Genomic DNA, 575,223 nt, shown 5'->3' on the forward strand with positions numbered 1-575,223 from the left:
TGCCCCATCCATGGAGACTTTCAAGGCGAGGCTGGATCAGGCCCTGGGCAACCTGATTTAGTTGTGCATGTCCCTGTTCTAGTCCCCTCACTGTGTGGGAGCTGGACTAGACAACCTTTAAAAGTCCCTTCCAACTATTAAGGATTCTGTGATTCTGTGATTCTACCTGGCTATGAGTACTTTTATGAGTAGAAATCTTCTGTAGTCTTACTAGTTCTGTATATGAATTTGTGCCCATTTCATCTTTTCCTCTACATTTATGCTCTGCAGCTGGAAGCTCATATATCCATCTGTTTCTGTAAACACAGAATTAAGTTTATGGGCAGAAAATGCCAAGCACTGCACATTTAGTGCAAAGGCACACTAATGCTTCCACTGTCCACGGTGGATATTTAACTACAACTGACAAAACTCATCTGTCTTTTGTTGTGTTGTCTCCCACATACTTAAAATGTTCATGCTGTTCCTATTTCCAGCACTGAAGCTACCTTTAGCTACTATGGGTATGTCAGGCATGATATCGTACCTTACTTGACTCTTCATGTTATTTTGTTTCACCACTTTAGAACCAGTCATTTCTTAGTATTTGGGCAAATTGTAATATTTAGATTTCAGCAGCTTCTACCATGCTCTTCTTCATGGTATATTCATCCGAATAGTATTTCAGAATAAATTGCTGTATGGTCCAAGTGGAGTACAATGAAGAGCCTTCCAGCCTTTGTGTGTGAGATTCCCTGCAAGGAGATAAGAGCCCATGGTGGGCTGAGATATACCCATATCCCTTCCTGACAGAAAGGTAGGCTATGGCTGCACTGTACACTAGGGACCAGAAGGGCCATGCTGCAGAAGGCATCAGAGTGGAGGCAAAACCTTCTTAAACTATCAGAGATTGTAGTACCTCATAGTAGCTACGGCTCCTGTGGGCCCCAGTGCAGCTTTTACAAAGCAACTATCTACAATGTTGCTGTGTTTTTTCTTCTTCAGTACTCTCACCACATATTCAGTTCCGCAAATGTACATCTAAGTGAGCTGTGGGGATACCTGAGTTGCTTTGATCATGTTTTCAGCTTCAGTTCTGTGAGGATTTGAACAGCTGAATTGTTTGCTTTGTTATGAGCTTATGTTTTTCCAGTTACAGACAATTTTGCATAAATGAGATTTTGTGGAAAGCTGCAGATGTATATCTTGTTCTGGACAGTCCATAGAAAATGAAAAACATATCATATAACTCAGCCAACCTGTCAGGCAATGGAAACTGTGAGCTCTCTGTAGTGATTACTCTACAGAACACTTGTTGTGAACAACATAGGCAGATCACCAACTGAATTATGTTCTTTAAGACAAGTCTTCCTTAAAAAGAACAGCTGAAAAAAAAAAAAAAAACAAAATCCAATCAGTAAAGCAAAAAACATCTGGCTATTTGCAGTTTTTAAAATGAAAAAGAAGAAAAAACAAAAATAGCATCTAATTTTTCTGCTTCAATCATAAAGCAGACTGATCCACCCTGGCTTGTACATTCTGACAGTCAGAACCTGTACAAAATGCAGCTAAGGGACTTAATTCCCCATGTCTTGATTTGCCAGCCTGCAACTAAACAGAAAGTACTTATGCAATACATGCAGATAAACAAGCATTATGATTATTACTGTAGTCATCATCATTATTATTATCATCATCGTTATTATTCCTATTAGTGGTAATATCATTATGATTAAACAAGCAACTATTTATCTGTATCACCATAGCTTGTAGAAACTGCCATCACAGGTTAGGACCCCCATATATTAGCTTTATCTCATCAAGCAAACCCATAGTGATTATCTCCTTAGCTTGTGCCTGTGCCCAGCCCTGCAGTAGTGGGATGTAAGTAGATGTCTGCCCTCCACATTTGTTTCTCTGGAGAAACAATAATTTTGTATTTGACCTAAGAGTTAGGGGACACTAAATGGATGGATCCAGAATGATTTCTACATGAAAATTTCACCCTAAATCCTTCACAGTGATGAACAGACTGGTATTTTAAAATATCTGCACTCACTGCAACTCTTAATAAATTACAAAACATCTGAATGCCCAGAGCTGCCACTATGAACCTGCACACTAGCAGTAGAAAGTGTTTTATTGCAAGATAAATGCTCCTGTGGTTGTATTTATGTGAGGAGATCATGGCACCCTGTGAGAAGTAAATCACCCCTGTCTATCCCACTCGATTCTCCTTTTAATTTAAGACAAGAAAAGAAATGTCAGGGCATAAATCGTTATGTCAGCCTCTGTCAAACTAAGTGCTTGGTGTTGCCCAGCACCAAAATTAAACAAAGTTGTACTAGATAAGAAAACTATGAAGATGAAGCCTCTTCCCAGAGGTCCTTCATTTCATGCCATCAATTGTATTCCAGGCCCAAGCATAAGCCTTTTTCAGAGATCTAAGTCTCCACTGTGAAACAAGGGAGACAGTTCCCAGTAGTCTTCTTAAGGCTGCACTTCACTTTCTTCTTGATGAATAACACTGATGATTATCCACCAAAGACTGGCTCTATAGCAGACAAACCTAGGAATGCATCAATGGAATTGCATGCATTCAGTTTCCCTGTGATGACTGTGCAGTTTCCTATTGCAAATATCAGATCCTTAGAATCAACAAATTAATATGTGAGTCCTCTTGTCCTTGCATTCTGCTCAGTTTCAAAACAAAGGACATGAGAAAATTAGCAAATTAAGCAGTTGCCACGTTATCTGGTGTGGCATAAACTTTCAGTTAGCAATAAAGTAAAGAGTAAGCAACTTGTAATTACCTCACATTTACTTCAAGCTCAGCCATCCTTGTAGATAGCTACTGGAGAAAAGCTTGCAAATTTTTGTAAATTGTGAAACATGGTTGTAATGAGTAATGTACTCATAGCACAGTTCTGGCCTTAAACACCGTGATAAAAATCTTGAACGGAACAGGACTCAGGATCAAACCTTGCAGTGCATTTATTTCCAGGGTCCTTCCAGGGAGTATGACCTTCCAAACCTGATCTTTAGCCAGTGTTTCACCTCTCCAGTTGTCTGCCAGTTCAGACTATAATGTTCCAGCTTAGATACAAGCATATTTGAGAGACTGCATGAAAGCTTTGCAAACACTGAGGTAAATGATGTTTATAACTCTCTCTTCATCCATAAATCCAGTTATTTGATCATAAAAGATAATCAGGTTGTTATGGCATGATTTATTGGGCAATTAGTGCTGACTGTTTCTAGGCACCTTCATCTCCTTCATGTGCCCAGAAATGCATTCCAAGAGACATTCCTTTTACTTTCCAGCAATTTGTCTATGACTATATAACCAAGACTCCTACGTATTTTTCCTAAGAACAACTTTGGTATTCCTTAGTTTGGTCAATTTGGAACAAGGATAAACTACATGTGTAATTAATCTCATGAGAAGTCATTCTGAATGCATGGATAAAGCAGAGAAGGCAGCATAATTATTAACATGCTATTAAATATTTTACATTTAAATTCTTATCCCATATGGACAAAACTTCAGACGTTACTGTAAAATAAACTTAAGAAGTAGTCAAGAAGTTTCCCCATGTTACGTATTTCAGTGCAATTCTGTTATTTCTACAGGGATATATATTGGTATGGCAAAGATCCATAGTCAAAGAAACTGAGAGTATCAGTCAAAAGAGGTCTAACATTATTCTTCTCACACTGAATCCTGTTGCAGGTTAGTGCAGTAATTACAATGGACACAGTCAGGAACCCGCTCAGAAATGTAGCACTACAGATAGTCAGCAAAGACTAATTTAATTATGAAATAAAAACATAGCCACAACACCAAGACAAACCTGAAAGAAAGCAGAGGTGAAAACAGAGTCATCTGCCTTGGCAGCCTGGCATGTCTTCATTTGCAAGTCATATACTTAGCAGACATGTATTGGTTTCTACTCTGTAGGATATGCTCTAGCAACAAAGTTATTTTCTTTATTAAATGACTGTGAATTTATTTTTCTCTGCAAAATGATTCAGTAACACAAACCATTATACCAGAAAATGTGTGACCAGGATATCTAACACCTTCCCCTTCCAGCTTTATAATATTTCTAAAGATCTCTCTCCCACTGCTCTTAATAAAATACGAAAAGTGCCTTATAGCTTACCCTTATTTCTTAAGGATTTCTCAGTAGACATTTATGAAGTTTAGGAATAGACAACCATGAGGCAGCTAACATATTTGTAATATGCTACACACATATGGGGGACATTTCTACCAAAAGAGAGGAATAGGTAGGGTATGAGGAACAAAAATCTTTATTTCTCTTTGTCCACGTTTAGAGCACTAGGCAAGTAGTCAGGCATCAGCCTGATATGTATTACAAAAAAACACGTAGGCAGCAGTGAATATTTAGAACAGTGATAAAGTGCAGAAGTGAAATCACCTACTTTACTCAACTAAGTTTGCCTCTGAGAAAACATTTAATTTATTTATTTTAAGTGGTCCTGCTGGATATTTTGAAATATCAGTGCTTTAGTTTTTATTATGTCTTTCATCCCAGAAGTGTTCAGAGGCATATCCATTTGCACAAGCTCCTTCAGTTTTGCTTGAAATTATGTTTTACAACCATTAAATATGTGACTGCTTAAGGCAGAAAGTAGTAGACTGCAACAATTAAGTTTAGCTTTTCTTCAGGAGTTGAGACATTCTTTTCATGTAGTCTTCAAAAGGAAGCTTTGACTGTTGCCTTGCGAGCAATGAACTCTTAAACTCCTTCCTTCCTGATTCTAACAGGTTTGGAATAGTTCCTAGATGGATTAAACACGGATGTAAGTCTTTTTACTAACACAGATTTCTCTAACCCTGTGGAACAACTGATCAGACAAAAAGGTATTATGTTAAGAATTTATGAAACCATGTAGCATTTTCTTGTAGGAGAACTCAGTTTTTTGCTGGGTCTGAGTTCAGGGACCTCAGTGACCGGTGGATCAGCCAGTTCAGAATGCCCAAATGATAGCTAACGGATGTTTCCACCACCTCTGAGATGAGTCATCTGGGCATCATACCATATTATTTATCCAGTTGACACATATGTGATCAAGCTCTACTTTACTGTAGTGTATTTTCTAGTAATCAAGCGTTTTACCTATATTCTGTCTTCTGACTGTATTAAATTATACACTGTGTCTGCATACATAGTATCATGTTGAGACGATTGTGATGTTTCTAAAGCTCCCAGCTAACCCACCTTTACATGTTTAGTCATCTAAAACATTTAAACATTTAAGTGCTAACACAATGAGATACCAAAACTAGTAGGAAGAACTGTACAATATCCCTAAGATGTATTCCACACTTCATTTTTTAGACTTAATTTCTGACTATCAAAACATGTGCTGTTATTATGTAAATACTAGCATGAATATTAATTATCATGCAAATTAGAACATGCTTAATTTGTGTTCCAGTTCTACATTTCTGCACTCCTAACACAGGTATGCATCATTTTGCTGATTGTGCAAACTGCAACTGTTATTTACATTTTATTCACAGTAATTTTGCAGGAGTAAAACAGTCTGTGAAGAAGCTAGCACACAGGTCATCAATAATATCACAGTACAAAAAAAGGTAGAGTCCTTCTGGTTAGTAACATGCAGGCAAGCATGAGACTATCAAATCTAAGATTTAGTTTTAAAGCAGAACATTTTTTGCATTTGTTGGATGAGCAGATTTAATTTGGAAATACAGAAAGGCAATAAATACACAACTCCAAGGTGACATTTTGTGACATTTTATATGAATGTATGCTGGAAGAAAATATTTTTGAAGCACCTGAATGTATCATAATATTCCTGCTTTTACTGAGTTACAGACAAATGGCAAATATTTTACATTTATAAAAGTAGTAATCCTAAACATCCCCAGCCATGATTTTTTCATTCAATTTAAACAGAGTTCCTGTGCTCAGAATATTACTCAAAGGTTCTAAAATTCAATTCCCAAACAACAATCAAAGCAAAATGAGAAATACCAAATGTTACAGTCAGAACTCATATGTCATGAATTTTCACCCAAGGCACCCAAAAGTCTAACTTTTCTGTTGAGATCACAAAATTAGTGAGTATGGGGAAAATGAAACAGTCTGTAAAAGAAGCCAGAAGTCTTCAAAATAAGATCTACAAAATGTGGGTGATTGCGTTAAGAGTATAATCAACCTTTTAAAGGTTATCAAGTAATTACATCTCTAACTTTTTCTGAATGTAGATTAGTTTACTGTGCTGAGATTCATGAGAAAAGGGAAATCCCTGGAGTTCTGTAAGAATTGTTGAAAGAATTTTAATTGCAAGAGAACATATGGAGATACTTCTTTCAACAGAATAAATAAAATAATGAAAAGTTATTAGGAATTTTCATGCTTATTGTGAAGGACATCAAAAGAGCTACTCCAAGAGAGTCACTTTGTTCAGTATAAATGAGTATAAATGCAAAATAATACTTTTTTTTTTTTCCTAAGCACATTTTGTTGGGTCCATGGAAAGCAAAAAGATCAATGTCAAATATCTTAATAATAAGGTGGAGATACTGGAATGAAAGGAAGAGTCTGTTTTCATAAGCTGTACAACTCAAAAGTGCATGATGGATAAATTAAACAATTCATCCAGATAAGGCAGTCTCACCTTGAGGTTGATTTTATTATCCACAATTTCCAGCTGTCTCAATGAATTAGAACAAATATTTCATCACAGATATGTCTGTGAAGTCCGTAACAGTGAAAAAACTATAAAAACTAAAAAAGCCATACATATACATATACTTTTTTTAGTTTGATAGTTCTTCTTAAAGCTTTTTCCAGAGCTAGCAAATACTGCAAGTCAACCCACTTGATATTTTTTCATTGAAATTCTCTTGGCTTTCTCACTTGGGTGAGTCTGAGGAATCTCCTGGTGGAAAAATCAGACACTTCTGCTTTACATTTTTAACATCTGAGCTATTTTAACAGCTCAGTCATTTGCAGACCAGTGTATCACAAATAATCAGATTTCATGAGTGGGGTACAGGTTGAGCACCAAAAGAACTTCCAAACCTCTGTAAAATCATTATGTATTTTGACTTGATGGGAGAATTTTGGAGAATTTCTATATATGAGTTTGTTTAGTTAGTTGCTTTTTCCTCATGTTAAAGAACTAAACATTAGATACTTCTAAAATTATCCTATATGGCCTCCCAGGACAATGATCACGCAAAAGGGATATGACAGGTATTTTCTGTTATATAATAAGTAAATGATTTCCTTCTGCGGTGACAAGTATCTTCCTTCTGCCTTTAGAAAAAGAACTAGCCAGGATTTTGCATCCAAGAAAGTGTATAAAAAAGGAGTCGCCATTTCTCAAATATTTCAAGTAGTTCTTCAAGTAACAAAAAAGAAGCTCAGTTTGTTAATAATTTCATTCTAATTAGATACTCGATTTGCAACAGTGGAATTGTATAAAACATGTGTAAATGAAACATCAATTAACCTTTAGTTCTGAGATTTTTTTCCTTCCAACTAACATGGGTCAGTTACCATAGAGATTATATCTACATGATCTGCAGATGTGACTCAAAAATGGCTGGAGTTTCCATCTCAGCTGCAGCTCAGTGTGGCACTAGGATAATTAAAAATCTGCTAAGAGGGGAGTATAAGTTCATCTGAACACTAAGAAAAAAAGCCAATTAAAGGAAAATGATTGCGGGGGGCAAGCACTTTGAAACTCCAGGGGAAAAAAGTCTCCTCTCATCAAGACAAAATGTCCTGGCTAAACCCTGAGAGTCTCCTCTGGAAGTCACCATGCTGAGAATATTTGGTTCCTTCACGTTGTTCAGAGACCAGCTCAGCACATGACCTGTACCATTCACCTGCTGAACTCAAAGTGTTCAGTACTCATTGCCAAACCACATACTAATACCATACACTTCTATCACAGAGCAATTGATTCCAGCTACCTCTGTCTGTAGCTCTCTGTGACTGTTTAGAAGCACACTGAGAAGCTAGAGTAATTGTTCTAGGCAGTGTCTTATAATGAACATAGTTGACAGGAGAGTTCATCCTTTCCTGATGAAACTTCAAGAGCTTGACATCAGCTTCCTGAAGAGTCTAAAAAAGAGCTAGAACACTGCAGGAGTGTGCTGTAAGGAATCAAAGAAAAACAATTTTTCATAGTTTTGATTAACCTTCTTCTTAGATAGGGTTACATTTTTGTTACCCTTCCAGAATTATCTATACAAGTATTCACATGATACACTTGCCAGACTTCAGCTATGAGCTTGTACACTATCTTCTAAACAGAATAACTGTTTGCACAACTTCTTTTAGGCATCGTGTGAGAGATTTAGTTAAAAGTTCATTTTCCAATATGTTCAAAAGGAACTTTGACTACACGTCGTTCACTTTTATAGCTTGTATATCATTGCAATAAGTAACCTGGGCTTCAAGGAGTGTGAATAGTGCACAGAGTGCTTGAAAACAGATGGCCATTTCTTTTGAAAAATGAAGGCACCTAAATACATGAAAAGAAAAGCACCGTCTGTGTCCCACAGGTTGATCCACACAGTGCATTGCCACAACTTTATTGAAATCATTATAATGTAATCATGGAATCATAGAACACTTTTAGCTTAGTGCCACATCACTCTGTTGGTGCATCACAAAGAGCTTTACACACTGAAAAATCATAGACCCACAGAATTATAGAATGGTTTGGATAGGAAGAGGCCTTTAAGATCATCTACTTCCAACCCCTCTGCTATAGGCAGGGACACCTCCCTCTAGACCAGGTTGTTCAGAGCCCCATCCAGCCTGGCCTTGAATGCCTACATGGAGGGGGGAATCCACACCCCTGCTGGGCTGCCTGATCCAGCATCTCACCACCCTCACAGTAAAGATTTTCTTCCTAATATCTAGTCTAAAACTATCCTCTTCCATTTTAAAGCCATTTCCCCTGTCTTGTAACTACCTGCCCTTGTAAAAAGTCCCTCTCCAGCTTTCATATAGACACCCCTCAGGTAGTACTGGAAGGCCACTGTAAGGTTCCCCCAGAGCCTTCTTTTCTCCAGGCTGCAGAGCCTCAGTTCCTTCAGCCTGTGCTCATAGAGGAGGTGCTGCTCTGATCCTCTTCGTGGCCCTACTCTGGACCAGCTACAACAACTCAATGTCCTAAAAACATCTGAAGAATTAAACAAATTATGCTAACAGTAACAGAAACAATTTAAGTGAATATTTGTGGAGATCTATAAAAGAGATGTAAAATTGGATCACACTAGTCTGTATGTAGTGCCTTTTAACTGACAATTTCCTCTTTTTATTGATTGGAAAACCTAAAGCAAGGATGTTTTGTTCCTTTCACTCTGAAGTAATTCAGTCAACACTACAGCCCACATTGCCTGTGCTAATAAACAAAGCCTTGAAAGTGAAGTGTATGAGGGTAGGAAAAACAGAGCTGAAGAGATAAAATCATAGAGAAATTAGAGGACTTTCAACTTAAATATGAAGAAAGATATTGAATAAACAAGGCAGAGAGACATAATGCAGAATCCTGGAGAAAAAAAAAGCCTTTTGTATTTGGCTTTCTTGGGGAGATGAGATAACCATGTACCAGAATTCTAGAACTCCAAAAATGTTATTTGATGCCTTGAGGAGCAGGAATCAGTAGGGCATCTTTTAGACAACCATTAACTACTTAGGTTATGTGCTCTGTACCACTAGTTACAGCCATCCAGAAAGGAAAATGGAAAGGATTGATTACATGGAGCCTAGTATATCCTTTCTGAATTCTATGGCTGAGATTATGATGGTAGAAATTCTTATGGCTTATTAATACTTCAGAATGTAAATCACTGTTTCTTTGCAAGTCCAATGCATTATTAATGGTATCATCCCTAAGAAACTAAACATCTTTATTCTCCAGGCAAAATATGTAGATATTAATAAGGAAAAATAAAGTAGTGTTTCTACAACAGAAGAAAACAGCTCTTCTCTTTGAAGTGAGGCCAGGAGGTAATCCCAGATGGAGCTGTAATACTTGACATGGGAGGCTGAATATTGTGTATGCCACCATGCTGTATCTGCACGTTAGACACTGGAAGTGCCATTGACTCCACTTGTGCATGAAATCCTATTCAGAGTGTTTCAGTGATATGGATAGGAAGAGTAAACCTGTCACTTGGGATTGCTTAATGAACACTGTAATTAGCAGCACCAATTTACTAATTGTTAACCTGCCAGAATATAGTACGGAAGCAGCCAGCCTGCCTGTCCGTGTCATCCCAAATGATGTTTTAAACTGAGGGAGTCTTATGGCATACTAGGACTCCTTTACCTCATGGTTTGAAACTGATGGCTTGGCATTTTTCCTAATACGTTTATCTTTAATGGAGAAACCTCTTTACAGGATCCCCCAGTACCCGTATAAGAACCGCCCTGAAAAACTTCCAAGATAGTAATCAGAAATTATAGAAAGGCTGATACAGGTGAAGTTTCAGAGAAATCCTGTATCCTGAAAGTAATGGTAGTTTTTAGGAACAGGGTGAAAGACAGATTCAGCTGGTATGAAATTACAATCCTGCTCTAGGTGCACAGTGCATTAAATCCATGCAAGAGCCTGCGGTCTTGGCCTTTCCTGATAACAGTGATACTGCAGGATGGCACTGCGCACCCATGGCTGACATTGAACCCAATCTGTCTCAAGGAATGTGCTGCAGCTCCAGGGGAGTCTCCCACACCCTCTGTTTTCTGTTGCTTCAAGTCCAAACTTTATAAATGCATTGTAAATATAAATGCTTGCCCGTGATCTTGTAAAAGATAGGTTTACTTTAACTACAGCTGAGCACCAGCAAATTTCACAGTAGTGATTGCTATAATATGTAGCAATCTGGACCTTTGCCATGAAGGAATTAAAGGAAATGGAACTTTAAGAGAAAGTCGCTAGGGCTTTCACCTTATTTCCTTCAGATTTTAAGCAAAATGCACATTAGTTTCTGAATGAATCAAATATAAAATGCTCATTGAAATAAGGAGATAAAATAACACTAGCTGAATTTAGATACTCTCTCATTTTCCTGCAGTCCCTAAGCATTTCACTCCTAAGTTTTAGTCAGGCAGGCACAAGTCAGTCAATGAGTGGAACTGTGCCCATGCACAACTTGGCTTTTTAGTTATGAGCCACTCTTGCTGCTCTACTAATATGTTTTCAACAGCCTCAGGCCCCACATTCTTCTCAGAGAGTTGTCAGTTTTAGCAGTCTGGATGGCTCTGTCTGAAAATGTTATATTTGTTTAAATGCCAAAAGCATTTCCATGAGGGATTTCAGTGGTTTTGGACTCCCTGTATCCACATCACACAAAAAAAAATGCAACTTCTTTCCAAAAACACTTGCACATAGGAAGATATATAACACTAAGAAGCAAAGAAAATTTAAAATGCAGTCTAAAATGTTAATTACATTCTCTCAGCCAGTCTATTTAGATTATTTCTAATGTATTAACTTTATGCAATGGAATGGGCTAACATTAAGTCTGAATCTGGCAGCCATTCAGTCGTACAGCATACTAAAATCAACATGCCAGAATGTTCTATACATTCTGATAGGCTGCCTCTGGTTCTGATGATATGGCAGGGACATTTGTAGTCTGCAAAACCTGACCTGGCTTTGGAACAAACTAACATAGATACCACAAATAGCCTAGTTATGGTAGCATAGATCTCCATCTAGGCTCAGTTACAGTTCACCCAAGCAATCTTTGCTGCAGTAGAATGTCTCTTTCCGATGCAGTAAACTTACGGGGGGAAAAAAAAGACTGCAATTTGCAGTCTCATGAATGTGGACATAGAGCCACAGAGAGATGAATGTTGGTGAGCCCTCAGTAAGCAGAATTTTATCACTAAATTGTCAGTGGCACAGGCTACTGGTGAGGAGTTACCACTGCCTCAACAAGAGAAACCACCTACAGCACAGCACCAGCGGCAGCAGCCTGCCTGCTTTACAAAAGCTATTTCCTAAGCCCAGCAACATGCAGCCTGGGCTACTGCTGTCTTCTGGTTCCTTATGCACCCCCTGCACCTCTGTAAAATTGTTTCATGTTCTTTGTGCAATCCTGTGGCCTCATAGTGTCACAGACTGACCTGAGCTCTGACTTGTTGAGCCTCTAGCCCATTCAGGAGCAGACATTCCTCTTACTGCCAACAAGCCTCACTGAACACATATGATATTTGCAGGAAACATTAAAAGAAGGAGACACTAATCTATTCTCTTGGTGGCAGTTACACTGTGGCTTCTACTTGAGTGGGCCATGCATCACAAACAGCTTCTCTCTTTCAACAGAGGCTCTTCTAGGCACCTGATAGTCTGCTGTGCCAGTGTCCGGATAAACTGTGACTGTGAGCCTCCACGGATATCAAAAAAAGCTAACACCTCAATTAGCATCAAATTTTGTCCAAGTATTATATATTAGAAATCTTTTGTTTGACTCCTTTATAGGGGTAAGATGACATCAATGAATTTTACAGAGTTTAGAATGCTGTTATCTACCCTTCAACATCACTGTGTGTCCTAAGTTAGCAATCTCTATTAGGGAATAAACATCATGATGCTATCTTATTTTTAGCCCATAATAATAATAAAACAAAAACCCAGACCACCTAGCTGTGTGCCAAGAGCACATCATTACTTATCTTTTCTCTTTTTATTTAGTGTAAGACAGATTCCTTCATTGCCTGAAGGTTTTTTTGTGGGGTTTTTTTTTTTTTTTTCAGCTTATCTAACTTCAAATGTGCTTTGTAATACAAACCTATGGTTTCACAATAATGACTCTTTCACATCTTCTTATCGCTTTTAGGAAATTAAATCTGAAAAGCATTGATATATTTGAATGACAGCTTTGGGTCTTGTTCAGAGAGGCATTCTTAGCTGGGGCATCAGTATGTTTGAATGGCACAGGAAGGACAGAGAAGCTGCTCCATGCTGTAAGATGCCCTTAGAGAACAAGAAAGTGGGAAATGGCATAACACATTTATCTAAGGGTAAATCATTTGATAATAAACTGTATGAAGGAGAAGAAATAAAGTTTGATACAAAATGTTGTGAAGGGATGGGAATTTTTTTACGTTGCTGTCCTTTGTATTCTGAGCATCATATAGTATTCCAGACAATTGAGACTATTAGTCCTCATTTCTAAACAGGAAAAGCAAGCAGATACATTTTATCTGTTCAAGTTTGCATAACTAATGACGAAGGCAGAGGAAGAGCCCGATAAAGAAGAATTTGTAGGAAAGACCAAACGTGAGAGTGCTGGGTATAGAATTTCCTGACTCAATATGATGTTGTATTCAAAACGTTTCTCTCCACTTGTTCCAAAATCTCTTCTGCTTCTTGAAAGCATTAACTTCTTCTTGGTAAGAAGCAACAAGTAAACTTGAGAGAACCGAGATATGTTTCAGAGGAGCATCTCATGGGAAGTGTGGGATTCTTTTGAAAAGCATTTCAGATATTCTAACTTCACTTTGCCAGAACTCAGATAATAGATGAGTGTTGTTTAAATAAACTGGATATGTTAGTACTGGGCAACTTCAGGTATTCAGTATTTTATCTTCCATTCAGGGCTTGAATGCAAAAAAGACTTGCATTTTTTAAGTGGAAAAATGAATGACATCTTTCATAAATAACTTCCTCATTAAGTTTTCCTCATTCTTCTTTTGTGCTTCCAGTACACTAGATTACTCTAAGATAAGCTTCCAGTGCAGCACAGTTGAACAGTCTGTATTTTTATCTTCTTCCCTGGGAACTGTCAAGGTCAATCTACTAAGCAGTTCATTTTTCTCAAAGATCCACAAGGGTTGATTACCCCAAGGGCATCACTAATTAATATTCAGGATTGAAATAGAAGACAGTTAAGCTTGATACTAATTAAAGCTGGAGAGTGCCATACCCAGAAACCCCCAGTGAAGTTAGCTTTAGTGTTAAAAGTCTATTGCATTAGCAGTTTGTTTTTGCTCTTACCCTTTCAGAAATTTCTTCTGGGATAATTTGTGACAGACTATTCCTCTGCCCAGTTTAATAGTCTGAGACACATTTGGTTAGTTTTAAAAATCTCAACTATTATTTTATATATTATCAGACACTTTACACTGTCTTTAGTTCATGGAATTTGGAGGGATATTTATGAACATCCAACAAACCCCACAACTTAAAACCCATGACATACACATGCTGCTTCCTCTTGAGGCTTCTTCCTTCACATAATATTTTTGTGTGTACGAATGAGTTTGGAAGACTTGAGAAATGTTGTTTGGTCTCATCCAAACGAAGCTGGTTATGATACCCATAGTACAGAGCTCAGTGAAGACCTCTTCTAAATTGTAAAATCAGTGGGAACACTGCCGTCTATTTAAATGGACTCCAGATCCCACCTTACAAAGGCACACAAAATTGAAGTCCCTGATATATATTCATATTTTCAGATATCTTTACCTTAAGGAGTTCCTGTCATTCCTCATTTACCCCTAGATACATAGAATAATTATTCTCGATACACTTCAAGAGCTATCAATAGCCTATCAACTTGTCATTTCCAGGTCTATACACAGGGTGCTGCATCACCCTCTGTGTCACTGACGTTTGATGTCCTGCTATTTGCTTTTCTTGATGGGGTCAGGGTTTCTATGGGACAAAGGATTGGAGGCAATGTGCTGCACCCATTAAAATTAATTGCATGCAAACATTAGAAACCAGCCACCCGTTTCAGTCATGAAATATGGATAAGGATTTGCTGAAAGCCATTTATATTAAATCACTTTTATGATAATATTTAACTTTTTGATATTAAATATTTAGTGTCCTTTTACTACCCCAATATGATGAACCTTCAAGATCCTGTATTTTTGGAAGAACTGCAGAAAGTGTCCCACTAGCACCTTCAATTCTTGTCTTTGTGCCTATATGCTTACTCATAAAATTGGGAACAGGCAAATAAGCTAAAAACATGAGTGCTTGCATGAGGCAGCACTGGACTAAGTGCCAACCAGTTCAGAGTAGCATAGTGCACACATTCGTTCTATCCTTCCTCAGAAGATCTCAAAGAACATCAATAACTTGTATTGATATCCACCACATCTTGCATAAAAGGTAACAAATATCTCCAATTTCTTTGACGTTAGGCCTTTGTCACTAAATTATCTTTTTCCTGACAGTGAGTCAGCAATGAGTAGATGCAAAACCAAGTTCTGCCCCCCTGTCCCTCTTGACCAGGGGATGCAGTCTATGACTGTACTTGTGTGCCCATAGCACTACACTCACAGTTGGTCTCTGCTCAGGGGTCTTGGAAGAACTCACTGAGACTATATGTGCCATCCTTTGGGTCATCAGAGAAACGTGAGGCCAAGTGCAAGATATCAACATCAAAGACTAACTCCAAATAACTTCTGTGTTGTTACCAAGAAAAGTCAAAAGAACTTTATTAAAGCAACAGAACCATTCCACCCAGCTTTAAGCTCTTACTATAGTAAAAGCTGAGCTTCTGCTTATATAATAAACTTTTCTCTATTGCTTCTTTTTTGTTGTTGTTCTGCAGTAATTCAAAGGAAAAAAATCTATCAAAAGCAATTCTACATCTCATCCTCAGTACTCTTCCCAATTTACACAAACTTGATGTTGACTTCATCTTCCTGGTTAGTTAACATGGGAGCTTTCTATGTGCCAGCTACCATTGCTACTATGATGATCAAAATCGATAGCTCGAATTATATTTCACTAGTAGCAAAAGTTGCTGCTCAGCTGCTCGTAAGGGAAGGACCAGAGTGGGATCTGCATTTATGGTGTTGAAATATTGGCCTCTGAACAGCCTGGAGCGATAATATGATGCACAGAAAAGTACCCAGCTGCTGGTTGTGAACAGAATCTCAAGTGAAAGATCATGCAAATAAAACCTGTTTTATCACTAGCAGTATCAAAGATTACAGAAGGAACATTCACTGTGCTACACAAAGCTGCTCAGTCCTGTGGATGCAGAGGAATTAACCACAGGAACATAAACTGTCAGGGGAAAGCTTTCCCTCTTGCTAAAGAAGTGTATTTGTCTAGGTGGCTGAAAAACTGTCCAGAGGAGTGTAATCATGTCTGTGGAAAATATTCTATATCATCCATAGATATCTATGCTTCAGTTCGTATTTAATTTCACTTAAATTAGAAATTACAGCACAGTGTTGAAATACTAGATTAATATTTATAAATGTTTACTTAGCATTAACAGCAAGTAACTGTGTTAAGTATATCTCTTGTGAATATAATAAAGGCTTGCAAAATCAGAGGTGAAATTGGACTCATTCTGTGTGAAGACAGCTCAGAGTGGGTTCCACCTATTTTGTGCTTTTCAGTCCTCAGGTAATGACAGAATACCTTCAATCACATTGCACGCCTCTTCAGTCTCCAAGAGAAGCCTCCCCCATCTCTTCAATCAGCATAATTAGTTCCTTCTCTCTCCACTCTCCTCCATTATCAATTTCCTTAGTCTTTTCCCTGAAGGTATGAAAAAGTGCCTAAATAAGTACTGCGGTATCTTTTTGAAAATGTCTACACATGTTTCTTCATTTGCTCAGATTCTTCAAGGAGAGTTTAGAGAACACAAAACAATCAGTCACTGTCAGCAATAATCAGAGGAACAGCTCTGTTTCTCTTTCCAGTGTCCAATCAAAGCTCATGGATGAAAAAAGGTGATTGAAGTTGAATGCAGACAAGACAGACCAAGTGGCTGACAGCACTGCTCGTGGATTATGCCGTTATGGTGCAGGCCTCTTAGGCTACTGATATAAAAGCACCTTTGGTGAAAGGTCTGCATAGACAATTTTCTATGTCCTCAGTCACGTATGCTGAATTCTCACAACACTTCTTACAGTAATCCAACTAGTAAAGAAAGCTACAGTACATTACCTCAGCCTCAGGGGTTATGGGAAATCCACCTACCAGTCTTCAGCTGCGTACACGAGCTTCCCAGAGGACATGGAATTAAGTTCTTAGTATCGGTCTCTATCCTCAACTTGTTCAATGATTTGAGGCCAAAATAAACTAGAAGCTAGGCACCCAGAAAATGAGAAACACACATGCTGTGTTTAAAAGAAAACAAAAACCTGGTTTGAATTACTTGTCAATTTCAAAATAGAAATTTTCTATTAATATTTTTACACAATAGATGAAGAAGCAGAGGAGCAAGCACAGAATCTCCTTCTGTGCTAGCAATTCATAAACATTTCCATTTCTTCATGACACTTGTCTTATTGACTGGACTTAGGTTAGCATTTCAACATATGACAAAAGCACTGTACATGAAATGATTTCATGCACTGTGTAAGCCTGACTCAGTCTACAAGCAGGGCCCCTGCTGTGCAGTGAATGAGATTTCATGAGAAAAGGTATGCCATAGCATCACCAAAGAGCACATCCTAAAACATAACAGAATTACAGGCAAGATTTCAAGGGCAAGTTTGGTTATGTCTACTTTTCTTGCTGGGGCTAAACCCTGTATTTTGACAGCTTAATGACATACAGTCAAAAAGTGAGCAAATACTACACAATACAGAAATCAACTTGTTTGGTCTTGAGTGTCACTGAGGCCTCAATTTATTACAAAAAAAAAAAAAGCCAAAATTTTTCAGTATTTCCTAGGTTTTTGTTAGCTGAATTCACAGGTTTACTGTTTTTCCTGTCTTGTGTAGTCTCAAACTTTCTTCAAAAAATTGTTACCAAAGAGCAGCAGCTGAAAAGCAAGTTCTTCTATGGAGGCAAAGGCAGGTGCTAAAAGAGAATGATGATCCAACAAGGCTGCCAAACTGCTCCTAAGAACCTTGTCCCAGTCCATAAAATTATTACTTTTTTCTCCTGTATCTTAAAGGTATCTTCAGATACCTTTAGATCTTCAGGTACTTCCAGATACCTCTTCAGCTCTGTCAGATACCTCACCACTTTACAGAGGACAGACACCTTACTAAAACCTGTTTGAACTCTTTCAATTCATCTAAATCTTTTTAAAATTTATAATTTGAAACTCTACATGCTGCTAGAATACAGAATCAAAGGTTTCTGTTTCTCCTGTCCTCCATTCTCTCTGTTTTCCTTCATATCTTCTCTGGGATATGTCAGTGCACTGATAGAGCAGAAAGCAGAAAATGTCCAAGGTACTCAAGTGTCTCCAAATTCTTATCACAGAAATAGGAGGTAATAATCATGCCTCCGCGCTCACTGAAACAACTGAGTCTAGAGGGATTTACCAATCAAAGAAAAAGGCAGTAAGTGATTTCCCTAGCCATCTAAAGGAGTTTGTGTCTTGGTGACAGCATGTTAGAAATATTTCGGATAAGCTGCTTGTATAAAATCACAGTATATCAGGAGCATCTTCTTTCCATCCAGTGGTGTGGGTCTAGTTGTTGAGCTGCCTTTCTGCCTTCTTCTAGTAATATACAGCAATCTTCCAGCACTGAGCCTCCCTCAAAACCTTCCACACTATGGTCAGCTTTTCTGACCACCATCTGCCAGATCCCAGTGCTTTCCTCACTCTGCTCCTGCATATTGCTTCCTCACTGGATGAGTGCAAGGGTGCTGTGATTCCTCAGCCCAAGGCTAATAACATCCAGTGTAAGGCTGAGAACAAATGTTGCAGCGTATGCCCAGCACTCACGAATGCATAACATTTGCTTCAAATACAGCAGATAACTTTGGCTGTATGTAGCATGTCTTGGCAGAGTAAACACCAGTCATTGAGGCTAGTGACATTTTGTCTGCCACTTCATACAGATGCTCACTTGTTACAAGAAAGTGTTATGTTTGTCTCTTGCATTGTATTATTTGTCTCTTTGCTTGGATTTCAGTGAAGTGGTCTGAAAAGAGACAATGGTTCATGGCAAGAGAGCGACAGCTTAAGAAATGGGTTTGATGTCAGCCCAAAGAGCCATTAGGAGCAAAAGAAATGCCAATTCAGAGCTGGCAGGGTGTTATGAGTGCTTTGAGTGTGCACAACTGCGTGATGGACATGACAATCAGATGATGCCCCAGTCATCCTTTCTTATTGGAAAAAGCTTAAATGCACCATCATTCTCCAGGAGACAAAACTATTCTAGGGCAAAAAGGTTTTGTTTGATGGTTTGAGAGGATACTGAACAAGCTTAAACTTATTTTTAAAAAATTATTCATAACCGTTGTTTTTATTAGCAATTTGCAGGGAAGATGAAATATAGCAGGAAGGCGCTAAAAGCGTACACATGAGTTTAAACCTCTACTGAGATAAGAAAACAAGCTTATGTAGCTTTCCTGATATACCTGATACAATTTCATGTTTTCATGAAGTCCAGTCCCTAAATCATTTTGGTTATCCCAGCCTCCAGAAATGCATACAAGAAAAATAATATTTTATTATCAATAAAATGATGTTTTCTGATCAGCCTGTGAAAATTTCAGATCATAATGTTCTGAATGCTACTATGATGATGATTTTTTTCTAGAACAACTCATAATTTGACCTCATTACCTAGAAAGACTACTGAACTCTGAGACAATCTCATGAAACTAGGGCCTTTTAAAACTATTTTAGCTGACTCTGGCAAGGAATTCCTGGAACTGCTGCCATCTCCACTGAGCTCTTCCAGCCGTCCCTGTGGAGCCCTCTCTGGTATATGGCAAAGGAACAGATTCCACACATATTCTTCATCCTTCTGAGGGAAGAGCTATGCTGCTATAGGCACAGCTGTGGATGGAGTATACAGCAGGGATGGGCATATTCTGATTTGATTGAATGCTGAATTTTGCTGAGCAGAAAAATATGTGTAAAAATATCTTTGGCAGAACATCATCCTACAGCGTTAATCCTCCCTTCCATCTCTCCATATCTCTGCATCTGAGGTTTTCTCCAATGTTATTCTAATGCCAGAAATCTTGCTCGTGTCACAGAGCTTTTAGAGAAACAAACATAAGTGCATGTATGCATATGTATCAAAACTTGGAATATCTCCATCATTGTCCATGGAAAGGCACGAAGAAGGGGAGGATGCAGAACATCTGCAAAAACTGGTGAATCAGTCACCTTTACAGAATAAAGTATTTGCCAGAAATTCTCTTCAACACTCCACAGCCGTCTCCTTCCCAACCCATGTCAGCAAAATGTGCTTAATGGATCATACTGAACCCTTGCATAATAGCAGCTGCTCATTTTACAGATTTAATAAATTAAAGGCCAGATTCAATGTGCTAGCACCAGACGTTAATTGTTCCAAAAGCACATACTAGGACTCTTCTGTGACCTTCTTTTTGCCAGACTACTGGCCAAGAACTTGAGCTAAACGGATAGACATAGCAATAATGAATTGAGAGTTTGTCAAAATCAATAAAGAAGGTCCAACACTTGGAAGCCAAGCTCAGTCATATTCATTTTATAGTACCAAGATATATCCCAGTTTAGAAAAAAGAAGTCTGCATTTGTTTAACAAAGGACTTGCACTATTTTCAGTGGATTTTGAAAAAACATTTTTTTCTGAGAATTGCCTGAGTCTCTCTGGTTATCCACTCTTGAGCTGGGTTCTTAGCCATAGAAGTCAGTGTGAGCTAATAATGGTTTTGGTCCACGGAAGCATGCAGTCACATCCTAACTGTGATACTATGACTAGTCCCATTAGAATCAAATGCACAGCTCGAATGCTCAAAGGTAGACACACATAAAAGTATTTTCTTGCCTAAATCCTCCAAATGAAGAGCTAACATTTATAAACAGTAGGCAAGCTGAATAAAAGCACAAAGAGATCCAAAAATGGAGACTGGCAAATGCAGTTGCAAAGTGTTTCCAAACAAGAAAAAAAAGTAGAAAGAGACTGAAGGGATGCAAGACAGATCTCTAAATGTAGAGTACATGTAGTAAATGAACTGCTGTATTGAATAACAATACAGCTGAAGGACAACTTTCCCCAAATGCTTGGCCACAGTACTGCCAATGAGGATGTAAATAGAATTAGATTAATAGGAATATGAAAGTCCCCTTTGAAAATATAACTGCTCACGTACACACTTGCAATTATTTTGTGTTTAGCAGACAAGAGAGATTTGTGTGTGAAATTAGCAACGAGGAGAACTATTGCAAAATAAATAGGATGGGAAAGTACAAACTGCACAGTCAATGCAGCAAAGATCCTGTGTTCAGCCTGTGACTCAAGGAATGAAATAGAAAAGTTAAGGGCTCACACCATGAGCTCCCAGCAGCATGACTGTTTATGTGCAACAAAAGGACTAAGTAAATACAAGGAAATGGGGAGAAAAAAGTTTCATTAGCAGTTTTTAACCATATGTTTTCTAATGGAACAACCTGTCATGGAACTTTAGCTCCACTTACTGGCTGTAAATTAAATTCTTCATACATACACCCTCAAAGGACAGCTCTCAATTTTTACTGCTTTCAGTCTGATCTCCTTCACTGTCCAGTTGAGCCACCCAGACTTGCCTTGATGCAGCACTGCTCAGAGGCACAGCAGTCAGCAGAAGTCAGTGAGGTCCACATGTGACTGGACATAACAGAATTCATCATATTTGTGGTGCTCTGAGCCCTCCTATGCTATCTAGTGCTATTAAGTGGGTCCACACCTGGCAAGACAAAAGAGCATGCCTGGGTATGCAGTGTTGCAAAGGCAAGGCAGGGTGGATGCAACCATGGTTCATGAAGCAGAGAGATCATATAAAAGCCCTCATGCAGTTGTAAGACATCAGTGTTTATCAGCATGATGCAGTGGCCCCACCTACTCAGCAGAAAGAATCATAAAATCATGGATTGGCCTGGGTTGAAAAGGACCTCAGAGATCATCTAGTTTCAACCCCCCTGCTACAGGCAGGGTCACCAACCACTAGATGAGGCTGTCCAGAGCCACAAAGAAGACAAATCCCTTGTGATCTAGGGAGAGTTGGGAGAAAAATACAAGCTATCAGTGGTCAGTGTAAGGGCATTGCATTATCCTAATTAAGATTGAACATCAAAGGTCAAAAGTGTTTTTACAGAGCCACCTTTACAAGCGACATAAGGTGGACTCAGAAAAGACTGAGACAAACTTCTGCCACCAAAGCACACCCTTGCAATACCTGTAACATCACATCATCCTTGAGAACAGAAGCAACTTGCTTAGTCAACCTCCTGTTCTTCATTACTGTATGTTCTGGACATGTGTGTAGCTTCACAGTTACCGGTATTCATAAACTTTTTTCTGACCTTCAGAAGGGAATAAAGGGGAGGAATTTCCCTGCAGACTCCTAGCTGTGCCCTGTGGGAGGAATCTAGAGTGAATTAACCACCTGCTCTTTTAACTCACACTCACATTCACCTCACAAGTGCCTGATGCCTGTTGCAATTTGGGAAGCTGTGGTAGTGTGTACAGGCAGCAGATAAAGCAGGAGCATAGGTGCTAGTAAGCACTGCTGTTATGAACACTGAGTCTGTAGGGAGTCAAGACTACCTCTTGACCTGCTCAATTGAGGTAAAAAACATTGCAGCACAACTACATTAGCAAAGTGGTTGTCTTTATGTCAGAGTTAACTGCACCCAACATAACCTTATTTCTGCTCATTTTTCTAGCCTAGAAAAGCCCAAAGGAATGATGCAAAGTAGCATGCACTAAGAGGGACTACCTTGCAAAGGTTACCTCTTCATTTAATCATGCATTTCAGTTATTGCTCAATTAACATACCTCATGCATTTTCATTCCTTTATTACAGCTTCAGTATCTTTAGACTTGAAGTTGCATGGCTCTGTGCCAGGCATTTACTGTTATCTGCTCAGATAGGTACATCATTTTCTTTTGTGTAGACTGTCAGTATGTATCCTTTTGAAATGGAGGATAATGTCTTGGTCTTTTATGAGGAACTATGTCCGGTGTGCAGCACAGTGAGAGAACGCCTGCTTCTTCTCAGCTCCGTCTGCACTAGGGTGGGGAGTATGCCCAACTGTATGCAGGTTGGGATCCATAACAGAATAAAATCCTCATTTCTAAGGTCTTCTGCACATGAGGAGCTTTTGTCTCTGCACAACATGTGGAATCTAACCTTTCTGCCATTTCAATGAATAAGACTCTTCAGAAGTTCAGAAAGAGTGATCAGGAATTTCATAAGCAGAACATCTCTATAATACATCAAATTACCTCAGATCACAGAGTGAAAGATTTTACTTGCTTATACAATAGTTTGCCATCATGACTATATTGCATCACACACTAGAGCACACAAGTGAGAAGAGATCCCTAGGCAGAATAGTTTGGCAGAGCTCTGGAGAGAATTAGCTATAGCTCATACTGAGCTTCTTGCTAAGGTGGTCAAGCTGATGTCAGGGCAAAAGCCAGTATCTCCAGACAGGGCTGCACAGCATTACAGCCTGCTCACTGGTTATGCAGAGACCTCAGCCCACACTCCAAGGCATTGTAGATGAGACGTCTATTGTTTATGTTCTCAGTGAAAAGCATTTGTAACCAGGGCAAGTGAGTCACAGTTTTTGTCTAAAGTGAACTCCGGCAGTATAAACTGTATTTAGGGCATCTCTTTTTTCCTCTCCCAGTGAGGCTCATCAGTCACTTCAAATTCAAACTGTCCTGTATCATGCATGCTACAGCTACTGTCCTAGCTGCTTGTCACTGTAATAGGCTGAATCTTAAATGTGATGCTATAGAAAATATAAACTGGGTTCAAAACAGGAATTCTACAGTATACTGTATCCATACTTTGGGATATCATCTTCCATAGGGAAGATCCATAGGAAAAAACTGCACATTAAATAATAGATGCACAGTGATGCAAAGCTACTTTGCACAAACAACTACTGTGTTCAGACCCACAGGGCTGTTTGACTCAATTGCTAAACTTGAGATGATGCTGTTATGGGGAATGGCTTCTATGACTATGACAGATGTGCGCAAGAACTTCTTTACGGGAGGGTGATGGAGCACTGGAACAGGCTGCCCAGGGAGGTTGTGGAGTCTCCTCTGGAGATATTCAAGACCCGCCTGGATGCCTACTTGTGCAACCTGGTGTAGGGAACCTGCTTTGGCAGGGGGGTTGGACTCAATGATCTCTGGAGGTCCCTTCCAACCCCTACGATTCTGTTATTCTGTGATTCTGTGACTCCATATGCAGAACTGAAGGTTTGAATCTTACATCATTTTCCTGGATAGAGCACAGAGTTTTTATGCCAGCAGTCTCCACAGGGAAGAATTATCCTCAACAAAAGCCAGGACAAAAAACACAATTACAAAAGTCCCTCTAATAGAAATGCATTGGCATAAGGGAGAAGCAGAAAAAAACTTTGAAACTGAAGATGGCTTTGCTTGCCCAGAAATACTTAGCCATTTAATATGAACCCTCAGGAAGGAAATGCAATAATCTACAATATTATCACTGAACTGCTGTATTATCTAAAGTATACATTAAAAAGTCACCCTGCTGCGAGACAAAAAATCATTAACTTCCTGATCTTTAGAGCAGCCAAGTCCTTCAAGGGATACTTAATATCAAAGCATAACATATCTCTTTCAGCCAAAACAATGCTGTACAAAGCATGCGAGAAAAACAGGCCTTACTTCCATTAAGTATGAAAGCTGAAGACTACAAGAGAAACTTTTGATCTCCCCATAGCTCTGAAATAAAATAACTAAAGAGAAAGAGAACAAATTCATGAAGAAATGGTCCATCTTTTTTTTTTTTTTTCAGATTTACTTTCTTAGCATTTGAAATATCAGTTTACAGTTGGGATATAATTTTCCTTTTCACTTTCTTTTTTCTTTTTTTTTTTTTCTTTTTTTTTTTTTTTTTTTTTGTTCTTTCCCTGTGCATTCCTTCTGGTGTTTCAGATAAAGTTAAGAGTGATGAAAATGTGCTCACTAGATGGAAAAGCTCCAGGAATGAGTTGAGGAAAGAATGGTATTCCCTAGGAGAAGATGAGTGAAATAAATAGATTGTAGAGCACATACTTCACTACTTATGAATAATTAGTTAGATTGTGATTCAGCTGGCTCAGAAATAGAGCTTAATGTCTTTGGATTGCTTAAGTCTTACAATGAGTATTAAAATCATATAGTAGTTTTGAACTGGTCAAGTGCGCAGCCATTCATTCTGAACCCACTTCCCACCACTCTGGTCTTCCATTGCAGCATCACAGGTAGCACCCTGCCTTTATTCACCAGACACACTTCTGCCAAGTAAGATGATAAACAGAAATGAAAGGGAGAAAATAGAATTTTGTATGAATAAGAGGCACTGTTCCATGAAGATTGCTCAGAAATGTCACAATTTATGAAAAGATTGTGGATCTGTCTTGATTATTATTAATAATGTGGAAAAGACTAAAGGGAGTAATACATAGAGCAAAAGAAAGACTCAGTTTAGAAGCCAGAATAAAGAATGTATGAACCATCTTTGTATGCCACCTGCCAAAGCAATTTGCAGAAGTTATGTCACAGCCCCACCACAGCATCAGGAACAGTGCTAGCTGACACTAGTTAGCTAAGTATGAAGGCTTTTCTCTTCCTGAATTCTTGGTCATGCTTATGGCTGCTGTATAGCTCTCACTCCTACAGAGATCTGACAGCCAAAAAAGGGCTGTGGATGAATTTCACTTTTTTATAATACAAAGTATCAGCTAATTCTTCAGCTGTCACATGGGACTTGAGAAGTACATAGACCTTTCAGTGGCTCTCTGCAAAGAACAAATATCACTTTTTGGTACTGTATAGTTTACTGTGGCTGATTCTGCCATTCATCTGAGAAGTCAGTAACAGAACTATTAATAATGGAACTATTCATATTGGTATAAAATAAATATGAATGGAAATAGGAAAGCATCAGAAAAAAATGTCAAGAAAAAGGTCAAGGGAGTTATGTATGTTAATTGCTATGGTACACTGCAGCTGTGATTTTGTGCAAGTGGCCAAAAAAGGAAGAGAAGACTTGCTTCAGCATAAGGTGGAGATGGGAACAGTGATGGAGCCATAAAATATTCAGATAAGTAAAAGGCAAAATTCATGAGTTTTATGTAAAGCACGTACAGGGCCAAGAAAAAACATGAGTCAACTGTTGTGAGCATTATGCACTCCACATAAAGACACACGTGTTTCTTACATTCCTACAATAACCTAACACTGCCCAAATGTTTCAGAAATAGTCCATATATATTTACTTCCTTACTCATAAGTAAGTCATTTTCTCCTTCCCTTTATTATCTGGTCTCATTCCAGCCTATCAGCATCCTCACTTTTTTGGATGTCAAAAAGAGGAAGAAGTATTTCCAGAGTTCCTTCTGTACACATTCTCTTCAAAAAACATACTCTGTCATCTCCTTGGATAGTTGCTAGCTTTGTTGCATAAGTGGGATCCTGTAACAGCAAACAAGTCATTCCCATCTCAGTCCGGTCTAAACAGACCAGCAGCCAGCTGCCAGGGAGGTGGAGGCACGAGAAGCACTCCATTTTCCAGCCTCGTGAACTCTGGGAGAAGAAACCATTGAAGTATGCAAGACAAATGTGTATGTGCTTCCAGGTGCAATATGCAGACCATTGCTTTGCTGTCCCTGTCTAGCACTGGAGCAGTTAAAGAATTGGGACCCCTCAAAGCAATCAAGTAACAGAAGACATTGTTAAGTTTCTTTTAAAGATATAATTGAAGACAGAGTGGGTTTGGATGCCAGGTAAAACACAATTCATGCAGGAAAGAAACTATTTATCCCACTAAATGTCATGTTATTCTGGCCCATGAAGGAAACCACTTACTGACTTAACAAAAGAATATCAGGAAAGCAGTGGGTTAGGAGCAAGACTGAGAATGATGGGAAGTACAGAAGAGATCGATCTCTCTGAAGTTCACTGCCACTTAACATAAGGTACTCAAACTGATGGATATAGCACACTGTCACCATGGCTAATGCTAATGGCCATTCTCCTATCTGTAGCTACTGCAGTAATTCAACTTTTGACACCGTGGCTTTCTTTCCTTCTTGTTCTACTCCAGCCAAAGCCCAGGCAGAGACACAATGTTCCTGCAAATCCACAGGGTGCAAAGAAGCAGATGGGGACAGGCCTGTTCCTCCTCAGTCCTGATGTTCTCAGTTACCACATCCTCTCCTGTGCTTTGCTTTGTGCTGTTAGAATTCCCGCAAGAAAGAGACAGTTGCTTGAAACACCAGCACAGCATGTGAGCTCTGATTTTTGTCTTTATTTCCAATCCAGACACCTGAGTCATAGAATATGTGTTAATTCTCAAAGTAATTCAACCGCTTCAAAAGTAACTTTTGGAAATTAAATCTTCCATTTCTTCCATCAGTTCAGCTCTTCAGAATCTCTTTTAGATTTTTTAAATATTCTTATTACAGTTCAAATCAAGACAATCTTGTCATGACAAGATGGAAGACTAACAGAGACACTCAAAAAAGGCTGTTCCTCCATGCTTGGACTGGATTGATTGCATCTTTCCTAAGAGCTGGATTTCTTTGCTTTTTCAGTGCAAGATTATATAAAGTAATAAGCACTACCCAGTTGGATCAGTTTTCATGAGGAAATACTGAGTACCATGGCATGCTTTCTGCCACAATTACCCAGCTGGTGCTGTTTCCACATCTCTGTAGACTCTCGGTGACACTAACAGCATGGTAAATCCAACAGAATTACCTTAGTTTCTGATGTATTAGAAAGATGGCAGTTTTGCAGCCTAAGCTCACTCTTTTTGTACATTTTAAGTCAGCTTCTTCTATTTTATTCTGGGATATAGAACAGAAGGGAGAATACCAGATGATTTGCCAAATGGAGAGGAATTAAACTGTGCCAAGTGCTATCTGGAGTTTACTCACAGACACATACGCCCATTTCACAAACTGTCTTGTGGCAATATTTTTCCACTAAATCTAAAAGTGGTGCAAGAGGTGTTACTGTGCATTTCTTCATGGATTACATGCTTCATATGCACTCAGATGCCATTGTATTGGTAATACGTGCCCTGCTGATTTGAAACATGCACTGATGTGTCAGAATGTGGAGACACATATTAGTGATGAAAGTTAATGTTAATGTTAATGTCTCAGATACAATAAAGCTTCAGGAAAATTAGCACCTTCACCAACTCAAGTTTATTCCTTGGAAGGCAGATAACACTTTTCTGATCATTTTGACGAAATTCCTCTGAGTTCCATTGCAGTTCTGCTGATTTTTTATACACCACACCTCAGCACCAGCTGATCACATGCAGTGGTCACCCATCTGTCCTGCAAATGAAGAGCATTTGCAGGTCCATAAGTATATTAGAGATGGCTGGGCTTTCTAAGCTGGACTTGTTCAAATGCATAGTTCATCTTGTAATTGACTGTCAGTTTGATTTACAATGGCAGTTTTGATGGGTTTAGAGACTTCAACCAAAATGCACTCTGAAATAAATGAAGGGAAAAGTCAACCCAGTGAGGCAACTCGATTTGTTAATATCATCAAAGAACAGGAAACAATTTAGGCAACACATCAGCCCCAAACAAAAAGCACTCAGGACAGAAGCAGCGCAGAGAGAGGCAGTTTAGAAAACAAATCACAACGGCTGTAAAAATTATAGAAGCAGATGGAGGAAGGAAGGATAGAAAGGGGAAATAAAAAATCTGTCTGTTCAAAAGTGAGGCAAGAAATGGGCAACAATGTTTAAGTTCTGAAAATTTTGACTTTTCAAATGCCTTATGTCATTTGTGGAAAAAGCTCCATTTAAAGAAAAAAAAGTATATATGTATACATTATGGGCTTGAATTGGTGCAATGCAAATCTTCCAGTCAACCACATTTTGCCTCAGAAAAAGTGTGCCTTACAAATTAATTTTTGTAAAATGCCTGGAGCCCTGATTATATATTAGGAACAGAGGTAAAGGAGAAGGACAGAAAATACTAATGAGGAGTTCCAAGTTCTTTCACTGTTCTCTGGAACAACACCCCCTTGACAATTTCTCCATTTCAGACCCTACAGTAATACTTTGCCTGATACTTCTGTATGGAAGCAACCTTTCTTTATGAATGCAGCTAAGGAGCATTTTCACATTGGTCTGTGAAAAGATAAGAAGCCTGAAATGAAGTGATTTTTGGAAGAGGAGCTGGGTTATTTCCAAATGCTTTTCTGTAAGTCTACAAGAACTCAGTAAGTCAAACAATTAACCACATCAGCAAGCAGCTGGCTGGAAATAATACTTAATGCATGCCTGTTTTGAACTTGACATTGCAAACTGCAAGTGCTGTGGTTTGTGTTTAGGTGTCTGTCAGGCAGGTTCACCTCTTTGGTAACTAAAGCACACACAAACAAACATTTGCTTTCAAACCGTGAGTTTCTCCAAAGTGAGCTACTGAATAACAGAGTCACCTTTGTTCTCCTGCCACCAAAGAAGGAGGACTTTTGAATGCTTGATTCCAGTCAGAAAGGGAACTGTATACACATGCCCTGCATACAGGGCAAAGTGCCATTCCTAATGCTCCAGTTTCTGACTTTCCTGCATACCAATTCTCACTCCTTGGGAAGGATTAATTATTTCTGGCTTTAAAACCCTTCATCTTCTTTCTATTTACTCGATTGAGTTGTAAAATTATGTCCATATTGTTTACAGCGACAATATTTACATGTACGTTCTTCTTTCAGCTAAAAGGAGTATATATATTTTTTAAAGAAAAAACATTCTGTTCCAATTTCTGTTGAAAAATATTTTACCTTACAAAATCAGAAGTAAACATAAAACAAAAAATCTGTGAAAATGTGTTTCAAGTAAACCGAATTATGAAAAACAGATGGTGCTTTTCATCAGTCTTAATTCCTTCTTTACTTCAATTTCATCCCTGTTTTTCTCATTTCCAGACAGCCTAGTACAAGCTCATTCAACTGCATGACCATTCCCTTTCCATGACTGCTTATCTTCTTGGCTTCATTAAAACTTCTTTTACCTTTCCACTCCTTTCCACCTCCTATTCTTGTTTTGATGTCTCTGTGTCCCTCTACAGCCAGTGCCTTTCAGTTCAGATAAAAAACAATGTTTCTAGCTTTAAGGTTCTATTACAGTTTCTCCGATTTATATGAGCTATGGCAGTGTTCCCTGCAATACAAAACCAGATCCATTAACTAGACATTTTCTTATGATGCCCTTGACCTAACTCATTGAATTTAGCCTTTAGATATTATCACTTACCTGGCAAAAACCTACAGGATTTCACTAAAACTCCTTTCTTTTGCCCTTCTTCCCAGAAGAGAATGTAGGACAACCGTATTAATTAAAATATAGATGGATCCCAGATTCCCAGTAACATACCTCATGAGGAATGTGCTCATAAAATTCCATCCATTCACATTCCTCAGGAACTGGGTTATTTTTTCAGCTGCCTGTAGCCCTCTTGGGATTGTTAGCTGGGGACTGTCTCTGAGGAATGCAGGAACTGCTGCAGCTGCATAATGCTACTGAGACAAATCTGTTAGCACATTTCCATACATGAATTACTTTATTAAAGTCATTTAAGCAGAGCTGGAGAGGCCGAGGTTCAAAACCTCCTGAGTGGTTCAAAAAAGCACTAAAATGAATACGGGATTTGACAACAGTGATCTTCAGGGCACTATTACAGAAAGGAACAATGAAAAGATTCAAGAATGGTACTTTGGGATGGTAGAGAAACAAAGAAAAAAGTATAAAGGAAAAGAATAGGAGAGAAGATGTGGCTAAAATGGAAGTGTCTAAAAATACTAGAAATCTTTGGAGACAATCTGAGTGAGCATACATCAAACATGGCATCATCTGTGTGTAGGGATCAGGGGGCTGACTTAAATTAGATTTAAATATGAGGAAGTAGATGCTCCCTCCATAGCAGTTGTCCTCTGGAATCCAAAGAAAATGAAGAGAAGGGGGAAAAAAATGGGAAAGGATAAAGAATAAAATACCTAGAGTTCCCTGAAAAGATGAGATGTGATGAGACAAAGCCACTCTGGGAAAGCTTTCTTTACAAGTTTCTGAAGAGTCACTGCTTTTTAACAGAGAACTCTGCTCCCCAGGAAACTCCACTACTCAGGTCTGTCAAACCTGCAGCCTGGCTAGCAAAGTGCAGCTGCCTAGAAAGTAAGTTTCACTCTGATGCTGAAAGAAGGGACAGTGTTCCTACTTTAACTGTGCTATGTTCAAAAATGCAAAGAAGTGTCCTAGACTGAGGAAAGCTCCTGTGAAAGAGTGAAGGATTTCAAAGGGATGCACAGGAAGACAGGAAGCGTAAGAAGGTATGGATGGCCAAAGCCTGCTCTCCACAGAGTACTGGAAGCCTTTGAAAAAACTTGGAAAGAACACTCATCATGTTCGGTAACATTTTTACATGGAGATCTGTGCAGGAAAAATTAACCTTTAAGTTCCTTACCTCCTTTGGATCTATCTCTGCTTGATTACTGGATCTAAGTTGTTACTTCTGCTGAAAAGATGAAAAGAGAGATGCAAATGGAAGTATATGCTCTATAGAAGGTTATTTTGAGTGTAAAGGAGGGAGAACTGAGGGCTATGAATTAGTTCAATGCTCAGGAACAAAGCCAAAGTTATGCCATTGGCATCTAAATGAACATTCCTTATTCTACTGCCATAACTGAGAGCAGAATCCAGCTTCAGCTAGTGATGGCCAAAATATCATCTGCTGTAAATGTGTGTGCCAGTTCTGGGCATGTCCACCATCACTGGACAGAGTCTGCGCTGTGATTCCTGTTTGTTGGGCAGAAAATAAAAATAATCTGAGGTTTCTGAAGCATCAGTTTTCATACGCTGTCTCTACAGGAGTCACTGCTCTCCAGCTGAGGTCAGATACTCTCTTTTATAATAAATGGAAAGGAATGTGAACCAGCAACCTGCTTTTCCACCTTCCGCTCATCCTTCCTTCTACTCATCTATATGAAGTACAGTAGGAAATCCAAAAGGAGAGGGCAATTATAGAAATAGAGTACCAAAGTGAAGTCCTCCTGAAGAGGTTTGAAAGTACACACAAGGAAAACAGGCAAGTGATAATTGCCCTAAGGTCCTACCTCCAGCAAGGGAGGGAACATGGCCAGGATGCACTGGATGCTGTAAAGCTGAGCCTTTATTGCCAGAGGGAATTTGCAGTTGTGGCTAGAGGTCTCCCCACCCAGATGTCCCCAAGCACAGCTCTCACCCTCTCAGCATGTGTGTGCTGTTCCACTGCCTTGTTTCCTCCACAGGAGGATTTCTGCAATATATGGGAACATCCCTGAGTAGGGAGCTGCTGGAGAGGGCAGGGCAGAGGGGTTTGTATCTCACACTGAAACAATTCACCAGGTGCTAGCTTGATTTTAGGGATATCACAAGCTTTAAAAATTTCTTTTTAAAAAATTTATTTATTTTATTCCTCTTACAAAAGAGAGTGGAACTTATTCAGCTCTAGTGTAAATCCACTGACTCATTCTAGGGATAAATTTGCCTCTTATGACCCAAAAGTAAGAAGACCGCATTCTGGAATGATGCAAGGAAACATGCCTGAACTGAGAGCTGAGACCATGTCCTCTGCTCTGGTACTCACAGAATCTCTGAAAGTAACATCTGAGTTTTACCAAGGGCCTGTAAAAGCTCTTTTAGCTAGTGTGAGGCTTAAAAGATTAAGTTGTTGGTTAAAAGAAACACTGTTGAGACTAGATTGAGATTCTCCTGATTCAGCAGTACCCAGTGTGCCTGAAAGTGCTTATAAATTTCATCACTCAGCACCTACGTGGATGACAAATGGAGATAGACAGACTGGTGACAGCAGAGGTGGGGGGTGCAGTATTTTTCTTCATTTTTTTTTGCTCCTTAGTGAAACAAACGGCAGCCAAATAACACTCTCCAAACTCCCCCTTCTCTGCAAGGTAACAGCAGCTGCAGGATGTACTTATTCATTAGCTCAGTGGTTTGAAATGTAACTCAAGGGTCGGCTGATATTTTTCACATGGAATGAGGTTAGAAAATATAATTGGAAGGCTTGGTGACTGCTTGAGCCTGATCTCTTATTTCTGTGATTTCAGCTGAGAGCTAAGTGTGAAATTTTGCATACAAAATTATGTTATAGAAATAATGCAATACAAGTGACTGTGGAGCTTTTAAAGAAGCAGAAGGCAATGAAACCTTAGTTCTCACATGTTGGAGTATTATTAGTTCTCTTGATTAACTTGTATTATTGACCACTTTTGCCAGTATATTAATTTTGTACTGGTAAAACATAACAGAGCAAGATTCTAGGAACTCTGAATCCTCTATCAGATAATAAATGAGGTATGATCAGCTGCAACATGATTTTTCCATCCTTCACTACTACTGTTTTCTTATTTTCTTTTGTGCAAGAAGCTGCAAAACAACCTCTAGCCTTTCTTTGGGCTATATATATCCTCAATGGGTTCTTTGGGTGCAGAGTGAGAAATGCCAGGTTTGCTCCGCCCTTTAGGTTGCTTCTCTTTAATGAACTGTTTTTGACCCATGGTCCAGCTGCGCTGGCCTGTTGTCTATATCCTCTTCATTCTCTGTGTCAAAAACACTTGGTATAGGTGCCCAAAATAGGTCTGTTTGTCCTTTTTCCTACTCTGGATGGTTGCGTTCTCTCAGCTTCTTCCTCTGTATCTATGCATCTGTTATCATTGACCCTGTCACTTTCTACATTTCATTCACTGTGAGAACATTCATCATATAGTTATGGCAATTGTGTTTTTTCATATTCAGCAGCTGTATCTCATCCCAGCAATGTCTGCATTCGGCAATCTGCATCTATGAAAACACAATAGTAAGGGACAATAGTAAAAAATTTGTTGCTGTTTACAGTGGATCTCATTTTCTGTACTTCACTGGGTTTTCTGCTCCTGAAGAAATTATTTTCTTTCCCTTCTTGGAAGATAAAACTTTGCTATTTTTATGGTGTTCTTTTGCTCATCTCGGTAATGGTCTGTTGTTATTTCCCAGAAGGGAGCCCCAGGTGGGACCTAGGCCTGAGACATCAGCTGTTTAAACAAGTGGAACGGCTGTCATTAATCTTTGCTTCTGGAGCTCATAACAGGAAAATGGAGCAAGCAGGGAATTGGTTCTCAATAAAAGAAGCGTCCTTCAGCCTTGCACAGTTTCATGTCCAGCCACTAATCAATATATATTGCTCCCATAGATCACAACAGCAGCAGGTGAGAAATTGCTTGGACTAGAGGCTTGTGCATAGTGGACATGTGAGGATTTCCCATGCACACTGCAGACAAATCAATCTTGTAGAATAAGACTCAGAAGAAGTGTCAGGAAAAGGCAAGAGATGATACCAAGGATATTTGGGAACAGACCCCTTGGGGGAAATATTAAGACAAGAAGAAAGCCTTGCTCTTCTCGTAAGAGTTCTCTTGTACTGCAAAAATCAATACAAATATGTTAGAAGATAAATCTTTGCAAAACTATTGGTAGCTCAGAGCTAACTGAAAAGTGTCACATGGCTGCACAGTAGGATCTCTTTGTGTCAATGACATTCTGTCTACTACCTCCAACAGCTGCACCCTCAGGTCCACAAGGAGTATCTCCAGCGGCTCCTTGCTCTGACCAACTCACCCTTGCCCCTAACTCTCTCTTTTCTACAACAATGCTACATTCACTGCATTCATCAATAAAAAGTGATTCTACTTGCTCAGGACAGTTCTGAGTGCCTAGAGCTGACCCAGCTTTCTTTTTGCACTCATAAACCAATGCACTTCTTGAAAGTACAATTTACAACGGACTATGAGAGCAGCCCTGAGATCCAAAAGGCCCATAGTGCTTAGATAATGGAATGCAATATTCAGGATACTGCTCTGTGAGTCCACAGAGCTGGATTCAGTGTGGCTGAAGCAGTTCCCATCATTCTTCTGGCCCTTTTTTAACAGAATCCAATTCTCTAGAGTTTGTGTACTACATTTCCTATTAGAGACTTTGGCTAAAAAATGAATAAATGAACGAATAACCACCCTGCATCATTTAATTGGATTGCCGATCTAACTGTGTGCAGTGAGACGCTATTTCGTGGCCCATGGTCCACTGCTGGACAGTAGCACAAGTCAGAGCTAGCATGCATTGAACTGAGCATCCCTGCAGGAGAAGTGTATTGGGCCTGATGGCTGTCTTTTCTGTAAAGAAGAGAGGACACCTTAAAGTGGCCACGGTGGAGGAGAAAGGTTTTAATGGCTAAAAATGTGCCCAGTGGGTAACACAGCCCCTGTGGTTTTCTTCAGCTGTTGCACAGGAGAGGTTAAGGCAACAGGCATTTCAATTCCCAGAAGGAAGAAAGCATTTCTGGTTATATTACCAAGAGAAATAGTGCTGTGAAATCAGTTCTGAGAGACAAGAATTGGTCCTGAACGACTGACTGAGTAAATTTTCAGTACAATTCAATTCATATGCTCGTTTGGTGCTTTCTATTTTTTTCTCATAAGCAGGTGGTGGGCAGCGCAGAGAGCAGCAAGTTCTTTTTCATGATTGATGATTTAGACTTTTCAATTAAAAGTGTATTAGCAGGTTTCAGCATATCTCTGTGATGAGGAAGACGGAAGCGTTCTGTGTAAGAAGAAAGTCTCATTTTCTGTGTGCATGAACACCTTCACTCCTGTTTTAATCCTGTCATTATTTGACAAGGGGTAAGGCACCACAGCGTGCTGGGGGCAAGGACTAAGCCATCCTTGCTCCTCTGCTTTTGAACACTTTCTAGTAAGCACTGAAAGCAGGGTGCCTGGACTGCTGGGTTGCTAAAGCAAGCCTGAACTCTGACTGTGGTTTTGAAGAAGACATTTCACCTTTTTTTTTTTTTGCTGAACGATGTGCAATGAATAGTCAGAAATAGAATTACAGAATCATTAAGGCTGGAGAAGACCACTAGGAATATCTAGTCCAACCACCAACACATCCCCATCATGCCCACTAACCATGTCCCTCAGTGCCACATGTCACTTGTCACATGTCACTCACTGCCACATATCCTGCAACTGTTAAGAGAATTGAACTTGTTTATCCAATAAATGGTAGATGGTAGCACAGCCTTATCTCATGTTTTTAATGAGATTCGGTATCTTTGGTGCTTAGATATTTCTATTGCCTTCTAAGGAATGGAACTTATATTGATTCATTTTATAAATGGCCATTATATTATGGTCATGATTGCTGAGTGATTGTAAGCAAGTTTTTTCTTTTGTTTTCTCTACTTTATTTTAAATTACTCTAAGGAGCATCTCATTCAATGGCTTATATTTTCACTGCCTGAACAGTCCTGGGATGAAAAATGCTTGTTGTCTGCTGGCTGTGAGAAAAGTAGACTTTTATAGCCACGTTGGTATCAGCTGTACTCTGAGCTGGGAATTCACTGACGGTTATTTGCCAGATGAAACAACATTGTAAATTGGCTTGATTCCAGCTCTGCTTTGGAAGGAGTGCATAAACAGTTCATATCGTTCAAACACACCGCATTCCAGAGAGCTAGTTTTGTTGGAAATTGGGGACACAGAGCCATGTTGATGCATTTGTATGTCCTCTGGACTACAGGTGTTATTTCAGTTAGCTGTCATGTCCTGTTAATTTAAGGGATGTTCCCATAAAACTGCCTCTCACTATCTAAATCTGAGTTATTCTCTGAGGGTTCCTCTCCTTCTTTCCCTTGACTATAGATATCTTGGTAAATCTCAGTTCCCGGTAAAGGTACCTAGCTTACACATTTTACTCTAAACAGAATGCAGCCAGTTGTGTGCAACCCCTCCTTCATTAAGAGCCATGGAAGGCAATACAACCCTGATGAATTCAGAGAGCTTAAAACTATGATTTTTTAGTGAGATTGCTAAAGTGTACAGCCTACATCAGGCTGGATCCACAGTTTGAGAAGCTGAAAATATTCCCATTTTAACAAACATTATCACTGGACCAGAAGTGGCTTGGCCATCCCATATTAACTTTAAATGTATTTAGACAACCAATGCAGTGAGCAGTCCATTGTACAAACTTCTGTGGTGTTTGGGGTTGGAAGATATTTTAATGAATATTGGCTGTTGTGGAGTATAAAGCACACTGTTGCATCATCTCCACTAACTCCTAGCCCTTGCAGGTGATGAATTGCTTCTCTGTAAGGTTTCTTATGGCCACAGGCTGTGTTACGGATAGATAAGCATGGCCTTTCCCTCTTTTGCAGTCTGCACTGGCTTAGATCTGAAATGCACATGTCCAGGCCTTCCTTCAGTTTCCCTTTATGGCAGCAATGATAAAACCTGAGACATGTATCAAGGATGTAGCATTAAATTATTTTGACAGAGCTAAGATTACTTGCCCAGAATGTCAGTCAGGAAGAAGAAAAAAGATAGCATGAGAAGTACACCAGCCGAGGCTGGGGTCCAGAAAAGTGACTTTAGAGGTGAAAAAGCAGCAGTCTGGGCACAAAGATTCTTAGAAGAATCAGTCCTGGTAGCATCTGCAAATACTATGCATTGAATCCTAAAAGAGTCTGAGAGTCCCTGCCCTTTGAATATCTATGAATGTTGAAGATAAGCAAGACATGAGCAGTGGTAATTAGCATCTCCCTATCTTTTGTATACTGTCACTGATTTCCTGGTACCATGGTACATGCACCCTAATGCATTACTTTTAACAATGACTAAATCGACTCTTATCTGGATTTCCATATGTTTGTTATAAATATTCATGTATTTAGTTTCAGAACAAAGCTATAAGGTACATAATTTATTATTCCCATCCTGTGAATAAGGACCTTTCAGCCAAAAGACCACCATTTCTCTGTGTGGCTCCAATATACACTTTTTAAATGGAAATATGTCTTAAAGGAACATAGAGTCATAGAATGGCTTGAGTTGGAAGGGACCTTAAAGATCATCTAGTTCCAAGCCCCTGTCACGAACGGGGTTGCCACCCACTGCATCAGGCTGCTCCAGTGCCCCAACCAACCTGGCCTTGAACACCACCAGGGATGGGGGCACCCTCAGCTTCACTGGGCAGCCTGTGCCATTGCCTCACCACCCTCACGGTGAATAATTTCTTCCTTATATCTAATCTACATCTACCCTCTTCTAGTTTTAAACCATTGCTTCTTGTTCTATCACTACATGCCCCTGTAAGAAGTCCCTCTCCAGCTTTCCTTTAGGTCCCCCTTGGAACTGGAAAGCTGCAATGATGTCTTCCTGGATCCTTCCCTTCACCAGGCTGAACAATACCAGCTCCAACTCCTTCAGCATAACAGGTAGCAAGTGAAAATATTCTGATAAATCTGTCAGGTTAAAGCTCTATCTGCATAAATTCATTAAATATTTTTTTTAAAAAAGGCGGTGGGAGGGGGAGGAGCTGGAACTTATATTTGGGTTTTAATACAAATAACCTCACAAAATGGAGAGTGCTTTCTGCAGTTGTGGATAGATAAAGGGGTGGAACTAAGGGGTTATGAATGCTTTCTACCTATTCTTGAAGTTCAAAATTCAGTTCATAGCATTGCCATTAGAAAAATTACTTATTAGATTTGTCATTAATTCTAGTTCTTTTTAATGCATTAGCACAGAGTCTGTAAGAGCTATGGGAACAGAAACATTGGAAGCTACTTCTTACACATCAGTGAAATGATGAAACACTGTGAACTAAAAGAGGAACATGAGTTTAAAAGAACAAATTGCATCTGGAAATTTTATTTATGTATCAAAACTAATTATTGTAAGTTCCACCTCGGTAGCACTTGAGGATTTCATTACAAGATCTAATTGGACTTATATGTACTATAAAAGTTTTTTATCTTTTAATTGGTAGCAGAGATCAAAGCAAAGAGAAAGAGAGACAAACTTGGTATTTGTTCCAAAAACTCATCTTCTGGCTTCATTTGCATTTACATGGTTCTTTGGAGCCGCTCACAGCACAGACTTGTATCAGCATGCCAAGAGAGAATCTGCTACTGGTCCTCCAGTTCAGTGCTTCAAAAATTTGTCAGAGTCATTCAGACAGTCAGATCTTAATTACCAAAGGATGTTGCTTCAAGCTCTCCTCAGGCCTCCCAAGAACATGTTTGGTGAAAAGACAAATAGCAGCTGTTGTGCTATTTTAATGCACTGTTCATGATGGAGGTACAAGCCTATTTTCCCAAGGGTGAATGAGTCCTTGGAACAGTTCATCTGAATGAGGTTTGTGGGTCTGGACCGTAGCCCTTTTAACCCTCACCCAACCTGGCAGCATGAATATTTTTTTGGTTCTACCTTAAATGTAGCCAAGCTGAAATCTCCTTCAGAACACATGGATCTTGAGAATGAGAATGGCTAAATTCTGCCTGCACTGTCCAGTGCAGTTTTGCGCTCTCTGCTAATGCCAGCCCATCTAACACAAAACCAGAAGCTGTTCAGCTTGGATGATGGTGGCTGGATGCTAGTGTTACTGACATAACCGTACAACCAGACAGAGCAGTGGGTAGAGTTGAACTACATGATAACATCTCCAAGATTAGAAGTAGTAAAGAAGCAGTGGGTCACTTTAGAGCCTCAGTGATGAGACCAGTGAGAGACCAGACATTGGTGATACCAAAATATCTACTCACAAAATTCAAGCAGCATTCTTCATCTGAGCTCAAGTTAAACTGGCCAGAGTGCATCAATGGACCTTGGTAATATCCAGTATCAAACTGTAAGTGGATTCAGCAACAGAGAGGGAAAAAGAATTATGTAAAAGGGTCTTTTGAATGTTGAGCATTCGTGCTGGAAGGTTGGGAGGCTGAATGAACAGCTGCCCAAGAGACCAAAGATTTTGAGTTGTAATTATTGCTCAAACATTCTTGATTTGATTTGTTGTGTTTTACCAAATAATAGGTCTATTCTTTCTTCCTTTAAGCTTCTGTTTTATATGCAAACTCAATGTTTACAAGGGAATTGTTGACAGTTGAGGTTTCAGCTGAGAGGTATATAATCTTCCCAGTTTTCTGCATGTTCGATCCAGTTTTGTGCTACAAGTATAAGCCTACACTGGTACTGTCCACCTAGGCAGGAAGAAACCTTGTGTGTTAGAAGTGTAACACCTCCCTGTTTGAAACCGTGCATGCTGTCAGACTACCTTTCTGGTCCTCCAGCAGAAAACAGAATAAACATTTTCTGAATCTGTAAATAGAAATGACCATCAGGTTGCATTTACACCACCAGCAGAAGTAGAGAGGATACAGAAGCATTTTTTTCAGAAGCTGCTGACCTCCTTACTGTCACCTTCCTCTGCCACCTTGTGGTTTTTCACTTTGCTGTATTGAAAATGGAGATCACAATACTTACACAGTGTTCTCCATAGGGTAGAAAGACTTAACTGACATTGTTCAGTTGCTTTGGGAACTCTCAGAGAAAATGACTCAGGAAAGACAAAAGATGATGCTGACCCAAATGATGCCATAATTTTATCTCTATGATGGTCCTAGGATGTGACCTCCACTGAAAAAGAATCCTGCTCCCCATTGTATCTGGACATCAGAGGAGTATTACGGAGAATGTCCCTGAGGAAGCCGTTTGATTTCTTTTTGTCCAGCTCATTCTAGCTCTTACTCTCTCCTTAAAATGGCCTAATGGTTTCAATAGTAGATCCTTCCCTTTCTTTTCCGGATATTAATTTAAAAGTTCAATCTCCAAATCATTTGTTATAATAAAATAACCAAGAAGTATAAAGCAATCTAATTTTCTGTACTCCACAGAGGCCAAGAAAATGATCACTTTGGGGCTTTAACATAATGATAGAGTTTAAGAGTTACCTAGAGCCATGCTGAAGATTCACGTGTTTATGTAGGTTGTGGGTGCTTTATTACATCCTTGTCATTACAAAAAAAATTTCTTATTCTGTGATGAGGAGTTCCACAGTGACTGAAAGCAGCAGATCATGCTTTACAAAAGCACTTGTATAAGCAGCCAACATCTCATAGAACTTATGTGCAGTTCTGTCTCTAAATTAATAGTTCCTCCCAGCTAAAGAGCTGCAGAACTGATCGTGGTCTGTGATACAGGTATACGTGCATTTGTTCCTGAATCATGACAGCACATTGTACTAGGACGTACGAATATGATTCTAAGTTAAAGAAAGGTTGCTGCTTCCCTCTCATGGTCAGTCTGCCCCACTGGCAATGCTGGGAAGTAAATCTCATTCTTAACGTATTTTTCCTATCTGAGAAAATGTATTTTTGAGATACAATCGTCCACAGCCAACATTAAATATTCCATATTAAGCAAACTGACTGAAAAGCCTCATCTGCAGCTTGTACCTTACAAGATTAAAGAAAAAAATAGCCATGACACACAAAACCGCCAGGAAAAAAAAAAAAAAAACAGTCTCCATTAGTTCCTTTGCTCTCATAACTACATGTTTATTTACTGTGGTAAATCTCCTGTAAAAAAGCTCTTCATTGCATGAAAGTTCTCCTCATTCATAATCCTCCGCCTGGAAAAACCTTAATCCTTTGTTTGCACAGAGGTGACCATACTTTGAAAGGCTAAACCACTGGAAGAAGATATTTCACAGATCAACAGCCCAAAAATGCATTTGGAGCTTTGGTGTATCAACATATATATGCAAGCTGATACCCCCCTGCCTGGGCAATCATTTTACATCTGTGCAAAATTAACATCAAGCTTCTCTATTCTAATTAGTTGAGTTTCAACACTCTATGAGTAAGTTTAAATGACAACCTAAGCAGCAAGACAACAGAAAATCAAACACTGTGATATGGATATGCCAGCTCAAAATGGATAAGGCAATAATAAAACGGATTAGCATTGTGGTTTTCTTGCCAGGAATCCTAACATAATTTACATACTCGACAGGAATCACAGGAAAATAGATAGGGACATAGGATTGGCAGGGATTGCTTAAGTCATTGAGTCCAGTCCCCTGCTATCACAGGCAACCATGTCATATAATCCCTCTCATAAATCCTTTGACTTGCCAGTGAGATGCAGCGAACACAGAAGAGAACACTGCAGCTGTTCAGTAGAGCACAGAAAAACCCACAGCCTGTTTACAATAAAATATTCAATTGAAGTCATACAGGGCTTTAATAGGGATGAACATAAGTGTTGGTTTAATTCATCTCTAACTCCAAAGATTTCTAGCAGGTGTGAAAGGGCTGCATATGAGTATCTGATGCAGGAAAGTCACATTCCTCCTTCACATATGAAGAAGGTCTATCAGAAGTGAGTTTGGGTTGCAGCACCAGGATGGATTTTGAATCATCAAGACTGGCCCAGTATTCCAATTTGTATATCACTTGAGGCATATTCAAGATGACATTTGACTAGGTTGTCTGCTGGCTCCAGGAAAGCAAATCCAGAAGGAGGAATAGGCCTAGTCCTTAATTCCTATTCTGAGCCAGATATCAGAGACATTCACCTGTGACCTGTAGAGTTCTGAGAAAACCACAGATTTTTCCCCAGAAACTTGGAAGCTTCTGTTCAATATGTGTGTCAGACATTTATTTTTGTCTTGCTCTTTTTCAAGATACAAATACATAAGCCATTGCTAGCTGATTTGGCTGCCAGAAGGGCCAAATTCAATGGCAAGAGAAAGGGATTACGTGGAATAGCTCACTGAGGCTGATAAAACTAATGAGAAAACAGTCTGTATTGTTCGCTTCTATCAAGTGCACATTAAGCAGTTTAACTTTTTGCTGTTTCCTTGTCAGTGGCTGATATTTATGTCTCTATCTTAATAGGATAAGCGTAGGTCTCTCTTTCAGAGCTTTTCATGCTCTGGGATGTATTCTTAGCAAAAATATGAGCAGTAAATAATCGAGACCTTTCAACCAGGATAGTTCCCTGAGCAAAAGAGAGCTGTTATCTATTTATTCCCTGTGGAGGCAGTTAATATCATTCTGAATGACCGAGGAAGAGATGCATAGCTGTGGAGCATCTTCTCATCTATCTTGCCAGGTCTGGACAGAGAAGTGGCTGCTTTGGTCAGCAGTAGGTAAGGGCTAAGAATTCATTGGTGTCTCATTGTCATAAGTTCAGTGTAGAAAGAGGAGTGAGTAGGAAATGAGAAAAGTTTAGCTAGTCCACAAAAGTTGCCATTGAAATGCTCATGCTCAGTTACCTTCACTAGCCACAGGTTTGAACCAGTTTAAAGGCAGAACTGAGATTAATCCCCTCCAATCAAGCCCTTCCAAACTGCCATGAGATAACATGGTGGCTGTAGCAAAGTTCTTAAGTGAATATTGCATTTTTACTATATAGTATGCTCTTTTTCTTACATTGTATGTAAGATTATATTGTGATTTCAGGTTACCTTTATGAAAGGATATAATTTAAACTACAAAAACAGTTTATTGGGATTCTCTAAAGGACACAGAGAGAAAAGTGGTGCTACATCAAGGAGCAAGTGTTTGTTTAGAATATGGTATAGATAAGATGAGGAAAAGAGAGAAAAATGGCCAGTTCATAGAGCTGAGGTACCACTCTTCCAGAGATGTTAACACAAATGTGTACATAATGAGCTGTTCTGGCCTTTGAGCCTTGGAAAAGAGATGTGAGAAACAAAGAATAAATGTGAGAAGTAAAATAAAAGTTAAAACATTGGCAGGAAATGATAAGCAAATTAATTCTAGTCTGCTAGTTCCAAATATATCCAGAGTGCTCCAGTAATGGCCTGACTTACCAGGAAAGCCCTCTTCTACTCACCTTGTTCAAAACACAGAATGTTGATGTTTCTGTATATCACAGTAATTTGTGGATGTTTATATTCAGTAGACTAAACTTTTCTGCAGCATTTCTGACTACTTATAAAAGTTAGATGTTAGTGGGTGTTGGTTTTTTTGCCATAGGGATGAACAGGATAGACTGATAACAGTTCCCTTGCCTTTATCTGTAGATCCAGACTGGTTGCGTACAGAGACCATACTCTTTTAAGGGAGGTCAAGAAATTCAGAGGTGAAAAGCACACAGACAAGTATCTCTAAAGTAAAATAGTAGAGTTTTTTGGGGGGCAAACTAATTGCAGAAGGAGTACCTACATGCAAATACAAAGTCTGGAGAGGCTTTGTCAGTCAGCAAGCTTAGTAAGCAACGTTTATTTAAGAAATTCATGAAGCTTTATGTCCTTCTTCAAAAGCTTTAAAACATTTTGAAAAGCCAGAAGTATTTTCTTAAAAACCTTTCATTGTGAAGTTTCTTTGTTCTTATTTTCACTATTGAAACTTACAACATCCTCTTCACCAAAGCATATCCAACAGTGCACAGAAGTTATTTCGATCTCCTGTTAACAGTGGATCTATATTCCCCACATTTCCCTGTCACTTGCTAAGGTCCATATTTTAAGGTCCATGGTGGATTTTAGGTTCATGTCCCTCTGAAAAAGCAAGGAAGGTCAACTGTGTACAGTATTCCTAGCAGAATCAGAAAATCTTCACACTGTTGCCACAGTGGATGTAATTAATAAGTGTCCTGTATCTTCTGGGCTGACCAGGTGAGGAGCTGACAGGCCCTGGTCCTGTGAGTTCCTGAGTGCGTTGGGATGCCCAGACAAATATGAGTGAGTGCATCAAAGTGACCAGAAATGCAAGAAAGAAGGCAAATAAACTAAACTGCACAAGAAGAGGACTCCACACGTTGGGCAGGAGTGGCACAGCCCTGCCAAGAAATGTCCCTGCTGATATATCTCGATGGCTGCTGGTATTTCCTGAGATTAAAGGCTGGGAAGGGATGATTTCTAAGAGCAACAGAAAGAAACAAAATACAAGACAAGGACAAACACTCACTGCTGCCACATGTTGGAGAGCAGAGAGAATAAAAGAATAAGGGATAAAAGAAGCAGTAGCTAATTAAGGAGTAATGTACTTTGTGTCTCTCCCTCCTCTAATTGCAGTCATGCTGGCAACTAACTTGCTCCTCTTCCTCTGCCAGGAAACAGGAATGCTGACAAAATGCACTTACACAGTGAAGGGTCCCCGGTGCTTTCCCTGCAGAGTGGCATCATCTGTCCATGGAGAAAGCACGCCCTCATCACTTACAACAGAGACACACTGTGCTGTTCTGAGGGGAATGAGACATCACCCATTCAGTCACTAGCTTCCCTGCTCAGTACTCTCATAAATGCACCAGATGATACTAACAGGGGTGGACTGAGAAGGGAAATGACTTGTTTCTCCCCTACCTTTCATCCTGTGCAGCACTGCTTTCCTGCTTATATGACACACTAATACAGCCTGCTGATGGTTGCAACTAGTCTACCTCCTTCTGGGCAGAGTTCCCTTCTGTCTGAGGTACAAGAGCAGAGCATATTGCAACTGCGAAAATGTCACCAAATTACAGCAAGGTGAGCATTTACAAGGGAAAAAAGGAAGAAAAAGAAAAAAGACCTGCTAGCCAGCAAGGTCTTTTAAAGCATGTTAACAAATCCAGCTTATCTCACATGCCAGTTCTCCCCCGCCCCATTCCCATTCCCACTGAATAGACACTAATTGAAAATTATGTTTTCAATGTGAAGCTTTTTCTAATTTGGTCTTGTTTAGAAGCATTTAGGGATCCTATGGTTTGTTGTATTTCTGAAGTGGCTTGCATGAAGTCCCCAGGGAAGCCAACAAAGGGCACTGTCAACACTTTCTGGCAGACAGCAAGGGTTTCAGCTCAGCACAGAATATTCATGTGTTCCAAGGAGGACAGATTTCTGGGGCAGAGGATACAGATGCAGGGCTCCAATGCAAAACATCTAGCAAAATGTGCATACAGGGGGAAATGGTTTCAGACTAAAAGAGGGGAGATTCGGATTGGATATAAGGAAATTTTTTACAATAAGGTGGTGAGGCACTGGAACAGGTTGCCCAGAGAGCTGGTGGATGCCCCATCCCTGGAGATGCTCAAGATCAGGCTGGACAGGACTCCGAGCAACCTGATCTAGATGCAAATGTCCCTATTCATTGCAGGGGAGATGGACTGGATGGGCTTTAAAGGCCCATTCCAACTTAAATGATTCTATGTTTCTGTGAAAATGCCACAAAGTCTGTCCCTCTTCAGGGTTTGTTTGCAGTCTTTGAGCAATCCTAAATTCCCTGGTATTCAAGGAAGAACTCAGTATGCTGAGTGTATTAAAATATTAAAGTATTTTTTTAATGAAGAAGGTAGAATTACCAATGCAGTATCATTAGATATGCTTACAAGGATGCTTCATAGTCTTTAAATCATGTATACACATCGCATTGCATATGCAAAAATCTTTTCATGCATTTATATACACTTCCGCAGAGTGTGACAAATGAATATACAAATTATAAAACATTTTGTGTTTACCCAACAAAATATGAAGTCACACACTCAGACATGTATTACGCATATGTCTAAATATTTGGCATATGCATACCAGACATTTTTTATATGGGCATATATGTGCAGTGCATTATACATGAACGTCTTCCCTAGTCAGACAAGGCACAGGAGCAGCATGCACCTTTCAACACGCACTTGTAGGATCTGCTTACCATCAGCCCTCTCAGTAAATTTCCAATTGGTTATACCTATATGCATTAGCAAAATCTGTGTGATTTACTGCATCTTCAAATCTATACATATACAATACATGCCTGTATATTCATTTACTTAGTATAGCATGGTAATGAGGAGAAAAGCACCAGGGAGTGCAGTGAAGACTTCAGAAAACAATTTATTAAACAGAAAGCCCTGTTCCTATTTTTGAGTTTTCAGATTAGTGTAGGAACTGGTCTACATCCCAAAGTTTTGCTGGCACAGCTAAGTTAAGAAGATAACAAATGAGCACGTTAATTGACATCCCCATGACAACAAAAGTCTTAGAGCTATGCCAGAAGAAATCTCCTTGACAGTCTAATTTCTCTAGCTCGTGAAATAGGAGAAGGGAAAATAACATTTTCCTCTATTTTTTTAGGATAATTTGAGATACAAATTACCATCAAACTTTTTCCAACTTAACAAAGACCTGAATCTACTTAGGATGATTTCTCTCATTAAAATGGCTCACAGTGTTAAAAGAATGTTATTGAACTCAAATCTAGTGAAAATCTGGATTTCTGTTCAGATCTGGCTTCTCCCAGACCCTGTTTAAACTACAATACAAGAACAGTACCTGCTGCAGGCTGTGGTTTCTGTAGCCATGCTCACACAGCTTGCTGCCATATTTCATCCAGGTGACTGGGACCTTCCATAAAGTGTTAAGGGCTATTTTGAATGGCTATTCCAATTATTTCAGATATTCAGCCATATATACTGGGATTTTCCTTAAATACCTCTGGAAAATATTTCCAAAGCCTGCTAAGAACAAATCTCAAATCCTCCTGATTCTTTTCTCTCTTTTGTCACCATCCATCTTCTCCCACACAGCCTGCACATTTTCACAGTCTCATCAGCCAGCACAGATGAAAGCAGCACTTCATGCTATTCCAATTGCCACTGCAAACACACAGAAGCTGTGGAGATGTTCTCACAGGCTGCTGCCATGTGGCCTTAGCTCTGTAACCTGCCACCATGCTGTGCATCCGCCCTCAGGGTTCTGGACATGGTTACAACAGCTGTCCCACCAGCTCAGGAGTGCTGGAAGATGCAGGGGGCAGGAGAATCAGCATCCAGGGTGGAAATTCTCTTTTTGAATGTATAATTCAAGAGGCAATTGGTAGGGAAGTGTCCTGGGACAACAGTCAGCATCTGTTGGGTGTCTGGGTAAAGACAGGTCAGATTTTTGGATGTCTGTGCAGGATTCGGCTCAAAGTCACTGCCACCTACTTAAGTAGTTCCTGAAGGTAAGCTTGCTGCCCCTGTTTGCCTAGGCTCAGTTTGGTGCAGACAGATGGAATGCTCTGCTGGAGGTGGGCAGTGACATGATAAAGGTGGTGCCAGCAGATGTTACAAGGCATGCTGCTGCTCACTGCTCACTGAGGGCTTTGTATACACATGGTTTGGAGTTTGAGAGGAAAAACATTGAATGCTCTTACTCCCACACAAGGTGTCAGAACCTGTTAGTAGAAATGGGTACCAATGCATTGGGCTGCGATATCTGGATGAGCACAACAGCAGGCTTACTAGTGAGAATGCAGATGGTCTGGAAACCTTCATATTCAACAAAACTGGTGATCACCATAACAGACATAAATGTTGTTCATATTCTCCCCGTAATTCCCTAGACCATTATGTATGATTAAATCTTTTAGTCAAAAACATACATGCTAGAAATGAGTTGTTTAATCATTTGTAGCTGCAGGATAACATTAGAAAGCATTTTAGTGTCAAAAGGGGAAATGTAGCTGCCTCTCAGTAAATGGGAAGACCATAGACGTCTACCCATTGGAGGCAGAAGCACTGAGTTTTGCCCAATGCCTCTGAGAACAAGGTGGAAATGTACTCTGAGCACTGTGAGGTAGCCATGCATAATTCCTTCTCCAAAGTGACAGCTGCCTGGGACATGTACACAAAGATTCCTTATGTTCTGCTTTTGTCCTTTTGCTTCATTAAACTTGTAGTTACATTGCTTTCTTTATGCTTGGTGTGGCATTCCATCGATATTGCTACGAAATTTCATGAATTTAACGGAGTATCAAGAGACAATGTTTCATGGATGGTAGCACAAATGTTTTATGTAGTTTCATGAAATATTTCACAAGCTACTTGATGAGTATTTTGTATGGTCTGATTTGTGTGATTCCAGGGTTATGTCTTATTCAAGCTGTAGAAACACTTAATCAGAATGGCAGGGAATAATTCATGAAATATTGCTCGAATATTCATATGAAACTGCATGAGATGTTTCATGATTAGTCATACTAAGATTTGAGAAGAATTTTCTACAAAGCTTTTTTTTTGTACTTTCCTCAAAATATTACTACCACTTTTCAATTATGCTAATGTTTAATTCAAAAATACTTTGAGAACAATAGCTTTCTTTCTTATTGATTGTGTAGATGTGAAAGGGTTTTTCAACAAATATGAAACAGAGGTACAGGCATTCATTTAGCTTCCCAGTTCATTAGAGCTTTCTAAACATCCTCTTCCCAGTTGGATCTTTGCACCTCCTCCTTCCTTCCTGGGAGTCTGGAAGCAGCCAAAACTAAACAATGGGTGCAGATGGACAACTGCTGTCTTGCTCCAGCATGCTGCCTGCAGACCAGCAGTACAGACACACAAACACCTGGAGACAGAAGTAGGTGTCTGCCCAAATTATTTTCTATAACCAGCATTGTATACACATGGATCTTCATAGTACAGGTAGAATAAACCTAGAATAAAACTAGAATAAACCAATTATCCACCTCCCTTTCACTCAAAGATGTCCTTTGAGTTGTACAATCTGTAGCCGCTATCTCCATTTTCAAGTTGTCTTGCCAAACATTACACTTCACAGTCAGATTTTTCTGTTCTTTGAGATGTTTGCTCTCTATTATTACTCTATGAATGGTCCAGACAAACAAAACGCAATTGGCTTTGGCAAGTGTTGGGTTTTCAATCTTTACATGTCTTTCCCTATGTTGAAAGGCACACAGCATTATGGGCTCCAAATAATAGTGCCAATTAATGATAGTTAACATGCAAGGCACGAATGCTTTGTGCCAGGCCCTTAGTAGCTTTTGAGCAACTGAAGAGAACTAGGATTACTACCTGGCTCACAAATCCTTAGAAGGACGTTCTGCAATTGCTACTCAGCGCAGTGAAGTAAGCAGTAAAATTGATATCATCAGGCTGCTATCGCACATACAAAGTCCGCAAGCTGGAAAAATAGGAAAAATAAACATTTTATTTCCCTTATCTTGTTCTCCTGCTGAATTTGGCGATGTCACCGGGAGCAGCCTGTTGTAACGCTTTTTCGGACAGAAATGCAGCATGGTTCTCAATGCTGCATAGAAATCATTTAATAAAGACTCAGTACTGTTCTGGCAGACAGCCGAGGAAATAACTCCTCATCTCCTCTGGGATGGCGGAGCTGCCGCCGGTGAGCCCTTCCCGACCGGAGCGGAGGCTGAGACACCCGGCTCCATCCGTGGTGACCGAGCGCCGCCTGCTGCACGGCCCGGGAACCGGCGGGAGGGCGGTTGGAAGGATTAGAAGAATTCAGGACTGATTGCTCGTCTGGCATAAACGGATGAATGGAATGGGATGATCCCTAAGGTCCCCTCCAATCTAAGCCATTCTGTGATTCAATGAGTTGACTGCAGTCACTTTATTTCCCAATGGGAATCTGTCCCACAGAAGCTTTTCAGCCCTGGTCCCTGAGGATTAATGCAACTAAACCACTGTTCCTGTGAGAATATTTTATGCTTGTCCACACATGGTCATAGTGCAAGTCTGTTCGATGCAGTTTCATCTGCTCTGTTCTTCACCAACAGGCAGGGCAGCTGTGGGACATGAGCAGTAATGTTTTACCCTGAAGAAATAAGCAAATTCCAATGATTTCACAAGTAAATTGTTCTTGCTATGGAAAACCTACTGAAAATTGTGCAGAGGTCTGCAATGATGTCAGTGTACGGAGTGTAGTGGACAGTGTACAGGAATGAAAACCAAATGCACAGTGGTAACAGTTCACTATCAAATAGCTCTGTAACTTATCATAGGGCAATTGCCACTTGAACTGGTGCGAGGAGACTGAGGAGAAAGAAGAGATGAAAATCCTGACTGATTGATTACATCATTTGAATCCAGGAGGCATGCACTGCACAACCTGTTAAAAGCTATGTTGCCACTCCTGGATATGCATTTCAAGCTTTTGAGTTTCTAAAGATGCATTTCCAAAGATATCTCCATTTTAACAGACAACAGTTACCTGATTAACTTTGAAAAATAATTTCAGTATCTCCTGGACTTGTATCAGCTTCAGCCCTTTGTTCATTTTCTTTCCATATTAACAGTAAAGGCCAGCAGTAACTTGTTTTAAAGTTCCATTACAAATATGTATATGTGTGTAAGGTGGAAGCTAGACAGTGGAAGATGGAAATGGTTTTAAGGAGAGAATTTAGGACGTGGCTGTGGCACAAAGGAACACAGTTAGTGGGCATGGTGGGAGTGAGCTGACTGTCGGACCAGATGACCTCAGAGGTCTTTTCCAGCCTTCAAAGTCTGTGATTCTGTGTATAACACTGCAGTAATGATGTGAAGCAATAGGAAAGGAGATAAGGAGAAAAAAAAAAAAAAAGAAAAAAAAAGAAAGAAAGAAAAAAAAAAAGTAATGCATGGAATGAGGAAGACAGCAACAGAATAAGCCACAGAGAAAATGTTCTTCTAATGCGGCTCTGAATACCCCTTCCCCTTCTGAAGCCTGTAGGAGCAGCCTTGGCTCCCCTTCTAGAGTCGCAGTGATTTGTTGGGTACTGGCGGTGTATAAATGCAGCCAACGCTGTATCCGGGCCCGTTTCGTTTCCTTTCACCGCCGAACGCCGAACGCAGGTTTCGCACGGCTGGGCAGGCGGTCCGCCGGCAGCCGCACAGCCCTGCAGGGGGCGCCATGCGGGCTCCGCTCCCGCCGCGCCGCGGCCGCTCTGGGACTTCCGCCTCGTTGGTGCTGACGGCGGCGGCCTGCGCGGAGCGGCGGCGGCCTGAGCGGCGGCGGTGGCGTCAGCGGCGGCCTCGGTTGCAGCGACGGCTCTGCTCCTTCCCCGCCGTGCCATGCCCACCGTCGAGGAGCTTTACCGCAATTATGGCATCCTGGCGGACGCCACAGAGACGGCGGGCCAGGTGCGGCGGGGCTGCGGCCTGCAAGGCCTCGGCAGGCCTGGGGCTCGAGTAGTGCGGCGGGGAGCTCCGGGCTGGGCGGGCCGGGCTGCCGCCGGGGCACCGCTGCGATGGGGGGTGGCTCCATGCTGGCTGCGTGCGGGTTTCCACTGCTCGGGGCAGGTTGTGGAACGACCTTTACGGCTGCGATCCCGCGGGGTGGGGGGGAAAGGGACCGGCGCAGCTCCTGCGGTGGATGCTCTTCGCTTAGACGCGGCGTCCCGGTTGTTTAGGAGTCGGCATCTGGAAGCGGGCTGCTCGTGGCGTGGGGACGCGGGGTTTCGCCTGCCGGGTTCGGGCCTTACGGGGGTTTCGGTAGCCCTGCTGGTGTGGTGCGGTGCTGTTACAACAGGCGCAAGTGGGAAAGTGGCTTTGCGTACACGTACCTAGCAGTGGATTGTAAGTATGTACTACAAGGTTATTTGGGCAGTCCTTTAAGGTTTTGTAGTTTGTTTGTTTTTAAAGTTAGTTTAAACTCCAGTCTGTTTACTTTGGTTGTGTAACTGTGCCCCCGTGTGTAAAACGGAGTTGCAGGCAGGTCAACAAAAATATGAGTTCAGAGTGATGAAAATATGGAACTAAGATGTTGGGAGCTATGAGGAGAGAAAATATCAGTGTGCTGTTTTACAAAGGTGTAGTCGCTCATCATTTTGACAGTTGTGGGTAGCTTTTGTAAGACAGGAATGGCTGCATGAGGTAGAACAAACTCCAGAATGGCTACAAATGCTGCCTGTAGCAGGGATCAGTACCCCCAGAGCTGCCAGAACCTCTCAGAGTCAGAAGAGGGTGAGTGGAGAATGATGGATCCTGGTGCATTTTCCCCTTGCAAGCTTCCAGAGCCTCTTTGTGATTAGTGTATTATGCTGGGTTGATCTTCACTAGTCTTCTCTGATACTTTTTTTAACTGATTGTATTTCTGGCATATAAATGTTTTGTGACAAAATGTTCCATTGCTTTGTGAAGGAATTACCATCTTTAAACTTCTCATTTCATAATCACAATGTCTCTTATTTCTGGATTCTGAGAAGCAGTGAGTAATTGTTCTTTATTCATCAATTTTATCCCTCTCTATTATCCCTTAATATCCCTATGAATGTGGCATCTCACATTCTTTGATTATAAAAAACTCATAGTCACGCTATCTCAAAAAGGAAACTTTGAACATGAGGAAAAGAGCAAGGAGATCACTAGAAATATAACACTGAATGGAGTAATTTAAAGCACCAGAAGTATTCAGCTTCTAAAAGTGTTTCAGTTGTGAAAGGACTGATAGGATGAGTGTAGGGCACAAGTAGAAAGAAGGTGAGAATGTCAAAAGAACAAAAAAACAACTATCAAGGAGCAGTTTAAAATAAAAAAGACAACGTGCTTTTCCACAACACTTTGTTAAACTTACGAAGTGTTACAAAGTATTAATCAGTTCAAGAGCTGATTAAGAGAAATCAATGGATGAGTGGTCAGCTTTTAGTTGTTCAGAAGCTCAGACAATCTTGTGTTATTGATTGGGAGGAAATGTGCAAAAGTGCGGGATTACTCTTTCTGCAGTTAGCTGCTCTTTCTTAGGCATTGATTGCTGCTAGATAGGTGGTAAGACAAACTTCTGCCTCAGCTGAGTATTGGGAGTAGTTAGCATGCAGTAATAGAAATTCCTGGAACACAGGCTACTCTATTTCATTTGCTTTCTGGATGCTTTTTAAGTATATGTGAAGTTTAAGCAGTTTGTTTCACAAAAAGTCATTATTTGCATGCAGTCTATGAATTTGTAACCGTAACAATGTGTATTTGCTCATTAGTTTGTGCTGGCTCATTCGTGCACATGCTATGCTGCACAACTGTAGGGCAGGTCAGATGGGGGTGTGGGTCAGCTGGAAAACAAACTTTCCTTGGTTGTTTTCCTTCCACATCAGTGTCTCAGTCTGGTTCAGAATCTGGCACTGCAGATGGGTGTCAATTGAAATAAGGAGTGTTTAAGCAGCGTTGGTCCTGAATATTAAAATACAGCTTGCTATAAAGGGAGTAAAAGCAGCACGTTGCTTTGTAAATTGGTATCTCTACTTGCTGCAGGTGAACTTCTATATGGAGTAGGGGTGATGATATATGTGAGTCTGAGAAACTCAGCACATAGAGGAGAGCGTCTTGTACTGTTGATGTTGCTCTTCGAAGTGGTATACACTGCCTAAATGTTCCTTTCATAACCAAGAAGAAAATTAATGATAGAAGATGCTGATTTCTGCTAGCATCCTAGTGGTAGTAACTTTTATTTCTAGCAGAAGGTCTTCCTCTCCACGGCAGGGGGTAGAACTGGGACCTAAAGGTCTCTCCCAACAAAAACCATTCTGTGAATAGCTAACCACAACAAAGGCTTGAATTTATTGTGAAGGTTCGGTCCTACAGGCATGTCAGAAATGCCTGTGTGATTTGGTTGGAAGAACTGGATGGAGACTTTTCCACACTGTTGCTTAAGTGTTGTTTTTTTTCTCATTATTTCAACTGTAGATTTATTTATTTATCACATCCAATCTTTGCTAACAGATTTTTCAAAACTCTCATACATCAATTCAGCCATTCAAATAGATGCCAAAGATGCTTCAGAGCAATAAATCATAGAAATCACTCATGATTTGTTACACTTGTACAGTTGTTGGGAGAGGTAACCTCTGCATAAGAGGAGCAGACAAAAGACAGAAACTTGTCGGAAAAATAATGCTTAAATTCAGTGAAGAAGGTGATAATGTAATTCCTTTAGTCTGCACTAATCTAATGACAAGTAACATGTAAGAGTTGTTAGCCTTAGGGCAAAGAGTTTTTGAACAGTAAGCACTTAAACAGCTACTGGAACCAGAAGAACAGTACCGTCAATAGGGACAGATTTTACTGGATTAGTGAGATTGTATTGCTAAGAGAGAAATGCACTTATTTGTATGAGACTTGTATAATTCAGTTCGTTTTAATAGGTGCAATAGAAGAGAAAAGACAAAATTCTTTCATTTCTTAAAAATACACCAAGATTTTTTCTATTTGCATGTTCTGTTTTTTTCCTCTTCCAGCACAAGGATGCCTACCAGGTGATCTTGGATGGTGTGAAAGGAGGCGCTAAGGAGAAGAGGCTTGCAGCCCAGTTTATTCCAAAATTCTTCAAGCATTTTCCTGAATTAGCTGACTCAGCTATCAATGCCCAATTGGACCTCTGTGAGGATGAAGACGTTTCTGTAAGAATAGGGACCAGAAACTTCTATCCAGTTGCTATGATGATTTATATTTTGTTCTTTTTTTCCTTTCTCTTTTAGTTTCTTAGTTTATATCTTTCAAGAGGGGAGGGTTGATCTCTGGAAGCCTTAAACACGTAGTCGTTTCTGCAATAGAAAAATCTATTGTGTGATGGTTTGGGAAGATAAATCATTTTTCCTTTGTCTTTTCACTCCCATCATTGATCAACAGAATAGTTCTGTAGAAAGAAGCTTAGATATGGTTTCTTTGAATATCTGTTGCATTTCTCCTTTCAAAGCACTTTGTGGTAATGGATTCCAATAAGTCTTGCTGGAAGGCAAGAAAATTTCTTTTGCACCTAAGAATCATAAGGTTGTGATTCTGGCTTCATGCAGAAGTCTTGAGATGCTTTGTGCTGCTTCTTGTTTTGAAATAAGCTGAAACATCTCTGGTGACTGGATCTTAAAAGATGTGAGCAGATGGTGGAAGGAATTTTGGCAGTGCTGGGAAGAAGCATCATTTCTCTGTCATATGCACACCTGTAATAGTATCCTTTCATTAGCAAATAAGGCTCCATAGTAACTCAGATTCCACCCCTTTGTTGTGTTTGTTACTTAAACTGTTGATCAAATAATTATTCTGTAAATGTAGTTGCTGGTCATATTGGCTTTTTTCCAGTTCTGCTTAAATCTAATGAAAAAATATATTTTTCTTCTTCCAAAGTATATGTTAATAGTTTCATAGCAAAGAAGATGATTGGACTGTCATTGGAGTCTGACAGTTGAACATCACTGTGAGAATATGATGCTCATGCTAAAAGGATATGTGGTCGTTTTCTCAAATTTGGCTGCTTTTTTCCGCCAAACTTGATATGGGAGTTAAAATGTCCAAGTTCTTTTGTGCTCTTTAATCTTTCTTTTTGTGGTACTTTTCCACAATTTACCATTATTTTTTCTTTTGATGGTGTGAATTCCACAGATCCGGCGCCAGGCAATTAAGGAGCTGCCTCAGTTTGCCACCGGAGATAATCTTCCCCGGGTAGCAGACATACTGACCCAGCTTCTGCAGTCAGGTAGGAGATGTTCACCTGGACATGTATGCAGTTTGTTCTGTTTTCTGTTGATTGATTATTTTGCTGCAGAGCAGCCTGTCCCAGTGGCACTCACACCCAGCTGTTGCTCCTTTTCCCCTATTTTATTTACTCTTTCATTATGCTGCTACTCTTGTGAATTATTCTGTGAATTTTTTGTGAATTATTATTGTGAATCTTTTTTTGTCTCGAATCTTTTTCATTCGAGTTCTTTTAAAGCAGGATAGGAAGATAAATCTGCAGTTACAGACTGCGCTAAATTACCTTCTGACCAAGAGGTATTGGATTTCTACTCCAAAAACCTTAACAAAAAGATGGAATGCGTTTTTTGTACAAACTATCTAATTTGGAATTTCATATACAGTGTTTTTTTAATAATTCAGTAGGTTTTTGGAGTGCTAAATATTAGATGTTCAAAACTGTATTAAAAATGCATACTTGAGTCTCTACAGTATTGCCTCTCAGAAGAGAGAGATTTTTAAGGGACATGTACATATCTTAGTTTAGGGAAAATTTTCTTCCATCGGGAAATTCTGTAGATTAAAAAGAAGGTATTAGTTTCTTTTGCCTGAATTTAATAAAGGTGAGCTTATTTAACTGCTCCTTAAAATTATCAAACTTACTGCGTTAAAACTTTCAAGTTTTCAAGCCTGTCACATTTGTAATGTTAAAGTTTTGGGGACAAGAAGATGAGGATGAGATGCCAAATGGCCTTTTTCTTTTGACTCCAGCTTTCACAACCGTGACTATTTCCACAGTCTAATAGCAGTTAAAATACAAGTTACATTATTTATAATGCTGATGATAGTATCCTTCTTGTTCGACATCACAGATGTTTCTGCATTTATGTTTGCTTTTCAAGGATATGAATGTGGGTTTTTTCTCTCTTCAGATGATTCTGCAGAATTCAATTTGGTGAACAATGCTTTGCTCAGTATATTTAAGATGGATGCTAAAGGTAAAGGACACATTTTTCTGTAATTTTTTTTTCTGTAAATTTGTTTAATACTTTCTACTGCATAATGCAGCGAGAGCTGGACCAAAATTTGTGCCGTTTTAGTACAGTGCAAAAGTTAGAGATGTATTCATTACTTTATTTTGCAAACAGTACTGAAATTTGGAATAGTTGTGGATCTGAATTACACAGACCAATAAAAGAATGTTGTCTCTTATATCGAACTATGAAAATTATTTTTAAATGTTTTATGGGGTCTTTGCGGGTTTAAAGGAAACTACTATCTACTGTGTGGATGGCTCAGCTGCTAAGTTTCGAAATAATTGGTGTTTCCTGATCCATTCTCCTTTCAGGGACTTTGGGAGGCTTATTCAGTCAAATTCTTCAGGGGGAGGATATTGTGAGAGAAAGAGCCATCAAATTCCTCTCTACAAAACTGAAAACCCTTCCTGAAGAGGTGCTGAATAAGGAGGTTGAAGAGTTCATATTAGCGGAATCAAAGAAGGTGAGCATCTTGTGCTACAAGTTTAGGTATTATTAAAGTATCACTGGCAATGTTTTGGAGATCTGTTATTTAAAACCAGTCACAGTAAAGGCTTAGTAAAAAGCATAGCTTGTAGTCTTGATCACGCGCTCTTAAGAATTGGAATACTGCTGTTAGGTACCACCTCTCTCCATTCCTTTATGCTGAAAAAGGTTAGTTTCCTTAAGCTCTTCTCTTAGAGCACATGTTCCAGACACTGATGTCTAGGTGGCTGGACTTCTGAAGCTTATCAACAGTTTTGTTGTGATGAAGGACCCCCTGCTAGGTACAATATTCCAGAATCCTCTATTCCCTTGCTTTCTTTAGCATACTGATTATGGTTTTGGATATTGCTCACCACTCAAAGAATGCTCTAATTCATGCAGTCTCCTGCCTGGGGTTCCATAGTACATTTGCAGCAGAGCAGTTCCTCAGGCAGTTGATTCCCAGAATGTGTGAATGCAGGGCAGGGAGTTTTGCCAGGTGCAGGACTTGTATTTGTCCTTGTTAAATTTCATGAGATTCCAGTGCACCGCCTAACTGAGAAAATAAAAAATGTATTAAGATAATGGATACTAAATAGATAGTCATTTAACATTTATTCTGCCTGAAACATACAGTTCTTTTAGGTAGGAAACTTGTCATAAGGTTAGTGTTCAAAAAAGAAACATTACTTGTGTGCAGGTTGATGGCAGTTACTTTGTCTCGGAGATTTGTACAATTATACTGTGTTTCTTTAAACTTCCTTCTAAATAAGTAGGGGATGATTTAAATGTTAGATTGTTGCATGCTTTATCTTTTCAAATCAAGTAGTTTTGGCCTGGAGGTTTGCAAATTACTAAAATGGAAATATGTTTTTTGGTGTTTTGTTAAGGTACTGGAAGATGTGACAGGTGAAGAGTTTGTTCTATTCATGAAAATATTGTCTGGATTAAAAAGCTTACAGACAGTAAGCGGGAGGCAGCAACTAGTGGAGCTGGTAGCCGAACAAGCTGACCTGGAACAAACATTCAATCCATCGGATCCCGATTGTGTGGACAGACTTCTGCAGTGTACTCGACAGGCAGTGCCACTCTTCTCAGTATGTATTGATTTCTTTCATGTGAGAAGTAATGTGGAAAGTTGATAGCTATAGCTCATCTTGAGTATTCTGAGTGATTACATTAGGATGAAAACATACCAATACTTCTCTGCCTTTCACATGTTAGAATGCTGGAAGGCACCCTTTAAACCCATGACTAGAGAGCTTTTGTGTATTCAGATGTTTTCTTTCAAATTTAGATGTTATAGTCAGTGATGACAAAATTCTCACACTAGGTTTGTATATGTGTTTGATTCAGATCTGATGCCAGGCAACTGCAGTATACATGGTCCTTTTACCATGTTATAGGCAATCTTTGTTGCAGAATGTCTCGAAGTTTAAGCTACCTTAAAAGAGTCTCTGCATTTCAGAGTTAAAGATAAGTTTTAATAAAGCTTTAAGGTATATCAGTGTGGTAGACATTTACAAGGCCTGGCAGAGTGATGGAGGGGAGTATTTAATTCGTTCAAAAGTGTCATCTGAAGACTGTGTTGTTTTCTGCAGAAGAACGTTCATTCCACAAAATTTGTTACTTACTTCTGTGAGCACGTGCTTCCAAACCTCAGTGCTTTGACTACTCCAGTGGAGGGTCTTGATATCCAGTTAGAGGTAAGACAAGGTTACAGTGTCTGAAATCCTGAGAAATATGCATCTGTACTGTTGGAAACCTAGCTACACTAGGAAAATAACGTTTGCTGTATTGAGGCACAACTGAGCATTGATTTTTAAAGCATGTCATTTGTCCCAGGTTTTGAGACAAGGCCAGAATATAAATATATCAGTGTAATCATCTTTATATTGCTGTCATTTTTTTTTAAGCATGTAGCATTTACTGAAATTATTGTTGCGTAGCTTGTGTTAATGTAGTCTCCTAAGGGAGTGGCTTAATGTCAGTAATTTTGCTTACATTAGTTAGCGTTGCAGTTGCAGTTAAATCATTATGAATCTCCATGTAAAGGTGAGCTATGCATGAGAGAACAAGGTTTTTGTTTACAGAAAAGTGTTAGTGTTGCTTGCTGAGATTGGACAGCAATACCTGTGTTTCTGTTTGGGGATGTGAACAGACTGGGTATATTCCCACATAAATTTTTTCCTGAGACCAGGAGTTTGATTTTATTATTATTTTTTTTAATCTGTAGTAGCTGACCTCTACGGCACCAACAATAATGATATGATGACTTCATTTGGTCTGAAAGTTAAGCTTGCTTTCTTCTCTATTAACACATAAAAAACAGCTATCCTTATGTGTAGGTCTTGAAGCTTCTTGCTGAAATGAGTTTGTTTTGTGGAGATATGGAAAAGCTGGAATCAAATTTGAAGAAGCTATTTGATAAATTGCTGGTAAGACTAATTCAACTTTTTACTGGTGTAAAACACCAAAATAAACACTTTTCATCACAACAAGTTATGCTAATCCATTAATCTGTTTATGCTTTTCAAAAGTGGCTGTATCACAGGTAACATTCTCCATAATACAAGGACAAACAACATTTGCTATTCAGAGCCCTTCTGAAAATAAAGAAAGGCATGTTGGTCTTAATCCAGTATACATGCAGAAAAAGGGAAAAAAAAAAAAACATAGCAATGAGAGACTCATGTTGAATCTCATTAAATGCTATATCTGCACTGCTAGTGTTAAACAAATTCTGCACTATTTCAGAAACGTTGATGCAGTTTGTTGTTGCTTTCTGTAGTAGAAGTGCTACCACAGTATTTCCTATGACTCAGAGGTGTCAGGGAATATGAGTGTAGGCTAACTACATGCAACAGGACTTGTGGAGGAGCTCCACACATTAGTGTGGGGATGGAAAAGTTGTCTTAAATTGTCAGCAAAAATAAAGCCTCCAGTTCAAACACTGCAAGCCAACTGTCAATCTATGTAAATGTGCATCATATATTTGTTTTTCCTTTTTGTTCATTAGGAGTATATGCCACTTCCTCCAGAGGAAGCGGAGAATGGGGAAAATGCTGGTGGTGAAGAGCCCAAGTTGCAGTTCAGTTATGTTGAGTGTCTTCTGTATAGCTTCCATCAGCTGGGTCGTAAACTTCCAGACTTCCTCACAGCCAAGCTGAATGCAGAGAAATTGAAAGACTTTAAAATCAGGTAACTGTTTAGGGGCAGGTCTTGGAATTCTGTTAAGAGGTGTTACTTTAAGGATTTTTCTTCCTGGAAAATTATTTTAGAACTTCATTTTGCTTATGCTTTTATTTTATAGGAATATGTAAAATTAACCACTTGCTTTTAACTTTCTAGGCTACAGTATTTTGCTCGAGGGCTGCAGGTGTATATTCGGCAGCTTCGTCTAGCACTGCAAGGTAAAACAGGAGAAGCCTTGAAAACAGAGGAGGTAAGCGTTGTCTAAATATTGACTATATAATTGAGCATACAGAACTAACCATTGGTGCATAATGATAGGCTACCACCTGTTCTAAGCATGCAAATAGGTGAAGGGAATAATGCTGCTAATATCTGTTGGTGCTTTCTCTTTAAACTTATTTATGTTACCTATGTTTTAGATGATTGATATAATCTCAACTTGTCCACTAATCTTATTTCAAAGACATGGTTTTATTTTTTTTTATTTTTTGCATATGAGATTATGGTTCATTATTAAAATTCAGTTACCAACTACTAAACTTTATATTTCTGGATCCTCTCAGACATGAAATAAGGGAAAAGGCTACAGGTTATATCATTTAAATAAACTAAAAATGTTGCTTGGCATTGAGGACACTGCCTTCAACTTGGTGTGAGTTCTGCAGATTGGCCAGTTTCAAAATAATCAAGAAGGCTTTGAATAATACTAAAGCTCTACTAGGGCTACAGTTGTGATAATGGTTCAGTACCCGATTGGGTTATTGTTTATCTTGCACGATTTCCTGAGCATTACTCCTGCATTGTTTTAAAGTGGATCCTCTGATGTAACTGCAGTCTAACAACAGAAGAATGCACTTGGAGAAAGGGTTTGGGAAGTACACTGGAACATAACAAGGAAATGGCTGTTGTAGAGCTGCTGGAAGTCTAAAAAACTATAACCTTGAAAGTATGCACACTGCTTTCACTACTGCTACAGCAGTTCACTGAATAGCAAATGGTATAATTTTAAGATACTGGAATAGCAAGTATTCAGTGGTTTTTGTTTTTTTTTTTTTAACAGAACAAGATCAAAGTGGTTGCTTTGAAAATAACCAATAACATTAATGTTTTAATCAAGGTAAGTCTTAACATTATGAGGAAATAATAAGTAGATAAGTAGAGTAACCTACGGAGAAAAAGAGGAATAATTTGAAACAAATTGTATCGTGTTAAGTTAGTCTTTGCTAGTCAGCTGAGTGTGCTGCCTACTCTTCCGTTTCTGAAGGAACATGGATCTGTTGCTTCTGCTCCTTTGCCACTGTTTGGAAAGGGTATGTATTGAGGCGCTTTTTAGTGGCAGCAGTTGCCAGCAGGAATAGATAACCTTGTTTTAAGGAAGTATGAATTATAGCTTAGCTTTCTTTTCTTTTCATTCCTGCTGTCCTAGAGACAGGTAAGGAATAGTTCAAAGAATTGCAAAGAGGTGTAAAGGAAGGAAGAGGCAAAGCAAACTGCTTTTAGAGCTGTTTTCTCCAAACAGTCCGGAAGAGATGGGCTGAAGAAATATACTTCTATCCACAGACCTTGAAAACATTCTTATTTCTTTGAACAACATTTTTAAAACGTTACCAACTTCACTAGCTGCCTTTCTTCATATCCTGTCCCTCATCTTTAACCCATGACCGCAAACTAAATTTTGCCCATGCTATCAAGAAACTTTTTTTTAACCTTCACAACTGGGATATCAGGTGTGCCTGCAGGAGCCATTTAGTTCAAGATAGAGGGGTTTTTTTTCTTGCATATGTAGAGAAACAAAGTGTATTTTTGCAGTATAAGGTGTTATTCTGGTAATTCAAATCTCTTTTGAATTTCCTACTAAAGAATATGGAACTAAGATAGTTAGCTTCTGTTACCTTCTCTGCCACAGGGTTTTAAAGGTTTGGGTTTTAAAACTCTTCAGAATAGCAAGTGCTATTCTGGAGCCTCAGAGGGCAACTAAAACTTTGAGTGCAGTGGATGTGGATTTGACTGCAGAATGAACTGTCCAATTTTGTCTCCACAGGATCTCTTCCACATTCCTCCTTCTTATAAAAGTACAGTCACACTGTCCTGGAAACCAGTACAGAAGGCAGATGCAAAGTAAGAGGTTTTTCATTAACAGCAATGATGAAAAAAGTCTTGTTAACTTTTGCTGTTCACAAAATACAGATTCCAAGCTGTGCATTTATATAATGTACACAGCATGAGTTAAAAGTTTCACAACCAAAATTAAAACCCACCCTGAAAGGATTTAAGGCTGGGATAAAATAATTTTGGTCTTGCTTTAGGGATATAATAGACTGAATCAACTAGAGACTAGTCTACTTCCTCTTCATAATTATTATTCAGGACATCTTCAGTAGTTGCTGCTAGTTGTTAATCTTTGAAGCTGAATAGTCATTCCTGTACTTGTTACCACAGGAGTAAAATGATCTGTTTTTGTTTTCTTCTATCAGTCAAAAAAGAACAAGTGAAGATACAACTTCAAGTTCACCTCCAAAGAAAGCTTCGGCAGGACCAAAAAGGGATGCCAGGCAGATATATAATCCTCCCAGTGGAAAATACAGTAGTAACCTGGGCAGCTTTTCTTACGGTGAGTTAGGCAGCTTGAAAAAACTTATTCGAGTTACAGTTGTGCCTTTTGGGGTGGGGAGGAAGGGGAAATTAACATTCTTAGAAGGTCACATTATACTGTCACCAATTTTCGTGTGTGTAGTGACCTTTTTCTAACTATTCATCAGTTAGTGTTGGAGTACTATCAGCCTATATAGGCTGTAATGTGGTTTGCCAGGTTAGTTTTAGTAGTGTTTAAGCTTTTTAAGGTAACTGTTTCTAGTGCTTTATCTCATAATTGAGAACATACCCTGAATTTCCAAATGGCGGATAACTTTCTGCAAGTGACCCCTGCCTGTCTTATGACTTGACCTGTGTTCAATTTTTCTTATAGTTATTGCTAATGCTGCAGCCCTTTTCCAAAGCTTTTAGGATTTGTCAGATGTACTGTGCATGCTCCCAGTGTCAGAGTCAATCTGTCTTTCTGAAAGTCGTTTTTGTGGGTGAAATGGAAGAGCAGCTGCAGGCTGGATGAAACAGCAGCATGTTCTCACCATCTTACCCAGATGTCTATTAGGCCTACTTCTGCCAAGTAAATGGCTTGCCATGACAATTTATCACCTATGCCCATAGATTAAAAGAAAAAAAAAATCTGATATAAAACATTGCCTTACATCTAAAAGAAGGAGAAAGGGAAGTCTGAGAATTTTTTACTGCAGACTTGATGATGCAGTTCTGTACTTTAATATAAGCTTGTAATTATAGCTGTTGTAAAAACTAGAAACTTTTTAGTTTGCTACTGGGTTTTTTTTTGTTATTGAGATGCCCAGGCCTCTCATCCACTTTAAATTTCTGTACATTTTAAAATATGCCCGTGGTTCTCCTCATAGATTGAAAGACTGTACATGAAGAGAAAGCATAGAAGAGAAATGAGAGTCTGATTCTTTTTTTTTTTTTGTTTCCACTGTGTTCAGATTTGCTCTTTACAGTGAAAAACAAAACATCTTTTACAGTATAGAAAATAGTTTGTGTGGTATCCAGTTATACCTAAGATCTTTCATTTGGATAGACATTAGGGTACCAGGCTAACAAATAAACTTTACGTATGCTTATATCTTCAAGATAGAAAAAGGCAGGCTGAAAAAGTTGTGAGTTTCCATCATTTTATAAAATCCGTAGGAGCAAGTCAGGTGAATATATGTCAAGATCAGCATGGTGTTATTGGACTGAAGGATGAACTAGATGGCCAAGTGAAGTTATTTACAGCCCAGTTTTCAGGGCTAGCTCAGTCACAGTACACAGAAAGACTGTGCTTAGTTTAAAGAGGCTGGTTCTCCTGACATCCTTTTACAATTAGCACTCCAGAGTACAACTCAGATCTTACAACAAGCAAGATTAACCTCGGAGAGTGAAGTCAGCCTTAATACCTCTAGTTATTGCTGTTTAGTTCTCATCGGTATACAGCATGAAACCTGTATGAAAAGTTTTTGATTTCTATTTCAGAGCAAAGAGGTGGTTTTCGGGGTGGACGAGGAAGAGGCTGGGGAGGACGTGGCAATCGTAGTCGAGGAAGAATCTACTGAGTAGACCATTGTATCTTCCCTGGTCCCAATGGGCTAAAGCGAAAATACACTCAGCAAAAGATTGCTTGGAGTATTGTTTCCTTCAAGGACTGCCTTCCGCTAAGACTGATTTAAATGTTCTTTATACCTTTGTATGTATGATCTACTTTTCTAACGGACTACAACTTGTCCATAGTGAAACTACAACTGTATTTTTGGATGCTTACAGTCAGCAGTTTTGGGTTCTTGTTTTTGAAGTGTCTTCAGGATTTATTCAAAATTGGAGAAGAGCATAGATGTTTTATCAAAATTTACATCTTGATTGTTTGCATATTAACCTAAAAATCAGCTACCGCGTTACTATGTAATTGATTTTATGTATGAAGTAATGGATAGGAAAGGCATGACTACAGAGATATGTCAGAAAAGCTTAGCACCTAAAGTAATCCTTTCCTAGTCTGTAATCATATTTTGCAATATGTGGAGAAGAGTACCATTGTTAGATTTGCTTTTATTTACTTATAATGAACTTGAATGAGAGACCTGCTGGTTTTTTGAAGTTTGCAACTTGGTTGGAAATTTATTTTGCTTGTAGCATGAAGCAGTCCTTCTACTTAGGAAAGTGGAGAATGTGGTGTTCTTTTGTTTTGTACTTCTTACTCTTCTCCGTGCATTGTAACACAAAAGTGGTGTTTTGCAAAGGAATTTTAAATGTTTGATATGAATTCGTGCATATAATTATGCCATGAAATTACAGGAAATGAATAGGAAAAACAAAATAATAAATCATTAGAATTGTTCCAGGAATGGGTAAAGACTGATGCAGTGATTAAGCTTTGTAGACTGGAGCTGGACCGTAGCAGTACCTGGCTCTTTTCTGTGGTTTGCAAATTTCTGGGTTAGTTGGTACTCAAGGGTTGTGTTTTTGTTTTGTCTTTTTACCAATACAGTTGCATTTAAAAATATATAAATAAAATTGTATTTTGGGTAACATTGAAAAATTCCAGCTATGTAGTCGAATTCAAGTGGGAAAAATTAACAAATCCATGCTATTGCTTTTTTCATAGCAACTTGGAGTTCTTATTTACTGGTGTACACCCAGAAAATACAATGTAAGAGCACAATGCTTTTTTTTTATTCTCACCACTTAAAATTTTTACTTCTCAGGTCACTCAACATTGTAAAGGGGTTAGCTGATAGTAAAAAAAGAAAAGAAAAAAAAAAAAAAGTTGGGGCAGGGGAAGAGAATTTCTAACAAGACTTCCAGGGCATGTTGATGTAAAATAGTTTAGGTTTTAGAAGAATGAAGATCTTTTCTTATCCTCCCTTTTTTTTTTTTCTGCAGTCATTTGGAATCCACATATGAATGCTTGAAAGTGATGTTTTGCCACCTAGTTCCATTTGTATTTGCTTGTGAATCTGACTCAGGTGTCTTCAGTAACACTTCCATATTTATCACTGCAATCAAAAGGGCAGAATACCAGAATTATGTCGAAGTTGAAGTTATTGACCAAATTGTGAGTCTATTTTTGCTCAACTCTGAAGCAGCCGGCATTAAACTTAGGACATTCCAAGACATGGGAGCTTACTTGTACTTCTGAATATATGCCAGCTGCAAATCATATTTGTCACTAAAAGCAACAAACTTAGCAAAGCATTTTTCAAGTACAAATTCATGAGATCAAAAGTATCACTCTGAAAACAGGCACTAGAAATGGTAATAAGCTTTCATTGATGGAAAAAGGATATTTTGCACTTGTGGCTATAATTTGTTGTCTTGAGGGGATTTAAAATGTAATCTCCAAGCCTAAATGTAGCTTGCATTTAGATTAATATCTAGGCACTAGCAGCTTATTTTCTCACTGAGTTTGGAGTGAGTTTTTGTGAGGCTCCTGTTTTCTAGAGATGACATGCAAAGTTCCTGTAGCCTCAGAAGTAGTTAGATTTTCTCCCTTTCGTACTTAATTTTAATGCAGTGAGTTCTTGTGGAGACACCTGTTTACCATCTTGATGACTTGTAAATGTTCCCTTCTGCTTTTGGAATAAATTCATTTTGTAATTTTGTTTGGCTCATTGTTTTACAGTTACTCTGCAGCATTTTAAGCTGGCTTAGTAGCAGGGTGCTGTGCTACATTTTGGTTTAGTGACTTATTCATGAGATTGCCATAGATGTATTGGGCTGTTTGTCATTAAGGAATGTTTATCAAGACTGTATTAACTGCTTCAATTCAACTTAAATACAAAATCTTGGACAGGCATTTAAATATTCAACACAAGTTATGTGTCTCACAGATCCATTATATTTTATTTGGGAACGTATTGTGAAAAGGAGACGTCACGTTCACATAATATTCTAGATGTTGGCAGTGCAATAAACTATGTTGGTGTCTTGACAGCAACAGCAGCTTGGAGTAACGGCCTGATTTATTTGGTGAGGAGTGCAGCGTGCCTCGTGTGAAAACCTGGGCAACTGTAAGTACCACAGCTGTGGGACTGTATTCTCCATCCATCCTTAAGGGAACGCAAACCCGTGTGTTAGCTGACTGCTCCGTCAGCGTTTGTAAACTTTTTTCTCAATTGCAGGTGCTGGGCGTGTGTTACAGGCACGTTTGTGTGTTCGGCAGGCTGAGGAAGGCTGGTGTCCTGAAGGAGCACAACTGCTCGGCTACAACGGAGGGAAAATTGAATGTGGAAATCCTGGTTGGGTCTGGGACGGCGTGGCTGCAGCTGAGTCGGCGTTCCTCGTGGTGAACGTGGATGCCGGCAGCTGGAGTAGAAATGAAAAGTCATTCAAAAGTGTTTGAAGTAAAGGCGGACCACCTGCCAGACGGCCCCGCCCCACTCCCGGAGCCCACCTTCCAAAATGGCGGAGCGGGCGTTTCCGGTTCCGGGTGGTTCGGGCAGGCCGGGATCGGGGAAGATGGCGGCGGCAGCGGCGTCCGGGTGGGGCGGGCTGGGGCGGGCGTGGGTCTTCTCCGGCTGGGCGCTGGGCTTGTGCTCGTTGCTGGCCTCGGGAACGCGGCCCGCCGTCGCCACCACGCACTGGGTGGTCACGGAGGACGGGAAGATCCAGCAGCAGGTGAGGCCGGGAGCGGGGGGCGGCCGGGAGCCGCGGCGGTGGGGGAGCTCCTGCCCGCGCCGCCCTTCGTCGCAGGCTGAGCCCCTCTCGGGCTCCCCGCGGCGGGGCGAGCAGCGGGAGCTCTCGGGCCGGCAGCTGCCCTGCTGCCCTTTGCCGCGCGGCCGCTGTCAGCCGCCGGGCCCCGTTATCTCTGGGAGCGGCTCTTTGGACGCGATCGGTGCGGTCGGGCTTCTGAATGAGTGTGCGATTTCTCGTTCCGCCGCCCCGCCCCGCCCGCTTTTCGCTTCTTTTCGCTTCTTCTGGAAGCAGGACGTTGAAGTGGCACCACGGCGGCCGGCTGCAGGGGTGTACTCCTCCTTCAGTTCTTGTGGGAGTACTCAGCTTGCCTTATGTTGGTGCTGGGCCGTGCCTCGCGCGCGCTGAGGATGTTTGGGTTTCGTGTTGGAGTTCTGTCATACGGGCTGCGATCTCTTGTTCATCCGTCGCGGTGTCAGATGCGCTTTGGTTGTAAACATCGCTGCCACGGCTGTCCTTGGCTGGAGTGGGAGGCAGTCGTTGCAGAAAGCTATGCCTCCATCATTTTTTATCAACAGTAGGACAGCGTGGAGCAATGAGAGTCTGTTAGCATCGCTTTTCTTCTGAGAGGCTTTTGCTGGGCTCTCCTGTGCACATCTGTAGTCCTGAGGCAGGTGGAGCTGCCTGGAGGAGGCCTTGCTGCCTCCGTCGGCCTTAGGCAGTGCCTCATGGGCTGCCTGCATGGATCCCAGCACTCTAACCTCACTTAATCACAGGCTAATGAATGACAGCTCTCAGTATTATTTCTCCTCCTTTTCCCACTTTCATGAGTGGGGAAATGATGAAAGTGTATGCTAATGGGCTGGAAGCATCTGTGTGTGTGTGTGTATTAATTGTATATTATCAATTCTGGGTGAAGTGTTGATTTTGATTATTGCATGAAAAGCAGCTGTGACTTGAAAAATCTAATTAGCTAAAATGACTGGAAAATCTAATTAGCTAAATCCAATACTGCTTTTAAGAAGTGTCTTTTTATGATGTTGCATAAATGATGGATGCATTTCGAAGCTTCCACTGAACCACTGCTCTGCTGTAAGTTATTTAATTACATTAGTCTTCTAACTAGAGGCATTCTCATGTTCCTTCTGTAAACTACTTAAAAACTTAGTTGATGTGATAAAATAATGTCTGTAGAACAAGTTAACTTTTTTTTTTTTTAACCTGTGCCATCAGAATAAATTCACCCATTACCAGTAAGGAAACCCAAATTATAAATACAATATACTTGGGATATGAGAAGCTGCGTTCCTCAGTAGCTGGGATGCAGTGCTTTTTCATGAAGTGGTGCTTATTTTCCAGTGAGTTATTTATAATAGGATGTACTTCAGCATCTGTTAGCTTTTTCTCTCTGGCTCTTGAAAAATTGAACCTTATCTTTGTGTCTATTGCTATCGCCACCCCTGCAGAGTACCTCGGACCTTCACTTTTTCCATTTATTTGTGTACTGGAAAATGAGAAATGTGGACGTTTTTCTAGAGTGAGCTTATATTTTAAGTGTGTTTGTGTGTATATATATACATCTACACAGATGTAAATGCATGTTTTGCTGCTATGTATGTATGTGTATTGCTGCTAAATGTTGAACCACAATAGATGACCTCTTCATTCACTTGTAATGGGGTGATTTGTAACAATTTACTATCACTTTGTTGATAAAAGAATAGTATTCCAAAATAACTGAGTTCTTAAAACAAAGACGTGAGTACTTTTAACAGAACTTAAAATTTCATTTCAAAGCGTTCTTTTAATTTTTCAGAGTATCCTTCATTAAGTTGATATTTTTATAAGAATTTCTTTTTACTGCTACAGTTAGCCATTCAGTTATCCTTTCTGGTTCCTTTTTTTGTGCATTTTCAGCGGGGCTTTCCTCTGTGTTCTTGCAGACCCTTGGCTGTGCAGCTTCTTGTGTTTCTCTGCAGTGTCCAACATTTCAGCTTCCCAGTGTATGTGGAGCTGTCATTGTACCAATTTCTCTGCTGGCTTTAATAAATCTGTTGAATTTTTTTTGCTGAAGAAAATATTGTCACATCAGGATTCTCTGTATTACGCCAGTCTTTTCCTTTGAACTTTGAAGTAATGGTTCATTGTGATAGTTCCTGCTGTGTGCATGGCACTCCATGTTTGGATTTTGGAGGACCTTATCTACTAGAAGACAGCGTGTAAGTGAGGACTCACATTTGAAACAAGGTTCACCTGCTGCTGATTTGAGTACAAAAACCTAATGAGAATCACAGGGCAGTGCTGCCTTCCCCACAGCTCAGAGCAGGGGCAGCTAGATCAGTTCTCAAGGTCCTGCTCAGCTCTGTCTGTGGATGGAGATTCAAGGGCTTTGCTGGGCACCTGCTCCAGTGCTCAGCTCTTTCAGAGTGTTGTTGTGTTGTTTTTTTTCTTTGCTCATTAGAATTTCCTGTCCATCAGCTTTGGCTGATTCCTCTGATTATGGCACGACAAAAAGCATCTGTCTCAGTCTTCTCAGTGCCTTCTCACCAGGAAGCTAGAGGCAGCAGCGGTGTCTCTCTTTGGCTGGCTCCTTGAGGCTGAGCCTGATTCTCATCCTTTCCTCATGGGTTTTGTGGGGCTTGCTCAGGTGTGTCAATGTATGGTACCGTGCCATGAAAGCTGGCCTGCTGGCTCCAGCCTGCAGCCCAGCAGGCAGCTGACCTTTTTTGCTGCACAAACATGTGCTGCTGACTCATCATAAGTTTTTTCCCTAGCAGAACCCACATGTCCATTTCTGCAATGCCATTTCTATTCGGTCAGCCCAAGCCCTTCCTGGTGCAGGGGCTGTCCCACACTGGGTGCTGTGTTTGCTCTTGCCTTCTCTGATCAGCACAGTGGCTTCTCCAGCTGCGTTGCTTCCAGCCCTTCCTTCTGCTGTGCCACCCATGTTTGCAGAGGGTGCCCAGCTTGCTGAGGTTTGGTTGTTCCCCTTTTACGAAGACATTAAACAGTGCTGGCCCCAGGATTGATCCCCAAGGGACGCTGCTGGTGACTGGCCACCATTGGACTTTGCACTGCTGAGCACAGCAGACTCACACTGGAAGTGCCCAGTGCTGTCCGGTGACAAACAGTTGTGGCATCAATTAGTATTTGTATTGTTAGCTTTAGTAGGAGCATTAGCTTTCTCAGAGTCTGAAATGCATTAAATTGTTGCCTTTTTGGGAACAGAGAGAGTTTAGTCTTCACTTGGACTACTTATCTGAATGAAGCCCAAATAATTAAGCTTAAGTGATAGTCAAATCCAGGCATTCACACTGTGGTTGGTTCACTAGCTGTGGAAATCCAGAGAAGTGTCAGTGAAAAGAGGTTCCCTGCAGCCTTGAGTTTGCTGTGGTGAATTGTATTCCCCTTGTTACCAAAGTGCACTGTGGCTTATGAGTGGAAAGGCTGCAGATATTGACCTGAGACAGTCTGAATCTGAGGGAATAATTTATACTATTACCTTAAAATCTCCATTAACTGTTTTCTCATAATGCAGCAAGTATATAAGCCTTTAATATGAAACTGTCTTCAAGTGTGAATGATGTTCCTGTGCTATAAGATAGTTAACAGCACCCTGACTGCCACTTCTTCTGGAGCTCCTGGAGTTATAACAACCAGGCAGGTGGCAGAGCTATGACAGACCCAACAGCTTGCAGTGTATCAGCAAGATCCCATGCACTAAATGGGAGTGTTTGCTAAGTAGGCACTGCTGTTCCAGTGAGCATTTCTGAATGATAAAGCAAGTTAATTCTCAGCAGTGCATGTAACATTCTGTTGTCTCACTAAGCCATCAAGCTCTGTATTTTGCTCTAGGATCTATTTTCAGGTCAAATACATCTTTCTCACTCAGTTCCTGTTCTTTTTTTGGTCTGAGTCCTTCAGTTGTGCGTTCCTGGAGAGCTGGGGACAGACCATTTATTGAGATGATATCTGCACAGTGTACGTGTTTGTAAACTTTTTCATTTCACAGCTTCCAGTATAAAGTTCAGACTAATATATAAACTGTTTTAGGCTGTGCTTGTCTGATAGCAGGAAGGCTGGCTACCCTACTGAAGTACAGGTGTCCTTCCAGATAACGGAGAAACGTGGCACGAGGAGGATGGATTAAATACAGTGCTGTAAACAGTTCCAGCAGTCAGTTGTGGCTTTGCTGGTGCAGACTGGCTGCTGCCATGTACCGAAGACGTATCTGAGCTGAGGTAGATCTTTGTAGATACCATGTTTGGGCTTGGTGGAGACAGCTGCAGCCCAGCATGTTGTGAGGGGACTGGAAGAACTGCCCTCATGTTACCCTCATGTTAGTTCTGAGCTCCTAGGCAGATGGTTCTAGGCAGGGCTGAGGAAGTATTGCCAGGAGTAAAGAGCCTCTGGCAAGGCCTCTGAGTTGGCAGAAAGTCATTTTGCTTTTGATGTGCCGTTGTAGATTTTGAAGTTTGTTAAGTGATGAACTGGAGACCAGCATGGAGGTACAAGGCTTTGGCCTGTCCGATGCTGAGAATAAAACCCTTCAATAGGAAGAGCACCTGAATTCCATGCAGAGCAGCACTGTGTTCGATTCTACTTAGTTCATGAAGGGAAGTGTTACCCAACAGTTCTTCCTGTGGAGACAGGTTTGAGCATGAGTGTGCCCTAAGCTGTGGCATGAAAAGATGGTTCATGGGTGGCTGTAAAGCCACAAGCTGTAAACCCAGCTGCTACTGCTTGGCTGTGGACTGATGGCACAGCACAGGTCTGGAGCCCAAGTTGTGTCCAGGTGTATGCTCGGAACAGAGAAAAAGCAGCCTCCAAAGCCAGGGAAGCAAAAATCTAGTGCAGACAAATGAAAGGTATTTGCTGCTTACAAGAACAATTTGTGTGATACATTAGGCAGTTGCTCAGTCTCATCTTGAAAAATGATGGGTGAATCTTTGCTTTTCTGTTTTTCTTAAGGTTCTTTTGACCACATGACCATTTTCTTGACTGAATATCTTATCCTGCTGAGTCTGTTGTGTGCTAAACAAAATCAATTCCTCTTATGGAGGTTCGTAGTGTAGCTTACTTCCCCAATACAGTTTCCAGAGCAGGTGCCTCCTGATTGATGTGAGCAAAGAGCCTGGCCTGGAGGTGGTGGGAACCTGCCCAAGAGATGCCATCAAACCACAGAGGGGTGAGGTGAAGTATGATGTTGTTGAAGTGTAGGTCACCTTATCCTATGGAAAAGGGAGACTTGATTTGTTTTGGAACTTTTACCTCCAGCAACAAAAAGGCTGTGGGATTTTGGCCTTTCTCTAGTGTGAAAATTTTAACACAGGCAAGTAAAAACCTTTCATTCTAAATGCTCTGCCTTTTCATAAGTCTGTCTGAAAGGCTTGGACCTGAGCAATTCAGCATGCTTAAAGAAAGGGTGAAAATGTAGTACTGAGGAACTCCCATCATTATCCTGGATCAAGTGCTTCTGTCTGAGAGCTGCATTGTGCCAGTGCCATGTGCCTGCTAGGCAGGTAGATATGGCACCTGAATCATCATGCATCACTGTGAGGGTTGTGGCTAGTCAGAACTTGGTTGGAGTAGTCCTTGTGTTGGTCTTCATCAGTGGTGCAAGTCAGAAGCATGAAGTTTTTGCTCCGTGGAGCAGTGATGCATCACAAGTAGCTTTGATGCTGTCAGCTCAGCTATGAAAGATCTGCAGGTGAAGCAGAGAATGGTGGGAAGCAGCCTGGGTGCACCACTGGAGCACAGCCTTCAGCATACATGCACTGTGTGAGCCAGAGGATGTGAGAGCTTGTGCCAGATTTCTGACAGCAAAGCTCTAATAGTAGCGTTCCTTTCTTCTGGACCCTCAGTAGGTATTGAGGGGGCTCTGTTTGTGAGGTCCATCTTCTTCGTGGCTGTAGGCATGGGATCCTTCTCTGACATTAATCTTTCCATACAGCTCTGTAGTCTGTTGGTAGTATTTCTTCTGCAACCTCACACTTGGCATCCTGGCCTCTCATCCTATTTTGCACCAGTTTTGTGTAATTGTAGGACAGACTGACAAGATGATTCCAGTCAACCATTCAGAACGGGCTGTTGTGTAGTGAAGACCTGCCTGCAGCCTGACAGGTTTTCCCCATACCGTGGGTGTTGTAGCAGAAGCACAGCTAGGGGTGCTTCAAGCAAACATTTTCAGGAAGGACCTGCGAAAGCTGAAAGAACAAAGTTGGCTAGACTGTAAAATCCATGGGCTTTTCTTGTAGCTGGACTTTTTTTTTTTCCATATAAAATTGAATCCGTACATACTTCTAACAAGCCAGCTGAGAATCATGGAATCGTTAAGGTTGATAAAGACAACTAAGATCATCCAGTTCAACCATCAGCCCATCCCCACCATGCCCACTAACCCAAGGCCCTCAGTGCGACATCCACATGGTTCTTGAACCATGGAACCAGTCTTCTGTTCTGAAAACAAATTCTTACTTATTACAGATGTATATGGGTTATCCCTCCATCTCTGTTTTGCTTCAGCGAGTGTAGACCTGACATCTATCTGGCTACTGTAGAAAACAAATTTCTAATATGTACATTCTAGCTAAGGTTTGTTTTGTGCCTGTAAACGTGACCACCAAAATATTGGTGTTACAAAAGAACTGTTGTTTTTCTTTGGTAGGTAACAGATCTAAGCATCTATTGGTAGCCTGTGTTCAAGTGATTTCAGTTGAGCAAACCTGTTGGATAATACTGAAACCTTGTCATGTTTCATGTTTGAAGTGCTACATATAAAATTTCTCTACTTCCTGCAGCTCCGCTCTTCTTAACAATATCCATATGACTTTGCTGCTTTTTAACATACTACAGCTGTAACTTTTTAAGTAGCTGAATATTTATTATTTTAAAAAGTCAGCACCATTTTTTCTATATGAATTGTTGTGACATTCATTGGAACCTTCTAATGCTCCCTGATCATCATTTAGGTAAGCCACAGTGTGTGTCTTCCAATTTAGTAGCTTGTCTTGCCTTGAAACTTACACAGAAATTTCTGCAGCTTTTTTGGAAATACCATGGTCATATCGCACTGTGTAGAGCATCTCCTGTTGGCAAGTGTCAGTTTTTAAGATCCTTCTCTCCTCCTTGAGGCTGCAAAGACTTCTAGTCTATTTGAGTGGGAATTGCTTTTATTTTGCAAGTAAAGTGACAAAAGGTTCAGTATTTATGGTCTGTATGATAAGGAACCCATTTTGCTGCACACCAAAGGTGAATGCAGTGCTTTTTCCAGCTTCTTCCTCTCATCATCTGCTTTCTACCTATAGCTTTTAGGGTGTGCTCAGCTGTTCTGATTTTGGCACTCCTGTGCCTCAATTAACAGTAGGATTTCTGCATTATTTTTATGAAGAAAAGAAAGTATTATCTAAAAATAGTTGATTGAGGCATTAATCTACCCTTTATCTAAAAAAAAAAAAAATTACCTCCTGGTATAATGTAACTGGACTGTAAGGAAAAAAATTGTTCTGGAATGGTTGGGAAACATTACAAGCCCAAGTGTTCAGAGGCTTTGATATATGCAGGTAATGTAGGAGGCTTTCCAGAGCTTGAGGGTTTGATTCAACTCCTGTGTCTTTTTTTTTGTTGTGCAGTATTGGTGTGTCTTGCCGAATCAGGTTCTGGGTGTACACTTGTGACGGTGAATAAACCTGAACTGTGCTTTATAGAGAAACTTTCACCTTTGGGCAAAGTTAAACAGCGAACACTTATTTTAGAAGTGGTTTCCTGGCAGGATTTCTGCAGCGTAGCTGTAGCAGTCATTAGAGTTTCAAGGAAGGCTTTTCAGCACTATTTTTTGCCTGTTTACTATGCTTGACTCAAAGTCAGATTCTAGCATTTCAAGCAGTTTGTCTTCAATGTCACCGTTTCAGCACTCCAGAGGAGGAGTAAATGAGCGCAGTGCTCTGCCACCAGCCAGGTTAAAAATAAATAATTGGATGGAGCATCTCTTCTGGCGCAGGAGTCCCTGCTAACCTGAGGTGTTCTGCAAGTTGGCTTCCACTTCTTTTCCGCCTGAAAGAGCATTCTGGGGAGCTTTGCAGGAGATGAGCTAAATCTCAGTAACCACCTGTGGTTTTGCTCTTTGTCATGATGAGGGCACGTAAGGTGCAGGCGTTGAAGGGGTGAAGGATCTGTAACATTGGCAGGCCGCTGTCCGTATTGCATAAAAGCAAACTATAAAAGCTAACGTTTCCAGTGCCATTTGAATGAATGGTAACATCCTCAGCTCCTCCAAGTCCTGACAGTGTTCTTAGCTGGATCTACGAGGGAAGGCTGTGTGTTCAGGGCAGTTCCTGAGCCATGTTTCGGTGGGGTGAATGGGCAGTGATGTGGTGCCTGCTGAGGCCAGCTTGGATCGGTAACCAATGAAGCGGTCCTCTTAAATTACTTCTTAGCTGAATCACAGAATTGCCAGGGTTGGAAGGGACCTCAAGGATCATGAATCTCCAACCCCCCTGCCACACGCAGGGCCACCAACCATTCCACCTAATGCTAGACGAGACTGCCCAGGGCCCCATCCAATCTGGCCGTGAACACCTCCAGGGACAGGGCATCCACAACCTCCCTGGGCAGCCTGTTCCAGTAAACTGAACTGAGTTAGCTTTCTCACTGTAGAGCTAGAAGATTACAGATAGTAACAAAAGGGAGGATTCCTCCATCTGGCACCAGGGTGATTTTTTTTCTTAAGCATGAGCACCATCATCCTCCAGGCTGATGCCTGGTGAGGACCAGGCCGTTGCTATTTTTCAGATTGGTTGGCAGGGTCTCTCTTGTAGTTTTCCATTAAGAACCTGCTTTTCTTTGTGTTATACAGCGTTCCTCTGTAGATCTGGATGCTTTGTGTTTCCTCAGTTAAAAACTGAAGAAAAGTATCGATACATAGAATCATAGAATCACAAGATTGGAAAGGACCTGCAAGACCATCTAGTATGACTGTCAATTGCATACAATTCCATATATTGCATTAAATCAGTTTTATGAGCTAAAAGATGATTTGAGCACTTGTATATGCTGGAGTTTCCTTTGCAAACCTGATATTGTCTGATGTTGCTGCTTAATTTTTTCCCATTCAGGTTGGTCTTCAAAAATGATTGGGTCTAAATGGAGTTTTATTTCTGAGAGCCAATTGAGAGTCTCTGATAATTTCTTACAATGGAAATCCTGACATTTCGTTGTCAAAAATGGTGAAATATAAATGCAAGGTTAGGTGGACTACTGAGGTTTTGGTTTTAGAGCTCTTTGTTCTGACACTACATTGGTCTTAAGAAAGTAATAGCTGCTAACTTTATTTCCTAGTAATTTTCTACTAGGTTGAAATCTTTTTCTATCATTAGAAGGTCCTCATTTGCAGGTGACAAACTGAGGTCAGATCTGGAAGCAAAAACCTGAAGACTGAATAAAAACTTCTTGAGTGCTGCTTAAGCTGCTAAACTTGATAGCATTTCCTGGTGGATGACATAACTTTTGAGTGAGTTCAAGGATATTGCTGCTCAGATGCTTTTGTTCCTTTTGTTTCTGCTGCCAGATATCATTTGATAGGAATGTGGAGCCAGTTACAGTTGTGGTACCTGTTAGTGCTTTTCAGTCAACCTGTGCATGAGTGGCTGGTACTGTACCACCCCAAATTCTCACACCCTAATCTCAAAGGATTGTTTTGTCAAAAATTGAATGGAAGCCATTTCTCAATATCGTTCTCCTTCTGAACGAATGATCAGCTTTCTTAATGAGGTTTTTATATGGTGATGTCTGTATAATGTTTTGCAAACAATCGCTCCCCAGGTGCAGTTAGTCACTGAAGGCAGAGCTTGTTGTTACCTTTGCTCTCAGCAACTGTAAAGTGTCATGAAAGCAGCCTTCAGTAGGCAGCAACAGTCCTCCTATTTTGGAATGTGGAGTTAAGTGCTTAAAACGTTAAGGTGTAACTTCGTTTTCTTTACAGAGCCATACTTCATTTGTTTGGATGTACGATGATAGTTCCTCTAGCAAATGAGCTTCAAACTAGTTCTTGAGTCATCACAGAAACTCAGTTTTGTGAGCAACCTGCTCGAAGTGAGGTGGAGCCCGTAGGAGGAAGTAAGAAATACAGCTGTAGGCAAAGTTCTGTGGAATTTAGTAATTTAGCTGACAGGTTTTTTTCAATAGAGTATTTTCTATGCTTCTGGGGTCATTGTGGGTAATCTATCACCCTTTGGCAGCAGTGAAATCCATACTCTCCAGATTCATAGTGTGAAATCTAACTCGTATTAATTATTACATCATCTGATGGTATAAGCATTAATTCACCAGGGAATAAGATGAGGCATGCCTGAGTATCTGGGCTGTGTAGATAGGCACCCTCCAAAATGTCTGTTTGCTAAGAGAAGCAGTTCAGCTTTTGATTTGAAGAGGAATTGAGCCAAAAGTAACATTGTGTAGATTGTTGTTTTATTTTTGAGGTAGAGGGAACACAGGCAAATGCTTGTCTTTGCCTAGGGGATGTGAGTCCTTGCTTAGTAAGGGGGTTTGTAAAGAGGTAGACATAACAGTTAGGAGTTGAAGGAGAGTAGTTCTGAGCTTCTTACTTGACTTGTTGCCAACAGAATCTGGCTCAAGGCTTGATCTGTTGAGAGGTCACTTTAAAGTGAGCTGGCAGTTTGCTGCTGTCCTGCTGGATCTGCACTTCTCTGCAGTAAGAGAGTTCCAGAAACATGCCCAAGTTGTTTGGAAAGATGGAGAAAAAAAAAGAAAAAAAAGTGAGAGCTCAGAGGTTCTGCTGCACATGTGCTTGTGGTAGGCTTTTCCGTCCATAGACTATGTAAAGGCAACAAAAAGCAATCACTTTTTGGCACAGAATGTACCTATTATTTCAACACATTAAAAAGTAGGAACAGATTATGGCAGGAAGTGATGGGCAGCCCCTGTAGGGGAGGTATCAGTGCTAGCACAGGCAGTGTATATGTCTTTATGCAGTAGCTGGTTCCATTTGCTGAAAGCTTGAATGGAAGCTGAGCAGACCCACGAATATCTTTGTGAACCATCTGCCTTAGCAGACTGAGGTACAATCCCATGAAATGGGATGAACTCATCGACATTCAAAAAAACATGTTAAAAATTTGAATTCTTGCTGTCCTCACCAGCCTTCTTCTATGTCTTGTCATCACATATTCCCATCCATTTCCTTTTGTTTCCTATTCATTCAGTCTTCCTTAAGCTAATCTTAATTTACTAGTTCAGATAAAGCAGCCAACAGCAGATGATGTCCTATTGAACTGATGAGCTCCAGAGGAGACACAGGGGACTAACTGTCATTGCGGTGACAGAATGGGGGAACCAGGACTGAAAGGCTGTGGTGAGACCCACAGAGCATCTTTTCCACTGTTGGAACTTTCCCCCAGCCTGGGATTGGCAAGAGGACAGGGCTAGGATATTTCAGCTGCAGAATGAAGAGCTACATCTTACTGAAGCCATTTAGGAACCAGTAAAAGTCAGCATATAACCTCTCTTGTCTGTGACTTATCCATAATGTCTCACCTTATTGAGCTGCCAGTTCCTGTATGTAGCTGTGGAAGCTGTGGCATGGTCTTCTCTAATAGAGTTTTCAATCTTTGTGTGATTACCTTTTGATTTTGTTCATTTACTCCTTAATCCTGAATGCAATAGAACCTTGAAAGACTTAATGCTAGGCCAGTGTGTTAAATTGGTTGTACAGGAGTTGACTTGAATCTGAAGTACTTTCTGCCTATTGAGAGACTTGGAGGAATTTTAAAGCTGTAAGAGAAAATAGATTTTTACAATTGCTGTTTAAGGTTACCTAGTACTTCAGCGGTAAGTACTCATAGTGATGTTATTGTGTGAGGGTTTCACTTGCCTCTTGTGCTTAGAACTTGTGCACCTGAATGAACTACAATAGATTTGAAAATAAAGCATAGGTTGAATTGGATTTTCAAATCACAATGCAGTTGAACGTACAGCTTAAAAATCCAGGTGTATTGTGAATGATAAGTGAGCAAAAAGCGTCTGAAATAACAAACTAGCAGAATGAGCATAAATTCCTATCTTTTAAAATCACTTTCTCTGGGGAATGTCTTACTCAGACTGTTGAACTGTCTTGCAGGTGGATTCGCCTATGAACTTGAGGAACCCGCATGATTTGGTAATACTAATGAGACAAGAAACAACAGTTAACTACCTCAAAGAACTGGAGGTAAAGCATAACATTAACCACTAACTTTTCTTAAGATACAGATTTTTCTTGTAGTGGTGTTAGTTATAGATGTAGACAAAGAACAAAAGTCATTATCAGCACAACTTTAACAAATGGATAAAGAATTCTTCAGATTTCAGGATTTCTGTGGCTCAGGTTTGTTGAATTGGTTATCATTGTCCTCAGTTGCATCTGCATTTTTGAACTTGATTTTATTGCTTGCTACTGTTTTCCAGAACTTTTTATGGAATTGTTCTCTTAGATTTGTTATAGCAGCTACTGAGGGTACGTCCTATGGGCAGTGAGAGTGCACACACAGGAAGCTATGAATTTCCTTGTACACCCTTCTGGGCTGGTCAGACCATTTTCAGTGCTCTGTCTAGGACATGTGAGTGAGCAAGTCACTACTGTTTTATTTAAAGCCCCTTTATTCCAAAGCTTCAGAGTGGCTGAGGTTGGCAGAAACTTCTGGGTCCATCTGATCCAACCTAGAGCCATCCCTAGCAGGTGCCCAGGTGTCTTCTGAATATCTCCAAGGACGAGATTCCGCAGGTTCTCTGAGCAACTTGTGCTCTGTCACATGCACATCCCAGAAGTGCTGCCTGATTATTGTTGAAGTGGATTTTGAAAACACCGTTCTGATAAGAGCTTCAGTGAACTTTAAACTTTCATGGGAACTAAAGCTTAAATGCCTAAAGCTAGTAGCGCTCAGACTTTCTTTTGGCCGTGTGTTCCCTCCTCTTTCTCTTGTGCCAGCTTGCATTTTGTCAGATAAGAATAACTGGCTAACTAAGAAGTTAAATGAGCACCAGAGATAACCTCAGGCAAATAGAACAGAGATACAGGAATGAAAAAAAAGCAGGACTGCTCCATATGAGACTACATTCAGCCAGTCTTTCTTATTGAGGTATACTTATCTTCATGTCATTGGGCATTTTCACTGTGGATGAAAAAATTACTTTAGGCTGTTCGGGACGTGGGTTGCAGGTCTGTAAATGACTAATGCACAATTTGTGCCATACAAATGACTTTCAGCAAAAATGATTTAAGATTTTGCACATGATGTCATTAATGCAAATATGTTGATTATTGCATGTTAGTGTGTTAGCAAATATATATGGCTTTAATTAAAAATGCAAAATCTCTTCTCATATAACACATGCAAATCCTGATATTTAGTGGATTTTCAGTTTTGCAGATCTAGGTGAGAATTAAGTACAAGGTAATGTCCTGGGCAGAGCCTCTGCTACCTTATAGGAATAAGGTTTCTAGAGTGAAGGGTAGCTCCAAAAGCACACTGTAAGTTGATCTACAGAAATTATTCTCTGCTATTCCTTTTAGCCTGCTGCCTCAGTCATAGTTTACATACTGACTGGTTAAGAGTTCATTTGTTTACAGTCTCTGATACTAATTTTGTGAGGTTTTGAACTTTAAGAGAAGGGTTCAAATATGACAGTATTGATGTGTTTTAACTACTACCTCATTTTCTGAATGAGCAACAGTGAATTTGAAATCCTATAAGCCTTCTTTCTAGGTACAGCAGGAAAAATAAAGGACTGATTAAGTTGTATTGTCTCTCTTGAAAGTACTAATTTTCTATCTAAATAGAACTTTTTACATATCCTTCAAATTGACTGGTGTAAGAAAAAAGCTGAATTGTTCACCTGTTCGCTACTATACAGTTTTGTCAGTATGCATTTTTCTGTTTTCCTTTTTCTATTTCCAACAGAAACAGTTAGTTGCTCAAAAGATTCATATAGAGGAAAATGAGGACAGAGACACAGGGCTGGAACAAAGGCATAATAAAGAAGACCCAGACTGCATTAAAGCAAAGGTGCCCTTGGGGGACCTAGATCTGTACGATGGCACGTACATCACCTTAGAGAGCAAAGATATCCGGTAATGAGGTGTTTTGTATATTAAGATCTTTACTGAATGGGAAAAAAAAAAATCTCTTCTTGCAATTAAAAAGAAAAATACTTTCATGAGACTGTTCTTGAGATGACAGTTGTTTTATTTTATATTAATGTGAAATAACATTGAAACAAAATCTACCTGTAGTTACAAAAGAGAGGCACTGTCTCCCTCAAACTCTGTGGTGTTAGCTGTCAACTGAGACTTCTCATTGCTTTTCCCAGGCTCCCAGTCAGTGTAACTCTGTAATGATATGAGCAGACGCTTGCTTGAGTGTTGGGGATTTTTTGAGCTAGATGTGCTTCTTGTAGTGGGAACTGTCGTAAATTTGTATGGAAGACCAAGATGTTGAAGCTCACAATCAATTTTTTTCCTATGCCTTTAGCAAATAAAGGCAGTATGGGCAGTCTGATATGCAGCTTTGTTTGTATTTTTGCTTCAAAGCTAACTGTTTTGATTTTGTATTTCTGTTTTTTTGAACATGAGGTGGGAAAAGATGAATTTTGTCCTCAGATCCCTTCATCTGCACCTGTAACTATTTGTTCTTGTTTGATTGTGAAGTTTGGTTTGTGGGGGTGCAGGGCACGTTGAGTCTGCATGCATGGTCATTTGCCTGGCATATAAATCATGAATCATAACACCAACACTCATTAATTGTACCAGTGATAAACTAGGCTGAACTGATGCGTTTTGGCAAATGTCCAAATGTTGCTATCTTCTCTAAAGCAGATACCAATTTATTTATCCTCTTGTGTTGGCATCCTGGGAACTGAAATGCGGGGAGGCATCTGAAGTGGTGTAGTCTGTGGAAACACAGTTTTTGTAACAGTAGGTGAAATCAGAATACTGTGTCTGTCAAGTAAAACATTGTATCTCTGAAACTGTAAGGTATCTTGATCTGGAGTCCACTGTGTTATGTTCTATTCTGTCCTCAGGCCTGAAGACTATATAGACACAAAGTCTCCAGTGCCTCCAGACCTGCAGCAGCCAGATTGTACAAAAGTTCTTGATCTTCCATACAGCATTCATGCTTTTCAGCACTTACGGGTAAGTGAGCAAATGGAAATGTGCTATTTTATTTTTTCCTCTATCTGGAAGAGAAACAGTGAAGTCCTAGGGGTAACTGTGAGTCAAGGCTGAAAGGTAATGCAGTTTTCTGAAGGCTGTCTTGGTCTTCTTTAGAATCATGATTTTACTGTGATTGAAACACCTGATCATAGGAGAATGCTTCTGTCAGATACACATTTGTCTCTTGTTCCTACTGGTCTTATTTTAGAGAATGTTCTTAGGATTTTGTTTTCATGACATGTTTCATCAGTAAAATGGCAGTTTTTTATGTGTATGTTTAAATGTTTCTATCTTGTGGATTGTTTCAGTTGCAAATTAGAGAGCAAATTGCTGTGCAGGATCGTTAAGCTATATGGAGATTCAGGATCAGAAAGTTGTTTGTATAGCTGTCAACATTTATAACGTAGTTGACTGTCGCTTTGATATGTGAATGCCAAACTCTAAGCCAGAGGATGAGATAATTGCTCTTTGCTAATACAAAGTTCATCTGCTATAGAATGATCACAGCTGAAGTGTGACGCAAAAGTTTCTTTGGTCAACAAAGTTGTATGAGCAGATTTTCTAATGCAGACCTAGCTTTAGCACTCATCTCATTACATTTATTTTATTACAAGTCTCAAAATTAATTTTTCATCTACAAGGAAGTATTTTCTTATAAAGAAAACAGGAATGGAAGTTTTCTAGTTCTGTCCCTGGGTTTGGTTGTACCTCTTCTATTCAGAAAACAAGAAAACAAGAAAAGAGGGCAATTCTGTAGTGTGTAACCTGACAAACATGAGTTAAGTGTTTCAGTGGTGACCTATGACACCCATAGCTACCAAGCAATACGAAGCTATCAGAATTTAATGCTTATCCTATAGCACTCATCAAGCAAAGGCTGCTCTTGGAAGAATTGGTATTAATGACTGCTCGGATGTTTTCGTATCAATAGTAATGTATGTTATTCATCTGGCAAAGGTGACACTATCCTATGAAGTCACAGAGATCTTATGAAAGGATGATAGGAATGTGAAATAGTAAAACTGGAAATTTTCCTGGAAGTCATGTTTTTGTGCATATTTCTCAGGTACTTAGTTTCTCTAAAACTAATCTTCATTTTTTCTTTTAGGGTGTCCAGGAAAGAGTTAATCTTTCTGCACCCTTATTACCTAAAGAAGATCCAATCTTCACATACTTATCACGGAGGCTGGGAAGAAGTATAGAGGAAATAGGTCATCGTATTTATGATGGGCTAATGAAGGTATGAAGCTGTAAACTTACAGTATATTGAAAAAGTGTGCTGGAAAGTCCTCAGAGGATTAGATATGCCTAGTACATACAGTCACATCCAGTACTAGCCTTTCACATATATTCTGGTTTTATGTTTCAGTTACAAAAGGTAGAGCAAAAACATTTTCAGTAAGGTAAGCAGAGACAGGAGAAAGCATTAGCAAACCCAGTAAACAGATACTGTCACCTTTTATAACTCTTATACTTCTGTGGCCTGTAGAGGCCACATTCATTATTCTGTTAGGATATAAGAGCTTTTAAACAAAAATGCAGGTACTGAAAGGTCACACGTGCGTTTTTTTAAATGCCTTCCTGCAAGACAGGAACTCTGTTTCGATTCAGTATAGCTGCTGTTGCATAAAATTCCATCACTGCTTGTTTCATTTTGAATTTTCACCAGTATAAAATGCAGGAGTTGTGTTTCTTTCATACATCTGTGTGTCAGCTCATTCTTCCTGAATATTCACAGGCGTTGCCAAATGCCAGCTTTGCAGAGGAAGAGGAAAACTTAGATTAATGCTCAGTTTTCCATCTCTTAGTAATTAAAGCCATGGATGACCTTTTAGTTCATCTTGGTTGATAGTACAGTTCTTGTGTTTCTCTTTACTGCAGAACTCTTCTTCCTGGGTACTTTATAATATGGCTTCTTTTTACTGGCGAATAAAGAATGAACCGTACCAAGTAGTAGAATGTGCCATGCGTGCCCTTCATTTCTCTTCCAGGTGAGAATTGCTGGTGAAGACATTTTTTGTCAGATTGCTTTTCTAGTTATCTTGATTACTGAGCAGGTTTTTAAGAATGAAAGAAATAAATACTGTTAAATATTTTTAGGCATATATATGATTTAGACACTTGACTTTTTCAAAATCCATACTTAGTATGCATTGAAGAATGAGTGTGTCCTTGTGCACAATCTTTACCTAGTCTGACCTTTTAATGGCTTTTTTTTTTTTTTTTAATTAGGCAAAATAAAGACATTGCATTGGTAAATTTGGCAAATATTCTGCACCGAGCTCACTTCTCTGCGGATGCTGCTATTGTGGTCCATGCAGCTCTGGATTACAGTGACTTCTTTACCAGCTATTACACTTTGGGAAATATATATGCAGTAAATATCATCTTTACTTTTCAATACCTGTAGAAAAACAATATTTAATATTTCTGGCTTAACATGTAATGTGTTTGTCTTTTACAGTGCATTTTGTGTTACGCACATTACATGTTTGATGTTTATATTTCTGTTTAAATATTTTCACTCAGAAGTCTGTCTTTGCCAAAAGTTCTTATTTGCACTTTGAAGTAAATTCAAGGGAAATTTTCCCACAGCCTCACCTTAACAGATAGAGTGGGTTTAATTTCTGCAGACAGGCCACTCATTACTGCAGATTAAATTTTGAGTTGATCACTTATTTAAAAATTAAGAAAATTGATTAAATATTACAAGGTAATAGCTCATTCTCTCTTTGTCTCTCCATCATTCTTCAGATGCTCGGGGAGTACAACCACTCGGTCCTGTGTTACGATCATGCTCTACAGGCCAAGCCAGGGTTTGAGCAAGCTGTGAAAAGAAAGCATGCTGTACTGTGTCAACAAAAATTAGAGCAAAAACTGGAAGCTCAGCATAGGTAACTAAAGCACCACCATAGTGGAAATGCTACAGTCTCAATTTATTGTTCTGCTGCATCGATTCTTTACATTTCCAATACAATAATAATAGTGGTTTACTTTTTAAATTTCTTAGACTGCATTATAAAATTGTTACTTTAAGCAACCCAGAACAAGGCTGAAAATATACAATGTTATGGGAAAAGTTGTTATTTTAAAAAATATTCAAAGTGAATCTTTTCTACTGTCCAATTTTCAAGATCACTTCAGCGAACCTTAAATGAATTGAAGGAATATCAGAAGCAGCATGACCATTATCTTAGGCAACAAGACGTTTTAGACAAATACAAGCTCATCCAGGAGGAACAAATCCTGAGGAACATAATTCATGAGACCCAAATGGCGAAAGAAGCTCAATTAGGTACAACTTTTCAGAGTTCATGCTTATTATAGGAATGAAGAATTACATGCATTCAGATTAATCACATAGAATCTTTTGTTTTGGAAAGGGACCTTTAAAGGCCATCAAGTCCAACTGCCCTGCAATGAGCAGGGACACTTTAAGCTAGATTACGGTGCTCAGAGTCCTCTCTGGGCAGCCTGCTTCAGCGCCTCACCACCCTTACTGTAAAAAACTTCTTCCTTATGTCTGATCTGAATCTCTCCCCTCTTTTAGTTTGAAACCATTTCCCCTTGTCCTATCACAACAGCTCTGCTGAAGAGTCTGTTCCCTCCTTTTTTTATAGATCCCCTAATGTTAATGTCAGGATGTAACTTCTTTGAATATTTTGGTGGCCCTTGGTTGCTATTCTGTTTTGCTTATTAAAACTAGTGATTATGGCATGTTCTCAAAATAGGAACTTTTTGAGTCTTTACAAGATAGAATTCATGATGAGAGGGTTTAAAAAATAAAAATAAAAAATTATTTGGAAAGAAGTGGAGCTTTTTTTTTTTTTTACTGTACACTTCTCATCTCCTCAATAACCTCACTTAGACTGTAGAATAACATGTTCTGTGCTGTGCAGGGAACCATCAGATTTGTAGACTGAGCAACCAGCAGCACAGCTTGCACTGCCAGTGGGACCAGCCTGTTCGCTATCACCGTGGAGACATTTTTGAAAATGTGGAATATGTTCAGGTTTGTCTGTGAATTGATACTGCTGTTTCAAGTTGTGTCCTGTTTTCCCCATTGGTAAAATAGTGGAGGTTTTGGGATGTGGAGTTTCTGAGCTGGTTGGATTTGGGGTTTTTTTAAGGCTCATCAGAGGAGGACGTACCTTTGGAGTTTGTTAATTATAGTGACAAGTGACTTAGTCCCCTTTTGAGAGTTTGAAGTATTTAATGCTGGTTTACTTTGCTGGTAGTGCAAGCTGAGATCGGTAGTAGGTTTTAGAAATGTTAAGCTCTTATTAAGTAAGGCTTTGTTTTACTTTAAAAAAAAAAAAAGATTATCATTATTTACATTTTTTTTTTCTAAAGTTGTCTTTTTCTGGGAGATCTGAGCCACTTATTTAGTCTCCTTTGCATTTTTAACCTGTATGGAACAGTTAGCTGGTTCTTCCTAGGAAGGACAAAGGTTACTCACTTGAGAAATTGCAGCTTTCTCTCATTTAAATGTACTACATTCAGGCATGCTAGCAGGAGCAAATGTTTAACTTGCCTTCAAAGAGGACAGGAAAGGCAAAGATTCCTAAGGACTTAATTTTCTTTTCAAATATACGTGTGGAACATGGAATGAGAACTACTCCTTAATGGAAACAATATTCCCATACATAGCTCAGATGTGTGTTTAATATTTCATTAGTTATTTCTACAGCCCTTATGTGGTTTGTAATTTCTTTTGTTTATTATGCTATTGTGTGACTCAAGCAATGTAACATTTGCCCACTTCTTCCAATTTAATATTTTGTCCCTACAAGAAGGAGCAGAAAACTGCAATACACAATTAACAAATACAAGAGCAGAGCTCCTTTCTGATCAGTTTAATGAGAGCTTTTGTAGCCCTAAAATAAGGTGTTAGCCTGATTTAATGAGTATTGGCTATTTGTATATCTTCATCTAGACAGTTCACCAAGAAAATCTGATACAGGAATATTGGGAAGCTTTGGAAACAGTGTGTGCTCTGACACTGAAAACCCAGATCAAAAACCAACACACTGATGTGCTAGAGCTACACATAAAAATTGTTGTTTAATTTATTTTGTAATGTGAAATGTGTTGTGGAGTTTTCTGTTGTCTGGTTTAAGAAAACAGGAATATTTATTTTTAATTATGTTTTCTTCTCGGGTGTTCTTCCTACTCAGGTTATCAAGATGGGTTTTGCAAGCTGTGAGACATAGTAACTCCAACTTGAATTATTGAGATGCATGGTGTAGATATGTTGATTTTGTATATGACCTGCTAGAGATGTTTGCTTGATATATTTTAGGTTTTTTTGCTTATTTGCAGTTGTATTTTCATTGTTGACTTTTTACAATATGAGTATTTTTCTATGGTGTGAGTGGATCGAGCTTAAATTTCTATTTTTTAATGCTACCCAAATTTCAGCTCATTAGTGAAGTTTAACTACATAAATAGTGGGGTATGCATTCCACTTCTTTAGATAGACATCTCTCTTCTTTATGGAATTCTGTTTTGTTTCTAGTTTGGTGAAGACTCTTCAACTTCGAGTATGACATCTCTGAATTTTGATCTTCATGCAAACCAAAGTGGCCACAGCCAATCCTTGCAGTCTTCCCCAGTTGCTCGTTCCATTGTTTCAGTGTGGAGTGTAGAATCCAATAGAGTGAGTGAATGGCACAGGTTTTGTCTTTTGCTCCTTGAAAGAGGTGTTATAAAAGTGGGCATCTTGTTCTTGTATGTGTGAAACTTTTTAGCACTTCTTTAACAATGCGAATATCTCTGTAGTTTCTGTGGACCAGTTTCCAGTCATTTGAAACTCTGCTACAGCACAGACAGGCTTGTTCTTCTACAGCAGCTGAGAAGAAGTCTGCTGCAAGTATAGCAGTACAGCTAGAAAACTGAGCTGCTGTTCTGGAAAAATTTGGAAAATAATAGTCTTAAAGATGTCCACTTTTTTGTTCCTCCAGATTATTCCTTGTGTTAGCTTGTTCATTAAAATATTGAAAATGTTGAGAAAGTAATTAAAAAATTCCTTTTCCCTATAGGACAAACAGCATCTTCTTTGGCCTCAGCGTTCTGAATGTATGAAATCTTTCCCCAAAATTCCTGATCCAGAAGAGCTGCCAACTTATTTTCTGCCTCCAGAAAATAGGGGATTCAGGCAAGTGTTAATTTTATTTTTAAACATCTCTAATTTAGTTTCATATTTATAATTTTTGACACTTAATGTTTTAATGAACATTTTCTCTCTGGATAGGGTGGATGCAACCCGTGTTCAACAGCACAAGTGCTTTCAGATCTCTTCCTTTGGCCATCCCAGTGAAGGAGTGATTTTCCTTTACTGTTGTTATTTCTATAACTGTAACAGACCCAATTTCATGGTGATTGTTCCTTGACATTTTAGTACAAGGTGAATGCATGAAACATCTACAATATTACTAAAAGAATGAGGATTTAAGTGCAGGTATGAATGTGGATTGTTCTTTTGGGACAGAGGTAGAAAAACAGCTTAGTTGTGGAATAGCCAACAGTGCTTACTATTAAATAGGGGAAAATAAAAGTGTCTGTGCTGCAGTAGCTACTTGCATAGGTCATGATAATTTTATACTATTCTATTCACTTAGCACTGCAGAGGTGGTAGGGAAGCTATTGATTCGTCTCGGTTCTCCTTATTGCTAGAGTCCAGTCAATCCTAAATATCCCAAGAGAAGCTATTGGGCATGAGGACACCCAGGTACCAGATTGTTCTTCCATTACCGATGCTCGTAACAATGAGTCTCTGTACCTACTCGTCAAAGAACTAGACAGTAATCTAGATTTGAAAATGAAGATGCCGGATGATCAAGCAAGACAAGTAAGAGAAACATCTCACTGCTTCTCGGCTGTTTTAAATTTTTTCTCTTTTTTGCCTTAGAAGTCTTGTTCAGGAAGTAAGCCATTTCTGATATGTAAAAGACTTTCTTGCTTCTTTTTTTTTTTTTTTTTTTAAGAAATGTGGAATCAAGTGCTTTCTAATATTGCTGGAGGAAGGGAGAGCTTGTCACTCAGCATAAGGCTATTGCCTGTCCTCTCTTAAATGCTGACCGAAGCACACAAAATAAGAAAATTTATTTAAAATTACTACTTTATTTTGAAACTTCTGAGAGTTACTTGACGTGATTCAACTTCTCGAGATTTCCAGTATCTCTTGTATTCTTCCAAATTGGTAACTTTAAGGTGAAATTACTCCTTCATATTGTTTTTTGTAGATTGGCTGCTTATGAGATGTGAATATATAATGATTGATTTAGGAACTACGTAGTAAAACTAAATGGAATACTTAGGGAAGTGAGACTTAAATGACCAGTGTAGCTATATTTTGTAAAATTTCACTTTAAAAAAAAAAAATCCTTTGTCCAGATCTTGCATTCTCGAATCAACAATCAAGCTATTACACAGGAGAAGATGGAAGCATTTCTTGATCATGCTATGAAAAAGGTGAGTCAAAATTTGTAGCGCAAGATAAACGAGGAATTCTTATTTAAAGCTTCTTTCTATACTTATAAAATGGTCAGATTTGTTTTAAAAGTAAAGATTTGATGTGCCTGTGAGTGAGATGAAACTAGCTTGATAATTCAGGTTTGTAGGAGCAGCTCAAACATGTAGCCATTTCCTTTAGCTCAGTGTATACCACACAGCCCCGTGGTTACTTGTTCTTTTTGTGACTGCAGGACATTGAGCATCAGTGTATTAGCTAATCCTGGCAGACATTTGTGTAGATGAACAAAACAGCTTGCACCTGTTCCCTCTTCCACCTCTCCTGGCATGTCTGCCTTTTGCTCTTCCTCGTCACTAGTCCCCCAACCCTGTACTCCAAAGGCAACCAACCCACTGTCAGTCTTCTGTCAGGATAATTAGCACTGTGGGGCAGAGCATGTACATCTGTGTAACACACTGCAGAATTCCACCTCCATCTTGCGTGGGGCCTTTGAGTCATAACTGTTCAACTGACAGGAAGCATTGAGATAGAGCTTGGCTCTTTTTGACCTGTCAAGCTGATCTCTCTCAAATTAAGTATCTTCTATAAATTGTGTCAAGGCAGTGTATGTATGTATTGTTTTGAGTCTAAAATCAGTACACATTTACTATGCACATCTGTCTTACCCAGAAGAAGAAAAATCAGCAGTAGGAGTTGATTTCTGTTATAGAACAATCCAATATATGTCTAATGTCTAACTGTTGCAGTGCATAGATGTTCTGTTTCTAACTGTAGTATTTGGTTACCTTCATGCTGAAAGTCTGAACTTGATCATTTTTATGCTGATACAGGAACGGTGCTATGCCATGCCTATTCTGTTAAAGATAAACTCTTCTACTGAAGAAGAGCAACAGCTGGCATCTTTGTACTGAGAAAGACAAGATGCTAGTAGTTTGCTTGGGATTTAGTCAGAGGACATTAAGGCCTCTGTGTGGAAAGTAGTTCAGTGAGGAGTTTGTGAATAACATGCAAGTAATGGTATATATGTGCATTGCAAAATAGAGGCGTTAGGTAATCTTACAATTACTGATTATTATGTAAGGTGCTCATGAGAAAAGGTAATGTGTCCTACTGATATCTTCCTATGCATCTTGAACCACAGGAAAAGCCCTTCTGTGTGTGAGGTGTCTGTAAAACCTTCAATATCTTTCTGTCAGTTAACTTTTTCAACACGTATAACTGGGTAACACTGAAAATATTTAAAAAATCAAAATGGAACACTGGTGTTTCTAGAGCATTCTATGTGCCCTGTCTGAAAGAAGTTGTTTTATTTAACTCTGCCTACTTGTCAGGATTTTAAAGTGTTGCTATTTCTCCTCTAGGATGAGTGTTTGTTTCCTCTGCCGTAGGTCAAAGAGGAGGAGGAGGAATTCAAAGTGTATTTGATGCTTTCTCTGTTATTACATGTGCCTTCACTTGTCACTTGCTGTTTTATCTTTAAGCAGCATCTCATGCATATCATGTTGACATCTATTCCTAAAACGTGCAGAGATAACTAAATTTAAGAAAAAACAACTGTGATACCTTAAATAAAACATCTTGAAGTAGGATATAGGACCTGGAAGCACATCTAACTAGTAGTTGGAAAGTGCTTGACTTTCAAATTGGTAACATCTTTTCACAGACCCATGTTGATGTAATTTTAAGACTCCGAAGTGGCTCACAAATGTTCTTCTGAAGCAAACTAACCATTATCAGTTTCGTGTTTTAAGGGATTTTGTGGTTACGTTGTAAGATGGTCATACAAGTAAATGATGTGAGCAACAGGTCCTGCTAAATTACAGTGCAGACTGTAAGTTGCATCAGTTCACTAACTTCTCTGCCCTGATAAAACTCAAGCTGTGAACAAAGCAAATTGTAAGATGTACCTAGTTAGACAGTGTGCAGAGGTGAGTTTTTTTTGTTTTTATCAGACAGCAGGCACTTCTGTCTCCCTGAAACACCTCTGTGGGTATTTTCATCCTATTCCCTAATTCTCCTGTAGCCTCAAGATCCTCTATGGCTTGTGCTTAATGAAGCTGGATTGTATTGGCGTGCAATTGGAAATAGCACCTTTGCTGTCACCTGTTTGCAAAAAGCATTTAATTTGGCTCCACATGAATATCAGGACATCCCTCTGGTCAATCTTGCTAACCTCTTGATCCATTATGGTCTTCATTTGGATGCCAGCAGGCTCTTGCTTCAGGCTTTGGCCATCAATGCCTCTGAGGTAAGACGATGTTTTTTTGTGTTAGTTCAGCAGTGGGAGCCTTTCCATTACTTGGTTAGTTTCTAAATACATGTTATGTAACTGTGCTGACTTACCTGAAGTATGCAGTTTAGCTTCCAGCTTGTGGTTTGGAAGGAATGTTAATTTTCATTTACATTCTGGTTCTAACCGGTTGGTGCTGGTTACTGAGAACGTACACATCTGGAACATAATGCTTCTATATAGATGACACGTTTTTGTTTCCAAGAACCTGCGTCACCAGTGGCTCAAAGGAATCCAATCATGATGTTTTGGGAACTCTGTCATCTTAAAAAGAGATTATGATGCTGTTGTTCTATCTTGGTTTGAAAAAAAGAAACTCTTAAAGCAGCAGATGTGTCATGAAGGTCTTTGACTGAATAGACATCTTTCTCTGCCACTTGTTTTTGTAGTTTTTATTATGTACAGTTTTATTTGTCCCTAGATGTAAGATATGTAGCTGGGTATAAACCTGTGTTGGAGTTGTTTTGCCTTTACTTCCAGTTGTAGATTCAAAACAGTTTTTGCATTTCTGAATAGGAACATTATAGACATTTTGCAGATGGGCACTTATCTAATGTAGAAACTCACCATGTAAACTGATTAAACTGTGGAACTGGCTGGAGCAATAGTGAAAAGGAGAGGAGAAGAAAAATAATTAAATTGAGGTGGGACCTGAACTTAGATTGGTGCGTATGTATCTGTGTCACAACATCTTTTCTTTGGCAAGTGATTTGGTCTGAAATTTACAATACTTCTGTAAGAAGTGAAAGCTGATGTTTCCCATGCGTGTACTTCTGCACTGAGATGAACAGAGCACTGTAGCCCACCAGGCTACCAGGCACCTAGCACTTAAAGGCAAGAAGTGGCATAAGCCTTTCTAATGTAAAGGGATCTGGTCAGCCTGAGTCACAGGTAGGAGTGCAGAAAGGAGTTATAGAAAAAACTTAAGAGGTGTGCCCTGGGAGGAACACTTGAAAGCACAACATTGAAAGTTAACCAAGGATCACACTGCATGGATTAGGACTTTCCTCAAAAATGTGGTGAGTCTTGCCTACTACAGTAATGCTGCTCTTATTTTTTTTCAGTCAGTCACAGTCCTATAAAAAACAGTTTTAAAAAATTGGCAGGAAAATCTGTGCTCAAATGAAACTTCCTGGAATATAATGAAAAGTAGATATAAATCAAAATGAATTACAGATGCAGGGAGTTGTGTGTGTGCTCTGTGAGCAAAAATTCATTAAAAAAAAATTGGAATGCAGTTGCTCAAGTTGCATGTTTTTCTGAATAATGCTTAATGATAGAAGCTGAGTGTGGCAAATCTGAAGCTGTTGGTCAGTCTCCAGATTTTTGGATAATGAATGTAAAATTACTTATAAGGGAAAAAATGACTACTATGTTACAATATTATAGTCATTATTGTAGTATTATATTAACTATTATATTTTTTGTGTGTAAGTGATTGTTTTCAGTCAACAAATAAACAAAAAGTAAAGCTTCACTTTGTGCCTATATTTGCTGATTTAATTCTATCCAGTGAAAAGGGTGTTTGTAATCTGTACTTTACAAATAGATGTTATGCAGAGACTTGCCAAAAGCAGAGAGCAAAAATATGAAGTTTTATAAAGAGTTGAAAATAAATGTTCATCTCTAAGCTAGTGTGAAATTGATGTTTTCTGGGGCCCAGTTCTGCTCAAGTAAGTGCTGAATATTATTGACAAACGAAATGCATATGTCCTTCTAGAGCTGTAGTAATATTTCTATGCTTTTGCTGACTTCTAGTAGTTCTAAGATATCTTCAAACGTTTAAGTTTAGCTATTGCTGTTCTGTGCAGTGACCATTATGTTTGTGATGGTTTATAGATAAGTATTTAATGCTTCATCTCGGCATGTATTTAACAGCTGTTTTTCATCGTGGAAAGTTGGAATCCAGAACACAACCTTATGTGCATCAAGCTGTTAGTTCTGTGTTTGAAGAATATGCAGTCCCTATTGAAGAAGTTTTCCAAATTCCTTCCAGACAAACTGGGGAGGTGTGGGTTGGCAGGAGTTTTGCCTAGTTAGTTTCCATTTCAGCTGCTAAACATACTTATGCTGAGGTGTGTTGCTCTTTTCTTCATAGCCCCTGACTTTTTTGAGCCTGGGAAATGCTTATCTGGCTCTGAACAACATTAGTGGAGCCCTACAGGCCTTCAGACATGCACTGGATTTGACTACCAAGTGTTTGGAGTGTGAAAGCAGCCTGAAAATGATCCGCTGTCTGCAGTTCTATCCTTTTCTCTACAACATCACCTCTTCTGTATGCAGCGGTAAGCAGTTGCTGAAAGGTGGACTGTGAGTGAAGTATTGTCCATCTGCCTTGAGTGGTGCACTTGGAATTCATGTTTACTGTGGTATTTCTTTTCAAGGATTCTCCTTTTTGCTTTGTAGTGTATTCTCCCCATTAGGACCAAAGTTGAGGCACTGCTTTTAATGGAAAAGTTATGGTCCACTAAGAAGTGCTTGAGGATGGCTTCTTAAATATCTAGAGGGCTACCAGTGAGTGCAAATTACTTCCTGAGTATGTCAGTAATACCTTAACAGCCTGACTGATAGCTCTTACTGGTAAATGAGGAATGCTTAGAGAAATGTACAGCTGCTACTGCTCAGGTACTCAACAGCCCCTTTGTACATCCTTCCAAATTTTACAGTCGGATGGATTTGTTTTCTCAAAGCTGAAGAAATTGGCAAAGAGCAGCTCTAATTTTCTTATCTTTCCACTGCGTTCAGTCCATTGGATGTCATTTTATAGTGTTCAGTCTTCATGGAATAGACTGAGTCATGTCAGTATTATTTTGTTTATATGGGTTTGTGTTCCCTGCTTCTAAACTCACAAAAATCTATAAGAAGAATGTCTTTGAACCCAATCTTTCCCAGTTAAAATACTTTTTAAAAGTTGAGGTGTAATGCTTTATTACTCTTAGTATCTACTTGAACAAAACCCGCCACAAATAGCTTTTGGAGACAGGTTTTGTTTCTCTAGGTCTCACTAAATATTTCCAGTACCTTCCCTGTTCTTTCACGTAGGTAATATGCTGGTCACAAGCAAGCTTAAAGAGCATTTATGAATATGCTTAATAACCCAGATTTCTTGCAAATTGTCACTAAGGTATCTTCTCCTTCCTTTGTGAATGAACATGTGAGAGTAATGCTTTTATTTTTAGTATTACTAGGACTTTCTGTTGTGTTTTTGGTTTTTTTTATGTTGTTCTTTCTTGTTTGTTTGTTCTGTTGTTCTATAGTTCTACATCCAGGGGACAAATATGGAAAAAGCTTCCTTTGATTTATGATCTGGAATTAGGCTGCCTAAATGCAGGCCAGAGGCCTTCTATATTTCCTAAATATGGATTATTTCAGAGTAGGTGCTATTCCAGGACTGTGTCATTAGAATGATAGTATGTTTTATGGCCTCTTGCATTTTCACTAGTTTACAGCATGCCAGTTTTGCAGACAACTGAGTGCTATTTAGTTAAATGTAGCAATAGGTACGAAAGCACATCTTTGAGGGTCTCTTTCTGACTCAGAATTGTAGTATTTAAGTATTCTACTCTTTATTTATATTTTTGCTTTTTTGTGGGACTCCTTCTGTCTTAATATTTTTCTCTCTTTCATTTTTATCTCTAATACCCTTTAGGTCATCTTTTGTCTGGGTGCAAGAAAAACCTGAAAGCGTGAACATGACAAATAGTGTAAATGTTCTTTGTACCTTCTTCTGCAGAGTGTAAAATAAACACGCTGGCTAATTCAGCCTTGGTGATGATTTGTGGTTTAAATAAAAAATGAGAATTAAATGAAAAGGCAGACAAATTTTATTTTCATATGGCTTGGGGAAATATTTTTCCCCTGCTCTTCCTCTCAACAGACTTGAATGGAAACTTGACAGGCTATGGGAAAGTTGAAGGTGAGTCTCCAGAATTGATGTTTACCTCCTCCATCTCCTTTGGGAACTAAAGAAGAGCTGTTTTGCAGTACCTGGTCCACTGAAAAAAATCACCCAGAAATTGGAATGCCAAGTGTTGTCTCTGGTCTAATAACTTACTTTGAGCATTTCTTCAAGATTTTTGAAAGTAACAATAGTAGGGCTGCCTGTGCTTTAGGCTGCACGCTCTTGCGGCAAATGCTCGGGGGAGTCAGGTGCATGGTACAGTGAATTGAATAGAGAATCAAAATTTTGAATTTATGGTCTGGTACTGGTTGTGTTATGTGTCATGGATATTTCATACGAGTGAAACGGGAATTTTCTGAAGCATGCTGGGACATTTGTTGTTAGTACAGGATTTAAAGAGTGCTGCACTGATGCTGACTTACTGGATGCTTGCTAATATGTTCCTGTCTGCACTGCTGCCTCATGCTGTTTTTTCTGTTTCTGTTTTAGACATAAGTTTGTTTCTCAAACTCAAGTCACTTCACACATGTGAGAGCTCATGCCCTTTATGTTCTTTTAGAGAAGATCAAAATTCAAGATCTTAAACTTATTAGTAGAATGGTATTCCAGACTTGAAGCGTAACGTGCATTAAGCTTTGAGTGTCTCTAGTCTTACTGTTTCATTACTTGGTAGGATAGTGCTTTTACAGAAAGCTTTGTGCTACCCTTCTGAAAGTAGAAGCACTGAGAGCATGCTAGGAATTTCTCTTTATATACTATCAAGATCTCTAAGTACTTGTATGTAGTGAGTATGTAAGTTTGTAAAAGCAGTGCATACTTGCTCACATTCTGAGCTCTGTGATGTGTTCAGCAGTTGGCTTAGCAACAGTGCTTTAAGTGTGGGCTTAGTGCCCTCTTGTGGTGCAAATACCCCATACTGTATGAAATCATAACTCTTGGTTTATTTCATCTGCTTCATCTTAAAATAGAACATGAGGGAAAAGGTATTTGAGCACTTAAGTGTATGCGTTTTCCTTTATCTCCTAGCACAGTAAGTCCTACAAAGTTAGTAAGTTCAGACCTTTAAGCACATAGACCTGACAAGGGAGAGGCTCACCTGAAAAGAGAATCTCTCCTTAAAATCCCATTTGTTTACTTATGGGCAGATTAAATAACTTACTTAAATCAACATCACAGTTGAAGCCTTCAAATCTTAACTTAATAGCTGCAATCACTTCAGGTTTCTTATAGCAATCTTAGCTACTCAAACACTAAGCAAAAGCCCCAGTATGCCAGGACAAGCATGTGTTTCCTTTATGATACTGTGTGCTAAAACAGAGGTGTGAAATACTCATTTTGTACATTGTTAAGCATTCTTAAATTAAGTCCAGAATCTATGCCAATTGAATAGAATTCTGGAACTGGACACTACTACATGTTTAAAGCTTTTTCTTTCTTTCTCTTGCTTGTTATATCGAGGCAGAATTCTTTAGTTCTCCTGAAACATGTTTAAACTACCATTTACTGTTTGTACTTTCATTTATTTGAGTACGTTAATGGAAGGGATTGCGTCTGTGACCATTTGTTTTTGTGTTGCTCTTACTCTCACTGCAGTCTTATGGGAAAGTTCATCGGTGCAAAAGCAATGGTCTCCCACAGTAGATTTTTTCAAACAAAATTCTACTGAGCATGCAAAGTGCATGATAAAGCTCCTAGAAACACATCATGGCAGATGTTTGTGTTGTCACTTAATAACCAGGTAGCTCCATACAGAAACTGGGTCCTGTCTTAAACAGGAGCAGTTCTGAAATTACTCTTGTCAGTTGAAGTGAAATTCTGCTTGGCTTGTTTCCACACCCTCCCGTGCACACAAGTAAGGACACTGTCTGCCCAGTGAGCTTCATGGGGATCTGAGAATGAAGCTGGAGTCTTTCTCAGGTATCCCTGACAACAATGATAAGGTCATCTGAAAGAGCTGTTGATGCCATACAGATGGAATCTAGGTCACCTACCTTGAGTTCAGCAGTGCTGAAGGTGTAAGGGGAGGTTACATTGTACTCAAGTAGAATGAAGGCATGGCACCTAATGCAGGCAGGTGGGAGACGGAGAAAGAGGGCCACTTTTGGCAGAGGTGTCTTACTGTCAGATGCACCTCTGACTGGAAGGTCCTTAAAAAACCTTATGTGGGATTGTGCTCTATGGCAATAATGAGACCTAGTTCTTGCTTCACTGTTGTGTGACCATTTCAGCTTTACTAGCACAGCAAGGGAAGAATCAGTTCCTACCATCAGACTTTGCTGGGATATATTGGAGTTTCAGTGCTGTGATCTGGAAGATTTTGAGTAGATATGTTGTTGTCAGAGGATAAATCTCTTTTCTAAGCTTACAAACTGTTGTATTTAGAAGCATGTTTCCTTCTTTGAGGACTCTGTGACACTTCTTACTATTTGATTTGGTACCTGCTGTGTAAATTAAACCTTTCCCTGAAAAGTCTTCGTCTAGCTTCTCTTGAGTTCGCTGAAGGAAGCTGAAAGTGAAAGAACTTGCCTTACAGGAAAGTGAAAAGCCGTGCTGCTTTGAAACAAATCTTTATTTTCCAATGCTCCAACTGTTTTTGTCTTCAATACTGTGCAGAGAAGGATAGATGTTGATTCTTCACCTTAAGAATCAAATAATGTAGCACTATGTTAAACATGGCATTTCTAGCTACTACACTGTTTCATATTCTTCACAGTCCATGCACACTGCTTTCAAGCTACTGCTTGTTGGAAAGCCATTGTGTACCTTAAAGGTTCCTGCATCCATCAGACAATGCATGCTGTTTTAAGATTGTGTTCCTCAGATGTCCTTCTCTATTGCATTTGTCAAACAAGCTGATGATGTGGGTGAACTTGGTCTACAGCTTCCTTTTATGCTTACATCAAATAATTTCTGTACAGTGTACAAAGTCTGTCTTGCTAGCTTATGTGCTTACTCTGCTTATTTGGAGGATAATGGTGTATCTAACAGCTGCTCTCAAAACTCACTAGTGTCACTTCATACCATCTGAATATCTGCAATATTTAGTGTTCTGTATTCGTTCTGTCTTTTCTCAGGAGCAGAAGACCACAAACTGGCAGTGGAGGAAAGAGAAAAAAGCCATTCTCTCAGCTGCAGGACTGAGGAGATGGGGATAGCATGGTGGAGAGGGAGAGTTTACTGATGGAAAACTACTAACACTGAAAGGGAAAATAGTACAGTTTTAGATTACATATAGTACGACAATTCCCATTTTTGTCTGCTTTCATAGCACAGATGATTCTTCCTGATATACTATCTGGATCTTTCTGTTCAGCATAATTACATGCTCATGTAATAGGAGAATCCATCATCGGGTGTTAGGATGAAAGAGGAAAGATTCTCTTTCTGACTGAATCTTTTAAAACTTGATACCTTCATTTTTAGTTTTCAGGTGTATTAATGCTTCTCTGCAATGCTCTTGGTGATTTTTTTTTTGTTGTTGTTCTACTGTCTGCCTTCATCTCCTTTTAGGAGGCTGCATTAGCCAGTGGTGATTTCTTGCATGCAGCTAGACCTTTTTTAAAAGCTCCATCAACTACATATGTTTGAAAGGCTTTTTAGGGAGAATGATAATTCCCTAACTACATCTCAGGGCAGATGTTTGTGTGAACAACTGTGTAGTAAAACTGCATAGGCTTGAATTAGTGAGTTGGTTAAAGCATATTTGGAAGGAAAAGAGCATGTGGCCTGATCCCTGTGTATGGGGGAATTAGCAAGGCATTGTTTAGTCTCATTAACAACTTGCCAATATCTTGTAGGCTATATTCACTTGGCTTAAATCTGAGGATTTCTAAAGTGGTGATGTGTACCTTCAGCCTGTAATGAGTCATGTTGAGATTGTCTCAAAGCAGCATGCGATGCCATGTGTTCAGATTAAAATGAGCACTGCATGCTGAGCCATGGAGTGCCAGGCACTTAACTACCCCTGATCTGTCTACTTTATTGATTTGTTTTTCCTTTTAAGGTTGGTTGCCTGATTCATGTGAGAATCTGCTGTGCTCTGATTATCCTCAAAGTTTGAAATCTATCATCCATTCTGGCTACTAGTGACCGAAACTAGGATGATTCCAGTTTCCCCAGAGGAAGAAATGGATACTTCTTGGATGCAGCAGTTCTGGGAAGGCAGGAAATTCTTCCAAAAATCCCTTTATTTTTGCAGGGCCTGTTTTATTGTTTTTTACAATACTGGCATTGGGAGGAAAGTGTTTTCCTCTTGAATCCTAAACTGGGGCAATTGGCAGTATTCTTGTCTAACTTCATTTGCTGCAAGAGTTTCCTGGCTGGATTCTAGAAAAGGCTAATCCAATTTCTGCTTGTTGTTCATTGCTCCATCAAAACCAAGATTGATTTTTGTCTACTTCATCTGGAGCAATAACTTCACTCTTTTTAAGGAATTGTGTAAAATGTAACCTGTCAGACAAACAACTGAACACTTAGAAGCTATCTTAGTAAGGGGCATACTTGCCTGGCAAGTTAACACCGTCCTTTGTTATTTGAGTGTGTCTGCGTCTCTGTGCTTTGATCTTCAATAAGGAGGAAGATTGTGCAGATATCTATCCCAAACAAATCTGTAAATTATTGTGGGTTAGTATTAACCATTAATCTACTCTGGTTAAGGAGTGTAATGTAGAGAAAAGATGCATAGATGAACATAAAATACAACCTATCAAAACTATTTTCTTAAAAATGCAAAATCAAATCACTCCAGAAACCTGTTTAAATTCACCATGTAGCACAAACCTTATAGACTGTAGTTAAATCTACGTGCATAACACCATTATACACCCATCAGGCTTTCCACTGTGTGGTGAGAAAAGTGGAAAGTTAGCTAACCCCATTATGAGTAACTGCTAGCTGTTCTAGGGTTCATTTTTAAAAAGTGGGCTTCTCCTATGTTTAGTCCCTTTTAAACTTGAATTCATAAATGTTGAATTCATAAATAGGGAATCTAACAATTGGGCTTAAGTCATGCAAAGTATTTAATGTTTAGCTTGAGAGGTATATAGGGCTGAACATGGAGGAAAGACAAGAAAAAGAGCAAAACAAACATGAGACAGTCTCTCTGCTTTATGATAACAATACTTAAAATAAGAATTTCCATGGCTTAATCCAAGCCTACTTTAGAAGTGTATTATGTGAAATCAAGGAACCAAATACTGGCCGTTTAGTCGTCACAGCATATGTTATGCTATGATCTGTTGTAGGTGGGCATTTAATGTTAGGAAATAAGTAAGTAGGTATTTTATATGGCCTTAGGAAAAAAAAAAAAAAAAATACGCAAGCATGCAGGAGAACTCTGAATAGAAACCTTAACCTTTGGAATTGGTACGTACTTATTTCTCTTACTTTCTCCCCTCCCTCCCCCCCCAAAAAAAAAGGCTATTTTTGAAGCACAAACTGAAATTCAGGCTGGAGTGCTGCTTACCTTGCTACTCTTTATGTAGTACCATCATAATCTGAATGAGATATATTCCAATCTCTCTTAGCCACTGACAAGATTTGAGAATTTCAATTTAGATGTTTGTGTATTTTGGATACTATTCCTAGGCATCATAGAGCAAGTTATGGCTTCTAGGTATGCATCATAATAAAACAAAAGCAAAACATCTTATTGTAATGGGCAGTGTGGAAGGAGCACAGTGAAGGCTTTAGATAGTCAACCTCCTTGATTTTCCCCTCCCTGTTCTTAGTTATGAAAGAGGTGTTTGGGGGTTGTTTAGTTTGAAGTGTTCTATTCTGCTACATAGTACACTGCTGAATTCTTCAAGAAGTTTAGTAGGCGTGTCCCTTGCACTGTTCAAGTTTAAATAGGTTTGTCTTCCTATTTTTTGCGTGTGTGCGTGTATATATTTAATCACTTATATTTCATAAAGAAAATGTGTGTGTCTGCATCAGGGACCAATCTGTTACACAATGTTAAGGTATTTCTGTCAGCATGAAGAGATCTGCTGTGTATGGTTGGCATCTGTGTGTTTTTAAAGCTTTACTCAGAGCTGGTGTAATGAGACAAATAGATAATCTTTAAATCTATAGCTAAGCCAATTTAGAGGCATCTTTTGGTTACAAATCACATTTTAAAACTATTTTGCTACAAGTGAGAGCAATTGTTTTACAATATAATCCTCTTAATTGAAAATCCGTTATTGGAATAAATAATTTAAAAAATGAATGCTTCATTATGTGTGCATGAGTCTAAACTTTGACCGTGTAAATTGTTCTGTTGTTTGCCATACATCAAACCAAAGCTTGTTATGTAGTGCACTCTTATGACTACTGGGTTTGAGTATGCCCCCCTGCATCTTTGAGGAAGTTGCTACTGACTGCTCTTCTAGAGGAGGAACTTAAAAAGAGGTAGGGATTTATGAAGCTTTTACAATGCTTGCTACTACTTTCATAGAGCTTTTCATTGCTGTTTGTTAAGCTTTTATCCTTTGGTTAGCAAAACGTCCTGCTGCTTGTCATTGAAAACAGTTGGGTTTTTCTTGGGGGAGGTTGGGGGGAGGATGTTTGTTTTGGTTTTATCCTGTAACCCCAGTTTTGGAAAAGAAGGTTCAGTTTTGGAAAGGAGGGTTTTTATGAAAGGTATAATGCTTAAAATAAAGGTGCTTCCATTTTGGCAGAAAACGTATCAAAAGCTTAGTCTAAATGTTGAGGCACGACTGCTGTCGTTCTCAGCTACTATCAGTATTGATACCTGACTGGAGATACATGGCCTGAGAAGGAACTTACTACTCTCTGTCCTTTGTTATTCCAGAATAACAATGGTGATACGTGGATAGCTGGTGCAATTTGTAGTAATTACTGGAGTACGTTACAGCTGTAAAAGATACTGGAGGTACACTTGCATCTGGATTGCAAAACATAGTCATGCCTGTTGAATCTAGCAGTGGGCAAGAGTTAACTCTGAGTGGAATGCTTTGCTTTTCAAGTGTGCAACAAGGCTTCTGGCAGTTCTGTGCTGCTGAAGATGCAGGCTGCCCTTCTGCTCTGTGTCTTTTCTCAGCCCTAGAGCCTAGAGGGAATATGTTGTAAAGCTTGGGTATTCTTCCTCAGTTAAATATAGACCCATTGAGCACTCGTATCAGTGTTGCATAGCCAGGTAATTGTTAATTAAGAGCTTCTACTTTTCTTCCCACCTCCAGTTGTCACTGTTAATCATTTTCTCTAAAAATAAACTGAGAATCCCTTTGTTATATTTTGTTATTTTTGCATTTCAGTGTGTGGTAAGCACAAAACTTTGATACAGCTACTGGAGTACCATTCAGTCATGCAGCTCGGGTGGATTTGTTGTGTTTTCAGTGACAGTTCTGTTCCGTCACTGCAGTGTGGTTTGCAGTTTCTGCTTTCTGAGCTCAATCGTGAGATTTTATTTTATTCTCTGAAGTGTAAATGTGTATTTTTTTTTTTTAATTAAAGCAAAGGAAATGAGTAAGAAAAGGGATGCATGAGTCTTAGAGCAAAAATTATAATAGAAGCATAATAATTTATAATTCAGTCCAGCAGAGTAGCAGTGGCTGCTAAAGATATGCCTCTTCTCTTGTTACTGCTCACCCTCTTGATTTAAAAAACTCATAACTGGCCTGGATTTTTTTTTCCCCTTAACAAATTTCTAGATCTAAAGATTATCAGTTTCTTTTGCGACCAAATACCTGTTTGTATGCAGGCAGAATAACACGTTTTCTGTTAATAGATCACAAGAGCTTTATGAAATGATCTGTTCACCTTGAAACATCAAGGTAATTGTGTTGTGCATTATGTAATCCCCAGAGTTATTATCACTGTCCAAGTCAGAGCTCGTGTTTTAGATGTTGCCTGAAGGAGGGTTCCTCCAAGAGCACTGGGCAGGACTTGTTCTATAAAATGATAGATGACAATTCTTCAGTTTCATTTCTCTAATGAATATATTTAATACTAAAAATGCAGTATCACTGAAACAGCAAGCACCCCCAAAGTTTTCATGTGGTCTAATGAGATTATTGTACTAATCTTCATGTTTAAAGGGTAATATGACACTCTGCATAAGAAAAGATAGTTATTGTCATTGCATCTCTCTGTGAAGAATATGGTTTTGAGTGTGCATCAGGAAACATGGAGTTTGACTTCTTGCCGTGAGGTTCTTTAGCTGTGATGGCTGTAGTAGGTGCTAAAGCTTTGGTGGAAATTGAAGAGGGGCCCTGAAAATCAAGATGGTCAATTTTAGATGGAAAGGATGACCTTATCAGATCTTTTCTGTACATGAAATGTATGGCATCCCCTCATGGCAGGGTGGTTGAGACCATGTGTTGCAATAGTGCTGTACAAGCACTTCCACATTAGCCCCAAAATTAAGCAGATTAAAATGACATGAGGAATAGAGACTTCTAGCATATAATACTGTTTTCTGGTTTTCATCTTTAGGATCTCCATGCTTTGTTTTAGAACCTATATTGCTTTTTCTATCTGGATTGTAGTGGATTTGCTTTGTAGCTTATGAACTTTTCTCATTTCTTTTTCTCCCACTTTTTTCATTAAATAGGCACAGTCAGACTGTTTATTTGTCTTATTTCCCTCTCTTATGAATAATAATAATAATATTTGTATTATTATTTATATAAGATTCAGAAGACTACACATGTGTTTTGTCAATAACATCTTTGTTCCACTGGCTGGTGAGTAACAACGGAGTCTTAGAATGCATGAGGTAGAATAGTCTGATGAACTTTTATCTGGATATTCTGAGCTCGGATATAAAGTCACAACATCTGCTCCCAGAAAATGAATGAGCAACAAAGAGATTCTTCTTCAGTACATTTCCATGCAGTAAGCTGGAGGATCAAGTACTGTGAAGTGGTTTTAGACTTCAGGTTTTGTAATTGTAATCCCTGTGTCTGGACTTTACGCTCAAAATTCACATGTGCACATTTGGACAACCAGAGTATTTGTGAATAAGAATGAATATTGTATAACTGAGGATTCCTAGGGCAGCAGTCTCTTTTCTCCTTCACCCAGGTGTTGTGCAGTAGGTATTGCAATGTTGTGGGTGACTCTCTGCTGCCAGGCAATGTTTCTGGAACCTGGAGCTACATTGTTCCTTTGGTGGAACTTGTTCTGGGTGTTCTTCCCAGTTGCTCTGCAAGCATGCAGCTGATACAAGCTGTAACATTCTGTGGGATGTGTTTCCATACCACCCTGTCTGTGGTAAGCTCATCCCAGACCTTCTCTTCTTTTTTCAGCCAGCCTTTTTTTCCTCCTGTGACATCAGGCAACTGAAAGCAGTAATTTCAAAAAATCAGGCCACTCGGATTTCTATATATAGCAGCTCTCAGATCCCAAGAAAACCAGCACTCTCATCTAGTCTGTTTTTAGCTGTTAGTATTTGTAAATTATTATTAGCAAGGTTAGTCTTAAGTAGAACTGTGCCTTTTTTCCCTCTCACTTGCTATTTCTAGCTTTTTTTCCCTTTTTGGGGGTGTTTTTGTCTCAAAAATAATTGTCTGTATGTTGTTCTCTTTGCTTTTTTTTTTTTTTTTTTTTTTTCCCTCCCCTTTCATACTAATGATGAATTGACCTTCAGCAAAGAGAGTTGTGGTCATTACATTACTGAGTAGCACCTGACTCGCATCAAAATCAGACTGGTTGTGATGGCAGGCAGGGAGACTTGTTCAGGCTTTAGTGTTCTGTGCACGCCACTCTTCGTGAAATAAACATGAGGATTTCCATAGATTGAAGAGATTTTTTTTGTAATGAAACCAATGACTTTTTTTATTGACAGCACAGAGGGAGATGTGGGAGGATTAAAGAAAGAGTCGCCAATAGGATAAGTAGGAAAGGAAGGATACAATTACGTGGTAGATGTTAGGACAGTTTCTGAAGTTACCAGCTTCTGCTTTGAATGTTTGCTTATCTAATGGCCTTGTTTGTCTTTTCATGTTTGGCAGAAAACTAGTTTTTACTGAACCTTTTTCTGGAAAATTCATGAATATAGTTATTTGTTTGTTTTTTTGACATCTCCAAAGGTGTTACCTGAATGTTGACAGATGCAGAAGTACAAAGCATACAGCGTATGTTCCACCACTGGCAAGTAGTGGAACAGGTGACACCTATCTGAGAGTTGAGCCATCTTCTTCATGCTGGCCTGATGAAAAGCAAGGCATTAAAAATATTCCTTTGTAACATGGGATCATTGTGTGGAGAAAACTGTCATATATTCATATTCTTCGTAATTTATGTTGCCAATTGGAAAAATAGTGCTTTCCATATGCAGTGTACAGTACAATTAGCTTTCACGAGGAGAGCAGAGAACATACTTGAGGATCTTGCATTTAGCATGGGCTTCTTTGATTTGCTACGTGCTTCTTAATTCGCTTGTGTATATAAGTTGTGTTCACTTGCAAGAGATTGAAAGGAGAAAGGAAGGATTTTAGAACAGTAGTTTAATACTTGGAATCTCCTTTACTTCTCAGTGACAGGCTTCCCGTGTCCTGGCTCTGTAGCTGTGCCACAAAGTGAGGACAGCTCCCAGCCCTCACACCGCATGGGAAATGCACGTCCCTGTATCTGTGGAGCTCTGGGGAGGTGAAGGGGATCAGCCTGACAGTCTGACAAGGAATTACAGTTAGGAAATCTGAGATCTTCAGTTAAAATGTATTTGTGGTCAAAACTATTAGTAAAAAGTTGCAGCTGATTTAGGTGACTGTCTTTTAGAATGTCTGAAAGCTTAACAGTGTGTCGGTGAATGATGCCTGAAGGAAGGTTAGCATTGCAAGCTGGCTGGCTGTCTTTAGGACAATTCATTGCAGCTCTGTGTTTGAATTTTTCCGAATGGACCCCCACATGCAGTGCAGTGTCACTAAAAATACACTTTGGAAACTCTCATTGAAAGTGCTACCACCACACAGTTATTTCTCAGGTACTGTGCAGCCTCCTGTCAAAAGATGCTTGTGTTTTTTTTTCATTGGTCATTCACAGTGTGTAAGTAAAAACATTTTCTGTGAGTTTTTTAGGTAATCTGCCTTGTCAAAAGGCAGAGCAGAGTTGTTTTGGTTTGTTTTTGTTTTCCACTAAGCAATGGCTTTGCTACTTCGTGAAACTGTACTACTAATCTGTGTGTAGACAACTACAAGACTGCATACTTATGACCAAAAGGAGCAGTCTTATGTGGTGTATCAGTAAAATTCTCTCTTTCAGGTCACTGTCATGAGAAGAGTCCAGAAGATAATCATGACAAGGAGAAATACTTTGACCACCATGAGTCAGTCACAGAAATGGCAGAAGGACACTCTGGAAGAGGTACAGAAGATACAGAAATCCTTACTCAGCGTTCAGTAAGAGATCCCTCCATCTTGAGACTGGAAAGTAAGTCAGCCTTAAAATTCAGTACTGACAGATGAATGATTTTCTAGACTTTTTGGAAGAGCTGTCTTCCTTCCTCCATGGAGCTACATTATTCCCTTCTGCCTGTAAAGTGGAAAGTGATCCTTAAGACTTACTTTGTTGTATTTACTGTTCTTCTCCAAGCCTGGCATGAAAATATGTAAAATCAAAAAGTGAAATCAAAGGTTAGGATGCTTTCCAAGGGAAAGGATATAGTCTGCATTCTCCAGTCCCTTTCTCCATATGCAGCATGGAGTGAGTATTTAGTTTGTGCAAGTGAAAGAGTCAGATCGCAGGGAAAAAAGAAACAAACAAACCTTTTTTTTTTTTTTAATAAATCTTATGGATGAAGCTAGGAAAAAATGAGGTTATGGTATTCTCTTTTAGACACTGTTACTGCAGAAAGCAATGGTTCAGAAGGAGTGGAGAGTTTAGAAGATGATCAGATGTCTGAAGAGATGCTGGCTTTGGTGGATGAGTTTGAAAACTCATGGCCTCAAGAAGCTTTTGAAGGGGCGCTGGAGGTAAAAGGTCGTCGAATGGACTTACAGGGCATCCGTGTCCTAAAGAAGGGAGCTCAGGATGGCCTGGCAAGCTCCTGTTTTGGAGACTGTGGTGATGATGATGAAGCCGAATGGGTAAGTTTGGATAGTGTGTAAAAATCTTGTACCAACTTATTGTTACAGAGGGAAAGACTAAGACGGTTTCTGGGAACTTCCCCCGTAGGTTACACAGAGCTGGTTTGTGGTTTATACTAGTTTCAGTCCATTCTAAAGGAAAGGCTTCTGCTAAAACTGACATCATTGATTATCAACAGCAGGTGCTTAGGTGTTGAATGTTGCTGAGTTCCTCCACACTACTTGTACAGAGTTACAAAGGAGACAAGATTTTAACCAAATGTTCTAGTTAGCATGAAGATAACAAAAATACATGTAGTCATCATGTTGCCAACAAAATATGTAGTGAGAAATGTGTTTCAGAATGTGTATGTTGTTTGCATAGTGTGATGCATTGAAAATGCAGGCTCAGAGAATGAATTGAGATGGGGAGGAGATGAGATCTCATCATAACATCTTTGAAATTGAATCCTTGGGTTAAAACAGGTAGTGTATTAGAGCAGCTAATGCTTGTGATGTTTCGTAATGTTAATTTTGCCAATATTGTCTTTTTGGTAGATCACTTTTCAGGTCAAACGTTTAAAGAAACCAAAAGCTGATAGCTTGGATCTCCAGGAGCCAAATGGGAGAAATGGAGAAGAAGGGACTAATGGAGAAAACGAAAACTTCTACCAAACTGCCTTGGAGATCAGTGGACCAAAGATACCTTCTCCTGGACCAATAGGTAACTTGCCACTTTGAGAGAAAGCAAATCCCTTGCAGTTTTCAATTACTATACAATCATAGAATGGTTTGGTTTGGAAGAGACCTTTAAGGTCATCTAGTTCCAACTCCCTGCTGTAGGCAGGGACACCTCCCTCTAGACTATGGTTTATTTCATGGCAACTTTTATTTTACACTGGTTTATTACTATAAATATGTACCACAAAGATGACATAGTGAAATATAACTTCTGGGTGAGAATGTGGAAAAACAACAGATCTCTTCCATGAATACCTTCTACGTGAAGTACAGCATAACTTCCTCCACTGTATGAAAACTTTCTAGATAATACCCAGAACTTCTGGAGATAAAGTGATAAAAGTGGAGAGTAAAAGACAGTGATAATGTCAATAGAAGTATAAATGGAGTGGGGAGTTAGTTAACTTTTTTTTTTTTGTTAAAGCTGAATAAAAAGAGAAGTTGTTTGTTTTTTTTAACTGAATGGGAGGTATTGGGACAGATATTGGGTAAAAGCTTGAATTTATTATTGACTAAACGTAACTTACAGAATTTGAAAACAAAACACAGAAAATTTGGTCTAGTAGAAATAAATAGAACTTAGTGTTCTGCTGTGATTGATTTGATAATATTAGAAGGGAAGATTTAGATGCTGTCTTCCAGAAGAGCAGAGCCAGTGAAGAGCACAGTCTTGCACTAATGTGGTTGAGGAGGTTTGCAGAGAGAGAGGTGGAGTTTTTGCTACTTAAGGAACAAGTATTGTAGAGAGATCTATTAAGATAGTGCAAGTTAGTTCCATCAATGCATTCATTCGGACAGAAATCATCAGCACTTGATTGCTTTGATGAAAATTTGGAATTTCTAGAGCTTATTAATGCCAAGGAAGAGAGGATGAATAATTGTTCCCCATACGTTTCATCTTACTATGATTTCAATTAATGTAAAATTTTAATGTTATAGGCATGCAAAAATGTGTTCTCTACATTCTAGTCGTTGACAATTTGATGACCTAGAAAGTAGTTCACATTTTTGAAGGCTTTTATGTGAAGTCTTCAGCAAGCTTATAAAGTTATAAGCAACTAACAAATACAAGCTATTAAATTAAATAAGGAGGATTGCATGACAACAAGTAACTATTTGTGAGGATGCACCTTTCCTTTTCTCAGTGTGTGTTCTCTCCCTGAGCTACTTTCCTGGCTTTATTACACAGCATCCCTTAATTGTAAAGTCATTAACTTTCTCACACTCCTGAGAGGCAAGGTCTGCTGACATCCTCTTTACAAGAACTACATTATCAAAAGTTTAAATAAGGCCTTGGAGGTTCACTTAGGGAGTTCCAAGCAGAGCAGGGAAATGACTGTCCTCTGTCTGACTGCTACTCTGATAACTGACAACAGGTGCTCTGTCCCTGTGTAACGTTTTCATGCCTTTCAGTATCTTTTCCTGTTCATGCTGGTAGTAACTCTAAATCAGGTACTGCACAGTGCCAGTGACAAAAAATGATCTTTCCTCTCTGGAATTTCCTCAAGTTTTTCAAAGTTGATTTTCCTTTAATCAGAATATTTTACAAAAGACAGTGTTGCAGACCTTATCATCATTTTGCAAAACTGTGATGAAGCACTTAAACCTTGATGGGAAATAGATCTTGTATCCAAGAAGTCAAAATTTTAGGTAACCAGAAATAGGTACTAGAATACTGCATATGTAGCTGATATGATAGACCTTCATGTTTGTGAATTTGGCCTCTCACTGTGCAAATTCAAGGCTATGATGAATCGTTTTTCTCTTCAAAACAGTTCAGATGATTTTGATGAGAGAAACATGTTTCCTAGCAGTTACACAAGTTGGATTTGTAGGTTTGGTACAAGATCCATCAGATGTGAGGGGAAGATTTCAGTGGATTTTTTGATCAAATGTGAAGATCAGATTCCTAAAATAAAGTGAATTATTTAACCTTTTCATTCCTTGGTTAACTCCTTTCCAAAATGAGAGGTTATAAGTGTAATTGCTAGTTTCAGAAATGTTTCTGTCTTGAGTGTGAATGCAATAAAAGCTTTATTCATGGATAAGAAATGGCAATATTTTTCATCTCGGATTGTCAGAAGATGGAGTAATCAGCTTTTATTAGTTCTTACTATAGCTGTACATCATAAATGATAACTCACTTAAAAACTTTAAGGAGTTAGAGATATTGCTTGTGAACAAGAATGACGATTGTTTTTAATCTGCAGCTATTGAAAAACTCTAACTTATAATTTGTATTTTAAAACTTCGCCTTCAAATCTATCTGCCATAGCATCCACTTCTGTCTTTGGATCCCACAAGTTCCATTCAGTATGTTTAGATATGGAATTGTTCTTAAAGAAATCTGATGGCAACACTGTGACTTTTGTGTTGTAGGTATTTGCTGGTGTATTTTGTAATTCATTGTACTAAGTCTTTCTGCTTGAAAATAATCCCTTTTATTATTTCTTTTTTTTTTTTAACTTCTCTCCAGGAAAGAAGCATGACTATCGTAGCCTTGGGTGGCCGAGTCCTGATGAATGTTTGAAACTCCGTAGGGTAGAGCTCACAACTGTGGCCAGCACATGGCTCGCTGTTTCTGCTAAAAACATTGAGTAAGCATCTTAAATATGGACCTTAAGCCACTCACACAAAGCAAGGTAGTTGTAAGGCCTCGAGTGTACGTTAACTAAAGATTTTATTGTTCATTAAAGTAAGAAGGAACTATCAGGATTACGAAGACATTTGAAAACATGATGTGGTATTTAACAGTAGACTTGCAAAGAAGAATGCAACTTCAGACTGAAGATCCAGTTTCTCTTGCTTCTTAAGCTATTCAAAGGAGATTCTTCTCTGCAGTTTACCTTCACTAGGGAACTTTGTAATGATTCTTCTCTCTTCTTCTGACTGATTCAATTTATTACCTTTGTAGCATTACAGAACACATTGATTTTGCAACACAGCTGCAAGAACCAGCCATGGAGCCCCTTTGTAACCCCAATCTGCCAGCTAGTATGCATACCTTGGACCACCTGCAAGGTGTCTCCAGTCGAGCAAGCCTGCATTACACTGGAGAGAGTCAGCTTAAAGAGGTATGCCACAGTTGAAGGCTGTCATACAAAAACATCTATACCATGGCAGATTCAAGGTACATTTAGTGCCCTGTCTCCCAAAGTGCCCTGCAGTACATGAACACCTGAATAAGACTGTAAGAATGATGCAAGATGAAAGTGATTTTTACCAGAATATTTACCAGACTGTTTTCCCAACCTTTTGTGATCTGAGCTGAGGGAAATACTAAAACACTATTGCTGTCTTGGCGTTTATCACTCTAGATAGATGAGTTAGTAGAAGAAAAATCAAAAGAGTATACACAAACTTCTAGAATTCTCAGTATTCAATGGCATGGAGTTAAAAGATTCTATGATGATAGTACTAACTCTAGTTATACAGTGATGTTTAGGTTCAAACAAGTCAGTGATTTGCAAAATGCTGGGTAAAAAGAGTAGCCAGCAGGTGAAGGATATCTTTTCTCAGTTTCCATCCTTTAAGTACTTGTCCTTTCTCTTTCACAGGTGCTACAGAATCTTGGCAAAGACCAGTACTCACCACAGTCATTAGAACAAGTTGGTACTCGAATAGCCAAAGCTCTGGAAAAGGTACATATGAATGTGAGAAGAGTAATGTCTGGACATACTGCTTGGCTTAGCAGTCAGTCCAGTCTCAAATCATCTGTCTGAAATAAGGAATGAATTTGTACTTGGACTTGAGATTTGTGTCTATTCAGCATCTATAATGCCCTCACAGGCTTTTACTTGAGCTCGATATCCTTTGCTTACATTTGGAAGTCCCACTGTCAAGTGTTTTGCCCATCATTCTACAAAAACCTAAGCTTGTAAAATTTCCCACTATTTCCAACCCTGTTGTGAGCAGTATTGTTGGCTGCCAATGCATATTATATACAGGAAGGATGCAGAGCTGTTGGAGTGGGTCCAGAGGAGGGCCGTGAAGATGATCAAGGGTCTGGAGCACCTCCTGTGAAGAAAAGCTGGGAGCGCTGCACTTATTTAGCTTGGAGAAGAGAAGGCTCTGAGAAGACCTCATTGCAGCCTTCCAGTATGTGAAGGGAGCTAACAAGCTCCCAACTTTTTATACTGTCTGATAGTGATGGGATGTGGGGAAATAGCTTCAAACAAAAAGAGAGAAGATTTAGGTTAGATGTTAGGAGGAAAAATAGGTGGTGAGGTGCTGGAGTGGGTTGCACAGGAAAGCTATGGGTGCCCCATCTATGGGAGGCGTATGAGGCCAGATTGGATGGGGCCCTGGGCAGCCTAATTTAGTGGGTGGCAACCCTGGCCATAGCAGGGAGGATTGAAACTGGATGATCTTTAAGGTTTCCTCCAATCTAAGCTATTCTATGATATTAAACCATTTTAATAATTCTCAGTCTTTCTTCAGATGCTGCATTCACTTGGAGTTTAAGGAAAGTCAGAGTTAACCCATGGCTCAGCTCTTCCAATTGCACTTTTGGCAAATTGCACTTTTGGCAGGCAGAGAGTTCCTCTCTTTCCTACCTATTTGTTTTTTCCCTATGCAGCGTTGAGCTGAAGTGTCAGATGCATTCAGGCAGTGGTATAGCACCATACACAAGGCTGCCCTTTGTGTTCCCCTGAGAAAACTAAGCTTCCTAGCTAGATCAAGGCTACTGAGGGAGGGCCTCACCTGGAGGGATGCTTAGGGACATAATTTTCCCATGATATACAACGCAGATCAGGATGCAGTGATTGCTGTATGCTTCCAGTGTTGTCAGGAAGATATCTCAAACTAAAACACGAAAGAGGGTTCTAACATAAGTTTGGTGCCCCTGGCCTATTCTACTGAAGGCCCTCTAAGGAAGTTCCTGTGGTTTGAAACTGAAGTCAATAAGCCTTTATTGTTCCCAGAAAGTGAAGATATTACTCTTCAGCTTGCGTAGTAAGCTTAGTTTCTTTTGACTTCAGGTTTGCTAAGTCTTGTCTTACATGCTACACTTGACCCTGCAAACAGCAAGCTTTGTCCAAATACACAGAAAATTTACTACTAACAGAAGAGAAACAGAATTCTTCATAAGGCTAGCTGTGATGAAAATAAAGCACAGTTCTTCTGTCTACCAATCTCATTCATTATTCACAAGAGTTAATCAAATCAAGATGACTACTTAATTAATTGCACATGTGAGCATAAACATTAACTTAATATATCTGAGTCCATTGAATTCAAGCACATGGTATTTTCCTTTCTAACATGTGGCATGGGAGTCAGCCAACTGGAGGCAACAAACTTGGTCAGCTGTTCAGGCTTTTGCTTTGAGTTGCATCCCAGAGCATCCTTTCTCCTTCTGATGGCTACAGTGAGCCCAAAGAGTCTGATCAGCCATCTTAGCTGGTGAAAATTGTTGATTTATATATGGTAATGTATATACACATCTAGGTGCTCAGCACCTGACAGCTGGTTAGAAGTTATTGTGATTGCTGAAGCTGTTGTTACTGTACAAAAGATTAAGAAAATGATGTTGTGCTTGGAATTTGTGTTTTATTTGGCAGTCTCATTGATGAGTCTATTGCTTATATGTTATTAGATAAATTCTTATTACGCTTTGGAATACTTGAATGCTATTTTTAAGTGAAGCATTCTCTATCCCAATATATTGAGTAAATCTGAAGAGTGAAAGACAGGAAGATTGTTAACAACAGGTGTATGACTCATTTTTGTGTTCTCTTGCAGAATCAGACTTCATGGGTCCTCTCTAGCATGGCAGCTCTCTACTGGAGGGTGAAGGGCCAAGGAAAGAAGGCGATTGATTGTTTACGGCAAGCATTACACTATGCACCCCATCACATGAAGGTGTGCACATCTGCCTGCTACACAGATAAAATGATGTTGTCCTTGTGAGATAGCTGCTTAGTTTTCACTTACAATAGTTAAAACTAGAATTATGCATATCAGGAGTCTGTATACGAACAGTTACGTACATCAGCTAGTTGTGGGGAAATTTCAAGACTTTCACTACCTGTGATTGTGGGCTGCAAAAGAGCAATTTCCTCCATTTCAGTGGGTTTAACACTTCTCTGCTGGGCGCTACTGGCTTAAACTTCCTTCTGCTATGTAGGACTCTGAATCTTTGTCAGCCTTGTCTTGTACAAGTCTTTGACCCTAAAATATGATTGTGCTTTTAAAGTAGGGGGAAGAGATGAGATCTGAAAGGATAATGTAAATGCTGAAATCGTAAATGTTTTGGCTGACTAGTGCCTGATTTTGGGTGGCATTTTTATCCAAAAAAGGTAGTATTTTGGACATAGCCCACTGTTTCAGTTGACTGCAATGCTTTGCACCCTTAGCACTGCCCCATGGGATGCTGAATATTATGTCTGTTCTTAGACACCAGCTTTACCCTTCCAAATTGGTAAATGCAGTATAGGCCCCTAACTCAGCATTGTGGATTTCACTTTCAAATTATGCAACGTTTAACTCTTGGTCTCAAGTTGTTCTCTGAAAATCAGGAGACAAAGTAGTTTACGCTGTCAGGTTATTATTAAGAAAATTTATCCATTAACCAGAGAAAGACCTCAGCTAAGAAATATTGATCTCTTCCTCACATCATTACTATCTCTTGTCTCCTATAGTTCTATCTTTATATCATCGTCCTTTTAAAATGAGGTTGGAACCAAGGCCCAACACAATAAACATGTCTTTCTATTATGGTGTAGTAGTGCTGACTGTGTTCTGATACCATGATATAAAGTTGACTGGGACTGGCTTACACCAAATTTCTACTTAGTTTTTGTCCTGGCTCCAGAGAAAACTCTGAGTCTTGTTTGTAAAGATACAGCTGCAACTTGGAATTAGTGATTTAGCGCTGGATGAATAGTGATCTATTATTTTGTTTAATCCTCCTTTTTGGCCTTGTGTTCCATCTCACCTTTTCTCATCCAAATAAAAAGTAATTTTTTTCCTCTGGGTTTCTTTTGTGATTCTAGCTTCCATAGTATCTGCATGGCATCAAGGAGGAAGGGATCAAGTTGCATCCTAAATTTTTAGTTATTCTATTGAATGCATCTGCAGATCACCGCTGAGTAGTATTTTGTCCTTCCTAGGTGTGAAGTCCAGCTCCCTGAGAGCTTGTTACAGCTGTCAGGGCTCCATGGTTTTGTCAGTCAGACACAGTCTGGAAATTCAGGAAATAAAGACATTGGTGACTACCTGAAAAGATTTTGTTTATAGCTGTTAGCATCTTACAGGAAATCTGTGTCAGGGATGGGATAGAAAACAGTGTGTGAATGCCATTAATGTTTAACTCTTTTTTTTTCACTTCCCTACTTTATCCATATTCCTTTTGTGCAACTGCTGAAGGAGAGGGATCAAAGAGCTTCTCTTGTCTCTCAGAGTACATCTTATCTTTGTGGAAACAGTAACAGCATCTTAAAAATAAACTATGTGCTTGTATATTTAATTTGAGCTAATTTTTGAGTTATTTGTCTATGCAAAAGCAATGTTTGCTCATTTTTGTGAGCAGATATGTGTATATGAGTTTTTGTTCATAGCTCAGGGTCAAGTGCCTTTTTTCTGGTAAGTGTAACTCATCACTTTCAAAGTGACCAGGTGGTGGAGCCTTCTGTCAGTCTTCTCGCTCCTGAAACAATTTCAGTGGAAAGAACCTCATTGTTGATCACTTTCTCTTCTCTTAAAGGATGTACCACTAATAAGCCTGGCAAACATCTTCCACAACGCCAGACTTTGGAATGATGCTATCATTGTGGCTACCATGGCAGTGGAAATAGCACCGCACTTCGTGGTTAATCATTTCACACTGGCGAATGTCTATGTAGCAATGGTGAGCATGTTTGTTACTCTGATGTGTCTTGTTTATGACACATGGAATTCATAGTTCCACAAATAATTTTGGAGAAGTAACATTCATGAAATAGGGGAAGTGTCAGTAAGAAAATATTTTTTTAATATACTTTTTGGAGCATCAAAGCTTTTTATTACTCATTTAATACATGAAGGCCAGTGTTGTTACAGGATGGCTTCAGGATGCTGCCCTACAAAGCTTTGCTAAGGCAACACCAAACAATTGATTTTGACTGGTTTCCATTCCAGCTAAACACACAATGTTTTTGTTACACTGGGAAAGTAATGATAAACTGAGTTTCCGTCCTGAAGGGCTTAGTTTAATGTAGTTAGTAAAACCCAGTTTGCAGTTGCAATAAAGAAACAAAAGAGATGTTTGATTTCACTATTTGGATTATCAACACCCAAAATAATTCAGATTGAATTCAAAGTTCTCCATACTTCCTTTGTATTCCAATCTGTAATTCAGCGTTCACTATTTCACGTGAATGCAAAATGTTCATTTCTTTTTCCTTACTAAAGCTGGATTGGTTCTTGGGTGCTTATTTTTCTTTAACAGGACCAGTACATTTCATGGGTAAGAGAGGCACCATTAAACTGGAACATAGTTGATACGTATATTCATGTCAAAAGTATTTTCAATGACACGTGTTCTATCTATCCCTGCCAGTATTTAGCACTTGTCATAGATCTGTCTGTAATGGTTTGTTCTTCTGGTTGGGGGGGATCATGCTTATAGTGGGATAATTTTGAGAGGTAATGGTGTACTGTGGTTATCGGGGTTGAAAAGAGTTGAAATGTGTGGTACTGTTGAACACACAGTAGAAACACACTGAAGAAAGGAATGACTTTGTTCTATTAAGCTATTGCTTCTGACAGTAGTTTGAAAGAAATGAAGTTTTATGCTTGAGTTGCCAGTGTCTTTTTCAAGTGAGCACAGTGCCTAAGGATGACTTTATTCTCGTGGATCTGAGAGATTTCTTAGTGAAGCCACATATTCATTACATGAAATGGTTAGCAGCAGGACAAAACATATCTTCTGGATCGAATTATGCTGACATAAAAGTGAATTTATTTATTTTGTATTGAGGAATTTATCTTTAAGAACTGAGTCTGCCCAACAGATTGTTTAGAAAAAAAAATCAGAGTAATCAAAAGTGTAGCATTATAGAGGCCAACGTTCCTTAATTTGCAACGCTTTTCATCACATTGCCTTGAAAAGTGGAAACTGGCCTTGATAAAGATTGAGAACTCTGGATGGATGCTATAGAAGAAATCTAAACGATTGTCAAAGTAATACCAGATCTCAGCAGATTTGAATATAAATGATTGCTTCTAAAAATGGAAAAATCTGCTTTCTGTCATTTCTGTTTGTTGGTACTACCATAAAGTAATATGGGATTTTCATTGTAAGTCCTCTTGACACTGCATGGAAATACACTTTTTTAAAAATCAAGGCTTTACAACTCCAACATTGATGTAGTTAGTGTTTATAATGTGGCTAGAAGTGAGCATTACCTGAAGTGTACAAACAAATTACTGAGAAAAAGGAACTTGACTAAAGCTGAGCTAATGCTTAGAGTGAGATCCTGGGGAGTTTCAAGTAGGAAGCAGCAGTCTGCCCGAAGTTCTGTCGTCTTTTATGTATAAAGAAAATTGAGAGTCTAGAAGTGCTGTGCCACTTGCTGTCTGCTTTCACGTGGGGATGTTAGTTTAGCTCTTTACCAGTAGTTCATCAATAGCCTTGCCATAGGAAATACTGAATATGCTGTTTAAGAGGAAAGGTGCCAAAATCCAACATTGGTTTTATAGCTCTTTTGGGGATTCCCTTTAGTAGATTCAGAGAAAAAAAAAAAAAGAAAAATCATCCACAGTCTCAAAAATATAGAAGCAGCTCAGTTCTTATAAGGAGAAAAGAGGAGGAAAAACACGCAGAAAGTGGCTGAAAAGAAACGCAGAATCATTTGAGCTGTAAGAGGCCTTTAAAAGTCATCTGACCCAACTCCCCTGCAGCGAACAGGGATACCAGCAGCTAGATCATGTTGTCCAGCCTTACCTTGGGTGTTACCAGGGACAGGGCATCTACCACCTCTCTGGGCAACCTGTTCCAGTGCTTTGCTGCCATTTAAAAAAAAAAAAAGAAAAGGTGGTTATATTCAGTCTAAATCTTTGGTTTTGTGTTTGTTTGTTTTTAACTATTTTACAGCAAGAGTACTAAGATTGATTATTAAAAAAAAAAAAAGGCAAGAGAATTGGTCGGTTAATGTTCTGTAGTTATTTGAATCAAGAGAATACTGGAGTTATCTGGAGGAGGGAAAAAAAGAATAAGAAAGTTAGTGTTCACTGTTTTTAGAATCTGACTTTATGCAATCTTCTGTTCTTTTTTTATAGGAAGAGTTTGAAAAGGCGATGAAATGGTATGAGTCAACATTAAAACTTCAGCCGGAGTTTGCCCCAGCAAAGAATCGAATCCACACCATTCAGTGTCATTTACTTATGAAAAAAGAGCGACGGTCTCCATAGAGATTGGTGTTTCTTCTCTTTTTTCCTTTTTTTTTAAAAGCCATTCTTCACTACTCTGCTTTTAAGTGTGCTAAGATAAATTGATGAATCAAAATTTTTAACAAGACTTTTGAAAAGAGATGGGATTTGGATCAAGGGTTCTTTTATCTTTTCTCAGATATAGAGGCATCTTTGGAAAACGTTTCACAGACAATTTTTAAACATCCATGTAAATATTAAACCAAGGAAGTTCCATGAGTCCATAACCACTTGTACCAGGACCCAGGCACCGTTAGTTTCTCCTTAATGCTCAGATTGGCATTCAGCGTCCAAAATGACTTGCTTCATGTCTTATAATCTAGGTCAATAGAAATGCAAAGCACACACCCATGCCAGATAGTAAGAAGAGATAATCAGCAGTTCATCCATGTGAAACTCCTGCTTTGTCCAGTCCTGTTTACTCCATGCAACATTGCCTGCTTTTTGGGAAGGAGAGGCACAGAATTTCAAACATTTACTTAGAAAACAAAATAAAAAGGAGTTAGGAACATCTAGCATTTTTTGAATTATTTCTTTCTGGTGGAGATGAGAGAATGAAGGGTGGGGAACAGCAGGACTCTGAAGTCAGTGTTTTTTTAATCTTATTTGCAGGGAAAAATAAAAAGAAAAAAAAAGAGTAGAAATCCCAATAAGATGTTTTATATTTGTCTGTATATTCATAGCCCTCTGCCTCCCTGAATGGTTGTTTTACTGATTCTTTGTTCACTGTATTTCTAGTCATTTCAGAGTAAGGTGCAAGTTTCTGCTCCCTCTGAGCCATACTTTCAGCAGCTGAGGAGGAGCAGGGAGGCATTGTCAAGGTATCATGAGCAAATGAGTCAGGTGGAAGATTTCCAAATCAGTTCTCTCTTTGTTTGGTGGAGGACGTGATTCTCCATACATCATTGTTGAATTAACAAGGGCACATATTTGAAATAAATTGTTTATGAACAAAACATGGCTTCTCCTCTAATCTGGTGTCACGCGCCATTTGAAGGAAACTAGAGTTGGGGAACTGCTGCATCTGTTTTGGAGCACGCAGAGCTGGGAGTTGACACAGCCTTTAACATTCTTAGATAATAGTTTGCTACGTATCCATAGAAAACTTCTCACCCCTCTTTCAGTGACAGAAATTTAGAGCCAAAATGGCACTGGTGGAACCGATGGACATCAATGTAATTTTTGTAATTTACTGTAGCTTTTCAGTTCATAAAATGATCCCTGAATATTTTTATATATAATTGAAGATGAGTAGTTCTAATGCAAATGTTTATCTCTGTTTTACTGCAAGTAATTTTTTTTATTAATCTAGAAAGCCTCACAGAGGTATGAGGAAGTACTGCTGTTGGGTAGATTTTTATTAAAAATGTGTGTGTTGAATTTCTGATTGTCATCTGAGCCAACAGCAAGTCAAATTGTATTCCTTTCCTAAGGCTGTTTGGAAGCCTGATAACACTGACTGGAGATCTGTCTGCGTAAGTTCTATTATTGAGAGAGTCAAATCACTTCCAGGAAAGTCTAGTACGACACCATGGGGATCATGGACTGGGAGAAAGAACTGGGGAGGCTTCTCACCTGGAGTTTTGGAAGAAGCCAGTAAGGTAGGTGCATGTTAAAGGAAAGAAGTTCCATTCAAGTTAGGAAAAAAATGTAATATGCAAAAAGTTTTCTTACCTGAAAGATCCAGCTAACTGCTTAATGCAGTGGGTCATATGGTTGAATCAAGTGATTGCCACACACACTGAAGTTTCTGCTGTGTCAGTCTCACTGGTGATGAGCAGTGTCAGGATTTAAATAAAGAGTAAGGCTGGTCTGTAAGAACCTAAAGCAGCTGTATGTGGGGCACAAGTGAGCAGTACTGGCTTTGTCAAAGGTGGAATGAAAGTAGACCTTTTCTGAATCACGTAGCATTGCTCGTAGACTGCACTAATTCACACTTAAAATTAGGCATTAATACCCCTGTCAGTTTACATCTTGCTTACAGCAGTTGGGTTGGTTGGTTGGTATTTTCTTTAGAAGTGTAGCAACGAGCATATACTATACTTTTGTATATAGACATCATACAAAAGGTAGGCAGGTGCCCTGCATTTTGTGTGGTGATCATACCATAAATTGGTGTTGCCACCAAGGAGATAGCAAGCTATCTTCTTCATCTGTTTGCATTTCCAAAGAATTCATACCTTGTAATGGTTCTTCAGAACTGCAGTAGTCTGACTTTGTGTATTTTGTTCTGAATATTGCCTAATCCTTACCTTACTCATAAAACATCCATGTACAGCTGTTTATTTGTTACTCAGCTGTTCCTTGCTGTATCTGCCGTGCAACTAATTATGAAATAGCCCCTGCTTCCCTGTTAACTGTCTTTTCATAAATTTTAGGTAATTCTTTGAAGTGTTGTAATGGTTTCCATCAGCTGCTTACAGTGCATTAAATTGATGCAGAGAAGAAAACAATTTACTCAACCATAAGCTTGGGCTGATGCCAGCAGTAAGGCATGTGTCCTAAAGATTCCACTTTAGGCTCTACTGGGGAGCACCGACCCCCATCTTGAAAAATTCAGATGGTTGTTCTTCTTTCTCATTTCTGTCTCTTAAACCCCGTGGCAAAAATATGAAGGATGGTGATTTTGAATGTTCTGGTTGCATTCAAGTGTTAGGGAAAAACTAATGATGCCCATCTTACAAGGAGAAAGCAAGTTAGGCAGCGTGTTGGGAGGGCAATAATGAATTTGATGGAGCGAGGTGTGGTTCTTTGCAGGATGAGCTAGCTGCTTAAGGATGAGCTCTCCTTTCATTTAATCCATTTTAAAATAAGCTGTCTAAGCTTGTTGTGTGCATCTTCAGCAGATGGAGAAGGTAATAATCTCCAGAGGTTGATCCCACCCTCCCTGTGACAAGCAGTCTCTTCGGTCAGCCTGTTCCTTCTCTTGACTGCTCTGTACCTTTGACCAACTAGCGCATGATTTCTAATGGCGATGCTTAATAACACATTTCGCATTGACTAGCTCTGCTAAATGTATCACCTAAGTTGTCTAATTTAGAGATGGCAAAAACCATGGGTAAAGAGCAAAATCCTTTTCCACCAAAAAAAAAAAAAAAAAAAAAAAAAAAAAAAAAGTATTCTCCCTGGTTTTCGGAGTACATCCAAAAGTTGAAGTACAGATGAGAAAAAAAAAAAGTCCCTTTGTTTGCAGATGGCATCACGCACATAACATCAAAGGGCTTTTGAGGGCAGAACGTTCAGATACTTTCTGCCTATGGAGTGGTGGCTTTGATTCACCATTGGTAGCATAGTTGTACTGATCAAGGCTGCACTGATTCTGTACAAAGAAGAAAAATGCAAAGTACTGTGTTGGCACCCAGGCTGGGTTTTTAATTCCCATCACCTGTGATCTCTTTTTATCACCTTTGATGACCAACTTTTATAATAGACTAGAATACAAATCAGAAGTTTTCTGATGGAGCTTACAACCTGCTTTTCTCCCACTCCCAAACCCTCGCATCTTCTCTCTTAACCTACAGGAAGGAGAATAAAAAGGAACAAAACCCCATGGCAATGGTACAATAGCCAAAGCTGCTCCAAGATGTTGTACGAGCTCTATCACAGCATTGAGATGCTGCTTGTGGCATTTTGCTTCCTGAGACACTCGGTATCTCCCACGAACTTGTCTGGTTAGCAATTTTGGACCTCCTGAGGGTTAGAGCTGCTTCACAAACAGTATTCCCAGTCCTGTCCTCCTGTGTGACTCCAGGCAAAGCATTTCCCCTTCTCCCTGTACCTCTGCCTCCCACACATTGTCTGATGGCTTTGTAGAACATACGGCTTTTTTGGAGCTGCAATCCTTGCTGTTTATGTCTTTGTATGAGAAACGGTTGTAGTGCCAGGGAATGCAAACAGTTACAGCACAGATGAAAAACAACTGTGTGAGATCTATAAAGCGAGAAATGGGAAGAGTTTAATAGCCCCTGGATCGGCACTGAAAGAGTGAAAATGCTTTAGAAGAACCTCTTTCTGCATTCAGAAAACTACAAGCTCCTTTCCTCCTCCAGGGAAGATCAAGATGGTCCTCCCATCTCAAACAACACTAGAGGTGTCCTTTGGGAGTTCTACAGGTTGCCTTGGTTTCCTAGAGGAGCTGCCCAGCAAGACTCCTCAAAGGCATATCCCAAAGAGAGAGGTTTGTCACTTCGGGGTTTGCTCTTGTTGATTTTCTCTCTTAATTTGCCGAGTGTACTCAGGCATGCCAGTATTGATTCAAACAGAACAAATGGGTCTGTGATGCTGAGACTTATGAAGCTTTCCTATCAATTTGTGGTTTTCTGGCTGCCGCCTGATGGTTGGTGTGTGTGCGAGCCAGTAGAAGTTGTCCTGTGAGCAGCTAACGGGAAGGGATGGGCAGGGAGCTTGAGTGCATGTAATTATTATTTCGCTATTAGGAAATCTGGATAGGACTGATTCAATCTGTATTCTGTATTTACAGTGTTAAGAAAGCATGGAGTCTTGCTGAATTAAATGAGAGCGTTCTTATACTTACAGCTTTTCTCAGTTTTAAGTATCAAAAAGAGCAGGATGGCTTTGGAACGGTGCCCTGGTAAGGGTGACTGCTTAAAAAAGCAGCCCTTAAAACTTTGGTTAATTGTTGGCTTTGAACCATTTATGCCAACTTCTAGAGCAAAATTAATAGTCACCAATTCCATTAGTAACACAGGGGATACAATAACAGTGCCACAAGAAGAACCGGTTCAAACACAGCTGGTTGGAGTTTGTGACATTTTTGACGTAGAAGGGTTGTCTTAAGATGGGTGTTCCGATTTGTCAGTATTATTTTAGTTACTTTCGGGCTGTTTCTTCCGTGTTCGGTCCTTCAGACGCAGGTTATTACCAGCCTAATAGAGTTTTGCTATTTATGCCTATTTGTGCTGGTAGCAGGCCAGATGTTTCACAACGAGGCAATCTCTGCTCTGAAGAGAGCGCAATCAGACGCAGGCCCGCAGGAAGCTTCCCACGGCTGCGGGTTGTGTCGGTGGAGTTCACCCAGCGGTCAAGGACCAGGCGGCCGCTCACCGAACCGCGCTGCCTGCAGTGCCCCAACAGGGACATCGCTGTGCTTCCAAGCGTCAGAGCAGTCCCTGTTCCCCTTGAGCAGAAGGCAGCTGCCTGCCAAGCCAAGCCACCGTCGTCCTTTTGCATTCATGGGAATCTCTCAACCTAAATGCGTTTACTGTTCTCTATGGTCTTAATCTGATATTTTCTGCTCTCTACAGTTTTGTAATTCTACAGTAGTTATGAAAGAAAACAAAAAGAAAAGGATCCCAGAGCTGCTGGAGCTACAAACCGCAGCATGACAGTGTGAGTTACCACGCTGTGTCTTGTGGCCGCCTCTCGCTGTGCTCTGCCTTGTGGCCCACGTGCTGAGGGGCGGAGAGGGATGTCCAGGAGTCACCCAGAGTGATGTGTGGGCAGATGAGATCCAAACAAACCAAATGGATGGAGGAAGCCAGTTGTATCCAGCAGTGCTATCAAGAGCTCAGGTAGGAAACGGTTCTTCAGAAGCAGGGGAAAGTGACCCAGTGTTGGTGATGGGACCCTGAGAAATCCAGGGAAGTGCAGAGGCTGAGGGTCCTGTGTGATAGCAAAAAAAAAAAAAAAAACCCACTTCTGACTGTAGGACTGGGCAGGTTGAGAAGGACAGGAGCAGCCCAAGTAGAGCGGGTGGCTTCTGGTAGCCTGGAGAATCAAAGTGAATGAGTGCATGCTGCAGGTGCCTGCTTGGCCACATGTGCTGTAGGCTCTGCAGCTGCATGGGATGGCACAAGCACTGTTCCCACATTGGAATGCAGTGTGATACCATTCGGTTTGCTCCCATAGCGTGATCAGTGCATTTTCTGACTTTCATAGACATCTTAGTGTCCGTAAGTACTTACAGCAGGGAGTTCCAATGTTAGTTTGCTTTTTGGTGAGGAAGTCGTTTGTCTGTTTGTTTTATATTTGGTCCTGCTTGTTCCTGTTTCTTGGACTAGAAGAGACCATGTACAGTTGCTCTCTCTCACCTTTTCCACTTCATGCTCATCTATGACAACACGGAGGCCTGACCAGACTTGATTTGGCTTTTCACCTAGTGACTCTTCTTTGGGACTATGGAACACTTGCTAAAAAGTGCAGTTTTCATCATGAGTGTGTGCAGCATCTGCAGCCTGCTCCTTTTCCTGCTTCTCCATCTGTACCACAGGCTCTGCTGGAACAGAATGGTCAGGATGTGGCTCAGGTAAGCGAGGTGCTGGCCACACACTGGATGCAGCAAGGTCTGCATCTGACCACACAGCACAGGGATCTAGAGGATCAGGGCACTGCAGGAAGGGTTCTGAGCAAGCAGAAAGTGTAACAGCTCCTGCAGAGTTCCCTCAGTATGGTGATGGTATGCCTGGCTGCATTGGCTCAGGGGTGTGGCAGCAAATATCTTCCTGACTGCCCCCTGCCCCACCACACCAATCTCTGCACTGCAGCATCTGAAGGCACTGCTGTACTGCCATGAGAATCAACCCCGTGGTTGATGGTAACCATGGGGTATGAAATTGAGTCACTGATTCACCCACTAGGCTGGGGCTGTTCGCAATTAGACTGCAATAACAGAAATCAGAGCTGTAGCCTTAGCAATGTGTGTTATCTATGGGCAGTTGTGTCTCATAGCCTGCTTCAATGATCCAACAGGGGAGAATTAAGTGACCTTCCAGATCCTAATTCATTAATGGCTGATTGTCATCCCAGGACAGTTTTAATTATTCGGAGCAGCTTGGTCAGCATTAGGCTGTAAGAATTCTGTGAGAGTACATTTCCTAGTCCTTTGCAGGACTACGTGGACTGTCCTTGAGATCTCTGTGGTGACACCTCCTATGTGCACATTATCCATGCTGAGAGCACACCCAGAAGCTCTCCGATACTGCAGCCCAAACCATGTCCTCCTGTCCGGGCAGGAGGGGCTGCACCCCTCTGCGCTGATCAGGTTGGTGTACACTGGTACTGGTGTCCCGATCCCCCTGTCCTCTGTGACAAACAGGATATCGTGTGCTTGTAGAAACCCGGAGTGTTTCTTATGAACCACTTCCCCCTAAACAGCTTCAAAAGCATTTTGACCAGAGGAACAAACAAGTGGATGTGTTTTAGTGCTTTGATGAGGCTTTCATTCTTCAACAGGAGGACCTGCAAGACGGGGAAAAAGAAAAACAAATAAACTGGGTGACAGTTTCCTTAGAAACTTCCAAAGAGAAGCGAGATGAACCCTTTCTGTCCTGTCAGCCCTTCTCAGTGCTGGGCAGAGGAGCAGAGCCTGCCTGTGAGCTGCAGGCAGATATGAGAGCGATTCTATTCAGCTTCCCATTGGCTGAGCCCTGGGCTCCGTTTATACCTGTGTGTGTGTGTGTGTGTGTGTGTGTGTGTGTGTGTGTGTGTGTGTATACCCCTATATATATACATAGGGGTAACTGCATGACAGATGTGGTTCTTTCAGCCTGGATCGTCTGTCCTGGTGCACCAGGTGAGTGGTGATTGTCCAACAGGCAGTCAACTCTTCAGCTATTTGACGTTAAGCCTGTTCTGTTGGTGAATGTGAAGAACAACACTTTCTAATTCTGTCAGAGTGCTGCTAGGAAGTTTTGTGAAGGGAATTAGGTGTGTAGCTGAATTCATAATATTAGTTTAAAAAAAGTTGCTATTTAATTGCATGAGCTACATGGGTGCAACAGATGAGATGGATTTGAATGCATCCTTGTGGTGCTTTCTTTCACATGTTACCAGCCACCTCTAGTTACTACCTTGTAGCCATTCTCTGCTCCTGATGTCCCTGGTGAAATGGTCCTGGCTGGCATTGCTGTCTGGGGAGGGTCAGCAATGACTTTTACTTTTTTTTTCCTTGATCCTGAGGTAGCTGCTACCTCCCAGAGCCATGATGTGTGGCCACAGCACCCAGGTACTGCATTACTCTGAGCTGTGCAGCCTGGTCACCACTACACATCCCGAGCCTGAGGAGACTGCTGGGATCTGGGCCTGTGGTGCAACAAGGCTGTGGCAGCTGACAGCCTCTCCTGCTCCTTGCCATCTCCTCCAGCCTCTCAATGTGGCTGTGTGGGAGGAAAGAGCAGCACCAGCAGCTGGAAGGAGGTGGGAGGAAGAAGAGGAAAGTGCATCTGGGGGCTGGGAGCCAGCCTGGGTACCTTCTCCTCCACAGCCCCCCTGGTCCTCTCCTATCATCTGCTGGGACTAAGGGGCTGGGGCTGCCTTGCCCCTGCCGTGCTCCTGCCTATGTACCAGGATGAGAGCCACGGATGATGTGAGCCACCCCAGAACTGTCACTGCCTGATTCCTGGATGCTCTGAGCTCCTGAGGGAGCAGCTGAAGTGGAAATGAGAAGTGGCCAAAGGCAAAACTGCTGCTGCCTCCTCTCTGAGCGTATTGGACTGGTGTGGATGGCTGTCTTACTGGTGAGAGCTGTGCCACCCCAGCACACCCATCCTATTCCCTGTGTGACCTGAGGTATCAGGATGCGATGACGGCTTTGTGGCTCTGTCTGTGCCAGCCCAGCAGCAGTGGGTGGCCCAGGGACCGTGGTCCTCTCCCCCTCCCCTGCCACCAGCCTCAGACCTCCGGGAACCTCCTTTTCTGCTCCGTTTCCCACAGCCCGCCTCTTCCCCTTGCTTTGTTTTCACACCCACAGCCCCGCACCTTCACACCTGCAGCCCAGGCACTGCACCCCCTTACTCTGCCCCCGAGGCGCAGCTCCTCACCGCTCCCCCCTCCCCACCCGAGGGGGGGCCCTGCCGCAGGCTCGGCCCGGCGCTCCCCGCTGCAGCCTGCAGGTGGCAGCCGGAGCCCGGCGAGAGGCGGCGGGGCCGGGCCGGGCGGGGCCGATGCTGCGGACCGGGCCGCCCCGTCGAGGCTGCGGGGAGAGGCGGGCGCGGGGATCCCCTCCCACGCGTATTCGTGCCGCAGGTGTTGCGGGAGGGATGCGGCCCCTCCGGGACGGCGACTGCTCGATCCCGGCTCCCGTCGGTGTAATGCTGAGGCATTTTCAGCGCGTCCCGAGAGCCGGCTCGGGGCTGTTTCCTTAGGTGTTCCCCTCGGGCTGCGGAGCTGTGGGGTGGAGAGGGGCGGGGGATTCCCGGCAGCGCGGGGCAGAGCCGGGATGTTCCTGGGGGATCCCCGCCCGCTACACCTGGAGCCGGGCTCTGCCCCGCTCTTCCCCTCCGGAGGCAGCCGCGCTCCGGGCACGGTGTGCCGGGCCGCCCGCCTGGGCAAGGTTCGGAACGAGCCGCGGAAGCTCCCCGTGCGCTGCTTGGTATGTAAAACTCTGCGGTGCCGCTCGGCAGGGCGAGAGCCGCGCCTTTGTTCGGCGCTGAGCAGAGCGGAGCTGCCCGCACCCCGGCCCTCGGCGGCGCGGGGGAACGACGCGGGTGGGACCGGGGGAATCCCGCCGTCTGCACCGCCCGGACCGCCTCCGCACCCGTCCGTCGGGGCCGTCCCGCAGCACTACGCCTGGGCACGGCTGCGTGCGGGAGCGCCCGGCTTCCCTTCTTGACTCCGCGCGGGGCAGGCGCTGTCCAGCGCTGCATCTGTCCCGAAGCACCAGAATCCACCCCAGGCTCCGTCCACCTCCCGCCCCTCTGGCTGGATCCTCAGCCGGGGAGCAATGACACCACTTTCTTCCAAACTGATTTAAATTCAATCAAAAACCAAACGGGGGAGTGACGCCCAGAGACGGCTTTGGCTCGGGACTGGCACAGCTCAGGGCCTTCGTCCTTCGGCCCCCAGTCCCACCCAGGTGGGACCCAGCAAGCAGACCCAGAGAGAAGAGATAGAGAGGAGGTACCACTATCAGCACCCTGTATCCCATAGCTATTCTCTGGTTCCTGTTCAGCCTCTAGAGAGCTGATGGGCAGCAAATGGGGCTGTGCTCCTGCAGGGTGTGGCAAGGGCACCGCGCTGAGGTAGGCACACCAGGGCCATGCTAGGGACTCGTCCTGCCCGTGCCTGTGTGTTCTTTCAATAGCTCAGGGTGCTGAGGGGACTGCAGTCTACAGGGCTCCCCATCTGCCCCCCATTTGCCAGCTTGAAATGCTCTTTAAAATGTATTTAAAAAAAAAAAAAATCCAAACACTCTTAAATGCAAAGAAATCATGAAAAACAACAAGGAACAAAAGCTCTCAATCCTAGCTGAGCACTGCACAGACAGGAACCTGCTCTGACGTACATGAGCACCCCATAGGGATTAACTCTCTCCTGCCCGACAAAGCCAGCCTCCTGGTTTCTACTTTGCAGCGCATTCTGTGAGCTATAAATGTATTTAATCTAGCCAGATAGAGAGATTAAAAGATACAGGCTCAGTACCTTGCTGCAGTTGCCTCCACCCAATTAAAAAAAAAAAAAAAAAAAAGAAAGAAAAGAAAAGAAAAAGAAAGAAAACTGGTCCAGGATTTTTCTGCCTCTAAGACGGATCCAAAGAAATTTCCCCTGTGAAGCAGACACAAGAAATAGGCAGCAGAAATCTGAAGCAAAATGAAAAGGAGATGCTGTTGGAGTCATTTTCCCTTTGCCCTCCCATAGTGAACATGCAGGAGGGGGTGTTGCATGTTTCCCCCCTGCCATTTTGCATTTTGCTGCCCTCACCCCCCTGTGGGGATTCCTGAAGCCCTTTGCAGCTCCTGTTGTTGTCACCCCACTGTGGCCATGGGCAGGGGAACCTGTGGGCAGCCACCTCCCAGGTAATGCCTGCAGCAGGAATGAGGAAGCTGCCATCTCAGCTCTAACTTTAACCTTCAAGTCGGGTTTCCTCCTTTTTCCACACCTGCAGTGCCAGACCACTGCAGTACCAGACATGCAACAGTATCCTCCATTTTCTTGCCACTGCTGGTGCCACAATGCATACCCTGCAGCCTGCAGACCATCACTTGCCTTTGAGGAGCCTGCCGCTAGAAAGCTGGGCTAGGAGAATGCCACTTTGGGTTACCTGCACTATCCTTCACTTCTATAGGAATGGAGCATCCTTACTGAGAAGGGTGTTGCTCAGAAATGAGTTGCTGTAGATATGGTGGTACTGCACATGTCCTATGTCTGAGCACAGCCAAAAGGTCTGGTGTTTCTCCTGACATACTGCCTGTTCCCAGCCCTCTTTGTTCTCTGCATCTCCAGGCAATTCCAAGTCTTTCCATGGGACCACCTGCTCAAGGATGCAGGTCTTGGTTGTGGCTGCAAGAGGAAAAATGGGGAATGATGTAAAGGAATGTTCCTATTGCCATTAAAGTCAAGGCACTGTGTACATGAGCTTGTCCTTTCCACTGTAATCAGAAAAACTTTGGTTTTCTTTTCTTAATTTCAGGTCTGATTGGACACAACCAGCATCCTTGAGTGCCTGATGGGTATCTGTGTGAGAGAGGAGTAGGCATCACTCCTCTCTTTCCCCAAAAACCAGTTACTGTGGTACAGCACAGGACATGAGCAACTATCCAGAGCTTGAGATGGCAGTGAAACACTCACGACAGAGGGTGGGTCCTTGGAGACAGGTAGGTGGCAACAGATATGACGTTTTCTTTGAGAAATCCAAGTGCCAAATATTTACCTGTTTCTGCTCTACTGCACTTGAAGGAAATTACAAAAAGAAATTGAAATTTCTCCCTCTAAAAAAGAGGTGAAATGGCTTCCTAGGAAGGCTGGAGTTATGGTAGGGAATGCCTCATGTCTGCACATCTGTTCTGGAAATGGAAAATATTCATGAGCTGTATCCAATCACTGTTGAAATCCTTTCCCGAAACAACACCTCTGCTTTTCTTGGTTGTGGAGTGGTACAATTCTGGATCTGTGTTCTGAGTTCATCCTAAGACCACAGTGGGCTGAAGATGCCTGCTTAGCACTGCAATAATGGGACACTAAGCATGCAGGTGTTACATGTTATGAAACATGTGGTGTACAGATATTGAATTCAACAGCATGCCAACAAATCTCTGGCCAACCTTGTCAGTCTTCTTCCTTGTGTTTAGTGCTTTTACACTCCTCACACACCAATGCAATGTAGAAATGTTGAGGAATGTGCCACAGGTGACGTCCTGGATTTTTCTGAGCCTCTTCAGATTCTCTTGGGACTGAAGGTTGTAGGCAGTGCCCGGGGCCTGTGTCCTGTATGTGGCCCTATAGCCCTGCATGTGAAGTTTCAGAGCAAAGTAGCTGAGGTTGTTGTGGCACAAAGCAGGGGAGCAAAGCAGGGAAAGCAGCAGCTGACATTCAGAATGTGTGGGGGGGGGGGGGAGGGGGAGGGAAAGCAACATCTTTTGAGGGGCTGTTTTACTCAAAAGCCACTGTTCAGTGACATTTGAAGAGAAAGGAGGACTTCTGCACTAAGACCAACCAGTCATCAGCATGGTTCAATGACAACTGCACACCATAAAGGAAGGCTTAATGTTCCTGCGGTGCTCCTCATTTCTTGACATTCATCTAACTCTAGGAAGCCTGGCAAAGGCTGGTTTCATATTTTTTAAGTGCTCTAGAACTTGAGATTGAAACCTAAATCCTCCCTCACCTGTGACCCTCCCCTCAGCAGTGAGACCACAGCACCGCAGATCTTCTTAAGGATCCCACCTTAAACTGCTTCCTAAGCACCACTCCTCTCGTTGTCTCCATTTGCTAATTGTGAACATGGAAACCTGATAGCCAGAGCCCTCATGCTCGAGCCTTACAGATCAGTAGATTACACGGTCATAATTAAATTGAAGAAAGTGAAGGGAAGGGAATTAATATATTTATTAAACAAAAAAAAAAAAAAGACGACAACCTGACAGCCTACTCCCAGAAATCAAATCTATGACAATGAGTTTAAATGTATGGTGTGTGGCCAGTGACATATGAGTCACTTGAGCCTATCTTTATAAGAGTTGCAAAGTATGAATAAAGCAAGCAGCTGGCGTGGTGCCACTGTCCCTGTAGATATATCAGCACATAACAGCAGCCCGCATTGTCAGCTGAAGGCTCGTTGTCATCAAGGCCAGTGGAAATGTTAGTCCTGGTGCTCAGATAAGGGTCACCCCACACCCCAGCCTCCTCTTACAGCTCTTTTTCAGAGCCCACCTTTGTAGCTGTATTCCTCTTCACTGCCTTTACACCCCGTCCCCATTTGATTTCACGTTTGGTTTACTAAAAACCAAAAGGAAGGCCCCAGGTGCCCTTTTCTTGTGGTTGCACAGCCCACAGACCTAGCACTTCTGTGGAGTAGGTTCAACTTGAATGGGCCTTTGTGTTTCTGTGTCCACAGGGCAGCAGCCAGCCAAGATGATGGAGACGATGCATGGCCATGAAGTCCCTTTGACGTGGTGTGAACACAGGCTGCAGCCAGGCCCAGTCAGGCTCTCCAGCCATGGCCACCGGGGTCCTTTTTCATTGGGGTTAGATGCAGTGGTCTCCCAGATGAGCCATAGTGAGGTGGATGAACTCATCTTGAAAGCACGAGGCAGAGCCCTGCCGTGTGCAGTGTGTGGGGTGTTCGTGAGGGGATCCCTCCTGCTGGAGGCTGCTTCTGGAGTGTCCCAGCAGTGTGGAGCAGGTGTGTGGGACTGCTCATTTGTTATTCCTCCTCACTTTCAGCTCTGGGTAGATCCGAACCATGCACGTCTATGTAAAAGCAGGTTATTCACAAATGTTGCTGGATTAGCCAGAAGTGCCCCAATGCAACCACCCCTCTTTCTCCCAGGAAAGTAGGTGCAGCCTATTTGCCTTTTGCTGTGCCTGTTTGTAGGGGAGTCGAGAGGGAGCAGCATGAATATGCAGGCTGAGAAGTCCAAGCTTTAAAAAACATACAATGAACAACACCCGGACCTCTGCAAGCCAAGAAGCAGAGAGAGGGCTGCTATTGGGATGGGGCACAGCTCTGTTCCTTCCAGGCTACATGGCTGCATGTGCACCACACGGGCTGGGACAACTCCAGTGGGAACTTCCAGCATTCCCAAACTCTCTGGCCTCTCCTATCCATTACAAAGTAAAAATGGATTTTGCTCCATGCCTTTCCCAGCTGTTCCCACCCTGCCATACACAACTGATCCAAATCAGACCACGGCAGAAGTCAGAAAAGCCTGAGGAGCACCACCCCCCCATGCTGTGCCACCTGTCAGGCCATACCTTTCCCTGTGCACACAGGTGGGTACTAAACGTGGTGCCCAGGTGGGCTTTGCCAACAAGCAGGTGTGCATTGACCTCCACATTGCATTGGCAGTTAATGAAGTTAATGACTTTTCTTCTGAAGCTGCCTTGCCTGGGAGATGGCTGAGCAGAAACACCAAGAAGGAAAGAAATAATGAAGCATCATCTTGGTTGCATGGCAAGTGTTGCATCGGGATGGAAAAGCGGTGATGCCACAGCCTCACTCGATGGCCTTGGGTAAGTCACCCAGCATTTATTTACTGATGATAAATTAAGCAAAAGATCTTTCTCTCCTCTTGTCCTTATTCTTTTGTTTTCCTTCTCTTCCTCTCTCTTCATCTGTTGAGTTTCTTGTGCAGCCCTTTACTGCCAAGCATGCATCGCTCCCAGTATGTCACGGTGCAGATCTCCATGGGTTGTTTGCCCCATTGCCTGATACACATAAAAGTCAGGATTGAAATTCCCACAGAAACTCACAGGTTGGGAGAGGTTATTTCAGGAAGGACAGGATGAAATAAAAACAGGGTATTGCTAAAATGCAGATGCTGCCCTTCCCGAGATGGGCTGAGTTCGCATCCCGCAATCAGGTGATCAATGTCACTTCTTTCCCTGTGCCCACCAATGCTTCAGCCACAGTGAGCAGAGCCTTTCTGCTGCAGAACGCCTCATATCCTCAACTGAAGAGGGGAACAGAGAATAAAAGAACCCCCTGATACCAGAGCTCTGGGGGAATCCCCAACCAGGAGCTATGGGTGACTTCCTGCTGCAAACAGCCCCCCAGGTCAAAACATCAGTGCAACTGCAAGCCTCTGGGCAATCACTGCTCAATTGCAAAATATTTGCTCTGCTCTTGCCCTGCCCTTTATCTCTGGGGCCTCTCTCTGTCACTAAAGCAACATTTGACAAGCCATCTCCTTTGGTGCTCCCCACCATTGCTAATGGTGACAGGCTCCATGGCCAGGTATTTAAAAATACCCCTTCTCTAAATATAGCCAATCTATGTGCACTCAGCTACTACGGGGCCGAGCGAGAGGGACCGAAATATTGACACACACCGGGCGTGGATAATGTGTTTTGATCCCTGCACTCCCTCCCTCCCTCGTGCCCAGCTCCGCGCGCTGCCCGCACACCTTGGTGGAAAATCTGTTATTATTTAGCAGCAGGAACGCGGCTGCCTTTTGGAGCCGGAGTTTCCTTTGTTTATTTTTCCATGTTCTGTCCAAACGGTGTCAATGGGAGCGCAGCTCTCGGTGCTATTTATAGCCCGCGTGCTGCAGGCACCTCCCGCACACTGCAGCGCGGCCACGGCCGTGGGGGGGACGCGGGGACAGCCTGGGGACAGCGAGGTGGGCGACGGCAGTGCCAGGAATGGAGCTGAGAGAGGGCTGGGGAAAGAAGGGAGTGCTGGGAGGGAATGGCCGTTCCCTGGTGGGGAAGGGGCTTTGGGGGAAAGCATCCGTAGTGGGGCAACGCGCCTTGGGGCTGGGGGCCTGAGGGGTGGCGGCAGGGAGTCCTGGGAGGGAGCCTGGGGATGCAGAGACGTCCCAGATCGCCCGCTGCACAGGGAGACTTCAAAGGAAAGGGAAGGAAAAAAGAAAGGGAAAAAGAAAGCACTGCTGAGTTTATCACTTGGGGAGGGGGTGATGGAACCGACGGGAGTGATACTGGGGGCTCTGGGCAGGCAAGGGAGGTGCTGTGGGAATGGGGTGTAGGGTGTGCTCCCCCCTCCATTCCCAGCCACACCTCTCCGTTGGGGTGCAGGCTCTGAGCTCGGCTTGGGGTGGGGGGAGGAGGGCAAAGGGGCGAGCGCGACCCACCCTCTGCAAGGGGACTTGGCTGGCGGCTGTATCACGCTGACGTTATGGGCTTGCCCTTGGTGCAATGTGCAGGGCGCTGGGTGCTGAGCAAGGAGCAAAAATGCGGGGGGAGGGGAATGGGAAAGGGAGATATGCTGGGGAGCACGTGTCCCTGCTCTCCCCCAGGTGGGCACCGGGAATTGGGGGCCCCCTCGTTTTGCTGCTGGGATGCGGGAAAAAAAGCTGCAGTTTCTGCTTGAGGAATTGCTGGAGCTGGCAGGGAAAGCAGAGCTGGCCAGATGGAGGATGAGCGGGAGGCAGGGAGGGAGCGAGGCAGCAGCGCAGGGAGGGGGAGCAGGGAGCCAGACACCTACGCAAACACAGAGTGAGAGGAGATCCTTGGATGCAAACACAGACACAGGCGTCCTCCTCCTCCTCACATGCCCCTGATTCATTTCCACATGCCATACACGTGACATGCTAATTCAGGGCTACTACAGAACTCCAGGGCGAGAGAGGAACGGGGGAGAGAAATAAAACCCAGCAAGACGCCAAACCGCAGTTTTTTAAGGGGGTTTCGGTGCGGCTTAGCAGCATCCCCGCTTCTTGAGGGGGCGGGGGGACTCGCGGCAGCACTCGCCCCCGCAGCGCCCGGTTCCATTGGCCACGCGTGACCCCGAGGCGCACAGCACGGAGCCGCGGGCATCGCGCCCGGCCCCGCTTCTCCCGGAGCCCAGCTGCCGCAGGGCGGGGGGACGAGGGGGGGAGCGGGGCTGGGGGAGAGGAGGTGTCATTCGGGCGGGGGGTGACTATGCTCTGGGCCAAACGCGTTTGTGAGCCAAGGGGAATCCCCAGATCTCTCCCCAGTGCTCCCATCTCTGCTGGCATCCGAGGTGAGAGAGGTACTGCCAGAGTCAGGGAGAGCAGAATCTCAGCACGGACATCTTTTTAGCAATACCCTCATTAATTTAGTGGCCATGAGGAGAGGGATGCAGCAGAGTTGCTCTCTCTGCAGCGCAGAGCACCAGAGCTTTCGGGCTGTGTTACAGCCTCAGGATGCGTTCGTTAACCAAAGCAGCCCTCCTGACATCCCCAGCAGGAGCTCTGAACCCCAAAGGGCAAAACTACCGTTGCCTCCAGGATGGCGCTGTGTGCCTCGTGCCTTAATAAGGCACAGAGGTGAAATCTGGAGAGCTGAGCTGCAGCCCCCGTGGCTTTCTCCTGCCACCAGGTGCTGGCCCCCACCCCCATAATGGGAGCCAGCACCCCCAAGGAGGACATCTTGGGGAGCTTCTTTCCCCTGCCGCAGCCCTGGGAAGGAAGCAGTGATGCACTGATTGCAGCCGCTCCAGCACTCCCTGTGTGCAGAGGGGCTTTATCAGCAAGACTGGATGTTTTGAACCAAGCCCTGTGAAGGAGAGAACACAAAAATCCCCAGCTTAGCAGCCTTAGCCTTTATGAGAGATGCTCTGCTCTTTCACGAGAACAAACCTGTGCTTCTTCATGCAAAGAGCGAGTGAGGAAGGTGAAAAGCATTCCTGTTAAATATTCTACCCGAATGTTTGAAACTGACAGCCACACAGAGGAAAAAACCCCACACGCCATGTGAGGCTGTGTGAGGCTCACTGCAAAGAACGGCTTCTGTGCAAGGCAGGGGGAGAAAAGGTCACTCAAAACACCCACTGCCAGTTGTATTTTTAAACCTTTATTATGTCCATTCTCAGCAGCCCAATCCATGACGGAGGTTCCGGTGTGTGCAGGCGGCCAGGTGAGATGCTACCCTACCCATGCTGGTAATGGTGGAGGAGATGATTACATAGGAAGGGGTCACCACCACACACAAAGACACACCTATGTGTGTGCTTCATGCCAAGCTCCGTAATTACATTAACACCAGCTCTACTCTCACTTTAGCTGGTTTCTCATTTGCTGCTTTCCACATCCTGCTATCAGTAACTCAGCCCTGCGGCTGCAGGACCTGGGTGCAGCCTGGCAGGGCACGGTGCTACAGCAGATGAGGGGCCTTGTGCTCTGGCTGCCCTTGGGAGGTTCACTCTTCTTCTGGTTTCCTTGGGTTTTGCTCTGTGGGCTGAGGGCAGGATGGGACCCCGGCTGCAACTCAGTCACATCTGCAGGCCCTGCACTGCTGGTTTTACCTCCTTTCCTGCAGCTGGAGCGCTTCGTCCCTTGCCCCCCAAATCAAAGCAGTGCACCTGGACAATCTCAGGATTCCCCCTGAGGCTCAGATCTCCGGGTTCATTTCAGGTCTCAGCAGAAAGCGGTTCGGGTATCTGAAGTGCTGCTGCAACCTAGAAAGCCCCACACTGGGGACGGGAAGGGGTTAGCAGAGGAAAGGCTGCGAAGCGTCGGCTCCACGTGTGCTCCTTCGCAAACGTCAGAGCCATATAGGTCAGGCAGGAGCCATTTCCTCGCTGTGCCCGCTCCATGGAGAAGCGGGGGACTGCATTCTGTGTGAGTGTCAGCCGCGCTGCCTCCCAGCCCCATTAAATTAGATAAGCCCTTCCGAAAACCGTGCAGAAAGCAATTGCCCTTTCCTCCCCCAGCGGCGGCTTTCCTCACGCTGCCCCTGGGTGCATCACTCCCACACCCCGGGCGCTCCTCCCGCACCGGAGTGTCAGTAATGGGGGGCTGCCCCCCGGGGTCACCCCGATGCCGTGCCGAGGGGCCCGCAGCCGGAGAAGGGAGCGGAGGAGAGCCACAAGGGGGCATGGTCTGTTCTAATTCATAAAATGCGGATTCATTGACAAAAACGTGGAACAATCGGTGAATGGTGTGTGTGCATAAGTTAATGCTGCTGGGGAAGGCACTTCGGTGACGGTGGAGCTGGGCGGTGGGGCTCACACTCGGGGACACTGAGAGGTACGGCGGGGCAATGCTGTCCTAAAATGCACCCGTGGCTGCCCCTCCAGCTTTCTTGCTTATGTGGGGAGCGCTGGTGGGGGGAAGGCAGAGAGGCGAATTCTGACTCTGGACTCTGCTGAAAATAAGGACAGCAGCAACGCCAGAGCTGGGGGTGCTACAGCCGTAGTCACAGGCTCCAGCCTGAGCCAGCTCTGCTGATGCCTGGGGGTTCTTTTAAGGTTTTGTAGCTAATGTGCTCAGCTGCCAAACATTTTTAATTCCTCTGCTAGACAAGATGGGAATGGAGCCTGATGGCTAAGAAGAATATTTGCACATGGAAAATGCATTTCTCGGCAAATCAGATATCCACCTCCATCTCCTCATGGGTGCAACAGGGAGCCCTTCTCCCCCTCAGTCAGTTCCTGTTGCTTCCTCCTGCCCTGCAGCGCTGGGGATGGGGTGTGTTTACACTGAGAGCACAAGGGATAGAAGAGGGGTTCCTGGTCCACAGGGGTGATTTAGCCCAGCTCTGCCATGACCTCTTTGAGTGCCTGTGGTTGTGGTGGGGAGGGGAAGGGCTGGGAAATGTTGGTGGGTCCTGTTTTCTAAGAGATCTCCAAGTGCAATGGGTAAGGGAAGAGAGGAGGTGGGCAGAAGATTTTGCTGCTGACAGTAAGTGGCTGTTTTATTGCCTGTTTTTGAGTCTGATCTTCTTGGTCCAACATGGAGCCAGGTGTGCTGGAGTCGGTCCCTAAGATCTCAGCTTGTGAGTGGAAACGTGCAGCTGGCTGCTGGTAACTCCAACAACTGCCTAGACTTCAGCCAAGGATGATTTTGGTAAAGAGGGGTTGTCAGGACAGCCCCAGTGCTACCAGGTATGTGTGTGCCACACCTGCTGCCCACAGCCCTTCCTGCAGAGTGCTATGGCCATGCCTCTGACCCTCACCCATGGCCTGGACTGGCCTTTGGCACAGGCTACACCCCAAGCGAGGAGCAGGGCCATGGCGTGGGCCTGACCCCGCTCTCTGGATTTTTTTCCCTGCCTGTCTTTGACGTGGAGGGGGAGGGAATATGCCAGGCAGAAAGAAAAACTGCCGGCGCCGTCCCCACAGCGTGAGGAGGGGGAATACTGGATTGCTCCATAGTGACAAGTCAGTGCGTCACGGAGAGCACCTCCTCCAGCCGCCTCGCAGGGGAGGACCAGGCCCACAGCCATCATTATTCAGCTTCAAAGATTCAGGCTTGAAACCCTCTGTCTCCCTCATAAAAGGCAGAAAGCCCCCATTGTGCGGGTCAGCAGGCAGCCATGCCTTCTTTCTCCGTCTCTCCCCCGTGCGAGTGCGAGCAGGACGTGGGCATTGCGAGGCTTTGTACAAAGAGCAAGGCTAGATTCACCTGGGGTGTGAAACAGATTTAGGTCTTGAATGAGTTTGTTCAAAATGGCCTCTCTGAGACTTTGAGCTGCAGCGTGGTGAAGGCAGGAAAAACCTGCACAGGGCTTTCTGTGCTGACAGGCACCCTGGCACAACAGCGGGGTGTGTGTGTGTGTGTGTGTGTGTGTGTGTGTGTGTGTGTGTGTGTGTGTGTGTGTGTGTGTGTGCGCGCGCGCTGAAAGAAAGCAATATCTCTCCCCAGCACCACCTTAACTGTGTCCTGCTGGCATTAGCTCCTGGGAATGGCACAGCAAAAAGTGAGGAGCCTAATAAATAGACCTGAGACACTCTCTTTGGGTGTGCTATTATTAGAAACACAGACAACGAATTGGAAATCGGGCATTTATCTGCATCTATTCTGAGTGGATTCACTGTGTTGACTGTGGTTGTATCGATTATCAGTGGGAGCAACTCAGAGAAGCTGAGATCAGGATACAGCACAGGGTCTGTGCTGGGGAAGTGGGAGCCTGTTACTTGCTCTGCCCACGGAGGTCTGTCCCACGTGCCCATACCAGCGTCCTGCAGCAAGTCCTGCCACATTCTGGGCCATGCAGACTTCTTTGGCCCCGTCCCTCCACACAAACCCAAGCTCCCCATGTGGCTCACTGCTTCCATGCTGCTCCCTCTGCTCCCTCTCCCATGTGTGTGGCCTTGGGAAGGAGGAGGGGAGCGGCCTTGGGCCCTGAGCACACCTCTGGGGATGGTGGAGGAGATAACAGAATCATACAATCATAGAATCACAGAATGGTTTGGGTTGGATCTATAAGATCACCTGGTTCCAACCCCCCTGCTATAGGCAGGGATACCTCTCTCCAGTCCAGGTAGCTCAAAGCCCCATCCAGTCTGGCTTTGAGTGCTTCCAGGGAAGGGACATTCACAACATTTCTGGGCAACTTGTTCCTCTGTCTCACCACCCTCACCATTAAGATTTTCTTCCTAATATCTAGTCTAAATCTACCCTCTTCCAGTTTAAAATCATTTCCCCTTGTCCTGCCACTATATGCCTTCTAAAAAGACCATTCCCAGCTTTCCTGGAGGTCTCCTCCAGGCACTGGAAGAATGCTATAAGGTCCCATCGGAGCCTTCTCTTCTCCAGGCTGTAGAGCTTAGAGAAGGGTATGGACATGAAGGGAAGGTGTAGGAGATATGGAACAGTGGACTCCAAATCTCTGTGAGTACAGATGGTGACTGAGAAGTTTGCAAAGTCCAGCTCGTCAGCTTGTCCTGTTTCTCTCCACCGCTTTCAGCCCCAAATCCCTTCCTTCCAGCTCTTTCTGATCCCTTACCATGCTTCAGTGCCTCTGATCTCCCTATTGCTACAGCCACACCTTTGTCCCTATGCCTTCTGACATCTCCTCTTCCTCTCCACGTATTCTCCATGCCCACATCATTGGCAGCTCTCCTCCTTCCTCCCACACACCCATTTCAGCTGTACCCTTCTCTTCACCCCCCTCTCGGTGTGATTTTGGAGCTGTATGGGGACATAGCATCACACTGATGCTGAGACAAGTGCCAGGGGAAAGAAACCTGAAATCCAGGAGCAGTCTGTGTGAGGGAGGGATGTGGTACCAGCACCTTACTGGGGCAGATGACCAAGCCAAGCTTGTTTTCCTTGGACTGCATTAACTCACCTTGCTCCAGGTAACCCAATCCAAGTTTTAAGCATCTTCCATCTTTCCTCACTCAGTCATTAGGATGTTCCTGGCTACTTAGGCTTCGAGAGCAAAACCTGACCCTTTATTTTAGAGCAAGTGCTGTCTTCTAGCCCAGAAATAGTGGAACTTGGCCAAAGACACTTTTGGGAAACCCAGGCAGTGCATGTATTGTGCAGCTCCTAACAGCTGCGGGGAGAGCAGTCCCCATCTCAGTGCATGGGTGCATCTGAGGTCTCACGAGCACCATTGGAGCCACTGAGGTATGGTACCTGCAACCTGCCTGGAAACCTGCCCACCATGCTCTGCTGTAGGCTGTGTGCCACCAGCTGCTCCGGGAGCTGGAGCTCAGGGGTCTGCTGCTCATGCTGAAGTGCCGTTGGTGGGGGCCGTGCACCAATAAAATGAATGGCAACAACAGAGCAGCCTGAACAGAGCGTCTGCTGCGAAATGAAGAGCAACATTTGAAGAATGAATGAAGCGTTCAGGTCGCGGCCCTGTTTTCCTTCTTCCCCCAGGAGCGAGGGTGGAGCCTCCGTGCCCTCCCCTGCTAACCCTCAGGGAAGCGGCAGCCCGCGGGGACAGCTGCAGTGCATATGTGGCCGCTGCGCGAAGGGAAGCGGCTCGTGAACCGCCCACGTGAAGCAGGCTGGGGGCCGGGTCCTTCTGCTCAAATGACCCTAAATCCACGGCGTTACCTCCGCGAGACACGCGGGCAGCAAAGCACCGTGCTGCAGCCCAGCAACCTGGAGGCACGGGATGGAGCGGGGTGCGGCCACCGGGCTGGGAGCAGAGCTGGGTGCACAGCGGTGCTGCGGTGGTGGTCGGTCGGCCCGGCCCCGGTCCTCCAAACGCGTGGGAGTTTAATGTTACTACTGTGAGTAATCCCCTTGATTTCCAACTAGATTAGTCACAGCCTTAACACTTGGCACGTGAAGAAATGTTTGCAGGGTGAGAGCCCTATTTAAGGCCTGATCTCGCAAATTATTACTGTCTAGCACAGCGCTTCTGTTCCTGAACAGTTTCACCGAAGGAAAAACGCCTAGGTATATATTTGTATGTAAATCTTCAATCAGTGGGACGGTCTTGGATGGGACCCCTCCTGCACGAGGGACAGCACAGGTGGAGGTGGCCATACGCGGGGTCTGACCCCACACCCCCTGCTGTCACTGCCCTCCAACAGCGGCCCCAGGGTTCGGATCCTCCAGCTGCAGCGTCAACGGGATTTTATTTTCTATTTATTTTTAAAGAAAGGGAAAAAGAGGATCGATCGGTTTTGCTCAGTCCGGGCTAAGACGAGTAGGAAGCGCCGAGCGGTTTGCCCACGTACATCAGCAGCCCTATCGGATTCCTCCGGGCTGCGGTGTCCTTCGGGTGGAATAAGGCTGCACCGAGGGCCCGCGCCGCTGTTTGTGAATGTACCATCGCCGCGCATTACCGCCGCTCGGCTGCATTGTGTCCGTATGAATGGGGGTGACATGTGCTTGCCCACAGGTCCACGTGAGCGAGGTGGGGTGAGGAGGGAAGGATATTTTTAAAGCGAATCTAGAGGGAGAAAGCGGGAGCCGCGGCTCGGCGGCAATGTGAGCGCTATCCTAAAATAACCCCCGGCCCCCGCCCGGCCCTCCGCTCGGTACCGCCGCCCGGTTCGGGGGTCCCGCAGGGCCGACGCCGCCGCCGCCCCCGGTCCCTCGCGGCCGCCCTTGGGCAGCGCACGCGGAGCTAAAAACGGAACGATGCAACACAAAAGATACCGCAGTCAGCTCGCGGGGGCTATTTTTAGCTCAGCGGAGGGAAAGGAGGGGAGAGAGGGAGAGAGGAGCGAGGGAGAGGCAGCGCTCGGGCTGGCGGTCTAATTCGGGCTCTCTTTCCCCCCCCCCCCACCTTTCTTTCTTTCTTTCTTTCTCTCCTTTTTTGATTCCATCAATGGTATTTTCCATACAATCCGATTTCCCCCCGCTTTGCTGGGAGGGGAGGGGGGGGGGGGTGAGCAGGGAGGGAGGTGGGGGGGGGGCCGGGCTGAAGATTCTGGAGTTTTATGGCTCATTCCAGCTAGTGGCTCCTCTCTGCCAGCTGAATTAATTTGATACTATTTTTGAAAGTCAGTGTTTCTAAGGGAGACCTAATGACGCAATGACGTCAATGCAGGTCAATAGCACACACTGGAGGAACTGACTGTGCTGCCGGGAGCCAAGGGCTGCGCGCCCGCTCCCGCACCGCGGCTCCCGCACACGCAGCCCCGGCCCCGCGCACCCCCCTTTCCCCCCCCCTACACACCCCCTATGAAGGAAAAAAAAAAAAAAACACCCCGGGGCTGCGCGCTCCCCACCCTTCTATGAAAGAAGAAGGAAAAAAAAAAAAAAAACCACCCCGACACGACCAGCCGAAACGTTCAAAGAGCGATGAGACGCAGTGCAGAGCGAGGCGCGCTACCTGCGTGCCGCCCACGGAGGCAGGCAGGGACACGCGTGTGCCCGCGCCCGCCGCGCCGGGCTATAAATAGCGGCGGGGGCGCGGACGGCGGGGGCGCGCGGGGCCGCGCTGTTCCGCCCGCGCGGGCACCGGGAGGTGCCGGGCCCGGCGGTGCGGGGGCGGCGCGTGGGCGGCTGGGCGGGGGGGGGCGCTCCGGCTTCGAGGCGGCTGCGAGCGCCAAGCGGGGTGGTGGTGGTGGATTTTTTTTTTCCTCCTCTTTTTTTTTTTTTTTTTTTTTCCCCTCCTCTTTTTTTTTTTTTTTTCCCTCCTTTTTTTTTTTTTTCCCTTTTTCATTTTTTTTTTCTCCTTCTTTTTTTTTTTTTTTTTTTTTCGCCTCTCTCCCGGCTGAGTGCAGCCACACATGACGCCAGCCCCCCAGCCCGCCACGCGCTAGTTCCCGGCCGGCCCTCCGCCCCCCCTCCCCCCCAACCCCCCCCGGCCCCGTTCCCTAGAAATGCAGCCGAGGCGCGGGGAAGAGGGGACGCAGTTTTGGCGGGGGGGGAAGCGATTCTTTTTGTTCTGATGGGGGACCGCTTTGGTTTGTTGTTTTCCTGTTTCTTTTCTTTTCTTTTTTTCCTTTCTTTTTTTTCCCCTTTGCACACAAAATAAGTGAAGAAGATGTGGCAAGGTAGGTTCCTCTGTGTGCGCGCGGGTGCGGGTGCCGGGTGTGCAGGTGTTTTGCTTTCGCCTTTCGCAAAGTTTCCCGATCCCGGCGCGAGATGCTTTGCAAGAAGCACTTTCCCTCCCGACGTGTGCTGCTGCCCGCCTGGTGCAGGCGTTGCGTCCCTCTCCGTGCAAAGAGTTCTCGTGTGCTGGATCCTGCCCTGTTCCTGCAGGGCTGCAGGAGGGAGCTGCGCGCTGGAGACCCCCCCACCCCCTCCCCCGTCCACACGTAGACTTTTTGCAGGGGCCGCAACTTTCACTGGGGCACATTTGTGGGGTTGGGGGATGAGGGGGGGATTGACTCGCTCGGGTAAGGAGCTCGCAGCTGGGATTTTGGCTCTTTTTGCAATCAAAGTCGGCAGCGTTGAAGCTTCAGAAGGATCGGAGGGAGTTGGCATTTCTTGCATAGAGAATTCGGTACCTCTGGGAATGGGCTGCAAACCCACGGCGAGGGGCGCGGGGAGAACGATAGCAAAGTAAACGATGAGACAAAATAGCAATTAAAGTGATGCAAGAAAGTGAGAGGCTGTTACAAGCTCTAACCACCTGTAGAGGGAAATCTTTATACATAGTAATTTCTGATAGTTGATCTATAGAGAAACTAGAGAGGATGGCATGATGCAAACTTTGCTGCTCTGCAACGTGCAGCCCGAGCTGCTTGTTGAATTCCTGGGGGCCTGACAACTGCAGAGCCTGGACATGGGGAGGACCTCGAGTTCAGCATCTGCTGAGCCTGTGCCTCCTGTGTGGCAGCAGCCAGCTGCAGTGCACGCTCTGCTCTCCTCTAGTGCTGCTGCACTCGGCGTGGTTAGCAACAGCTGCCCTGCCTGTGAAGAGCAGGTGTGATTTATTGCTAATTTCAAGTGGGTTTCTTAATCTGGAAAAGCTGGATGGTCTTCACCATCTGGGGGAGAAAGCATAAAGCGCTGCAAGATCAGGCTGTTCTGATCGATGGAGAGCCTTTCCCATCCCAGGACCCCTCTCTGCTCCTTTTGAACCAGAAGACCAATAAGTGGCACCGTGGGATGAGTGGTGCTGCAAGTGACGTACTCTGCCTGGTATGTGGTCCTCCTGAAGAAGCTGAGGCACTTTGTAGAGCTGCACCTTGACCCTGCAGCTGGGACATGGGATCCCTGCAGGCACAGGAAGCAGCCTAGCCCCAGAGGGGGTTCAAATCCCAGCTGCAGGGTGATGGCCAAATGCCCTCAGGTGTGAGGTAATGCTGGAAGACAAAGCCATGGGCTGCTCACAGCCACGAAGCACAGAATGGTTAGGAATTAGCTGGGGGCTGCAAAGCCCTCATCTCTACCTTTCCAGCATACTCCACCTTCAGTCTATCTGCCCTCCAAATATGGAAATGGTAAGTTAGCTCAGCCTCAGGTCATCTTTGCTGTTCTCTGTTCAACCCTAGTCTGTCATTTGCACATCCAGCTGAGAAAATATGGAAAACCCATGGTTTATCGCTGGGAATATCGATGCATACATCACTGGGGTCATCTGATTAGTGAGAGCTGCAGGAGCTGAAGCACAATGAGGCAGTACTTCTCTTGCCTCTCTCGTCTTTCCTCTGCAGAGCTCCACAACAAGTGGAGTCCATCACATGGGAGTGCTGTGTTGGGTCCAACCTGTACCTTCATAATATGCATTAGTCCTCCGATTCTTGGCTCAATGGCCTATCTCATCTTGTGCTAAAAAAAAAAAAAAAAAAAAAAAAAAAAAAAAGCAAATTGTCATCAACCCTCATTTTCTGAGGTTTGTTCTTCATCTCTTTTCTTCTCAATCTCATCCTCAAATCTTTGGTTGATCTTGATACTGGAGTGTTCTGAAATGCCACCAGGTTTAGATCCCTTCAGGAGATCCTCATGTGCTGCCTCAAAGAAGCAATTTGTGGCAGAATTGACTCTTTCTGGTGAGTTTTCATTAACTCCTTTCACTTTGCCTTCTCTGGGAACTTCTGAGGTCTTACACATGGTCTTCTCAGTACAGACTCTCTCTGACCCAGATATTCTCACATCCACTTCACCTATGAGTCACAGCACTTTCTAGCCTACAATTATATTTGCATAGCTTTTGCAATAGAGGGAATTCTCCAGCTTGCACACAGCTCAGCTACCTTCCTGCAGTATTGCAGATGTTATTTCTTTTTATGTCAGATGTAGAGGAATTTTCTGTTTTGAAGGAGCTAACTTCCATTTCTTTTTCTGCTCTGTCCTTTGACTCTACTTCCTTGTCCTTCTGGTTCAGCAATGAGTGGGACTAGAGCAACAAAGGATCTTCCCCTGAAAGGGCTTTTCAGGGTTCAGATGTTTGTGCTGAAGGATATTCCTGATTAAGGTTCCCCCTGCTTTGAGTGTTCTCCTGCTGTTCTGATTTCTCATGTTTGGTGATACCACTTATTTATGCCACATAAGTTAATTCTAAAACAAAGTTTTATTCAAGATGGTGAGAGTGTATGCCACCATGCAACATATTAAGTGTCAGATGGACAGACTTTAAGGTGAGTAAACCCGCATTTCTTCTCAGAGTATCTCTCTGGATTGTCTTAGCAGAAATTGTATAGTACCATTAGTGGTCTAGATGCGACCTTCCTCATAGTAAATGAGCACCTAAACCTGTACCTTATGAAAATCCTTCAAGAGAGGCAACCCCACACTATGATGTACTCTGTAGGAATACAAAGCAACTCACTCTTTTATGCAGCTATGTATGTAACTGAAGGACTTGACAAAACACCAGTATTGGTGATGTATTTTGATCTTTCATCAGGTGTTTCATGCTATTTTATGGCCATTGATCAATCAGGCTTCAGTGCTGCTAAATGTTGTACTTTGAGTGGATAAATGGATGGCCAGAGTTTGTCATCTGGATGCATCTTTAGTTTCCAGGAAAAAAAGAAGAGAAAAAAAAAAAGAAGAAGAAGAAAACAGCACAAGCCCAGAAACACTTTGGCAGAAGTATAGCTTTCTATCAATTTTCTTGTAGGCATCTCTGAAAGATGCTCCAAACTTTATTGACACCCATATGCTGTTGTCTTATTGCCAGGTTAGTTCACCTCTGTCTTCCCATTTGAAAAACTAGTACTAAAGATGAGCAGCTCCATTCATCCACATATTCCATGGAGTGTAACAGAGTACTTCCCATGCTCCATTACACTTGCCCCTCTTGAAACACCCTGATCAGAAACAAGAGTGTAGGATTATCTCACCAATGTTTTGCACTGTATCTTTGCAAATCCTTGTTGTATAGAAGCCGCAATTTCTTCCACATTTCAATCTTCAGCACCAGCTTCCTGATGACTGCTGGAATATGAACAACCATGAGGCTGTACATCTTGATCTGGCAATTCATGACTTTCCACATCAATGTTCTGTCCAACATCTCCTTCCTACCAACTTGCATCTGTCTCTGATCTTATCAGAAACATCTGCGAAGGCGAGACGCTTTTCTGCAGACACTCCACTTGATGTATCTGCAACTCTTCCAAAATGCAAAAGTCTCCACGTATCCTTAAGTACAAAATCACACCAGGACACAAGACATGTTCATCTGTTCTTCATGGAAGTCAGTCCTTGTCTGTGCTCTTCTGTTTGCATTGTAACCTCATGGGTCAGGCATCATGTCTCATTCATTATTTTGTACGGTGTACACTCTACTGGGAGTGATTAGATAAAAATCTATTCTTACTCTTCTCCTCCCCCCCCCTCCCCCCCCCCCCCCCCAAATAAGGATAATTTATTTTAACATCCAAACCTCTGTTTTCAGCTGTCAGCTTCTATCTAGAACATCCCATGTGGTTATTTTTTAATTCTGTTGTTTGCATGGCATCCAACAGAATGAGAGCTAAGTCTGTGATTGTCAGTACATAATAATCCTCACACTTGAAAGTTTAACTGGTGACATGTGTTGCTAATGCAAGGAGCAATCAACTGATACAATATTAAAGTTTTTTTTTAAATTAACACATTACTAATTTTAGCTAAGTACTCACTGTCAGTCTTGAACAACAGTTCAGGATAGCTTTTATATGCAAACCTTGAACTACCCAGAAAATCATTATATGGAACATAATTCAGACTCTGTATCTCTGTTCATATAGTCCTTACAATAATTGTAATTACTGCAAAAGCTGTACCAAAATGATGATCTGTGAGGGATTTGCAGAAGTGTGTGTTTCATCAGCTGGCTCTGCAACAGGCATTTATAGCAATTCCATAATAGCCTGCGCTTCTCTGTCGCTCATCCATGGATCTCCAGCTATTCTACTAATACTCAGTAAGTTATGTATGACACTCACTTGCCCAACCAGCTCACGTGATGAGCTGAGTAAGTATTAATGAACATTTCCTGACATCAAGGAAATGTAGATGTAGCCACAGGTGCTACCCGTCTCTTGCTTTGGTGTTTCCACCAATGATGGGACAACATGGAGGAGAACACTGATTTCACCACATGTGTGGTCATCTGTTGGCTTAGGTGATTGAATATATGCAATGCAACAATGCTTTTGAGGACTATCTTGAGGGACTATGTTCTTCAGAGTACCTTTTTCTATTAATTTCATGGCACCTCCTGTCTTCTCAGTGATATCAGTGGCTGTTGCAGCTTTCCCTAGGGGACCTGACCCGTGTGTTGTAGATGTTTCCACTGCCATGTTCAATCAGATGAATTGCCTCCTTTCAATTAATGATCGAGTATCACTATGTTATCAATGGCAGTAGTCATTTACAAGGCAAAGTAAAAGGAATTCAAGCATTGCATGTTTCTGTAGAGAAGATTCAGCAGCTGAGAAAACAAAAGCCATTGCTGTTTGGCCAGCTGGTCCTTCTGGGATTTCCAAAAGTTCTGTACACACTGATGGTTTGCCAGTCACAGTCAGGGAACCAGTGGCTTAATTTGTAAACTGTGCATAGCTGAGACAGCTTGAATCCAAGCAGAAACAGCTTGGATTTTGGTGCCATTTATAGGGCTGAACTTGCTATTAGCATGCAATGTATAAATGTTAACCAGTGATAAAAATAGATGTTCAGACAAGAAGTCATATGTGATCTAGGTCTTATGCTCTATTCAGGTCTTAACTTTTCCTGGTGGTATTGGAATCCATTTTGCCAGATGTTTCTGACTTATTGAATGAGGATTTCTGGAAGTTTGAGCTCTAGCTAGATAGGAATACCAGAACTTCTGAATGGTATACATTTGAGATTTTTGTACCCCAAAAGGTAAGTAGAGAAGTGACAAATTCACCAGCCTGTCCTGGTTGGACTATCCATTGGAGCCTCTGGTTGAGTAGCAATTTTGTATTGTGACTGTTGATAGCTAGACTGAATTGCGCTGTAAGGAAGGACAAATCAGGGGCAACAAAGTAGAAAAGAGTAGCATGTCTTGTTACAGGATCATCATAGGTCTGGTTAAGATCTTGTAAGGCCGTGTCTGGATAACCCTAGGTATCTTGCCTTGTATTTCACTTGATCACCTATGAAATGCAGCTAAATGACTGGGTTTGTTTGGTTTGGTTTGGTTTGGTTTTTCACCCAACCATCTTCTTCCTTGGGTAGAACTGGATTTTTTTTTTTCCTTTGACTGGATCCTTTGGTTTCGTGTTCTATTATCTTAGTAAATAAGTTCTTCCTAAATTACCTTAATATCATCCCCACCCTATGTCCCATTCTCTCCCTCTGGCTATGATACCGGCTAGTTTTGAATTAAAGATTGATACAGATTTTTGGTATTTCTTCATCCCTGCCTTCACTTTTTTTTTTTTTTTTTTCTCAGTACAAGATTCTGTATAATGCACCACAGACTGTTGTCTTACCTTTTGTACTTGTTCGTAACTCTTTCTTTAAGGTGGTTGCCAGATATGTCTACACATTGTGTTAAGGGTCATGGGTCTTATTAATGAAGTTTCCATTTCAAAGGCTAATGAAAATCAAGTCTTAGTGTAAAGGCTCATCAAATTTGCAGCTGAATTCCTCAAAGATTATGCTTCATGTATCTGAAGTATGATGTCTATTCACCGTATTTCTTCCATAGGTTCCACTTTTATTAAAAACTGTTATGATTTCCTTTTGATATCATCCTCAATATTGAGACTATCATACTCTTTTTCCACTAGTTTCATTATGCTAATGGTTTTCTTCTTTTCATCCCCCCTACACAGAAGTATGTCTCTAGGGTTTGATTTTGCAGCCATTGGAGGAAGATCCAGTTTCTGCCATTTTACATGTTATAGCTATTACGTTTCTTTGTAATATAAACAGAAAAACTAAAGACAACAAAGCAATCCAGGTATCAAAAACTGTTCAAGTTGATTATTGATGCAATCTGTATGAGATGACATCGGAACGAGCATTTCTGTTTTGTTGGTTTCCTGGTCTGTGCATCCAGATTCTCCAAAACTTCCGTATAATGAGGTCTCAAGTCTTAATCTTGATCTTCTGAAACAGGTGAGATTTTCTTTACTAAAATGTTGCCCAGTCTCTCATTCTATTGTTGGAGCAAAAGTGCTCCTTTCCTTCTTGTGCTTCCTTGTGTGTTCTGATCTCTCTGATTACTTGTAATATTGCTGTCTTCTTACTGATGACTTTTATTGATTATCTCAACACTATAGATATCTTCAAGAACATCCTGGTTAGGTAAGTAGGTATCATCTTATATTCATTTTATAGGTGGCTAAATCAAGCATGAAGTGATGGGCTCTTCACCTGAAATTTGAGGAGAACCCCCAAAATGCTGAAGGAATAAGCCTTTCAGCAAGAAATTTCAGGTTAATAGTCATTGCAGCAAATTTGACTTTTGAAGAGGAATATCTCATATCTAGAGGAATATCCCAGGCCCCCGCTTCAGATAGCAATCACGTTTCTTCAGGTCCTATCACTAACTTAGACCTTGCCATCTGTAACAGGCAGTAGGTTGCTGAAGGGATGTCACTAATTTATTTTCATTTCAATGCGATTCCTCTTTCCTCTGGGTGCTATGTGTTCCTGTAACAAGAGTTAACTAGTATAAGTTATTGACTGCTCTAACACAAGGTGAATTTTATTCTGAAATCTGAGGGTTTCTGTAAGTTCCTAGTGGCACCTCACTCTTTGTTTCTGGCCTTCTTCTGTTCTTTTTACGTTTGGAATTTATCAAATGGCATTCAGCTGCCTGGGTGGAGCCCAAGAACAGACTGTTAGTGTAAGTATGTGGGGGTCAGAAGGATTTTTTTTAACAGTTATGTCTATAAATCAGTCCCCAGTTCACAGGTCAGCAGAACATCAAGGGCTGAGGAACTGAAACATGTTTAGGCTGTTTTACCCCCATTCTGTAGTCTTGATTGTGGCCATTCCTTGTCCTGAAGAGAGAAGGTGAAAGCCGCTTTCTTATCCAAAATGAGAAAGAAATTGGATTTTAAACATGGTGAATTAAATAAATAAACAAATAAAAATTTAAAAAATGATAAATGCCACTAAAATAGTTTTTACCTGTGGACTTTGTAACCGATAGATCATGGTTGTTCCGAGCAAGGATTTTGTGCCAGCTAACAGTTTACTGTTAATAATAAGAGTATTATGCCCAATAGTATCCCCATGTGTGCCACTGTCCACTAGGGCGAAGTATGGAAGGAAAACTTCCAAGGGTGAGGAGAGGCCAATATGCGGATCCCACGTGTTAGAGGTGGGGCTGTTCCCTTTGGCACCCCAGTAGCTCTGGGCAGTGTACTGTTGCTGTAGAGCATGGCACCACTTTGTCCAGGATCTGCGGTATTATTTTTTGGTGGAGGAAATAGTGCAGGAGCTTCTGCTTTCGTTAAGTCTTTGCTGGTAGGGAGTTTTAATTGTTTAGAAACAAGAACATTGCTGATAACTAAAATATGAAGATAGAAGATAAATTTTCCCTTTGGTGCTCCCAATGAGTAGAAATGGGAGGCTGCTGGGTAGATGACTGCCAAACATTCTTTCCAGTTTGGATGGTTCCCATTTATTTATTTATTTAAGCCAGAGATTCCTTAGGCACTGGACGTGGCTTCCACCTTGCTTTTAGTAGCAGGCAAGCAGGACAGCCTGCTGGGATGGTGAGGACATGTTTGGGTGGAGAAGAGAGGAGAGTAAATGAAGAAACGAGACGAGTTGATGAAATTGAGGCTGCGAGGTGATACTACAGATTCCAGAAAGACATTCCAAACCATGCGGTAGAAAGATTAATTAGTCCTTTCATTAATGTGGGAGAGTTTAGAATATAAAACACTTGTGGGGCTCCAGGGAGAAGCTCGGGAGATAGGGTTCCCAACTGAGGAGTAGGCACAGGGCTCCTGAGGCCCAGGAGATGCACAGCTTCCCTGTGGGTCCACTCCAGGTCCTGCCAGCAGAATCACCCCTTGTGTTGCAAGGAAAAGGTGCCAACAGAGAAGAGCTGGGGCTGGCCAGCTTTCCTCTGTTCATATTCACAGAGGTGACCACTACACAGAAGTGCAAAGCAATCAGTTTGTGTGAGGACAAGAAGAGAGAGAAAATGGCTGCACTCTTCCCTCCCTCCAGAGCATACCAAGGCTCTCAAAGGTCTGAGTGTTGGAAGAAAGTTTGGATGTGCACATCTGCATCATTAAGCTCCTGTATGGCCTAACATTTTTGTTCATCCAGGTTGAACTTCACTGCAGCTCCTCAGAGTAGGTATGTTCCACAGCTGGCTCTCGGGTGTCTTGAGGGAACAAGATCTGACCTTGGCGTAAGGTCTAGCCCTGTTGAAATATTTCTTCCTGTTCTATCTGTCTTCTGGGCTACACCTACTGCATGGGCCGGTTTCCCATGGAAAAACCATGGGTTGGGCTGTGTTTCATTCCAGGTCTGAAGTATAACATCTCTCCCAGTCCTGTGGAGACGGGTTTGCTCTGATGTGTGGATGATGATGTGTGTGGTTGCATCTAACACATTGCATACGGTCATCTGAATGGCCCCTCAACCTCCTTGAGCCTCATGGTGCCTTGCTGTGCTCCCTATACAGGTGTGGCCCTCCCCCCACCCTAAGGTGCCGCCCTATCACAGGCAGTCATGACAACAGCACCGTCTGGCTTTGAGAGAGAGGGAGAGACAGCCCTACCTCATTGATTGCAGCTTATTGACATTAGGAAATTCACTGTCTGCTAAAGAAGTTGGTAATAATTAAGTGAGTTAATAAATAAGGAGTGTGTGTGTACAGATTAGACAGTAAATAACTTATGGGTTTCTTGATTGCCCCGACATTTTGCTTCTCCCATTGCATGGGGTGTGATGCGGATTAGTGGTGGAAATGGTGGTGGGGAACCCCTGGCCCTCACCTGGGGAAGGGACAGTCCCCACCACCTCAGTGTACCTCAGGGCTCGCCGTGCGTCTGACTGTGTCCCCGGGGGCGGGGAGTTTGGTTAATGCTTTTAGTGCCATTTTCCAACAAATGAGAGAGAGGTTTAAAAATAGTAACAGCCCTTTGCGCTTGACTTTTTTTAGGCATTTTGAGAAATAGCTGCATCCTTTTGTCTGGCAGACGGAGAAGATGACCTGTTCGTAGAGGTCCTCCTTAGCTCATGTGGGGCTGTGGGGATGGCCCCACTCCTCTCCCCAGCTTGTGTGTTAACTGTCCCCTCTGCACACACTTAGTGGCAAGACAGGTCGTTTCAGGGATGTGTTTTGCTTAATGGGAGCTGGGAAAGGTGTGGTGCATAAAGGAAACACCTCTCCTTGCTGGATAAACCCTGCATTTGTCAGCAAGACAATTCCCTTTTGTCTAAATGCTGCTGATGCCCCATGGTATAGGGGCAGGGGGCTCAGGGGCACGAGTGCGTGTCGGTGTGTGCCACTGTGCAAGCTCAGGTTGAGCCATTTGCGTACAGACTGGAGCAGCATTATAATTTTTAATTGCAATTTCATTTGTTATTCTCTCCCTTTCCCCCACCCCTCTCTCTGTATAATCTGGATCATTGCTCTCTGTAGCTGATTCCGTGGGAGACCAAGCAGAGTGCGTGGGTGCAGAATATAGAAAGCCAGAGCCATAGAATCTGTTATTTGCGTCATTCTAGGAGACGGGGCTGTTTGCCTGACAAATATACAGAATTAATCCTGGTTTTATCAATATCTGTCTTTTGCTACAGTAGCCAAATACAAGTGTAAGGTGGTGGGGGTGCGAGCTGCTGCTGTTCAGATTGGGGGGGTTGGGGAGAAGGGATGTTAAAATATATTCAGCCCCCCCTCCCCAGTGCTGTTTGCATTGCAAATATTAGAAACCTGAGGTTTTGATTCTTTTTTTTTTTTTTTTTTTTTTTCTAAAATTGCCACAGCCATACCCGAGGAGGGGGTGGGTGGGGAAGGGGGGTACATTTTCTTGCAGTGTCTGGCTATGCAGATTGCCCTCTCTCTGTCTGTGCTTCTGCATGGGCTCTGTGTGTGTGTGTGTGTGTGTGTGTGTTTTGAGAAACACCTCCCTATCCCCAGCGCATAAGATTCCACCCCCCCCCCCTTACAAACACACATTTGCACCCTCCCCCCGCCTGCTTTTTGTGCAACTGCACAGAAAGCTGCACGCCACAAATATGGGGCTTGCTAATTAACTCTTTTCCTCGAATTGAAGTGCCTTTCTGCAAGCACAAAGCTCCGAGCACAGACATCTTTTATGATGAACTAGTGCCTCTGAAGAGGAGAATCTGAACGTGACGTCAATAGCTGATAACTGACGCAGCCTTGCAAAGGAGTCTCAGGCTGGCTCCTTGCAGCCTGCAAGCCCTAATGATTCTATTTTTTCCCCAGTCCCCCCTCGTAGTGAATTACTAGAACGCAAACACACACACACACCCTTTTTTCATATATATATTTATAGATCCTTTATTCTCCAAACAAAGGATTATATATATATATATATTTTTTAAGGGGGAGAAAGGCAGGGGGCGAGGAGGAGAGAATTAAAAAAAAAAAAAAAAACCAGCCCTTCTTTGTGCTGGGTGCAATTCACCATATGAAGCCACCTCAGTCTCCTGGCAAAGCAAGTATCCCTGCCTGAAACCCACGTTTGTGCACAATGGCAAAGTGGTGCATGATGCTTGTTGTGTTTTCTCCAAAGCCCACTTTACAAAGACACTGCAAGAAGAAAGACACAGTAATGCTTGCAAGGCAACAGGCAGAGAGACAGACTCAGTACAACAGTGGATTAGGGGTTTGTGCAATAGGACAGCACGGAAGGCGGTCAGTTGATGGTTTTGTTGGTGGTTTATTTATTTATTTATTTATTTTATTTTCTGCAATGATGCACCTAAAGCAACAGTGGATGGTGGTGCAGAAAGAAGCCGGGGTAGGGGGACGCATGGCTGTGTGCCGGGGGGGGTATGGGGGGGGCAGACTTAATGCACATTTAATGTTTTGGACGTAGCGTTCCAGCGAAATGCCTTTGTGTGTGGATTTTTTCCCCAGTACCTGCTAAAAATAGCATCAGGGTTTTGATCGCGTTCCAGAAATAGACAGAGGGTTGCACTTGTATAAAAAGCGAGCGCGGGTGGAAGAAAACCTGGACATCACCGCAGTATTTTTTTCCAACTCCTGTCTGGAAATTAATTGTTGGATTCCCCCCACCCCCCGATCCTCGCCCCCCCCCCCCCCCCACCCGCCCCCTCCCCTACCCGAGGAGTTCCCGCTCGGTAAGTAGCGATCTTTCCTGTGCATGCTGCAGCCAGCGGCCGTGAGTCTCGTCTTTCCTTTCTGCATGCTCGGATCCCTCTGTTTTCCTCCCTTTCTACTTTTCTTTAAAGCGAGGGGGCTCCGCTCGTCTCCGTAACGCATTTGCTGCATGCACGGAGCCCGGAGACAGGGAATTCTTGCAGAAAGGGGAATCACCCTGTCGGTAAATCTCTGAATCAATAGCGAGCTGCAACTCTCGCTCTCTCTCTGTCGGCGCTAGCGAGCCCCTCTGCCGCCCGCCCGCCCCCCGTTCGGCTGCGCTCGGGGGGGCGCGGCGGGGCCGGGCGGGGGGCGCGGGCCGAGCGCCGCCCGGGGCCGCCGCCGGGCGCTGTCCGCTCCCCGGTGCTGAAGCCGCCGCCGCCGCCGCATGGGGGGGTATGGGGGAATCGGCCCGGTCCCGCCGCCGCGGGGGCCGAGGGAGCCGCTCCCGCGACGGTTTCCCCGCGCCCGTGCGCGCCGCCGCCGCCCTTCCCGCCCGTGCGTTTGAAAGAGCTGTACCTGATGATGGTGCACCGCAAAATAGGAGGCTATAGGTTGCTTTATTTGGACTCACCCCTTCTCCTCCCACCTCGTTTCTCCCCGCTAAGCGCTCACACCTTCTGCGGATAGTGTGTGTGCGGGTGTCTGCTTTTATTATCGCCCGTCCTTCGCGTCCTTAGGCAGATAGATTCTCGGCCGAACGAGAGGCGCGGGGACGAGCTGCAGGGTCACGGCGCCGCAGCCCCGCAGCGGGGCCGGCACGGCGGGCAGCCCGGGCAGCCCCTGCCCTCCCCGCACCGCGGCACCGCTCCGGAGCCGCCGAGAAGGGAGGAGGCTCCGCCGCAGCCAGAGCCCTGCAGGGGTGGGAGAGGTACAGGCAGACAATAGCCGCGGCGGCAGCTCCCGCTGAGCGCGCTTAGCCGTCGCCTCACGGTACGAGCGAGCTTAGAAAATGGTGCACCTACCGCACAAAGCCCGGCACCGCCGGCGGATCCTGCAGACAATGCCGCGCTGCGGCCGCGGCCGCGGGCACACAAAGCGCCGCTCCTCGCGCCGAGCCCCGCGGAGCCGCACCGCGGCACTCCGCCCACGGACGCCCTGACTGTAGGAACCGAACCGTCCCTTTCCCGAGCGCGCGTGGTCGTATTTACAAACGGACCCGTCCCCGGTTTGTTTGGTTGGGGTTTAAAGGAAAAAAAGCCCTTACAGCACGTGCAGCCAATCGTCGGAACTCGGAAACAGTGGCTCTGTGAAACAGCGATTAAAGCCCAGCAGTGCCCTCCCTCTGCCCCCCGCCTCCAAGCCCTCCCCTCCCGACCGCCGCTCTCCGGCACAATGCATGAGATTACCCTTAACTGGATCCTATTAAATAATTCAATGGTGGCGGTGTAATTTTGGTTGGAAACTGCACGGATTTCCAAGTCGTGACTGTAAAAGTGAGTAATGTGCTCTGGCTGCGTCATGGCTCCAGTCACAGATGGTTCCAAACTGAGGAGAAATCGTGACTTCGACTTGAGACGTCCCCTTCTCCACGAGCAGCGCGGCCAATCACCGCGCCGTCGGGGGCACCGGACCGCTCCCGCGCCGCGCTCCGCGTGTGTGTGCGTGCGGCCGTGTGCCGCTCCGCGTGCGCGCGCGGTGCCATCCTCAACAAGTTGCAGGAGGGGAAGGGAGAGGAGGGGTTAATCCCGGGGAATCTTCTGCACCTAGCGAGATCGTGACCCTCCCACACAGTACAGTAACTTATATACATACCTGGAGGAAGGGACGCTTCGCTTTTGGGCTTTCTAAAAAAAACCAAAAAAACAAAAAAACAGAAAAAAACACTCCTTGGTGATCGGGCACGCGGCGCGGGACCGCCGGAGCGGCCGGGAGGCAGCGCCAGGTAAGTGCCGGGCTCCGCCGCCCCGTGCCTCCGCCCTGCCCGCCGCTCCGCCGCTCGGCTAACGGGGCCGGGGGGCGCGGGGCGCTCGGGACAGGCGGCGGCGCCGCTCGCGGGTCCCTTCTGCGGAGCGGGGCGAACTGCCAACTTTTGAGTTGCGGCCGAGGTGCGAGGTTCCCCCCGAGTCCTTCGGGTCCCTCTTCCCCGTGTCGCGCGTGAGTCTGGCGGGACGCGGCGTGGGCGCGCGTTCGCTTTTCCGCCGCCGCCCGCGGGCACCGTCGGGCTGCTTTCACCCCGCGGGCTGGCAGCGGGGAGCTCTGGAGTTGGGTGCCGCGTCCCGGAAACTTTTCGGAACTGGACGTCCCCGTCCCCGCTGGCGGCGGGGGACGGAGGCTCGCGACCTCGGGCGATGCGACGGGAGGCGGCGTCCCGCGCCCCCCCGCCCCGGGAGGGTCGCCGCCGGGGGCTGCCCGGAGCCGGGGGCGGCACGCTGCCGTGCCGAGTGCCCGCCGCGGGTCCCCGTGTCCCCGGCTGCCCGCCGCGAGGTGGCGGCGGCCCGGGGCGCCCCCGTCGGGGCGAGCGGCGGCTCCGCAGCGGAGTCCCCCGACGGCGGGGCGGCTCCGTGCCTCCGCGGAGCCCCTCGGGCAGGGTAGGGCAGGGATGGCGAGGAGAAGGCTGGGGGGTCCCGGCCGCGCTCTCGGACGCGCCGTGGTCGTGGATTTGGCGAATAATTAGCCATGGAGATGCTTCTTTTTATTTTTTTTTTATTTTTTTTTTCCCCTTCTCTCGCTCCCCCTCCTCTCTCCCGCCTCTCCCCCTTTCGGGAAGAAAAAAAAAAAAAAAAAAAAAAAAAAAAAAGGCAGAAATAGGCAATGTGAGGCGCCGCCTGATTGGTGGGTGACGATTTTAGCCCGCACCAATGAGCTGCCCGCCTGCTCTCTATTTATTTAGCGCTCAGGGGGAAGAGTTTTCTCTTTACGCAGCGCCTGTGCCCAGCGCCGGAGCCTCCGCGCGGAGCGGGGCCGCGGACACGCCGCGCTCCGCCACGCTCCCGCGGCCCCGGCCCCGCCGGGGGGTGACGGCCCCCCCCGCCGCCTCGCCCTGCCTCGCCTCGCCCGGGGCCGCGGGGCTCGGAGCGGCGCTCGGTGGGGATGGGGGTGGGGACCCAGCGTGGCGGGGATGGCGGAGCGATCGCCCGTGGGTCCGCTGGATGGTGTGGCGGCGGCCGGCCGATGGATGTGGGAAGCCGCGGCAGACTTTGTCCTTCGCGAATCTTTTTGCGGTCTGGGCTTGCTGTACATAACTGCCTACCCGGGAAGCCCTTACCCCAAAAAGCATTCGCGGAGGGCGCATTCGCCGAAGGAGCAGCAGCTGCGATCGCCGAGCCTTGGACTTACCTAGACTCTGTGGGCTTCTATTATTAATTCCTGGCACCTCTTCCTCTTCCCCATCCAGCCTCCCCCCTCATCCCCCCCCCCCTCCCCCCCTACCCCTTCGTGCTGTGCGTATATATCTGTGTGTAGAGATAGAGGGAGCGATGTAGTGGCAGAAATAAACACCCTTTCCCCCTTCCCACCCCGCTCGGTCCCCCCGGGCACTCAGGCACCCACCGCCGCTTCTCGCCGAACTTTTTAATCGACTTTTGGCTATCGGAGCAGATCACACCTTGATTCGGATAACTGTATGGTCGTTTTTATTTCATTAATGGAAAAATAAAAATAGAATAAAACTTCCGAAAAGTTCTCCGCCCCTCACCTTTCTCCCCCTCCCCTCCCGCCAGGGCATCTCCGTATTTAAAAAATACGGGAGTCCTGGCTGGGCGAGATCAATTCATAAGAAAAAAAAAAAAGAAAAAAAGAAAAAAAAAATCAAGGAAAAAAAAAATCTTCGGAGCGATTCATTAAACGCTCCGTAATCGGGAGCCTCGGCTTCTTCCGAGGTGGGGAGGGTGGGATTTGCCGGGATCGCCCCATAAATAATAGGGAGGGAGGAGAGGGGGAGGCGCGCGGAGCCGCGGCGGTTTGGGGGAGCCCCCAGTTCGCGGGAGCTGCACCAGGCAGGCGCTGCCAAAGGCGCCTCCCTCCCCCTGCCCACTTCCAACCCGATTTTGAGCAACTTGCAGCCCGGCGATCGCCCCGATCACTCTTTCCCTAAAAGCTAGTGCCCCCGAAAAGGGTAAAACAGGCGGAATCCGGGGGAAAACCCCGCCGAGGCTCCGCTTTTGGACGAGGTGATTGCGAGCGAGCAGAGCAGCATCAGCACCAGCTCTCTGGTTCTGAAACTGCCTTGTGCGTGCACACAGCTCTGAGAGCATCTCAGGCAGGAGTTGGGGAAGCTGCATTCTCCCTCCCTTTGCAGTAATTACCAGCCCGGTTCCGTGGGCAAGAAATAAACAACAAAAAGAGCCCCTCCCTGCCTGCCGCCCCCCAAAAGAGCGAGAGATTAAAAGCGTTTCTGTCCGTGCCGATCAGCCTCGTGAAAGAGACAAGAGCTGAGCAGCAAGTTGGGAGCGGAGCGGCCGCTCGACACGACACAGGGGCCTATGGTTCCACCGTCTGGGAAAGAAAAAGGGGTGGGGGGGCGAGCGACCGTCGGGGCTGCTCGGAGCCGGCAGGGCTCTCCTCCCCGCTGCCCTGCCGCCGGCACGGAGGGAGATCCGCCGGGAAAGGGCTGAGCTGGCAGTTCAGGGAAGCCTGCAGTGGAGAGATCGGGCGAGGACCACGGTCGGGGCTAAGAGTTAATATTTCTCAAGAGATAAAAGAGATTTTGAAGACCTGCCTGCACTTTAGAAAAGAGTAAAAGGCTGTCGAAGGGATGAGCAGGGAAAGGAGGCAAAGGAAAAGCACCTCGTCGCTCCCCTTCCTCCTTTCCTTCTCGTTCAGGACACGTAGCTTGAGCACTAGCTGCCTTGATGAAAACAGAGGTGGAAGGGTCACGATATCTTTCAAGTAGGCTTGCATTTTCATAATTATTTATTCTCTTCTATTTAGGAAAAAAAAAAGTATTTGTCCTTTCCAGTAGCCAGCAAACCTTCTTGCAGGGGTTTTATTCATGTGAGCATATTTTAAAGGGAGAGACAAGGTACTAGAGGGAACTTGGGAAAAAAAAAAAAGAAGTGATGAGAGGAATCAGCCAAGCTGAGGCTAAAGCAGCATCCCCTCTTCTTCCTGCCTCACCCCTCAGAGGACTGAAACCAGGGGTGGTCTTGGTGGGGGGGCAGCTCGGGAGCTAGTGGAGCTGCAGCCTCGCCAGCTCCACGTCTCTCTACCTTGGCAGCCAACTGTTGCTGCCATGCTGAGGACTGCTGCTGCTGGGGCGGTGGCGGTGGCCGCTCCTCTCTGCTCGGGGGCAGCTCCCAGCCCGGTTCCCGACGCCGCCGCCCCGCGGAACGCTTTCCCCGCCTGCCCCGGCTTTCTATCCTGCCGCCTTCTTCCCCAAAGGTTCCCAAACGCGGCAGCACAGCGACCCGCGGTCGTCGTCCCGGCTCGCCGCTGCCCCTGCCCTGCAGAACAGACCCCCTCCGCCTCCACCCCGTCGGGGTCGCCCTAAGGGAGGCCCCGGCTCCTCCGCACTGCAGCACCGCGGCCTCCTCCTCCAGCCGGGGCGCCCGGGACTGGGCTGGCTTCCCTCGACGTGCCTGCGGGATTCCCCGGGCCGAGGTTCCCTGCCCTCGGGGCTGCGGCTGGAGCAGAGCTCGCGTGTACCCCGCGGAGACGGGAACGCGCCTTCGCCTTGGAGCGTCGGGGCTGCCGTCCGGGAGCCGGCTGCAGGCTGCGCCCCACGTGTGGCAGCGTGCGTGTGTCCGTGTGTGTGCGGCAGCACGTGTGTGAGGTGCGAGGCCGCTGCCCCCGCCTGCTCACCCTCCTTTCTCTCTGCCCTTCCCCGCAGGTGTGGCCGTGCCGTCGGGTCCGAGGAATCCCTGGCTCCGCGGGAGCAGCAGCCCGCACCAGGTGAGAGCAGCGCCGCACCGGGCTCCCCCTGGCCCAGTCCGGGCAAGGGAGGTTGGGGAACACGGCTGGGGCAGCCCGGCCTACCTCTCCCCTTTGACCCCAGTTGTAGCGACAGCCCGCACTGCAGCAGTGCTGGGCATCTCACCCCGAGTTCCCCCGCCCAGGCTGGGCACAGGCAGTCCCTCCAGACCTGGCTGCCCACTCCTAGCCGAACGTGGTCTGGCCACAGGCAGGAAAGAGTGAGGACGGGCAGGGGAGGCCCTGAAGGAAGGGAAATCAGCAGAAGTTAGGTGTCCCTGCTATGCCATCATGCTGATTTCAAGAGAACCTATCGTTGTGAGCAGGTGGGGAAGGGAAAAGTTAGAAGGCTTTGGTTAAAATCTCCATTTCTGCGTTATCTTTCCTTCTTTATTTGTTAGTTACGTTCTCTTCTGCTCCTGAGTTGCATGTGCCGTCTGACATGTGCTGCTCTCGTAGATGTAGTCGTGTAGGCTTGTCTTTTTTTTTTTTTCCTTCTCACGTCCATGATCTCCGACACAGCTCTGCAGTTCTCTGGCTACCACTGCAGCCGTGAGGTAGGAGAAGGAGAGGCAAAGCAATTACCAGCAGTGCCTTAGAAATAAGGAGCCCTCCTCCCAGTGAGGCAGAGGAATGTATGCCACTTCGGTCTGTTTGGTGGCAGCCCTACAATCCCATTTCCGAATGCGGACAGTTTAGAGGAAGGGGAAATATACTCCTGTTATAAAATTAAAAGTTTATAGATCACTAACTAGAAAAAAAAAACTCTTTACATTATTTTGAATTTTATTATGTGAGTAGCTATGATACGCAGGAAAGCCTTTTATGAGAAGTCCATCTCCGTCAGTTCATTTTGGCACCCAATTTCTGGAAGGCTCTCGGGTTCTTTGTGCAGTTTGCTGTAAACCAACAGTGACGTTGTCCCTCACAGATGCCAGGAGGACGGATGCCTCCAGAGGTGGGGAGCTGGCTTGCCTTCTGCGTGGCACAGGCCATGCACTTCTAAGGCACCACTCAGCTTTGCAGTGCTTCACGTCGGCTCGCTCACCACCAGCATAGACAGGCTGCTTATTGAAAGGGAGGCAGGAGAGCGGCTCCTCGTCGTGTGGGATGGAAAGGCCTGCTAAGTCCTCTGGCACGTAGCACCTCCTGAGCAGCATCCAATCTCCCCCCAAAGAGATCGTATCAGATATTAAACCACTACTGCTCTTGAGGTTTTCTAAAAGGTCAGGGCAGACTTTGCTAGGAGCGTGGGGTCAGTGTGCATTAATTTACGTCTCTTACTGCACTTAATACAATTATGTAAAGGCTAAGGGCCTATGAATAGAATTGCTGCTTAAGGCCTCGGAGCCTCCTGTATTCCTGTCAGTGAGGGACTGAGAAATACCTCCAACCATCTGTAAAAAATTGATTTGTGAGTACGGGCCTCATGAAATAATGATTAACACCGTTACCCTCCCCTCCTGCCTCCCTCCCCTAATTTTTGTTAGCATTCAGGTCTTTTACAGATCGTCCACACGTCAGTTCTCATTCTTTCTCTTTCAAATCTTTTGCCACAAACACGTTTGGATCTCATATTTGCGTGAGCATTGGTATGCTGCCATCTCACTTCTGTCTGCAGAGACCACTCTAATATGGGGCACTCAGAAGTTAACTTTTATCTTTACTGTTACATTTTCAGGCACGTTTTGTGGTGGTTGTTTGCATAGTTTTCAATACTTATGCACTTGCTGGATAGTAGTTTTCAGATATAGGTTTTCAAGGTTTTTTTCCACAAACGTCTCTTTTCCCAATACTGTTAGTTCCACTCCAGCTTCAGTGGGGCTATGCTCATTTTGATGATGTTCTTTTTTCTTTTTTTTCTTTTTCTCTCAAGATGATAAGAAGGTAGTGCTTCTCTCTCTCTCTCTCTCTCTCTCTTTTATTTCTTTTTTTTTTTTTTCTTTTCTCTCCTATATTCCAGGAGAGTCTCAGGGAATGCCAAGCAGCATTTGTTAATTCACTGGCAATACGCACACAAGTCTTTTGCTAAAACATTCCTGTTATGATTATCACCTGTTAGCATGACCACTGGCACTGCTCTGCTAACTTGTAATGCAGTCAGCAGCTCTTGCAGCACGCCTAGCTGCCACTGCATTTATCTACAGCAGGGAGCGTAAGAGTGAAAACCCTGATGAAGCCTAATTAGCTGTAGAGGTGGTAGGAAACTTCAGCAGATTTGTGTTGCAGCAGACACAGTAAGCAGTTTGGGGGAAAATATGGGATGTAGAGTGATGAAACTTCAGAGAGGAGCACCAGAGCAGCCAGACTGACAGAGAAAGACTGCAGTGAGGCTTGTGCTCTTTCACTTCAGCATTCTTTGGTAAATACAATCAATTCTCAGGGAAGAGATGCATGTGGACCTGCAGCAGCATCAGTAGACATTGTTTGGAACAGAGAGGAGAGGAAGTTGCAGCTGGTTTAAATACAGGCGATTTTCCACGTAAGCGACCGAGCACCTCTGAGAACAAAACACAGAGGCACAGGGTTGGCCGCACACACGTGCTTGCATACATGCTCACAAAATACATAAGTATGTGTACATAAAATTGTTGTGGTTTTTTTAGTGTTTTATTTCAATTACAGGTAGTCAAGCTTCCTATTTTGTAGAAGAGAGTTGCAAAAGTCATTCCTGTGAAAATCAAAATCCCCGCTTAAAAGTAAGAAGCGCCACTTTTATTTCATAGCGTATTTGGTGCTGTCGTTAGGCTGGGTTTGGAAGGACAATAGAAGATGCTTGACTAATTATGGCATTTGCATGTGGAGAAATGCGTCACGCTAGCAGCATGACACGAGCCTCACTCACAGCATAGCTCTGCTGCCTCAGGAACCTCCCTGGGGTCAGCACACACCGTCCACTTCCTGTGGCTCCGTGCGACTCAGGTGGCTCCCCATGAGTGCTCCTGTCCCCGTGTGGGTGGCCAGAGGCCAAGCCATGAGCAGGATGACGAGGACACACAGCGACATGCAGATAGTGCCTGTGCTGGTCACTGGGATGCAGCAGGAACCTCCTCAGGAGGGAAGTGGTGATTGCCTTGAGTCCAGGCAGAGGTGAAGCGTGAGCCCCGTGTTTGTGTGATGCTGTGCTGGTGGCAGTAGCCTCCGCACCACATCCTCCATCTCCAGTGCTTGTCTTCTGAATTTGACAGACTTTCCACTGGTGTTCCTGGCCGTGCCACTGCAGTTCTGTGTCTCAGGGGGTGGGCTTATCAAGTTGGCCACCTCGCTACCCACCGGTGGCTTTGCGAGGGGATAGTCAGCTTTTTCCCCCAGCTGGAAGTGGCCACTCCAGTGAGAAAAGAAAGCAAGACAGTTCAGAGTAACCCGACTTTCTCGGCTGAAAATATAGGGAACAGTTTACTAAGAATAAAGGCAGGGTGTGTCCAGCAAAATGTGTCCCGTCATCCCTTATTTTCAGTGTGCTGGAAGCAAACAGCTTGGGATAATGCCATGCTAAATAACGTAAGATATCATGGGCTTCTGCCCGAGCAGATGAGGTTCCACCACGTGGGAAACCTGAACATTTTCAGATTGTGAAGAAGCCTTTCTGTAAAGGGGAATTTGAAAAAAGAATTTGAAAAAAAAATCTGAAAATGTTGTAGTTTTAAATGATGTGTTTTCAAAATGAGTGCATGGTTGAAGAAAAAAAAAAAAAAGAAAGGGAAACTGCTGTGGAGAAATTATATCTAGTTCTTAAAGAATGTGATTCTTCCATTTTCCCTCCTTGAATTATCTGCCCTCGTGTGAACAGTTCCACCAGATCGGTGTGGGAGGCAGAAAGCACTCCTGAATTAGGGCCCACCACACTCCTGAGCTTACAGCTTTGCCGAAGCAAATCAGGATATTTTCCAACAGAGGAATTGGGATGAGCACTAAAAAAAACACAATGTGTGCTGATGTGCAGCTCATTGAGTTAGGGTCCAAATGTACAGATGTACGTCAGTGCCTACATCAGCATCCACATTCAGTGAAGGTGAAAGAAGGCAAATGAAAAAGTGGTCCAAAAGAGAGCGTATTAGATCTTGCACTGAGTGAATGGCACATAGTATCCGATCTAGAAAAAATGTCAGCATTTCCCACAAGAGGACTAAAGACAAGGAAGGGCAGTTAATTAGAAGAAGGTTGGAGAGAAGTGGCCAACAGCCACACAACCGGTGGTTTAACCTCAATATATGGAATATGTAGTCAGCAATGCTAACTTAATGTACACAAGAGCTGTGAGCATCCAAAGGGAAATGCCAGCCACAACATGTTTCGATGCCCTCGCCTTTCTCTGCCTGGAAGACCTGGCTGCTGACTTGTTAACACTCTGCACATCTGGCATAGCCACCCACAGCCGCAGTGGCACACTGACGCCGAGGTTCTAACACCTTCTGGTTTCCTTTCTACATCTCTTTAGTTACGTCACCACATTTTAGTTAATTTTCCACACGTGTGTCTATGTTATGTTTGATCACATTAGAAGTGGGCAGGGATTTAAATGAAGGGAGAACCAGTAGGAGCAGTGGAGGGAGAATGTACGTAACCCGTTATTCTGTTATAATAATGAGAAAAAATCTAGATACACCTGTTAGAAGTCCCAGGCTATGCCCACACGTTGGCCAGCATAGCTCAGATAGTCACTGTTAATTTTGGTACAGCTCTGCTGTCCGTTGGTATGTCCCTAGCACAGGTGGTGCAGGAAAAGTCTCCCCGCTGGGGCATGGTGCTCAGTGCTGTTGTAGAATGGCTGGTGTGGTTCCTTGCTCATCTCATGCACGGGGCTGGGGAGGGTTCCAGGCTGGAAGAGAAGTCGGTTTTCCTCTTGAGAAGGTAAAATGAGAGAGGAAAGAGGCCTGCTGAAATGCAGGGAGAGATGAGATTGCATTGGGAACGCTGGTATTTGACAATATGTCTGGTAACTTTCTTTTCCCTTCCAAATCAGGATTTAAGAAGCCAGAAAAAGACGCAAATTAGCAGAGTGACAGGCATTAAAAAAATCTGCCCGCTGTTGGTCCTTAGACTCGCCCTCCACAGAGCAGCGCTCTTCATTCACCCACCTTACCCTTACAGGAACATCTGCTGGGAAAATACGATGCAGCACAGGTAGAAAAATGACTCAATGCAATTAATGATCTGAATGTGGCAAGACAGTTCTTATTTCTCCCCACCTTTAAAAAAAATAATAATCCTGTTTCCTTCTTATTTCTGCTTAGTTCTTCCTTCTTCTCCTCTATTCTGCTCAGGCTCGTGCACAATCTCTCACTTTTCCTTCCATTTTGTCTCTCAGATTTTCATCCCTGCCTATAGACACCTGTTCTGGAGTGAGCCCTCAGCTGATTCCCCTGCTGCCCTGCTCCTCCCACCTCGTTTCCTTCAGGGTACAAGATGAGCTCTCCTGGTGAACTTAGTAGCCAAACTGAGGAGTGAGGGCAGAAGGTAGAGGGATGACCTGAGCCTGCCTGGCTGGTCCAGAAGATGTGATCGCTGGCTGGGTTGGTCACTATCTGCTGGCATGGGGACAGTCATGAGGGTCACCGCAGAGCAGAGGAAGCAGATGTCAGGGCTTGACAATGTAAGTGTGAAAAATCCCCTCCTCCTCTGCTGGGTTTTATGCTGAGGTTCTTTGCCTTAGCTGCTCTGTAGGTAAATCAGTGTGGCGTTTGCCGCTGTGCCTGTTGCATGGGATTGGTGTGAGTGTTGCAGGTAGTATAGCAGGTTAGAAATGGATTACCCACCTGCAGCACGTCACAGACAGCACAGAAACTGTGAAGCATAGAGGGACTTTGTGCTCCCTGCTTCACGATGAGCCTAGGCAAGCAAGATGGGGAATGAAGGACCTGACATGCAACAGCAGGAATATTTTTTTTTATATATATGTGTTCTACACTTTCTTATAGAGTTTTCTAAGCAATTGGCTGCATTTGTATGTTTTTATGCACATATTTTTTTTATCATGCAGTTGTAGCAGAATGCCAACCTGCCTGACTGAACCAAAAAAGAAAACCTGAAGCAAAAAAAGAATTAAAAAAAATCCCAAATTGATGGTACTGATTTGTACCCGGACCTATTGTTGTCCATGTACTCCCAGGTCACACACACCTTCATCTTTAGACTGTTTTAAGAGGCTGGATTACTTGGGTATGGTGTGACGCAGAAGCTCAGCACTGAGCTGAAGCCATGTGGGAGCTCTGCTTTTTGGCTTGCACTGTACGGGGTGTTATGCTGAAGTGAGACCCTGAAGATCAGCATGAAGGACCTATAGCAATGACTTTTTAAAACCTCACGTTTCTCCCTGTCGTCTTCTTTTTTTTTTTTTTTTTTTTTTTTTTTTTAAGTATATTTGTGAGAAAGAACACTTAGAAAAAAAATTGATAATTAATATATATATTTTCTAGCATTTAAAGTATTTTATATTTTATGTCAGATAGCCAAATGCAACTGATTAGTTTTAGTACGTGAGAGCAAGGAGATAGAATGGCCAGGACAGGAGGATGAACAATTGATTTTTTTTTTCTTTTTTAATTATTATTTTTTTCACTGGCCAAACTGAATGAGATGCAGCCATAAGCCTATAAAACTGGAAATCAGCATTTCCCCTCTCATTTTGTTAATGCTTTCTGCTTTTGTTTTCTGAAGTAAAATTAGTAAGAAAAGCAATGACAATTTTTTACATAAAACTTAAAAATCTATGCAATAGCTTTAACCTGTTACAATTATGCAGACTCATTTTTTGTAATCTATTCTTCTGTTTTTCCTATTTCATATTTTTGAAAGTGCAAGCCTCTGTGTGTGCATACAGACTATTCTGTGGCTGCACAAATGGATGTGTACATACACACATGAACACAGCCACAAATGCATGTGCATGCAAATCCGTAGTAGGAACAGTAAAGGCAAAACGTGGACCTGTTCTTGCTGGATATAAGTTTTGCAAAGAAGTTAAAGATGGTTTACTGATACACAGGTTTTACTTCACGTTAGGAAAATTATATTTCATTTCACAATTTTTTTCCAACTTTTTGAGACCCATTCTATGTTAATTGTACTGAAGTACAGAGCAGCCCTCTTGTTATATCACAGCATTCTTGACAGGAGTCAAGAATATTTTTTAGAATTGTTTACTGACCTGTGGTTGCCTGCATTTATGCAACTTGCATTCATTTTTTTCACCCCCAAATTTAACCATGCAGCCAGGGAAAAAGTTTATGGCTGGCTCTATTTTCCAGCAGCCTGTTGTGACACAAAGCTTTGCATTTATTTGCAAACCTAGCAGCTGTTTCTTAAGTGAAATAACTATATTCTGATTCAGCAAGGGTTTCCCATCCCAAGTTGGGTGCTTTGTTTTCCAAGCTGTGTTCTAACCAGACTTAGCCTGGCCACAACAGGGCTGCTTGCAGCAGTAAGTGCTGCACACAGAGACAGATGCTTGCAGCTTTTTGTCTAGCATTATTGTATCTGAGATTTTTTTTCCCCCCCTCTTTTTCACTTGGACATATTGAAAATAAAGCTCTTGCTGAACTTTACTTCACTTTCAACCATCCAGCTGCAGAACTGGGATAAAGAGCTTAAAGCCCTCTCTGTAAGGTGCTGGTTTCTGTATGTTTCTGTTAGCTGTTATTTTGAGTAGATTCTATAGAATGTAGGTCTGGCATGGTATGACCAGTCCTCCAACCATGTGCACAGCAAAGCCATTAGCAATGGATATGCTGGTTTTATTAATATTAACCTGCTGCCCCATGGTACAACAGCTGCTTCAAGTCAGAGGGATTATTCAGAGGATGAGAGGAGTTTTCCAGGACCTCCAAGAGGTTTTCCAGGTCCTTTCTGCTCAGATTGTTAAAAGCTGACAGTGGGGTACTTTCTATTTCTATTTTTATTTTTTTTAACTACGAACTGTTATTGTCTGGCAGCTAAACAGAGACCTTCCAAACTTGTATCGAGCAAACCACTGGTGCCTTGTCTGTTAGCTTGCTTGCTTATTTCCTTCTCTGATTATTCATAGTCAAACTAGACCTTTCTTAATTTAGTGGGATTTAAAAATATATGTCTAATGCAGCTGTCAAACTGAGAATGGAGATCCTGTAGTTCAGCAGTCAGTAAACAAAATGTAGCCCATGTACTTCTATTTGAAGAAGCTTAAGGATTCCTAAATGAAGACGAATGCTGAAACCTTTGTAACCTGCTGTATCTTTTGGCATAAGACCTTTTCTGTATGGTTCGTAAGATTATGTGGTCAGTCCTATCCCTACAGTGAGGCCACTAGCAAAACTCTTTTAGACATGTATGTAGAAGGTACTGGTTCAATAGTGATAATTTTTTCCTCTGAATTTTTTCTTTGACCTCTTCTTTTGAGGCATATTCATCCTCTTCATTTATTCTGTTCATTTCATATATACTCGCATACAGGAGAAGCATCACAATTTAGATATTTTATTTGCTGTCTAAATCTAAGCATATATTATGTGCAGGAAAAGCAATCAGAAAAAAAAAATAGAAAAATCTGGTGAGATTGAAAAGGAAGAAAGCATAAAATAAGATTTATTGCATTTCACCTTTTTTTTTTTTTCTTTTCACCTTAATTTAGGTGTTCTGATCTGCAAAAGACCACAGTTTAGCCCCCCTGAGTCATGTAACACCACTGAATACTACAATAGAAACCCACAGGTACCACATAAGCGTGCCCCTCCTCGCCTCCCCCATAGTCCAAATGTGAAAGTTTAGCTAATGTTGTCCCAGTCAAACAGTGCTCATTGCTTTTCACTTTTACTGCACTGAATCAGTCTCTTGATTCATTCCTACTAAAGGAATTTCTTGTATAAATTTGAACCAGTACAGTAGCACTCTGTGTTTGGGGAGTTATGTCCATGTGCATATCTATAGGCACGTGTTATGTGCATTAAAAAATAGGAAAAGCATGGTACCTGAAAATAGTAAATAGAAGCAAATGCATCTGTCCTCTGCTTATTTGTTTACAAAAGCTTTTGGGTAGGTTAATAGAATTCTAAGTTGCTCATGAATGCTGCAGTATAGTTCTCCTGTATGGTGAAATTGTCATAATGAAAAGGGATTTCACAAATCTATTACTGTTCCAGTGAGTTGCTTTGAAAATGGTTGAACATACGTGTTAATAAGGTGCACACCGTTCACATAATTTAACCAAAGCTGAGCCAGAGCTCACTAAAAATTAAGGACAGTTTTTCACTGGCAAGAAATAGTATAGATGTAATATCAGTCCCTTCAGTGGCTTCCTCTACTTGAGGGAACAGCTGTCACGATTTCTGTGTGTGTGTGTGCATGTGTAGCCATGTACATTGTTTCCATCCATCTATCCATGTACAAAACCAGATGTTTTGTATAGGTCTTACTGTGGCTTGCTGCATGCATTGGGTAGACAGGTGTGAAGTTGTGGATGAGAACAGTGTATGGGTGGTCTTTAGGCACAATCATATATTTTTTATGTTTAGAGGAATAGGTGTCCTTTAGATATCCATATGAAAACCAGCAGATTAATTTTTGCTGTTATTTTTTTTTTTCCATTTTAATTTGTCCTTGAAGGTCAAAATTATTTTGGTGATCACTTCGTGTCACGATTTTTATTTGGAAGCAGACTGTAATGTCTCTGGCACACAGGCTGAGAAGTCATGAGCACGTATACAAAGTGTCACTGGAGAAGAACTTTTCTCATACGTAGGAACCGTGGGCCAAATCCTGCTTACCTTACCGTTCACTTCTTCCTAATGATGTCCACTGACTTGATTATAGAGCTAAAAATACTAGTTACTCTCACAGGTGGACTTGTGAACCTGCTCATATCACAGACATCACATCAAACAGTTGCTCCTTGATTTAAATGTCTTTATTTAGTGGCTTGCCCTTCCCTGCCATCTAATTTGGGAGTCCAACCCCAGTAAGTTTACAATTTTAGGCCACTGCTTTTTGACTTTACGTTCAGTTCCCAAACTTAACAGCACTTCAGTATCAGCTTAAAGAATAACTGTGTACAGAAACTGACAGTTCTTGGTATGGTACATTCTTCTTCTGATTTCCAAAAGGTAACCGTGGTGAAGTCTAAATGGAATTTTGGGAAAGGACTTCAAGAAGGAAACCACTCAATTTGCTTTCTGTCAGTTTTAGGAGCTCTGAGCAGTGTGGAGTTTGAATAATATCTTTTCAAAGTAAAAAGATCTTGGATCTACAGAGCTCTGTAAGGTGCAGATCGTGCTAGCTGAGCACAGTGAAGTGCCCATTTGGTCTCCAAAAGGCAGTCTTAGTGTAATGCTGTTGGGCTGGGATAGGAGGATGTATCTGCTGGGTTAGAACTTCTGGGTCAACATCAGAATAGAATAATATTTACTTTTAACGTTCCTGATGTTTAGCCACAAGAAGTTTTTAACATGGGAAGTCCCTCTGAGCTGTGGTGGCCGGCATCAAGGCTGGTGCTTGTCTGTCTGTTGGGGAGGAACAAAAATGAAGCAAACCACGTGCTAAAAGTATAAGAAGCAAACTTAAACATCAAAAAGGTACCAAAAACTCTGGGAGTCTCTTTTTCAAATCAGAAGCTCTGGATGCATGGTGAATGCAGACTTGGCTTCTTGTTTGAAGGAATCTCTGTAATAGCTTTGTTTTATTTATTTTTAAGTTAAGCAGCACTGCAGTGGAGACCTGGAGGATGTCTTCAAATAGTTGCTTAAGAAATGCGTTTGCCTACAAACAGTAAGCCTTAACGAAAATTAAACTTTGTGTATGTTTAGCTAAGGGTCCTCTGTGTGAGTATGTTTCTGGAGGGCGGAGGGGGGAAGATAAATCTGCCTGGTAGGTGTGATAGAGATTCCAAGCCCATGTGGGTAAGGGCCGTATGTAACTACCCTTCCATACCTAATTTGCCTTATTCTTGTTTCCAATAAATCAAAGTATTCTTTTGGGTGGCGAGAGCAGAAATTAGCACTGACAATTACAAGTATTATTCCTTTACATCCTTTGAAAAAAAAATCCAAATTTATAATGAAGGAGACAGCAAAGGAAAAAATTAAAACTTTGCTCTGCTGTTATTGGTATAGCTAGTCAGGGGGGTTATTGATATTAAGTGCATAATGCCTGCTGCAGCTGATAAAACAAAGATGAATTGCATGTTTCAATAACAGTCAATTCATATTGCTTTGTCCCAGGAACCTACCCCCATTACACGTAAGCAGGATCTAGCCTGTTGGCTTCATAAGGGCAATTCAAATGCATAAAACCTCCCAAGTTTAGGCTCAGCCCCAAGCAAACAAAAGTTTCCTGCACGTTCGGAACCAAAAAACAGGTTTAGGATGAATTTTTCATATGAATATAACCCCAGATAGGAAGAAAAAATAACTCCATTAGGTTAGCAGTGGAAGCTAAATGTTAAACAATGTTGGATCAGGAAAAAAAAATTGTCAGAGCAGCATACTGCCACTTTATCACTCTGTCATCTGTTAATATGGAAGTTATTAAATAATTATGAATTTTAAAAATAAATGTTAATCCTCTTTTTTATTTACTCCATAGTAACAGTCATATTTTCCTTCTTTAAAAAAAAATTGACATTAGAAATATAAAAAGCCTTTGCTGTTGAGAACAAAGGCTGGAGATATTTTTTTTTCTCCAATTAAACTATTGATTAACAATTTATTTACTTGTAACTTGGTGTTGACTACCCCAGACATTGCTTTTTATTTGATATTTTACTAGTTTTTTCTTTCTGGGCAGTTAATGAAACAAGTTTTCATTTCTGTATGATCCCCATCCACTATTTCTATGCGTGTGCCTAATATTTTCTTTAGAAACATCTTGTCTTTCAGATAAGAATTCCCCTCTGCAACTTTACATTTATATTTCAAAATAATAAATACTTTATACCGAAGTTCTCTTGTTTTGAGGAGTCACCTCTTTGGGAGAGTCTTTCCTGCAAGCTTGGGGATTCGGGTTCGAGGCTATAAACACTTCAGTACGTATGAGTAAGGCTAATTTTGTGAGTTGTCTAAGCCTGCAGGACTCCCCAGACAAGCATGTGTCTGCAGGCTTGGGACCTGCAGATATTTGGAAGGAGGAGAAGAAAAGGAAAGGCTATAGATGCTAAGTTTTATTTTTAATTACATATGCTTGCCAGGATCATCAAGAGATATAACACTATATTTCATGAAATTGGCGAGGTTGTTTGGGACACATTACACATAAATTAAACTGTTTGCTTAACTTTTTCTTATGATACCAAATTAACTTCAATACCTCATACCTTAATCAAATTTAATTATTGTGATTGTTAAACCCTTTGATTCTAATTTAGATAAATTTATAGCTAGCATTTCGACATCTAGAAATCTTCTGATTCAGTGATACTTGATTGAAAAATCTGTGAAGACAAGAATCTGTCTGAAACTGGTGTATGTTATTAGATTGTCAGCCATTTATTTCACATATATTTTAGAAATGATTTTTTATTTATATAGTTTTACTTACTGTGTATTTTACTCTACGTTTTCTTTGGATTAGTTTTTATTTTCCCCATCCCTTCTAAACTGCAGCCTCAAATTACAAACCTGAAGCTAAGAAAAAGTTACATGTCTGGCTCTTTATCCTGCTGCTGCTGAATTTAATGGGACTGGGATGAGTCTTAGAGATGAGTGGTATGGTATAAAAGCGGAAGGACATAGAAGCACAAAAAGAGTATTTCACAACTTGGAGAATATTTCTAACATTGTCAGAAGCTTCTGATGTGAGAGAGAAGGGTTTGGAGGACATAGTCAATGATTAATAAGAAGGCCATAAAAATCAGTGTTTCAGAAGCCATATTTGAAAGTATCACCAATAATACTTGTATTTGGGAGCTGGCAGTAAAATAAAAATATATATGTATTTTTTTTGTACAGTAGTGAAAGTTACGGAAAAAGATGAGGGTCAAATTCTGCTCTTGAGTATACTCATCTATTGTCTTTTGACATTGGAAAGGAAGATTTTAACATTTCACATCTGACTTGGAACCAAAGCAAAAAGACTATTTTCAGATGAATCTGGAGTGACTTCCAGATCAAAGGATCCCAAATTGATGTGCCAACATATAGAAATACGATTTCAGCAGTCAGCGAGAGCACTTTGGAGTCAAATGCCATAGTTCTCTAACTGTACACAGCTGATGACATGTGGAAATTTTGGCTCTTGAAAGAAAGAGAGAATTTGCTCAAATGTGAAATTTCATACTACAGACAGCTCTGTCTGCTGAAAGGAGACAGCAAGTACTCACCATCATTCCCTCTTCAAACTGCTTTGTAATGGCTGTGCTCCTCTGTCCTTTAAATATGACTGGCTCAAACGAATTGCTAGCACCTGTGTGCTCCTCCAGGCTCTACCAGCTTAGTCAGTGCAGCCCTGGACAAACATTCAACTTTCAAATGGTACAAGTATTTACAGGAGACTTTCAGCAAAATGGAGGCAGACAGAGTTTTTGATAGATCAGTCCTAGGCAGATGGTTACTGAATTATGGAGATTGGTGTTTTATGTTATGATGTGTTCACTTATTCCATTTTGTTCACTCCTTTTACAAGTGTAGCTCGGTGATCCTGTCTGAATGACGAGTTGCCCGTAGGTTCCGAAGATTCCTGTCTGGAAGAGTCATCTGTGCCCTCTCTGTTCTTAAAAATTTCTTGGGAGAGGAAAGAAACCAGTCTCCTGTGTCAGAAGGCTATGTACAAACAAAGTTAGAAAGGCTTTGGTGGATCTTCTCACACCACACCAACCAACCATAAACTATGTCATGGCAGATCTCAGCAATGTCAAGGCTTAGATTTTTTTGACTTTTTTTTTTTTTTTTTTTTTTTGGAGGACCTGGCTAAGCTGCCTGTGATGTTTCTTGGCCCTTTGTTGAATAATGTGGTTTTAAAATCCGTATTTTTTGTTTGTTTTCTGAAAACTTTATTTATAGCTATTGACATATGAACAGTCTTTCTTAAAAATAATAATAATCTGATCTAAAAGTTCTTTTCCCCTTACTGTCAATCAGGGTCAATGTCCTGAAGGCAGATGTCCCTGTTAACTCTCACCGGGGAAAAAAGAGAAAGGAACTTCTCCAGTGTGTCTTGTATACCTTAGCACCAGAAATAACAAAGCTGTTTTAGCACGTTTGTTTCATGCTTTTCTGCATGTTTTGAGGGCTGCTTCTCCTGCAGTTGGAACATTCATAACTTTGTCACCTATGTGAGTTCTCTGCTGAGTTCTCTTGCCCTCCAACCTGAGAAAGCTACTGGTTTCACTGATCTTGGTGAGCACTTGCTTCCATAAAACTTATGGGAACTTATTTATCATTGAGACCTGCAACCTAGTGCCAGGTTTGACTATGAGGTAGAAGTGCATCCAGCAGTTATTGAACACCCTGGCAATCACTTTCTATCTGTCTTTTGCACACATATACGTGCACGTGCACACACACAGCATGATCACAAGCCTTGTTGCCATAGGAAACCAGGCTAAAAACAAGCAAGGTCAGAAGGTGTGAGCTCATTGTTTTTCCTTTGCAGCTCCTTTTTAAAACTGCTAGCATGGGCTTTTTTATTCATTAGCCTGTATATGTTCTTGGCTTCTGGGTAATAGAAATCATAGCATGTGCTAGGCTCTATTCTGCATGGCGCTGATGACTGCAGTGGGGAATGTCTGGGAGCCATCTTTGTCGGGCCTTACCTCTTTCCTAGTCCTTCTCTTGTTGATTCAATAACTGTTCTTAGTGCTTTGGCTTGCAGATTTCCCTCCTGGTCCCATGCTTGTTGTTGAGAGCATCTCCTGTGATTGCTTTGATCTCACTGCAGAGTCTTGCCCACCCTAGAAAGAGGGGCAGCACCACAGGAGCAAGGGATGTTCTCAATTGGATTTCAGTGGGCTGCTGCTATTTGTGTAAAGGCCTGAAGCAGCCTTGCCGGTGCTTAAGTACCAAAGAAATCTCTAGTCTGGGTAGGACTAACTCAACCCCTATCACCTTTGCTTTATCATAAATATGCTTAGTGCATAATGACTGTTCTTTATATAGTATAGAGGTGTGTAGGTTGTCTGACCAGCCAGTCAGACCAGCCACCCCTCCAAACTGGTGTCTGGATGACAGTCAGAGAAGCTGGGTCTGGTGGCAGTCTGAGAAGTTGCTCTAAGTGTCAAACCCTCTCCTTTCCCCCCTGCAGACCACACTTTCTTACAGGCCCCTTTGAGATATTGCAGGCTGCAGAGCTGTCCCTGTGCGGAAACTAGAGGTTCTTTATCTTCAGGCAGTGATAACCTTGCTGGTTCTTTATATGTAGGTGGGTGCTTGAACTTCTTGCAAGGGTGTCGAGTGATGAGGCATTTAGCGGGATTAGTGACAGGAAACTGAGGGGTAAAAAAGCAGAAACAAATAAAAAACCAACTGTCTATGAAGTGCATCCTCTCTGTAGTTGGACAACCCTCGTTCCTTTTGACCAACGAGGTTGCTTGCAGAGCTTCCTTTGCCCTTTCAGTATGAATTGTTGCACTATCTTCGACTCTTTTCTAGCAAATACAATTATAAAATACAAACTATAATGGGAGGAATTCATCTGGTTATGAATGTATAAACCAGCTTAATTAGTGATAAAATAAAATAGATACTATTCTATCTATTTCATGTAAACATTAAATTAAGAAGCCTACAAATGGGCACAGTTATTTTGACATTTATCACGCGTGAATAAATCCAAGTTCTTATTTTCTTTATAACTATTTTAGAAATTCAGGAAAAGTAGGCCTATCTGGTTAGGACTTCCCGTGGTCTTCCACGGCAAGGGTTGATTTGTTCCTTGCTCGTTATTTTCCATGCCTTTACCCATACGTGCTCTTACAGAAGTTCTGCATTTGAGTTCTTACCAAGATTGTTGTTTCTGCTGTAAAATCAGAGAAATTTCAGTCTTGGAAAATATTTCTTCTTGTCCTGTCTGGATAGTCTCTCACAGTGGTGGATGGAAGTTGTGTTCTTAACTGTACACATCATTTGTCAGCAATTGACTTGCCTTCCACCTCTCCTTGGACTGACCAGCCTTTTGACCGAGTGATGACTGGAAACTCCAGTGGTATGCAGGTCACCCAAATCCTACTCTGTTTTGCTTCCTGGGTCTGTCAAAGCTGCAGTGGCAGAAAAGTACCTGAATCCTTTGGTGATAGCCTTTAACCACCTTCATTCTATTGGGCCTTCTAGGAACGCAAGTTGTTCTCTGCAGCAAGGGTTTACTGGAGAGGGGAAGTCTGCTAGTGTAGTGGTGGGAAACTCTAATGCTTCAAGTACTTTTGGCCACCATCAAGGGCAAGGAAAACCTATTTTTTGAAACACCTTTTCACCACTCGTCTCCCAGTTTCCCTTGAATCGTACTGCTGTCTTTACTGGTTGCATACATGTGGTTTGAGTTCCCTATGCTGAGCCATGAAACATTTGTAGTCTGGAAGCTGTGCTGATATTCTGGTTGATGTTATCGTAGCAGCAGAAAAAGGAGCCACTAGAATGCACTTATTTTCAGGAGCCATCTAGGAGATTAAAGTTGCCATAGAGTATATGCCTATCTCCCTGCATGTCTCTCAAACCCTTGGCACATAGCTTTAAAATCCTTAAAGAAAAGAGATCTGGCAGCTCATTGAGAGATATCTGAGAATTGGCACCAAGTATCTTGAGGGCTCATATCACCAGCTGTGTCCACGCTAGTAAATTAAACACACCTTGGACCACTCTCTGGCACTGAGGTCAACTGGCACAAGGTAGCCAGCTTCTATACGATTAAGCTCTCTTTGTACTCCACAATGGGACAGCCATAAGCAGAATGCCTTTTGAAAACAGTCCCTGGCTCACCCTAGCTCCCAGCACACACCTAGGAATCATCTGAGAGTGCTGTTTGGCCCACACCTTGCTATGCCAAGGATCTTCTAGATACTGAAGACCAGGTGCTACCAGTAGTGTCTCTGCACCACTGAATTTGTTAGGGTAGGTAATAACCAGTAGTCCTGCAGGCGGGTGAGCCTTTGTCACAGCAACAAGATGGAGTGGTGGATCCTTTCTGCGATGATTCCTTTATTTTCCAATTCCTTTGTCTTCTCTCTTAAACCTGAGGTTTTATTTTGGTTAATGCCGGAATGGCTTACTATTTTCAGCTTTTTAATAGTTTGCTGTTGTGATTGTATTTGATTGTGTTTGAAATTCTATCTCCCTGAGGATCGGGAAAGGGATTCTATAAATATTATTTGATTTAATTAATAAATGTCAGCTTCTTTCATAATGTAGTAGGCAAATGAGAATGTGTACTGGGAGAATGACCAGTAAGCTACACAGAGACATTTCTGTTTTCATTCCTGTGCCACATTCACCACAGACCTTGCGCAACTGTCGCCAGAGACTCTAATGCCACTACAGAGGACATAATCTATTATATAAACCTTTGCTCAAGCCCCAGGGTATTGAAGGCAGATAATAAACCACTTAATGTCTTCTCAGGTGTTTTTGTAGTTCATAACTTTCTACCGTGTTTGATAGAACCCCCATAATACAGACCCTCCTGATAGGATGCACTCGGTCAACAGATTTTTATTGATTTAAGTATTCAGATTCTTTGATCTCGTGTAGTCTCTTCAGCAGAAGAAAATCATGACTGTTTTCTGTCAGTATAATATTCCAAGATGCGTCTCCTTTCTAGCATGTCCTCTGTAGCATGATGGAAGCCCTGGCTGAAGTTGGCCAGGCATGTTTGTAGAGCTTCCCTGCACTGAATTGGACTGTCCATCTGCAGTGGTCAAGTGCTGGTGTGTTAGTGAGGGAGAGGCGTTTTCCTTTCGCTGATTATTTGGCTAACTGGGAATAATGAAAATTTCTTATTAATAACGTTTTACAAATCTGTGGGTGAAAATATAATTTGTTATAATCTGATTAAAACTTTTTATTTCATGTCCTGGAGCATATTATTGATGGTATAGCATCATGCAGATTCGTGGTAGTCCCTAAGAGTGTGGTTACATTTCAGAGTGGTGTATCTATTCCTAGGGCTGCGTTGGATAAGTAAATAAAATGGCTTTGTTATTTTTTGCTGTTCTAGGGCATCCTGTAGGCTGGTATTTGGGTGAGCTATTCGGTGGGCCAAATGCTGCTTACTCACAGGAGCTAGTCTGCTTGTCTCAATGACCTAGGAGAGCTGTTCCACTCAGAAAGCCAGGCTGTATTTTTACCGAGGCTCTTCCACTAACAGGGGTGCCACTGGATCCTGAGACCTGTGGGAAGCTCAGAAGATAGGGCACCAAGTTTGCTGTTTTTAAGGATTTATGAACAAATCGGTTCTTGAGGAACCAACTCAGTACACCCCGTATGGCATTAGGTAGTATTCATGGCTATGTCTCTTCCTCTGATGTGTGCAATGGGGCTTCTGTGGTCAGGAGTTGTATGTACATGGCAATTGAATTATGATGTTCTAAACTAGAAATTTTAGAGTTGTTTTAACAAATGTCCTATTCATCTGTACTATCTGGAAATGTATTCTGTCAATGGAGGTTAGAACATAAAGAGTGGTGAATGTTGAAGAAAACTGAACTTTTTTTTTTAAATATAATTATTTATTTTGATGGTAATTGAGTGGCAATTCCTTCACTTTCCACAAACATTAATTAGAGTGATATTCTGTAGAAAAAGTGTCACGTGTAATGATGCATTTATGCATCCATATGAATGCCTGAACTGGAAATCTGTGTGCTTTTCTTGTGGAAGCCTTTGATATGCTGTAAATTTCCCGCTCCAGGGTAAAAATATGGAGTCAGGTGATTTGGGTGACCAATAACCCCGTCATAAATACTAATTTATGAATGGGAAATCCATAAAACACACAAAGCAGTTTTAGTGGATGGCTAGTGAGCAATCTCATGGCCAGAAATGTTGGCAATTACTCATTCAATAATTTGTGAGAAAACATGTCTGCTCATTGACATTCTGGGGGAAGGAAAAAAAAAAAGACAAATCTCATAAACACAGTGTGGGAAATATCTTGCCAGTTAACATGAGATACAGGGGTCTACTTACAAATGTTTAGCCTTCTGATCTTCTGACAATCCTTATCAGATGAGGTCTTGGCTTGACGTACGGCCCCTACCAGTTCCCCTGAATGTAGAAGTGTAAGCCCAGAATTGTGGTGCAAGTTGGAAAAGTACCTACAGGGGTGATTTAGTCCCAGTATGAAAATTTGCAGCCAGCCTGTTTTCTTAAGCAGAGTTTCAAATTCTTATGCTGGGTCAGATTCAAAAAAGGCTGAAGCAAAATTCACTTAACTTTAAGCTAAGATTCACTTCAAAAAGCCATTAGGGGTCATGATAAGTATGTGAAAAAGGAGTTGTAAGTGATCATTCGTTTAAACACTTCTGCTGCTGACCACGGAAGGTCTGGAGGTAGATCCAGGAAAGTTGGTGGCCAGGCTTTATAACCTGTGCCTTTATAACCAGGCTGTTGGCAAGTCTGCATCGTTCCCTTCTTGTGGGCCATCCAGGGCAACAGTTCTCCCATGCTGCTCCTCTGCAACGTGCTTTGCAGGTTGAACATAACTAGATTTTCTGTGTCTCATTCTTCCTTTTGTCTCTTTGCTGAAACTGCCAATGAGGAAGGTCATTTGTAAGGGTATATTTTTTGTGATGTGGGTGTGGAAAATGAATTGACTGACAGATTCATTTCATGCAGAATATATGGATAGTGTTCTCAACTTGCATTCTGTATGCTCCTGCACAGTTTTCGGATTGGTAACCTAGCTGGCATAGTTACTTCCAATTTCTCTTTTTTCCAAGGTTACTCATACCATTTCAGCCTTATCTTACTAGTGACCAAACAATAGATTCCATCATGTATAGACAGGGAGCCCTTTGTTGTTGTTGTTGTTTTTTTTTAATGCAATTTGTTGACATGATTGATTGTTTTTAGTAATTTTCTATTTAAAATGCAGTTTTTAAAACACTCTAATACTAAAATTCCCTGGAGGCATTCAGGGCCAGGCTGGATGTGGCTCTGGGCAGCCTGGTCTGGTGGTTGGTGACCCTGCATGTAGCAGGAGGGTTGAAACTCGATGATCACTGAGGTCTTTTCAACCCAGGCCATTCTGTGATTCTATGATAAAATCATTTCATAATTTACTAAAACTTATTCCTGTTTTCAAGTATGCAGTGATCATACAAAAACATTTCCATTATAATGTTACGGTACATCAGCATTAAAATGAGCTTGTGTCACCTGCTAATCTATCAAAATATTCCAAAAGCAATTTACAACGTTAACAAATTTTGATTTTATATTTTATACAGTTAAGAAGTAGAGTGAATTCTGAAACCCTTCGAATTCAAGGCCATTTAAATGAAAATAGAAGCACATTCTGCCATAGGTACCTCAACAAATAAGTGTTTGTCAGTTGCATCTGTCTTATCATAGAAATAATAGTTAAGAGCGGAAAATGTGTAAAGTTGTTTCAAGATTTAGGTTTTGTTTAGAAATAAAAACAAATGAAGCTGAGTAAAGATATTTCATTAAACTTTTCCTTAAAATATACAGTGCTTTTGTTTATCTTTACGGATTTCAGCTTTCTCCTGAATTATTTACTACCCCAAACCAAAACAGGGCCTTTCTAGTACATAGTAATTAAAAAAATGAAAACTAGCAAGTAGTAGAAAATTAATCTTGTTCATTGTGGATTGGTGACCTGTACTGCAAAGCAGAAAGAAGATGATGACCCTAAAGTCAACGAGACTGAAAAGAGTGACAAAATTTATTACTTGATCACTGAAACTGTGAAGGAATCTGTGTTTTGAGGCAGCCATGTGCCTATAAGCACGTAATGATTCAACTTTTTTTTTTTTTTAAGCCTTCAGTGATGAGACTGAATTAAGCATTCCCTGAAACTCCAGTAGAGTTGATGTTGCTGGCCTGAAATATCCAACCTTTTGTTCTAGCCATTTGCTTTGCACTGCATGCATTAGTACACCTAGCCCTGTTATCAAGTGTCTCTCGTGTTCTGGCCCCATTCTTTTTTTTTTTTTTTTCTCAGTCAATGGGAATTACAATATAGATTTTTGTGAGAACAGGGTCTGGTCCTCTTTCTGAGGATTTCTTTCCTCAACAAAACAATAACTTTGCACCATGCCCGATTGGTTTCGGGAGGTTGTTTATGGTAGCTACTTGACTTCAACGGTGTTTTTGTATTTTCCTTTATTGTTGCTAATTTGAATTTATTTTAAAAAGGGGAATTAAATTACCCAGACAGAAAGATGTTGATGCAAATTTCCTAAATGCTAAGATAATAAGATTGAAATTAGGAGCATGTACACATTCTCAAGAAGCATCAAAAATACGTAACTACAATTTAAGAACCTTAGAAATATTTCAGTTTTAAGAGAAATATGGTTCCTTGACTTGCTTAGTTCAGACCTGTTTTTTAAGTGTCATCACCAAGGCTGAGAAGCTCAGTGCTTCCATAGTGATTCAGCTAGATTGGGTTGAACCCTTCCTGAAAACAGCATCCTACAACAGATTTCTCCCCATTTTCTTCAAGTGATCTCAAAGAGTCCTTAAACTGTGCACTGTGAGAATTAGGCTTCACAGTCCGTTCTGCCATATGTCTCATTGATATATCTCATTCTATCTGGAAATTTTGTGGGGGAGTTCAAACAACAAAACTCATGGAAAAGCTGAGGCTGGTAGTACTGTGCTCACGTCACACGTTCAAACATTTTACTTCTCAAGAAGCCTAAAGTCCATCACTTACTGAGACTAGCACTTTTTCACCAGTCTAATGCTACCATAATATAGTATATCTATTATTTATTAAAATTATTTTGTGTACAGCCGACAGTGCACATTCAACCTGAAGGATCCTGCAGCGCTTTAAAAACGACCTAGGTAGAGGAATTCCTTCCACACTGAAATGCCCAGGCTTAGAGGGTGGGCTGCAGCCAAGAAAATAATCAGCTTATAGCACACTGCATAATGTGTGTGAATTGCACAATGTGTGTAAGGATAATTCTGGCCAAAGGCATATCAGTACATCTCACAAATGCATCCTGCTGGAAAAGGCTAATATTTGAAGACTATAATAAAAAGCTAAAAACCTCAACAACATTGTTCACTGACAGTTAGTATGACCTCTTAAGTTTTTCTCTTTGTTTACATGTCCATGGATATACTTGTGTATGCATACATACAGGTGAAGCGTTAATTTATCATTGGAATCCCTAAAACTTGCCTATTTTCTCAAATCATTTCCTTTAAACGTGAGGTTTTAGTAACTGATTATAAAGGCAGCTGAAGAAACTTGCCTTACACATCTGAGAGGACAGTATACATCTATACTGCTTCATGATTCTGACTTAAAGCTTAACTTACCAGTCCATACACAGACTGTCTAGTGTAAACTGTGTGCTAGGCAGCATATACACATTTATTTTAGAAATGCTACAGCACCCGCTGCCTGTATCATGATACCAGTTTGGGCACCTCCAGATATTTTACTGACACTGAGGATTCATCCAGTTTAAATGAAACAAAAACAAACAAAACCACAACGACCGAAACCCCTGAAGCTTTTTTTTTTTTTTTTTTTCTCCCCTTTAACAAATGAGAAACTATCAACAAATTACTTGATAAGGTTTTACCAATGATGCATGATGAGTCATGAGTTATTCCTTACGTCAAAACTGAGTGCCATAACTGTATCTGCCAAGCTCTGTCTGGGTTTACTCTTCAGATTGTTCTTGGGAGTAAAGGCAGCCAGTTGTTCCAGGGCTGTATGATGCTACCTCAGTGGGAAACAATGCGTTTATCCCCAAGCAGTTTTAGCATTGGCTGATAGCTATAAGAACAGCATTGCTTGTGACAAACAACAGTGATACCAGAGTCTTCTACTGTAGAACCCTTTCTATTGGAGGTCTTCATTAAGTGCTCCAGGATCTCAAAGGGTGGGTGTAGGAGGAATAGGGGCATCATTAACCTTCATCTTTGCTGTAATTCTTGCTTTTCCAGACAGTCTAGAATTTAGCTTCTCTGAGGTGTTTCTTTTGCTTTCTCTTCTCCTTACATTCTTCCTATTGCCATCCTGACTCCCAGGATGCCTCTATTCTCAAAATAACTAACCCATCCCTTGGTTAATTTTGCTGCACAGATACTGTCTTTTTCTGCAGATTCCTCCCCAGGACAAATTTCTTCTGCAAGTCCTTCTAGAGGAGATCTACCAGAGAAATGTCAATGATAACAAGTTAAAAAAGATGATAAAATGACAAGGAGTACGTGGAACCAAACAGCGACTGCTGTCTGCCTTCCACAGAAAACCCTTGCACTTCTCACTCTATTTCTTTCTTTTCCTCATGCCCCCTAAAGTATGTTTTTAGATTAGTATAATGTAGAACCAGGTTTCTCCTGGTTTGGCCTGTGCTGGGATTTGTGTATATATGGCAGCACATCAGTAAGAATTGGAAAAGGATCGGCACAATTCCTTTAGCTTTAACTTCTGTGTACTAACCAATTATTTCATAATTTTTACTCCTCCATGCTTTGAATTTTCAAGTCAAATTGTTCATGACAAGGCTGCAGGTGGAAAGACAAGCTACTTTGGAATAAAGCTTGAAGTGGGGGAAGAAGATCTTTATAAATGCAATCTGAACGGTTATTATTTAATACCTGATATTTTTGCTTCTCTCATCCCACTTACTGCTGAAGGACACAAGCAGCTCATAAAGAGAAAGAGGCATACTTATGGGGAAAAATAGCTGTTTCTTTTCCTGAAAAATGGGGTCTTCTCTCTGGAATGTAAGTGCTGGTATGTACACGCTAAGTGTGCCTGCATTTATTGTTGCTGGTGTCTATGAAGCATTATGTGTACACAGTCTCTCTATGCAAGAAGGAAAAAAACACACACACAAAAAGATGATTCAAGCTCAGATAAGATTTCAGACTTTTGGAGGGACAGATAGACAGTTGTATGAGAACGTGTACAGAGGATGCAAATGCCTACGTAGTGTTTATACTGTCTGAACAAAAACATGCATGTGTTCCCTCTGTGTATGTACATGTATGCTTATTTTTTTTAAATACTTGTATGTGTTTATGTCACATAGGACATTACATGTGTGCTTTTTATTTTTATGTGTGACTGTGTGGATGTTTGTACAATCCATTTTAAAGTCTTTTCCAAGTATACATAAGGTGTAACTATAGCCATTTGTGTGGTCATCCATAATACACCTGCACTCATATAGACATGGTTAACCTGTTTCTGCCTGAGCTGGAGAGCTACTGTGTCTCCTTGCAGTGATGTGTTTGCTGTCATTTAACATATCCTCAGCGTACAGACTGGTAGCCACTGAGAGCTTATGAAAGTATCAGGTTCAGATATATATATGTGTGTGTGTGTATAACTGTTAAATAAATTTTGATGTATCAGGTCAGTAATATCCATATTGCACAAAACTTTGTCTTAAAGTCAGAATTATAACATTCTAAGAAAGGTGACCTTTGTTTTTTAAGGGAACGCAGAATATGGACAACACCAGCTATGATAGTTTTTGAAAGTTTGCCTCATGTTTAGAACTAAGGAATCTTTATATTTCTGACCCCAGGCTTGGAAATTGCATCTCACGTACATGTTTTACAGGCTCTTTGTAGCTGTCTGGTGAGAAAAAGTAACTGACCGTGTCTGCCAGTGGTTCTGTCTAGTGCTTTGTTAAATGAAACAACTTTCCTGAGGATCTCCCTGAGAGAACTTCATACAATTTGCTATAACAATATTAATAGTTTTGTAATGGTAGCAGGAAAAAAAACAAAAATCGGTCTCCAGCACCTTGAATAAAAGTAGAATTCTGGTCTTCCATTGCTTCATCTAATCATTTAGATGTATACAAAGCAAGTGTAGACTCTCAGGTGTAAAAACAGATGTAAGCACTCTGTTTTGCCTGTACTTTTCTCTTCTGAGTCTTGAGACAGGATCCCCTAGCATATAACAGAGTACCAGTGGGGTGGAGTAACTACACTTTGCTTCTGCAAAAGGGGCAAGACAATTAGGGTGTAGGGGCCTATCCAGCTTCCCTTGAAGTAAATGGGAGCTGGTTGAAACCTAAATCTCTAGTTACAGTGGGGTAGTAGTCTATCAGAATTCCCACTGAAGCAAAAGGGAGCTGAATCAAGCCCAAGACTCTAATCACATTTTTTCTTGACACATTTGTTCATATATTTTGCTTAGTCTGGCTCATCTTTACATTGTTTTGTAATTGTTACGATGGGATTAGTGGCTATTACATAACCAATTTCTGAATGATATCAGTTGTTCCTGCTCTCCAGTGTCACTGATGTATGTCAGAGAAGTTTATGTATTCTGGTGAACGTGGCAAAAGATTCATGAATTTTTCTAATGATGTTTTTGTTACGGATAGAGGCATATACCTTTCCTTCAGAGAGCCATGCTATTTTTCCATGTGCAGAAGACATTAAAGAGTAAGGCCATTCCAGGATTTCTTTTTCTCCTTTTTTTTTCATTCTAACATTCTTAGCAATCCCTTGAAACGTGCAGTGTAAGGACTAGATTCATCTAAAGAATTTCATAAGAGAACATTACTATGTAATAGATAGGTTTTATTTGGAGGAATTTTCCATGATCCCTGTGCTTTTGGGACACGTTTGCTCAGTTTGTTCAATGCCAAAGTTATTCCTCCTCACCCTTTTGAGGTTAGCTCTGCAGTGGGATCAGCATGTTCCCTAAACTTTGGATGCTTGGTTTTCCTTCCCCACTTGAATCCAACCCTCAGAAATCAATGTTCTATAATAAGTGAGTATTCTGTAGTAAGAGAGTTGCAACTTATACCAGGCAAGTTGTGTACTCGTCCTTCTAGTGCTATACCAACTGCACAATGCTGGCAGTATTAAAATGGAGGGCTGTGCAGAGGCCGTGGTATGCAATGGCAGTTCTCACTGATGACAGTAGGAGCTGCATGTGTCCATCTAGGCAGAACACCGGGTAGATGACGTCAGCGTGGCTCATAAGGCATCAAACTAGGAAAGACGTGCTGGAGCAAGGGGCATTTCTGCATTCGTTCTTCGTGACATAGTTTTACTTAGCTGCTCATTAATAATATCCTGAGACATGTGGGCACTGATTTATTTTGGAGTTTTTATTGATTTGTCCTAATCTGTACTTCTAATTTGTGACCTTAAAAAGTAAGCTGGAAATCAGGGAGAGGTTTTACACAAAGTGGGTGTAGAGATCGGGAACATCTTTCTTTGAGGTACAAGGAAATTAACTATGGATTTTGATTACTTAATGAAAGGAATTATAGAACAAGAATGTCCAGAATAGGACTTGACTTAGCCACACAGGAAATCCCATCTACCAAAAATTCCCCTTTGTCTACCTGGGGAGCTGCGAAGGGGATAGCTATCGACTCTCTATAGACATGATGAATATATGTATTTATTTATTGAACGTCAACCAATTTGGACGTGTTTTGTTTTCAATTAATACCTTTTTGTCTACAGCAGAGGTAAAGAGGCTTTGAACCAAATAGTAAAAGACATATTTGTCAATTAAACTGTACAAGAGATGTATCGATAAGTGACTTTCAGTTACAAAGATAGAAAGTCCAAGTAACCTCAGTCACTTCATTGGAGCCATTCAAGGCTTAAACTGACAGAAAGAGAAGGAAGGAATATCTTCCTCACTGCATCCCTTTTTTGCCAGTTAGAATAACGCAGCCTCAACATGTATCTCCTACATCCAGTAAGAAAAATGATTTTCTTTCCAATTGAGCAGTATTTTTATGTTCGGCCCACTTGACGTATTCTCTGTCAAATAAGGATTTTTTGATGAACTTATGAGCCTACTTTGTGATGTTTGCAATACGCACATTAAAATCCATAGAGCCACATCACATTGAAGACCGAACTTGCAGGAAAGGAATGTCTGCTTAAGAACAAACAAGATGAAATAATTCCTGATAAATACAAAATGTTTAAAAATACATTGGGCAGTCCAGCTTAAAAACTGATTTGTTTCTTGTATATGTAATGAAGATTAGTTAGAAATATTTACGTGATTCTTTAAAAACAGAACAGCAGGGCTCTTTGGGGCAATCGGTGCTCACTGCCCTGGGCTGCAGGGAGCCTGGGAGGATGGGAAGGGCTGAGCTGACTGGTCCAGCCTGAGGCATCAAAAATCACTTTCTTTAGCAGTTCAGTGTGCTATTGGTAACAAAGGTAAGGAGGTTCTTTAAAACATGTATTTAAATTAATGTTGCTCTTGAAAAAAAGAACACAATACTAAAATCCCTGTCAAATCCATTTTAAAAGATAGGTTCTGTTTTGCCATGAGAGTGGAAGTCATGTACTGGATGGGGAGACAGTTTCATCAGGGAGAGGTGGCGTAAAGGTAAGCAGGTCTTCTCTGTACATCTTTAAATGCAAGGTGCCCCTACACACACACCTTCTCAGCAGGTGCAAAGGGATTTGCAGCTCCAACCAGTGCAGTCGTTGGCATTTTGGATGGGCTTAGAGTGTTGGCTCTGAGAGCCAGTGCAAGAAGGAGAAAGTGCAAGTCGTTCAGTGGGGCAATCCTAAGCAAGCACCCTGACTGTGCATCAATTAGCAGCTATGCACATCCTTATCAGTAATATCAACATACAGGTTAAATAGTAAATGTGTTAGTAAAAACCTCTCTCCTGTTATCGTAAACCTGGGGGAAATAAAACAAGTAAAGTATGCACATGCATTTTGCATATGTGTATGCAAAAGGATTTTATTTATTTATTTATTTATTTTTTGCTTTTTTGAAGGAGTGCGTGTGAAGAAAACCCCTTGAGCTTAAATTTAAGAAAAAGATGTCCACAAGTAGTAATAGTCAAAACAAAACAACAATGAAAGACTTTACGTAGATCTCTAGTTCATTTTAACCTGGGGAAAAAGGATTCTTCTGATTCTTGTGCCAGGTGCTGACAGGCAGCCATCACTGCACAGGTTTGGGTGGGGATCTGAAGGGACCGTGCTGCCCTCGGCACAGAGGGATTCCTGTTCAAGCCCAGCTTACATCACAGAGTTAGGTGGTAGGTTCTCAGAAGGGTCATTACCCACATTTTAGCCCCCAAGGTCTGAAAATCAAAGTACATTTTGCTGCCTTTCATGGTGACCTTGGTATACAGGAAAATTTCATAATTACAGATCTTTGTGCTCCAGTATGAAGTGGTGATGATTCTATACTAGGCAGGCTGAAGTCCAACTCTGTGTGTCTTGTACAGGTATTTTGGCAGTATTGACAAAAGTACACACAATGTACCTGAATCCTTGCTGCAGATACATGAGAGCAACTACTAAAATGCTCACAGCTGCAGATGATCACATCAGTATTTTTGGCTTCAGTTTGTCAGGAAAACTTGGAGATCTAGGCTCTTAAAATGGCTGAAAGTTTTCCACTGTGGGTCAGTGGCTTGTGCCATATAACTTCAGTTTAACAGACTGTGCTTGTGTGCGGGGAGTTGAATGCATGTGAGAGGCATGGGTGGTTTTTGCATCACCTTTCTAGAAGATGCAGCCCACAGCTAACAGAGCAAGAGACTAATTACTGAGCAGCTGCTGACCTCAGGGGATCTCAGTATATCCTTGCTTATGTGATTGGGTCCCGAGAGGACATTGTAGAAGTTGTACATTGGGGTTTCAAATGTTAGTGTCTTTTTTTTTTTTTTTTTTTTAATAACTCGCTAATGCTATTGCATTTAGCAGGAAAGATAAAGGTGTATAAAAATGATGCTTGCTGCTCAATGCAGAATGTTGTAGCTTTTTAAAAGGTAGATCCTACCTCTTGTCCTGTCCACACAGTCCTCCGGCAGGCAGCTTTCCTGAAGGGCTTTTTTGTAGGTGAAGACACAAGAGCATGGAAAAGGTGAGATAACTTGAGTCAGGGAGAACTACAAACAAAGAGCCCTCCCACTGGGAACAGGTTGAACTGTAAGCATTAGATTCCAGTTAGGCTCTTAAAAAAGAAATTCTGGGATTAAGATGTTGGTTAACCCTTTGGAATTGGGGCTTTTTAAAAAGGAGAGCGGGTTTTGTAGGGAAGCACTAAGAAGTTAGGATTTTAGATGAAAGGGCTAGGAAAGGGTAAAATCAGCAACCCCACAGGCTGTAACACATTTAAAGTGCTCTTTAAAGCACTGTTAACTCTTCCCATACATTGTGATAGCTACCTCCCATCTATAAAAACACCCTATCTACTTTAAATAATGGTCCTTATTAATGATAATGGGCTCAGATCATAAAAAATTGTTTTGTTTGCAATGACAGAAATATTAAAAATCACCAGAATACCACTAATTTCAATTTATTATTAACGCATTTATTTATCTTTTAGAAATAAAAAATAGAAAAACTTATTAATTACACTTAAAGTAAGATTCCCATCTCGTTTAAATAAAAGTTTGTTATACATTTAGTCTGAACTTGTAGATGCCATGTTTTAATGTAGGGAGACATTTTGTGGATGAAAGAGGGGCAGGTCTGAGCAGAAATGTTAGCAGAGCTTTATTTCTGGCAACAGCTCTGCAGAAGGACATGAGGTGTGTTCTCCTACAGGGTGTGCAGTCCCTGTTCCTGCTCTGTGGAAGCACTGCCATCTGGGTGGGTCAGGCCCATAAGCACCTTTGTCACTTCAGGTGGAGCCATTGGATTCCCAAACAAACCCCATTAACCCTTCCCTGCCCAGCACATTCTTTGCGAATTACTTTGGCAGCAATGTGAAGCATCAGCAGTTGAAAGTTTTTCCAGCTTGGTTTGGTTAGTCTTTATCCTGAATTAACTTGTTTTGTTTTGGAGAAGGTAAAGGAGTTTTCACCAATTTCACCTCTTCCCACCCCTGTTCAGTACTTTTTGTATTTGCTGGAAATACTTCTTGCCAGTTAACTTTTTCTTTTTTTGAGGTGAAGGGAGCGCTGCATATCAGCATAGAGAGCAGAGGCATCAAGAGCTCAAGCACAATAGATGGAACCACTAATTTTTCAGAACTATACGCTGGCATCAATGTGCACAAAGATGGCCCGAACCTGAGCAACCTTCTGCACACCTCTGCTGCCCTCTGACACGCTCAGGTTTGGAAGCTGGGGGCAGACCCCTCAGTCTGCTTTAGCTGGGCCTGCGCCTCGTCCTGGAGAAGGGCTGCGACAGGCTGTGCTGGGCTGGTGGCCGCAGGCATGCTGTGCTGGTCCTGCTCTGCACCTGTCCCCTGCCTGGGCCACAGGCATTCACCTGGGGCTCGACTGTGCTGCATACCAAAGGAGCTCATACATCCCGGGGGCTGAATCTAAACAGTGGCATCCAAAAGTTGTCCAGTTAAATAGCCACCGTAAACGTTAGAGCTAAAGGTGCACTCTGCTCTCATACTGAAAAGTGAGGATTCTGTACTTACTACTTGGAGGCTAAATGCCCCAAGCCGTAGTGAGCATCCATATGCATGCATGAAAATAATCTGAAGGAACACCAGTGTGGGTCAGGATTATTCTGAGGGGTCCACGTTGGTGTAATACAGCCCCAGCAGAACGCCCAGTGGTAATGCTGCAGCACTTCTGCTTGTAACACCTGCCCCTGGCAGCTGAGTTTCCAAAGCAGTAAATCACAAGTAAAGGTTAAAACACGTAAGTGTGTGTTTCAAAATGCAGTATAGGTCAGACAATATTAGGTATTTTAGAGGAACTAAAAACCAAGTTATTAAAGAGTTCTCTAGCTGTAGGTATGCATGGGTTGCTTCCCTTGGATATTTGGAATCTGCTACAATCAGTTTTACTAAAAATCAAAACCTCCAGGACCAGCAGATTGAATCTTTGTATAAATAGAATGTTGCAAAATACTTGGGGTTTTTTGTTTGTCTGTTTGTTTATTTTAGGGAATGAAAATTGTGATGAGATTTGTAACAATAATTTGCAAATTTAACTTGAAAAACAGCTTTCTTTTCCAGATGAGGGAAAACCAGGATTAGCCAGAGCTTTCAGAGAAGGTAACTATATCAGCTCCCAGAGCTGCTTGGATAACATCCTGCCTACCACCACCATTATTTTCACATAATAATAAAAAACATATTTTTGATTGTAAGAGACATTTTCTAAATGTCCTTTGACCTCCACAGTTAACCTAGGCAAAATACCTACAGCCCTTAAATCTGCTGTCCGAAGTTTCTTTTGTCTGGAGAGACAAAGGGGGAAAGAGGGGAGGAATTAGGCACCCTTAGCCTTTGTTTATGTGGTATGTTGTGAAAGATGGACTTAGAGAAATGGGTTTTCTTAATTATCTAGGATTCAGACTTTAGGGAAGTTAAAAATAAAAATAGATTAACATTTAGGAAAAACACTATAGGACTGCAGCCATCAGGCAGATAATTTGAGTGGGCAGCTTGTTTTAAGGGAATATTTATACTAAACAGCATCCAGTTGAAAAATCAGTTTCTGGGAAGATATTTTCTTTGATTATATTCTGTGAAGTTAGACTCATAATAGCCAAAGTACTACGCAGTATGCAGCTAAATATAAAACAAAGTAAGCTCCATTATCTAATATAGACATAAATATAAGTATTTGTGACATCTATTTAGAGCAGGGGTGGGGTGTTTTGTACCTTAATATACAGAAGGAAAAGCTGCAGAGGGAATACTTCAGCCAAAATTTCAACCAAATTTTTTTTTTCCTTTTGCTGGATTAATTTCCTTACAGGAATAAAAAAGATGTGAATTATCAGCTACTTCCAAAGAGTAAGTATATCCAGTGAGTAACAAATTCAGAAGGCAAAAGTTGGGAGGCAATTGGATTTTAAATTCCTGTGGCAGACCCCACTCCCCTGAAATCAGTGGTAAAACTCCCTTCGATTTCAAAGGGAGCTGAATTTCTTGTCAGCATTTGAAATATAATGTATTAACTTTTCAGGATTTTGCTGAAGAATAGAAATTCACTGCCTCTTTAAAAACAAAGCAACAAAAATGTTGCATTAAAATCTAAATAGCAAATACTGCATAAAGATTTCAGGTATCTGCTATTAACATATATCAGCATTAACAAATTATCAGCTGATATGCTGATATCAGCTGATAATTCGATAGAAAGGATGCCATCCTATTTGTTTACTGTTTTTGAGTGATTTTTAGGATTTGGATGTTTTCAGTTTTCCTTCTAACTTGTTCAGGATCTGAGTTAAATAAATAAATAAATAAAAGCCCTGCCATTGCAGAACAAATCCTGAAACAGGTTTTGGCAATTAGAAGAAAGATGATAAAGCTACTAAGTCTAAAACTTAGTTACCTAAGGATTGACATTTTAATGTTAGCAGTAGAAAATGAAGGAGAGAGATTTTTGCATCAAGAAAGAACTTCTTTTAGTAAAATATACAAATTTGATCTTTCAGACCTTAAAAAAAATGTATTTGTGAGTCTGAATTTGCAATTTAGTAAATACATTGTTCCAAATAGCAGGGAGAAAGGATCTTCAAAGGGGGGGAAATGCTGGGGTTGAAACCCACTATTTGGATAAAGAGAAAATATTTTGATAAGGGCAGACAGAATAAACATAAGGGTTTATTACTATCCTGTGGCTTCCAGTTCTGCACACTAATTCATATGACTTAAAAACTAAAATATTAGAAATATTTCTCATCCTTACCAAATATATTTCTATAGAAAATGTGTGAGTTTTTTTTTCATTATTCTGAAAATTTCTCCTGACTTTTCTTTGGAGGAACGAAAAGAATCAGTGAATTTGATCAAAATTCACAAATGTTCCTTCTCTTGAGGCAGATTTTTACTTCAAAATTATTACTAGAAAATTATTTAAACCATTTTTTATTCCAAATTAATTTATGTAAGAAGCTTTTGGAAAGTTATAATACTGTCTTTCTTACAACTGACTGCAGCTGGAATACAGCCCTCTCTCAAATCAAATACTGTACATAATAATTAACAAAACACATGGATGTAGATACAGTTACAATTATTAGGAACATTAATTTGCTTTATTTAATCTTGGTGGGGGGTTTGCTCTTTTGTAAGGCTTTGGAGCAGTTAGCCATGAAAATAAATAGAGATGAAAAAGATCTATTTCAAACTTACCTTAAAAAACTTCAGAAATGTTTCTAAATGTGATTCGATATATTTTTTCCCCTGCTATGTGTAGGTTATTTATAAACCTTCTTACGATAAAAGATTTCTATTTTTAGATAGTTCATATTTCATTAAACTGCCTGAGCCGTCGGGGTTACATCGCATTTGTTTGTGAGTTCAGCTGAGACTTATTTAACAGAGCAATGAGCTATAGGAGTATTCTGTATAGAAGTTGTATCCAAATAATACCACTTCAAATAATTAATGTATGTCAGCAGTCCCATACTGATCTGTGTCTGAAAACTGTCTATTCAATTTCTATTTCATAATCTTGTTGCTTTTGTTTTTGCTGTTTGTTTGTTTGTTTGTTTTTTCCCTGCTCCTATAATAACAAACACGATATCCTTGTTGTTTTTGAAATTGATATATATGTATCAATATATAACCAAAATTGATTTGGGTTTGATGTAGAAAGAAATTACTGACAGAAGGAGACATGCAGCTATTTTGCAGATGTAACTTTATGCAATGGAGCTATTAAAGTTTTGAAGTAAGGGGAAGAGTTGAGAAGAAGAATAGCCAACTAAAAATAAAAACATTTGAATCAAAATATCTTAAAATGTCTGCAACAAATTTTTCAAGGGGGGAAAAGAACTTTCTCACTTTGGAAATATATATTCACATTGGCAATGCCATTAAAACTTACAGTGCACAGAACATAGCTTTTCAGAGGAGTGGTCATATCTGTAAATCTAATTGAAACTATATATAAAATGATGTGTTCTTGTGGATCAAGTAAACTGAAAGGTTTATTTACCTTGAAAAAGAACAGCTGCATAAATATGCGGGCAATAGAAAGGTGAACATCACAAAAGTGATCCTCTGAAGGAAAAGAATTATTTCCACAGAACTTTGAAATCAACGGGCATATGTTTACAGGGTATGCTGCTGCTATAAACAGCGTGACCAGCTTCGTGGGAGGGAGGTGCAGTGTGGTCTGAAGTGGGAGAGAGCCCCGGGTATGGAGTGGCAGCAGATAAACATAAATATCAGGAACCAAGTCCGACTTCTTTGATTCCAGTTTCCAGTGGAATGCTACCTTAAATTTGAATTTGTTAATTGTAAGTGCTTCAAAGAAATCATGTGCTTCTAAAAGGCTTATTAATACGCTTAAATATGATTATGTTATTAAATATTTCATTAATTAGAAAAGTGAGCTCTGTAAGCCATTGTGTAAGACCAGTATGGAAAACAGAATTGATGTATTAGTAATATGCTTCATCCTTTATTTATTAATGGATGGCTTTAGAGGTGAACAGGAAATTCTCCTGAGTAAATTCACAAATGCATACCTCACTTACCTTTTTTAGAAAATGTTTTGTTCCCCTGTTCAACAAATTAGGTATTCCTTTTTCCTCTCTCTAAATAATATCACCATTGCCAAAAGGGTCAGACACATCACCGGTTTGCCTTAAGTTCCAGAGAAAGTTTTTCAAGCTCTTTCTATTTCTTTATATTAAAATAAGGCAGATGTTGAAGGTGATTCAATGTAATCCATTAATTTCAAATTTCCCAACAATGAAGTTTCAGCTATAAATTATTATTGTAAGCCATTACTATATAATTTGATGTGAATTTCTTCTGTAGGACAAGGTAAATATAAGACAATAAGGCAAAGCCTTATTTAAACTATTTAAACAACCAGTCAAAACTCCCATTGATGACAGTATAAGATGAGGCAGAGCAGATACTGCAGGATTTGCAATGTTGTATCCAGAGTAAAGTCTAAGTTTGTGGCTATAATCTTACAACTAGAGAAATATCTGCATTGGAGGTTTAAATTTTACTTTATTTCATTTTTTTTTTTCTACTACATCTATCTACATTTCTATTCTATTTACCAGTAAAAGCTTTACAGTAGTTTTCATTGTTAATGCATTTCAAACAAGAAGACCTAGTTGCTTGATCTGTGTTCTCTAAAAGTCTAACCTGTCAGGATGGGAATTAATTATGATAGCTTTGATTAAGTTTGAGCTTTCCCTCTCCCCTTTTTTTCCCTGGTTAATTTGGGAGAGGGGAAAAATAGGACTCAGGTTAGTATAATTTCCCATATCACATCAATTTCTGTGTTTCTCTAGGACAGATTCATAGGGTAATAATGACATGCTGCTACTAGTGTGCATTGTTTTAACCTAAAATATACCATTAATTAAATTTATTTCACTAAAAATTTTCCATTTAATTGGTTGGAGGTTGCAAATTGTGGTTTCAGTTATTGACTCTTAATTATAATGGTAGTTATGGTAGCTGTATGTATCAGAATGCTATTTAAACAACCAGGCCTCGTGCTTTTAAGATTTAAAGTGACTATTCACATCATCTTCACCACTGTTCTGATACTCTAACATAGCAAATCTGTATTTCATGACATAGAGATATGAGACAGCAATAGGTGCACAAGGACATCGAATATGGGAAATGAAAGGGAGTCATTCAGAATGCAAGGATACCTGTGTTAATGTCAGATAGCACCAAACCTTTTAGTAAGTATATATATATATCTTAAAAATTTTAAAAATGAAAATTGCTGAAGACGTAAAATTTTACTTCATATGAAATCATAGGTGTGAAAATATGGAATTGTATAGGCAATCTTGTCTATCTAAATCCAACCAAAATGTCGTCAGTGATGCTTGAGCTCAGTCACAGGGACTCATTGCACTGCAGTTTGACTCCACTTTAAAATGGGTTTTAAAGATGAGATTTGCATGGCGTTGGAGGAACAGCTATAGTCTCGAGATGGGCTGCCATGAGGTGGAGGTACAGTCTGAGCTTCATGGTCTGGGGAAGGCCTGACCCTTCATGTTGCCCAGTTCTGTGATGGGGACGGTTCACATCTGTGGTGGCTACTGCATTTCCTTGGTCTTCTGGATGTTTTGGATCAGACTTACTTTTGTAAAAGCTGCTTGGCTGCATTCTAGTGCACAGTACATTCAGTTTTCATCAGGTGGCATCTATCAGAGTAGTTTCTATTCTACGTTCTACTATGATGGGCTTTACTTCGTGACTATTCTTTCTGCTATGCTTATGTACAACTGAAACTTTAGGAATAGAGACCTACAGCTTTATCCAAAGAACAACTATTTTTATGTTGAACAAATTCCATATAAGTCGATTACATGTCACTATATTGCTGACATATTCATTTCTTAACCCATAGGAGGTGGAAAGTAACACAAAACCATAAGGTATTGATGGTGGCCATAAGCTAATAACAGGCAAAAAGCAGGCTGATAGTGGTGGATTTGCTTGGTGTCCGTGAGGGCTCCTTTTCCAAATGTAACTAATATTAAGAAGTTTTCCTGTATGCCAAGATCGTTCTCTGGAATTTTCAGAGTTCACTTCCTGTATGCAGAAGTGCATCGATGGTGCTGTATGGGTCATACTGTTCTTCAGCTGTATGATATTTAAGTGGTCTATAAGCTATGAAAGCTGAAAAGGGAAGAAAAAAAAATCTTAGCAATACTGTGTTGATTAACAGTCTCTGTCCTGTGTTTGGGTTATGAATGAGGAGTAACAGAGATGTTTGAAATAATCTGCTTGAACTTGCTCTTTTGTTTGGCTTCACAGTCTAGCTAGCTAGCTGGGTCCCCTTAGGAAGCACAGTAAGACCACTTTCAATGTTATTATTGAGAGAGCAGAAATATGAGGGATGCTCTAAAAGTAATGCCTCCTATTTTATTATATTGGGCCACAATCTCAGAGGTGGATGTTGGTGTTATGGCAGTAGAGGCTGAACGTTCCCACTACTATTTCATTTTGTTGCCAAGAAATAGATGGCAGCAGAGGAGCAGCCTGACAAAATGGCATCTGACATGGAGGTCTGTACGAAAAAAAGGTGTGCCACTGAATTCCTCTGTGTGGAAAAAATGGCAGCCACTGACATTCATTGATGCTGAATGTTTGTGGAGACCAAACAATGGATGTGAGTACAGTGAAAGTTGGACTGCGTGGGCAACATTTTTCTAGCAATGATGCTGACGTATCAGCTGTGAAACAGTGGGTCACCTCCACTGGTGCAGATTTTTACATGTGGCATGCAGGCTCTCTTGCTCATCGCTGGTGAAAATGCATAGTTGGTGACTATGTTGAGAAACACTGTTTTGCAGCTGAGAATTTGCTCTATCAAATAGTTTTACTGTGTTCCGTGGAAATAAATACTGGTATTCTTGGAAATAAATAGGAGGCATTACTTGCAGAGAGACCTATATGTTTTACCTTATCTGCATATAGTGTCTACTTTGTATCAATTAGCTGATCCTGATCTTTGATTGGGAATCAATATTTGGGACCACAACATTGTTTACAGGTGGATCAATCATTAAGTGACAATGTGTGCACAAATATCTGGCCCAGTTTTTTTCTTCTGTGCCCTTGTCTGATTCCTTATTGCTCCAACTATGTCTGGACTGCTGGAGAAGACTGGGTTGCTATTAGCAATGGTTGGAAGTCCTTGAGTACTTAGACAAATAATAGAAACTTTTTAAATGAAATCTTTTTTTTAATTCTGAGAAGTTACAAAATCAAATAGCACAGTAAGAAATTTCAATGGGAAAGACTGACAAGATCCCATTCTTCTTAAAAATGTTTGGGGTCATTGGCGTAATTTTTATAGAACACTTTTATCTTTTTTTTAAATTTTCTCTCTCTGTTATTTTTTGTTTGTTTTTTAATGGGGAAGATCAACATCGTATCCAGAATGTTTTCAAAACTAAAATATTTCATTTTCTTTTCATGGAAGTCTATTGGATTTTATTTTGCTCCATTTAAATTGTCACTCTTGACACAGCACTGTTCAAATGCTCTTCACTTGCTTGGTGAAAACAAATGTGCTTTGCTATTTGGAACTGGATAGATCTGGTATCCAAGAAAGGGATGGCTGTACCAACTTGTTCAGCTTTTGTTGGACACTCCTCTGTGTACAATTCACGAATACGCATTCTTGGGGACTAGATATATTTTTGAATGATATTCCTGAGAGGGTGTGAAATTGGATGTCCTGTTTGTCCTGTATAGTAGATAGTTTCAGACCTTTATTACAATATGAAGCAAAATTTTCTAAAGAAAAATAATTATTAGAGGGTGTTATTTATTACGCTAACTTCTTAAGAGGGCAGGAGAAATAAGAGGTATTTTGTCTTTTGCAAGTAGTTTAGCTTGATACAATGAGTTGAGGCCATCTGCCTAAGTGCCCTCTAATGTCAACTGAAATGTAGAAATAAGTAAAATATATTAATGTCAGACTTGCTGTAGGAGAAACAGAAAACTATCTCCCTCTAGCTATACTTGGGGAAGGACCTTAGGAGTGTACAAAACTGGTCTAAACACTGGAGAATAAAAGGGCTGTTTGGCTATAAGTTGTTTTCATAGCTGAAACTCTTCAAAAAGGTGGAGGGAAATAGAACAAACTCATTAGCTATTTCCTTAAAAGTCAAAATAAATGATGTGTGCCAAGGTCACAAAACATTTTGAGACAATCAGAATCTATGGAACTTTTAGAGCTGCATAGCACTTCTCCAAGCTGAGATGAGTTCCTTTCCATTCCTCCACTAATAACTCATTCAGGAAGACTAATGCCTTTGTACCAGGAGAATCATGCCCTGCTTTTTAATTGTAGAATTATACTAAATTTCTGGCAAAAGAATGTGGTTGCTAAATGGAGCACTGTTAATTGATCAGATTTCCCAAATCTTCTGTTGATCAGTCTATCAGTAGGAAAAATAAGTTTTGTCTTTTGTCATCATACGGTTGCATGGATCATGTACTAAGTACCTGTGGTGTGTTTCCTTTTCTTGATGATGGAATTGTGTATACCTCCATTATGTGACATAATGTATACAATATCATTATGTCCATAAATTAGTGCAGTATTTATCAAACTTTCTGAATCCTTAACATCCTTTATGATTCATCTCTCCTCCTGTTATCTTCTCACTCTTTCTAAGGTAGAAACTGTCTGTAGCATGGAAACCCACTCTGTTTCCCAGGAAGAGCTGCCTTATGGCCAGCAAGCAAGGGTAGTTAACCTATTGGCTAACCAAGACACTTGCAGCGGCTTCACAGTCCCCCAGTGTCAAAAAACAGCTACTGAAACTTTATTTTTTTTCCAACGCTCTGTACGTCTTCGAGTTTGTCTGGAGCCCATAGTTTGTGAAATACTTCTTTAGCAGAAGTGGAATTCCTACTCTTGTGTGTACTGATGAATTCCCTAGCACACAGCTATAGAAGGTGGCAGAAACTAGGTTTGTTGAACCTGGATGTGGTAAAGGTCTGTTCATGGTAGTAGAGGATCTATGTAATTTTATGACAGTGCAAACTCCATATAATCATCTCAGTTACAGCTGCCTTTCTCTCATGTTCCTCTTCAAACAAAATTTTTCTTGTTAAACAACATGGGTGATAGAGATATTGATGTTGGCATATTTGCTTTCAATTTAAGGGGGGAAAAAAAAAAAGAAAATATTTCTCCCCTATGCTGTGTGTGTTGTTTCAGTTCTCCTGATGGGTAGTTCAAGGTTGGCTGGTCTTTCCTTGAAATCTGAAGAAGAAGAGTACTGGCAATCCCTGGGGATGTGGTACACTGGTTCTTTAAATAGCGGCCAGAAGACTCACACAGTACCTGTGTTACACTATTCCCCGTATTTCTGTCAGTTCCTCGGTGCGAGCAGTAGGATGCTGCTGGCTCAAAGTCACAGGGAAGGGCCCCCAAAGAGATGGGGTGCTCACCTCGACCTGTCACAGCTGCAACCTCACTGTGCTGCGCCCACCACAGTGTTTCCTGTGGGCATGCCTTGTTGCGTCCGGAACAGGACAGTGCTGGGGAGATAGGGGGGAAAAAGCAAAAGCCTGAGGTGTTTGAGACTGAGCTAGAGTGAGGAAGAGGTGAAGAGTCAGCCGTGCTAGGCTGTGCTCTCTATTCCTGTCACAGTCACTGTTTGACCTGCTCGCATCTCTGTCTCTCGGTGCAACCTACCTATCGTGGTGGTCAGTCTCAGCTGCAGTTATTATTAAGGATGTGAGTGTCACATATCACTTGATGCCTTTCAAAGCAAATAAGTGAGTGAGTATTTGTTGCTCCCCCTGAGCCTCCAAATGGGAAAAGAAAGGCATGTTGGAGTCCTGTCAGGAGAGGCCTGTTGAGCTCCTGTCCCCACACCTTGGGAATTAGGGTGATGTGAAGTGTCTGGGAAGAAACAACCACCCCTTTCCATTGCCTTCAGCCCTGCTGCTGCCCTCGCAGTGTTCAGAAGGGTCCACTGGTGGTGTTTGCTGTGAGGCTTTTCTCTTTAGTTTCAGAAGATAGAAGATAAACAGCTATCACACAGCTAAAGTTATCTTGCTAGTTAAAACAGTAAAAAAGGTACAGAACAGATTTATGTAAAAGGCAGGTAAAACACAGGAGAGAATTCTCCAGAAGGAAATTCTCCTCGTGCTCCACGAGCTGTATTTTAAAATCAAGCCCAAGTTACAAAACGCTTCTTTCAGAGGAGCCATTTTGACACAGGCCATTTTATTGCCCTGTGGTTCTCTGTTGTTGGTGATGGTCCACCAGTATTAACTGATACTGATAATTACTGATTTCATTGGTGTAAGGTAAGCTTCACTGTGAAATTGGTACAGGTCAGGGTCTTCCCTCCAAAAAGCAAATGCAGAGAATGCTGGTGGTAGTGCTATCTTTTTATGCAGGTCCACTTTAGCACTGGGGAGAGGTGACCCCCCAGTATGACAGCCACCTCACACCAAAGCACTGTGTCAGCAGTTCAGCTGTGAATTAGGAAAGTAGGAACAAGCAAGTGTGAGACATTGCTTTTAGGAAAGAGTCAATCTGACCCTGTAGAAGGAATGTGGCTGCACTTGGACACGTATAAAGCTTGATGTGTCTTGGTGAAATTCAGTGCTGTTGTGGTGCTTCCTGGCAAACTGAGTTCTGTGTGATCCTGGACACTGTAGTGGTTTTGTAAGTGCGTGGCATGGAATCGTTTTAAGGCACTGCTGATCTGAGTGAGTAAATGACCCCGCTGAACATGGCAGTGTATTTCTACACTCAAAGTTAAACGTCTGTGCAAGTCTGATGTTGAATTAGGCTTGGAAATGTGAATGATGTCTACCAAAGAACGGAGAGGAGAAGTGGAGGAAGGTGAGGGAAATCCTCTGGGAGGGTGGCTGCTCTGCTCCTGTACAGTGGCACCTGGTCCAGGAGAAGATGGGAGCACTTGGTACATAGCACTGTGGCAGCCATTCATGTCTAGGTGTGTGAAGTGGTAATGGTCAAATGTATTGCACCAGAGTCAGCTCAGGAAGGAAAGAGTGCATGCGCCAGTGAAGTGGGATGGGTGCATGGTCACAGTGGGATTCCCCATTTTCATTCATGTTTGATACGATGCAATAAAATGTAGGGTAAATGAATATAGATGCAAATATTCTCACGGGAATTGCATATGTAGGCTTTTAAGATTTACCAGTAGTCATGTAAACAGGACAATAATTGCCATAGAGAGCTAATGCCAATTTCTGCATGTGTTTGCAGAGCACAGAATTTCAGGGAAAAAAATTGGAAAAGTGAACATTGCACAGCCCCTAAAAGCTCCTAAAACTTTGCCATTAAGTCTCAATATCTCAGGAACTCTTATGATAGAATAGATAGATAGAATTGGTAGTGCCTATGTAGCTAAGGGAAGGTTTCTTTTTTGTATATGCACATATCTGCACATATGCATGGATGCATTTTGGAACCTGTCATAAAGAGGGAAAGGCAAAATAGGGGAAAGGGGAAAAATATAAATTGAAGCTTTTTTTTCCCTTTCCTTTCCTTTTTTTTTTTTTTTTCCCTCCCATTTCCCCTGCTGTTGCAAATTGTAGCTTCTGAAAGCTTTGTCCTGACAAAATGAGGACCAAACAGGTGTGTGCTTTAGAAACTTTGCCTAAAGAGAGTACTGGTGCAAGGCGGTCACACTTTTGTATTGCTTGGAGTGTTTCATGCCGTTTGCACACAGGAAGGAGAATCAGTTATCCTCAGTTGGTAGCAAAGACACACAATGTTCCCCCTCACCCATGCAAGCCAAAATCCATAGACACCCTGTAATTTCACATGGCCTACATAAAGGAGTTTATTTTTTGCTAATTTAAAAACATACAGAAAGTAAATACAGCGACTGTTTTTTCCTTAGAGTTTGCATAGGAGAATAATTAAAGGCAAGAATCATATTTTATAGGCAATATATTGGTTTGCATGTAGAATTCCTTTGTTGCAAATTACAGAACCAGAGTCCTGATCCTGCTATAAGGACATTTAATGGCACATTTCCTATTTATTTCAGAAAGAAGGAGCAGAACACAGCTTAACATGTGACAGATAAAAGCTGCTGCTTTAGAAGGAGGCTGCCTGTTGCTTTTAGGCCCCCAATTTCTGCTTCCTTGCTGTCTTGGGAAAAAAGATGTACAAATTGTACATCTTAGAAGGATAATGGGGATTGTTTATAAATATAAATATTGCCTTGAACATTGCTGAACCCAAAATATAAAAGATTGGGCCAGTGAATGAAAGTGAAACTGTCTGAGAGCAAAAGTGAAACCAACAGGCAACTTTCACTGTCCAGGCTGTATGAAATGCAGAGAAGTAAATCCTAAACAGGTGATGATGAACTGTAAATTTGAATTTTAAAAATTTATTTACTTTTATTAGTGTAAAAAAGTGTTGCTAGTGATCTAGATAAAGATTTCCCCTTCAGCATAGGTGCTTTTCTTGATGGTTATCGCCTTAAAAAGGCAGAAGTGATAAGAAATGACTTCTTTTTTCTTTATGATGTTAAAGGGCATCCCCTTGTGTCACCCCCTTTTCCCTCTTCATGCCTTTATCCCAAGCTTTGAGTCATTTACACAAGTATGCTGATAGGAGCATGCATCAGAGCTGCAGGAAGCTCACCTCGCTTTGCAAAATGGGTGCCTATAACCTGCACATTTCTGGATGAGGAGAAAAATATGTAGCTGTAAAAATATTTGAAAATGATGGTAGAATGTGTATAATCTGTAAAATACTAAAAAAGAGAGAGACAGCGTAGCAAATGTGAGAAAGAAATACTTCTTCTTGCTTGATCTGATAGGATCAGCAGGAGAGAACTGTGCAGGAAAGTGAGCAAAGAGCAAATGCAGCAACAGCAAAGGGTAAAAAAGGGGGAAAAAAAAGAAAGCAGAAAGCATGGGGTGTCATAGAGAGAAGGAGAAAATGGAGGAAATGTATGGTTTAGGTATGTTAACCTCATGTAAAGTGCTTCCTTGGTTCACTTTTGTCAATGTCTGGGAAACTAGGTGGAAAAACACACGTGGCAACAGTCTGCTGGGATCTAGACAGTATGAGGAGGGGAAAATATATGGAAGAAGAAGAGTAAAAGATGGAAGAAAAGATTTCAACATGGGCAGATCTTTCTTTTTGCCTTAAGAGAAAAAAAAAAATGCAGTTTACTCATAAATACTACGCTGCACCATTGAGGTTTTCTGACCATGGCTTTCATTGATAATGTTTGTTCAATGACAAACTGAAACAAGGGATTTTGGGAGAATTTAGTATGTTGTGAATTTGTATTCATTATCTTACCTGTTTGTTTTCTTTTTCTCTCGCATTTGTTCCAAAAGGTGCGGAGGCAAAAAGGGTGTAAAAGTGTTGTATAGGCAGTGATTTTAGCTGGTAACCTTCTTGCAGGTGAAGGGAGGAAATAGAAGCCTCCAGCCTGCAGGTCTGTGTAAATTCTGCATTGTAACAAATAAGTATGCTGTAACACAAATCCCAGAAAAATGGGTAGAGCAAACACAGTGTTTCTCTGGGAAGTATTCAACCTTTAAAACAGAGGAGGGAAAAGTTGATCTGGGAAGAAATATCTCAGGATTCTGTCCCTCGTATAAATGCCTAAAAAAAAAAAACATTAAAAAAAAATCAGATCTCCATATATGTAAAAAACAAGGGATATTTTTTTCTTTTTCAATGTAAGGTCAAGTGATTTGCAGACTAGGTGATGCAAATGAGATACAGCATGCAGCAGTACACAGGCCTCTGAGAACTCAGGAACTGGTTTGGAGGCTCTGGAAGTCCTGCAGAACATGCAGGGGGGTGGTTTTTAACATGTCTACCTGATTTACCAGAACAGACTCGATGGCCTCAGTTAGAATGTAACAGGAGTTTTTAAAATGCTTTTCAGCCCAAGAGGTACAAAAGCTAGTGAGGGCCAGATAGTTTGAATGATCAGAAATGGGCCTAAACATTGGAATAATTGTAATGTATTTTCTCTTATGTTGTCAGGAACGTGGTGCAGCCTCTGCTTCGGACAGGAGGACGTCCGTCCCAGGAGAAAGAGCATCAGTTCTCAGGTAACGTGCTGCTACTTGTGGGTTTCCACGCGGAGAGAAAATAACTTTTCTATTAGGGCTAAATAGTGCCCGACCCTTTGGCCTTTTCGGTTCTGTAGTTTATCGGTGACGTTTTACAGAAGCCTAAAGATTCCTGCTTTATTTTGGGAGAGGTGAGGAGGCCTAAGTGTTGTGAGGGAGGGCAGCAAATAGGAAGCCCTCCTGAAGCCTGGTCGGTTGCGTGAGAACAGCAGTGCTGGTAGTGTTATTTGGGATTGTCCCATTAAAACATGCAAGTGACAGGATGTTACAGAAAGGCCGATGTACTTGTTAGCTGGGGTGTGTGTTTCAGTTCACCTCGTATTAAAATACAAAGTGAATTTGAAGTGGATGCTGTGGTTGGTGTTTGGTCAAAGACAGGGCTAAAAAAAATAATTCTTTCTAATTGTTTGTGGCTTATTTTCTTGTGCTGACAAATATATTTGATGTGGTAGCAATTAAAGATATTCTGTTTCGATTAAATTGAGGGACAGATACTTGTTTTTGAAGCATGCTGGTTAATTAAACAAGAGTTAGTAAATGGCAAAAAGCTATAGGCAGGATGCTTTCTGACGATATGCAGTTCCTTGGGGTGAAATTAGTCACTAAGCAAAATTTTCTGATGAGGAAAGAGGTGATATTTTCAAGATATTATATACTTTGTGTGAGCTTCTTATACACCAATAGAGAGAGGAGCTGTGTTGAAGTGCTGGTCGTGTTGTTGTGTTGCGTATGGTACCTCGCTTGTTCTTTCTGGTTTGGATTCCTTATTCAACTCTAATAATTTAGGCAAGAGAGAAATGTAAATTCTGTTTACCAAATTGGATGTTTGCAGCACTGAAAAAAAGAGAGAGATTAAAAATGGTTTGAAGTCTCTAAAATCTATAATGTTGTTCTGTAGCCTTTCAAAAGGGGAAAAAAAAAAATCAAAACAGCCAAATTTTCACTGCCAAAATAATATACAATATCTAAAAACAATATAAATTGCTATTAGAAGGGCTTTGAAATAAACGATACGTTCAAACAGAAAGACAGGGCTTTGCAGTATTTTTCTTCCCAAATTCTCCCTCCTTTTTGGAAAGGAAAATTGGAAGATTTTTTTCAAATATCAAATGAATAAACAAATACAATTGGAATGAAACGTTATGCTTGATATTTGGTGAAATTTGTTCTCTTCTAAGTATTTAGTTTTTTAACTGCAAGCGCTCTGGAACAGTTCATATCTCAAAGTTTGTGGGGAGAAAATGTTTCAGCATTTTTGTTCATACCTGAGGAATCCATTTTAGAAGTCCATTTTCTCTGTTTGCAAAATACATTTTTATTAGATCTATGTATTTGGGTTAAGACTGACTTAAAATTACTTAATTAGGTTACACTGAAATTCTAAGTGATTTAAAAAGAAGGATTATGGTAATATGACAAAACATAACACCATTTTCATTGAAATCCTTAAATAAAGCCCTTTTAACATGCCAGTTTTAAAAATCTATAAATTTGGGGTGTTAAAACAGTACAAAATATAAAAAGGCCGAACTCGTAGTAAAATATATAATCCTGTACCAGTGCAGGGATTTTGGAGCTATGTCTGGAATCTGGGAGGAGGTCATTGACACCTTCGTTTTGTTTTGGAGTGTTTCTCTTGCTGTATCGTCCTCTGTAAGTCTTTGCTATATATATGTAAAATACTTACAAAATGTTTGTGGTTGTTTGGTAAGGAGAAAATGCAGAGAAAGAGGTAACAGTGTAAGTGCACTGAGCTAGATGGAATCGGTTGTGTTTTCCAAGGAAATTTTGGAAAAGATACCCAAGTAAAAATTGCTACAACGAGGGATAAATTCTAAATAATTGTATTTGTGCCATTTGGAATAGCGTGGCTGTGAATTGTCTTTAAAAACCTTCATGTAAGTCTCGGAAACAGGACAGCAGAAAAAGCCTTTCCAATTGTGCTTTCTGTGGCTAGTTGTTGGCTCGTAGGCTGATTTCGGGAGCAAGATATTAAAAAATACACTTAAAAAAAAAAAAGCTGTATATGTGGTTCTATTATCAGCGTTTTGTTTTTGATTTTTTCATTTATTTTTGAGAAAAGGAAAATCCGTGTGTGTTACTTTGCTCTGTGTTGTTTATGGTCTAAGGCAAATAATAAATCTGTGGAGATTTATTTTGTTTTAAAAGCGATATTTATGCGAAAAGCCCAGCTGTGAGCTTCCTTTAGTTGGTATCTTAATTTCGGAGACGTAGCAGAATGTTTCTGGCTATTTGCGTTTGTTGCAGGGCCGGAGCAGGAGGCAGCCCTGTGTAGTCTGTCAGGCAGCACACGTCTGAGCACGTTACAGTTTGTAGCACTACAAATTAGAGCCGTTGGAGTTGTATCGCCGTACGGTGCTCTCTTAAAAATGCTCGCAGCCGGGTGGGTGTGCGGGACAGGGCTGGACACGGCGGGGGGTGCCGGGGCAGGTGACCCCGATGCCGTCCCGGTGGGGTGCTGCTGGGAGGGGCCCTGCCGTCCCCTTCGCTGGGCTACCTCGGATGTGGGTGCCGGCTGCGTGGGTGATTTTTGGCTGGCACCGGGCTGATTGCGTGCTCGTACCTGGTGCTTGGTGTAAGGCAGGAGCCGGGAAGTGCTGCACATGTGAATGGTACGTGTGCTGGGCACCTGTGTGGGGCGTGTGGGAAAGGGGAGAGGGCACGACAGCTCGACGGAGCCTGGCACCGCTCTCGCTGCAGGAAAACACGGCGTTCCTGATAACTTTGTTGCAAAGTTTTTTGGGGGGCCGCCTGGCTACTTCCGAGTTAATTCACTCAGCAGCACCAGTGTCGTGAAAACAGTTCGGAACAGAGCAGAAGAAGCGGAGGAGGATCCGTCACCGGTTGTTCGCCAACCGGGGGCAGCGGGCAGTCAGCGAGCCCGGCGCGGCCCGCTCTCAGCGGCCGGGCTGCTAGGAGCAGAGCCGCGGGCAGGGCACGGCACGGCACGGCACGGCACGGCACAGCCGCCAGCGGGGCCGGGCCGGGCCGCTCGGAGCGCGGACGGCGGGCCGCACCGCACAGCACCGGGCCGCGCCTCCGGGGCCCGCGGGGAGCACGGCCCGGTCCCGGCGGCCCGGCCGACAGGGAGCGGGGTCGGGGGGCGGCGAGAGGCCGGCCCGGCCGCGGGGCCAACCCGGCGCCGCAGAGGGTTAACGCGGGCGGCTGGGAGTTGTAGGCGCCGCGGCATGCCGGGAGCTGTCGTAAACGCCGCCGCCGCGCCACGCCGCCGACATGGCGGCTCGCAAGGTCGGCGGCGGGGGAGCGGAGCCCTGCCTGCGCTGGGAGCGGAGCTGCCCGGCCCTTCCTCGGCGGCTGCCCGGCTCTCCAGCAGCTCCGCGGCGGGGCTGCGGGCGGCGGGGGGACGGATCCGAGAAGCCGGCGGGACTCGGCAGTAGGGATGTTTGGTCTGAGGACGAGCTGAGGAGGGAAGCGGCTTGTAAACAAGTGGAGTTAGAGTGAGGAGATGCTGCAGCGCGGAGCTGGGAGACGGCATCGACACAGGGGAGGCTTGGAACGTCCGTGTGCCCGCACGATGAAGTGAAGCTAAGATTAATGGGATTCGGTGATGCAATGGCGATCTCTTCAAGTAGAGCTCCGCGGCTCGGCAGCGAATTAGGGGTCGGAGCGGTAGGCAGCAGGACGGCAGCGTGACGCTGCTGTGGGGCTCAGAAAGTACGTGAGTAAAAAGGCCGCCCTCTGGAACGTGCTGCGGGAGGGCCTCCATCGGCTGTGCAAAATGCTGGTGTCGGAGTGCGTGGCTGCTGAGACCTTATCTGCAGCCCTGCTGATCGCCCACGTTCAGATAAACGGTTCCGAACAGATGCAGAATAGGGCTGTGGAGGTTAAGAAGAATGAAGAGTCTGCTTGTTGGGAGACAGAAAAGTTGAAAGTTGTGCGGTTTTTATGTATGGGAGGAAAGGAACTTGCAAGCTCAAGGTTAGCATAGGCAAGCTTATAAAACTGAACGCAGTTCACTGGAAATAGCAAGAAAAGTTCTCACTGTTGTTCTGTAAATGCCCTGGAGAGGTTTCAGATGGGCAAGAAAACTCAATTTCTTTTAAAATAAAGTTTGAAAAATTCAGAAAAGAAGATCAGTGTGTGGCTCTGCAGAATAGTGGGGAGTTTGGCTCAGGAATCCTGAATCTATTAGTCCCATCTATTAGTTCAGTGCTCTTGTGACCCAGCAAAATGGACTATGAGATGGATGAGTACTTTTGCAGTGGGCCCATTTTGATACGGCTGTTGTCATCATGCTTTCCTTTTCCATTATTCAAGTTGTTTTTTTTTCTTTGGGACCCTTACCAGAAGCAGAGTAGTTCAATTATATTCACTACCAGATGCATCTCGTGTACGTTCGGCATTATGTTTACAGAAAGGAAGCTGTGTTCTTTAGCTTGCTCACTTCAACGTGTGAAGTTTCTGTACATTTCCACCCTTATATATCGAATAACTGTTGAGGTGTACTCACACAGCTCTGCAGGACTTTCTGTCCCTGGATGTGCTATTAGTAGAAGTCCTCATGGAACAATTTTTAGGAAAATATTTAAATGAAAAACTGGAAGTCTTCTAGGGCAAGGCAATATTGCATTCATGAATGTCTGTACAATCAGCCCCCTTGGGATGTTACCTGAGACCTTATATCTTTCTTCTGCTTTTATTTTTAGGGTCTGTAGTTTTTATGCATTGCACTTAGTGCACTACCAAAAAGTTAACAGAAGAACGTTGACATTACAGAATGTTGCTCTTCAGACCAAGGCTGCCATGGTCCAGGCAGACATTTTAGATTCTTTCCTGGCACCATTGCTATCTGGGAAATCTCCATAACACAGGAAATTAAACAATCGTTGCTCAGCCATCCTTTTTCATTTTTATCTTTTAGTCCACAACTGTTCCAGCTTATTCAGAGAGAAAAAAGTTTTATGGAGGTAACATCCCTTCAGTGGTCAGTAGAAAAAACTAAGTGATCGAATCACTCTCTTCATCAACGCATGCGTTAAGTGCTTCCAGTGGCTCTTTTTCTAGTTGCTGAAACCGAGTAGTGAATAGATTATAGGGATTAAACTTCTTTCATTCCCCTAGAGGTGAGCAAGTCATCTGAAAATGAAAGGCTTATTTGGTAGGAGACAGTATGAAAGACTGAGAATACAAATATATATATATTATCTCTAAATGGCTTCTTGCACACTTGGTCTTTAACAGATGGTAGTATGTGAGCTGCAGACAGAAACTTGAGGCTCACAGGGCAGAAATGTGACTGAACTAAATCTATGAGTATGGAATGAAACATGCTTGGTCATTACTGAAACTGGATTCCTGAAACGTTTTTCTTTTATTGTAAGTTTGATTTTTTTGAAAAAAAAAAAAAATACCTGTTCATAGCATATGCTTTCTCTTTTTCTTCTCTTGACCTTTTTGAATTAGAAGGAAGTTGTTGTCTTTCCCACTGTAGTGCTGGGAATGCAGTACAAGGGCTACAGCCAAGGAAGATTTTCTGACTTGATGTGCTCAGGTCATCCTACAAGGCATTCCACTGCAAAAGGAGGCACTTTCACTGGTGTCACCAGTTACTGTCCTCCTCTTGTGCTGATGTTTCCAGAGGGATAGTGTTTCATACCCCCTGAAAAGGTGGCCTTCTGCATGGGAGCATTATTACGGTGTCTTTTGTCTTTTATGTAGTTTACTTCCTCAATCTCCAAGAATGAAAAAACAGTCAAAGGAGAGGAAATGATAGGGTAGCTCCCTTAGAAGTGCCTCTCCTAGGAAAAAAATAGCTCAGAACCCCTAAAATGATCATACAGTTGGTACAAAAGCTGCTGGTTGTTGTTATAGCAGCATCTACAGGAATAGAAATAGCAAGAAGAGAAATAGGAAGGCTGGCATGCCCTCACTCTCTCTCCAACTTGTGAAAATTTTAGGAAGGGAATTTACATATTTTGGAGCTACTATTTCAGCAGTGCCTTCTTATGCAGAAGCTTAACTAGAAATTTAATCAAGCTATCTTATTAGATAAAAATACTATCTGTACTTGTTTAAGAGTGGTGGTGGTCCTTTCTGTCTCAGGTGTTTCTGTGAGAGGAGTTCAAATGATTGCCACCATTCTTAACTGTTGTTTAGGGAGATGGCAGTTTGATTTAAACTATGAAGGTGTAAATGAGTTTTTGCTCTCCCACCATCTTGCACAAAGAAGCACTCAGAGAGGACAGACTTAGCAGATCACTGCCTGGCTCAGTTACAATAAATTCCCCAACGTTGTATTGTCCTTTAATGCTTCAGTTACAGCCCATGAATGGAAGACTGGAACACGTGGATGTCTTTTTGGCATCTGAAGCTGCCGAGTTGCCTGCTCAGGACATTGGTGAGAGGACATCCTCCTGTTCTGGCCCCTGCATTTATCTGCCTCTTAAGGATCTGCAACAGATTTTCTCTTCTGTCCCTACTAGTACCGTAGTTAACTCTGTGCCCTGCTGTTTCCTCAAATCTAACCATGAGTGACACATCTTGCTTTATGGGCCTTCTTTGAAGCATAATTCATGGTTGTGAAATACTGGCAGTGGCCAAGACAGAAAACCTTCTGGAAGTACCCACACCTTCTGGTGGGGCATCCAGCATGTGAATGTTTGAGGAAGCATTGAAGGAACAAGGACTTTTCTAAAGGATGTGATGACAAAGCTACTCCACTTGAGTATGGGAAAAGGGAAGTAGTTATGTGGAAGAGATGAAGTGCTGTGTGATTCCTGCCCCAAAGATAGGATCCAGCTGGTGCTAGACGAAGTCTGTCAATGGCAGCAGTTGGATTGGATGGAGGTGGGTGGAGGGCTTGGGCAGAGTTTCACACTCAGTACACTCCACAAAAGGATTCAGTGAAAGAGGGATGAGTGCGGTGGTGAAAAGGTGGTCATAGATGAGGAGAAAAAGGTTTCTTATCAAACGCAGTCCATCATCTGGGTCTGAAAGTGACTTCATCATGCAAGGTGACACTGCATGCTGGCAGTGGCACAAGGAACACACATTCCTGAACTTTGTTCATTTTATATGGACAAATATCTGTATCCCTTATCTACAGTTACGAAACTAGATAGCAGAGACATCAAGGATTAAACAATGAGAACACAGTATTTTGTTTCTACAGATGATATTTTCAGCTCAAAATCAATACATTTCAATTGGGCTGTAGGATTGAGAAAGGTTAATCTTCTCTTGCTTCAGCCCGTACTGTGTCTCTTTACTGAAGACGTTCTGGGCTTGGATTTCTGCAGCACGCACAACTATTAGGGTTGTTTTGAAGAAATACTTGCTTGATTTTCAGCGCTGTTGGTGATTGAAAAAACAGACCACCAAACCTTCATATGTATGTTTTTCCAGTTTTGCATGAGGAGTGGATCTGGAGCCTCGTAATAATCTCACTGTAATAATTTATGAGAACTCTGAACAGGGAGTGGGGAAAAAAAATAAAAGGAATTACAAGGTTTAGCAAGAGACAGCAGAGCTCATTTGCTAATTCAGAGTGAGAAGAAGTCAAAAATCCCTGTATAAAATACTAGAAGGTTATACTGCTGTTGATGTTGTTTCCTATTCTATTTAAGAGAAATGGAGTGGACATATTCATAAAGATCAGTGTATACCTGTGTGATGTGAAAATTACAAGCTGTAGACTTGACTAGTTAGTATGCAAACAACTGTCTTGCTTTCATTTCTGTTCAGCTTCCATTGCTACGTTTATCTAGTGTGATTAGTTGTTGAGAAATATGGGACTTTAATCCCTAAAGCATAAGGGTGTGCTGATGATGCCTCCATTTCTTTTAAGAAACGAGAAGATATGTGCAATTGTAGCACAGTGTGGTAACCTAAGAAGCCTCAGTGATTTAGTTTGAAAGACTTGTGTTTCAGGCTTGTGTTTACAGGTTCCCATCCTTCTGATAGAAACTATAGTCAAAGGTGTGCAGTGTTAAGAGAACATTAGAGAAACATTCAGATCAGAAATTGTGCCTGTTTGCTGGTACAGGTGCTTTCAGGAAGGGGAGGGAATACTGATTTTCCAAGATCCTTTTGCATGAGCCCTATAAAAGGGATGGAGGAGGTGCCTAAGAAAAGTCTCAGGACAGGAATCCCAAGCAAGATAGCTTACTTCAACCTGGAGCTGGGATCCATGTATGAAGTGTCCTGAGAGATTTAGTGACCTGTCCATCTGGTTCATGTAAAGAGTTTTTCACTTTAACTAGGCTGGTCAGATCCCATTCTTATATGCTCTTCTGCATTGTACACTGAGGCAGGGTGTCTAATTTGGAGCTTTGGATTTGGGCAAAGAAAAAGTGCAGTGCTCAGCGGTGCAATAGCCGGGCCCTGTACTGGATCTGGCCTCACTGCAATGTGTGTGAGTAATGGTAACAGAGTCATAAGAACAGAATGACTGTACGGGGGAGAGAGCTGCACTTGACTTGCTAGGGTGAAAAACATATTTGTAAAGGGATTCAATTAGTGCTGGGTACAAGAATGCCACTTAGTGAAACAAGTGATTGTACCTCTTTTTCAGCGGCAGAGAAAAGTGACACATCCTGGATAACCAGCAGTCCCCGTTCCTATTCTCGGTGTCCCTGCAGAGCTGATGGCACTGCAGGCTGGGTTAGTCAGAGCCGAGCGAGGGATGAGTGCCAGCCCCAGTGCGCTGTGCTGCCTGGCCACCCGGCTGCATGCCCAGCCTGCCACTGTGGGGGATTCCCAGCCTGCAGGGAGGGGCCCTCAATACTTTGGGAGCAAGGCAGGAGGCAGTGAGCACGTGTGAGGGGCTGCAGTGTGATCTCACCGAGATGTGGGGCTGCCTAGGAGGTACTTGCATGCCAGCAAGGTCACAGGAGATCTTGAAAGTAACAATTGAATGTCTCTAGTGTTTGGCTGTGCCCTCTCCATTCTGGTTTAATTCTCCTTTTTGCCTTCTTTAGGCTGCTCCCTGCCTATAGCTCTGCCTCCCTATTTTTCATTCTCATTTGCTGTTTTACTCACACATGTACTTACCCCTTTAGCTTTCCTAACTTCTTTCTCTGTTATCTCTCCTCTGATCTGCCACACAGTTGGGTCACCTTCCATGTGATGGAGCAATGTAGCTAAGCTGTAGGTTGCCTTACGCTTGCAACACTGCAGCCCCGAGGGAGATTGCGTCTGCAGAGATCTGCAATTCATGCCTGGATTGATAAGTGACGCTGGGGAAGCATCTTGGCAAGGTATTCTCATACATGTGTGTGCATGTTGCTGTGTGATCTCATTCAAAATGTCCGTCAGCTCCATCAGCTCAGCTGACTGGAGGCTCCTTCAGGCTCTGCAACAGCTGAGGGAAATGAGAGCAGGGCTGCAGGGCTTGGGGAAGAGTTGAGTACATCTTCGGAAGGGAGATGCCTGTTCCTGGGAATGTATGATGACCTTAAGCCAGAGATCCAAACCCTCTCGCCTGACCTTTGTTTAATTCTTTCTCTTCCAGTGAGTCCCGCTCCCTGCCTGTGACTCATCCTTGTCTAAATGCAGCCTGCAAGCTCTCGGAGGACTGCATTTCTCTCTGAACAGAGCAACATAAAAAATAGCAACGCTGTTGAATAACCAGTATTATTTTTTAACACAATTTTTTTTAAGGACCGCCTTGCTGTATTTGTGCTTCTCTGTCAAGAGATTTATTGGTTCCCCAAGAGAACAGTGGAGCAGGTTCTGTCGTGACCTACAGCAAGAAGGTAGTTCAGGCACAGGCTCAGGGGCAGCACAGCAGCAGTGCCGTGAGCAACAGACATTAAAATAGAAGGTGGTAGGTTCTGACAAAGGCCGGAAAATCTTAGCACCCACATACTTCCTTCCCCATTTCTGACCCACTTGTACCTGGCAGCATCCCTCTGGAAAATGCGGTGGCCATTATGTGGACATGCAGCTGTTCAGCAGGCTGCCCAGCTTCCCTCTTCCAGCCCATGCCTACACTGTGCTGCCCAACGGGCTGCTATTCTCCACAGATACCCTGTCTGTCCAATTACCTTCCATCCTGCACCTGAGCTCTGGTTCAGTCTGTAACTGGGAGCAGATCTCTTACTGAGCCACAGTGGTTTCTCTTTCCAGATGCAGCTGCAGTGTCCTGTCTCCTCATCGCATCGCCCTCTGGAAGACAGAAGTGACGATCAGCAGTGTGCTGTTGTCCTGCAGGCAGTTGAAGAACCGCTTTGACAGCTAGCAGGAGAACAACTATGCAGTGTAATCACACCTGTCCGTGCTCTTTCTAACAATGTACAGTAGCACCCTATTCCCAGTGAGGGGATGCTGTAACCTCCCTCTGATGATCTGTATTCTTCTCTGTTACTGTAACCAAACTTTCTTTCCACAACCATTGTGTTCCTGCAGAAATACCAAGGATTCCCCACGCAGATTAAGGTTCACAAATTCAGGAAGGGCTTGGACAGAGCAGAAGGAGAATGAAGTAATTCCAAAATATTTGCACTCTGGCTGATAAAACTAGGAGAGCTAACTTGGTGTGTGGGGGTCTGCTGTAGGATAGAAGGAAACCTGGGGGCAAACTGTCTCCTCTTAGACCTGCTGTCAGTGCTGCATGATAAAGGTGGATTTCCAAACTTAGCCATAAAGCTGCAGGTCAGCCAGCAGGACAGCGGCTCGTCCCAGTTCCCACTGCAGGCAGCATGGAAGCTGTGTTGGATCCGATGGGGTTTGAATCCTACCACAAAAACAGTGGTTGTTCTCAAGGTCACAAGCACAGCTTTCTGTTATGTGGTTTTGGAAGAATTATTGTGTATCTATTTATGTAAAATGGAAAATGTAAAATATATATATATTTTCTTTAATAAATCTATGAAACAAATCAACCTTTGTTTACGTTCAGTTTCTTTGGGTTTGATCCCCTTTTCACCTAGCGGCCCATGGCTGGAACCGCGCCAAGGCCGCGTTCTAGGCAGCGCAGTGCCGGTAGCGCATCGCGCCCGGCTCCGAAAAACGCACCCTGCCCTAAGGGCGCTCCTTGGAGTCCCGCGAAAGACGCGGTGCGGGGCCCATAAGGGGGAGAGACGCTGCGCGGGCGGAGCGGGGGCGGCCCTCCCACCAGGTGCGGAAGCGGCCCGTGAGAGCACGGAGGGGGAAGGGAGAGCCTGGGGACGTGCTCGGGCCCGAGGCGGGGCTACGGCATTTTATGAATGGGCTCATATGACGTCAAGAGGGGCGGGAGGAGAGGTTCCTCTTCTCGCCAATCCCGCGGGGTCTTCGGAGCGGAGGGCCAACCGGAGCACGCCAGCCACGTGACGGCCATCTTCCCCGGCCAATGGCGGTAAGAGAGCGGTGCCGACCACGTGGGGCGCAGACCGCAAGTAGTACGGGGGCGTGTGGCCGCGCGCTCCCTCCCCCCTCCCTTCCGGCCGCGCGAGCCGACGGTGGGCGGGGCCGACCGCGTTGCCAGGTTACCGCGTGATTGAGCGGCCCTTCAGCCAACGGCAGGGCGGCGGGGGCGGGAGCGGCGGCGGCTGCGGGCCGGCGGTGGCCGGGAGGGTTCAGTCCCGTTGCGGCCGCCTCCGCAGGCAGCATGCTGGCTCCCGCCGCGCTGCCGGCCGCCGGCCTGTTCTACTGGGTGGGCGCGTTGGGCGTCCTGTACGCGGCGGTGCTGGGCGCCTTCCGCCTCCTCAGCGGGCTGCGCGTCTGGGTGCTGGGCGGCGGCCGCGCCGTGGGGCCCCAGCTGGGCGCATGGGCAGGTGGGTGCGCGCCGCGGGGCGGGGGGGGGAGCTCCGCGTTCTGTCCGTCCGCGCGTGGCGGAGGCGGCGTCGGGGACGGGCGCGGGGCTTTGAGGGGCAGCGCCGGGACTCGGCGGGTTGCGGGCACGCTCGGGACCGCGCCGCTGTTCTTGCGCTCTCCGCTCCCCCGGCTCCGAAGCGCTGCTGAACGGGGGCAGCAGGAGGGCTGCGGGTCTGTCGGAGTCCGACCGACGGGTTCCTGGCGGCGCCCCGTCCCGATGCTCCGGCGGCGGTCGGGCAGCGCGGTTCCGGGCCGGGGTTGCTGCGAGGAGCCGCTGCGGCCGCAACGCGCGGGGCGGCTCCTGTGCGCGGAGCTGGAAGGGGCCCTGCTCACAACTCGCTCGTCTCCGTACGGCCCCCTCTGAGGGACCACGAGGAGTTACGAAGAAGTTCTGTGCCGTGGCTGCGGGAAGGCTGGCGTGAGGTTTGTGCAGGCGGTGTGAGAAACTGCGAGCGGTGCGTCTCAGACGGAGTCCTTAGCAAGGCCCTGAAATAAACTTTCTTCCTGCCCGGTAGGACAGCTGGCAGGCTGCGGGTGCTGGTGCGCTGTGGACTCGCAGCAGTGTGGCGGTGCGGGGCACAGCCGGACCCTATCGTGGTCCCTGCAGCAGCCGAGGAGAATCTATACGTGGGTGGACATCGGGCAGTGAGCATCTGCTCCTGGGAGGCGTGAGCTGAGAGTGCAGCAGCGATGCTCTGGGCAAGTTAGTTATGGTGTGACTGCAGCTAGCTAAGGCCCGCGCCTTCCTTTCAGATAGAGAAGTGGAGTGCTGCTTAGCAGTGGCTGGGAAGGGTCCCCAGCTCCTCTCTCTGCCGTGGGCTGCTGTGCGAGGCTGTGCGCTGTGCCAGCCCTGCGCCTTCGTGAGGCACATCGCACGAAGCTACGTGCTGCTGCCCACAGGTCGTTCCCCAGCCACGTCTTCAGCCAGAGCGGAGCCCTATGAGAGCGTTCTCTGTTAGTGCTGCACCCGATGGCTGCTGACAGAAACTCTTTCTTTCCCTTTGTCACGATCACGATCTCTGAGCGTGGAGAAGAGGCACACTGGCACAGCTCAGTCCCCGCTGCTGTCACTCCCCGCTCACCCCTTCCTGCCTTCCGGCCCTTCTGTGCATTTGGGACTGATTTATGAGTTCTTTCTTTGTTTTCTGAGCGGACTTGTGGTTGCGTACATGTAATTGGCTGTGTGCTGTGTCTGGTTGCTGGTGCTTAGGAGGAGGGGATGTGAGGAGGAGGAGCTACTTGAGCCGGTATTGTACTCGGGGAAAATGAAGTTTGTGCTTCTTTAAATAGCAACCGTAGTTACAAAGGGGTCACTTCTCCACTATGACATAAATGTTTGAAGGTCTTTGTGGGGCTTTTCTTTTTTCTTCTCCCCCTGTAGCTCACGCTGGCTTGGTTTTGGCTTCTCTGTGGCGAGCTGGGCTGGGTGGATGTTGTGTCTGTATGGGGTCTCTGGTTGCACCCTGTGAGAATACGCTGAACTCTGGGTCAGCTGCTCCACAGCTTTAATTTGCCTCATAAATTGATGGCAGAAGCTAAGAATAATATCTTCCTTCTTTGGAAAACAGTTTTGCTAAATAAACCTCGGTAGGAGTATGGTGCCAGGGAGTCACTCTGGCAGATGCAGCACAACGAGACCATTGCCCTCCCCTGCTCCAGCCAGGCAGGTCCGAAGGTGGAGGTTCTGAGGGAAGCAGTGCTGAGCTGGGTAGATGTAAATCATCAGCTTTAGGCGTTCAAAATACTCCAGTACTCCAAGACAGAGTGATCATTGATTTCTAAAATCTTGGTCGTGTCAATTACTTCATCTTTTTTCCTCTCTCAAAATGGCAAAGATTTTAATGAGGACATTTAATTGGAAGCCGGGTTTGTTTCAGTGAGGCTCTGAGCATCCTGATCTAGTTGTAGGTGTCCCTGTTCATTGCAGGACAGTTGGGCTAAATGACCTTTCCACTCAAATGATTCTATGATTCTAAAACCCTGGTTTTCTTTCAGGCCTCATGATTCTTTAGGACAACATGCTCTTTTTTCCCACTGCCTTTGGTACAAATGAGTACAAAATAATGAGCAGACATTTAGTGATTACAAAATGTCTGATAGCAATGATGCTTTCTCATGTGGTGAATACAGCTGTACAGTTGTATTGGGGCCAACAAATGTTTGCAAAGATGAGCTTGCCTTAATTAAGCTTCTTGGAGATTATGCAAAAATAACCAAATGCAGGCAACTTGCTCTAGATTTCTTAAAAAAGTATCTGTAAAAGGTCATTAATCAGAGTGGTGCATTCAGCTGCCTCCAATTTTCTATAGTTTGCTTTTAGCCAAAATCCCCACACTCAGCACTGACCCATTCTTTTCCTGCATAAATGCTGAGCACTAACTTTCTCCATCAGCAATGAGGATGGGTGAGCACTTTGCCTGCTCTTGCTGGTTTTTTCTTCTTAATGTAGACCAGGCTTTGATATGCATAGTCTGACATCTGAAAATAGAGACTTCTGGGGGATCACTAAGGAAGATGGGGAAGACAGAAGTAACTGGGTGCCAAGCAGTGAAGTCGGTATCAGTCTCTCTTAACAGGCGGGTTCAAGAGCCAAGACATGTCGGGTGATTCCCAAGCTCTGGTTGACAAGGAAGCAGGGCTAGTAGCCAGCTCTAAAAAGACCTCAGCTGTCATCTTATTATAATTTCTAATACATTGAGATGCTTATGGGAAGATGAAGTGACAGGCTGGATGTTGTGCTTGTCAAGAGTTTAAGTTTGATTCCATGTATAGGAATTTGCTTCCTGCAGTCCCTGGAAACTGTGCACTATAAAACAGACCCCAATCCTTATGAGGATATCGGGACAACCATAATGCAATCTCTCAGATGATAGATTATTTTAGTGGTAATTGAAGAGGTTTATGCAGAGGACGTTGGCTGTAGTCCTGGCTGGAGTGCTCACCAGGTGCCAACTGGTTGGTACCTTTGAACAGCTTTCGTAAGTACTGTCATTTTCTCAAGCTCCTTAGCATTATATGAGGAGTTCTGTTACTGGAAGGGTGTTTTCTTTTGTTTTGTGAAGACAAATTTAAATCACTGTTGCACAAATGAGTGCAATCATGCTTTGCAGGCATTTGGCACTGCGCAGCAGTAGTTGACAGACCACATCATAAATCTGTTGCAGATGAAAGCAGCCAGTCCAGTACTGTGCGTGGGAAGGGTGTAGGTAGTGGTGAAATGGGGAGGGATTCAGCCCTCTGTTAGCGCTGCTCACTGCAGGGTAGCAGAGGAGGGGCTCTGACAACTCCTGGTTTTCCTGCACCTGAGTGCCTGGCTGCTGTGGGCAGAGCTTTGCGACAGTTTTCAGTTCTGTCATTCTCTAGCAGAATCCTTTACTCAGGGATTTATCATCTTTGGCACTTTGGATCTGTGGCAATATTATTATTATTATTATTATTATTATTATTATTATTATTATTATTTAATGCTTGTGATTCTAGACCCTGTGCAAATACTCGTACACTAGTTGAGATAAAGCATGGCACTTGTCAAGCCAAAAAGTAATGCTGAGAACATATGAAAATGCACCAGCTTGCTTTTAACCCCTAGTTGTGACAGCTCAAGTCAAATTTTCAGACTGGAGCATGTACTGTTTTCTTGCATGGCTGTTTGCAAGGTGTTTGTGTGGGGTTACTGCATTAAATGTGCCAGTGGCTTCCATGGGGCTGGATGAGTGCTGTGCTCCCAGACAGAGCTGGGTTCTCTGACCCTGTGGCTCCATCCTTTCCTGCCTGTGGGACCTTGCCAGCTCCTGGCCTCTCAAAGAGGCTCTGGAGTCTTTAACAGAATCACAGAATTGTAGGGGTTGGAAGGGACCTCCAGAGATCATCAAGTCCAACCCCCCTGCCAAAGCAGGTTCCCTACACCAGGTGGTAACGTGGACTGCTGCTTTCGTACGCTGACATCTGTTCTGCTTCCTGAGCAGAATAAAGGAGTGAACCTTCTCTGTCATGTTTTCTACAGTTTTGCTGCCTCTCTGCTTTCTGGTTGCAGCTTTTAGGTGTTTTACTCCGCACTTGCTGTTACCGGCCGTTTAAAATGTCTGCTTAGTAGCATTGCTCAATGCTTGTGAAACTCTCCTGCTTGCACACGCCTGTGGGAGGAGGAGAGGCAGAGCGAGCGCTGAGCACCAGGAACGCACCATCCCATCCCCGAGCTGCTGCCTCCCTGTGGACGAGCTCCTGCAGATCGCTGCCGCTCTCGTCTTGGCACCTGCTCAGCCTTTGTGCTGCTGTGCAGCCGCCTCCGCCCGCAGCATCAGCCAGCTCGTCGTCCCCAGCTCCAGAGCTTAACCCGGTGCGATCGCTTCCCTCCTGCTGGTTTTTCAGATACCATTTTTATTTTTCAAGCGAAATTCTGGGTATAATTTTTTCAGCAATGCGGATCTAGCGTCACTGAGGAAATTTAATCAGAATACGAGTGGGCTTTGCCTTATTTAGCAACACTGAAGGGAGAGTTAAAAGGTCCTACTACAGCTCAGGCTGGAGAAAAGAGCTGTATGCACACTTCCTTGCAGAGATTCCAACTTACTCCTATGCCCTCAGCAACAGGCAGAGACACCTGAAGTCTGGGGTTTGGAAGCCTCTGGTGTAGCAGTACGTAGAACTGGAGGTGAGGTGTCCAGCGAAGCAGAGGCTGAGGAAATGGTGCTGTTCTTTTGCTGCTTGTGCTTTTTTCACTTTTGTAGAATCATAGAATGGTTTGGGTTGGAAGGGACCTTTAAGATCATCTAATTTTAATGCCCATGCAACTCCCACCCAGCTTATCTTTCCCAGAACCTTCTCATTACTCACAGTTGCTTGTCCCAAAAAGGCTGGGAGGTGCCCCTGCTGCTGGGGTTGAAGCATAGTCTGTGTGCAGTGGTTGCCTTCTAATTGGTGATAAGCACCTTGGGGGGTTTGTTTTATTTGGTGGTGGTTGTGTGTTTTTGTTGTTGTTTTTTCTTTTCCTACCTCCTTTCTATTAGTCTCTTCTTGTGCAACTGTGAATTAAGATGTTGTGGGAGCATATATCCCATCAGTCATGGCAGTGCCTGTGAAAAGCTGTACCTCTGCTTTTAGCAGGGCACTGTACTTAATGGCAAGAGCAGGGTTGGGGAGCTGAGCTCTGGGGATGTTAGCCATATAGACTTCCCAAAGGATTTTCATGTGTGTTAGAAGCTGCCACCGAAGCAGAAGGGAGAAGAGCTGGAGTGAGGGAGGAGGAATGAAGAACAGGATATTCTCAGTGGGGTGAAGGCTTATTTTATTGAGGGAAGAAACCGGTGCAGTCCCTTCCATCTGCCCAGCAGCCTTCAGCCTGCATAGCAGGGCTCAGCTCATTGCAGCTCTGAAGTCAGGTCTCTATCAGGAGCAAGAGGAGGAGGATAGGACAGCAGAGAGTCACTGAGCTTTTGGAAGAAGTGTCTGTCCCGTCAGTATCTGAACAAAACTGCAGTTGATTGCGTTTCTTAGTGTTCGTTCCTGTCCTCAGATATCCCGCTGTATCCAACCCAGTCTCTGGCACTCAAAAAGGGATCTGCACTCTGCTGAAGTTACAGTTGTGCTAAAAGCACTGTTAGCTGTTTTGATGTACCAAGTCTTTACATTAGCCTTTTCTTTCAATAGTGCTCATTCTGTCATTGCATCTCCATTGAACCTTTTGGTACTCCACACCTTTGTATTTGTTCCCAGATTCTCCTCGAAGATCCTCCATTCGATGGGTTGTTTCTTCATCTTTGTTGATTTTTGCCAGCTCTAGCTTTTTTTTTGTTGGCTGTTTGCTCCAACCTTGAGGGCCTTGTTCATATTCCTTTGCACCAGGAGCAGCTTACTTCCTGCCCTGTGTGATGGCAGCTCATAGGTGAGGTATCGTCAGTTACAAGAAGCCAGTGTGTGGTTTAGCAGCATGCCTTTCTCATCTGTTTGGCATGAGAAGAGGAGACATTAGACAGAGAGCTTTTCTCCTCCTTGTGCTGGCACTGATGTTTGCATTGTTCTGCTCTGGCTGAGGAGTCTGCCCTACAGAAAATTGCTTGGTTTGGGCTGCTTGTGCCCCTCGGACTGCTTTACTGTGTGTCAAACGAGCTCCAGTGCTGTGGCAAACTCATCAGCATCATGAAACTGTGTTGAGGAAGTCACTTTGACTTAACTTCCTTGGTTCACCAAGAAAGAGGTGGATTTTTGAGCTGCCAGCTGTGCAGAATGGTGGCAGGATCTCACCCCAGCTGGAACCTTCTGTTCCATGCTGTCTCTGGTTGTGGTTAAAAGTAAAGTGTGGAAGCTCTGATACGAAACACTGCCTTGCCAGCATACGAAAATAATTTATTTGTTAAGGGAAATATTAGAGTGATGTACAAATGTAGTCCAGCTTGTTTCAATCACCATGAGTAAGCTTTGGATTGAAATTGTCTCTTATACAGTAATCCAGAATGAGTCGGTGGGAGCTGCAGCAGCTCAGGAGACTTGCTGGCAGCCTTGCTCCTACGGGGAAATCTGGGGAGGCTTCTGCCAGGGGAAGAAAATACTGTGTTTTCAAGGGCTCAGAGTGAAATATAGAAGGCATCTGTGGCTGTTTCTTTATTTAGAGATGGGAAGGAAAAGGGAATGTCGTCTGAGCTTTTCCTTGAGTCTTTAACACAAACACTTATTGCGAGACAGAGCCGATCCAAATAAAACACTCAAGAATTTCTAAGGCGCTTTAGCGTAAGTCTCCCCCTAATGTTTGATGCTAAGATATCAAGTAACCCTTCTAAACTGATTAATTTGGGTATGTTAACATCATTTAACATAATTCCCCCCACCCACCCCGCCAGTGGTGGATTGAAATAATGAAAGCAAATGTAATTAAGAGTATGAGGTGGAAGAGACGTCAGTAATCACATTGTAGATTGAGCAATATATGTATCCTAGGGCCAGAAAGGCAGGCTGGCCTTCCCGCCTGGTTGGTCTGTACTGATCTGCCTCTGTCTTTCAGTTCCGAGCCCCTTTTTATGAATGGCAGCTTTAGCTCGATTGAGCCAGCTCCGTGTTCCTGCTGGAAAATCTACGGGTAGAGGGTGCTGGCGAGCACCTGAGTGATCCTTCTGACAATGCAGAGAAGAAAGACTTTTCCGAAAGGTGTGGTTTGAGCTTGTTTCAGCTTCTGCTCGAGAACTGCAGTGCACAAATGCAAGATAATCAGATGACTTCTAATTGGAACAAAGCTGCTGTTGTCTATCGGTTCCTAAAGCGTAAGCTGAGATGTAAAACACAGGCTTTAAGCAGAACATTGCAGAGTGCCTCTTGCTTTTAATCGAAGGCAGGGTATTTTTAAAAGATAAGTTTAATGGCTTTTCAACAACCCTAGACTCTGTTGTTTTTGTATGAGCCGACTGTGTGAATTGATCACTCCTCATCATCATTAGGTAACTTCTATTCCAAAGACTCAAGAAATTAAGATTCTACTTGTTTTACTTCTCTACATTTTTAAGACTTATCTTTGTAACATCTTGGCAGCTGAATAAAGGCTTGCCAGCTACATCAGCTTTTATCTGTGGTTGCCATTGCATCTTTTTAACAGCACATTATCTCCTGAATATACTCTGAAGCCATCTTTGTCTGTGATAACATGAGCAGCTATTTCCAGTGTGCCTGAGAGGGCTTTGCTTTTAGCAGGAATAACAGCCGTGTTCAGAGGGAGAGATAGCAGCAGGCCAAGAGCTGTTACTGGGATAGCACGAAGATGCTCACCAGCCCCTCCTGGAATGCAGAACATCTGCCAGTGCTTCCTTCTCCCCAGGAACACTGCTGTAGTGGTTGGTGGCAGCAGGAGGGCATGAAGCTGCCTTTCTGGGCAGGGGAAAGTGAGTGGCCTTGTACCAGGTGTTGGTCTTGAGTAGCAACAGGCAGCTCGGGATCTCGTTTGCTCCTTTCTGTGTTTGGAAACTGGAGATGGGATGACCTGAAATGTTGGATATTCCCACTCGGTAAGAATAACAGCATTGTCTTTTACTAGAAGATACAATATCTCTCTCACAAGAAGAAATCACTTAACATATGCTATTTTAAGAAACCATCTGGGCTAATTAGTGTTCTAAAGCCTTTGTTCTGTTGCCTCATTGAGGTGCTAGAGACTCACCTGTATTCATCAGACAAGTTTCAGTCTCACTTGCACTGGATAGGCTGCATGCAGTTTGATAGCATGCATTGGCCTGGCCCTCCTGCTTGGAAGCTGCAGGTACTGCCAGGTCTGCATTCCTGCCAAGCATTCATGCTGCTGTGGTGAGTATTTCCTGTCTCTGCATGCAAGTTTGTGTGAAATTCCCCAAATACTGCTTCCATACAGCCATTCGAAGGCTCTGCTTGTTGAAGTTCCTGTGCTCCAACTTTCCTCCTTTGGAGCAGGTTGTGTGGTTGAGGCACAATCTTTGTCATTGCTTGTGCTGTTCTGCAGAGTCCTTATTTTCCTACCTCAGTGTCCCTAGAGCAATTGCAAACTTCTTGGTGTACAGCTTGTTTTAATGTTGCTCCTAGCCAAAATGAATAAAATATCACTAGGTGTCTTCCTGCCTCAATTTCTGCTCTACTTTTGCAGAAGCAGTTGAGATCTCCAAGAGAGCTTAACTCCCTGTTCTGCATATGGCTTCTGAATGAGGTCTGTCTGTAGCCACATTCCCTTTTCCTCAGGTAGCCTCCAGACTGAGTTCTACCTGGATCTGTGTCCCCAGACACATCGGGTGGGGAGGAGGTTTGTGGCAAGCCCAAAAAACATTGTCTGGAGATCAGAATTCAAACAGAAATAGCTTCTGGTGTAGCTCTGGCTTCAGGAATACCTCCACTTTTGGGAAGGGGCAGGTGGAGTTTTGATTTATGAGGGTTTGGTGCAAAACCTACCAGGGTGCATGATGTGTTATGCAGAGCTCCCCATGGCTGTTTGGGAAACCTAAAGGGACCCCACATCCAAAGGGCTTGAAAAATCCTTATTCTACTTCAGTACAAAAATATTTTTTTTTAAAAAAAAAAAGGCCAGAGCATTTCTGGAACTCTTTCCATGTTGAGAATTTTTAGCTGTTGAAACAGTCACCCAGCAGAAATGTGTCTTAACGGTTGTCAGTTATACACGAGAAGGTTTTGAAAGATCTCTAAGAATGGAAATATCTTTTGGAAGGATTAAGCTTTGAATTAGCTTTGTGGGCTTTTCAAAGTCCTCACAGGAATTCGGCGAGGAACTCGAGCTGCTTCATGTTCCGACCGAAAATCAAGAGGTCAGAAAATCCCTGCACAGCATTGTGTAACTTCTTGTCATGCACAGCGCAGGGCAGGTGTATGTGCTGAGAGATATGCACACATTTTATCACTCCATGTATAAAATGTGGTTCTTTTTTAGGGTATCTGACACAAGGAAGGGTTATTTCTGTGTGTAATGTGCTGGTGCAGAGAGTGGAAGGCAGCAACACAGGGTTATTATATTTCTTGTAACGTGTTTTAATATGGCTTGAGCTCTCAAGTGAAAGGCTCTGGGAGAGCCCTTGCAGCTATTGCATCACTTGCCAAAAATAGAATCTGTGCTGCATAAGGCCGCTTGTCTGCAGTGTGGCTAGGCTTGAGGAAATTAATGTTTCTTGTGAATGATGTTCGGTCACTTCTGCTTCTCAGCTAAGCAGGTTTTTAGTCTAAATTTTGAGGCAGAATGAAATAAGAGATTTTCTTTTTCTGTCCCCGGGGGTGGGGTAGGTGTGAAAGTAGCAGTGTCCACAGTTCTGTCTGCAGCACGACTCTAAAAATACATTTTTAAGCTTACTAAAACTACAACCTAAAGGCTCTGGTAAACATGTTCTTATGCTGTAATTTTCTGAGGAGGGAGAGAAGAAGAATCTGCTTTGTGCTGCACAAGATACTGTCACTCTCATTGAAATTTAGGAGTGTTTTTTTTTTAAATTGCAATTATGCAATGCAAGCAAAGTAGAAAACTAATCTAAATTCTTATGAAAAAACAAATCCAAATCCTTTCCCCTGAAAATAGTAGGTATGTTCTCTGGCGTTTTGTTCTGAAATCTCAGTCAAGCTTTAACAGCAAGGGAGAGCGTTTGTATTCCAGTGGTGTTGCTGAACCAGACAGGTCTGCAGCACAGCGTTTTATTTTTAGACTCTGGGTTGCCATTTTTATCCTGTAAAAAATATTCATCAGCGTCTGGGTGACAGGCCATCAGTTTTTATAAATGTGTCAGACCACGTTTTCTCCACCTTTCTCTCTCTCCTTCTCCTTTTATGTCCTGCTGTACGCTATTCTTTTTTGAGGGGGGAAAAGGAGAGGGGTTGCGGGTTTTAATTCATGCATTGGATTTTTCAATTCACAGATCTTTAGCGTCACCCGATTCATTCATCTTCTGCACTTGGCTGCTTACGCAGCTTTGCTCGTTGTCTGTCATGGGTGAAGTGCTCCGGTGCACGGAGCCGAAGGTGCGGGCAGGGGGAAGCAGGACCAGTGCTTCACTGATCCCCTTGGCTGCCCCCTCCTTCAGTACACCCCAAATCACAGTGGGGTGGCTGCAGTGATGCAACTGAGAGATGTCCCCAACGTGTACCTAACATCGTGTATGTATATCTACACGTGGTAAAGGTATAGAAAATTACTTCCTGGTTCTCCTTGCAGTACACTCGTGTAGACCAGGTGACTCTTAAAACACAATTGTGGACACAATTCTTCTGGTCTGGGATGTGAGGAGGTAGCTGGTGCCTGCTGGAGGGAGCTCTGAGCCAAGAGGCTTTAGGATTAGGCAGCAGCTCTCACTGAGCCCAAACCTATAGCCCACGTTTTCTGTTGAAGCCAGAGTGCCGTGTGCTGCCGCTGCTTCCTTGTGTGCTGGACTTGGATCTTCCATAGCTTTTTGAAGGAATTTCTTTTTGAGCCCTTGAAGAGCCTTCCAGGTTGGCAGGCAGCTTGAGACCCCAATGTGGGACATGAGTTTGGCTTTGAGCGGCTTTCAGCTGCTTGTGTGTGCTGAGGAGGAATGGTTGCATAGAGAAGAGACAGACAAGGAGCAGCTTGCTGAGCTGAGTTTGCTCACGGCCCAGTGGGACCTGCCTGGAATGGTTATGGGTCGCACAACACTGAGTGCAAGTGCTAGGTGAAACCAGGGAAAATGGTGCCAGGATTCTATTGATAACTGAAGGTCTGAGTCAGCTCTGCCCTGATAGGTTTGGGTTTATTCATAGTTCTGAAAGCTTCTGAGATCCTGGGAGCACTGGTACCCAAGATGGCTTGTTGGGACAGGGTCAAGCTTTAATGTTATGCTGCTTAATGATAGTGTTCACAAATGGGAGAGCAGTAGATGGGTTAGAGTGACTGGTCATGTATTTCCTAGCTTAAAAATGTGGATTTGGTATGCTTAGACTTATGGTATGCTTAAACACGTGGTGGTAAGCTTTCTTAAGTAGTTGGGGGGAACGGACTGGATTTCCTTCTTTTAAAGGAAGTGTACAATGAGATCTTCCTATGCTGGTTCTTGGGTCCAGTGATGCATATTTGGTGTATGGGCATATGATATGCATAGCATCTGGAACAGCTTACGTGATCACCTTTTATGTATGTGTAACTAAAAGGTAGCTTACAGATTGGCGTTTTCAGTTACATTTCTGCTGCACAAGATAGCAGTATGAATTTCTCAGGGTTAAAACTTGTCTTTGCTTCTACACAGATAGGTAGCTATTCTGATTTATGACGTTTGTTCCTAAAAATCAAATTTCCCCTTCTCATTTTGCATACTGTGAATTGTAAGGTCTAGGAAAGTGACCCTGTGGGAGCAGGTAGAGCAGTAGGTGATATCCCAATGGAAATGGAGTAGCCCATGTATTTCAGATTTTTATCTCTTTGGCTGAGTTTGAAATCACTTCTGTAAATAAGAGATTAAGAATATGGGGCTGGACCTAACATATTTTATTGTTGTGAAGGGTAGTCATGCTGAGGTTGGAGAACCTCACCAGAGGAAATAGTGTAAGGAGTAAACACTTCATTGGCCATATGATGTGCTCTGACATGACTGGTCTGAGTGTTGTGTGCACACATCTGGCTGCTCCTGAGCAGGGATGAAGGTGTTGAATGGGACACTGCAGCCGTGGCTGAATTTTTGATTACTCCAGAAAGCTGCGGAGCTCGGTGGGGAGGACCAACGGGTTCTGCAGGGGGCAGCTTGAGGTCTGGATAGCAGGCTCAGCAGGCTGGTTGATGGGGGGTGATGAAGTGTCTGAGCAACTCTGCAGGTTGGAGGTCCACAGTAGCTGGACGTTTAAGGAAAGGGAAAAAGAAGTCTTGCCAATCACCTCCTACAGCATCACTTCTCTAGTGAGTGCTGTGCTTCCCAGTTTTCTTATTTTTGGTATGTTGTTGACGTACTGATGTTTCTACTCTGACTTGCATTTGAAATGAGGATTTTAATCCTGGAGATGGAAAAGGAGCATAATTTTGATATTTAAAATGTATTTAATTATTTTAAATTCATTTTAAATTCATTTTTCTAACTGCAAGTGTCTAGTCAAAAGACATTCTGATAGACAATCAAAGGGTTGCCTCAGTGTCCAACCTTATAACTTCTTAATGTGCCATATGTACCTGTTTAATAAATGAATTAAATTACTGGGAAGTCCATGACTTCAATTCAGAGGACAGAAGGAAAGCGAAATGTTCGGCATCTTCTCACAGTGATTGCTAGCTGGTAGAGAAAGCACCAAATCTACAACTAGCAGATCAATTCTGAAGAGAAGGAAATGGTGCTGTTTTTTCTATGCAGAGGGTAGGTAACACCGTAACTTCCTGTCACAGTCTGTGTTCCTCAGTGAATATGGAAGTGCTTGAGTAACGTGCTTTAAGTTATTGCCAGCGTGAATGAATGGTGGGGGTATGACTTTGGTTTGCTCTGCTGTGTGTAGAATGAACGCTTTGGAAAATGTAGCAGCATCCTATCCCTAGCAGTGTGCTTTCGCTGCTTTCTGTGTGTGGGCTCTTATATCTAGCTGTGGTCTGTTGGCTAAGTCCAGTTCAATGAAAATTTTTCTGTGCATGCCTATCCATGAAGCAGATTGATGGCGATGTCAGCAGCTACCCAATAGCTCTGCATTGCCTGCTGCAGGCTGAGCTCAGTGCTGGGAGCTGCTCTCCACCTCTCACCCTCTGCAGCATGCTCTCATTGAACCGGAGGAATATCTTTGCTGCACGTAGAATTATAGAATGGCTTAGGTTGGTGGGAACCTCAAAGATCATCCAGTCTCAACCTCCCTGCTGTGGCCACGGTTGCCAACCACTAGATCAGGTTGCCCAGAGCCCAACCTGGCTTTGAGACCTTCCAGGGCTGGGGCACCCGCAACTTTGGGCAGCCTGTGCCTCACCACCCCTAGAGTAAAGAATTTCTTCCTGATATCTAATCTTTATCTCCCTCTTTTAGTTTGAAGCCATTCCCTCCTGTTCTATCACTGTCAGGCCATGTAGAAAGTCAGTCCCGCTCCTGCCTGTAAGCTCAGTTCACAACATGTAGCATAGGAGCTACACTTACCTTTCTTTAGGGACTCCTGAGGATTTTTCATGGTTTTGAGAGGGAGTGTGGGAAATGCTTGTGCTGTCGTCTTGCACTTGTTCAAATGCAGAATGGGTAGGTCATCTCTGTCATCAGCTCATGGGCTGTTGTGTGATGGACGCAAGTCCAGGAAAATAGGGGGAAACTTCTTTCTTCCTATCACCTGCATATAAAAGCTTCCACCAGTGTGTTGTTATAAATTTATGAACATGGCTGTTTTCAAGGCTTTTTATCTAGGAAATTCTGCAATAGCAAGAAAGTTGCTCAGATTATGCTGTTCTGGAGATAAGAGAATGTCCTCCTGGTTATCCAGCCCTTCCTGATTCAAATCTTGATCATGCCATCAAGCTCCAGAAGTCAATCTCGGTTCTGTTAGGGCCACTGTGCATTTGTCTATGGTGTCTAGCTGCAGCTGGCCTCTTTTCTGAACAGAGGAGCAAAGGTGCTCTGGAAGTCTAAATATACATTGAGATGAGTGGAATTTTTTTTTTTCTGCTGTCTTTGGACAACACGAGGTAGTCTAGAATCATGGGATTAATATAATATTTTAAAAACAATCAACAAACTGCAGTCAGGCTTGTTTTGTTTCCCATTTTCCCTCTGATATGTTGAATTGGCCACTAATGAACACACAGGTTTCAACTGCAAGTTTTTAGTTCTATTTCCTGAACTATGTCTACCTTGCCCTGCACTGCTGTCTGTATCTCAGAGCTCCTTCAGCAGTTCAGCTTCCTTAACTTGCGTTCTTGAAAATTGGGAATTTTTCTCTTTTGAGACCTCCTAATTTCCAGGCGTGTTTGTGACCAGCTTGTGTCATCTTCCCAGTGTGAATCTGGGCTTTTCGTTTTCTGGTGATTATACTTTGTGAACTTATGAAGAGTAAACAAAATGCTTTCAAACTCATCTCCCCAAACAGGTAACTCTTAATTATCTTAGCAGGCCTTTTTCAAAACTGTTCTTATTTAGATTACTTAAAATGTATTATTGCTTTCTGTTGCGATAGGAAATACCTCATCAGTCCATTTTACATTCAGCCACTGCACCTCAGGTACCCCTCTACCATCACTTACAGTTGTCACCTTAACTCCAAGCAAAGATAGTCTCAAGAGCATGGCTTGGCATTTGCTACTAACATGTCACCAGGCAATATCTGGTGGCATTATGTTTTTATTACTCAGGTCTATGAAGTCATCTCATTCTATGTGATGGGGTGCTGTGAGCCTTTTTCAGTGGTTAGGTTGCCTGCAAATTTCCTAAAACACACTGGTCAGTAATAATGACACCAAACAAGATCTATGCTGTGATCAGTCACTGAGGAGCCCACCTACGTAATTTTTTAATCCTGATGAATTACTTTTTTTTTTTTTTTAGACACCTCCCTGCCAAGTTCCTGACGATATTCTAAGATTCTTATGTTCAGTCTCAGTCACCTTCATGCCAGTAGTTTCCTATAGTCGTAACATAAAATGATTTTCTTTTGCCCCATGAGTTTGGAGCGTTATCCTTGTCTAAACTGATGACACTTTCTTGAAGCTTGGCACAGATTGCCTTTTGATTAAAAATGGATCGCGTGTTGCATTTGATCCCAGTCTCTGCTATTTTCCATGCTCTTGATTATTCTGAGAACTTGCACAGCTTTTGAGTCCAATCTATCTATGCTTATTTCCAAGCAAACACGCAAAAGCCTTCAGCTGGTGCCAATTCTGAGCTATCTGATCTTCAAAACTTCACTGCGTTCATCCCCTGCTGGAGACAGGAAGACCAACCAGCCTCCCTGTGTGTGCTTTCTTGGTGCAGTCATGCTTAGTGTGACAGTGAGCATCTGTCACATATTTCTCAATGAAGAGCAAATAAGAACTTGTTTTTACCTAATGCTAATGATGCTCAGTAAACCTTGCGATAACCCTACGGAGCACAAAGCAGCTTAGATTGACCAGCCCCGGTGAGGTACCCTGGACAGCTCCCTTGCTATTGCAGAACTGAAGTTCAAGGCGTTCCTGGCGTGCTCTTCGTGGCACTTCCAAGGTCCTTGCTTGCTAGCCTTGAAAGCAACATGGTTCCTAATCTGTGACAGGGTGCCATGAGAGCTCTGTAGGCAGGAGAGAAGATGATGGAGTCCCCTGTCCACACTGCACAGCCCTAGACAGTAGGCCCCGTGGTGGAGGTTTGAGGGCAGTGCGGGTGGTAAGGGGCACCTGGGGTACTGGGAGGTGTTGTACAGGAGTAGTCGGAGCTTGTGGTGTGTAGGCATTGCCTGTGGCTTTCCTGAGCTGCTCTTTGTTCTTGTTGAGATTTCTAGATTGCTTCTAGCTCTAGAGTCTAAAGAAATCTGAGGAGTGCGCTGCCCCCAAACCTTTCTTGCTGTAGTTCTAGATGAAATGGGAACTTGTCAGTGCTGTGATATTTATAGAATATTTTTCTACCCACAATCCTAGCTCTTAGACACAAGCTGTTACCAAGTGAGTGTGTGGTTCTGGGAATTGAACCTCTTGCTGTAGCCTGTCTTTTCAGAGCCTGACCATTAGGCGTTAGCTGCTTTGTGCAGGAAAAAAAACCTTAATGTGGAAAAAATATCCAGAATTTTGATGATTTCAGATTAGATGCAGATGATCTTTATGATGAGGCTTCCTATTTCAGCAAAATAAATTGCGTATGGAATCAAAGTTTGTGTAATTCCTGCACCAAGTTTTCTGTTTTTATTTAATAAAAATGCAGGGAGTTGCTGCCGTCTTATTAACTTGCAGCCAGCATGCTTATCTTCTTTGTTCTTTGTTAAATATGAGCTGGCATGTGTTAGACTGCGTTAGCGTTCACTCTTTGGGACTTCAGTGGTTTCTAAATTTGGCACTGCTAAGCCGGTGCCCTGTTTGCTCGAATCAATTGGGGCTGCTATTTTTAGCAACAAAAGGGAATTGAAATAGCAATTTTCTTTCCATGTAATAGATCCCCAGGAGGAATACTGATGCAAGCTCTCTGTCATCCCATATTCTCCCCCTCCCCAAAAGCACTCAGACGAAAGGCAGCTGTCACGGTTTGCGGCTGTATTAATCTTTAATCAATCGAGTGTTTTCTGCATTCAGGTGTTCAGGGAAAAAAGGGTCACGATGAGGATCTGCCTAGAATAACTGAGCACTCGTGCATGGTCTGTGCAGTCAGGACTCGGTGGGTAACGGCAGGGAATAGACAGAGTGGCTAAAAATAGGATTTGCTTCCAGTGTTTCTCCGGTCTATTTTTGATGCTTGATTTTGATAAGGTTGATTGGACTCTTACTAAAAATAGCTGTTCCTAGCAAGTTGAGGACAAAAAGTAGAATATTTTTAACCAGCACAGGCTAAAGTACTTTTGTTGGCTGGAGATAATCTAGAAGCTTGGTATTGGTCAATTGCCAGTGATTTATATAAATCTGTAATAGATGAAGCACTGCTTGATGCCAAGCAGGGATAGTCTCTTCTCCTCTTGCCAGCTTTTGTTTTCCCCAGGAGCTGTCATATTCTTAATATAGCCTCTGCGTTTCGTAGCAGAAGAATCTCGAGTCTTTAGTTATTTATGCAGTGTACTTCAAACCTATGCTAAGGTTAGCTATCCTAGGAAGTTTCTCTGAACTGCACTGCTTAAAAAAGCCACATAGCTTCCTGGCTTATTCCTTATGTTGTTTCTGCTACAGGAGGATGTTTGCAGTGAAGAAAGAACCAGACGTCTTTGCAGAACAGGGGCTGGTCTCCAGTGTGAATGGAGAAATGACTGGGAAACTCCCTCTGCAGTGCCATTTTGACAACAAATTTGGCCATCTCTCGGTGGGCAGCGGTGGTGGCCATGCTGCCCTCCTGAAGATTGAGTTGGCTTAGTTTGTTGGCAGGAAGAGGGCAGTTAGACCCAAACTGCAGGACTCGCATGTTCCTGGAAGAAATACTGTGGTTAGTGGCTTGAGCCCTCCTTGAGTGCATCTGCAGTACTTTGAAGGGTTAGCTAAAAACTCATGCTTTTCTTAATGAAGACAGGAAAATGGCTAAACTTAAATGAATTTGTAGTTTTGAGAGCCTAGTAGGGAACACAACTAACAGTCATCAGTGCAAGGAGTATGCTTGGTGCTGTTTGCTAGCAGCAGTATGGATACAGTATCCCATGTTTTATCTTCACTAAGCATCTCTGAAAGCTCATTTTGCTGTAGGAACTGTGTGTTTGTATCTGAAGGCAGGCTTGATCTCTAAGCTTTGTCTTCTCTGTTGTCTAACCTTGAGTTGGGGAGTCACGAATCTCTAATCTTGTTTCAGCGTGATTGCTCTGCAGAGCTGCAGTCAGATTCTCTGCGCTTGCTGCTGCTCGCTCTCCCTGTATAAATGCTGCTCCTTGCTCATGTCGTGAGGCAGGATTTCTGCATACCTGCCTCATGCCCTGCTGCACCATTCTCTACTTATGTTTTTAAGGTATCCTTGCTGGATAAGGAGCAAGTAAAAATGTTCTTTCAGGGCCTCAAATATTCACTTCCTTCGATGACCGGACTGCCATAGTCATGCTTTTGCTCACCTGTGAAACAGCAGTCACCTTTGTAAGAGCAGATAACACTTACCTAGCGTGCCTCCTGAGAGGAGGTTGCATGTTCCCTAAGTCACCTCTTCCTTGGAAAAGCAGTAACTGTTGCTTGTTGCAAACAGAAAACATTTGAGCATAGGTTCATTGGCTGCGCTGATGCCTTATCTTGAGCCATGGAGCTTCTGGGAGATGTAGATGCTACTGGCAGCGTTCATGTATGGGTGACCCTTTGCAGGCCTTCTGAGGAAAGTCTGGTCTTTAGAACCTGAAGTTGTGTACCACTGGGCATATTCATCATCTTATGAACTGAAGTCACTGCTTAAATGGTGTGTTTTGTAGACTTGGTCTGTGGTTTACAACAACGGAGAAGTTCTTCCCTTTCAGTGCAATACCAGGCATGCCACTGACTGCTGAGGTCTTTGATCTTTGCTGCCTTTGTCAAGGGTTGCCTTGAGTTTGGCACCACCTAGGAGATGACTCAGGTGCTTATGAATTGTGTGTGTTGTACATGTAACGAGCTGTGAAATGGGCTGTGCGAAGCATGTGAGGCACAGTGGTTTGGTGGTGGTAGGGTTTAGAGAATGAACTGCATCTATTGACAACTAGTCTGGTAGGGGCAGCTATGGTGGATTCCTGTGCATCTCTGTCCTAAATTTAAGATATCCTTGTAAGAGCTGAAAGATAGTGAGCAAACTCATGGTGGAGGTTGTGATGTTTTCACCACTCAGGAAGCAAAATTCTGGCATGGTCTTTTGGGAAAAGGTGCTATAGTGACCTAAAGCAGAGAGTCTGATTTACACAAATGGTAAGCTGTAAGGATAATGCTGCAACTGAAAATGTGAACTGATAATCTGAGTTCTAGTGTCACTGATTTGTTAGTGTATATGCAGTGGTAACTGAGAGGTCTTGAATCTGTTCTGTATTTGCCATAGTGTACTTAATAATGTGTTTTAGGACTTTTAGTTGCTTGTAAAATTCTGTAGTTAAATACCTATGATTTTATAGAATAATTTGTAGTGTTTTTCTTCTGCCTTCTGAGGATGTGCTGAACATGGCAAACAGAGCTCCAAAAGACACTGATACCTGTTAGGGAACAGTAAGGTTGAGTTTAGAAAGGCTTTCTTCTCCTCTCAAGGCTAGAGCTTTGGTGGGACTGCTGCACTTTCTGCTTGCATCAGAACACTTTTCACTCTTGAAAAGATCTAAGACCTAAGATCCTCCTGATCTTTTTTTTATACTCTTCCTATGGCATTTCCTACAGTCAAAGATCAAATGACAGAAATTTGTTGCATGCTTTGTTGGGTGGTGTGGATCCACTTCTGTGTGGATAATAACTATTAAATGAACAGTGTTTTATTTCTGGGAGCTGGAGTTGACAACTAAAGTAATCTCTCACTTATTTGTTCCTATGAAGTAGGAGGCTTGATACAGCACAAACAGAAATACGTCCATGTTCATTGTGCAAATTCATTTCAAGTTCCAGTGAGACCAGCCATATCTTTGCATGTATTTCCCATCAATGTTCTGGCTGCCACTGAAGCTAACATCATAAAATACAGAGCTGCTGAGTAATAGACAAAATGTGTTTGCTACGTAGTGCTTGTATGTGTTTTCTCCCTGACCCCCAGTTTTGCAGAAAACAGGTACTGTTGGATGATAGGCACGTAGATCTGTGACTTTGAGTGCCAGTGGCTGTGGCATTAGGAGAATGAGAGTAGAGATTAAAGCTCAGTAGATCTTATAGACAGGAAACATTTGGATTGCCTGGTACCTCTGTGTTAAACATGCCTGACTTTAGAACTGGAACTGTTATTACTCAATTGCACCATGAAAATGTATTGTGTTGTGTAGGTATATTTAACTACAGAGCTTGGCAGAAGTTTTTATTTTCAAGATAAACACTTGAATACCTACAGTGCTTTTTGTTTGGGTACCTAGATACCATACTGGAAGTTCTTTGCCCATTTATACTTTAGGCTGTATCCAATGCCTTGATGGATTTTTAAGTCACTTATATTTGCGTGGTGCACACTGGTGAGTATCACCAGAGGAAGATGACTGTTGACTTCTTTGCCTGAAATCAATGAGTGCCTTGCTACCAGCTTCCATTCAGACCAACTTTAATTCAGCCGACTCCCACACAAGCTTCCTGGGCATTCTTCTCACTTTTCTTCAGGAAAGCGCAGATGGCTGAAGTGGGAAGCTACTATAGCTTGTCTGACTACTGAGTAAATGTAGATAGTCACACTTAGGAGCTGGTGCAGCTTTCTTGTGCAGACAATAACTAATTCCTACTCTGCTTGCTTTGCCTTCTTTAAGCTCTGCCAACGGCAGTCTGTTTGTAACTTTGCTGGAAGGCAGTCTGTAGAAGAGACAGAATTTAAACGATTTATCTACACTTGGAGTTAAACTGGCTTCAACACGTCAAGGTGATAGTTACAACTGAGTTAAACTAGTGCAGCTTCTGCATGTAGCCAAAGTAGTTAAAGCTGCAACATTTGGTTTCAGAGCGGAAGACAGACGAGCGTAGTCACTGTGAAAACTGCAAGTGTGCAAGAGTTAACAAAACCTCTTTTTATCATTCTCCTCATCACACTTGTGGTGCAGATAATCCAAAATATGGAGGAGGATAAGATAGTTGAACCTTAACTTCTGTAACGTTGCCAGTTGCCTTCACCCCACCTTTCTTTGTTGCTTTCAGAACATCAGGTGTAAGTATTGGTCTCTGCTCTAGGAAGTACCTGTTTGGGCAGCCTTCCTGACCCTACCAGCTGCTTATTAGGATCCTGGTCAGTGATTGGGGTGGTCTGTGGGGTTGTGCTTGGAGTTGTGTCACAACCTATCACAGTTCTCCAGTGCTGACCTCAATGCCAGTATAGCCATTGGTGGGAAAATCACTCTCTTAGACGGAGTGAGAGTTGAGGCCATAGGAAGGGAAGTGTGGCTTGAAAAAATGTTTTCTAAATTATAGCACAGTGGAAAGCAGTCCTTGTAATATGCTTTCTCTTCAAGAGTGTATGGAAGCTGGAAAAGGAGACAGTGTTATTCCTCTCTAAGTGAATCCACCAATAAAATGATAGTGTTAGTGCCTTCTTGTGAGAAGACAATTCCTTTGTAGCTGTGAAGAACTACACGTGTTCTTCATTTTTGTGTGCATGTCTTTGCCTACAGCAGAAGCGAAATCATAGAATCACAGGATGGTTTGTGTTGGAAGGGACCATAAAGACCAACAAATTCCAAACCCCATGCCATAGGTGGTTTTGTCACCCCCTGGATCAGGTTACCCAGGGCCCTTCAACCTGGCCTTCAGTTGCTCCAGGGATGGTATATCTGCTTGATGCACATCAGCTAGGTACGTTTTTGTGTAAGTGATGGTCCAAGTGTTTTTTTTTTCTTTTTCCTGGTGGTATTTTTTGATGTTTTTCATCAGACTAGTTTATATTTCTAAAGTTCTGTTTTGGAGGCTGCTTTAATCTCTGGTTTAAGGATTCTTTCTAGTATGAACTAGAAACCTAAAAGGGGAGGACATGTCCTGTTACTCATAGGTCAGTTTGAAAACCCCAGTCTCTAACTGCTTAAATCTGATGCTCCAACCATTTCTTTTGCAGTCTACTTAAGCAATGGATCCGATAAGCAAGACACATATCTGGGATTGCAATTGTGCTTGTATTCTTAGTATTAAGCCTTTGAAGTGTTGCAGATGCTTTTCTTAGTCCCTGCCTTATGGAGCATACACTTTCAGCTACAGTTGCTAAAGGCTGAACAGCGAGTGGTATCATAAAACTCAAAACACTTAGAAATGCTGAACTTATTGTTTGAGAATAAAACTTTTAAGTCCACAAATTTTGAATCAGGAGGAGGAGAAACTGTCCCCAAGTACTAGGTGGAGGAGCTGTTCTTCAGGTACCTCATTAACTCTAGAATGAGAGAAACAACTCATTTCAAAGAGTCACTGAAGTTGAATGTTATTCAGTCTAGGTCAACTTAAAATATGTCCAGTTTATGTTCTAAGAGTAACAGGGAGTGGTGCTGGTACATGTTTTCTCTGTGTTCTTGTTTATTCCCTTATTTTGTTGAAAACTTAATGAACTGTGCGATAATGCATAATATGAAACGAAAGATCAGCAATGCTGAAATTGAAGCCTGATGGTCCTAAAACTGAAAGGCCGATACCATCTTGCAGGACAATAATTCTGTCTGGCTAAATGGGTGTTGCAGTATTGACACAATTTGGGTTACAGCAGGTGGGCTCCTGTAAATGTATTCTTTATTTCTTCTCCAAGGCCTTTATTCATTGTTTGGACTACTGCTTTACCTTTCTAAATTTGGATTTCTATCTATAGCAAAGCTTACTCACACTTGCCTAATTATAGTTGAATAGGAACTGGCAAAAACAGTGTGACATATTCACATGACCTTCTGAATACATTTTACAGGGGCTGACAATGCAGCATGTAGAACTGATCACTAGCCATCACATCCTCTGCATTCAGTGTGTGCTAGCACACTGGCAGTACAGTTGTGTATCTTCATATTGGAACTATGACATCTTGCAAACAAACTTTGAAACTAGGGAAGGGATAAATGTATGTGTGTATACCTTCATGTAGGGTCATCTGTAAATCTAGCTTCAGTCAGGGATATTACTGGATCTCATTCCTAGGCTGTTATTGCATTGTTGACTGGCCATTCGAGCTAGAATAGGACCTTTGCTGGCAGCTTCATCACTTGTTATTATGTCTTCTTATTTATAGCTAGCGGCAGAGAAACTGAAATGGTTCCTAGCTGTTATTACTCAATCAGAAGTATACTGGCTGCTGTTTGCATTCCAACTGTTTTGGGTGATCCGCAGTGACTAATCAAGCCATCTGCAAACACAGTTTCCCTCTGCTGCCCTGGGGGGAAGCTGCTGCTGGATGCAGTGCTGGCTGCACACCTCACTCAACTGTGCAGGGGTATGGGTGGGTGTGGGAATCGAACCAGCACCAGAACCAGTTCAGTTTTCTGAACCGTTAAACAAGTCCTGTTATTTGAGGCATGCCTCAGTTCAGGGTTAAGCGGTGGAGGCATTACACAAGCTGTTCTGATGTGTCTGAGGGCAGCCAGAAAGTATGGTGTGTTCTGTAGCCACTTAAGAGAGAGCAGAGGTGGATGAAGGAATGGCGAGCTGCAAGTGTAAGAATGTTGAGGTGTGGGAATTGGAACTGATGGGAATGAATAGTTGAGAGAAGGAATGTTCTTGCTCAAACAGTAGTAGGGAAAAGTGGATTGTGGATGAGGACGTTGCTGTTTAGTGAGTAAACTGAGATGATCAGCTACTGGTGTGGTGAGCCCTGGAATAATCTGTCAAACTAATGGCATGTTGAGTCACTCAGTGATTTTCAGTGTGTGGAAAAGAATCCTAGAAAGACTTGAGGCTTGACACAGATCCCAGTCCGCCCACAGGTGGAAAAACTCTAGACACAACTGGCTGCTTTGGTCAGTCAGACTTGCTGGTGGCAAGGCACTGCAGTCACAGGGATCTGAAAGCTCCTGGAGGGTCTTAAAAAGATGTCTTCTGCTTTGAATCATTCTGTCCATGTAATAAAATATTGAATTTTTACAGGCTTTAGGATGCTTTTTATTTTGCTATGTACAGTGTATGATTTTTAGAAATCTCCTAAGCCACAAACTTTGGAAGTGGCATAGCAGGCCAGAAAACTGGCATGAGAAGAGATGCTGAACACAATTCTTGAAGCAGCTATTCGGCCCATAACTCTTTCTCTACATGGAAAGGATATTGGGAGCTTCCTGAGAGACCTTTAGTAAAATTTCAAGTTGTACGCCTATTCCAGAGACTTTGTGTCTCTTGGTTGGAATAAGTACTTCAGTAGCCTGCTGATGAACTTATTGCAGTTATTGCTGTGAAGTAGCTAATGAATATCCATCTTTCTTTCCTAGTGGTCACAGGAGCTACTGATGGGATTGGAAAAGCCTATGCAGAAGAGGTAAGAATTCTTGTTGTTTGGAGCTGTCCTGATCCTTGGCAAGTTGTCAAGCAGCAGGCCTTGTCCCTTCAGCTTGTTTTAACGTGTATGTGAAGATTGAGATCTTTTGTGTTGCTTCCCTCACGTGTCTATCTGAAAGTCAAATCTCTTTTCGCTTATTTGTGATTTCTTTTGTCTTCAGTGCTCACCTTGTCCTCCGGTTTTTACTTTTAACTTTTTTAGTTACTGTAATTATTTTCACCTACCCCAAGCCTTGGAATTTTCATTTGGTATTTCCAGGCACTGGCTAAATGGCATTTCTAGCTGCCTGCACTGTGTTCCAGTTATTTTCCACGGTTTATCAACTATCTGAAGCTTGTGCTCAATCTCTCCCACTGTTACTGTGCTTTTGCTCTTGATGCGTATGTGGGTTCCACATGTGTTATTGTCTCTTCTTTTTAAGAGAGAAAGTGCCTGTTAGTATGGGGCAGTTTAGCCTATGCACCCAGAGAACATCATGACAAATAGTGCTGACTATAGCAACTTAGAGCAAAAATAACTTTTAACTCCAGTATCAGTATCAAAGTGAGCCTGTTTGTATTCATTTTTTGCCTTCTCCAAGACACGATTGTGTGAGGTAATGATTTGTGAGGGGTCCTCTTTTCAGGAGTTTTCTGTTTTGCAGGGCCTTCAGGCCTTGTTGAGGGCAGTCCTCACCCTTCAGATTTCCCTTCCATCCTAGTGTGCCCCCCCCATGTACACTCCTTCCCCCCAGGCTCCTTGCTGTTTTGCGGATAGGAGCACCCACCCCTACTAAGGGGGGAGGCTGATGTCAAGAGCACCTGATTCTTGTGCAGGGCTGACAGCTCCTACATGGCAAATTATTCCAGTTACATGGCCCTGAAGCAAATTATGCAACACTTAAATAACTGCCTAGAGCAAGTGGAAGGAGGTTGTTGTGCCCAGGGCATAGTACTACTGGGAGGGAGCCCTCTGATGTGTGAGATGCCCCCTGAACATTGTGGGTTGTTGGTTTCAGGCTCTGTGTGTTAGGTTATCAGGTGAGTGAAACTGCAGTTTTGCTTTATGTTCTGGTGTCTGTGAGAGCTAGGCTGCCTTTGAACACAAATGTGTGCTGCTGGCAGACCCCTGTTACATGTACAGCTAGTAGGAAAGCTGATTTGCAAGTATGAGGCCCAGATGGGAAACATAGGCTGTTTCAGCTTTTTTGCTGGTGTTACGGTAGGCACAGAGCACTCCAGAGGGTGCAGTCATTCTTGAGCTATAAAATAAGATGTACTTTCCCCTTTGAATGTTCAGGTGGATGGATGTTTAATTACATCAAGAGAAAAGAGGGTGAAATATGAAGTAACCTAAAAGATTTCTCAATCTTTTGTTAACTCCAGGTTTGTCTGTCTTCCTAAGACTGCCAGCAGAGGCTTGACTTTCTACCAGGAATTCCCTTCAGGTTACTATAAATGCCACTGGCATATACAGCTGCTTGGGTACTCACAGCTGTGAATATAATCATGCAAATTATTTCCTTCTCTTTGGAGGAGTTAAAGTGAGAAATGCAAGTGTTGAGATCTCCTCTTCAAAAGTTCGGTATCATCTCTGATTATTGGTGGGAGAATGTTAGAAATTAGTGAATTCCCCAGTGTTATTCTACTGTGGTTGCTTTCCTTATTTTCCAAGCAAGAAGCTGCTTTGTTTCTTGCTCAGCATTGATATCCTTATCATGACGGGGCTACCCCTTCATGAACAGTGCTCTGCCAAATGCACATGTTCTTCCCTGCCCAAGTAACGTTTGCCTTTGGTTCCAAAGGAGCACACTTTCTTTCTCCCTTGTTTTTTAATAAGGATATACTCAGGACTTGCTATTTATTGCTCTATTGTTGCTGTACTCCTGATTTGCAAAAGCAAACAGCAGAAATTTCATCTTGAATGATAAACTACAGGTTGTGATCCAGTTGAGTGCGTGATGATGCGTATCTGCATCTCTTTAGTACTGCTCTTGCTGTACTTGCTCTAACAAGAGCTCAAACTCTGCTTTTGGGAGACTGTCAATCACACTCATTCTTTAAGAGAGAGAGTTTTAACAGCAGCTATGTTTTGCTATCAAAGTGGAAAATGTGGTAGTTACTAACATTGGATTTATGGAAATTAGACACCTACATCCACCAACTCAATTTAGAAGGATGACTTTTCTTGCATCAATTAATCCTTAAGCTGCAGGAGAATTTTCCCATTGTGCTACTCTAGATTAGTTTTTCTGATTATTTTTAGGTCCTCTCATTCGGTGTTTTCATCTTGATGAGGTCATTGGCCAAAGATCCAGTTTAATGGCAGGTTATTTACAGTGTAACTGGATCTTCCTCGTTCCTTATATGAAAAATGTAATCAGTTACTGGAATCTCAGAGGATGATTTTTTTCTCTTTGGACAGCTGTGATTTTTTTTTTTTTTTCAATTCACTAGGCCTCTATCAGTGAATACTCAGACACAGCAGAACTCTATCAGGTTACATCAGTCAGTGTGCACTGTATCTCTTCTAAGACATATTTCTTTTGGTTGATACTCATTCCTTGTTACAAGTTGTTTGTTAGACATTTTTCATGCTCTGTACTTAAATGATTCTTCTTGCCATTTGGTTTCCATTTTTAGATTTGAGACGAGCTTCTCAGCACAGCTCTTCAGTGTCGACATGGCAGCAATTTCTCTCAAGTTGCTTTTGCTGTGGAAGTTCTCAGATTTGCTGAGAGTCTGCTAACTTGGTGTAACAATGTGACTTTACTTGATCTGTTTTTGGGACTGGTACAGTTTGGCACTTTTCTGTAAGCTGAGGTACCTGCTTAAAGCAATCTGTGAGCCCAGAGCTCAGTGCTGACAGAAAGCAAGCTGTGTGTCAGCAGCCTAGAGTCTGCACCTACTAGGAGTAGCTGTAGGGCTTTCCTGCCCCTTGGTACCTCAGCTATTTCACAGTAAGCAGATTATTGTCAGGTCGTCCTCAGTATCACAGGCAGAGATACTTTTAGGTAAACCTTTTGCCTTTGCTTTCTTGATCCTGTGGAATGGGAGAAAGCTATCTTAATCCCTTCTTCTCTTCCCGCCATCTCCAAAGCCCACTGCTTGACTTTATGAAAAAAACTGTTCTGGTAAGCTAGCTGCCTCTAACGATAGGATACATATTCTTACTTTTCGTTGGAATAGGTATTTGCAAAAGAAAGACTTTTTCTGCTGCTGGGTAATTCAGGTATGTAGCTGTCTTTCTGCAATCTGTTAAATTGTTAGATCCCATTACAAGCGTGCAAAGCTAGGTCTGATTTGATGGACCAGGATATGTTGTAGCCCCAGCTGAATTTACACAGATGACTTCTGTAAAGGAACTATGTGAGTTAAGTTGACCTTTATTACCTATGAATAGGCAAAGTAAGAGTAGAGCCTAGATTCTCCCTAAGCAAGCTGCTAAAGGAAAGAGGCGTTGAGTGCAGGAGTAGTTTTGCAACACAGGTGTTGAAGTGACAGTAGATATCTTAACTGGGCATTTTGAGCTTAATTATAGGTAGTAGCTTCTTTGGTAGGACTTTCAGAAGTGTGGAAAGACTGTAAAATACCTGCTTTTGGTTATCTGATGTATACATGTGTTTATACACCTGTATGAGATGATGAAGAAGATACTAAGTTTTCTATGAGGGAAATCAAGAAAGAAGTTCATGCAAGTACTAGTCCTGTTTTTCCCCTCCATATCTCTGTATGAAACTGTAACTCTTCAAACTTGATGGTCATTGTTACAATATCTGACCAATCCCTGCAATAATTACTATGCTGATTTGGAAGTGATGTATGACTGTCCTTATGTCTCCTGTTCTTTGTTTTTTCAGTTGGCAAGACGTGGAATGAAAGTGGCTCTAATCAGTCGGTCAAAAGAAAAGTTGGACCAAGTTGCTGGTGAAATAAGTGAGTTAAAAACTTCTTCCTTACATTTCACATATGTGCTTATAAATAAAATAGATGTGATTGCATGTTAATTTCCTACAGGCTGATATATACAACTCTAATTAAAAAAATAAAAGTTTGTTCTTGTCCACAGCGCAAATATTACAGACATAAGTGATAAAGGCCTTGCTGAGTAATTTTGCAGATGTCCCTCTTTATCTTCTGGGAATACTAGGGTTTAATTCTGGTGATGAGGCACTGGAACGGGTTGCCCAGAGAGGTTGTTAATGCCCCATCACTGGGGCAGGTTGGATGTAGCCCTCGACAGTCTGATCTAGTGAGTAGCAACCCTGCCCAAGGTAAGGGGGGTTGGAACTGGATGATCCTAGGGTTCCTTCTAACCCAAGCTGTTCTGTGATAAAATTCTATGAATATGTACTTCCAAAACTGTTAGCATTGCATACCCTACCCATACCAGTGATTGTCATTATAAGCATTTTTGAATGGTAACGAGGAGAGAAACATGTAGCCATTATTTCACCTGGGTATTACCTCAGCTTGAAGCAAGTATGGTTTCATGGGTTTCAACCACAAAGGTGGTTTCTTTGCTCCTTATTTTATTCATTGTCTAACAAAGCACACAGATTTATTGTGGGTATGAGTGGTTATTTCCCTCCTGCTTCTCCAATTTCATTTTGTTTTGGATAAACTACTCAAAGATAGAGCTGCGAGCTCTATTAGGGTAACAAATGTACGTACATAGTCATAGGAATATGGGGAATAAGTTGATGTGCAAGTTTAAGAGCCTATGCTAGAGATTGTTTCTTTAAAGCATCTAGTAAATGGCTATATATAAGCAGAAGGAAGTAACTTCAGTGTTCCAATCACAAATGTAAAATCAATATTTGTATGGGGTCATTTAGTTTCCTTATGTCTCTTGCAGACAAATGATTTTCCTACTGGAGCGAGGTATAACCATAATGCAGAAAAATTCTTTTTGTAATTTACATCTCTTTTATTAAGGCAGATTTAATGCAAGTTTATTAGTTTATGCATAGTATGTCAAGATAAAAGAAGAAATGTAGCCTTGTGTGTAGAGCTTTTTGATAAGCAGGAGTGGGAGTCGTGTACTATAAAGCATGTTTCTCAGCATAATGATGTTGGATAATGAAGGCTTTAAGATCCTTCTTCTGTGTTACTTGTTTTGCTCAGACTTTCCTAAAATGGTTTGTGTATATAATACAGGTAACTGTAAAAGCTGCTCTCTTTCCGAGGTCATAGCAGACTTAAGCCAAAATAATATAGTTAAAACTTCCATTGAATTTGTTAGTGGCACCACTTTACTACAAAAATATTACAAAGTGTAATCTAGAAGGAAGTGTACACCAACTGTTTTGTACCACTGTAGTGAACTGCTAAGTCTAATGTTAGCTAAATCACTAAAGGGCTTCAGCTGGCTTATTAATGACTATTTTACTAGTTTGCTGAGAAAAATAGGGCATACAGTTCTCTTTAAATTAGTTTAAATGTCACTGTATGTAACTTTAATGTCTGTTGTAAGACGGCATATGAAACTGTTTTCTAGAGAGAAAAAGCTTTGTGTGTATATTTAGATGGTAAAGAGCATCCTTATTAGAACTCAGATGGCATCAGATCCTGCCTTCTAGTTTGGAAGTAATTGTCCCTGCTCGTTAGTATCCTGCATTTAAGAATGTCACTGCAGTGTCTGATCATACCTAAGATACACTAATCTTGTCAACACAGCAGCAGGGTAAATCAGCTGTACGGATATCACTGCTTGGGTAACCCATGTGAGTACTGAAGCTTTGCAATTGCAAGTACTGAAGTTGCAGCTACAGTCTTTTTGGCAGTTAACTGCAGCAGCTAGGTAATACCTTGCTGCATACGTGGACACGCAGTTGCATTTCTTACTACGCTGTATACAGGTATCTTCCTAAATAAAAGCTGAATTGCTGGAAGTTATCTGCAAATATCTTGCTCGAGAAACAAATGCTTTCTTAAGCATGAAGTGACAAGCTTCTTGAAAATGGTCACAACCCTTTCTGAACGAGTCTGGAAATCTTTTTCTCCCTGGGTCTTGAGCATGATGCTGACAAGACAGACAAATCTACTGCTTTAAGCTTTCAACACCAAAATAATGGCTGCTGAGAGAGTTTTTCAGATTAGAGGGAAAAAAAAAAAGTACATCTACTTTTGTAGAGCCGCCTGTAATACATAATTACTGTTAGGCCTCACCCAAACATTTTTCTGCTTTCTTTCCTAAACGATTCTGAAGTGAGATGACTCATATTGGGTTTTCAGAACATTCTTTTGACAACACTGAGCTACTGAAATGTATACTTTGTTCATTGTAGCATATGCTACAGGATTTGGATAGTCTGCATAATCAAGCAAATCAGAATAGTGCTTTCAGATCCTAATAGGCTTTAGCTAGACAGCAGTTTCTTGTACCCAGACTCATGTGGTCTCTGCAGTCTGTTCAGATGTTGCCATGTATAAGATGGGCATGCATGTTTTTTCTTTTTTTTTTTTTGAAGCACTAACGCTGTAACTACTTGGATGTTTCCCTAGCAGGTTCTTCAGGTAGCTTTACACTTATTCATGGTGGTCCTGCAAACCTGAGCTTGATCATGTCCTTCACTTGAAGGAAGAATGGCTGTTTAGCTCTGGATAATCACAGTTCTTTGTATTGTATGAGCTATGTGTGTTTTCTGTTCCTTCCTCGCTTTCACTGATCAGAGTCCTGCTGGTTCCAGCAAAGGGTTGGATGCTCGCTGTTACATTGAGAGGGTTTTTGAGGATCAGCTACATTTATTCTTTTCAGATGATTCCTTTCTTGCACTCTTGAAATATACTTAGATTAGGAGTGACGTGTGTACAAAATGCAAGTTGCATAAGCACCATTATAAGAGAAGTGCTGATAGGTCTTTTTGAATGGTAAATACCAGATGACCTGGATGTGATTTTTCTTGTGTGCGCGCATGCTTGTACTGGTGTTACAAGACAGCCAGATGTTCTGAACTTGTAACTCAATTGGAGCAACAAAAATTAGTGGATGAATTACAAGCTGTTAAAGTCTCTGAATTTGTTTGTAGAATGCTTGGATGCTGTAGGATTTCCCTCAAAAAGGAAATTCTCTTCTGTGTTCTCACAGAAATGGGGCTTAAGTCACAGAATGAAGAAGGGATTTTGAAAATTGTTTTCAGTGATTGTGGACTGCCTCTCATGGAGCTGCACAGCTCTGTTAATCAAAAAGCATCATATACAAACACTGGACTTTCTATTCTAGATTTGCTCCACAAAGTTCTTGGTCTAGTTCACAATACATTGGTATTTCACCATCTTTTTGAGATGTCTGTTGTATTGTGCTGTTAAACGCTTCTAAGTGTTCAGACAGAAAACCTTCCTGTGAATGGAGTCAATCCTTTGAACACCTTATAATGACTATTCCATCACTTGCTGTGTTCACCAATGTGTATGGGCCCATCTTGGGTGCTCAGTGCCAGCATTTGATTCAAGAAGCGTCACACATTTGCAGGTAGAAAAACTTCAGTTATTGCACTGTTGCCAGCAGTGAGCAGGTTTGGAAAGAACTCCAAAGAAACTCACTTCTTAGGGGTTGAAATGTGAAGGATGTAGTGAAAACTAGCTGAGTGGGGAGAATGCTGTAAAGAGAGTTTTCCTTAATGGAAATTTGTCAAAAGAGGAATTTGATCTTGATGTATGTTGTTAGCTAGTGGCTGACCAGGACAGGCAGTAGTGTTGTGTGTGAGCTGTGAGGAGGCAAGAAAAAAGCAACTCATTGTCAGTCTGTCTCTAATACTATTCAACAGTTACTGTCCAAAACATTACTGGTTTTGTTCCTGAAGTCACTATTTTTTAGAATTGTCTTGGTTCTGCTAGTTATGTCACTGCAAAACCTTCTATTAAAATTAAAATCTGCATTTGATGACTATTTACTTAGCACATTGTGTTCCTGAAGTTGCTTAACCATCTTGAACTACACTGTGATCCAGATACTTGAGCTGCATCATAAACTAAGAGCTTTCATCTTCAGACATGGGATCTATCATGCTTGCGCTACCCTTTGGTGTGATTGCAAGTATGCACAAGGAAGGAATGGGATGTGGTGCCAAAACCAGGAACGTTCCTTCTCCATTTCTTAGGCAGATGGCTTTCACTGCTTTTTTTTTTCCTGCTGTCTTGGTAACAAAATTATGGGTGGCACTCTGAAGCAGGCTTGATGCTGACAACTTTGCTCGTGCCTGAGGTATTACTGTGGTCTCCTGATGCAAATGGCCAATGACCTGCTATAGCAAATCTGTCCTCTGCAGGGTTTCACCCAGGCAGCACCTCAGATGTACCTACCTTGGAGTACTTAGCCTCATGATATCTGCCCTGTCAATTGAGTCTTTTCCCCCTGTCCTTGTGCATCTTACCCACCAGCTCTGAGATGCAAGGAAGAACATTTGAACTTAATAAGGGAGGCTGTAGAGCAGACATACTTGATCTGAGGAAGGGAACATCATCTTACTTTCCTTGCGTGGGGATTGACAAGGTTCACTTTCCTGAGCTTAAGTTGAAGGCTGACTCTGTCTGGCAGTTATTCTGACCTTTTGTGATCTACTTCAAGGTAAATTAATGTTTGCAGCCTTCCATCATTTGAGTTGGCTTTGGCTTGACGTACTGTATCCTCCAATGTTTCTTGGACTTGACAAAATTGCTTCAACTATTTTTAACTTGTTTTAATGCACTGAGCAACATGTAACATGTTGTAGCATAAAAATCTTTGATTCAGAATGAACTCTTGGTCTTCATCTTGGGAGGAAGTTTTGCTGCGATGGAGTGAAAATAGTTTCCCATGAGTTTGCCCTGAATGGGATCAGATACTTACTAAAGGAGCAGTTGTTAGGTAGTGTAGAGAGCTGAAGGAGGATTCAAGCTGAAGTTGTTATTAATTTGTCAGTAAATAAAATGGATGAACCCTGAATATGATCAACACATCATGAAATGTTAGAGTGATCAGGAAGGGAACTTCTTTTTAATTGTTTTTGGTTTTTCTTTCCTTATGAAGCGTTCTGCTTCTGTATTTTCTCCCACCGGGCCTTTTTTTTCTGTGCACTTTTTTGTTGGTTTTTTTTTTTCTCAGTGGGGGAAAAGCTCACCTTTTCCTTAATGCACAAAAACTTAATGATTGTATACTAAATAACCTCTGTTACATATACTTCAGTGGATGCCAAAAAGCAGAGCTCTTGTGCTGCTCTCCAGGCTGTTAGGCACCTTCCTAACACAGAAGTTGCATTATATTGCTTACCACTTTCAGGATAATGTAAACTTAGTATTACATGGAAAGTAAGGGCTAGATTGTTTTCACAAGTGCAAGTCTGCATTGCAAATCTACTTTAAGGCAATAGGTAGAAATCTGATTGCCTGAGAGATGTAAAACCAGGACTTCTAAGAAACTCTGACCCAAGGAGATCACTGGATGATCCACACAGTGCTGTCTACTTCTACAGCTTTGCTCTATGGGTGACTCTATGCTCTGTTGGGCCTGGGTGAACCTGATGAGGTTCAACACGGCGAAGTGCAGAGTTTTGCACTTGGGCCGGAGGAATCCCAGGCATCCATACAGTCTGGAAGGAGCGGTCCTTAAGAGCAGCCCTGTGGAGAAGGACCTGGGGGTCTTGAAAGATGAAAAACTTAACATGAGCCAGCAGTGTGCCCTTGCAGCTCGGAAGGGAAATGGTATCCTGGGCTCCATCATATGAGGGGTGGCCAGCAGGGACAGGGAGGTGATTGTTCCCCTCTACTCTGCTCTTCTGAGGCCCCATCTGTAATACTGCGTCCAAGTGTGGAGCCCCCAGTACAGAAAAGACAGGGAGCTGTTGGAGAGGGTCCAGAGGAGGGCCACAAAGATGATCAGGGGACTAGAGCACCTCCTGTATGAAGACAGGCTGAGGGAGCTGGGCATGTTCAGCCTGGAGAAAAGAAAGCTGTGGGGTGACCTCATTGCAGCCTTTCAGTACCTAAAGGGAGCCTACAGAGGGGAGGGGAATCAACTCTTTGAAAGGGTAGATAACTGCAGGACAAGGGAAAATGGTTTTAAGCTGAGGGAGAGGAGATTTAGGTTGGACGTCAGGGGAAAATTCTCCACAGAGAGAGTGGTGAGGTGCTGGAACAGGCTGCCCAGAGAGGCTGTGGATGCCACATCCCTGGAGGTGTTCAAGGCCAGGTTGGATGGGGCCCTGGGCAGCCTGGTCTAGCATTAAATGGGGAGGATGGTGGCCCTGCATGTGGCAGGGGGGTTGGAGATTTGTGATCCTTGAGGTCCCTTCCAACCCTGGCCATTCTGTGATTTGGTGACATTTTTTAGTAAGTTGAATTCCATTACACCAAGCCCTTTGTGTCTGTAGAAGTTGTAAAAATCTCTCGCTCTGCTTAAGAAGTGCTGATGGTCACTTCTGTTTTTTCCAGGAATATGCTGTGATGAGGAAAACAACTTATGCCAGTTACTAGCTCACAGAGAGAGGAGACTCAATTGGTCTGTTTTTCACCACGAATTCTTTAGGGAAAAAAAAAGCAACCATGAATATGAACCATAAATGATGTTGAGATGATACAGCTAAGGACTACATGTGTGCTGTGCTTGCTGCAAACTCCCTTAACATGTACCTCGCTTCCAGCCCTCAACTGGACACTGTGCTGCTTTCTGTATTCTGTGCAATTACTGGACTACTTAACAATGCATTTTCCCTTGCAGCTAACACTTTGGAGAACCCTGAAGACTGTGCTTTCAAGTTACAGGCTTCTAATAACACTTTTTTCAATGGGTGCCGAATTCAGATGAAACTATCAGAGACTTAACAAAAAATAATGAATGACTGCGAAGCTGCTGGTTCCAATTCATGCAGTAACTGGTTCAAAGGTCCCGAAGCTGCCTTAAGAGCAAGGGCAGATTGTTTTGCATCTCAGGACACATCTCTTGCATTACCACAGATGCACTGCAGTGATCTGGATGGAGGGCTGTGTGCGTTGAGCGTTGGCTGTGCCTGCAGACGTAGTGCTGCCAATGGGAAGTGCTGGCACGGCTCAGCTGCACAGCCCCAGCTGTTTGCGTGTGCAGCTGCTTCCAGTTAGCTTGTATTTAGGGTAAGTTTGATTTAGGAAAGCTTACAGTATTAAGCGTAAAATTTGAGTGAATGGGTTCATTGATTGATCCCGTGTGTTGCTAAGAATGTTTTTTCTGACTTGATAAGTGTATTTTAGAGACAATAATATATAGTAGTGGTGGAGTCTGAGTTGCAAGCAGAGGCAAATGTTAATAAAGTGCGTTTCCTTCATATGTTTTCTAATAAAAGTACTGTTCACACAAATTAAAAACTTAGGTGTCCCGTGTAGCTGAAAAGGTTGTGGACTATGGCTTTAGAGATCCATCTTCTGCTGTCTCTTTCAAAGCTCAAAAGTGAAGAACAGATTTGTGCATATGTACTGAAACTTGAAGCTGTTTAACACATTTTTAACATTTTAAATGTGATCTGGCATTTCTTACCTGCTCTACGCTTTAACATGACTAGATTTATAAAACATAGCAAATTATGTTAAGTTGCAGCTAGACATCTTGTTATGCTATGCAGAAATGGATACACTATGGTGTTCCTGCATAACAAACTTCTGTTTGCACCCTGCTTTGCAGAACTTTCTTTTAGGTGTGGCTTAATTTGTTATTCGTTAGATGACCATACTTTGCTTCAGAGTTTCACAGAGATATCTGTGACTTATTGTAGGATTTTTGTTTGGATACCTAACTGTTGCTGCATATCTGCTGCCTTTCTCAATACCCACATTGTCTTCCACTGGGTCTCTGTGCAGCATCTCTCTGGATTAGGGTCAGCAGTGATGACGCCCATCTTCTAGGCTGGTCTTATTGCCCCTTTCACGGAAATGGATAGTGTGATTTATCCTTCAAGAGAAGGACTGACACCGCTGCACAAATAGGAAATCTCTTCTGATTCATCCTTTTTGATATTCAGTATGTTAGTGGACATGGTAACTGTAACATGAATGCAGGTGGCAAAAAAGCCCAGAGTCTTTGCTCTAGATCACCTTCTCTCTATGTGTGCTACTGTGGTCTCATTTCTGAAAGCTGTTGCAGGTTCTTCAAGGTTTTTTGTTGTTTCTCCTGCTTAGTCCCCAAATAAATGTCCCCATGTGCTTTTGGTAATCCTGTATTACATTGCAACTGATTTTTGCATCCCACTTCAAAACATCTTAATCAAGTCCAAGGTATTGAGAGACTTAGAGCCATAGTTAACAGCAGATTTCTTGCAATTTTAAGTCCCTACAAAATGATCAGAAAAAGTGAGTTCTTCTTATACCTGGCTGATTTCAATAACCTTCTATATGATGCATAGTATCAACAAATTGTACAGCAATCTGCTATTGCCTGTCACAGTATTTGTTGGTCCTTCTGGAAGACAGATTCAGTGCACGCTTAACATTCTGTGTGCTACATCTGTGAATTTTGGAAGTCCCAAACATGATGCATTCTGCAAATGAATGGGTCTCTCTTACTAAACAACTGAACTGTAGAGCTGTCTGCAGCCACTCTCTAGTCTTTAATTTTTCCTATCTGCTCTGCATAGACATGGCACTAAAAGCAGGAGTTTTTGCTTTCATCTCTCTACTTCTCTCAATTTATCAAATTATTACAGACTGTTTCTAGAGACTGGATCCTGAATCGGTGTGAGTCTTGCCACTGCCATGAAACTGAAAAGATGATGTCTTTGTGAATACAGTTGAATTGATTTACTCTTAATATACAGGTAAGAAAAACTTGGTTGAAGAGTGGAGAGTTATTTTTCTTCTGCTGCCACTGCTTTGCTTGCTTCTTTGGCCATTCAGAAGCTAAAGACCAAGTGACACCTCTTCTGTGTTTTTGCAGGCTGTTTCTTTGCCTCATCATTGTGATGGCAATATTTCTATCAGGCTCCGAATATAAGCAGAAGATATGTTTCACTTCTAGCAAAAGGTTTTTAATGCACTTTCTCTGAGCTTGAAATAAGTGTTCCCCATTCCTTATAATGTGGACCTCAAGCGCCTTATCCTGAACCTTTCTCTTGTAAAGCTGACTGGATTTGTTTCAATGTATGTAGCATAAATTCAAGGTTCTGTATCCAGCCGTTTTGAAAGCAGCAGTGCAAGTATGAATGTTATTTTTAGGGAGTCACTTTTTAGTTTCTCTGTTTCTCAGTGGGATTTATGTCTGCAGACCCCGTTAACACTGATACTGCCTCTGTCATGCCAACAGAGCTGCTTCTCCTGACCACCAGGCTGCTCTGTCCTTTCATTTACATCAAAGTTCATGAGACTGCTTCTCTGGGAGAACCTTCTTTCAAGTCCAGCTTACTTGGGTGTCAAAACTTTACTTCCTTAGCATTTTTCAGCCTGTTAACCAAGATGTCAGTTTGGTGGGGAGGGAAAGCTACTGTTTTGAGTTACTTAAACTTCCATAACAGTGACATAGGAGGTAAGTCTTCCTCCAAGCCACTTTCAAATTCTTTATTAGCCTGTATTTAGGGCATAGATCACTGTTAGAAACTACTAACTTCCATTTTTCAAATTCCAGTGTTATGCTTGTTTTTTGGTGCTCTAGGTGCAAGATGATGCCACATTGCCTGACTTTTTTCAGTAATAAAGGTCTGCCCCAGTTTGTTTAATCATTTAGATGCATTTAGATTTCCCTGCATAGCAAGACACTGGATGCATTATCTGTAAATTACTCTGTCTGGCCTTTGGAGTTACCTAAAAATAGATAATAGTGCTTGCTTCTCCTAGTGAGGTTGTAACTAACAGTCCTGCAGATGAGAAACCAGGCAGGCTGCGTGTCTTTCCAAATGTTATTCAGGATGATGCTGATGTGGTTCCTGCCGTGGAGTTTTCCTTTCTCTACCTTCAGTTTTGGGCTCCCCTGGCTTTGTGCACTTCTGTTCCCTCTGTTTGGGCAGTTTGTAGCTTCCAGCTCCATCAGTCTCTTCCTTGAGTAGTACACCCTCAAATGCTGGAGCATTCCTCACTTTTGCTCTTGCTGACTATGGATATGGCACCTGGAGGTGTTGTTTCCATCGGAGGGTAGAAATGGGCCTCCTGGGTTTCACAGACTCTTTAGCAATCTTTGCTCTCGTAGTTACCTGTATTCATAAGTAAACTGTAATGTCACCACTGTATGGGTGTAGAGGTTATTTTCCCTGTCAAGTATGTTATGTCTTAAGTCATGTGAGAGTACACAAGTATCCTTTTAATGAACATCCTTAAATTGCCAGTTTACTTTCTGATTTTCATACATTGGATTAATTCCCCCCAAACATTTGTTTGCCAGAAGTTCCACAAACTTCAGTTTTGCATACAGACATTGTCTAAAAAGAAGGCTTTATGAAGGCTGTTGAGATGCAGACACATAGTTAATGCATTGTTTCTTTGCAGGCAGTGTGTGTATTTACCGTGTTGCAGTTTTGCATAGTGAGGATCACTTAGAGGGAACATGGAGGACAGATGCGGCGCTTGCTTTTGCTGTCTCCATCCCACCATCCTTAGTCTTGTGAAGTTCAATGAAGTTAGGATTTGTAAAAGCTGAAAGAGGCAGGTTCACGTTCTGGAAAACCTAGATGATGTCACTAGAAAATCTGACGTGCAGAGGAAACTGAGAAGGACAAGATAAAGGCAAGTACATTTTAACATCCTAATGTCCTCTGGCTCAAAATTTAGGAGTAAGAGAAGTGCGTTATCTCTTCAGTGATGCTACACTGACGTGGTTGCTGTCAGCCAATCTGTAGTGACAGGAATGGGGAAGAAAAATATGGTCATGTGAAATGACTGAGAAAGAAGAGATGGCAGTTCATAAATTTAATATTGTATAAGGCAGTCGTTATGAATCCAGGTACACTGCTTTGAAATTTGATCAGTTCTGCTCGTAACAGGTTCAAAAACAAAACCGTGGCAACCACACATAGTGGTTTGTTTTGTAATACTGCCTTCGTTAGTATTGCAACTGTTTTTCTGTAGGTATTGGTCTTGATGATGCCTACAACTTTGTAATCTGACTGTTCTTGGATTACTATCTGTATCTTTTAATTCATACCAATAACTTCTACAAAATTTTGTTTTCCCTTTTTGCCCTATACAACATCTGCATCATCTGATTCAAGTAAGGGGTACTTGCTCTGGCTCAGAAAGGTGTGCATGTCTGAGAAGTGCTATGCAGAAGCCCTCTTCCTGAGCGTACTGTGCTGTCAGTTTACTGTTTAACAGTATTACTAGCTGATGAGATTTAAAAGCTAGTTTTGGGCTTTCTCATCAAATAGGGAGGAGTTTCTGGATGGTCCAGAGGAGGATGGTGTGATCTTTAGGTGTGCGCTTGTCCCAAATATCTTTTGACTCACCGTCTTTAACATTCTTCTCTGCTTTGAGTCTTTGCCTCCTATTTTGTATCCTTGAAATAGCTCGGCCAGCGAAGGTTCCATGTTAGAATAAGGCTTCGTGTTTTTAGGTACGCAAATGGTGTTGTGGCTGGTGTTAGTTTGGAATGTGCCAAGGAGATCACTCCTACAAGGTTAATCTGGTGTATAATGTCTCAGTGAGAACTGGGATTGCTCCTTATTGCTTGCCTAGTTTGTAATCAGCTGCTTTGATCATCTTGGCAGTGATGCTGTTGGAGTTTTTAATTATAGAATCATAGAATCAGTCAGGTTGGAAAAGGCCTTAAAAATCGAGTCCAACCGCAACCTAGCCATTCTACCCTAATTCTAACCGCTAAGTCATGTCCCTGAGCACCACATCCAAACAGTTTTTAAACACATCCAGGGATGGTAACTCCCACCTCTCTGCGGAGCCCATTCCAGTGCTTAACAACCCTTTCTTTAAATAAGTTTTTCCTGATATGCAACCTAAACTTACCCTGCACAACTTGAAGTCATTTCCCCTCATCAACAGTGAGTAGAGACCAACCCAGCTCTTGCTATAAGCACCTTTCAGATATTGGAAGAGAGCAATAAGGTCTCCCCTCAGCCTCCTTATCCCCAGACTGAACAGCCCCGGTTCCTTCAGTCTCTCCTCATAAGGCATATTCCCCAAGCCCTTCACAAGCCTTGTTGCCCTTCTTTGGACCTGCTCCAGCACCTCCATGTCCTTTCTGTACTGAGGTGCCCAAAACTGAACACAGAAGTCGAGGTGAGGCTTCACCAGTGCTGAGCACAGAGGCAGGATTACTTCTCTAGTCCTGCTCACCACACCATTCCTGAAAGTATGCCAGTATATACATACTATTATACACATACAGTATACATATATACATACTATAAGATAACTATGAGTATATACATACAATTAGTGTGGTTTCTTCTTGTAGTTTCTTTCAGTATGAGCTTGCCTACTGGATTAGCTCACCATATTTCCAGCAAAACAGCAGACCTCTTGCTGTAGAGACTCCTTGTGAATCTATATGTTAAACAGGAAGACAGTATTCATCACAGGAATCATGAACTTGTGTAAGATTTGTTTCTTGATTCTGGGCTGACTTCTCATAAGGTTGCTTCTTCATGTAATTTCTGCTCAGACTGTGCTCTGTCCCCCTCTACTGATTCATTCAGCCTTCCCACAGCCATGAAGGTGTTTTGTTAAGGCTTTGAGGTCAGCAGCTTACTTCCCAAATGACAATGTTTACTGAAATTCCTGTGTGCTCTTCTCAGTCTACAGAGATACCGTTGTGCTTTGTCAGTCTGTTACTAAATTAACAGAAGTCTTGGCTAATGTAATACGGGCCCTACAAATTAGCTGGAGAAGTGCAAGTTTAGGCTAAAACCTTTCATTTGTAGGGTCAAGGCTGTTCTCACCTGAGATATTTAGTTAAATGAGCAGGGAGAAAATTATTAAAACACTGATGTGTCATAGCTGAGAAACACAAAGAGACCTACTGAGCTACCTTTCCCATCCCTGAGACCGTATGGCTGGGTGATGACTGACTGCTGCAAAACTATTGATAATGTGATGGATTATATTCAGTCCTTTGCTAAAAAGCATTTGAAGTACCAAGTTTGAAGATGAAACATTGGATTCGCTTGTCAATAAATCATCGAGAATTCTGGACATGCAGGCACCTATTATCAGATGCTTCAAATGTTCTGATTGCCTACTGCAAAAAACGGTTTGCTATCCTCCTTTCATTCCTTGTGGCTCCTGAATACTTCAGGGTCTTCAACCTGGAAGCTCCAATACCGAGCTCAGTTTTTTCTCTTCCTGAATGGAGAGGAGTCCAGTTGCTGCTGGGCATCCTGGCTTAGAACTTTGCCTCCTGCTATTTTTCTCTGTTACACTTTATCTCAGTCTCTTTGGGGGATAAAACAAAGTTCAACTGTCTTTTGTAGCTCAGCTGTTAGAGAGCATCTTAGTCCTGGAAAGGATGAAGGAAGCTCCCTTTCCCACTGTTTATACAGACAGAGCACACCTCTTCTCCCCATCACTCTGTGCCCTGACTGCCGGTATGAGCTTATGCAGAAATGACCTAATGTTTGCACTGCTGTTAGACAGAATCATTTTATCAGATCTATCTGCCAGTCTTTTCTCTGGGCAAGCGACTCATCCCATCTGTTGCAGGTTGGGGGGCAGAGCATGGGGTTCTCCAAAGCTACACAATGGCCAGCTGCTGACGGGGTGGAGAGACAGTCAGGACTTTGCATGGGAGACTGCTGGGAAGGGAAATCTGAGTGCTGGCAGTGAGAAATGCAGAGACAGCATCCTCTGGCCGTATGGGGAGACTTCTGTTCTTCGTGTGTTCCATACATTCTTCTACTTGCCAGCAGACCACAAAGGGTGCTGTGTGGTTTTGTACAGGGCTCTTGCTCAGCTGCCTTACGTGTAATGGCGTTAGCTAGTGTTCTGAAGGCTTGAGGAACGGGTCTTACATGAGCTGCAGTGTGAGGACTTCATTTTTTCTATTTCCAGTATTAGGTCCTAAGATTTTTTTTGTCTTAACCCTTCTCAGTATCTCTGCAGTGATTTTGGAAGGTTTAGAGGATAAATTGTTAACAATTCTAACGAGGAGTGCTTAGTTAGAAGGGTCATAACAGAACAGATCGGGGAGGGTGGTGTTTGGGCCCTTTAAACAACGTGCACGTTGCAAAGCATCTGAATGGCTGCGAAGACAGCTGCAGATACTGTACAACAGCTAAAAATGGCATGTGTGTGGATGTGTTCTGCTTTGGTTTTGCCTGACCGGTCCCCTCGTACATATTTGATATGCCTATAGTGCCGCTTTAATTCAGTGTCCTATAAGAATTTGAATGTGTATGTTAAATATTAGAACAGCTGTGCCTAAAAATAGAATCATTCCCCTCCCTCCCCCCAGTGTTGAACTTGATTTTCTTCTGACGCGATCACAAGGCTGCTGCTGCAGTAGGGGCTTAATGCTATTTACGTCGTCATTTGACATAGCAACATCTCTCCGGGGATTTTCAAACAATGCAGCTGTTCACGAGAGATGAAGGGGCTGAGGGAGGGGAGAGGGAAAGGAGGAGAACTAATCCCATCTGCCATTAGGGATATTGTGGGGGGTGGGGAGCAGCCCGGCGAGTTCAGGGGATTCATGATTCTGCATGAATGGACGGCAGCATCACGGGAGCTGCGGCTTTCCCTGAATGGCAAAGAGCATCACGGGAAGCGGGCTGCTCCTAATCTTTTTGTGAATGATTCTTTTCCTTCAAATTGACACTACTTGTATGAATGGCCGTGGGGGCAAAATGCTGCAAGAGCCTTCTCCGGATGGATACAGAGCACTTAAGGAATGGGGTGGAATCTGGGCGCAGCAAACTTCTGAAATGCTTCGCTGTTAAGCTGCCGTTTCGTCCTTTTGAAGTCCAAGAGGACATTGTACTGACGCTAATTAAGTGTAATTAATTTGGCTTGATGGAAGCAGAATTGTTCCTTCTATGAGGCGTTTTTAGTACTTACTTCCCTTTTCTGTTTCAAAATGGGGTTGGTTATATGTATTTTTCCCATTCCATTAGGGAAGGAGATAAAAGCACATCAGAACGGTTTAAGAATGATTGAACTTGCAGTTCTCCTCTTGTTCACCCACACGTTCCCTTTATGTTTGAAATACTGAATATTTAAAACATTTTATGGCATCAGAATTGAAAATGGAAATGAGGGGCAATAAAGAATTGGTTTGCTCGATCTGAAGCAACTCATTTACCATTTGCCTTAGGTGGGAGTGTCCTTGTCAAGTTGTACTTGGATGCTGTTGTGTATGTGTGTTTCCTGATTTCAGCATTTTTTGCCTTCTGTGCAAACCTGTATAATTTGTTTTCTTGCCATCTTCATGGTCCTTACAAACAAAACGTGCTGAATCATTTGGGAATTAATGTTCTCACCAGAAGTAGCTTAACGTTGCAAACTTCTTGAGCAGGTAGCGTTAAAATTCAAGGATTCCTGTTGAAGAAGCAAAAATGTTTCTGTGTAATATTAGCTACTCAAAATGTTGTTTTATAAAGCCACAACTGACAGATTTGTAGTGTTTGAATGCTCATTCAGCTGTTTCCATCTTATTGTTTAACCCTTTTCTTTTTCTAGAGGAGAAGTACAAAGTGGAAACAAAAGTTATTGTGGCGGACTTTGGAGAGAGAGGAGACATTTACAACAGAATCAAAGCGGGACTGGAAGGCCTGGAGATCGGCGTTTTGGGTTTGTGTTTCATCTCTTTAAATCCCTCACGCTGTGTTTCGTCCCAGCGTGCTTACTGACTTCTTCGCATTTGGAAGTTTATCGAAAGCAATTCACAAAACTGATGGCTTGCCTAACTAAACCTATGTCACTGTGTGCTCAGTATGCTTTCTTGGTATCCTGCTTGTCTGCTGCACAAGCCACTGCCTGCATGTGTGCTCAGGTTCTAGGAACAGAGACTTATTGGGTGTCTTCAATGCGTTATTATGCAGTTGTTAAAGGCTCCTTCAGCTCGTGACTGCATGCACAGCTATTTGGCCCTATGTCGTCTCAGAATCTGAGCTAACTCCAGGTAGTTAGATTGAACTTCGCAGCAGGGTCCTTTGGGAGAACAGTTAACTTTTAATTAAGAGCCGCTGAAATTCAATCATTAGAATATAGCATCAAGTAAATGACTCCTGCTCCAAAAGTTCTGAGTGCGTTCTGGTAGTGGTGGGGAGCTGCTGATGTTCTGCTGGCACGGCCTGTGGTAGCGCAGAGCAGTAGGTGCTGCAGGAGTCCTTGAGAAGACATGGTGATCCCTCCAGGTGTATTGCAGGGCGTAGCACTGAAGTGCCACAAATCAAGAGGAACTGGCTTAAAGCAATTTACCTTTTACCTGAACTGTGAGGCAAAGACAACTTCTTATCAGTTTTCTGGTTTAATCCTTAGAAGCGCATATATACGAGTGCATAACCTGTATTTCTACAGTTCTTCTGAATGGGGATGAGAACTTGTGGTGCTAAACATAAGGCATGACATTTTTATCAAGTCTTGTGGCTCAGATGCCTGCCAGTATATGTCATCTGTTGAAGTCAATTTGGTGCTACAAAACTCATTTTGTTCACCCAAAGTGCAGTAATTGGAACCAGATTTTTTTTTAAAAAAGCATATTTCAAAATAAATTTGTCACACGTGATGATACAGAAGCTGAGCTTTGCTTCTAATAGATGGGTCTTGTTTTATGATGACTGTAAATAATGCCCCAAGGAAGCATAGAACATTCCCGGATACTTCTGACAGATTTCAGTGTGTGCAACTCGTGATGTCCAGCATTTAATTGCTATAAAAATTCAAATCCACCTAAAATCAAGTAACAGTAAGTGCCAGCATCTCTGCAACTTATTGCACATAGAGTGGTTGGCTATGGATGCCTTTATTTTTCCCTTTTTGAAAGAAGAAATTTCTGAAGAAGCTCTGGGGATTAAAATTAATGTTTATTCTTATCTGTCCTTAAGTAATTGTTAGAGAATAGTGAACCTTTTTACTATATGAGGTTCGTATCTGAACTAAAAGAGCTTCTGTTTGTTAGACGTGATAAAGTTATGGTGATGCATGGAATCGTGGAAATTGGACTTTTTATAGACTTTGGGCACTAAAGCAGTGAATGTGTTTCAAGTTGTGTAAGCTTATTACAGGAAAACGACACTCCTGAAGCTGAGCCTGCCTCTCTCTTTTATTTGCACAAGCACCTTGACTAGAAGCATGGTAAAAATAGCACCAAAATGCTGGAGAGTTGTGTGCTCTCTAGCTGAGCTCTTCCACCATCTCCTTGCAGCGCTAGCCAGGGCAGCTTTACAGACATGTTTTTTCTAACTAAGCAGGACGTTCACTACCAATTTTACTAGGTCTCATGCTTGAGATCATCAGATTATGTGATGCATAAGGTTTTTCTCTTTCTCTAGCTATAACTGCATTAACCAAAACCACTTGTCAGTGTGATTTTTTTCAGCACAGACTACGGTTACTCTGGAAGGATGATATTTTAATTTCTCGTGGCAATTGATTTCATGCTTTGTTGCCTTATATTTTAAATACTGTAGCTTCTTTGTGATCTGGAATATAGGTTTTACTACTCTGCATTTTGCATGTTTTTGTGAGGAAGGAATGGGTTTCAGTGAGAACAAACATGAGGGATGGGCTCTCAGGTTACAGTGTATTTTCCTTTTTTGGTCTCATCTGCAGCAATAGCTGTGAGAACCCTTGGTGCTGTAGCACAGTTGCTGGTGACCTGGGAAATTATTTTTGAACCTTGCACTTAGACACAAGTGTCTTCACCTATACGGTTGGAGATGGTGCTTCTGATTATATGGTTGCACAGAGTTGAACTAAAGTACTTACAGATTGGAATCCTTGTAAACTTCTTATTTGGAAGCTTCTTCTCACCCACGTATGGAGGCTAAAAGAGTTTGCATAATGTTTTTGCTGTGTGTTCAAAACAGCGTCTGTCAGTGACTTTGAACATGTGCTAGCTACAGCAATATGTTAAACAAGCAGAGGTGGGAAATCTTTCTTTCGCTCTTCTTAAATCTCTGTGAGTCTCAAAAGGAGTTAGAGCTGGGCAGTTATCAACCCTGTTCTTATCCGGATCTTCTGAGGTAAAATATGCCTTCGCAAACTGCAAATTGATCTTTTGTAAAAAATCAATAAGTAAATCTGTTCCAAACTGCAGCAAAATACGATCTAGTAGAAAAACATGATGGCTAAGGCTGTAAGGGTACGTATCTGGGTGGTGATTTCTAGTAGTTGGTGTGAATTTTGTGTGACTATCTTTGCAGCATAGATCATGTGCAGTGTGCTGGTTTTGGAAGGAACAACTAGGGGCAGTCCCAAAGCTCTGCCACAGTTTATGCAAAAATCCTTTTCAGAGAGAAACTGAAGAATAGCTTAATTTAGGATGAAAATTAGGAAAATACTTTCTGGCTTACTCTGGAAATAGCAAGGTTGGACCTTCCTCCTTTTTAAAACTTTTCTCTCTAAATATAGCAAATGTCTGCTGGGAATTTGCCAGACTCCCTGTAAACCTTTGTAAAGGTCGTCCAAAAGTTAAAATTTTAATCACAACCTGACTAATCAGCTAAGGGCTTCCATAAATACATGAAGAGATCTGGGCTACAAGTGCTGTCCTTTGAGAGGATTCCTGAATGAAGCTGGCAGACTTCTGCTAGAATCCCTTCTGCGTCTTGCCTGTAAGTCCAGAATGTCTTGTAATGTTTACCTACCCTTCAGGTTGGGTGTTAAAATGAGAGCTTTTGGCAAAGGTGTAGGGGCTTAAAACAAACAAACAAACCACCCCCAAACCAAAACCCAACTTGCCACACAAAAAGGGGCATCAGTACCACTGTACCTTGTTTCTTACCCTGCTGCTGCTCTAGAGGTGAGCAGTGCTGCTGAGCTTATAGAGCACTTCAGGATTCTCTGGGGTGTAAGACACTATAGAAATGTAAAATGTTGCCACAGCAACCAAATGTCACAAGTTTCACTTGCGTAAGATGAACAACAGATACTTAAAAAGCGGAGATCCCATTTACTTGGTTGTTTTTTGTTGTTTATTTTTTGGTCTCCATACCAATATGCTCTAAGTTTGAAGAAACTGAGACTGCAGAGCTGCGTTGTTCTCTGATGATACCAGAAGTTTAGTGTTACTTGGGGTGAGCCTGGAGGATTAGCACTGGGTTCTGGTCTAGCACTGCCAGTTGCAAGTGTTACTCAGGAAAAAATCAGGTTTTGGTAATTAGTATATTCTCTCAGTTAATTTGAAATGCTGCTGGTGGGGTCAGGTTGTGCAGATGTGAGGAGCATGAGGGTATGATTGGGAGAGTGGTGTGCTGCAGTGGATCCCTGAGCTGCAAGTCCAGAGAAAGCAAACCAGGAGCCATTTCTAAAGGCAGAGACTCTCTGTCAAAAACACAGGCTGCTTAATGTACGCAGCCTGTCATTAATGTGATTTCTCCTTGCTGTGAGCCGTGCCTCCTTCTTCCCCCAGCCTCTCGGGGAGCTCAGCCACGCCTGGGCTCTTGCTGCCACCTACTGTCCTCTGCTCGTCTTCTCCTGTCCTCTTTTGTCTTCTCCTTTTGGGCAGCAGAGTAGTTCCTTCTCAATGCTCTCCTGGGCCAAAAAACCCACCGTGCAGGTTGTTTTTCTGCACTGCCATAAGACCGAGGAAGGCCTTGAAGCATGTCCCTAGGCCATCCTGAACCTGCACGCCTTGCAACACGTGGGGAAGGGGCCAACGTCCAAGATAAGTTTTGAAGGAACTTACTGTTGGGATGTTTCTTCTACCTTATTTTTGCTTGGTTTGCATCAAACAGCCCCGCTGACTGTCTTGCCAGCCACTGGGAGCTCTCTGTGGGGCTGCGGGGTGCTCAGGGTGCCAGTGCTCAAACCACCTGAGAAGTGACATTCTCATGTTCAGAGCGGCTCGTGTTTTTGTTCCGGAGTGCTGCTTGTGTGCACGTGTGTACTTACAGTTAAGGAAACTTGACTAGAATGATTAAATGGTTCAAATGCAGCAGGTTTAGAGTGCTACAGAGCATCAGTAGTCAAATATTTGAAGCAATTTACATAAAAACTACTTGCTTTCATTTCAGTAAACAACGTGGGAATTTCTTATTCTTATCCGGAATACTTTATTGATATTCCAGACCTGGATAAAGTGAGTGATACTATTTTTTTTTTTCTGTTACTTTACAGTGTTTTCAATGTTTGCTCTCTCTACTTCGTGGATAAGGCAGAAGTATTTAGGTTTGGTCAAAGTACCCCCAAAAAAGCAAAGTTTCCTGATAAGAAAGCATTCCAGAAGGGTTCTTAGAGGTTTACATTAGCAGCATGATCTGCTTTAGTAGGTGGGGTGGTCTTTTAAGAGATTGAAGGGGTTTAAGTAACTTCATGAGTGGAAGCTGCCTATTCCAAAACATTGATTGTAAATTTAAGTAGGGCCGGAGGATACATTTTGTACTGTAGAAACAGTTGTGGTTGACTTGAGTACTTTGTAATCATTTGTTTTGAACACTTTCACCATGACTTTGTTTCCAAACTCCCTGTAGCACACTGTATCCACCATAGGATTCTGCTCTCTGCTTCAGTGTTAGTGAACGGATCTCTTGGGGCTTTTGTTTTGTACATGAGCCACTAAATTTTATAATGCATATAGCAAACAAATAAAATAAACCTGATAAATGAACGTAAGTGACTAAAACAGTGTTATAAAATGGTGAAGAGCAAAATATAAATATGAACATGTGGACAAATAACTGAAATACCAGAATTTACTGAAGTTCACAAATACTGCAAGTGGTGGGGAGAAATGCAGTGTCAGTGTGATATATCTGCATTCTTTATTAGTGTGAGTCCCTAATCAGAAATAAAAATTTGACCAAAGCAATTCAGAGAGTGCTCTGAAAGTCTGTTGTAGATCCTAATACTGAAGCAAGAAGGTGTGGAGTAAAGCTGGATGTGGTTGTAGAAGAATGAGGTTTCATTTATCCCAGCAGTTGCAACCCAGGCAGTATGTAAATATTGTTCAAATAACTTAAAACAGAACATAATGCAAATCGTTGTTTTCTTGCAGATGATCGACCAAATGATCAACATTAACATCATGTCTGTGTGCAAGGTAAGCACCCTGCTGCCAGCACTTATTCCTGAAATCCTAATTCAAACAATTCAAGTTCACTTGTCCAAAGCATTACTTTCACCTTTTGGATCACAGATTCACTTTTCATCTTAGTGTAACTCAGAATTTATGATTCTTGCAGCAGATTATTCAGATGGTTATTGAAATACAATTTGTTACAAAGATAATTCGTAGCTATTTAGAAGAACGTGATACATACACAAAGCAGTGTTTATGCTTGTTGTTCTGGTCCTTCCTGTAAATCTTTAATTCTTCTCCTTCTGTGTCTGTGTTCCTTGGTAAGCACCCTGATCACTGCTCATGTAAGGCTTTCATACACTGTTTTGAGAAAGCATAGTTATACTTACTGTGAAATGGAAACCCAAATTTACAGAATTGTGTCATAAGTTTTGAAATAAAATGCTTTCCCTTTTTGAGAGGGACATGTATGTATGTATGTATGTATATATAATTTTGTTGTTGGGAAGAGATGAATAGCACTTCAGGCTAAGAAGTGTAACTGTTGCCTTTGTTAAAATGAGGTCCATTCACAAAACAGTTTTTCATCCTGATATTTCAAAGCTGAACCGTGGCCAGAGCTAATGGCAGCTGCTTAACATGACACAGGGAGTTAATTACTATGTTAGCAGACAGTGCTGCAGAAATTCCTTGTGGTTATTCACTGCTGATTCTCAACTTTCTCTTCTGCATGATAAAAAGTTTGCATCCCCTGTAGCTGAGGGTTTAGCCTTTTGCCTCCAAGCCCAAATGTTAGGTCAAAGGTGACTTGAAAGATTTGACTTGCTTGCAGCTGTTCTGATGAGGTCGAGTACTGAATTCATTTAGTATGGTGCTCTCAGGGAGCTGAAAATGTAGGTGTCTTGTTGCCATGTGAGTAGTCCCAGGACCTCTGAAGAAAAGCCCTCTCTAGGATTTGTACACCTTAGTTGAACAACAGCAAACAGTGAAAAGCGCAGCCCTTGTGTGCCTGAATGGTGTTGTTGATGTCAGTTTGCTGCTCTCACTTTTCTCTGTATTTATGTGGTACATTAGAACAACTTGTCATGAAGTTAGAAATGTTATTAGAGTGGTTCTTTTCTGCTTAAAAACACAGCAAACCTGACAAACTCCAATTTCTGTTAATTGAGGTTTGTGGCCCATGGGTCTTGCTGGGCACCTACAAGATTTGCACCAGGGAAGGCAGTTGTTAGCGGGCACCTTTTACTGTTTCTCTTATAGAAGCCATTTAGCAGACATCCTAAGGCCCCTCCCCTCTCCCCCAGTGTTAACACAGTTACACCAGGTGTAACAGCAAACTGCGACGGTGTGACACCTGTGCTGTGCCAGCAGAGGGAGTGCACTATTCAGTGATTAAAGGTTTTGGGGTGTTGATCCTCCTAGAAACGTTTTGTCGGAACAGAAGAGTTACAACTGAACTACTTTATTATGTTTTTCTGAAGATGATAGACTGCAGTAATTTGAGGTCTACTTTGGTATGCTAAAATTCTAGAGAGATGCAGCCAGATTATCTTGGTTTCCAGAATGAACTAGTACTGGTCTGTGGCTTGTTTCTCTGCGTTTACAATCAGTGATGTTCAACTGCAGTTAGCAAATGTATGATTTTGTTTCTGGTAAATTTTGTGTTGTGTCAGCTTCTTCACGTTATAATGTGGTTGTCTCCACGCATGTAAAAACTTATTATCTAGTTCCATGAGAGCTAGTGTATGTTAGTGCTTTTCAGTTTGTTTGAAAACTTTCCTTGACCAAGAGCAGCTCATGCTACTGGGTACAGTCGCAGTCTGAGCATCGGCTTCCAGGCTTGAAAATGTTCCTCTTGCATGAGCCTGTTGTGTAATTAAACAGTAGGCATGCCAGATGCTTACTGTTTTGGGAAGAGGAGCACATTAGAGATATGTACCATCTGTAAGTCTTTTTTTCCTTTCCTTTTTTTTTTTTTTCTTCAGAAGAACCCATAGAAATAGAGGAAAAAGTAATTTTAGGAAAAATCTGTGTCCTTTCACTTAGATTTTTGGGACAGAATCCCATAAGCATTTAGTTTAGCGTGTAATGGAGATATCACCGTATCACCTCTTTTCCAAGTGCATATGTTTGTGTCTTGTTTTTTAAAAAAAATAAAGTAAATCTCTCTTCTTGCATGATAAACTCATGAAGTTCACCTCACAGGATAAATTAACAGCCTGTTTAACCTTTTTTCAGCAGTAAAGTTTCTAATGCAATGTAACTTCCCCTAATGTTTGAGAACATGTATCCTGTCACAAAATACTAAGTATGTGAGAAACAAATAGAGAGTGCTTGTCTCTGTTTGCAGTATCACAGTATGCTAATTGCATTGGGATTGTGGCATAAATGTGTGCTCTGAAAAATGAGTAGGACTAAATAGTGGAGGGGGTGCTGGCTTGGTGCTTGATTAAGCAAGGAGCTGGATTGGTTTGAAAGCCATTATGTTGTAGGGGGAATGTGGTTTTTAGGCTTACAGGCCAGTCTTCAAATGGAAATTGGCATTATTGGAAAAGGGAGAGAGTAAATTACATGCACCTGCATGCCTTGGTGTCTGTGCTAATCTTTGCCATCATCACCTTATTTATGTTCTACAAGATCAAGATTTTTATTTGTTGCTGTATTTGAGAGTTTTATAATTTGCTTAAAACTTTAAAAAAACAAAAAAACACATAAATATGCTATGTTGAACTGAGATGTGTCAGCTGCCTCTTAGTGGAAGAGAAAGGTAAATTGCACCACATTGTAAACACCTGGCAAGACAAGGAAGCAACTCTAAGCAATGCCAGAGAAGTCTAAAATGGAGTTTGGGAGAAAAACAAATAGCAACCTATGCAAAACTGAGAGGAGGAGGAACAGCTAGTCTATCTGAGAAAGGGGAAAAGTTCTTTTGTAGACCTGTGCATAGAATAGTTGCATTTGTTGTGTATTGGAAAGGATAATTTCAAGCAGAACATATTTCTGTGGGAAGTGGCAACACTGGCTTTCGAGAAGAGGTGTGTGTGTGTGTACATCTTACCTCTGGTCAAGGGATAACTTTCACATTTATATTCAAAGTCATAATGGAAGGGGGAGCTGATGACTTAGCCAAGAAGATAATGCAAGTTTGTAGCAGAGGAGCACAGTTGCCAGTACTTGGAAGGGAAGTAAGTGTACTGTGAAGGTGGTCATGAGTAGCAATGAAATGGTCCTGAGGGGGAAATTAGATTCTGCAGTTCCCCACCTTGCTGACTTTGAGCTTAAGAGCATGATACACAGCCAAGTGGGACAAGGAAAATGTGGCTCTGAAAAATACATTCCAGCACTGGTGAAAGAAGCACTTAGGATTTTTCTTCTGAGTACAAACAACAATGTGAAATTTAGGAAAATCTGGTTGTGTTGGTTGTGGAGGTTTTTTTGCTTTTTTTTTTTTTTTTTTTGTAGATTTGGGATTAAACAAATACAGATTCTACATTTTGAAAGTAAAAGAGAGGGAAGTGCTCAGCTGGGGAGCTGTACTTGAAAGCTGGACCCTGAAACCTTGAGATTCTAATTCAGAAAACTCTCCTAGAAATGTTGTTCAGTGGAAAGTCACTGACAATGGACAGGACTTGCAGCATATTAAGTTCATAGTTCCCTTTGTATATCCTTGTATGTGCCCCTTTTTGCTTACTGATTTTGCCACAAAGATTGTGTTATTTTCTGTAGAACTGACATTAGTTTTACCTCCAGCCAAACAAGAATAGTTTGTGTTTGTAAAAGGTGGCAGGTAAGAGTTGCATTAAGAAATTATTTTTGAGATGCATTATAAGAACCTAGTAGTAGATGTTGATAATAGCCTTCATGATCAATTTAACTAATAGTGCAGGAATACAGTTTGCTGCTGCTTTTACAGTTAGATCTGTGTGTGAGAGTGCATGGTCACAGTGTCAGTTAGCTATTTGGGAGGTGGCTGAGTGTTTGTGTGAGTCAGGGCTGTATTATTTTTATCTACCACAACAAAGGAATGAGACACCAAACTCTTTGGTAATTTTACTTAGAGATTTACCTGTGTGTATGCAAAATTATTGAAAAACAAGCAGAAAACCACCAAACTACTAGTATTTAACAGTTGTGTGCAATATGTTTTACCAATCTATACAAGCTGTAAAGTATTGACAGCTTCTGACACTAAGAAGTCTGTCTGGAGCAAATTTTTCTGGCATGTACATGCACATACATTCACACTCTGCTCTAATTCAAGCTTTCAGAAAGAAATAGGAAATCTGTATATGAGTAGGCAGGTTTTCTATAGCTTAGTGTCTGGCTACTCTCTCTGAAATTACCCTAGCCTTCAGACTCTTGGAGCTTTCATGAGTCCACATGTATTTCTGTGAAAATTAGCATTTCATTCAGAAAGCTGGGGTGAGTTCAGTATCCACCAGCCAAAGGCAATTTTCTTAGGATAGTTCCCAACTCCTCCTTTACTTTGTCCTTTATTAGACTGCTTTCAGAGAAAGAAGTATTCACATAGAGTTCTCCCATGTCCTACACATGAAGTCCTGTGGACTCAGACTTGTAGTGCATTGGTATTTATTAAATTGACATCATTGCAGAACTGTATATCTATAAATCAGACCAAGCAAAACATTTGGATTCTTTATCTGGGACACGTGTATTCAATTATACATCTATTTGTTGTTGAACTGCTTGTTTTGGAATTCCATGTCTGTAGTTATAGCTGTTGAAGACAAGGATGTTAACCAGTTTGGCTCTTTTGGATAAAGATCATGCAAGCAATTATTGGACACAATCATGTGTGGTAAAAATTCATTTTTGCTAAAGCTTGTTTTCTTTGAATTAGTGCTGGAGCCATTTTATGTATGTGTACAATGTAGAGATTTGCCAGATAATCTGAAAATGCCTACAGAATGCTTTGCCAGCATTTTTACAGTAGTGCTCTTGCATTACTGGAACAGCCTTAGTATGTACTTGGCTGGGTGAGGTGAGACTGACTCAACGGGCTGCCTTCTGTTAGTTCTTTTCTTTAAAAAAAAAAAAAAAAAAAAAAATTTTTTTTGCACAAAGATACTGAATATTCATGTATCTCTTTTGACATGTTGCAAGATGTAAATACAGACAGGAAAAACAGTTTTGCTGTTTTTGACAGATTTTTGAAGTTCTCTCAAAATACTCATTTTAATGGAGACAAATGGAGGTGATGTTGAGTATGAAATCTGGTTTTACCATTGGTGTTTTCTGAGGTGGGGATTTGCTTGCCCATCCAGCTGAACTTTGGGCACGGTGTCCAAAAGTGCAGGGGAGAGCATTTGTGATTTCCACTTGTGTCGTGTACCTACTGTAATGTCTTTAGCTGTTACTGGCTTCATCATTTCTTAATTTGTATCAAACATTAATCACTGTAGCTTTTTTGTGTGTACTCTCTCATTCGAATATCAGTAGCGACCAGAAATTTTGTAATATGCTACATTAGAGCTATTTGGTGGCTTGCAGTTGGGACTGAGACTCTAAATGCGTAAGTGGGGACTTATCACTAAAGTTTCAAATGTGGTCCCCTCTGTGTTACAGTGGAGCTGCTGTACTAATTTTTCAAACCATTTTTGGGTTGCCTAAGGGGAGGCAATTACAATCCATGTCCCCGTGTCAATCTGTGAGAAGTGTATGCAGCATTATCTTCCCTGATAGGCAAGAAGCAGTATGCCACTTCTTGCCAAGAGATCCGTGGTAGAGATCATAAAGCTTGTACCAGATAAAAGATCTGCCATTCTCGAGCTAGTCTTAAAATCAGCTGGAATCATTCATTATCTTTTAATATTAAAATGGATATTTCCACATATCTTTTGTAGTATTGGTGTGTGAGAAAGCTCCTGCATAGTTAAGAGTTAATTTTGAAGTTGTGTTGAACCTGGTTAGCTCGGTGATGTTTACCACCTCAGGAAAATCTTAGTTTGACTTCTGCAGCAACGCTGGGAGTTGCGTGTGCCAACAGCCCACACTATGACTGTAAGGTCTGCTCAACCCCTGTCATAGCTGTCGTGCAGTGTATCTGATAGTCTGATAGGTCACAATTAAGAAATAAAATCAAAACCAAAGCCAAATTCCACCCTATGTAAGTGTTCATGCAACAGTAATACTAACATAGCTTGCTACAGTAAGTCAGATTTTTTTCTTTTATTAAAGTGCTTACAGGTTTTGTTCTCTATGTGCTGTTTTAGCTTCATGTTTTAATCTGTCGAGGTAATTTGATATTAGTGGGAATACTGCTATATTTTGGTGTCATCAAGCATTCTATTTTGTTTGGAAAATATTTTTGTTCAAAGATGTGAGAAGTGATAATTTATATTTCTGTCTTTGGTGTCAGTCACAGTGCTTACAAACAGGGTTGGTTGGGAGCAGGGTAGTATTTGGCAGAAACTGAACTTTGACTGCATTATTTTTTATAGGCAGCAATTTTGGAATCATTTCATACTTAAGGATGGTAACAGTGTGAGAAGGACTAGTTTTTCTTGCAAATTCAAAATTCATTTAAGTTTGGGTCAGTGCTTTGTTTCCTTTGCCAGAGCTGTTCGGTCTGCTGTTGGGAAGCATGTTTTAGGATTACAGCTCTGGAGAGTCTTTCAACTGGGTTATAGATGGATTGCTCACAGCCGTGGTGAAGGCAGAGTCTGCAGAGCAGTGGGGAAGTTTTCCTCAGCACAGGGAAAATTTTCTTAGTGCAGACACCTGTGTAATCAGCAAAGTAAGGTTCTGGGCTCTTAAATGCTTTCTGTATGCAACGTAATATTTATAGCAAGCTGCTGAAAAACTGGGGCTATTGAGAACTTGGTACCAAAGCAACACCATAGAAGCTCGTTTTCTGTGCTTGTTATAGTAATACTCTTACACAAAAGCAGCCCTTAGTCAGAAACTACACTTCTTTTGCCTGCTTTCTAACAGCAATGATTCTTACTATGTTAATGCTGGTAAGCTTTATATACTTTATTCTAAAATAAAGGAGATATGTTGGAGCAGTGAGTTGTATTGACATGGTTACCAGAGCTAGAATACTCCAGTGCTTTTGTCCAGTGCTCTTGCTGCTCCAGAATTTGTTGTTGTTGTTTGTTGTTTTGTTTTTTTTTTTAATTTAAAATCAGCAAATCAGCAATTTAGTAAGACTTGCTAAAATGCATTGGCATCGATGGTAAATTTAGTCAATCATAAGAAATATAAATGCCTTTTCTGGGGAGAGAAAGATCATACACGTATCATAGTACTCTGGTGTTTCCATCTTCTTTAGAAGCCATGGATGCTGCAGGGTGGTGGAGGCATTTTTATTTATTCTTATTGCACTTATTGTACTTATGCTGCTAGCTGGCTCGGTTCACCAGTTTCAGTACACACACTGCTTGACAGAGCCAAGTTATCCAGGTAGAATAAAAATAAACTGCCTACGCAAAGTATGGTCTCTGCTTCCCCAAGCTGTGGCTGGGGTGGAGGGGGTGGCAGCTGCTTCTGGGAGGAAGGGAGGCTTCCCTGTCGCTGGCTGTGTGGTGCCTGCATTCTCAGCCATCACGAATGTTTTCTTTTTGCAGATGACACGATTGGTGCTGCCCGGCATGCTGGAAAGGTGAGTCACACTACCACTATCCAGACAAAGTCATCATTATTTATAGGGGAGAATCCTTTCTTGAAAAATTCATTACTGTGACTAATCAGCCTGGTCTCCATGTTTTAATGGCAGAGTAATGCTGGGTGAGTCACGCTGATGGTGCATGAATCATCAGACGGTGGAAGCCTTTTCCACTCGATTCCCTTTTTATTTTTCCTCTCCCTTCTCCACTGTTGTGGTGATTCCTTTTAGAACAGAATTAAAAAGCCCGTCTGACTCATCAGCACTAACTCAACAACCTGCTATTCTGAGGGGGTGGTTACAGTTCCTGGGAATAACCTTCTTAAGGCTATTTCTCTAAGTCATTGTAAGTAAAATGGATGCAAAGAGTATGTTCTCATTATACAGTACGAGGTATATTGAGGAAAGTCTGTGATCGTTTGGTGAAGTAGAATCGGCGACCAGCTCCTTAAAAAAGGAGTTAATGCACACCACTGTCACTGCTGGGAGACGTGTGCTGACTTCCTAGGCAGCTCCCGGGTGAAACTAAAGGCACCCAGGTTTGGTGCGGCGCCTCCAGGCTGTTCTCTAGCTGGTGTTGACTGCTGCAGGATGTTTGCTGTCTGCTGCAGCACTAACCCTGGCTCACTGGGGATTGCTTTAGGTTAGAGTTGAGCTGCATTCACAAAAAAAAATAAAAGGCTGGAGCAGTGGGGCCCAGGTAAACTTCATGAGGTTCAACAAATCCAAATGCAAGCTTCTGCAACCCTTCTTACCAATACAAGCTGGGAGATGAAAGGTTTGAATACAGTGCTGCTTAAAAAGGGGGTACTGGTAGATAGGAAGCTGGACATGAGCCAGCAATGCGCCCTTGGAGCCCAGAAAGCCAACCGTATCCTGGGCTGCAGCAAAAGAAACATGATCAACAGGTCGAGGGAAGTGATCATCCCACTCTGCACTAGTGAGGCCTCACCTGGAGTACTGCATCCAGATGTGGAGTCCTCAGTACAGGACAGACATAGACGTGCTGGAGGATGTCCAGAGGAGGACCACAAAAATGATCCAGGGGATCATCTCCTATAAGGTCAGGAGAGAGCTGGGGGTGTTCAGCCTGGAGAAGAGAAGGCTCTGAGGTGACCTGATAGTGGCCTATCAGTATCTAAAGAGGAGCTACAGGAAAGGAGACAGACTCTTCAGCAGTGTCTGTGGTGATCGAAGAAAGGAAAATGGCTTCAGACTCCAAGAGGGTAGAATTAGGTTGAATGTAAGGAAAAGGTCTTTTACAGTAAGGGTGGTGGGGCGCTGCAACAGGTTGCCCAGAGTTGTGATTGATGCCTCATCCCTGGAGACTTTCAAGGCAAAGGTGGAAAGGGCCCTGGGCAGCCTGATCTAGCTGTGCTCCCCTGTTCATTGCAGGGGAGTTGCACTAGACGACTTTTAAAGATCCCTTCCAACTCTTAAGGATTCTATGATAATATTGAGGAAGACTGCGTAGGACTGTGCATGATATTCACTGTGGTATTATCTTTAACGTGGATACTGTAGTGAATACTAAGTAGGAGCATATATATGGGGCAGACCTCAAAATATGACTAATAAACGGGGAAAACAGTTTTTTTTTTTCCTGTATCCTCTCACAATCTGGAAGTCTTCACTGCAGATCAGGGTTCTGTTTTGCTAGTGTTGCACAGGTGAAGAGCAAGTATTTCGCATCTAACATGAGGCTTCTTCATGGGTACAAACTGTCACAGCTAGTGGCCACTCTAGGAGTTGGTACCTAGCACATCAGATTGGTGGCAAGCTTAGACTCATTAGTTGAGACAATTTGGAGATAAGAGTGGAAGCAGAAGAAGAGGTTTATTTCATGCAAAGAAACTTGTTTTGAAAATTCCAGAATCTGGGAGTGTTGGTTATTGATATTTCCTGAGAAAGATGGGGCCTAGACTGAAAATTGCACTGCAATGGTGGTAGTTAAGGTTCAGAAGTCAAATGTTATGTCTTGCCCAGGTCCTCTACATGGCAGGTAATGGCCATCCTGCCTTGTAGGGATTTAAGGTACTTATCAATACGAGTTTTTGGAACTTTGGAGCTCTAACAGCAACTTGTTGCCTCAGTTTCTTCTTTGTCTAAGGAAACATCGTAGTTATCCATTTTGACTGAGACTGATCTCTTCCATTTCACAGAGCAAAATGATGCATATTCTGCCTGCAGAATGTCCTGTCTTTCTGTTAGATATTACAGCAGCAGAGGTGGTTTGAGTGAAAGCAGGGCCCAGGTTTGCTTCTGACTATCCTTGAGCAAACAATCACGTTTCTTTCCTCACAACTCCTATCTACTGGATCACATTGGGAATCCTAAGGACAGCAGTTTGGAAAGAAAGGGTTAAAGTGATCAAAATAATAGAAGGGTTTACACATCTGGAATGCTTCCGCTTGTGTGGAGCCACTTCACATGGCAGATCTGTTTGAGTCAAAGCTGTGGATTCTGTCCCGTGTGTTCAGGGAGCACAGTGTGCTGGGCACCCGGGGTCACGCAGTGCACCACTGCATCTTGCAGCTACACTGCATGCTTTGACTGGGGGTACTTGGGGGTTGGCTCGATGGCTCCGATGTTCCTCGGAGAATGCAGAGCTGAGCAAATGTGCTTTACATCCAGGTCTGTTAGCAGAAAACTCGGCAACGTCTTGGTATGTCCCTTACTTCTTATTTTTGGTGAGTACCATAGCATCAGATGACTGCCATTTTTGGTAATGGCATTTAGACACTTCTGTGGATCCTCTCCTGTGCTCTGGACTCTTACAGTGACCATTCATAATCTGCATCTTCCTGTCCATTTAAATGAGCAGTTCCTCTGTCAGTGTTCAGGCAGCCATCTAGATGGGAGACTTTGCAGAACCGGACATCAAGCCTCAATGTCTTTGGGCACACAGCAGCAAACTCGGCTGACTGTTTCTAGACAAACGCCCAACTCTGGTGTTTACTGCTGGGGAAGTAGCAAGTGTCTAATGACATTAGGGAGGAAGCGCTCCTTCCATGGCGTGCAGCTGGAGCGGGCGCTGGTTGCCGCGGCAACGGGACGGCTAAATATAACTGCAGCCGCGGGCTGCAGTGAGCAGGGTGGGCTGGGTGCGGCCTGCTGCCCTCGGGGTCCTCTCTACAGCGCTGCTGCTGCTGCGCTGGGTTGGAAGCGATTGGAAGTGTTTCTCCTGGGTGCCCGTGTGTGCTTCTTGGTTTTACAGGGGAGTCGTGTCGACCCTGGAAATGCTTAACCCTCATCGAGTCCTGTCAAGCTTCGTCCTCTGTTACGTGCTGTGGTGGTGACTCCTCCAGCATGAGTGTGGGGAGAGCGCTGCCTTCATCGGGTCTAGATTTCACAGTCTTCCACTTCACGTCATCTTCCTTTTTGCATTATGGGAGGATAAATTGAAATCTTCAACTTTGTTATTCATTAGTCTTTGTACTCTTGTCGTGGGCTCTTCTTAATAGTCTCTTAAATATCTAAATTGAACCCTTTCACCTCACTCACCTACCAGGGTTTTTTTTTCCTCCTTTTTTCCCTTCTCAAACCATTAGGTTCTGTCCCATGCTGGGAGGGGCAGAGAAACATTCTGCAGACTTGGCAGGACTTGGATGCGATGGACGTGTCCCTGCCATTCCCTGCCCATCTCCCCTTGGGCAGCTCTTGGTGACGGCCACACAAAAGAGAACCAATTCCTTGGTGACTTTAGTCGAGTTCTTCAAGGGAATGGAGAGTTGATGTAGAATTCTGCAAAGGCTGTGATTAATTCACATTATTTTCTTTAGCATGTGCAGTTGGTTTTGTTAATATTGATTTTTCAGCAGCCATTCCATAGTCTGCTCACATAGCCTTCTGAGCTCTATAAAAAGTTCCTTGTGGTATTCTCCAAGTTGGTAATCTCTTAAAAACTGCACGAATACTCATTTCACTGCTAATCCTCATCTGAGCTCGCGGATAAATATCACAAGCACCACCTGTCTCAATATGAAAAACCTCTAGCACCCACTGGTAGCCTTCTGCTGTTGTGAAAATTCACTATGAGTTTGTAGCCTTATTTTCTAAATACCATATGTTTGGATCCACATTACTACTTTGTTTGACCAGCAGAAACTTACAGGTAACTCTGGAACTCAAGAACTTCAGCAGAAGTATTTGAAGACCTCAATGACTGTGAAATGTTAATTTTCTGTCATGTCAACTCTCATTTCTAGAATTAATTCCCACTTGTATCATGGCAGAGGCCATGAATCTGTTGTCACAAAGAATAAAAAAAATATATATTTTTTAATTGTTGGTTAGGCTCAGCTGTTTGTTTTTAAGATGGTTACTTAATTCATTGTGGCAGCAGTGGCATAGGCTATGTGTAGGTGAACAAATGTGATAAGAAACTTGTGAATCTACAGCAGCTGAGCTGTGTGATGACCTGTGTGTGTGTTCTTTCTCTGCATGGCACACAGAAAAACTTATGGTGTGTTCAGGCAAACTGCCTGAGGTCTGCTGTAGGGTAGGAAAAAGCAGAGGCAGCTTCCACTGTATTGGACAGTCTGCTATCATCCTCTAATAGCTTACTTGCCCTAAATTTTTTAATTAATTCTGATTACATGGCAATAAGTAACAGGTCTGCTTTTGTATGTAGAACTAGTCATAGAAATGGACGCACTCAAAATAGTGGACTGGGAAATCCAGGAGTCCTAGTGTCTGTCCTAGTGGCAAATACTTTAGAAGTGCTTGACAGAGCTGGTGGTAGCTGGTTTCAGGTACTCTTAGCTAAATACCTGAAATATTACTGTAACACAGCTCTAAATTAACTCTTCTGTAGTCATCCACTGTAGTAGTATCTTCTACTCTATATTAAAATACTGCTGTATTTGAGCAGTAGATTCAAATGCTTGCTATCTTAAAGATCCATCATGAAGGTTAACACTTGGAAGATATGTAGACTTATGACAAAAGGAGTTATCAAAGTGTAATCCACGTAACAAACTTGTCATTTCTGCCACCTTAACCCAAGGTTTAAAAGTTGCCTTCTGAGTTCATGCCAAATTCTCCTGATTGATTTTTGCATAGTTGAGCTCAATAAACATATAGTGAAGCTGGATTCTCTTGGTGTATTGACCTTGGAGTTATTCCTGATTTATACCAGCTCCTTGAATATTTACACTGTGCTTGAAGGCATATTAGTAAATTTCAGTTTAGAATTTGATTGAAGTTTTTAAACACATCTTAATTATCTCAATTGCATCCTAAAGATTTTCTTAGGGCTTGCAGTAATTTTATGAAACATGAAAGGTTTTTTTTATTGTTGCTGCTTATTTCATTGGAATTTATCTTCACTTTCAGATCAAAAGGGGTAATCTTGAACATCTCATCAGCTGCTGGAATGTATCCAACTCCACTGCTCACTCTTTATTCTGCAACTAAGGTAAATATTCTTTTATACACTGAAATCAAGTGTCAAACGTGAGCCAACACTACAGAAATAAATGTTTTGGTGTCCATCTAGTGGTGCTTTCATGAACTAAAAGTTCTAACTTAAAATTTGCAAATAGTGGAAACTGAAAGGTCAGTATAAAAATGAATGCAGACGCTTGCTGGTGTGGAAACTACTATTTTATATATTACATCACGTGACAATTTTATATACTGCATCACACGCAACAAAGGGTGTTACTGTATCAAGCAGCCTTAATGTAAGGTTGAGGAAGGATGCTGACAAAGTTTAATACAACTTTTTATTTTGAGACTTTGAAGCAAGTCTTATTCTTGTAGAAGATAAATACATATGGTAAGGATGTATGTACATATATATCTAAGTAGGATTCTTCTGTTGCTTGTAGGAAGCAAAGATTTTTCTTTGTTTTTGATTATTTGCCTTAGGTTTAGTGCTTTATTTAAGGAAAAAAAGAGTTCTAGTGCGCTGCCAGTACCAAATAATTATCTTCTCTTGAGCTGCTGGCCACATGTCCTGCTAATGCAGCCTAGTATGTGGTTTGTTTGTCTTGCAGTAGGTGGTTTATTGGCTTACCTTAGCAGCCACCATAAATTCCAGGTTCTTTGCAACAGCACTGATACTTAGCCAACATTAAGACATGGGACTATCCTACTTGGTATGCAGAACTTTGCACTTCACTCTATGCCTGTCAAGAAATCTCATGAAGTTTAACAATCATCAAGTTGAACAGGGTCCCTCTGGACTGAAGCTCTGTCGCGTCAGCCACTCCATCTAATTTTGTCATCTGCAAATGTGCTGAGAATGTAGTATGTGCCATCATCTAGGTTGCTGATGGCAGATATTGAAGAATATAGGCCTTTGTATTGATCTGTGGGGTTCTGTGCTTGTTACCAGCCAGATGTCAAGCCATTAATCACAGCCCTTTGAGCCAGGTGGTCCAGACAATTTTCTATCTATCCGGCAGTTTGTCCTTTCAGCACATATCTGCTCAACTTCCAAATGAGAATGCTGAAAGAAGATGATATCAAATATATGCTCTCAAGATATACAGTATATTATTACTCTAAATTTACATTTCATGTTAAATTTATTGCTCCGGTTTCTCGTTGTGTCATCTGGAACAGTTTTGTCTTTCTGCAGCCAGGTTTAGTTTTATTCCCAAGGTATTTGTATGAGCTTCTGAAATGTTCAACTAAAAGATCTCCTCTTAACACCCAAAGGCAAAACATGGGTTCACAGTATACATAACAAAACTAAATGCAAGAGGTATAGTGACATGATATTCAAACAGTATAGCGCTATAGTTTTAGATACAACTGACAATTGCCTTCAATACTTAAAGAATTTCAGACTTTAACCAGAACCTTAATGGAATGTAGGTGCTTTCAGTCAGTGGTGTTCATGTCAGAACAGACCTATGTTTCCTTTAAACTCTCAGCTAAATTTTCATATATCAAGAGAAAAAGTTAGCATGCTGTTTTATTTATGCTGAAGAAATATTAGTGCGAGTAAGGGGTATTTAAGTTCAAAAATTGTGAAAGCCTGAATTAGCTATAACTGATAAAATTTGCTCTTGAGATTTTCTGACTATTTTCTGACAGCACAGTTCTGCTTTAATGTGAAAGGTCACTTCTGTTGTGGCATTGCCTTCAGCTTTATCAAATGATGTGAGCTTCTGATTTTAGAGATAATATACCTTAGGCTGCTTTGCCTAGTCTTTTTTTCAATTAGAATCTCAAATATTCCTCCCTTCCTCCTAAGAAACTCAATTACAGGCTAAGTAATCTGCCTATTCTCAGCACTGCTCATCTTCTACCACAGAAAGATTAGTAAGCATGAAAGTGACTCCACTAATGTAGCTATAGAAAGACTGTATCTGCAATTTCTAGGGTTTTTTCCTCATCTATATAGAGGGGTTTTAAAGTATAGTATCCTCTGGGCCTAAGTCAATGGCTTTGGCTAATCGTCAGGAACATAAGCAGTCCAAGTCTTTAACCTTCATGTAGAGAATTCCCTATTAGATGCTTTAAAAGGAATCATATTCCTGTTTTTTGACAGGCTTCCCTATCTACCTGCATTAATACCAATGCAAAGTGAAAGATGTTTTTTTTTCCCACCATTTCTCAAGTATTTGGATTTGTTACTAGATATCCAAGGCGAGGAAATTGGTTCTTGTGTGCTGTGTTTATCTGCTTATTCAGAGGGTTCTTATTTAGAGATCATTCTTAGGACTTTTTGAAGTCATAGGCTATTGGAGCACTTTTGAGTGTCTGGAGGTAAAAAAAAAAAAAAAAAAAAAAAAAACAAAAAAAAACACACAAAAACAAACAAAAAAACACCAACAAAAACAACGCAACTTGTCTTGAAATGAATTCTTGAAGAAGGAAAAAAACCAGTGTTTATTTGCAAACTGGAAGTTTCTTATGTAAAACAAACATTTTCTTTATTGCAAAGCTCGCACTGAGCAGTAGAGATGACTCTTTATACTGTCTCTCCATATTTGAAGCAGTAACTGATTTCAGGACTGTTGTGTGGAAGCAGCCAGAACTTTGAATTATCAAAGCACTTTGTGATTAACAGAATATAGTTTGTTTATTCTTAATAGATTACTGATATGTTCTGCTATGTGGTTATTGCACATACATCTGACAACAGCATTCAGGGCCTGCACTGAGCCATTTGTGCAAACATACAAGCTCCTCATATTGTTGCAGTAGCATTGCTAGCTCACTCTAATCCTTGCTGTTACGTATGATTTCCAGACACTTGATGCTGAGTACTGTCTTTCATTAAGAACTTACACTAGTGGGGAAAAGAGAAAAAGAATAGTTGTGCAGAAGATAAGCTTATTTGATTTAATGAGCCTACTTCTAGCTGGTACATGTAACTTGAAAATGAAGAATAAAAAGACGTATCGGCTACACAGCAAGATCTATTTTTCTTTCAGATCTTGTATATGCTTAGAAAAGTATAGAAATAGTCCAGCAGTGTGGGAGTGTTTTCTTTGCTTTGTGCATTGGCTGACTACAGTAGGATGGTCTTAATAGGGAAAATGCTGGACACTGCAAACTTAAAGCACTGGCTTCAGGTAGAACTTGCACTAATCCACTAATGACATGGCCAGCAAAAGAAGATTGTAAAGTAGGTGCAATATTAGAGCTTTGCTGCTTGTTCTGGCACTGGTCTGAAGCAAATGCTGCTATTTTTAATAGCCTTTTTTTCTCTAGAGCTATTTCTTCTTCCAAGTAATCTTTTCCACCCTTAATGATTCTGTGAATCTCTGTGGTTCTTAAATACTTGAACTGGTTTATTTTGTATTTATTTTTGCTTCAGTTATGGGTGTAATAGTTTAGTTCCTTCAGCCGAGGGCACTGTTTATCCTACTGAGCCTACCATTTTTCTAAAGCAAGAAATGATAGTAGAACATAATATTTTGTTTCATTTGACTTGGGGACAGAAGATGGTTTAGAAGAAAGGGAGAAGGAATCTGCACTGGTTTGAACTGTTGAGTAGCCTTGGATTATATTAGGTCAGTACTTTTGTGTCTTGGAGTAACTTGGAGTAAGTGGTAAGGAAGAAGAGAGCAATGGGCCTCCATTTATGGTGGTGGTGTATCAGATGTGACAGCAGGTTCACATATCTGCCTTTTAGCCCTTTTGGTCCCTTCTGTAAATATTTGGTCTTGAAAATTCTAAAAACTTCTAGGAGTTTGGAAGGCAGTTTATGGTAGTGGACTTCGAGACTTGGAAAAAATAACATCATAGAATGTTCTTAATATTCTTAAATATTAAAAGGCAAAAGGTGGGGTATTTAAACACGTTTTAAAAACCACATGTAGGAGAAGTTTAAATTGCTCTTTTTAAAAGAAATCTAAGGAGATGACATACACAATGAATAATATGAACTCAGTATTATTTGCCTTTTTTAACTGGACTTTATGTAACAAATCTAGTTCATCTTCCTTGTAAATTAAAAAGGGTTTTATTTGTTTAGATAGTCTCATTTCTGTAAAAAAAAAAAAAAAAAATGCTTCGTAAGCGTGAGGTTTCTATTGAGATGACATTGCTGTAATCTGCAAAGTTTCTTTGAAAGCCTGAGGTTTTTCACTTTGAAAACAGGAGCTATAAATAGTAAATCAAATATGCTTACATAAAGCTCCAAACGATAGCTTCCATTTTAATGCATAGCATACTGCATATTTCTCTTTTCTCTGTAGGCTTTTGTGGATTACTTCTCTCGAGGCCTCCATGCAGAATACAAGAGCAAGGGCATCATTGTGCAGGTGAGTAGCTTCTCATGTAAGTGTGGTTACCACAGCAACATTGGTGTCTTGGTAACAAAAGGAAATCAGCATATTCTTTTATTCATGAGCACGACACAGATTAGGGATGAGGATTTCCTTTGATCCTATTAGCAGTTTTCTTAAGTTACCTGAAACAATGCATCTTGAAATAACAAATATATATATTACCTAAAGTTGGTAATCACACTTTTAAGTATAATGCGTTCCAGAAGATTGTGTGCTACTCTTTAAAATACACCTGTACAGCTTAATTTTATGGAATCTACTTTTGAACTGCTTTCATACAGATATTGAATAAGTAACTACTGAAAAGACTAAAAGTAGCAGTCCCTTCTCTACGTGTCAGTATAAGCACAGTAACAAGAACAAAAACCTTAGACTCCTAGTGTGTAATAGTCTGATGTAGATTTTCTGCAGTACTTGATTTCCATGTTTCTAGTGAGTTTTGTGTTTTGCCCCACTTGTTCATATTCCATGTTTTTTTTAGTTTTTTTTCCTTCGCAGATATCTAAGGGCAAACCAAGCCAGTTTCTCAGCTTTATAGGGATTTTGCATTAATTTTAGTGTTTGCTTCGCAACTGCAGCTAAAGTTTCCAGACTTGGTTATGGATCACAGCTGCTAAGTTCTTCATTACTAATTACATCTGTTGCTCTCAAGAGCAATGATCAGCCTTGATGAAAGTGGTGGAAGATCTTACCTGTACTGTGAAGACAATTGTGAATCTTTTAATATTCAGTTAGGGTTCATACAAACAGGATTAGCCCACGTCCATTCCTTTGTCTTTGCTTCCCTCCTATTCTGTACAGCAATTTTCAAAGCCACCCGACTCCAGGGACACTGTTAGGAGTAAGGAACAAAGATGCTTGTCTAATTTCTGCAGTCATTAAGCGTGGGAATGCGGCTGCTCTTGTTGGTATTAAGACAAAAGGTTTTAAAACTCAAGGCTGTATTACTGTTTGGCTTGCTGGATTTTTTTTCCTTTCAACCGTATTTATTGAAAAGAACTCAGCACTAGGAAATGTCCTGTCCCAATTCCTGAGAGGATTTTGTTAGACTGCTAAGAAAGTTGCTGGGTGAGCTATTCCCATGCAGTCTCTGACCATTCAGTGGCAACCCTATTTAAACCTATAGCAAACACCTTAATGGGTGCTGTTTATTTTGGGGTCTGTTAGCAAAGGGGTGAGAGCAAGCTAGCAAAAAAGTAGCTCCTGAGAGCATTCTAACCACTGTTGTTCTAGAAATTCTTGAGGTCACATAAATTGGCATTAGCATTGTGTGGGTAACAAGTTATAACTTGCTGTAGAGCTCTCAAAGCATAACTTCTCAGGGTGCTTGACACTGCAGTAGCACCCTGGGATGTTCCTTCAGCCACATCAATTTTCTCTCATCAGCAGTGGATGCATAAAAAACTTGATACTCTGATTAGATGCACATTCAGTTTACATAGTGGTTTGTCTGCTTTCCTGTCTTGAAACAGATTAAACTAGAGCTGCTTATGTTGTCTTGTCTATTCATTACCTCCTTTGCTCAGAAGGCTTTCCAGTCCTTTCCTGTCCTCAGCTCCAGATCCCCCTGCAACAATTTTACCTTAGTGCAAGTTCTTTAGTGTTCTTACTTTTACTCTGCTGTACGTATTACATATTATCCCTCTCCCCTGAGGGATTCAATTTCTGTATCATAGATTTATCTTCATATAACACAGCTGTCCTTCCAGTTGTTTCTTCAGTGCACAGTAAGGCCCTCTTTTAATCTGTGCTCAGAGTCTCTCAGACTGAAAGAACTGGTAGTACTGGTTTGCTGTGCTGACCTCTTTGTGAGAGGTCTCACATGGAACGTCTGTAAGAACAATGCCTCGTGTGTGGGGAGAATGTCTTCTGAGTGTGGCTTATGTAATAATATTACAGAGTTCAAGGCAGCCTGGAAAGCATAGCTACCTGCTTGCTAATATTTATGGTGCCATTGCATACGGATAAAAATGAACATCATGCAGTATCTTTAAACAACAGCTTGCATACAGAAGGAAGCTTATCAGTGAAACTGAACTACTGAGTATCTCTGTCTATCATGATTTTCTTAAATAAGCATTTCAGACAGGTGGAGCTCAAGTGGGATGGGTGACATTCTTAGCTGTCTTCTAGACTTGTACTTAAACAATTTTACTCTGCTTTGAGATATTAGCAAAGAGTGTGTTTCTGGGATTCTTGTTGGATTTGTCTTTGATTCTGGAGATGGGAAGGTGCCTTTTGCTAATCCTCTCTTGCTCAGTCATCTAAGATCTAAGACAAGATGCATCACCTCTTGGTGGTACTTCATCAAATGGTAGCAGGTCCTGGCTTATCTAATTCTAGAACTCATTGCCCTCAACCCAGATCAGGACATTCAGCTGAGTCTTTTATATTTTGAAGTACAGACATCAGGTAGTTCTTTGTTTTGAAAAACACCTCGTTCTCCTAATAAAGCATACTGATTCTTTTTTCTACATTAATAAGAGCAATAAGTTGTCTAATAGGATTTATTTCCTGCTCAAACATACTTGCAGGCACACAGCTTCTGTGGCAATCAAGCTGGGTGTGATTTCCCCTTCCATTTTCCATGAGGTCTGTGGGTTTTTGCTACTACTGAGGGTACCTCCTAGTTATAGGCATGCTGAAATAAGCTCTGGCAACATAAGTGGTTTCTGTGAAAGGTATGTCCATCCTTGAAAAGCCTTCCAGAGCAGCCTGTAGGAGTTTGATTCAGATACTGTGTTTCATTTGGGAAAGTCTCTTGTTAAGATGTCTGATCTTTATTTTCTGCTGTCTTCTCAAGCATAAACATGCTGATAGTTACCTCAGTATGAGAGTATTTAGAGATGGGTGCTTGGAGGAGAAGGAAGTGTTGTACCTTTGAGATGTGCTATACCTACCTGTGTTTGTAACCAGGCAGTGTCATCCTCACAGAATTTTTTCTAAGTAGCATTGTTGCTTTAAGAGGAAAATGAAGAAGGAGCATGTGCTGCTCATTTATGACTCAGCTTGTTACAGAATAACTATGCATACTGAAAAGATGAAGGGAAAAAAAAATACAACCAAAAAAAAACCGCAGTAGGACATGCTATTCTAAAAGTGTTAAATGCAGTATGAACATGCATGGTATGGGGAGGAACTACTTTCTAGGTTTGGATATAAAAAAGCTATGAAAATATTTTCAGTACCTTACATTATTAACATAAATGAAGATTAAATCTGGCTTTCTGTATCAACAAATATGCTTTTCCTTCAGAAAGCTTGATGGGTGATGGTAAGCTGTAACTCGCTTGTTGGCTAAGAGTGCTGAATTCCAGATAGTATGTCCCTAAATGTAGGCAGTGCTTTGCCTTTCTGGGTTAGGTGAGCCTGATGACCAATAGCTGTCACAGCTTCAATTTGTTATGCTAATGTTATTGCAGTCTGTGTCCTTGTCTTCTCATTCCTAAGCTACTATGAACCACTAATGAGTATTATAAGTGCGTTCCTGTGAAGATTAGCTGACATATCTTCTTGGAGCCATTAGGAAAGCTGCATTCACTTTGGACTGTTTGAAGTTCATAGCTTTGACCTTCAGAAATATAGTGCTTTTAATTTCAGACTTGTGCTTCCAGCTGGGCTCACTGTATGAAAGTGTTAATTCTGTGTTTGTTTACATCTGTGTGGGAGGGGTATGGAACTGTAGCAAAAATCAGGTGAAAAGGAGTGGGAAGGACTGCAAGGACTTCTCCTGATCATCTTTTGGAAAAATCTCTACCTGAAAAGCTTCTGCAGACTTTCTGAAACTTTCTTTGAGTGTTGGAAAGCATTGCTGGTTCTTTAACCCTTTATTTTACTAACAACTCTTTAAATTCCTGTTTTTCCGTCTAAATTTGGTTACTATGCATAGCAGAAGTGTAACAGTGAAAACTTTTGTTACCTGCTTTCTTCAACTGTATTCACTGTATTAAAGTGTCAGATACTGCTGGGTAAACACATGGGAATTCAGATCTTTCTTTTTAAAAGTGAAATAGAACTGTGTAAACAAGCTATTCTGATTTCTTGTTTCTTCATGTCCTTGTAGCATAATTAGAAGAAACTTCTGCTCAGGACCTGAAATCATTCTTGTTGTATCTGTATGATGTTGAATACATTTCTGTGGGCTGGCCAGTTTTAATAGATAGATAATAGATTCAATTTAGAAATGTAACAAAATGTGGACAAAACTTAAACTAGACACCTGTGCTATTACAGTATCAGACTCCATTGGTTTATGTAGCAAGGTTTTGGGAGTGGGGGGCTGCAAGGGTGGCTGCTGTGAGCAGAGCGCAGAAGCTGCCCCATGTGAATTAAAACGCAGCTTCATCTGGCTCCAAAAGGAACAAGCTGCTGGCCAGAGCTGAGCCATGAGCAAAATGCTCGTTGTGCCCCTGGGAGAGCAGATTTAAGAAAGGGGAAAAAAAAAAAAAAAAAGCTGAGAAACTGCAGTTGGGAAGGAAAAGTGAGAAAATGGAGAGAAACAGTCCTTCAGGCACTGAAGTCAGTGTAGAAGGAGGGCAGGAGGTGCTCCAGGCACAGAGCAGCTCTTCCCTGCAGTCCAAGAGAGGCCCACGGTGGAGCAGGCTGCATCCCAGCCCACGGGCACTACATGGAGCAGATCTCCATGTGCAGCCCATGGAGGAGTAGAAGAGGATGAGTGGGAGGAAGGTGTCTTTAGTTTGTAGATTTCACTGCTCTAGGCAGTAAATTATTGGATATCTCCCTAGGTTGAATCTGTTCTGCCCATAATGGTTACTGGGCAGTGATCTTGTCTCTACCTCAACCTCAGTGCCCTTTTTCTCCTCTTCTTTCTTCAGGGAGATGAAGTGTGATGGAGCTTAGCTGCATGTATAGGTAAAACCACCACACAGACTGAATAGCTTTCTTATCAAAGCTTTTGGTGACTTTAAAGTCAGTGGTGACTGCTTACGCTTCTGAAATTCGGGGATCCAAGTTTTTCTCTCCATTTGAATGTGGAATCTTTCAGTGTGTTATCTGTATTCTCAGTCCCATTTGTAGAGAGAGGTGCACATTCTATAAGCTGCTAGTGTAGTCCTGCTTCCTCTTTGTGGTGTTCAAATTCCTATACAGCTGTGGTTTTAGATCCACTGAGACTTGTAGTTGTTCCTTTCACCCATGTTAAGCTCTCCAGAACTGGGGAAGGTGATGTTTCTGAGATCATGTGGTCATTGTTCTTTTAAAGACTAAATGTTTTGACACAAGTTTCTGCAGCATAACTTGCCCAAGTATGCTGACTTTAGAGATGATATTTTGAGATCTACTAGTGTAGCAGAAGGGGAAGGATGCTTTTCAGATACCTGCTATAAAGGTTTGCAACTCATGGTGTATCACCGTTGTGGCAAACTGTAGCAAATGCAGGTACTGAATCATTGGTATCATTATAGGACTGTGCATATCTTCGGGTATCCTTCTCAAAGTGCTGGTAAGGTTCCAATGTTTGTAAGATTGTGAGATCTCTGAGATATTAATACCTGGTTGAACAGCTTTAGTTTGTGGCATTCTGACTACTTCAGAGACTTAGGTTGAGAAGTTGAAAGTAAGTATGCAAAAAGCATGGCTTGAGGGCCCATTATGAAGTGTGTCACAGGATAGCTGATTGAAAATGTTACTACTGTACTCTGAGATGTTGTGATCAGAATTAAAAAGAAGACTAGTTTAAGCTATTATGTTTCAAAATTCAGTATGTAGGTTACCTGATTGCTAATGGTTTTGGTTCCTTATCGAATCTGTAAGTTAATTTGAAGGTGTTCTGTGCCTATTGTGATCTTTCCTGCTTGCAGAGTGTTCTCCCGTATTACGTGGCAACAAAACTGTCCAAAATCCGCAAGCCAACCTTCAGTAAGCCCAGTCCTGAAACATTCGTGCGAGCTGCCATAGCCACAGTAGGCCTGCAGTCCCAGACCAACGGGTGCCTGCCCCATGCCGTCATGGTAAGTTACCTTGGGAGGCACAAGAATCTAATATGTTCTATCTGCCTGATAGAACAGCAGTTTAGAATAGTAAAGAACAAAAATGAATTTTATTTAACTTTTAATCATAATTTTATTAAGTTCACGTGTGCTGGTAATGGTTTGATTTAGCCTTGTACAGTCTGTAAAAACGGAGCTTTTTTTCCTTTGATTTCTAGGCCTGGATCTTCTCTATTCTACCTACACCTGCTGCTAAGAGTTTAGTCATGAAGACAAACAAACAAGTACGGGCTCGTTTTTTGAAGAAGCTGAAGGAGAAGTAAATAGCAGGCAGCTAGATCTTGGAAGCCTGGAACTCCTGCAGGTTCCATGCCTGCATCTCAGCACCGTGTAGACCTAATGTTTTAAACATCTGCAGTTGTAAGTGTGCTTTCTAATAAGCAAAACGGCAAGTTCTTGACTTCTAATACTGATTTCAAAATAGGCTTTATTTGTTTATAGGTTTTTTTATTGAGTTGGGAAGTGTTTTGGACTAAAATTACGCTGTGCTTTAAGAAATACTTAAACAGACTTGATCAGACACTGCACTGCTGAAGAACAGCTTGGTTATATAGCATCCATCACATCTGCGTCTCATGATTTTGGGTGACAGGCAGAAGAATAGTAGTTCTGACATATTCAGAGGTAGGGATGTGTGGGAAAGGGAGTATATTTCTTTGAAAAGGAAACCTGGTTCTATTCAGAGTGTAACTTTTCCCAGCTTCAGTTTAGGATACTTGCAAGGATTCAGCATTGTCAGCCAGCTAGCAAGTGCTCCCCTGCCATGTGGCCTAGTCAAAGGAACTGGGGCACCATGGCAGGGAGGGACAGACTCGGGCTATGTCAAAGTCATCTCTCTGTAAAACAAGAGTACCTCCACTTCAGACTTCTGTGTTTGCACGGTCTGTGTAACTTAGAAAGGATCACTACTTGGGAAGGATGATCACAAAATGGTCCTTAACCTGATGTTTTCAGAAGTCTGCTCATGGATTGGTACTGTCTTGAAATGGATTCTTGCACTAAAACCTGAGCGGTCATTTATGTGAACTTCAAGGGTTCAGTGTGACTTCTGGTTATGAATTTGAGGGAAGCGGTCCAAAAAAAACCCCAACAAACCCAAATGAGTGTGATTGCTCATCTATAAATATATACGTAAAATAACATTTCAGTAAGTACTTAAATTCTTGCTTCTTGAATATGAAGGCAACTCTTCAGTTGTATGTAGCTTCGATTCATAACGTTTTTAAAAGTTCAGTGTCTGCTGTCTGTAATAGAGGATGATAGCACAATGTGGCTATATGTCATGAGTTATGTGTTACTTGCTGGTTGCTCTCTAAGAGACTACTGGCACTTTAAATGCAGAGCTTGAAGTGAGTTACTCTCCTTTAGCACTGATGGATACATTTTTTCTGCGTTACATCAGTCTGTCTTTTGGTGAGGCCATTCAGAATGTGATTCCTGACTTATTTACAAATGAGAACCAGTAAACTACTTTAAACGTGGAACTTTTCTGTTTTCAATTTAACTGATTTGTTCTATAGAAGTTATCCAACTCCGAGATGGGTCAGAGTACGCGAGAGGTCTGCACTGCTGTTGTCTATTACCTGATCTCTAAAGATGTGGTCGCTAACATTCCTTTCTGTAAGTGTGAAATGCACCAGAACTTCCAAGCCAAATTAAATGGCAAGTGGTACCAGTGTTTTCTGTGGTGAGTGGCTCCAGGTTGGTTTTGGTCCCTGAGGAACAGTTCCAAGCTCTGGTTTTGAAGTGTTGCACTGAGACACGATTTGGGGCTGACATTCCTGTACAGTGGAAAAGACCCGAATACCGATGCAATGGTGCTGATCAGATCTGAGCTGAAGGTCATGTCACTTGATTTCTTCATTACTACTTTTTTAGAACAGCGATGGAGAGGCTGGTGGTACCAGTTTTGTAAGCCTGGATGTGACGTGGAAGCATTGGACTAACTGATCTGTGTGGGTTTTTCACTTGGTCAAACAAATAAAATGGCATTCACACTCAATCTTTGGCGTGTCGGTTTCCTTCTTAAAACGCATCGCTGAAGCAGCGCGATGAGCCCTTAACCGGAGCTGCTCAGTTACGTCCCCGCGCTGCGCCGAGCCGCAGCCCTGCAGGCTCCGCTGCAGCCACCAGAGGGGGACAGGAGCTCGGCCACGCGGCTCAGCTCCGGGCGGAGGAGCGGCTCGGGGAGGAGCGCGGGGAGGGGCCGTGCCGTGCCGTGCCGGCGGCGCCATGGCGGAGAGGCGGCGGCGGGCCCGCGTGCAGGGCGGCTGGGCCGGCGGGGCGGAGGGGCGACTGGCAGGCAAGGCGGGGCGGCGGCTGGGGCCGGCGGGCAGAGCCGGGGGCGGCGGCCGCGCTCGGGGCCGAGCAGCGGAGCCGTTGTTCGGCAGGGCTCCCTTCTTCCGGTGCCCGAAGGAGGGCTCCTGAGCGCCTGCGAGGAGAAGCGCTGCGCTTTCCGTGCGTTGGAGTGCGGTTTCACGTGCTTTGTTTTGCCCTTTGCTGCAGCACCGAAGGCGCCCGAGGCCGGCAGCCGTTCCCCCGCGGGCGGCGGGCAGGCGTGGGGGAGGAGAGATCGGCTCCGCTCTCAGGAGCAGTTTGTCTTTGAAAAGCCGTCAGAGGTAAAAGCGAAGCGGCTTCTAGCGGGCTATCAAGCTTTCTGAAACTTTCAGTAATAAGCGAAAAACTGCGGGCTTTGAGATTGTGGTCTCACGTTTGAAAAGAAACGAAAAGCCGAGCTGAACTTCTGATGTTTACCAAGCAGAGTTTGAAATCGTGTGGCCCGTCCGTTTGGCTTCAGTCTAGGCAGGAATACCATGCAGTCATCTTGGAGGTGCTCTGAGAGGGTTCTCTTTCTCCAGGCAGAGCCCTGGCTCCTCCGTAGTGCTGTGTGCTGCTGTCAGAACCACGTCGTGTCTCAGCGCTGAGCTCAGGGAAGAGAAGCGTACATCCCTGGGGCAGCCAGAGTGCTCATCTTTAAGAACTGCCGTCCCACGGTGCCCTTTAAGCTGCTGACTCCTGCAGTCTGATCTGTCTGATGTTGTACTCGTTGGCCGTGACTGAGATTTGTTTGTTTCTCCTCTCCTTGCTCTGTAGTTTTACTTCTGAATGTAAAGCTGAGATTTACTTCAGAATGTAAGGCCAAGATTTTTTAAAATTCTAATTCAGTATTGCAGTAATCCAAATAATTTATTAATGGATGTCCTTGAAAGGGGTGTTCGGTTGTTAAAATCTGTCTGGAAGGTTGGCTGCACGTGAGGGTTTTGGAGGGGGGAGGTATATTGCAGCTTAGCAGCTGTGCAGTGGTGTGTTTTTCTCACCAGCGCTATGGTTTCTGTCCATCTAGAGTCAGCAGAAGTGGCAGTGGGCTTTGTTTGGCTGGGGTGTGTCAGGTACCTGAACGTTTAGTACTCACCCTGTGTTGTCTGATTTCCTTTCAGGTGGAACGCAGAATTCCAGAGGCAGGCGTGATAGAGTGAGTATGCAGCGGACTTAACTGCTTCCTGCAGCTTGTCTGCCCTGCTCAACAGGGGGAGTTTGCTAAAAAAGCATTCCTTTTCCTCTTATAACATCCATACCTTTGAAAGAAATTTCAGTATGAAATGTGAACTTTTTTCACAAAATCACAGAATTGTAGGGGTTGGAAGGGACCTCCAGAGATCATCGGGTCCAACCCCTGAACTTTTGTCCAGAACTGAGTCAATAGTTAGGAAAATTCATATCTGTCTTAGTAGTTACTACAGCTTTGGTATAGAATGAAACAGTAGGGGATTCTTGAATAAGAACCACAAACACGTCTGCTTTGGTTAACAGTGTACATTTTCCTAGAAAACTCCCAGTGTAAACTACATTGAAAATGATGTGGTGATATATAGGTATGTAGCTGGCAACTCAAGCAGCGTTTCCTTTGAAGGTTTAGAAAAGTAGGTGTTAGTGTCATAGCAAAGCTTAGATTCTCAAGTGGTGTGGGTCACTTTCCCTTTATGTAAAAATGGCGATCTTCCCGGAGTAGAATTGGTATGAAGTGTAGCAAAGTGTGGTAGTCTGTGGTGAAGTTAAAGGCTTTCAAAATTAAATTTGCTTCAGTTTGGTTATCGTGATAGAATTTTCTTAATGAGTAGTTCCTGTGAGGCAGGTTGCAGATCCAGTTGTTCAGATACAGTGTTTGTATGCTGAGGGATCCACTTCAGGTATGATGCTTCATGAGTATCCATGCAGAGCAGACACAGTTCAGATGAGATGTTCTGCAGAGCGCTCACACTACTGGTGTGGCAGTGAGCAGTCCCTTAAGTGGAGCTACTTTTTGAGAGAGGTGTTTCTGTCAAGATTCACAAAAATATTGGTGGAAATAGCAGCTGAATTTCCCAGAAGCTCTTAGACGTTATAACAGTTATTCTCATGATTTAACTTTCCATCTCAATATGATGATACAGCCATATGTTCTTTTGTTGTGTTTGTTTGCTAGTAGCAGTAATGTAGCCTCTATGTACTAAGCAAATTCAGTGTGTTAAAACATGCAGTGATGATTCACTGACCTTTGATTTGTTGTGCTTTTTTTTTACAAATGAAGAAATAGAGAGGAATCAAAACTGAGATGCTGTTCTCATTAAGACAGTGTGCCATAGGTAGTATTGTAAGGTTTACGCTCTGACTGTATGTGCGGTACAGAGGAGGTCACAAATTTCTGTTTTTTTCAACTTTCTTGAATAAAGCACAATGCAAAACAGGTTGTGATGATTTAGAGCTGGTCAACTGTTTTGACAGAGGAGCAATGCTGGACAGTGATTAACTTCTGGGATGTTTTAGGCAAAAAGGGATATAAAGTATGGAGCTAGATTTGTAGAAAAATGAGGTAGTGGCAGAAACAAGCAGCTCATTTGAGAGTAAGTAAAACTTCACAGTAGCATCGCATGCAACAGAGGAGAAAACTGCTCTACTCCCTGTTCCTGTGGTTAAAATGTTGCTTCCATACATTTGGTTTGGTTTCTCTGTGTCTTGCAGACAGATGAATGCTTTGCTATTGGCAGGATGATAGTACCTGTCTTCTGATTGATACCTGTTTACTTTGCATCTACAGTTGAACTCATGCTCTTGGTGTAGCCATAACTGTAAGGATAATGGTCAGAGTACAGTCCTGGTGGTGTCTCCTTTCATTTCCTGGTGGGATCCCTCATTTACTTGCCTCTAGAGCTTTAAAAAACCGTGTATTGAGCCTGGACAAGAGTGGGAGTAAGGAGCAGGAAGCACGCACAAACTCATTTGTTTCTGAAGCATCCTTTGCTGCCTCATTCTGATCACCCCTTCAGAACACTTTTGCTTCCCTTAGGAACACAAACCTTGCTGTTTTTTGAAGAAAGCTCTCCTAGGACGAGCTTACAGCAGTTACAGTCTGTGCTGTTCAGGGTGAGATCCCTTATTGTTGGTTGGTCTGATGGTTTTTTCTTTTCTATCCCCAGCAAGCCCGGTGTGTATGAGCTCAGCAAAGGACCAACCGGTGTTTCTAGGTAAGTTGAGAATATGTCTTTGGAAACCTGTTCTGTGCTTTTATTGAACCATGAGGTGTTGAGGCAGCTCTTTGCAATCTGGTCTCTGCATACTTCTGGCTGTAGGAGGCGCACGTTGCCCATCATCTGCTCAGAGCACCCCTGGAAGCAGTTTGCTTATCGAGCAGCAGACACTCAAGTAGTTCTGAGCAGCACCAAAGAGAAGAAGGCACCTCTAACGTCTGCTGCGTAGTATATCTAATGCTCTTGGACGAAATGTGTCTGTTTGTTTCATGTTCCAAAGTTAATGCTGCAAATTTGGGTTGGTACTGTGTGTCAGCAAGGGCACGGATGAATTGTACACAGCCAATATTGTTATTCTGTCACTGAAGTTTATATTTTCCTATGGTGTTATTGGATCACATACATCTATCAAAAGTCAATAATTAGACTTTTATATATCTTTTTAACATCTTTTGTTTGTCTTATTGTGGTGTCTCTAGAGTGATGCACGCTCATAAGAGTTAACCCCTCACAAGCAGCACTTCTCTGCAGCCAAACACAGTGGCCAGAGATTTTGAATTCTGTTAGTACAGTCAAAATATACATAAGTGTAAAAATAGGGGAAGTTAAATGCTCTCACGCCCTTGTGTTTGCAAGAGAAAGGATAGAGTTACAGTAATGATAAAGGGCTATTGTATTCTAAGTGCCATGGACATGGTGAATGAAGGGAAATTACTATCTGTGTTGATGGTAGTGCCATAATTGGAGATATCTAATTTATCAAGTGTGATAAGAATGCTGTTCTTTGCTCAGCATATGGCTGACTGTGGCTTATTGTCATCATGTTTTATAGGTTTGAAAAACAATTAGACATATTTGGTTAGAGGAAGATCCAGCAGGATCTTTGCTGACTTCTCTGCTTGTGTTATAGGCATTCTTACTTTCTTTGGGAATCCTATAAATTAGAATATTTTATCAAAGCATATATAGAAGCCTTTATTCCTTTGTTTTTTCATATGTGTTCTTCCTTAGGATTCATTTGGTTCCTGGCTTCATTGACTCGGAACAGGCAGACTGGATGTTTGAACAACTCCTCCAAGACGTACCGTGGGGTCAGAGAACTCACACCAGGCAGGGTAAGGTGTGTAGCTTGACTTTTCATCTCCATGCCATTTCTGCACCAAAATCCGCATGTTGCCTATTTTTCATTTTGTGTATTGCTTTTGCACATTGCCTTCCAGCAATTCGATGCATACCTGAAGTATAGTGCTGCTTATTTTTCACATCTACATCACCATGTTCCTATACACAATTATATCAGATCTTTTCAAATTGAAGAGAAAGTAAAGGTGCCTTTCTATCTTAAAACCCTAAAGGATTTTCTTTTCTGTGCTGTCTCCAGCTCTTTTTCCTGTTCTTTTTTTCCTTTAAGTCTGTACTCCATTTCTTCTTACCATCTCCCACTGATGATGTGAAAACTGCATTCTTTGTGTTCTGTCATCAATGATATTTTTTTCCACTTTCACTTAAAATTCCAGCAGAGCACATTTATTTTCCCTTGTCTTTGACTTTTGGTAGCAGTACTCAGTAAGTAAGATGCTATTCTGGATTTGTTCACTAAGGGGCACCTGTTTTATCTAGATTTCTTTTCCAGTCAGGAATGGATATAAAAGAATATATTGGAGTAGTTACTGATCATGGCTGGAAAATTTCTTCAACATCTGTGTTTATTAGCTGGTAATAAAGATACTGTATAATGGAGAATGCCACCCATCAAACATGAGAAATAGCTACCAAAGTAGTCTTTTCAGAAGCTGAAAATACCTGGCATTTATAGTACACCAAGGAATGCATGTGCATTTAACAAAAACGTGGCAGCTTGTCCAGCTTTGCTGTTTCCTGCTTCTTTAAAATCCCACTGATGTTGCAGTCCCTTCCACTTCATGCTTCCCTGTGGCTATATATTGCAGCTGAGGTCAGTGTATTGGGTACTGGAACTGGGAGAATCCAAAGCAACCTATGATTATAAATCAAATTTCAGTGTAATTTTATCTTTAATTTCACAGAATCACAGAATAGCCCAGGTTGGAAGGGACCTCAAGGATCATGAATCTCCAACCCCCCTGCCACAAGCAGGGCCACCATCCTCCCCATTTAATACTAGACCAGGCTGCCCAGGGCCCCATCCAATCTGGCCTTGAGCATCTCTAGGGACGGGGCATCCACAGCCTCTCTTTGGGCAGCCTGTTCCAGCACCTCACCACTCTCTCTGTAAAGAACTTCCCCCTTACATCCAACTTAAATCTTCCCTCCGTCAACTTAAAACCATTTCCCCTTGTCCTGCTGTTATCTACTATCTAATTTGTCCAGTTGTTGCCCTGTCTGGCACAGGGATGAGAAAACTGATGTGGTTCCAAGATTTTTGCAAGATGATCCCTTTTGCATGGGATCAAAAATGTAGCACAAGGCCGGCCTGCTCTTGAGTAATATTCCTTCTCTTGGGTTCATTATGTAAGGCTGAGGGATTTCTAAGGGGTGGCTTTTAAACTTGATGAGGGTGGATAGTCATTCCTTTTTGATGAAGTTTCTGTGCCAGAATTGCATCTTTCTATTTTCAAGGCCTGTGATAGAGCAACTGAGAAAGCCTTCTTGTTTTTCTTTTTTCAGAAGGATCTTTTGAGGAACCACGACTTACCTCCTGGTATGGGGAACTTCCCTACACTTACTCCAGGATAACAATGCAGCCAAACCCACATGTATGTATCTGTGCACAGTTTCCTTTTTCTGTTGTCTGCAAAATAAAAGCACTGCAGAGATTGAGAGTCAAACAGTCTCTTATGTCTTCTTTTTATCTAGAACATCTATCAGAATTTCTTTGTGATCAGCATCAGGCTGTAGTGGAATGTGGACAACTATGTAAAATAAGTGTTATGAGTGGACTGGTTGAGAGAAACATGATGGAGTGACTAAAAGTTGGGGAAAGGAAATTATTTCTTTGGTTTAATTCAAAGTTTGGGGCTTGGATTGCTATGTAGCTTTGGACAAAACTCCTAACTGTTCTGTGTGACTTACTCTATGCATCGTAATGTTGAGGACTGTAGCATACATGTAGCATACTGAGTTTACAGCATATGCAGTCATACTGAGTTTTTCACTGTAAAGATGTGATAATATCAACTACTGAAATATTTGCATTTAGAAACACTTCAATTCAATACAGCTGAAATGAGAATGTAGGCATGTTGTTGATTCCTATGTGAACATTATGAAATTCAGTACATCATGTGTCTGCTCAGCAGCTTCAGATTGTTCATAATTTCCCATGCTATTTTGGAATGGTCAGAAACCTCCCAAGTGATGTGTTGATGTTTTGTTCCTGTTCAGTTACTCTCTCTGACTTCCAGCATGTTGTCCTATCAGCTTATTTCCTGGTATTGCTTTGCTTTACAGTTCCGAGACACTAGTCTGTTGTGTTCTGAACCATAAATTGTGACTATTGAAGGCTGTATGGCATGCAGAAAGTGTCCTGAGTCCCAGAACTGCTGCTGGGGGGAACATTTCCCCAGCGAAGCTCAGTTTGAGAGCAGGAAAGTGTTACTTAACAAGATGAGCTATAAAGATTTTGTAGTCTGAGAAATTCCATAGTTAGAAGCCTGTGGAATTTGTGGTGGGATAAGAGGCATTTTTTGTGCTTACTCACTGCACATTATTTTAATTGGACTCTTCTAGAAGCAGAATGACTTTAGGGTTTTGAAGTGCATTAACAAAATCATTCTGTTATATGCTAATGATTTAAATCTAGTTCAGAGTTGCCTGTTGTGGAAGCTGTTGCTGCTTAGAGGTTAGATAGAGCCCATGTGCCCTGAAGTTCACTGTTTCTGTCTCATTTATCTGAAGCTGAGAATTAGCACTCATTGGAACACTGATTAGTTTTTTTTTTATCCCGGAGATGCAAAGACCAAATAAGTCATACATGCTGACCTGATCTTTTATCCCTGAATCACTCTCCTTTTTACTGGGAAAAGGAAGGTGATGTGCACCAGCAAATTTACTTAGCTGGCAACCAGCCCTGCCGCTGTCTGGAAACTGCCCATGGGAACTGCCCATAGACAGGTATGTGGGTAGACTGCACGTGGTCACTCTGACATCTTACTCAGCTTTGTAGGTGGAAGTTCCTGCAGCCTGAAGAAGCTGTGGATGGTGTAAAGAGCACTGCTCTTACCTGTGGAATAGCATTTATGGCACAGAAATATCCTGAGTGTAGGCAAATGTAGTTTGATATGCAGCGTGGCCAAAGCCAGTTACCTGCCTTGATCTTTTGATCCACAGGAGTAATTGGTTTTGTGCCCCTCCTTCTTTGTTTGGTAAGGCTGAGTGTGATGGCAGCACTGCCAAGTGCTTAAGTGAATTTTGGTATTTGGGGAACAATTCTTTATAAGCATAGATGTAGTTAGAGAAGCAGTAATGTTTCATAATAGCATGACTTCCACAGCTGCTGGTTTGTAGTGAAGTTTCCACTGAAATGTAAAATTGACTATATAACATTTTCACCCATACCAATTTTGTGGTAGAAATTGAAGGAACCCGGTGCAGTCTGTTTCTTTTAGTGACCCTGCAGGGTCACTAAAAAGTGCTTTCAGTAATTCTCATTGCTTTCTTCTGTCATTGCATTGCATGTTCACTGCATACTGCAGCTCTTGAGATCCAGTGGTTTTCCTTCAGGCAACTCAACCAAGTACAAGCTGTAGCATTTTTGGCATCTGCTACTGATTTCCCTATGTATCTCTTAGCTACAAGCTATGTTCAAGTATAGTTAATTATTCATAGGATGCTTAGTCACTGTAGGGGTGACTTTGCTAGAAAAACCCCAAACAGAAAGATGACATGTTGAAGGTTCCTGCAGTGTAGCCAATAGGTTAAAAACCCCCAAATGTGGGGGAACATGGAAGGAAGGTGGTTCATACCTGATTATTTGAGGTTGGTACTGGGAATTAATTCTGTCTGCCTGTTCTTCCTCCTTCCAGTGTTCACCCAGAGGTTTGGAATCAGTTCTTTGTCCTCTCTTGATCTGCTTATGTAATGGGCAAAGATTCTGGCCTACATTGCTTTGAGCCTTTTTTTCTTTTAGCTTATATCGTGCTTAAAAGCACTCTGACAGACGAAAGCCATGATGTAAGTTTATAACATTGAGTAATGATTCAATGGACTGAGTTGTAATGGAATGTGCATAGCTGCCATAGGCTATGGGCACAGTAAGATCTCAGCAAAGGAAAGGCTGAAATTCAGGGCCCGTGATACTCATTTTGTGAACCACTGAAAAGTTACAGTGCTGAAATCAGAACCCCAAGAGAAGACGAGCTGGGCTCAGCAAGCTGTGCCAATAGACCTGGGAACAGAGGGCTGTGCCGTGCCAGTGTTTGGCCAACTGTTGTCTCTGGATCTTTGTCAGCTGCGGGGAGCTGAGTGTCATTTAGTCACCAAGTCCAACTTTTTCTTTTTTTCTAGCAGTGGTTCAGTCAGTCAGATGCTGTCAGACCCATATGTTAAACTATTCTGACTTGGACAGGAAATTTAAAAAAGAGAGGCATGCATGGGAGAGGTTGTCTAGCTTTTGTTTTAGTTCAGAACTGTTACTGTTTGCTCATGGTCAGATTAAACAAGTTTTACTCTATTGACTTTCTCACCTTTCAGTTAATTGAGGCGGCTGCCAACATCAGTGTGAAAAGCAGACTGGCTTCGTATTTTTGATTTAGTACTGAGCCATAGGTAACATAAGCATGTTTTGCAGAAAGCTCATTCCTCAGCTTTGCAAAAATTTCAGTGAGATTTGTGCAGAGGCATTTGTTCAGCTTCAAGTTTATTGTGGTGAAAGTGCACTGTGTTTTGTTTCTTATCCAAGATAGTTTTTCTCTTGTGTCTAATGCTATTGTTTGCCTGCTTTCATTGTGCCAATTGCAGTGGCATCCTGTGCTGACCATGCTAAAGGAGCACATAGAGGAGTTCACTGGCCATACCTTCAACTCCCTTCTCTGCAACCTGTACCGAAATGAGAAGGATAGTGTGGACTGGCACAGTGATGATGAGCCATCGCTGGGAAAAAATCCCGTCATTGCCTCGCTCAGCTTTGGTGCTACCCGGATCTTTGAGATGAGGAAGAAACCTTCCCCTGTGAGTACGCTCAACAGTGTCATGTCTTCAGTACTTTCCCTCTGTTTATATAATTTAATAACTGGAAACATTTAGTAACGTTAGTAATTAGTGAAAACGCGTTCATAAAGTTCTGTGGAATAAGTATAGGAAGCAAAAAGTCCATTGCATGGAATGTGACATTTTCAAGGTGGAATGGAATGGCTCTGAAATAATGCACAGCAGTGTAATTGCAGCCTGGCTATTGCTTTGCCATAAGCAGGTCCTTTCCCATTCCTTGTCATCAGTAATGTTAGAAGGGTGATTTCACTGTGTAAATGAACCATAGATTTGATACCATTTTGTTAAACTCCTTTAAGCATTGTGTAATTCATAGTATGTGTGGGATGCAGAATAGCTCTGACTGCTCTTGTAAGTAAAAAACCCCTTCGCATTGTTTGCATTCTGGCTTGTGTATGTTCAGGTTGAGAGACAGTGAACAGCAGGAAGGAACTGCTCATTTCTTTCCCCTAAAATACCAAACTCTGGTATCACACTTCACAGAATAAACAGGGATCATTACTTGGATGGGAAGCATGTGTGGAACATCCTCTCAGGGGTTAGTTGCTGCTTCTGTAAGGAATACTTTTTCTAGATAAAATGCTTTGTTACAGGTTAGAGCTTTCTTACTGCTTCACACTCCAATTCTGTAGTGCGTGTTGATTGAAGTAAAGGAATCACACATTTCCTTGTTGAGAACTCGAGCCTTACTTTAGGGTATCTTGCTTCAGATGTCTTTTCTGCATGTCTTCTTTTATGTGGCAGTATGCTTGCAGTGAGGTTTTGTCAGAATAATTATTATTTTTTAAATATATGTGTATGTAGTCTGGAAAGTACTTTGGATCTTGGGGAAGAAGTTTGCTAACTATTTATGTCATTATTAATTCTGAATAAACTGAATAAAGTTCAAAAAGCAGAGGTGGAGATGATCAATGTGTAGGAAAACTGTGCGCTGAGGTACTGAAATCTGCCTCTCATGGGTCACCCAGCTGTGAACAGAACAGATCAGAATTTCAATTGGAAAACTAAGTAACTTGTATTCTTCACCAGTTCTCTAGTTTGTAGATCCCGTATTGTGTGAAAGGAGTTTAATCCAGTGGTCCTTGAGCAGGAGATCACATAACCAGTGCACTGTATCACTGGGCATAGCATGAGGAAGTGTCTTGGATGCTGCGATGTTAACAAAATGTCAGCTGGCAAGTTCATTCTTCTAGGAAGCTGTAAATAGTGCTTGAGTTCGTTTCTAGATTGCATGTGTTCCCTTTCAATGGATCAGAATCGAAGCCACCTAGATTTCAGTATAAACTCTGCAATTTCTGCTTAAAAACTAGGCGCAGTTCTTAGGCGAGATGTCTATTTGTTTCATTTTCTATTTTTTCAAAAAACATCCACTATGAGTAAAGGGGGAATTCAATCTATGCCATTCGTAATTGACCAGCTTCTTTGGTCTGTAATATGTAGCTTTTTCCTTTCTTCTTCCTGAGCTGGATCATTTTCCATACGTGTATCCATCAGGTCTCCTCATTTTTTTTTTCTTTAGTGTCTCTGATCTGCTCTGAGTAACTCAGTCTTGTTATATACGAAGTATTCCTTTTGCAATTGTGACATACCTGTTTCTAAAGTAAGATGCCCACGTGCAGAGTGATGTTTGAACACGTTGCTATTAGCTGTATATCCTGTGCCTAAGGGAATTTGTACTTAAATTATATGTCATGTTATGTATTCTTTGCGTGTTCCAAAAGCCTGCAATTTTCTGAGCATCCTATGGCATGAGGTGCTCTGCCAAGTGGGAGTTGCTAGAGTCCCTGATGGAAATTACCACCTTTCAGGCTGTACCAGCAAAGAAGTAATTTTTGTGCTCTATTGTAATGTAGCATTCTTACTTTCATTAAGAGAAAGTTAAAGTCAATTGCAGACAATTGAAGTTTGATCATTGCTTCGTTCAAAAGCAAATTATATGAGTAGGGATGTAGTCTAGGGAAGGGTGAATCTGCACTAGCAGTCATCGCAGGCATTTCAGGCTCTTATCTGGCTTGAGATCTGCCATTATTTGTACATCAGATTTTCTGGAGGCAGCCTCCTCTGGGGAGGCAAAGTGGAAGTAATTCCTTTTTGTCCCCATGTTATAGTCTTTGAGGGCCAGCATTCTAGTAATGTTGACCTTAGCATTTCAAAGGCCATCATTTCTCTCTGTTCGGGTAAGTGCTTTTAAGTATTCTGAGATGGAAGACATCATGAAAATACAGGGTGAGAAGTACTGTGGTAGAAGCTCGCTGTGGTAAGTGATTCTGGAAAAAGAGTAAAAGCAATTGCTGTTGTGTGATTGTGTACCAGGTACAAAACAGCATGTACCAGAAGTCAGTAACACCTTGAACTGCCATTGGGGAACAACAAAACAGGGCCTTTGGAGACTTTGCTTTGTATTAGAGTGCATCTGTACAAGCACATTTCATCCTGTAACATCGATGGACTTACTAGAGAACAAAAACCTATTTCTCTAAGTCACCTATGGAAAAGACAAGTCACGTTGGTGTTTGTTTGAGGGTGGTTGTTTTTTGTATTTGCTGTTATTGCGTGTTTGTGTGAGATTTTTACATGAGCACTGTAGAGATTTGATGGGGTTTACATAGGCCACTCTGAAGCTGCCACAAAAGGAAATCTTTATGTCCTTTGAGGTGAGGTGGGGTGGGGTGGAAGGGGGCAGCTGTTTAGCTTCAGGTGTTATTATTTTCTATTTGAAAATGATTTCAGAGCGGGGTTAAGGAAAGGTCCAGTCCTCTGTTTTTTTCCTTTCTGGTGATGCTGTACTGGATGAATAAGTGCTCACCGTGTAATATGTGGGAAAGGAGTGCAGAGAGGCATGCAGAGCCTGCCTGTATCCACATCATCTCCCTTCTGAGTAAGTAGAAGATAATTCCTACTCAGATTTCAGCCCAGCACATGTAGAAGGAGAAAAGCCTCATCTGTTTTTTGGAAGCAAATATCTCACTAGAGTTGCTATAGGGACTTTTCATGGAAATTAACACGATGCTCCAGCAGCCCCGTGTGCCCACAGCTGAGGGCACAGAGGCCTGGGCTGAGTCACTGCCGGCCGTGGGCCTTGGTAACCATGGCAACTGGTGGGTGCTGGGGACTGGAGGGAGTTCTGTGCATGTTAGGTAGCAGCGAGGTGTGTGTGGCATTCTGAGAACCTGCCTTCACATGGGTCTGTCCTTCACGTGAAACGCTGAGATAAGGTCCTGCTGCCCTTGCGTAGCTGTTCTAGTGGAAGTCAGCTACTTTAGTAAACAGCAGAAAAATAACCCTTGGTGACATCACGGCCTTCATTGAAGACTGACATGGGAGTGTATGGAGCACAGTAAAAACCAAGGCTTGGATTTTTGGATTAGGATGGGTGGATTGGCAGGAAGGAGACTTGTGGGCAACAGCAGCTTAGAGGAGCCCTGCTGGTATTGGCAGGGCTTGAGCAGCTATAGACAAGTAGAGAGGAAGAGGCAATTACTTCAGGCTGCCGCAATTGCAGAAAGCGAGGTCAGCAGCAGGAGTTTAAAGATAGTCCTGTGTAGGAGGGCAGGGGGATTACATGAGGAAACAGCAATAGCACTGATGCTCTTTCTCACTGAATCCACAAAAGAGCTGCATTGAGGACGTCATCAAGGTGGTGAGAATAAACAGGCAGAAATGCAAAATGATTGATCCATAGATTGCTCTGAAAGTAATGCCTTCTGTTCGTTTCCGTGGAAACTACAACAGATACAAAAAGCGTAACAACACTGTTTGATAGAGTAAAATCTCAGCTACAAAACACTGTTTTTCAACAGTCACCACTCTTAGCTGGGCATTTTCACCAGCAATGAACAATGAACGCTCATAATGGTCTGCACCAGCAGAGATGGCCCACTGCCACCACAGCTGAAATGCACCACACACTGCCGTCTGCCACGTGGCAGCAAAATGTAATGGGATATTGGTGGAAAGGTTCAACCTCTGCTGTGATCCGCCTCTGACATCGTGGGCCAACATAATACCATAGGAGGCATTACTTTCGGAGCAGCCCTCATAGATGAGCCCAGTTTGTTGTGGAGATACAAATGGAGCTTCCACAATTGGTGGTAGAGGAGGAAACTGGAAAAGAGGGATGGGAATCTGAAATAGAAAAGATTTGAAGTTTATAAAGATAATTATCATGCTCAAGATAATAGGAAAAGCAGAAGTCCAGGAGTCAGCACTCTGGCTTCCAGATCTTTTCTCTATCTTACCTTTTTGATTTTGTAATTGCTGCTTTTACATATTGGTTTTTCTAAACCAAAAGAATGTTTTCTCCTGAATTTTAATCTTAAAAGATTAATTTTAATTATGATCAGCAGACAAAAGACGTTAAAAATAAGTCCACTGTTGCCCTTTCACAAAGCGAAATGGTGCAATCCTGTGAAATGAAAAAGCAGCCATGCAATGGTATTTCACTGCTTTTCATCAGCAGACATGTTTATGATGTCTGTTCTTGAAATTCTTTCCTTGTTTCCCCAGATGTTTAAGAAAAAAAAAAGGCATTGTGCAGTACTCCTAATAGAGTGAGATAAATGCCTAATAAATCCAGAAGCTCGAAAATATATTTTGCAAATGGACATTGTCCTTCTGAAAAAGAAAATACTGCAAGTGGTTTTCAGTGCCCTCAGCACTCCCTGATGTTGGAGGTTTAATGAGCGTAACTAAGTGCTGGAACAGCCTCAGGCCTGCGGGTATCACCAAGAAAGGCACAAGCATGGAGCTGCCAGCCAGCGCTGCCCCTTGCACCAGCAGTAGTGAATAACCACGTTCTGTCACACTGAGCCTAACTTCCAGTCCTAGGCATGAACAGGAAGTTGCAAAATCAGTTATGTCAAACAGTGCTTTTTGTTACTGGGATTTGAGTTTACCTCAATCAAGGTTTTTTTTGCATGAAGAAAAAAATGATTTAGTGATTTGGAAAAAAAGCCCGTGTTTCTGCTTCCAGAGATGCAGTAGTGCACAAATTTTCTCCTCCCTCTCCCTGTATTTTGAAAGCAATTTTCTATCTGAAACCTCTGAATTCCTCATTTCAGAGAGTTGCTTTCCAGTCTTCCTAAGCAGCTTTCTAAATTGGCAGCAGACATCTATAGTGTGCCAACTATGTACTTAGATTCTGTATAGGGGGAGAAATAGTGTTTTTCCTACTCAGTACTTTAATACAAATGAGTAATTAAAGTGCCAGGGGTAATAGGCAAGATGCTGAATAGAAGTTGCTTAAGGTTTGTAGCAGATTTTTGCAACCGTTGAAGGCTAATACCAGAAAATACTCGAAGAGTACATGGAGTGTTGTACCTGCCCGTGTGGCATTCTGGGAGGCAGTTGGTGTCAGGTACAGTGTGGTTTCACGAGGAAGTAACTGTGGTGATTGACTAAGACAAGTGTGTTAGTGTAATTGGCTTCCCTGAGCGATGTGCCAATGGCACTGCGTTGGTCTGATGCGGAATTGGAAATGAGGAGTTCGTGTTCTGAAATGATGTCATGTGTGTCAGACCAAGGCTGTGGTGCTGCTTCATTTAGTTGAAGAGTTCATGCTTTAAAACTGTCGTATGTCATCTGAGAGCTCAGTAGAAGTCTTGCGATTTGATGGATGTCTTCTAGTTTAGCAATCTGTTTTACTTAATGATAATGAAGTTTTAAGGAACTTGTTTTACAAACTACTACAGGAAAAAGATTTTTTTTAATAGGAAAGAACTCTTCATGTAACAGATAGCACTATACCAACAAGTACCGTCTGGAATCAGAAACGGGACCAATTCAGAATAAAAGGAAGATGTTCATTTTTGATGAAGTAGTTAACCATTGGCATCGCCGTTATGGTTGCAGAATGTTTCCACACAGAACTGTTTAATTCATGTGGATGTCTCCAAAAGAGTCACAGCCTCTCTCCAGGATTTTGCACTGGATGTAGGAAGCAGCTGTTGAACTGTGTTGTACAGACAGTGAGATGTAATATGGCTTTCTTTCATCCTTAAAATGCTCAGCTCCTGAACTCTCTATGAAATATGGTTGCAGAGAAGTTTAGTTAGACTTCCTGATCCTGTAAGAGCTCCCTTTCTTCCTCCCATGTCTCTGTTTTTTAAACTCTGCTACGGAGGTCTGGTTTTCTGCCAAATGCACTTGTCTACTTCAGTGTCCACTGTTTCTTTTTAGGAAGAGAATGGAGACTATACTTATGTAGAGAGACTAAGAATCCCGCTTGATCACGGGACTCTGCTGATGATGGAAGGAGCTACCCAGGAGGACTGGCAGGTAAGAATTCATTGGCACTGCTCAGTGCGCTTTACTTCCAGTGCAGTTCTCTAAATATGTGCAAGGCATTCCCATAAAGATATGGAATATGTTTTCTACTGGAACAAATATTTCAGTATGTGCTAATATTACTTCAGAATTTCAAAGCATCCCCCTAAAAAGTTATGGGTTTTTACTCAGCTGCTAAGTGATAATAAGAACTGTCTCACATGTAGGTGTTCATTGTGTTCATCCTCAGTGAAAGTTACAGCCTGCAGCTGAAAGAGTAAAATCAATTTAGGAACTTAGAATATAAGAAAGAATGGCAGTTTAGTTTAATAAGCCCACAGTAATTTGCAAAGACCTTTTTTTTTTTTTTCTCAGTGGCTCTGAGTGGTCGGAATATGGATATCTTGTCTTTCTGGAACGTTTAGAAAAGTAAATAAAAAGCCTCACAGAATATTAAAATTCTTTACATTGATTACCTGTATTTTAGATGCACAAGCTCATGGATGTTTGTTTGTTTTCCCATAATGCTGCTCACAGCATCGAGTACCTAAGGAGTACCATTCCAGAGACGCACGTATAAACTTGACCTTTAGGATCATTTATCCGGAACCTGATCGAGTTTGGAAGTGAAGAGGCACTTTGGGCATTGTTGAATATAAACCGCAGGAGATCAAGAGCCTCAGATTCAAAAGAAGCCTACAGGAAGGAGTTCTGAGAAATGTCTGATGGGGAAGAGAACTGATGTCATGAAGATCTTTGACAACCAGAAGTTACCTGTTATGCAAGCTGTGCTGTTTTGTTTTCAGAAGTGGTGTGCTTTCAGGTGATATTAAATCATACACTTGGTTTGCAAAAGAATAATTATTCTTAAGAGAACATGGAAGCTCTGAGAGGTGCTGACCAGAGCAGTCAGCAGCTCAGAATTGGCTCTAGGTTGCTGTACTGGAGTTTGCCTGGCCTTCCTGTTGTTAGGAACCAGTAAGCTGGTGATTGCTTACCTCGATGTTAAGCCAGGTACACTGTGTGCATGGTTCTTGCTGCAGCTGAATGGAACCCGCTGTACTGAACTAGAACATTGGTTTGGTGTGTCTTCATGTTCTGTTTCAAGTAGGATCCAAGCATGGGTAAATACTCAATGCTGTGTAACATATTAGAAAACCTCTTCAGTGCAAGAGTAAGTTGGTGTTAGGAAGATGTCTGTCTTCTCTTAGCCAACGCTTTCTGTAGTTTCAATTTGTTACTTGACAGGAGTTGTCAGATTGTCAGTATTCAGTTATGCCCAAATGTTAAGGTGTCGATGACCTACAGGACAGGCTGTTGAGCTCTTTAATTCCCTGTGTATCAGCCAAATTTGTTAGCAACTTCTTTATCTAAATTACCAAACAGCTTTAGACATAGCTTATTCTTCTGAAAGGAATGAATGTTGTTAGAAAATCTTCTTCATTATCTAATAATGTCTCCTCTTTCATCCCAGTTCCTACAGAAATATGTTTTTGGAAATATATTTTCAATTTGATGTAAATTCCTTCAGTTTGAATCTAAGTTCTAGGCTCTGTGATGCACCTCCTGAGAATGAGCATTGAAGCAGGCGGCCATTTCCTTTAATGTTTATTTTGTTCAGGTAACTGATATTTTGTTTATTACTCCATATGCATGCCCGGTTTTGGCAGTTCTTACAGAGAGTGTTTTTCCTTAACCAAGGAGCTCTGCAGACTTCTCCAGGTATTCTGACAAGGCAACATTTTAGCATCTGTCAGCTCAGACAAGCTACATTTGTTCGCACTGTGTTACCTATAGTCATGCTGCTAGAGCAAACAGGAGGTGGCGACTACTGGGAACCTTTAAATCCCTAAACTTCAGCCTATGGAAATGGCAACTGGTTTGAATTCACTGAAGCCGTGATGCGTGACTGATGGCAGGGCTATGCTGAGGAAAAACAGTTTTTTGCTTACTTTCTCAGCTTCAATTTATAATGTTAGCAAATTGTGGTTTAGTTGATTTGCTCTGAGCTGTGAGAAGACAAAGGTTTGCCCCAAAATAAAACAATTTACAAGAGAATTGCCGTATTCCGTATTTCTCTTCTGGAGCGATGTCGTTTTATTGCTTCTGTCCCCCCTGTGCTGCTCTCTTTCCACGCCAGTGGCAGTGGGAAGAAGGCGTGTGGCATCCTTCCTCTCCTGTCCTGCAAGGGAACAGTTGGCATAGAGGTCAGGTTTCTTCACGCCAGATGGGGTGTTGGGTGTTGTGGGTCCTTCCTTCCTCCCCCCCACCTCCTCCCAAAATGTCCCCTAGCCAGGTGGCAGCAGATTGCAGCCTCCTGCCTGCCGGAACAGCAGGAAATGGCTTAGAGCAGAGGAGATTTCAGCCCACATCTCCTCAGGAGGTCTTTCTGCAGGGACATTTTCTTTGTAGAGATTTGTTCCTTAATGCTGCGAGCACTCTTGTGGTTCTCAAAGTGGACGTGTGCAGAAGTAGCATTTAAAAGGTTCCTGCTTCTGGTGTTGTTTTGTGACACCAAAAGGCTTGATTTTTGTTGGGAAATCAGCCAGCCTGAAAATTTCAGGCGGTGCATTTGGGTGTTTCTGCTGTTGGAATCATGTGCACAGTGTGATGATGTTCATTTAAGATGGTAAATGTGTAGAGTGTGCAACTTATAGATAGCTGGAGGAACTTTTTCCCTCGTTATGTGGATTTGAAAACAGTGCCTCTGAAAGCACTATCCAGAGGTTTATTTTCCAGTCACGAGGCTTTACTTCCTTCCTAGAATTGTTTTGACAGTACAGCATTCCCAGCCAAAAGCTTATTGAAAAAGTTTTAAACTCAGAATTCATGACAGTAATTTAAAGTAGAATGTATTGCAGGGCTGTTGGGTTTATCCAAAACCAAATGTTTTTACATACACAAAGGATTCAGAGAGGGAATTTTTCCTGGGCAGTTTTGTTTTTGCTGTTCTCACCAGAATCCACTACCAGTGGAGCAGATGTAAGGAGCCACTTTGCCTACACAGCACTTTTGGATTTTATTTTCCTCATTTCTCCGTATTCTTGCCATCTCTCCCAAACTGCCTTTCGTAGCCATTTGCTGTCCCAATCCCACTGCTTTTTTGTTATTTGTTCATGTTTATCTCTAGGTGTTTCTCATACGCTCCCTGCAGCAGGTGTGTGATGTAGCAGGTATCAACTGCACTTTTACTTTTTTCCTGTTTCCTCATTGTGAAGTGTTATTTTTCAGCAGAGTATGAGTGTCTTTTCCATGAAAAGCTGAAAAATTGCATTCCTCAAAACTGTTCATTGCCTGTGGTTTTCCAGCAGATTGCCTTTTCCAAGTAAATGTCACGTTTTCCAAAATACAACTCTCAGGCTTGATGGTAAGGAGTAGATGAATAGAAGCTGTCTTTGGTAAGGATGGAGGGTTGTCTTTTGCCCCTAGAGAATATGCAGAATGGAGCTGTTCTTAACAAAGAAACAGCAAACAGCAAACAAAAACAAACCAGCTAAACAAAACAACCTCCTTGTGACTGGTGCACAGGGTTGTTCCATCAATAATATATAACCCTTTGTTCATTTAACACATACATAAGCAATAGCATTATTAATAAACCACAGTGCTATCAGGAATCTGTGTCACCCCACTACTTGCAGTAACCATCTAATCATGGGATACTTGAACATTCAAGCATAAGCTCTTGATGAGGCTGGAGTACAGCTGATTAAATACTGTGCTGTTCGGCCATACCTGCTTGATCTGAGTATGTTCTGTTTAAAAACAGCAAAGTTCACCATTTCTTTCAGGGAAAAAAAATACTACGTTTTACAGTTTTCAGTGACTTTAAAGCAATCCATAATTTTATTTCTCCTGCATCAGATTAATTCTAGCTATATATATTCTACTCATCGTGACTGATGGGTTGAGTTACCTGAAATCTGCTTCTGTCAGTAGCAATATAGAGAGAGATGGGGTGCCAGGAAGGGGTTAAGGAGCCAGAAGGATCATACTGCAGCACTGGCTGAGTGCAGAAGATTGTTCTCCTGGGGAGTTCAGATAGGAGCCCTGGGATGGGTGCTGCAAATCCATAATGCCTCCTTGTCAAGCACTGCTGCTATTGACTTAGCTAAAAAGCATTTAACACCCGCTTTGCCTTTTCTGGTCATAAACATTTTCAGATTAGATATGAAATCTGCCTCACTCTGTTTTGTTTTTGAAGTGCTTCTTGTAAATGCTCAAGGTTTCCATAGCAACTGGTGCCATTTGTTTAAACTGGAGCTCACCGGCCTGTCCTCCTGCACCTCACTGCTGCTGGGATCCTGCAGCTATCACTCATTTTCTTGGCATGCCTGGGAGTGACTTGTGAGTACTGCGTAGTGGCTCACCAGCAGGTCTCTGTAAAAACCCTTTCCAGAGGGCCATCGCTCAGTAGGATGACAGATGTGGGCTTCCTCGCTTGCTGACCTGTTTGATTTACCTCCTCTTCCTGTGCACCATTCTGTGCAGCTTTAGATTGCTGTGTGATCTCCCTGGGAGAGCAGCACCCCAAGCTGGCTGGCAGCTCTCTGGCTGCCCACACAATGAGGGATGTGTCTCTGTACGGCCAGAAGATGGGTTTGGTGCATCTTTCCTTTGCTTTAAGTGACGGAAGTGGGGAGTAAATTGAAGGCTGTTACCAGAAAACAGCATGGAGGTCTGTCACACAGGGCTGCCACTTGCTTAGGTTCCCCAAGAGGAACAGAGCCACCTTGTACTTCAACTGCTCAGGAGGGTTTTCTATGGCTGAGCAAGACTTCAGGGATCACCCAGCCAGATGGTACTCAACCAAAAGCAATTCCTGCCTGTGCAACACGTGCCGGTGTTTTTATCCTTAGGAATTGAGTTGATTTTTGTCTTAATTACTTACAAACAGGCTTAAAAGGAGAGGGGAGAGGAAAGGGCAAGTTTGTTCTCATAAATTACGTGGGTTCTCTGCAGTGACTGTAGCCACAGAAGGAACTGGGAGTTGATAGTTGGAATGTTGGGATCCCACCTGTGGCTCCAGCTTAGGGTTTATAACCTGAAGCGTTTAAAACATGAGAGAAGCAGCAGACCCCCCCAGATATCAGCTCCTGTTGTGGAGCTGTGCTCCCATCGCTTATCCCCGCATACCGTGTGCTGCTGCGTCTGCGGCAGTGCTGGAGGAGCTGCAGCCTGCCCTGACCCCATCAGCCCAGAGGAAACTCGCATAGCAGTTTCCGTGAGGGAACATTTTGCAGCTCTTTTTGAAAACAATGAGCTCTGTTACCCCATTAATTATAAGTAGTGTGATGACAGCCAAACACTGTTATCCTGTGGCTGCTACTGAAGTACTGGCTTCATTTCAGCTATGGCTTTATAACTAAAATAATTCAAAGCAAAGAATAACACGGTGTATTTCTGTGAGGAGCATTAATGCATTCAAACTTTCTGGTCTCTACATTGTCCAATGGGTAGAAAGAAGCATTACAAGTTATGGTGGCACAAAGCACTTGGGAAGTCAGGCCAGGCTGCAGGCTGGCTGAGGGAGCAGCAGGGTCAGTGCAGTAGGGCTCAGCACAGCCAGGGTGCTGCTGCCTGCTTGCCACAGATGGCGGTGGCTGTGCACCTCCAGCAGACCGGCTCTGATCAGGCTTCCAATGGGCCTTGTGCAGCCTGCACGCCCCGTCAGAGAGGTGCAGATTCCCACAGCACCGGGCCCTGTGCACATGGATGACCTCAGCTCTGCACTATGTGAGACAGAACCCCGCCTTCATGGGAGCCCCCTGGCAGCAGGCTCTGCCATCCTGGTGGTGAGGTCGCATTTCAGCACCAGGAGCACCCAGATTAAAGGCATGATTTAAGCTGCCGGAATAAATATAGTTGTTACATTAGCGCATTGCAGGCCTAACTTGGGGGATTATGTCACAGGATATTTTTTTCTGAATTGTCTCAACTAAAAACTTAAGGCTTCCTGGTTATTGCCATGGTGATGTTGCTCCAACTCAACACTGAAATTTCCCGGAACTGTTTATAATCCCGCCTGCTCAGGTACCTGAAAGGAAACTTCTGCGTTTGTGCTGAACAGACTTGGGGCAGTTGGGGCTGGGGCTGCTAGTGCTGAATTTCTCAGCAAGGCCTGGGATCCTCTGGTGCCGAGGCCATTGCTAGCACAGATGCATTCACCGGGGTTGGTGTGGGTGTGAGGTGTTCTGCCCCACCACCAGCACATCTGGGTTGCTGCAGGGAAAAGCTCAACCCCAGACAACCCTGGACGATGGCCCTGTCCCTGATATGGTTGTGATGGCAGAGCTGAGATCCAGGGATGGGCTTACTGTAAGCCCTTGTCATGCACTTTGGGCTCAGGGGATACATTTAGCCACTGAGATCAACCAAAAGCTTGTTCTCTTATTAAGTTAATTGTATCTCCCAGTACAAAGGCTTCAGACTAAGCCTGGCCTTGAGGCTGCTGCAAGCAGCCAAGGAGCTGCATACTTGCAGCCAGATGCCTCCTCACACCAAGGTTGGAGCGTTGCCTTAGCACTGGCATTGCTGCCCCATGCTGCCCATACTTCACTCTCAGCTCCATGTTCTGGGTCCAGGCTGCAGCGGGACTGCCCTTGCTCAGCTCCTTACCAGGCCTCAGCAATATTCTGTGTGGGTGAAGTTGCCAGAGGGTGTCTTAGTGGACTATTCTCACATTGGCCCTGCATAGGGAATAGCTGAGCCACATCAGGCTCTACCTCCCTCCTGCTTTCCTTCTCTGCTTCCACCTAGCTCTGTCTCCATCACTGCCCTGTGCTACCTTATGCTGCTGGCTTATTCTGTAACCGAGCCCCCTTGGCCTGAGCGGCTCCAAGGTGTGGTTGCAGCCTCTGTTCCTTTGCAGGCTTTTGTTTCGGCTCAGTGCTACGTGTATGCCATTTCTTGTCTGTGGCTCTGTTTGCGCATCACCAGTGTGGCCGAGAGTGCGGGGAATGGAGAATTTTAGGATCCCTCGGATAAGCGGACATGGGGTCAGCTGAAGCAGGTACTTAACCCTGTTTAAAGGCATCAAAAGGGGCAGAAGTGAGAGGAGATCTGCGAGTCGGTCGTGGAACGGTAGTGCTACGCGGTCTCCGTAGTTTATCGTGGCGTTGGGGTGCCTTATCCCGGCCCGGAGCTGGGCTCGCCCGGAGCGCAGCACTGCGGGGCCGAGCGCCGGACCTGCGGCTCTCAGCTGGGGGGCCGCAGACGGTGCGGTGCGGATCGGGGCGCGCCGCCCCGCGCTCTCGCAGCGCCCCGTTCCCCCGCGGCCGGGGGGCGGCGGAGGAGAGGCGGCGCCGGGGGCGGGGGACCGGGGCGGTGCCAGGCGGCGGGGCCGCGGGTGGGCTCCGCCGCCGCCGAGCATGCTCCCGCGTGGGCACCGCCGCTCTATATAACGGCGGCGGGCGCAGCCGGCTCGGCTGAGGCAGGCGGGACGCGCTCCGGTCGCATCGCATCGCGTCGCGTCGCACCGCACCGCACCGGATCGCCCGGCACCGCGCCGCTTTCGGCACCGCGCCGCTCGTCGACCGCTCCTCGGCTCCGCAGCGCTCCCGCTCCCTCTCCGCTCCGGCCCCGTCGCCCGGCACGGCCGAGGCAGCTCCCCCCGCTCCGCCGGCCCCGGCCCCCGCGGCGGGCGGCCCCGCGGGCGGCAGGATGGCCGCCAAACCCGCCGAGCTGCTGGGCGTCTGCTCCAGCTACCAGGCGGTGATGCCGCACTTCGTCTGCGTGGCCGAGGAGTTCCCGCCGCCCGCCCGCCCGGCCCGGCCCGCCCGCGGCAAGGCACGGCGGCCGCGGCAGTCGCGCTTCAAGACGCAGCCGGTGACTTTCGACGAGATCCAGGAGGTGGAGGAGGAGGGGGTGTCCCCCATGGAGGAGGAGAAGGCCAAGAAGTCCTTCCTGCAGTCGCTGGAGTGCCTGCGGCGCAGCACCCAGAACCTCAGCCTGCAGCGGGACCGCCTGGGCAGCTGCCGCCTGCGCAACAGCCTCGACTCCAGCGACTCGGACTCGGCCCTTTGAGGGGCGGCTCGGCTCGGCTCGGCTCGGCGGGACCCGGCCCGGCCCGCGGACTGCACCCGGCGGCGGCGGGGACCCGGCGGCGGGAGGTTCCGCTGCCTGCCGGGTCGGGGTGTTTTCTGAGAAAGCGCTTGTACCTTCGTTTCTATTTGATTGTACGAAACTCTCCGTCTAAATGACAAAAAAAAAAAAAAAAAAAAAAAAAAAAAAAAAATCTTTTCTATCCGTTAGAAGAAATGAGCTGTTTTAGATGCATTGAGCTGCCGGACTTGATATTTATTTTTGCATTTAAACTGTCGACCGCATTAATTTAATATGTTTCTACCTGAATGTCTGTTATTATTTCCATAAAAGAGTAATAAAATCCGATATATTTGCACAGTACCCCCGGGCCGTCCTTATTGCGGTGCCCTGCTCTGCCTCCGCTGCTGCTGCTGCCGCTCGCGGAGGTGCCGGGGCTGTGCCGGTGGGACGGAGATGGGCTGCGGGCTGACCTCACGCAACTTCGTTCGCTTTGTTAAGATGGTTGTGTTCGATTGGATTAGCGCTTAAGGACTGCTTGGAACTGGCTGTGCCCAAAAGCGTTGCCGCAGCCGGGCAGGTGAAGTTCGTGGCTCGGTGCATTGACTTTCTGCTCTCATCTCATCCCTCCCCTTCTCCCTGCCCACGCTGCATAGTGCTGTGCACGGGTTCAGTACTCGGGGTCGACGTGGGCTCCTATCCTATCGCTGCCACCTGGTAGTGAGGGGTGAGATTCGCCTGGAGTTGATGGGCAAAGGGTTTTGGTGTGGGACAAGTGAATTCTTTGGCACTTTGGGGTGCGTGAGTGTGTGTGAAGCTTCCCAGCCTCTGATCGTGCATTTCTCTGCAGAGCGAGAGGCAAATCACAGGACTGGGAGTTTCCGTGCCATAATTTCTCAGTCCAGTGGCAGCATCCCCGTACTGACAGCTCCCTTCGAGCCCTGCAGTCATCCCAGTTACCGGGGTTACCCCTGGTGGTTATTGGGAGCTTCTGACCGACATCACTACAGTGAGAGTGGAGAGGAGGTTTCTTACATCCTACCTTTGGGTGCTGCCACACTGATGCACGCCACGCTGCTGCTCCCCGGTGGCAGAGGTGCAGGTGAGTGTGACGGATGGGGCCGGGAGCTGCCCGGTGTGGTGTAATGATCCATACACCACAGGGAGCCGTGCTCAGAGCTGCCTCTGCCTGGAAACTGAGGGACAACAGTGGTGTGGGGAAGCTTCCTTTGGTCAGGAAAGTTCTCTGCCATAAAGTTCTCTGAGTGCCAGAAGAGACTTACAGTATCCTGTGCAGTGTGAGAGCCAGCCCAGCTGGGCAGGAGGGGTAAGCTGTAAGCAGTTAGCTGTGCCCACAGTGTGTAAGCCCCAGCTTGCTCCCTCATCAGCCTGTGACCTCCAGCTGCCCTCAGTGCCCAACCCGGGACTGATCTCTGTGCCTGTGGACCCAGCTTCAAGAAGCAGGGTGGTCAGAAACAATGCTTTTGAGAGACAGAACATGCTGGATGTTAATACAGAGGTAAGAGCCCCATCCCAGTGGTTAGGCTGAATAAGTTCCTCTTCAGCAGTTCCTTGTTAACAACTTCCTGCTTCTTTTCAAAGCAAATGACATGCAAACAGGAGATGCCCAGATGCAGGCTGGTGTTTCCCTTCCCAGCACTCTGCCCTGGGCAGCAGAGAAGCACAAAGTGCTTTAGCTCTGTCCTAGAGAGGCCATGCTGAGTGTCAGGCCACCTTGCTGCAACTTAAGAAGGTACCTCTTGCCATGGTTTTTAGGACCATGGACATCCATCCTGTAAGGGCTGCAAAAGCACTGCATTAAATTCACTTCACTGAGACTGCTTCAAAGGCTGCCACCTGCTACCCAGGCTGCAGACATGAGCTGAGCGTTCCGCTCTGTTCAGCAGCACACAGCCTAAAGCACCCAGAGGTGCTGTGTGGCAGAGCTGGGACGCAGCGAGTGGGCGCTGGCAGCTGTGTCTGTGTGGGAGGGAGTGGGGAGCATGGGGAGAGAAAGAGCAGAGCAGAGCACGTGGCCCTGGGCTTTCTGAGCTACACCAGAGGCCCTGAGTACAGCTCTGGTGCTGCCTCCAGCCAGTTTTGTGCCTCAGCGCCAGCTGCCTGAGCCTGTGAGCATGGAGCACAGCACCTCTGGGTATTTAATGAGTGCAATTAGTGTAACTGGTGCCAGGGGAAAGGGAACCGTGCCTTAAAGCTGCACAGCTCCTAATTGCAGTGTCAGAGTCTCATCAGTGCTTCTGGTGTTGGAGAACCATCTTTAGGGCTATTGAGCTTGTGACCTGGGTCATTTTACCCTAGTGTTAGCATGGAGTCAGCTCCTGATTTTGGCTGTGGTGGTGCCAGCCTGGCTCTGGTCCCTTCCCCTTAGCAACTCGAGCTTTGTGCTGATGTTTCTGAGCACATTCACATGCTGGCATGAAATTCCACAATGTCCAGGGCACCCCTCATCTTTCCATGTCCCTGTAAATGTCTCCCAGGTGCACTGGGGAGCAGAGCCCCTGGAAGGACATGGGAAGGGGCTTTCCCTTGGCCACTGAGCGCTGGCAGGGAGCAGCAGAAGACCTTTGAAGCAGAAGTCTGCTTTGGAACACAGATGAGTAAGGTCTGCCTGAGTCTGATTTCAAACAAAACAAGATTGGCTGCAGTAATTTACAGTTTTGTCTTGAACAGGGATTCTTTGTTTGGAAATACTTGCATTGAAGTTGAAGTTATTTATTAGGAGTTGGTGAAAGGGAAGTTTTCTTCCTTGGCTTGATTTAAAACCCTGTTGTTGTGGAAGATTTCCCTGCCTGTGAAGAAAATGACCTTTCTTGGGCAGGAGGGAAGGGGACTGGCAAAAAGGCAGTGAGGGAAGGGGGAGAACACAGCTCACTTGTGGAATGGCTCTTGGCTAGTGCAGAGCTGCATGAATGATGTTTATGTGCTTGTTACTTTTAGTCCTGGCTTCTGGCAAGTCTGTGTTTTCCCTTTGAGAAATACTTGGAGGTCCTGACCGTGCTTGTTAAAGACCCATTTCTGTCTCTTTTCACAGCAGCCTTGAATGGCTGAGGGAGCTCGAGCTTTGTTCTCCAGTCTTTTGGGAAAGGCAGTAAGGCAGCACAGCTTTTTCACCGAATCTTAAGTAAAGGCAAACTAAGGTGCGGGGAGAGGAAGCACGGGAGGGAAGAACATAAAATCATAGAAAAGCTTGGATTGGAAGGGACCTTAAAGATTATGTAGTCCCAACCCCCTGTCATGTGCAGGGCTGCCTCCCACCAGATCAGGTGCTGCCCATCCAAGCTGGTTTTGAACATCTCCAGAGATCAGGTACCCACAGTCTCTCTAGGCAACCTGTGCGTCACCACTCTCTGAGTAAAGAATTTCCCCCTACCATCTAACCTAAATTTCTGCTCTTTTAGTTTAAAGCCATCCCTATCACTATTAGACCATGCAAAAAGTCTGTCTCCCTCCTGGTTATAAGCTGGTTCCAGATTTCATCCACCAGAACTCCAAGTCCTTCCCCACAGTGTTGTTATCAAAGAGCCTTTCTCCCAGTCTGTGCTCATAACTGAGATTGCCCCAACCCAAGTGCAGCACCTTGCACTTGGCCTTGTTAAACCCCATAAGGTTCACATGGATCCACTTTTCAAGCTTGTCCAGTTCCCTCTGGATGAAATCCTTTCCTTCTATTGTATTGACTATACCACTAGGCTTGGTGGTGAAAATACCTGGCCTCTGAGAGAAGCTGCATGTGGCCATTCTGCCATGGGACAGCCAGCCCTGGGTGACCTGCCATGGGGAGCACCCAGGGATCCAAGTTGCAGTGTTGCCTGCTTATTCTAATTAGGAAGCGTATCGACATTTTTCTGTGACATTTTTGTTTGCTTCCCAGAATAAATATTAGACTTACCAGTCAGCTCCTCCCTTTCCCAGAAAACCAGCCCCAAATAACCAATCTGCTAGCTTTAGGAGTTCAGCTATTAATTTTATGACTGTGTCTATGTTGGTGAAGTGTCCCTATGTGGTTTTATCATACAGATGAAGCAGGGAAGGGACAAAACTGCCCAGATTTATGCCTGGCTTCAGATGCAGCACTAGCTTTAGGATTGCAGGCTGGGAGAGCTGATGAGGTAGATAGCAAACTAATGAGAATCATCATCAAACTTCATACAGATTGGGCAAATGACTGCAAGGGGGCATGGATGCTGATGCTATGGGCTAGAATCTGTTGCTGGAAACTTGTCTGAAAATGTTGAATGAACAAAGCTCGCGAGAAAGTCTTTGGCCATTCTTCGGAATGGGGAAGAAAATGAACCCTCGGGGAGGATAAGGCAGTATCAGAAAAACCTGAGTTTTTCTGTGTTGGTTCATTTGTTTCCAAAAAAAGGTATATCAACGAAGGCATCTATGTTTCCTACTGCAGGGTGGAGATGTAATAGTGTGGGGCCCTACAGTTTAGAAAATAAAATGAGGGTAGGAGAGAGTTGTAGGAATTCTTGAACGGTTTGAGAAGATTGATGAGGAATGTGTTCATGATTTCTGAGAATACGGGGCTGGAGCACCGTATGAGTTAAAAGACAGCAGGTTTAGGGCAAACAAAAGGAAAGACTTTTCTTCTACAGTGAACAGTGGAATCACACTCCTCATCCTACTATGTCTGTGTCCCTATGGATGTGTGCTCCATCTCCTGCCCTCTGCTCAATGCCTGCATGAACATTTGGGGGCTGATCTCAAAGTGAGCATCAGCATCATCTCCAGAACTCAGCCAGATAATGCAGGAGAAGCATACGGTTCCTTTCCAAATGCTGTGTTAGCTCTGCTGCAGAAAATGGCTCTTTCTGGAGGCGGCAGGGTTAGCATTTCAGGGGGCATGGTTATGAAAATAAGACAAATGTCCAAATAAAATAATTGGGCCAAATTTTGCAATGACTAAATAACTCCACTCAGTAAATGGAATTATACTGAACAAGGAATAAATCACTCCAGCATTTGGCTCTAGGTCCACTGCTGGAGCCCGGACAATAATAACAGGTAGACTGGGATTATGCGTGAAGAGCTGGGGTTGTGCTTTTCCCTGCTGTTACCAAATGTGCGGTGCCTATTTTTGTTAAGTATGTCTCCAGCTCACGTACAGCGAGCTGGAAGCTCCTGTCACTGTGTGATGCCCCCACTTCCTGCACAAATAAACCCATGCACGTACACAGGGCCATGGCTGGGCCTCGCAAAATGGCCTGACGTGTTTCCTGCTGCTTATCTGAGGGCTGAGCCAAGCCTGCCAGCCATGTAGGCTCCAACGGTGCTCACAGTCTGGATTTCCAGGTCCCATTGCTCAGCTCACACAGGCACTGCCCCTGTCTGGGTCTCTAGGTGGTTCTTTTTAGATGCTGTTGGGAATTTTATTTAATGCTGTCACAGCAAGGAAATGCCAGGGCTCCCTTGTCAGTCCCCTGGCACTTGGGAGCCTTCTGCTTCCCACTTGCCCTAAAGGCTTTTGTGGCCTTGCCGTGCTGGGAGCGGGGCTGCTGGAGGTGGAAAGCAGCCTCTTTTGGCTGTGCTCCTCAGGATAGAAATATGGCTGAGAAGCTGCTTAGCTCAGTCCTCCCCCAGTGCATTTTTGTTGTGAAGAAGTTTTGTTGGAGCCCCCAGCTCCAGCCCCAAAGAAGCCGAGTGCTGTTCCCCACTGCAGTACTCTCTGTCCATCACACCCTGTTCTGCTCTTCTGCCACTGTCCCAAGGTGAACAAACTGCAAAGAAAGCCATAACTCCACTTAATGTTCACACTGCCTGCCCCAGCCCTCCTTGCACTCACAGCTCTGATCTATCACACGGAGCTGCCTGCCTTCATAACTCCAGCACACTCACATTTTCCATTTCACTATCTCTCCTTTGACCCGATGCATGCTCAAGCAGGACAGTGTGTCAGACCCAGCAGATTGTCAAGTACACCCCCACTTCCAAAACAATTGTTATTTTTACCATCTGCCCCTGCTTCGTGGTAGGATGTGTCTGAAGGCAGAGCTCACAGCTGCTTCCCACTTGCAGTGTTTGGCCACAGCATCTGTCCTGCATTGGAGTGGGGGCACCATGTGGGCTGTCTGGGTGAGGGACCCCTCTGAAGTCAGATTTTGAAATGTTGGTTTTCTTTTGCCAGGAGAACAACCATTTTTCAGAAGGGGACTGTTTTTGCTTCTCTACCTGTCAGGCACCAAAAGCTGCTGCTGGTTTCAGCCAAATGCCCGCACGTGGCTGTGAGGGCAGAAGCACAGGAGGAGATGTGTGATGCTGCACACCAGCACTAGCATCTGTCAGGGGTGACCTTTTAAACTGCTCACATAAAAATCGTTCAAGTGCCTCTGTCAGAGTCTTCAGGCTTCTTACGTGCGTTGGTAAGACGTCTTATTTAATGCTGTTATGATAAGGAAGTGGCAGGGCCCCTTGTTGTGGGCAGGAGGATGGAGGACCTGATTGCACATGAGCCTCTGGTTCTGACACAGGGCACTGGTGACACGAGCCCACCTCCATCCTCTCTGTACTCTCCTTCAGGTGTTACAGACATTGGCGAGATCCCCCTGAGCCTTCTCTTCTCCAGGCCAAAATCCCAGCTCTTTCAGCCTCTCCTATAGGAGAACTGAGATTTGCACCCTGTTACAAGGCCAGCACCACCTTGGCTGGGACTTCATACTGCTGCCTCTGCCAGTTTTGGGGCTGCCTGGCTGCTGCACCATGCAGTTTTGCTCTTTCAGCTCTTTGTCAGCACTGCAGGACGTCTTTGCCCCTTTGCTGCCTTGCTGCCAGGCAGTGCACGTATAGACCTGGCTATATATAAACGAGCAGGGTTAGAGATCTATTTTTAGCCTTTCTCAGAATATTCCCCTTGCTATGCATTTCTTGTCACTGACTTCTCATCCTGCCTCCTTGCTGCAGGAGCCCTCTGAGGTGAGAGCTGCCAGCCCAGGGGCCAGGGCAGAGACACAGAGACACAGAGTGCAGAGGTAGGGACAGTTCCCTGGTATGTCAACCAACAGCAGCTCATTTGCCCTATGCTGGTGCATGTGGTGAGATGCATGCTGTTATGCCTCAAGCATTTTAGGAGAGCCATCATAGCATCGAAGAATGAAGTGCTTCCTGTGGGTGGTACAGCAGGCAAGTTGTGAGCATTTGCCTTTTGCATTGGTTTTCCACCTTGGAAGAGTTGGCTGCATCACTGCTGCTGCATGAGCTGACTGCACAGGGATATGCAGGGGTTGGCCTGGAGAGGACATTTGTTTAGGAGGTTCTCCTTCCCACTTCAGTCACTTGCTCTGGTCTCTGGTGGCAAAGCTGTGCCTCAGGGATGCTCTGCCTTGAAGGACCCCCCCAGGCTGGCACCCTGGCCAGTCCTGTGTGCAGGGAGGGCTGCTATCATGCAGGTACTTGTGATGATTCATGGTGCAGTAATGCCTGCATTCCTGCTTCTGCAGTGGAACTGTAAATCTCCTGCTATTTGTTGTTTTTCTTATTTGTTTGTTTTTTATTGTTACTATTTTTGAGGGTTTTTTTTTGTTGTTGTTTTTCTTTACTATCTTGGCTCCTGGAAGCCTCTGGTCTGGCAAGAATCTCTGCTTTTGCTTTTATAACAATTCCCACTCTTCCTCTCTATGGCAAGAAGAAGCTTGGAAATGGGATTCCAGTATTCTCCATAGGCTAGGGGAAAGAGAAGGGACATGCATCAACTATTAGGACCTAAGTATGACTTTTCAGCAGTCTTATCTTGGAGGGAGTCCATGTGGGAATATGGGGGCCTCACTGGAGGAGAGCAATCATAGCTCTTTTCTCACAGTGACGATGGATGGTCTGAAGGGGGAACTGCTCTGTCTGTTGAAGGTTGGGGGATATTTGTAGGGTTCTTTTTGTTTGCTTGTTTGTTTGTAATGCATGATAATCTTGTCCTTGAGAAGCTTTTCCTAGAAGCTCAATCATGAAAATCGTGTGACCCAGTAACAGGTTAGTTTGTCTGCCTATTACCGGTGCTCTTATTTACACAACCTCTGATAATTTTTATGCCATTTGCAAGACAAAGATTATTACTGCTGCCATGAAACCTCACTGTTACACAGCTTTTGAGCTAAGCACCAAGGAGCATCATCGGCTGGTGCTGTCCCCCAGCAGCACAATATGCATGGAGGGATCATGCAGCCCTGGTAGATCCAACAGCCATGGCAGCATCCCCTGATGAATCCATGAATATGTGCATCTATGGAGTGGATGGCTCTGAGAGCTGCCCAGGTGGAAAAACCTTTTGCCAGATGAAAAATTTTTTGATTATAGCCCCTTCAGAAGACAAGTTTCAGCATATCATCAGTATTTTTGACAATAGGTGTCAAACAGGTTTTGTAACAACAGAATCACAGAATCACAGAATGGCCAGAGTTGGAAGGGACCTCAAGGATCATCAATCTCCAACTCCTCTGCCACATACAGGGCCACCATCCTCCCCATTTAACACTAGACCAGGCTGCCCAGGGCCCCATCCAACCTGGCCTTGAACACCTCCAGGGACGGGGCATCCCCAACCTCTCTGGGCAGCCTGTTCCAGCACCTCACCACTCTCATAGTAAAGAACTTCCCCCTGACATCCTCCATCAACTTAAAACCATTTCCCCTTGTCCTGCTGTTATCTACCCTTTCAAACAACCGTTTGCCGTTATCTACCCCTTTCAACAACCCTTTGTATCTGCCCATTTTATGAATGTTGCATCTCTGTAACTTTATTACAGTTAGCTAAAAGGAAACAGAAAACCAAATGCATTCCATGTACCTTCTTCCTTACACAGGAGTCATTGTAGCTTTCACAGTGACATCTGCATTTTATCTGATCTATCATCCCCTGGATTCCAAGTACCCATGTTGCAGTACAATGCTCACCTGTCTGCACCAATCATTTAGAAAGAGAGATTTCAATTCCCATTTGGAAGGGCCACAGTATATCAGCAGATGAATGTGAACTCCAGTGCAGTGACCCACAAGCTACAACTCTATGCCAAAAGAAGGACTCCATATGAGATGGTTGTGCTGCTTTTCCATGGTCAGCAGTGAATCCATGCTACTGGTGGACACTGGGGCCAAAGCCCAGGCTCCCTGGCTCCATTCTGTGGGAGGAAGGGGCAAAGAACTGGAGGAACCTTGAGCCTGAATTTTGGCCAGGGCTTGTTCATTGCTCCCACCAACAGTGCCCCAAGTGCTAATTATAGACCTCTCATTCTGCTTCGGTCAGGGCAAATGACAAAGTGGGGTGAAACCCAAAATAAGCAGTCCTCAGAATAGTTCTCTCCACCTCTTCCTGCTAGTGGCATCGCTGAACAAGACTGCTTGCTCCCCTTCAGACAGGCTCTCAAAGGTTATTTTAATCCATTTTTTAGTTGCAAATAGCATTTATCAGAATAAGCGTGGGCTGGATGCCAGCTCCTTCAGATTTTTGACTGCCCAGAGGGGAAAGTCTCTGAAAAATAACTGACTGTGCTCCTACCCCCCCCCCCCCCAGGAGACTTTGGGGACATAATAAGGAAACATTCCTCTGATGGAGCAGAGCTCGGGAACCAGGCTTTGCTTACAGCTAGTGATTCCCCTGTCATCAGCACTTGTTCCCAGGAATCAGAGCTCCTGCTCCTGCTCCTGTCACCAGTGTCAGTGTTTTCAGATTCAGCTTAGTAGTCATTAGGAGGCAGGAAGGGGGTGGGAAAAAGGTTACAGAGCCTCTCATTTTCCGGTCACGGGTGGGAGTGTGACCCTGGCTGGCTGGGTCCCATGGCCACTCAGTGGTCTGCAGTGCCTTTGCAGTCTTTGCTGAGTTCACAGACTGTTCAAAGTTACGTGTTAGAAAATATTGAGCACTAATTGGCATTCCCAGGAAAGCAGCCATGGAGTGGGCTATGAAGATTGAACTCCCGGTTTCCCTGAGGGCATTTTGATAATGGGTAGCATCTGGGCAGCTTGCCCTACTGCTCCAGCTCAGTGCTCTGGCTCAGGCTCTGGGGCTGTGATCTTTCACCAGTACTAAATCAGTTTCAAAATACCCTAAGAGTTGTATATGTGGTGGTGGCCTACTGCCTGCTGTCACTGGGCAGGAAGTGACAGGCAAAGGAAAAGAGCTAACAGGAGGATGGAGATACCTCCAGAGGTCTGGGGGACGGATATAGGTTGGCATAGGAGAAATTAAGGAATGTACTGATACATTTGCAATGTCTTGTTGTCCTGCCCCATTTGCTAGAATGACTCTGAAGACCACTTGGACTGATCTTGACAGGCTGATATCTCAGTATACAAGACCAGATCTTCAAAATGCAGGTCAAAAGAGCATTGTGAGAAAGCTCTGTGCAGAAGGCCTATTGAGGGTGTGATATTTAATGTGGAACTTCAGCATAACTGCAAGAAATTCTTGGCTACTGAGGGAAACTGCTGTTCTCCAAGAATACAATGGTACCTCCCATTTTGCTCTCTCACCTGCTACCTGAGATCCAACTGCATATTGCATCAGATGTGTTAATGCATAGACAGAAGCCAGCCTCCAGGCAGCCAGACTTTTCCCCATTGGCTGTAGCCAAAAGAGAGGAAAGGACACAGGGCTGGATGGGAGCAACCAGCATGTTTGCAACTGTTCTGAGCTGAAGGCTGCGTGGGCCATCCACGTGCCTTCTGCTGGCCTCCATCGGTGTGCCATCAGCACAGTGTGACCTGGGCACTACTGCCTGAAAAATGCCCGTACTTGTGTCCCACTGATTGTGTGACATCCCCTCAGCTCCAGCGGGGCGGTTATGCTTCTAAGTGAAATACTTCACCTTATTTGTGTGAGGATCCCAGAGAAAACTGAATGTTGGCCTCACTCCCCAGCTCCTGTCAGCTCTGCTTCGCTCGTTGTTCCCACAGACATCTCTGGCTGCCGAGTGGGAAGCCTTCAGGCACTGCTGAGGGAAGAGTGCAGGCTGACTCACACTGGGGTGCTCCTGCTCACTGCTTGAGCACTGATTTGTTTATCATGAGGCTGGAAGTTTTGCTCTGCTAAGCGGCACCATGCTTGCCTTCCCTGCCTGTGCTCCCTGCAGTGCTTCTGGATGGATCATTAACAGAAAAACCTGATCTGCATCCTGCAAGTGGCTCTGCAGTGGTGCTGCAGCCTCAAGTGGGAAACCCTGCTAGCTCTTCCTCCTGGCATGGGACACAGCAGGTGTCTCAGGCCATAGTTGTGCCACTGAAGGCAGCAGGGATGCAACCCCTGCTGGCCCCCTACCTTGGGATTCAGCCCCATCCTTGGGGACACCAGCACCAAGGTCCAACAAACAGCAGAAGGGAAGGCATCTCCTCACAAGTGTGGCAGGGAGCTGGAGGGAGCAGAGGACACCCTTCTGCCTCGAGCTCTCAAACATGCTGTCCTGGCTGTAGGCAGAGCGCAGAGGCTGGGGGCAAAGTTTGTTCTCTCCCTGCCAGCCCTGAGCTTCACTTGGCATTTGCTTTCCCACCCACCCCCTCCTCCTTCACCCTCTTGTGTAAGGCACTTGGACCGAGCACTGTTTTGGATGGGCTTCAAGAGACCTTTTAAGGCTGTGGAGTTTTTGCTTTATAGCTGCAATTTACTGGTAAAAGTTGCCTGAATTATGCAGGCTTCACACAGTGAAACAGGTTCAAGAGCCTCTATTTTTAGTACAGTTCAAGACAAGTGCAAGGATTGCTGTCTGCTCCTCACTGTCGCCTCACCACCTCCACCAGCACTCTGCCCATCAGGCTGCTCGGTGGCACTACTGGGTCTCAAAGAGATCATAACCTGCTTCTTCAGAACCACACCGAGCAAATCAGTTCTCCTGGTTTGTCACAAGGAGCTGAGGTGCCATTAGCTGCAAGTCCTGGCTGCTGTGGCACAGCACGGGCCTTTAGCAGACTGATGGCTGAGCACGTGAGAGGTAAATGTAATGCGTGAGTACTGAGGGCGTGTGTGCTGTTTATGTAGCCATGTGCTTATGCATAATGCTTTGAGAATACTTAAAACACAAATTCCTGGATGTGAAGATCCGTAATTGAAAAACCATTTGCAATCATAACAACAACTACAGCTGACCTGAGGATATGTTAACTGTGGTAGAGTTCCTCATGCCGACAGCTGTTTATGTAAAGTATGTATATGCTCTCCCTCTGTTTTATATACAAATTCATGTGGCATCCGTCCCAGGAAGCTCGTGAGAGAGGCTTGGCCCTGCAGGATGCTGGCTGCAGCACAGTAGGAATGGCTGTTGGGCCTCTCTAAAGACAGTGACTGTCCTGCTGTGATAGCCCCTACCTGAATGGTTTCTCCTCATTTGACTCTGGTTCTGCAGACGTACAATAACCCCATGGTGCCTTGGGAAGAGGCAGGAGTGGTAAGCCAGGCTTCAGAGCAGAGAGCAGGATGTAGAGCACACACACAGGTGTCCTCATCCCACCCTCAGCCCACCTGCTGCTACCTGCTTATAGGCTGAAGGGAAGGAAGGCTCTGTTACCACTAATTGACCATCTTGTCAACCTCTGCTCAGGGGGAGGTGTTTGCAGGCTCAGTAACAGCTGTAAGAGGGGGTAAGTCTTTGTGCCTCCAGGCTGGTGCCATGCTGCTTCCTCAAGTCCTGATTCTTCCTCTGTGTTAGGTCACTCTGGGGTACTGCAGCTGCCTAGGGGGGCTCTGGGAAACTGGAGGGTCCTATCATGGCCAGCACTGGGTGGGCTGTGGATGGTCTCACCCTGACTTTCACAACCTCAGAGGGTTCCAGGAGCCCTTGGCTTGGCTGGCAGAGTGGGACCAATCCTCCACGTGCTACTGCCATTGCTCCCAGGGGACAGTGGGTCCCCAGCCCACACAGCAGTGCGTGAGAGCAGAGCCGGCCCAGCGCCTGCTCAGCCTGAGTCTGAATGTCCTGCAGAGCAGCGTCCAGGCATCTGCTGCTGATTTTCAGCTGGAAATCTGCTCGTTTGTGGGCTGAAATGAGAACCAGATGGTAGTTGTTTGGGATTTAGTTTAGAAAAAAAGCCCATCTTCTGTAAAGCATTATTCTGTTTTGAGTTCCTGCTTCCTTTCCCATCTGTCTGAGGAACCGGGTCTGTAAATTTCCTCCTATCCATGTGTCCCCCCTCGCAGCATGGTGCCCAGCCCTGGGTCCCAGCATGGGCAGCACCAGGGCACATCCCACCCCGGGCCACTTTGCTTTGCTTTGTTCGCTGGCTGTGTTTGTTTTTGTCTGCTTATAGTTTGCCTCCTCCTGAGTTTTCTAGATGTGAACGAAAAGCAAACCACCACCAAAACACCATCTGGTTTCACATCACGACCGTGTGCTGCTCTGCAGCTGTGAGCTGGCACTGGCACCCCATGGCTGCCTTGGTGCCGCTCTGCTGTGCGGCACCCGCAGCCTCTGTGGAGATGGCGGCACAAGGCCAGCTCCCAGCAACCAGGCACAGTGTGGCCACGGCGTGCAGCAGCCTCCAGATGGGAATTTTTGCACCTTCCTGTTTGATTTCTTGAGAGTATCGATCTGTGTCTTCTTCAGTGAAGAGCCTTGGTTCTGCTCTCCGTTGCGCCAAAATAAGTCTGAATTTAGTTTGTTTTGGATGTGTGATTAACTTACACAGAAGGAAATACTGCTCTGTGTCCCCTCTTTTTTTTTTTTCTTTCTAGAAATGGCCTTTCTCTCTCCATCAGTTCTCAGCAGCTGCAAGAGGGATCTCATTGGATTTTTCACCTTTATTAAGGTAAACACGGTTTTATAAAGAAGATTCCACCTTCTCTAACAATAACTTTTAATAATGGAGAGAGCTACAGCACCAGAGTTTGCTCTGGTGCCCTTCAGCACTTTCAGCAGCCTTGGCCATTCTTCCTGGGTGCTTTTCATGTTCTTCAGAGCAGAGAGAACTTTATGATTATCTGTTCTGACAATGAATCTCACCTAATAATTTCTGCTTCAACATTTCTTGAGCTACAGTGTATCTTAAAAAAGACCGTAGAGACTTCAGTTGGAGAATTCAGATTATGGAAACTCTGTGACATCCCTAGGTAAACTGTCCTAAAGGTGAACAGTTTTGTCAAACAGTACACCCTGCATTTCATCTGAATTTGCCTAGCTTCTGTTTCCAGTCACCACAACAAATTATATTTCTGTTGTGTTCTCTCTCTCTGCCTGATTAAAGATCCCTAATATTAATCATTTATTCTTGCACTGATAATTACTGACAGGGCTCGAGACATCTTCTGACCTTCTGCTGGATAAACTCAGATTGACCTTTCTAAGTTTTTTTGCTAGAAATATGTTTTCCAGATGCTGAATCTTTCTTGCAGTTCTCTTCTGAACCCGTTACAACTTGTGTTGTTAAGGGGCTGTATTTATCTGACTGTGTGCCATGAAGTACCCTGAAGCAGAGTCAGGTTCACAATCAGCCCTCCCAGAGCTGTTTCACAAGATTTTGTCATCTGTGGTGCACCTATAGCCATTACCATCCTTTGCTACTATGTGAATGAGCCCTGTTTGGATTTTGGTGTATGAACAGCCTTGCTGCAGAAATGAATTTGTTGTGCTGGACAGGTTTGTACAGCTGAGCATGCTCCTTGTCTTTCCAAGCCCACCCATTTTGTACTGCTCTCAAATGACACCTCTTTCCTGTGAGCAATACTGATTTTGCAGAATGCTGTTGTTACATGAGAGTAACAAGTGAGGCTGTAGAATGCTTCTTGAGGTAAACATGTTGATATAATGATCCTCACTTACATAGACTAGTGGTCTCATCAAATATGGGATCGTGTGTTTTAACAAGGCCTGCTTCCCATTGAAAATCATGTAGACTTCCTGGAGAGAAGGGAGAACCTCTGTCTCCAGAGATCTCAGAGCTAAACTGGATAAATCCCTGAGCAGACAGATCTAATCAGCCCTGTTTGGGAAGGAGCTTGGACAAGCTGACTTCCAGAGGTCTCTTCCAACCCAAATTATTCTGTAATTATGCGGATAACTATCTTGCTATTTTTAATGCTTGTCACTGTCCTTTATATTCACCTTCCTACATCTCACCCTACTCCAATGACAGGTTAACCGAGTCAACTCTGCAAATGTGGATGTTTTATATACCCGCATCTGCTTAAAGAACTCCATGAGTAAAAGAGAAAGCAGTTTGTTATCAGATGACCCTGCTCTTGCCAAGTACAAACCCAAAGAAAAATATTTCTTTCTCCTGCCAGTGAGGGCTGGCAGCTCTGCCAAAGGTACCTGCTGTGAGATGATGGGTTCACTGGGGGATGCAGCTGGTGCTGGGAACTACAGATATTTGCCAGGGTATTCTGTAATAGTCTGGCAAAGAGAAGGTGACCCAAGCCTGTGGTTGGCTCCTGCAGGTCTCAGGAGTGGGGCTGCAGGGCTGGCAGTTTCCAGGAGAGGTCACTCCTGTGCCCGGCTGTCCTGGCCTCTGAGGTGGTGGGGAACAGGAGAGCTGACTCTGGGCACTAGATCTTCCTACCTTTGATTTCTTCAGCTTGACCACTGCTCCCTTCCTAAATACCCATCTTTATGCTCCTGTTTTATTCCAATGCTTAACGGTAACTTGCGATCAAGTACCAAAATTTAGTTTTAGTTAGCCTAATTTAGTTTAGTTAGAGTCTAATTTAGTTTGGAAGGGATTATTGAGGATCACCTGGTCCTCCCCTACATTCAAAGCAGGACAGACTTCAAAGTTACGTTGTGTTGTCTGACCCTGTATCCAGAGGATCACCCAAAGAGTGATCCCACAACCTCTCCAGGTGCCTGTTGCACTGCTTGGCCACCCCCATCTGTTGTCTTTTGGCTTAATACCCAGGGGAAATTCCCTTGGTGCATGTTGCAACAATTACATCACATCCTGCTGTTGAATCTCTTATTGAGATCTACCTTATTCTAGTCCAATGTTTCTCTTCCATTTCCTCCATTCATCTTGCTGCCATTCCTAAAGTCCTCAAATTAGCAGGATCCAAGCATGCAATCACTGAAATGAAGGGAGACTGGGGTGCACTGCAGCACTGTGAGCATGCTTCTGTTTGTGCTACATGCTGGGGAATGTGCGGTGGAGCTGGAGGTGAGAAGCCCAACAGAGGCAGGAGGCCACTGCTCCCCGTGCTTTCCCTGTGGTAATGACCTTGGGGGCCATGTAGGCGTGATGGGCATCAGTGGGTTTCACTTTCAGCAGCTGCTGCAGGAGCTGGAACCCAGCATCTCTCCAAGTGGTCTCTGGGGGTGAGGGGTAGGACCATACAGCCAGGACAGTGTTCGTGCAACCCTTCGGCCACCTCTGCGTGACCACTGTGTCTTTGACTGCTATCCCTGCTTGTTTTGCTTGCTGTGTTGTTTTGCATCTGCGAGGTTGAGTGGGTGGATTGGAGGTTTCTGTACTCTCTGTTCTTTTAGAGGCGTAGCTTAGTCTGTGCATTTAAATGCAGGTTGTGTCTCACAAAAGGGACGTTATTTTGAATGAATGGCATCATCTATCTCAATATCTGGTTCAGCTTTTACACCAGAAAAAAAATCTGATGAGATACAAGCTGACATCTCATTTTCTTCATCTGGTTAGAGGAAGTCACGATGTTTTTTCAGTGAAATCTTTATTCTAAGATCTGAAAAAGTATAAACAAATAGAAACTTCCTCTGCTTTCCTTTTGTCAGGCTGTCAAAATGTTCCAGGCCACCCCGGTTTATGGTTTTCGCTTGTTATTCCTTCTTTCAGATGACAACAGAGAGATGAGTTGACAGCCACTGGTGTCAGGGGCAGGGAATTGCTCCAGGGAGAGAAGCTCTCAGCTTTAAAGAGAGCTTTGCTGTGGCTGTGGTAAGGCTGGGTCAGTGACCTGGCTGCAGAGATGGTGACTTTTTTCCAAGGATATTCCTGTTGCTGAAAGAAACAAAGTGACTGCAATAACTGCTCTCTGGGACTGTTGTTTGGGGCTGGGAAGGTGCGCATGAGTTTCATCCAAGGGATGTAGGCTATGCTCAACCCTGGATATACAAGCATGTTCTGACTTTTTCATGAAGTCAGTCTCCTGCCGACAAGTACAAAAAATATGTAGCTTTCCAGGTACAGAAATGTGGGTCTAAACCTTTCTTTTGCTCACATTTACACTTTCCATTTCAGCCCCTTCTACTCACTCTTCAGTTTCTGCCTTTTGGAGCCAATTAGCAGGAGATGGAGAGGACTTAACAGAGGTGTAACCAGGCCATGTGCTTCAAACAACCATGGGTTGAGGTGAAAGAAAGGATCCTGGGGGGGGGGAGAGGGGCTATGAGAGGACATGGCATCACTGTGAGTCATATGGGGGTGCAGGTGAATTTCACAGGCTACAGTCCTTCCACACGTGCAGGCACTTCCCGTTGCAGGCTCAGCCTGCTGCAGGCACCGTGTGCGTCAGCCTGTTCTTGTTGTGACACTGCTCATGTATTTCCTCCTCTCACCCATCGCCTTTCTGAGTGGAAGCTAAGATAATGACAGGACTCCTCGTTCTTTGTCACAGAAATCGGGTATAATTGCTCCATTTCAGCTGCTTTCAGAAGTGCAGCGAGGGAACAGGCTGGATTCTTTCTTAAGGCATCAGTCATCTGAAGCATTTGGTAGATGGCACATCAGGGCTGGGAAATGACTCAACTGTCTTTGTTAAAAGCAGTCTTTGGACTCTAGGAGTGAAATCAGAGGGGGAGAGCTGGGGCGGTGGAGAGAGGCTTCAGCAGCAGATGCTCCATTCTGCTCTGCTCTGGTAGAAAGAGCACAGCCCTCACCAGAATTGCCTCCCCAAGGCCAAAAAGACATTCCTCAGCCCAACCTCGCTTCAAGGGCTGGGGTGTCCACATGGGGAGAGCCAGCTCCGTGGGTGGCCCCGGGTGCAGCTTCCTGTGTGTGGCTGTGTCGTTCTGCCTTTGAGCTGGGTGAGCCCTTGTTTCCTTGGAGAGGAGTGTAGCAGGGAGCACTGAGACACCCATGTAGGTCCCCAGTATCTCTTGTGTTCAGTGCGGTGCTGAGCTCCCAGCAGAAGGAGCCAACCTGCACACCACCAACTGAGGCTGAGATGGGCTCTCAGTGGAGGAAAGCGTGCTGAAAACTGTGATCCTGCAAGGTCCAGCTGAACAGGCTCCTTGTCCTCAGCCGACACTACACGCCTGCCTTTGGCACGGGAATTGGGGTGACCTTCAGGTGAGGGCCAGGAGCTTCTCACTCCTTGTGCTGATCTGTCTGGTTTTGGTGAGTGCAGCCTTGCACTGTCACAATGCTGGGAACGTTGAGCCTGAGATCACCCAACCAACAGCCCTTTCTCTTCCTGGCAGGGCTTGGAGAAACCTCCTTGAGTTGGTCTTGTCTGTTTGTGAGTCTTTGCGGGTCTTATGTGACAAGCTGCCGATGGCAAAACAGGCTGCTTTGAGGTGGGCGTAGCAGGGATTGGCTTTTGTTTGTTTTTCCTGCTGCCAAGGCTTTGCTTATCTAACCTCCATTTCAGCCCTGTTCTGCGTGGAAATATTTCTATTTATGCAGCTGGGATGGAGGCCCTTTCTCCCTTAACTCTTGTAAGTTTGAACTTGTAGAAGAGAAAATATCTCATGGCAGTTTTCTTCCTGCTGCGGAATTAAGCACAGTGCCTCAAATGGGCTGCACCAGTGTGTGCAGGTGGAGCTTGCTATCCCATCGGGTTGTGATGCTGTGATGATGGTTTTTAGGCCACTGCAACCAGACTGGGGCTGTCTGTGAGGGATCATAGAGCAGGTTGTGCTCATCGGTGCTCTCACACCATCTGAAGATGTAGCCGTGCATCTGGGAGGCCTCACCGTGCTGTCCTGCCTTTCCCTGGCTCCCAACATCCCTGGCTGCCAGCAATGACTGTTGTGACATTGGAGACCTGACTGTCTTTGCCCACTGATGTGACCCTTCTGAGTGCTGAAAACAGGGTGCCTATTTTTAATAAGCGATAATAGAATTCAGTCATTGCTCAGGACCTTCTGCCTCCTAGGACACTTTATGCAGCTGAGAGCTCAATGGCCTTCATGCTGTGGCTGTACCAAGTACTCTGTGTTCCTAGATGATACTGCAATAGGATAGAGAAATGAGACTTCTTACGCACTGCCTCCTTTCATAGCCTCATTGTGCTGGGTTGTGTTTTTGTTTAAATGCTCCAGCCTCTGGACTATGCTTTGCTCAGCATAATACATTCAACACAATAAGTTGTTAGCTGTTCTTTGAAATGTATCTGTCTGTCTTAGCTGTCCTGTGCTTTTATGGACTATTCAGGTATCTTTTTCAAAGCAAAGTTGTCCTCTGTATGCCCTCTCTGAAAGCTCCTACCTACACTGGGTCACAACTCCACAGTCATCATGCAGAGCTGGCTGATGCCATCTATTCACTGTGGCCCAGTGTGTTTCTAACGCTGTCACAAATTGGTGAAGGAAGCACGTGTGTATGATTTGCTACAGCTGATGCTACTGGTGACAGAATTAGACTGTCCATCTGCATACTCAAAGAATCTGCATTGACAGTGTCCTAATGACAGTCTTTGCGTTGTCTGTTTGGAGAATAATTGTAATTTCTGGAGCAAGAAGATCTGAATAGAGCTTGTTAAGAATGCATCATCTTTGCTGAAACAGTTAGAAAACGTGTATGTTGTAAAGCAGAAATGTTTCGTGGAAACATACGTGGTTTGACTAATCTTAATCATCAGTATTCTGCTGCTGAACAACTCACTTGTACCATATATGTGATCTATGTGCTGCACAGAAACATAGCTTCCAGGGTTTGCTCCTCAGTTACTGCCCTGTGATCCTGGCATTTTCTGGCTGGCTAAGATAGAACTCTTCTTGGTCCAAGGAAGCTGGAAGCTTGGCTCTTCAAGAACATTGATGAGCCTCTTTGGTTTTGTTGCTGCTCACTCCCAAATCAATTTGCTGTCTTTATTTGCACTAAGCAGCAGTGATACCGGGGGAAAAAAAACAACTGGCAATTTTCTTTAACAGCTACTGATGGCTGGGGCTACCTTTTATATTTTGTAAATACCACACATCAGCGTTTTTAAAATTAAATTTCACAGAACTTACGTTTGATAGGAAACTTGCAAATCTTTTCTTACGCCTGTTTGAAATTGCGTTTCAAGCAATTCTAAATTTCTACAGAAGGGAATCCTGAGATCAAACACCTATCCCCTTGGAATTGAGATTTTGAGTGGATGTGACTGGAGGGGACAACCACTATCACAGAATGGCCAGGGTTGGAAGGGACCTCAAGGATCATGAAACTCCAACCCCCCTGCCACATGCAGGGCCACCAACCTCCCCATTTAATGCTAGACCAGGCTGCTCAGGGCCCCATCCAATCTGGCCTTGAACACCTCCAGGGACGGGCATCCACAATCTCTCTGGGCAGCCTGTTACAGTACCTCACCACTCTCTGTAAAGAACTTCCCCCTGATATCCAACCTAAATCTCCCTCAACTTAAAAACCATTTCCCCTCGTCCTGCAGTTATCTACCTTTTCAAAGAGTTGATTCCCCTCCCCTCTGTAGGCTCCCTTTAGGTATTGAAAGGCTGCAATGATGTCACCCCACAGCCTTCTTTTTTCCAGGCTGAACGAGCCCAGCTCCCTCAGCCTGTCTTCATCTTCGTGGCCCTCCTCTGGACTCTCTCCAACAGCTCCCTGTCTTTTTTTGTACTGAGGGCTCCACACTTGGATGCAGTATTCCAGATGGGGCCACACGAGCAGAGTAGAGGGGAACAATCATCTCCCTGTCCCTAATGACCACCCCTCTTTTGATGGAGCCCAGGATACCGTTTGCCTACTGAGCCACAAGGGCACACTGCTGGCTCATGTTAAGCTTTTCATCTATCAAGACCCCCAGGTCCTTCTCCACAGGGCTGCTCTCAAGGACTGTGCCTACCAGTCTGTATGCTCCTAGATAGCAGTGTCTGTTATTGCAGCATAAATGACAGCGCACTCTGAGCTTTGCTTGCACACAGGCTTTGGAGGCTGGTCCAGTGGAGAATAGGTTTGGCTGTTTCTAGAACTCTGTGTAAAGATAAAATAATAGCTCCTCAGAGCCTGTGAAATCATTTTCTCTGTTCTGTCTCTACAGAACAAACCTGAAGTTCAACAGCAAGAAATGTTAGTGCTTTCTTGTGCAGGAGATGTTACTCTCATGGGAACTTAGTCACAGGTATGTTTAAAGTTTGGAAAAAAACAACACCTACAAGAACCCAAATCTTTTGAGGATTTTGAGTATTGCCTTCAGAGACCCAATGTCACAAGTTTACACATTTTTACCCTATTACAGTCTAGAATAAAATCTGAAATATTACATCTCTAAAGCCATGACATGCATACCACATCCATTTCCAAGTGTCTTTATGAGGTATTGAAATTACACAGCTGTGAGATGCTTAGTTTCTCCGTGCGGCAGTTTTGTTGTAAACAGAGAGATATCTTGGAGAGGTGAGTTCCAAGAACTGCAATTGCACAAGAGAAAAGCAAAACTCACCCACAGCTCTTAATATTTACCTTCTAGATTAAAGTGTGGGTCACGCTAGGAGGAGAGTGCTAAGGATTGAAGACCTGGCCTGGGGACAGACCAGCTGGGCTCATGACAGCTGCTCTGCTGCTGGCTTTGTGTGCTGGTCAGGTGGTTGGTGTTAGTTTGGAAGTACAACAGATCCACCTGTTTTCCTGCAGAGCCAAGGCAGGGATCCAGCTTTATCTGGAGCTGTGCAAGAACTTGCAAGCTGGTTGGTCAAGGCTGGGAATGGTGTGTTCTGCATTGCCCATCCTGCTGCTTTCCTCTGGGTTTGGCACACTGGGGTGCTGTGGGGTTTGCTGACAGAGGTGAAACGCTCAAATTTCTCTCCTTCATCTGCTGCCATTATGGGTGGCTTTGTTTCTTGCTAGCTCAGTTATTTGAATCTCTAATTTATCTCGGAGAGGTTTGTTTTTGCTTTCGTGCGCTGACAGCATGCTGATGCTTGTCACTTGACTTGGCTGCGTAGCACTTCCCATGACCCTGGTAAGATATTTTGGAAAAATATTAAAACAAGTACAAACTGACCCGGGAGGAGAGCGCGTTCGGTAAGCGTGTGTTGCAAGCATTTACGTCAAGGAAGCTAGAAAGCAGCACTGAGCTCCTCTCCCCAAAAACCTTGGCGTGAGGTAATTTTCTGAGGTGCTGGCTGCTGGTACAAAAGGACCTTGATGCTGTTTCTGCAGGATGCAGTTGGCCTTTCCTCTCGGGTTTGCAGCACCCTTGCTGATCCCTCATAGCAGCAGAATGGAGGAGGCTTTGCTGCTGCCTTTGGGAGCGCTGTGCATCTGCCTGCTACCACAGCTCTGCCACACATTCCGTTTGCTGTATTCAAGAGTTGCCTGACAAATGAGAAATATGCACGTCTTCCTTTTTTTTTGTTTTTTTTTTCTTTATCTTAGCAGATTTCTTTTTCTTTTGAGTAGCATCCATTTGCCAAAAATTGCAGCATCCATTTGCTCGAAGATGTTGATTAGTTTTGGTGAAAATAATTTAGTTTAGATAAAAACACTGTCTTAACCATCTGTGGTGTGAGGTGCATACTGATTGATTTTTGGTGTTTCTGTAACAAAATGTTCCAGATTTCGTCTGAGACCCTAAGAGAAACTGTTTACTTGTCACTGTAGGGTTACCATCTGCTCCCTAGGCAGAAGAAGCCTCTGGTGCATGAGAGCCATGCCCAAGCCTCCCTCTGAGAGAGCTGACATCTGGGTGCTTCGACCACCTGGTGCCATATTCTGCTGTCTCTGTTGGGTTTTGTTATAGAAGTGGTGGAATGACTCCAAAATATGTGACTGAAAAGCACATTCTCCATTTTGATGAGGGAATCTCCAACTAGAAGGGTAATGAGAGATGCAAGCAGATAAAATTGCACGTTCTGGCTCACATACATCAGATTTGGAACTCTGTATCTGTAGTGAGCAACCAGCTCAGTGTATCAGTGAACATCTGCTGAAGGGGCCCTTTGCTCAGCCCAACAGCACTCCCTGGGTCTGGGTAGATGAGGCTTTTGAGGCAGGCCTTGCAGCACCTCCTTTTCTGCAGCCCTGAGGACTGTGTCTGTTCCCCAGACTGGAGAAACTCCAGCCATTTCTTCTCATTCCTCTGGCAGAAAATGCCCCCCAGAAGGGAAACTACTTGTTTCCCACCTAATCAACCACTCCACTTCATCTGAAGCCAAATGTTTTCAATCTGTTGTAAATATCAAAATACGTCAATCTCAGAGGGATTCACAACATTTGCATTTTTTTTTTCAGTTCCACAAGGGAACAAAATGAATTAATCATCTCCTGGGCCCACCCCCTCTCTTGCTGCAGCCACGAAGGAAGAGCATCACAGCACTGCCTCTGTCAAAGCCCTTCCTCTGGAGTATGACTGCAGCCTCAGCTTCCAGGGCAGCCTTGGGAAGGCTGGCAGGGGGATGCATGGCACTGCTGAAAGAGCACAAGGAAGGCCATGGTGAAGGTCTGCCCTTGGTTGCTCTCCTCCTCCCACGGCTGCTGCCCTTGGCTCTTCTTGTCCTGTGGCTGTGATGAGCGAGTTAGAGGGATGCTCTCACCTCTGCTGTGAATGTCAAACCTGTGTTTTAGTCATCCATCCTTCCTCCCCTCATCTGCTATTCAGCCCATGACAAAGCTCTTCTCAGGATGGGTAGATGAGGAAGGAGGAACAAACTGTCCTCTGACAAGCGAGGCACGTAAAGCTGTGACTGCAGCTAATAAGTGCATGAAAGACGTAATTTCTCTGCCAGCATACAGTCCCCGTGCAGGGACAATGCCTCTGCAAAGCCTGCTGGCAGACACTCCAGCCAGAGACAGCTGCACAGAACATCCTTATGGGGTGTGGAGAGGAGGGAATGACACGTCTCTGCTCTGCAATTAGGGCTCTCATTTTGTCATTTCTCTTCCCTCTTTGTGGAAGCTGGCACAGTGCTTTGCTTGTTCCCATCTCCCACCCCCACAGTAGGGCTGCACAGTGTGTGACAGCCTCTCTGCAGGGCTGGGGGACCCACCACCCTGCCTGCTGTCTTGTGATATGCGTCCCATTTGCCCAAACGCTGCTTCTGGGATGCCTGTACTTTCAGGCTTGTGCCAAGACTTCCTTGTCTTTGTTTGCTCTGTGGTCTCAGCAGGGCTGCCCAACCCTTCCCCCATTCATTATTTAATGATTTAATTTTATTTCATTGATGATACTCTCCTCTGACCTGTGTGATTTAATGTATTCTGCTGGAGGCCCTATACTGTAACCTGTCTTTCCCAGGTCTCTTCCTTTTCAACCTCTTGCTATCTGGGTTCTCCAAAGCCCCAAATTTTGAACATATGGGGTTTGCACTGCTCTGCAGTGGCTTTGCGTGCAGGCTTCTGGATGTGCCTGAGCTGGTATGATGCACAGCTCAGCAGATTTCACAGGGATTAAAACCCTGCAAAGAAATCACATCGTACAAACTTTCCTATCCCATCACATGGACATGCTGCAGGTTTTCTCTGTGCTTCCGTGAGATGCTGTAGCACATCATCTCTCTTAAAGCATTCACACGCAAAGATCATCTGAAGGCAGTGCTGCACTGCTCGTGTCCTAACCAAGGAGTCACTGAGCTGAGTCAGTCAGTAGCACAGTCTGACATGCTTCCATCTGAACTTTTAGGGCCCAATTGTTGTTTACACTGAGTGGTTTCTTCCTGTACGCTGAAATCAGCAGGATTACTTGTATTGTTTGGTTAGAAGATCTTAAAAAACACCACCACAGGTTATGGCAGGTCAGGATACAATTAGAGGATTGAAGTGCAGGAAGAAGTGCTGGGCATGCAAACAGAACTGGTGATGAAAGATGCCTTCACACAACCTGTCCGTGGTCATGTGTGCTTCCACGTTATTAGAGCCCTGGAGCAGGCCAGTGACCCCAGGCTGGAGTGGGACACAGGCTGTGCAAGAGAGAGGGCATCCACTGGGCACCTCTTCCTAGGGAATGGGAGAACACACAGGTTTTGGAGAGCAGGAAGCTGGATACAGTTCTGGTCTTACATTTTCTTTCCCATAATGAAATTATGGGAATTACTGCATTAATAGTTTTTCTTTGGTTCCTTTTTTTTTTTTTTTTTTTTTTTTACTCCTTTCTTTCTAGGTAAGTTCTTTCCATGTGTATAAAAAATTCTTCTGCCGTATTTGCAGGCTTACCAGCACACTTGCTTTGTCTCTCAGCCAAGCAGCAGGAACAACTCAGCTCTGACAGCTCGGATCTCTCTTGTGTGGGTTTTTTCCTTTTCCCTGAATTCCCACTTCAGCAACATCTTCCTGGTGATGTGCTGCCCATTACTGAGCAACATCCCAGAGGACATCATCCACAAACTTCAGCCAGAAGGACTACCCCCTCTCTTCATCAGGACATGGTGTATTTTGTCAGAGTAGCACTCTTCCCCATGCTGACGTAGATCTGACATTTTTGGGGAGTAGCTGAGGAAAGCTTTAACCTGGCCAGATCTAGGGCAAGGACCCCTGGGGACAGCAGACTGGGTCCCAGACCTCTGATGCACTTGTGCCTGAGCAGTGGCAAGGCAAGTTGGCTACTGTGCTCCCTTGCGAGCTCTGTCCTACTTCTCCTTCCTTTCTCCCTTTTCTCTATTCATTTTCTCACGGAAAAAAAACAGTTCAGTCCCTCTTTTCTAGAGTCAGTAATTTTTTTTTAATTTTTTTTTTTTTTTTAATTCAGCTCAATCTTCCCACGCTGCAGAGATTTTTTCCCATGTTGGCTGGGATGTCACTTTCTATACAGAGGCATTTATTTTCCTGTAACTTCTGAAACTGTGGGTGAAAACTATAGCACTATATTTTGAGCAATATTTGGAGAGCATTGCAAATGATTATGAATTTTCAGAGCAATTAGATAATACAGTAGGTCAAGTATATGCCTGTCCCACTTTTTCATTTTTCACTTCTCTTATGTCCTATTTTTGTTGTTTTGAGTCTTCACAATAACCAGTCCTTTAAGCTTAAGTACAAATCCCTTTAAAACTGCTGTACTTCGAAGATCTAGAGTAGCTTCTGCCATTGCAAGCTCTAGCTTTGCCCAACTACATAGCATGTGTGAATATTCTCTGGAAGCCTGTGTATTATTTCCAGAAGAAATTGTTGAGCTTAAAGCCAGCACCTCAGATAGCACAAGTTCTGTTGCTAAACTGAGGTCCACATGCATAAGCATTGCCTGTGCACATCTCTGCTGCTTGAGAGCATGAATCTATGCATGCTGTGAGGCAGAAGAACATCTGGGTGATGTCCAAAGCAGAGGAAAGGGGAAGGAGAACAGAAATGAGACAGGAGAGGCTGGGCCACGGAGAAAGGACTAGAAGAGGGAGAATTTCCCAACCTGTCCATCCTACAGAGGGCAAAGGTTGAGCGTTGTGGGCTGAGCTCCTCCTCCCAGATCCCCAGGTGCTCGGAGCAGTGGTGACAGGGCTGTGGCAGGTCTCCTGGGGACAGCAGCTTCATTGCTTCCTCTTTGGCTCCCATGGACTCCCAGCTGGAAGAGTCTCATAGGCACCCTAGGCTCCATCTGCTTTCTGTTTACACTGTGGTAAGCTCTGCAGGGCCCTGCATGCAATGCACTCAACAAAATTCAGAGTCTGCGGAGATAATATCCCCTGTGACCTGGGTGCTGTGGTGTGAGGGACAAGCATAAAGCTGCCACCTCCTGCAGGGTCTGAGCTAGCTGACACCAGAACCCAAAGGTGTTGCTGAACTTGCTGAGTTCAAACCCTTCTCCAAGGGCTCTGTTGCCACCCTGATGCAGACCTTCCTGGGAGGGGACTTTAGATGGATTCTCTTCAATTGCTCTGGTCAAAGTGCAATACTAAGATCAAAACACAGCCCAGAGTGACAAGGCATTAGTGAACTAGAGCAGACTTGGCCTTTACTGCAGTTTGCAAAGAAACCCCAAACCAGCAAAGCTTTAGCTGGCTCTGTTCTGCTCCGCTGCTGTGTTCAGAGCAGCACAGTCTGGTTGTGCCTAATTGCTGTGGAAGAGGGAGTCTGTGCAAGAGGACACAAAGCAGAGAACGGGCTTTTACAGTCTTCTAACATGAGAGGGGGCAGGTCTCCTATAGGCTAGTGATTGGGGTGGGTGTCATGGGGAATTAGCAGAGAGAATTGTGATGGTGGTGGGCCTACATGGGGGTCAGAAGCAGTCCTCTGCATCCCTGGTAACGTCAGCTCCCCACTCCTCATTTGCTCTCCCATTCCTGCCTGAAGTTTCCTCCTGAGTTCATGTGGCCTGGCATCTGGAATGTGCTTTTATTACTGCAGCTGCTCACTGCTCTGAGTGTTTCCATAATTCCCAGTTCCCGGAATACATCCCCACCACCATCCCAGAGCTCTGCGATTGCTCTGTCAAGCACACATGTCCCAGATTGGCTCCCGCTCCCTAGACACACTCGTCTGCCTAATTACCCCCTTCATTAGTTCTAGTTTATCATGAATGCAGAAATTCAATCTTTACAATTTGTTCTATTCTTGATAATCCCAAAGTTGCTGAATAACAATGAATAGAGAAGCCCTTTTGTTAATTCAGATCCAGCAGTGAATGGCAGCAGCCCCTCCCTCCAATGGAGCTGGTGTATAAGGCGGTCTCTCATGAAAACGTGAGGCTGTGGCAGCAGAGATCCAGCAGCTCAGGCAATGAGCTGTCTACCATGGTGTAGCACACCTTCTCAATGTAGGGTCAGCCTAGCAGGAACCAAGCATGGGAATCAGCTTGGTTGGAGCTGCTCCGAGTGCTCCTTGGTTCTTAAATTGCATACTGAGGTAACTAGGTATACTTGAGTGATCTCTTTCACAAGTTTTCCTGCATCCCTCCCATATCCCTGCTCACCTGTCTTCTTTCTCTTCTGGAACTGTTTCTTTGCAGCCCTCTCCGTGATTTTGTATGGACGTGTATTTCTGTCTCCCAGACTTCCTTATGCTTCCTTGGTTCTTTTCTATTTTAGTTGACTGTTTCTGTTGAAAGAGAAAATTGAAGACATTTGTTACACAGGGCAGACTGCTATCATTCCTATAATTACATTATATTTGTGGTAGCTTTTTGTGATCTTTTCAACATGCCTTAAGATTGATCGTTTTTGGTCACAATGTTGTTTTTTTTTTCCTGGATTACTCACAAATGATTTAATTTTGTTTTTAAATTGCCACTTGAGACATCTTGCCTAGCTGTCCGTTGCACAGCTCTCTCTTCAGCTGAGATCTTCTGAGACTCTTACTGGTGGCTTGTCTGGGTGTTGAGCGAATTACACCAACCCTAGTTTACATGTTTCCATGCTGAAAATGACTGCTTTTTCTAGATGCCCACATGCAGCCTTCTTGCTGAAATGGGTATTTTGAATGTATCTGGGTTTGCATTCCCATTCCAATATTCACCTAATTATGGGGAAACTGAAAAAAAATTATCATCATCAACATATCTCTGGGAACCACTGCAGCGGCAACTGCTCAACATCCCTGCCCTCTGGTAGGAATATGGTGACGGTGATGTCTTAGTTTCATTTAAAAAAAAATAAATAGAGCTATAACTGCCTAAAAGAACATAAAACATTGTCTCAAAGTCCATGAAATCTTATCTTAATACAGCTGTGAAGTCAAACCAGATCCTTTTTCTTCTGGCATCTCTTTGACTGTTGCTTGAGGTGATAGCAATCAAGTTATCTGCTGATACTTTTGAGTGTCAGATGTTCCACCCAAAACCACAAGCTACTGTCTCTTGACCACATCAGAAAGAAAACTGAAGTTTGAAAGAGAGATGCAACCGATTCCCTTCTGATCTGTAAATGAGCAGCTCTATCGTTCTCTATCATTTTCTACTTGCTTTAAGCGTGCTGGTTTAAAACAGATCATTTTATTCTTAAAATAAATCAAATAGCTCTGAATTTTTTCCTGGTAGTCCTGTCTTAGGTTTCTTCTGCAGTGTTGTGTGAGATGCAAAATGACTCTTATTTACTGTGGTTAGTTGTAGACAGGATCTGTGAATCCAGAATCAGCCAATGCTGGGGAAAAGACCAGCTAGACACCGCCATGCAGAAGCTAAGAGAATTCCTACAAATGGAAGATTTCTCGTAAAAAGTAACACAACACTGTTACCTGTTTATTCTTGATGGTCTTCCTGGCAAGTATGAGAGTGTGCTGGAACACAGAGCTTCTTCACATTCTTGTCTGTGTATCATTTTCTCTTTTTCCCACTCTAGTATTTATGTTTGAGTTGAAGCTGAACACAGCAGAAGAAAGATTTGGGTTCCCCGTTCCTCCTCCCTTCTGATCTCTCATCTTTTATTTATGTCTGTAAACGTTTTGTTTTATTTGATGTACATTTGCCAGAGAAACATTGGGCTCAGCTCCAGACAGGCTTATTTCCCTCTTCCATCTTGAGACGTTCTGGTGCTGAACAGCATGAGTTTGCACAGCTAAATATTTAGGAGAAAGCAATGAAGCTGCGTCACCAAAAAGCTCAGAGCATCCCTCAGAACAGGATGAGATGAACTTAGTTTGTGCAGTCTTGGAGCAGGCTGAGAAGGGCCTATACTTAAACCATCAACTTCTGTGATCACCGTATTGTCTCAGTTGTGCTCATTCCAGGTAAGGTGCCACCATCCTACTCAACTCATTTCTTACCCCAGACCACTTTGAAAAATTTCCCAGAGGTTTGGGTTAGCCTCTGAAGCCTGTTGATACACAAACATATATTCCCAGTGGATGAGAGAGAGAGAAAGAACAAGACTGAAGCCAACAGTCTGACTGAACACAAGCAGGAAAGGAAGCAGGCCTGTTCTGATCTGCCAAAGTCTGGATTTTTCCATCAACCTTGTGATTGTTGCCACTTTTCTTAATGCCCCCATTCCGTAGACATATCAGTGTGTATTAATGTACATTTATGATAATGTCTTCCTAGTTCTGGTCTTTGTAGCATGAAGGTAGAAGTAGAATGAGCCTAAAATCACTAATGTCCTGAGTTAAAAACCCAACTTTATTATTATTTCCCCCCCCAAAAAAATGGAAATTTAAAGCAAGTCTTCTGGAAAAGGATCAGGGGGTCAGGACGACTGTTTCTAAACATCTGCTAATTCAATAATACTCATTTCAATAATCATTTCAATAATGAAATCTTCGGTGGAAAACAGGCTGGTTTTAATTTCTGGTTCTATGAATCAGACTGGATGATACCCAGGCATCAGGGAATGACATATTTTTGTGTGTGTTAATATCTACAGTTTTCATTTTAATATTGGAGGTGATAAAAATCTACAAAAAGCTATAAGTAAAACTTGGTTCTCTCCTCCCTTCCTGCAAATTGTTCCGTAAATAACGACGATTGGTTTTGGACCAGAGACTAGACCTTGACTGTGTACTCAGCAGATCACCTGTGCTTTTTCCCCAGCATCACTTGGGGAGCATCTGGTGTGTTCTCCACATGGGACAGTCACGTGGCTTGGACCCGACTTCAGGATGGAGACTGCAAGGATCTCTCACTCTTCCCCAGTGGCTTGGAGCAAAAGCCAACATGGTTAGGAGGTGACTCCAGCGTGACGGGAGGTTTGCCACCCCAGTGCCCTCTGAAGACATGTAAGCAAGAGACAACACTGCCTCCTGAGCATCAAGCAACTACTGATGTTCCTTCAGCAAAGACGCCTGCCTCAAAGGTTGGTGATGCAAATGGGGTTTGGAATGGTCTGTAACTGGCTACTGCTAATCAAAGCAGATTGCTGTTAGCTTAAACAGACTCTGACGCTTCCTGAAAAATGTGTCCATCTGTCTGCAAAGAGGTTCAAAGTATGCTAGCGAGGAGAGCTGGCTTGAAAAACACTGTTGTCTCTCTGAACATAATTATACTCTCATTTCTCTGTTTTCATGTGTTGTAATACAGTGAACTTTAAGGAATTTCATGGAGACTGAGTTAGTAAAATCCCATCCATCAGACTGAAGGAGTGTGGGCACAGGCAGGACACCCTGCCATGTATGATGCCTCTGCTTGCCAAAATAGTTTTTGCTTCCAGTGGGAAAAAGCCAGGTTTCCTTGTGGGACAAACAGCCTGTTTCAGTCACGACCTCTGGCCCAGAAACAGTCTTAATGGTTCTTCTGTGTGGTATTCATCATTTCTAAATAGCTGGCTTGAAATGTAACTAATTTCTTTCATAAAAGTTACTGTAAGCTTGGTCCCTTCTGAACTAAAGCAGTTTTGAGCTAAACTGAAACATGGGAAAACAGAGGAAAGCAAGATGGTGATAAAGCACACATTTCAAAGGGAAGGTCTGCAGGTGTAATTACCCTATTGATAATTATACTTCTCAGCCTGTTGCAATGCACTCAAAACCACAGATGACGGGGTGAAGGGAAGTGAACTAAATCTAGACAGCAAGGGATCTTTTAAGGGCAACTCAAATGTGAGTTACGTTAAAGCAAGGTCTCTTAAAGGTGGGGAATATACTCCTGATGTGCATAGGACAGACCAAAGGATTTGAAGTTGGGAATGTGATGTAAGGCTTTTGTTTGCAAGACTTTGATAGGAGCGTGGGTCAGACTGTTTTCTCTCCCCACCTGTCCCTAATTTAGGAAGGATGGAGGCCTGTGAGGACAGACTTAGCTATAGACACCTGCCCCATGTTGAGGCCACTCAGCTCACCTCTTAACACTGGTGTTCTCTTTTCCCTCTTCTGGGCCAGTGAAGTTGTGGTGATCTTGGCCACATCCCAGTGGCCCAGACAGGGGATTTGAGTGGAGCTGACCTCTGCTCCATGCCCACTGTGCAACTCTTGTGGCACAAAAGCCTTTCAAAAGCATTGCCAGATGCACTGAGGACTGAAATAGAGACTGAAAATGTTCTTTCATCTCTTGCAGTCACCCACCCATACCAAGTTGAGCAGCAATGACAGGGGAAAGTTTCCACTTGCTTCTGAGCACTGCACACCTCCTCTGGGTGTATTTGGGGCATGACGACCCTGACTCACTAACAGAAAAACTATTTTTAAAAATCACTTACAAAAACAGAACAGATTCTTTTGCCACCATGTACTGCACTGGAAAAACAGTGTCAGCATGTCAGCAGTGAGGACTGGTTTTCAGCAGGCTTGAGAGTCCCTGCAAAGAGGCCTCAACTTGCACTGGAAAGCAGGGTCTCAAACATTGCTTCAACCTCTGGTAATTTGCTTGGGGCAGTCTCAGGCTAGGAGGAGATCTCTACAGAAACCCTCAAATCTCTGCAAATCTGAATGTTGGGGTGGCAAGCAGAGTGTGTGTTGGAGTTCCTTGGGACACTGATTGCTGTTGATGTCTGGACCAGAGAGCAGCTCAACTGCCTTTCACTTGAAAAATCTAGAAATGTTTTCTTAAATGTTTTTAGAACTTTTCTGAAGTTCTTCAGAATGAATCACTGCTTGAGAACAGCTCAGTAAACATCATCCAGTTAAAACGTCTGAACACAGTACAGCTTGAACTGAAACAGAGTTCTTAAAGGGAAGGTTTGCCAAAAGCAGCAACGCAAACTCTGTCCTCTTACTTAATACAATAAAAGCCCCTGTCAGCCTGAGAGGAATCGTTTTCAGAAATTTCTAGCAATAGCTGTAATTTCCAAGTGTTCCCTTCACCCCAGGAAGCCTGTGCCCGCTGATTGATAACTAATGCACATACTGCTCTTTAATAGGGCAAGGCACATGACTCTAGCTGAGGGCACAAGGACATGCCCTCTGGTTGGGAAAAGCCTGCAAGGGGGGTGTGATTCTCCCACATGCTTTTCTGGGAGCTCCTTGATGCAATCCAGGTCTAATGAGCACACCTGACAAAGTAAACAGCTATGAAAAAGAGCATTTCCTCAGCCTTTTTGCCAGAGATACAACAGGAGCTGTGCCTAGGATCCTAGGGGAACACCTGACTGATTGACTTACTGACAGCCTATTTTTGCTGGCTAAGTCCACAGGTAAGAGCGAAATGTTACTCCAGCTGTGTTTTGCTTCAGCTATAAGGTTTGGGAAATATTTTGGTTTGCTTTAGACAACAAATCAGCAAATGTTTACAAACATTCATCCTGACCTCCCCTTTTCTAGGAGACTTACTTTAGAGCTCCAATTGTTGAGAAATATTAATAAAGTTAGGTTTAGACAAGAAGTCTGGCTCATTTCTGAGGTAGCCTAGATCTTCATAACTGATGTTGCTGTATTTGGGGCAGTGTACTTGGCCAAAACAACCAGCATCTTCTATCAGCATTTCTTTGTACATGTCCTTTTTGACTGTTAGAAAGTGACTGAATTTCTCCACGCCTCTCTTTCTTATAGTAGTAAATTGGGAACAGCTGCACAACTGTGTTGTTGGGTTATGGTCTTAAGTACTCATGACGTATTTCCAAGTAGAAGTCAATACTGGGATGACTAGCAGCTAGATTTTTGAGTCACTTTTTCCTTCTTTTTGGAACTGTACCAGTGCAGTCAGATGACTGTTAGTCAGCTCACCATAATCTGGCTGGTGGGGGAGAACATACTGGGTATTGGGGTGCAGGAGCTGCCTGTTAGATCAAACCAGCTCCGGACCAGCAGAACTTCGTGAGAACATCCTGCCACTGTAATGCAAAGTCTTTGCTTGCTAATCAGTGTATGATGCTTCTGCAACGGGAGTGTGAAGGAATGGTGGTGTCTGGAAAAGATAATGAGGTCAGACCAAGCATGTGCGGTGTTCTGCTTTGAGGAATGGGTTGGCTCAGAAGCAGCACTGGGGAAAACAATCTCTGATGGATTGGAGATTGCTGAGATACTTCATATTCACTGAACCTGACGAAGTCCAGTGTTTAGGGAACCAACTGGCTGAACATCAGCATAAGTGTTAGGAATTATTGCTGAGATATAATGGGAAATGAATGAGATTCCAAAATGTAGGGAAAGGATACACATAACTGTCTTTGAAGAAAAGAGAGAGAAAGAGGTGAAAAGAACCTAACAGAAGTCATCCCAGTTCTTGGAAAAAGTGGAACAAATGATCTGTGCGTAAGAGTCTTGAAGATAACAAGGTGATAAGCTGCAGGCATACAGGACTGTCAAGAAGAAATCCTACCAGAGCAGACTGTCCTTTTCCTTTTTCTTTCTTTTCTTTTCTTTTTTTTTTTTTTCCTCCTGACAGAGTAAGCAATCAGGGAAGAAAAAGGAGTTTTCCTTTATTCCCACTACAGTAAGGCTATTCACACTCATTTCCATGATATTCACAAACCAGCTATATATATACACTCTGGGTAAAACTGGTGGAATATGGATGCACAGCCTCAAAGAGAAGCCTATTTGCAAGAAAGTCCTTAGGGTTTTGCATCAGATGGGAAGGGGGCTGCAGGGGACCCTCCTATGTTGCTCAGTCTTGTTCTTAGTGGCTTTGTAAGTGCAACAGAGATGATTTTCATTGAGCCTGATGACACTGTCATGCCAGGAGGCATGGGGAATGCATGGGGAACAGGATCAGAAGTCAAAGTGGTCTTCAGAAGCTGGGGGACGAAACAGAAAAGGAATTGATATGGACAGGCACAGCACAGAAATACATAATCCACTGAAGAAATACAAGTTAGAGAACAGCTTGTAGGAGAGCAGGTAGGAAAGTTTCAGGTTTTAGTGGTCTTAACGGGTCACAGTATGAATATATTTCTCTATTCAGAGATCAGTGTTATCCTTGGAGAGATGGACATGAGTACAATCTCTGAAAAAGCCTCTTCTCTCTGTTTAGTACTGATGCGGCTCTGTCAGTAGTATTATGCTTGACTGTAGCAACCACATTTCCCTAAAGCTGTAGATGGGTTTATGAGAGAGCTTAGAGAAGAAAAACAAAAATAATCAGAAGTCTAGAGAGGATCATCTCTGCTTTTTTTTTTTTTTTTTTTTTTTTTTTTTTTTGAGTTTGCTGAGAAAACTGCATGCTAACCTCTTCACTTGCTGCAAAAGAATGAAGACTTTTTTTCAGTTGGTGGTAGATAGGACAAAAATCTCCTTTACACCTTGTGCTGTGGTGGAGGACATACAGGCTGGACATTAGAAAACCTTTCTCATAGTGAGTATATTGAGCAGGCTGCTTAGGGAGACTGGGGAGTTTTTAACTGGAGATACAAAATGCTTGTGTCTTCCAGGATCTGTGTCACAGTAATGCTGCTATAGGTAGGGAAGTAAATAACAAGAGAGCACATCAGAGAACGTAGACAGCATAGCTGCAAAAACCAGACGGCCCTTTGGGCCAAAAAGGTTCCTCTTCCAGTCTCAAGCTGCTGACAATCTGGCTTTGCAGTGGTCTGGGCTGCATCACTGCAGGTCCGTGCCAGACAAAGAGAAGAGGCGGGAGATGATGTTCTATGATGAGAGAAGCTTTGCAGCTCTTTTGGAAACATAGCAGAGGTACCTGCGTGCATTTATTGATGACTTCAGCCTTATTTTACTTTCCAAATAGTAACAACAGGTTGCATGTCTATCAGGGCAAGAGGATCCTCTCATCTGCTGCAATTTAAGTGCCTGGGAGCTGCTGTCTTTAGAAGAATGTCAAATTCAGGTTTTGCATCCACAAGGAAAAGTGGAAGGATTTGCAGTCTTGAGAGAACTGTCTTCCATCCTGTCCATTTTATCCAGTTCTGTTTTTCTTTTCACAGCCAGTTTTTTTGTTCACACACTACTCTGAAGGGAATATAGACTTCTAGCAGCACTGACAAATATCTACTTAATGGTATCAGATACTGATGCTATTATAACTCCTGCTCATGTCTACCTTCCAGAAAGCAATCAATTCAGTGTGGTTAATCGAACTGAAATGATAAGCTCGCAAAAACTTTATGCTTGCTTAGAAACTGACTTCAGGCAGTTCAGAAGCTTCCCTGTCACTCAGTCCTTTCCACAGCCACTCAGCAGTGATTTCTCCAAACCTCCTTGAAAACTTTGCCTTTTAAAGATTGGAATTTCCACACCAAATTTGGAAAAACAAGATTTAGTTGGATGAGGCACCAACACGTCGTACAGCTGGTGTAATGGAGGTCAGCAGGACCATGTTGTCTCACTGTAATTCAGGCTGCTTTCTGAATGCCCTGATATTTACAGGAGGACAGATCATGTTCCTAGAATCCAAAGAGCAATTGCAGAGTTCTTAAGGGCAACATCACTGAAGCTGTTGCACAAGATGTGGAGAATGAAGGAGGGAGAACAGGAAGGTCTGCAGCTCTCACTGTCTGGACACAAAGAAAAGCAAAAAGGAAAAAAGACAGAAAGGTAGCCAGAACTGACAACATGTGAGGGGAATATTACCTTTTCAGAACTGCACCTGGATCAGGAAGAAGCTGAGTGCAGCTGAGCTGGATGGGTACATGCAGGTTACACTCACAGCTCTGTGTTCAGTGAGCAAACAGTGATATAAGTTTTGTGTCTTCAGCCTCTAGCACAAAGCTACCCATAAATATGAGTAGTATGTTCTTCTCAGGCCTGGCAGAGCAGAAAAGAAGGTCAGGATGAGGACAGTGATCCACCATCAGTGCAGCGAGGCTGCATCAGAATGGGGCTGAGCTGCACTGAGCCATGAGCAAACCAAGGACACCCGTGGCAGCACTACAGCTGTGTGGGAACAGCCTTGTTATGAACTCGGTTTCCCACTGTACATAAACACTTAACTTCCCCTGCAAAAATCTTTGCTGCTGGCATTTCTGACCCCTGGTTAGGAAAGACTATGGATGAACAGGTCCTGCTCAGGTCATGCTATGGGAAACATGATCCCAGTTTCAGCTTCTGCCTGAAATAACTACACGAGCTATGTAAACTGCTTGTTATTATAAAAGAAAATACAGGAGGATTCTCACCCGTAGTTATATCTAACTGCTTTCCCTACCAGACCAAAAAGGAAGATCACTGTGTCTATATTTAACACTAGATAAGGGCCAGTTAGTTGGCTCCTTTCCTTGCCTTTCGTTTTTCTCTTTTAAGGCAAATGGTGACAGATCCTTAATATGCATTACTTACAAGTTGGAGGGGCAAAATCTTGCAGCAAGTGGAGGGACAGTGCAGCCAGGGAGAGGGAGAAAGGCTGAGACCTGGGTTTGTTGCATGGTTGCCTATGAAATTTTATCACTTGAGTTTACCTCAGTGGTGCAGTTCTGGTGTGAACACGTCGTGACTTTGCAGAGCAAAGAAACGCGTACATCCCTGCAGGCTGTCACTGTGTTCCCAACGAGATTTGCTAGTGTGTTAGTATCTCTTTACGAATAAAGGATAACCAAGTCAGAAAACACAACTTTCTGTGATTAGAGCAATCAAATTTTCGTATCAAGCTGGGATGTCTGAGATCTGCAGATATGGGCTTCAAGGCCTGCATGCAGCTGAGGGGCTTCTGGCTGTGTCTGTGGGCCCTGACCTGGTCGCATCATTCTCTGGCAGTGGACAGAAGGGAGAAAACATTTGCATGTCTCCTTGTGAAGAACTCGCAGTACTGACCGGATCCAGCCTGAGAAGAGGCAACGGCCAAAAACCAAAGAAACCAAACAAATAAAAATGCACGATGGGCTAATATAAACAGCATGTCAAGAGGGAAGTAGCTTAGAGTGCTCATGTACCAATAAGAGCCATTACCTTCTTCCACTCTCTTCATCACGGCTTTCCCCCATAGTCAGCCACTGCCCACAGAAATGTTGCTATGACAGCTGGACCTACAAGAATCCAGATACCTGGATGTCTTTGAAGAAGGGAAGAGCCACTGATGTCTCTTATCTGAACTCCAATAAAGCCTTTGACACAGTTCCCCACAGCACCTCTGCTTCCTGCTCCAGGTAACCCCATGAGTGGGATGCACTGATGGGATTGTGTCATTGCGCAGGCCTGCCTCTTACAGCAGCCGTTCCCACAGAAAATGGAAAAAACACTGTTCCCCTGGTCTTTGTGTGGACTGGGCACTGAGTGTGAGGGTGGGAAACACCCAGCACTTGGGCACATCCAGTGCTCCTGCCCAGAACTTACAGAAAACCCAACGTGCTGTTTAATTGGTTACAAAATTAACTCCTCCTCCCCATCCCCCCAAAGTCTGTCTCGGGATAACAAGGTGCTTAATAACAACGATTCTCTTGCCCTTCCCTTCCTTGCCCAGCTCTGCTTTACAGAGGTTTCTGGAGGCTCTCCTACTGCCCTCTGTGGGCAGTCTCGAGGCGTATGTCGGGAACAGAGTCTCACAAACCTCGGCTTCTCTCACGGCCGTATGCTGAGTCTGCTTATAAAAACAGGCACCTGGTAGCACCAGGTGAACGGTACACCTGCTTCGGCTGCCGACGCAATAAGGAGCCTAGGAGAAGGCAGCTGTAAAGGTTTTGCACGGCAGAGATGGAAGAATTAGGAAGGGTTGCCTTGGGGGACGCAGGTTCAGCATTCACTTGGGTCGGTGTGCTTTATTTCAGGGACTCTCTGTGATTTCAGGCTTTCGGTCAGAAGCTCTGCGCACTAACACAGCGGCAGCACGCGGTGCGCGGAGCCCCGGACAGCCCCGCATCGACGGCGGCCGCGGACACCGGCCGGGGCGCTGCGGTCCCGCCGGGCCGGGGCTTCGCGCTGCGGGGCTGCAGCACCCCCTGCAGGGCCCGGCCGCAGCACCCTGTGCCCCAGGAGCACGGCCAGGTGCCGTGCGGGTTCTCTGTGCCGTTCTGTGCTCCGTGCTCTATGGCGTCCCAACGCGGACAGCCCGGCTCGTTCCGGAGCCGAAGCACAGGCACGGCTCCTTCTGGGAGCTCCCCGCGTTGTCCGCCGGGTTTCTTTTTGCAGCAAAACGCACCGCTCCGTAGAACCCCGGAAGGGCCAAACCGAGCCGAGCCGTGCCTGGCACGGCCGGGCGGAGACACAGGGGCGGAGCGGCGGGCGGGACTGGGGGAGCGGGCACCTCCCGGGGGCGGGGCGGATCTGGCACGGCACGGCTCGGCACGGCCTGACCCCGCACAGCCCCTACCGGCCGGGTAGGGCAGGGCCGGGCCGAGCCGAGGGAGGAGGGTGGGGGTCGGGGAGAGGCTCCGTGCCGCTGTGCTCAGCCCGGCGCGGCTCGGGAACGCGGCGAGAGACTGGCACGGACTAAAGTTATCCCGGAATAAGGCTGCACGCATGTGCTGTCACCCCGGATGTGAACATGCCGGCCCGGCTCCCCACTAGCTCGCTCCGCCCGGCTGTAGCGGATGGGCCGAGCCGAGCCGTGCCGAGCCGTGCCAAGCCGTGCCAAGCGCGGCGGCGGCGGCCGTACGCGGCCAGCGAGGGGCCGGGACGGGCAGGAGCCGTGAGGGACCGGGTGCGAGAGGCTCCTCCGGCCAAGGGGCAGCCCCGAGGGGTCGGGCAGCAACCCCCGGCACGACCCGGCACGGCCCCGCTCGGCCCGGGGCGCCGGGAGCCGGGGGGAGGGGCGAGCCCGCAGCCCCGGGAGGGATGGATTTTCGGGGGAAGAAGTACGAGCGCGGCAGCAACTGGTCGGACCCCGAGGTGGTGGAGCTGCTCCAGCTGTGGGCGGACGAGTCGGTGCAGCTGGAGCTGGAGAGCTGCCTTCGCAACCAGCACGTCTTCAACCGCATCGCCGAGGTGCTCCGCGAGAAGGGCATCCACCGCACCGGGGACCAGTGCCGCGAGAAGATCAAGAAGATGAAGCTGGAGTACCGGCGCATCAAGGACAACAGCAAGGCCCCGCGGGGCGGCCGCACCTGGAAGTTCTACGACGTGATGGACCGAGTGCTCAACAGCCGGCCAGCGCTGGCCTACGGACCCATGGGCGGCGGTTTGATGGCCGGCCAGGTGCTGCCGGGCGGCGTGATGGACGGCTACCACCACCAGTTTGCCGCCCCTATCCTGCCCTTCGGGCACTCCCAGCACCCCGAACTGATGGAGATCAAATGCGAGGAGGTGAACTCTGACGAGCACTGCCTGAGCCCAGAGCCCCCGGCAGCCGTGTCTTACCAGCAGGGCTGCCCTGAAGAGCACGAGATAGAGAGAGCCTTCCTGGAAAGGGCCCAGAATGACTCTCCCATCTCCAGGGTGGAAATTCCCATTGAAACCAGTGTTTCACCTTCAGGTAGGGATAGACTTCTGCATTCCAGCATAGGGTTGCTGCCTTGTTTCCCAGAAAGAGAGGGTTTTGTTCTGGTGCACGGAGAGACACCTGTTTTTTTTGCACTGATCCTTGTTTTTCATGCCCCAGAAAGCTTTAAAGTAGAAGGTTGGTAACAGTATTAATTGCCTTCTGGCAGTTCCTGACACGTCTTGGCGCAGGTAAATAAAATCTACAGTTACTGCTCTAGGCTAAATACTGCATATGAACTCCAAAGGACTGGAGCATCTACTCTAAGCTGGGATAGGTATTTGTGCTAGATTTCCCTGTGTAATGCAGACAGTACATGCGTTATTCCAAAAAAAGAAAAAAAAAGAAAAATTGCATGCTTTTTGGTATTGACTGAATGTGACCAGGGCTGTCTGCAGTCCCCATGCTGAATTGTATAAGGAGACCCTCTTCTTCCGTTGCAACCTGTAAACCTGCAGGTGAAACTTCTCTTATGTTCTATTTGAATGTTTTCCACATCTCATCTTTTAGGATACTCAGCAACAGAGAATACTTGGAATAATCATTGCCCAGCTTCCTAATCTGCTGACTAGAACTTGGAAAGAAGACGTTTTTGGAAATCACTGGTAGAAACAGCTGATCTGTTTACAGGAGATGAGAACTCTGTGCTGGGAGTGCATTTGGCCATTGTTTGGGTGCACAGAAAGATAGACTCTGGAGATCGTGGTGATTTCCAACCAGTCTAGGATAGGCTGATGGAAGAGTTCAGCTTTCTTGGGAAGAAGACGGGTGATAGTCAGTATGAGGTTCATTTTTGAGATCAGGAAGAACGGCTATAGTTATCTTAACCAAATTATGTTTAAGGTCCCTTCCAACCCAGGTCATTCTGAGCTATGTCCTCCTCACCATGGTGAGTGCGTGGGTAGCCGATGGCAGGATCCTTGAATTAAGCCCAGTAGTGATCACTGGGGTTAATTCAGAAAGCAAGTGAGAGCTAGAGCAGTGGCTTGCAGCACAGTGGTGAGCCTGGCGTGTGAAGTCAAAGACTGCAAACAAAGTTACAAACTCCAAGATGTACTTGACTGATTTTGCTTTGTTTTCCACACAAATCCTGCCGCAGTGTATTCGAGGTCAGGTAGCGGGAAGCAGCAAAGCACACCTATGCCATTTAACTTACCTCGTGTTTCATTTTTTCCCGCTTTCACACAACCACAGGTTTCAGTGAGCCCAGCATGGCCAACTCATCCCGGATGCAGAACGCAGTTCCTCGGCCCGGCTTCTCCACCTTGCACCGCCTGCGGAAGAAGCGGAAAAGCCAGCGGGTGAAGGACCCGCTCGACGAGCTCCTGCTGAAGACCCTGACGTCACAGCGGGCCATGGAGGAGCGTTTCTTGCAGATGGAGGAGCGGCGGTTCCAGCGGGACCTGGACGTGGAGGAGCGGCGGATGCAGCTGGAGCAGCGGCGCTTCGAGCTGGAGCGCGAGCACGAGTTCCGCATGTTCAGCGTTTTCGCCCAGATGCTCAGCATCCTGAAGCGGAGCCACGGCGGCGCATCCCCTTCCCTGGCCATGCCTCCAGGCCTGGACTTCAGCCAAACGCTGTCGGAACTGACGGGCCGGGTGGGAAGAGGCGACGAGCGGTGGCCGAGGGCCGGAGGGCTGGCGGTGAGCCGGGGCGACATGTGTGGCTTCTGCCCCCCGGAGGAGTTCCGGCGCAGCCCATACCTCTCCGCTCGCGGTAACGTCGCCAACATCTTCCGGGGCTCCGACGAGGAGGGGTACAAAGCGTACCACGCTGACAAGTATGATGAAGACACGAACCCCAACGTGAGTGAGGCTCTTAACTAACGCTCGGCACTTTTTCTGCCCGTTACAGCTCCGCTGCTCGGTACGCAGCTCCTCGCACACCCCCTGGCGGCACAGAAGCTGAATGTTAATGTTTGGTACTGAATGAGTAACAAATACAGTGAATGGAAGTCGTGATTTATCTGGGGATTACTTTTAAATAGATCCAGTATTCCGATCCTGAACAACATGAAAATGTCAGAATGTTTTTTTCCGACCCCTAACTGCAGTCATGGTGTAGGGAGGTGGGGGGGGGGTGCAAACTAGATAAGATCTAAAAGCACAGTAATTATTTGATAAGGGATGTGTTATGAGGCACAAACTGCTAGCTCTTCCACTAACTTCTACTAACGATGTGAAAAGTAGATAAACACCTAAATTGGGACTTGACCTTTAGTAGCACCATTCACTTCCAATTGTTTAGACTCCATTTTGTGTTTAAATTAAAAACATTTTATGTTTTTAATTTGTTTATCCAGCTTCTTCCAGTGTTGAGTATGTGATGGTGGACTGGAGTTCTTCAGCACCCTATGACTGATTTAATAAGCAGGGCCAGAACCCTAGCCCTGCAGCTGTAGAATTGCCTCTCCAGAGGGGAAAACTTAATGTTTTAACCACTCTTCATGACTGTGTGCTATGTGACATTTGAAAGAGTGAGTGGAGTGGAACAGAAGGACTGATAAACAACTAAATTTAGGTGAAGAAATGTTTCAAAAACATTTCTTTAAACTGCTGCAGAAGCGTAAACCTCAGTTTTCACAGAAGTGTTTCACACGTATTTGCAGTTAGATGCACAGATGGGTGAATTCAAGAATAAGTTAAACATTCTGTAAAGAAGAATGAGCTGTTAGTACTCATCCATTTGCAGAAAGCTTATTGCCTAAGAGCCTGAGTGTCTGAGATATGTCTGTGAGCACACACCTGCATATATACCTCTCTAATTATATACTATTATGTGAACTGTGCTGTGACTTTTCCTTGGTAGGCTTTTTGGGGGCAATTCAGTGGAATGACAGCTAAGGTGATGTACATGCGTGTTGATTTTGTGTATGTGTGTCCATAAATGATACGCTATTTCTTTTTCTAGGGTATAATTAATTTTGGCACCAGTGAGAATAAGCTCTGCTTTGACCTGATGTCCAAACGGGTAAGTCCTGTTTGTAAGAGAAATACCAAATATAATACGTGGTTTCTCCTCAGTGTCTTTCCTAGAGTCATTGCTATTGTTAGGGTTTCTCTGGTAAAATTTTTCCTCATGAATTTCTTACTGTGGAAAGCCACTTCTGAATCCAGCTATTTGTACACTTATTGATGTTGTTTTTCCAGGAGGACAGAAGCAGGGAGTTTTCTGTTCCCTTTCATTGTGTTTCCCTGGAAAGGGTGTACTTGGCTCCTTGAGATATTTAAGACTCAGTACTTAAGTGAAGATAAGATGCATTTCATTTTCTCCTACTGACCATATTTTATTTAATACGGAGGTTTCAGAACTACTTCAGACTCTATTTAATTTCCAGAACCTTCACAGCTTGGGACAGAGGAAGTTGACTCTGTTGTGAAGCTGCACAGTTTGAGCACCCAGTTCAGAACTCATCTAAAGTTTGAGAGGATGGCAGCAGCGAATGTGACATCTCATGAAATCTCTTGAAATCATACTGGGGCAGCTGCTAGTTGGATGCTTTGTTCAGTTCCATGAAAAGTGGCATTTTTTTCTCATTAAAAAAAAAAGGCAAAAAGAACAACAGAGCTGTGCTTTCAAGGGGTGTTTCTTGATTTTTCATTAAAATTATTGCTCAGATTCAGCCCCCTGGGTGGGAAGGCTGCCCTTTTCCTAGCTGCAGCTGCCTGGGGGGGGGAAGGTAGCCGAGTGTCTGACAGTTGGTCTCTGCAGCTTGAAACTCGCTCTTACTCCCATTCCACCAATTCCCACCCTCAAAATGTTCCTTTTATTCCTTCCCCCCACACCATTGACTCGGGGATGCTACCCCACCGCTTGGCCTTCCAGCTAAAGGAACAGGTAAGGCAGAGCTGCTGCCTGGTGGCTGTGCTCTCAGAAGGTGCCCTATGGGCTGTGTAGGTTGTGCCTTCCTTCCTTCACCATCCTTTCCCTAAACTAACACAGTGTCTGCAGCAAGTAGTGCAGAGGGAGACAGCAGCAAGTCACGTCTTCATTAGCCTGGTTGTGGAAATGAGCTGTAGTATGATGAGCTGTCACGCACGTGGCAAGAAGTTACTGCTTCCAGCTTCTTCATCACAGCCCAGAGTTACAGAAAGGGTTCACTGACTGCAGCATCAGCTGAGATTGTAGGAAAAAAAAACTTTGTTGCTGTTGGGGACAGGAAGTACTCAGTTTCCACAGAGTAAAATAATGTATTGGATTTCTGCCTTCAACTTTTGGCCCTTAAATTGGCTAACGTTCAGTGGTATGAGATCTCAGATAATCTTCATTTTGGTTGGCCCATCTGGTTTCTTAATCCTTAGACAATTATCCGGAAGGGTTCTCCTCTTCATTACTGCATGGCCATTTTTGGCCGAGTCTGCTGGTAGTTTTGTGTTGCATTATCTAGATAATTTTAGTAGGGAGGTCTAAGGAGACGTAGTTCTGTGCTACCCAGACATCAAGAACATCTGCGTGTGAATGAAGGAACTTTAATCTCATATGTCAGGTCAATTCTGCATGGGATGGATGAGGACAGTGTCTTTGAACACTAGAGCTTGGCACAAGTTACTAAGCACTGATACAGAATGCTGTGGATTTGTTATTTCTTATAGACTTTTGCACTGCATGTTAAATATCCCTCTCCCTTTGCACCGTCACTTACTTGTTACTTACTCCTTTTAGTATTAACTCACAGACTTGGTAGTTATCAAATATTTGCAAGGTACATTGTACGTAACATTTGTTTGTTCCCTTTTTGTTCACATAAAATGTCCTCTTCTCTATTCCCTGATCACGACTGCACTTTCCCTTGCAACTTCATAGAACTGGATCATGTGAAACCCTGAAAATTGCAATCCTGAAAATGTTTAGATAAAAGCAATCCGCATATCTTATCTAAACATAAACCTTAAAAGGGGCTGTGAAGCTTTCACACAGTTCAGGTGATTCTGACTTGAAGAACAGAATAAACTATTTGGCATCCTTTTTGTAGATCTCTGCGCAGTGAAGTTTTGGCTACAATAATTTGGCACCACTTCCTATGAGTTGAAGTATCACTGATCAGCTTGCTGTTCTTTGCCCCTCCGAGCTGCCTTAATTCTGATGGTCAGTGGCTTTCTCAGTCCAGTTTTAAGGCTGTTGAAGTGTTGTGTGTGCATGTCTATGCAGAAGCGTGCCTGCCCATGGGTTCTGTCTCTTTCTGTTTCCAAAATTGGTGACTGTGCTTTTAACGTGTCTTCCTGTTGCTCACAGCTGACACAGGCCGATATGAACCTCATGGAGCCACTGCTGCTTCAGTATCCCGACTGGAAGGGACACATGTTGTAAGTCCTCTCATTTCTGTAATGCTTCTCTGAGTACCTGTCTGAAAACAGAATGGATGGGTACGAACTGCTTCTCTTACACAGTAGTTAAAACAACTTCTAGGTCATAGGATCATATTTTTATTTTCAAAACAGTAATTGGTCATCCAACTTAAAATCCTTTGAAAATCCAGTTTAAAATCATTTTAAGTAAGAGAAGATGCTAATTTTCTATACATTAAGAGATGAGCTAACTCCAGAAAGTTCTTTGAAGCCCTGTTAACATCGAGGACTTTAATCCTTCAGTTCTCTTTAATGCTTTTCAGAAACGTCTGTGCAGCCATAGCCATTGTCCGTGACACCTTTGCCATGTGTAGCAGTCACATCTGTGGCATGGGCAGTCTGCGTCAAATTTTACTGTGCCCTGGCTTTATTTTCCTGAGATGTGGACCTGGGGAAGCCCAGCCTCTTGGAGAATAAGCTGAATCAATATTTGCTTTTGTGTCTTTCTCAGTTTACGGGAGGAAGTGGCTCGATTTTTGACCTATTACTGCAAGGCCCCTGCACCTCTTAAGGCAGAAAATGTGGGTAACCCACTTTCCATTGGTGTCTATTCTAATGTATTGCCATTTGTTATCAAACAATTTCATTTTATTTTTTTAAACAAATGATTTTGTAGAATGACAGCCTTTTATCATGTAAATGAGATTGGATCATAGCCATTTGAGTTGCTTTTGTTGCACACATCAGCCAAAACATTTCAGTTCTACTGTGTATTTGCCTTATTCTTTACTTCTTTGTGCCAGCTCCTCATTCCATTGCTCCCAGAGAGGCTTGTGTTTTTATCTCCTCGTTCAGCTCTGAGACCTTCTGGGCTCATGTTCCTCAGCCTTGACAAAGAGTGTCCATTGTTTCTGATGGGTTTAATTTCATACTATTCTGCTGTTGCACCTCAGGACAAAATCTGTCATTGAGCCAATGATAGTTTTACCTGGCAAGAACAGAAATTTTCAACACGTGAATCTTTGCAGGACTTTCTGATTTAGGAGGGGTGAAGGCTGGGCTTGGTGCATGCATGAGTCCTGCTTTTGCTGGGTGGTAGAGGCAGCAGGATCTGGTACTATTGCTTCTCTTCTGCCTGCAGTAACTCAGCAGAAACTGCTGCTTCACATAAACTGAATTCATCACTGATCATTGCCTCTCCAAGGCAGCAGATTCTACCTGACGCTTGGATTGAAACTCCTGGGGCCTCTGTGCATCAGTCTTCTAGAAACAGGAGACAAACTTGCTTCTCTATGCTTCTATTGCACTAATTTGGCAGGAGGTAGGATCTGCTATTATCACAAAGAGAAGACATAACAAATAATAGAAAGGCAACTGGACAAAGTATGATGAAAGAGAGTCCAGGATTAATGTTGTTTCTGGTAGAAGTGAGATGTCAGCAGGAAAGTTCTGGGAACACCCATGCTAGAGGATTAGGGAGAAAATATATTTTGTTGGTGGTGTTTCTATGGACGTATTTATCACTAGTCTCTCTCTTTCTTCACTAGGTGATTGTTCTGAACGGTTGTGGCTCTTTGTTTTCTGCATTAGCTACAGTCCTGTGTGATCCAGGGGGTAAGTGGTTTGCTGGAAAATATATTTAATGGTTTTTTTTTTTGTTATTGTTGCTTGGAAATAATGTGTTACTTAGTTTAAATACTGTTTTGTGGAGGTGAAATAATATGGAATTAGCACTGATCTACTGAAATGTAGGTTATGCTTATGCTTGGAATACTGAGGATGTGTATAAGTGTCCCAGTTTTTGCAGAAGACTGTAGAATTGATATAGAAAGAAAGTGGAGAAAAGAGTAGTAACATTAAAATATTTCCAAAGTGCATAACTGTAAAAAAGCTTTCATGCTCAACTGAAGTCCGTTAGAGGGGAAGGAAGGACAGCAATCTGTTGCTAACAAGTTCTGTTGTCTTGGTTCCAGAGGCTGTTCTGATTGCAACTCCTTTTTATGGTGGTATCACCCAGAGCGTCTTCCTGTATGGCAACGTCAAGCTGGTGTATGCCTATTTAGACAGCAAGGTAAGAGTTGAGGAAAGGGAATACCGACCTCCACAGTTAAAAAACAATTGGCACAGGAAAGAGCCGAGCTTTGGGGACTCAAAACAAGGCTAGGCAGCAGCCTGTGGTTTCATTTAGGGTTGAGAAATTGGACACATCATTTTCAAGAAACTTGCTGAAGACCATAAATCTAGTTTCCAGTCTTGTCCTTTTCTTGTGTCTTGCTCCCTATAAATATGTAATAATGACTCCTGGTGGGGAAAAATGGCCATTTTGGTGTCAGACATATGTATTGTCCTACAGGAGATGGTCTGTCCCAGAGGTGTAAGAATGCATGGCTATCTGACATTGCTTTAGTTGTTAAGGATACCCAGAGAATTCTCTGCCTGTGGCCAGTCTATGGTGAAAATTTCTTTGATATTATGTATTTATTCTCTCTGTAGTGAAAAAGGAAAAAGGGATGGATGCTAGTCATTATTGCTATGTTTTTATTTTGTTTTTTGTTTTGTTTTGTTTTGTTTTTGAGACAGATTGTTGAAATGATTTGGCCTTTTTAATTTTATCTTTGTGGTGTGTTTCAGATTACTGGAACAAGCACTCGGCCTTTCCAGCTTACTGTGGAAAAACTGGAAAAGGCCTTGCAAGATGCCCAGGCAGAGGTAAGCATAGATGAGCTTCACATTACTGGTCAAGGTTACAGTATGTTTCAGATGGCTGGTCCCAGATGTGACCTGAAGAGCAAAACATTTTCAAAACCTAGCACCTGGCTTTCTCGTGGTCCTTATAGACAACCTGAGGTCAGGCTGCTTGCAAATCCTTCCTGCTCTTGTGGTAGAATATTCAGCAGCACTTCCCAGAGGAATCCCACTGTATCATGCATACCTGGGCATGCACTAAAATGTAGGGTCTTCACAGGGTTTTTTCTTCAGGAGTGCCAGCTGGGTTACCCAAAATGGACTGCTCTACTCAGTAGTGCAGATTTATCCACTAAGAACAGCATGAATTGCAGGAGGTAGTGAGGGGCAAATCTAGAAGGTAAATACGGATGTGTGCTACCTGTCTGAATATTTAGTCTTTAAGTTTTGAGATTGTCCTAAACCCAGTGTATGTTTAGCTTCATCTTTAGATCATTAGCAGCTCTGACTCCAGCCGCTTGTGCTCTATATATGAGCAATTCACATCCATGTACCTCAAATTGCTATTTTTCTTGCCTTATTAACGGGCAATCTTCAGTAATCTGCTACTTAACAATGCTGATACAGATCAGAGAGAATTCTCTTTTATGCTGAGAATATGAGAAGGCATCTTTCTTATAAATGAGCAGCAATCATTGCAGACTCACCGTTTTCAAACTCATAGATTCATTCTATCATATTTTCCTCAGTTCACTTTGCAAGTGCCATCATTATAAAAATGTCATTTGTGGCTACAATTTTTTCATCCAAATCTAACTTTTGTGGTGAAATGTCATAGTAGAGGCTGAAGGAGAGTCTTGCGTCGTGCTCACTGCTCCTTGGAGAGACTGAAAGTTTATCCCACGGTGAATGCTCTCTTATTATCGTGTTGTTTGTGTTCTGCAGGGTGTAACTGTAAGGGCCTTAATTCTTCTGAATCCCCAGAATCCACTTGGGGACATCTACTCCTTGTCAGAGCTACGGGATTACCTGGAATTTGCTAAAAGGTATGCTGGTTTGGAAGGCTGAGATAACCAGAGGCAGATACGGCTTTCAGAGCCTGATGGTCTACCTTACCTTAATTGGTCTGTACCTTAATTTATCTGTGAATATCTTCTCAAAAGATAAAAACCCAAACCTGTTCTCCTCACATAGAGATAGTAAAGAGAGGAGAGTGGGCTGGTGGAGAGAAGGGAGTGTGGACCATCCAGTCGGCTGGAGGGACAAGGCAACTTGCATCAAGGAATATTAGCAGTTTTACTGACAGTCCTAGCAAACACTGTGGTGCTGTGTATTTGGTAGGAAACTGACTTTCTTTCCTCTCATTTTCTCTGTATGTGCAGAGAATAAGAAATATTTGAATATGGCTGCCCATCTTCACCACGAAATGCTCTCTGCAATTGGCCAATTTCAAATGGACAACAACACAATGTGGTTTAGAGGGGTAGTACATATAGGAGTTAATTTTCACAATGGAAATGACTGAAATTTTATCCCATTATACACAGTTGCAGTGGGTAACAATTATCTGGATATATCTCCAATCAGTTCAGTGTACATAGTTCAATATAATAGACCTTCTGAGTTGTGAAAAAATACTCTGTGTTGCAGAATTTGATGTATAAAGGTAGCCTTTGCAGGGTTCTCAATTTCTCTTTGCTTCTCAGCCAGAAGCAGCATTCTTTTCTGATTTCCATTTTGTCCTTCTGCAGACACGAATTGCATGTGATAGTAGATGAGATCTACATGCTGTCAGTTTTTGATGAATCAGCCACGTTTCACAGTGTCCTGGGCATGGACAGGTAAAATCAGCTCCTACTTCCCTGGCCATCTTCCAGTGACAATTCAACATGATGCCTTGCTGAGAACTTGTGACTGGAAGTTAAGTCATGAGCTAGCAAATTCTGAATCTGCCTTATATCGTGGGCTTTTTAAAAAATTTTTATTTCCATAATTTCTGAATGGCAAATGCATTTTTTTCAAGTGTAGGGAAAATTCTAGCAAGAAAAATGTGGGTTAATTTTCTGTGGTATGTTTTTTTGGGTTTTTTTTTTTTTTTTTTTAGTGTGTGCTTTCATATTTGCTTGTGACAGTCCCCAGAAAATTGGAAATGGATGTTTCATTCCTTGAAAGTGAGGCTTTTTCTTTCCTACCCCAGTATTGCTACCTCTTTCTCTTATTTCTGTTGATGACTGTAAAGACTTTCTGTTGCTGTTTACATTCTCTTTTCGTACAGTAGTGACTAATCAGTGTTATTAGAGGTTTGAGAATGGGTTTTATTAGGTATCAATGATGATTCTTATGGGTCTCTTCCAACTTGGGATATTCTGCAACTATGAATATCCTTCTTCAAGGTATTATTGTTTGAAAGAAAGAAAATTACTTCAAATTCTTAGAAAATGTATCAATTTTTAGTATTAGTATTTTAGTATTAGTATTTTTAGTATTTGCAAACTGTATGTGCAGGAAATCTGCGCAAAAGATACAGCACTTAATGTGAGTATTTGAAGTACTTACATCTGGAATACTTAAAAGTGGTGTCTAAAATTAGTTCCTGGGAGTTCTTTATTTCTAAGGGCAGGTTGGATTTGGATTTTCCCTGCTTGACTGATGATCTCTGCTGCACTGCCACTGTGTAATGCTGCCTCTCTATTTTTGCAATGCTGCACTGGTGATCCAAAACTTCAGCACCTATGACACTAATTGCCCATCTGCATCCTTCTACATACAGATTGCCTGATCCACAGAGGACTCATGTGATGTGGGGTATAAGCAAGGTGAGTGCCAGTTGCTGCTGTGCTTTGGCTTCCTTACTACTGTCCTCAGGCTCCTTGGGTTAGAAAGAACAAAGCAGTGTTAGTAGGAACCCATTCCTACTTGAACTTCCTGTTCAGTACAGTTCAGTACAGTCTCTATGTGTCTTCTGCAGGATTTTGCTGTCTCTGGGATTCGTTTTGGTACTTTGTATACAGAGAACCAAGATGTTGCTAATGCGGTGGCTTCTTTGTGTTATTTCCACGGGGTCTGTGGACCAGTCCAGCACAAAGTTGCACAGCTGCTTAGGGACAGAGGTGAGCTAATGTGGGATCCTCATGCCGTCCTGTTATCATGGTACTTCAGGAGATTCAGTCCCTTTACTTTCCCCAGTGGTCTCTTATTTGTGTGGTCAGCAGCTGTCTATTATCCTGAAGCTGCCTCTGTAAGCTGTGGCTGACAGTTCAACAACAGAGGAACTCTCAGCAGAGTTCTTCATCAGCAGACATGGAGGAGCGGCTCTGAAGAAGTCTAATAGTTATATGTGTAAAAGCAGCAAATGTTGTACAGAGCAGGGAACGCAACCTTGTATGAAGAGGGAAATGGAAGGGGACTTCTAGCTTTGTCCTGCTCTTGGGGTGCTAGCACTCCAGCCATGAGCACAGCAGAGTGGTAAAGAAGATATGTACACATGTGAAATTGCTACATAATTCTTGTCTCCATTTCTGCTTTTTGAGGAGACAAAAAAGGAGTTGCAGAAGGTTGAAATGTAAAAAGGCACTGTGACTGTTTTAGAAACCTTAGTCAATGTGTGATTTTTATCCTTAGTCACTTTTTGATTAATTTTTTTTTTTTTTTTTTTTAATCTCCTGGCTAGAATGGATCAACCAGGTGTACTTGAGAGCCAATCATGCCCGGCTGAAAGCTGCCCATACGTATGTGACAGATGAGCTGAAGACACTTGGGGTTCCTTTTCTCAACCGCAATGCAGGCTTCTTTGTCTGGATTGATTTCCGAAAGGTTGGTACTGTTAGGAAAGGAGGCTTCTCCTGGGTTGAGGGCAGCCACATGGTGCAGCTTTGTCCAGGGGAAAGTTCAATATTGTGATAAGCTTTTTGTTAAAGCCCCATCTGTTGTCCGATGAGCAGAGGAATGGGTGGCCTGGTATTTCTGTGCATTTCCCTCCTTGCAGGAATCTTACTGCTCTCAAACCACTTTCCTTTCCATTTCTTAATATCCGTACTGCTGTGTTTCAGAGGTAAAAGGTGTCTCCCCTGGCTTTTACAGACCTCATGGGAATCACAAAGTCATGAGGGTCTCTGTGAGTTAGCCTACATGTGACTAACTTCTGGCCCTTCTGGTGACTCTCCTAGTACCTTAGGACAGGAACATTTGAGGAGGAGATGCTGCTCTGGAGGCGTTTTCTTGATAACAAGGTCCTCCTGTCGTGTGGCAAAGCCTTCGAGTGCAGTGAACCTGGATGGTTCCGCATCATCTTTGCTGACAAGACCCACCGACTACAGCTGGGTGAGTGATGCTTCCTTCTGTTTTTCCTTCCACTAGAGAATCTGCAGCACCATTTCCTCCTCTCCTTAGTCCTAAACTACCCTATAATTATTATCCTCTTGTCTTTCCATTTTTTCTCCCTTCAATTCTCCAAATTTTTCTGGATCTGATAGGGATTTGTATCTTACTTAGACTCACCCACTAATGTTTCCTTTCCTTTTACCATTGCAGGTATGCAGCGGATCCGCAAGGTTTTGGAAGAACGAGAGCAGGAGATATTGTCTGAGGAAAAGGAGCAGCCTTGTCAGTCAGATCAGGATGGCAAAGCAGATAGCACAGATGAAGTCATTTTCGTATCCCACCATCAGGAATCTCCCTGTGCTGGCAATTCCAATCTCAGTGACCTCATTGGCCTCCTGCAGCAGCAGATGCGTTCATCTGATTGGCTACAGAAAAATACAGCAGAACAGCTTGCATAGAAAAAGCCAGAGATCTACAGTGTGTTCAACAAACTCATGGGAAAATAGTAGGGGCCAGTGTACCTTTAGGCATGTTCTTGAGCACTAATGGCCCTGAGCCCCTAACAGCTCAGCATTGACTTCCAGCAAATAATCTATTTTCTGTATAGCAAGAAAATCACTTTGTAAAACGCCTTCTCTACCCCATTTGATGTCTCTGATTTGTATTATATAGGTGATTTCCTTGGATTGGGGTGAGGGTAGGGAATGGTGGGGTTTTTGTTCCCCTGCTGCCCCTCATCCTGCTGCGTCATTGTATTTTGTATTTCATTTCTAATGAATACGCTCTTAACTCTCTTATAAGGTCCTGTGGTGTTGTGGTGTCTTTTTTTTTACACTTCTCTTTTCACTCTCTCTGGGAAAGTGGAGGTTTGAGATTGTTAAAATGAGTAAGGTTTCCCTTTTCCTTCCTGATATTCAGAAGTAATTATTTCAGTGTCGGAATATGATTGCTTTCACAAAGAGGTGTTTTTGGGGGATAAAATGTCAGTTCCAAGGTAGCCTCAGCTATGGGTCAATAAGCTTGTGTACCTGGCTGTCTCCATGGATGAGGCTCTTAGAACATGATCATTTATTTTGAATTCTGTAAAGCTTTTTCATTTTGAGTTGGTTTCCATTCTATTCTCAGATCAGACAGTATCTAATCCCCGTGGCTGGTAAAATGCCTGTTTTTGTTTTTGTCCTTCACTTTGTATAAATAAAAAGAACCCCATTGGATTATTAGCCCATTATGTCCATGAAAGAGTAGAGAGATGATGGAAAGACAATATTCTCTCTGCAGCCTCCCTACTCCTGAGGTCCATCCCTTCTGGTTACCAGTGAGATTATTCACAGGAATATTGAGAATGTTCCTTATACCTCTGTGCTAGACGTACCTACTTTATGCCCACAGGCTTTCAAGGTGGCGCCTTCCACTGTTTCCTGAACTACTAAGTCTATCATTTGGCAAAGTAGCCTTCTTGACTAAACTATATTCTCTGGTGTCCTGTCCTTCCTCTGTTTTCCATTTTGAAAGACGCTGCACGATGATGACAAATAACTTTTGTTGGTAATCTTCTTTCTCAGATGCAGATCTGTTTAGTTTTTTGAATGTTACATTTATTGATATGGTAAAAGAAGTGTTTTTTTGCATACTTATTAATCTAGAGTTAAAGGAAATGGTCCATAAAAGGTGAATGGAAGCGCACCACTCTCCTCCTGTGATTTGGCAGTACCAAGTTATATATTTGTAGCATTATGGAGTCTGAATACAATGAGTTAGAGAGGTGAAAGTCAAAATTCAGACTAAAAATAGTTCAGGTTATTCTTCGGTCCAGACTTAAGTAAAAGAGCTTTCCTTCTACAATTATTTTGTGAGTTAGGGTGTCAGCGATCGACTATTCTATGGTTCTCTTGATTTTGTTCTTGGGCATTGTAGGTTTGGGCAGAAAGACACGTAACAAGTGACAAAAGCATGTGTGTATCATAATTTGAATTACCACAGCATAGGTAGCAAGTAAGTGCTGCAGCTGCACTTTGGTGATGTATCTATGGGGAAAGTGAGGGGCAGGGGCTGAGGAGCAGGCAGTGCTGTGGGAAAAGGGACTGCTCCATCTCCAACAACAGTAAGGGCAGGTAAGGGTAATGGATAGATGGAAGCATCATATTTGCTTAGTAGTGTGTTTCATTTCCATGTAAAATAGTTCTAAGCACACTCTCACACACCTCTCTGAGGTTATCATCATTTATTTTGCATTTGCACTTAACTGTCCACAGAGAAAGATAAAGCACATGGCAGCTTTTCTTACAAGAGTGGGAGGTGAGATGTGCAGCCAAAGTAGAAATGGACTTACTGACTTGCCCCCTTATTTATCCCATGGAGTATCTGAACAACAAAAATGTGGGGAGAAAGCCCTTTGAAATGACAAAGCCAGGCTGTACAGCCATTCACTGACACTGCATTCTAGAGGACTCTTAGGACAAATTCAAACTATTAATTGCCCCCACCTTTCTACTCATCCCAATGGTTGGAATATATTGCTATCCAGCATTCACTTAGATGTAGATTTCTACTGTTCAGAAAGTGGATTTTCTGTACTGTCCATGTGGAAAAGTCTAGTAAAACGCACCTCTCTGCAGTGCAGAGGCTGCAATACATTTTCAAGATTCTCACAGCTACCATACTTTGGTGCAAAGCCACTTCTGTCTGAGCTTATGGCAACTAAAATTAGCAGGGGAGATGAATATTTTGTTGCCTGGACTGTTTTTCAGTTTTAACTCCCTGAAGAACTCCCTGCGAGGCAAAGTTAGCTTGATAATGGGAACTCAGAATATAACTGGAAATAAGGTTAGAGAAATGTGGCATTAAGAGCCTACTACTGGAATAGGTTTCAGTCATGCCAATGGCTGGCTGCTGCTTGCTACTTGAATGCCCTGCCAGGATGGCTGCTGCTCCAGGGAGCTGCAGCAGGGCTCCTCTGTGCAAGAGCTCCTTGGTCACTGTTTCCTTCCCTTTGCTGCCCCCCCGCCAGATGTGTGCTGTGCACACTATTGCTCCTTGGCATCATTAACAGGTTTTTTGTTTTCTGCATGGCAGAAGTGAATAAATAAATACGTATAGAAGTGAATAAGATCTGCATGCCCCTGCGTTTCGTTTTCCAGTTTGGCGAGCAATAGGCAAACAGACCAGGATCTGAAAAGATAAAGCTGCTCAGAGCTGCGTTAAAATAAGTAATTAAATAAAGCAACATTTAATATAAAATATGAAAGGCCATCAAGTTGAGTATAACACATTAGGATGAATATAAGCCTTCACTTTTTATATCCACCATAATTCTAATAAGTGATAAAATTGCCTTTGTTTATAATTTCTGTTTTTCTGTTTCCACTCATTTGAGCAGAGAAAGGATGCTGGATGGTTTCTGGTCTTTGCCAGGAGCAGTTCCAGCCTCTCAGCCCCCCTCCCAGCACATTTATCCCAAAGGGATGTTTAGAATTTTCCAGCTAGAGAGGTAATTTCCTGCACAGTACACGTTTCTGCCGTTAGCAGGATTATATTTCATCAGAAAGATAGTAAAAAAAACCCTCATGGAGTAAGCTGTGTGAATCCCTCCCCAGCCGTATCTGCATCTGAAGTATTGAGCATGCAAACAAATCCAGCTGCTTTTACACATGCAGCCATTTTAGTGGGAGAGGCTCCCCTAAGAGAGGATTGGTTTGGATTTTTTCCTGAGGCAGTTCAGGTCACATTGTGAAGCACAAGGTAGCCTACGAGGATATGTACAAAAACACATGTATCCTGTTGGAGAAGCTCGGAGCAGCAAGGTGCGCTCATTCTTCACTCCAATTAATCCTGTATTTATTACCAGCTTACATAAAACACTAGCAACTGGCCAGTGACAAATGCACTTCACTCAGAGGTGGTTATAAATACCCTGCCTTTTGTCCTCGCTTTGCCAGGACTGGTTATTTTTAGTAGTGAGCCAGTCGACCTTATCAAAATGGGGGATCAAAAATAGTCTGGAAAAACACCGCGAGGAAATGCTGTTTTTAGCAGCCCCGTCCCCTCGGCGCTGCCGGTCAGTGAGGTGTGAGCACGCAGGCAGCGCGGTGCAGGGAGTGCTGGCTTGGTGAAGCACGAATGCCTCCGCACGGCTGACATCTCAGGACTCTGAGGACAGGGAAGCACACGGAGAGCATCCCTATCCATGCGCTTCTGTCACAGCAGGGTTTCTTTGCAGGGAACGCTTGCTCGAACGAATCTCCTCACGGCTCGCATCCTGCTGCGGGAGCTGTAGCAGCAGATCGCTGGAGTCTCTTCACATTCCCTTCTTCTTTCAGTTTGGGAAGGCTGGACCTCGGGTTACAGAGGTTGGCATGTTACAAACTGCTCAGTGCTACTGTGCGCAGCGCAGCCCCATCGGAGGTGTGCGATGGCTCAGGAGGCTGCAGCTGTGCGGATGGATGCTGGATGCAGATATTGCTCAGCCCAGGTATCAGCTGAATGCCATCACTGAGTGCATTGCTCAGTTTTGACATAAGCTGAAGGGCAACGCTCTGGCTTGGTACAAAATCCTGCTTTCTCTTATGCCAGAGCCAAATAGCTTCATTTATCCCAGTTCCTTGATTACTGGTTGTAGCCATTAGTGAGTGTTTTAGATGTGAAGTATAAGCTATGACTTACTTATGTTATGCCATAGGATGAAAGCAAAGATAGAAAAGATGTCCCCAAGCCATTGATTTTCATATTTCCCTTTTAGCACAATCTTTTACTGCAAAGGATTTTTCAGAAAGTGCTGCTTCCAGCACTGACTGCACCAGGTACCTCGCAGCCTCTCCCGCAGCTGCCTTGAGTGAATGGAGACCCAGCACAAAAGGCTCTGCAGCCGTTTCTTTCTGTCCTAGCAGAAAATCCGTGGGGCTGTGTGTGACAGACAGTGAATGTATGGTGTGATGGCGAAGCAACAAATCCCCACGTGACCTCAGGAGGGTCAGATAAGGTGAGACGGAAGAGGGCAAAGCAAGTGAGGTAAAATATCCCACCTCTCTTCTACATTTATAAAAATTGATAGCCTGATACCCAGATGCCAGCTATTTTTACCAGCTATAAATGGCAACAGAGTCTAAAAATAATGCTGTGCTGCAGACTTGTCTGGCTGAGCTGCATCACCAGCATACGAATGGGCTCCCTGAGGTAGACAGAGCACGTCCTCTGTTTTTTCTTGCTTTTTGGATAGAAAAAAAAAAAAAAAAAGCTGATGCTGCTTGCATTCTGTTCAGTCTAAGCTCTCAATAAAATGGCACTACCACCCGAATTTTCCTATAGTGCTGAAGCCTCCTTGCATGCCAGGATGTCCCCTGGCACAGGGAGGAATGGGCTGCAGCGGGTGTCTGAGCTGCAGCAGGTGCTGCTGGGCTGCCATTTTGAATGGGTGGGCAAAGGGCCCTGGCAGGCTGCACTAGGGGTGAAGGGAAAGCCTGGATGTGATTCTACGCCGTGGCCTCACAGCCAAGGGCTGTCCCCAGGGCTCTGGGGTGACGCGATCTCAAAGGGGGCCATGTGAGGGGACATAGCAGCACCGACACATTTTTGGCAAAGGAGCAGTTCATTGACACCAGTGTGTGTGGTTCTGGCACAGAGTTTTGTGACACGGATTTATCGTGCCCTGTCAGGAGGGGAGCTGGCTCATGGTTCCCCTTGGGAAAAGGGCTTGTGTGCTTTTTGTTCCACTCACTTATTGCACAGGCCTTCCTCTGCAAGATCATAGAATCATAGAATCACTCAGGTTGGAAAAGACCTTAAAGATCACCGAGTCCAACCACGACCTAACCATTCTACCCTAGCTCTAACAGCCCTCTGCTAAATCACATCCCTCAGCCACATCCAAACGGTTTTTAAACACATCCAGGGATGGTGGCTCAACCACCACCCTGGGAAGCCTATTCCAGCGCTTAATAACAATTAATAAACAATTTTAATAACAAGGTGCGAGCAAAAGCTGTCAGCTTTAAAAGCAGGCTGGCGGCGGCAGCGCTTCGCTGCCAATTTCGCAAGCCTCAACGAACCCCACGCCTGCTCGCCGTGCCGCTGCAGCGGCGCCCTCCCGCCACAGCGGGGCGCTCTCACGGCGGCAGGGCCGGGCGGCGCCTCTCTCGCGCAGAGTCGGCGGCGGCCGTACGCGTGCGCGGCGACGGTGCAGGCCCGGGGACGGGCGGGCGGCGCGCCCGGCGCGGAGGGGCAGCCGGCGGGCTGGCTGCGCGCACCCGAGAGACTGCGGGCGGAGGTGAGTCGGGGCCGGAGGCGCGGCCCGCCTCGTCCTGCCTTACTCCGCCCGCGTCCCCGACCCGCGGGTGGGCGAGGAGCTGCGGAGGTGCCGCGGCGGTGGGGTCGGGTGACGCAAAGCTCGCTGCAGACGTGTGGCCTTGGAGGTAATGAGAGCGGTGCGGCCAGCGTGGGATAACGGGGTGAGCGGTCAGAAGCGTGCGGAAAGCTTTTGGTTGTGAAGATCGTCGCGGCGGGGGTCGCGGGGATGTGACTTTGTTGGGCTTTAACAGCTGCTTTGTGGCTCACTTGCCCCGTCCTGGCAGCCTGTTGTCAACAGCTGCCGGATCGGTGTGTCGGCTGTTTTATTATGACTATTTGTGCTTTGTGGTACTTCTTTTGTTCATATTTGTTGTCTGCTGTGCAGTTATTGTGAGACCTTTCTTGCTGTCAAGGCAAGAAAATGTCCCGTCTTTGTCCAGAATGTATAATTACATCACCTGCATTCTTCTTCAAGCATGAAAGCATACCAGCTGTGCAGCATGCAGCTTGGAGCCGAGGATTTTTACTTAATGTGGAAGCTGGAGCAGATGAGCTGAGCAGCTTTCTGCACGCTACGGGTAGCTGATCCTTCAGTCATACAGCTGGCACTGTGATTCTACATGTGAAAGCTTAAAGAGCAGTCAGCAATGGCAGCAGTGCCGTGACTGTGTTTGTGACACTTTATATTACATCGTATTTACTGTAAAAAGTGTTACTAAGACTACAGCCAACTAACCCCCTTGGCTGGTAAAATGCCTGTACTAGTAATTGGATGCATGTTCACTCTTTCTGGGAAAGTGGAGGTTTGAGATTGTTAAAATGAGTAAGGTTTCCCTTTTCCTTCCCGATATTCAGAAGTAATTATTTCAGTGTCGGAATATGATTGCTTTCACAAAGAGGTGTTTTTGGGGGATAAAATGTCAGTTCCAAGGTAGCCTCAGCTATGGGTCAATAAGCTTGTGTACCTGGCCGTCTCCATGGATGAGGCTCTTAGAACACGATCATTTAGTTTGAATTCTGTAAAGCTTTTTCATTTTGAGTTGGTTTCCATTCTGGATTTTCTTTGGCATTTTTCTGGTCCAACATGTAATTTGATTTGAAGGTCACTTGGTGTTAGAAACAGTATCCTGATGCCAAGTTCAGCTTGTTACATTCTATCCACATTGTGTCTCTTTACTCACAGCTAAGCTGGGCGTGTGGTTTTTTTGGTGTTCACTACGTGTACACTCCAGAGTGCTGCCTGTGAAGATTCTCAGCTTCAGGTGGGCTTCTTGTTGTCACTGCCAAGTGGCAGTCACAATGTATAACCAACCGCTGGCATCTTATGTTCCAGAGGAACAGGAGCATCTGAAGGAGTTTTACTGTAAATCTGCTGAGGCAAAGAGCTTGTCTTGGATGTGTTAATGTTTTTCTCTGCACGGTGATAACTTTGTGTCTCCTCCAGAGCTCAACCTTAAACCTCCCTCTTTCTAATTTGCAGAGACAAGAGATAATTGATTCCATTATGTGTGCCTCAGCCAAATACAACACCCGGGGTCCAGCCCTCATCCCAAGAATGAAAACCAAGCATCGCATTTACTACATCACTCTCTTTTCCATAGTTCTGCTTGGCCTAATTGCCACAGGAGTGTTCCAGTTCTGGCCTCACTCCATTGAGTCGTCCAGTGACTGGACTGTTGAAAAACGCAGTGTCCATGATGTGCCTGTGGTCAAGCTTCCTGCTGACAGCCCCATTCCTGAGCGGGGAGACCTCAGCTGCCGGATGCACACCTGCTTTGATGTCTATCGATGTGGCTTTAATCCCAAAAACAAAATCAAAGTATACATCTACTCACTGAAAAAGTATGTGGATGAGTATGGGACGTCAGTGAGCAATACTATTTCCAGGGAATACAATGAGCTGCTGACTGCCATCTCCGACAGTGAATACTACACTGATGATGTCAACAGAGCCTGCCTTTTTGTACCATCCATAGATGTCCTCAATCAGAACACACTCCGTATCAAGGAGACAGCTCAGGCTTTGGCACAGCTGTCCAGGTACTTGCTGAAAGTTCCACATAGGACTCTGCAAAACTCAAGTGGAATAAAATTATGTTGGAGGGGAGGGAAGATCCAGTGAGACAGTGCTAGAACTAATGTTGGACAGAGCTTATCATCTGTTTATAGAGAACATCTTTCTAATTGTTGTCTGTTTTTTCTTTTGCTTTAGATGGGATCGAGGCACAAATCACTTACTCTTCAATATGCTGCCGGGAGGGCCACCAGATTATAACACTGCACTGGATGTTCCTAGAGATAGGTATGAGTTTTACTGTGTTCAAATGCATAGATCTCTATTTAAATGCCTTTGAAGAAGCAGCAGGTTCAGAACTATAGCTAATAGCTCCTTAGCCTTTACAAGATGAAATATGGCTTTGTCAAGAGAAGTAGAGAAGTCCCTGTCTTGTACAGGTCAAGTGTTTGCTCCAACAGTTTATTCCCATTCTTAATTTCACAGGGAATGTGATCTGTAGTATTTGTTTGTCTTAGTTCTTTTGCTTGCTGCAACGGTGGAGAATTTTCAGTTTAGGCTTGTATACCGTGTTACAAAACCTGATGTATTTACAGAATGTCTCATTCGATGCAAAGTAGAAATCCAGAGATTGCTCCTAGCTTCAGCTTTCTGATACGAGTCGGAACATTTACATGGGATGTTTTAAAATGGATGTTCTACTTGGCAAAACCAAAACTATGGTGATTTTCATTAATGTTTGTTATCTCAACAGTTACACTGTACTAGCAATTGGGCAATTTCTCATAGTTGTTCTGTCTTTTTAAGATATCTGGCAGGAGCTTAAAAGGCTCCTGAGCTTAATTTTCACTTGCAGAACAGTTTACTTTTGGAGGAGAAAAGGAAGTTGTAAGGCAATGCAAGTTGGAATAAGAGAAACTTCATTAGTTTAGAAACTATTACTGAATATGTTTCTACTGGATTAGCTTATGCATGTTTGCTTTGCTGAATTTGGATCCCATGTAACAAGCCCTTCCCTTGAAGATCAAGGTTAGCTACCTTCTGTTGAACGTTCTGTCAAAAAAATCTTCCCTGAGATATGGAACTGTAACTTAGAATGTTGAGTGTTGAACTTATCTTGATTTCTTTGCACCAAGGATGATTTAAAACATTATCCTTCAGTGCCAGAAGACATACTTTTGGTTGTTGGCTTTTTTTTTTTTTGGACATGTTTGAAGACTGTGTTTAACTCTTTGTAATTACATCACTGATTGTGAAGTGATTTCTTAGTTTTTGCCAGTGTATGAAATATGTGACATGGATGTGGGTTATCCTGAAGAGGGCAGCCAAGCACTGTTCTTGTGTAACCACACCTGTAAATCTGTTCCTACAAAGCTCTTAAGATTTGTATTTCTTAACAAGGGTTTTCATTTAACAATGTTCTTCTCAGCAGGATCGACTGTTCTTGGACTGCATGCCTGTGTCCATGGAAAAAGCAGACTTATTAACCGAATGCAGGAGGTTTACTATACAATGCAATTAAAATGAAATTGTGTCAAACGTCCATTTATGTCTGACCCTAGCTTAGTGTGCAGAAAATGCATTATTTTGGTAGATGTTTTTTCTAAGTGTCTCCCATGCTACCACAAGAATTCATGTCATTTGAATTAAAAATAATAATAATAATAAAAATCAACCCCCTTTTTTTTTTTCTGAAGCAGCTGTTGCCATACTTTGCTGAGCTGACTTGCTCTGCAGCTGCATAACCACTAGCTCTAATACAGTGGAGAGGCAACAACATTTGAGAGGTAGAAAAGATGAAAATACCTTTCTGTAGGCAGCCAACTGTCAGACTGTACTAAGTGTAGATCCTGGCCATAGGTGTGAAAATAAATGATCTGTGACAAAATCACTTGTGAGGACCTAGTCCTGGAAGAGCCTGAGTGCTGTCATGTGGCTACAGTATGGTTTTGGAGACCTCTGGAGGTCTTACCTCATATGTAACAGAACAGGAGAACCAAACATGCCTTCTTCATCTGAGTATGTCCACAAAGTACAGAATGGGTAGTTAACCAAGTGTGCAGCACTGATAGTGCAGTGAGGTGTGAGGCTGCATGTTGAAATGAATGTATTCTGGCAGAGTTTGATGGATTTTGAATGATAGGTCTGAAGTTTATAGGTACGGCTCCATAAGGACTAGTGGGTGTGTGGGATTTTGTGGGTGACTGGTGAAATACACAGGTAGTATTTGTGAAGTTTGCTCAGAGAGCATGGCCCGCCTTCTCATACCTAGTTGAGCACTAGTGGATCACGGATGTGATAGAATCATGTTCTGCTGATTTGCTGCAGAATATGAGTCCAGGTAAAGTAAGACCTTATGCACAAAAGGGAATTAATTTATATATTATTTTTATGTCTGTAGAAGTCTTTAGCTAAGCTAACTCACTGATTGTTGTTGATTGTTTATTAAATCTTTAAGCCTGATTTCTAGGAGACAGATAAAAGCACTTTATTCCATAATTTCAACAATGCAAGTCTGCCTTGAGGGTGTGGAGGCTATGTTGCTGATATTAGCTGTTGTAACATATGTAATCTCCTGCCATAAAGCTTAAAAGATAAGCCCTTTATTTGTTAATAAGTACTATTAAATCTAGTATAGTAGCGTGGATGAAGAGAGTTCTTTATCTGACCCACTCTAGCTGTGGAATTGAACATAGGGATGATGATACCTTTTCTTTCTGCTTCAGCTGACAAATTGGGTTTCAGTGACTTGTGAAATCTGGCAGAAAACTGATGATGTTGGCAGCTGGGCAGAAACATTTAAGAGTGCAGACCTGTTGGGGCACTTCCTGGAGAGCAAGCAGGATCAGTATCTGAGAAGTGGTGAAAAGTTGCTCTGAAACAGGCTCATTGGTTAGTGCTATTTAAAGGTTATTCACCTTGAGTATATTAGGAGTTAATATCTCTATTCCCTCACTGCACCATAGAATAAAAATCTGAGAGGAGTTATTTAGCTGGTGTTAGTTCCCTGTGGGTTTGTTTAAGTAAATGTCTATGTGACACACCTGCTTTCTCAAGGCTGATGAGGTGCTGTCATGTTTTCACCGGATCCAATTAAAACAATCTGGTTGTAGTTTCCCAATTAGGGGGTTATAAAAAGAGGAGGTTGTAAAGTGCAAGAACAGCAATGCCTAAGCCAGTTTTTCTCCTGGTTGGTAGTTGAGTTGATGGATAAGCCCTGGAACATGTAGCTTCAAGGGTGAGACCTGCTCATAATATACACATAACGCATATATGTCACCAAAAGGGAGGCACTGGAAAGGAATCCCAAATAAGCACTTGGATCATAAATTCTCACTCGACACATTCTTGATTTATCGTGCTGTTCTCAAGTTGATTTCTGCTTCTACAAACAGTTTGCGTCTACAAGTGGTTTGTGTTCTGAGTGAAAAGTAATGAAAGGCAAGTGTTTGAGTTTGTAATTGTCACTGAACTGAAATATGTCTCTAATCCAGAGCCTATGGTTTTCTAAGAGCTTCTTAAATGACATTTAGTGAAGTCTTATTTGTACCAAAATGGGATATAGGAATGCTAAATGGCTGTGCTGCAATTTAAAGCAGGAAGTGAAGTATCTTGCAGAACACCTTGGAGGGAGTTAGAAGAGGCAGAATATGCTGATGTTTAACTAGGTTGATGAGTTTTGAGGGGAAAAAATAATTGGTCTTGGATGATAACTAAGTAAAATCATAATCTGTTGTACAAGAGCAATAGAAAAAACTGCTCTGAACACTATACTAAGCATTTAATTCAGTGATAGCTGGAAACTACTTCACCTAGTGTTTTTTCAGTACCTCGTCTGGTCTCATGTTGATGTTCTTCTCACGTTACTGATGAGACCTGCCTGCTTCAGTCTGAAGCAGGCAGTGGACAAGGTTGTGATAAGGCTGCTGGCTATAGTTGTAGCTGCTGCAATGGGTACAGTTCCTCAAGCTCCTTTCCATGGTGCCTAGAGTAGTGCTTTATTTGTGTTCTGCTTCTTTGCCTGGAGACAGGTTTCTGCAAATTACTCTAAGTGGTAATTAAGGCAAACACAGTATCTCTAGGGCAACTTTGAGGGTAGCTCACCTTGCTGTTGGTGACAAAGGACTAAAAGTATAATCAGACGTTTCAGGAGTCTCAGAAGAAGCTGAATGAGAGCATCTTTTGGAAACAGATGACGTGTTCAGTGTGCCACCTGGTCACTGGATATGTAATGTAATTGAAAAGCTTTTGGCCTCATTTGTTCAAAGAAGCTAGAATTGGGATAAGAGATGATAACACACTAGTTTCTTCTGGCACTGTGAATGGTGCATTGCTTTCTTCTCATGGTTCTCTTCTGTTTCTGAAAGCTCTTTCTCTCTATTTTATGAAAGGTTGTCCCATTTAGGAAAGGCCACAGACAGAGTCATCTCACTGAAGAGTTAAACTATCTCTTAATTTATCTGTCCTTGGTTATTCCCATGCATTCTAGCAGTGTCCCAAGCTGCCTCTACTCTTGGAGATTTGGTTTCAGAGCATACTGAGCTCTCATTGTGGTGTGTTCTGCTTACAGCATTTTTTTTGTGATAGGTGAAAAGAAAGTTTATGCAGTTGCTTTGAAAACAAAATATAAGCTACTTCTATTTTCCATAGAAGTCCTGAGTTGTTACAAGCTGCCAAAATACTGTATTTTATCTGGACTTGTACCTGAAATACAGCTTGTCTGACACTCTGAGAGCTGTGCTGTTGAGAAATATGTTAACTGATATAAATAATCAAGAAAGTATTTCTTTATATTAAAATGGACTTGGTGCATGTAAGCTTGCAAAAATGTAGGGTGATCGTAATGACAGCAATAGATTCCATTTCCCTATAAGAATGCAAAAATGGTCCTTTCCTCAGTGATCACATGCCACTGCAAACATTCCATTGATGACTGTATCCAGTCTGGCAGTAAGCCTGGTTCAGGAAGGTTGAAGTGAATCTAAAAACTGCATGAAAAATGCCACTGACAGAAGTTGGGGGAAAAGCTATTATCTCAGTAACTGTTATTGCTGTTCTGGTAATGATAACCAGTAAATCATCTCTGAGTCTGAATGATTTACATTCTCTGTTTATAGTCTCTTGTATTTTTCAGAGCTCTGCTAGCTGGTGGAGGCTTTTCCACGTGGACTTACCGGCAAGGCTATGATGTCAGTATTCCTGTGTACAGCCCTCTGTCTGCAGAAGTGGATCTGCCAGAAAGAGGACCAGGGTAAAGTGATTCCAATGAATTGGCAAAGTACATTGAATACTGCACGTGATATGGATACAAATAAAAAACAAAACCAAACATATCTGCTAGCCTCTTGGCAGTAGGGTCTGGGTCAATTTATTCAAGAGTTGTGCTCATGCATGGCTCTTCCTGTTAAAATACGTGATGGTTCCAATGCTAGTAGCCTTGGCTAATCTGCCAGGGTGTGAGTTACCTATGAACTGGGGATATATGGGGGATGATTCTGTCTTCCCACTTCAGAAACTAAAGTGTGGTAGGTGATAGTCTGACAATGTTTCTTGGTGATCCACTCCAGGAACTGAACTGTGAAACAGGTCAACAGTGTTTCTAGTAGCATTAGATTCAATATATCTGGAATATATTTTCAACTTACTGAAAAAAAAAAAAAATAGTTGTTAATGTTTGTTTGTTTTTAAAGTTTAGGTAAAGCAGGGCTGTAATTCCAATACTATCGATTCCCTAGTAAATTACCTCTTCAGATAACTTAAGATACTGAAAAGCAAATGAATGACAATAAATGACTATAACAAAGACAAAAGAAGCATTTCAATAAGCCTTTTAATTACACAGCTGGAAACTTCCCCGTAGCAGGTTCTTACCTGTGTTATGGTTTAAAAGCAGAGCTGACTGAGGCAGTGGGTTAAATGATGTGCTCTAACTGATTATGAATCTCAAGATTGGAAACGCAGAAGCTTTAGGGCATTTCTTCTAGCAGCATCCTCTAAAGAATATGGCTTTATCAGAGTTGAAAACTGTTGTTGAAAGGGTGCTGCTGATAACAGAAACTGGAACTTTGGCTCCATTTGTCATCTTCTCTGGTAACGGCAATGTTCTTGTTATTGCTTTGGGCTGCTCCAGACAAGGAATCATAGTTATTTACAGGACAAAGCTGTACAGTAGAAGTTTGTTTTACCCACATATGTTATGCTCTTGCTTATAATGCTTCTTGACCTGGCAGGTATAGGGGAATCGGGTTGAATCCTAACAGATTCTTCACATCTCAAGTATTCTTATGGCTCAGCATAGACTGAGAGCATGCTTTGTATTTCTATCTGGAAGGTATAAACATGATCATAAGTTTCAGCATGTGTAGAACCTGTTGCAGAGTGAGATGCTATCATACTGGTCCTGTCCATATAGTCAACCAAATGCTGTGTCAGCCCATTTTTGATGGGAGGTTTGTGTTCTCAAACGCACACAACTTTTTGTGAGGAACAGACTGTAGTCTCCAGAGTACCATCTAGCGGCCAGTTAGCGTTACTAATTGAAACGTTCACAGCTTTCTTTGCTTTATGCGAGAAGACAGTGACAAGAGAACAAAGCTCAAGTTCAAACTTGACTGGGATAAGTAATCACGTTCCATTACACTGAAGTGTTATTGCCTGGTAGCTGCAATGTACTTTCTTTTGTAACAAGATTTGATCGCTAGGTTTGGGTGTCATAGGATGATGATGGTTTAAAGGCAAAATTTGATTTTAAACGTCTAAGCAATCCCACACAGTCTTTCACTGGTTGTAAACATCCATTATCACTAGTGTGTGGTAGTATTTCCTTTTTTAAAGGCAAATCCTATTTTTGTGCCTCTTACAGAGGAACTGAGAGTTTTTGATTTACTGGCCTTTTTAGTTGGATAATTTGAAATATTTTAAATCCAACTTTGCAAGAGATATATGTTCTTTACAGCTCCTGGTAGCAAGATGGTAGCAGCTGGAGGCTTAGGAACAAGAGTGGCTTTAAAAAAATTCTGTGCAAATCTTATCTGTTAATTGGATCCGCTGAAGTGACCAGCAGGGAAATAAAGTAAAAGAGGTGAGAAGAGCAGCAGGAAAGGTCTGACTTTATAAAGTGTGTGTTTTCAAAGCTGTAAATTAAAAATAGTATCATGTGGAGCAGAATTGGAATCCTAAGTTCAGGCCTCCTATTTCCTGCGTTCTTTTGGCTGCGTGAGGGCACGCTCTCACTGCGTGTTCCCTCGAATGGGAAGCAGTGGAGTAGTTTGACTTATCCAATCTGCTTAAAAGAATCAGACTAAATGAGTGTAACGTTTGTATGACATGATATGTTCCAGAATTAACAAAACTCATTTTTTAAAGTGTGAGCTTCTAATCTGTGAGTGATCCTGTGTGTTTTACCTACAATTCTAATTAAAGCTGTGAAATAATTTAGTGTTGAAGCACATCTTGAATATTTGTGGTTTTGGGATGTTGTAGGACTTAAGAGGGAATAGGATTAGACTGTTCAACAACTTTTTTTCCAATTAAAATTGATTAAAAAAAAATAATATGGGAGGAAAAAGCAGTAGCAGCATTCGGTGTCCTATCTACTTTGTAATAGTGCACAGACATCAAGCCTCAGTAGCAAGCTGTTTTATTATACAGACAAGTAATGTTAATTTCAATTTATAAAAGAGGCGATAATGCAAGTGGCTATTCATACAAGCACTTTTTCTGAGTATAATTTTATTTGATGTTGTCAATAATGCTAAGCCATTTAATATCAAAAATTTAATTATATTGCATCTTTTCCTGCATTGTGTGAAAATCTGATTTTGGTACTATGTCTACATTTAGAGAATGAAATTAACTTTTCTAGAGTGGAAGGAAACGTGTTGCTGAGCACATTGGAAGTAAATTTACATTGCTGTCAAGTAAACTTGCTGTGTTTTTTCAGTCCCCGCAGGTATTTCATTCTGTCATCTCAAATGTCTCTGCACCCAGAATACCAGTCTGAGTTGGAAGCTCTTCAGGCTGAGAATGGGGAATCAGTGCTGCTCCTTGACAAATGTACAAATCTGTCAGATGGGGTCCCTGCTGTTCGCAAACGCTGTCACAACAATCAAATCTTTGATTATCCTCAAGTGCTTCAGGTAAGACTGTCTCTTCTGCAGATTTCTCTTCCTCTTGGTGACTGTCTTAGCTGTGGAGCTGCTCCTAGTTAGCCCTGGTAGGGAACCTGCTTATATTTCTTTTAGTGTTCTGCAAATGCACAGATCATTAGATCAGCTGGGATGTTATATCCCAACTTTATTCTGATTTTTAAGAGAACGAAGAACTGTGTACTCAAACTCATATAGTGGTTACACTGCAGTCTGAAATACTGCTTATGTGTAACAGTTTAATGGGGTTGGTCATGGTGGTTGTAGTAGTACATGACAACATGGTGTAAACTTAAATAAGGATGTGTTGATACCACAAAATCCAGCTGCAATGAGAGCTGAAAATTTTGAAGGTCAGGCAAAATTGACTGCTTTAAAACTAGGGTATTTTGTTCAGGTCTTGTTAGATGGAGCTTGGAACAGTGGCCTGCTTTGTTAGTTGCAGGACAGATTAAAATGAACTTTGCAGAGCTTATGTATGTATTTATTTTTTTGGGAAAAATAGACTTCTACAAACAGAGTTCATCAGGTTGCATTTTTTGTGTGCAACTTAGTAGTTAAACTCTACAAAATACTCTCTATAGACACAATGGACTGAGCTAGAAGACTTGTCAGCATGCAACTATGAAAACATCTAGGTGAAATGTGTTTGATGGCCTTGGCTCAACTTCCAGAGGCTTTTTGATGTGTCAGTGAAGATAAAACTAGATAGCGTTCTCAGACCCCTGGGTCTCTTGGCAATTCTCTAACAGAGAGGTGCTTTGGCATGTGGTGTGGTGAAGTGAGTTATGCCATAGGCCACTGTGCTCTGTCTGTGGCCACCAGCACATAATTTGTCTTTGAACTTCAACAAATGATGATAAAATAACAAACAGGCTGAAGAAAGGCAAAGTTTCCACCCCTCCTGTTATGTTTTGAAGGAAATATGTTTAAAATTCCTTGGGGAGGAGGGGGAGAGGGAGAGGGAACAATGGGTCACGATGAGTCCTAAACTTCCAGTCAAAAGTGGAGGAAAAAAATCTCTTTGCTGTATTTCTTTAAATACTGACTGGATAGCTCACAGATAGCAAGTCAGGGGATCTGTATCTATATCTTACTATGTATTATTTTATATCTCTGAAGAGAGCTGGCACATGCAGAGATTGTTAAAATACTTTCCTTAGCAGAGCCCTGCATCTCCCTTTGGAATGTCTGGCTGATAACAGTGGTGATGTGAGGAGATGTATTTATAGTAACCTTTGTCTAGACAGGAAAAATGGTTATCTGGGCAGATGAGCATGTGTGTCCACATCTGGGCTCTTCTTTTTTTCCCCCACCCCCTTCTCACAGACCTTACTAGGATTTCTTCCACCTGTTTCTCTGCGATCCAGCAAGTGAATGGTTAAAATGTGTTTGTTCTCTCTGCTCCTTCCATTTCCCCCACCCTTCTTTTCCTTCTGTTCTTGTCTGGGAGTGGGGGAAGGAGGAAACCTGAGGACTGATCCCTGTTCAACCTTTCCAGCACTGCCTTTGCAGATTTTTTTTCTGCCAGGCTCTTGGACTTCTGGATTGCTAAAGCTTCCCGTTAGCTCTCTTCTCTTGGACTGGATTCTCAGACTCTTCAGCGTCTCATACAAATATGAGCACAAGTGTCACAATTGCACTAGGAAATGAGCGGAGATCCAGCAAACCCTGTTGTATTTCCTAGTTTCATTTTCATGTTTTTCTACCCTGCCGTGCCTTCCTGTCTTCTTTTCATCAGGCCACAAAATGCTAGCTGGAAAGATGTTTTCTTATCTGTGCAAGCCCTTGTGTCAACTTTGATTTCTCTTTCTTAAATTTGGGAATAATACTGACTTGGAGTTTTTCTTTGTAGAGCTAAACTCTCCAAGTATGTTTTTTTGTCATCTTGAATCTGTAGCAAGTTTCCTCAGTAATGCTGAAGTGAACTAAACACCCTATCTACAGGATGACTGCAGCATAGCCAAGATACCTTCTCTGCTGGAGTTTCAGCTTGTGGCTTTTTATCTTGTGTGCCGTGGGCATGAATAAGCTGTTAATATTCTTTTTTGTGGAACCTTGAAGCTCCCTTTAGCCACCTTCCTCCCATTTGTATCCCTTTGCAATAAGTAGTCTTGTTGAGTCTTGTTGGTCATGCTCTTGAGATAAGTAATCATACTTCTTTTCCCTGGAAGTGCATTGCCTAAAACTAAATACGCTGCTATGTCTGGGGTCCTGCAATACTGAATAGAGTGAGAGATTACTGCCATTCTCTTAGGTTGTGCTTCTTTCTATGTTCTTTTACAACCAATGGTGAAGCGATTTTTTTTTTTTTTTTTTTTTTTTCCAGTAGCATAACATTGTTGTTGCACATGAATATCCTTTCTTTTCCTACCCTTTTGTATGAAATATCCTTTTCTGCAAAATGCAAAATATAGCCCATTATTTCATGCTCTACACTTGTGCTGTTGATTTTTACCTAAATGTTGAAGGCTATATGCGTATTTTTAGTCATTTTCTCTATGTAGTGTCAAACTCTAATCTTGTTATCCATTATGCTTTCTAATCTTCCAAAAAAATGTCAACCATCATCACATATAATAAGTAGTATAGTCTTACTTTTGCTCCTCCCTTAACTAAGAGATTGTTTGGATGTTGCAACTAGGATTTTTTTTGAACTCTTTTGATTCATCACTTTGTTTTTACCTGTGAGCCACTGCTAACTACTTTTTATGTAGAATTCTATAACTGTAAAGCCTCTAAGGGTTTTATCAATCTCGTGAGCCACTAGTAGATAAACTTGAATTTGTTGGTGACTCAGAATACGTTGGTAGTGCAGTGCAAGTGCAAGCCTGTTTTCCTTTTGCCTTCCTCCCCTCGCCCCTCTCCCCCCCCCACCAATTTAAAGGACATATATGTACATACCTACTTCAACTCTAATACTGCTCTTTTTTCCCTCATCATTGTGTTGGGTGCCATTTGTTGACAGGAAGCTACATTCTGTGTTGTTCTCCGTGGGGCCCGCCTCGGACAGGCTGTGCTGAGTGATGTTCTTCAAGCTGGCTGTGTTCCAGTCATTATTGCTGATTCCTACATTCTACCTTTCTCTGAGGTTTTGGACTGGAAGAGGTCTGTACCATAACTGCTGTACATCCAATTCACACCTAAGAGGCATCCATTGCATTCAGTGATTTGAGTGAAACCACTGTGATAAGTCAAATGTACTGGTAGTTACAGTGAAGAGAATACTGAATAAGATAGATGTGGTCTTGGCCCTTGATGTATTTATGTATCAAAAACAAGAGAGGAAAACAAAGGAGGCAGAGTTGATTGAGCTTTTTGTTTATCCTGTAGCCAGTGATATCTTTTCTGAGCCAGACTTGCTTTGTTTTCTTAAGCTTGCATTTAGTGATGACTGATCTGCATTTAGACTCTTAAGAAAAGAATGTGCCAAAAAATGGCATCATCTGGATGCTAAATTTATTATATTGTATCATGATTCTTAAGTTCATTTGAGACTGAAAAGCATAATTATTTTGTAGTTGTGTATATTCTGGTAAGAGTTTAGATTTTATTTTCCCATATGTGCACAATGTTCAGTTATGTTATCTTAGGATAATGCATACAAAATTGCTACTTAGTATGCATAGCACTGTAGGTGCTATCAGTTGTCACTCTGAAAGATCTTAGGTGTCAGCAAGTCAGTGGCAGTCCAGGGATGGGATTTCAGGAGTTCTGTGTCTCCGTCCCTTCCATATTTTCTAAATTGATTTGCAGATAGTCCATAGACTTCTGTGGTGTCATCTGTGGGCAGGCTGACTGTGGTCATGAGGGAGTTGCTACAGAATAAGAAATTACACTAGGAGATACTGCTTATTTCTACTGATATCTTCTGAGCACATCATATTAGATGCGGAACAAGCTTCTGTGTTAAAAGAGCTGTTGATATCTTTTAATGTGGAATGTACTTTTCCTCATCTTACTGTTTGTTTTTCTGGTTGTTTGCTTATAGGGCCTCTGTAGTCATCCCTGAAGAAAAAATGCCTGAAATGTACAGTATTCTGCAAAGTGTTCCCCAACGACAGATTGAAGAAATGCAAAGACAGGTAAAATAATGAACTGTATTTAAATTATCCTTTATTTGCGGTTAATGCGGGTTTATGTCTGCCTTACTGTGAAATTTGTTGGAATGCTGAGGCATTGATGGTTCTCTCATGTTAATATTTTGATTATTCTACCTTCTTTCTTTATGCTAAGCATATGCATTCACCATTATTTTTCAATATTTTATCTTTGCCCTTCACTGATGCAGCTAAATCTGTTAAACAGCAGCTGTTGAGCGGTACTACATTATCCTTCAGGTCAGGAAGTTAAGAATACTGCATGTGATTGCAATTGCAGAAGAACAGTTGAGTAGGCAGACTCCAGTTACTCAGATTGGAATTTCTCCAACCTATTTTAATTTACATGCTATTGTGAAATATATTATAGGATTCTCAGTATCCACAGTGATCAAAGCTTCCCCATCCTGGGTTGCAGCACATCTGAAATGTGAAACTGATGTTTTGACAGCCTGCTGTTTCATATGAAGATCTTTACAGTGGGTGGAGAATGCATGTTCCTACCAATCCAGTCAAACTAAACTTTCACAGACTTCTTTCTTGTGTCCTTTCTGCTTTCCTAATACATATTGGGTTGGAAGCTCTACCTGAAGGCAGACTTAGTGCCTACTCTAATTTATTAACATGTTTTTGATGAAATTATAATTATATATATTTGTTTTTTCTACATAGTAACTAAATTGTCTGAAAGACGGTGTTTGAGTCTACCTGTGTCCCAGGAGAAGCTTTGTCTTGTAGATAAATTTTAATCCTCCAGAATGTGAGAGATATATCGACTGAAAAATGTTTCAAATATTTTAACTAAATTGATGATTCCTATGAGAGGGAGATTTTACTTATTTTGTGTTTTGAAGAGCAGAGATTTCCCACTCGTGATTTAATTCTGCATGGTTGGAGGCAAAAAAAACTATTTTGATCCAGCTGATGCTGATTCCTGTTTGTTACTGTCAAAACTTTGCTTCTGTGGACACAGCCATCATCAGCTCCTTTAACTCAAGAGCTCATACATATCAGCTCTGTCTGAACAGAATTGGTGCTGTGAGGGTTTTCATGGTGTGAAAAGTTTTGTTGTCAAATTACGTGGATTCAGCCATGTTCTCTTGATGGCTGTGCTATATAGATTACATTTTGAGGCCAGAGATTAATATAGTAAGATGTTGGCATGTATTGTAAACATATAACTAGGATCTGTAATTCTCGTCACATTATTGTAATGATAGATGTTTAGTACATGGTAGGGGGATTCTGGTTTTCTGATGAGGAACTGAAGCAAAGAATAAGTGCTGGGTACGTGGGGAAAAAAGTAAACCACTTGATTTCAGATGACTTTTAAAGATGCATGGGATTTCTGTATTCAGATTTCTCCACAGACTTTGGAGATGTTTCTGAAATTCCTTTGCATGTCACTGAGGAAGTCATCTCCTGTGTGATTCTTGTAAAAGGTGGCCCAAGGCATGGTTTCTCAGGCTGTGACCTGTAATACTAGTGTAATTGTTTCTACCTAGGCAGTGCTAAAATTTGCATAGTTACATTAATAATGGCTATGGGTGGAGAAACTACTCTCAAATGTAGTGTTATATTTCATGCCTGAGATCTTTTGCCAGCTTGACTTCTCTGTTCAGAGTGTCTGCAAACATCGTATCAGCCATCAGGGGTCTCCTTTCTCTTTAGTCCCTACAGACAAATGAACTATTTTGGTAGGGCCCATTGGCAGCATTAATTTGCCGCAGAGGAATGCAAAAGTAGCTTCATAACTGCAACTCCTAGAAACAATATTTTGCTTGATTTTTTCTTGTTTTTTTGTGACTTGAACATAAAAATACTAACACAGGAGTGTTTAGCCTGATAAATCTTTAGAACTGACGTGAATAGTTCATTAAAGCATACATTGATTTTTCTTGTCCGTTTTACTAATATTGTAAAATAATCAGATCAAGATAATATTCTCCTACAGAGAAGGTGCTTAAACAGTAATTCTAAAGTATGAAATCGGGAAACTTCACTAGTTTGTATATTTTCTCTTTCGCTTTTCCCTTTACATTCACAATATATATTTCTCAGATACTTTGAAGCAAACTAATTAAGCAACCTTGATTCAAGTAAATTATCTGTATTATTGGTAACTCCTGAATTTAAGCTAGAATAGAAGATATTTAATAAACAGAATATGATGTCGGTCTGTGTCTGGAGAGAATTTTGTGAACTGTAGGTGGTTTGTGTTGGTCACTGTCATTGGATCCAAAACATCACTGAATAGAACGGAAACACTGATTCTATTGACTGGAGGTGAGAAGTATCTCTAAAGCTTGCTCTCACATTTTGATGCTTTAGTTGGGAATACAGTTTTATGTTTTGGTATTGAGAATACTGCGATGAAATTATAAGGTCTGTCGTCGTCTTGTCTTCCTCAATTTGTTTCTGTCTGTATACTGAGGATACTTGAGCATGTTATCCATATGTTTCGTGCACTGTCAGCAGTATTTACAAGGTGGAATCTCAGTCTAAGTATCTGTGAAATTCCCTTGCTGTAAATGGTTCTATGTCCTAGAAATCTCATATGGTGAAAACCTACTTACTGACTGATATTGTGCTGACTACCAATAACTTGATTGCTTTTCCCCATTGATAAATATGCAGTAATATTCCACCTGTGCTACAGATTTGTTTCCTTCCTCCTCATCAGCCTCACAGTGGGGAGCATGCCTTGCTTAATCTTTTACAATTTGAATGATTCAGGAAAAAAAAAAAAGTTGTAGGACGTTTTGACTGACCAAAATACTCAACCAATTTTTTCCAATGTCTTGACTTTATTTATGTGACAATGTACAGGGACAAAGGAATAAAGATTCACAATCTAAAGATGAAGTGATGCTAGGAGGGGGGAGAATTTAGAATTGGAAACTTCTGAAGAGACCGGTGTTAAGGGTAGTTCAAAAGAATATATGTATATATACAAATGTTTTTTTTTTCAAGTTGAGATAGGCAGACTTCTTTTAGGGAGTCAAGTTTTATGTATATTTGCTTTGTTTTTGGAAGCACTTTAAGCCATGCATCTGCTGAAGAGGAAGACACTTTAAGATAAGCCATTGCAGTATGTAAGAACCTGTACTCAAAAAGATTTTCTTGCACTTTGTACACTGATCCATGAGCATCAGACAGTACTGCCATGAAAAGGATATAATGCAGGTGCTTTAGATTTGCAGGATGCCAGGATGTACTGCTGATATGACTTGGGCTGTGATTTCCTGTAGTACAACTTTATTTGTCCATTTGTTTTGTAAGGCAGTGTGTAGTATCAGCTCAGAAAAAGAGAAAGTGTCATTTATTGATTTGAACAGAGCCTGCTGTGTGGGAAATCTTGCAATTATACATGATTGTGTTGAGATATCTGAAGATTAACCATGTTAAATATGCTTTTATTGTTCGAACTTGCAGAATCTTTTATTGTCAACAATTCCTGATTTGATTTCCTAGAAACTGGAGGCTAACACGTTCTAGCTCTCCAATGCATTGAGCATCAGAAAAAAGTCCCAACTGCTTGAGCTGCTGAAGTTAATAGCAGTTTGGATGAAATCTGCCCATCTCTGGGACTGCTGTCTTGTCTCCTTTGTACAGTAATCTTGTCATATTCATTTTCTTTGAAGCTTCCTTGAACCATCCCCCTCTCACAAGTAGTTCCATATGGAATCTGAAATGCTGGCAGAAATGCCCAGAGGCAAGTTGATGAGCAGCTCAGCTGTGCTGCTACTGACCCAGCAGACGTGACGCTACCTTCTTATGCTTTCATTTTGTCTGCACCACAAAGCAGCACCCACTTAATAGCAAAGTCCTAGAAGTGGAGCGATGAGAAATAGAAGTGAATGTTGTAGATGTGTATAATAGAGAGTGAGAGCAGAAATTTCTTTGTCCTGAACAGTAGGAGTTGACATAGGTGGGAAGAAAAGGCAAAAATAAACATGACTGATGTCTCCTTATCCCATGCCTTGTATAGTTTCCCTGTCAGCTAAAGTATTTCTAACACGTTGCTTTGAAAGTCTGTTAATCTACGGAAACATACTTCACTACTGTCATTGATAGAGAAATGTCTTTAACTTGTATAACAGTTTTCCATGTCTTAAATTTGACCTTCTTCACTTTATCCCCTTTCATTTTCTGAAATAAATATCCCAACATGCAGATGTTTTGTTAATGTTTTTCCCCATTGAATATCAGCCTACTTGGAAGTCTTTTAACGCAGAAAGTCTCATTAAGTTATGAGATCAGAATATGAAAACAGTCAAGTGTTGGGAATAGAAGAGTCATTCCTTCATTTATTTAGACATTCTTTCTTGGACGATGGTTTTCAGGTAAAGAGATTATTTTCCAGAGAAGGCTTAGTGTATGAGTCTGTTTTTTAGTGACTTTGTAACATTTTTCCACCTTCCAGAACTAAAACTTTTGAATTAATATCCAGTCTGGAAGATAGAATGACTTCATGTATTCTAACAGTACAAGAATAAAGAGCTAGCTAGAGCTCTTGAAGGAAGTCTCTTCGTCCTGGTTTTCTGAGAAAACAAGGGCATGATCACATTTTCTGAATGCTGTTTTATTCCACTTTGGATTTCTGTTGTTGCCTGATTTCTACCAATCTTATTGTGCGGTGGAAATCTTGGAGATAAGAAATTCCACAAAATTAGATAACTTTGTGCAAGGTAAGCATCCCAGAATCACATTACTTCTAAGGAAAGACTTGCAGCTCAAGCTCATAGCAAAAGCTCTTTGCACATCCTCCTCATGAATGGCTGTTCTTTGGGAAATGTTTTACTTGGAAACTGCACCTCCTTAGGCCGAAGAAACTAGATTACAGCATGGCTGAATGATAAGTGACAAATGAAATTTAGCGTAGATTTAAAATAGAATAGCAGGAAGAATAGCTCTCATATATGCAGTGTTGGCCTCTCAGCTGGGTGCAGTCATTTGAAAGAGTTCTTGTAGCTATGATAAGCAGTTCAATGAAAATGCAAGTTCTGTGGTCAGCTGTGATTAAAAAAAAATTACGAAGAATTTTTAGAAAAGAGGTAGAGAACATCACAGAATAAATCTGTTGAATGTGTGCACCCTTAATAGGCTGCAATAGTTACAGCTCTCCCATCTGGAAGAGAGAGCAAGGGCAACGAGAGTTTTCGTGAGAGAAGTAACTAAGTAGTCCAGACTCTTCATCTTGAACATGAATGATAAAATAGTGAGCTAGAATATAATGCAAAATAGGGCCATGAGCAAAGTGAATGGACAAGACTCTACATTGTTTGATACAATTTCATTTGACATGCCCTGGGATTTTATTATTGGGAATCTGTTCTATTAAAAACATGAGAGGAGATGGCCTTGTCACAGAACTTCAGTTTAATGCATGGGACTTGTTGCTTCAGTATCTTGTGAGTGAAGGATTTTTATCAGCTTAGAGGGGGGAATGAAGAAAGGAAGGAAAATCAATCAGAGATGAATGCAAAGATAGGAACTTCCTAAGCCAGAGGACATGAGTTGCAAACTTATGGCAGTTAGAGAGTACTTAGGAAAGTGGTGTATTGTGCCTGGGATGCCTGTATGTGAGAGCTCCTATGGTACCTGCTGCAGACTGCTGTCAGAATGCGGAAACAGCTGGACGCGTTGCAGCTGATACAGCTTCAGGACTCAGATTTGCAGGAGTTCTTGGTTCTGTGTTGCCTTGTGGAATAACCTCTGCAGACTTTGTGTGCTCTTCTTTTGAAAAAATGTATCTCCACTTCAATGAACGTCAGGCATTTCAGTGACAAAAAATCTTGATTGTGATGTCTGTTTTCCTTCTTTGCATAAATCAGTAACTCACTTTCCTGAAGCCCCACAAGGTACTTTTTTCAAATAATGGCAATATGACGTTCTTGATTTTATTAAGATTTATTTAGATGATTCCAATCTCTTTTCTTTTCAGCCTAGGTAGACAATTAAAAGCTCAAAAAAGATACAAGTTTAGTTTTTAAATAAAGTGCAATTTAGATAATATAATAATCAAGAGAAAGTTAGGAATCATATATTTTGCAGTGTTTGTTCCCACAGTCAGAATATCTGGACAAGCTGTTATGTTTTTTCTAGTGCCTGTGCCATGTCCCACAGCCCTGACTTAAAGAAAATTTCAGACTCCAGGTCAAGCGGAGCTGAAGACATGTGCATAAATCAATGACTTGTTTTAGTGCCACGTTAAGACAACATGAGTGGCTGGCTTTTCTGACCCCTCCTCCCTTTCATTTAATGTACTTCTTTGGCTCTTCTTTAAAGAGGGCTCTGCAGAGTAATTTCAGCTCTTATCAGCTTGCTGACAGCTATATGAGCCTTTCTGCTGGCTCCAGGCAATGAGTGCAGGCGCGTGAAATTTCCCATTCTTCAAGTGAAACAGTCCTGGATAGAGTTAAGGCAAATGGATGGTGGAATTCTCTTGTGGGTGGTACAGCTCTCAAGAAGGAGGTGGGATTTAATTCTTATTAATCAATTAATCAGAACCTCATTTCAGTATCTGAACACTGGAAGTTCTTCAAGTATGGTTAGGTTTTACAATTCTTTTTTTAGTGAGAATGCTCAACTTCCAGCTGCTGCTCTTTCCCTGAGAGGGGACAACTTCTGTCTCGGGGTTCTTTAGACTCATCATTATCAAATTTAAATGAACTTTCATCTGTCTGCCATTTGTAGCATTTTAAGGAGTGTGATTGGAGAGGCTAACCCTGCGTTAATCCTCCCAGAGTGCTTCAGTGGAGCTCCAGGTCCCCCATAAATGTCAGACCTGGACAATTTGCCATCTTATCAGATGCAGTGAAGTTAGCTGCAGCCCTCTCACCCCTCCTCCAGAGGAAAGATTTGTTGCTGCAAACAGCAAAGGAAAGAGAAAACTTTTTCCTGGATTACTGCCAGAGTCACCAGGGGAGTTGTAGAATCCTTGGCATTTGTGTATGAGACTTTGATTGCTCCCCCCTGCCCTTCACTTGCTGTAGCGAGTATTCTTATCCTAGACTTTTTTCCTATTGTTTCTTCTGCCATTACTTTTTGGAACGAAGAAAACTATTTTTAATCTTGCTTTATTACAGAGTGGGCTTCATGGCATCGCTAACAAAGAGCTCTGAAAACTGAGAGCTATCAACACCTCATTGAGTAATTTTTCTGGGATGTAGTTGTGGTGCTTTAGTACCTAGGTTTGCAGCCTCTGAACAAGAAAAGGTTAAACTTGAGCTCTAGAAGCAAAATAATGCTATTTTAAGAATTAAAAAAAAAAAAAATTCTTTATTTTTTTGTAAAGTAGGCCTCTGATACTTACCCCTTGCAGATCACTATGCACAGTTTGAATATACTACAGAAAACCCAGGTGATCCAAAAATTGGAGAAGCATGAACTTCTTTTAAAAGTGTGTTAGAGAGCAGTTTGTTTCATACCAATCAAGCAGCTAGCTACAGATGATTAAACCTTTCTCCTGTTGTTCCACTAATTCTCACTACTCTCTGTTCTCCCTCTGCATAGTCTGTATCACATCGCACTTCTTTATCAAATTTCTTTGCTTCTCTTAACCCATCCTTCATTATTCACACTGTTACAAGGATGGCTTTTATAGCGTAAATGCTCTGTAGTATTTGTGTGCGTTTGAGTGTGTTAAACACTAACAGTAAATACAACTTTGTCTTGGATCCATTTTCATGATGAGTGGATAGAGATATAAATAACTTTCCCAAGGTCAAACTGCAGTGTTAATAATGGAATTTAGAAGTCTTGGATCCTGTTTTAATGACTACATCAAATGTATCTTGCAGCACAGTAGAAATTTTTGGCTTTAAGTTACAAAGACTTTGCATGTTCCGTAGAGGCAACCTGCTGCCAGATAATCTTTAAATACCTTTTCCTTTAGTCTTCCTAAGTTGTGCAGATATATCTAAGAGCTTCTTAGATGCCTGTGTGTGTATCTTTTGTTATGACTGAAGGAGTGGACTGTGCTAGAAATATACTGTAATGCCTTTTAGTTGACAAGCAGTATAACTTGTGTTATATACTTGTGAGGGTTGGTTCCTTTCTCTTGTTTGCTGTTAAGCTTCAAAAATAGTTTCCTGCAACTGGACTCAGCTGGGTAAGGGAATTCTAGTCCCACAGGAATGGGGCTAGTCCGCATGGAATACATCATGTCTGTTCCCTCACACAGCGCAGTCTACCATAAGATGCTTCCCAACAATGTAGCAGACCATAGCAGGAAAATGTCAACGGTCCTGGTTGAGATACTGGTAAAAACTCTTTCCTGATCCTGAATCTGGTGATGAGGTTAAGCCTGAGAATGAGTGAAACACCTATTATCCAACTGTCTGAAATACTTCAGTAAGCAGGCAGCAGCAAACCTGAGCTGTGCCCTCTTCCTCTCACTAGTCATTTGTTTCTGTTGCTACCTGTGTTTAGTAACCAGTGCTTCATGGAATCCCCTGAGAATTGAGTTCCATCTCTTGCAGATGCCACATTACGTATCTGTCAAGAGGGGAATAACAGCTACTTCCTGATACTTTTACTAATACAGAATAAATAGGCAAACACAGGTCAGCAGTGTACTTTCCATCTTTATTTTGAGATAGCAGGGACTCTGTGAAGAGTCTTCATGCTTATCTTTATGATTACTTTTTTTTTTTTCCAAACTTGGCTTCATGTAGTAAAGAACATTCCTCTGTAGCATACTATTTCAGATGTTCTCCAAGATGAAATACAAGACTCTAGTTGGTGTCTATCAACTCTTTTGTTTATATAAAACTATTTTCAACCCTGTTCCTTTGCAACGTGACCATCTCACAGTGCTAACACGGCCAGCAATTATGGAGTCATACAGGCATACACAGTTTGAGTCACAAAGGATGAAGTGTGTTTACACAGCTTAGGGTTATGTCACTTATTTTTAAGATGTGGAGGAAAAAGGCAACACCAAGTTGTAAACTGATCTTTTTCCTATAGATGCAGAGGGGAGAAAAAAAAAAAAAAAGATGGCTACCAGTCCTTCAGGTTTTATCCTCATAGAATTTAGTAAGACACATTTGTATTGAATCAAAGCAAGCAGTAATGCTCACTTAAAGTTGCTCAGTGTTGAGAACTGTTTGAGTAGGGTATATATATGTTTATGCTTATTTAAAATAGAGCTATATAGCTTACAGGAAACATGAAAACATGTCTTCATCAAAAGGACATGTTCTTCCTCATACAGGGCTTAAGCTCTCAAGCGAGGTATGCACTGATTTTTGAATGCTATAATGTGGTGTAACTCTACCTAGATCATTTTTTTTTCTTGCTTCAGAATGCTGTCCTTTCATGTGTGTGATTGGCATTGGGCTTGCTTTATGTTTAAATTCTCTAATCAAGGCAATTTAAGCTTCTATTCTCCCAGCATTAGTACAGCAGTCATGGGAAATCTCAAACAAGACAGATCTTGTTGCAGCAGTTGACACAAATAAAAGCGCTTGTGCTTTTATTTATTTATTTTTGATGCTGGATGCTGATTAAAAGTTTCCAAGCATCCTTTAGCCATGTTACAAAGCCAACCAGCGGAGAACAGGGCAGCTGCTGAGAAGGGGAGATGCTAGTGGACATAGGACAAGATCGCAGTGGGAAGCGTCAGTGTGTGTAACTCAGAAAGCTGGGAAAGGTGTAAACAGATCCCCAATTTATCTGTAGAGTGGGCTCTCCAAACACTGTTTTATTGGCCAGTGGCTCCTGCTTTACTAACCTCTAACCTCCGCAATACTCAGAGGTGCTGCCCACCAACCAGCCTTGTCTTTGAACCCCCCTTGGCTCCTGCCACCTCAAAGGCTTGCAGTCAGATTTCTGTGTTTTGCTGGGGACCTCACCTCTCAGCAGGATGCCTGCAGCAGGGAAAACTGATCCACCCTGAGAACATAGGCATATTTGAAGGCAATACCACAGGGACTAGAAACCTATTGCTTTCAGTTTCAGGAGCTGTCCATCATTTGTCAAAAAACGCAGCTAAAACATTCCTGCAGCCCCCAAATTTTGGTCATAGTGTAGTTGAACATTCTCTACAATTGCATACACATATTTATTCTCTATTCTTTTCTGGACTGCTGTAGAATCAATGGTAGCATAAACCTAAGTTACCATTAGTTTGGTTTCATGCAGTTAACAGGAAGTGTGCAAAGGACCAGCTGTTGTAGGAAGGATGACACACACACCCAAGTCATTTTGTCTTACTCCTCAGGTTAGGTATGCCTGCCTCTTCACAGTAACAGTCTGTTGAAATTGGAGTCATTAGAGAGCCTAACAAAATCTTGGAAACTGAAGGGAAACTGAACTGATGGTCTTTACATCATTATCAATGACTATATAGATATAGATATCTGGAAACCAGTTGAGCATCTGTATTTTTCTCTCATATCTGTGATGCCAACACGCCTTCACTTGTACATAGGAGGACAGAGCTGAACACTCTTTGTGACTAAAGGGAATGCAATAAACAGTGGTTATTTTTGCTTCATGCTGTTTCAAAGCTCTAAGTTCTTCATTAATCTGAACTTTTTTTTTTTTTTTTTTTTTTACCCTGCTCCTTTCTTTACTGATTGTCTCCCTGTTTTGCAACAGTATTCCCAACTACAGCTGAGAATGGATGGGTTCTGTGCTGCTCATCCACTTCTTGATTCCATCATTGAAATTTATTTTGACAGTGGCTTTATAGGGTGCCAGGGCAGAAAAATCAGGTTTCCTGGCTGGTGAAATGTTGCCTTCTTCAACAGATTCATCAGGTTGACATACTCCTTCGTCAAAAAGCAAGTTTGAACTGAAGAAATCTGTGGTAGGAGGGAAAATATCAGTGTTGAGTGGTATTATTACCTACTTAAGTTTTGTGTTCTTGCTATTTTAAAATGCAGTTTCTATTGTTAGGACAAGAAATATTGGAAATCTATTTAGTAATGTAGGATTTCAAAACCATGTAAAATATTACCATTTCATTCTATTAGGAATTAGCTTCTTCTCTCTTATATTTGGGTGAGATTTTAAGCAGTGCAGGCTCTTGTTTGTAACAGCAGATGAAAACTTTAAAAAATAGAAATCAAGCCACAAATTATCTGCAAGTATGGAAGCAAGACTTAAAATTTTAACTTTAACAGGTGTGCATCAGAGAGCCATTTACATATGCATATAGTGTTTTCTCTACATATAGATTATAAGTAACAAGCGATTCTTTTCAAAACACCAAAGAGGAGAATTTGAAGAATACTGCAGTACAAGAAGCTTAAGATTAATATCTGTTCTTGCACTAACATTTTCCTTTACCCTTAGCTCCTGTGAGTCAGCATTTGTCAAGTAGTTTAGTAGCAATAAAACTGAGAGTCTGTATAAATGAGTGACTCCCAAGTGGCTGGTATCTGAAGGGTAAGACTAGCATTTTGAACTCTGGCCTCTGTTCCCCTTATGAATTGGCAGTTTAAAAAATAAAAAAAAATAAAATCTGGATAGTGGAAAGATTTAGTTCTACTTTTCATAGTGTATCTGAAGTAGGCAAATATGCTTGTTTTAGGACTTGTAATTATTACAATTGTGAGTATTAATCTAGGGATTAAATTTACAAACTATTTTACTTTTGAAGAGATACTTTTTGAGACTGAATTATGACAGACACACAGCAACTCGAAATGTCCATCCAGAATCCCTTTCTTTAAATGTAGGACCGTGATATAAATGTTTTGCTTGGTGAGCCTGCAGAAGTGTCTTAACTAACAAATATTTTACCATAGACGTATCATATAGGTTATATGAGTTAAATTGATGAATATTTTGAGGAGGTTTACTTGGGAGTTAAGCACAATTAGGAAACAAAAGTAGAATGATGGAATGGAAATTCAGAATAATATCAAAAGAACAACATCATGTTCCATTAGAAGCAAATCTTAGTTATCTGGAAACAAATGCACGTGCTCTGCATTGTCCTACTACTCATTGTCTTTTTTCCTTCTGATGAATCCTCTAGTTTGAGATTTGGCAAAACTCAGTGTTGAATTGAGGATTAGTTTTTGCCTGAAATGATTAGACACTGTCAACTACTCCTTATCCTTAAAAATGGCATGCTGATATTATGAGTGCTTTTCATAGAACTACTTTTTTTTCACACAACTACTTTTTTAGATAGGTACTTGCTGGCAAATGGCAACTATAGAATCAGAATAGGTGAGAGTTGAAAAAGGCGTTTAATTCAATCTTCTGTAAAATGTAAAAATCATCTGGAAAGTTTTTCAATTTGATGTAAAAGAGTGCTTGCTTACCAGTATTCCGCAGAATTTCTTAAAATTCTTGGTTGTAGAGACCGTAATAAAATCTTCACTTTCAGACTGTGTTTTCTAAAGGGTTTACCTTGAGTTTGGGCATAATTATACTGGCACTCCAAGAGATCCCAGCATTTTAGAGCTAGCTTGATTTTTCTCTTCTATAGCTTGAAACACATAAATTATGCTTTGCAAACATGCATTGTTGTTTCTCCTCACGTCAAATCTTTGTGTGTATCTGGGAAAATGATGGCCTTCTGATAAATTTTGAAAGCAGGACTTTGAGGGAAATATTCTGTCCTAAACCTGGCTGCTTACTTCTGTCCTCCTCTCTTACTTACTTAAAAGGAGAAGCACAGGTTGTCCAGGATGTATTTCAAAGCACCAGACTTCTCACTTTCTCTCAGAAGAACCCATTTTTTTCCTCACTGATGAGAGGGAAGAGTGAGCCAGCCAATTTTAAATATGTTTAATTTGATTGTATGATATTGCTCCCGAGGGCCCTACCAAACAAGCATTCATTCAGACTCAAATTCCTATCATTATCATTGTACAGTAACAATACATTGCCATCTAATTCTTAATTGTATGAAGTCTTCTGAGTGTGTTTCAATAAACCTGTTTAAAGAAACTAGGATATCTCTGCTTTTAGTTGAGACCCAGCTGGCATCAGCTTTGCTGAAGAACTGCATACAAGGAGTGGTACATATGAGTAGCAAAACAGTTTTTGGAACAGGGAACCAGCTGTGGACACGCTGAAGTAGTGGTCTAGAAAGAGGAAACAAAAATGTGTGAATTTGGAGTTTTGGAGTCCTCCATCAGAACCCAAGATCTTTTTTGCAAAACTATGCTTTAAATGCTTGATCCTGCAAAAGATCTTATGCTCCCTCTTCAGTCCCATTTTACCTTGAGTGGACAGACTGGAGTGGAGGAGTGAGAGCTCAAGCTTTCTATCTGATGATTGTTAAATAGCATCAGCTATCCTCATATGCATCTTTATTATGAGGCGAATATGTAATTCAGTTTATCTTGAACCTCAGTAGCCTATCTGATCTTATTGCACAACAGAAAGGGTATGAAGTGCATGTGAGCAGTTATAATAGCTTACTTAATGGGCAATAATTAGTTAGATTTTGGTAACTTAAAAAGCATTCCATTTTATTACAGTATTGTGCAGCTTTGGAGCCTGAAGGTCCTTGTGATTGAACTTCCATGACTAGAGCTGGTAGCTATACAGCAGAGCTGTAGGTATTTCTTTGTAATGCCTTTTATGACTGTGCTGCATGTTTTTGCTGCTGATATACATTTTGCAGTGGGCTGCAGCAGTCAGTTACTTTGGAAGCATTGCTTGGCTTAACATAATTTTTATTAGTTTGAAGTTTCTTTTTACAAATAATGAAAGGATAAAGCTGGGCTCTATCCAATCCCAAATTTACAAAGGTCTGAAAAAGTTGCATCTCAGTATGTCTCTAAGATGGATATTAGAGACACTGCTGAGATGCTGAAGTAGAAGCAAAGGATCAAATGAATGTGAAACATTTGGCTGAAAGTAACTAACAGAACCAAGATGGAAAATACAATCACGTATCACCTGGATATGATTTTCAAGGCCAGAACTACTGCAGCAGCTACATCACGTTGTTCTCTTCGCCAGAACTTCACTGAGTCAACTGGTCAGGGTGTGAAAACCAGAAACACTAAGAGCCATCAGGAAGGGAAAACACTGAAGTAGAGTCGCTTCAGGTAGTATGAAAGTGGTTATGTTTCAAGGCATCATAAACCTTTTCAAGGCATTTTGGGAACACTGAATTCCTGCATTGGGCAAAATCTTACAGTGTCATGGCTTCTGACTTAGAAGCTGAGAAAAGTAGTGGTTTATGGGCAGTTAACTTTTACTGCTCTTTTGTGAATCTTGTTTTTTCTTGTTTACTAACTTTCTTAACTCCCACCAAGTCGTAGGCTGTGAAAAAAACAAGTTTAAAGAGTTTGCTTAGTGGAATATTTTTCCTTTCAATCTAAACGTTACAGAAAGTATTCTTTTCCTTTCCTTGCCTTATTCCTAGTGTTTTTCTTTTCACAAACGAGTCAAAAGATTTACATTGGTCTGTCTTGCACTCTACTCTGGAGCACCATTAGTAGCATTAACACTAGAACTTATAAACATTATATGAATGGACTCTGTAACCTGATGCTGTGCTGGCTTGTAAAGAGCTTATAAAGAGATGCTAGGCCCCCAAGTGTGTTTATTTCTAAGGAAAATAACACCTTAACTAAATAAATGTTACTTTCTGTCATTAGGCTTCAATCTTGATGCCTGTTGCACTTTTCCTGTTGTCTCCTACAAAAATAGCTGCAAATGCAGCTTGGTATTTTCTGCTTTGTCTCTTCATATCCCACCTGTACAAAACTTTGCAGCTGACAACAAAGCTTGCTTGATGAAATCCCACATTTTTCATTCCATGTGCAAGTTTGAAGACATCTAACCTAAGTTTCTCTTACGAATGTTGCTACTGTTACTCAAAGTGTATACATGTAGCTGTAGAGATACATTAATGCCTCTACATTATAGGAAGCATTTTTATCCTTCAAAGAAGCGAGGGGAAAAAGAGACAAAGCTGTTTGTTCCTAGTATGCCTGTGTTTGTGACTTTGGTCTGCAGATCTTACCTCTAGAAGAGAAGTGAGGATTTGGTCTCCAATACCTTCAGTCTTTGGCTTCTATGGTGAGGTGGTCTTGGCTTCGTGAAACTTTCTCCAGATTAAGATGAGTTAATTTCATGGGGAATCTATTGTCTTGTATGATATGCTAGTCACTTAAAACCCATCAGGCAACCCAATAACGTCTTGTATTTCTCATTCCCTATCAAGTCAGTCAATCCGTATCACAGAACTGTAGGGGTTGGAAGGGACCTCTCACATAGCTCAACCCCCTTCCTTGACTCTTCTGCATGGTGGTAAAACAGTTACAGAAAACAGTACTTTTCCATCTTTTGTGTTGGATCTATCCCATATTTTCTATTTATGTAGAAATTCAGAAGGGGAAAAGAAGCTGTGTTTCTCAAATACCTGTTTGCAATTCCAGATAAGTTATAGACCCAGAATAAAACGCTATAGGTTAACATATGTTCAACTGTGCTGTTTTGGCAGTTTTACAAAGTACACGTTTGATCTCTGTTCATAACTTAGTTTGCTTGTGACCTGAGCAATATTTAGGTGTATACAAATTTAGCATTTTCTCCAAGTTTGTGGTCCACATAAAGTGTTTTCTCAGAAAGTTCCAAAACTTAATCAAGTAGACTCCTAGAGAACTAGAAGTTGATTTCAGTCAAGTTGAAAGGAATAGTATCCTGACCATATCTTAATTGCAGACTTCGTATAATCAATACTGTGTGAAAGACAAGATCTGCAGATGTGGATCATTTACTTCAAGATTCTCTAAGCCTTTCAGGTTAGCTGTGACAACAATCAACGCGTTGTAACTGTTAAAACTTAGAACTATTTCCCAGTATATATAAGCTACTCTTGTGAACATAACTATTGTCCTCCTGAATTCACAGGTAAGGGAAAGAGAAATGGACAGCTCAGAAAAAACTGTGTAAGAATACCGAGAAAGTTGGCATAGGAGGCAGGAATAGATCTCAGTGCTGCTTTTCTTGTTTTTCTCTCCCACATCCCTGTCTGCGTTCATAGGATTTTTATTCCCCCTAGGTATTCATTACATTCCAACATAAGCTTTCCAACCACACCAAGTAGAGCAGAAAATACATTTCAAATGGAATTGACACACATCTTCCCAATAGAGAACTTTCCCAAAATGTTTAGCAGCTCACCATGCTGAGCAGCAGAGACTGGCAAACCATGTTAATCAATTCTGCTTTATAAAAGCAAACAAGGTGGGGAGGAAGTAATGAGACCCTGAAACATCTGTTTGGGGACTTAGAATCCCCTTAGAAGGTTTTGAGTTCTGCCTTAAAGAAACACACTCCAAAAAATTACAGCCAACTGTGGGAACATTTTCTAGCTCCTTACAAAAAATTAATTATGTAAATATTAGTCCCTAAAAAATAAATTTCCTCTGCCCTCTTCTCCACTTTTGCTTCTGGTTTAAAGGTGTAATCTTACCTGACATTACAAACATTCCTTCAGCAAAGAAATGCTACATCAGATCCATCCCAGTTGTGCTAAAGGAGGAAAAACAGAGTTGATTGTTACAAAGCTGGATAATCATAGTTACAATACAAATAACCTCAGAACAGATTAGGAATGTTGTCATTTAGTAACAATGAAATACACATTCCCATACTGCTCACAAAGTTGCATATTAAAAGACTGCATAAAACACTTTCCACTTCATTATCAGTGCTGCTTATAGCAGTTGTTTTCTCAAGCTGTTGCCTCATATGAAAATGATATTTGGAATCTGTATTTTTACTGCGTTTCAGTTACTTCAGTTTGCTGATCTGGTCACTTTTAATTCTCAATCTATATTTTATTTTCTTTCCAAGTCTCATGCTGGTGAGTTGTGGATAATATGGTTTTCTTAAGAAATGGGGCAGGAACAAAGGAATGTATATATATTTTTCTTAGAATATGGTGCTTGCTTTATTTATTGTCTTTTTGATATTTTAAGGGTTCTTTAACTTATTCTAATGTGTTCACTTAATTCTTCTGCTATTAGAGTTGGACATAATATTTGTTTTGAACTGTGTTCTTGGTCAGGCTCTATCAGGCTGTTACCCAGCTACTAAGCCTTACCAAGGGGAGAGAGAGTGATTCTGTTCTGGAGTGAAACTGCTTTGCATTTTCTGTGGATGATGAGTTGCAGAGAGAATTGTAATGTTTTGGATATGCTCCTCTATCTCCTTAGTAAAATTTTGAAATCATCTGTTGCAGTATATGTTTGTATGTTTATGTCTTTTCTTGATAAAGACAGTGCTCAAGAGTGCGCTTCTCCCTTTTCCTGTCAGATTTGTTGTTGCTGTTTTTAAAAATTGGAACGTGGATTTTTTTTTCTTTTTAAATATTTACCCAAACTATTCTGAAGAAGTCTGTTTTACAGACTCCCCACAGAGCAGGGTGCTGGGGCCACTATCCTGGCCACAGATTTTTTGCATTTTCCCTCTTTGTAATCTTTCTTCTGCATCGCTCTTTAGCTGAGAAATGCTGCAGCACAAATTATACAAGCAGAAATCACTCTTTGTCTTCTATTAAAAGGCAGCAGCCTGCATAAAGAAACACACAAATGACTTAGAATTATAGTTAAAATTATAATTTTCTTATATCTTCAAATCCGTACCTCCAAAAGCTTGGTATTCCTTCAGTAATATAATATTCTAAATAATAGTATTCTCAGATCACATACCTAAAACTGGCCTTTCTGTAGAGTCTTTTTGCAGTTTAAGAAATATGTAACAGTAAAATAGCATTTGCCCAACTTTGTACATTTTTTTTCCTTCAGTTGTTGCATTCTGCTCTGTTTTCCTCTAATTGCTTTACCATCTAGATACCAATGTTGATACTGAACCATAGGGAGATTTTAAATTAAATTACTTTCTGGACACTTCAAGGTGTTGGAGTTTTCTGAAGAAAAATCAGGTTGAAAAATGTCACATCTCTTGGGCCAAAACATTTGAACTATTTTTACTGGCAGTGTGTATTTCCTTTTGGGTTGGAAATGATTCTTCAGGATCATTTGATGATTCTAGGCATTTAAAAAATATGTTTTTATCTCTAATAGAAAATAAGAGAAGTCAGTGTTTTCAATTCTGAAACCTGATGTTTCTTCAACCATTTGTGTCTTATGTGGAAACTGGGATAAGATTTAAACTTACCATACAGGGCTTGAGAATGGCTTCTCTGTGAAACTCCGTATGCCTGGGTACAAGGAAATTACATGCTTCATTTCAGCATGTAATTTTACACTTCCTTTGTTGTAAATTAGCCCAGGTGAATGTTTTTTATTAATTAGCGAAGTGCATGGGCTGTTATGAAAGATCTTGATATTTATCTTTTTAATTTGTTTGACAGTTTAGGGGACTTATTAATTTGACAGTTTAGGGGACTTATTAATTTGATGGAGTTCACGAATACTAAAATTCTCCAGTTGATCTAGTTAAAAAGTGACTTAAGTTCCACCTTTTATGCTCCATGCCTTTATTAGGCTGTTTAGCTGCACTGTGGGTCCCTTTGCTTTGGAAAAATTGAGTATAACAGTAACTTCTAGCAGGAGCAGGGAGGTGATCATCCCCCTGTACTCAGCGCTGGTGAGGCCGCACCTCGACTACTGTGTTCAGTTTTGGTCCCCTCACTACAGGAAAGACAGTGAGGCCCTGGAACGTGTCCAGAGAAGAGCAACGAACTGGTGAGGGGTCTGGAGCACAAGTCCTATGAGGAGCGGCTGAGGGAGCTGGGATTGTTTGGTCTGGAGAAGAGGAGGCTCAGGGGAGACCTCATTGCACTCTACAACTTCCTGAAGGGAGGTTGTGGTGAAGAGGGGTTTGGCCTCTTCTCCCGGGCAACAAACAGGACCCGGAGAAATGGCCACAAGTTGTACCAGAGGAGGTTTAGGTTGGAGATGAGGAAGAACTTTTTCTCTCAGGGAGTGGTCAGGCACTGGAATGGCTGCGCAGGGAGGTGGTGGAGTCGCCGTCCCTGGCAGTGTTCAAGAGACACCTGGATGAGGAGCTGCGAGATATGGTTTAGTATCTTGTGGTAGCAGTGGCAGTGTGAAGATGGTTGGACTAGATGATCTTGTAGGTTGTTTCCAACCTTGTGATTCTGTGATTCTATGATTCTTTTCAGTGGTCAAACTGCTTTTGATGTTTTTTCAAGAGAAAAACTAATGATAAGAATGTGAAAGTGACTGATTTCTTCTTTGAGGATTTGCAAGGTTTTTCATTCTTATTAATCAATTGCAAAGTAATGCTGTTGCTTCCTTTTATTGGCCGTAAGTCTTCTTTTACATGGAAGTGGAATTGAGTTTGAAGTCTTCTGGCTCTACAGAAATATCCTAGTAGGAGTAAGCATGCCTCCTAATTTAATTTCCACCTGACTTGTTGACTACATTGAGCAGATTGTACGCGTCAAGCCTGAACTGATTATTATGTGCTGGATCTGTTCAGTAGGAAAGTAAATTTTATTCTCTTTGCAGGCAAGGTGGTTCTGGGAAGCATATTTTCGATCGATGAAAGCAATCGCTCTTGCTACTCTTCAGATTATCAATGATAGAATTTATCCATATGCTGCCATTTCTTATGAAGAATGGAATGATCCCCCAGCTGTGGTAAGTGAATTCATTTGATTCACTCATAAAACAAATGACTTTTTCTTCCTCGTATAAGAGGTATGTGGTATGAGACTTGGTAATAATTCTGTGTGTGTTTGTGTGTGCATTGTGTTGGTAACTCCAACAGATGAAGTTAATATATTTTTATGACAACTGGCAAAATAACTAGCAGTTTGTTTTATGTCCTGGCTGTGAAATATGAACTTTGGCTATTGCACTCCAAATTGCATGCTTGATTATTTATTTATTTATGTATTTATTTATTTTTCATGAATGCATACACACATTTACTTTTTTTTTGCTTTTAGAGTGAGTTTAGAGCTCCTAAGATTGAATAACTGCAGTGGAAATAGTCAGTGGATGTATTGAAGATTTTAATTTGCAAGAGTCTTTAGAGTAATTCTGCTGAAATAGCTGATTAGTCTTATGCCTGCAATTTTCTCCATGTTTTCTACATAATTTCTCTCGAACAGAAACCGATGATCAAAGTTTTGTTGGGGGTGTTGGTTGTGGGGTTTTGTTGTTGTTGTTGTTTGTTTGTTGTTTTTTTTTGTATGTTTTAAATGTTTCACCAGTTGAACCTTCCTCTGCTAAGAACAAATGCTGGAGAATTAATTAACCTTCTGCACCAGGCAGCTGGTTCTGATTTTTTACTGTATAAAGGCTGCAGATGATTTTCACTCATAATCAGTTAATTTTCTCTGTGTCAAAATATAAAAGAATAGTTTTGTGTTACTAATAAAAACAAACTTGTTAACTGTCTCTCTTTATGATAGGTTAGAGAGAGTCTCTCTGGAAGCTGTGTAGGAGTGCTCAGGAGTAGCGTGATTTACTTCAAACTCCTCAGGCTGATTGAGTGTGAACAGTTGTTACCAAGGGCTAGAAGACAAATTTCTGCTGCCTAGCCAAAGGCATTGGTCTACTTTTGTCATTGACTTGAGAACAAATGTGACAATTGTCAGTTGTTAAGCAACAAATTAGCTGCAAAAGAAGAATGTGTTCTATAAACGGGGAGTCAAAGTATCTTAACACCTTCAGATTATGCTGGCAGGTCAAGCATCTTGAAGCGTCTAGTAAAATGAAGAGAATATCCTTAGGGAGGCTTTAAAAGGAGTACAAAAACTTCTTATGGTTCTCTTCTGTTCTGGAAACCGTTCAATTTCTGGAGAAGTTATACTTAAGTCTGAGCAGCAAGCAGGCTTTTTCTATCCTTCTTAAATACATACTTTGAAAAAAGACATTTATACTTAGTTTTTTCAACCTAGAGGTTCTCTTAGGCAGGTTTATTGCCACAGATAGAGCAACGTGTAGAGCAGAGCACTGAAGCTGTGGTGGAACACATAACAGCAGTGTCATGCTAGGGCAGCACAGGGAGTAAGCAGGAATGTTTTATCAATATGCAATGGCAAAGAAAAGTTAGAGGGCTGACTGCAATTAGACAGGCTGGAATTTGTCCAGCACGTTGGAGTTTAACACCTCGTATCATGAGTCTTGTGCCATACATGGTCAGTTCCTTGGCGATTTTATGTCTTAGTTGAAAGAATTTGATATTTATCCTAGTCTATGAAAATTGCTTAATATGTGCATGAATACATTTCTCGCTTCAATGTGAAACAGAAACATCATAAAAAAGTTCCTTTACGGGCTGTGTAAGCTCCATATTAGCCAGCAGCACAGAGTGCCTGTGACCCTTTCTCACAGGGTCAGTTAAAGAAAATAGAATTCAGATTGGGAATTGTTCAAAAGCAGTTAAATTTGTAGAACAGAAGTACACAACCCCGTGATATCTTTAACTGTGGTTTTTGATAGCTGCTCTGAGCATGCATGAAAATTTCATTTTATCAGGCTCCTTTTGTTGTGTTCTTCTTTTTTTAGCCAACTAATGTTGTTGGGTCTTGAACCACGTTCTTTCTGTGGAATTGAATAACAGGAGCCTTTTCCAGCCTATTTTTGAGATTATTTTTTAGTTGAATATATTATGTTTTATCTTTTTGAGGTGAGAACGTATTGCAGTTGCGATCTATAAGGGAGTATATCCTCCAGGACTCAGATATTTTTAAATTCAGACAGTTTGGAAGATGGTGATATATACAGTATCTGCCAGTAAATTTAATAAGTTGTGGAGATCTTTTAGAACATTTTAAAAAATAGTTGTGGTATCCAATTGTCAAAATTCTGCTCATTGCAGAAAAAAGGATCTACTTGAACCCGAGTGTGTTTCTCATCTAAATTTGTGCATAATGTGGACTCATAGCACTGTTATGTTCTCTAGTCTGGATGAAAAATGGTAGTTGGAAAGCAGGTATATGTGTACTTTTGGAGTAGTCAAAGATGTTAACTGTATTCTCAACTCTGATAAGAAGACAAAATAACTGAAGGTGACTTGGATGTGTTCCTCATTTGCAAGAAAATTGCCGTATTCATCTCTAGATAAACTCCAAGAGTGAAACATTTAAAGAAAAGTTATTTCACATTGGCCTCAGGGTCAGGATATAGGTAACTGTTGAAGCACCTGCAAGTTAACGTTAATATCACAGTGAAATGTGCAAGTAACTCAGTGCCAAAAATTCCTGTGTTATTGGCCAGAACTGTACCTCCAGAACTTGTCTTTTTATTTTTTCTCTTTGAACTAGGTAGCTCAGTATGCAGTTCTCTAGCTCTGCTTGTTGTTCACCATGATGTTGGGTTACTAAGGATTAAATGTAGTGCTTGTATATATTCCCTTGTTCCCATTACATGGTTTAGATAGGAATAGAGTGCAGAGTTGCAAAAAGACTACATAAAAGCTGTAGGCAGATTAGCAGGGGGTGCAGAGGGTACAGTCACAATTTTAATGCAATAGGCTTGCTTCATTTAGAGATTCCTCTAATCAGTACAAGGCTGTTGACGGAGCTCAAAGCAGTAAGGTTTTGAAAATGACAGCAAAGTTTTGATTGTGGAATATTTAGACAGAAATGGCTTGTATTAATTGTTACATGTGTTTAATTGCTAGGAGAATGACCCCTTTCTAGCAGAAAGAGTCCTGAAAACTAACAGAGAGCTAGAGCTCAGTAGAATGTCCTGGTTGTTAATTGTTTTGCTGCACAGTTGTTCCAACTGCTTCAGATGTAAAATAAAGCAGTGAAAGCATTTCTGCTTCAACAATTAGAGTAGCTCATAAATGTCCAAGGTATATATTATGCTCTGTATTTTGTTGAGCTGTTGCAAACTCGTGAATTTTCCCTGTTTTAAGATTCGTCATCTAATTTCAGTCTATTTCCTATGATTTTATATATTACTGGCCTTTTATTGTTTTTATTACAGTGCAGTAGAATTAAGCTAATTTTGAGTTAGCCTGTAGGTATGATAGACAAAAGGTTCTCGGGGGCCTGATATACTTGATTAGGTCTGGAACTACAGTAGCGATAAAGATGAAGCTGTGCATCATTCACAAAGGGCTGCCTCAAGTTTGATATCGTTTGCAAAGTAGGACTGTTAAGGACTTGCAACTGCTTTCTGAAGACTTTCTGTTTGCTTTACTTTGACTGATAACTGGTATCAGGAACTAGAACATCCACAAATGTAATAATGATTACATTTTCTTTTCAGCAAAATTGCATTGGTGTTTTTATCTGAGGGGATGGCTGTTAACTTGGACAGTCAGCATGGAAGTGTTATTCATGCATTTAAAATCAATGAGCCATGCTTATAGCTAGGTCTGCATATAAGTTTACCCCCAGATGTTCCTCCTTTCTCGGCACAAAAAAACACCAGCCCACCACCTTGTATTGAATCTGTGGTCACCCAAACACTCCAAATTGCTCTAAGCAGATACTGTTGGCAAAAGAAGCAGTCCTGCATTCTTCCACATTTGGATGATGATTTCCTCTCCCTGTGCTACCTCTTTCTTGAATTTTCCAAATCACTTGTGGTGAATTAACTGAAATCTGTTTCCTTCTGTAAAACTTACCCAGCAAAATAAAAGAAAGATGGGGAGGAACAAAGGAGGGAGTGGGTGTCTGGAAGGCTGCTTTTTTTGGCATGAGTTTGGCTTATATTGGCTCAAAATGTTAGTGAGACTTTTGCCTGAGTATCTTCACCACCATGTGGGCACAGAAGCAGTGTGAGGGTGTTTTTCTAGCAGAAGGGGATATAAGGTATAAATGCATGTGCAGTTAATTGCATACTTAATACATTGAGTGAGCAATGGGATCCAAACAGTTTTACATGTTCATACCATTTGACTGAAAGCTGATGTCCTTTTCTAAAGAAAAGTGGATGATTTTCTTACCTGTAGTTTCCTACTCATACTGTTGAGGAAGTGGAAGAGCAGTAGGTGTATAATGTGCTGATACATAATGAAACAGTAGTTTCAATAGCAATATACTGTTTTTTTGCCTTTTAATGAGGAGAGGGCAAGTGGTGTTTTGTATTGGTTGGTCCAGCCATTATCCATTGGGTAGCAGCAATCTGTTATGTTCAAATAAGCCAGAAAATGGCGATTTATATTCTGTTCATTCTGATTGTTACCGATTTGGGCTGGATTAGAACTAATGATGTGGATTTGAGACATGATCTGTTATCTTCAATTAAGAACTTTGTTGTGCGCTAATGGGGATAAATTACTTTTTCACTTCACAAACAAACTATTTGTGATTAGTTAAATTCTCCTTTTACTGTACTTCATACCTTCCTAACATATATGGCTTTATGAAAAATGTGTCAGATGAGTTTTTTCCAGTTTTTATTTAGTTGCTTTTGCTGAAATTCTTTTAAGCCTGTTTATAACGTAGGCCTATAAAACATTAGGTTTTGTTTGTAAGTGACTGCTTTTGAGTTTTGACCTTGGGTGATATAGATTGGACTTTAATAAATCACTTGAGAATATCACCATGCCTCACATACTATTAAACATACTAGATTTAGTTTTTCCCAGTGAGACAGGAAACAGAACCATCATTTGCCTTAAACTAAAACAAATAGACAAGTTAACTTTGTGCAGCAAATGCCATTCCTTTAGAAAATCCTAAGCTGGTTGTTCATTTGTGGGCTCTGTCCAACTACCAGGCAGATCACACTTTCTAAATGATAGAACTATTTTTAAGCTCTTTGACTAGTATGTTATAGCTCATACTTCCCAGATGATGCCAATATTATAGTTGTACTAATATCCTAGTATCACTTGTCATCTTCAGAACATTAACCAAAAATTAATATACACTTTTATAAAACTCATTTAGCTGTAAGTGAGAAATGCCCAGGCTGCCATCCAACCTGGCCTTGAACACCTCCAGGTATGGGGAATCCACAGCTCTGTGGGCAGCCTGTGCCAGCACTTCACCTCCCTCTGAGTTAAAGAATTTCTTCCAAATGTCTAATCTAAATTTTCCTTATTTTAATTAAGGACTATTCTCTCTTGTCTTCATTATTAAATCATGTAAAAAGTTGGTCTCCCTCCTGTTTATAAGCTCCCTTTGAGTACTGTAAGGCCAAAGCGAGGTCTCCCTGGAGCTGCTTTTTCTCCAGGCTGAACAAACCTAAATCCCTCAACCTTTCTTCAAAGGAGAGATGCTCCTGCCCTCTAATCATCTTTGTCACCCATTCTTCAACTTACCTGCCTTATTGAAAGAGTGAATGCAGACTTTATTCTTGATAATTCTTTTCTTCTCACTGAAAATGAGAAGCATTGTGCATCCTTTAGCACATTATTAAAATTAAAGAGTTGAAGAAATGAACCTGAAGTTAAGTTTTTATGTCAAAAGATATGTTCAGCCAATAGATTCAGTGTCAGAAGGACTCAGACAGCTGATAAAATTTAAGCAGATAAACAAAAAAGATGCTGAATAACTTAGCATTATAGTTGCATGATATATTTTGGCATTTGTAATCTGTGATTCAGATGGTATCACATTTCATTACTCAAGTAAGAATAGATAGGAACTCCTGGGTGCCTCATAGCTAAAATGGTTTTGGGGAAGGTTTGTAATCTTCATCAGAATGTGAAATGTTGGGCATGCAACTTGACTTGTGATTCTGTGGAGCATAAGTGCCGTGGTTGGCTCCAGAAAAGGAGAGAGGTTAATTCCTTCGGTTTTGCCCTATGACCACTCGAGGATGGGAAGCATGATGAAATACTTTCTCAAAGTATTCAATAAAAGCTTATCATGAATAATTGGAGAAAAATAGAATAAATCAAGGCCTTTTTGGTCTTGTGATTCATAATTGAAACCACATTGAGGTTAGGATTGATATTCTGAACAACCCAGCTGAAAAAGCCATACACCGGCAAGGGATGCATCTCTGCTTTACTTAGATGTATAGACAGACTACTTAGCTATTGTATAAGTTCAGCATTCTATTTGCCATTACCTCTGTGCTTTTAACTGAGAATTGTAGTCATTCAAGCTGTATGATTTCTGTAATATGTTGACTAAAACAAGAACTAAATCTGGTTATTGAAAAAATAAGTAGGGAGGAAAACCCACTGTCTTGTTCATGGTAATTGTGAAATTTCATTCTAATTTTTCCCACTAAAAGATGTCTGGGAAGTTCTTGCTTTATTTCTAAGACACAAATATGCATGTACAATTGCAATAGCCTGAATCCTTCCTTGTAACACTTATCCATGCCTGAAATCTCCTCTCTCCCCAGCATTAAGCCATCTCAGAGTTCTTGCTGTTATTCAGATCCCACTACTTTGGCTATTCATGCGATCTGCAGAGAGCTGTCAAACCTAAGTGACATGAAATTACTCTAAGGAAACTGGTGTTTGAACTTGATCTGTTTTGCCCATAAAAATGATTCACAGCAAACAACCTATTAATCTTAGATTCATTATCCTGGCTCCTCTAATTACATTAGCTGGGAGGGCAAGAGTGAAGGCTGTCTTATCCGTAGTTGAATGTCAGCACTTTGTCAAGGAGAGGTGATGGATAATCAGTCCAATGCTGCTGCTTGCTCTTCTTTCTGAGAGTGAAAGTTCCTATGAATTTCCATCATGAATGTTAATAAAGATGGGTCTGGAGCAAATGTTCTTTCACTCTTGGTTTCTTGATCAACGACTAGGAGAACACATCCCTGTGTCATTATCCACTTCATACTTTGCTGCCATAATGGAGATTTAATTAGATTGCTGTTGAATTAATTGCCTGCATGGTTTGCTTTTCCCAAGGAGAAATCTGGAAGACTTTAGTAAATTATGGAGGCTTGAATTTGCCCGATTTCCTGCAGAAAGCGGGGTCAATAGGTCTCAGACTGTAGACACACTCTTCAGGCAGGCAGCAGGGGGTTGGCTCTTAATGGCACTTGAGAGATGCTTAATTGCCTTTTTGAAATGTTTTTCTCAAATGAGAAGCTTGGTTCTCCCATCCATTAGTGTGGGTCTACAGGCTTTTCCTTTCCATCATCCTGTAGTAGATGCATGAGCAAAAACACCTGAAATGTTGTCTTATTTTTCCTAAGTTATAAACAGCAGGGGAAAATGTTTGTGCCTTTCTGAAAGTAGTAAAAGTAGGAATTTAAGTGTACATAAAATTCAGGTTTTTTAAGAGAAATTATGATAATTTCTGTAGGCTACACGTGCATGTGCATCTTTAATTTTTCTTTGAGTAACTAAAATAGTCTTAGAACGATATAAACAGTATAGTCCTTTTCAAGGGATATTATAGCAAGTGATTTTGTAGGAGATGCTGTGGCCACAGAAAAAGCGAGGACTGTTAATTTAAGTGGCAATACTCACCCGTAAGTAATAAATACAGCATAGATTACCAGTTATTTCTCCTTGTAGGGCAGAAACATAAGATTTTCTTGGCAGCCTGCTGGCTATGAAATTAAACCTCTGCTACAAGTATTAATGAAAAGGTTTCTGAATGTTGTTTCAAAGAGCTTCCCAACATTGCAAGGATCATTTGGGTAATAGCAGTTTTGGGGTGGTGGTTGTGTGGAAATGAATCTGTAAAGCTTTAATGAGATGGATTGTGCTCTATTTAACATTTTGATTGTGACTTGCTGTAGGAATTCTTGAAACTGGAATAAAATCAGGCACTTAGCCTACTTGTATAATTAGCATGCAAAATTTGTCTCTGCATGTATCCACTGTTAAAACAACAAATACGTATATTCTGAGTTACTGAATATAGTACTCTGCTATCACAGGTAGCCATGTCCCTTTTGTGAACTGAAGTTGAATATAACTGTTACTATTTCTATTACATCTGTGAGCTAAAAACTGCATTTTTTCCACTAGGAACCTCCGCAACACTGTATACCAAATGCTACTTGCATGAGACATGATAAAGGATGTCTGTAGCTGAGGACTAATCTGTCTTTCCAGCTGTTTTGGGAAGTCTAGTAATTGATATTACTCCTACTGACAGATTCTTGCCTGGAACATGTCCTTAGACCATCATAGATAAAGCAGCGTGCTAATATTGTGCTTAAAGTAAAATTGCTTTTCTATCTCACGTATTTGTCCTCCCTTCCGTGCTGATGTGCATGTAGAAGTAAATAGTATTCACATTGTATTTTTTTTTCCTTTGTTAAAATGGTCAAAAATGCTATGATCTCTTTAAGCAAAATAGGCTCAGTTCTTCCTGTCCTTCTAGTTAGAAAACATTCTAGTTAGAGATGTCTTACCACTGAGCATGAGAAGGGTGACTGTAGAACATGCAAAGAAAAGTAGCCCAAAGACAAAATCAGAATACAGAAAATTGCAATATTTATTGATTTGTTACAAATTTAAAAAAAAAAAAAGACAAAAACTTGTTTTCATCTAACAAAAGCAGACTTATGAGTTTAGCTGGAGATCCTTGCAAGGTTTCTGTAATCTGCAGACAGTTACTGGCTGCTTATGAGTGTTCATAGTTTTTACAGGCTGGCGTTCAGAACTTCCCTGCAAAACAGCATTGCTCAGTTTCTGCTTTCTCAACTCTGCTTTTCACCTCATCCCAAAAGGTCTTATTTTTCCCTTTGCTTCTCTCTCTGACCCTTGGTATCTGCTTGGAACGTCAGCTGGAATGGAAAAGTTGAGACTAGAACACCGACGCTTTCATTCCTGTTGAGCAGTCCCTTCACTGCTTCCTCCCCTGCCTTGTTGGTTCCAAATGAGGTTGGCACACGCAGTGAGAATTTCACTGTCTTGTCTCTTGCCAGTTGAGCTGGCTTCCTTATGCTGGCAGTGTATTGAAATAAGACCTTTAAAGTCTTAAGAGGGATGCCTTAGTTAAAATTCAGGAGGGGTAAATAACTCTCTGAAATTCATCTTTGTATCTCATGCCTTTTTTTTTTTTTTTTAAACAGAATAGGTTTTTTCACCCCATTTAACAAACCAAATTCTGTGGGAGCTAGTACATTATTCTTCCTAGTGTCTGCTTTGGTGTTTTTTTTCCCTTGATTCCCATTTTATGTCAGGTATATGCTTTTTGCTGTTTTTTTTTTTTTTTTTTTCCCACTTCTAAAGCTGTATGGCTGATTAAGTTTCTGTTTGTTTAATGAGTTCTGATTGTAAATATAAATGTTTGAAATAGTGAGTAGTAAATGGGAATTGATTCTTGGTGTCTGAGTTCAAAATTTGCCATAGTTTTCCTTCTCCACAAATCTATCTGCTTCTTCCACTTGATTTTTTCTCAAACCCCTCCTGTATGCAATGTTTCAGCTAGACAAGAATGAAAATTGAATTAACAAAGAAGCTGGAATGAAAATTTTGAGAAATTGTTGAAGTTCACTTCTGCTGAAATTAGAGAATTATTCTGTCTGCTCTGAGCCTACTTCACCTCTGATGCTTGAATGCTGGCTATGTGAATTACTCCTTCCTGTGATATTTGGTTTTATTTAAATTATTTTACTGTTTTCCTTCACAGAAATGGAGCAGCGTGAGCAATCCACTCTTCCTTCCATTGATCCCACCACAGTCCCAAGGATTCACAGCAATAGTTCTGACTTATGACAGGGTGGAGAGTCTTTTCCGAGTCATCACTGAGGTGTCCAAAGTGCCCAGTCTGTCCAAGTTGCTCGTTGTCTGGAACAACCAGAACAAGAATCCACCTGAAGGTAAGACTTGGTGCTAGGTGTAGTCGAGGAGGGTAAAACTGGGTGTAACATGCCTTCAAAAACTATTCTGTAGTTACTTTCAAAACAATAAACTGAGATTTCTGAGCGATGCTTTTGAAAGTGAAACGAGAAGGGCCAGAGTAGATGAAAAGAAACATTCCAGTTTTCTACTGCCAGCTTAATGTCAAAGGTACCACGAAGTAGTTGCAAAGACATTGGTTGTCTTTACCTTTGTTTTGGAGAGAGGTAAAGAGAAACTCATCTTTGTTTTGTCAGTGCTTGATTTTATTTCTCTGTAGAAAGACGTATGGGCCTTGATTTAAATGGTTTTGTTTCCAACACATATGATACTGTGTTTCTCTTTGCACAGCAGAATCTGATGGAACCTGCACGATCCCTCCCAAGTTTGAAATTCGTGTTTATTTTAAAATGAGGGTACATTCACAGACCGTTATTTTGTGCTCATTGCTATGTAGGGTGACCTTCATAAGTTCTAAACATTGGCACTAAAGACATAAGCATTATTTTGGGCAGTTAGTCTTCTTTTCTCATTCTTAATAAAAGCCTGTATCTACAGTACTTGTAAATGAGTTTGTTTCCTGTATGTCATAGCTATGAAGTGGTCATTCTCATCTGAAAATGTATGTGATATTTTTCTGGGAGAATAAATACCTTCTGCTAGGAATATGTGTTCAAAAATGCTAACTTTGGTGGTGCAGAACTTTGTCTATTCATCTGTCTTCTGGAGCAAATGAAGCCAAGGACTCCTTGCTTTGTAACTGTATTTGCAGAAGCTTCAGCTGCTGCAGTTTTCCACTCTTCAGAGTTAGGTATTTGGCATAGTGGTAAGATGCAGTGCAAAAATTAATCCCTGACCACTTGTCTCAATCTGCCATGCTCTGACAGCTTCTCTGGAGCCAAGCTATTGCAACCCTCCACTTGGCTCATTTGCCATTTTGGCATCTTGTTGCAGTTCAAAGCAAGTAGCTTTATTGTTTGCTTTGAAAAGCATTCTGTAATACTGCTGTTCTAAACATCTCAGAATTTAGTGGTTTATAAAATGCTTTGCAAACTTTTGAAGTGAGAAGTGCTGCATATAAATTGATGCTGGAATCTTTGCAGTTAGAAGTTTTTCTCTGAAAGTTAAAATGCTTAATGTTACACTCATTCAGTTATGTAAGCTGTGAGTGAACATCTACTGAGTGCAGGTGGATTTAACCCAAATGGATTGTTTCCATGTTTTGCTTTGAGTGAAGAGGAAAGTAGAAGAGTAGGAGAGTTGAAACAAATAAAAAGTTGGCAAGATCTTTTCTGTTAAATCATTCATATTAATCTTGAACTTCGAGATTCTTGAGAATTGAAGTGTTTAATTTTTTCTATCTTAATTATTATGAAGTCATAAACTAGCTTCAGAAAAAACTGCTGTTGCCTATAAGCATAAACTTGCAGTTGAATGCCCAGGAAGTTGTGCCCTTATATTAGATTAAGCATTGCATTGAAGTAAATAACCATTTGTTTCCAGTGCTCCTTGTCTCCTTATTGCTGTTATAACCATTATTATCTTGGGCTATGGCTGAGGAGAGGTCAGTTTGATTAAATTAACTTGTTTCATTTCAGATCCATGCAGGGCATTCCACTTGGCTCTTCAGCCAGTCTCTCCTTCAGTCTGTCTATTAGTGATTCTAATCCGTGGACTTCAAAGCTTCTGCTGTTTATAGCCTGTTAAAGCCAGGAAGTTTCTGATGGATTAAGGCAAGGAATGAGTTTGAAGTTTGTAATGTGCACCACTGTCACTGATAAAGTCTAGTTTATTACCCTACAGTAGTATCTGCGCTTTTATGGCCATTTTCTTTTAATTGATTATAGTAAAGCTGAGGTGCTTAACCTCCTCAAGCACCAAGAGCTGTATTTCCTGATCATTTACATATATGGGACGTTTCTGTACAGAAGCAAGTCTTGGCTTTTGGCACTGCAACACTTTGTGATTTGTTTTTCTTCCAAGTGTACAAGAGGGAGGGCTGAGTGGACGACATCAAGGTTGTCTTTAGCACTGATCATAGGCAGTGAATTGTGAATTGGATTTGAGTCTCTTGAAATGGAGCTGGCATAGTGCTGCACAAATATGACATGGGCTGCTCCTTTGCCTTGTCATCACAGGAATAGTAGTATAACTGAAAATGACACCAATTACACTTGATATTTTTATCAGAACAGTATGTGTTGTAAACAGAGAGAATCTGTCGCTGGGAATTGAGATTTTCAAACACCTGCAAATTCTAGAATTCATGTTGATATTTATTTCTTTTTTTAAATGAATACTTACATGCTTGTAATAATGGCTTTATTTAAGCAAAATTCAGTGAACACAGGACTTAAGAAGAAAAGAGAATTAAAATGTTGTGCAAAATTTAAGAAGCTACTCCCCTCAGGAAATGGATAATTCCATAAGGACTTAAATCCTTTTTGCTTCTCTTCAATATTTAGTAAATTTTGAGTTAAGAGGTATATTTGTCAGTAAAGCAGGAGTGTGAGATCTACATAAAGTGTACGCTTTTCAGATCTAATTGTGTCAGGGGCTAATGCAGCTCTGATATGGCTGACAAACTGGCAAACTCTTTATCACATTGCCTGATGTAAATAACAGAGATCAACTGATAAATTGAATACTTGACTGGAAAATTTCAGCCAAACAACGTACGGAAGTGCTAAGTTGGAGAAAAAATGTGTACGTATGTACACATGTATACATGCATACGTGTGCAAGCAATCTGAAAAGTGATTTTCCCATTTTCCTATGAATTTGTGACGATGACTCCTAAGTTGAAATGTTTAAGAGTTTCATGTGCAAGTCTGAGCTCACAACTATACATTTCCTTTATAATTAATGAGGAAAAAAAAAAGCACCTCCATCTAGTCTGCATGACGTATTTATTTTATGGTTAAATAAAGCATCCTTGCAGAAGTACCCTTTTGTCTTCACTGATTCTGAAGGAAATTTAAGGTGACCAGTACAAACTTGAATGACTGGTCTTTAGCCACTTAGCTGTCTGCTCTGAATCCAGTTTGTTTTTCCTTGTGGTCACCTGAACACAGTGAGGAACACATATCTGTCTCTCAAGATTTTTGAGACATAAGTTAGTGAGCACTGAATAATGGTGCTTCAATTAATTTTCTCAGGCATATAGTTCCTAGGGCTGGACACTGGTCAGATGCACACATCCTACCTGCTCAGTGGGAGAGAAACTTTTTTTTTTTTACTGTGCCTCAGTTTCTGTGGCTGTAAAATGAATACATCAACATTGTTTTCCATAAAACACTGAGATCTGTAGTTTAAAACTGCTGTATAAGTTGCATTATTCATGACATTATTATTAAGAAGATGCTGAAATCTGTAATTGTAATCTACTTTTAAATCAAAATCAAGAAGTAGAAGAAACTGCTTTCTTCAACTGAGAACCTTTAGGGCATTCATAAAAACCTATTTTAACTGCTCATTCCCATTTTGCAGCTTTAGAAACTGAGGTCACAGAGGTGACATCTTCACCATTACTCAACTTAAGGGCAATGAAGAGATTCAGGAAGGTCTTGTGATTAAGTCTTTCTTCTGCTTGGTAGAACACACTCCCTTCCCATGCTTTCTATCTGAGAGAGATACGTAGACATGGATGTGAATGAAGAGATGGAAGCTTTACTGAATATTTTGAGGTAATTGCTCAATGTGTACACCAAAATAGGACCACTGTGCTCTGGGTGAGACTGGAAATCAAGGGTCTGATTTTATGTTTGGACTCAAAATATGAGCAGTGTCTTAGGAGAAGAAAAAAAAGCTTCAGCAGAGGCATGTATGAGCAATGCAGGAGTCTTGTGGAGGCATCTCAAACTTTTCACAGAGCCAGTGGTAAAAATGTTGGATCTTATGTGTGAAACAGCAGAGAGGAAGTATCACATATGATAATAATTTTAATCCAGAATTTTAGTGCTTTATGGAATAATTTTGCTAATCTTAAGCGTTTTCTAAATGTAGGGGGATGTGATCTCTGTTCTGTGTCTTTGGCTGAGTTTTGTATATATACTCACCCATATGGGTTGTACAAGAAGTCTGTTAACCCAGCCATAACATCCCATGACTCCATGTATAATATTAATAAAAAAAAAAAAGCTTTGAAATACTATAGGAAAAAATGATTTTCTCTCACTCACTCTGCATCCAATAAAATAAACATTGTGGTCCAAGTGTCTGCTGCTGGGAATATTTGTGTAGACAGGATGTTTTTTTATTTTCTCAATTCAGCCAAATACTTTTGCCCTTTCATTTGAATTTGTCTAAATTACTAGTTCTGATGTTCAAGAAAATAGTCTGTGATAGTGATTTCCACTAACATTTCATCATGTGTTTCACGTTTCAGACAGTTGAAGAAATCATCTTGTCTCCCACATAAATGGTATATGAATGCATTAAAGTTAATACACGTGCAATAAGCTAGAAGTCATATGTTACAGTTTGATTCCTTGTTAGGTTCATTTTTATCAAAATAAAAAGTATATTTTAAAGAATGTGTATTTTCTGTGTACTTCTATAAGCACAGTTTCCTGGACCTAAGTTGTTGATAAACTCAGAATAAGGTATAGACTGTTAGGTTTATGTATATTACCACAATAACTATGTTTTCATTTGGTTTGTTAGTATTAATAGACAACATTGATGTGAACCACTCGGGGTAAAGATCCCGAGTGTCCTATAGATCATTGTATCTTAAGGGAAAAAAAAAAAAAAAAGAAGCCTTAAATGGCAGCTTCTATCCTACTGTGCCTTTAATGCTGGGGCACTGGTAGGAATATTCTATTGAACTTCTTTTTAGGCTTTGAATTAATTTGTCTTCTTCACAATGTACTTAATGCCATTTTCTTTGATTAGCTAGAGAACTAATTGAGGACTGTTCTAGTCCCCTATGAATCATTTTAAGGTTTTTTTCTGAAGGAAGTCCAGAAATTTAGTTTTAACAAAACCAGCAGATGCTCTCAGTAAATGTCCTAGAAACAAATAATCTGTTCCTTATATGTAAGAGGAATTCTGCTCATTACTGTAGACCAACACAAAAACTGTGATGTTGGTAGGAAGCAACTTTTTTTAGGTGGTTCATTCTAAGTCTAAGCAGTTGAAGTACCTGGACAGACTTTCAGTATGCCATTGCTGAAGGAATGCTGGTAGTAAATAGTTGTAACATGCTGCTAATTCTGACCATTTTTTGAAACTTCAGATACCAGCTAAGTTCTGTCCTTAAGTCCAGACTGGAAAACATCCTTCATTAGGCTTTCTTCATCTTCTCCAAGTGGTTGAATTCTCACAGACTACTGTAGGCCAATTATAATGATTATCAACTGGAAGATTTTGTGAAAGATCAGATGTAAGAGTTGAGCATCTGAGCAATTACAGATACACACAAAGAAGCATGTTTAGAGATGTTTTCTGACAGTTTTTTTAATTGATCTTTGTCTACTCTGCACAACTACTGGAAGGGTTTTTCCTTTTTGCAGTTCCCAGAGGACTACTTAGGAGTTGTGGGAAATCTGAGCTGTGTATGAACTAATACTCTGGTGCCATGTAATCTGCAGTCATGAGATTCTCCTGGCTGTTCTTACTGAGAAAATGAAACAGAGCATGTTTGCATGAACATGTTTGTATGAGCGTCTTTAAACGAGTCATCAAAATGCCATTGTTTTACCCAATAAGAGCTTCTTTTTAAATTTTAGTTTGTCAAATTGCTCTTACTACTGACAAGTGTTGAATTTTTTACTTTGAGCTTTACTTTGAGCTTTTTACTCAGTGCTTTTTACTATGTTCTATTTCCAGCTCCTCCTTACTATCTCTATCTGCTCCTTCCAACTGGAAATGCAACAAACCATCTTCATTTAAATATTGCTTGCTATTTTTGAACGTGAGTGTCCCCAAAATATTATTTAACTCTTTACAATAGCTTACTCTCGTTCCCTATGTTGAGCATTGAAAATAGAAATAGATAGTCCCTAAAAATTATAGCAAGTAATTTCTTATGCAGACACTCTTTTTTTGCTCTGGATAAGATAGAAAATAACACATATACTGCTAAAGGACTTATCAGTTTCTCAAAAGTGAGGAATCAGTAAATGGTGCTGTTTAACAACATGATGTTGCCATCAGTCTTTGAAAAGAGGTTATACTCTAGATGGAAATGTCATTGTCTGTTAATTTTTTATGATCTCCCTCTCCCATATATTATTTAACAATTCCTTCTGAGCTGAGAAAGAGGTCTGGATTTGAGAACAGTAATTCATTATTGCACATAAGCATTTTGCAAGCCTGTGTACGTCTTCGTTACAGACATCTGATGGCAAGATGGTAAACCTAGAGAGATGTGGAAAAGGAGACTTCTTTTTAGGGGGAGAGAAAATTGCCTCTCATAACTGTCATCCCTTGTGTTTGCTATGTCTTTCATGTAATTGAAAATTGTAGAAAAATGCGTATTTAGAGGATTTTGAAATTACTGTTTTTATTTATTTATTGCTGCTCTTCGTTATTAACAGAGTGTTTTAAACAGGAGCATAATTACAGCACTTCTTTCTTGGAGTAGTGGAGGTAAACACTGATTTTAATCCTATAGTTTGTGGAAATCATCTTGAAATCATGCTTGAAAAATTTGCTGTGAGATGCAGAGTTACAGGACTTAATGGCAGAACTGTGGGCTGGCCAGAACTGCAGTCATGTTGCTAGGGATTGTAAGCCTATTAGAAGTGGAAGCGGCGTTTGGAAAAATTTGGAAAGTGCTGATTTTGTTTTCAGAAGACCACATGCTGTTTTCTGTGGTAGCTTCTGCACTCAGTAGATCAGTAGTCTTGAATAGTGCAAACTGCCAGGAATGCCTGGAGTCTTGTTGCCAAAGAGCAAGTGTAAGTATTATTTGAACAGTAGTCTGTCATAATTATTTCAGTGTGATACACAACAGGAGGTGCCTGTCGTTCTTTTCAGTCTCCACATATAGATAAACTTAGTATACTCCAGGGAGCTCTGTTTTAATGTTTTACCTCTGTCTTCTGCTGTATTCACAGAAAGCCCTCGCTAAATTTAAAAGAGGTAAGAGTATTTTCCAGTGCAAACTTGCATTTTTACTTTTGTATGCTTTAAGATCCTCATATCATCTTGTAGTGTGTCACCTGTCTTTTCCATCACTTCTCGTCTTGGGCTTCTTTTCTCTTTGTCATACTCTGTTAAGTGATACTGTGCCCACTTACAGTAAGAATTAAAGCATAGACTTTTACTTAGGTTTTATTAAAGTCTACTAAAATGAGAATTTCTCCCATATGTGTTTTGCTAGTGCTCAGGTTTCTCAGAATGCTGCCTTTCTAAGCAGGATCTCAAAGTTAAAAGTGTGGCGTTAGACCCTGCCTCAGACTTCTTATGCCTCATTCCTCCCATGTGTACAAAGGAGAAGTACAGTCGTCTTTTGTTGTCTTTTAAGATAATTATAGACAATTTTAACCTTCCTGATAGACTCAGAAACTTTGGCTTCTGAAGAAACTGTTGTCTTTTTATTGATTATATACCTACACTGGAGTTCCTGTAGCAGTGCTAATTTTGAGCCAGAAAGACTTTGTATCTCTGAGTGAAGTCTGCTATCCTTTGTGATGATCCTTTTTGTTCAGGTACTCAGTATAGTGGCAACCCAAGTTATTTTGTGTCTTGACATCTCCCATATGCATCCAACTCTGTAAGTACAGCAACATTTAGTATCTGATCAGCCTCTAGGCAGCAAGTAGTTTTGACTCTTTCTTTTTGCATACTGCAGGGTAACTGATACCTTAATGTATTCCTCGGAGTTGCTCCAAAATGCTGGTATTTTCTGTTCATTTCAGTTCAAATATGAACACTTTGTATTATGTTTCTCAAAGCACAACTATTTTAGAGTAACTTACCTCATTCTGAGAATTGGTCATTTTGAGAGACTTTCCAAGACCTTGGTAAATCATGTGGATTTAACAGGATTTGCTGACATCTGAGATGCGTGCCAATTACAGCTATATTACACCTTCACTTTTTTCTTTTTTTTTTTTCTTCTTTTGCCATACTTTCATGCAAGTGGCGTAACTGTTAGTAAGTTATCAAACAGCTGATTTTCAAAGAGCTTAAAGTTTAAAGTGTTATTGCTCGCTTGATATTCTGAATTATTGTTTCCCATTCTTAGTGGCATTTTGGTTTTAATTTTTTTTCACAGTATTCCTGCACTGAAATAAGATCTTTGTTGCAATTTGGTTGTCATTTTTTTTTTTTTCATATGTGTAGAAAGCACAAGAGGAAGAAAACAATGCCAAATAAAAAATTAATTAGCATTTATAAATGATAAACCTTGTTGATATTTATAAAGAAATATGTACATATGCATACATGGTTATAACAGCTCTGATTGCTCCTGAAACACTGGCAGGGGAATCTCTTGGGGATCTCCAAGCTACTTAAAATTCTTCTGTACCAATACACACTTGATAATTGGATAATTACTGGCAATTAGCCTAAGGTCTTTAAGTAGCTTGCAAATGTTAAACAGTCTACTGAGTTCGAGGTGTGATGTATGTCTTTGTAAGGCACTTGGAACTGTCTAACAGATATGTCTCCTTGCATTTTGTATGGCAAACCAGTAAGAAAGCAATGTTCTGTTTCTGCTAGAGGGAAAATACACGAGTAAAACTCAACAAGAAGCTACATGCATGTCAGGTAGAAGCCATGGTCTGCATAACCATCCAGATAAAGGTAGATTTTATGGTTGCTTCTTCAGTCTCACAGGAATAGCCTCAGGATAGGAAACTAAATAAAAATATTGCCATTAAATATCAGTCTATTTCTTCTCTTTTCTTCTGGCCACCCACACGGGCCAATCCTTCCTTCTAAAAAAGAGCTCTGAAAAAAACTGACTTTTGAAGACTCTTCTTGTGGTTTGGAAAGAGGATTTTGTTGTTCTAGTGAAGTAGGTCTTGAAGGTCTTGAAGGAGCATGTAGCTCTGTGTTTTATTGAAGAGTATTGGGTGAGCAGTTATATCTGAGGGGTTCGCTGACAGTGGAGCGTGGACACTTCACTCCTTGGTAGTTGTACGTGTTGGAATGAAGCAGCTCTTGTTCTTCTCTAGAAATAACTGTCTGTCTGTCTTCCTGATGACAGTGGAAAGAGGGCTAACTTTTTTGGGACACAGAACTGATTCAGGGTTGTTATGGAATTGGAAGTATCAGTTTGTAACTCATTTGTTTTTGGTGTTTTCTGTTTAATTCTTCAGATCGTTCTTCTAAGAAATCTTCCAGAAGCAGATTTGGTTTTGTTTTTTTTTTAATTGCCCTCCACTCTTGCCCCAACATTTCCTACTATTTACCCATCTACTCATACAAGAGCTACATCAGTCTATTTTCCCCTAGGATCACTCTAAGAACTCTGTCCATTCTGACCTCTTAATTCTTTTCAGTCGCTACTTTTGGAGGGGAAAAAAAAAAAAAAAAAAAAAAAAAAGTTGCCTTCTCTATTGTTTAATCTTGCGTTGAGCTTTTTTTTTTTTTCATACACCTAAGTTTACTAAGTGGTCCAAAGTACTCTGTATGCCCTTATTGTACTCACTATTTTTCATGTCCCCAGTTCTTATATTTATTTCAGACCACTGATGAAAATTTCGGTAGCTTCAGGCCCTGTGTCAGTTCTTACAGACCCTGCCTATATACATTTTGATTTGACACAGAGAGCAAATGACAAAATCTGTTAGTAGTTTCTTTGTAGTTCTTTTAATGTATTTTCTTTTTTTTTCTTCTCATATACCATTCCGTCAGCCCCTCCATTTCACTAGTGAGAGAAACTCAAGTCTTCATCTGTCTCCTGTCTGCAATGATATCTTTCAAAATACTTAGGCTCCTCTTACCATACTTAAGCTCTTTTCCTTCAAACCCTTATTAAAATGAATGTTCACTATGAAAGCAGGAAGAAGTCAGTGTATCACATTTGTACTTAATGGCTGTCTATCTTTTTATTAAACTACCATTTGATGATCTGATGTTTTTGTGATGAATCAAACTGTAATGAAAACTCCTGTTATATTTTGTATTGGAAAATGATTATGAGTGCATTTAGAATTAATATTTTATATTCGATTATTTGTTCTATTGTGTTGATTTTAGCTTAATGCTTTATGCTGAAGCTTCCAGTCATGCTATTTTTGGAATAGAATATGATTTTGAAATTTTTCAATGTATTTAATAGTTTGCAGAGACTGTTAATGTAACCCTTTAGGTGATACATTTTAAAAACAGCAAGAAATGGAAATGTAACTTATTCTAGAGTGAATTTTATATTTACAGTTTCTTGTGACTAATTAAAAAACCATTTGACTTGAGATTTTTAATCACTCTGTACTCTAGTGCTATGTTCTACTTGTAAAGATGATGTCAGGCACAGCAAGACTCTTTATACATTTACTAGCTTATTTGTCACTGTCACTTAGAACTTGGAAGATAAAAGAAATTACTCAAGTACACTCACACACACATGAATCTTCTACTAAATTCTTAGTAGTGATTAGCATTTTAGGTACATCTTGGTCATTAATTGTTAAAATAAAATTTAGTTTTGTCAGTACTTCATTGTACTGACATTGCTTTTTGCATTCTGTATGACTCTGGGCTGCAGTCAGTGATTGTATACTTCTTCAAATGGTTGAATAGCTGTAGATGAGTAAAATGTTTTCTTGCTGTACATCCTAAATCAGTATGGAGTATCACTGATTATGTAATTATCTCAGATTGCTGTTTGGGGCAAGCTATCCCCCAAATGGCTTACTGTGAAGCTCTCAGCAGTGAACAAAAGAGACTTTTCTCTGTCTCTTGCCTTCATATATTTGCATTTTTGAGTTCAAAGTAGATCATAAAGAGAAACAAAGGTAGAAGTGCAGACCTATTTAGAAGTAAGTTATCATATTGAATTATATTTCCTTTAATTTTTCTCTCTAGATTCTCTCTGGCCAAAGATTCGTGTTCCTCTGAAAGTTGTTAGGACTGAAGAAAACAAACTCAGTAACCGCTTCTTCCCCTATGATGAGATCGAAACAGAAGCAGTGCTGGCTATTGATGATGATATCATTATGCTAACCTCAGATGAGCTCCAATTTGGCTATGAGGTAAGAGAACTCTGTTTTTTTTCCCACTCTTACACTGTCCATTTTTGAAGTAGAGGAAATGTACTGCTGATTCAATTTGTTGCATCTCAGTTTATTGTGGCATTTCAGTGCTCACTGACATGTTTTTACAGATTGCAATTACTTCATGGAAAACACTGCCAGCTAACAGAAAAATTTCAGTAATTGGCACAGTGAAACCAAGAGCCTCTAGAAAGCAGAGCCTAATTTGTGTTGTGTAGATTTGTAATGGAAGTGGTCTGGAAACTGTGAATAGGATTCTCTTAGTCAGTTTCAAAAAGTTTCCAGATATGGCAACTTTAGTGCTGTATAGCTTAATATTTCAGATATTTCAGATGAGATTTAGCAGGAATTATAAGGTTTGAAGTTCCATACCTTTGGACACTCTACCTTGCTGGCTGCTATGATGTAGTCTCTTAAAATAAATTATTTGTTCAGTTGTCCCATTATTGATCTGTTAACGTTCTTACACCTTAAAATAAAAATAAAAATAACTTTTTTTCATTGGCCTCTTTACTGTAAAGCAGCATTTTCTGTGTTGGTAGGGGTACATTTCCATCACACTGATAGACAAGTTTGAGAGATTAAGTGTTGGGAACGGAGGATGTCCCTCTTGAGGACATGCCAAAGTAAGGTGGAGTGCAAAGAGAGTGAAAAGAACTGAAGAACGTCAAGGAGACACATGTATCATATGCTTGAAATGGCAAAGCTTCAACAGCTGCTGTTGTAATGAGGGTGTCAGCAAAGAGAAGGTTTCTCCAAATCAGTTACCCATAGCATTATGAAGGGGTGAAAGTCTTCACAGACACAGTTGAGTTGTTTGCCCAAAAGTACGCTTGCTGAAAGCCACTCTGTTAATTTCCTTGCAAAACTTTGACTCGAATAAATTTTGTCTTCAATTTCTGAGTATATGACACAGTCCATAATATGACATTACTGTCCTGTACGCGTGTAAGTCAAACATGCTCTGTGAATAAATCATAAACTTTACAGAATGTAAATGTATGCTTAAGAATATATCATTCACACCTGTATCTGCAGTATCAAGAGCAAAACAACACTGAGCTTCATATGTGAGAGCTAGAACATAAAACAGTTACCTAAGTTGAGAGTAATAATGGAAACTGCTATTCAAAAGGGCAGAAAGCAAATGAAATGTGATAGTTGTATCATTTTTAATACTCAAATGCATTTGTTAACAAAAGAAGATATATTTTTCAGAGATGATGGATGTATTCAATGTGAATACTTATGTGGTAAGATGCTTCTCGCTCTCAAGTCAGAGAGCCTTAGCAAGCAAAAAGTTTTTGGACTCAGAAAGTTATGTGTGGTAATGCAGATACGTTGATACCATAACAAAGATGTTAGGAACAGGAGGCAGATGTTTAATCTGTTGTGTGTCTCAAGAAAGGAAATACTTCCCTTGCCGGGTTAATAGTAATGAGTTAGTACATGCAGTGTGAAAGATGGAATGAAGGGAAGACAACTGAAGTGAGGCTTTTTTGCAGCAACATATGCCTCTTCTCTCTACTCTGGTCACACCACAGAACATTTTAAGCATTGCACTTCAGCAGCAAAGCAATGCAATGAAGTGCTGGCAGTTCTGCAGGCCACTTTACTTTTGTCTGTGTTGGTTCTTCTAACTACTACTTCGAGGGTGAACTGGTGTGATAAAACAATAAAATTATAACGTGAATGCTGTGTAAATTCTGGCTCCATTTCCAGTTTGATTTTCCTAGAGCTGGCTCGAAGTAAATAAAAATAAACCTAAGCAACCATGTAAGTAGTTACAAATGAATCTCTACTACTGGCAAAACAGGTTTGGAGGGCTTTGAAGCAGAATTTTCAACAGCACCACTGCAGCTGAGTTACAGTTGTGTCAGCCAGAAGTAATGCATTAGTACTGTGATGCTCAGGCATCTGAAGTATTAATTAGAACATCCTCTAACGAGAATATCCGTGACTTCATATTATATTCAGTCTGATGCCTTAAGCAGGAAAGTGTTATCCTCTTGCAAAAAGATGAGGCAGAAAAAGCTGAAGTGAATTTCCCTGTGGCCAGTGTGACAAGGTGACAGCTACATCCCTGGACCTGACTGCTGGGCTGTGCTGGCTGATTTGTTGGCTGCAGGCACTGCCTGAGCAACAGGCCTTGTGTTTGGTGTCTGCTTGGACATGTAATTGCTTACACTGGCAGAATAAAAACTTCTTTATTATAAATCTTATTCCTTTTTAATTTTGAGAATTTATCTTAGTACACAGCCACATAGATGGAAAATTGAAATGTCTTATTGAGCAGATAGTCGAGACAAACCCATGGGAAGCTTAAACCTTACATTTTGAGATTGCTTTTTTTTTTTTTTTTTCCCCTGTAAAATAAATGAGTAAAAATGTCTTTGAATACAGAAGCACAGTGGATTATTTTATAAATATACAGTTTTCCTCCTAAGAAGGGTGAGTGATGTAGTTCCTACTCTCTGGCACAGAAATCAGGGGCTGAAGATTGATCTTTCCTGTCCCTGAGTGTCTGTGACTTGTTTGACAAGCCTGAGCTGGCTCCCAGATGTTTGAATTGTCCTCAGCCCGTGATAATTTATTTATCTGTTTATGTGTGTTACCAGGAAAGTATCTCTCAGACTCTTGACTCATTTGCAGGGGAATCCAGAGGGAACAGTAGCAGCATATAATGTTACTAGAAAGTTTTCTTTTAAAAGTTTTTCTGCTTCTGCTTTGGTTACAAGAAGGGTTGGAAACGTGACATTTTGTAATTTTCTCTTCTCCTCCTGACATCCTTAGACCTTACATTTAAACATATGGCCAAACCCTCTCTGTCACAGACTTGTCTGAATGTATAGGGCAAGCCTAAAAAAAACCAGAAGCTTTGATCTCGGTACACTTTCAGCCATAAAAAATTATAGTAACACTCAAAGTGTCAGACATTTTTTACTTGTTAAAAGTGAGCTATTATGGTACAGTGATTTATTGCAGAGCATAAATCTATTGGAGCAAGCAGAAAAATAGTCCCTGTGTGCTGCTGCATTAAAGTAGCATAAGAATACTCGGGACGTTCTGACTTACGAAAAAAGACTACTTCTGTACGTTACATAGTGAAATCACAGACATGGCTTGAGGCACTGGAAATAATCTGCTGGGCCTGGATCATTTTTCATAATTACCAATCTTTGTTTTTCACAGAGAGAGTATCAGAGAGCCAAGAAAAGGAGCAAGTATGTAAAATATCGTAATCCTAAAAAATTAAAGCAGAATTGTTGGCTGCTCCTAAAGTGTTTGGTGTTTGAATGAGAGATTGAGAGCATGCATTCTACTATTCCCACCTCTGAGCCTCAGCTGGCCCCAGGGCAGATTGCTAGCATTTCTGTCAATCTGAAAAAGGGGATAATGGCTTCCAAGTACGAAGTTCATGAAGATATCTTGTAGTTACAAAGTTATTGTTAGGTGTCCTTACAAAGTATTTTTATTAAAACAATATTAAAAAAAAAAAAAATCTAAATTGGGATTTTTGAGTGCATTTTCATTGTAGACAAGATAGTTTAGAGCATTACTACATTTCTGTTTTTTGTTGCTGTTGGAAACTTTTTGCCTGTTGCGAGTAGAATCATTGAATGGACCTCAAAGATCATCCAGTTCCAACCCCAACCCCCTGCCATGGGAAAGTTTGCCAACCACTAAGTTAAGCTGCCTAGGGCTGCATCCAACCTGGCCTAAAGCACCTCCAGGAATGGGGCATCCACAGCTCTCTGGGCAGCAGAGCCAGGGCCTCACCGCCCTCTGAGTGAAAAATTTCCCCTGACATCTAACCTGGATCACCCCTCTTTTAGTTTAAAACCATTCAGTGATCTTATCTGTCTCAGAGCTCAATTTTTCTTTAAATTGTGGAGGATAGCCAGTGTTCCATTCTTACAGCGTTGCTGGGTAGCGTTGGAAACAGTGACTGCATTCAGTTTATATAACTAGAAAATTTAAGAATGTCAATTAGTATTTTTTGTTATTGTTTTGTTTTGTTTTTTAATCTGGGAGATGGTTCATCCAAAAATATTCATTTTTGCTGTTGTCTAGCGGAGTCTTTGGAATAGCACTGTCTGCAAAGAAGCATACCTCCTCTTCACTTGGCAATATGTTCTTCCCTGGCTGTGTCCCTTAGCAGTATTAACTCAAGCCATCCTTCTTTAGCCCGTGAAAGCTAATAAGATCACTGTCTGAGATGGAATGTATTCCTAACAGACTAAAAATTTATAGGCAACCATCAAACAAGAAAATTGACTGCAAAAAAGGGAGTAGTATAAGAAAAATTACCACTTCTCCTATTCTGAAAGCTTTCTTATAAGCAGTAGCCGTACATAATAATTTTGGCACAAAACATTCGTATGGGTTTGGGCAGTGAGCTGGATGCAGCTATTTGGAGCCTTTCCCAGAGTTAGCTTTGAATGAGCCAGTGATGAGCATTAAGAAGCCAAGCTTTTCCACTGACTTAGATAGCATTACTTTTAAAAGGAATCTTTGTTTAATACAACTAAGTTATTTTTAAGTGCATCAAACTGACAATTTTCAGAGGCCAGAGCTGGGGTGATATTGAGCTTTATGGTGATACAAAGGAATCTGTATTAGTAACATGCATTTTATTGGCTTTTATTTTATGTTGTTTGGACTCTTTGAGATGACGCTGAAAGCTAAAACTGGAAAGAATATGAATCTGCTGTTGAGTGTTGTGAAGGCGCTGAAGTCCCTTGGGGAGCAGTAGCTGAGTTTAATCTTTCCTTCAGCTGCATTTAATATGCATGTCGTTCCTTTTACGAGGCTTCTTAGCCCAGTGTGGTACAGATCTGTAGTGTTCTGTCAAATTCTTTGCTGATCCTCAGTAGCTTTGGTGGTGGTGCCTTCTAACAGCTGTGAAATGAGGGTTTTAATAGTAAATCAATAATAATAAAACCAGCAAAATGTAACTGTTATATTTTGAGACCTAGAGAGTAAGGAACAAAATCTTGAAACAGAGAGTGGCTATACCTTTGTCTTTTTGCTCTTTGTTAGCGTCATGTCTTGTCACAATAAATATCTTGAGTCTTCACTGTCTTCTCTGGATTACTTTTTTATTATAGTTTCTTTGTTTATGATTAGTTGGTGACAACAATTCATAACAACGTCCTGTGAATCCTGTTTCTTGAGTTTCAGATCATCTCTGCTTTTAAGAGCCATCTGTTAGATGGTTGTCCACTGTCCCAGTACCTGTGCCCTAGACCTGTCTAGAAAGATTGATTTCTGGTTAAAGTACAAGACAGAGAGTCAGAAGATCTGGTTCCCATTCTTGTTTCCCGTGCGATTTTTGGCAGGTTTCCTCATCTGTATGTTTGAAATAATAACCTCTCTCATCATGGGATTCTGAAGCTATATTAACTGACAGCAATAAAAATGTGTTGAGATGTGTAGATGAAAAGGTATATATTAATGCAGAATCACAGAAACGTAGATACAGAAGCAGTAAATTAATGCTGATTATTATATTGCTTTGACTGGGTACGCTTGCACAGAGTCCTTTACAATCCAGACTCCCAGCTGAAACATACTGGCACATGGCAAGTGCCCTCAGTGAACTGTGCTGGCAAAGTTAGGTTTGCAGTATTGTGGAATTCCAGATGACACTTTTTCTACCGCAAATTCAACTGCAGGGTTTCTTGGTGTGGTGTTTAGAGAAAAAAAAAATTGCGTGTAAAGAGACTCTTGGGAATTGTTGTTGTTGATCTGGCATACTCAGTGAAATTTGGATATGTGTCTGTTTACTTCATCGTTAGCATTGGTAATTAGCATTACCAATCTGAAACAGAAACTCTTGTGGCTTAACACTGCATGTTGAAGAGTCAAGAAACACATTTTTGTAACAAATCTAGCAATTCTTTGGAACAAAATAAAGGACGTTTTGAATAATTTGTCTGCAAATAATGCAGATAAATATTGACTTCACTATTGATTATTAAAAAGGGCATACAGAGTATTTAGCAAGCAATTAGCATTCAGACTCCTCTTAATAATTATAATCCTTGCTCTCTTTTTTCCTTATGCAAAAATTATCCATTATTTAATGTGGCCAGAAGTGTGGAGAACTGAGGTTGCATTAATGATGCCCTTCTCCTTGTTCTTGTCTACTGTGTTTGATCCTGTAGTCAGCTACAAAATAATGTATGAAGTGACAAGGATGGTATCTTGATTGTATCCAGCTGTTTGGAACAAGTCAGGGGCAAAGAGGCCCTCCATGTAGCAGTAGATCCATCCAAGCACCCATTAAAGAACACCAGAAATATTAAAACATAAGTTGATTTTAAGCCTATTCCTATCAAAGGAAGCAGGTTGGCTAGATCCAAAGCCAGCTGTGAAAGTAGTTAGACTGCAGCCGTATCTACTGATTTTAACATCAGAAGTTCCATTTTAGTCGTGCTTGGTTTTAATTAGTGTTAAAATCTTTTTGAATAATTGGTTGTATTTCTCTACAAGAAGAAAGACAGAATGGCTTAATGGTTGTTTGCTCTGAAATACAGCATCCCTGAACCGCTGGGTCCTTCCAGAGCCAGCTCAGGGATTTTTGTACTTTTTCCAGTCATCTTGTGATTTCAGGAATTAGGACTTATGAGATTTGGAATGGTCTTTGCCCCACTGTACTGGCACCCTCCCAAAAGTAGACGTTTCATCTGGACATTCATATTTGCTATGCAAGAAAACTTACTACAGTGTTCTTGTTCTCTTCTTGTTCTCTTTAGGTTTGGCGTGAGTTCCCAGATAGGTTGGTTGGATATCCAGGTCGACTGCATCTTTGGGACCATGAGATGAACAAATGGAAATATGAATCTGAATGGACCAATGAAGTCTCAATGGTGCTCACTGGGGCAGCATTTTATCACAAGGTATCTGTAACATGCAGCTTGTGATATACTACACGAACCACCCCTTAAGAGCTGTATTCTGTGTCTTGTGGTGCCATAAGTGTTCCGCAACAAACAGAAAACCAGTTGCCCACCCCCCCCTCCAAATTAATTGTAAAGAGATCAGTGTGCTGCTCAGGAATGGAATAATTATGCACATAAGCATCCAAAAATGTTTCTCATCTGCTAGAGCAGTCCTTGGCTGAAGGCAGTATCACAGTTTGTCCATAATCCATCCTTAGCTGCCTGCTGTTCAAGTGACTGAAAGATTTAGTGTCTCATAGTTACTGCATCTGTATTTAAAATTATCTTCTCTCCTTTTCCATCTGTCCTGCAGTATTTCAACTATCTTTACACCTACAAAATGCCTGGAGATATCAAGAATTGGGTGGATGCCCATATGAACTGTGAAGATATTGCCATGAATTTCCTAGTGGCAAATGTCACTGGCAAATCAGTCATTAAGGTAAGACTTTTCCACAGTTCAACTTTACAAAGTTCAAAAACATGTACGTACTCATGTAAATGAAGATCATGGAAGATTATGGAGAAGATCCTCCTGGAATCTGTTTGTCCCTGCTAGACAAACAGAAGAGAGAAAAGTGATATGGGATAACCAGCATAGCTGCATCAGGGGTAGGTTCTGCCTGACCAAATTTAATGCTTTTTATGATGGTGTTAACTGCGTCAGTGGATAAGGGAGGAGTCTGAACTTCAGTAAGACCTTTGACATGGTCCTTCCTGGAATCCTTAGAGTTGAAAGGGTCCTCTGAAGGCCATCTAGTCCAACTCTCCTGCAGTGATCAGGACACCACAGCTGTATCAGGTTGCCCAGGGCCTTATCAGCCTCGACCTTGAAAGTCTCCAGGAATGGGGCATCAACCACATCACTAGGCAACCTGTTCCTGTGCCTCACCACCACCCTCACTATAAAAGATTTTTTCCCTATATCTAACCTAAATCTTTGAGATTGGTTATTAAAGAAAGCAACAGCCTTCACAGTAGAACAAAGAGGCTGAGGCTCTGAGCTCAGGCACTCATGGAAATGAGCAGAAAAGCAGAACTCTTTTCTGTTTTTTCAACTGGTCCCTCATAACATCCTTCTCTCCAAGTTAGAAAGATATGGATTTGATGGGTGGACTGTTTGATGGATGAGGAACTGCTAGTGAGATCGTTCCCAGAAAGCGGTGGTCTATGGCTCAATGTCTGGATGAAGATCAGTGACAAGTGGTGTCCCTCAGGGATCAGTACTGGAACCAGTACTCTTCAACATCTTCATCAATGACATTGACAATGGGATCAAGTACATCTTGGATGATGCCAAGCTGCGTGGTGCAACACACTCAAGAGACAGAATGCCATTCAGAGAGACCTAGACAGGCTGGAGCTGAGGGCCCAGGTGAACTTCATGAGCTTCAATAAATCCAAGTGCAGAGTCTTGCACCTGGGTCATGGCAATCCCCACTATCAGTACAGGCTGGGAGATGTAAGGATAGAGCATAGTTCTGCTGAAAAGGACCTGGGGGTATTGGTAGATGGTGAGCTGGACATGAGCTAGCAACCTACCCTTGCAGCCCAGAAAGCCAGCAATATCCTGGGCTACATCAAAAGAAGTGTGGTGAGTGGGGTGAGGGAGGTGATACTGCGTTTCTGCTCTGTGCTGGTGAGACCTCACCTGGGGTACTGTGTCCAGATGGGGAACGCTCAGTACATACTGAGGATCTGTTAGAGCATATCCAGAAAAAATGATCCAAGGGATGGAACACCTCCCCTGCATGGACAGTCTGAGAGAGCTGAAGCTGTTCAGCCTGGAGAAGAGAAGGCTGTGGGGAGACCTGATAGTGACCTTTCAGTATCTAAAGGGGGGCTGTAAGAAAAAAGGGGACAAACTCTTTAGCAGGGCTGTTGTGATAGGACAAGGAGAAATGGTACCAAACTAAATGAGGGGAGATTTAGATTGGACTTAAGAAAGAGGTTTTACACTATAAGGGTGGTGAGGCACTGGAACAGCTTGCCCAGGAAGATGATGGAAGCTCCATCTTTGGAGATGTTCCAGGTCAGGCTGCACAGGGCTCTGAGCACCCTAATTTAGCTGTAGGTGTCCCTGTTCATTCCAGAGGAGTTGCACTAGATAACCTTTAAATGTCCCTTCCAACTCAAAAGTTTCTGTGATTCTTAGTTTATTTAGGAAATTTGAATATGTTATTCAATCTTTTTCTCTCCTTTGCCTGTGGTATCCTCATTCTATTTCCATTGTAGAAAAGGCTGTTTTTAGTAAAAAAAATTATGCTAACTGGAAGCATAGAATTGTTTTTTGCCATTTGCTTCTGGTGGTTATTTTGAACAACCAGATGAGGTATGAAGAAGGTAATTTAAATGATAGCTATATATATATATACACACCAACCAAAATGCATGCATTTTAACTATTTGAGGTCACTAAAGGAAAGAAATAGCCAACTGTCCACAGCTCTCTGTCCTGGTCTAGCGACAGCTGATTTATAGGAATGTTAATTGCAAGAATGTTAATTGCAAGATCAGCTTTAAATGAACTTTTTATCCCTGAATTAATTTCCTGACATGTTTCGACACGTTTTCAAGTCTGGACATTCACTCTGTACATTCATTTCAAAGTGTGTCAACCTGGAATGAGATTTAGAGGCCACCAGGCGTTACTTCAATTAGCAGGGTCTGCTTTCCCTTCTGTCCATCATCATTTACTGGGACTGGTGGCTGCATTTCCTAGAAAAGTCTTTAGAAGATAAAGTGTGCGTTTTTGCTGAAAAAAGTTTTTGAGCTGTATGAGGGCACAGCAGAGTAATTTGGCACCTCTGTGCGATTCGGAGAGCCTTGCAGAGTTTGCCAGTCAGCTATTAACTGGAGTGAGCAAAAGAGCGTCTGTTGGATTAACGTTACGGTGAAGTATGGGAAGCTATATTTCATCGCTGTTATGGCTGCAAGAACAAATGGTGTTTATACAGGGACCTTGGCAGTGAGAAAACAGTCATTAAACAGGAATTAAGGAGCTTGTCATCGCCACTTCTTTTCAGTTACAGAAGGAAAAACCCCTCCAAGCCGTTTTTATTGGGCCCCTGTGAATTTTGCAGTCAGCCAGGCCAGATGGAGCTGAATGGGGGAATGGAGTGGCTTTTTTTTTTTCTTTTTTTTTTCTTTTTTTCTTTTTTTTTTTAAATCTTCCCCCCCCCCCCCCTTTTGAGACAGCTCAGTTTACACTGCAGGCATGTTCAGAAGTATTGCACTGCTCTCTGTGCAAGGAGATTAATGTCCCTTCTGTTGATATTTGATGGTATCTGGCATGCCGTTATGCAGGTGACCCCACGAAAGAAGTTCAAATGTCCAGAATGCACAGCAATCGATGGGTTATCACTGGACCAGACACACATGGTGGAAAGGTGAGTGACCACTCTTTATTCCTCTGATTGCTAGAATCTTATCCAAAGTTCCATTAAATTAGGATCAAAAACACTCGCTGATTATATTTCTGTAAAATGCTAATTTTGAAAGAATGTCTCCTGGATTTGATCAACGTAAGTCATTCCCACAGTGGATAATGGGACACTGAGAAGTGGAGTACTGCAAGAAAGAACCTTAGAAAGGTACTATTTTTAGCAGATTTGCTGTAAAGTGTATTGGTCGTATATGAAATACAGGTTGTTTGCAGTGTTTTCAGTAATGTCGTGTTTCTATTTTATCAGGGAATGTAATTCTATCATGGAACAGTAATGAATATGAGATTTTTTTTTTTTTAATCCAGCTGGTTTGCTTGCTTGCTGAAGAATGATTGACTAACAAGGATATAAATTGCTAATAATGTTATTTGCATTGCTGTTTGTACATTATCTTTCTGAATTGCATTGTTTCCATTAATGAAAGGCATTTGTCTGCACAATTCATGTGGCGTTTTCTAACAATGGCAGTAATATTATATTTTGTGAGAATTTTATTTTGAAATGAAGTATGTGTTTGCAAAGGCAGCAAATGCTTAGTGAAATACTGTAAGCTGGATAACCGTAAGAGTTCCATTTCTCTCTTTATAGTAAAATGGCTTCCTAACCATGGCCAAGCACTAAGCTTCCCTCTACATTGGCTACTAAATACTTGAAATAAGGAAAACATTGCTCACTTTCACGAAGCTCTTTGAGTTGTGGTTTGAAAAAAGCTGAGAATAGATGTACATTAATTATTATTAGGTAAAATTAACCAGCAGGTGACAAAGGCTTTTCCCTTCAGGTTTCTTAGCCTGTAGCATCTCCTCTGCAAGCTTTGGGGAAAAATTACATGCAGCCATAGAATTGCTGGGGGAATTGTGAGCAGGTAGCCTGAGCTAGTTACTTGTGCCGATATCCCGGGACCATCCTGCTCTTTGTGGAACAAGTAGTTTATCATGCTTGTCATGGATATAGAATTGATATATATTGTAATGTGTCCAGTGAACTATTGTAAAACTGATTAGTAGGCTGGAGGCTTATTTGTAAGAAGAGTATATGCATGCATCTGTGTAATATATAAACACACATTGCACAGCACACACAAGTACAAACATAGTTTGGCTGGTTAATAACCAAGCATGACACCAGGCACTGAAGAGTGTAACAACCACAGTTAGTGCCTAGATATTTGGACTGGATGTATAATAAGGCTAGCTTAAAAAAAAATAAAAATAAAAAATCTAGAAGTCAGTTGTAAAAGGTACCCATGAAGGTAGTAAAAATGACTCTGCAGAGAACTCCTTTAGAAAGGGGCTGGAGGCTCTTAAATGTTAGCTGAAAGAAGAACAGGAGGATGTCATTTATCTAGCTGTTCTGTGGTGGCTTGCAGAACAGACTCCCAGAACCCAGGTAAGCTTTCCTATGATCCTGCTATTAGCATTACAACAGTGTGTAGGAATTTCAGTCATGAAGTAGGTTCTCATTAAGGTTAGCGCTATAAAAACAGAAGATGAAAAAGCGATCTTTCCTCCAGAGTGCATTGTGATGCAGGGTAAAGGTCATTTTTCCATGTCTCCGGCAATTCTTGTGTTCTCAAAGTAAAGTATCTTTGACAGTTTATCAAGAACATGTTTAAACTGTTGCATTGCTTCTCCACTGCAGTTTCTGCCAGTGACAGTAACTGAGATGTAACTGAAATGTTACACTGACTGCACATCCACATGTTTTATTTGTCCTTTCAAAGATGCAAATACTGCCATGGAGTCTGGGTGCAGGAGAAAAGCTGCTGGTATATGGTTTATGTATTCATGCTTCATTGTGAATCATAAATTCCAAGGTGTACACGCTACACCTAACAGCTTTTCATCCCACATTGCTATTGTTACCCGCCTTCAACTTGTAGAAGTTATTTGAAAATTTGAAATGTTTTTTTTTTCTTTTGTTTTTCTTTCATCTTCCACACTAACTATTCATTTGAAGTGCATAAAAATGATAGTGACTTCTGGAGCAAATTTTCCTAATAGCTAATTTCCTGAGTAATGTTCATATAGATATGTTATTTCTGTTACTAGTTGAGAGGGTAAATGGAAAAGGTATATGTGTCAGGGAATACTTGTCATATTATGAAACAATAACTTGGTACATTACAATGTTGGATACCCAGAGCAATGCCTGGGGTATCAGGCAAAGTGCTGTTATCAGCTTCACTTGCAGCTTCTCCAAATGCCTTGCTCTTGTTTATTATCATTTGCAGATTGTGGGTTGTGAGAAGCTACTTACTTGCCCAGATATCCAGGGATCATCCTGCTGTTTGTGAAACAAATGGGTTTTTGTTTCTGAAATAGCACAGAGATGCACAGCAACTGCCCAGTGATTGTTTTGTAAGTGAAGAAAGGGCTGAGGTTTTAGTTGTGGAGATCTGTCCGGGAAGGTCAGTTCTGTTGAGTTTTTTGTCACTCTCAGCAGAAACAAAGGAAAGATGGCAGCAGATGAACTCTCTCTTTTTTATTTTATTTATTTATTTTTTTCACTAATACTGGTGGCTATTTACAATGAATCATGGGAAAGGCAACACAGCTATTCTTCCCGCTGTGTAATTTCTCTGAAATAAATAAAAGACTTAAGATCACAGCATTTTTGAGCTCCGTCATTAAAATACTTTAACTAAAAAAAGCTTTGAACAAAGGATCGCCTTCTTGCCCTAGGTTGGCCTCTACATCAGAACGAAGAAGCTTTAGAAGGATCTTTTAATCCCTGTACGTACAGGTGCTGTTTAAATAGCAACAAGTTTTCTGCATTTAGCATCTTTGCACCTGGTTTTCAAAAAAATTAAGAACTTTATAAAATGCAGCTTGGATGGTGATGGTATATACAGTAAACGTAGCAAAGAGTTGAGCTGCTTCTGCAGCAGAGATGACTGTTGTTCTATTTACTGAAGTCAAAATAGTACGACTTTCTCTCAAGAGACAAACTGAGCAGACAGTAGTTGACCAAAGAGTGTGGGTGTGGAGTTACCCTCACCAAAAATATTTGAGTTGCAGAGTTGAGGAAGCTGGGAGACCTTAACAGGTACGAAGTTGATCCAGTCTGACAGGGACAACAGGGCTCCCAGTTTCTTGGTTCACACTAATTTAATTCCTTGTTGAGTGCAACTGCACCTTGTCAGCAGAGCAAGGGAAAAATGAATAATTGTGGGAAGAAAAGATGCCTCTGTTAGTATGAATTTGCAGAGCTAACAACACAGCCAAGAAAAACACCTACCCTCCATATAAGACAACATGTTATGTTTTTTTGGCTTCCTGTTTCTGAATGTTTAATGTGCTAGATGTCCTTTCTGTTTTATATTATCTGAAAGTGGCAAATACTTGAGCATTCAAGTGGTTTAGTTCAGTGAAGGAGATGAATTTTTTTTTGAAAGAGGCAACTTTCCTTCAAGCACATGCTGTGGTTTGTGTCTGACATTTCTTCCACCCAAAAAAAACTTCTACTGTTTGAGTTTGATGTTTCTTGAGTACTAACTTTTCTGATTAGAACGTAGTTATTTTGCCATTTTTTTCATTTTAACATTTCTTTAACAACCAAGTGGTTATTTCTCATTGGTGAAAGATGTTGTACTGGTATGCCTGGTCTTACCATGAAATGAGTTTGGCTGTAGAGGGTGTCCATCGTCTTATTTCTCCAAGACCTCAAATTCAGTTTAGTTGTGTGACCTCTGGGAGAAGGGAACAGTTGGATCTCCACTGTCTAATTGGTTTTATGTTCTGCTCAGAGGATGCTGCTTAGTTCCGCCTGTGACAATGTTGGCTGTGACATGGACACCTGCCAACCTGGCAGCAGGCTGAGATAACTAATTCATTTCACACAGGCCACCAAGCAGCTGTTACATTACAATGTCTTTCAGTCATTCTTGGCAGAGGCAGATTAGAACCAGTGGAGTAGAAGTAAAAGGCCTTGTATTCCAGAAACCAGTGAGGCACAGCAGCTGTGCAGGCTTCTCATATGCACATCTACCTCCTAGCCTGTGAAGTCTGGGCTTTCCTGTTATGAAACATCTTTGACTGCAGTTTGCCTCTGCATGGTTTCCTCTTCCTCTCTGAGCTCCTTTTTGGTTATTTTCTAGCACAAGGATTTGAACCCAGAGGTAGAGTAGGAAGAAGTGTGAGGACATGAGAAGATAGCAGAAAGGGAAATATCTGTATTTGTTTGTATTAAGTGTTTTATTCATGTGTCACCCATTACGTCATTTTCTGACTCTCCTCGGGCCAGGGAGGAGATTAAAAATAGCTGTGTGGAGATGTAGATCTTCAACAACTTGAACTTTGTGTTTTTCAGTCATTTGCTCTAGCTAAGGAGAGAGCCATGGAATGGCTGAGAGGCAGAGGAATTAATTTTGAAAGGCACTTTCGCTGTCCCAGTCTACTTCAAAAGAGTGTTTGGATCAGTGTTGAGCAGTCTCCATCACAAAACTGTCACACTCACTTGCTGTGATTGACTGGGTCTATTCAGGAAAGTGATCTTGGAGCCATCGTGACCCCCTAACCCTCCGAAGGGGTCGGGAGGGAAAGCAGTGGTTGCAGAGAGAGAGGCCTGCTGCAGGACCGCCTGCAGCACAGCAGCCTCTCCAGCTGAGTCAGAGCACTCCTCTCCCTTCCTTTCTGAATGGCAGTAGAAATGTTCTTGTAGTATTACATCTTGGGGACTGTCATCATGGCTCTCAGTGTCTGAAAATTTTAAGAGCTGCATTATGAAGTAGGCAGGTAATGCTAGCTGAGCGCTGACTGAGGTGAGATTAGCCACGTTTTCCTTGCCTTGCTGCCACAGGTAGCACATCTTTCAGCGAAAGAGCTAAAGGAGCACTGTAAGGTTAAACATCTGTTTGCTTGGCTTTTGGAGCACATGGCTGCTCCCTTTCACAGCAGTACTGACACCTGAAATTATTAAAACTGGAAGTATTGTCAGTGATCATCAGTGATCGCCTTTGTGCTAACGTGATGCCTCACTGCTCGATGTCATTATTTTGACAAGGAAAATAAGCTAGTTGATTTTGTTTTAGTTTTTATTCAGCTTTACCTTTGAGTTACAGTATAATCAGTGCCACATATAGAATGAGGCATGCTTATTTTTCTGGGAAGCTTCTGAAGAAGTCTGAAAAAAAAGGAGACTTTTTGTAGAAATTCATTTTCAGAGAGGCTTGCTTTTTTGCAAAAACTCTCGTTATGAGCCAAACCAACCCAATAGTGGCCCTTTAAGAGACATGTTGGCAGTTAATCTGTTCTGGTTTACAGCATGTACATTGCTTGAAGAATGACTGGAATTCTAGGGGGAGGGAAAGGGGAAGCTTTGACCTCCATGTGCACATGTGCTGCTGCCGGCATCCCCTTGCTCTTCTCTGTGATTAAATGGATAAATCAAAGAACACCAACTTCTCTTCAGTTCTCTCTGCGATGAGGCTCTCTTTTTATTTACTGTTAGCCAACATGGCTAAAATACTTCTAAACACATGAGGGAAAGTTACTGACTTGTTTTTCTACAAGTTATGTTGGTGTGGGAGCTGGTAACCAACCTGGTTGTTGCGATCCTTAATCACACTGCTTTCCCTTTTACCAGGTCTGAATGCATCAACAAGTTTGCCTCTGTCTTTGGGACCATGCCTCTAAAAGTGGTGGAGCACCGTGCTGACCCTGTTCTGTATAAAGATGACTTTCCTGAGAAACTGAAGAGCTTTCCCAATATTGGCAGCTTGTAAAGGCAGCTGTGAGACAAACCTGAGCACTGAAAACACCAGCAGAAGAAGTACTAAGAAGAATGGAAGGATCTGAAAGAAAAAAAAAATGTTAGAGAGTGAGTTACATCTGAGGGAGATGGCAATTAATGTATTCTGGTGCACTGTCCTCCTTTTATATTGCACTAAGATGTAGTGGAAAGCTGAACGACTCCTTCTCTGTTGCTCGTAGAGGAGTGAATCTATTGACAAGTCCTACCAGAAATTTCAAACAAACAACAAAGGAGGCTGTGCACCTGGGAGAATAAAAATGAATTTCCCTCTGTGACGTGACTGTCTTCTTCCATTGAATGTGCTATGGCCCTCTGGTTTGTAAGCATCCATCTATCTGAAGCAACTGTCTGTGCATGTATAGGTGTGCTTTTGGGAGGAGCTTATTTTCTGGGTGGTTGGTGGTCTTCTGCTTAATTTTGGGCATACGTACCTATGTAACAAACATTTTTTTTTTCTGGTTAGTGGGACAAATGTTTATTTTTTTTTACAGCGTCAACAACAAAAATCAGTATTTTGTTACATGGTTTAAAAAAGCATTTTCTTACTTTTTTATGCAAATTGAGGCACACAGCAGGATGGTCTTTAATGCAGAGACTGCAGGATACAACTCCATTTACTGTAGCCTTCCTTTCTGCATAAATCTCAGGTTTTCTGCTGCATCAATGCAAGAGACTGGGACTGTATGTCAAAACTAGTTGTATTATACAGAGAGAAATATGTCTTTTAATCTTACTATATATTTGCTTTTCATTATTCAGCAGAGCAGCCAGGTAACAATTTTACATCACAGTCATATGTTGCAACAGCAGCTATAAAGGAAAGTTTTAATGTCTGAGTTCTCTTCAGCAAACAGTCTGTTTTAATACTGATTTGTAAACCACTTCAATTTTCAGAAATTCTCACAGCTTTAATGTGCAGGGATATGTGCATGTGCAAGGTACTATTAATGCACACTGTAACCTGCTGGAAAAAAATTGCTGGATCTTAGTTTCTAATTTAACTAAAGAACCCCTTGCTGCAGGCTGCCATTGAAACATAGGGCTTAGGAGATCCCTTACCTTTCTTACAAGCCTTGGTAATATTTCTCAGCACTGAAATTAACTTGAATTAGAAAACTAAATTCAGTAAAATTGGAAATAAAATTGCCTGGACTATTGCCTCTTGTCCTTTGATATTAAAGATGATCTCAAGTTGGGCTGAGAAAAGAATCTCTTTTCCAGCTCCACAGATAAAATGTCTGTTACCAGATAAGGGTGATTTAACTGGTTTTTTGAAATGTCCATTGCTGCCAGTTACAGGGTTAGCCTGTTCGATGGGCCATTTTTCCATTCCACTGTGAGCAACCTTATTTCTCAGATTTTGCCAAACCTCAAACAATAGGACAAGTGTTAGGCATCACAGTTCACCCCCTCTCCTAAGCTGGGTAGGCAGCAATGACAGAAACCAAATGAAAGTCAGGCAAGAAACAGGAAACATCTGCTCCTATTTGTCTCACCCCCACTAAGACTTATCTTATTGCCCAACGCAGTGGATATGCTGTGAATGAAAATCATATTGGAACAATAGCTCTGAGGGGATGCTTCACTTCATAACTCTGCTGGGACGTGCCTGTAAACTGCATCGTCCAAATCTCTGGGAACGTTTAATTACTAGTAAATGTTTTTCACTGTAGTCTTTGTTTCATTCCTGACTTGCTGTAAGAGGGATGTTAGGGAGTTAGGAGGATAGCTTTAGCAGTGACAACATCTGCTGCTGCACAGTGGGTATCACAAGATATAGGAATGTCTGTTCTCTATTTCTCCTTTGCAGTCTTGTGTGTTTGTGAAGTTTCTTTCGGCATCTTTCTGTCGGTTTATGTCCTGGTGCTTGAGCATCAAGAGATAACAGCATATTTCCTCTGAGAAATTTTCTTCAAAAGGGTGGCTGTGACAGAGTAGTGGTCACTTGAATTTTAGTCTTTCTTTTGGGGCTGATCTCAGCTTAGCAGTGTAACTGATTTGTTACATCTTCCTTCTACAGAGTTGTGAAGCTGCTGTGATTTTTTGCTTCTTCTTAAGGAATACCAGTATTATGCATTTTGCTCAAAGTGTAAAAAGTCATGGAGAATTTCAACTGGTTGGTTGAATATTTTTGGGTGGGGACAGCCTAACCAACCCTTCTGAACCTGTCTGTGGTCTCAGGTCAGTTAAAAGGCAGCAGGTCTTTGTGTCTGCATCCCAGAGTGTCAGAGTGGATTCTCTGTCCTCAAAACGTCCAGTAACTTGTACCAGGTTTTTTTTGTTGTTGTTGTTGGTTTTTTTTTTCTTTTAGCAACTTACTGTTGCTTTTATAGGGCTGTCTCACTTAAATAGTAGTTTTTCTCTGCTGATGCCATGGAGAAAATTGGGCAATTGACTGAAGACAAAAAAAAGTGTAAAATTACCTACTTCCTCATTTCATTTATAATTGTTTTGTTGTTCTTGATACTAAACCTATAAAGGTAAGATGTACCTATGTAACTGGAATGGTTTTATTGCTAGTCCTTAAATTAAGATCACTGTTAACTTTTCATTGTATATATTTTATCAAAAGAGTTTAATATTGGTATATTAAAAGGTAAATCCGAGGAGCATTTGTTGTATTTCACTTTCAGAGCTGCATTGGTATGCATTAGGAAGTATGAATACATTTACAAGGGAGAATTGCAGTGCTGGGCTATTCTGCTGCACAAGTCTATGTTGAACTTGAATATGCACCATGTATGTCATCAAGACCTGTCTGTATTTTGTCTTGCCCATAAGCAGAATGGATGGTTCTTTGGAGCAGAAGTTTGCTCTGCACGAATATATCCCAGTCACCTTCTTTGAACAAATCGTTGTTACTCTTATTTTCTGCCAAGATTTGACGGTAGCATTTATTTTGGAGAATAGGGAACAGACCCTTTCTCTTTTTGTGAAGAGAGACAGCATATTTTGAAGAATTGTGATTTCAAGAATAGAGCTTTGGCTGGATCGTCATAATGGTGGAATTCAGTGTGGGAGCAGCACTTTGTTCCATCACATTCCATACCGAGCATACTGCAAAAGGGCCTATGAACAATACACCTTCCTACCTGTGCGTAGAGAGGGGTGTGATGGACCACACCGTGTGCCCTCCCAGTCATGGTAAGTCTTAAGAGTATATTTTTAGCATCACCAACTCTCCCTGTGGTGTACTGACTCTTTCCTTCCTCACAGCCCCACTGACTCGTTGCAGGATGTGCCAATTCAAGCCCTAACAGTCATTGTTCTCTTTTGCCATCTCCTGCTCTTGAATGTCCTGTTGCCCATCTTGCTTCTGGTGGTGCAGTTCAAACACTAGTTACTGCAGCAGTTAGTTCTTCCCTGTGTTGAAAGCTCCATAATGAGTGTCTTGTAACTTGCATACTTACAACAGGTAGAACATGTTTTGATCAGGAAGAACAGTCCCAATGAGAGGAAGGATTTTAAATGCCTTAGCCAGAGATAAGACTGAGTGAGTATGAATTTCTTCATAATTCTTAATGATTCTCATGTTAAAATGTTGCTGGAGCTACTGCAAAGCACATTAATTTGTTTGTAAACAAATTTAGCTCCGTCTGTGCTATACAGGTAGTTCTTGCAGTCATAAGTCTCTTCCATGTACTCAGAGCAAGGAAAAAGAAAGTTCTGCAAAGCCATTGTAGAAGAAATGTGTGCTGGAAACTGAGATGGTCCAATTGCTAACTGTCTTCAAAAAGTTGAGAAGAGCAGAGTAAATACTAGACAGTATTCCACCTATATTGACTTCTTTTTTTAACTATTAGGCCCAGAAAATTTGTTTCTGTCCTTGTGTCTGTCTGTAGCACCTGGAAGTTATCCTGTGAGCAGGTGGTCACTTCAACCCTCTTGCAAACCTTGGTATACATGGAAATGTGCACTTGCTTAGCAGAAATAGAAGCCTTTTAGTTTACTGATGAGTTGAGAGTGTTTTGGTTGTATCTCATGCTGTTGTGAGCATACAAATACGTAGTGCAAGCTGTTTTTGTGATGCACACCACTGCTGTATGAGCAGAACAATAAATGGAGCATCGCGCTCCTCCTGCTTGAATAAGACCAGTATCTTACTCAGCATTGTATGGTTTTAAGTATGGTTTTAAGTTGAGGGAGGGGAGATTTAGGTTGGACGTCAGGGGGAAATTCTTTACAGAGAGAGTGGTGAGGTGCTGGAACAGGCTGCCCAGAGAGGTTGTGGATGCCCGTCCCTGGAGGTGTCCAAGGCCAGATTGGATGGGGCCCTGGGCAGCCTGGTTGGTCTAGTATTAAATGAGGAGGTTGGTGGCCCTGCAAGTGGCAAGGGGGTTGGAGACTGATGATCCTTGAGGTCCCTTCCAGCCCTGGCCATTCTGTGATTCTGTGATTGTAGATAAGCAAATGGAGAGAAGCTGTGGTGTACCCACGGCCTTAGGAGATTGTGTGGGTAAAAGTAGAGTTGAACACCAGTATCCTAAGCCTCTGTTTTAGCAAATTTGCTACACTGTCTGAGATATTTGTTTAGAGTTTTGAGTAGCTCAATACCAAGGTAGAGGACCGCTAGCCTTGACTTATAGTGTCAGCACGCTTCACCCTCTTCTGGCTTAAAGCCATTTAGACACATTCCTGGTGCTTTCTGTGTAATTTCAGCCTGATGGAAAAGGCTGTAATGCAGTCCCACCTCTGCTGATCTTCAGGATTCTCCTGTCTGCAGCTTCTCACGGTTGCTTTGAACGTGAGTTATGTTTCCCATTAAAGGATAACAGTGACAATTGATGCAATTAAGTGGAGTGGCGTGGAGCTAGCAGAACACAGGGAGTTTTCCGACTGAAATTAGACAGCACAGCTCAAAGGTATTCACTGCAAGGTTGCCTATTTACTGTTTTCATTTGTCTGGAAAAGGATCCAGTAATTCCACTTCAAATTTTTCTTACTCGTTCCACTTGCCTGTTTTCTTGCCTAAATAGGAAGTGTTCCTGTTCAGTCTAGAATGACAGCTCTACAATAACTGTGGTCTAAGATCAGTGCAACTTGGTCATGGTTTCATTAAGTCTATAGTCTTGAATCAGTGCTCAGTACTAGGCTGTGCGAACAGGAAAGACAGCAGGTAAGATGGGCAGGTGGGAATGAAGTATCTGTAAAGAGAAATAATTTGTGTTGTGACTATTTCTGCAGAATTATAAGAAAATACTAGAAGAATTATATCATCTCTTGGATTTTTAGCCTAAATATCAATTGGTTGGAGGACTGGAAAAAGATGAAAGCTGGGCCATTTGACAGACAGACGTGAAAAGCTTGGAATATACAGAACCATGTAAGTTTTGTCTGGTGTGCGATTAAGGTTTGTTGCTGTTAATGTTGCTTTTAAGGATGAATCTTAGCTCTTCTGCCCCCGCCTCCATTCTGTGCAGCAGTGAGAACCTGGGAAGTTAATGACAAAGCTTGGACTGATGGTAAAGTGCTGCTTATGGGCATTCACCTGCCCAGGGTGAGCATCTCACTTTCTACCGTTCATCTGGAAGATGAGTCCCTTAGAAAGATGATAGTCCAGAGAAATGCAGCTTCTTGCCTGATGGTCTGGCCATCTGAAAAGTCACTGGCCTTTCTTTGTGACACCTTTCTTCAGAAGAGAGGGCCAGGTCTCAGCTGCATGCTATGCAGAGATAGTTCTGGGTGCCTACAGCTGAGGGCTGGTGGGGAACAATACCCCATTTGCCACATTTCATACAAAGACAGACAGGGGAAAAGGTTGGAAGCAGAAAGGACCATGAAATGAGATCCAGGAATTCAGTGAGGCTGCAGCAAAAGGAGCTCATTGCTAACTCAGAGCATGTGTCTTTGCCCTGTGAGTAAGTTACGAACTGACAAGCAGGCGAAAGTGGAAGATCCTTTCACAAATAATAAACACTTGTTTGCCTCAGATTAAATGCAACACCTTTACATGTGGGCTCCATCTGGTCATAAATAGGTGCACCTTGCACGGCTGTTACCTTTCATGCCAGAGAAGATTATTGTACATACATCTGCTTAAAGGTTAATAACCCGCTTTTAAAAAAAGGAAGAAAAAAATGGCAAATCTGTTTAGTTTACAGGAAGAAAGAATTGTTTTTCATTAAAACTGCCTGAACTTTGCCCTGCCTCAAAGTCATATTCTCCAGCAGGTAAGGAACGTGTTAACCTGGGTGCTGTAGCCACGTCTCCCAGCAAGAAATGTTGCCGTGTGTTTTAAACAACTCCTGTAAAGCTAGTGGGAAAATGTAGCTTCAGCAAAAGGTGGTGGGCTTCTCATCTGTAGAGTTAATGGGGTGACTTTTTAGTTCTTTGGCAGCATGCAGGCCAGGAGCGATTTCTGATGTAAACCCATACAAGCAGGATGTTACTGAAACTGGCTTTATTCTCTTGATAGTCAGAGCTTTGCCAACATCTGGAGAATCTGTCTTTGAGCGCTTGGGGAGAGAAGGAATTTTTCTTCTGCAAGTGAGAGGAATGGATAAGCTTGCAACAGCACCTGCGTTATCCGTTTCTCTGTGAGATGGAAAACAGCCCTGCTCCAGCTGAACAGAGCTGGTGCTCCCCGCCAGCTGATGGAAAGCTTGGTTGTTCTCAGTGGGTTGCTGGTATTTGCTGGGTACCTCCTCAGCTCTGCCTGCACAGGGAGCACATCCTGGTACAAAGCTGGATGTGGGGGCTTGAGCTTTTACCCAATCTGCTTCCTCCAGTGCTGTGGAGTTTTCCCCACATTAGGAGGAGGTATGGGACATAGGAATGGGTGTGTGCTGAGAACCTCTGGGGCTGAGGGAGAGGCCGAGCCCAGGGGTTCAGCCTGTCTACAGCCCAGCAAGTCCCCATGTGGGCTGGTGGGGACGTGGGGAGGCTGTCGGGATGCTGCTGCGCCAGGCTTCGGGCTGGCGGCTGTCTGTTTGTAGGGCAGGGGCAGTGGGCCCGTGAGCTGCCACCTGTTGTTAATCTACCCCCGGCTAATCCATTCTGCACTGTGTCAGCAGTTCAAAAGGGCACTGTTAGTATTTTTTGCCAACTTCAATTAACGTGAGATTTTGGAGGCCCCTCTGATCGCATTTCATCTGTCATGAGTCAGGAACAAAACAGACAGATTCCAGTTGAGAGGAGAGAAGAGAAGGAGTTTATTGCAAACCAAAACAACAACAACAGTGCTTGTACCTCCGCGGCCACGGGGGCTCGGGAGCGGGGGCCTTCCCAGCAATTGCACCCCTTTAAAAAACTGGAAAAATAAAAATTAGTGCCCGGAAATCCCAGCCCTCCCCTCCCCCCAAACAAACAAACAAAATAAAATGGAAGCTGCAAGTGCAATAACTTACTTTGAAAAAACATGGAAAGGACCAAGCTGCAAGTCTGTTTGTTCTTTTTTTAATGTTCCACTGTAATGAACTGCTAATACATGGCTGCATAGGCATTAACATTGCATGGCACAAACCTCACATGGCAATGTTTTTAATGATTTTTTTTTATTCTTTTTTTTTTTTCCTGAACTTTTAAAAACTTTTAAATTGTGTTTTAATATGTTCTACCCCAGGCCTTTAAGCTAAAGGAAAAAAAAAAAAAAAAGTTTGCGTTTATACAAGGTTACAATATCTTACAACAAAAACAATAATATTGATTGAGGTTTGTTTTCTTTCTCCCAGTCTCTCTTTCAAACACTGCACACCTAAACCGATATATTATTACACATTGAAAACTGTCCTTCAAAAAATCAGTAGTACAAAAGTCCTAGCTCTACCTACCTACCTAGCAATGTGGGGAGTGGGGCATCAGCAAAGAGCTAGCGGGGTGCCGGGCTGCGCCGGGCTGCCTCCTCCGGCCCAGCAAGGGCTGGGAATGACTTTCAGCCCGATTCCTCCCCCTGTTCCCATTTGGGTTTAATTCCTAATTCGGTCTGTTTGCTTTCTGTTGTGTCAGTCAGAGCAGCAAAATAAACACAGATCTCTGCGTCTGCCCGATTGTTTTTTAAATCCTTTTCCAGGAAACTACCTTTTTGGCTTTGTTTGTTTGGAGAGCGTTTTACAAGGCGCTGCTCTGCTCTATGAGATGGAACCCGGCCTCCCCACCCCCAGAAAGCCCCTGCTGCTGAAGTGCCCCCCGCATCCCTCTCCCCAGGGGAGTGCTGCAGGGGGTGCCACGCACGTGTGCAGCAGCTCTGCCGCCTCGCGCACAGCGGGTGTCTGTGCGGGTGGCTTTACTGCAGTGCCCCTGCCCGTATCGCAGGGCCAGATGTGCTCCAGCACGCACAGCGGGAGATGCTCAGAAGAGTTAAAGGGCTGAGGGGACAACAACTGGGGGAGCTATGGGATGCTCACCACTGCTTTGCAGCTGCTGCCAATACATGCACAACTGCTCTGAGCGCTCGGCAGCCTGCAGCACGCAACTACCGATCAGCCCCTGTTGGGAACTGTGCTACTCTCCCTGCTTGCCTTTCTTAGCCCCAAAATCTGGGATGTCTCATGTGTTTCCAGCCCTGGGCAATGCGAGACAGCCTCCTTTACTCCCGCTGCAAGGCTGGAAAGGGCAGCTTGAGAGCAGGGGAGCTCAGGGTGCTGAGGCTGCAGTGCTACACCATGCAGGATACAGCATGGCTGGGGAGGAGGGGTGCAAAACTTGCAGCTTCACAGGCATCTAAATCCCAGCCAGGGAACTGCAACTCCGTGTACGGACAGGAGTGAAATACTAAAGAAGAAATAAATAGAGAAGAAAGTCATAAATACAGTTGAAAGGTATTAAAATAATAATAATTATTATTTAAAAAGGCATCCTTGTGGTAGCTTGAAATTGCAAGAACAGCACTGACCCTGTGACCCTTAAAAATGCATTGGCTGCAGTTTGGCTAGATTAAAATATATATATTTACACACACATATATCTAAGTGTGTGTATATATATATTTGTACAGCTTTTCATATTAATTTAACAGCTAGTTTAAAAAAAAAACTATTAAATTAATTAAAAAATGTGTGTAACTACAGATGCACACAGCTGTAGACCTGCCTGCATCGCTGCACGCCCAGGCTGTTGCTGGCAGGACAATGCAGCAGGACGGCAGATGCAGAGGGGCTATGCTGCTAAATGGCAGCAGAATGGGGCACGGGAGCAGAGCTCTGCACTTGCAGTGCACCCAGCAGCTCAGGGCTGGGCATGCCTGGCAGTGATTAGGGTTGTCTGAGGCCAATTCATGAGGAGGAGAGGAAGCAGCTCTTCATCTCATGAGCCATTATGCAGCTTGGGTGAAATCCTGGCCCTGTGAGAGTCGAGGAAGGAATGCTCTTCAGCTTCAGTATAGTGCAGCAAAGCCCCAGCATGGCCATTGCCACCCAGTGGGTCAGCCAGCAGTACCCACGCCCTTGCAGCATCCATCCCCATGCACTCTCTCAACCTGCTGCATGCTGCTCAGTTCTGGGGGCTGAGCACTGCAGTGGAATAACGCCTTTCCCTCTGCACTAGGAGGAAAAGGGCTCTGGGTGAGGAAGTCTGGGGTGAGATAAATGGTAGTATTCATTGCAGTTTAAACTGTAACATTATTGCCAGTGCATGCAGAAAAGAGATATTAGGGCAGTGATCCAGAGCCATTCAGTAATCAGCACCTGAAGCACATTTTAGTCTGGTAACTCAGCTGAACATTTAGGCTGGGACGTGAGTCTGATTTGCTTCTGTGGAAAAGCCCAGGTCATCTGCACAGTCTGCTTGACTGCACATTGTTCCCCAGGTGCACCGAGCCAGGCATCTCAACGTATTTTCAGAGACAAGATACAGCACTATGGGTCTTTCCATATTCCAATAAGTCTGTGTTACATTTGATCTAGCATTGATGTAATCATCTATGTAGTGTATGGCAATGTCTAGGCATTGTAGAAATATTTTTATATGGCATGCAGTTATCCTGCATCGTGACATTTGGTTGTAGCCTTTTTGCAGCCCTTTGATGCAAATCTCTCTGGACCTAGAGTGGATGGAGTGTGATGTGATGGCTGTATGGGGCAAAACCCTGCACTTCTCTTGCTCACTGAGCTGGAGCTCAGCGTGTGAGCTGTGTGCTATGGCTGCTGGTGACCTTTTGGTGGGGCAGAAGGAAACTCTAAAATTATTCTTGGTGCTATGACGCCACTGAACAGCTTGAGAGAGGTTTGGCCTTGGAGAGGAGACTGTACTAAACAGAGTTGTGCAAGTGGGAGCATGTGGGGAGAAAACCGTGGGTGGGACTTTAGGAGAGAGAGCAAGTTCTGGTGTTTCCTTCACTCTGCTAGGTGAGGGCAAACTGGAGTGGCCAGAGATGGGGCAGTGCCACTATCCCCCATTCCCAGCCTTCCCCCAGCCCCTGGAAGAGGTGTGGGTAGGTGCTGGCAGGTGGTTTTGGGGAAGTAGAGAATGAGAGGCAATTGGGGAAGAGACATTGCCGCATGGGGCAGGCTAGGGACAATGTGAGGATGCCCTCACACAGTCCTGGCCACGTGCTCTGCTCCTTGTTGGGGGCCCAGCGGGACTTGAGAGCAGAGGGCAGTGACTCCTGTAAAAGCCAGAGAACACATTTTGCTACAGCACAACAGCCACAACTATAACAGAGCAAACTTCAAGTGCTCATGGCAGTGTGACTTCTACAAGGTTCCAAGCAGCCATCACTCCATATGCACATCTTGAGCTGGATGGTGGGGAGCCATCAAAGACAGCAGAGTGGTGGCACTGTGCCCACACAAGAGGCCCCTAAGCCTCATACTTCACCTCCTGCTGGGTGGAAGGAAGTAGGATAGCACTGCCACCTTTCTGGCCTTGAAGATCCCCTCATCCCGTTCAGCCATGGCTCCCATGAGGCAGGAGCAGCCTGAAGAGCGTCTCTTTGCTGGTGCCAGAGTCCCCGTCCCGTCCCCTGTGCAAGGCAGATGGGTTCTGAGGAGGGAAGAGCTGTACATGTGGAGAGACGGGGCAGCTGCTGGAGACGCTGGTAGGCTCTTGCTCTCCAGAAAGGCAGATCTGGTGTCAGAAAAAGGAGCAGGGAGAAAAGGCATCCAAGTCCCCGGGGAGGCAGTGGCGATAGCAGAGGACACCCCCAGAGTAGGGGGCAGCAGCGCTGCCCCACAGCCCTGACCCAGGGCCGGGAGGCTGGGACCTCCCACGTCCATGCTGGGCACACGCCACTAACGTTAACACACGTCCTCTATACACCTAGGGTAGCTCAAAGTGCTGCGTTCACATCCCCGAGGAGGCAAGGGCTGGCTGGAGTCCCGGCTGGAGGTCTCCCATCTTCCCCACTGGCTCTCGCGGTGTGCCGAGGCGCTGGACGGCAGCCCTGTCATGTCGCCCAAGAGATCGCGGCGCTGTGCTCCTTCGCCTTCATCCGCAGGGCCGCGATGCTGGAGCTCTTGCGGTCTGGCTCGCTGTTCAGCTCGTAGCCATTGAGGCCGGGGCCGATGCCGGCCGTACCGAAGAGGCCACCCACGTGAGTCTGGCCCACGTGGCCGCTGGCACTGGAGACACCGAGGAAGTCGGAAACACCACCAGCTGCGTGGGGATGCGCGTGGGGGGACATGCAGGAGGGCACCGGCTCACAGGGAACGACGCAAGCGGGCACAGGGGAGGCGGCTCCATTGTTGCCAATCCAGGAGGGATTCTGGATCTACAGGAAAAAAAACACATCAGGGCCTGGGGAAGGACAACACCTTGGACCTTATGGGATGTTTGGGAAACACAGATGGATCTGAAGCCCAACAGGGCTCGGTGCCTGCTGTGGTAGCCGTGATCCAATGGGGCTCAAAAGAGCACTACAGGGCACTCACCTGAACAGCTGCTGTTCCTTTGCTGCTCAATGGCACAACCCCACGCTCCTGCACCCCAACACGAGGGCAGGGGATGAACCCCAGGAGCAAAGCATGGCTTCGGGGGCTCCAGGAGCAGGGCAGTGATGAACAGACAGATGGATTGGGGCAGGAAATTTGCTCACCTGGGCATAGTTCTCAGCACGGGTGAGCAGAGGCAGCTCATAGGCAGTGGAGAAGTGGGTCCGGACCTGCTGCATCTGGCCAAACCGCTCCCGCTTGCGCCATTTGGCTCGTCTGTTCTGGAACCAGACCTGTGGGGAGACAGGGGTGTGGAGCTGTGAGCACAGGACATGGGAGCCCATGGGACCAGGAGCTTCGAGCAGCCTGGTCTAGAGGAGGAGCCCAGCCTTGGCCTCTGCCCTGCAGCCAGCTCTGCCCTGGGATGACCCAACTCCCCCATGCTCAGACAAGGAGCAAACATCTGTGTGTGCTTGTGCCAGGCTGGGACCTGCGGCACTGGGGCTTTCCCCAGGCTCAGTCCTGGCTGTGAAGATGTTGTTGGCTGAGAACTTCTATTTACTACTGAACTCTCAGTCTTCATTAACTATTAAAAAAAAAAAAGAAAGAAAGAAAAGATTTTCAGTGCTCCTTTCCATCTTAGCTCCTGGAAAGAAGAGCACTTCTATGAGTTGCATGTCCTCTGCTGTGCAGGTCTTGTAGCTCTTCACAGCACTGCTCAGATGCCTTTGAGGCGGTGGAAAGACCAAAATTCTGTTTCTGCTCTTATTTTTACTGGCTTGACATCAGTGTGGATTATTGCACTGTTGTCAGCAGCATTGCTCCTGATTTGCATCAGCATAAGAAAGATCAGAGCCTGGCCCAGTGTCTTCAAAGCCTCTTGAAGCCTGTGAGTCAGGGAAACACATCAATCACGAGCTGCTTTGAAGGCACCGAGTGATGCATGCGATCACCAGGGGCTGGGGTGTGCAGGTCACGCCAGCGCATGAAGGGAGCAGGCTGGGAGCTTCTTGCTTCTGCTTCAAGTTTTGCACGGTGACTGGGGCTGGGGGGCTGGCATCTCATTGCAGCAACAGCATAGAAACAGAAGCCCCTCTGGGCTGCTCTTTTGCTCAGTGAGCCAGGCAACGGGCACGGTGCAGCTTTCAGACTAGAACAGCATTTCTAGTGTCAGCTCAGTAGAAACTAGTCCAGGAAGAAACCAGCACAAGGATTTGTGCTTTCTGAGGATGTCCTATGGGTGCAATTTCCACCCCGCAAGGATTTCCAGAGGGTGCAGTTCAGCAGAACAATCCCAATATCACTCCAGCTGAGAGTGCTGCACATGCAGAACATCCTGCAGGAGCACACTGGTGCCCCAGGCATCCATCCGTCTGCTTTTCCTCTGCCTCCTCTTGGCACAGCCACCCTGGCCCAGCTGCAGGCCAGTCTCAGGGCTGGCTGGGATCGCTCCGCTTTGATCTACAGGCTCACAGCCAGTGGTGCTGACCTGGCTCTTCCCGGGGCGGCGGGGCCCTGCTGTGCACAGCGGGTGCCTGCAGGTAGGCAGCATGGCGAGGACTGTGCACAGTGCTGGGGCTGACATATGCCCAGCACATGTGGCCGGATCCCTCCTGGCAAGCACTCACCTGCATTGCCCTACTTGGGACTGACCCCAGCAGGGGCCGGCAATGGCCAGGCAAAGTTGTTTAAACCGGGCTCAAAGTGCAAGCTGGGAGGTTGGGTCAGAATATCTGCACAATCCCGTGAGGCTGAAGGGCACCTGCAGGCAAACTGCTGGGGGCCCAGGGCATGGAGATGCTCCCTGCCCTCTGTGTCCCACTGCTTCTTGCAATCAACTACTCCAGACAGTTGTTCCACTCTTAAAAGCTATCATTCTGCTTGGTATCTTCCTGTAGGATTTCCCCTCGCTTCCTTGAATTCAGAAGGTACAAAAGAGGAAATCTAGAAAAAAAACTGAAAAAGCACCAAGGGTGAATTTTCTGTTCATTGCCTGTCACCTTCAGCTGAGAGAAGCCGCTGCACAAAGGGGTGCAGTGGTTGGGGCTATATCTGTGAGTGGGGACAGAGTGCTTACGGGAGTGTTTCTGTTGCACTGCACACTGGTGTGAATGAATGGGGAGGGAGTGTGTGCAAATGTCGTGGATCTGACTCCTGCAGACAGTGCTTTGATAAGCTCCAGTGTATCCAATCAGTCCTATAAAAATCTACAGAACAGAAAATGTTTCTTGTCTCCATAAATGTGCAGCCATATGCTGGTACCTCAATCCATATGCACGCACTCTGACATGTCATGGAGGCAGCAGGGCTGAAATGAAATGCATTGCTCTCCCCCCTGCCCAGCTGGTGCTGCTGCGCGGGTGCCCACTGGGGTGCTGGGGCCACAACACCACTGAGTCCCTGGGATTGCCCCAGGGCTGCCCATTACTTCAGTCCTAATGCCAAGTGAAAGATTAAAGCAAGCTCCCCTCCCTTCTACCTTCCCCTTCCAGTGGCCACTATCCCCACCTCTGCCCCTTCCTGCCTCTGCTGTTTGTCCATCTGTCTCCAGGCCTATCCCAATGCTGATGGCCAGGCTGTGTGCCCTCTTGTGAGAGATGGTCACCAGCCCTTTGCCTTCCAGCCTGCAAGAACAGAGCCAGAATTCATCTTTGAGCGCTGAAACTGGACACCATTTTATCAGTGGCCTGGAATGGGAAATTGGAGCCTGGGATGAGAGAACTGAATAACTTGAGCTTGTTTTCATTTCATGTTTAATTTCCTGCAGGCTTAGCTCAGTCTTTCCGCTCCTTCCACCAGCCTCCCAGGGTTTTATGGGGGAAAAGGGATCAAGATATATTACTTCTTGCTTTGCTTTTCTTTTTTTTTTCCCTTCTCCTCCTCCAAGGCAGTGATTTCGCTACAGCCAAGTTTGACATTTCCCTCTTACTTTCAAGCCCCTGCCACATCACAGGGGCACCACTGAAAAGATCTCCTTAGCAGTCCTAGCAATTGGAGTGCTGGCTCTGAAGGGGGGTAGAGGAGGCATTGCATTGCCCAGACATGGAGCCCCATCATCTCATCCTGCCCCATCCCCTGTGCCAGGGCTCTGAATGGTGCTGCTGGGGAGGGACAGCACTGCCTGGATATAGAGGAAAGCCAGGTATGGGGATGCTGCCCACAGAACTAACAGGAGCCTCTCCCCTTTCTGCTGAGACACAGCCACAGCTGATATGAGGAGAAAAGCTGTAGGAAAGAACACAGAGCCCTGCAGACTGGTCTGGACAAGTGGATGAGAAAAGTCCCGCAGCTAGGAATGAACCTAGAATTAACGTGCACAAGGATGCTGGCCTAACTGCTTTGTTTGTGACAAGTGCTTATAGGGTTCAGAGCAGAAAACAAGCAGGGTTCCTGGTTTGAGAGGTATAACCAGATTCCTTCCCACTCCAGATATTCCTGATGCTAATGTGAATTGTAGAGGTGGTGGTGGTGCAATGAATGCCTGAAAACAGGAGTCACAGAGTTAACCAGATGACAAAATGATGTCCTAACTTCCCAGCAGCCTTAGGTGGCCATCAAAACATGAGTTATAGATGTCTACTCTGAGAAGCAGTTCTCTGTTTTGCATATGCTTCTAAGCTCTGCTAAACCTTTGGGTTAATATGAATTCAGGGGGAATAGCAGCATTTAAATTCTCTCGTTTTGGGGTTTGGCTGGATTGGACACCCAGGTTAGCAGCAGGGAGCTGACATCTTGCTGGTGGCAGCTGTGAGACTGCATCACAGCCACTCATCTCTCCTGGCCCTCTGAGGCAGAGGGATTCACCCACCCCATCACCCCTTCAGCTCAAAGACAAGGGGCTCAAGGCTCACCCACCCCTAGCCCAGCCCAAGGCATTGCTGTTACCTGTACTCGAGCCTCAGTGAGGTCTGTCCTCATGGCTAGCTGCTCCCTGGCATAAACATCTGGGTAGTGGGTCTTCTGGAAGACCTTTTCCAGCTCCTCCAACTGGTAGCTGGTGAAGGTGGTACGGTTCCTCCGTTTTTTGCCCTTGTTGCTCTCCGAGTCCGCTTTGTCCATGGGGCTGGGGAGGTCCGTGCTGGCCCTGTCCTGAGGGACTTTCACTCCGGCCTCCTTCACGCTGAGGTAGCTGCTGTCCATGCCCGAGGGGTCAGCGTTGGGCTGCAAGTCAGCCTCTCCCAAGCTGCTCTCCTTACCTGTTTGGTTTGGAGGGAGAAAGAGAGAAGAAAACGTGCGTAAATCTTATGGCCAATTGATTGTTTAGACTGAAAGCTCCAGCAATGGGAAAAGCCTTTAATAGAAACAAACAGATGGTGATGAGAAGACACAGGGAAAATTAGAGTCTGTGTTTGGGACTAGGTACAAGGGGTGCTACTCTATGAGCATGTGTCCCCACATGTCCCCATCCTGGTTGCACTCCAGGCAACCCCACAGCCTACTGTGAGGATTCACGCTGCCGTTGGCAAAGCAGTGCCCATCACTACACAGAGGGCTAATATAGAACACCTGCAGAAAGCCCCAGTCTGGTACATGATAGAGAAACACTGCCTTCACCTTCATCTCCTGCAGAACCTACATAGAAAGGCTGCAGAAATACTTGCTGCTCAAACCCTCCTTACCAATGCAAGAACACAACACCTGCCTTGTTTTTGGTTGGTTTTTTTTTCCTAATTTCATATTAGCTTGTTTTTGAATGTGTCCAAGACCAACCTTTCTGGGAAATGATTCCAACATCTAATGGTCTCCCTAGAAGGAGCTTTCCCTTGGGAGAATTTTGCAATGTCATCTCCAAGGTCATTTACCCAGACATCTTTGCCAAAGTGTCTGGAAATCCCTATTTTTTTTCCAGCATTTATCTTCTGTTACAACTTCATTCAGCCTAATTCATCACTTATGTGTAGCTTTGCTGTTTAGGGAACAGCTTGGCCATGGCTTCCTAGGAAAAGCATGAAGTAGGTGGATTTGTGAGGAGGTCTGCACTTACCTTCACAGCTGAAGTACTGAGTTGATGTAACTTGGCTGAAATGAAAAGGATGAAATGTGGCTACTGCTCTTGGGCATAAAGGCAGGAAGACACAAAGTTGAGTATGGGAGGATAAGACATGAAAGAAACTGCACTAATTAGTGCAGAGAAGTGGCCAGGACTGGAATTGATGCTGGAGGTGTGGGAGCTATTTGCCTCTACTACTCTAATGGATTTTCAGAAGAAGGATTTATTGCTGCTCTTTCAGACTCTTGAGGTGCTCAAACAAGCTTCATGTTGTCTGTCATTCTCAGTGCTTTGGTATGGTTCTGAGAAGGATTCATCACCCTGGGCACTGAGTGTATCAGTCACATGCTCTACCAATATACTCATTAATTCATAGAATCACAGAATCATTAAGGCTTGAGAAGACCACTAAGATCACCAAGTCCAACTGTCAGCCCATCCCCACCGTGCCCACTAACAACATCCCTCAGTGCCACATCTACATGTTTCTTGAGCACCTCCAGGTGACTCCACCACCTCCCTGAGCAGCCTGTTCCAATGCTTCACTTCTCTTTCCAAAAAGAAGGTTTTCTTAACATCCAACCTCAACCTCCCCTGGCACAACTTGAAGTCATTATCTCTCATCCTATCACTGTTACACTGTTACCTCCATTTCTTTTTTTAATTTAGTATGTCACAAAGCTGAGTACACTTCCATCCATGCCTTCATGCTGGCTGCCTCCAGTACTCCCCAGGACCCCTGCAGCAGGATCACAGGCCCTAAGGCCATCCCTTGGCTGCTCCCCGCTACTTCCCCTCACCTCTAGGGCTCAGCCACTGGCTGTCCACAGGCAGAAGATGGGCTGGAGGCAGCCCACAAGGATGGCATGCACATCCCTTTGCTCCACATCCAGAGGAGCAACTGCCATTCCCTGGGAACAGGATCCCTGACCTCAAACCAGTCATGCTAAATGCTGAAGTGAAACAAATTGCATACATCTGCATATGGATATGTCCAGACTTCCTGTAACTGGAGATGGCCTCAAAGTTTCAATGCAAAGTTTGGGGTGTCTGTTTCTAATCAAATCTAACGAGACCTTGAGTTACATATTATGAAGATCTCCATGACAAGGAGGTAATGTGAGCATCGCTGCAGCCTTACAAGCCTGACAGGACTGCTCAGTGCCTCCTCTGCTATTCTTGGCTCCTCCCTCACCCTCACTGTGGTGGAAAGAGATTTGCTGGCTTCTCCCAGTGCCTCATCTATCTGCAGTACCACCAGTACTGCCATGCCTGAGTCACCCACCAGAGATGCCAGCAGGCAGCATAGGACAGCCAGTCTTGAGGGTTCCCAGCATTGTGATGCTCTGCCATAGTTTCTTTCTGGATCCCTGCACAAGGGGAAATGCCTTTTTGGTGCCAGCACATATTTCTCTGGGATCTCAGGTGGGAGAACCCATAGCACACTGTGTGCTTGGGCACTGTGGTGGCCAGGTGACCCTGCAGTGACTCCAGTATGTCCATTGATCCCTCCCCACAGGGAACAGGCTTTTAGCCACACTGTGGGTTCACAGCATGTATCTGGGTTGTTCCTAACTGGCTGTTTTGGAAAGATGAGGACTTAAAGTCTTCTCTGTATACAAACTTAACCATGAAATTTAATTTGAATTGAATTCAGTTTGGCACATCCACATGGCAGGGGAGAGCAGGGCATCTCCAATGCACACAGAAGCATTGGGCTCAGATCAAAGCAATGTCTCCTTCACACAGCATCTGCTGTGATTCCCCTGAGCAAAGGCAGATCCCACAGAAATAGCACAGTACCCTACAAGGCTGCGAGACACCTATATGGTCAGCACAACCCATGAACACTGCTGGCACGTGGCTGTTTCCCTAGTGCACTTTGTTAGCAGCATGTGGTTTGATGCTTCAGTAGCAGCCCTGAAGTTCAGGCCTGGTGTGGGAAGCACTGGCTGCATCTCTTACCAAGGAGGAGCTGCTGCACCATCCAGACTGCACATCTTCAGGACCCCATCAGCAGCAGCAACCCTACAGTCCTGGTATCTTTCTCCACACATGGTGAAGCTGTTCTGCTGGTTTTCCAGGTTGGCTGTTGCAGCCTTCTGCCTCCTGTCTGCTGCAGCCCAGGAAGAAGCACAGGGCCATCATTTAAAAAAATATTCACATTTGGAGTTAGATAGGATAAGAAGGAGCAGCTGGGCTCCTTTATTCATTCATTAGAAGAAAGGAATCTTGAGGTTTATTCCCATTCAGGGAGCAAGCACTCTGAGGTCTACAGATAGAAAGACAGATTCAAAGATGGAGAGAAGATGCAGAATTTTGTGTCTGGCTCTAGAATCACTGATTTTATTAACAGTGAGCAAATAATTAACTAAACCTCCACACTGGGTCACAGGTGAAACACTAAGCATCATTCCTCTCCTAAATGCAAGAGGTGGAAGTCCACACAAGGAGTCATAACTATAACAGCTGCAGTGCCCTTGCTGCTGAGTGGGAACTGATTGGAACACCTCCATTCTCACTCCAGATAAGGACAAGCACAGCATCTTGTGCCCAGCCTACCTGCAGGTCCCTGGAGCCTGCATGAAGCTGAGCAGTCCCCATGCGTTCGCCCACCTATCACACAGGCTGGAGCCTGCTCTGGCAGCTGGGAATGCTTGCATGTGAGTACAGTGCTTTATTCCCTGAGCAGGTGGATTTGCACACCCCATAGCTGCATACACAGAGCTCAGAGCATCAGCTCTGAGAGTGCACCACACACTGCTAGATCCTCTGTCATGGTGTTTAAAGGACACTAACAATACTGGCTTTTACAGAAACAAATCTATTCCGCCAACTCTGAATAGAAGCAGTGGCTGGAGCAAAAAGGCACAGTTTATGCCCCAAATCCTTCTCTGTTAGACACACCCATCTGAAGAGCAGGAAAGAGCTGACAAGCAAATTTGGAAAGTACAGAAATGATTCTGCTGCCATTGCAGCTCTCCTACTGGCTACCAGAATGCAGCACAGGAAAAGAACTTGAGCAAGAGAACGTACAGCCATTGCCCCTGCTGGGAGCATATGGAACTGCTGGGCTGCATGCCAGCTGCTTCACCTCCGATGGTGAAAGGAGATGAAGGTTTGTGCCAGGTAGTGGAGCTGGGGATCTTGCCTCTCTCTGGTGAGCCCATGTATTCTCATTGACAAGGCTCTCTTATCTCTACAGTGGGAATGACTACAGTGATGGCAGTGACAACACAGTGCCCTGGGGGACATGCTGTTCTGCCTTGTCAGGGGCAGGCAGGATGGCTTTTCAAGTGGCAGTAGAGAGAAGTGACAGTCAACACCATGTGGCAGCCAGATCCAGGTGATCCCACAGAGACAGCTCAGTGCTTAGGATGGGGAAGGCTGTCAATATGGTTGGGAAAGACCACTAGGATCACCTAGTCCAACCATCATGGTTCACCACCATGTCTGCTAACCCATGTCCCCAGTATTCCAGGCTACATGCAAAGCCCAGCTGGAATGTCTGTGGATTTATGCTACATCCTACTCCAAGAATTATGTGCCTGTAGCAAAATCTACCTTGCCACTCTAAACCTATGCATCACCAAACATTTGCACAGGAAGGGAGATGAGGCAGACAAGGATCTGCAGACAGTTTGGAAAGACTTGCAAATTCCTTTTGGCCCTGAATTTGGTACCTGTAGAAAAAGTGGACTCCTCCTTCCAAAGCATTTCCACATTGTCTCAGTCAGACTCAGGCCTGCACACTCACCAGTAGCTATTTATTTGGATTTCACCTCCAAAGGGTCCACAGACCCTCAGGGGTAAGTGAGAGCACCCCAGTGTGAGGGGAGCTGAGACCCCCAGTTTGTGAGATGCTGGAACAGCCCTGAGCACAGCACATCAAAAGGGGAATGGGTACTAGAGCCCCTGCTTGGAAATTGGAAAGCTGAAATAAAAACAGAAAACACCCAAAGCTGGCTGAACCTCACTGAACCATGGAAAAGGCTGAGTTTAAATACAGGACAAAAGCGTAGGCCAGATTCTTTAGCACAACAGTTCTGCTGCTTCTCAGTTTTATACAGCTGATCAGTAAAGAAAGGCACAGATGAGGGAAGGAAAACATTCAGCCCTTACCAAACGTGCCTGTTCTTGGAAGCACAACTAGAACTTATTTCCATTCTCACTGCACATCGCAAAACTCAGGGCCAGCCAGGTCTGGGAACTGCTAACTTTCCTGCGAGCACCAGGCTTTTGTAGGCACTCCAGAATGAAATTAGGATTCTGGCTACCAAACCCTCAATTCACAATCAGTGGGGATGGGAGACAGGCAAGGATCAACTCTATTGGCAGAGAGGAGCAGGGCATCAAAATCACAAACTGAAGCAAAAAGCAGTATAGCTGGAATGGGAACTTGCTGACCAAGAATGCAGATGAAATAACAGTAAGCCTGGCAGCGACAGGTTGATTGCTTCCAGACCCCTCCTTGCTTCGCTCACCCACTGCCAAACATCTCCCTTCCATGGGCTCAGGGGATGGGGATGGTGCTACAGGCACCACAGTGACCAGTCACCCCAGTTCCTAGAGGTGAGGGGAGATAAAGGAACATCCATTTACATCTGACCTGCCTGGAAACCCCAGCTGCTCCTTACACAGCCTAAGCAAATATTCAGTTAAATTACTCCAAAAATCTCAGTCCTTTTATATGCATCCCAAAAGTTTCATAAGACATCTATGAAAAGGGCTCCATTAAGCTCTGCTACCCGGCACAAGAAGAACATCTTTCAGCTCTGGCTGAATTGAAGTTTAATAAGCTCTTGGCCTCTGTGGCTGCCAGCCCTGCCTCACCCTGACACCGGTACGTATGTACTGCAACAGCATCCACTACCAAGAGCCTCTACTGCAGCAAGGACACAGCAATAACACTCAGCCTTCCATGGGGAAAAAACTGTGCCTTCGGCCAACAGGGCTGCTACAACATCAACCACGCAAATTTCGCACTGGGGTCATGGAGAGAAAGGCAAGGATGGCTGAAACTCTTGCCTAACTTCTCCTCTGCTTGCTTCAGTACAGTGCTTTCTTCATCCATATGCATGTGCAGCTCAATAATTTCCTCTTAATGAAGTTTTACCAGCTGACCAAGGAGTAGAAACACCACCACCACAACTCCTGCAAGATGCTTGTGCAAGACCTCAGGCACATAGCTTGCAAAGCAAAGGGATGAAAATGATTTATAGGAGCAGCAAGGTAAAGGTTTATTGATAATGAAGCACTCAGAGGAAATGGGATGAATGGGCCTGAGATTCCTTTAGTAAATGAATAATGAATGCTGTTTGCAGCCGGCAACTGACATTTTTCATTTTCATTTGAGAATAGCAAGGCGCAGGGCAAATGACAGTTATTAAGGAAAAAATCCATTAGGTAATGCTGAACAAGGAAAGCCTTAACAGAAATGTTTCTTACTTATGAAAGGGGAGCTGCAAATTGCTGAAAGGGTAAACTCCTCATATCACATAACTCAGAGCACTGCACAACCCAAGCAGTAAGAGGGGAAAAAAAGCCCCCATTCAAAGCAGTACAGTCCCCAGCCTTCAGCCCAAGATTTTTCCATAAAATTTCATATCCCAGATCTGCTGCTGCTTCCTCAGGGACAGCTTTTTTCACCTGCTCCCCTACAACATCTAGGCCTGAGGAAGGTTGGACCGTCTACAGGAGAAAATGGCCATAACAAGAGGAGTGCACTCAGAGCTGGCTGTAACCCTGCCCACAGCATGCGAAACCTGCAGTGTATTGAGGTGTAAGAGTCAAAGCTCAGTCGTTACTGAGCTAGTGAGAACCACAGCTCTTTCAGTCTTGTTCCTGGGCAGCTTTTCAGAGGAAAGGCAGAAGGTGCACACGTTCTACCCAAATCCCAGCTCCACTGTGCTCCACAGCACCACGTACCACAACATTTGACAAAAGGCAGTGTCAGATTTTCTTTTTTGACATGGAGAAAACAAAAATACACTTAGTTTTAGCTATGTCTTTGGAAAAAGCTTAATAGATTCAGATGAAATTAAAAAAGCCTCAGTATTATAAAAACAGCCAGAGGCAAACATACTGTGGGAGTTTTTAGCCCAAATCAGAAAGTTTTGATTAAGTTAGAGGCAACCGGAGGCAGGTTTTTATAGGAAGTGTCAGACAGTAGACACAGAGACTCTGGTATCGTGCTTCTGAACAGAGAAGCAAAAAAAAAAAAATAAAAAAAATAAAAAAAAAATAAAAAAAAAAATCACAGCACCTGAAAACAGCAAAACTCCTGCAGCCCCGCTAATTCTCAGCAGAAGCAGGTCATTATGTGAAAGATGATGACCATGAAAATCAGCCTAAATTAAAAACTGCACTCACATCAGCAGTGCTCATGCCCATTTTCGTGCTTGTTTCCAGTTAACATTCCAGAGTAGGATCATACTGACATACGTGACTGCAAATGTCAAGTAAACATTAGCAAATATTTACAGAAATTGTTTTTAGGAACTTGTGAAAATGAGAATTTGCCCCCAAATCTCTTTCCAGCAGCGATGCTCACCCATCCAGGCACCTGGAAAGACTCCATGAGTCCATTACATCCCCACCTTCAGCTTTCCAGCACAAATCACCTTTTGGCTGCATGACTCAGGAACCCATCAACACTAGTGTGTTAACTGCTGAGCAGAGCCAGGATTCCAGCATCCAAGGACTCAGGGCATTTGCTACAGGGAACAGAACTGGCTGTTCTTTGTCTCCTGGGGCATCTCCAACCCTTGGGTTGGATGAGAAAAGATGTCTGCAAGGAGAGCTCGCTGGGCCACAGCAGGTTACTTTCTTCTTCCTTTTCATCTCAAACCCAGCTTCCCACAGAGCAGCTTCTCAGGTTTGCTATCTGATGTACATTTTGGTCATAACATTGCAGCACACATAAGAGACACATGCAATTGCTGAAGCAACTCATTTTGTTCTTAAGACTCACAGGAAAAGACACAGAGATGTAAATAGTGGTTCTCTAAGCTACAAGACTCCTTCAGTGAACACAGAAGAAGCCAAGGCTTTAGCATTAAGGTATTAGTGCCAAGCAGGAGCAGTAGGAGCGCTCCAATCCAAAGAAGGGGTCAAAGAGCCCTTTGGCTGGACCTGCAGCTTTCTGAATCAGCTTAAGTCAAACCCTGTGGTCATTTCCTACAGCAGATGAAGCTGGTGCTTGTAAACACAGATTTCACAACTGCTATAGAGTCCAGTTCACTTAGACTGTAGTGTGTACTGGAATAAATAACCTTCCCCTGTAATAACTGCTCTGTAAGATAACAACCAGCTGAGAGAGATGGTGTGTGTGAGTGCAATTTGTCAAGAACATAGCCTGAGCTAAACAGAAAAGAAAATCATGGAGATCTGTTATCTCCCTGGGAGATGAACCTGGCCATTCCTCACTATGCCCTCAGCAAGGAAATGATTTCCATCAGACTCAACATTCATGGCTCAGGTTTTTTTTTTGTTTGTTTGTTTTTGTTTTTGGGCCCACCCAGCACCCTCTGGCAGCTCCTCCTGGGCCAGGAGGCCCCTCACATGTTAGTAGGTGGACATGGTCGCTGTGCATATCTGCTTTAGGCTCCTTATCTTGCCCAGAGAGGTGGTGGATGCCCCATCCCTGGAGACACACGAGGTCAGGCTGGACAGGGCTCTGAGCACCCTGATGTAGCTGTGGGTGTCCCTGTTCATTGCAGGGGAGTTGGCTTAGATGGTCTTTAAGGGTCCCTTCCAGCCCAAAGGAGTCTATAAGCTCTCCATCTCCAGGGATGGGGGATCAGCCAGGTGCCCACATATGAGCCTACCTCAGAGACTGTTTATTCCACCCCAGGTAGAACTCACTTTTTCCTCTGGAAATACCCAACCAGCATACAAGGAGACATCTATGCCAGCACAAGGCACTTACAGCCAGAATCAGTGTCTCCTCCCAGCACTAGCCAAACCTTCCCCACACCTCCAGCCATAGAATGCTCCTACTGCATTTTTTTAGCATTTAACAAACCTGATGAAATGCTTTAGCCAAAAAGCACCAGCCTTACTGCATGTTCCTCATGTCCATACCCCCAAATATGGTGAAAAATGCATCTCTTAGAAGCCTGGTTGCTATCATAGCCTGTTGGTTCCTTTTTGGGTAAGCTTCAGGACATTTTCTAAAGAAATCCATAGCTACCAACAAACATTGTCTGTCAGATTCAATCTCAGGAAGAGGCACAAAAACATCAACAGCAGTAATGTACCCAGAAGTTACAGCTCAATAGGATTTCTCCTCATCTTTGGAAACCTATTTTGATATATAGCCCATCCAAAAAACTCATCACATTTCCTGTAGAATTTATCCATCATCTCTCTATGCTTTCCCCAAAACTAGTGTAAAGCAATGGAATGCGCAGCAATAACAGTAGGAAAATTCTAGGCTGCAGTGAGTGAAGATGTGCTCAAATGCAACAGCTGTGGTCACAGGAACAAAGGAAAGAAGCTGCTTACCTGCAGAAAGCCTCAGATACACAGGAACCCACAACAAGATACCCTTGCCTCCACTACCAACCCTTAAATGGGGTCTGGGAAGGGTCCAATCATTCAGGGGCATTGCACACACCTGAGCTTCCTTAGGTTGGCCTGCCTTCCACCAGGTGCTCAATCACTGGTTCAGGCTCTGACTTAGCATTTCTGCTACAACCAGTTATCTCTTGGCCTAAGAGAGAACACAACCTCAAGGAATCCAGTGGTATTGATATCATAGCAAAGCCTCAGAACCTCTTATTTTTGGAGGGTTTCTGATATACCCAATTCTCATGAGCACTCATCATTCAGTTTTCTATTTCCCTGTCTCCTATAAATATTTTGTCTTTAAATTTTAAGCTTTCCCAGAGAGTTTCTCCTCAGCTACTCTGAAGAGAATAGACACAACAAAGCAAGCATGTTTGCCGAATGAATCTTTTTTGCATCACATCCTGCTTTGATACCAGGAGCATTTCTGAGGGCTCTTTGTAGCTCCTTGAACCTTCTTGTAATCCTCTACTCTACTGGATGAAGCAGAACAGTTTTCTGTAGATTGTGAAAGAAAGAAGAAATAAGAATACTGCATATTTCCATGTGATGCCAGGACACGAGTTCACTTCCATACCAGTTAGGTGAAGGTATCTAGGGTTGAATCACTACGGGTTCACACACACGCCATATTTATGTGCTAGCAAGTTTTGCAGCATCCAGTCAGCCTGCAGTCAGGTACACTTTGTCTCATGTCAGTGCTGTGCCTGCCCCCAACCTGTGTGCAGCAGAAACTCCCCTCTTGCAAGAAGTATGTGGTGTTCTGTAACTCCTGTAGGCCTGCAGATGAGACTCTGGCAGCTGGGTTGGTGCCCAAGAGGGCTGTGGAGGATGGGGGACCATCCAGTGCCATGTCGCTCTTCTGTCCCATTGAGGATTTCCCCTGGAAGGTCACCATTTACAGAGATGCCCTCAGCTGTCACAGGAACAGCGTGGCCAGCCACACGTTTCCTGCTCTGTTAGTCTCTTGAGCACACACAGGTGCTGGGGAACCCATGCCACAGTTTGCTATGCACTTGTCCCAGCACGAAAGCCATTTTCATCTCCACAGATCCACTGTAAAAACCAAAATGAACCCAGTACAGCACATCCCAGATATTATCTATTAATGGCAAGGCACAAGCATCCTTTGATTAACATAATTTACACAGCGCAGTGCTTGCTGGCCTTTCTCCCAGTGAGGACAAGAAACAAGGCCCAAAAGCTGGCTGGTAGCTCAAAGAAACAGCTCAGGGACCTGCCCACAGAAGCAAGCATTACAAACATTGCCCAAACCTCTTTCTTTCATACGAGCCATGTCTTTAGGGGTTGAAAGGCTCAGTGATCAGACACCACCCTCAGCACTCTGCACGCTGAGCATTGCTGGGATCTCTCCTGGAGCCCACAGACTCAGTCTCCTGCTGGCATTTCTCCTGCACCTATGAATTGCTCCATTTTGGGTTGCCCCATTATCTCCCACTCTGTCTAGTTTGGGTTAACAACTGCAGAACCTGAACAAGCATCTACAATGCCCGTACATTACACGCACATGCAGCAGCCCCTCTCTTGCTGCAGCAGATTGGGTTCCTCCATGGGCCTCCCTCTCAAGTGGACCGTTGCCAAATGCAGGCAAATTGGATATACTATCAAGAACACCACTTTTTGCCACCAAGGCCAAGGAAAAGGGGATTTTTCATAGAATCAGCCACAAATGTACCCCTCCTAAAAGGAAATTAAAAGAGGGTTGGTCTGAACACAAACTTAATATCCGGCCCTGGGCACCACAAAGCCTTGCTGCAGCCTCAGCCTTAACTTAAAAGCAGCATCACCCAGCTCAGTATGTGCAGCTCCAGGTGCCCCTGCTTCCTGAGCGGAGTAGTAGGTTTTTACGAGGCTCTGTCCTGACTAGCCATATATTTACAACAAGCCTCCCCATATTTCCACTCCCTACCAGAGCCATACTTAACCCAGCCGCTGCACTCATGTTTGATGTTGCAGCCAATCCTCCCATTGCTCTCTATCCTGCAAAAGTCCTTCTAATAGTTCGAAGTGATGTGAGCTGAATGAAAATACTCTTCTCCCCAGCATAGGACATTGTATGACTTAAAGCAACCAGCTTCCCTCTCTTCCAGTAGCAGCTTTCTGACTCTTGCTGAAGGGCTGAAATGCAATATTTAAGCTCTGCCATAAATCCCACAGCTTCACGGAGCGTTTCTGGCCTCCTCCTTCTCCACAATCTGCCTAAATGTCTAGCAATTGGTCCACCGGCTATTTATCTTGGAAGTCCTCACTGGCATCTGGAGATGTGGGGAGCACAAAATGTCTGCAGGTCCTCTGCCAATGTAGGTGGGTCTCCTCTTCCTCTTGCCTTCTAGCATTTGGCTGTGTCCTGTCTAGCTCAGACTGATATCTGGCTCCAATCTGCTTACAAAAGTTCAGAGCAAATCTTGATAAGCCAGGTTATGTCTATAACTGAGCACTTCTCAGCTCTCAGGTATGGGTCCTTGCCACAGCTGTGCTCCTGACTCCGCTCCAGGATGAGGTCTGGGCATGCACCATCAGAGGAGAGGCTGGAACAGAACCACTCAGTGCTCTAGGAGGGCTCGCAGCCTCCCGACCCAGACACTGGCACGCAGGCTGGGCTGCAACCCACACCTGCTCAGTGCTCAGCCTCATGCTCTCCTCAGTGCTGCCACGCCGGGCTCCATACAACTGGATAATGGACATGTGATAACCTCCTATGGAGTCATTTTGCCAGTGGTGTTGCTGGGGCTGGAAATGTTTCCCTGTGCTACAGAGCACACAAGCTGGAAATGGACAGTCCTATGGGTGACCAACCCGTACATGACAGCCCAGCGGCAGTGGGCCAGCAGCCACTGGTATCCTGGTGATCCTTCAGTTTCCAGTTTGAGATAGTTTCCCATTCCTTCAGAAGCCCTTGCTGTGGCTCAGGCTGAACAACACTTTCCTCTTTCTCCTGTCCCATTAAAACCTTCCCCAGCCCCAAGTTTCCCATCACCTCACAGACTGGAGCCCTGCAGCCGGGCCCACGGGTCTCCCTGCACGCTGTCCCTGCAGAACATCATTCTCACATTGTCTTCAACCACTGCTGGGAAATCTCCCAGCATTGCCCTTCACTCGCTGAAGTTTACAGCTTTGTTTTGTTTTTATTCTCGTGTGGATTCCTTTCACTTCCTATTGCTTCTGACTAGCTTGGCTTTCTGTACGCACCTTCGTTATCTGATCCTTCTCGCACCAGAATAATATGCAGCTCCCTGTTTCCCCCTTAGGAAACCAAGCCCTACTCTGACACCAGTATTAGCAGACTCAGCTGAAGCAGTCAGCAGCATCAGAGGGCCTGCGGAGGCTGCTTCTGTGCAGGGAGAAACCGGTGAGACCTGAGGTACTTCTCCAGTGCAGTGGTGTTTGCACGCAAAGCCCTGTCTGTCTCCTTAAATGCAAGAGGAATGAACAGGAGTCATTTCTAGGCTTGATATTACAAGTTCCTGTTATTTTCCCCAGATAGAAACCTGCCCAAAGTATTCTGTCTTCTCAGTTTCCTCATTTCCCATTGAATAACCAGCTTTGTCTTGCTTTGACTCCTCAAATTTGGTTTTGGTTATGATCCCTCTGCCCTACATGCACGCATATATTTCACTACCGGAACTGTGTGGAGGATTTGCTTGAGCATCTCATTACACTGCTGTACCTCCTCATCTCAAGGCCCCCGCAGCCCTTCGTGGCTCTGCTTGGCATGGTGGCTTCCACTGCTGTATCCCTCCCTCCTGCAACATCCCTGCTCACAGACTTTTACCAAACAAAGGCAGATGCTGTCTTCAAGGTAGCATGAAATTTTCACACCACCTCAGCGTACAGCACACCTGTCATTGACTGAAACAGCTTGCCCTTCCAACTCTGGTACCTGCTAAAGCACTTGCTTCACACCTAAGAAATACAGCTCTTACTAATAAGGAACATATCTAGAAATGGTACTGATTCCACCAAGAAGATAAACACTAGCAGGGTAAAACATTAATTCACATTTTCCCCAAAAAAGTAATTACCAGATTCAGTAGGCATTTAACCACTGAGCTAAATATTTGGCAAACATAAAGCTAGACCACAGTTTATGACATATCAGCTTGTCGTAGTCAGACCCTGCAGGGACCCAAATGCAGCAGCTACTGACTGCTGAATCACAGCTATCCCCAATGGAAAGATGAAGAATTTGACGCTGGTAGGTTTGTGTTGTCCATAAAATCAGTCCCAGACCACCTTCCGCACAGAGCTGTCTGCCACCACACATCACTCCTCTGAATTTTCCCAGCTCCCCCTTTCCTGCTTCCTTTCTTCTGTCTCTGGTCCCTTCTCTCCCCATCTCTGTTCAACAGAAAAGTGCCCGTAAAACACTACACTGACCAGAAGTCCTCTTTCACACTGTGCCTTTAGCAGTTACAGTCAAAATGCAAAGGTTTTGTGTGAGCACAAATAAAATCACAGCCCAGCAGTGTGTAATAATGCTGATCTGCCTGAACTCATGCAGAAAATAAAAGGAGGTTGTTCATTTCATATATGTGTATCTTTCCTCTTTTACTTAAGAACTTTTACTGAAGAAGCTGGGGCAGCAGACAGACATAGAACAGCTGTAAATTTGTAAGCTGTAAATAAACTGTAAATTACGTTTTATTCATATGAACTCTTCCCATCCACCCCTCTGGAAATGATTCTCAAATCACGGCATCCTCTATCAGCTGTGTCACAGCTCAGGCTTCTCATCCAGAGCTGTCTCTTTTCCTTTTAGAAGCATATCTCCGTGCATATGTAAGACCTTTAGTTTCCAAACTGATTAATAGTTACATCAGGATTTTATTTTTATTTTTCCTCCAGGGACATAGGAGAAATGCCTTAGAAACACATTGCTCTTGGGGCAGGGATTTCTCAGCATTTTCTGAAAAGCAGTGACCAACCCATTGCTTGTTGGGCTGCCCAAGCTGAGCCCATTCATGTGGGTTGGCAGGCTGAGAGTCCGCTCTGTGCTGAGGCACCCGGACTCATGAGAACACACCGATTGCCACAACTACTTGCACCAAATAAGGGCCTGGCTCAGGAAAGCCAAGTTCACCCCCTCCAAAATCAAACCGAGGGACCTCTGCCTGCTGAGTTTTTCCAGTAACTCCACAAATTCCTCCCCAGCTGCGGGAGCGTCCTGCTGCTCGAGCTGGGCCTGGGGAAGATCGCACTGATGCCGCTGCGTGGTGGCAGCCTGGCCTTGCACGAGCTGCTCGTGCATCCTGAACCTCAGTTCTTCCGGCTGAAAAATGGGATGAGAAGCACTTATTGCCCAAAGCACACCACGCTTCTTACCTGAGAATTATACAGCTGTTGAAAGGCTCTGAACAGATTCAGCTGGGCTGAAGGGCTGGGGCTGTAGCTGGAGATGTCCTCCAGTGCAGAGCTTGGCTGCGAGCCTCCCAGACACCACCTCTCTCTTACAAGGGAAACTCATCACGATTCTGAACGCAGGGCTTGGAAGGGGGATAAATCTTCAAGATCTGAAGGACTGAAGACTGCTCATCAGCTCCCCTTAAACCCGCTCCGGGTTTTGACTTGGGAGGTTAGAAACCACAGCCAGGGAGCTCTCCTTTGATTCACAACTTGTTTGGAGCAATCACCCAGAAAGCAGCCAGTGAATCACTGCAGCCGGTTAGTCATGCAACCGCACCGAGAGCGCACTCAAAGGGAGCACAAAATAAACAGCCTGCAGCCCCAGATAACACACACGCAGCTCGTTTGCGCTATCTGGCATCAGCATATATTGTTAATAACACATCAAACCCTTAGGAAAAGACGCACGCAGTAAGCACCTCCAAATCTCTCTCCCCATCGGTATTTTTCCCGTCTTGTTTCAAAACAATTCAGACAAGGACGAGTCGAAGGCTTTTTTTTTCTCTCTCTCCGCACCCGTCCCGTCGCCGGTAAGGTTACGCCGTGCGCAACAGCAACGCGGGGCCAAAGCGGAGCTAAACCCGCTCGGCAGCGGACAAATGGAAAACAAGCAGCGCTCCCGTGAAAAGAGAGCTTCCCGGGGGGAGCTCCGCTCCGCTGACACACGAGCGGTATAAACAGCCCGGGCCGGAATCCTACCGAGGTCTCCACAGCCAGATCTCCGGCCGAGCCACGAGAAGCGCGTCGCAGCTCCGCGAAAAGCGGCGACCGAGCCCATCCGAGGGCGAGAGGCGAGCGGGGCCCTACCTTGGCGTGCCGCTGGCCGAGGGGGTCCCGCAGCTCCCGCGGAGGAGGCCCCGCACCGCCGAGCGCCTCGGCCCGACTCCCGGCGGGAGCTCCCCCCTCTCCCTGAGCGGCGGATCTGTTGACTCTATTGCGGGAAGGAAAGCGCCGGCGCGGCCGCTCGCCCTTCTCCTCGCCGGGGTTCCGTCCTCCTTCCTCCGTCCCCGCTCCGCTGGCGCCGCGCCGCGCGTCCCGACGGCATCCTTTTATAGCGGGGGGCCGGGGCAGCACCTCCCCACCCCTCCCGGCCCCCGGGGTGCGGGCAGCTCCCCCTCTTCCCGCCCGCCTCCCTTCGGCCGCGGGGCAGGAGCCGGGACGGGGGCGGCGGCGCACCCCGAACCCCGCGGTACCGTCCGCCCTGCGCGCACCGGGGCGGGCGGGGGTCCGAGGGAACCAGGACCGGGGCGGGGGCGCGGCATCGCCCCGCTTGGGGCCGGCGAAGGGAACACCGGGAGAGCGGTGCCACCGCGGTAGCATAGGCGGGCACAGGGCACGGCGTGTCCCGGAGGCGGGGGGGCCTGCCGTGTGCATCGGGGGGAGGAGGGGAGGAGAAAAACATTAGAAGTGTCAATTAAAATAATAACAACAGTAATAAAGTGCGCAGCGGACAAATAATTCCTACGGCACTCGCTTTCTGCTAACAACAACGCGCTTCAGACTGCGCTTTTTGCCGCTCTCTGAAGGCAAGAAATGCTCGTTATGTGCTTAACCCCGCACTTACAGATTTCCTCAGCACGAAGAAGGCCGTTTCCTCTTTCTGCCTCCCGCGGGTACACGTCCCCATCACATTCTCTTCACCGCCCGAAGCATTTTTTCCAGCCCGTACTTCCGCGCGTGTTGCCGTATGCGAGTATAAACGCTCCTAAGTTCAGGACACGCAACTTAACTCCGGTTCCGCGCTGTAGAAATAGCAGCTCAATCACCGCGGCGCATCAATCATCTGAGAGCCGCGATAGGCGTCTCGCTCCGGGGCTTTATTGAAGATTTCACTTTAATTGCCGGTGCCGCTCCGCGGGCCGCCCCGCAGCCCCCCGTTAGGGCGGTGCCAGCGGGAGCCGAGCGCGGCCGTCCGCGGCGGGGGGAGCCCCGCAGGAGCGCCCCAAGAGCCGCCGCTCGCTTCCTGCGCCGATGTGCGGCCGCTGCTCTCCCTGCCTATATTTATCCGTACAATGCAATGGAAGGGATTCGATCTGGAAATAGACGCCGGGAGCTATAAACGGCAGGCGGGGGCTTTTTATAGCTCGGAACGTGTTTATTAAGGAATTAAAATTAAAGAAGAAATCCCCCGGCTGGCTTGAGACGCTCGAACGGGCATCGGCCCCAGTACAACGAGCGCAAGGAGGAGCAGTCTGAGAGCACCGCCGGGGAGAGGCTCCGTTTTCCTCGGCCTCGTGCTTTTCTCGCTCTGTTATTATCTATGTGTACATATGTATAAATATATATATATTTTTATTTTATTTTTGAGGGGGGTTATTTTAATAGAAGACCGAGCCCCGATGGGCGGCCCGGAGAGCCGGACAAGCGCCGGAGCAGCCGCGGGGGCTCGGCCTATCCCGGGCGAACCGCCGCCGCTCCGACGTCCTCTGCGACCCGCGGGAGCGGAACGGCCGCCTCCGCCCCGAGGGTCCCGGCGCCGTGCGCGCCCGGCGGAGCTCAGCCCGCGGCCGCCATCGCTGCTTTCGCTCCGAGGAAGCCGAACGTGGCTACCATTAACTAGACGCCCTCCTAAATCGTTAGCCCTCGTTGTTAGTGTTGTTGTTAATTATCCTCGAGGAGCCACGTGGCTCCTATTACAGCCCCGCCGATCCCGGCCGCACCACACGGCGGTCGGAGCCGGGCCGGGCCATCCGCTCCCGACCGGGGCTCCATCCGAAGTCCCCTTAGAGACGGATCGGGGCCGCCCGCTAGCGTAACGGCGGAGGCAGATTCGGGCGGCTCTGCCCTGGGCTGCAAAATGCCCTCGCGGGCTGAACTGGCGCCCGGGGCTTTTTCAGCCTACGGAAACAAGAGAGCCGGTTAGTGGGGGTGCGGCACCGGCTTCCCCCGCGCCCCGCTTTGTCCCGCAGCGCCCCGAGGCTCCGCGGATGCGGAGCGGCCACCCGTCGGTCTCGGCCCATTCCCACGGAAAGGGGTGCAGCCCCAAATTGGGGTGACGGGAGCGGCCCCGGCTGGCACGGGGGAGAGGGTCTTGGCGCAAAGTAAATGACATTGGCGAGCAACAGGGAGAGGAACAGTGCCCGGGGCCATGGGGCGAGGGGTGCGGGGACTCCTTCGGCTTTACTCAGGCCGGATGGGGCCGGGGAGGTCCGTCTGCGCGCTCGTACACCTGCACAAAGGGAAAGGAAGGTGCGTGGGGGAGAAAGAGAAAGCGAAGAGGGCGCAGAAGCCGCCGTTGATGTGACGGCGAGAGACGGGGACGCGGGAGCTGGAATCTCTGAGTCCCTCTCGATACTACCGTTCCCCCACCTCTCCCCGCTGCCCTCCTTATGCTCCAACGCACCCGGCAGGGTCCGTCCATGTCATCGTCCCCGTGCCTGCCCGGCAGGGTCACGGCGGGCGCACCTGAACAGGGGCACGGCAGCCCCGCTCTGCCCGCAGCGCACGGAGAGACAAGGGAAGAGGTTTCATTTCCACTTTCCATTCTTCTGAAAAAATATAGGGTCGGGGATTTGATTTCTTTTTATTCTTGTTTTTTTCTTTCCTATTTTTCCCCTCCCCGACCTCCCGGGCACAGCTCGTCCCGGAGAGCCCTCGGGACACACGTGAGGAGCGGCCCCGGGGCTCCGGCCGGCGCACGGCCGCGTCGGGCAGCAGCGGGTGGGAGAGAGGGACGGGGCGGCGGCGTGGGCAGAGCGCGGAGACATTCGCCCCAAGTTCTGTCCCAGCGCAGCCATTCCGCGGTGGCATTCGGCACAGAGCGGCTCTCCTCTCTGCTTTTCTCTTCCATTTACCGCGATTTCCTCGAGCCTCTGCCTCTTTCCGCCTCGGCGTTCGCCGCAAAACCACGGCAAAACGGAGCGAGGGGTATCCGCGGCCTCCCCCGGAGCCCCCCCGGTCCCGGGAGCCCTTTTTCGGCCCGGCCCCATCGCGCGGCCCGCACTCACCGTAACAGGAGACCTGCAGGGCTCCGTTGTGGCCGCCGCTCTCCTGCAGCTTGAGATTGCTCTCCGGGGGGGTCTTGCAGGGGCCGCGCTGCATGTAGAGGTGCGGCGGCTGCTGCTGGGGCTGCGGGTATTTGCTAAAGGCGGGCGGGGGCGCGGCGGGGCCCGGCGCCTGCCCGCTGCCGTCCAGGGACGGGCATTCCTGCGGGCTGTAGCGGCTCCGGCACTTCGCGCCGCTGTCACCGAAGCTCTGTCCTTTGGCGGCCAGGAAAGCGGGGCCGAACTTGTCACTCGCTTGAAATGCCCTAAAAGGCGAGGAGCCGTCTGCGCCCTGGGAGGCTGCGTTGTAGTAGGAATCCATGGCAGCCGGATCACAATAAGAAACACAAGTATCAGCATTCATTCCTAAAATTAAAAGGCCCGAGTGTCCTTAATGCGCTTGGAGGGGCACCAGGAGCCTCTCTTTCTCCCCCTCCCGCATACGCGCACACCCACAGCGGGGCCGGGAGCTGTAAGAGGGCTCAGCCGCTGCCGCCCGGCCCCGATCCGCTCTCAGAGGGGCTCTGCCTCCCTCTATCCCTCCCTCTCTTCCACACTCTCTCTCCCTCCGAACTCTCCGCCGCCCAAAGAGGCTCTTCTCGTCGCTTTCCCCCCCACGCACAGGGAAAAAAAAAAAAAAAAGAAAAAAAAGAGAGACCTCTCCCCCAATTAATACGAAGATGATGACAGTGGAGGGGAGGGGGCCCAGGGAGGGGTGTGCGTGGATGCGGATGGGGGTGTGGAGGCAGAAGGGGGTGGGGGTCGTATCTTTCTCATTAGAAAAAATAAAGCTTTTTATGTTTAAAAAATAGAAAACGAAGCAGACGAGCACATGGCAGTAACACGGTTCAGGACGGGCGCGGGGATGAGCGGCGCTTCGCGCTGCTGTCACGCTCCATTTGTTCCGACCCTGGGCCGAGAGGCGCAGCTGCGGGACCCCCAACCCCACGCCCCCCCTCCTTCCACCCCCTTGGGCTCCTTACAACGGGTCCCCGCGGCTCTGGGCCTCTGGGCCTCCCCTAGCCCCATTAACCCCTTCCCTGCTCTCCCGGGGCCGTTCCGTCTCCTGACAGCAGGCACCCGGCCGTGGTTCTTTACCTCCGGACAGCCGCGCTCTCTCCAGGTGTAACTAACCTGGGGGGGGGGGGGGGGAAGAAACAGGGAGGGGCTGCAACGGGGCCTTCGAGAGCACAGAATAGGCTTTGGGACTGTCAGACGTGAACTTGCAAAGGCGCGGAGTCTGAAAGGGGCCTTACTGCTCCGAGAGGTCAACGGCGGCCCAAAAGGGGCTTACAAATAAATCAGTGCGCACCTTCCGCCCCCCAGCCCCCCACCCCGGCAGCCAACGCGATGCCCCCTCCCCCGGGTACCTCCCGCTGCCCCTCGCACGTCCCCTCGCCCTCGCCCTGCCTTCCTCCGGGCCCCACATCTGGTTCCTATTGCCCACTTACCTTGAAGTTCTCGGTAATAAAGATATTACGCAAACTGCATCCACAGTTCTTCAGTCAAAAAAAAAAAGAAAAAAGAAAAAAGAAAAAAAGAAAAAGAAAAAAAAAAAAAAAGAAAAAAATGAAAAAGAAATAAAAAAGCCAGAAAGAAAGAAAAGGAAGGAGAAGAAGGCCCTTAACTCCTTCGGGATCGGGGGATCCGGCGGCTCCCTGTTCCCAGCGGCCCCCCCCGAGCCTAGCCCGCGTGTCCCCCCGCTGCCCCCGGCTCATTTCCCAGCGCGGAGCGGGGCAGCCCCGCGGCTTTCATCTCTTTGTATGTATTTGGGGGAGCGGGGGGCGGCTCGGGGGGCCGGCGGGCTGAGGCAGCCGCCTCCCCGGGGGTGTGTGGGGAGGCAACAGCCGAGGGGACGGAGCGAGCCGGGGGGGGTCACCGCTCGACTCTGCCCTTGAGAGAACGGGGCTCGCCCCGCGCCACTCGCGCTTGGTCCCGAATCATTCCGCTCTCTCAGAGCCATGCGTCCGCCCCGGGCTCCCGCAGGTTTCTGTTCCAAGACAGCTTCCAGAGGATTTTCCCTCCTTATTCTCTTTATTACCTGCCTAATTCTTTCCTTGTTTTTCCTTTTTTCTCTTTACCTCCCGGTTTTCCCCCCACCGCAGCTCCCTCTCTTCCTCTCCACGACTTAATAAAAAGCAAAGCAGCGTAACGCACGCCGTTTTTTCCCCACTGCCAGGCAGCCCTGGAGCCTGGGCGGCAGCGGGGCGCTCCCGATGCCCGCTGCCCGCAGCCGGAGGAGCCCCGAGCACCTCCTGGGCCGCCGTGCGCGCCGCGTGCGGGCAGTGCGGGCGGTGCGGGCGGTGAGGGCTGTGCGGTTGTGGAGACACCGCTCTGCAAAAGAAACCGCGCGGTTCTGTGGCGATTTCTGTTCAGCGAAGCTGATGTTGAAATAACAGCAACAAAAGCGAGAGGGAGAGATTCCAGGATGGAGCGGGAGACGATGGAAATGAATTTTCTTTTATTATTATCTTTTCAGCAGCGTCGGGGTGCGGGTTCCGGGGGCACCGACGGGCCGGTCCGGGGAGAGATGCGCGGCCCCTCCTAGCCCTCGGCTGCAACGAAAACTATATTGGGTCCCGGCGGAGGCTGATGCGCGGCCCGCGAAAATGAATTCAATAAACCCCTCTCTCCAATGGCCGATTTGTGCCTCTGGGAGCGGGCGGTTACCACGGAAATCGTTACCGAGAGAAAGGGCGTACGCCAATACCTGGCGGAGTGGTGGTGGTGGGGAATAACGGGAAACCGCTTAACGCGAAAGTTCTCCTTCGGCCGAGGTGAGTTTTCTCTGAAGCCCTCCCGGCTATTTTTGAGGAGGAGCCCCCAGCCCCGTTCCTGTGCGCTGAGCTCCGCGAACGGACTCGCGACGCGCGGACGGCGGACGCCGGTCGAACTCTCCCCGCCGCCGCCCATCCCGTGCGGGACGGCCCTGTGCGGGACTCCGAGAGGCGGCGCGGGGCGGGAGAGGCGCGACCCCATCCCATCGTTCTTCCTTCGAGCGTCCCCGAATCCGCTCTGTCCCGACAAAGAACGCGTACAAGAGGGAAACGCGGAAGAGCGGTCGAATAGTCTGAGCTCCGCTGGGCTATTCACGAAGCGCGCTTTTGTGCGTGCTTTATATCGGGAACGCTTTCGGGCACAACCGCTGCTGGTCTGGGAGGCGGCACTCCCGAGGGTCCCCTCCCGCACGGGGACGCCCAGGTAGGAGCGATCCGGCTCCGAGTGGCAGCGGTCCCCAGGCCGGTCCGCGTCGGGACCATTCACGGCGTCCTCCTCGGCGGCCGTATGTGATCCCCTCCCGGCAACACCCCCAAAAGAAGCGGGCTGCCGGGGCCGGCCCCGCCGAGTCCTTCCCGAGGGCCGTTCGCTTTCCGTGGATGCAGAAGCGGGCACAGCGGGTGCAGAAGCGGGCACAGCTCGGGGTGAGGCGCAGGGCCAGGAGCGGGCGACGGCGAGTGGATGCTACACCGCGATCTCTGCGAAAACGACCCCAGCCCGTCTCCTGCCACTCAACCACCCCGGCGTGTGCCAAGGGCCGGCCGCAGGCCGCAATGCCCGCCGGTGCCGTCGTGTAAGTGGGGAGAAGCTCGGAATGCTCTCCTCCGCTTTTCCAGCTTCCGCCGGGGAAATCCCGGGGTGAAGCACGGCGGGGGTCGGGCGGCCGCTCCGGGACCATTGCTTCCTCCTGGGAGAGAGCGGTGCGAGGAGCGGGCTCACCTCGCCGGAAGGGCTGCGGAGACGGGGGCACCTTTCACCCCTCTCCCCCCGCCCTTTGGCAGAACCTCGCTCTTGGAAACTGTCTCCGGTTTATTTTCTCATTGGGTTATTTGGCGTGGCCACTTCAGAGCTGGGGGCTCCTTTTGTACCGGACCGAGATCTGAAGGCGGCCTATTTATAACGGCACTGGGAAAGAGGAGAGAGGGGAAAAAGTCCTTGAGCTACGCTTCCCAAAGTGTTATTTGTATTATTAGTGTTATCATTATTATTTTTCCAGCGGGAAAAAGGTCGAGTCTTTATTTCAGGAGCGGACTTTGCCCAGCAACAGACCCGCTGCACCTCCCGGCTCTGCCGCGCACCCGGCACCGGGCGGGGCTGTGCTCGGAGGTATACGTAAAATACACACATTGCCTCTATCCGTGCAATGTCGATCATTGTTAAAACGCGTTCCCAGCGGCATGAGGGAGCTTATATTGGAATAGAGCTGACCCCAGGGAGAGAGCAGGAGGAGGCTCGGGCCGGGCCGGGCTGCCCTTGCCCCCTTGGGCTCGTGCAGCTTGTACTCATCACTCCAAAGTCCCTCTGCTGCCTCTCAGCCCCGCGCTCCGGGCCGATCTCCGGGTCCGCGTTGCCCAAACCGGGCACCTGTCTGAACCCTCGGGGACGGCCCCCAGCCCCGCCCCGGCTCCTAGCAAAACTTAAAAAATATATATTATTAATAATGATAATTTATTTGATTCTTTCCTTTTTTTTTTTTTTTTTTGCTTGTTTGCTTGTTTGTTTGTTTTCAATTCAAGGCCGAGTTGATTTCGGGTAAAACTATGGAGAGAAACCCTGCTCTACGCTCTGCCCCCGGGATGCCGTGCCCGGGCCCAGCCCGAACGTTCCGTCCCTTTTTCTCCATCTCCATTGTCCTCAGAAAATCACGGAACCGAAAATCAGCGCCTTTGGCATCACGAGGCCTCCGATGACGCCGTCAGGCGGGAGCCAATGGTAGAGCCTCGTAGGGGCGGCCCCGCGCCCCTCTCTGCGCTGCGGGACCGGGGTGGGCAGCGCGGGGCTCGGCCTGGGGAGCCAAAGCGCACTGACGAGCACCAATGCCCGTCAGCTGGGAGGGCATCGCAGGAGCGATGTCAGTGGCTATCTGCAAATTCCTTCCCGCAGGCAAAAATCCACTTGCTATTAATTTCCTCAACGCTTTCCATTGGCGCGTGACCTCGCCAGACCTCTCTCTGAAGTCAGGGGTTATTTTTTGATCGAATCCTCAGCCCATGTGTCGGGCCACGGAACCGCCTTGGGTTCCACGGGACCCCCGGCACAGAGCTCCGGGCACGGGGCGAGGGCAGCCCCCGAAGGAGTATCGCGAGTGAGGCGTTTCCCCTCATGGGAATGTCCTCTTTGCCCTGCGCACGAAACAAAGAGGCCGCGGAGGACGGGGTTCCGAGCGCAAGGCAGCCGGCGGCACTCGGCGCACCTGTCAGCGCGGCTCCCCCTGACCTTTCCGAGTCGGGCAGAGCCGCAACGACCCGCTGCGGGGGGGACGGGACGGGGCGGGAGAAGAAGCCGAGCGAGGGAGAGGTGTCGAGGGACAGCGGGGAGGGAGCTCTCCCTCGGCCCCGACGCCGCCGCCTACCAGCCGCATCCCTCGGCTGAGAGCAGCCGGTGCCCGCTGAGGGGCGGACGGAAAGCTTTCCCGGAGAAGCGGGTAGGGGAGGAGAGCCCGGGCTTCGTGGAGATCCTCCCCGCCGCCGTGCTGCCCCGCTCGGAGCCCCGGCTGCGTCCCCTCGGCCGGCGGTCCCGTTCCCGGCTCCCCTGTCCCCCCCGCTCGCACCGCTGTTTCCTCCCGGGTCTCTCGCAAAAAAACCGCCTTTCTTCTTGTAATCTCCGAGTAACTACAGAAAATCATCCCGAGAACAAACACGACCGGTGAATAAAGAAATTTTCAACTCACTGCTAAGAATATTAACTGTTACGACTTTTTTTTTTTTTTTTTTTTTTTTTTTTTTCTTATTATAATTATATCCCAATAAGAGAAATCACAGCAACATACCAGGCGGTCAGGGCAAACCATTTTCCGTGAGATTTGAGCCGGAAAGTGGACTCAGAGTGGCCACGGCTGCTCCCACGCACGGCCCGGGCCCGCTCCCTGTGGCACTGCGCTGCTCTCACCCCTCTGCGGGCAGCGCCGATCCACGGGGCAGCCCCGGAGGAATCTCCCCCTTCTTCGAGGTTCCCATCGGGCTCAATGGGGGAGGGAATAAATAGAGAGGAATTATTTTTTAGGGACTTTTTTTTTTTTTTTTGCGTGGGAAGGAGGTCAGGCGAGGCGTCGAAAAGCCCCTTCCAAGAATGTCCCGACAAGGGAGAGGAGCAGCGCCAGGATGCAAAGGGCATTTGGAAATAACGTGCTCGACTTCTCCGGACGGCTCCTCTCGGGACACTCTGCTGCCCAGCTGCCGCCCCCTCCCCATCCGTCCTAAGACTGATTCCTAGCAGGGCTCGCTGCCGCTCCTGGAGCCTTCTGACCAGAGCTGTGACCTTCACTTTTCTGTTACTCGTTTGCTTGCTTATTTTTTTAAGCCTTCCAGGAACGCTGCTTTTCTGTTTTTTGTTTTGTTTTGTTTTGTTTTTGAACTCCCACAAAAAAATCCAATCAGTGCTGATAGTGTCAGAACTGCACTGAATGAGGGGATGTGGATCCACGAGGCTCGCAGATCCTTTCCGCAGGATGCTTCAGGATTTCTCTTTCTTGCAGAAAGTACTCAAGAAATGTCACCGGCAGTGGGGCAGGCAGAGAAATTGCCTGGATGTCATGGGGATGACAGTTACTGGAAAATCTCATGCCCTCGTTTTGAGGCAGGGAAAGCGAGGCTCAGGCAAGCAATCACTCAAACTCACACAGAGCCACTGAGTTTGCTGTTTGCTGGGAAGATTGCTCAAAAGTCCTGCTGGTCTCTGCCACCTCCGTCCCATGAGCAGCTCAGCAGCATCAGCCATTCTCCCAGGTGAATTTTGGGTGTAAGAGCACTGAGAGTCACAGGAACAAACACAGAAGGCTGGGATTTCCCCAGGTTCAGAACAACTTCTACCAGAGGCTGAGAAAGCTGCAGCAGCTCAGATGGATGGCTGGACACCGATTTAGACTGCTGAGTCAGAAACCTTGGTTATGTGCAGCCGACCCCCAAACTGCATAACCAGAAATCTCACTCATGAGTGACTTCTGTCCATCAGCAGCCACTCTCAGCTCTTAGGGGTTGTCCACCCACAAAATCTCCTCATCATCTAAAGAGGGCACTAAGGAGGACTGGGAAGAGAAAGTCTGAGTGACACCACCAGCAAACCCACCTCCAAAGCAGGAGAAATGACCTGCTATGAACTGTTGTGTTTGGTGGCTCAAAGACCAGAAGGATGGAAAAAAAAGGAGCACAACCAACAGCGAAAATGATAACGCCTATGAAACAAAAGCAGTGCCTCCACAGCCATGGCAGCCCAGGAACTGTGGCTGCACTGATGCTTGGATGGACAGCCAGACCTTCCCATCAGCAGTGACAGTCCGCTCAGCTGAGCCCCAGGGCCACCTGTGTCCTCCCTGCTGCTCAGATTTATAGAGTGTAACATTTTAATAAAAAACACACACACCTCTCCACTTTGGTGCATTAAGAGATTTCTAGCAAAACACAGTAATGTTGCTATAAATTTCCCTCCCAGCACCCTCACAAGTAATAACTCAAGCCCCAGGATTTTGTATTTAATGTTTATTTTGATGGCTGCATTCCAGAAAGAAAAGGGAAAAAGAGGCAAAATCTACTCAACCACTCTCCCCATTGCTATTAGCCTGATGTTTTCAATAAAATTTAGTGCAAACTGGGAAACAAACACTTGGAAAAAGAAAGGAGGAAAACAAGCACACTTGGGCAAGATTCTCCTAGACATCTGCCAAGGCCTGGGCTCCAGTCCTGGCTTAAATAGCAGATGTCCTGCCGTGGGTTCTCATTATGTCCTTCTCCCCTGGCACATTTGAACAACACCCCAGGGTCAAACGAAGTTCCACGTTGGGATGCTCAGAAGGACTGAGAATTATGGGGGCTTGAGGTTGAGACAACAGTCTGGAAGTTACAGATTAAATCTTGGCTACGTAACGCAGGGTCAGAACACTAGGGGTACAGCCAGTTATGCCTGAGGTAAATGGCAGAGCTATCTGAACCTCTCAGAGCACCTGCTTATCTGAGAAGCCACCAGCCCTTCACTTTCACCAGCGCCAAGTCCACACATTCCACTGAGAAAGGAAGAAACCCCATGGATAGGTGGTGGAACATCCAGATGTGACAGAACGTTTCCCAGCCAGAGTGCACACTCCAAGAGATGACTCTTGACTCTGCTGAGAGCAGCTTAAACCCTCATACAGTGGTGAATATTTACCCAGATGTGAATTAAACTTCTGATTGCTTACCCAGAAGTAGCAACCCTTGAATTTGACTTGATTCAGATGTAGTTAAAAAAATGTGCTGAGGGCAGCAACGCTACTTAGTCAGGTTGCTAACTAATAAGAGATGTGTCCCATCTGTACACTGAGCACTTGCCTGCAAAGGGCACTGGGGCTGATCTTGGAGACCTTCACATTCAGAGCATGTGAAGTTCATCTGTGTGTGACACATCAGGAGGAGTGAATGGGCTTAAAGAGTAACCAGATTTAAATACAGCAGAAATGTCTGAGATTGCCCTTTCTGCAAGGCACATCTCAACTTTCATCCCCTGTGCTGAAAGTATGGTTGCACTTCAGCTTTTTCACATGCTGATTCAGTTGCTGCCAGAGCAGGATTGCCCAGATTATGTCCTCTCCTTAGACCTCAGGCAGGTTCAGAGATTCTCCATTCTGTTCTTGTGACCTTATGCTGAATTTTCAGGGCCAGCACACCCTCTTTTAGGCCAAACAGCACTGGTCTCCAAAGGTTCACTGGCTCGTGTGTGTTCTCTTATGGGATTTCTATGGTCTCTGACTACATAAATGTGATCTTTGTATCTCCCCACTTTTCAGCAGGAGAATCAGAAAGATTCTGTGCCCAGGCCAGGAGCGCTGGATTATTGCCATCCAATTCTATGTGCTATGATGGCACAGGAGTGATCCAATCCATTCTGGAGGGCAGGCCAATCTCACTCTTAAATTCAAGTGCAACTCTGGTCTAAAATCAACAATGTGTATGGAGAAAACCACTCTGTAGATTCAACTTTTTCTATGCTGTTTGGCTTAGGACACGAGGTGCATGGGGCAATTGATACCTCATAAACCAGACATTACAGTCATGACTTCCAGAAGTGAAGGGATCTGTTGATATATTAATTCATTAATTCACATTACTTCTTGTATTTCAGTGTAAAAGACAAGTGGTGTCCACAGCACCTTACTAGGAACGAGGGCTGATGCTCCTGAGAAGGATTTTGTGCTGTTTGTGATTCTCTGAGATTTCCATGCCATGGAAGTTGGAATGGACTTCTGCATTGAATGGGATGTGGAATGGATTTCTTGGAATTGACTTCTGTCTTGATAACAAGCAGTCAGAAGAAAAAAAAAGAAAAAGAAAAAGACAACCAGATCACAGTGGGCCAAAAATATGTTACACATGTTTGTGGTGTCTTCCGGTGAGCCACTGTTCATTTCAGTAGCATGAAACAAACATCAAGACTTGATACCAAGCACACTGATAGGAGAGCTCTTATCTCCTTGCTAATGATGCCAAAACTGTATTTGCAGCCACAGCAGGATTAGAAAATTCAAGTTGTGCTTGCTCTATTGATTTCAGTGCAGGTGAGTGGTTTCAATGATGGTAACACCAGTTTTACATCTAAAACATGGTCCTTCCCTTCCTTTCCTCTCTTCTCTTCAACAGAAACATGGTTGGGCAGACTACAGGCCTGTAGGGCAAGGCTGTTCATTATTACAGCAAAACAATATTAATGGAACATGTATCTGCAGTCAGCAGGAGAGATCCTCTCAGTGAACAGCTTTTGGGACTTTCGGACTCAATTTAAGAAACACATCAGTCTGTGGTCACGTGGGTCTGAAATGTGAGCCTGTTGTATCTGGAGTGGTTAAGTTCCATCTTTTTACCTGTTACGTATTTTCCCATCCTCCTTCCCTGCAGAATTCCCTACAGCAGGCTCAGCACACTGAATACCCAGGCTGTTTTTTAACTTGTACAAATTGACACGGCCCCGAATACATCATGGTGATTTATACATGGCATTTGGCTCCACACCTTTTCTTTCAATTCAGAAAAGGAGAAATCCAATGATGTTTTAAAAGGATAGTGCTGTTCAGAAGGAGGGCTGCATGGGCTTAGGTTGGTTATATTCCAACACTGAGAATCAGCAAGACTCTCAGCTGGCCTGGACAAGAAGTGAGTGCTCAGGGATATGTCCACCTGATTCCTTTTTTTATACAGCACACGACACTGCAAAATACTGGAAGAGGCATAATAGTTCCTCTTCAAGGCCTCAAGCAGGATGAAGGAAATATATTCTTTAAAAATCTTAAATCGACCCAGTGGACTGACAGCCAGTTCCAAGAAACTCAGCATTGTATTCTATATTATTATTATTTTTTTTTTACTAGGTTAATATTCTTTTTATAAGGAGAATGGGAATAACAGTTCACTCTGGATGACTGGCGTGATTTACTTCAACTGAATCAGCTCTCTTCTAGCTTATATTTGAGGCAGATCTTGGGTGATATTTCCACGAGGGCAATGAAGTAGTGTGATGCCATTTAAACAAAACAGAAAGCTGAGATATGATTTTTAAAATATTTCTTGAGGGATGGGAAGAGATTTGTTTTAAAAACCTTCAGTCACCTTAAATCCATAAATATATTTTAGCTTGGGACAAACAGTGAGGATGAGATCACTGAGCTGCACAGATGAACAGAGACCTCACAGATATCACAGAAACAAGGGTTTGGTTCCTTGTAGGGTTGAGGATGAAATGAAATTCTAACCCTTGCCTGGTGTATCTCCAGCAAAGCTAAACACAGAACCATTGCTATCTGGGTCCACCTCTTTGTGTCCTGCCCTAGTTGCTGGCCCCTTGTGGAACAATCCAGTGTCTCTGTAGTCGTTTGTACAGCTCTGGTTAAGGAAGGACCACACTGGTTTTCTACAGCAGAGGCTGCTCATGGTATTAAATGAGTGACGTCTAAAGAAGTATCTGAGCTCAAAGGTGGAAGAACATGCCAACTGTCTTGACAAGTGTTCAAAAAAACTCATTTCTTTAGCCCATCTTTTCAGTGTAAGTACAAATGCATATATGTGCAACTAGTATAGGCACATAAAGTTTGTTTTTCAACCTGCTAAAAAGATATATACATACATATATCATATTTGAGCTGTCCAGGAAACATACTCCCAGGTCCGTGAGGAAAGTTGAGTTTTGGGAATTGCTTCCTTCACTTAGTTCATGTGAAACTGCAGTATTTCAAACATTTGGGTGGGTATGTTTCCAATGAGAAATATTCTCCCTGGCCTCCCAAGTCCACATCATGTTGGCTCACACAGTATAGACAGTGACTTGTCCTAATTTTTGTATGCATGGGCCCAGTCTGGCCCGTACTAAAGTCAATAAAAGTTTTGCTGTTCAGCTCATTGGCAGCAGGATTAGACTTTCTGTTTATATTTCTTTTTTTATCTGTGATTTAGTTTTTCTGCCAAGGTCCATAATCACTGATGTCAAGTGGTGATAGGAAAGGCAGGAGGAGAGGGAGACACGATCTTTTTGTGCTTGAAATACTCCATAGCTAAAGTTTAAGCATGTTACTAGTCGTGTACAAAACATACAGTTCCTTATATGAATGCCCATCTTCCCAGATTAGAATAACTCAGTTAAGTCACTCTGCACTCCACCCTCACACAAGAGCACTCAAAGGTATTTGTACATCTTGAGCACTTCGGGGATTATTCAAATGCCTGAAGAGCCAAGAGCAGGAATATGCCCAACACCTGTTAGAAAACTGGGTAAAGTGTAGTCTGCAGCCGAAGCTAACTTTTTTTTTTCTCTCTGTCTGTCTGTCTCCTTCTCAGCTTGTGCTCATATGGGCCGTAAGCCAATCTCCCCCATTCTTCAGAAGCAGCAGGAACAGCGACTAGTAGCATAAACACACTGATATTAAAATCTGAGCTCATTCAACCACAATTGACCATAAAGAAAATCGAGTGAAAACAAAAAGCTTAGTTACACAGCTAAGAAACAAACGGTGCCTCTCCATAGCACGTAACGGTACCTTTCTCACTGATCAGAGATCCTCAGCAGATTCGGGTTTCAGGCAGGGTTAAAAGCTTTGTGCCTTGTTTAGTCAACGCATGTGAACCCACTGGCTATTTTTGACTGGGAGCGTTTCCTTGGCACACGGAGCATCTGCAAACAGGCGGCTACACCGTTCCCTCTGTGTTGGCACGTGAGCATCCTTTGTGCTGTGCTGGAGGAGCAGCTCAGCAATGGCATGTGGTGAGCAGCATGAGTGAAGACCACCACGGCCAAGGGCTGCAGAAGTCCCTGTGAGGACACTGCGGCTTGGCAGGGGCAGCTGATGTCCCCTTGTGCTGCACTGCATGAGGGTGGCCTCAATCCCTTTTCATCCTTGAATGAGAAAATAGCTTGGCTGATGCTGGGCTGGAGCACGGATACATCTAACCTCCCAGACTGCTGACAGACAGATGCTTTTACAAAAAAAAAAAAAAAAAAAAAAAAAAAAGAAAATCTAAGGGCAAACCCAATTTTCTTTAACAAAGTAATAGACTTTCAGGCACAGGAATTTCTTGTGGGTTTGGATCATTGCTGCTAAATGTTATGGTGAAAGTATCCTTGCTATGTCCCTTCTCCAGCACATACAGTCACTCAGAGCTGCTCCAAATTGCCTGGGCAAGGCTCTCAGTTACAGAGGTAAATCTAGGATAAATCCACAAGACTCCAAGAATAAACAATACCAAGTCTGGGTCTGAAAGAAGGTTCAGGGAGCTACAGGCTGGGTAGTCTGATATTGGTCATGGATTAAGCACTGCAGAGGCTATGGCAAATTGCATGGTCAGAAGTCTCTTGCCTGTGCATGGCTTCACAATATCTAGCCCTGTAAGAGAAATGCTTGTCTTTTTCAAACACCAGTACAGGATTGCTTGACAAAGTCAACTTACATTCAAACTGGCTACTAGAATTCCTTGATGATATCTGTTTTAACACTCCTGGACTGAAAGCTTGTATAATATGGGATTAAAACAGAATTTCTTAACAACGAATTTATTCATGGGTTTTAATGCAAAGGCGACACTAATAGCAGCACTGTGTATTTCTGGGGACAGATGTTGCACAACCCTCAGTAAGACCACTGCCCACACATCACACCCAGCTCTGTCTTTGTCTGGCTGTGGAAGTGCTGGCAAGGTGGGATCAGCAGGGAAATCTTAAGAGTGGGCAGCTGTGCAGAGAACGATTCTGTTGGAGACAAAGGCTGAGGATCACCAGCTGCGGATACTTGCAAACAGAAATGTCTACGCACACAGGGTTTCTCCATGTTGCAAGCAAAAATGCATCCTAAGCTGCAAAGGCTGGAAACTGGAGCTAAACAAATGCACCTTTGGAGCGAGGTATCCTTCCGTAGCCTCTGACAGCAGCACTGCCTGTCAGGGGAAGAGGGGTGTTGTGGAGTTTGGAGACTCTCGGGCACACTTGGCGGTGTTCTGCAAGACATGCTCCAGCCCAGCTCCTGGGAAAGCCCTATTGCCCGTGTAATACAGGAAGCCAAGTGGCCACAGCCGTCCCTGCTGGTCTCAGAGCCTGTGAGTAAAGAAGCGGAGGCACTTTGCTTTCGCAGTGGCATGTGGTGATACGAAAGCTCCTCGGTCATTTAAGTGTTTTGGGGTCTTTATTTTATAGGCAGGGATAATGTCTAAATACACATTATTTTTTTTAACACCGCCACCCCCTCTTGTGCTTTGTAGAGTCCCAGGCTACAGTTGCAGAGCTGTGGTCAGGATAAAAGCTGACAGACCAGCTATAAATCAGCCAGAACCGAGTTCCTTAACCTTTCATATTAACCTCTTGCATTGACTTGAGTTAGGTGCTACGCTCTGCTGCTATAAATCATCCTGCAGTGAATTTATGAGCTTCAGCACAATAAAGGAGTTTTTCTTTATTTCCACCCCCCCGCACCCCTTTCTCTTAGTGCATTTTAAAAATTACGCAGGAAAGGCCTAATGACTGGGATCTGTGAATATTGCTAACTCTCCTTCCCTTCCAAAGAGATCTGGCAAGAAGACGTGGGGGATGGAAGTCAGGGGAGAGGCTCTGAAATTCACTCACTGGTGACACAGTCAGGAAAACCTGTTCTGAAAGCTCTGAGGAACCATAAGCCGATCCCGTGGTGGAAAAGGGCTGCTCGGCCATACAGAACTCAGCTGCAGGGACTGCAGTCTGGCCAGGCAGGCTGGTGTCACAGCCCCGATCCCCACAGCAGCACGTGGGCACTCTCAGAGTTGCCTTCATGCCATCTGACACAGCCAAGACAAAATGGCGACTCCGCTCAAACACAACTGCAGAGCTCCAAAAAACCTCTCTCCCCCCTACCCCCGGGGGAGGTGGTATCACTCAGCCATTTGTATTTATTAGTGCAGCTGGTGCTCCTGAAAATGGGGGCCAGGGAGCAGCCGGGCTGTCCCCTCAGCCGGCAGCGCAGGGTGATGGCAGGGTGACAGCAGGGTAACTGTGGTGCCGAGATCCCCGGGGCTCTGTTCCTCCCCCCCCCCCCCACCAGCAGCAGTGCAGCTGTTCCCAGCCTAACCCCACCAGCAAGGCAGCCTTGGGGAGCAGGACAAATCCTCTACAGCACAAATTAAAAAGAGCAGGGTTCGGGGGTGAGGATCTGCATGCTTTTTTTTTTTTTTAATGACTTGCAAAAAGAACTTCAGAGGCTACAGCTGAAAGTCTTTTCATGCTTTCTTTCTCCCACCCTTCCCCATTTCTCCTGCCCATGAACTTGCTGCTGTCTATCACAGATTTTGGGGCAGTGTTCATGGCATGCATCCTCTTACTTCTCAGAGGGACAGACAGCATGGCCATGGCCAGTTGTGTCCCAGCCGTTTTATCGCATGCGACTTCACGAGCTTCAATGGGCTCCATCTGGGACAGGGAGAGTGGAGAAATGTACTCACTCCCCGCATACACATGTGGGTTATGTTCTCCTCTGAGTGGTGAGGAGCACCTTGCACCTCCAAAGCTGGGGTGGCCCGAGGTGTCCTGCATTTCCTGCTGTCCCTTTTCTTCTTGTTATTCCCAAACCAAATGTTCCTCCTTTCAGAGAAGATCCACGAGGACAGGACTGTAGCACTGGAGCAATATCCCAGAGCCATCCCCAGCACCCGCAGCTTGGCAGGGCCACAGACTCATGGGGGTTTCATCTCGGCACAGAAGAGCAGCTGGCTCTGAGGACCCCAAGCCTGCAGGGACATCCCTGTCCCGTCCCTGACGAGGCAGAAAATGGCTGTCCTCTTCCAGGGAGAGTGGGCTGCAGAGAGAAGGCTGGGCTGTGCCGGCCGGACAGTGAGAAAGGATATTTCCAGTTATGGGACTGTTTACCTCATACGAAAGTTAATTGGCTCCTTTTGATCTTTCAGTGAAAGGCACAAAGGAAATTTTTTAGAGCAGGAGCAAACTCAAGCCTGCAAGTCACTCTCACAACTCTAGATATTTATTAAAACAATCGTGCATGATCCTTAATTTAAAGAAAACAGTAATTTTTCCCCCCTTTCTTATTATTAAGAGCCCACTGCGTCCCTAGGCTAAAGTGTTCTCTCCACAAATAATCTTCCTGCCAGCTGCCAGCTTGGTGCAGTTTATAACTTGTCTTTAGAATACATACATATATATGTGTGTGTGTGTGTGTATACATCAAAAGCTGTGTTTACAGAGATATTGTTTCTGAAAATCACCAAAAAGGCCATTCAAAATTATTAGAAATCTCAATGGTCTACAGAAAAATTGGGGTAAGTTTAGAGAACGGCACTATTTTTAAAGCATGAGTTTTCTGAGTGTGATGAAATTGTAACAGTATTTAATTCCAAGTTTGATGCTGTTAAGCTGAAGATGTGACAAGAAAATATTTCCTTTTTTCTGAGGTTGATTCAATTAGCAGAGTTATATTAGGAAAGCAAGTAGCGCAATCTATTTATACACAGATACATCTCTGCATAATAATAGACAATAAAAATAAATTAAAGAGAATCACAGGGCACAAATAGCTGATTCTTTTCCTTAAGCCTCTTCCAGCAATTTCTTGGGGGCAGCAGACGGCAGATCTGTGCTGCGGGTATTACTTTTTCTTTCAAACAAAAGGATTCCCTTCTCCTTAATGTGAAATCTCTGTCAATTTTTATGGAGAGAGGAGAGGGCCAAAAACTGCTACCTGGCAGCAGCCCTGCCACAGACCTGCATTTAAACCTAAGTTGTGGAGCAGCAAAATGGATTTAGTGAAAACAGGGCTTGTGACAAACAACGGCACGGCACAGGAAAACAAATCAGATCCGACCTCGTGATCGGAACAGTGAAAAAAGAAAGATTTAAAACAGATAAAAACTCAAAGGGACAGACAGAGAGTCAGTGTGCCGAGCTCACAAGCCCCAGTTGTGAACCAGCACAGCTCCAAAGCAGGGAGTTAATGGGGAAGGTCCCGCAGCAGTCTTGTCCTCACTGTAAAACTGAGCTGTACCTGGTGCCCAGTGAGCTTTCTCTGCGAGTATATACATGGGGCAGAGCAGCACGCTTTTGTTTGTCTGTGTACACACTTGCACACAAACACAAGTCGGAAAACAAAAAATAAATGAACGTGCAGCGAAGAGATCACTCGGTGATTATCAGAGCAGAATAAAGCAGAGTCATTCTGCAGAGAACGAGCTCTGCATGTAATTACAACATCACGGTCCAGACATTTAATTTTAATTTTAAAAGGCTACATAATTATTGGCCAAAATGCGGCAAGTAAGCGCAGCACTAATATGTAACACATTAAAGAGTGTTTTATAATTTTCTTGTTATGTTTTTCAGTGGTAATTTCTGAATCAACAAATGGGATGTATCAGCCATTCAAAAATAAAAGACGATATTTCCCTTCCTTGTTTCAGCATGCATCTGTAAGAAAGACGGCGCTGCCAGAATCTAAGCGTTAAATCATTAAGACAATAAGGACAGAACTAAGTTTGATGGCTCATGTAGCAGCAACAGATTCTTTAGAAAAGAACATCCCAGAAGATGTTACAATTCTTATAAAAAAACTTATATCGTACTTGGCATTTCCAGTTGCCTTACGTTATTACTGCCTTATTCCAACCATGCGTATTCCTCTTTTTCAGTCAGTATGAAAATACTTGCAAATGATTTTGTTATGTAAAATAAAGACAATGCGATATTTTTGACTGGCAAAATGGAAAGGTATTGTTCTTTTTTTTTTTTTTTTTTTTTAGGCAAAGAAATCCTAATAAGAATGCATAAATGCCGTCTAATAAGAAACAAAGCCCACTTGACTGTTCTATTTAAAATGAAAGGCAAATAAAACCCATTGGAGATCTCTGTCTTTATCCTTTCCAGAGTACTATTCTGAACAGCCTAATTTTTCACAATTTCCCCATCAGAGACAAGTCGGCAGAATTATAGGAAAACAACATTTCTTAGGGGACATCAGAAGAAGCAACCAAAGTAAAAATTTCTGCAGGTTGGTGACTGAAATGAGGTAATTGTAACAAGGGTGGGGAGCAGAAAAGGAATGAGAGAGTGCTGAAAAGTGCAATCAGGCAGCAGACACGAGTGCCTTGCTGCCAAACCCAGCTCAGTGCTAAAGCAAAGACGTTACTCAGCAAAGAAAGAAAAGTTTGGACCCTACCTTTGTCAGCTGGAAAGTAATGGGGAAAGCGTTCCAAAAATGGGTATGACCTGCACTGCCTATATGGTACGCCTTACCTTAAAATCTATGCATTTCTAACCAAAACAGCTTGGAGCAATTCACATAAAACAGACCCAAATGTTGTCCATTCCATGTAAAAGATCAGGTTTCTGTCTCAGCTCAGCCTGTGATATCAGGCTGTTTTTTTTTTTTTTTTTTTTTTTTAAATATGTATTCTTATGTTTCCAATCCTCCGGCACACTTTTTTCATCTCGGTAAAGTTCTCTTTTTTCGGCAAGGGTGTGCGGGAAGGATTTCAAACTTGTCAGGGCTCTCTCTTTTCAGTACAATTAAGCTTTCACTTGATCATTTTGAAGGCCGGAATGATTTGCTGTGGTCACTGGCTCTTTATTATTAATATCGTTGCAGATACATAAAGTTTACTGCAAGCTGTAAATATGTCAGGTTTTGCCGTGGGGTTTACTAATAAAGAACTCTTAGAGGAGGATTATTGATGGGGAAGATAATCTTTTCAATAAGGGTTCCTGCCTTTTTGTTCCCAGGCAAACACGGGGCACTCCGCGCCAGGGAAGCGCTGACACTCCGCTCACTTTGCTGCAGGCAGTGGTGTGGGGAACATCGGGCATGGAATTCTGCCCCTGCCTTTCTGCCGACCAAATGCCGTTCTGCCTTTCAGCACGATTTTAAATGCCCTATTAGTTTTATTAATACCCTCAGTGCTATAGGTTTGTTTGTTTGTTTCTTTTTGTTTTTTTTTTTAAACCGTTTGCAACCATAAGGAATTGATTGATCGTCAAGTGACACTTCCAAGTTATTTCTGTAGGTGTCACCTTGGGTTAGAACAGCAGTACTCAATAGAGTGAATACTTTCATTTCTTTCAAATTCTAGCCACGCAATTTGGCTAATTAGTTCTTTTTTAAAACAACAAAAAAGAGGCAAATATATTTGAAACTTCTCTTCTGCCAGCATTTTTCTTTCTTCTTCTGAAAAATCTTGTTATTGAAAATGCATATATTTAGTTGAGTCACAATAAACGTCTGATCAGTCATTCTTAATTCACTCAGTATTCACTGTAATAACAATAAACTGTTTGGTGCTCATCTGGTGTTAATGTGGCTGTCGTACAGTTGCCCAGAAAAATTCGATGTGCATTCACTATTAATTAAATGCATCACTACTAAAGGAGTGGAAAGGAGAAGAGAGGAGAGGGTGCACGGAGCCCATAGTATTGGGAAGGAGGGGAAATTAATAGTGAAGTAAGGCTTCAACAGTTGCATCAAATCCAAAGCAAAAATTTTTCTGAAATCCAAATAAAACGTAGGCAACACAAGCACCTCTACATTCTGAAAGCGTATGTTTGCAGAAATTAGTTATAAACGTACAAAATTATGTCTTCTTTAGGAAAGCAAAAGTACTTGGCTCCCTGATGGATACACACAGGACCTACGCCGCTGGGGGAACAGGGAAAAACCCTGAGGCTCTGCAATGGAACAGAAAGAAATGGAGCAGCTTGGAGGACCTTGGGGCACCTGCATCCATGGCTGTTTTGCTCTCTTTCTGTCCTGGCAGCCTGGGCCTTCTCCATCATGGGCGTGGGGGTGTTGGTGTGCTGACCGGGAGAGACTGCAGAGGCAGGAGATGCCCTGGGAACAGCGCAGCTGCGCATGCACTGATGGAGAGTGGGTAGGGGAATGGGAATGCAGAGCAGGAGGGAACTCTGCAGGCAAAAAAACCCCAAACCTCAGCTGTCATCAGGATAAAATAATGAGTGGCTGAGACCTAGCCTGGGCAAAGCCACCATGTTCAGGAAAGCCTGTAACCTCATGCCTGCTTTTAAGCTAAGGGGGTGTCAAATCAGCACTGTCCTGAGGTGCAGCAGATCTAAGCACACACTTAAGAGTTCTCTGGCTTTGTGGCCCAGGACATAGAAGCCAGCTGGAGTGGCTACAAGCTGCAGGCAGGAGGTTTCTGCACAAGGTTGCAGCCTCAGCAGAACAGAGCTGTGCCTGCTTAGAACCAGCTCATAGTTTTGATGTATAATTACGAGCAATTCCCATCGAGGTCCAGGAAAGCTGAACAGGGGCCTTGTTTACTTTACCCTTCTTATTTTTTCCCCCGAAGGCAAGCAGCCAGGGTTGGGTTTCAGCCTGGTGGCTGCTTCGGCCAATGACGCAAAGGAACAAGGACTCGTTTGCTCCATTCTGCTGAGCCTGTGATAGTCTCTGGGTACTACAACTTACTCATAATGTTAATGAAGTCCCCTAACATAAACACTGCTTTTCTAACACACTCCTTGGGGACATGGAAAAATCCCTTGGCTTCAGTTCAGGAAAAGGCCGGGTCGAACAGAAACACACAGTGGGTATAAAGAGAAAAAAAGAACCTGCTTATTGCCAGCCAGGCTAAGTGGTTATTTAAACACAATCTTTGTCTTGCCCTCTCTCCTCCTCGCTGCCCAGCACCAAGCTTTGCAGACGGCAACGCATTAAACTGATGCAGCAGCTTGAGTTCTCTGCATTGCCCTGCTGCTGCTGGTGGCCTCGACTGCCAGACCCATGCAGCACAGGGATGCCTACTGCTCTGACAGACAGAAACTGCCTGCTCTTGTCTCAGGCAGAAGGGCACGCGTTGTTCTTAGCAGGGTGAACCTGAACTGTTTCTTCAAAAGACGAATTACACAGAAAAGGGAGTTCTGAAAGGACAATGAATAAATTGCTTTAGCTGAAAGATCTGGATTAAAAAAAAAAAGTAACCTTTTTTTTTATACCTTTTTCTTTTTTGCACTGATATGATTCAATTTAGAAGTGTAAAACTGTAATGTAGTTGAACAAAAAGACAAGTTAAAGAATGAAAGAGGGAGAAAAAATGAATAGCTCCCAATCACTTTGATTTTAAGAAAGCATTTGGAGCTGGAACAAAACAAAAAATGGGCACATTTTTTGTTGTTCTCTTAAAACACAGAAGATCCAGCTTAATACCAACTTAATGATCAATTTCAGCTTAGCCCAAAATTTCAGTTTATCATCTGAACTAAAAAAAACATCTCTTGTTCAGCTCTAGTGCTGAGCTAAATGATCTGCTCAGACCTAGTCATACCTTGGATTCATCCCTCTGAACAAGACTCTCCCTGAGGTTTTGGTGCATCAGACTTATTTCTCATACTGATGAATATCAGTCATTCCCTGGCCCAACTATTGGCATCTGCCAAAGCAGAAAATAGCTCCTCTTCTGCACATCAGCCACAGCTGAAGGCTGTGGTCCATTGGTGGATATGGGACATGCATTGGTGGATATGGTGATGCAACTGGAGCACCCTGGCGTAACTAAAAGCACCCACAGCTCCCAGTAGAACAGAATGGTTCATCTGCAAAAATCACATTATTATCCAGTGTCGTACAAATCTCTGAATCCTATATAGAGACCTAGGATAAGCAGATATGTTAGAGCCCCCAAGGATGGTCTTTCACTGCCTTGCTGACTACTCTGGCTGTAGGAACAGCCCAGGGTGAGGAAAGGTTTGTTGCCTGATGATAAAGAGCAGAATATGGCAGAGGCTATCACCAGTCTGAGTCCTCAGGTCCGAAAAACATGAAGTCCTCGTTTAGCTGCACCCCCATCTCACTTGTCTATGGTGACACTGCTGAACCAGGAGCCTGGACAGAGGTAGGTAGGTGTCCTGAAAAACGCGCCCCATAGAGACAAGAGAATCCAGAGTCACCTGCTTCTCTTCACTGATCACACACGGAGTGTAGAACAGCTTGTCACACTTTGCTCCAGCAGGGCCACCCAGAGCAGGGTGTGCAGAAACACCTCTGGGGATTTTGAAGATCAGGGAGGGAGACTTGTTACTTCTCTGGCAACACATACCACTGCTCTGTCATCTGCATAGTAAGAAAGTGCTTCTGGAGTTCAGAAGGATATGGGAGATTATGCTGGGTGAGATGAGATTCTGCTGGTGACCTCTGAGGTAAGAGGACATAAAGATATACCTGGGCTCATAAGAGAAAGTACAGCTCAACAAAGGCTCAATTCATCTGCATAGATGGTACTGTGGTATGCATCCAGTGAGTTCAGGCATCATTTCCAACCCGAAAGAAATTGCCTCTTTTGAGGGCATCTCCAATGCAGCAGTGATAGAGCTCTGTTTTCTTCGTGTCTGTGACAAGTTTCATGCCTCTTGGGAAGACAAGTTATGAAACTTATCCTTTCACCAGAATCTGCGTGAAATTGGTGCATTTTCCCCTTGAGAAAGCCCGTGAAACTGATAGCCATCAACCAAAGAGGCCATGAAATTCTTGAGTTTGCTGAAGCACATCAGTCTTTCACTTCAGAGCAAGCGATCTGACAGCACACACAGTGCATTTCTGTGTGGTTTGCAGCCTGCCACCAAAGAAAACAGACATGTTCTGATCAGCTTGAGCTGTGTGCTTCTAGTAGATTTGGCAAGAGAAATACAGATAACTTTCTTTAGAAATAACAGGATCAGACAGATAGCTATTGAAGAAAATCAGTGGAGATAGATACAGTGTATTACTACAAAGCTCAATACATCTACACAATCACCTTTCATTCAATTCCCTCCACAGAAGAAAATATAAAAACTAAGAATATGGTAATCCAGAAGGAGGTGATAGAGATTAGAAAAGACCAAACAACAGTTCTTATGGTTTTTCCTCTTCTCCCAGAAGGAAGAAATGCTCACAAGCTGTACCCTACACCTTATGTTCCCTAGTAACAATGGGCACCACATCACACTTGCTGGTACAATCATTATCTGCATATGAGATATCAATTGTGAGCAGTTGGCAAGAGGATGGAACAAGACAGAGCATTTCTGCAAGGAAAGACTGAATAATAGAGGTAGGTTCTCCTAGGCTTCATAAGCATCTCCTACACATGGTGCAGATCCAGAGTGATGCTGTCATCTGTAGCAGTGATGGTCGTGATCTGCTGCTCCTTAGCATCTGAAAACTCAGAAACCAAACTGTTATGAGAAATCTAGGTGGAAGGAGAGCGTCCAAGAGGAGGAGCACAAGGCATGAGAGCACAGGCACGAGAGTGACAAGAAGAGCAGCGTCAGCAAGGGCAGGAGAGAGAACAGATGGGCACTGGGGAACATGGCCCAGGAGGACTGCAGAGCTGAGAGTGGGAAAAGCTGGAAAACAGCGATAAATACATTTTAAAAGGTGAATGGGAACAGGAGGAAAGGTCAGAGGATGAAAGGCAGAGCAGAAAGGGAGAAAGATTTAATTCAAACTCAGGTACATTTTTGATTTCTATGCCTCTCGTTCTTATGATCATTTCTTAAAAAAAAAAAAAAAAAAAGTCTGTAGATATTCTTATCGCACTCTTCCAAAGATTTGATCTTGAATTCCTTCTGTCATGAAAGCCCTCAAACTGAAACTTGGTGCTTCTTGGAGGCAATACTAAGAGGTTGGTACCTCACCTGATGCTGATTTTGTCCCTGTGCTCTGGGGTGCTGCTGCTTGTTTGGCTGGGTCCTGACTGTAGGACCCCTTGTGCTAGATCTAATGAATTAGCTGTATGAACAAGCTGGGTGGTGCCACATGCCTATTGTTTCATAAGGAACTGGGAAAAAAATAATTTATAGGCCATTTTTGGGTTAAAATTTAAGAGATTTCTTCTTTTCCTTCAAACAGTGGGTGACATGAATTTGGCCTGCCTGTAAGCATGCTGGCACTAAGATACAATAATTAGCAATAAGAGATATCTGGATATTCTTATTGTAAGTATTCAATCTCCTCTACGTAGATAACACTAAGCATTAGAATGGAAGGCAAGATCCCACTAAAGCATCCATCAGATCATACTTACATGCAGTTATCACTTTCTATAAGGCTATAATAGGAATCATAATAATTTTAAGTAAGAACTGATTAACATATTTACAGCATACTTGAATTTCAAGCTTAGTGCATTTCCAAGTAGAGGGCATTGCTTAACATTGTTCTTTCACAAATTCTCTCCCTGTGAGCTGGAGAAGCCAACTCTTTATCCTTTGAATCATAGAATCACAAGGTTGAAAACAACCTGTAAGATCATCTAGTCCAACTGTCTTCTCATTACCATTGCTACCACAAACTAAACCATATCTCGTAGCTCCTCATCCAGGCGCCTCTTGAACACTGCCAGGGATGGCAGCTCCACCACCTCCCTGGGCAGCCATTCCAGTGCCTGACCACTCCCTGAGAGAAAAAATTCTTCCTCATGTCCAAGAGGGGCCAAACCCCTCTTCACCACAACCTCCCTTCAGGAAGTTGTAGAGATTTGGTGGAAGAATACAGATGTACTATTTAAAAGTCTTGATTGACTGAAGAAAGCCACAGTCAGATTGTGGCAAAAGGGATCACAAGCCAAAAACACTGGAATGTTTTGTTCTCAAAACACTGCACTGGTTTCCATGGTCCTATTTTCCGCTGTGCAGTGGTGGCTGCGATGCATTCCTCAATGCAGGCAGAAAGCAGCACTTGAAAATCAATAACCTTGGATATTCTTCACCACTCTGACCTCAGACATGTCTTACCTAAGGAAGAATTTGTATCAGTTGGAGGCTCTGCATCCACAGTAGTCACCAGTCGAGCTCTGCAGCCGCTAGTCTAACATTGCCACTTCCTTCGTGTACCTAGGATAAAAAATGTTACACCACAATGTCAAGATATGCAGTGAATGCATCAGAACGTACATAGACAAGTAGCCTTGAGCAGCAGAACATAAGCCAGCTGAGTATGAGTAAGGTAGTGCTGAACCTCCCAAATTGGCAAAGAAAGGCTCTTTGCATAAGCAACCAAACAATACTGCCCTGACATGAGATGACCTTCCTGTCTGTAGGTTTTTGGAGAAGATGCCAAGGAAAAAGGCAGAAGCTGCTTGTATTCGAGACAGCCATTTTTTTTCTCCCCCAGCACTTGGGCCTCACTCCCACACTGACGTCTTTGCAGACCTCAGCCCAACATCTTTGGGCAAACCTTTACCATCTGCTGGATTTTCAGCTGTTTGAGTTTCCTTATGATGTGGGTGATCATTTTTCAGATAAGACTGATAGTGTAGGATGGGTATGTTATTACTGTGTCACCTTACCTCTGATCATTAAAAAGCTTTTACAACTCCCTCACAAGATTTTAGGTCATGGGTGAAAACATGCGTCCTGGCTTGCAGAACATAATTTGTTTACAGGGTAAGAGGAAAGGCAGGTGCACAATGGGGAGGCAGCAGCCAGCTGAAGGGGAACATGTGGAAGCCATGCAACTCTGGAAGGAGGCCGTGCACAGAAACAGCTTTGTTTCATGAGAACTTTAATATGTTTTGAGGTGCTTTGTTATCATTTCTTCTAGAAATGCTCTCTGTCCCTTTGTGGGGGCAGAAGTACGATTTTGAGAGCTGACTGCCTTCACTAAGAAGACAAGACAGTACCAGGGGGTATTGTCTCTAAGTCTTCTGCTGTAGCATTCAGCCTTCAATACCAAACCAAACACCACCTGATCTTTTCATGCTTTCTTATTTTCTTTATGATTTAAAACTTAACCAGCCTCTCAATCCTGTTCTTTAAATTTTGGATCTGGATGAATCATTTGCCTCTTTACTTGGGCCATGCCATAAATGTTCTGTTTCATAGTAGGCAATTGGCCATAAAAGATGAACTGTTAGAAGACAGACAGCCGTAGGCTGTATTTCAGTCAGTCTTCAAGCTACTTAGAACTGTTTAACACACCGTAGCATGAACTATGAATTGATGTGTTTGTTCTGCCACTTAACCACCAGCTCCCCCCAGCATCTCTCAGCCCCTCCTAACCCAATAGCTTAGAAAAATCAGACAACAGTCAATGCTCCTATGTTAAAAATAAATTTAAAAAAGTCTTGTCAGTGGGTTTTATTTTCTCTTTCTACAAGATACTCATCTCCTGCACTCTTCTAGTCTCCGTCTACAGAATATAAAAGCTGTAATATAATTCCCCACAAATGTGAGGAACACTGACACACACAGACTCAATGTATCTGTTCTTCTCCCCCTTCTTCCAAGTGTCCCAAACATTCTGAAAATGAGATAAGTGACTGTGAACGACAGTAGTTAATCCCAGAGAGAACAGTTTATGTAACAACACTGTGCACTTTGTATCTAAGCAGTTTGTGCTTTTCATAACTTCATTCTTGTTAATTTGAGGATTTGCAAAGAAACTTCAAAAGCAGATGCCTTCTCCCTAACCCACCCTTGTGGTTACTGCAATATTCCTTTCTTCCTTCTTTCTTTCCTTCTCTTCCTTCCCTTCCATCCTCAGGCATCTATCTGCCTGAGGATAGAGGAACATAGCACCACAACCCCACAGATGCCTTTCTTCCCTCCTTCTCTGCCTTCATGGTGCTGAACCTTTGTTCTTCCTTTGCAGAGGAGAAGAGAAGTAGGAAAGGAGCTTACGGCATAGTTTAAGTATGTTGATTTTTTTTCTGTTAACTAATACAACATGTTCAAAACTTTGACTTTGTATAAGCAGAGGAAAAGAGAGGTTAGGAAAAAACAATTGTGAAAGATAAAGGAGTCACTTGAAAGAGATCCAGACATGCCGTGCCATTGCTGTAACCAAGCAAAGGAGAATCTTTCCGGGTCTGGAGAAAGTTAGCGAAGTGTAGCATTGCGTTGTGGGAGGCAGAAGCAGAACCACATATGTTAATATCTGCTCTAAACAAAGTGTTGACCTGAGAGGCAAGGCTGGATCAGAATCATCACTAAGACATGGTGAGACATCACTTTGATTTAAGAGTGACTTTGATAAAAGAAATCACATTTGAACTTCAGCTGCAAACTCAGAAGTGCTGTTAAATATATCCAGGGCTATGTTTCAGTGAGCATCCACAAATTCAACAGAAGTTCATCAAAAAGCTCCCAGAGGTTCACAAGGCTTTTTGTTGGAGCTAGCTGCGTGAAACCCGGAGAACTGGAAAATTTTACACAGTTTAATCTTTGAGCACTGTGGTTCAGCCAAATCCCTCCATTGAGTGAAATGGCGAAGGCTGGAAGTTGCACAGCCTGGTTACACTCACAGCAAAGATGCCATCTCTGCCTGAGGAGCTTGTGGCTCTCGGCTGATATTCAGGGCCCTTCAGCCACCTGCATTTCAGAGTTCTTACTCATGGTTAACTATGAATGACAACATTAATTTACCACCCAAGGGTTGTGAAGACAGATCTGATAGTGCTTGCAGGGGGTGGCCCTCTGTAGCATAACGTCAAATAAGGGAAACAAGCTGATCACATCAACACCTACCACAGCCTCTATTTACCAGCACTCTAGAGAGCAGGGGGAGAGAATCGTTAGGGACCATTAATACTAGTGGGCCCGTGAAGTAGTATTGATCAGCCTGTCAGTTTTTGGTAGCGTTTATGGAAAGTTAAAGGGAATTTAAGAAGCTGCAAAGGAAAAAAGCACAATGATAAGATGGAACTTTGCGCATCCCTAGGCTGATGGGACTAATGCTTTATAAGTGTGCTACAGGGACACCACACTGTCAGACCCCACAACTATATCTTGGAAAGGCAGGAACTTTCTGTTAAGCTGTGAGCAGTTCTCACACAAGATTCCAGCTCTTACACTGCATAAAGTGAAGATGTTAGCTTAGATGAAAGTACCTGGAAAAGAGGAGCTGGAAGTGAGATGCAGAGAAGCTGGCATCCACACTGGCATCTGAGAAGTGCTTGATAACACCCAGATGTGGGCATTGATGAGAAGGGTACCCAGCTTAGATCAGCCCCTGAAAGCAGCAAGTGTGACAGTAGACTTCAGGGAAGGCTCTAGACAGAATTTTTGTAATCAGTGGTTACAATTGATATAAATAAACATAATGTAGTGAGACAAATAGCTTTCATAGATGGAAAGCAGATCTCGCTAATCTAACAGAGTTCTTCAAAGAATCAGTAAGAACATGGAGGAAGGTAATCAAGCAGACTTAAGTGCTTGATTTTTTTTTTTTTTTTTTTAAAAAAGCATTTACAAGGGCTAACTACAGAAAATAAACTCTTGTACTAATAGGGAAGGAAACAGAAAAAGAATAGGCTCAAGTATTCAGCTTTCACAATAGGAGGAGGTTACCCGCAGGGTCCTCCAAGAATTCTTCTGGGACCATATGTGTTCAGAAATGATCTTCCAGAAGGCACAAGCCTTCTTAAGGGAGGTGGTAAAATACAGAGGATACAATATGATCTGGGTACTCAAACCAAAAACTAAATGGGAGGATTGCAAAACACCTAGAAATAGCAATCTACAAAATAGGAAATTAAGCGTTGCATAAGTAATCTATAAGAAAAAATAGTCTTGACCAGACAAATCTAATAACAGTCTTTAACTAGATTACACCCACAGAAGAAAGTCAAATACAGTAATTACCTGGAAACAGCATTAGCAATCAGGGAAAAAAGCAATCACTGTGAAGATCTGCTTGTAGGGGATCCTCAGCCCAGTGCTTGGAGGGAAACATCAGACATCAAGGCTGGAGAGAGGAAAAAGAACAGGAGGAAACAAAGCAAGGAGCACTCAAACATTAAGCTTGATTTTTTTTTTTTTTTTAAAGATTGAAGATTCGCAGAAGGCAATGGCTTTATTTATTTGATTCAGTGCTCGCACCTGCTTCTGGATCTGATACAGCTGAGCACATATAGCTCAGCTGTAGAAATAGCTACTTCTGATCATCTATCTTCCTTTATGAAGTGTTTCTGTCTTAGACTTACAGGGGGAGTACTAAGGAAAATGAAGTGACTTGACCGAGACCCAGGAGCGAGGAGAGAATGCAGTCAAGTGAAAATGTTGCAGTCTATGTCTCCCAGATATTGGCCCAGAGCATGCTATTTCTTTACCCCTGTGGCTCTTTAGCTCTTCTTCTTCATGGCCTGACAATGTGGCAATTGCTTATTAGGAGAATTAATTCATCTGCTAGATGTCAGCTGGGAAGGAGCCTTGTTGTCATCTGTGGTTCCCAGCCCTGCAAACTGCTGTGCAGTTCTAAGAGATCTGGAGCTACATATATGGTTTGTGCTCGGTATGCAGAAATCTTGGGAGTTATTCTCAATCTGTGTAGCTGCAGGCTTGAGGGATGAGAATTTAGTCTGTTTAAGACATATAAATGAATCCCACTGGTGTAAAATCGGCATTACTCAGGTTAGAAATGTCATCTGCTGGGACTTTCCTCTGAAATATAGCCCTAGTCCCTTACTGTGACAACAAAGCCATTAGCCCTGTCCTGCAAGGTGTGTCTATCCTAACTCCAGTCTTTCTACCAGCAGAAATGCCAGGGTTAGCTCCAGATCCAGATCTCTCTTGGCATTTAGCCTATGCTGCCAAGAACCCCTGAGCTCATGTACTGCAGTTGAAAGGATCCATCATTGCAATGTGGATGTGCTGCAGCACTGTGGGGCTCAGCATGGCCCACCCACTAACATACACCCCAGACAAGTTCCACACTGTTGCAGCTACACAGCCACCAGTACATTTGCTAAGTTGTTTAACCCCCTCATTGAAGAGTTGTATACAAGTGGCAGTGTCTGCAGCATAGCAGCCTAGATAGAGGAGCAGGGAAATAATGGCTGACCCAAATGGAAGGGCCCCAGGAGTTACTCTTTGGCCAGGAGCCTGTGGGCAAATCTAGCCAACAAAAATTGCACGTCCAAACTGGGTCCCTGACTTGAGTGGGTGTAACTCACGTGCCACGGGTCATGTTAAAAAGGTGTTTAACATCCAAGACCTCCAATTTACATCATCAGGTTTATAAGTCTATGTAGGGGGAACGTTGAGGTTGAGGTGAACTGTTCCAGGAGTCTGGAAATCAGGTCAGTTTTTGAATGACTGTGTTACAGCACCTCTGGACAGATGAGTTACTGCTGTTTTTTTCTGAAAAATCAAGCTTACTGTGCCCAACTCACCTACCTGAAGGGAAGCAGAACAGTGGGAAAGCACACCTTTCCCAAAACTTGTCTAGGCAACACAAGACAGGCATTTTTCTCATGATGTCATTGTCCTGGAAACTTTTGAAAGAATACTGTGAAGGAGGAAGCCTCGTGGGTCTGAACTCCCCATGAGCCTCTCCAAATGGGCCAAGCTTTGATGAAACCAACTCATTATCAAAAGCGGGGAAAAACATGTTGGACGTTGTTTACCACTGAGATCACCCTGGTGGTTCTTCCAGCTGCCTGAGGATATTGGTGAAGACAGAAAGAGGGGGAGATGGAAAGAGAGAAAATGCCTGTTTTGAAGTTTCTGTCCTCAAGGTGACATGTTTTCTTTCACTTATTTGCTCTTTAAAACTCTGGAGAGCACGTCTACCCAAGGCCTCTGCAGCGTGTGTTCTGGGTCAGATCCAGAGTCTGAAGTTTCTTCTGGGGAATTTTGTTTACCTTCAAATCTTTCTTTAAAAAAAAAAAAAAAGCACCAAAAACCTCTAGTTTCCCTGTTTCTCTTGGCATTGGAGTGGATAACACTGTCTATAAGAAAGTGCATATAATGTTCCCCACGCAATCAAGTTTCATCTTTCTTGACATTATGGTTCATGCCTACGAGTCTGAGCTCTGCACTGCTAACAGTTGCCACATTCTTATGTTGAAACTCTGGAAGATTTCACAATCTGAGTATGACACGGAGCCCATCACAACAGTAAGAAGTTGTTTTCTGCTATGCTCACCAGAAATTATGAGAAACACAAGCAAAAACCTGCTACAAGTCTCCAGTCATTGTATAGTTAAAAGTCTTTTGCTGCCTTTGAGTTGGTTAGAAAACAAGAACAAAAGGAAGCTTTTCCAATTTTTTGTCAATGTTGACGTGAGCCACAAGGTGACTCAAAAAGAGCTAGGTCATGGACTTATACTCAAAGCAAATCCACAAACATCAGTGAATTTCCTGAGTGAATTCTGTGTCTGGGTTCATAACCTGTGTCCAAACCTCCTTTGGGTTGGGATGGTTTCAGAGTGACCTGTATTCCACCAAAGTTTGAGCATTTTCCAATGAGGACCTAAAAGGTGAGCACTTGAAGAACTGTCAGATGTTGGAAAATCAGATAAGTGATCAAAATGTGATCCTTGAAAACTGATGAAAAAAGCAGATGTTTTCTTTGTGAGTGATCTAAAAAAACCTCTGTATAATAAAGAGACAATGAAGGTCCAGAATTTGCTTATGATTCTTGAATCTGTTTTTCTTTTTCTTGTCGGGAAACAAGAAACAGGATTTGTTCTTTTTATTCCTCAGCAGCCTGAAAGGCATCAAGCACCAAATTTCCAGTGCCCAGAATACAGCCCCACTACTCTAGCAAGTAGCAAGTTTCAGGAGTGAAATTTTAAAACTTTTGGGGAACATAGGGTGGAAGAAGATGTTCGCTTGCATTAAGGAAGACATGTGCCCAAGTGGATTGCCAACCCAATTCCATTGGATAGGCTGGCATCTGTCCAGCTGGGGTTGCTGAAATGGGAGGCACAGAGCTGTCATCCTTTTGATGGACTCACAGGGATCTCACACAGCTCTAACAGAGGAAATCTAGTGACAGATGAAACTTCCTGCTTTGGATATTCATTTTATTTGTGCTTTATGACCACAGATTACTGAGGAACCCTCAACTTACAAATGAGCCAAGAAATGCTACAATAGCATAGTTTTGTATCTTTTTTTTTTTTTTTTTTTTTTTGGACAGGTCTATTCCTTACACTTTACACTAATAATGCCAAACGTATTTTATTTTGTTTTCTTGAGACAAAAATTGTTGAGGAAGAAATATCTGTAGCTTTTCTGCTCTGTAATAACTATATAATTTTTTGGCTTATCTGGCAGAGCATGGCTTGATAGACAATATGGTTCTTGTATGCACCAATACAACATGAAAAGAATTTACTTTCCCTTCCTCTTCCCCTTTTCCTTTCCATTTCTTCTCTATCCTTTTGCATTTCTACAAAAGGAGTTAATTTTGAGAGCTTGTGTGGTTTTCATTAGGATCACAGTCTTTTGAAATGTCAGAAGAATGCCCAGCAGAAACTGAAATTGATATAAAAGGGTTGTCTCAAATCACCCTCTGCACACTACTATCTTGCTCCAGCTTAATTGCTTTAGGGTTGGTAAGTGGGAGTGTTGCCTTCTGGGGGAAGAAAAGAAAGGAGAGAAATGAAAGGGAATGAAAGGGAGATGTAAACCAGTTTTCTCCAGTCTTCACACTCTCTTTTACCCAGTATGATTAGTTCCTCAAAGTGAAGATCTTCTTGAGGAAGAGCATTTTGCTTGAAGACTTTCTGGTTAATGAGAATACTGCATGCAGGAGAAACACTGTAGCCTAGGAACAGCAAGAGCATTATCTGACAGCATGAATCTTGCTGGAATGAGGCTGCCCTGAGCAAAGCCTGTCACCAAATCATCTAAGATAGCTAGATATTTTTTTTCCCCAGTTTGACTGGGAATTGGGTACATATTGTGACAAGTGTGACTGGACTGGTGAGAGTGTTGTTATGGAACTATGTATATGTACATCTGCATATACATGCATGCATATCTCTTCAACTGTTGTCTGAGCTGTCACAGAGCTGTTTTCTTTGGAAAAGAAGGAGATTGGATTTGAGCATGGCATTTATCCTGCCTTTCTCTGGGGTCCTTAATGGAAGATACATCCCCAGTTTGCCTGGGGAATTGGGGTTCCCTATCTAAAGGGGCTGAAAATGCCTCCTGAAATGCAGAACTACAGTGCACTGTCGTGTGAATGAGAGTGGATGAATTTCAGCAATACTTCTCTCTCCTTTCCACTGTAGGAATCCAGAGAGATCTTCACCCCAAATTAATGAGGGCCAGGTGATGTTCTGCTAATATTCTTAAACAGCATTTATAATCTTGGTTGAGTTTCTTACCCAGAGAACACTCTGAAACACATCCTTGACTGCAATAACTGCTGAGAATTGGCTTCCCAGTAGTGACAATAAAATCTCCAGTAGAAGGTTCAGCAACTTCTCTAAGTGCCCTTGAAGAAAGAGATCTCTGAACATGAAGACAATCGGTTTGTCACTTCCCATCTCCCACGCGTACCCATAGAGTCCCACTTGCAGCTTTTTCTGTTTCCTTATCTGTATCTCATACTTGCTAGGCAGTGCTCAACCGTAAGGCCAAACAGCTCTACCTGACATGGGGTAGCATCTTCTGATGCACTATGGGCTCTGTATTGTTGGCTGGCCAGTGCTGTCAACTGGAAATTAAGGATGTTCAGCTCCTTCAAAAGTGGGCCTGAACTAAGTTCAATCTAACCTGTGGTGAATGATGTTAGTGTATCTTCAGCTTCCCCCATACATGTACACATACAACTTTGGCTTGATGGCTGCTTGTTTAAGATGGAGAAACAGCAGGCTGATGGTTGAGGCCCAGAAGTTTAGAAGAAGCTCACTACGCTTTTGGAATTCCTTGCAAGTCAACATATAAGAAAAATCTTCATCTGAATAAATATCTGCAGTTCTGCCTATGGCAATGTCATACAGCTCAGCCTTAGGTGTTTCCCCACTCTATCACCTAAACTAGAGCAGCCAGAGCAAACACCAGAGTACAAAGGCCAAGAAAGATCCACCTAGAAGGATGCTTTGTGTACTGGCCATTGCTGCACTGCAGGAATCTGTTCGGAAAATGTTTCCTTCAGCTTTGTTTTTTTTCTTTATCTACCTTCATGATTTTTTCCTGTTTCTAAACTCTGAATTTTTCATCTTGCAGAATTGGAGCAGATAATTCATTTGCTTATTGTCTAACTAAGCACCGGCCAAAGGATCCCTGCTGATTGTCCCAGAAGCCAAATTCCCACCCACAGAGCAAACCGACACGATAAAATACAGGGTTTATTGGCTGTTATTCCTAAAGGTGATAGTCACTAGTATGATTTTATCACTCTTGTGAATGGTGTTTGAGTAACAGGATCAGGAGCATGTGTTTGCAGAGACAGAAGCTGGAAGTAGCCTGGCACACCAGCCCAAAGGAGACATGGCACAGACATTGCTCTGCTCCTTCAGTATCTCTGCTCTATCCTAGCCCCATGGCTGCTCTATGCGTGTGTGCACATCACTAGGGACTGGGGCAGGCTGAGGGTCTCCGTGCCTTTATTTTGTTGTACACTAATCCACAGTCTTTTATGTCTCTTCACTCAATTGGCTGAATTTCAGGGAGAAATTTGCACCCTTAATAAAAACTGACTTCACTGAACTCTTGGTCTGGCCTTAGAAGGATACTCAGGTTGCCTGTTTTTGTCTTCCAGGGTTACAGATACAGTGATTTCTATAGTGGAAAAAGTCATTTGAGATGGCATGTTGTTCCTTCCAAATTCTGTTAGTCATGGGGAGCAGACTGCATGCTACCCGGAGATTCCAGGGCCTGTTAAACAGACAAAGAACAGAGAAGTCACAAAGGAACATTTACTCAATGTTTGCCTCTAATGCAGCAAAGGCACAACAAAAAGAGACACGTGGAGGGAGGAGATAAAACACAGGAAACAGGATAAGACAGAGAAGGGAAAACTAAATTCCTAAAAACAATCTTCATTTTCTATCCAAAGATTTTAGGCTAAAGGCCGCTCTGGCAGGCCATTCTCCTCTTCTGGGGTGGTCATGGTCCCTCAGCTCTTTAGGTCTTCAAATAGCTACTCAGATGGCACTTCCTATTACAGCCTGTCCAGTGATGAGTTGTCACATACCTATTTTTTGAGGTCTCCTGATGGAGCCATGCTTTATAAACCCCAAGGCTGTGAACAACAAATCGTTGGACAAATCGTTGTTAGCTGCTGTTTTCTCCTCTCGGCAGAGACTGGAAAAACCTGTGTTGATGGTGAGATGCTGTGATATAGAGACCTTCACCACATAATGGGTCTGTGCAAGAGAGGTGCAGCACAGAGGCTTTGAAAAGCCAGTTAATTCTATGGGCTTGTGTCTAGCCAGCAGAGGAAGGTGGATGGACTATAACACTGTCAAGGTTGCTGCTACCTGGCATGAGAGTTAGAACTGAGACAGAAGAATCCCATGGAAATTGTCATCATTTGCCCATACTCATTCCTGAAAGCCACAGCAGGGGTAAGTGTGATCCCTGTAGCACGTCTCCACCAGCTGTGGGCATCTCTGGGTCATTGTGAAGGGGGTCCTGGTTGGTGCTATGAGTCCATAGTTGGTTCATGCTATGCTGTGAGCCTATGAGGCCAGGAGCAACCCCATTCAGCCATGGCCTGGGGAATTTGGGATGCGCCAGTGGTTTTGATTATGTTTGAACTTCCTCTTTTACAATTGACAATTGCCATAGTCTGGAAATATTTCTTCCTAGCTGCGCATTAGGAAAAAAAGAAAGATAAATAAACTATTTTTGTGGTTTGTTTTAGTAGCTGCTGGCATCTCAGATGTCTTGAATCGAGGGACACAGGCCACAATAGGGAAGAGAACAGACCAGCTTTCAGGGACTCGCTGACCTTTCAGACCTCGTGAGCCTTCACAAAAACCTTGCCAGTTACAAACCAGCTGTGGAATCAGGAACTGCTTTTGACGTCACTGCTAAAAAGTCCTAATTAGATAATTTCCCAAACCGTGCCGGTCTGAAGTGCCTCAGCTTCACCTTTAGCCCTGAATCAGCTCACTCAATTTAGTGGTTAAAGGTTCAGCTTTGTGTCAGGTCGAAGGCATTCTTGAGAAGATACCTATTGTTAACAAATAGATTTTGCCATCTGAAACTATTTCAGGATACCTCCTTCCCTTTGTATTTCCAGTGTCTCGGTATTCAGCCCAGCTCCTCGAAGGAGAAATCCTGAACTCTCTCTCATCTTAACCATCCTAGGAGCCTTCATCTCCTAAGCAGCCACAAATACAATCAAACTCCCCAAAAGGCATTTGGAAATGCTACAATGTATTTGAATGTATACCCTATCGCAAGGAAGCTGCTAACAACAAACAAAAGTGAAAGCCTTGTTTGTTGGCAAAAAGTCTAGCACTGTGCTTTAGAAACAGTACCTGTGCGACTATAAACTTTCAGATGCACTTAACACAAAGCAGCACAGCAAGTCTCTCGTGTGCAGAAACAGAGCTATGGCTGGGATGGATAATGCAGCTATGTCTCTCAAGGCATAGAAGTTTATGGCATGAAGGAAAGAAGAAGGTTCATGTTAATGAAAGCACAAGGATTGATCTTCTGAAATGGACATTCAAGAGTATAGAAAAAACCCAAGGATTTTCCCTTCCTTCTCTCAAGGAGTGTAACTATTTTTAATATTTCTGTTCTTGTCACCTGATAGATTAAGTTCAATCTTAACAACTGAATTTTAATTTATTACTTTGCTCTAGTTTAATATCAATTCCATGAAATCACTAATTTTACTCACTTCCCAAAATGACATAGCCTCTAGAGCTATGCTTGTAGTACCCTGCCTTGGTTTCAGTAGTGATATATGAGGTGAGCACTAGTGCATGTCTGCTGTAACAATAAATTCATCCAAATTCAAACTTCAGAAAGCCACAAGACAGATAGAAAAGGTAAAACCTGTTGTGATCATAAAGAAAGCCCTTTTGGCCTCCAAGTGGCAGAGGAGTAAAAAGGGAATTATGTGATGGCATCATCACCATGTTTATTTGGGGATTTTCTCTTTAGTGAGAATGAGAAGAGCCTGCCAGACCTCTGTGCTTCAGGTTAAACATATTTCTGATGTTTATTCTTGTCTTCTTTCCAATCACTTTTTTCAAATATTCCCTAAAAAATAATTTGACTTTTATTACAGTCACTCTAAGAAAGGTCATGTGGTAAGTTCGGCCTAGAGTCCAATTTTTCCTGCTCCCCTAAACTGCAATATTCTGAGGTTTGACAAGTCTCCCGTGAACCTTTCCTTCATGGCTTTTGGCTGAGTTCTTGCAGATAGAAGATTTGCTTTTTTTAACATGACATTCATTTCCATTGTCCAGGAATGGACAAAGAGCACAAAGCTCTATTGAACTGCTTTAAAACAACATCTCTCTGCTTAATGATCTTTCTCTGGATACCAATCACATAAAATCGGAGTCAGATTTGAGAATTTGGGCTTTGGAATCAGAAATGTTGGTCTTAAAGTGTAGCCTCTAAAACGGCCCCTGGGTCATGCAGGCAGATTCTCTAATATTAAAACACCTACATAGGTCTTAAATTATTGGGTGTGGAGATACCTGAATTTGTTCCCTGCAGCGTGGTACTTCAGAAGAGATTTAGTCCATCACTGAACTCACTTGGACTCACTGGCTCTATGCAGGACCCTGAGATTCATCTCAGCATGGGCAAAACTACCTTGTTGCCCAGAAGCTGAACCTTTCCTGCCATGGGAAAGGAAAGAGGGGAGGCAGAGCCCTGTGGAGAGCCTGCAACGGCAATTTCTGCATGTTCCTGGGAAGCAGCAGCTGCTCTCCGTAAGTGAACCTCCCAGTGTCTGTGGCACCAGCCTGATCCAGCTGTGCCAGGGCTGTTTTGCCACTGCGAGCAGCCTGTGGTGAAAGGCGGTTTCTCCCTTTGCCTTGGCTTAGAGCCCACCCCCCAACTGGTTGTTCAGTTAATACCTGAAGAGAGGTTAAAATAGTGCTTTAAAAGAGAGAGGTATAACGGAGAGAATAAGCCACCATCTGGGCCCTAAAGGAGGGATACGGTGGGGCAGGGCTGGGGGGAGATACAGGCTGCAGCTGTGCAGGACCCCCCACAAGAGGGGTGCAATGCTGCTGCTGCGTGCTGTCTAAGATAAGTATGCTTATCCAGAGACACAGGAGGCCGCACTGCAATTCTTCCCCAGGATCCCTCAAGGCAAGCAGTTTCTAAGAAATCCTGAGTAAGCATGTGGATTTTTGAAGCACTTAGAAAAACTGGCTGTTAAGCACTGAATCTCGATCCTTAATTACAGTGATGCTATCCCTCATTATAGCTAGCGGGGTGTGCGTGGGAGGATGATTCCTCAATCATCTCTGTCTACCTGAACCTTAAAATAGAGAAATACAGGAATAAACAGATACAGACTTAACCACATAGACATGTAAAAAGCAGTGTTTGTGTATGTGTGTGTATATATACACATATGCGTACATATTCTGACTTGCATTACTAATGCTTTTCTCTATTCTCCAGAGAAGACAATCTTCTCTTCCAGGCCCCAAATATAAATTTCCTGAGGCACTGACTTAATCTTCCCTCAATCTGTCCTCATTGCTGGGATCACTGGGATGGAGGCCTGGAAGCGAAGCATCCAGGACCTCACAGCCAAAGCAAAACAACAGCTCCTTTCCCCAGTCTCCTAATAAGTTCAAGAAGTTACACAAAAACAAACAAAGCAGTGGCCTGGACACATAACTGAGCTTTCCAGCTCCCGCGCCGTGCTGCTGGGGATGGTGAGCCCTCATCAACCTGCAGGATGTGATGGCTATGATGTTCTCCCTCCACCTATGGAGGCATCTGGACGGGGGGTTTGGTGCCAAAGGTTGCCACCAGCACCAGTGGTGGTGAGGTATCCTTGCTCCAGCTGCTCCCCTCCATGCCACAGTCCAGCAGATACGTGTCTGAGCCCATCTGTGTTGTGCTGAGGAGGTCTCCAAAGTGCAGAAACATTTTCTTGAGGAAGGCTGCTATTGGTCTGGTGACATAATGAACTTTCCAGAGCTGGGAACATTTCTTTGCTCTATGTTTTCCATAAAGTTTATTTAATTTACAGCACTCAGAGGTTACTTAGTCACAAGAACTCAAATGTGTCACTTGTACATGGCAAACCAGAAGAGACATATTACCATGCTGCACGGTTTTTGGAGCACACAGAGATGTTCTTGAAATTGTGTAAGTCACCACAACCCAGATAAGAAGAGTTAGAGTTACTCGAACCAGTGTTTCTGTCAGTATTATTTGCTCTGATTTTCTCTATGTGGTTTGGAGGAGAACTGGTATCTGTGTGAAGCAAATCCTTTTAAAAATACTTTTTTGGCATCTCTACACCCTAAAAAACCCAAATCTCGCAAGAGGAACTTCTTGCACAGTGCTGTCATGGGGAGTGGATCCATTTGTCTCAAACCTGCATGTCTTTCTGCAGGGTTACAGCTGCAGCTAACAAGGCAAACAGCATTGTCAGAGGACATGGCACCACTGTGGGCAGTGGGATTTTTTCTCTTTCCTTCAGCAAAGAGTCTGACATATTTTTAGTATTTAGCTTGAAAAACAAACAAACAAACAAACCACCCTTATTTTAAGAAGCTGTCTGTCCTTGAAACACTATTACTGACGTTTAAGGCTCTGTCCTGGCTGCTCTGACCTGATGCCAAGGTCCTCCCAGAGATGTCCCCTTGTATTTGAGTGCTTAGCATGCTCTGAAATTGTGGCTGATCCTTGGGCCAATGCTCAAGGCATGGCTGTGTGGGGCAGCCTGGCTGATGGCCGTGCCAGCAGGGCCTCGTGAGTGACTGTGGCCCATGCCAAGCAGTGGGCAGCTCCTGGTCCTGCCGCCTGCCAGGCCTGCTGGCACAGCCCCCTGCCCCTGCGTGAGATCGGCCCCACCGCAGAAAGCCGTGACTAGGGAGACGGGCTTTCATTAAACAAGTGGTTTGTGCCTGGAGGAATGAGTCCCACATTGTTTTTTCACTTTCCTGCTGCGTTGCTATTTTTTTTCATCTTGTCCCTAATTAAGTGTCTCACTTCTGCAGTCTGGGCAGCCCGTTATTTCCCGGTTACCAGCTATGTCGGGTGCTTTATAGTTTTTCTCAACTACTAGATGAGGACTTCCAGATGAATGTTAGGAGTGAGCTCTGTCTTCAGAAGAGCCTCAGAAGAGCCTACAAGATTAGTTAATCTTTCCAGTAACCTCTATTTGTGAGTCAACATCATCACTACTTTTCAGCGGAGGACAAGATCTGGCCATGGGAAATCAGAACAGCCTGCCCAAAGACATAGAATTATATGGAAGGGTAGAATCATTAAGGTTGGAAAAGACCAATAAGACCATCTAGCCCAATCATCAACCCCTGCTTGCGTCTGCTCTAGACTGTGCCGGTCAGTGCCACATTTATCCCTTTCTTGAACACTTCCAGGGATGGTGACTCCACCACCTCCCTGGGCAGCCTGTTCCAATACCTCACCAAAGCCATTGCTGAAGTAGCACTTCTTGGTCAGCAAGGCTGAGCAGGCCACATCTCACTCTTTTTCTTTGCCTGAAAAGTCTTGCTTTTTCCATCCTGTTTTTCCTGCAGCCTCACTTCTGAAATGTCTCCAAACTGGTGTGAGAAATCTTTGGGGGTGCCTGAAACCAGGAGGTACATTTTCCTGGGGGTCTTAATACGTCAGCCCTATTCCCTCTTGATATTTGCTTACCACACAACATCAGCTCAATGGGAACAACAGTGGTGTTTTATTCATTAAAAGGCTTAAGTTGACTCGAAAACATTTTCAGGCTCTTCCATAAGAAACTTGTAATTTAATAGGTAAAATGTCAAGGAAAATCAGTGCAAGTCTGTTTCCTTTCTGCTTCATTATGCACTCCATTAAACAGCTTTTATGTTCTGTTTATAGGTTGGTTGTGTGTTTCTTCTTTTTTTCTTCACTTTTTATTTTTATAAAAGAAACATTTTTACATTTATGATGTAAAGCAAGCTGGGCTGAGAACCAGCATTCCAAGAAATGTGTTTGGCTTGAGCAAGGAATCTGTAAGACCACAAACATCAAGATGTCCCTAGCAAGAGGCTCCATGGTGGGACACTGCGGAGGGGAGAAGGGTGGGGAAATGAAAAGCGTTCCAGGCAATTTGCTGATTGCAAATCTTCAGAGGTATAAAATGTCCCTAAATTGCGACACCCCTCCCGGGGTATTTAGAGAGATCTGCTTGTCCAACCTGGAAAGAGAAAACTGCAAGCAACTTGTTAATGTTTCTGTTTCACCCCTACAGTGAGGAGCAAGAGAATGCCTTTTCCAGTTCGTAAACACCGCCTGGTTGACTGGAGAGATCTTCTTGCCCGGATGTGGTGAATTTTATAGGCATGTGAATAAGAAACAGAGCATGCAAAGGAAAGTATTACGGTTTAGGGGGTGATAAAATGTAATGCCACCCTGCTCCATTCCCTCCCTCCACGCTTTCTCAAAATGTCCGTTGGGAATCTTTGGCTTTGGTGTAGCTTAGGAGGCAGAAGAAAGTAAAACACAGTTTGGACACCAGTAGAGATGTCATGCAGGATAATGCCTTTGTTTCCTTGAGCAATGGAAGGCAATAGCTCAAAGCTGGATTGTGGGACTGAGAGTGAAGGTTTTTTGTTTCCCCCTATCCCTCTAATTTACTTACAGAATTGCTAAGCAAAATTATTTTGTTGTTTTGTTGCCTCAGTTTTTCTAAATCTACTGTGAGGTATAAATCATGCCCAGGTTGGACCAAGGCTACAAATGTAAATTCAGCGTTATTTATAAAGTGCTTTGTGTCATCAAGGACAAAGCCCTGAAGAAGTGTCCAAAGGGAGTACAACCGATAACTGTACTACAATTATGATAAGAAGCTGCCTCCCACAGTGCAGGATCTCCTCTGTATTTTCACTGCTTCTCTCTTCATTTTCATGCATTGCCAAGAGCTTCTGACAGTAGTGGTAAAGACTCTGAAGCTTCATCTGAGGACAGATGAAAGCAAAACATTGTTCAGGCAGCCAAAGGCAAGGCAAGTGAATGGTTGGCACTCCCTGACAAACAGATTTCTGGATAAGGAGAAGAAAAGACACTGGACATTACTGAATGCTATGATAAATCTTGCAGGGAAAGTAATTCATTTGGATAGTTGTTCGCTATTTAAGCTTGGAGAATTCATCAGCAGGAGAAAGTATGGAAGGACTAATATACAAAATAAGCCTCTTCAGCATGACTGAATTACATCTTTTGTTATGTTGCTTTTTTTTTTTTTTAATTTTTTAGTTTTATGGAATTATTAAAGCATAGAGAAAACCTGAAAAACAAATAAGAGGAAATTGTCTGAGGAAAAATCTGTGAGCTGCAACAAGATTCTATGAGCAGAGGCACTGAAGAATTTGAAGCAAAGATCAGCGGAAAAGTTCAATCAAAATCTTGGAGAGGTGGATCCATGAGATCAAACAACAAACTGTAGAAAATTTATGCAGATGATGTGTGGTACAGCAGCACATTTTATGAGGCTTCCAAGTGTCTGTCAGTACCATAGGAATCCACGTTTCAATGGTTATTTTGTCATTAGCTTTCATGTATTGCATACTAATAAAGGCTCACTGTCATATTTTTTGTGTTTTTCACTTCTCTAGCTTACAATCCACTTGTGGATTTTGTTTCATTATGTGTCATATTTTTCCAGAACTTTTGCTCTTGTTGTTTTTGTGTTGTTGTTGTTTTGGCTTGAGTGTTTTGTTTGGTTGTTTTTTTGTGGTTTTGTTTTTTACAAAACGAAAAGTTGTTCCATATATTTCTCTCTCTCATCCTGCAGTTCCTCATTCTCTGCCTTTTTGTCTAGCCTCTCCTCTTTAGGATTTTTCAGTCATAACCTGACTCAAGTATTAGTGATGTATCTGCTTAAAATGAGCATGCTGTTCAGTAACAGTAATCACCTCTTCTAATATTTATGGCTACGCTATTGCAATGGTCCTATCTCCTAAGTGCTTACTATGCTGATAATCGACAGCCAGTTTCCCAAAGTGACAATACATATGAGGTCTAGTAAGGCCTTTTAGGAGCTCTGGCTAATTTGTGGAATAAAAATCTAATTTACATAATATCCTAGGGCATTTTCACAGTTTGATGGAACTGCTCCTACTGCTTGTGTTTCTTGCACTGTCTGTACACCATCTCATCAAAGTGGTATGAACACTTCTTTCCACTTGCTGAGGAACAAAGACTACTGCCAGACTGGCTGAAAACCAAAAGGGAACCAGCTGGAACAGTTGCAAGGAGAGAGAGGAGATACTTGTGGCTGAGTTTTGCAGGACAGGGGGACTGAAGTCACGAGGTGACACAGAGGTCCTTGCAAGCTCTTACCAGTGTCCTCACCACCAGTGTCTGGCACGAGAAAGAGCCAGGGTTTTAAAATCGTCAGCAGTGATATGACTATATTTTTCTCAAGGAGTGAAATTTCAATCATCTTGGACAAGTGAGCATATTTTTGAGAGATAAGATGATAGAAAAATATATGCAAAAAGCACAATAAATTCTATTTTACAAAGCACGCAATCGTTGGAAGTTATGCAGAGTTTCCAAGGATAGACATCAAAATACTGAGGCACGTCTCAGTGTAATTTATCTGGTTGACTTTCATCACATCTTCATTTTTGCTTCTCTGCTAGGGAAGAGATTCAGATATGCTGATGAACAGTATATGCATTAGAAAGCTGCTCAGAATTAATTAAGCAAATGCAATGGAAATAGGTCATTCTCTGACTTTTGTCTCCTGGATGGCATACAAAGTGGCTCATCTCTGCCAAGGAGGAGATGGTTAAATTGGTAATCATAGAAAGTATTAATTAGAAATTAATGCCCTTGGTCAGCCAGGTAATTGGATGCAAATTAAGATTCTTCAAGAACCTTTTGCAGAAGATTTTGGTTCACCTTATTTATTTTCTTACAAAAAATGTGAAGGTCTAAAAAATGAATCATTTCTCTTTTGTTGAAAATTGCAACAAGAACTTTGATTCAAATCGGAACTTAACAACTTTTATTCAAAACTACTTTAAAAGTAATTACTTTTTTTTTTTTTTTTTTTAAATAAAGAGCTTCCAAATTAAACAAGCAATCAAACAAAATCCTGCAGTTTTTGTCCTCACTGAGTCTTCTTTCTTGTCTTTGAACAGTAAAAAATTAGGAGTAGATATGTTTTTTGATATTAAATAAGAAACAAAACCAAAACCCCGAAGAGTAACTCTGCCTGGGAGACGATGGGGCAAGAGCTAATTTTCTATACAGTTTATTCAATTTCCATTATACTTTTTTTTTATCTTTAAGCTTGGAAACTTAAGACCACACTTCCCTGCATCTGTTTTCATAAATACCTACCAGCAACTTCCAATGAGTGTTGGCTGTGGCAATACTACAAAATTATCCTGCAGATGGGTGCTCCCAAAAACATTGCCAAGGGCCAGCAGAGTGAAGGAACCACCCTGCCTCCTGGACAAAGTCCAAAAATCCAAAAGCCAGTTACATAATCTGACAGGCAAGGTACAGTCCAAATCTCAACAAATTCTGTACTGCCTGAAATGCCCTTGCTCTTTCACCCGAGAAATATGGAAACACTAGAAAAGAAACTTAATTGAATTTGCCGTTCTCCTCCCTTCATTCTCAAACTACACCACATCAAATCAAATAAAATAAAAAACCCTTTTCAAAAATAACTATCAGAGCTGTAAATTAAGTTCTCGTGAAGCGAGTAAAGGATGAGAGCTACCTCCTGATTCAATTTACTTGGGAAAAAAAAAAAAAGAAAAAAAAAGCACAGCTGAAAACGGGAGGCCAGACTTGTGTAAGGTACTTGTGTAAGTGGGAACTGAGGAGCCTGTGGGTACTAAGCATTGGAGCAGCTGAGAATTGTTCCACCATACCTATATCTCTCCCTGAATGCCAGGGTGAGTTCTAATCCCTCTAGGTGAGGTCTGGAGCTTACGTGGAGGCCTGGCTTTCTGTGGGAAATGGGTTTCCCTCTACCACAGCCTGCCTGCATTTGCTGGCGTGAGAATTGACTTCCTGCCTTTTGATAACCAACACTAGCTAAGGCAAATTTCTGCCTAGTGTGCATTTTTTGTGCTTTGTCGCTGTGATTGAAGCAATACTCTTTCCACTGTTTCTCTGAGAAACTTTCCAGTGCTTGATGCATCTGACTGCTGAAGTGTTGCCTTCAGCATCCTTTAATTATAGTTTGAAATTCAGCTGTTTTTTTCCACCCTGGCTTCTGCTGGTCTGCTGCTGGGATGATGTTTTCTGGAGTAATTCACAGCAAATGAGTTTCAGAAGGGCAATGACTAGATAGAGGAGCGTGGCAGATCTGGCTTCTGCTCTGAACCAGATGCTTTCCATCTGGGGATTTTTCTGTTCCCTTTAAAATGAAAGCAGTGTCTCTGCTGGAGGGTCTCATGGGCATCATACTCTTCCCCTGGGTTATGAACAGGTATGAGGACTGGAGCTCTGTGTCTACACGTGTCTTGGACCATAACTACATCTTTCTGACACTCCTGAGGGACCCATATTTCCCAGCTGCCCTCTCTCTCCTCCACCACAAATCCTGGCCCCTATGCAGTGCTCTGACTCAGGCTCTTGAAATCATTAAGTCAGCTTTCTCCACAATGTTTGAGAAGGGTCCCAAGACCAACCAACAAGTGCTTTTTCATGCTCGGGATGAGTATCTCATACTGAATCCACAAGGGTACCATTTTTCTGTAGGGACACTCAGGGACTGAATAGCTGCCCAAGGTGCTCTTGGTGAGAACTAGACAGGAAGCAAAAACTACCCTAGCTGAAAGCATTTATTGAAACCAAAATATTTTAGGGCTTTAAAAATGTGGTTTTTTTTGTTGCATTACTGAACAGAAAGCAGGCCACACAAATGCTTTTTCCAAAACCCTTGTTTACCTTTTCCTTCTTTCTCACTCCCTAGAAACAGAGAAAAACAATGAAACGTTTTCAGTAAGCCTGGTGGTAAAGTGTCTGTCTACTGTGGATCTCCATCCTTGCTTAATCTCAGGGCTACAACTCTGTCTTTTTCACTTCTCCAGTGAAGATTTCCTCTCTCATTTCTTGACTACCACCAAAACTGCCATCCCATATGTGAGAAATGTCCATTGCAAATCAGAAAATCGTCCACTTCTGATGAAAATCTGCTTTGTACCCACCTCCAATCTCCAGCCAACCCTCTTGAGGCTGTATATGATACCACGTTGCCAACCCTGGTGTCAGCTTCCCATTCTCTTTGCAACAAGACAAAAAGATTTCGTGTGAGTAACAATCTGAAGGGTTTAAAAAAAAAAAAAAAGACAAAAATCTAATTTTAAAGGGATTATGGTGAACCTCTTGTAAACTGTGTTCAATAAGAAGAGGACTTAGAACAGGGCCCGTAATGGGTCTGAGTGACTGTGCTGGGGAAACAGGTCATTTCCTGATGGTTAACAGCTAATTTTTCTAACAATCAAAATGCAGGGATCATGCATATAGGTTTCTAATGGACACTCATGAAATGGAAAGAGGGCTGATGAATACCAGGTGGCCAAACTTCACTTTCCTATTATCGAAGACTCCATTTAACTCAGCAGGATCTCTGACCACTTGAATCTGTACAGTAGTGTATGGGCAGTTCATAGCCATATAGAGTTTATACTCCCCCTCCTGGGAAATAAAAACCATTGATAAATGGTGTCATTGCAATATCTCCATTAGAAACAGCACCACCAAAACTATTTGGTCCTGGAACTCATTCTTTTAAGCATCCTGGAGTCACTGGAGACAGCACTGTCTGTTAACTCTGTAATTGCTGGTGCACCACACTGCCTTGCCAGTCACCAGTACAAGCAATGAGTGTGGCACGCATGTTCTATTAGATCAGCAGTATCCAGAGGAGTGGCCTCCTCTGTCTACAGGAGAGATGTCCTGCATGAGTTCTAGGCTATGTGATCTTTTATGGAACAGTTTCCTAGGTATAATTAATATTACTTGTAATTACATTATTTTTGTTCTTTTTTTTTTTCCTGACAAAATATGTTTTTTTCTTGTAAAGAGAGTCTTTTCTTTTAGAAACTATCAATAGCTTTGAAGCTTCAGTGCAAGTTTCCATAATACTATATATCAAAATTCGTATGGATTGAAAATATTGATAGATTCAGAATAGTGTTTTTCACTCAACTCATTTGTTTCCCCAGGTGTCTACATGGTCTGCTGCTATAGCCCTGGTAGTCATGCCTGCCTCAGTAAGGATTTTGATTGTGAAGTAGTTCAGTGTTTAACCAAGGATGCAGAGATCTGGTCATTCAGATTTAAAGTTTGCGACCATTTTTTATGTTTACCATCCACCTCTCTAGCATTCAGGTTTCGCTTGTTTAGTGGCAGTCTGGCTCCAACTTATGGCAACATACCTGGGAGACTTCAGTTGAAAGGCCTGTAAAATGCGTCCTTCTTCTGATGTCAAAGTGCACAGGTTTCTTCCCTTTGCCACAAGACTCCCCATGAATTTCCAGAAACTTGTAAATACCTGGTGACTTCTGAAAAATCCTGAGATTTCTGCAGAGTGCAAAAAAACCTGATGACACTGCCTAGATTTCCTTAGACCAGGAATTAAGTTATGATTCAAATTTCCCATAAAAACCAGCTGGTACAAGTGCAAGATACTGTACTAGTACATGATAAAATCAATGGGAAATCTTGCTGGGATTTAAATCCACAGTGGTTAAGATCTTGGCTTCCTGGGGACTGCCACACTTCCACGTGAGCTGCGCTGCCCTCAGCTGCTGGAGAGCCACAGACATTTTAGGGCTCTCTCAGACTGAACTTCAAGAAGAGATAACTGGATGAAAAGCAAGCTTTCTTTTCTAAAGATATAAAAAGACAAACATCTGGAGAGACTGTGGAAGAAAAAGGAAGACAGGAAAACTGGAAAAGAGAGAGAGTATCAATGAGATTTAGTCCAGTGCACATGCAGGAATGGGAAACGTACTCTGCTGCCCACAAACAGTAAGGCAGCAATCATCACAGAGCCTGTGCTGAGTACGACTTTGCTCCTCTGCCTCTCCCATATCCCTCCAGCAGAATTAATTCCGCATGTTACATAGCTGCCTCTTGGTCCTTCCTGCTCTTTCTGATATTGTACAGATCATAGCCTAGTGGTTAACGCTTAAGATTGGGAGCTGGGCTTCCTGGACTCTGCAGATCCGTGATTGATGTATTGCATGACTGTGGGCAAGTTACTTCAACTTTCTGCACCTCGAATCCCTCGTCTTCAGAGGATAACAGTACCAATTGCGCTGCCAGAGAGATTGCAGGGCTTAACTAAAGCATCTTCGAAAAGCTATGTCTGATGACTTTGTCGAAGAGCAAATTAGTAATAATGCACATTGCTCATATGATGTAATGCAGTTATTAAGAAAAGATGTTTGCAGGCTACCATAAGGTTCATGGAAATCTCCTAAAAATATCAAAGGAAGGGTCACTCACAGGTGTACTAAAGGCCAAGTTAGGCTTTTATTTTTTTTTAAAGTTTTGCCAGGTCTTGAAGGGAGGAACATCTGGACCACGGATTCCAAAGAGAGCCAGGGCCCAATCCGCATAATGCAGTGGGCATTTCCTATTTTGCACATACGGAACTCAGCCAGGAAACAGTCTTTGTGATTTCACCCAGAAAGATACAAATTCAACTCAAAACCAGCTGACAAGACCTTCATGGACATGAACTAAGGATACACACCCTAGTCCTCATATGCCGCTAGTGCTGGAAGTCTGTTTCTCAAAGCTGGGAGCCAGGGTTCAGAGAACCAGAGTTGGACTTCAAGAGAGTCTGGTAATGAAAACTTCTCCATATGCAGGTGATGAAAGGAGCCAAGTGCAGCTGCCTCACACCAGTCCTGCAATAACAGTCTCAGCTTCTCTAAACTGTCAGCAATAAAATTATATTTGCTTTTAGCAACACCTAGGAGAATGGAGTAAAAGGATTTTTTAAGGAAATAAAACCTATCTTGCAATATGTATTTATTGTACACATTACCCTCTCCTAAGTGCTATGGAGTATTACTAATATCAGAGTGCTTTGCACTCTTGAAGCACTTTTCATTTGAGGATCTCTCCATAACTTTGTAAGCTGATCTTCATAGCCCTAAAGCACATGATCCTGAACTCACTTTGACACTGTAAAAAAGGAGGCAATTTGCCCTTGGACCATGCTCCAGGGCAAGGCAGGGAGCAAAGTCTGAGATAAATGCTGGAATGCCACATTTTCCTTCCACCTGACATTTATTCACACAGAAGATGGTTGTGGCATCTGAACTAGTGCAATGCTTTCAGGAAGATTTTCATGTTGCTGAGCCATGCTGGTCATGAGGAGAAAGAAATCAGTCCAAGAGCCAGAGAGACATTCCGGTTGAATTCTATCACATTTCTCCCAGTGATCCAAATTACTATCCCAATTATTCAAAAATTGCTAAGACCCTCACTTATGGCTTGGCCAAGGGGTAGCTTATCCAAATGCAGGTCAGTCCATGAGCACACATCCAGCCATACAGATCACCAGTGATGATCGCTAATTTTCCCATCCAAGAGGAAGGAAGGTGATGTGCTTCCTTCCTGCAAGGATGTGCCTGAATCTGCAGCCCCTGAGTGTGCCTTGGCCCGAGAACACTGCCTCCATGTGCAACAACTGTAAGTCTGGGCACATGTGCATCAGCATTCTCTTTCCAGAAGTGCTTAACCTTAACACGAGGCAGATGATAACACACATGCTGATTTCTGTTGTATTATCAGCACTTCTTCAGCACCTCATTGCAGAATTACAGAGAAGGTGGAAAACAGAAGCGATTAAGTGGCTACATTACCGTTGTTCCTGTCTTCCTTTCCCTTTGCTTCACATATATGCATAAATGGCACACACTGAAGTTTGGTACACTGGTGATTGGTTCAGTGAGCACAAATAAAACACATGGCTGTGATAAATGTTGACTTCAGGGAAAATTTCAGACATTGTTCCATATGAATCTAAGAGTATGACCTGGCTGAGGACAGCACAATACTGGTTAAAAACAACAGGATCATGAGTCAGCAACATGATGCAGTTGCACAACAATAACTACTACAAAAAACACCAAAGAGATTTTGCAATGTAGCACAATTAATGTTTTATGCAAGGTAATTATCCTGCTGTGCTCTACTTCTGTGGCCAGAGTACTGGAGGAGTCTTGGTAAGGCTTGTAGACAAAATGTCTCACCTTATTCTGGATGTTCCTAAATTCTGGGCTATCCTAAATGAGCTATAAATTATGCTCCTGGCTCTATTTCATCAGGAGTTCCTCAACAGAAGTCATGCAGTTTCCTTATGCATCACTAAGTGAGAGACACTGATGTATAAGCACATGGGCTGCTAAAAAATTTTTGAATTACACCCATTTGGAAAACTCACTAATCTTAAGTATTGCACTTCAGGAAATATATGGTGCAGATAACCTAGAATGACAAGAGCTAGAAAATGCAACCACTGAGTAAAGGAATCCCATGTGTCCACCAGATGAGAGAGAAAAGAGGGTGGTGTGGAAGTCCCATGGGATTATCCTAAAAAGGACGGTGATTTCTTGTCCTCCCTGATACTCTAGGCTGAGGTAGATATGATGTGTTCAGTTTGCAGCAAATGAGCTATTAAAAATTGAGTGAAGCTATCAAAGCACTTCTATTTAAGCACTGGTAGAGGCTGGTGGGTTTGGAGAATCTCCTTCTTGGAGCTTTATCAGAAAAAGTTTGGTTTTGTGATTGGTCAGGAATAGGTCAGTTTAATCCCAGTTCAGATGTGGGGGTTGGGCCAGATGACTGCTTTGGTTTCAGCACTGTATTCCCCCTTTCTTCTTGAGCCTCATTCCAAGGAGCTGGAGAGCCCCAGAGGCTGGGTTGGTAGGAGAGCCCCACTGGGCTATATAGACTGCATTGATTAATTTCTTGTTCCTATAGCCTATTTTTCTCCTCCCCCAGTCCTTTTTCCAATATTCTTTTCTAAGAGGCACAGTAAGCAGCCAGCGTGAGTCCATTTCCAAAGGCAGGACTCCCAGGGTGGCTTTCAAAGTCAGCTTGATGTATCAACCCATACAGACTGTGGATGAATGCACACATATGTAGCAACAAGCAGAGCTGCGACACTGCTTACTGCTAAGTTGTCTGGCTTTTCTGTTCTAGAGCCCTTCATTCACTTGTTTATAACTTTGACAGCTTCAACTGTTTGGGCTGAGATTTTACATACAGGGTATCTGCCTCAAAATGAATTATTTACTGAAATTTCAGACAAAATGACATAGTGTTTCTGAGAAGAAGCCTGGAAAAATACATTGTTTGCCTTGATGCTTTTTTTTTTTTTTCTTTTAAACAACCTTTTATTTGGAAAACCCTAGAACCCCTGTTCTTTGGAAGTGCAATCAGATATTTGGCAGAAGAGGTGGCTTTTGTGTTGAGGATGTGCCTTGTCTGTCCCTGTGAAAAACTACCCACATTTGGCCAAGTTATAAGGCTGAAAAGGATCATGTGGGAAGGATCTGTTACTTCTGTCAGCTTAACTCCTGGCAGAGCAGGCTGCAGCAGAAAGTTGCCATCGTGACAACAAGTCTTGTGGATATCTACAGGCTGCCACGTATGTGTGTGCTTATGCTGTTACATAGCTTAACTTAAGACATAAAGTCAGTTAGGTTAGACATCTAAACACCCACATAAAGAGAATATTATCAAAGTTTTCAAGTCAATTGTTCAAAAGTCAGGAAATGCCTGGATTAGATCTTCCTGTGCAATATTAGTCCTACTCTTTTGTGCACAGTATGCATACGTACATGCTAAGCCCTTTCCTGCAACCCTCTTGCCATGCCTCAGCAACACTGGGAAGCTGCAGGTCCTGGCCCTCCTGCCTCATTTGTTGCAGGTGATGGAAGCACCTGGAGGGGCATGAAGGAAAGTGAGAAACAGAAGGTCCAATCTGGCCCAGCTGTGAGCAGCAAACTTTTCACAGGGGTCTTCTGAGTGCAGAGTCTTTCTATCCCGGGAGCCAGCCTGGGACTGAGGTTGGCAGCAGCTCTGCTCTGAGCATCTACAGCTCTGGCTACTGACAAGCAAGAGCTAAAATCAAGGTCTAAGAATCCCAATGGCAGGACTCAAAATCAAGGCCTATCATGGATCTTGCAGACATTCTGTTAAGCATGTTTCGACGTCTATGCTGCCAAAGGCCCCAGTGCTTCCTTCAAGACTAGATTCAATTCCGTCAGCTTGCAGGCCTGGTCAGGGGGCGTGCAGTTCCCACACTGAGGCCAGATGCAGGCTGACAGGACATGTGGGTGCTGCCTGGGGCAGCAGTGTTGGCTGCAGAAGACACCCTGCCATCAGCCTCCCCACAAGCTGCAGCAGTGGTTGTATAGCAGCGCTTATGCTTCCAGTTCAACATTTAGAGAATGAAGAAAATACCAGCTTGCCTCCTGGGTCTGTAGCAAAAATAGATGAATTAATCTTTATGAGACACTTTGATACTATTGTCATGAATGCTATAGAAAAGCCCATGAGAAAACAGAACGATGTTGTTTTCAGAGCAGGGTTTGAATAGTGCACAGCCAGTAAGGCTTGAGGTCACAAACTGAACAATGAAGAGAAAACAAAATCTTGAATAGCTGTTCCTGTAGTGAACAGCATCCATCCTGAGCACAGAGAGGGGCAGCAGTCCCGTGGAGAAAACTGCATCTTTACGCCACAGAGGGCTGTGTCATGAGTGATGCCAACACATGAGGGAGCCCTCCTAAAGGTGCACAGGTAGCCCAAGCGGATACATTGCTTCTACTGAAGTGATTTTTCTACCTCGATTTCACAGGTTTTCACACACATCAGCCCCTGCCAGACATGAGGATGTGTACATTCCTTACGCATCAAAGGTCAACAGCAATGTGGTTACTGGGCAAATTTTCCCCATTAAAACGTTACCAAAGGCAGATGTTTAGGGGCCTACAGGATTTACAGATTTGCTCTCCAAAGAGCACATTAGGGAAGACGACTGTTCTCCCGTTGGGCTGTATGCTGTGTTTTTGAAAGCCTCAGTGCCCACCCCAGATTAAAGCAGCATGTTGCTGGAATCCTGGGCCTCCAATGAAGATGCTTTTCAACAACGCAAAACCACTAATGAGAAAACATAGACAGAAGGAGAGCCAGCCTCCAGTGGTCTTGTTTCTCAGCTTTGAGTGGCTTCCAGGGCCATCGGTGGCACTGGCTGATAGAAGAATAGGTCAGAGGGAGATGAGATGCTTGCTCACTGGTTCTGACATTTGTCTATAGTTGGGACACAAAAGGAAAGAAGAGAAAGTGAGGAAAAAAAAAAAGACAAAAAGAGGGAGAGATCCTGCTTTGCCACATACCATACGTGTAGATAGCGTATTGCATTTTTCCAGAGTAAGGAGACCTTCCCCTCCAAGTGTTCCAATAATTAACCTCACTTTCTTGGCTGGTGTTAATTTGTTCCAAGTATTTGGGCTTTAGATCTAACCATGGGAATCTCATTCTCTGCAGAAGACTTGCCAACTATTACTAGACATTTTACCACACACATGCAGGCCAAAAAAAGCAAGGCTAATTACACTGCTTTTTTTTTTTTTTTTTTAATATACGAAATGAAGTGTATTTGTTAGAAGTTCAGTGTCTTATAATAAAGGGGAAGGGTAAAAGGCAAGGCAGTGTCTTTTTGTATGTATCCATGGACTACGGGGACAAAGAGGGTTTCACTTCTTCTTACCCAGGATGTAAATCCTCTGTATGGCTTTAGAAGCCTAGGTGTGACAACCCACCACATGAAACCAGAGTGGAATGGTGCTACCAAGATTTTAGCTGTGAATAACTGAGTTCAATTATTTGGTACCAATGGGAGTTCTCTAAGTAAAAAATTAAATAGAAGGAATTATCTGAACCAGATGTTGATTTCCCAATACTTTTTTTCTTCCCCCTTTTTAGCTTTACGTGCTACCTGTTAAGGAGAAGGGCGTGTGTGTGAGTGTGTGTGTAAGAGTTCTCTCTAACAGCATGAGGGGGAACAGAGTCATGCATGACAACAACTAGAATACGGGAAATAGGCTATGAAAATCCCTATGAATTTGCAAGTCCAAGTTTCTGCAGTTTTTGGACTCACTCCACACTGAAAAGGTTTTAAAAAGGCCAGTAAGGTATGACAGGCTGGAGAGGCAGTCATAATGCCAATACCATTGACATTTAGGCTCTCTTATCAAGTTAAGTCTCTAATTTAACTAAATAGATTTTTTTTTTCCTGTTTGTTATTCATATTCTAGCTTTTGAAATTAACAATAAAATGTAATAATACCTAGTATTCACATAATCCTTTTATCCCTAGACCTCAAAGCAGTTCATAATGGTGAGTCAGTACTATTATCCACAGTTTAAGCCCATCTGCAAATAAATTTCTTCAGGGTCTATCTCTAAATCTGATTTTGCAATCCTTTACTTAGTGAATTTGAATTTATTTTTCAAGTGGGCAAGTGTAAGTTGCTCAGACAAGTTTCTTTCTAACTTCTTTGGGGGTTGTTGAGGTTGTTGAGTCCCAAACTAAAACTAAAGCAGACATCATTAGCCTTTAAGAAGCCTAGAAAGTGGTGAGAAAACTGCAGGCAGCATTCACATTTCTCCTACAACAAATTCAAATTTTCTGATTTATAGGTCTGTGGGGGAGATGAGGTGTTTGTGAAAGAGTTCAAAATATAGGAATTTGTTTCTGCTCCAAATCTAAGTGGCTCTTCCCACATAGTTCCCTATGAAAAGAAGTCCTGCACAAATATAAAAATGTTTGATTCATTCAAATATCTGCTGTTTATTCTGGATTTCTAATTTTTTAAAAAGTTATTCTCTAATACAAACTATAACAAATTAAAAAATCTCACCAGAACTTGGTTATAAAAAGTGTTTTTTTCTGTTTCAAAATAGGAATGCTTTTTTTAAAAAACTATTTCCTTTTTTACTTGCATTATTGTCCCAGGTTTCTTCCTCACAATAATAATAACAGTACTGATTTCTTTTGGTTGGGACGACAGAGTGCAGTTCTCCTATCATTGCTGATCGCCAAATTTATTCCCCCATGATTTGTATTAAAGGAGAAGCTGAGGTTACTCCTCTGTGATTCTTATTCTCTTCACAGTGAAATGGTAGTGTTTTAAAAATCAATTTTGTCTAATTTTTTCAGCACATTTGAAGCTAATGGTGGTGGAAGCAGTGGACCTATGGTCACACAAACCTCTATCTGAGAGCCTAGCCAAAGAGACAGCATTCAGTGCAAGAAGAACCACAAGAGCTAGACCCACTTACACATGTGGCCCTCATACTGTTTGTCCTCTGTACTGCCAAGGAGGCAAAAATTCCAGGCAGGTGTGACAGACCAAGGCCTTCCCTCAGTGCTCTCTTACTTGCTGGTTGTAAATGGTGGCTTTAAGCCCTGGAGTACATGATCAGTATCATCTATTCTTTCAGACTTTCAGATGTCAAACAGCGTAGTCAGATATCCTTCACCCACAATCCTTTTGCCTAAGGCATTTCCAGCCTCTCAGCTAGCACCAAGCCATGCAGACAGTTGATTCAACATTGTCCCACTGAAAAGGGCAAAAGATACTCGTATGAAAGTCTGGGAGGAAAGTGAGGCACACCTTTGATCACATATGTCACTTAGAGAATTTCTTCATCAGTAGCAAATCCATGACATTCTCCAGGCCTTCTTCTTTGCCTCTTCCCTTCATCCCAAGATTTCCACTCTTTTGTTACTGCCAGATAACTGTTTACATAGATAAACTTTAACAAAGATGTAGAGATACTATTTTTTTTTCTGCAGATTATCATAGAATGACTTAGGTTGGAATGGACCTCGTAATACAATGGAAAGCACAGCAATGACAGCAGAGCAGCAAGGTCCCAGGCTGCAACAAGTGAGGATTTGTGCAAATGCAACAAGCACAGAAATAAAGGAAAGATACTGCTTACCTTCAGATACCCTCAGGAATGCAGGAGTCTCCAGCAAAAAACTCTTACCTTCCCTGCTAGCCCTAAAATGAGGTCTGGGAAGAGGTGGATCCTGGCTCCACACCTTTCAATCACTCAGGTGTATTGCATGCAGCTGAGCTCCCCTGGGTTTGCCCTGCCTTCCCACCAGGTGCTCAATCACTGGTTCAAGTCGTGACTTAGCATTTCCACTAGAACCTTAAAGATCATTTAGTTCCAACCCTCTGCCATGGGCAAGGTTACCACCCACCAGATCAGACTGTCCAGAGCTTCATCCAAACTGGCCCTGAATGCTTCCAGTGATGATGCATACACAGCTTGCAAGCTGCATGGAAATAGCAGGACAAACAAGTCCTTTCTCCAAACAGGGAGCTGGACATCCTTTCTGTAATGTGTTCAGCATTAGGTATTATATTTTAAGTAATCTCTGAAAACATCTGTCCCCCTTTGATTTTTGCCTAATGTGGACATCCAACGGTGACCCATTTTGATGGCAAGGAGGTCACACATTGTACAAAGCATTGCCAGAGAAGGTGTCCTGTAAAGCATGAGTATTCTATCGCCTGCACCTGGCAAAGGCAAAGCCCCAGAGCCTGGGGATTCCGGTGAGTGTCTGTTGACCATGTGGAGTCCAACACAACAAAAAGTGGCTAGAAGAAAATACCGTGGAGAAACAGGAAGCATGTTCCCAAACAGCAAGGGAACTGTTTGAGTGAGACAGTCCTGAGACAGCCACACAATCTTTTGGTTTCCCCCAGAGCCAGCAAATGGTGAGTACAAGCCTCTGGAGCCTCATACTGCTGAGCTGAGATGAGAGGAATTTTTCAACACCCAAAGCTGGATCAAACCCTCCTTCCTGCCTCTAGTTCACAAAGCTTTTTAAGTTTTGAAGGGGAGAAAAAGTGATCCCAGATGTACAGCCCTAATTACATACTTAAATGAAATTGGATTAAGGTGGCTGCTGCTTGTCGTCCTCTGAAGATGGCTCGGATGGCTGAGACGCTGTGGACCACTGATGTTGAAACACAGATGAGGGGGATCGGATCCAGCACTGCCGTTGGAGGAAACACAAACAGAAGTCCCTTTTTGATGCAGGACTTAGCTTCTAGACACTGGAGCTGTTATCTTGACATTTAACTGTTCTTTTAAAATCTTCCTTTTCCTCCTGTGAAGCCACGTGTGGGCATGGAGGGAGGGTCTGCTACAAATTGATCTTCTTTGTGACACAGACCTCTTAAAAAATAAAAGATAATTACCCAGTAACAGTAAGCAGGGGCACAATATGCATCAGTCCTTTTAATATGCTGAACATATGTCTAGCTATTTTCATTTCTACTAAATCAATCCAATGTTATATATCTCTATCCTGCTTGCCTCACACCCATATGCAACACATTTCAATCAGTATACGTGAAGCGCATGGGAACTATGTTTCCTTGCTGTAAGCTGAATGGCAAGTCACCACTGAGCTGCTCGGTGCAAGCCCACAACTCCCTGGGGGAGCACAAGATTGCTGACAACAGGAGGACGTCAAGCCAGCCACATGGATCTGATATGGCTCTGACACACACACAGAATTGGGGTCCCCCTGCCCACTTGCAGCCGGATGATATTAGCAGGATACAAATCAGGCTGCTCTATGCTCTCTGTCTGAGCAGGATTTTTGCAAAATGAATATTTATGGTGTTTTCATATTTCAGATAAACCCCTCGAGTCTCATAATGTTGTTTGAATCCAAATGAGGCTGATGGCCACGGCACAGTGCCCTACCACAAAAACCAACTCTTTCAAATCTGACCCAGTTCATGGAGTCTTAAAGCTAAGCCAGTGCAGAGTCTTGAATGATCCTGTGATCACTGCCAGAGCAGGGTGTTGATGGGCCCCCTATGGAAACACAAGCTGGGCTCCAAACTTCAGGTAGATGACCTCACAGTTAGGGTTGCTGGCCCCTTGACCACAGAAACAATGCTTCCTTGCCCCTTCTGGTCACTTGCTGCAGTATGTGTATATGTATAGCACACCAAAGAGAGGTGAGACGCTAGATCAGAGGAGCTGTTAGAAGTGGGTGTGTTGTGATGGCTTTTTAATATTGCTCCCATGTCTGTTTGGATGCTGTTTGAAGCACATAACTGTCAGAAATGCTGGAGTGAAAAATGAAAATGAGTGAAGCAGAGAAAAAGACAGTGAGGTGAATAGCTCTGTTGAAATCCAAGCTAGGGTTCATAGGAGTGGGCTCATTTATTTCCAGTGAGCTAGATCTGATTTTTACATGCTACAAAAGTTCCTTGCACTCAATCAGACTTCTATGCTGGTAACCTGGGAGTAGCATTAAGTAAGAAAAATCTGTGCCTTTGAAGGTTGCAGTGCCATCACACTCATCTCTGTAGCAGCTATGGCTTCAAATAAACTCTTGCGACAAAAAATACTTCTCGTCTGGACAAATGTTCTGTTTTACAGCTACTATCCAGCTAGCATAATAGGTGATAAAAGATAGTCCAGAGAAACAGAGGACATGTAGCTGATGGCAGTGAAACAGCAATAGAAATTGAAGAGGTTCTGAATTTCTAGAATTAGAGAACATTGTGCTGGAAGGGGCCCTTGCAGATCAGTGTTTCTCAGCTGAAGGTCAGGGGAACAAATGCTGGTCTGAAAAGCATTATAAGGCGTTCCACAAAACCACTGGGGGAAATAAACCTTCCTCCCTCCTGATATTCTCTGGCATCTGAGAAAGCAAGAAAATGCAATGGGCAGAGTTACAAATCACTAGGCAAACCTTTAAAGGTCAGCCTAATTTGTATTTGGTTGGAAATGGGAACCACTGTGGATCATGAACATTTTTTCTGGAAGAAATCTACTGATCTAGCCCATTCTCCTTTCAGACTGCAACCTCAGTTTGGTCAGTCATTTCCTTCTGACCTTCCCAAATAACTGGTGTAGCTGGCCTCTGCAAACCCCCCTGGGCAGAGCTGCACCAAGGAGCAAAGCCCAGCTGTGATATGACACAGTTGTGTAACCTCAACTCAAATTGCTGAGGAAGAGCTGTGAGAAAGTTTGTAGAGATATAAGTTAAATTACTGACAGAGGTAGCACTGTTGAGTTCGGTCCATACACAGCCCTAAGATTTGGTAGGGAAAACAACAACATAAAAGGTATAGAATCACAGAATGGCTTAGGTTGCAAGTGAACCCCTTGCTGTGGGCTGGTTGCCATCTGCCTGATCAGGCTGCCCAGGGCCCCATCCAGCCTGGCCTTGATTGCCTCCAGGGATGGGGCACCCACAACTTTGGACAGCGTGTGCCAGTGCCTCACTACTCTGGGTACAAAATTTCTTCCTGACATCTAACCTAAGTCTCCCCTCTTTTATTTTAAAACCATTCTCCCTTTTCCTATCACTATTAGTCCATATAAAATGTCAGTCCCTCTCCTGCTTTTAAGCTCCCTTCACGTACTGAAAATTTGCCTGTCAACCCAGCCTAGCTAGCAGGGGCATCAGGGTGGTGGGCACAAGGCTGTTTAGCCTAATGCCTCTTTAAATCCGAGCTATCTTTTCTGCAAACCAATAAATAATTGTATCACACTCCTAAGCTGTGCACATTCTACTTGCAGTCCCTCTGAGCCCGAAAAGCTGACCCCAAAGAAGGGCTGTAACAAATGTCCCTCTGTGTTAGGAGATGAGACAGGTCTCCTGGGCCATGCTCCTGATGGGTGCTGAGGTTCAGCGCCAGCCCCAGAGCCCAGAGCGTGAGCTTTGGGAGTCGAGAGTGCTGTGCCAGCGCTCTGCTCTCCATATGGCTCCCAGCCTCTGTGTGCAAAGCACAGGATAACTGTGAACACCCAGTGGATTTGTCAGAACTTCCCCACCTCAGAGGGGTGCATTGTGAAAATTAATCAGTTTGTGTTTGACTTTTTGACTTGGCACTCCCTCAATAACTCCTTCACACACAAACCCACAATAAACTAATTAGGCCTGTTTCTCTGACAGGCTGTTAAAGAAGAAAGAGAAGAAGGATGTGTCTAAACTGCTTGAAAGACAATTTTGGATATATATGCCAAGTAGCAAAAGGCATCAGTAGCTCTTTAAATTCCTTCATTCTGAAGCTCTGATGAACAGAAATAGCAAATGAATGGCTTCCAGAAATGATGGGAAATAGTTCTTGTTTGGCTTGTGTTTCTCTTTAGGGGGTAGGGAGGGCTGGAAGAGGGGGAGAGCTATGAAAGAATTAGTTTCAAAGAAATAAAGTATGTTAAACATATTTTGAAATAACTTACTCGATTTGCAAAATAGAGTAATGGAGACCATGCTCATAGCTCCGTTTATGTATATAAATATACATACATGTATATTGTGCAGAATGCAAAATAATTCCATCTGGAGAGTTGGGTATTGTCTTGCACAAAAGGCTTCTACTTGAGTCATTAATAGTATATTTTATTAAAGGAAAATTGGCTTCAAAAGTGGTTGGGAATTGTGGGAATAAAATTGGGATGAAAGTAATTATCCCCCTGCCCTGTCTCTTCCCTTGTGTTCATTTTTCTGTTCCAGACACAGACGGCAACAGCAGCTCCTCTGTCTTCTGTTCCTTCCATGTTTGATCTTCTGCCTGCGCTTTCTTCTGCTGGGTCCTGGAGCCCGTAGGAATGAGGGTATTGTGTCCATGTTGCATGTGATGACATGTGTTTGAACCAGCACCAGGACAGCCTGGCAAGAAGAGCTTGAAATCCAGTGGGACAGAACAGTAGGCTAGGTCCCTGCTGATGTACAACTCGCCTGCTTCTTTGAAACCCTTTGGGGATAAAAGACGTGAGAAGAAAAACTTGAACCTGCTGTGGCACCTGCTTTTCAGTTTTGCCAAGATGTTTGAGGAGGTCAAGGACAAAACAGGGCCGAGCAAGGCAGGGGGTGCAACACATTAGTATGGCATGGGACACAGAGGTTTTTCCCAGTATAAGGAAGTGACCTGGGAAACCCCACATCAAGACAGATGGGCTGAGTACTGGAGAGCAGAGGAGCATTCCAAATGCCATTGAGAAGAAGTGGGAAGCAACATGTGGCAATGAAAGTTCACCTGGGCTGCACTTGGGCAAGGGGTTTTGGAGCTTTTGTAGTTCATCTTGACTGCCCCAGCCTGGGAGAGAGCTGATGCAAAGTGACAGAAAAGCCATTTTGTTTAGAATTCAAGAAGAGTGAGTGCAGTTCCTGGGTGGTAAAATTATTCTGTGGTTGAATAATTGATTTGAAAAGACTACAGAATGCCTTGTCTAAACCCTTTTGCTTTTAATCAATACAATGACTAACAGACTGAAGTATCTTTCCTAAATGTCTACCCCATGGATTACTGCTCTTTGCTGAGCAGGCTGGTAGTGAATTCTTGATGATGGTGGCTTTCATTTCTCCCAAACAACACTGCATGTCACAACTGAGGCAATAGTTAATGCTTATTGGGAATACTGGATACTGGCTTTAAACAATAAATCTGTAAACCAATGGAGCATAATGTCATGAGGAAAAGGCTGTCTGACTCAGCAAACAGTGAGGAGAACAAAAATGGATAGACAGAAGGAGGAAGAGTTCAACAGAGAGACAGTAACAGTTACACAAGTCTCAAACAGAGGGAAGTGGGAAAAATCACTGTTGCTCTTGTTAAAATAAAGTAATCCATTCAGTTAATATTAGGTCAGGACAAAAGGTCTGGGATCTTCCCAATGTTAAACATTTGCAGTTGGAGTGCATTATCACAGCTAGAGGGGAATATACAGTAAGTACTCCAAGAAAAAATCCACTCATGAAGTTAAGTAACAAACAGAGTGTGTGTTAACTCAAGTGTCAATGTGCCATCACTGTCTGTGCTTCAAGGGGTATTTTTATCCACAGCACTATAGTGTCTGAAAAATCAAATGAGATTAAATCCAAATTATCTCACTGCTGTACAAATTCACATTCAGAAAGAGCTTTTACTTATATCAAATGCTCCAGCCACAGTACATAAGGACCTGCTCTGTTATCTCTTTTGCAGGTGGGTAGAGTAAGGCAGAAAGGCAACACAGCCCTGATTACAGAAGTAGTCAGTAAGCGTTTATGAATTAAATACCTCAGTACCTTACAGATGTGGCCTTGCACAATTTGCCTAGGGTTAGACAGGAAGTCTATGGCAAAGCTAAGAATTGAATCCAGACCCCCAGGATACTCAGCCAGAGCTTCTTTCAAAACCCAGCTTCACAAGTATGTGAGCAAGCCACTGGAAACTCTAAATGAACTCTCATTATGTCTATTAATTTCTGCTTAATTAAACAAAGCTTAACAAACATGTGGGATGTTAGCTCCCCTTCTGTATAGAACCACGGACACACAGCTATATGCATAGAGGGCAGGACTGGTGATTAACTTTAGTAGCGTAATTATTGATCTAAAATACAGTAGCCCAGTTTGCTAGGGTGGTCTTTACCCTAGAACTGCACTCAGTTTTGACCCTATGTGCATGGAAATTGTGGATAATCCAATGCAGCCAGAGTAGTTCTATGAAGCCCTGACTGCTGAGCAACATGAACTTGTTTCTCCATAACATAAAATAGAAGCTGACAGAGTGCAGATTGCAACTGTTTGCAACCATGTGCCACTTGCAACCAATGTGTCCTTTATGTGCTGTCCGCAAAGGAATTTTGCAACTGTCACCATGCCTGGCAGAATCAGCCTGTTGCTGCTGGGGTCGGAGCTGTCAGCCAAACATGAAGCTAGACAGACTGTGGAAGCCCTCATGATTGCAATCATGTCCCTTGAATGAGGAAGTCATTTCAGGGGTCTGCTCCAGGGTCCCCTTGCTGTGGATGTGAATAAATCTGTAGGAGAGATAATTGTGACAATTGTAATCCCTGATCTGAGCGTCTAGACTCTATCTTAGGAGTGAACCGAAGACTGAAATATTCACAGATGTTACAGGCAAAATCATATCTTTCCACCCAATCTCCTCCAAACTGATTGATAGCTTCAAAGAGAAAAAGTCAGCCCACAGGATACATGAAATTCTGTGTCACAGTGGAAAGATTGCTCCTGGTACCTGGAGGAGGAAGGCCACATTCACCTTTGGAACTGCCAAGTGAGGCTTCTTTTCACTATGATTTACACTCACCAGCTGCAACTGAAATTAGCACCATATACCAGGACTTGAATCATAAGCAAAACTGCATCAACAACTCAAGCTCTATATAGCTTTACCTGTAGACTCTGTTACAGCTTGTAACAGAAAAGCTTGTTTGGCTCTGTGCTCAGCACATGTGTAGCCATACAGCAACAAGCTCAGAAGAGATCTCCAGATCACAAAAGATCTCCAGACCACAGTTTTTCTAAGCAAAGTGTAGAAATGACTCACATATCAGAACAATTAGTATACCTGTAGGTAACAACATGGCACATACACATACAAGGTTAGGCCCCTTCGTATGTAGCAAAAAAATAAAATCACAGATAAACACATACATAGCATCAGCTGTGCAAAGGTAAAGTGCAAATTCACATTTTGAGCTTTTGTCTTATGTTAGGTGTCGGAGAAGGGAGGAAAAAATCAAACGACAAAAATTCTATATTGGATCCTGGAGCATGAATTTGCTTTAAAATAGATATGAGACTAATATCTTCGTCAACAAATGACTATACAGGCAAGATATTGGGAAAAGTGCTTTCCAAAATCTCCATCTGGTCGATTCCATCTTTCTCCCTTCTTCTCTGACCTTTCTTATACTATGCTAACTGAACCTTCTCGTTTCTTGGTTTGGAAACATCTTCCCACATGTGTCACTTTTTTTTTAAACTCCAGAATAAAAATGAAGAGATATAGCACTCACTAAAACTTTAGTGTAACTCCTTTCCTTAACTGATTTCAAAGGAAAATATTCTGTGCAGATCTCCTTAAATGAACTGTCAACAAAGTATGCTCCGGGCGGCCAAAATACAGAAAAGTCACACAGCATGCTGACTGGAGAGCAGAAAAACAAACCAAGGAGTCTTTCCCCCAAAACAAGAGGAGACGGACCTCATCCCACTGGAGAAGATCTGAATGCTGAAGGCTTCCCCTCATGCCTGGGTGAGGAATCCAACCCCTCACCTCCCTAACTTCGCCCTCAGAAAGGTTATCTTGCAATCAGAAATGTTGCGTTGCGTGACTTGGATCCATTGTTTATAGAATCGTCTAACTGACTTCATATGTATCTGGTCCAGGGAAACTGATGTTATTAAAACACAACACTGAGACACTGAGCTCCGATAGCAGTTCAACATGAACAAATAAAGCAAGAGTTTTCCCCAAAGTAAAGCAAAGCAAGGATCCCGGCCTTCGTGTGAACTGCAGGGATGAAAGGAGGATGTGATACCATCATCTGAACGTTGACCTTTTCACTGTTGTTTCTTTTTCCAGCTCTGAGCCCCAGCGCTGGGTCCCTCCCACTTTCTTTTATCCCCTCAATCCAACTCTCGCAAACCCCTGGAGCAGGTAAGCTGTGAGCTGAAAAGGTTTTTCTCATGTTTTGACTCTATTTATTGCTTTTGCAGCTCGGTCAGAGTATTGCCTGGATTGTTAGTTGTAACCTTTAACCCCCAGTATCAACTCTGCTTGCGGAAAGTTCAACAGCTAAGGTTGAAATGGGCACATAAATTGAAAGGTAAAAAGCACAGGCTGCTTGGCTGTATTTGTGATGTATTGTTGATACCTCATTAGGAACATCTGACTATGCATTTTCTATACATGTTGCTCAATGTTGGTATCAGAATTTCTGGAGTTAAATCTCTGTTATTCCTGATCAATATGGTACAGTTTCACTGAAGTCAGTGATTCTTTAGCCTTGGAGTACTGAGACTTCCAGTATTAGGCACTGCAACATTAGGAAAGAGAGAAAAAAAAAGCACTAAATATTTAAAATGCTTGTGCTTATATACTATAGAAATACTGGCCATGGAATTGCACTGGAAACTGGAGAAAGTTTGATGTTCTACAGGGAGGTGCCACAGCTGTTGAGTGAGAGCTTTGGATGACTGAAGAATTTAGTTTGATAAGAACAATTAACTGGCATATATCAAGGAGCTTTCATCCAGAGATTGCAGCACTCTTAGAAATGAAAGGCAGGGGAAATGCTTTGGGTTTTTCAGACATCAGTGGAAAGTTTGGAGGTGTAATACTTTTATCTCACATCACACAGGGAAGTAAATAATAGCCTCTGCTTTGCCTTCACTGAAGAATAAATGTCTACGGTAGAGTAGATTAAATCTGGCTGATGCATTTAGCAGTAATACGCATTCCTGTGAAAAAAAAAACCCACCATATCTACAATGAGAAGAGGCTTTGCATGTGAACAAATAAATTGTTCCTAGATTGTCTGGAGAGGATGTTCACCAGAAGTTGGGACTACTAAAAGGAATGGCAGGATCACACTTGCTTTATTGAAATTAAATTTCATCACTCAGGACAGTTGTCTAGTCCCACACCACATAAAGAAAAATAAAAAAATAAATTAAAAGCTTAAAACAGTCATGACTGAAGATAAAATGGAAAACTCCCTTGTTAGAACTCCCTGGACTGAGAAATGGAGCAAATAAAATCCACTCTTCTGCATTTCCAAGTCCATGCTCCTGTTCGCATTACACAGAGGACATGGGGAGGGCAAGAATAACCCCTGCTGCATAGTGTCATTTTCTGCCCAGGAGGGAAAAAAGAGTAAGAAGACACTAAAATAGTAGGTGTAGACTCTAATTTTCTCTTAGGAACAGAAGCTACTCTGAAAACCCTGCTTACTTTTGTGCTCAAAACCAGATGGATTGTAATGGTAATAAATGAATTAAATCTTTATCATCTGGCAGCAAAGCCAAGAGAAGAAGGAAAAGTAAGCTCAAAGGGTTAGAAAAGGACTCCAAATTCCCCATAGAGGAAACAGATGTAAATCTGGCAAGCTGTCTTTTGGAGATCCAAGTATTGTGGGTTGAAATGAGGTCTGGGTTATTCAGCCAAGTCTATTGTCAAGTGTGGTAATCCCCATTTTGGTGTACAAAAGATTGTGGTCTTGAGATGTCTGGACGTCTTTCTGTACCATCAAGGGTTTATCAGAGCATATGGGATGCCTACTTTGCCAACCTGTTTATGTTGTGATACAACACCTTTTTATAGTTCTTTGTCTCTGGCTGATCCAATCGCAAAAGACAGATGTCAAGAGTTGATATTGTTGGAACAGCAACTGCCTTAATGCTATTCCAACATTTTTCTAGAAATCCAATTGTTCTATGGAAAGGAAAATCACCACAGCATACTTTTAGTAAATGAAAAGACATGCTGAGGTATGTGTAGGATGTGAAAACCCAACAAGTTAAATCAGTGCTTTTCTTGAACACACTGCTGCAAATCAAATGATGCCTTTATTACAGCAAATCCTCTCTCCTAGCCACTTAAAATGTATTGCCTTGACTGCTTGTTCTCACAGAAGCAAATTTCTTGTTCTCTAGCCTTCCCTCAAGTATTTTTCTCAATGCCACTGCACCTTCGTACAGCACTAATAAAGTAATCAGGAGGATAATTCTTCCCTTCTGTGCAGAAGACATTTGTGAATCCCAAAGGATTCTAAATGATTTAGTTAACAAGATTAGTGGGATTGAGATAAAGAGATTTCTTTGGGTGCTTACAAAATCTCAGCCCCCAATCCATGCCCATTAATATTTTCAGTAGCAGGAAAGGGCCGATTTCAAAGACTCTTCAGGTCTGAAGACAAGAACTTTGAGGAGAAACAATGATCAGCCTACCCTGCAAGGTTTTCTTCCTTTTGTATTGCTGCCTAGACATTGATGAGATGCTGAGCTGGCAGACCTTTTGGATGAGCTTGGAGGGCTTATTGCAAAGCCCAAAATGTTCTTGGAGGAAAATATGCCCTCAGTTTGGCATATACTGGTATCAGGAAAACAATGCTTCTGTAAAAAAATTCTTGAAAACCTGGATCTAGGAATGCTCTGGAGAAAAGAATTGCTTTTGCTGAGACTACATGGGCCTATGGGGAGGGCCAGCTGGGCACTGGATAAGGACAGGCTCTGCCCTTCTGTTCCCTTCTGTTCCCTTCTGCTCCCTTCTGTTCTGGGATGAGGAAGCTCTGTGCAATCTCTGCATTTCCACGAACCACAGGAAAATCAAACAGAGATCTAGTCAATCAAAATGTTTTGCTTGGATCTTCACTATGTTTTTATATCAATTAACTGTGAGAGAAACGTCAGTTTCTTCTGCTGGAGATGTTGGGAGAAGGGTAGGTTGATTATTGTTTCTCCACAAAGTTCTGGACTTCAGTCAATAAGAATCTTTGAAATTGGTACTTTCCTGCAACTGAAATCATTCTGACAAAACTCATCTTTTCTAAGGGATGTCTGGGGGGGCAGTTTCTTCAGAAAATGCTTTCTGCACCCTTTCCCAGGAAGGCAGCTAATAGCTGAAGCTGCTGAAAGTGGAATATTCCCTCAAACGGTCCTTGTTTGTCTCCAGAAGCACATCCCTATTCCTACAGGCTGAACTCGGCTGTTATTCAGACAGAGCCCAACTCATGTTAAACACTATTTGCCTTTGGCTTCATTGCCCTAACTGTGACCCTGGAGGCAAGCAGACAGGAGAGAACCAGAGGGCTGAGGAAGATTAGGAAGAAGAACTGTCACTGCACTTTCTTGGTCTCACGGGGGAAAGCAGTCCTCTCTCCACATCAGCTCCTGTGTCTGTGTGGTAGGAGCTGATGTGGATACAGCAGCAGACAGATGTCTGTGCCCACCAACATTAGGCCTGGACCTCTACAATTACCATGCATATTAAATACCCACCCCAGGCTATTCCACCTGGGCAAAACAGTGGGTGGTGAAGCAAAATCAACAGATATAATATTTAAGTCGTGTAGCAGACCTTTCAGTGTAAAACAGAGCTCTACTACTCACTTTCCCTTACCACGCTAATCTCTTCAGAATTGCTTTTGTCAGTCAAACACTCTGTTTTTTTTTTCTTGAATTCCAGCTTTTCCTTCCTTGACCTGGTTGTCCTGGCACTCAAGGCACAATTTCTAGCCAAAGTAACTAAGTTTAACTCATAGATCAATACACCATTCCCACATATTGTCAAAGAAAAAGAAGTGTCAGAGAAGTTTACTGAATATGCATTTTAAAATGTATATGTTTGAATAAGCTATTTCATTAAACTAAGTGACACCTAGCCAGTTTGTGAAAAGAAAGGCAGTTTTTTTTACCCGTGGGTGATGTTTCTACCAAAGTACCTAGAGAACTGCTATAATAGTGATAGAGACCCATGAAGATGCTGTTGGCTGTGCAGATACACCTAGATCAGCTATCATCCCACGCAGCATACTGAGGCCTGACCTGCAGAATTCCAGGCTGTTAGCGAGCCTATGTGCTAATACTGTGCATAGTTACAATACATCATCATTTCATATCAGTGCCATTTTGCAGGACAAACAAATCACCAAATTAACTGGCATTTCACTTGTGCTGAGTGCTGAGGCAACACGAAACAAGGTCTCAATATTTCACAAACTGCATTATTTTGGCATAATTTTGCCCCACTGGATGGAGACCAATGAAGGGTGTAAATAACATGCCATGGTCTAGCATTAGGGTCAGTTTTGATTAACCCCCTCACCTCCAGCCTGAACCTTCTGTTAGCCACCGAAAGGCAGACCAAGGCAAGAAGTGGTGACTACCTTTCGGTGATGACTTTTAAAGCTGACTTTGGGGAAGCTGTTGACCTTGCCCCACATATTCACACTGCCAGAAGAGCTTGCCCTGAGGAGATCTCCTGTGGCTACCTCCACACTTGCCCTTCAGCCAAGATGAAGTTTTCTTGCTTCCCTTACCCTTCCTGTCCCAGTTCTATTCAACTGGAATGTAAGTACTGTAGAGCAAGACTGTGGTGATGATTCGGAGTTAGATGCTAGGATTAAGCCTTCTCAGTGGCAAGGGTAGCAAATTGCAGCTAGATATGGCCTGGGGAGGCTGCGCAATTTCTACTGCTGCAGTTTTAATGGACGAAGTCAGACAACTGCCCAAAGAAAGAGCCTGTCTTCTTCTGGCACGGGCTGCTGGACTGGATAATCTTTCAAAGCCTCCTTCAGGCTACATTTTTTATGGCTTACACTTTCATGCATTTTCTTTTTCTCTTTTCCGTTGTTATGTAATGGCAATGAATCCAGCGCTTTCCCTTAAGACAGCACGCAGTCAGCATTTATCTGGCAGGAGAACATTACAACATTTTCCTCACTGAAGCAATGCCTCCAAACCGTGCATCATAAGATGTAGCTGTTAAACATCCAAAATATCAAGCTCAATCTCCAGGTCACAATTAGCTCTTCATAAAGACCACATGTGACATATTAATCATGCAGGTGACAAAGTTTTCAGAGTGTTTTTCTAAGCTGATACCATCTCTACTTTTTCCTAAGTTTCAGGGCTAACTCTATCACATAAAGTCAGTTTTTAGTACTACATCTTACCAGAGGGTTCCAGATAGCACTTTCTAAGCATATTCTCAAGAGACTGAGTATTGCTCTCAGGGAGGTGTTACTTCCAACTGTTGTACTTTGAGTACCAGGTTCAATAACTGCAGCAAGTATATATTCACCACTTAACCCAAAATAGATTTCCTGACTTCTTATTCATTCATTTGTAAAACCATATTCTAAAAAGAAATCTGTCAACATTATTCGAGTTTTCTGGGTTCTCTTCACATGCATTTTTATATGTGAACATTTGTATAAAATAAAATAAAATAAATAATAAAGTGCTAGGAGAAGTTAGGTATGTACATGTAAATATAAGGAAAAGGAAGGAAGAAGGGAGAAAGAGTGTGTTTCATGTGTGTGCATTTGAACAAAAGTACATTCACACATATTCACTCCAAAGACAGCAAGAAAGGAAAAGAAAGGAAAGAAGAAAATACTAAAAGTCAGGTTTGTAAAAGAAACAAAATTCACTTTTGGGGAATTGAACATGTATATATTAGTAAAACTTTAAATGCTGTTCACTCAGGCAGTCCATTGAGAAGGCAGTGGTCACCAAGTAAGTGTTTTAGGAAAAAAAACAACTGAAGAGTGCATAGTAAATGGAAAATAAATAAACTGAATGTAGGCACTCCTGGTTCCAGACGGGTATCAATAAAACAGCTATTATGTGCAGATATTGTGGTGATGCTGGAGTTGACAGGCAATTTTTTTTCATTTCTTGCAAGACACAGAATCATAGAATCATAGAATCATAGAATCATAGAATCATAGAATGGCATCAGTTGAAAAGGACCTCAAAGATCATCCAGTTTCAACCCCCTGCCGTGAGCAGGGTTGCCAACCACTAAACCAGGCTGCCCAGAGCCACACAAGACCTTAATCAGAAATTCTTATGTGGGTTTTTAAATGACAAGAAACAGTGAATTTTAATGGCTCGTTTGAGTGCTGTTCCATTTAATTTCTATGTAGGGCAATATTAAACTTCTAATAAATAACCCGTAAATAAAACAGTCTCCCCCTCTCCCTTTTACATAATGGCACACAAACACATGCACTCACACACACATATGTACTCCAGTGAATACCTTTGATGTTATTCCCACCAACTGGAGGAGTATAAGGGAAGGGCTGAAGTGTGGTATGGATCAGACAAGGGCAACATTTTAGAGAGAAGAATTACACTTTCTTATTTCACCCTTCCCGGTCCTTATTTTTTCTCTATGGGAAAATAGAGCTAAGGAAATACTGAGTTAAAATTATGACTCTGCCACGAGCCAGCACAAATCTCACATTGTGAAAATCTCTCCTGACATTCTGACAACTAAAAGCCAAGATAAGTGGTGCTTCAGTTATTGTCAACTTTGGGTGCAGGATTCAGACAGCACACACTCCAGGCAGATGAATGAGCTGAGAGCATTCCCTTCCTTGCCAGGCCTACGCATACCTGGTTCACTTCCCTTTAATACACAGCACAGACGTGATGTGCATAAAGGTACAAAAGGTGTAGTTCCAGTACAAACTCATTACCCTAAGTATTTTAATCAATCAGCACAGGCTAGAAAATCATCAGAAAAAAAGAGGAGAAGAAGGATTTTGAGGAGAAATTTTAGGGACTGAAGCAAGGATGCTCCCTGCTTGCTCTGCTCAAGTGGGTGGCTCCTTGAAAGCCAAAGGCAGTAAGTGGGAAATCTTAGATAAACAGGAGGTTGTATTCATACCTTCCTCAGAGCCGGCTGACACAGGTGCTCACCAGACACAGGGTACCTGGGTGGCCCACACAGGGCCATGCCGCTGCGGGGGGCAGAGTGCAGCGAGAGCATCGCCAGGGCTGCGTGCCTCCTGCATGGTGCTGGTTGGAGAGGTGCTGCCAGCCCTCCAGGTGCACACAGTCTGAACATCAGCAGCTCACTCGGGGAGGTAATTCACACTTTTTTGCTTTTCTTTCCATCCTAACAGTGATAATATTTCCCCATGTCCACAGCCTGATTCCTCACCTGGCCTTTCCGTATTGTTTTTTAATGCTGTAAATCATTATTAGTCATGAACAGCAGAAGCTCACTGATTTCTCCATCAAGGTGAAACCCCTGTGCTGTAGGCCTTCCTCCTGCCCTAGGGATCTCTGCCTCCAGCTCCCACTTTGCAGTGGTGGCATCCCCCATCTCTCACGCTTCCCTGCCAGCTTGGCTATCACCAGGGATGAAGCTGTCACTGCAGAGAAAAGCCCTGGACTGTGCTTGTTGGCACCCTGGGGGTGCTCCATGCTCACCAGCCTCCCAACAGTCAGCCTGGCCTTTTTTAGCTCTGCGTGTGTTCAGCACGGAGAAAAATGTTTCCACTTACTTTTCTCCCTCCTCTCTTTGGGATATGAGGCACACACTTGTCATGCTTAAAGGAGTGGATTTATAGTTGACTCTGTCTCTTATCTCCCCACAGAGCCCGCTGGAGCTGCTCTCCAGATGGGACAGCATTACAAGCTTCATCACATAAAGCCCAGTTCAGCCTACAGCCCAGATGTTCTTTGTTCCCAGAAATACTCCTCCCCAGCAGCCGGCAGAGGGGAACTGGTGCTGGTATGCGGGCTTCTCCTCTTGCCATGGCCTCGTGCCTCTCCTGGGCAGGCTGGGAGGTGGGCAGGCAGACCCAAGCTCCTCTTGATGCATGGAGGGCTCTTTCCCTTCCAGTGTGCAGACTGCAGTTTTCTCCTGATCCAAGCTTGCTCTGGTTGTGGTCCCACAGCGCTGGTGTCCCTGGGGACCTCTCCCCCCACACACCCTGCTGTGTTCCATAGCTGCAGGACCAGGCCCCTGATGTGTCCTTCATATTTACGCAGCTTTCCCCGTGCCCTGAACTCTGCCCGTGTCTCCAGCAGAAGGGCAGCTACCCCAGGTCAGAGCATCGCCTCGAGCCGCCAAGGAATCGGCTTTCAATTTCTGCCGCAGCTTTCCTTCCCTTTTTTCTCTTATCCCTCCAGCCATCGCAGAATAATTCCCATCCCTATTAGCTTTCCCCCCTCCCCCTTCCTCCTCTGCCCCTTTGAAATCCTCCCTCCTGCCCCCGGGAGGGGCGGGGGGCGGTGGGAGAATTCCTCCAGATATTACACAAAAGCCTTATGCATCCCCAGTGTCAACCCCAGAGGGCGGACGGGTAATTCAATTAAGGCGAAGGGGCTTTTGTTTTACTTGCTTTCTTTTCTGACTTTCTCAAGTCTGAGGCAGGAGAGAAAAGCAGGCAGGAGAGAAACACAGCCCTCATAGGAGGTGCAGTGACGCTGGTTGCCTTGCTCTGCGGAAGGCTGTGGGGCTGTTGCCTGCTCTCAGGATGGCTGTATTGCTCTGCAAGCCAGCTTCGTGCTTTCCCTCCATTTCCCCCATCCTCCTCACTCTTCCAATTTCTTCTCTCTCTGTCTTCACCTTTCCTTCCCCCTTTTTTTCTCTTCTTCTCTCCCTTGAATATTTACTTCCTACCCTCCTCCTCTATCTTCCCTCTTCCTCTCGGCCCCTGAGTGATGGGAGCTTAATTTTTGCTGATAAATAAAATATCCATCCCTCAGACTGGTGTTTGTTTGTTTATCCTGTGCTCAGCGGAGGGCATATGTGGTGGGGTAGGTGCAAAGTTGCCTCCTCAAACCCTCATGGGCAACATGCTGACCCACCAGCCTGTCAGTATTCATGGGCATCTTCCCGACATCTCTTTGTCTCCTCTCTTGGGGAAATGACATGGCCATATGGAGAGGGCTGTGCCACAGTCAGCCTCTTCTGACCATGGTGTGGCACCAGGACAAAATGCCATCACAGGCTGGTGATCCTGCAATCCAAGTGCCTCTTCTGCCACCCCTACTGGGCAGAGCTTTGTGCCCTGAGTGCTAAAGGACAAGGAGGGAGGTTCACAGGTACAAACATCCCTGAAGACACAGGAATTAGGTCCTTGCATACTTGGAGCCTGAACCTGGTCCCAGCTTCATAGCAGGAAACCCTCCTGCAGCTGAGGTGGGTGCCCTGTTTTTTAAATCTGCATGCCTTGAAGGACCCCAGAACGTCTCACAGGTTACGGTCCTCCCTAAGGAGAAGCAGTTCTCTCTGGACGCAGTGTTGAGCCCATTGCTTTGGGGATGGCTACCAGGTATGTCACAAGACTGAGCTTTGGGATCAGCCTTGGGGGGGAGCTCTGATTCAGCACTGCACCATGCTCTGCTGAGCCCTCAGGAGCTTTGAGGGCACACCTTCCACCTGCCTCCTACCATGAGCTGTCTTGGTGACAAGGACATCTTTGCCTTCTAGCTGTAAGAACCAAAGTTCTCACCTTCTATGATCACGATGATTCCCTCTGCAAGAGAAGGCAAAAGCCCTTTAGATGGAGTGTGGCTGGTCAAATACACCTCTCCTGAGCTCATGTGACTCCTTGCTTCCCCTTCTCAGTCCCTAATGAGCCATAATTCTCAACCAGGACACCCAGATCCCTTTTCCCCTTGTGCCATCTCAAAACACACTGTCCCAAGGGCCTGGGGAAGGGGAATGATTCATCTTTTAGGTCACAATCTCTCTGAATTGCTCACTCCATTGCTTGCCCTGAATCTCCATTCCTTGGGGGAACCCCAGTGCAGATCCCCAACATCCTACCTCACAGAGGTTAACACAACATGGTGAGGCCCTGCTTTACTCCCTGGTTACTGCAGCTCCCCCAGGCCAGGCATCTGTCCTGCTCATTCCCAGCTCCCCATCTGCAGCGGGATTCTGTTATTAAAAGGGACATACAGACCAATTAGTTGTTATATAATAGCTCTGGATGGCCAGGCAATGGGACCAAGGGCACTTGCTCAAATTAATAGAGTCTGGGATTGATTTAGGTCTAGGAATGAAAGCTAGTTCAAGCTTTAACATCTCACTGCTATCTCCTCAGACAAAGCAGAACAGATTACTCACTGGTAAGAGCTCTTATTTCTACACAGAAATCTATGAGTCTGAGATGGGAAAAAAAATATATATTTTCCCTTATAAAGGGAAAGTAAGTAGCCTTTACATAAAGGAAAATGTTTATCAGTGCAGAAGGCCACAAAAACAGAAGTTTATAAAAAGAATGGTGTTATAGGCAGGGTCCAAGCTGAGGGCTCAGCCTGGACACACCATTCCTGCTTCCCAGCTGGTGAAGCTCCAGCACCTTGCTGCAGCTGTGTCAGCTCTCACTACTGATGGGCTGGGTCCTCGTTAAAGCACACATTTCTCACAAGTCATCTGTCTCCCCCAGAATATTTGTTGCAGACATTGCACTTCTTTAATCTATTAATGAGCTCTTCATAGGGATCTTGACACAATTAGGAAATCTAGGCAAGAGACAAGCTGGAATTTTCTTGAGTGGCTAATTTCTTGTAAAAGAAACCGGGTCTGGAAGATGGCAGAGACACGTTTCCTGCAGTACATGATGTTCATATAAAATGTGTTCTTGGCTCATCTCACACGTCATTTATCCCATCCATGAAGCAGGAGGCAGAGGAACAGCACATAAAGCTGTCTGCACGAGCTGGCAGCATGGGAGGCTTTGCATCCTGCTAGTTTGGCTCCTGTACTACCATGCCTAAGGTTTGTAAGCCTTATCATGCAGGACACATCTTGCTCAACCAGGTACTGTGGCCAGAGGTTGCTTCTAAGAGCAGGAGTCAGAGCTCCCAGGTAGTGCCATGGGCTGCACAAAACAAACCATTTGTCTCTTGCATTGGGCAGAGGTAGGATCCATATTTGTGCTTTGTTGTTTCCTTAATTAACAGAGCCAGTTTTAAATATGAGGGCTGGTTTGCAAGCAGTTTTGTATTGATTTTCTCTGTTGTGATTCTTGTCCTATTACTCACTCACTGGGGAAGATCAGATTAGGATGAGATAGACACAGAAACACGCAAGTCTCCATCATTTCTTAGATTTTAACAGCATACACAGAACACTGAAAAATTAGTAACAGAAGTTGCTTCATTTCTTGGATAGTGATTATTGTCTCGCTACAAAAGGAAGCTCTCCAGCCAGAGAACTGCAGCTTTGCCCCCAGCCTTGGTCCATCTCACTGTGAGGACAAGGATCGTACTCATTGTGCTTCCTATAGATAGGAAACTGTTCCTCAGTATTTGGGAGACACTCTGATGAGCAGCACTTACTGCATCCATCAATGAATGTAACATCATCCAAGGATGGGCAAAACTACAATTGTTAGAATTTCATATATCACAAATGTTTAAAGAGTTTCTTGTGGAAAGTGTGAGAAGAACTGGAGGCTATTGAGGCTCGCTGTGAGAGGTTTTGGCAGGGCTGTAAACTGACAACATTAACAAGTAGCTTACAAAAAAAAAAAAAAAAAAGAAAACAAAACAAGAATTATATTATTCAAGAATTATATTATTCAACTATGTGAACAAGGAAGAGAATGGTGGGAGGGATGTTTGTCTTGAATAACCCATGAATCCCTTGGACAAGCCTGCCTTAGGAAAATGGAAAATATAAACCTCCCTTTTTCTGCTTGCTGTGTTCAGTTCAGCTCTTTCTTGCAAACTCCACTTCCTCTTTGCACAAGGAAATGGTACCAGTGGGCTTTGCTAACCCCGAGCCCCAGCCAAAGCCCAGAGAGGAGCAGCAAGATGTGACTCTCACATGGTCCTTGTTCATCTTGGCAGCTTCGTTCCTCTGACACAAGGCAGAAGAGCAAGTGCATCCTTTCTGGGTTCCCTCTCTGTCTTGGCAGTGCAGTTAGTAGGCACGTGCCCAAAAGCACGCATCCAGCTCTCTATGAAGTAAAGCCATAGGAAATATGTCAAGCCAAATAAAGTTGCGCTGGTTGATTCACTGCCTCTATTCAAATAATTCCATGCTCCTCAGGTGCTGGAATCAGTCAGTAATTTATCTCTGACCATTCCCACTAGGCACAAGGGTACATCTGGTGGGCTGTGGGGCAGATGGGAGCAGGGAGGGATGTAGCTCAGTCCGCTGGAGATGGAAATGCTTGGTTCCCCAGCCTTACTGCTGCTGGTGCCACAGCCACACCACAGCCCTGAGAATGGAATGGAGAATGATGGGGCTGGGGAAAAGGGTTCGGGAAGAGCACTGTCTGTGGGGATGCAGAGAGCAGGAAACCAAAGCAAGCACATGCACTGCAAAATATCATCCTAGCTCTTCTCCCTCCTTCCTTTTACATTCCATCTTCCAGAGCACTTCACATGAGGTTGGGGCCAAGCCAAATGAATCAGATCAGAAAGAATATAGGGGCATCTGGCACCCGCTACCTCTGCTAAGGATCCCCTTGTACTTCATTCCTGAAGAAGAGCCATCAAACCTGCAGAGCCAAGAGTGACACTGGACTGCACTAAAAAGTCTCATGCTTCTAATTTGACAAGGCATGTTTTTTTCAGCATATAATGTGATGAGATGGGAAACAGTTCAGTCGAACACACTCAGTATTCTGGATCTCATAGAGCTTCCCAAATGTCATCCCAAAGCCACGTCCTCAAACTGCCTGGGACAAGTGCTCCTAGGGAGAAATGCTTAATGAAGTATTATTATTTCAGAAGCTGAGAAAAGACCCTTAGTGGGGTCAGATTTTCAAGCATCTGTAAGCACATGCATGAATCCCTGCATACAGTTCCTGAAATTAGGTGCCTTGAGCAAACACCTGCTTAAGTCAATGGGCAACAACATCAACAAATGGAAAAAAGGAAAATGAGAAATGACAATGAATTTAAAAAAAAAAAGCCTCAGAACAGCGAAATGGAAAGTAAATTGTAACTTTACCAGAAGGCCTTGACTGCAGTGGTATTTTCATTCTGGTTTGTATACAAGCCTACCATTGATACACCAGGTCAGAAGTCACGTATTTCTCCCACTTTGTAGTGCTGAACTCCCTGAGTGAAATTGAAATTAGAAATAAGCCTTCTTTTTTTTTTCTTCTTCTTCTTTTTTTTTTTTTTTTGGCAAATAGTAAATTCCCCTAGCTTTAGAAGAATAAAACAACTGACAAATAAAAGTCAAGTTAAGAGCTGGAAGCCAAAATACTGGCTTTCATACTTCCATAAAAGAGTTTTATCTTTGATTTTTTAAAAAATTTCTTTTAATTAATTGATTCATTTATTTGCATTAAAAGAATGAGGACAAAAGAGAGATGCCTACATTTCAGTTCATCCAAAACAGAGGGAGATGTTACCTCATTTCAGACACCTAGAGACACCACATCTAGAGTTGACTTTGTAATAATGGTCCCTCTTGCAAGACAAAAGGGAGAAAATCCTCCCATTTTCTCCTGAAAATCCTCCACTTAGATCAGGACATGCAACAAGGCCAAGGGCACGGACACTTCACCTGCCTCCCTCCATTGGAGGCCACAGGCACATAGTATTTTTTTGTATTTTGTCTAACATTTCTAAGACAGAAAACACAGAGAAACAGGATCTCCATAAAACAGCACAGAGGGAGATCACAGGCACAGCTGACGTGGTTTACAGTGCTAATATCCATATGTAAGAGCAAGGATTGGGAGAGGGCTAAGGGATGCAAACTGGATCACATGTTGATGTCCCTAGACCCTAGAGATCAGCTCTCTTCGTGTTCAAGGATGTGAATTTAAAAGTCAAGAATGTGAGCCCAGCTGATAGGGGTGTAGAGGTTTTTGTGCAGATGAGAGAAAGGCACCCATGCTGCAGCAGCCAGCTGGGGATGAAGACAAGCCACAGGACATCACCAGTGCTGCATCAAATCCCTGTTGGGTTCTAGCTCCCAGGTTAGCCTTCATCTCTCCCGCATCCTGTGCAATCAGGATGGATAGATGGGGCACTCTGTTACAAAAACACTTTAATTTAGTCAGATATGAAGTAACAGCCCACAGGAGACCAAACCTGGCAGCACATCAAGATGCTGAAAAAACATCTCCCTGAACTAGCCACGCTGCAGTGTGTGGGACATGGCTGGGCTGCCATCAGTCATTTCCAGCCCAGCTCTCATCCCCAGCAAAGACCTGATATACCTTGAGTTTTTGGGTAAAAATTCTTGCCCCTGTTATCGACCATATTTCCAAGGAGTCACACAGCCCTGGTCCCAGTACGCTCATCATGCCAGCAATCATCTCCCTTGGAGCAAAGCCCATCACCTCAGAACACAGGCTCCTTGCACAGACTTCACTCTGACTATAGGATCAGCGGTACAGAGAACCCAATTTCCCACATGATGTTTACCCTCCCGGATTTCATATGTTTTCCTTGGGCTCCCTTTGGTAAACCTTTGGCTTCAGCATATCATTAGGGAAACAAGAGCTTGGTATTAAGTGATGATTATGCAATTTATTCTGACAGCGAAAAAAGTGAAAAGGGGAAATTGACATTTGTGATTTTAGTTACGTGCTGACAACTATAATTAATCTTAATGCCAGTAAGAAGCAGGTAAGTGAATGTGATGGGAAAGCTGCATTTTCATTGCTGCAGCCAATTGACTACTTAATCGTGGCAATAAAATGGCACAAGTAAATAAATTAAAGAGGGTAAAAACTTTAACCTGTCTTAAATACAAATAGAAAAGTATGGAAATCGAATGAAAAAAATAAAATAAAATAAAAATATATCAAAGGAACAAGTTAACTATAGGGAAAAATCATTGTGTAGGTATAAAATAGCAAGAGATGTGTTTATAAAAGAACAGAAAAACCTTTCCAAAAAGCCTTTTTGAGGAACTGTAAATAGAAATAGGAAAGGACTGAGCTTAGATCTTATGTACAAAAAAAAGGCAGAGTAATACTTTTTTACTTTATTTGTTAAAAACTTTTTATGAAAGTGAATGAAGATTGATTTTTTAGTTTGGATTTAGGGGATTAAATTTACTTTTTTAAAATATTCATTATTTTAATATGAAAATAACTGGTGATTTTGGTCAACAAAATACATTACCCATTTGAACAATAACAGGTTAAAACCAAAGGAAGCTAAAACTTTTTGGTGCGTGTGTGTAAATGTCAGTGGGGAAAAACAGTCCTTCAGCCTGTTCATTATGTATCAGATTAAGAGATGGTACCCACTTCCTTGAAGCAGGACAGACTAGATGACTTCATGGTCTTCTTTCCCTCTGCTTTCTCCTAGCTCTACTCAAATGGAATAGAATACATCATGTTCCCTTTCCCTCTTCCCACAGCGGTTTTTTGCAGACTTATTTAAAGAATTTGCTGAACGCAGGCAGAAAGTCCACTTCACAAACACAGCATTGAGTGGGATCTTCAGCTCTGCCTTAATGAAGACAAGAACAGAAGGTAACAGCTGTTGGGGAACACGTGAGTGGCATTAGAATTCCCTTGCAATTACGTCCAAGGCCAGGGACTCTTCTGATGAAGATGAGCTGCAGCACACCTGAGGTGGAGCTGAGCAAGTTGCTCAACAACAAATCATCCTGTTGGTATCTTTCAACCTCTTTTTGCTTGAGGAGGGGCAAATTTATTATGGAAAGAATGAGAAATGGGAAGGAAACAAGAGAAGTTTGAGCTCATGCCTTCTTCCCCATTCCTGCAGGTTGTGGCTGTCCAGATTGCAAATTCTGCTATCCACTGTTTGCAGTGGAGCACAGAGCTTTTCAGCAAATACAGGCAAGGCTAACGATGTTGTGGTGATATTACAGTTCCTCTTATTTCTGTTTGGTTTGTTTTAGGAAAGCAGGTATTTTTTAGCCAAAATACAACTTGATTTTTTGAGCCAACTCACATAAAGAAATGTTCACACAAGTGTTCATGTGGAGTATCTTGAGGAAATTTTCTCTTACGCTCAGAAATTTTCTTGATTTTCTGCTGTCGAATGCAATTCCTCATCCCAAATCATCTTCAGTTGATAAATTCTATATCCAAACTGACATTTACAAAAACCTCCCCTTACAGTCAGGCTGCGGAAAATCCAACCACAGAAAGTTACTAGTTAAATGCAATAAATGGTTCTTAAAAAACACTAACTAAAAATATAACTAGCATTTGGTTATATTTAGGATGCTTCATGGCATAAAATCAGTCATGTGGGAGTCAGGAAGAAACTTTCACCAAAGATCATTTATGTACATTAGACAGGTGCTTTGTGTATTGTTCAAGCTTCCTTTGGAGGCAAAAGGTAGTAGTTCCCATTGAACCCAGTAATGAGTACCAAAAGTCTAATCTGGCATTTCATTCTTTCCTTCCCTCCTATAACTATCTGTCAGGAAAGGACAGTGAGAGAATTCAATTTCTTCTTTCTGATGATCTGAGACAGATTCAACTTTGCCAAGTTCATTAGTTCATTTTGGACTAGTAATTCCTCACTTTCCAGACAATTAGTGTTCATTAACTTCTGATAATTTGACTTACTGGATTTCAGCAACCCACTAAATAAAGCAATCTGTGCTACAACGGAATGAGTTTGCTGTACCTCTGTGAGTGTTGACAAGATGGATTATGCACAGACCTGGGGCTGGTGGACTATCAAACAGTTTGCAAAACTGAGAACAGAATCACTTCTCACTGTATCACAATCTTAAATAACTTTGTGCTGTCAAGAACAAAATAGAAAAATCCACCTAACCACATGCCTTTGGAGCAATTTCTAGGCTGCACAAGAGTCTGAAAATGGGAACACTGGTTTTATTCTAGACTTTCTGTACTTGGTCACATGCATGATGCTTTGGGACAGCCTGAGAAGGTATTGGTAAGATAGAAATACCGAGGCTGATCTGCCTGGCGAGAGAAAGAGCAGTTAAAATACAGGAATTCAGAACAGTGAGATTAATGAGCTGTATGCAGAGTCTTCATGAGACTGGCCTAAAACACATATTTAAATTGTGACAACCTTCTCTAATTCCTCACCTCAGTCCCCACTCTTCCTGCTCCCCAAAAAAGAAACTTTGATTTTGAAAGGACTGACGGAGATTCTCTAGTTATTTCTTCTGCTCAGGAAATGCAAAACTTGCAACATTCGGCAGCGTTTCAAAGTCCTTTGACAATTTGAGACCTTATCCAGTCCAATGCATTTCTAGATCACAGAAAATACTTCTTTCTCAGCCTCGGTTTGATTTCAGAAGAACTTCTGTAGGCTGGCTGTCAGCCCTGGGCACGATGTATCCCCACACATAAACAGACATTTGGATCTGCGATTTCAGCAGCCCGTGGAGAAAGCACTGCAAGCTAAATAGGTTAAATGTTTCCATCAACACACATAGCACAGGCACATGCAGTTAAAAGACAGTTTGGGCTGATTCAGAGGCCGTGTGCATTTCCAAATAAATTCAATTTACTAAGACTGGCTCCTAAATGGAGTCTAGTGTCAGTAAGCCCCCTAATGGAAAACTTGCAGCCTTTGTATTTTCCATCCTGTGTGAGTACCAAACCAGATGGCACTGGCTCTGGGATGCAACCAAGTCTCCTCTCCCTGCAGGGATAAAGTGCTGACACTACATAATGCTTACAGGTGTTATTCAATATTATGAACACTAATAGTAGACTTTCATTTATGAGATTCTCTGACCCGCCCAATGGCCTCCAGTCTAGAAATAAACTCCAAACATAATTTACATGAAACAGGCATATCCTTGACTGAATCACATAGCGGGAACAAAGTCTGGGAGAAAACCTACCATGCTGCAATCACTCATCTACAACACTTAGCAGCAACATTAAGAGCAAGGATGACGCAGAAGCCTTGTCTGTTCTTCCCTTTGCTTGCAGTTGGAAGGGATTCTCCATCAGGGAGGACTCAAGCAGCCCTTGCTTGGCAGCACAACACAAATAGGCTCTTGCTACGTGGCAGTTCAGAGAGCAGTCTGTCAAACACTCCCTCCAACATTCTGGCCCCAAAGATTTTTCAGATTTAGTCATGATTCCAATCTCACAAACTGGGGAGCAGGGTCTACAAAGAGGACTTTGGAAAACCTGATCTTAGGGTATCCCTCCAGAGGTGGGAAAAAGTGGCAGAACTGAGCCCAAGCAGTTTCCTCCCTCCTTGCAGAGATCACTGATGGGCATGTAACTACCAAAACTGGTGCTGCTCAGCATGAAAAGTAGGCAAGAGCTGTTACCCTGAGGTTACACAGGAACCCCTATTACCCATGAATTCAACCACTGCTCCTTCTTGGCAATAGATAGAATCATAGAATCATTGAGGTTGGAAAAGACCTTTAAGAACACCAAGTCCACCAGTAAGCCATATTCCTAAGTGCCTCCACCACTTCCCTGGGCAGCCTGTTCCAATGCCTAGTCACCCTATCCACAAAGAAACTCTTCCTAATGTCCACTCTAAACTTACTGGAACAACTTAAGGCCGTTTTATCTTGTCCTATCTCTTGTCCTCTGAAAGAGATGAGATATCAGGACACTGCCCGAGGAAGACAAGATCTTAATGGCAAGAAAATGACCAGTTAAATCACTTCTCAGAGGAGTAGGTCAGACCTCAATGCTCAGTGTAAGGCTAGTGCCATCCCAGAGAAGATACAGAGAGTTGAATCAGAACGATTAATGCCCCTTGTCTATACCAGATGGATTAGCCTGCAAGTAGTTTGCTGGCATAAACCCAGAGACGCATAAAGCATTGAATCTTCAATCTTTACTGGAGGAAATGAATTACAAAGAAGATATTAAAGCAATGTGTCTGCACTCATTTTGCATCAGGAAGACGGAAGGAGTTCACTTCAATCCTCCCTCCCCCCTGTCATCAAGTGTCCTAATACTAGTGAAATCCCTTCCACATCAGGTCAGGCAGATCACCTTTCAGCGGCTGCTTTCTGCAGCTGAGTAGGGGAGCAGGGCCGCCCAGGAGGCAGCTGGGAGCCAGGGTGGGCAGCAGGTGCCGAACACTTGTGGAGTCCCACAGATCTCCATCCTGGGACAAGCAGGCAGTGGTAGGGCACGATAGGGTGAGAGCTGTGGTGTCTGCCCTGCCATCGCCTCTTGTTGGGTCTGGTTGCTGCACAGTGATGGGGTGTAGGAGTGGTGAAGGACAGGCTGAGGGAAATGGACCCTCTGCACCTGTGGCAGTGAGAGGAGCTCCTCCAGAGACTGCAGGAGAAGGTGCCCAACACCACCAAGTAGTAACTAATACATTTTTGAGAGTGAAGACTCATTTTTCAAGTTTTACTCCAAATCTCAATCTTTCACAAAATAGAGAACCTGAAATAAATAATAATAAAATAAAGCTGCAAAGGCAGATAGGTATTGCTATCTCACTTTTAACTTCCAAGACTGAGGTAGAGAGAATCCAGTTAGTTCAGACAGAGATACACTTGCCTTGCCTCTTCTCTGAGGGAATATGAGCACTTCTGTTCAGATGAGCTCCGCTGTATCCAAACCCCAACATTCTTGATAGAAGTCAAGGAGAATAACAATATTAAAAAGAGTATTTAAAAGTTTTACTAAATGTAATGAAGCAAATGGGATGTAATGTGTTAAATAGTAAACAGGAAATAATATTTAGAGGTGGAGAGAGAAAAATCAAGAATCACTGGTACACAGTCTTCAATTCAAACTGTCTTTTAGCTTAATAACCCAATTAAAATAACACAGTATGAGATCAGGAGGAACTAGAGGACAGCCCCTTTTTCCAGAGTGAACAAACTAAGTATGTCACTCGTGCATCCAAACAACCTCGTTAGTTGAGTTTTCCTAGATTCACTCTTATCTTTTGGCCTCCATTGAGATGCAGGTCTTTTTCAACCTGAGCAATTCTAGGATTCCATATAATAAAGCAAAGTGAATGTATTTGGCACATTACAAAGTTTAGCAACCAATATTCCTAATCTTATCAAACGTAAGCAAAAGGTGATCCGTGCAATATCATATTTTCAAAGTTCTGAGGTGGGATTTCCTACTGCACTGTAGTTGGTCACCTCCAAAGGCTTAACATGAAATTCTCCAGTTTGAGCTCACAACTAAATATCCCCTGATATTTCTATTGCAGATGGCATAAGCTGCTGCAGGCCATTTTCCTCAGGAGTTTACTTTCAAAGCACAACCACATCACAGTTACACATGGAAAGCTATGAAGAATGTTGCTGAAAAAAGACAAGGCCAGAAGTCCAAGCTTCTTCCTCTCATTTGTGGCGGGATCCCTTGCTCTTTTAGAGACTTAGAATCCTATCCCTCAGAATAACAACTATTACGTAAGACAGGTGTTGTCTTAAACACTGACACAGGTCCTTTCATTGTCTTTCATTAAAATGTGAACAAATATTGGTTAATTAAAGATTTTTTCCCCCACCTAGAAATGCAGAGAATGTTTTTTTTTAAATGAAGATCAGAAGAAACTCTCACTAGATTCTTAAATGTCAATTTTTGCCAACTGCAAATAATTTTTTTTCTGTGCAGGACACTCAGAAGAATTGTAATGGAGTAGGATTTTAAAATTCAAACTTACCAGCATGGTGACACCAGAATGTAATATTTTTCTAGATTAATAATTGTAATGGGCTGTATTTCCTGCTTTAATATCAGAGGGAAAAATATAAACCTGGCCAAGGTTACATTTGGTAATTTTCAGTTTTGACTCTTCAGTTCCAGTCAGTGATGCTGACGACTTACTCCTAGAATTGGCAATGTTGATATAATCTCCTGACCTACAATCTACAGTGCTGGACATACCCAGGAAGCTGTCATAACAGTTACCTTACAATCAGTACAGCTAATAAAAGGTCCTTTTATTACAGGAATCTTTTCTGTAAGCTGTACTCACCCCTCCATTTTTCCCTTCCCTTGTGGGTGGTCAGAGCTGGAAGTAAAACATGAAGGGGGGGGGGGGAAGGAAGAACCATTTCAAATGCAAGGAATTTTAAGTTCACAGACCGTGTCTCATTGTCACTAACAATTTCCTCTGGAATGGTGAGGAGAGGTTTTTATTTCTTTCTTAGAAAAAGTGGCTTTTCTCTATCTGTTTTTTGGCTTGCAGAGCTAGAGAGATGTACCACATTCAACAGTTCAGAAAAGCACTTTTCTTTTTTTTAAACAGCTGGCTGAAATCTGTAGCTTAAGGAAATACTCTCTTCTCCCTCTCCCTCCTGGTACCAACATTTTTCCATAATAGATTCTTTTTACAGAAAAAGAAGCCCAAAAATGTATTCAATTATAACAATAAAGAGACATTCTAAAATTCAGTGTTCAGACACATTTTGTTTAGTTAGCAGAGGTTAAGAGAGCTCCTGCAAGCAGAACATTTGAAACAACAGTACTCCATTTAAACTTTTGCTTTGAAAAAAAATGTAAAACCTAACCATTCATCTGCCAGTAATAAAAGGAAGAAGAGCCATTGCCTGCTTCCCAGCCACGCTGCTATCTGTACCCAAGAGCTCCACAATAATCTTTGGGAGGAACAGCCTCTGCTCCTGCCACCTGCCTTGTGCCAGGCTGGGTGTGAGCAGAGCCTCAGCACTGATGGTCAGCACATGGTTCTGATGCACTGCTGCAGTGTCCACAACATTCATGAAATATTTATTGGAGGACAAACATCAGAGTCTGACAAAACCGCCATACCTTTCTGAGTCCCCTTTCTGTTACACTGACAAAACACATCTCACCCTTCTTACAGCAGCTAACAACAAGATTTGGACAGTTACAGAAATTATAAGTTATTGGGTTTGATATACAATTTCTGATGTCTTGATGTTGTGTTGGAGGTGGGGAGCAGTACAAACAGACAGGTCTGTTAACTTGGAGGAGTGCAGAGAGCTGGTTGCATGCATGTTAATTCCAAGGAGCAAAGAAGGATGAGAATTTATCACTGTGAGACTTGAGAAAGAGTCTTCCATCCCTAATATGAACAAAAAGCATTGCATTTGTTTACACGTTGTCTCTATGAAAACTGCTGCCAAAAGTTACCAAACAATGCTCAGCATCTGAGCTGCACTGTGAGCCTAGCTGCATCCCAGCTCAGGACAGGGAGGGGGCACTTAAGGGCAGCCAGGTTTGGAGATCCGGAGATCTTCCTGGCATAAACCAATCCTGTAACACATAAGTGCTCCATTGCACAGCTTTCAAGCAGAAAACACATGGATATCTATCTAGCAAGGGCAGTTCTATTGCACAGAAAACTGCAGTGCAAGAGATGGGAATCAGACTCCAATGATTCTTGTTCTGAGTAAAAATATTTTGGGTTAGAGCGAGAGATTTCCTTAAGCAACTCCTCAGCACCATGTCTAGCAGGCCTTTCAGCAGTCCCTGTTCAAGATATGCCTACAAGTACCAAAGGTGTGATTCTTGATCTGGCCTCAAGTACAAAGCCCAGTCCTGCCCAACTATTCCACAAAGGCAAAACCTAAAAGAAACAGCTATAAAATTCCTGGAGATTTTCCTCTCTTCATCTGAGAGAGAAAAAAATCCCAGGAAAATAGAAAACTAAATTTGAGTAAACTTGCAAAAGAAAAGACCAACTTTTATTTCCTTGTTTCTGTACACTGCCATCTCAGTCTTACTGCCTTGTACAAGAATGTAAACTTATAATTCATTATTTTTATTACTATTTATTGAATTATATAGCATTTATTGTGCTCTCTGCAGGAAGCTGACATGCCCAAAGTATATCGTTCTTCAATGTGTGGTGAATCAATATACATTTAAAGTGAAACACCCTGAAAATATGCCTCTTAAGCATATTTAACTCGGAGGTGGTACTTCTATTTGAAATATCCATCCTCATCCATACTCTTCCCTCCTCCCCCAAATATGACCCAGAAGCTCTTATCTTTTTTTAAATCAGAGGAAGCATGGCCCAAATTAACCAATGTGACTTAAAATGCAGATATATTTCCTGCTTCCTTCCTCCTCATTATCTTGCTTTCATGAACTCAGGAATATACCCACCAGAAATAATCAGGCCTTGGGTAGAAGCAGCTCAGCTGGTTCTCCACTGCTGCACATCTCAGGCCAGAGATGAGAAGCTCTGCATGAAAGTGGGCCAACTGCTTCTCATCTTGCCTTTGCAACGAGCTACCATTCTGCGTGTGGGCTTTGATTCATGCACCCTATTGGAGGCAGTCCTAGGAATTTTTCATCAGCTTTGGATAATTAAAAATGAATAATGCCTTCAGCACAGTAACCCTTGTACTAATTGTTTGGATATTAAGCTACATTCCTTTCACTTTGCCCTTGCACTTACAGATTCTTGCATTAAAAGTGCAGTGGTTCTGTGGAAGTAGAGAGGGCAAAAATGGAAAAGTTAAGGCAACTGGCTACAAGAAACTGGAAATGTTGATGCGTGGTGACATGCAGAAGGCAGCATGAGACAAATAAACACATTGTTTAGCTTTTTTTGGTAAAATTATGGCATTGTGTCAAACACCAACGAGAACAGGAAGCCTATAGACAACTGTGTCGATGCCCCTTTGTCATCAGGATGAACAGGGCTTTGCTGTCCCTTCTGTGTCACATTCAGGTAGGAGGAAGTCCTGTTGCCAGGAGATGAAAAAGCCAGATGCAAAGCCAAGAGCACATTTTAAGGCCTTTTCTACAGCTTTGGCATGGCACTACCAGAGCAGCGGGACCTTGGGAAGCACTTGTCAAACACAGCTCTGCTCTTGCAGGAAGGAATGCTGCCCGAGCTGTTTATGCAAAGCACAAGATACACTGCATACATGTGATGCATTAGGATACACAATCAAATTTCATTATCAACATCACATGGATCATTAAAAAAATAATCCCAAGTCCATCCTATTTGATATTCTTGTCAGAAGAGTGTCAATGAGAGCTCCAAGTGGAGCAAGAGAAGCGTTTTGTTTGCAGAAGCAGCAAAAGGTGAATTTGATCATCAAGAATGCATAACAGGAGAAGGGTTCAGGGGAGGTGTCTCAGCAGAGAGGGGAAGAGAGTCCTCAAAGAGCATGGATAAAGAGACACACAGAGCAAAGCTGCAAAGGAGACCTTGGTCTTTACCTGAACATGGACAAAAGAAGAACCTTATACAAACTGTTGACACAAAGACTGAGAGGGGAACATGTCAAAATGAAAAGAAGTTGCAATAAAGGTGTGTGTTCTTCAGTATAGGAAATACTGTGTTTCACAGACCAGGTCCTACCTAAAAACAGTTCCTCTGAAGAGAAGTTCTACTCCAGTACATCTGGAAATAATTTCTGGGAGAAGCCAGCAGCAGTTTACTGTGCTCCTATATGAGATGCACCTGTGAGAGGCCTACAAACCACCTTAAAAGTGAACATAAAAAAGTCAAGGTCTTAGGCATGGGGGATCCCACATGGAGGGCTGAGGGGCATGCTGGCTCTCCCAGCTCAGCCTCTGCCCTCTGCACCATGAAGGTCCCATGGCCTTCCCCTGCCCCCGCAAAGATATCAGGCTCCACCTCAGAAATTCTGGTCTGAGGTAGATGCAGCAGTAACATCAACAAGGGAAGATCATGGTGGTACATGGCAGTCCCTGTTCTGCATTGGTGGGACACAGTCACAGCACTGAGGCACTAAGGAAAACGTGCATGTGCTGAGAGCCAGAGTAAGTGTTCAGGGAGATAGGACTGGAACAGGACCAGGTGCAGAGCCCAGGTTCTCTTTGCACCAAATCTGTGCTCTGGTGGTTTACTGGACCAAACCTTTCCCAGATCCTTCCCATGTCTGTTTGCTCTTCATCTTCTCTTGGCTGAAAATAAATCCACAGCCTTCAGAGCATTTCCTCCCTGCTCCATGTGATTCTGATTTCACTAATTAAAGTTAATCTGATAAAGGAAGAAACTGCAGAGAAGAATAAGAGCACAAAGCCAGTGAGTAAGGGTCAGCCGGCAGGCTGCAGAGAAAGAGCTTTGTGGCCAGGGAGCCCAGTGCTGCAGGGCACAGCAGGCTGAGCTCATCTGCTTGGCCACAGGCCGTAGCTGAGCTGATGGCCACCCCGGCTGCCCACCATGACCTCCTTGCTGCCCTGCCAATGCTTGCGGGATGCAATTTAATGAAAGGCACCAGGGAGCAGGAAGAGCACTTCTGCTTCCTGATTGTATTTAGCTCGAGCAAAACAACACATAGGCCAGCTCAGGGATGAGTAATGGGTAACAAAGCAGCTTCTCATCTCCAGGCCCCTCATCCAACCTGTGCCTGGAGGGCAGCACTGATTGAAACGCATTGGCACCTGGTGATGGGTGAGGGTTTCTGAAGGAAGTGAATGCCTGGATTTCAGGGTAAAGTAGTTCTGGGGTAAAGGAGCTGAGAGCAGAAAGGCTGCATGGGGCTTCGTACCCCAAGGACAACAAAGCTCCAGCTCACAACTTCACCAGGTACAGAGCAACTCTGACATCACTAGATGGAAAAAGCACTGTGGCACAAGGAAATCCAGCTCACCGAGAAACACCCTACGAGGTGCTAAGCATCCACAGCTCATAGCAAACAGGATTGTGACAACATTCAGCTTCCTGATCAATGAGTGGCAGCTACCTACTCCAAAGAGCATCCCGGGGTCCTTGTATCCAGCAGATTTATAATGGAGGGCATCTTCAGAGAGATAAGGCAGACAAACCCACCTGTAGAATGCACAGAATATCAGAGTGATAATTGGAAAGCTAGGAAATGAGATGAGCTCACCTTATTTACTTTTGAGATCTTAATGGCACTGAGGCACAAGAATTAGTTTTGCTGAGCAGAATGCAGTGTATCAATTTAAAGTACTCAAGAACAAAGGATTTTCTTTACCCGACTTCTAACTGTGAAGCAAAGAACCACAGGTAAAGTAGAGCAGGATATCCTTTTTGCTCCAAACAAGCCAACAGATACTTTCACAGAGCCTTGCCACTGAGGCACAATATTCACATGCAGTTAGAGATTTACCACTTCTCTGCTTTTCTTAAATTGCTGCTACATACATCGATTTTGACAGCACCCCTGCCCCTCCTCTGCAAACTCTATTCATTGTTAACTTGTTTAAATTAAACACAAGCACGGACAGGATCAGCAAGCAGCCGTCTGTTTTATTAGTGCTTCTACTTCAAATGTCAGTCTTAGTCCCTCCTTGCTGGGCTCTGATCTCTCATGACAATTTGATTAACTTTACATTTCCTTTTATTGTTGGAGAAACATTTGGAAAATCTTACCATATCTTACTGGCTGGTTTTGAGACCAAGATGGTGATTTTGTCCATGCTTAGCATCATCCATCAAAATCAGGCGCCTGACAGTCAGACCATTTGAAAAACGTGTCATTCCCAAGAAGTGCACAAGTCATAAAGTGTTTCCTCATTGTGAATAAACACAGGACATTTGTTTTTCTCTTAAGAGCAATATTTTCATTAGGAAACTCTTCAACAACTTCATTAGGACTAAGTCTCCACTTTGCATTAGTCCGTGCAGACAAGAACACCTTCTCAGCTCCCAGCAGCAGCTAGAAACTGATATTTTTTTATTTTTTTTTTTTTTACTTGAAGAGCCACATTCCTGTGGTGACTCCCTGATGGGAACATACCATTAATTGAAGGACTGTCAGGACATGACATATCCCAGAGAAAAGGATGCTCCATCTCACTTTGACAGAATAGCTCAGAACTTTTTCCCCTTGCCTAGTGCTCAAACTAATCTAATATTGCCTCAAGCCTCTGGCATATACTCAGCATTACATTTCTGCTGGCCTCTGAGCTCCTGGATCTTGGCTCAATCCCAGAGTATCAAGGCACCAGTGAAAGAGGCTGTAAGTTGGCCTGGTTTTGACTTTATGTTTCAAGACCAGGATCAGAAATAGATGTGGTAAGAACCTCATGGAAAAATGCTGGTTTCCTGGTGTTTTTGACCATTTATTACATGTAGATGTTTAAATTCTTTCCTGGCATCATCTTCATTGATTTGAAAAAGTATAGCTACTTTACCATTCTGAAGAGCCATACCACTTACCTCTATTCAAAGAGGACACAGCAATAAGTGTTACTGCCCATGTCATCAAAGTCTCTCTACACCTCAAATCCAGTTAACTGCAAACTGCTTTCAATCACACATAGAACTTAAGATAGACCTTGACATCAGATTTAACTTCATCTGTAGAGATTAGAACTAGTAGTGCTACTAGAGTACACATATCCCTCTCCAGAATACACATCCTTCACCAGACATACTGCTATTTGTACTGGTCATTACTTAGTAATTCAACATTCCTCTATCCTGTCTATTTCTACCTCCATATTTACAGCTTTTCTACTACTTCAGGACAAAGATCAGCCTTGCTTAATACTTTCTTTTTTGTACCAAGATATTTAGTTCTGAAAAATTATTTCTAAATAAAATATCTAAGGAAATTAATATGACTTTTGGAAGTACTTAGAATTATCAAGGTTTAATGGTATCATCTGAGTGGTGGTATCTCTCATACCTGAGCCACTCGTGTCTGCTTAGTGAAAGACAAAAATTAATACTGACATATGGACGTCAAGCATCATGGTTGGGAAACTTGACTGGCCTTGGATCCCAGGCCATGGCAAACTCCTAGGGCCTCTGACAGCCCTAAGTGTACTTCAGGCTTAAAACTTTACAAGAGCTATCCTGAGATCCTCACATCAATCTCAGAAATACATGGGTTGCACAGCACATCTCCCATTTCTTCTTGCATCAGGATACTCATGAACAACAACAATAAATGATGATTCCAGAATACCTCCCAGTGGATATGCATAAAAGTCTATTTTATTTTTCAGCTCATAGTGAAATTTCTCTGTAGTTTTCAAATATATTCGATCATTCTGTCATGTGAAAAGCTACCACACCAGTCTCTGGAATTGAGCAGTTCTGCTGTAAGTTTACAGAAGGAGCGTGACTGCTCAGCATCTCAAAAATAAGTAAATAGAGGCTTTCCTTGCTGAAGTCTCATTTCAATCTATCAAAACAGGGCAACACAACAAACTAACCTCCCATTCTCAGGTGAATAACTGCTCGTGTCTTCTGAGATTCACTTGGCTTTTCTAATGAAGAGAAAAAGGAATAGAGAAGGAGACAGAAGACAACTTGAATAGCTAGAACAGATTTACAGCAGAAAGACAGACTTCCTAATACTTCTGCATCTTCAAGCCCCTACAATAGAAAGACCTAGATCATTAGAAACTATTGATGCTCCTTATACTATCACAGGTCTGTACCCTTCAACAGAGTGCTAAACCACTCTTCCAGAACTTGAAGACAAATGAAAGCTATTTATTCTAACCTGATACCACAGTCATGCTAGGGAAAATAAATCTCTTCTGACCCAGAAGAGGATGTAATGAAAGCTGGGATCTGGCCCCGTATCACCAGCTCTCCCTGCCTGAGTGCCCATAAACCACAGGCTTAATTCAGCATCTTGCTCTCAGTGCTATGGGTGCTGGAAAGAGTCCAGCCCCTGCTGTCCTAGGGAAGTGATAAAACCCCATGTGCTAGTTAATGCACTGCCTCTTATAGGCCCATGCAGCAGGTGAGCAATTATCACTCGCAGTCTAACTTAATACTTTACAGGGCCCTAGAGCTGTTTTCAATTAGTTTCAGTATACTGTTGAAATTAACTCATTTGTGTCACCTTGCCTTGCAAGTGGGCTGCAAGGAACTGATGAAACAACTGGATACAGGTGGCACCTCCCCTCTCCTCCTGCTCCTTGGTGCTCCTTGCACTGGATCCAGAGGGGTTATGTTTCATGGAAGAAAACACAGATGGAAAAAGCTTGTTTGATCCATAACCAAGAGCTAAGGGAGGGCTGATCCCCAGAGTCTTGTCTCCATGGTGTTTTTCCAGACTGGTTCTCTGTATCCCAAGAAACAGTCTTTCAAGCACTTCCATTTGGATTATTTCATAATCTCTTGAGGCTCTTCAGCACTTGGCCTATAAAAATGTATCTTTATAAAGAACAGTGTTATATGTATCTTTATCTGTGAGCCTTCTTTATCAAATGCTTTCAGACACTATGAACTAACTTGGAGCCTGATGTAAAGCAAGATTAATTCTTTCAAGCTCACTGGATAGTCATAGTTGTACAGCATTTTCTCTTAAAGAGATGTTCTAAAAGTTGACGTCAGGGCTACAGTTAGGCTAAATAGGATCCTACTGAAGTCTCCAAATACACTTCAGAGCCTGTGAGTAGTATGTAAATCAGACAATAAAAGCCAAGAGAAAAGGAGTGCTCTAAACAGTTTTCTAAGCTTTATCATAAAGAGTTCTGTGTCATTCTGAGCACATCACCTCATCTCTCTGTGTTACAGTTTTTGCCCTTCATAGGTAAAAGTTATCACCTCTCAGTGGGATTACAAAGATAAATACTTTGCAAATGTATTCTCGGGTAACAGACTTGAAGAGAAGACTCAAACATTAAAGAGATATCTTGCTTTGATTGTTACATTTTGAGCTCGGTGAATTTGGCTTACGTGAGCTCCTTTTAGCTCCTCACTCCTGATAAATGAGAAGTTATAACTTGAGCATGATGGTGTATCCATCTAAACTTATCTGTAAAACAAATAATTAAACTCCACAGATCGCACATAATTTGAGCAAACATCAATTAAGAATCAAACTCAGTGCTCAAGAAGAAGGATCCA

The 575,223-nt window shown here is 43.0% G+C and overlaps 9 protein-coding genes and 7 long non-coding RNA genes across 38 annotated transcripts in view; 11 read left to right on the forward strand and 5 right to left on the reverse strand.

Moving 5' to 3' along the window:
- Nucleotides 1-51,454: 51,454 nt before the first annotated feature.
- API5 (apoptosis inhibitor 5) lies at nt 51,455-66,007 on the forward strand. Its single transcript, XM_031593359.2, has 14 exons — nt 51,455-51,656; nt 54,740-54,901; nt 55,878-55,971; nt 56,882-56,947; nt 57,298-57,449; nt 58,342-58,548; nt 59,053-59,157; nt 59,800-59,889; nt 60,471-60,652; nt 60,803-60,896; nt 61,707-61,763; nt 62,688-62,764; nt 63,121-63,257; nt 64,721-66,007. The coding sequence occupies exons 1-14, from the start codon at nt 51,588-51,590 to the stop codon at nt 64,798-64,800; spliced, it is 1,572 nt and encodes a 523-aa protein (XP_031449219.2). The 5' UTR covers nt 51,455-51,587; the 3' UTR covers nt 64,801-66,007.
- A 1,535-nt stretch (nt 66,008-67,542) lies between these two features.
- On the forward strand, nt 67,543-121,127 carry TTC17 (tetratricopeptide repeat domain 17). The gene is made up of 25 exons (XM_031593358.2): nt 67,543-67,858; nt 80,007-80,096; nt 81,826-81,995; nt 82,946-83,057; nt 84,187-84,318; nt 84,960-85,069; nt 85,311-85,455; nt 85,833-85,972; nt 86,213-86,373; nt 86,978-87,090; nt 88,597-88,737; nt 89,120-89,235; nt 89,754-89,928; nt 90,474-90,551; nt 92,576-92,800; nt 94,941-95,127; nt 107,949-108,116; nt 108,522-108,772; nt 109,310-109,475; nt 111,969-112,089; nt 112,407-112,566; nt 113,050-113,133; nt 115,238-115,357; nt 117,201-117,344; nt 119,756-121,127. Exons 1-25 carry the CDS (start codon nt 67,643-67,645, stop codon nt 119,885-119,887), a joined length of 3,657 nt encoding a protein of 1,218 aa, XP_031449218.2. The 5' UTR covers nt 67,543-67,642; the 3' UTR covers nt 119,888-121,127.
- A 13,054-nt stretch (nt 121,128-134,181) lies between these two features.
- LOC149917796 (uncharacterized) lies at nt 134,182-138,992 on the forward strand. Its single transcript, XR_016467251.1, has 3 exons — nt 134,182-134,311; nt 137,595-137,638; nt 138,136-138,992. It is a non-coding gene; the product is annotated as an uncharacterized LOC149917796 (long non-coding RNA).
- A 3,488-nt stretch (nt 138,993-142,480) lies between these two features.
- Nucleotides 142,481-217,856, forward strand: LOC149917797 (uncharacterized). Of its 12 annotated transcripts, none has more exons than XR_016466821.1 (5): nt 142,481-142,694; nt 162,372-162,433; nt 206,925-206,992; nt 216,103-216,252; nt 216,507-217,856. XR_016466821.1 is itself a non-coding variant. In XM_090140817.1 (4 exons), the coding sequence occupies exons 1-4, from the start codon at nt 142,492-142,494 to the stop codon at nt 216,133-216,135; spliced, it is 366 nt and encodes a 121-aa protein (XP_089996943.1). In that variant the 5' UTR covers nt 142,481-142,491; the 3' UTR covers nt 216,136-217,856. The 12 variants fall into 12 exon arrangements, 4 of the variants coding, with proteins under 4 accessions (XP_089996943.1, XP_089996942.1, XP_089996945.1 ...); XR_016466820.1 differs by having other exon boundaries at nt 217,124-217,856; XR_016466825.1 differs by lacking the exon at nt 142,481-142,694 and adding exons at nt 144,773-144,917; nt 189,805-189,883 and having other exon boundaries at nt 216,103-217,856.
- On the forward strand, nt 210,201-214,491 carry LOC149917798 (uncharacterized). The gene is made up of 2 exons (XR_016466828.1): nt 210,201-210,709; nt 213,311-214,491. It is a non-coding gene; the product is annotated as an uncharacterized LOC149917798 (long non-coding RNA).
- Nucleotides 217,857-218,517: 661 nt separating the features above from the next.
- Nucleotides 218,518-293,325, forward strand: HSD17B12 (hydroxysteroid 17-beta dehydrogenase 12). Its single transcript, XM_031593360.2, has 11 exons — nt 218,518-218,751; nt 242,828-242,874; nt 246,734-246,809; nt 262,428-262,538; nt 266,927-266,991; nt 267,907-267,951; nt 275,520-275,554; nt 280,895-280,976; nt 285,223-285,288; nt 291,135-291,284; nt 291,482-293,325. Exons 1-11 carry the CDS (start codon nt 218,586-218,588, stop codon nt 291,584-291,586), a joined length of 948 nt encoding a protein of 315 aa, XP_031449220.2. The 5' UTR covers nt 218,518-218,585; the 3' UTR covers nt 291,587-293,325.
- Nucleotides 293,326-293,513: 188 nt separating this feature from the next.
- On the forward strand, nt 293,514-311,353 carry ALKBH3 (alkB homolog 3, alpha-ketoglutarate dependent dioxygenase). The gene is made up of 9 exons (XM_090140820.1): nt 293,514-293,625; nt 293,829-293,941; nt 294,761-294,795; nt 296,777-296,824; nt 297,839-297,942; nt 299,474-299,562; nt 302,765-302,974; nt 309,191-309,289; nt 309,815-311,353. Exons 1-9 carry the CDS (start codon nt 293,556-293,558, stop codon nt 309,905-309,907), a joined length of 861 nt encoding a protein of 286 aa, XP_089996946.1. The 5' UTR covers nt 293,514-293,555; the 3' UTR covers nt 309,908-311,353.
- Nucleotides 311,354-316,680: 5,327 nt separating this feature from the next.
- Nucleotides 316,681-317,303, forward strand: C5H11orf96 (chromosome 5 C11orf96 homolog). The gene has a single exon (XM_031593362.2). It carries the CDS (start codon nt 316,940-316,942, stop codon nt 317,300-317,302), a length of 363 nt encoding a protein of 120 aa, XP_031449222.1. The 5' UTR covers nt 316,681-316,939; the 3' UTR covers nt 317,303.
- A 12,520-nt stretch (nt 317,304-329,823) lies between these two features.
- LOC149917799 (uncharacterized) lies at nt 329,824-341,029 on the forward strand. Its single transcript, XR_016466830.1, has 3 exons — nt 329,824-329,896; nt 330,987-331,060; nt 340,610-341,029. It is a non-coding gene; the product is annotated as an uncharacterized LOC149917799 (long non-coding RNA).
- A 3,326-nt stretch (nt 341,030-344,355) lies between these two features.
- On the reverse strand, nt 344,356-358,647 carry LOC149917800 (uncharacterized). Its single transcript, XR_016466829.1, has 3 exons — nt 358,558-358,647; nt 345,213-345,337; nt 344,356-345,067 (listed from the first exon to the last, which is right to left on the reverse strand). It is a non-coding gene; the product is annotated as an uncharacterized LOC149917800 (long non-coding RNA).
- LOC149917801 (uncharacterized) lies at nt 354,425-355,599 on the reverse strand. The gene is made up of 3 exons (XR_016466831.1): nt 355,536-355,599; nt 354,938-355,014; nt 354,425-354,812 (listed from the first exon to the last, which is right to left on the reverse strand). It is a non-coding gene; the product is annotated as an uncharacterized LOC149917801 (long non-coding RNA).
- On the forward strand, nt 356,230-371,176 carry LOC116229129 (putative inactive 1-aminocyclopropane-1-carboxylate synthase-like protein 2). The gene is made up of 16 exons (XM_031593363.2): nt 356,230-357,395; nt 358,596-359,206; nt 360,312-360,371; nt 361,227-361,238; nt 362,634-362,704; nt 363,198-363,267; nt 364,234-364,300; nt 364,660-364,757; nt 365,318-365,395; nt 366,317-366,417; nt 367,123-367,212; nt 368,142-368,187; nt 368,340-368,481; nt 369,042-369,184; nt 369,538-369,691; nt 369,902-371,176. Exons 1-16 carry the CDS (start codon nt 356,759-356,761, stop codon nt 370,147-370,149), a joined length of 2,628 nt encoding a protein of 875 aa, XP_031449223.1. The 5' UTR covers nt 356,230-356,758; the 3' UTR covers nt 370,150-371,176.
- Nucleotides 371,177-375,845: 4,669 nt separating this feature from the next.
- Nucleotides 375,846-449,780, forward strand: EXT2 (exostosin glycosyltransferase 2). 3 transcript variants are annotated; one of them, XM_031593366.2, is made up of 14 exons: nt 375,846-375,950; nt 377,451-378,010; nt 378,183-378,272; nt 383,119-383,235; nt 385,927-386,122; nt 389,100-389,239; nt 390,123-390,216; nt 409,671-409,802; nt 419,642-419,831; nt 430,840-431,006; nt 437,789-437,932; nt 438,288-438,416; nt 441,281-441,363; nt 447,007-449,780. In XM_031593366.2, exons 2-14 carry the CDS (start codon nt 377,475-377,477, stop codon nt 447,143-447,145), a joined length of 2,157 nt encoding a protein of 718 aa, XP_031449226.1. In that variant the 5' UTR covers nt 375,846-375,950; nt 377,451-377,474; the 3' UTR covers nt 447,146-449,780. The 3 variants fall into 3 exon arrangements, with proteins under 3 accessions (XP_031449226.1, XP_031449227.1, XP_031449225.1); XM_031593367.2 differs by lacking the exon at nt 375,846-375,950 and adding an exon at nt 375,957-376,095; XM_031593365.2 differs by lacking the exon at nt 375,846-375,950 and adding an exon at nt 375,958-376,131.
- Nucleotides 449,781-457,141: 7,361 nt separating this feature from the next.
- ALX4 (ALX homeobox 4) lies at nt 457,142-482,417 on the reverse strand. Of its 5 annotated transcripts, none has more exons than XM_031593369.2 (4): nt 481,911-482,417; nt 462,864-463,174; nt 459,143-459,271; nt 457,142-458,818 (listed from the first exon to the last, which is right to left on the reverse strand). In XM_031593369.2, the coding sequence occupies exons 1-4, from the start codon at nt 482,308-482,310 to the stop codon at nt 458,495-458,497; spliced, it is 1,164 nt and encodes a 387-aa protein (XP_031449229.1). In that variant the 5' UTR covers nt 482,311-482,417; the 3' UTR covers nt 457,142-458,494. The 5 variants fall into 5 exon arrangements, with proteins under 5 accessions (XP_031449229.1, XP_089996950.1, XP_089996949.1 ...); XM_090140824.1 differs by lacking the exon at nt 481,911-482,417 and adding an exon at nt 479,528-479,749; XM_090140823.1 differs by lacking the exon at nt 481,911-482,417 and adding an exon at nt 478,771-479,036.
- A 17,509-nt stretch (nt 482,418-499,926) lies between these two features.
- Nucleotides 499,927-510,188, reverse strand: LOC116229133 (uncharacterized). Of its 5 annotated transcripts, XR_016467255.1 has the most exons (5): nt 509,988-510,184; nt 509,234-509,355; nt 506,139-506,237; nt 502,691-503,974; nt 499,927-502,286 (listed from the first exon to the last, which is right to left on the reverse strand). It is a non-coding gene; the product is annotated as an uncharacterized LOC116229133 (long non-coding RNA). The 5 variants fall into 5 exon arrangements; XR_016467256.1 differs by lacking the exon at nt 499,927-502,286 and having other exon boundaries at nt 502,297-503,974; nt 509,234-509,395; nt 509,988-510,188; XR_016467252.1 differs by lacking the exon at nt 499,927-502,286 and having other exon boundaries at nt 502,297-503,974.
- A 59,849-nt stretch (nt 510,189-570,037) lies between these two features.
- Nucleotides 570,038-575,223, reverse strand: part of LOC149917802 (uncharacterized) — a 5,472-nt gene continuing 286 nt past the window's right edge. Inside the window, exons 2-4 of one of the 2 annotated variants that reach the window (XR_016467258.1) lie at nt 571,780-571,855; nt 571,034-571,212; nt 570,038-570,436 (exon numbers count right to left, since the gene is read on the reverse strand). This is a non-coding gene — a long non-coding RNA (uncharacterized LOC149917802). Of the gene's footprint in view, nt 570,437-570,608; nt 571,213-571,779; nt 571,856-575,223 lie in introns of those variants that run through there. The other variant, XR_016467257.1, reaches the window with a different exon arrangement.

Source organism: Phasianus colchicus, chromosome 5, assembly GCF_987193195.1.
Source record: "Phasianus colchicus chromosome 5, bPhaCol1.hap1.1, whole genome shotgun sequence".
Taxonomy (NCBI): Eukaryota; Metazoa; Chordata; class Aves; order Galliformes; family Phasianidae; genus Phasianus; species Phasianus colchicus.

Excerpts from the sequence above, each read along its gene's own strand:
- API5 (XM_031593359.2), top strand. The coding sequence starts at position 51,588 with ATGCCCACCGTCGAGGAGCTTTACCGCAATTATGGCATCCTGGCGGAC. Across the intron at positions 57,450-58,341 it reads TATTAGCGGAATCAAAGAAG|GTACTGGAAGATGTGACAGG; the intron begins GTGAGCATCTTG and ends TGTTTTGTTAAG. Across the intron at positions 63,258-64,720 it reads CCTGGGCAGCTTTTCTTACG|AGCAAAGAGGTGGTTTTCGG; the intron begins GTGAGTTAGGCA and ends TTTCTATTTCAG.
- TTC17 (XM_031593358.2), top strand. The coding sequence starts at position 67,643 with ATGGCGGAGCGGGCGTTTCCGGTTCCGGGTGGTTCGGGCAGGCCGGGA. Across the intron at positions 92,801-94,940 it reads TGGCCATCAATGCCTCTGAG|CCCCTGACTTTTTTGAGCCT; the intron begins GTAAGACGATGT and ends TTTTCTTCATAG. Across the intron at positions 108,773-109,309 it reads ATGATGATGAAGCCGAATGG|ATCACTTTTCAGGTCAAACG; the intron begins GTAAGTTTGGAT and ends TCTTTTTGGTAG.
- LOC149917797 (XM_090140816.1), top strand. The coding sequence starts at position 142,492 with ATGACCCTAAATCCACGGCGTTACCTCCGCGAGACACGCGGGCAGCAA. Across the intron at positions 162,434-206,924 it reads GGAGCAGCAGCCCGCACCAG|GAACGTGGTGCAGCCTCTGC; the intron begins GTGAGAGCAGCG and ends TTATGTTGTCAG. Across the intron at positions 206,993-217,123 it reads GAAAGAGCATCAGTTCTCAG|ATGCAGCTGCAGTGTCCTGT; the intron begins GTAACGTGCTGC and ends TTCTCTTTCCAG.
- HSD17B12 (XM_031593360.2), top strand. The coding sequence starts at position 218,586 with ATGCTGGCTCCCGCCGCGCTGCCGGCCGCCGGCCTGTTCTACTGGGTG. Across the intron at positions 246,810-262,427 it reads CCAAGTTGCTGGTGAAATAA|AGGAGAAGTACAAAGTGGAA; the intron begins GTGAGTTAAAAA and ends TTCTTTTTCTAG. Across the intron at positions 275,555-280,894 it reads CTGCCCGGCATGCTGGAAAG|ATCAAAAGGGGTAATCTTGA; the intron begins GTGAGTCACACT and ends CTTCACTTTCAG.
- ALKBH3 (XM_090140820.1), top strand. The coding sequence starts at position 293,556 with ATGGCGGAGAGGCGGCGGCGGGCCCGCGTGCAGGGCGGCTGGGCCGGC. Across the intron at positions 299,563-302,764 it reads CAATGCAGCCAAACCCACAT|TGGCATCCTGTGCTGACCAT; the intron begins GTATGTATCTGT and ends TGCCAATTGCAG. Across the intron at positions 302,975-309,190 it reads TGAGGAAGAAACCTTCCCCT|GAAGAGAATGGAGACTATAC; the intron begins GTGAGTACGCTC and ends GTTTCTTTTTAG.
- C5H11orf96 (XM_031593362.2), top strand. The coding sequence starts at position 316,940 with ATGGCCGCCAAACCCGCCGAGCTGCTGGGCGTCTGCTCCAGCTACCAG.
- LOC116229129 (XM_031593363.2), top strand. The coding sequence starts at position 356,759 with ATGGATTTTCGGGGGAAGAAGTACGAGCGCGGCAGCAACTGGTCGGAC. Across the intron at positions 364,758-365,317 it reads ATGCCTATTTAGACAGCAAG|ATTACTGGAACAAGCACTCG; the intron begins GTAAGAGTTGAG and ends GGTGTGTTTCAG. Across the intron at positions 368,482-369,041 it reads ACAGCTGCTTAGGGACAGAG|AATGGATCAACCAGGTGTAC; the intron begins GTGAGCTAATGT and ends TCTCCTGGCTAG.
- EXT2 (XM_031593365.2), top strand. The coding sequence starts at position 376,099 with ATGAGAGCGGTGCGGCCAGCGTGGGATAACGGG. Across the intron at positions 376,132-377,450 it reads GGCCAGCGTGGGATAACGGG|AGACAAGAGATAATTGATTC; the intron begins GTGAGCGGTCAG and ends TCTAATTTGCAG. Across the intron at positions 441,364-447,006 it reads CAGACACACATGGTGGAAAG|GTCTGAATGCATCAACAAGT; the intron begins GTGAGTGACCAC and ends CCCTTTTACCAG.
- ALX4 (XM_031593369.2), bottom strand. The coding sequence starts at position 482,310 with ATGAATGCTGATACTTGTGTTTCTTATTGTGATCCGGCTGCCATGGAT. Across the intron at positions 463,175-481,910 it reads CCTGCAGGTCTCCTGTTACG|GTAAGGAGAGCAGCTTGGGA; the intron begins GTGAGTGCGGGC and ends CAAACCAAACAG. Across the intron at positions 459,272-462,863 it reads TCACTGAGGCTCGAGTACAG|GTCTGGTTCCAGAACAGACG; the intron begins GTAACAGCAATG and ends GTCTCCCCACAG.